Source organism: Pristis pectinata, chromosome 10 (genome assembly GCF_009764475.1).
Source record: "Pristis pectinata isolate sPriPec2 chromosome 10, sPriPec2.1.pri, whole genome shotgun sequence".
Lineage (NCBI taxonomy): Eukaryota > Metazoa > Chordata > Chondrichthyes > Rhinopristiformes > Pristidae > Pristis > Pristis pectinata.
Window position 1 is genome coordinate 23,944,976 of NC_067414.1, and position 576,716 is coordinate 24,521,691.

The 576,716-nt window shown below is 39.6% G+C and overlaps 2 protein-coding genes across 2 annotated transcripts; both read left to right on the forward strand.

Annotated features, from left to right (window-relative positions):
- The first annotated feature begins 2,809 nt into the window (after positions 1-2,809).
- ascc3 (activating signal cointegrator 1 complex subunit 3) lies at positions 2,810-345,838 on the forward strand. The gene is given in 44 exon segments (XM_052024551.1): positions 2,810-2,871; positions 12,201-12,351; positions 18,295-18,442; positions 22,075-22,658; positions 24,908-25,028; positions 28,662-28,863; positions 29,442-29,577; positions 30,394-30,519; positions 40,694-40,709; positions 40,712-40,747; positions 40,750-40,892; positions 41,744-41,884; positions 67,698-67,862; positions 92,903-93,079; positions 102,357-102,428; positions 129,332-129,466; positions 173,886-174,077; positions 176,055-176,279; positions 194,729-194,848; positions 195,336-195,500; positions 196,791-196,877; positions 206,870-207,046; positions 211,628-211,853; positions 217,599-217,753; positions 226,766-226,864; positions 227,858-228,026; positions 230,429-230,649; positions 231,031-231,116; positions 234,152-234,318; positions 236,257-236,402; positions 238,220-238,340; positions 240,140-240,282; positions 254,440-254,577; positions 254,672-254,792; positions 266,746-266,878; positions 270,736-270,861; positions 280,446-280,557; positions 282,925-283,059; positions 299,743-299,967; positions 326,392-326,543; positions 332,513-332,663; positions 336,703-336,912; positions 341,622-341,797; positions 344,662-345,838. Coding segments are annotated over 43 exon segments (6,597 nt in total). The 5' UTR covers positions 2,810-2,871; positions 12,201-12,261; the 3' UTR covers positions 344,789-345,838.
- A 31,230-nt stretch (positions 345,839-377,068) lies between these two features.
- On the forward strand, positions 377,069-423,411 carry sim1a (SIM bHLH transcription factor 1a). Its single transcript, XM_052024921.1, has 11 exons — positions 377,069-377,269; positions 387,214-387,296; positions 388,585-388,674; positions 390,750-390,858; positions 390,961-391,046; positions 392,476-392,675; positions 395,143-395,249; positions 395,748-395,895; positions 405,930-406,095; positions 410,068-410,488; positions 422,678-423,411. The coding sequence occupies exons 1-11, from the start codon at positions 377,095-377,097 to the stop codon at positions 423,409-423,411; spliced, it is 2,319 nt and encodes a 772-aa protein (XP_051880881.1). The 5' UTR covers positions 377,069-377,094.
- Positions 423,412-576,716: the final 153,305 nt, after the last annotated feature.

Genomic DNA, 576,716 nt, shown 5'->3' on the forward strand with positions numbered 1-576,716 from the left:
TTTCTTTTACATTGGATTGGGCGTTCACAATGTGGCCTAATCTACAATGCAGAAAGCAAACACAGGTCCATGTATTTAAGATAAGTCGGAGAAGCTTGGCTAAAGGCATAGCTAGTTCTGTAGAACAAATCTTGAGCAATGAAGGAGTAGGGATGTTGCCAGCACTGACAGTCTTGCTGAAGCAGTTTCTTCATGTCATCTGGAGTAATTAAAAGGAGCAGAAATCTCCTGTAAGTGATGGTGGGTACCTCAGGAGGTTGTCAAAAAGGAACATCTGTTTGTCACATTCAACTGAAAATGGGTTGCTGAGAATCCAGTCCTGTCTTTTGCACTCTGTGATAAGGTGTAGAAAAAAGACTTGCTGGCTACAATCCACCAACAGCACTAGACTCCAGAAGCTGTGGGAATCAAGGATTGCCCCATTTAAGGTAAGGTGATTACCGATGGCACAGTAATGCTACTGAAACCACCGGGCACTGGTTATCCAAAAATCAACAACTGCACAATATCCAAATGAAGTGTCTCGACCAGAAACGTCAACTATCCATTTCTCTCTACAGATGCTGTCTGACCCACTGTTCCTCTGCAGCTTTTTCTGTCTAACTACACAATATGGCTTTCATAAACCATTGAAGAATTTAACCTTAACAGAGTGGCATCGACTTCATGGATCAGATTCTGCTGGTCAGAATGACGGCACCTAGAAATACAGAGCAACAAACAATCTGCTGGAGAAACTCATCGAGTCGAGCAGCATCTGGGGTTGGGGGGGATGTAGGGAGAGGGAAGGAAGGAATTGTCAGCACTTCAGGTCGAGACCCTGCACCAGGACGTGTTCACCTGAAACGTCGACAATTCCTTCCCCCACAGATGCTGCTCGACCCACTGAGTTGCTCCAGCAGATTTTTTATTGCTCCAGATTCCAGCATCTGCAGTCAGACACGGTAGTGTAGCGGTTAGCGTAACACTATTACAGCACCAGCGACACGGGTTCAATTCCGGCCACTGTCTGTAAGGAGTTTGTACATTCTCCCCATGTCTGTGTGGGTTTCCTCTGGGTCCTCCGGTCTCCTCCCACATTCCAAATATGTACGGGTTAGGAAGTTGTGGGCAACATCAGATGTATTGACTCTGCAAAATAGAAACCTTAAGTTTACCACTCCCTCTCCACCCCCCCGCTATTGGTATTAGTTTATTATTGGTATTGGTTTATTATTGTCACTTGCACCGAGGTACGGTGAAAAGCTTGTCTTACAAACCAATCGTACAGGTCAATTCATTACACAATGCAGTTACATTGAGCTAGTACAAAGTGCATTGATGTACTACAGGTAAAAATAGTAACAGTACAAAGTGTCACAGCTACAGAGAAAGTGCAGTGCAATAAGGTGCACGGTCACAACAAGGTAGGTCGTGAGGTCACAGCCCATCTCACTGTATAAGGGAACCGTTCAATAGTCTTATCACAGTGGGGTAGAAGCTGTCCTTAAGTCTGGTGGTACATGCCCTCAGGCACCTGTATCTTCTACCCGATGGAACAGGAGAGAGAACATCCCAGATGGGTGGGGTCTTTGATTATGCTGGCTGCTACACCAAGACAATGAGAGGTAAAGACAGAGTCCAAGGAGGGGAGGCTGGTGTCGGTGATGCGCTGGGCTGTGTCCACAACTCTCTGCAGCTTCTTGCGGTCCTGGGCAGAGGAGTTGCCATACCAAGCCGTGACACATCCAGATAGGGTGCTTTCTATGGTGCATCGGTAAAAGTTGATGAGAATCAAAGGGGACAAACCAAATTTCTTTAGCCTCCGGAGGAAGTAGAGGCGCTGGTGAGCTTTCTTGGCCAAGGCATCTACGTGATTTGACCAGGACAGGCTGTTGGTGATGTTCACACCCAGGAACTTGAAACTCTCAACCCTCTCGACCTCAGCACCATCGATGTAGACAGGTGCATGTACACCGCCCCCTTTCCTGAAGTCAATGACCAGCTCTTTTGTTGACATTGAGGGAAGGGTTGTTGTCATGACACCATTCCACTAAGTTCTCTATCTCCTTCCTGTACTCCGACTCATCACTGTTTGAGATACGGCTTACAACGGTGGTATCGACTGCAAACTTGTAGATGGAGTTAGAGCAGAATCTGGCCACACAGTCATGAGTGTAGAGGGAGTTAGAGGGCTGAGGATGCAGCCTGGTGGGGCACCAGTGTTGAGAATAATCGTGCCAGAGGTATTGCTGCCTATCCTCACTTTACCCTGCTTTATTAAACTGTGTACTTGATAGCCCATTAAACTGACCGCAGTAATGATTAGCACAATTAAGTGCCCCATTATGGGGAGACTGTTAACTACCAATCAATCTCCTCCACTCAAAAAGAGCGAATGCTTGCAAAGCGTGCACGGTCCAGGTTGTGTGGGGTTAAAACTTACCACGGCCTTATTTTGACATCTAACTCTGCTACTCACACTTGTCCAATTTCCTTTCCTAATGATACCGCGCAGCACGAGTGCTTTCGGTTTCGATGACGCGACGTGACGAGCGCCCGCCGGGCTCGCGCGCTCCCCGCCAGCCTGCCGGGCTCGTGCCCGCCCTGGCTCGCGCGCCTTCAAACGGTCAGTGGAAAGAATGTTCACGCCGTCACAGAACAACCCCCTCCCCCGGAGCTCCTCGTTATCCTCCGAACCGTACACTTTACAGCAGTTGGGGGGGGGGGGGGCACACAGTCTCGCGAGATCATGCCTCCCCTCTCCCATCCCATCCCCGTCCGCGTGCGTGCGTGCGTACACGCCGACCCAGCCCCGCCCCCTCCCCCCGGTGACGCAGCTTACGGCAGTGACCAGTCGGCGGCCGGTGGGGTTGCGGGAGTTACATAGCGGTAGGTGTGCGCTGCATGGGAAACGCGATGGAGATTTCAGATTAAAACGACTCGCGGGTTTGGCTGGTTGCAGTCGTGGGGGAGACTAAGTAGAAGAAGAGCCTTGTCAAGGATTGGAGGAGTCAGAGGACAGTGTTTGGTGTGTGTGGCCTAAATAGAAACTGAGTTTGATGTGCCGGGTGTGAAACTACAAGTCCCGGCAGGTGTTGCGTTGTGGCGGGAGCACCAACTGTGCATGCTCCGGGCGACAGTTCCTGGATGACTGTGGTTGAGAGATGGGCGTGTCCATGTGATGTGATGCGATGCACCAACGTGGCCCTTAGACCCAGTGGACATCCTGATAGACCACAGTGTGAATCCCCAACACTGATTGAATCCCCAACACTGATTAAATCCCCGTCTTTAGTGTGAACAAGACACGTTGGAGCCTTTCGCCTCGTTTAAAGTCATCGTCCCCTTCGCAGGAAATCTTGTGTTCGTATTTGACAGTAATCACTAGTGTGACCATGTGCCCAAGATATGTGTAAACTGTTTTGAATGTGCTTTCTTCAAACAATAAAACTTTTGGCGTTTACAAGGATTCTCAAGTGACACTGGAAATTTCAATTCTGATTTCGAGCTCTTAAGTTTGTTTCGAGTGGAATTTCAGATCCTTGTGTTCTGTTTTAAAGAAACGTAACACTTCTGGTACACGAGAGAATTGGCCATTTGAGAGCTTTCCACCTGATTATTGTTATTTCGGTTTTGGCCTAAACCTCATAGGTTAGAGCACTTTGAGTATAAATTCATCACTGTAATGAAGATTTTGTCCTCAGTCACCTTTTCAGGTGGTGAATTCCAGCTACGCACAAGCTAGGATTCGAAGATTCATAGAATTACAGCACAAAAACGGGTCCTTTGGCCCAACCCGTCTGTGATGACTAAGATGCCAATCCCATTTGACTGCATTTGGCTCATATCCCTCTAAACCATTCTTATCTATGTACCTGTCCAAATGTCTTTTAAATATTGTAATTGTTCCTGTCTCTACCACTGTCTCAGGCAGCTTATTCCATATACTTGCCACCTTCTGTATGGCAAAACTTACCCCCACCCCCTTTAAACCTTTCCCCCTCACCCCCTTTAAACCTTTCCCCCTTATCTTAAATCTATGCCCTCTCATGAAAAATATTTTTCCATTTCGCTCTAATTCAAATACTAGTTAGCTTAAATCTGTGTTTCATGGTTCTGAAATGTATCTTGGAAACATTTGACCTGAATGAAGTTGAATGTGAGCTGTTCTGAAAACTGACAGTTGTCTAATGTGAAAATAAAAATAATTACTGCAGAGTTGGAAGTCTGAAACAAAAATAGAAAATGCTAGAAACATTTAGCAGACCAGGCAGCATAGGTGGAAAGGGAAACAGCCAATATTTCAGGTAGACAGAGGAGACTGCAGATGTCAGAGGGCTAAGAAACGTTTGGAGGAAGACAGTGGGTCATTGCCACATCTGTGGAGGGAAGTAAGTTTTTCGCTGCTCCCTGTGCATATATGTACTTGTGCATATGACAATAAATTCAACTTTTGAAAGGAAAGATTGACATTTTGCCTGAGCCCTGCAACCTTTCCCTCCACAGATGTTGCTTGACCCACTGAGTTCCTCCAGCAGTTTGTTTTTTGAGCCAATACTTAATGCTGATCTTTCATCAGGCTGTCTAAAATTCCTATCTGATTTCAATGAGATTACTGTTAATGCCATTCAAACTGTAATGCACAAAGCCATTTTTGAAGAGGTTAGTCATGGTCATTATACAGCATTGAAAAGGGCCTTTTGGTTACCTTGTCCCTGCTTACCATAGGTGGTGGTAGAGGCAGATAGCATAGGACCATTTAAGAGACTCTTAGATAGACACAAGAATATGCAGAGAAGGGAGGGATATGGTCAATGTGTGGGGAAGAGGGATTAGATTAATTAGGGGTCATTGGTTTAATTAGTTTGGTACAACATTGTGGGCCAAAGGGCTTGTACTGTACAATTTTGGTGTCACTTACTAATCATGCCACTTGCATTCTCACCCAAGTTGTTAATATAAATGGTGAACAACAGGGGACCCAGCACCAATCCCTGCAGCACACTACAGGCCTCCAATCTGAGAAACAACCCTCCACTGCCACTCTCTGACTCCTTCCACCAAGCCTACTTTGTTTCCAATTCAGATACAAGAGACTGCAGGTATTCTAATCTGGAGAAAAGAAACAAAGTGCTGGAGGAATTCAGTGGGTTGAACAGCATCTGTGGGAAGGATGAATTGTTGACATTTTGGGAGGGGTGAGACAGGATAGGGGCTGGTAAGTGATGGGTGGACAGAGGAAGGGTGAGGGATAATGGGCAGAAGGAGTCAGGTGGGGGATGGGGAGGGGTGGAGTTTGGAGACAGGCAGGTGGGTGATAAGTGGAAACAGAGAAAGAAAATAGAAGAAAGGCAGATGGAGCTGGGGAGTGTGACGGTGAAGGTGGAAACAATTCTAGATCTACTGTATCCAATTGGCTAGCTCACCCTAGATCCCATGTGATCTCACTTTTGGACTGGCCTACCATGTGGGTCCTTGTTAAATGCCTTGCTAAAATCTATGTAGACGTCTACTGCCCTGCCTTCATCAATCCTCTTGGTCACCTCTTCAAAAAAAAACTCAATCATATTTGTGAGACATGATTTTCCACACACAAATCTGCGCTGACTATTCCTAATCACTCCTTACTTTTCCAAATACAGATAGATCCTGTCTCTCAGAATCCCCTCTAGTAACTTTCCAATGACTGATGTTAGGCTCTCTGGCCTGTAGTTCCCTTGCTTGGCCTTGTAGCCTTTCTTAAATGAAGGCACAACATCAGCCATACTCCAGTCTTCTGGTACCTCACCTGTGGCTAAGAAAGATACAAAAATCTCTGCTAGGGCCCTAGCAATTTCTTCACTCGCTTCCCAAATGTCTGAGGATACACTTGGTCATGTCCCGGGGATTCATCCACCTTGATATGTCTGAAGATGGGCAATACCTCCTCTTTCAGGGATATTGATGTGCTTCAGGTTATCACTATTCTCTTACCTGAATTCCTTAACTTCTATGACCTTCTCCATGGTAAAAGTATTTATGTAAGGCCTCCTGTGGCTCCACACACTAATTCTTAAGAGGACTTGTTCTCTCCCTAATTGCCCTTTTGATCTTGATATGGAATCTCTTACGATGTTCCTTTACCTTATCTGCCAAGGATGTCTTGTGTTCCCTTTTTGCCTCCCTGATTTCCTTCTACATCTCTTAAGTGCCTGTTTGTTAAGTATCTTTCTGTTGGTAGGTGCAACACACACTCGTATTCATATAGTGCCTTTAATACACTAAAAGATCTCGCTGTGTTTCAGCAAGTAATTATTTTAAGCAGTTTGCTACTGAACCATATGAGATGTGAGGGCACATGATCAAATACCTGGTCAAGGATAATTTTGGTGACTTGATGGAAAGGATTTCTAAGGCTTGAGGTCCAGGCAGCTGAAAAGAGAATGAGAAAGGAAATGTAGCTCATTCAGGGCAGCTCCAAAGTACAGAGGTCCTGGAATTTGACCCCAAAACTGAACATTGAATATTTTTGATTCAGAACGGTTTATGACTTGGAGCATGCACAGAAGATGGTAGCAATTCCATGTGCATGGTCTCCTGATCCATCTTGATAGCAGCAGTCAAGGAGATGTTATTGAAGAAGCCTTGGCAAGTTTCTACAGTCTATTTTGTTGATGGTGTACACTACAACCTATTTGTGCCAGTAGTGGCGGGAGTGCACAGATGAAGGATGGAATGTTAATTGAATAGTTTGCTTTGTGCTGGATTGTATTGCACTTCATGAAAATTTCTGGAATTGTGGTTATCTAGTAGGTGAAGAATATTCTAGAACACTTCTTGCTTGTGCTTGGTGGAAAGGATTTGGAGAATCAGATGGTGGGTGCTCCCTCTGCTCCCTCACCACCCCACGCTAACTGTGTGGAGTTTGTATTCAACAGATAGCACCTAAGGGTCAGGACTGAAACTGGGTCTCTGGTGCTTTGAGGCAGCAGTTTTACTAGCTGCATCGTTTTGATTGTGATTCATGCGAATTTCAGGGATTAGGAATAAATTTAAAATGTCAGTGACGAGCGTGATAGCATTTTTAAAAGCTTGTATCTAAAAATGACCAATTTATTTTCAGCAGAATGTAAGACCATGCTCCTCCTTTCAATAAGATCGTGCAGATCCTGTATTCATTCCATTACCCTGCCTGATTCCCACATCCATTGATTCCATGTGTCCAGAAATCTAACGATCACATCTTTCTAATGTATCCAGTGACTGAGCATCAAAGCCCTTTGAGCTAGAGAATTCCAAAGATTTACAACCCAATGAAAGAAATTTATTTTCATCACAATTCTGAATAGCTAATCTGTAACAAGGACATCTGAACACTGGATTATTGAGGGCATTTAGGGAGGGAAAATGTGGTCCTTTGTTTATAATTCATAAAAGTTATGACATGAGGCAGAGAGTGAGTATACAGAAAAAGGAATATATATATTCTAAAATGTAGGGCTGCAGGGCATGCCCAGAAGGCGTGGCTTTATTGGAAAGATGAAATACTTCGCCAATATCAGAGGTACATGGCCCATTCTGCTATCCTTTATCTTCCTTCGTAATAGAGGATGCAAAAACAACCAATCTGATTGAAGCTGGAATCAAAAAGGATGATAAGCACTTGGAAACTAATAGGATCAAAAGCCAACACATCAAAACAAGTCAGAGCACATAGAATTGGTTATTGGATAGAAAATAAAGAGTGAGAATAAACAAATTCTTAGATTGGCAGGTTGTGACTTGTGGGATATTGAAGGAATTTGTGCTGGGGACTTGGCTGTTCAGGATTTATATTAATGGTTCAGCTGAGGGGGTGAGATGTCATATTTCCAAGTTTGCTGATAATACTAAGTTACGTGGGATTTGTGAGTAAAGTGGCGTATGTACTGAGGCAATAAGCCATAGAGGCATACTGCACAGAAGCACCTTTGACTCATCTTGTCCATGCTGACCATCAAATACCTCACCATACATACTCATTTACCATCACTTTTTAAATGTGAGAATGCCTGCCTCCATCACCCTCTTGGGCAGTGCGTTTTATATTCCAATCTCCATCTGGGTCTCAGATCCCCTCCAAACCTGTAATTCCTTACCTTAAACCCGTGCTCTCTAGTTTTAGATACCTAAGTATGCCCCTCATAATTTTGTATCAGATATACCTCTCTCACACTCCAGGGAGAACAAACTCAGTCTGTCTAGTCTCTCCTCATAACTGAAATGCTCCATCCCAGGCAATATCCTGGTGAATCTCCTCTACACCCTCTCCAGTACAATCATGTCCTTCCTATTGTGTGGTAACCAGAACTGTACACAGTACTCCAGCTGTGGCCAAACCAATGTTTTATATTGTTGTACCATAATCTCCCTGCTCTTATATTCTGTGTCCTGGTGATTGAAGGCATGTATCCCATATGTCTTCTTCTCAACTTATCTACCTGCATTGCCACCTTCAAGAATCCTTGAACTTGTATACCAAGATTGCCCTGTTCCTTAATACTCCCTGGGATCCTACCATGCATTCTGTATGGCCCACCCTTGTCAGTCCTCCCAAGGTGCATCACTGCACACTTATCAGGGTTAAATTCCGTTGACCATTGAAATCAATATAATCTTGTAGCCTGTGATTCTCCTGCTCACTATTACTAACACTCCTGATTTTCATGACATCTGAATAAGGACAAGATGAGTGAATAAACAAGAACGTGGCAGATAGAACATAATGTGCAACCAAAAAATAGTGAGATCAATCCCTTCAGGGCACAAAATAGAAAAAGCGAGTATTTGTTAAATGGTGAGTGATTGGGTAATGTTGATGTTCGAAGGGAGCTAGGTCTGCTTGCATACAAGTCACTGAAGGCTAACATGCAGATGCAGCAAGCAATCAGGAATGTAGATGGTATGCTGGCCTTTATTACAAGAGCGTTTGATTAAAGGAGTAACAAAGGATTATTAGAATTATATAAGGCCTTGGTGAGACTGCCTTTGGAGTACTGTGTGCAGTTTTCATCTCTTTACGTAGGAAAGGCCATTGAGGAACTGCAGCAAAGATCCACTGGTTCCAGGGATGGAGGGTTTGCTTTGTGACGAGATTTAGTAGACTGTATTCTTGGAGTTTAGAAGAATGAGAGGAAATATCATCAAAGCTTACAGAATTCTTAGATGCAGGGTGCATTTGTCCTCTTACTGAGGAGTCTAGGACTGGAGGCACTGTTTGAGAATAAGGGCTAGGCTATTGAGGACTGAGAGGACGGTGAGCCTTTGGAATTTTCTACCCTGATACCTGTGTATGCTCAGTCATTGTGTACATTTAACGGATAGATCATTAAATTTCAGGGCATTGAGGGATATCTGGGAATCGAGGGATATCTGGGAATCAAGGGGTAGATGGTGCAGAAAAATGACACTGAGATGGGAGATCAGTGATTTTGATGAATGGTGGAACAAGCTCAAAGGACAATATGATGTACTCCTGCTCCTATTTCTTATGTTCGCATCAGGCACTTAGCAAGGTTATACGAAAGGAAAATTTTGATTGCCAGATCCATAAAGAATATCCTGAGGATATCACCAGGAGGAAGGATAAAGGGGAACCAATGGATGTGGTATTTTGAGGTTTTCGAAAGACGTTTGTTACGGTTCCACATAAAAGGTTTTGACACACAGACTCTTAGAGCAGAGTGTGATAAATACGCAGGGACAAAGAATTAGTTAATGGGTGAAAAACAAGGAGTAAGAACAAATGGGTCATTTTTTAATGTTGGCAGGCTGTGATTGATGGGGGTTTCACATGTATCATTGCATAGGCAGATAATTACACCGTGTGAATGACTTGTATGAAAGGGCCAAAGTACTGTTTGGGAGTGCAAGTTTTTGGCACAACAAAAGGGATTTTATCAGTGTTTTCTTTTCCTCAATTTGATGTAAATTTCCCAGGTTCTCATTTCCTTTTGTATTATTTTAAGAAAGAGTTTAATCTTTTCTTCTGCAGTACATAGTTCAAATGCAGAGAATAATTGGTCAAGTGATAGCAAAGTTATTTTGGTCATTATATACACACACAAACAATAGTGGCATTCATACACAGTTTTAAAGGAAATGGAATTGCTCATTTTCCTAGTTATTATTTCCTTTGTTATGTTTTACTTAACATTTTGAATGCACTGAAATGGTTGGGCCTATTTGACCAAGTTGTATACTTGCTCGAAGGGGCTAAACTCCTGTTCCTAAACTAGTTCTGCCATTCAATGCGATCATGTCCATTCTGTGACCTAATTTCATATACCTGATACCTTTTTTAAAAAGTAGCAAAACTGAAAGTTAAAATTAACATTGATCCAGCATCTATTGCTTCTGTGGAAGTGTATTCCAAACTTTTATCACCCCCTGCAGGCAGGTGTAATTCATAACCTCTTTTCCCTTGTCTCTTTTTATTTGAAATGTGGCATGTCTTCCTAATTAATAAAATAAAACTGTTAACTTTGGTTTGATTAAAGCTTTCAGAGAGTACTATCCTAGTTTATGTATTTTTTCCTTGTAACTCAACCCTTGGAGTTCAATTATCACTTTGGTAAGTACACACTGTACTCAAAATCCTGCACGTTCTTTCTCGGGGGTAGTGGCCAGAATTAGTACAGGTATGGTGTTTTGCAAGATATCTTAACTGTTCTGGTTATTTTTCAGAGCAATTCTTGATATTTTAATGATTGATATACTTTGGAGTCCCTTTTCTTTTTGGATCTCCAAATTGCCTATAGCAGTTCATCATTTTGAATGTACAGAGGCCTCACATATTACAGTTGTTCAGGTAATGTAAACTCACGACAATGGAACTTGCAAATAACTACCCAAAAATCCGAGCTATGGATGAAAATTCATTCTTACGGAATTCACGTGGAGAAAGCAATTAAACACAAAATATGATAGAAACAACAAATTTTGTCCATTTTTATTTATTTCAACTTGCATTTCTTGATGCATGTGCAGATAATGTGGCTTTTTGTGATGTGGTAGGTTCATTTTGCTGGCTAGCAGTTTTATTTGCTCAAGAGTTTTCCATATTATTTACCCTCAAGATGTCTGAAACAGGGTCAACAAGTTTAAGTACAAGTTGCAAACCTAAATGACCACTGTTATTTGTTGTGAGTTATATCATTAATCTACCTTGCCTATATTTGATGTGCATTTAAAAATGTATGTCTCCATTCAAACTAAAAGCTGGAACATGATAGGCATCTGTATTCGCTTGTGTCTTTCAATGAAGCTACTGGTCACAAGAGATTTCCTTTGGAAAATGACAAACACAATCTTGTAAATTGTCCCCTGCCATGAACCAGCAGCTGCAGTACTCATCTTTACTGTAGAGAAAAGAATTACGTAGGAAAACATCTCCACTTATAACGTGGGATTCATAGGAACTAGAGTGCCATGTTATGGAAAATCGTGATACGGATGCTTTTCTAGGAATGCAACTGCTCCATAACGTGGGGGGGAGAGGGGTTTTCCTGTACAAAGTTTTATCCTAGATTCTATCTTGGTTCTGGTGAAGGCTCCCAGACCTGAAATGTTAACTGTTTCTCATTTGACAGATGCTCCCTGACCTGCTGACAGTTTCCAGCGTTTTCTGTTTTTATTTTAGATTTGATTTTCAGATTTACTGTCTGTAGTTCTTCTTCGGATTTTCAGGTTCTATCCTTTTTTGGTCCAAAGTGGATATTTCATATTGGCGGCAGGGTAGTGTAGTGGTTAGTGTAACGCTATTACAGTGATAGTGACCCAGGTTCAATTCCACCACTGTCTCTAAGGAGTTTGTATGTTCTCCCCATGTCTGTGTGGATTTCCTCCATGTGTTCTGGTTTAGTCCCACATTCCAAAGACGTACAGTTTAGGAGCTGTGGGCATGCTATTGTTAGCGCCAGTAGAGTGGTGACACTTGTGGGCTGCCCCCAGCATTCTCAATAACGCAAAAAAACACAAAAACACATTTCACTGTGTATTTCGATGTACGTGTGACTAATAAATATTTTATATTTCTGTAAACTGAAATACATTTGCCATTATTTTGCCTTTTCCTTATTTTCTTAAAATGTTTGTCATTTTATTTGTCTATCTACAGTGCCATAATTCTATATCTATTTTTCTTTTGAGAAACTTGTGCATCAGTTGAATAATTTCATGCTCTTCTGTTTTGTCCACAGATTTTGCAAATCCCAGTTGCAATTTGATTACTTTTCCTATGGATCAATAAGTCGGGAATAAATGGAACTACCTCGTCTAACTGGAGCTTTGCGCTCCTTTTCAAATGTCACCAGACAAGATGAATATATCGAGGATTCTTCAGAAATGAATGTAGGTATTTAGAATTGCATTTTCTATTTTAACCTGATCCATTTGTAAATCAGGTAAAAGTAAATGCATCAGAGACGGCACCAATGATGTAATCATGTCCAGATTGTAAAACAATTTTGTGCATATGTAGATATGTAGACTGCAGGCACATTTCCACAAAAAAAATCCACAGAAGTGTATTTTCATTTTATTGCAATGATTCTATGTGAGCTCACACAGAATTGTTTTAGAGGAAGCACTGTTTCTACTTACAGAGTGATTAATTTTAGACTACGTAAGCATTACATTAAGGAACTTGTTAGAATTTGTAGAAATTTTTAGTATTTAATTTTCTTATTATTTTATTTATATTACTTTCACTTGGTAAAATAGTATTTCAAATGGTTTGCTCTGTGACCAACTTGCAGAATGTAACTGCAACAATAACCTATGTAAGGGATTCAAACAATTATCACAGCAAGCTTGAATAGTTTGCAGGTGGTGTTTGTGGTAAGGTGAAATTACAGCATTTCAGTTTTTTGTTTTTTTTTACATAATGCCTAGACTTTAACGAATAATGTGGAAAAGAGAATTTGTCTTGTTTTCTTTGTTACGTGAAGGGTATGACCTACCCTGTCATTATGAATGCTCAGATGTAAGTAATTAGGTAGCTATTTACCAAGGTCCTTTCATCCGTGAGAATAGATGGTGGCAGCAACCTACTGAGGCTATTGTGCAGTGCAAAACTAGCCAAATCATGCACTTGTAATTTGATGTCTTTGCACTTCTTGGCATAATGACTGATTGGTAGTGCACTTACCCCATGAAACCTACAGTACAGGAGACATTTAGCCCATCATATCTGTTTTTCTTGGTTGAGCAATTCATATGTATTCCAATGGCCCACTTTTTCCACTTGTTTCTTCCTGCTAACCAAATATTTCAACAGTTTTCTTTAACGGATGAATTGGCCTCTGCTTTAACTACTCCCAAAGCATTCCAGTAATCTTCACGATAAAGAAATTTTCACTTTGCCATGCTTATATTCTTGATGTTTTAAATTGGTAACCCTTTGTCACTGATTCAGGAAAAAAAAGGTAATAATTTATAAAAAGAAACTCCATTGGACCTTTCCTTACCAAAAAGTCCTTAACATTATCCCACTATCTCAAGTTTTACTCTTTAACAATATTTTGTCTCCTCGGCATCATTCTAATAAACCTGCTCTACATGGGTATAGTGACCCTTTGGCAGGGGGTGGGAATCCGAATGATAGGTTAGAGATCGGTGCATTAAGGAAGGATAGGCAATTGAAAGGGCAAATTCACAGTCAGTTGGGTGGGCTTTAATGTGGGAAGTATCAGGAACACGGGTGATGAACTTAGAGCTTGGGTGAGTGCATGGAACTACAACGTTGTAGTCATTACAGAGACTTGGCTGTCGCAAAGACAGGAATGGCTGCTGGATATTCCGGGGTTTAGATGTTTTAAAAGGGACAGGGACGGAGGTAAAAAAGGTGGGGGGGGGGGTGGCTTTGCTGATCAGGGACAGTATCACAGCTGTAGAAAGGGAGGACGTCCTGGAGGGATCGTCTACTGAGTCAGTATGGGTGGAAGTCAGAAACAGAAAGGGAGTGATCACTCTATTGGGTTGTTGTCATGGGAGATTTCAACTTCCCTAATATTGATTGGCACCTCCTTAGCACAAAGGGGATAGATGGGGCAGAGTTTGTTTAGTATGTCCGGGAAGGATTCCGGCCCCGGTATGTTGACAGGCCGACTAGAGGACCTGGTGCTAGGTAATGAGCCTGATCAAGTTTTAGATCTCTCGGTAGGAGAGCATTTTGAACAGTGACTATAACTGCCTTGGAGGGGAATCGGAGCAGACAATATGGGAAAGTATTTTAATTGTGGGAGGGGGATTTATGATGCTATTAGGCAGGAATGGGAGCATAAAGTGGGAACAGATGTTCTTGGAGAAGTGCACAACGGAAATGAGGAGGTTGTTTAGGGAGTACTTGCATGGGGTTCTGGATTGGTTTGTCCCATTGAGGCAGGGTAAGGATGTCACAGTGAAAGAACCATGGTTGACAAGATATGTAGAATGTCTTGTCAGGAGGAAGAAAGAAGCTTACCTAGGGTTAGAAAGCATTGATCAGACAGAGCTCTGGGAAGTTACAAGGTAGCCAGGAGGGAGCTTAAGAATGGACTTAGGAGAGCTAGAAGGGGGCATGAGAAGGCCTTGGTGAGTAGGATTAGGAAAACGTATGTGAAGAACAGGAGGATGACCAGAGTGAGGGTAGGACTGATCAGGGATAAAAGAGGAAACATGTCTGGAGTCAGAAGAGGTAGGGGAAGTCCTTAATGAATACTTTGCTTCAGTATTCACCAGTGAGAGAGACCTTGACATTTGTGAAGATGGCGTACAACAGGCTGATATACTAGAGCATGTTGACGTGAAGAATATGGATGTGTTGGTACTTTTGAAAAATATTAGGATAGATACGTCATAGGGGCCAGATGGGATATATCAAAGGTTGTTAGGGGAAGCGAGGGAAGAGATTGCTGTGCCTTTGGCGGTGATCTTTACGTCCTCACTGGCCACAGGAGTAGTGCCAGATGATTGGAGGGTGGCAAATGTTCCTGTGTTTAAGAAAGGGATTAGGGATAACCCTGGGAATTAAAAACTAGTGAGTCTTACTTCAGTGGTGGGCAAATTACTGGAGAAGATTCTTAGAGACAGGATTTCTGAGCTTTTGGAGAAGTATAGGCTGATTAGGGACAGTCAGCATGGCTTTGTGAGGGGCAGGTCATGCCTCATGAGCCTGATTGAATTCTTTGAGGATGTGACAAGCACATTGATGAAGGTAGAGCAGTGGATGTGGTGTACATCCTAAGGCGTTTGTTAAGGTTCCTCATGGAAATCTCATTCAGAAAGTCAGGAGGCATGGGATCCAGGGAAACTTGGCTGTGTGGTTTCAGAATTGGCTTGCTCATAGAAGACAGAGCGTGGCGGCAGATGGAGAGTATTCTGCCTGGAGTTTGGTGACCAGTGGTGTTCCGCAGGGATCTGTTCTGGGACCCCTGCTCTTTATGATTTTTATAAATGACTTTGATGAAGATGTGGAAGGGTGGGTTAGTAAGTTTGCTGATGACATGAAGGTTAGTGGTGTTGTGGATAGTGTAGAAGGTTGCTGAAGGTTACAACAGGACATTGATAAGATGCAGACCTGGGCTGAGAAGTGGCAGATGGAGTTCAACCTGGAAAAGTGTGAAGTGATACACTTTGGAAGATTGAATTTGAAGGCAAACTACAAGATTAATGGTAGGACTCTCAGCAGTGTGGAGGAAAAGAGGGATTTTGTGGTCCAAGTCCATAGATCCCTCAAGGTTGCAGTGCAGGTCAATAGGGTTGTTAAGAAGGCGTATGGTGTGTTGGCCTTCATTAGTCATGGTATTGAGTTCAAGAGCCACGAGGTAATGTTGCAGCTCTATAAAACTCTGGTTAGACCACACTTGGAGTATTGTGTTCAGTTCTGGTCACCTCATTATAGGAAGGATGTGGAAGCTTTAGAGAGATTGCAGAGGAGACTTACCAGGATGCTGCCTGGATTGGAGAGCATGTCTTATGAGGATAGGTTGAGCGAGCTAGGGCTTTTCTCTTTGGAGTGATGGAGAATGAGAGATGACTTGATAGAGGTGTACAAGATGATAAGAGGCATAGATCGAGTAGACAGTCAGAGACTTATTGCCAGGTTGAAAATGGCTAACATGAGGGGGCATAATTTTAAGGTGATTGGAGGAAGGTATAGAGGGGATGTCAGAGGTATGTTTTTCTTATACACAGAGAGTGGTGGGTGCATGGAGTGCACTGCCGGCAGAAGTTGTGGGGGCAGATATATTAGGGATATTTAAGAGATTTTTAGATAGGCGCATGAATGATAGAGAAATGGAGGGCTATGTGGGATGGAAGGGTTAGATAGATCTTAGAACAGGATAAAATGTCGGCACAACATCATGGGCCAGAGGGCCTATACTGTGCTCTATTGTTCTATGTTCTATCTTGAGGTACTTAAATCTCTTATATATACAAAAAATTGACATTTTTTGTTCTATGTTTATCTTTTACTCGCATTTAGTTCCATGGTGTTTAATATCAGGCAATGCATTCCAAATTCTGACTGCTAATCATAAAACAATTCTTTTTTCCTTGTGTTGCTTGAATGTGAAGAACAGAAGTAGGCCCAACATTGATTTATGAAGAGTATCGCTTATAATTCTCATGTGAAAAATGTTCAGTATTGAAATCAATAGATACTTAGGCACTCTGGGATCAAGGGATACGATAAGTAGATCATTCAGTCATGATCTTATTGATTAGTGGAGCAGGCTTGAAGGGCCATATAACCACTCCTCTTTCAAATTTCTGATCTTAATTTATACTGATTAGGCATGTGGCAAACCAAAGCCATCATTTTCAGTCTCTGCCATACAATTAACCCTTGATTCTAATTTCATTTTCCTCCCAGCTCACTTATTTAAGATGAAATATTCCTTACAGAACTATGACATCCTATTTTGATCTAGAAACCTTATTCATCACAATGTCATATTCCAACAGATAAAGCACTAAAATTCAGCGAACTGAAAATAAAATATAATCTTTGTTTGGCACAAATTGAGTACATTGTCGACTTTTTCATTGGTGCATATGAGAGGATGGGGCTTGCACTCAATACATGCAGGACAAAGGTCTTTTACCAACCTGCTGCTGCTGTACAGCGCTGCCCTGTGACAATAAAGTTTAGTGGTGAGACAGTGATAAGAGTAGACTACTTCTCATATCTCAGGAGTCACCACTCATTGGATGAAATTCACCATTCCCTTCAATGTGCCAATACAGCCTTTAATTGATTGAAGAAAAGGCTGTTTGAAGATTAAGACCTCGGACTGACACAAAACTTGTGATCTATCAGGCAGCAGTGGTTCCTACCCTCCTCTCTGCTTCTGAGACCTGGACCTCCTGCAGCAGGCATCTCAAGGCACTTGAAATATGCCATTAACACTCTCTCCACAAAATTCTTAAAATTCATGAAAGAGCAAGCAAACCAGTTTGGCCACAGGTCAACATTGCCAGTAGAGAGGCCCTTGTTGCATTCATTTGGCTCTGTTGGATAGGCCACATCATTTGCATGCCACCTGCCAGACTCCCAAAGATGTCTTTGACTTGAAATATTAACTCTATTCATCTTTCCACAGATGCAGCCTGACCTGCTGAGTGTTTCCAACATTTTCTATTCTTAATTTTAACAGTTGCATTTTGCTTGCAAAGTGCTGCAAAGCACCATTGCAAGATACACGATCACAAGAAAATATCTTTATAAAAACATTGTACAAGTAGTAGTAACTTGCATCTTTGCTTTTGACAGTGAGAAGAAAACAATCATGTTTAAAGCTACATTAAGCCATAGGTGAAATGTGTAAAGGAGCACATCCTTATTCACCTCTTCCCTGCCCACCACCCTCCCCTGTCCCCCGCAGATTCTACCCCACATGTACACGGTAGGGGGTAATTAACAATGGCAGTTAGCCTACCGACCCACACATCTTTGGGATATGGGAGAGACCAGAGCATGTGGGGAAAACCCACGTGGTCAAAGGGGGAACATACAAACTCCACACAGACAGCACAGGAACTCAGGGTTGAAGCCAGGCTGCTGGAGCTGTGAGGTAGCAGCTCTACTAGCTGTACCACTGGGTTGAAGAGCACGTTTATTACATTGCTGTGTATTTTCATGAATTTGAAGCCCTAGCACTAGGTTTCAATGGCAGGTAATTATTGCCAAGTTAAATTATTTTTTTCTCAATGAGATTTTAACAGCATTTTTGAGTTTTTTTTGCTTGCATGCCAATGATTACTTATGTTATCTTAATTTTATCTTTTTCAATGTATTAACTGTCATAGACAAAAAGATTAAAGAGGAATGAACACTTTTGCAAGACAGGGTTGACTTGGAAGAATATAATTCACTTTGTTGAGAATGTACCAAAGCACGAACGTCAGATCATTAACGAAGATCTCAAAAAGGTTTTGAAGGCTGCTAGACAGTTTGGTAAGTTAACATAGAGATTAGTATGTTTTTTTATGGAAATTCACCTTAAAATAAATTAGACTATATTATATTACACTTTCTTTCAGAAAATTGTGATCTTTATGTTGTTTAAAAAAGGGAGATGCTTACAATTCTATATCCTAAAGCTTATCTCTTGTCTTGAAAAGATAGTATTGGAACATCTTTTTGAAATATGGTAGTTTTTTGGTAGTGGTGTTTGCACAGCAGTCTTAGGAATTCCTGGAATTTTTGTCCAGTTCTGGTGAGAAATTTCCAGGTTAGATTGTACGCAGCATGGTGGGTGGTGATTTTCATGTGATCTTGTTGGTCAAAAGGCTGAGAGGAGCTGTCAAATTAATGAATATAATAATCTGAAGATGGCTGAATAATGTGAACTGAAAATTTGAACATATAGAATAAATTAATACAATTAATAAATGATTCTTTTAAACTTCTGTGGGATATGGGGCATTGTTAACTAGATCTGCATTTATTGCCCCTCAAATGTCCTTGATAAGATGGTGATGTGATATTGAAAAGTCAATGCAATAATGGATATAAAACTGATTAGATCTTGAAAATATTTAAAAAAATTAATATAGATTATTCTTCTTTGAGATGAGATGTTAAAACATGAAATTAAAAAATGATAGTTGGTTGACAGTTGGAGTATTGTGTGCAGTTCTGGTCACCTAGCTACAGGAAGGATGTTATTAAGTTGGAAAGGTTGCAGAAAAGATTCACAAGGATTGGATAGGCTGGGGCTGTTTTTCTTTGGAGCGAATGAGGCTGAGGGGTGACCTTATTAGAGTTGTATAAAATCATGAGGGGCATAGATAAGGTGAATGGTTATAGTCTTTTTTCTAGGGTAGGGGAGTCTAAAACTTGAGGGCATAGATTTAAGATGAGAGGGGAAAAATTTAAAGGGGACCTGAGGGGCAAGTTTTTCACACAGAGGGTGATGGGTATGTGGAAGGAGCTGCCAGAGGAAGTGGTAGACATGGGTACAATTACAACATTTAAAGTACATGAATAGAAAGAGTTTGGGGGGGGATATGGGCTAAACGCAGGCAAATGGGATAAGCTCAGGTAGGCAACTTAGACACACGGACTAAGAAAAATATTTTGGATTCAATTTTAGCGTATTAGCATTTTGCTGTAATTGTATTGAATTATTTTGTAAGTGTAGTTCTTGTATCATGTAGCACCCTTGTGGCTGATTGGTAGTTTAGTGTATTTATTATCTTGGTCTGAAGGATGACATGATAAAAGTTTGAACAGGACAACTGATAATTGTGTTCTTTTTAATTGGTATCAACCATTACATATCTATTGAACTCCAGCACAACATTGATCTTTGTACTACATTATCAATGATAAAAATTACTTGTAGTACTTCAGAAGAGTTGGTAAAATTTAGTTGCATGAAATATATTTAACATGCCTTGTTTGCTGAACTGTGCATGATGGAAAATGCATTCTGCACTACAAATTAAATTGCAACACAGTTTGGGTCAATTTGAAAGGATTTTTGACTTTTTACAGTTGTTTTATTAGGCAAAAGCAGGTATGTTGAAGCTTTAGGTTTACAAAGTGGATTGGGACTAATGTGATCTCTTGCTTTGTGATGTTTGTAGAAATGAGTAATAGAATCATCAACTCAATGAATAGATCACTTAGAATTAGTACAGTTTTCTACAAAAGTTTGTCTTTATTTTTCTTTTTGCTTCCCTTTGTAGATCTCTCATATATTTTGGGACTCTTCATCTTAGAAAATTAAGCTAATTTTTCATTGCATTACTTAACTCCATCTTGTCATTTTATAGTAATTTTGAGAATGATGGAATTACTGCCCTTGGGTTTAGGAGGGTTAGTTAATTCCTTGTTGTATTTATATTTTGCTTGTAATGTATTCTGTTTTGTATTGGCAGATCCAAAGAGTAGAGATAGTTGATGAATGTGAAATGAAACACAAATCTGGATAGATAACTAATTTTCTGTTAATGTGGGTAAATACAAGAGATTGTTAGATAAGCATATGGAGGAATTTAAGTTAGAGGGATATGTGGGAGGAAGGGGTTAGATAGTCATAGGTGTGGTTTGAAGGGTGGCACAACATGGTGGGCTGAAGGGCCTGTATTGTGCCATATTGTTCTATGGTACATTTACAATAAATAAAGCTTTTATTGCTCAGAATTTGCTTCAGAAAATAATAGATTTTTTGCTCTGGTTTATAAATATCAAGGCTAGTTGCTGTGATAGAAGATACTGATTTCAGAAATGCCAAAATTATCTGGATTTACAGTTATCACTGATGTTATGGACTCAGTGAAAGTCCCTTTAAGATAGAGAGTGTGTGTGTATGTGTGTGTGGGGCGTGCTTACGTCAATAGAAGATAAAGGACGTAATGACGTTGTTGAAGAAGTCAGAAGGAGAAGGAGAGAGAGAGAGAAGGGAGAGAGACACCAGCCTGCTTGTTTTCTCTAAAGAGGGATGAGAAACAATAACTGTGTTTGCCACTGAAATCCATGTATGGAAGTTGGAAGTAATCCGGTGGAGTTCACTTTGTTGCTGACCTGTAGAAGGAAACAGGTATTTGTATGTGGACGACCACGGTTCGGATGCTTTTCGGGGTGAGGAAGTCACTACCGAGTAAACACTGAAGTGTCGTTTGGGTTCCATCGTGGAACATTTGGATTTCGTATGTACTCTCTCTATGTTTTTCTACATCTACATCTTATCTTCAGACAACGGTGGTTGTTGAAGAAGCCCTTGCTCATGTTTCACCTTATGGCTTGCGGAACTGAACTTTAAGAACCATTCAGGAACTGGGAGTTTTGGACTTTGTCACACACACACACGAAGAGTTTAGTTTTGGGGTTAACGTTCGAGGTTTAACATTTTTGAATTCTAACATAGTAACATTTTTACTTTTATTTTACGTATTATCATAAGTAGTGATTAATAAAATAGTTTTAATACTAAGTCATGCTCAGTGTGTTTCTTTTGTTGCTGGTTCGTGACACTGATTTTTAGTTTGTTCTGAGTAGTCTTGATTTGTTTTTGGATTAGAAATCTGATGTCAAACACTTGATTTGAGTGGTTACATTAAAAATGTTGAAAATGTTTCTTCAACAATACAGCTAGCTTGTTTGCATTGGTTTTTTGGAATATTATGCCTTTTGAATGACCTATTACAAATGTTTAATTTTATTTAATAAAATAATTGTATTTTGTTATTGGTTTATTATTGTTACTGTATTATTGTACATCTGATAATAATAAACCGATACCATAATTATTTGATTTCTCCGATAGTTGAAATGTCAGGGCTGAATTTTGCCTCAAATGTTTAGTTTTTTTTTGATTTGATACAAAATATATTTTGTTTTACCAATGTCTGTAAAAATACGATGACAGTGTGTAATGACCAATGATGGAATATTGAGCGAATTGGTCATAACATGTTTTGAACCCTGGCATTGGTCGTAGGAGTTTTTTTTCCGTAGTTGTGGAAACTTCAAGCTTTTTTTTTGTATATTTGACTTGCATGAGCTAACAATATACTACTTATTCCTGTGTCCCATCTAAAATGTCTTAACTAAAGAATTGATTTTTTTTTCCTCTACAGTTGGTAGTGAACAGGAACAGGAGACTGCAGAAAGTGCTGCTGTTTTCCTCTTCAAAACTTTTCATAACAAGGACCATGTTGGGCAAGAAGAAACAAAAGCACTGAAACAAATGTTTGGGCCATTCCCTTCTTCAGCTGCCACTGCTGCTTGTAATGCAGTGTATCAAATTGGCACATATTTTAGTGAAGAAGAACGGCACACATTAATTTCTGCAAATAAACCTGCAAGCCACAATCCTCAAGCACAGTTTGGTAAAAACATTAATTTTTCATTTGAATCATTTAGTTTGGAATATATAGAGGAAATACCCTTGAACTGCAAGGAAAACAACCACAAGGATTTCAGTCTAGACTATAATAAATACTTAAATAATCATCAGGAAGATTTAAAAAATGGATTGATTGATGGTTCAGATCTAAAATCTTCAAACAAAGTGGATGGTTCATTTTTAAGGCAAGAAGTTAATAGCTATATTGTTGGAACCTTGCAAGAGTCAGCAGATCGACCAACTGCAGATGACTTGTGTGGAACATTGTTTGAGATGCTGGCATCCACTAAAAGTGATGATGAGCTTCAAAATGAGGTATGTCAGATAGTAAGTTTATAATTGCAAACTGACCATAATTATTCTATAAATGTTAAGAATTAAACAACATTTTGAGCTTTGAGAAAAATAAAATGCTTATCGATTACAAAAAATGAAGATTGTGAAATGAATGTTTAATTCCTGAAATAAATGTACAAAGATATGAAACATTTCTATGTAGTAGTCTCAGAAAATTAATTCCTGTTTTTATTAAATCGATTTGTTGTGGAGTAGTGGAAAATAGTTTTCTCCCCCTTCCTTTTCTTTCGCTGCCATCCTACCCTTCCCCCTTTCTCTCACTGCATCTCTCCCCACCTCTCTTGCCAACTGCCTCCAGTCCTCCTTCCTTCCTCTCTCTTTCACCATCTCCCTCCAGCCTTCACTCCCTTTCTCTCTCACCATGTCCCCCTCCCTCGCTTTCACCATCTCTCACCCCTCCTGCCTCTCTCACTCTTTCTCTCTCACTCTCTATCTTGCTGTCACCTGCTCTCTCTCTCTCTCTCTCTCTCTGTCTCTGTCTCTCTCTCTCTCTCTGTCTCACTCCTCTCGCGCTTGCTCTCGCTCTCACTGTCTCCCCCTTGATCTCTCTGGCTCACTGCCTTCCTCGCGGCCTCCTGCTCGCTCTTGCTGTCTGGATCACTGGCTCCTGCTCGCTCTCGCTCTTGCTCTCAGCACCTCATTGCACACTTTCTTCACAAAAATTCTCATTTTTATTAGTATATCTTTTTCTATATTTTTGACCCCAGAGTTTATGTTGCAATATTTTTGTGCTGTTCAGTGGTGGTTTTTAAAAATGTTTTTAAGGTAGATATAGTAGTTTGGAAATCAAAATTAACCATGAAGTTTCAGATTGTATAAATCTCTTGCTGATTTGCTAGTATGTTTTGAGAAAAGTCTTGTGCACTTACTCAGTCTGGCCCATGTATTAATCCAGTTCTTCACTTGTGTAATTATATATGGACTGCCACCCTGTGACCTAAATATAACAACCTTTTGTAGTTCAACAAGAAATCCTATTACCATTCCCCCAGGTTAACTCAACAATGGATGGGTAATAAATTATTAGTCTTGTTAATGATATCTTACAATGAGTTTTTTAAAGATATATACTAATGTTCATGTGAAAACATATTTACTTATCTGCTTACAGCAGTAAGGTTTTTATTTTAAACACATTGACTTACAAATCATTTCAACAGACATTCATTTTCCCAGTCAAATGTGTTAGCAAGCCCAGGTACAGCAGTTACCCAAGAAGCACCCTAGGCAAATTGTAAGAGAGTGTATATAAGATGAGATAAGATATCTTTATTAGTCACATGTACATTGGAACACACAGTGAAATGCATCTTTGCATAGAGTGTTGTGGGGGCAGCCTGCAAGGGTCACCATGCTTCCGGGGCCAACATAGCGTGTCCACAACTTCCTAACCTGTGCGTCTTTGGAATGTGGAAGGAAACTGGAGCACCCGGAGGAAACCCACGCAGTCACAGGGAGAACGTACAAACTCCTTACAGACAGCAGCCGGAATTGAACTTGGGTTGCTGGCGCTGTAATAGTGTTACACTAACGGCTACACTACCATGCCTGCCCATAGTTATGCATAATATGCACATAATTTTGTTAGTATAAAGGTTGCCAAAAGTACATGTGATACGTTGCAAGACCAGATGTCTTGAATCCTGTTTTTCAGCTGTTCTGGCGCTAATCTCTTGTCTTATTACTGTTATTTAAAACACAGGTGCATTTGAATAACAACCATTGTTTTGTTTCTTAATGTTTTTTGATAGTTAATCATAGTGACTGATTACAATTTTCTTCAGTTTTTATTTTTTGTAAAGGCTGTTGATGGGCAGCTGACTTTGATGATTAAATCCTTTGTGATTGAAGATTATAAGTAGAGTAATGATAAAATATTCTTTTTAAGGTGTGATTATTTCTGGATTTGCCAGGTGTTAGCATATCTTCATTTTAATTTCTCTATCATCAGACTTTTTTTTCACGTGCTGGTCAATAAAATGGTCAATGAATATTCAATTAAAAGGTCCTGTACCAAAAGTGGCTAAATGATTTCTGTGATCACAAAACCCCAAGTTTAAAGTGTTGATTTTTACTGAAGAATTGAATTGATTTTGTAGCAGAGAATCAATAATCTCTCAGGAGAACAACAAGCTTTGCACTTGATCTCAGTATACTTATAATTCATTTGAAGTTCCAAATTTTTTTCCAACTTTATTTCATTTTAGTTGTTCGAACTTCTTGGACCTGAAGGATTGGAACTAATTGAGAGGCTTCTACAGCACAGATGTACAATCATTCAAAAAGCACTTGCCCACCCTACAGATTTCAAGCCCAGCTACCTTCAGGGTAAGAAGTTTCTGGACTGAATGAAATTTTAAACTAGAGTCATTGAGGATCTACTTGTGTTAACTCCATTGACCTGTATTTATAGACATTAAGTGAGATGGTACGCTTTGAACTGGGGGAGAAAAAGGAGGCCTTACTTCATGCAAAATGTGTGTTTGAATGGGGTGGTAGATTAAGTATTTTGGTGGGGAGGAACATGTACAGATCACTATGTGTCATGATACAGGCATGAAGTCATTTTTAATAAAGGAAACAAAACATTGGCATTAATTTCTACAGTGATAGAATTCCAAAGTGAACATGTTGTATCAAGCTTTGTACAATCATGGTTTGGTTAGACTTGTCTCCAAAATATACAAAAGGATTATAGAACAGTTGGAGAAGATACAAAAAAAAACTTCAATGGAACGATACTGGAATGGAACAACATATATATAGGTTGGATTAATTTCTTCTGGAAGAGAGTAAATGATTTGATAGAGATTCTCCAAATTTCGAAGTTGTTGACGGAAGGTTGTTCAATCTCTATTTTTGTGTGAAACCAGAACTATGGGACTTTTGTATTTATTTATATACTGTGTGTGTGTGTGTGTGTGTGTGTGTGTGTGTGTGTGTGTGTGTGTGTGTGTGTGTGTGTGTATAAGATTCGTAGAGTAGTACAGCATGGAAACAGGCCCTTCGGCCCAACTCGTCCATGTTGACCACAGTGCCCATCAAGCAAGTCCCATTTGCCTGCCTTTGGCCCATATCCCTCTAAACCTCTCCTATCCATGTACTTATCCAAGTGTCTTTTAAACGTTGCTATTGTACCTGCCTCAATGACTTTCTCTGGTAGTTCTTTTCATACATGCAACTCCCTCTGTATGAAGAAGTTGCCCTTTAGGTCCTTTTTAAATTTTTCACCTCTCTCCTTAAACCTATGTCCTCTAGTTTCTAGTTCCCCTTCTCTGGGGGAGAAAAAGACTATGTGCTCATCCTTTCTGTACCCCTCATGATTTAATACACCTCTTTAAGGTCACCTCTCAATCTCCTACATTCCAAAGAATAAAGTCCTAGCTTGCCCAACCTCTCCTTATAACTCAGGCCCTCGAGTCCTGGTAGCATCCTCATAGACCTTCTCTGCATTCTTTCTAATTTAATAATGTCATTCCTATAACAGGGCGACCAAAACTGTACACAATACTCCAAGTCTCACCAACGTCTTGGACAACTAAACAAAACGTCCCTGCTTCTATACTCAGTGCCCTGACTGATGAAGGCCAGTGTGCCAGATGTCTTCTTCACCACCCTGTCTACTTGTGATGCCGTTTTCAGTGAACTATGTATTTGTACTCTTAGGTCCCTCTGTTCCACAACACTCCTTGGGGTCCGACCATTCACTGTATAAGCCCTACCCTCATTTGGCTTTTCAAAATACAGCGCTTCACACTTATCTAAAATGAAAGTCATTTGCTAATCCTTGGCCCACTCACCTAGCTAATCAAGATCCCCCTGTAATTTTTTGATAACCTTCATTTCTACGATACCACCTATTTTAGTATCATCTGCAAACTTGCTAATCATGCCTTTTACCTATCCAAATTGTTTACATAAGTAATGAACAACAAAGGCTCCAGCACCGATCCTTGTGGCACACCACTAGTCACAGGCCTCCTGTTCGAGAAACAACTTTCGAATGTAACTTTCTGCTTTCTACCATCGAGCCAATTACGAATTCAGTTAGCTTTCACTGCCTGGATCCCATGCCATCTTACCTTCCAGACCAGGCTGCCATACGGGACCTTGTCAAAGGCCATGCTAAAATCTATATAGACAATGTCCACTGCTCAAGAACTCAAGAGATTTGTCAGACACAGTTTCCCACACACAAAGCTGTGCTGACTATCCAAATGTTGATCGATCCTGTCCCTCAGAAACCCCTCCAGTAACTTACCCACCACTGATGTTGGACTCGCCAGCCTGTTGTTCCCTGGCTTGTCTTAGCTGCTCTTCCTTAATAATAGTTGAACATTATCTACTGTCCAGTTTTCTGGATCTTCACCTGTGCCTAAAGATGAAGCAACTATCTCTGTAAGGGCCTCCGCAATTTCTTCTCGAGCTTCCCACAAGGTCCGAGGATGTACTTGGGCCCAAGGGATTTATCCACCTTTAATGCACTTTAAGTCTGCCAATACCTCCTCCCTGGTAATTCCTATGTGGTCCAATACATCATCATTCCTCATTTCTTTTGTGTCTGTCATTTTCTCCACAGTAAAAACTGTTGAGAAATATTCATTAAAAAATCTTGCCCATCTCCACATGGACAGCCATGCTAATCTTTAAGGGGCCCTATTCTCTCCCTAGCCACCCTTTTAGTATACTCATAGGCTTCTCCGTGGATTGTCACCTTGTTGTGGTGGAGAAGCTTGTATGGTCCTGAGATCCCGAGAGCGATGCTGTCTGGAGCTATGCTCCTGGTGGGGTCACCCATGGCGGTAAGGTCGATGGTGAGGTCCCTGACAAAGAACAATCCAACCAAGACCTCAGTGGTGGAACAGGCTGATGAAGTTACTTCGAACTCAACGGCTGTGAAGGCAGATGAAGGTTGCAACAAATCCATCAGCTCCAATCGTCGTGGTTTCCATGCCATTGGAATCAGTTGGTTGATTTGTGAAGTATCGTGAGCTTTTTGTAGTGCAACATCAAGTGCACGTTAAACAAACACGCACAGGCATCTTCGCTCTGTGGGCTAAGAGAGGCAGCAACAACCAAAGCCTGATCTGCCATCTGGAACTACCTGTCCTGAATGCGGAAGAACTTTCAGAGCCCAGATTGGACTCATAAGCCACTTGCGAGCCCATAAATAGATCAACGGAACAAAGACCATCATCCTTGACCTCGAGGGATAGCCACAATGACGACCTATAAATCTCTTGGAATTTTCCTTGCCCCTGCCTGCTAGATCCGTGTCATACTCTATTTTTGCCCTCCTGATTTCCCTCTCAAAAACTCATCTCATTGGCCCATTATGTTGCATAATCACTTTTACTTCATTTACCTATCTAATGTAATTTTCAATTTGTTATACTAAGTCTGAATGTGAATTCCACAGCAAAACTCTTCTATTTTAATCAGCAGCATTCCAATGAAATCAAAGACCTAATATTGCACATTTGTTTTTATATTTGTATATTTTTGTAGTAAATTGTACCTTTTCCACCATCTCAATTGCCTTGCTTTAGTCTGAAACATGCATCATTCCTTATTATCTGCCTGAATCTGTACTTGATGATGTAAATGATTATGCAAATAAGATCAAGTTGAAAAATAGGTAGGATAAACTAATACTTTAAGTGCTTTTCAAATTAGCTTCATGGTGCATGGTGTCTCTGTAGACTTGGTATATGGGGAACTAACAAATACAGAGAAGTTGCTGAGTCTGCAATTCCCAAGTTTCTCAGTGTTGCTACCTAAGATATGTTTTAAACCGTACCTTTACCTTCAGTCACCAAGTCTTTTCCACCTATCCTAATATCTCCTTGTGTTGCTTGGTATTTTTTTATGATTCTGTGACACAACTTGAGATATTTTACTAGATTAGAAGTGCTTAGTAAATGCAGGTAGTCATTAAATTAAGCTCATTTAATTTTACAGATCCTTTAAAGAAAGGTTTTGTTGGAAATTCACAACCCATATATGGCTGTCAAGTCACTGTCCATTCTGAACAAGAAAAGCAATTATTGAAACAATGTCGTAAAGAAGAAAAACGACAAGCTAAAAGAGAAAAAAAAGATGAAGGGGAATTTTCAGGTGATGGACCTCAATGCTTTGATCCAAAGGAATTGCGAATACAAAGGTAAAACAACAGATTTCAAAATTATTGGTTTCCAACACTTTAGTTGAGCTAATTTTTTTTTAAATGTTAAAAACAATTTTGCTTTCATTGACCGAAAACACCAGCCAATTAATCAATTTAGAAAAAAATTGCAATGACCTATGCCTAAGGGTTCAGCAGCAAATGAGAGATTGACAATAGAGTAGAAGGATGGACTGTGTCAATGGGTTTTGGATTGGTAATCAAAAAGCATTTATTAAAACTACACTTGCTTATTTAAATATAGAAACATCATAATAGATTCCCAAAAAATGAGATTGCAAGCCTAAACTTAAATTTTGCCATTTGTTTCGTAAACCGTTCTCTGTCATGAAGCAGAAATGTTTCATTTGTTATGCAAATCAGAATATAAGCCTGAATGCTCAGTTTTGCAAGAAGTAAAGTGCCCAATCAATAAATTACCTCCTATAAAATGAGCTGCAGATCACTTTTTGATTGAGTCTTCAAAATTGAGAATAAACAGAGAATATTCTTGTCGTTAAAGAAATACTTATGGGTGTGATTTTTAGCGTTATAATATTTTTGTGTGTCCTTTATAGGGAGAATGCTCTACAGAATGCACGATTGGCACCAATTCTTACAAGGCAATATAATCATGAACGAATTCATTATCCACATGTTTATGATTCATATGGTGAAGCAACACAGTCCTCAGCATTTATTGCTGGTGCCAAGGTATGATTTTGATGTTTTGGGTCATTAAACTACATTTACTTTGGTTCTTAGGATGTAAATACTTCCATAATCTGCATCGTTAATGTGCTTATATGTTTCATTCTGTGAATAGTTTACTAACTGTAATTACATTTCTTTATTTTGTCTTTCCAAATACCAAGAACAGAAGAAATAGGAGGGGGAGTAGGTCAAATAGCCTCTTCAGTCTGCTCTGCCATTCAATAAGATCATGAATGATCTGATCTCTCAGCCTCAACTCCTGTCTAATTTCCCAGTTGTCCAAGAATCTTTCCACCTTGGCCTTGAATACATTCATTGGTTCTAATCTACAACTTTCTGTGGTGAATAGTGCCTAAAATTCATCACCCTCTGAGAAAAGAAGTTGTTCCCCATGATATCTTAAATGGGCTGCCCCTTTTTCTGAAATGTTAGAAGGCCAAGTTCCAAGCCATTGTTGACTCATTCACTGAAATGTACATGACAATGAATCTTGCATTTCTGCAAAACAAAGGTTCTCTACTAAACCTATCTCCTGCTGCACAATACTGCCCCTGACAATTAAAGGTACATGATAATACCCTGGAAAACATGGATTAATTCTCATATCTTGGGAACCACCTCTCAATGAAGGAAAATATTGATGAAAAAATACACCATTGCCTTTAATGTGCCAGTGCAGCCTTTGTCCAGCTGAGGAAAAAGGTGTGTTTTAAGGTTGAGAACTCAAACTCAGCACACATCTCTGGGGAACTGCATTTATGAATACATTTTAAGTTATGCATATGATAATATGCTATGTGCTTTAATATTTTACAGATGTTTCTTCCAGAAGGTATTGAGCGTGAGAATAACAAAGTCTATGAACAAGTGGTTATTCCTGCAACTCAGCCCATGCCAATTGGTATTGAGGAGAAGCCAGTTGAAATCAAGAATTTGGATGAGGTGATAATTACATTATATATTTCACACAATGTACTTGATATTTACAAAATCAACGTTACTTTGAACTTGTTGAAACCACAGTAGCATATTGCTTCAAGTGGACATTTTGCTCTGCGTTCTATGGAGTATCTAGACTGGCACTAGTTCTTTCCTTAACCATTAACTTTGTTGGAGGAGAATAAATAACTTTAGCTCCTTCAATGGAATTAATCACTTTTATTCCAGCCATTAGGCTGATTAAGAAATAAGAATGTTCTGGAAATATTGAGCAGGTCTGGTGGCATCTGTGAGGAGAGGAAATGAATGGTTCAGGTCAGTGACCTTTCGTTAGAAGTGGGATAAGTTAGAAATGAACAAAGTTGCAGGAAAAAGTTGAGCAGAGTGGAGAGAACAAAATGGGGAAGTCTAGGTTGAGACCACAAGAGATTGAATGATACAAGGTGTGGTGGTGCCAGGTGAAAGCAAGTGTTAAAATTGTGTCTGGAGGAAGTGTAGATAGGAGGAGACAAATAAAATACTATATATCAGAAACTAGAGGAAAAAATAACACTGAATGCTGAAAATGTGAAAATATATTTTTCATTCCTTCATTATGGCGGGGTCAAACCTTTGGAACCCTTTGTTTAACAACACTTCAGAAATCCCTCCTTCACTGGACTGTTGGGCTCCATTAATATGGATCACTACTTTCTCAAGGGATGAGCAATACACTTATGTCTTGCCAGCAACACCCACATTTTGTGAATGAATTAAAAAAAAACTTTTTTGTTGCTCAGCCAATTTCTCAATTGAATTAATTTGTGTTCCTCGAACATCTGGAACTCACTGGCATTCTCTCCCCATTAGATAATAAACCATTTTGATTGTTCTTACCAAAGTACTTAACCTCACACTTAACCACATTAAACTCTATTTGCCAGGTTTTCACAGTTACTCAATCTGTCTATATCCTATTGAAGAATCACAATGTCCTCATCACAACACAACACAAAATGTTGGAGGAACTCAGCAGTCAGGCAGCATCTATGGAGGGAAATAAACAGTTAACATTTTGGGTTGAGGCCCAGCATTTTGTGCATGTTGCTCCAGATTCCAGCATCTGCAGAATCTCTCGTGTTCTCATCACAACATGCCCTTCCACCTATTTTCGTATTAAATATGATGGCCTTGTCCTCTGTCTAAGCCTTAAAATTTTACCCTGCACCCGCAAATCATAAATGCACATGGAAAAAGTAGTGGTCTTTGTCCTGTTCCCCAGAGAACAGTATTTATCAATTATGTATAAATTATCAGCTTGGTTGCTAATCATCTCTGTTTCTTTTCTCACTGCCCCTTATTATTCACATCCCCATAGATGACATTTATTTTTCCCTTTATATTAATTGCCACCCAATTTTCATATTCTCCCTTTGCCGCTCTTACCTCCCTTCAGATTATTATATTGAACTTACCTTTTACCAGAGCTATTCATTCAGCTTTTGTCATGTACCTTTTTTTTGTTTTCATCATATTCTGCCTCTCCTTTTTTTGTCTTGGGATCTCTGGCTTTGCTTCCCCGGCCTTCTTCCTTGTGAAATGTACCTAGCCTGTACTTGAAACATCCCTTTTACAATAGTCTCCCATGGTTCCACCACAGTTTCACCTGTCAATTATTCATTATACTATATTTAGGCAAGATCCACTCTTATATCATTGAACTTAATCCTTCCCCAATTAATAAATTCTACTTTTTTCTCCATTAACAATTGAAACCTTATTATATGACAATCATTGTTAGCCAATATCTGGCAACGAAATGTACTTCACTTGCCCCACTTCATTCTGCAGAACCAGATCCAGCAATACAGCCTTCTTCAACAGGCCAAAAACAATGGAATCTTTCCAAACACATTTTGGAAATTCCTCTCCATTTAAAGTATCCTAATAAATACTTGCACACTTAAATTTCCCTCAGTATTTCGGCATCACCATAATTTCCTCGCAAATTTGTTCTTCTGTCTGGTTCTCAATATTTCCTGGCCTGTAGAATGCTCCCAGTAGCATGATAATGTCCTTCTTTCTTCCAGTCCACAAGGATATCCTCTTTCTCTAGCACTGTGATAACTTCCCTAATCAGTACTGCCACCTTGCACTTATTTTTCACCCCAATCATTTTTGAGCACCCTTAATCTAGGAATATAATGCCCTGACCTAAGCTTTTATTGAACTCTTTCAGTAACTACCACTACAAACTATTTTCATGTGGCGACCTATGCCTGCACTCACCTATTTTGTGAGTTTAGACAAGTGTATTCTAAATCTGTCAATGTCTTTAATCACAGTCTCTCTTGGTCTGTCCTCACCCAAAACTGTACTATTTCCTGAGTGTTATCCATCCAACCAAAGGCTCTTATGAAGGTATAAGGCATGTGTTGCTGTGACAGATCGAGAAGTTACATTAAGGAGTGTGACTGTGGTCATCTATGGCTAGCATTTAAAGGAATGATGCATGATTTGCAACAAATATACATAACTTTCAGACACAAAAATGCAACAGAAAAAGTGGTCTAATTATAGATTACAGGAGAAATCAAAGATGGTATTAGATCTGAAGAAAAGGTTAGAAAAATGTTCAGAAATAAACACTAAGACATGAGATTAGGAGCTTTTTAGAATTCGGCAAACAATGACCAAGGAATTGATTTGAAAAAAACAATAAAAGAGAATATGTGAGTAAACTTGTGAGACAAGGAAAATAGACTAAGTGGTTTTATAGGTAAGTCAAAGGAACAGGTTAACAAGGTTTACAAATATGCATCCATTATAGACAGGAGAATTTATAAAGGGAAGTAAGCAAATAGCAGAGAAACTAAACAATTCAGGGTTGAAAACACATTAAAAAAAAAATTCTCAAAATAATGGAGAATCAAGTGTCCAGTACAGATGAGGAGAGAAAAGAAGTAATTACCAGCAAAGAAATATGACTAGAATAAACCTGATAATAGAGTAGGAATAAACAGGTGATCCTCCCATTGGCAGTCTGTGAGTACTGGGGAAGCATAGGGATTGGTGCTTGGGTCCAACTATTCACAGTCAATGGTGATGATTTGGTGAAGGGAATCAAATATAATATTTCCACGTTACTGCTGATGTGAAACAAAGTGGCAATATGAATAGTGACATAGATTCAGAAAGGCTTCAGGATAGTATAGACAAGCTAAATGAGTGGGCAACAATATGTCAGATGAAATACAATGTGCATAGGTATGAGGTTATCCACTTCAACAGAAAAAAAATGTTGAATATTTTTTAAATGGCGAGTGGGTTGAAAACATGGATGAACAAAGGGATCTGGGTGTCCTTTTACACAAGTCACTGAAAACTAACATGCAGGTGGAGCAGACAAAAAGTTGGGCTTTATTGCAAGAGGATTAGAGTACAAGAGTAAAGATGTCTTGCTACAATTATGTCGGGCCTTGGTGAAACCACATCTGGAATACTGTGTATAATTTCGGTCTCCTTGCCTGAAAGAGGATAATATTGTTGTAGAAGGAGGGCAGTTAAGATTGATCAGACTGGTTCCTTGGATGGTGAGTATGTCATATGCGGAGAACTTGAGTGGACTAGACCTGAATAATTTAGAGTTTAGAGAAATGGGAGATGACAAAATTAAAACACACCCAATTCTTAGGCTCGACAGGGTAGATACAAAGAGGGTGTTTTCCTGGCTCAAGATAAAGGACAGGCCTTTTGACTGAGGAGAAATTACTTTGGTAGTAAATCCTTGAAATTCCTTACATGAAGTATTGTGGATATTTGGGATTATGTTTAAAATGGAGATTGATAGATCTCTGGATCTTGAAGGAATCAAAGGATAGGTGTGTAGGGCAAGAAAATGGTGTTTCAGGTAGTGGATCAGTCATGATACAGTTAAATAGTGGGTCCTGCTTGAGGGACCGAATGGCTCACACCTGCACCTCATGTTCATTTAGGCCGTGTTAAAAATTATATTTAACTGTTGAGGAGTATTTGAGATTCTTATGTTTGCTATACCTCGTGAGACATCGAAAGCTGAATTCTGGGGTTATTTATGACAATTTTTGGCAATATTTTCTTTTCAGTTTACTGCCATGATTGTATGACTCCATGGGATTGGAGTATTCATATTCCAAGTAAAACAAAAGTACAGAATTCAAAAGGATTTCATTTTAATCTCAGAAAATGCCTTCAAGTATCGGTGAAACTTAAATATTGCTTTGCGATTTTGCTTACTGATTTACTCTTCTAAACCACTTGAAACAGTTCCTAATGTAATTATACATTGCATGTTGTGGGTAGTAGAGTGACATTTTTAAAAAAATATCTGTTAGTGTGGCAGCCCGCACACGCGGGACTCGAACCACCATTGGGAGCCGCGGGCAGACACGCGGTAATGTGTTTGGAACTACCCACTTGGTGCGGACCCTCCGGGGACAGTCAGACATCACGTCCGCCCTGCAGGTTGCAGGGGCCCATGGGATGGGAGATTTAAGCGCGCGATTTTGTATGAGTAAAGGGTTTTTTGAGTTCAGCACTCTCTGCCTGCGTGTGTTCCTTCAGTAGCGTGTTGTGTGTGGCTACATTGGTCACCCCGATGTTCCAGATGGCATCTGGAGCCGGCGACTCAGGGACCAGCCGTGAGTTCGAGCAACCCGCAAAGCGCGGTCTCTCTGAAGCTCCTGACTTTCTGGGCCACTCAGCCCCATGTTTGGTTTGAGCAGGCTGAGGCCCAGTTCAATATCAGAGACTTTTACAGTGGACCGCCTCAAACCGGTGCACTTAGACGTTGAGCAACCAGTGAGGGTACCCGCACCGTGCCGGCAAGGCCGGCCACCCAGGCAAGCCACACAGACTGGGGGCTCCACTCCCCCAATGGATGTTTCTGGGGGGGTGGTGTGGCGGCCCGCACATGCGGGACTCGAACTGCCATCGGGAGCCACGGGCAGACACGCAGTAGCACGTTTGGAACTACCCACTCGGGGCGGACCCTCCGGGGACAGTCGGACATCACGTCTGCCCTGCAGGTCGCAGGGGCCCATGGGATGGGAGACTTAAGCGCGCGATTTTGAATGAGTAAAGGGCTTTTTGAGTTCAGCAATGCCTCTGTGTGTTCCTTTAGTAGCGCATTGCATGCGGCTACACGAGAAACAACCACAGTGACCTGTTAATGAGGAAGAAAATTTCACGTTGGATAGACAATACTTTGGTTCTGAAAGTTAGAAAGGACTGCTGTGCCCCCTCTTAGTAGATTGTTCTACCCTTATTTAATAGCACATTTTTGTGACTTATACTGCATTTTGAGGTAATCTTGATTGTAAAGAGAGAGAATTATTCAGACAGAAATGTATGTGTCAGTCTTTTAACAGCCAAGAAAGGTTTCTCCTCTTCTTCATTCATTGTTGGATCAGAAGTTTCAGCTAGTAATTTTGTTTAATCAGGCAGGCCATTTGAAACTAAGAAGTGAGCTGGAGGTCAGAGGCACGGGGTATAAAAATGGAAATGATGTTAGAGGAAAGAATTCTAATAAAACACAAAATGTTTTAGATGGTAGAAAATCAATACAATGCAGTGTTGATGTGAATACATCTTTAAACAGTGGTGGATCGCCACAGCTACTTTGTAGTTTTTCCTTTGGAGAATTGAATTCTTCTGAAGAAGTGAAGCTATCAGCATCATCACATTTGCAAGCTAGACTGATCTCTGTGAGTTCGTACAATATTATGTGCACCATGTAATGTTAAACTTCTGTCACTTTGCACTACGGAGAGACAAAGGTTGATGAGATTCAAAGGCAGCAAAATTTACTTTTGGCTCAAACTTTTCCATTTCTACTTTACAAATGTTTTTAACAGAATGTTTGAGAAATCATGTCGTTCAGACTGAACTATTAGCTTAATTAGTGCTTTAAAGGAGCCGCTTAGTGCAATGCTTTCTCAGTTTATTGCCTTATTCATAGCTACTGTGGCTATTAACTAAATTTTTAAAGATTAATTTAGAATAAGTTATGAACTTCATATTTGATTAAAAATATATATATTATGTTCTATTCATATTTTCATTTGCTATTTTAGTACCACTTTTAACTTGTTTTTATTCCTTTGTTTTTAGAAATATAAATTTAATTGGATTTTGGGCAAATTACCAATATTTAGTTTTCACAGCATCGTAGAAATGTACAGCATAGAAAAGGGCCTGTTTGACCCTATGCCGATTGTGATGCCTATCTACAGTAATCCATTTGCCTGCATTTGGCCTGTACCTTCCTTTCCCATCCAAGTACCTGTCTGAATGCCTTTTAAATGTTGTAATAGTAACTGCTTCCACTACTCCTCTGGCAGTTCATTAAAATAATCACCATCCTCTTTGTGAAAAAAGCATAACCCTCAGATCTCCTTTAAATTCTCCCCTCTCACCTTAAACCTGCACCCTCTAGTTTTAGACTCTTCTTTCCTGGGAAAAAGATTCTGACTATCCTATCTTTGCCCCTCATAATTTTGTAAATCTCTATAAGGTCACCCCTCAGCTTCTCTGTTGTGTTTCTCTGTACACTTATCTTTTTCTCCATGTGGTTCCACACTGAAAATCTGTTGCCTTTGCCATTTCTCCTTCCTATTTCTGAACACCTCCTTAAAACCTATTCTTGTTGGTGGTTTCAGCTGGCTATGCTAACTCAGTTCATAGCCAAACTGTTCTGCTTTTTGATAATCGTTTTAATATTTCTTAACATTCAAGAGAGAATTTGTTTAGTCTACAAGTCTTGTTAATGGAAATTAATAATCAATTGCATAGTTTGTTGAGTTCCTTTTAGAATAGAAGATATTTTGGTCACCCCCAAATTTATGTTCTGATGTCCCATTTGTAATCATGCTAGTTAGTTTACTAAGTGCCATTAAGGCTAATAGGTAGAGTTGTAGATGCAACTTGATTTATCTCAATATAGCTCCCTCAAAATGGCAATGCAGATGGATAGGGTGGTAAAGAAGGCATATGGTATACTTGACTTCATTGGTTGGGGTATTGATTATAAAAGTTGGGAAGTCATGTTGCAGCTGTATAAAACTTTAGTTAGGTCACATTTGGAGTATTGTGTGCACTTCTGGTTGCCACATTATATCAAGGATGTGGAGGCTTTGGTGAGGGTACAGAAGAGGTTCACCAGGATGTTGCTGGGATTGGAGTGTATTAGCTATAAGGAGAGGTTGAACAAACTTGGATTGTTTTCTCTGGAGCATTGAAGGCTGAGGGGCAACCTGATAGAAGTATATAAAATTATAAGAGGCATAGGTAGGGTAGATAGAGTCTTTTTCCCCGGGGTAGAAATGTCAAATACTAGAGGGCATAGGTTTAAGGTCAGAGGGGGAAAGTTCAAAGGAGATTTGAGGCAAGTTTTTTTTAAACAGAGAGTGGTAGGTGCCTGGAATGTGCTGCCAGAGGAGGTGGTAGAAGCAGATATAACAACTTTTTAGAAGTATTTGGACCTGAACTGACAGGGAATAGAGGGATATGGACCATGTGCAGGTAAATGGGATTAGTTTAGATTGGCATTGTGGTCGGTGCAGAACATAGAACAGTACAGCACAGATCAGACCCTTCGGCCCACAATGTTGTGCTGACATAACTAATCCCTCCTACCCACAGAATGCCCATATCCCTCCATTTTCCTCTCATTCATGTGCCCATCCAACCTCCTCTTAAAAGCCCCCAATGAATTTGCCTCCACCACCCTATCAGGCAATGCATTCCAGGCATCCACCACTCTCTGAGTAAAAAATGTACCCCTCATGTCTGTTCTGAACATATCTCCTCTCACCTTAAGTGCATGCCCTCTGGTATTGGACCGCTCAATAATGGGAAAAAGATATTGCTCGTCCACCCTATCTATGCCCCTGATGATTTTATACACTTCCAACAGATCACCCCTCAGCTTCCACTGCTGAAGTTTAACTACTTTTGATCCTTGTGTTTCTCTTTCTATGTTTATACAGACACTGTTTCCCTAATTTACAAAAAATACTTTGCAGTTATTTATCCCAAACTAGAATATAGTTGAATTTTAACCTCTTTTTAAAGAGTTTATCTTAAAGCAACTGTAAATTTGCGTAATGTCAAGTCGAGTAAGGGCATAATTTTGATACTTCGGATCTATTATAGATCCCATTTAGTCTTCCTTTCTGTGGGAGTTGAGAGAAAATAAAATTGTGTGTGGTTTGTAATGGATGGTCAATTAATCATGGAATACCAAGCCATTGCCTGTGATTTCCACTGTTTCTAACTGGCCAGTGAGTTAGAGCCCCTAACGCTAATCCTCTTTCTGGTCAGTGAATTAACCCTTTGTGGCAACAATGTAAAGTTGGAGTTTGTCCAATCTTGTTCTTTTTCTCTGATGTTCTCTTGTCACCTTCTGCTTGAATGGCCTTTTTACTTTGTCTATTTTTTTGTTGTAAGGTCTCTGTGAGAAGGTAGTCCCTCATACTCATCAGAACCTTGACAAATATTATTTGCTGCCTCTCAATGTCATGTAAAGTTGTTTGGACCCTTCTGCTCATTTGATGGCATCATTTCTTTCTTAGTCTTCTCTTGTCACTTCCACTGTTTTCCTTCGGCATGTCATTTAAGTTGTTGCTAGTTTTTTTTCCAATGTAGGTCTAATGCTGCTAGAAAGGTTTTGGTAGATGTTTGCTGGTAAAAGCTTTTGGGTTCTGATAGGTATTAACTGATTTGGCTCGTTGTTTGGTTTACTTTGGTGAAACTGTCACTGTAGCTTAATGACTTATTTCAATGCACTTCAAACTGGCCTCTTATTTTCGTCTTATTTTCGTCTTATTTTGAGGCTATTTAAAATTCAGTCCTGTGTACTAAAGTCTATCAAGTACCGTTAATTCTCTTGATTGAGTATCACCTCAATGTTTTAAATTCTTATCGTAGTTTGCAAATTCTTCCATCCTTTCATCCTATCTCTATAATCTTCTCCAGTGGTGCAATCTTCTGACATCCCTGTCCTCCTGCAATTCTAAGTTTCCGTTCATCCCCATTAAGATTCCACTGTGGGTGGCCATCCCTCCAAAACCCAGGTCCTGAATTCTGGAATTCTCCCTCTTAAACTTCTTTTCCACTTAATCTCTTGTAAGATACTTCTTTAAAACTACTTTGATCAATCTTTTGGTCGTTCACTATTATCTCCTCGTGTACTTTAGTTTCAAATTTTGTCTGATTATGCTATTTGAAAACACCTTCAGAAATCTCTCTGCATTAAAGGCACCATTTGAATCAAGAACTGCTGGAGTTACTTGGCAGGAATTAAGCTTGGCATTTTCTGGGAAGAGTGCTCCCGTCTCTAAAAGGCACTATCTGCATGTGTTTGTGTAAAATAGATAAGCCAGCAGTATGCTTAGAATCTCTGTTTCAGGCACCAAAAAACATCAGGTTATATCACCATGCATTGGTGGAAGTCCTTAATGCTTTTATGTGTTTTCTGCTGATTTTTCAAAGGGTTAGGGAAGATGCTTACCTCAGATTATTTTTATTATCTATCTAATTTCCCTGGATGTACAGCAAACAAATAAAACACATTTGCACAAAGCATTTTTCTATTTGTGTTTTAAACATATTATGCATAATGGTGGGCCACATTTAGCATTGTTTAATTTGAATTGTCAACTCAACTTTTTCAACAAAAAATCTTGCACTGTTTTAGTTAAACTGTTTCATTTTGTCACTGAGTAATTAACATTTATTTGTATGAATGTAGTTGTGTATCTATCTTATGGCAGTTATATGTCACTGCCACTTATTTTTCAATGGGAACTCCAAAAATAATTTCTATTTTATGTAAACAGATGTATTTCACAATGATCTTCAATTCAATGTATAAATTCCCAACCAACAACCAGGGAATGATGAGCAGAAGCTTCTACTTTTCAACTTTCTAAGCTATGCAGTTAAGAATAATTCTCACTGCCCTGTACAGTTGCAACGAGACTTCTTCATTATTATACTCCATCTCTTTTGCAATAAAGCCACACATTCCATTGGGCTCCTAATTACATGCTTTACTTTTTGTCTCGCATTCAAAGGTATGAATATCCCTCTTAAACAGTGTTCTGTGGTCTGTTAAGCTGCATTTGGTTTATAATAATTTTCATACTTTAACTTTCAGATTGGTCAGATGGCTTTCAAGGGATGAAGCGACTGAACCGTATCCAGTCAATGGTATTGAGACGGCTTACAACACCAATGAGAATATGCTGATCTGTGCCCCCACTGGGGCTGGGAAAACTAACATTGCCATGCTTACTGTTCTGCATGAAATCCGCCAGCATATTCAACAAGGAGTTATCAGGAAGGATGAGTTCAAGGTACAAATTTAATGAAATTTCATCTGGGAAAAAACATTAAAAATATCATTATCCATTGCCAGAATTTCCTTGGAGTTGCAGCCACCACTGCTCCTTCTCCCTCACTGGCAAGGGGAAAGAAAATCTCTCTGGACCTCTCTGGAAGTTCATTGTTTGTGGGCAGTCCAGAATTTCCTGACAGTTGAATTAGGAGATTCAGCAATTACTGGCATTTCATAGGAAAATCAGGGATACTATTTCAAAATTTAATTAGCTATATTAAGATGCTGGTATTTGAGTTTATAAACACAGGCTGCCCACAGGTGATGAATGGGTTCTGTTCTTACAGAAGTCCATAAGTTGATTTTTTTTTCCCATATTGAGAAAATACACAAAAATTACGATACGGTAATCATGCCTGCACAGTATTGTAATGAATAGCATCAAAAGCACAGAAGACTGATCGGAAAGAACACTTTCTAAAAGTGGAGAGAGAGAGAGAGGAAACTAGTTCTGCCGTTTGTAGGAACGAATGCATGTATGTGTGTTGGACTTCTGCATTTAATAATATGGGAGCTTGTCCATATGTAGGGGTGTCCATAAATTGAGCATTCTTAACTCAGTGATGACCTGAAAAGTTATTACATAATATAAACAGGATTCTAAATGGCAATGATTCTGAATTTAAGCTAATTTCCAAAATGATAGTTAAATAAATATATGACTATTTATATAGCTGCATTATGGACCACTTTTCATACATGATTGTTAATGTTTTTCAGCTTGACTGAAAAATAAAGTGCAGTTAGTGTAGGTTTTTTGGAGCCAGGTAACATTGAGTTTTTTTAACATTTTATCAACCTTTACCCTAGATTGTATATGTAGCTCCAATGAAGGCCTTAGCTGCTGAGATGACAAATTACTTCAGCAAGCGACTCGAGCCACTAGGTATCTTGGTGAAGGAGCTTACTGGGGACATGCAGTTGACCAAAGGAGAAATTTTACGGACACAGGTATGACCAGGAGTCCATTGCATTCAAGGTTAAATTGTGTAGAGTTTTGCTATGTTCCTTTTACTGAGCAGGTTATGATTTGAATTTGGATAAAATTGCTTTTAATTCTGGAGTAAATATTTGCTTGGATTTTGTGATTTTTAGCTTAATATAAGACTTTAAGAGATGTGGGAAAGGAAAAATTGCTATTCTGTCACCTCTAAATAAAAACATTAACATAAAAGCTTCACTTATCTTACAATGGAAAGTAAGAATTTGGTATATGTACTAATATTCTACTATTTGTGCAATGTCTAGTCAGCTACTTGTTACTTGGGACCATTGTGTATGATTATAGTTTAATTAAAATGTTGTTGTGTGTGGTATAGCTTAGTCCACACATCTTAGAACACTTCTTCATAGGGCTGAGGAAGCAGTTGTTGAATATTTTTAAGGTAGAGCTAAAGAGATTCTCGATAAGCAAAGGGATGGAAGGTTATTGCAATTAAATGAGAATACAGAATTGATGTTACAATTTGATCAGCCACGATCTTATTAAGTGGCAGATGAAGCTTGGGCTGAGTGGCTCTTTTCGTTCCTTATATGCTTTCATGTTATTATTGTTAATGAAGTTTTATGTTGAACTGTCTGAAACGATCATTTTAACTTTTATGGCATTTGCCTCGCACGTTAATTCAAATGTATTGTTTTTTGATAAATTTTAAATCAATAAGGGTTTTAAAAGAGTGATTTTAGCTGCCACTGGTTATTTATATTATTCTGTGGTGTGTGCAGGGCCTCTTTGCTAATGTTTCTACACAGTATAAATAATGTGGTTCATTTAATATTTTGTTTTGGCTATTTCGGTAAGCTTTGGATCATTGTTCTGAACTTTAACATATTCTTTTAACTTTCTTACTTCAGGTGCTAACTTACTGTGAAGTGTTTAATAGAAATTGTCTAATTGAATTAGTATTGGATTTATTCAGGGTTGGTTTTGGTTTAAAATACATGTACAAGGTACAATAAAAGTAAGCTTAATCAGGATGACCTTTTTGAGATCACTATTGCAAGATGGTGCTTTGTATTCAGCAGACAGCAATTTGGAAAATTATGCACACTACTCACTGTTTTCTGCATATTGATTGTGATGAATGGAGTACTGCTAACAGAGTAGCTGCAATTTTCCAGTGAAAGCTGCCTATTACATTGAAACAAATAAAGAAAATGTGGGAAACACTCAGCAAGTCAGGTGGCATCTATGGAAAGAAATAGGGCACAAGTTTTAGATGTGAGACCCTTCAGAACTTCATCTTTGACCTGAAATATTAACCTGTTTCTCTTTTCACTAATGCTGCATGACTGGCTGAGTGTTTACACATTTTATGTTTTTATTTTAGATTTCAAGTATCTGCAGGTGTTTGAAATTTTCTTTTGCCTACTACATTGCTAGTGCCTAGAAATTTTAGAAAATTAATTACTTACTTGGAAGTACAAATGCTAATTTTATACATATAACCGCTGCTTTTTACTGTAATATTTCGCATTTTAATAGTCTTTGCAATTTAGTGTTGCATTGATTCTTTCACGTTAACTGTTAAGTTGCAACTCTGTTTCCACTTGCAATTTTTAACAAAGTGTTCAGCATATTAGTACCCTGTGTTATCAGATACAGTATTCCAGGATCACTATTTTTCCTGTAACTAAATTTTTAATTATCAATTTTCTTTTAGTTTTGTCTCTGATAGAAATGGAATCCTCCTTCCTTTCAGTTAATATCTTATTGTCTTCAACTGAGTTATCAGGTGATTGCCATAGTTCAAAAATCACCTAAATATCCTTAGCCTATTGTACACCTGTGTTATCACAGTTTGGTTTACAGAAATTTATCTTGGCAGAATCATAAATCACTCTCAAAGAATTTGAGATATGAAATTAAAAAAATGCTCTTGCAGAATTTGTGGAGGGAAAAATAAACACAAAATGTATATGGAAAACTAAACTAGTTTATCAAGGACAGTGATCACAGGCTGCTGGTTCAAAGTAGGAGATCACTTAAGAGATTTACTTTGGAAACTGACAAGGCAATCTCTTCTATTGATAATTGTACAATGATACTTTATCTGCAGTGTAACATCCATTTCTAGTTAATTGAAACAACAACCCTTTCTCTTCTGCCTAAAATATAAGCAGATTCAATAGACCTTGCACCTGCAAGGGCATTACAGTTGAGAGAAAAACTTCCCATTGGAATGCATGTCTGTTTATAACATGAGATTCAATGGGAGAAAAGGGGTTCACATTACGGAAAATTGCAAAATGGACAGTTTTCTTGGAATGCCAATGCTCCGTAATGTGGGAGGTACACTGCAATTTTGTAGCATCCAGGATGAATTGAGATTGATGGGTGCATGTCTGTTGCACGATATTGCTAGCAAATACTCCTGTAATAATGTTCTACTTTGGACCCATTGTGGAAGTTGGGATGGATAATTAAAGTGACAGGTAACTCTAAGCTTGGGGTCACCTTTGCTGACTTAAGGTTTTCTGCAAAGCCATCACCCAGTCTGCATTTGTTTTTTGCGATGTAAAGAAGACTACGTTCAGCACCAGAAGGCAGTACACAAAACTGGAAGAAGTGCAAGTGAAATGTTGCTTCAACTGGAAAGGCTTTGTGGGTCCCTAAATGGTGGGAAGTGATAAAATAACCAGTGGTGCTTCTCTGGTTGCTGAAGATCGAAGGGTGAACCTGGAAGTTGTGGAGAACAGTCCCTTAAGAATGCTGAAAAGGGAGGTGAGTGGAATGTGTGTCTTGTGGTGGAATCTCATGAAAATGGCTGAAAATACAGAATATGATCTCTTGAACGTGCAGGCTGGTGTGTTGGAAGGTGATGACAAGAGGAACCCTATCCTTGTTTTGGCAGGAAGAGCAGTCATGTAGTAAAGAAAGGAGTTGTGTTTGAGACTCCTGTCAACAGTGGTATAAGGGAAGTCTACATTAAGCAATAAAGGAGGTGTCTCAGAGGTGCTAATTAGAATAGTCTTATCATCAGAATATATACAGTACCCATATTTGGTCTGTGGCTTTCTATGCCTTGGTGACGTAAGTGTTCACTAGATTATAATATCTAATTATTTGATGGGATTTTAGTTCGATGACTACTCGCGTCTTTTGTTTACCTACTCACATTTTTCCTTTTGTATGTACCTTCTTGCTTCTGAACATCCACTGTTTAATTAGTGCAGTTGCTCCTTTATGATCTTGTGAAAATAAGAAATCAAGGTAAATCTTAATATTTTTTGTTGTTCTTTAAATAAACATTAGTGGGGTTTGAGTGGAGATTAACATTCAAAAGTGAAATCTGATATAAGCTCAAAACACTGCCAAACCAAAAATGATGTAACTTGCAAATAACATATGACCTTGACATCTGCTTCAAAGCAACTGAACATACAATTTTTATTGTATTGAATTTACTTATTTAATTTGTGGGTTTAGACCAAATTCATTTTGCTTTTTGATGAAATCTAACCAGGGTAACATCACAGCAGGCACGGTAGCATAGTGGTTAGCATAATGCTTTACAGCGCCAGCGACCCGGTTTCAAATCTGGCCACTGTCTGTAAGGAGTTTGTACGTTCTCCCCGTGTCTGTGTGGGTTTCCTCCGGGTGCTCCGGTTTCCTCCCACATTCCAAAGAAGTGTTAGGAAGTTATGGGCATGCTATGTTGGCGCCGGAAGTGTGGTGACACTTGCGGGCTGCCCCCCAAAATCACGACGCAAAAGATGTATTTCACTGTGTGTTTTGATGTACATGTGACTAATAAGATCTTATCAGAAAATGTCAGTATGAATATAATGGGATGTCAACTTCTAGAGTGAAAGGAAACAACCAATCTTCAATTAGAGGATGTGTAGTATTTTGGTTCTGACTTTGTTACTTTTTTCATTGCAACAACACTGATTGGAATGGTTGGATATATAATGATTAATTGTTGCAGCACCTACAGGATTCTGTCTTTGAGCTAAGATGATTTGATTTTTACAGTCATAATGTCTTGTGTTGCTTCCCAGTGCACCCAGTTTGTGGCACATTGGTTTTGTTGCGCTTCATGATTTTGGAAAAAGCAGTTGCTGTTACAGTGCTCTCTTCTGGTGAGATGATGGAACTTAGGACAAAATTGATCTTTTGCTAGAGCCATGTAATGTGTAAGGACAAAACTAATTTTTTTTCTGGATGAAAATTAATCAGACAATTCAGTGCCGTGAAGTATCTGGCAGTAACTATTTTTTCATAGTTGAGTTATTGAGCAGCTGCTTCTATAATTTTAAAATATTTTCTACCTTTTTAGAATTATAATTTTTTTTATGACTTTAAGAGCACTAATTCTTTGAAAGTAAACTTTTCAGGAAGCAGTGTTTTGAACAAATTTAACTTGCTGAATTGGTGAAGTTTGGTTTAAATTGAGCAAAATAAATGAATAATCTAAATATAATAAGGTTGAAGAATTTTTATTTAAAAGTGTCTTCCACAATGCTTTTATTATTAACTATCATTTGTTCTACAGTCCATGCTAACGTGACTATAAATTTAATAGTCACGTGCTTATATTTTAATTAACTTCTGTAAATATATAGAAACATAGAAAACCTGCAGCACAATTCAGGCCCTTCGGCCCACAAAGCTGTGCCGAATATGTCCCTACCTTAGAAATTACTAGGCTTACCTATAGCCCACTATTTTTCTCAGCTCCAAGTACTTATCCAAGTCTTTTAAAAGACCCTATCCTATCTGCCTCCACCACCGTTGCCAGTAGACCATTCCATGCACTCACCGCTCTGAGTAAAAAAAACTCACCCCTGACATCTCCTCTATACCTACTCCCCAGCATCTTAAACCTATGTCCTCTTGTGGCAACCATTTCAGCCCTGGGGAAAAGCCTCCATCTACCCAATCAGTGCCTCTCATCATCTGAAATACCTCTATTAGGTCCCCCCCTCGTCCTCCGTCGCTCCGAGGAGAAAAGGCCAAGTTCCCTCAACCTTGTAAATCAAGGCAGCATCCTTGTAAATCTCCTCTGCACCCTTTCTATGGCTTCCACATCCTTGCTGTAGTGAGGCGACCAGAACTGAGCACAGTACTCCAAGTGGGGTCTGACCAGGGTCCTATATAGCTGCAACATTACCTCTCGGCTCCTAAATTCAATTCCTCGATTGATGAAGGACAATACACCATATGCCTTCTTAACCACAGAGTCAACCTGTGCAGCCGCTTTGAGTATCCTATGGACTCAGACCCAAGATCCTTCTGATCCTCCACACAGCCAAGAATCCTACCATTAATACTGTACTCTGCCGTCATATTTGACCTACCAAAATGAACCACTTCACAGTTATCTGGGTTGAACTGCATCTGCCACTTCTCAGCCTAACTTTGCATCCTATCTATGTCTCACTGTAACCTCTGACAGCCCTCTATACTATCCACACACCTCCAACCTTTGTGTCATATGCAAAGTTACTAACCCATCCCTCCACTTCCTCATCCAGGTCGTTTATAAAAATCACAAAGAGTAAGGGTCCCAGAACAGATCCCTGAGGTACACCACTGGTCACCGACCTCCATGCAGAATACGACCCTTCAACAACCACTCTTTGCCTTCTGTGGGCCAGCCAGTTCTGGATCCGCATTGCAATGTGTTACGAACCAGCAACAAAAGAAACACACTGAGTCATGTATAAGTGTTAAAAGCTACTTTATTACTAACTACTTATGATAATAAGAAAAGTAAAGTAAAAATATTAGAATGTTAGAAGTAAAAATGTTAAATCTTAAACATTAACCCCAAAAACTAAACTCGTAGTGTGTGTATGGCAAATTCCCAAACTCCACGTCCAGGAATGGTTCTTAAAGTTCAGTTCAGCAAGCCGTAAGGTGAAAACGTGAGCAAAGGCTTCTTCAAAACCACCGTTGACTGAAGACAAAACGTAGATGTAGAGAGAAAATAGAGAGTAATAACGAAATCCAAATGTTCCACTCTCGAGCCCACTCGACACCTCAGTGTCTGCTCAAATCGTGGCCATCCACACAAATACCTGTTTCCTTCTACAGGTTACGACAAAGTGGACTCCACCGATTACTCCAAAATCCATATGTGGATTGTAGTGACAGACACAGTTACTGTTTTTCATCCATTGATGGAGACTAGCAAGCTGCTGTCTCTCTCTCTTCTTCAAGACTGACTCCAACTGACTGCTTCAAAAACGTCATACATCCTTTATCTTCTGTTGACGTAAGCACGCCACACACACACACACACACACACACACACACACCACACACACACACACACACACACACACACACACACACACACACTACTATGCTCTATCTTAAAGGGACATTCACCAATAGTAACCTAGTCCATAACAAATGTCCCCTTGGATCCCATGTCTCCTTACTTTCTCAATAAGCCTTGCATGGGGGGTACCTTATCAAATGCCTTGCTGAAATCCACATACATTACATCTACTACTCTCCCTTCATCGATGTGTTTAGTCACATCCTCAAAAAATTCAATCAGGCTTGTAAGGCAGGACCTGCCCTTGACAAAGCCATGCTGGCTATTCCTAATCATACTATACCTCTCCAAATGTTCATATACCCAAAGCGTTTGCATTATTTATGTCTGGTAATAGCAACAATCTGTAAATTCTGCCAACTTCTGAATTTCTATTTTAACAAATCTTGGTCTTCATGTGCATTTATTTGTTGATGAATGTTAAATTGCTTTTGGAAATGACACTTAAGATTCATCTATCTTAAAAAGAATGATTACCATTTTATAAGGTAAGACTTAATTTCTCCTCCAGCCCTTTGGTAATTGAAAGCCTTCATCCCTAACCTAACTATAATTTGCTGAATCATGCATTAAATTGCCAAATCATGAACAATAAAAGCTCATTTGTGGCTTGAGTATTAGGCTTATTAAAATCCAGGTGATGTGCAGTGAGATGTTTGAATTTAAATGTGGGATAAATTAATATGACACAGGGGAACTTGCAAGCCAACAAGTTGCTTGCACTGCCCCAGGGACAGTGAATGATTGTTGGTTGTCAGGACTGATTAACATTACCACGGGTAATGATTGAAACTGACAATGCTGCATCAACGTAAGAGATTGGGATCCAGTTGTGTGATCCGCATCAGTAGATTCTTTTTCACACTGAAAAATCTACAAGAATAGAGACCACACAGGGTCTTTTAAGGAAACAGCAGAAATGTACATTTGCACTATTTTGAGACAATACTTGTGTATGTTAAGTGGTAGAAATATGTTTCTAAACTCTCATCAATATAGCAATGTTTATTCACTGATGAGGTAAACTTTGGGGGAAACCATTTGGAAATCATTCCAGGAAATGATAACATGGGAATTAATAAGTGTAGTAAAACAGATAAAATGATAATAGTGTTTCTTGATACATAGTAGTATAAATCAGATAAAGTAATCTAAGTTATGAGAGGTTATAATTTAGTATACCCACAGGTGTCACTTGAGACAGTAACCATTAATCAGTTGATATGTACCTGTTAATGAAGATTTTTAAAATTTTTATATTCGTAATTGCAGTTTTGGGAATGTATGATTAAGGCACCCAGAAATAGAATATCTGTCCACCTGACTGTGGGAAAATCCTGCAGATTTCTAGCATCTGCAGTTTTATGCTTCAAATATCCTGTTGGACCTTTGATTAAATAAATTCTTGCAATGTATTCAAGAGATTTATGTCATTGCACAATTGGAAACTGCATTTCCAGTTCTTCCACATTTGGGGCAAACTAAAAGTATTCTTGTAAGATTTTTTAAGATGGTGCTAAGTGGTATATATTTATGTATCTTATGCCTGTCAAGTCTTTTATTTTGTATGTTTGGTACATGTACCATGGAACCTTATACATGGAGGTATAAATCCACCTTGGATTGATTGTGTTTAATGGGAACTATTTTATCAGCTGTCCTTGTGGTGTTCCATTCTGTTGAAGTCAATTGACTTAGCATTGGGTGGAGAGTATACTCGGCAGCCAATAACTGAACACTAATTTATCTGTAGAGGCTACTCTATTTTCAAACCATGATATTTTAAGTAGATGCACTCATTACTTTGTACACATGCAAGCAGATTCCAGTTTTATAATTTACTTTCACTCATGAGGAAGTCCAATTGCAATTACCATTCAAAATAACAACAATTTATGCACCTAACTGTCAATATAAAATTAGTTTCCATCTTTAAAGCCTTTAGGGGTAATACAGCAAATTGATAAAATGGTTAATAAGGCATATGTCGCACGTCATTTGGTTAGAAATGGAGGAATGGAACAACAATGAAGTGATTTTGCTAGAATGTTAAAAGTTGACATTTGAGTATTGCAGAAAAATCTGAGCAGCAAGATCAGGAAGGGTTCTGGCTGAGAAACTATTGCTTAATCTAAAAGTGTAGATGCAAGCTTGTTGCCGAATTCATCAATGACATTTTTGTTTAGTAATGGAACTGCTAAACCATTCAGCAGTAGTTTTACTGAATTGTTGTTACATGCTTTTGATATCTAGGATTGAGGTACGGCTAGAGAAGCCTGATTGGAGCATGCTAGGTGGGGGGTGGATTTGGTGACTGGTACTTTGTTTGTGGAGAGTATGGTGAGGGCTTGGATATTGGAGTGTCATGCCATTTGGAGAGCCGTGTTAGTGGTGACATCAGAGATTGGAGAATGGGCTCAGTGAGAGGTGTATTTGGTACTGTTGATAGGGTGGCATTTGTCCAGATATTGTGATGTAATTTTGAGGAGATCGTGACTGAATTGTGACCTGGCACCATGTTGTCCTCTATCTTCCAATGCTGTTGAAGCCCAGGTATCATTCACATAAATCTATACTGCTTCCTTCCAAGTTGATGCACCTTTCTATAGATGTATCTAGAAATGCCCACAGTGAACTAACCAGGACTTCTTGATTACTTTTTGTACATGGTAATGATTGAGACCCTTAATTCTATTTGGATCACTACTGATTTTCACATTATACCATTTAGAAAGTACTCTCTTCTATCTTATTTATATCCAAAGTGGAAAAACCTTGCATTTGCATATTGTTAAAATCTTTTTCGCCATAGTTTTGCACATTTAGTTAATCCCTTAATATCTCATTACAATTTATTGCTGCCATCTTGTAATGACATCACCATCAACCTGCTTACAGTGCCACCCATCGTTCTGCTGTGAGCAGACTTGAGTATATAGGTTTCTGTTCCATCATTTTAGGCATATACAAAAATGAGAAATTGCCGAGGCGCTAACACGATCCCTTGGGACACTGGCATCCTGCTGGTTTGTGTTTCTTCCCCTTGTACTTATTGTACATTGCCACTCAGCCACATTTCGATTCAGATTAATAATTTACCTTAATTCCATGATCTTTAACTTTTAAGTCCTTTGAGGGATATTATCGAATGTCTCTGAATTTTCAAAAAAGTAACATCTGTTGCCATTCTCCTAACCACTACTATAACTCATCAGCTCTTCAAAAAAAGTCATGTTTAATCAGCAGTCAGCTTCAAATACTTAGCAGTTGAAAACTTTCAAGATGTTCAGCCACTCATCCTTGGGTTACAAACTCCAGTAACTTACTGACAATGATTATTCAGCTTACAGGTCTACGATTCTCTGCTTTCATTTTCTCTTTCTCACCTTCCTTAAGCAGTAGAGTGACATATGCAATTTTATATGCTAAACTTCAAAACGCTGATTTCCAAATGGAGAAAACTTTAGACCATTTATAATTAAGACAACTGTAATTTTCTCACCTATTTCTTTTAAAATCCTGGGCTCTTATCAATCTTTAGTACAATTTATTTTCTTCATTGCTATTATTTTACTTATAGTAATTCTGGAAAGTCCCCATTTCTGATCTAATATTATATTAGGCAAAAAAAAACTGCTAGAAATATTCAGCAGACCAAACATCAGTGGAGGGAGAAATTCCAGGCCATAACCTTTAAGCCTTTAGCAGAGGACTGGTCTTGTTTGTTTTTCTTTCCTCTTTTTCTTTAAGCTCATTTTCAATTTTAATCTTGTTGGCTTTATGTCAGCATGTTGGGTAACTTTGCTCCTGCAAGCTGGAGTTGTCTTATTTAATGCCACTGATATTTTCTAATCCACACACAAGTGCTAAGTCTGGAACACTGCTTATAATAATTCAAGTGTCATAGCCAAAGTATGCCATTTACATGATTTTAGAAAATTTAAGCTGACAGTTAATATATTGACAGTTAACCCATTTCTACTCAGCCATGCCCTAATAATATGTGCAGATTGAAATATCTTCCACGAGTTCCAATTCATTAAACAAGTATGACACTTTATTTTCAAACTAATGCATTGTTGTGGGAAATAAAGTGGTGAAGTTATGAAGTAAATGAAATTGCTTCTTCCAGCTTTGATGCCTCAACTTTCATTTGTGAACTGGAAATGAAGTTGCTTGCGTTACAGGATTTGTTTAATTAGCAAAAGTAAATTTCAACTTAACAGTTAAATTAATGAATAATGATTACTTTAATAATGAGCAACTGAGATGCCAGTTCAGAAATTAACATTAATTATGAGTTATACTAGGGAGCTTTATCATTTAATTGACAATATAATAACGGATAGGGGAAATAGTAGTTACTAATGATTAACTTTTTTTCTTTTTGTGTGTCTAGTTGTTATAATGTGTATTGCCTTTGCAAATCTTAAATTAAAAGAAACTATAATTCTGCTACTTAATTTTTGTATTCATCAAGGTGATGGATGTTAGGGGGTAAAACTGCATATCAATCTCAAGTTCTCCCTGGCCAGATAATGGACAAAATGGTAAAGCTCTCTTTGCATCAGCTCCAACCTTGCCAAAGTACTTATACTGCGCGAATATGTTTTATCCCCATCCTGGCCAGCCTATCTCCTCTTGACTGCTAGACTGATGACTTCAACTCGGAACATCACAATCAGCATACTTTTAGCAAAAGAAATTAGCAGCCAACCACAGCCAGGATTAAACTTGAGTTCTAATCCCAGAGGTAATAAATCAGTATCTAAGGGAACGGCCCATCTTGTTCCATCCCCTATAGCCTTAGATGTGTTAAATCAAAGAGAAGTTTTCACTTTGTTTTACTGAAACCAAAGAAGTTAATTACATTGATGTGTATTATTTTTGAAGAAATTAGTTAAAGTTCTAAGCTTCTATCTTGAAAAATGCCTAGAATCATAATTGGAATATTCACATAAATAACATGACATTGCATTGAGTGGCTATTTTACTTGCCTGCAAAACACTAGTAAGGACTATGATGAGAAACACTACATTTACCTGGTTATGTTTAGCCACTATGCTCTGGAACTCAACTCATTCAGGATAAACAAATCCACTGACTAGTTGCTTATTTATCAGCTTTAATATCCATTCCTTTCACATGCTACTTGCAGTGTATTATTACAGCAACTTAAGATGCGATAAGGTATCTTTATTAGTCACATGTACATTGAAACACACAGTGAAATGTATCTTTTGCGTAGAGTGTTCTGGGGGCAGCCCGCAAGTGTTGCCACGCTTCAGGCGCCAACAAAGCATGCCCACAACTTCCTAACCCGTACGTCTTTGGAATGTGGGAGGAAACTGGAGCACCCGGAGGAAACCCTCGCAGACACGGGGAAGGCTTCTTAGTATGCTTCTACAGGTTAAAGTTCTATAGGAAAACTATCACCTTAATGTTTTCCTTCAATATGCCTTGGACATTTATCACCATTCCTTCATCTATTTTGGGCTCAGATAATGGTCAGTGTTATAGAAGGACATTCACCACATTGATTTCATTGATTCAAGATGATTGTCCACCTTTGACTTCTCAATGACAAGATATTGACAGCAAATGCTGGTTTTGCCATCTCTGCCCTTCTCCTGAGAATCATTTTTAAAAAATTGATAGCTTTCTAAATGTGTGAGTCTGTGAGTCTATTTGCATAAATAATAACATAGATGTGTCTTTATTGTACCCTAGTATGCATGCACATATGCTATACACAAGTGGAAAAGAGCGAACTTCTCTGTATGTACTTTTAGTAGCATTGAAACACAGTAGAAACACAAAAGTCTGCAGTGCAGATAGAAGATGCCTTTTTCTTTGTTCTTATTTTTGGTTCAGTTTGGAATTTTTGGGGGGGTTTGTGTGTTTAAAAAATCAGATTTTTTATTTTCAGATATTTTGAACTTTTTGAAAAAAGTTGCAACAAATTTAGTCCTCTATATTTCTCCTCACAGCTAAATTGAAATTAATAACAATACATGTACATTCAATGTCTTGTTAACATGTCAAAATTTAATATAGTTTAACAAGTCACCACTTTTATATACTAGACAAGTATATTAAACAAACAAATGGTAATGCCTATTAGTCTATATCTACATTTTGAAAGCCACTCGCAAAATCCTTAAAGAAAAATGAATAAAATGTATGCACAGTTGAATACTTTATTAGCAGCATGGAGGTTAATCACTTTTTAAAGGTTTTTCTCAGCAAGGTTTCAGGGTTTTTTTTATTGATTAAACCAAATACAGATGAAGACTGTGTTTGATTCATTAAGTTTGCACTAGCCCCTTCATAAAGCAATATAAAACTAATTGCTCCCTCCCTGCCATTTGTAAATAAATGTCCAATTTTCCCATAAAAACCACGTTATCTGTCCTAACCACTTGTTGCAAAGCAACACTTCACAAAGCATTGTAGTGTAACCACCGATCTTGGCAATTAGAACCATAGAACAATACAGCACAATACAGGCCCTTCGGCCCACCATGTTGTGTCGACCTTCAAACCACTCCTAAGACTATCTACCCCTTCGTCCCACATACCCCTCTATCTTAAATTCCTCCATATGCTTATCTAACAATCTCTTGAACTCGACCAACGTATCAGCCTCCACCACCACCCCAGGCAGCGCATTCCATGCACTAACCACACCCTGGGTGAAAAACCTCCCTCTGACGTCGCCCTTGAACTTCCCACCCATTACCTTAAAGCCATGCCCTCTTGTATTGAGCATTGGTGCCCTGGGAAAGAGGCGCTAGCTGTCCACTCTATCTATTCCTCTTAATATTTTGTATACCTCAATCATGTCTTCTTAAATTATTTTAAGAAGATTATTTTCACAGCCTTGTGCATTTTTCATCCATCTAGATGTATGCAGAAGAAATTTCTGATAAATATTAAAATACTTCAGTAATTGTAGACACCTTCACACTGTAGGCATTCCAACTATAACTTCATTATTTGCATCTTTGAACCAGACTTGCCTGAAAATTTCAGAAATGCCTCATTGACTATTTGCTTCAATTAAACAAAAACAATGGTAGGGATTTCAAATTAAAGGTTTCATCTGTTGGCTGTGGGGATGTTGAATAAGGTTTTATGTATCGTTGCCAGCATATTTTTTTAGCAAACTGACAAAGTATGCTGAAAGTAACTATAAGACCAACTACTGCAGTGATGCCTGCAATGTATTTTGAAATTGTTGCACAAAACCAATTTCTTTAAAATTCTACAGGTGTCACGAACCAGCAACAAAGAAACACACTGAGCATGATTTAGTGTTAAAAAACTATTTTATTAATCACTACTTATGATAATACGTAAAATAAAAGTAAAAATGCTAGTATGTTAGAATTCAAAATGTTAAACCTTGAACGTTAACCCCAAAACTAAACTCGTCGTGTGTGTGTGTGACAAAGTCCAAACTCCCAGTTCCGGAATGGTTCTTAAAGTCAGTTCCGCAAGCCATAAGGTGAAACATGAGCAAGGGCTTCTTCAACAACCACCGTTGTCTTAAGATAAGACGTAGACGTAGAGAAACATAGAGAGAGTAAATACGAAATCAAATGTTCCACGATGGAACCCAAACGACACTTCAGTGTTTACTCGGTAGTGACTTCCTCACCCGAAAAGCATCTGAATCGTGGTCGTCCACACCAAATACCTGTTTCCTTCTACAGGTCAGCAACAAAGTGAACTCCACCGGATTACTTCCAACTTCCATACATGGATTTCAGTGGCAACACAGTTACTTGTTTCTCATCCATCGATAGAGAAAAACAAGCAGGCTGGTGTCTCTCTCCCTTCTCTCTCTCTCTCTTCTTCTCTTCTGACTTCTTCAACAACGTCATTACGTCCTTTATCTTCTATGACGTAAGCACGCCCACCACACACATACACACACACTATCTTGAAGGGACTTTCACTGAGTCCGTAACACAGGTAATTTTGTTAGCCCACATTTTATTGTCGTTAATGGTTATAATGTGTAGGGAAATAATTATGGTTCATCTCACCACCAACTAATTTGCATAATTCATTATGGAATTCATTAATATTAATATTCCATGTTTTGAAGTTCAGATCTATATGATTATATGAATTGAGACAATACATACAGCTCTGAATTAATAGAATATCATGAGATTTGGCACAACTGTTGGCTGGAGGATTCAATTATGAAAAGCCCATGGTGATAAATGTGTCTGTAACATAGGTATCAAAAAGGGACCATGAACATTATTCACAAGTGAGTGATGCACTGTTAGAGTTAATGATTGTAGTTAATTAACTTCAAAGTGTTTCTAAGTTTTTGCATTAATGGATATTATACACAGGATGTAAACAATATTTAGAAACTGATTAACTTAGAAATTGCAAACAATAGTGGAACATCAATATGGGACAGTGGTGATACAGTGATTACTGGGCTACTAACCGTTATTTTGGCAGATGTGGAATTTATATTCCATCAATGATCTGTAATTTCTTTTAAAAATCTAGTCTTATTAATGACCATGAAACTATTGTAAAATATCTGCTTCCCCTCTGTCTCACAGGGGAAAACAAACATTAGAACAATTCATCTATTTACATCTAGACTGCATGGACACACTGAAAATCAGTTGGACAGAATTGTACCTTTAAGGGAAAATAATCAACACACTTACCTACTTAATACATTTGCTCACCACAGGAAACTTGAAATACAGTCTGATTTGATTTTAATTGAAATCTAATTAAATGATGTCATCTTGGCAGTTAAATAAGGAAGTTTTTTTTGTTCATTACTTACTGCATCTTAGATGCAAATTTGTGATTTTTTTTTTGTAGGAGGGCAAGAACAAAAGGCCTGAGATAGCAAGCTTTGGAGGTAGCAAGCCATGATGATAGAAGTATGAAAGTATATGGGAACCATCTGTTTGCAAATTGATGTGTTCAAATAAAATAAGGAAATTGTGCTCAACTGAACAAATCCCTGGTTAGGCTTCAGTTGGAGTACAGTAAAACAACATTAATCTGGCACACTTGGGACTTTGATGTCAGACTGGCAGCTTCTCTGGACTCTTGGATATTAGTACTTCAACATACTTTTAGTTCACATTTTTTAGATATTTTACGGTAGTATAATACATTTTCCAATGAACCCTGTAAGTTTTAAGGGAGTGTGGGAAATGGAACCAGGTGAGCTTCAAGGAAGTGCGGGAAATAGTATGCAGTGAGTTTAATGAGAGTGCAGGAAACAGAGCCCCAGAGAGTTTAAAGAGAACACAGGAGCCAGGGCTTTGATGAGTCAAAGGGATGATGGTAATCAGGGCCCTGGTATGTTAAAGTGAGTGCAGGAATCAGCACCCAGTGAATCAGATGCTGAAACATAGGCATTTCTGAATAATCATATAAAGGATTATTGGAGTTCTATTCTGTTTTCATCAATTCAGGGTATTGTATTACAGGAAGGATGTCAAGACATTGGAAAGGATGTTGTGGAAAATTAGTTGTTTGATTTTTAAGGCTGAAGAACTTCATTTGTGCAAAGAAGCTGGGATTGTTCTCCTTAGACCATAGAACTTTAAGGGAAGAACCATTAGAGATTGAGGGGCTTTGATAAGGAGGAATATTTCCCAAAGGCATCCACTATTAACCAGAGGTCGTACATTTAAAATTAATAGAGAAGAAGGGAAGAAAGCAAAAATCCTTTCATATAGATCTGGAATATAATAGATGAAAGTGATGGAACTCTCAAAGGAACTTTGAAAAGGCAATTGGTTATGAACTTTGAGGACTAGTTTGCAATAGAAAGTAGGGGCCAAGATATATATTGATCTAATACAGTATTTAAGTGCACAGTTTGGGTAAATTTTGATATTTTTATACATTATTCACAGAAATGTAACTTTTCTGTATGAGCCACATAGTTTGAGAAATTGCACCAAACGCATGGGAGATGTTTAGTGAATAAGACATGGAAGGGACCGATGTTATTCGTAGTGCATTGCTTGTTTGGTGTGTTTGTGGCAGAAGCTAGGTCATAATTTTCTGCTTTGGATTGTCATGAGATGCTCACTAGAATCATTTTATCATAATTTCCCACTCAATGTGGCTGAACTAGTTCAGGACTTCTGAGCCATTTTTCATTTACCTCTGCAGTTTAATGCAATTTGGAGGCTGCTGTGGCCAAATTGGGAACCTAAACCTGAGTCTGCCATATTGTGCAAGGTGCACTGTCGTTTTCAAGTGATTGTCTCTTTACCGTGGGTGTTTTGCTGGGTGTGCTGCAGGAGCTGGATAGAACTGCAGACTGGGCACCAGAAAAAGGGCTACCATGCTTGAGGATCTTGTGGGAGGGGAATGAGGGATGTAGTTTCCTCTGTGTAAGGCCTTCAAGTATAGCAGACAAAAGGATTGAGGATTTCCGGATAGATCAGGGAGTAATATATTACACTCTGGAGTCATAGTGTGATACTGTGGGGGGAGAAATAATACTTGGTTTATAACTGTTACATGCTTGATTACTTTAATATTGCATGGCTTTGGCATTCTGTGTTGAAGGTAACATGGCACATGGAATATCCACTTCCAAGTACATAGACCTCACTCTTAGAAGTTGCCTCAAGCCATGCTTAAAGTCAATGGTAGATTCTGTGAGCACCTCGTAGCAAACTGACCAAGAGAACCAAATATTGTTTACTGAAGGATTAAAAGTTCCTCAGTTATTGATTGAATAATGAAAATGAGATTTTGAAGATAACACTTTCTGACTTTAACAAACATTCTCAGCACTAAGTAGCCAATCATTACAGATGGCTGTGAATTGATGATAAGGAATAGGAGGCAGAATTATCAGCAACATTTGGCCTCATGAAGACTTCACTTAATACCTAGGAGATTTATTAAGTGCAGCTCTCTAGATTCATTAAGGATGAATATCTGACATCTACCATTAACATACAGGTGACCACTGTGTTATGGGGGTGGGGGGTTGCTTTCTTAGAAAACGGGCTGCATCGCAATATTCAATAACTCGAAACTGCATCATTTGCACATTTGTCAAGAAATGTGAGTTGAAAGAAATAAATTTTAAGTTATTTATTTACTTTTATTTCCATACAAATTCCATGGGAGTGAATTTTATTCTATATTTCAAATTTTTGTGTATTGATTTGTGAATTCTGTAAGGAGCAATTTCCATAAATTGAATAACCGTAATGCAGGGGTTGCCTGCATTTGGATCTCACAATGTTGATTACAGAATGAATGATGGACACCCTCAAATATATTGTCAAGCACTGCAATTGTAGAACAGATCTGGCCATCAAAACCATGTCAGTTGTAAGCAGCAGCAGAAGCAGAATTGTATTTTAGTGCAATCTATCATCATGGCATATTCATCACTATACCATTATTATCAAGCCAGGGATCAACTCTTGGCATTTGATTAGATTATTTTATTGTCATATTTGTCACTTTTTGTCATATTTGTCGCTTTGAAAGGGAGAATGACATTACACCTGTGTGAATCCCCACAGCATCTGGCGAACCTGTGATATCTGTCTCGGAGGCTGACGTCAGAACATTCTTAAAGAGGGTGAACCTCTCAAGGCGTCAGGCCCCGACGGTGTACCTGCTAGGGTACTGAAGCTCTGTGCCGATCAACTGGCTGGAGTGTTCAAGGACATCTCCAACCTCTCACTGCTGCTATCGGAGGTTCCCAACTGCTTCAAAAGGACATCAATCATAACAGTGCCCAAGAAGAGCAGGTTGAGCTGCCTCAATGATTATCGCCCGGTAGCACTCTCATCTACTGTGATGAAGTGCTTTGAGAGGTTGGTTATGGCTAGAATTAACTCCTGCCTGAACAAGGACCTGCCTACTGCCACAACGGGTCTACAGCAGACGCAATCTTACTGGCTCTTCACTTGGCTCTGGAGCACCTAAACAACAGCAAAATGTACGTCAGGCTGCTGTTTATCGATTACAGCTCGATGTTCAACACCACCATCTCCTCAGTACTAATCAACAGGCTTCAAAACCTGGGCCTCTGTACCTCCCTCTGCAACTGGATCCTTGACTTCCTTATCGGGAGACCACAGTCAGTGCAGATCGGTAGTAACATCTCCTCACTAGCAATCACACAGGTGCACCTCAAGGATGCGTGCTTAGCCCACTGCTCTACTGTCTCTACACTCATGACTGTGTGGCAGGTCATACACCATCTATAAATTTGCTGATGATACCACTGTTATTAGCAGAATTTCAGATGGTGACGAGGAGGCATACAGGAGTGAGATAGATCGGCTGGTTGAGTGGTGTCTCAACAACAACCTCGCACTCAACGTCAGCAAGACCAAGGAATTGATTGTGGACTTGAGGAAGGGGAAGTCAGGAGAACACACACCCGCCTTCCTTGAAGGGTCAGCAGTGGAAAGGGTAAGTAGCTTCAAGTTCCTGGGTGTCAACATTTCAGAGGACCTATCTTGGGCCCAACACATTGAAGCAGTTACGAAGAAGGCACACCAGCAGCTCTACTTCATTTGGAGTTTGAGGAGATTTTGTATGCCACCAAAGACTCTTGCAAATTTTTACAGCTGTACGGTGGAGAGCATTCTGTCTGGTTGCATCACCGCCTGGTATGGAGGCTCCAATATGCAGAATCGAAAGAGGCTGCAGAGTGTTGTAGACTCAGCCAGCTCTATCACGGGCACAACCCTCCCTGCCATCAAGGACATCTTCAAGAGGCAGTGCCTCAAGAAGGCAGCATCCATCATTAAGGATCCTCACCACCCTGGACATGCCCTCTTCACATTACTACTATTGAGGAGGTCATACAGGAGCCTGAAGGCCCACACTCAATGTTTCAGGAACAGCTTCTTCCCCTCCACCATCAGATTTCTGAACAGTCCATGAACCCATGAACACTACCTCATTATTCCTCTTTTTCACTATTTATATATTTTATAACTTGCAGTAATTTTTATGTTTTTATGTCTTGCACTGTACTGCTGCAGGAAAACAAATTTCATGACATGGGTCAGTGATAATAAACTTGATTCTGATATACACCAGGGTGAATTGAAATTCCTTGCTCGCAGAGTAAACAGTATACATGGTGATAATAAGTATAATGATGAGCGCAAAACCGCAGAATGGTGCAAAGATTGTAGTGCAATCTGAAATAGTGCAAAAAGAAATGCTAAGTTGACATCAATGGAATAACCAAGAGAGGTAGAATAAAGCATACAAGAACATGGTAACGCCACCTGGAAGGGGGTGTGGAAGAGGTGATCAGTGCAGAAGTCTGATAGCAGTGGGGAAGAAGCTGTTCTTAAGTCTGGATGTCCAGGCTTTCATTCTCCTGTATCTCCCAGAAGGTGGAAGAGGGTAGAGGGAATGTCCAGGGTGCAGCCATCCTTGACAATATTACTAGCCTTCCTGAAATGTGTAAAAGGGCATATTAGGGTAGCACTAAGTACATATAAAAATAAGATGCCAGGAACAAATGTTTGTGCTGAACAGCAAAATCAACATGCAGTTGACTCAAGTTATGCATTTTGCACTCTGCAGTCCATCCATATCTGTGCATTGTAGTAGACAATTAAACAGTAATAGGAAGGGGTGACTCCTGGAGATTCTCTATTCTCAACAAAGGTGGAGGTCAATTTCTGCATGCTGAAAACAAGTTTGAAGCATTTCCAACCATTTTTAGTTAGAAATACCAGGTGAATGAACCATCTTTTATTCCTTCTGAGATCTCCACCATCACAAAACATTTGTTCCTTCAGTTTGATTCATTTGACATGCCCTTCTATAAAGCCCTGATAATGTTACAGGCTGCTTTTTATTTAAGTAGCTGGGGTGGCCTGAGCAATACCCAGGGACTGTTAACAGCCCTATGACTGGGGCAGCTAGCATGCGAAGTACATTATTATTTTATTTTTTATGATCTTTACAACTAAGTTAACTTAATGTTATTAAATCCTCACTGACCCCCTGTAAATTCTTGTTGCCCACCACCCCCATCACCCTGCTGAAGATGTTAAGCACCTCAGATGGGAGCCACTGTTCTATTTGGTCTTCTGATTATTTTTTAGCAAGCATAAAGAACAAAATTTCAAGCCAAAATAAAACAACTGGTTAAGAAAATGCATATACTGTATGTGCTATAAAATTATGTATATAAGCTAAATACAAAACTAATTAGAGTTGCTCAAATGAAGTTCTCGACTTGAAACATGAACTCTTTGTTTCTCTCTCCACAGACTATTTCTAGCAATTTCTGTTTTTCTAACAGTACAATAATTTTTTTTATTATGTAGTTTAACTTACATTGACAACTGCATGCTTGTTAGTAAAGGGGACTCATAATTTCTAAATTTGTTGATGTAGTAAGGAAGTCCCCAAAATATTTTTGGAAAGGGAAACAATTAGCATTTTTGGCTGATGATTTTCATTAGAACTGGTTGGGTTCATTGGGTTATCAATCTGAAATATTAACTCCTTGACTCTCTCTGCAGGTGTTGCCTGACTACTCAGTATTTCTTCATTTTCTGTCTCTCAGATTTGCAGCACTTGCTGTAGTTTGGACCCTGAATTTTTTGTATCAGCTGATTAGGTCCAAAATACCACAGTCTCTTCTTGGTGACCCACTTATGATTCCACTCAGTTATTGCATATGTGAAACATATTCCCATGATGTAGTTAGCCAACCAAGCATGTTCAATGATTAATGAGATTAGTCTGAGTGTGATGTTGGATCCATATTTAAGTTTCCCTGGGAGAGCAGTGGGAACAAATCTTTTTTTGTTATCTGAGTTCAGTACCTAGGCTTATTAAGTTGTACCGAAAGATGAATTTAAGTATCTGATAATGCAACATCTTGAAAACTGGGTATTCACTTGTGCATATCTATATGTGTATCAGTTTCAAAGTATGTCTTTGGTTGACATAAAATGAACTTGTAGTGCTGTAATGTACCAGTAACAATAGAAACACACCGAGTCATGTATAAGTGTTAGAAACTATTTTATTAATAACTACTTGTGGTAATAAGAAAAGCAAAAACGTTAGATGGTAAACATTAACCCCAAAACTAATAAACTCAAAGTGTGTGTGTGGCAAATTCTCAAACCCCAAGTCTAGGAATAGTTCTCAAAGTTCAGTTCAGCATGTCATCAGGTGAAACATGAGCAAAGGCTTTTGCGAAACCACCAACTGAAGAGAAATGTAGAGAGAATTTACGAAATCCACATGTTCCACGGTGGAACCCTTACGACACCTCAATCTCCGATGATCTCCACTGCTTTGTTCCGAAGTATCTGCCACCCTGAAGGCATTCGATACGTGGCCGGCCACAGAAATACCTGTTTTCCAGTACAGGTTAATGACAAAGTGGACTCCACTTGATTGCTCCAAAAATCCATACTTGGATTGTAGTGTCAGACATAGCTATTGTTCTTCATCCATTGATATGGAGACCAGCAGTCAGTCTCTTTGTCTCCCTCTCTCTTTGACTCAGCAAAACAGCCAGCACGTTGTTATAGTCTTGCTGTCTTGATAACACCACACACACAACTACTCTACTGTCCAGGTGCCTTAAAGGGACATTCACTAAATAGCAACCTGGCTCGTAACAGTGCCTAGGTTTGTTGAAGTGAGAAACTGAAGAGTTTCATAGGTACAGAGCTCAGCACAGCATGACTATTCATTTTAAGAGCCTCTCCACACAGATGCTGCAACCCAGAGAGCAGTCATTGGCATTTTTGTACTTAAAATGAGGTAGTGGCCTAAAAGCCATGATCACCCTTTTAGTCTATTCTAAATACACTGTACTGCTCCATCTTTTAAAACTGAAGGACAGAATAACATTAGCTATATAGATAGAATACAGTTACAGATTTAACTGTTATATATCTTTTCACATACCATACTTAAGCTGTGACCGATCCAATTTTTAACATATCAAACAATTTTGAATTGTATCCCCTTGAAGAGATCTACAAGAGCTAAGAGATGAGAGCTTCCCTGACTGATGTTGTGGTGGCTGTAACTGATCCTCTGTAATATTTGGGAATGTTCAATGTTGTGTAAAGTATCCTTACCACACTCAGTTCACACTTTATATTCCTTTTGAACTATTTTGTTGTATTAACTAGTTTTATCTGATCTCATTAAATTACTCTGGTCAAGGTCCTGCAAGTAATTTTTTTTGATAAACAGAATCTCTTCATTGGGAAGAGAAAACAGGATAGGTTGTTTGACTTGCACACAAATATAGTTAAATTGTACTTTGAGTACTATGAAAATTTCTGGTCACCATTTTACAAGAAGAATTTATAGACCTTGGAGAAGATGCGAGAACAATTTACAAGGGTGAAACCAGAATTGAGAATAACTATCAGGACAGATTAAAAAATCCTCGAGCTTTCTTTTTAAAGCCAAACATAATGAAGGGAATTGATAGCGTAGATCAGAAAAAGTAGTTCTGGGTTTTGGGCGGGTGCAGAACTGAGAGCGATAAATATGAGATGGGAAGAATGTAATTACAATTGAGAGGCGCAAAGTAGATTCGGCAGAATATTGACTGAGATAGAGTATTTCAGTTACGAGGTAAGACTGGATAGCTTAAGTTTGTTTTTCATTGGAACAAAGGAGGCTAAAGGGGGTAACAGACTGAGGTATAAAATTGAGGTGCATAGGTAGGGTTAGAGCAAGAAAGTTTTGCCCATAGCAGAGGTGTCTAAAGCCAGAGAGCACAAGTTTATAGCTTTAGGTGAGATCTGAGGAATTAATTTATACAGAAGGTGGTTGGAATTTGGCATTGCTTGAAGGAGGTGTTGGAGGCAAGATTTAAGTATCCAGATAAGCATTTGAATTACCAAGGCATAGAAGTCTACGGGTCAGTGCTGGAAAATGGGATTAGTCTACTCAGTGGTTGACATGGACATGGTGGACTGAAGGGCCTATTTCTGTGTTGTATTACCATGTCTCTTTGAGAAAATGAAATCCATAACATTTCTCCTTTTGATATATTTTAGGTTTCCTTCTACAGGAAATAATTGTCCTCTTTCTCCAGTGTGAAAACACGTACAAATTATTCATTAATTTTGCATGGTCTTGAGAAACTCCATGGTCTTAGACCTCTCCGTCACTGCAAACTACTCTAGCTTCCAGCTCTATCATTTTCTGAGATATCTCTGTTCCTCCATTTCAGGCTGTTTGAAAATCTCTGAAATGAATTTCTGCACTGTTGGTGGCTCAAGGATTCCCTGTCTACACCTCTCCGCTTCTCTATCTCTTGTGCCATGTCTAATATGGCCCTTAAAGCCTGACTCTTTCACCAAGCTTTTAGTTGTCTAATGTCTCTTTATGTAGATCGGCAACAGTTATTTTTATTTGATAATGCTTCTTTGAAGTGCCTCAGGCTATTCTTGCTATGTTACATTTGCTATACAATTGGAAGTTTTCGTTATCATTGTCATGGTGATTTAATTAGCATTCTTTTAATGCTTACCATAATCATATTTTTTGCATTGATTTTTCGTTCCCAAAATCACACTAATGTGCAACACAAAACCAAAGTACTGCAGGTGCTGGAAATCTGAAATGGCAAACGCAAAAATAGAAATGCTTTGAATACTCGAGTCAGACATCATTTCTGAAGAGAGAAAATGAGTTAATGGTTCAGGTTGATGGTTTTTAATCAGTTCTATTATGGTCACTGTATGCAACATGTACCCTTCCTTTGAACTTGTCTAATTCAGAACTATTACTTGTCATTTAATCTATCAAGACCTGATCCTAGTTGGTTCTAAAACATTGTTTCTAGATATCTTTAGCAGTTTCAAGACGATGAATGGCTTCAATTGTTTCAACAAGTGCTGAAGTATCAAGTCTGCTTGTGGTCTCATCCAATTCTGGAAAACTCCCAATTTATAAAATGTGTTGTAATAGATAAAGCAGTTAGCTGATATTTTTCTTTAAAGGTCAAGATTTTTGAAGTATTGTAGGAGGTATGTTATGGACCTACTTTAATGTTGTAAAATAACTGTTAGGGCATTGCATGTTTGAGTAGCAATAGAATGTGGAGTGAGATGGATTTAGCACCTGGGATCATTTGGATAAATGTTCTTGAATTGAAGAAGATGGGAAGGTAATAATTTTTTTTGAAATGAGGTTGATTGAAGAAAAAAGAGACATGAGCTTTTATGAATTTTCTGGAACATCAGTTCCCAGAAATTCTGTAATGTGAATTTCCTGTTAGAGAAGCAGCAGATGTAAGTGAAGTCGAGTGGAGGAGGTACCACTGGCAAAAGCCTCAAACTTAAAACTGCGCTTATTTTATGAAGTTTCGTAATTAATCAAAGGCAAGTGTAATAAATAAGGAAGTTGAAGTATTATGAAAGAAGTCAGATAGTTGAGGTAGTGTTACAAAAATAGATTTATAGTAAGCATTCAAGAAGCTGTTAAATTGTGTTTTTTCTTTTGGATAATTGTTGCAATCTATTGACATATTAAAATAAATTCTTGTAAATACCAATCTTGTTAAGGAAAAGTAATGGCAATGTATTTTCAGTCTACTGCTTGGTGATGTAGAGGAAATTACATTATTAATTCCTTTCAGTGGAGCTAACATATCTTCAATATAATCTCACAGATAAAAGTGGGATAGTAATTATGGCCCTTTATTAAATCTGTAATAGTAGGTTTTCTGATGAGCTAGTTTCTGTTACCATGGAAGTAAATCATGGTTTTACGCTTTTGCTGTGCATGGGTATAACAATGGAGTTCAAGGCAGCTCAAGTTGTGTTTAACATTCACTGTGCTGCTTTTTAAGGAAGTGACTGGAGAAAAAATGATTCTTTGTCTCCAGGATGGTTCTGTTTGGATAGTTAGAAGTCCTGTGATAGAGATAGGCACTGTCATTGTGATCTATACTTTTTATTATTGACATAACAGGTTAGAACAGGGCACATGGTAGCAGGAGCAGATTTTTCTCATTTGACCAGAACATAAAGTTATTTGAGCTTGTTTTTTCTTAAATATGATCCAGAAAACTGTTGAGTGAATGTAAGTTTCACATCTTTTGCGAATGTTGATACCAAATATTTTGTCTATTTTCAGATGAACCTGTAACATTGCATGATGCTAGATGGCTAAATTATGACCTTAGGCAACTCTTACCTTAGCATTCTGAATAATTTGGATACTGCACATTACATCATCAAGGAATTATGCCAATTATTAATGTATTTATTACATACAGTTCTGATGAAAGGCCACAAAGCCAGAAATATAAACCCTACTTTTGTCTCTCTATAGATGCTTTCTGACCTTTGGAGTAGCTATATCATTTTCAGTTTTTATGTTGAAACATTGCACATGATATTTTTTCAGTATGTTTCCATAAAGTGTTGAAAATAATTTTTTCTCTTGTCAGATGCTTGTAACGACACCTGAAAAGTGGGATGTGGTAACGCGAAAAAGTGTTGGAGATGTTGCATTGTCTCAGATTGTCAGACTGTTGATTTTGGATGAGGTTCACTTATTACATGAAGATAGAGGACCAGTTCTGGAAAGCTTGGTGGCACGGACACTTCGACAGGTAAAATATTTGATTTGGTAGTTTTTCTGCACACACCTGTACAATAGTTACTGTATGTGTAAACACAATACCACAATAAATGATACACTGTACCTCTCAGAATAACAAAGATGCAGGACCTGTATATGCAGACATAACTGATTTTTTTGTGGCGTAATCATTTTTATATTCAAATTTGTCTCTTGTGCTGTTTGGCGAAAGGTTTGGATGTAACTACCTAATATTAGTATGAAATATTAACAAGACATGAGAGACAGTGGATGCTGGAATCTAGAGCCAAAAGAAACTGCTAGGGAGAGTCAATGTTTTGGGTCAAGATCTTGTATCAGGACTGAGAGTGTAGGGGGTGATAGTCAGCATAAAGAGGTCGGAGGAAGGGATGAAGTGTGGGGTGGTAGGCAATAGGTGGAACCGGGTGAGAAGGGAGATGACAGAAATGGAGGAAATGTGAGTGAGAGTGCCATCTGATCTGTTTGAGTAGGTGGTGGAAGCAGAGTCCCTGATGACATTTAAGAAGTGTCTAGATGAATTGATTGGACATAGAAGGCTATGGTCCAATTGCTAGAAGATGGGATTAATGCAGATGGCTGCCCCCTGGTCAGCATGGACCTGGTGAGCCAAATGCTTCTTTCCATGCTCATGACTCTGACTCATTTGCAAAACCTCAACAAATGAAACACCTTACCTCCCAGTCCAAGTGAGTCCACTCCAGGTCTTCCAAGTCTGTTCACTGGCAGTCACTTACCTTCCAGTCCAGGTAAATCCGCTCCAGGTCTTCAAAGTCTAGCAAAGAGAAGTTACTTACCATGCAGTCCAGGGAATCCACTCTAGGTCTTACAGGTCTGATCTTAAACAATCACTTACCTGGTGGCTCCACTTCAGGACCGAAGAGTCGCTGCCACATATCTCGGAAGCGTGGCAAAGAGGGCTGGGCTGCAGGCGAGGCTGAAACAATGTGGATACAAGACCCCTCTCCCCAGCATACTACTGGCTAATGTCCAGTCCATTGAGAACAAAGTTGATGAACTAAGGCAAGACTGACTTACCAAAGAGAACTGAGGACTGTTGTGTGCTATGTCTCACCGAAACGTGGGGTTACACCTGCTTCACCTGACTGTGCTATTCAACCTGAGGGCTTCTCAATTCATCGAATGGACCGTACAGCATCTCTGGCAAAGTTAAAGGCGGAGGGGTCTGCTTCTTAATAACTTGTGGTGCTCTGACGTGATGGTCCTAGCGAGCTCCTGCTCACCCAGCCTGGAATGTCTAACAGTGAAGTGTCGACCATTCTATCTGAAGTTCACTTCAGCTATCCTGATGGCAGTCTACATCCCACCACGGACGGATATGGAGCCTGCACTCAATGAGCTATACTCCATGGTCAACAACCTTGAGACAGGATACCCTGAGGCCCTCTTCATTATCGCAGGCAACTTCAACCAGGCCAACAGCAAGAGTGTGTTATCAAAATACTACCAGCACACCTCCTGCTCCACCAGGGGCGCTAACACCCTTGACCACTGCTATACAACCATCAAAGATGCCTTCTGAGCCACCCTCGCCTTCACTTTGGGAAATCAGACCACCAGTCTGTGCTCCTTCTCCCTGCACACAAACAGAACCTGAAACGGGAGGATCCGGTACAGAGAGTCGTGCAGTGCTGGTCTGAGGAAACAGATGGGCTCCTACGTGACTGCTTTGAGACAGTGGACTGGTGCATGTTCAAAGACTCAGCTGCCAGCCTAGATGAATATGCCACCACCATCACAGACTTTATCAGCAAGTGTGTTGAGGACTGTGTACCAAAGAGGACAATACGGGTGTTCCCAAACAGGAAGTCATGGATGAACTAGGAGATCACTCCCTACTGAAGTCGAGGACTGCTGCACACAAATCTGGTGATCCTGATCTGTACAATAAATCGAGATATGACCTTCGGAAAGATATCAGGAATGCTAAGAGGCAATACCGACTCAAAATAGAGTCTGAAACCAGCCGTCAGTTATGGCAGGGCTTACATTGCCATAACAGGCTACAAGACGAAGTCGGGCTGCATAGCTAACAACAGCGCATCCCTTCCTGATGAGCTTAACACATTCTAGGCGTGTTTTGAACAGAAGGGAAGAGGATTGTCACCACCCACCCTGATAGCCTCCAATGCAACTGAACCCATGGTTACCATTGAGGACGTAAGATCAGTCTTCCAGAGATGTGAACACGAGGAAAGCATCTGGCCCAGATGGTGTCCCTGGCTGTGTGCTCAGATCTTGTGCTGATCAGCTGGTGGAAGTATTTGCAGACATATTTAACCTCCTCCGGTTTCAATCTCAGGTTCCCACCTGTTTTAAGAAGACCACTATCATCCTGGTGCCGAAGAAAAGCAAGGTAACATGCCTCAATGACTACCGACCAGTGGCTCTGACATCCACCATCATGAAGTGCTTTGAGAGGCTGGTCATGGCACGCATCAACTCCAGCTTCCCAGACAATCTCGATTTACTGCAATCCGCCTATCGCCAAAGCCGGTCTACAGCGGACGCCATCTCCCTGGCTCTACACTCAGCTCTGGAGCATCAGGGACAGTAAGGCACCTACGTTAGACTATTGTTATTGACTACAGCTCTGCCTTCAATACTATAATCCCAAGCAAACTTGTCACCAAACTCTGAGACCTAGGATTCAACACCTCCCCCTGTAACTGGATCCTTGACTTTCTAACCAACAGACCACAATCAGTGAGGATAGGCAGCAATACCTCCGGCACTATTATTCTCAACACTGGTGCTCCACAAGGCTGCGTCCTCAGCCCTCTACTCCCAATACACTCACGACTGTGTGGACAGATTCTGCTCTAACTCAACCTACAAGTTTGCAGATGACACCACCATTGTTGGCCGTATTTCAAACAAGGATGAGTTGGAGTACAGGAAGGAGATAGAGAGCTTAGTGGCATGGTGTCATGACAACAACCTTTCCCTCAATGTCAACAAAACAAAAGAGCTGGTTATTGACTTCAGGAAAGGAGGTGGTGTACATGCACTTGTCTACATCAATGGTGCTGAAGTCGAGAGGGTCAAGAGTTTCAAGTTCCTAGGAGTGAACATCACCAATAGCCTGTCTTGGTCAAATGACATACAGTAGATGCCATGGTCAAGAAAGCTCACCAGCGCCTCTACTTCCTCAGGAGGCTAAAGAAATTTGGTTTGTCCCCTTTGACACTCAGCAACTTTTATCGATGCATCATAGAAAGCATCCTATCTGGTTGCATCACGCTTGGTATGGAAACTGCTCTGCGCAGGACTGCAAGAAACGGCAGAGAGTTGTGGACACAGCCTAGCGTGTCACAGAAACCATCCTCCCCTCCTTGGACTCTGTCTTTACCTCTTGCTGCCTTGGCGAGGCAGCCAGCATAATCAAAGACCCCACCCACCCGGGTCATTCTCTCTTCTCTCCTCTTCCATCAGGTAGAAGATACAGGAGCCTGAGGGCACGTACCACCAGACTTAAGGACAGCTTCTACCTCACTGTGATAAGGCTGTTGAATGGTTCCCTTATACGATGAGATGGACTCTGACCTCATGATCTACCTTGTTGTGACCTTGCACCTTATTGCACTGCACTTTCTCTATAGCTGTGACACTTTACTCTGTACTGTTATTGTTTTTACCCATACTACATCAATGCACTCTGTACTAACTCAATGTAACTGTACTGTGTAATGAATTGACCCGTACGATCGGTATGCAAGACAAGTTTTTCACTGTAACTCGGTACAAGTGACAATAATAAACCAATACCAAACACTTTCAAGACCAAGGCAATATTCAGGCATGGGCTCATGTGGCAAGCAACATATAAAGGTGCCATTTCCAGAAAGAGAAAATCCAACCACCTACTCTTGACATTGTACAGCATTACAATTAGGCTCCCCACCATCAGTATTCCTGGGCTTCACCACTGACCAGCAACTCAGCTGGCTCAGCCACATAATAGTGTGGCCACAAGAGCAAAAACTGAGGCCTTGTATCCTGTGGCAGGTGACTCATCTGACATTTCAAGGCTGTTCCACCAACGACTAGTCGTGAATGAGGACTGTTTGATGGAATACCCTCTTGCCTGGATGACACCATCCAGGACACAACAGCCAATTTGATTGACACCCCATCAATCATCATAACTTCCACAACTGGCACATAGTGGCAGCAATATGTACCAGCTATATATCTAAAAGAAAACACTGCAGTTATACATCCAGGCTTCTTTGACAGCATATCCCAAATCCTGAGATGCCACCACCAAGAAGGGCAAGGGCAGCAGGTGCACAGCATCACCATTATCTGCAGGTTTCCCTCCAAGTTGTGCACTATCTTAACTTTGAAATACAGCATTTTGGGTGTACCTTGACCAGAAGACTCCCTCACCTTACTGTGTGACTCCATCACCACCACCTTCTCAAGTGCAGTTGGGGATGGGCAATAAATGATGGCCTTTCTGGTGACCCCCAGATTCCATAAATAAATAAATAAGTCATCAGTGGCAGTAGTTGTGACGCAATCACTATTTCTGACGGATTTTAACCTGCACATGATCTCTTTATCATGATATAGCTATTTTTACTGTTTAATAATTATTAACTTATTTTAAAGGAATGTAAAAAGAACAATTCTTGAATGCAATTTAAAATTCCCAGTTATGCACATCATATTTGACACAACAGCTATATACACAGGAGTTTTTACTTTCCAGCCCTTTGAACATCAATAAAAATAAAATGTTCAAATGGATGAACTGGAAGGTGAGAGTTATGTGCCTTGCTAAATTCAGTGAATTGTAAAATATTGAGAACTTAATAATCCTGAAAAGAGAGTGAATTCTGCAATTGTTACCAGCTTGGCTATTCTATAAAAGAAAGGCAAACAGAACCATTGCCACCAACAACTCAAAAAAATCTTTGTCATGAATGTTACATTCAACCTCTTCTTGCCTTTTACTCTTTAGATGTCTGCCTTTCTCTGTGCTGTTTAGTTGTTGACTACCTTGCAGTTGTCCTCTCTGTCTCTCCCTTTTTATTTCTCTCTTTGCATGCCTCTCTGTATGTCTACCCCTCTTCTTCAAACATCTATCTTTCTTTGTTCTTTGCATTCTCTCTCTGTTCTTATTTCCCTCTTTTTCTGTCCTTTCTCTCTGTCCCTTCCACTTCCTTCACTCTGCCACCAGCTCCTGCCTACTCTTCCAGTTACTCTCTCTTGGTCACTTTGTATGTGTCTTTCTCTCCCCTCGCAAGCATGAATGCACACAGATACATGCAGACAGGTGCACAAAAACTTTGTCACCCCCACCTCTCATTAAATCACACTTTCTTTCTCTCTTTAAATAGGTTTCATTGTTAAATTAACATAACTAATTAAACTAATCTCTAGTTCATTAATTTATAAATACCCATTGTTCAGAGGTATTAAGTCACATTACTTTTACACTGCTAAATCCTCATTATGCTATAAACAACTTGGAGATCCTGTCTCTCATTCCTTCTTCTTTGACATTTTAATTAGATTAATACACTTTGAACATATGGAGTAGGAATATGCCAGTTTGCCCTTTGAGCCTATTCTTCCATTCGTTCAAATCATGGCTGATTTACTTCGATGCTATTTTCCTGCACTATCTCCATTTCCCTCAATTCCTGTAGTATCCAGGAATCTATTTATCTTTGTTTTGAGTGAATTCAATGACTGAGCCTCCAAGGTCCTAATTTCCAAAGATTTACTTCACAACAATAATTTGAAAAGTTTAAATTTGAGGCAAGGACAGGCAAGACTGTTGCTGAAGTTTGTAAAGTATTGCCTTGCAGTACAGAAGGGATCTGAGAGGCTCTAAAATGCAGGCCCCAAGTGATGGGATAGAGGAAAGTGCAGAAAAAAGGCTAAACTCTTGCAGATCTGGGAGAATATAATGCAAGCTCAACAGCCACTGAAGACTGTCACAATGCAGGAGGACTTGAAGTGCTTGTAACCTAGTAGCTTGATCAGAAGTTGATTTCCAGCAGTGAGAAGATATTTTAGGAGAACAATAAAATGCAACAAGCTTCAGCTAGAGAAATGATGTATTGAAATAGTGGTGAAAGGAACAGTAATCTCTTTTACTGTAGGCCTTGAACAAGAAAAAAGCAAAAGGATTTGCTTGTCCTTTCTTAAAACCTGTAAATAATTGTCTTAGGCACTCAGAACCAAAGCAACTAATTGAAAACTCATATTTGAGCCAACACTGTACTAATTAGCAAATTGATTCGTGCATCTTGAGAGACAGTACAAATTAAATGTACAGTGTAAATTGAGAATAATTTGAGCAATAAACAAATCCCCTCTAAACTTCCCTTTCATATAAGATCTACTTATTTAAGGAAATGTGAAATTCTTTAAACTTATTTGAACTTTTGAAACGAATATTAACACTTCCCTGACATTTCTCTGGACCTAATCTTTTTAAAGCTGCCTTTTGTACTCTTATTTAAAGTGGTCTGGTCCATCCACCCCACCCCTTCCCTCCCAGTTTATGTTTTGTTCTGCTCATTGAAATTAATTCATTTTTGGTAAAGGTTACATCTTCTGGTTTTTCTTGTGATTGACAGTAATTAGCAAGTTTTCTAATCAGCCTTGGTGAAGGTCAGTTGTAATGTGAGCAATGCTCTCTCCTGTGGCAGGTGACATTTCCACTGTACGTGTTTAATCTCAGCTGATCAAAGCCTTAGTTGTTGAATCCGTGTAGGTACTATTGTGAATTTGCAGACACAAACCCATAAGCTAAGCTTTCTTGAAATTTATTTAACCTATGATCCTTAACAGATGTCAAGTCCTGCTCATTGTCTCTCAACTTGATTTTATGCTGAGCATATTCACATGTTTAATGATGGTAAAACAACACAATCCATTGGTTTTTTTTGGAGAAGCTGCACAATGTTCATTCATCTTGACCCACTGCATTATTGTAGATATTATATTGATTAACCAGATAGGCATTTAAAATAGTGGCAAAATGAATGCAAGTGTATTACTATGAATCTGGGAGGAGAGGTGGTGCTGGGAAACAGCACCCTACCTTCTGAATTTATGTAAGGATTTTAAATTAAACTTGCTGCATGCAGTTAGGTCTGATAAAACAACTTAAGTACTCCTTCAATGAGATATATGGTCCTGCAATGCCACTCAGTCTTTCTGGTCCAGGAAGGTAGAAATTGAAGCAATTGCTACAGGTAATATATTATTGTTAGAGATTACTTAAAATACAGTTTTTTTCCTAACTTTTTAATATTAGACCCAAGGTTCACAATGATCTCAGACGTCCTGTTGACTTTGCATACTTTTAGCAGCTTGCACTTCCAACAACTTACACTCCCATTTTAGGGCTACATGGGGAGTGAGAAAATAATTAATAGATACCATATTCTCAATGCAAAAAGCTGTGGTTTATTTGCTGTAGTTTATTTTTGCAGTATGCTGCTTTAAAAGATTCATTCTTCCGCTAATTGTTGCTTTTTTTTTTCTGGTGTATTCTACTGTGGTTACTCAGAGACACAAGTAATTGCTTCTGTTCCTTTGAAGACCTGCTTTCTCTTAGACAAGCTGAGCTCCATCATTAATATAATGATAAATGATATTTCATTGCACGTTATGTCTCATATAGTAGTGTGCTATGTTTTAAGTGTATCTTGCAACTGTGCAGAATCAAATAGTTAGCTCCTCGTACCATAAATCATCATGGATAATATGCAGTCAGCATTACCATAACTGCCAATTGCTGATAAATACAAATGGTTCATACTGAATAATAAGAATTAGACTCACAACACAGTTAAAAGCTGATTCCTTGAATGTGTGCCCCAGGTAGACAAGACTGCACCACTGGTGATAAGGATTCAATAAAAATTGCCCTCACAGAGAAATGCTGAGGGTAGCATAGAATAGAGAAAGAAGTTGATGTAGAAGCTGACAACTTCTATGTTAACAGGATATTAGGGAGAAAAATAGAGAGGAAAACCATTTATTTCTTTTGTCTTGTAGTCTGACTATCCCAAATAAATTTCCAAAGACTGGATTTGTAATTTTTTTTTAAGTAAAATCATTTATATAGGCAAGTGAGATGCCAAGTTTCACAAAGATAAAAATATAACATTTGAATTATTTTAGTACTGTTGGTTAAGAGAGATGTGTTGACCAGAGCACCAAGAAACTTCCCTGCGTTTCCTCAAAGAATGCCATGGGATTGCTTATGTCTACATGAACAAGCATGTGGAGCCTTAATTTGGCATCTAATCCAAAAGAGCATTTCTGATAAATTGCAGTCTCTGAACAGCAGCTTAAGTCTACAGTAGTGTTTGGATCATGAGCTACTGTCACAAAGTGAGAATTATGCCAACTGAATCAAGTTGATGTATCCATATTAAACTGAGCTACATTTCAGATTTTGGCATCATCCACGTGTATGTAAATCAATTGTAACAGTGATGGAATTATGTGGACAATGTAAAATCATTTAATCATAGGCATGGTCTTTTCTCTCCCAAGTGGCCTGAGCTTTAATCTACACCAGGTTAATATCCTTTGTTATCTGATGATCTCCAGATGTAACTTTGTGCGTAATTAAATTTGTTGACAAAACTTTGTGTACAAGACCTTCAGTAATGATCAAACTCTACACCAAATCACGTACTTTTTCATCTTTGCATGTATTTGCTGCTGCTTCTTCCGGAATGAATTATCTTCGATTTACCTACATAAGTCACCCATCATTAATTTGCCCATTTTCTTAATTGGCTTTGACCTTTTTGCATGCTAGGTATGCTTATCATCTGTAGAGGGAACTTGTCCAAGGTGGCCAGTAATCATGGCTGTGACCAATCGTAACTGAATTTCAAAAATTAACTAAGCATTTCTAAGAGAAGTTTTTTGTTGTTGAAATGTATAAATTAAGTCTTCTGTCTCTCATGTTTTTCATCTAACTTTACATCTTGGTATCAACAATAACATGTAGAACAATGAAGCAGAACTCTTGTACCAAATTTACAATCCAAACCATTTGTGAGGGTCAGAAAGGGGAAACACATTTTATTTTAATCATACATTATTATGTACTGATATTTAGTCACATTTTAAGACTCAGATGCTGGAAATCTTACAACTCCACAAATGCTGCAGATCTCACAGCTGCTTGTGGTATCCTCACTGATCAACTACTGCTTCCTCAATGCCCCACACCCTACTCCTCTATTACTTGTGCAAAAGCTAAGTTTTTTCCCAATCCTTTTGTCCCTAAGTTTCAGTTTGTGAAGAGGGCTTTGAATTTTAAAGTTTTATTAGGCTGTGTTATATTTTCTGCAAATACTATTACTGCTCTGATCACTTTTACAAATCACTTGAATTACTTTAAAATCATAAGTCATTTCTGCTTTGAAATCACTTAAGCTGCTATCAACTCACAGATCCCCAATTTAGCTATTAGTTGCTTTTTATTAATGTTCTTCAGATATTCTGGGCTTAACATACTTTCACCGGTCAAATGTCTAAATCAATGACAAAAAGAATGAAAAAAGGGGAGCTGATGGGTGTGTCTGAGAGAGAATGAGATGCAAGGTTATAGATGCAGCCCTGATTGTTGATACCTCTCAGTCTTTGTCCTTGTTATCCATAGCTGTAGATGCGCTAACTCACTGACCATTGAGGACTGTACTTCTGGTATATTTTGATTACAAGGCACATTATCCATTCCATGTTTTCAATGTTATATCCTCATGTAGGACTGTGTTGTTATTTCAGTGAAAAGTTCTGTCTTTAATTGATGCATGAGGCATACCTTCTTCATACTTAAAGTTAGGAATTGCTTTTTACCAAAACATAGGTTTGCATAATTTAAGTTCTTGTTTCTTAAGTGTCTGCAACTGTACTTTTCTCTGAAAAAATGTATTTCATCATTTATGCATTTATATCCAGTAGGTTAATCCTATCTCCTTTTCCACCTTTGTCAGTGACTTCAACGGCTGCCATGACCTTTATTTAAAAAAACATGTGAACTGCCCTCTGATTGGTGAGGAGAAAATGTTTTTATTTGATCAGGTCAGTCAAATGAAAACCCATTCTTTGAACAATCAAAATTGGAACACTGGAATCATTAGGACCTTATCAATCAGAGGCCAGCAGCAAACTTTATAGGACAAATGCAAACTTTACAAGATAGTGTGGTTGTTTGCTTATTGTCACGAACCAGCAACAAAAGAAACACACTGAGCATGATTCAGTGTTAAAAACTATTTTATTAATCACTACTTATGATAATATGTAAAATAGAAGTAAAAATGTTAGTATGTTAGAATTCAAAAATGTTAAACCTTGAACGTTAACCCCAAAAACTAAACTCTTCGCGCGTGTGTGTGTGTGTGTGTGTGTGTGTGTGTGTGTGTGTGGCAAAGTCCAAAACTCCCAGTTCAGGAATGGTTCTTAAAGTTCAGTTCCGCAAGCCATAAGGTGAAACATGAGCAAGGGCTTCTTCAACAACCACCGTTGTCAGAAGATAAGACGTAGATGTAGAAAAACAGAGAGAGAGTAAATACGAAATCCAAATGTTCCACGATGGAACCCAAACGACACTCCAGTGTTTACTCGGTAGTGACTTCCTCACCCCGAAAAGCATCCGAACCGTGGTCGTCCACACACAAATACCTGTTTCCTTCTACAGGTCAGCAACAAAGTGAACTCCACCAGATTACTTCCAACTTCCATACATGGATTTCAGTGGCAGACACAGTTATTGTTTCTCATCCATCGATAGAGAAAACTAGCAGGCTGGTGTCTCTCTCCCTTCTCTCTCTCTTCTCTTCTTCTGACTTCTTCAACAACGTCATTACGTCCTTTATCTTCTATTGACGTAAGCACGCCCCATACACACATACACACACTCTCTATCTTAAAGGGACATTCACTGAGTCTGTAACAATATTGAGCACAGGCAGACAGCACAAAAGGACAGAAGTGGATTTTGTACAAGCTTATCTTGTATGAGGCTATTCTAAACTACTGTACTAGGTGATTCTACCCATCTATTCATGCTACTCCCAGCTGAGCCACCCTGTTAGTCTCATTCTTGTTAGTTTCATTCTCCCTCTCAATTCCCTGTGTATTTAATCTCTCTCGCACATGCCCATCAAATCCCCATTTTGATTCATGTTGAAATTAACCTACATTAAGTAGTCATTTTTAGATGCCAATTAACCTTCCAGCATGTCTTTGGGATGTAGAAGGAAATTGGAGCACTGGTAAAACCCATGCGGTCACAGCAAGAGCGTGCAAACTCCACACCAAACTTGGGTCATTAGAGCTGTGTGGCAGCAGCACTAACTGCTGCATTACCTCACAGAGCCAAAGGGGAAGCAGTTGCAGGCAGACTGGATGGGACACTTCCTGCGGGATTTTCATGTCCCACTGATCTAGAATGTTAAATTGATATGAACAGCAGAGGTCCCAGAAAAGGATTGCAGAACAGATCCTTGACTATATTCTCAGTGCAGTTAATTTACTTGCTGTTAATTCTACAAGTTTAAGCTTCTTCAAAAACCTCTTGAAATATTTTCAATGCTTTTTAAAAATATTTAGGCTCATGAGATGGCCTTTATCCATTAGTTTGCTAAGCTCTAAAGAACTTCATGTTAGTGATGATTAGCAGATGTGACCTATTTCTAGATGTGCTGATTGCACTTTGCACTTTACAGTCTTTTGCTCTGTGGCTGAACACTGAATTATTTGATCCACAAGTATTTTCCCATCATTGATATTTAGATAACATATTTTACTCTCTTCCAAATTGTGATGACATTTCTGCATTCTGATTGCAAAATGCATTTTTATGAATTCTTTGAAAGCAAAATACTTCTGGTTAATATTTTAACATTGTGATTCAAATCTTATCTAACTGAACATCACAGATAATTTCTTTCTTTATATATCTTATCTTGCATTAAAGTTCTGAGTCAGCTGAAATTTGACCACAGTTATCTAAAAATATTTATTTGACAATAGCTTCCAGCATTTTCATCTTCGTTCTGTTGTGTACCAACAGTTATGGGTGTAAGTGGTTGATTATAATCAAATGTGTTAATTATTTCAAACATCTCTCTGAGGTTGAAGAGGGCTGCCTCCTTAAACTCCAGTTATGCTCAGGTTTCCATACAAATTCAGCAGATAAGCCCAAGTATTGATCAAGATCAAGTAATTCATAGCATAAGTAGCAACAATGAAAAAAAATTATTAAAATTTCTCTTAAGGTGAGTAGTTAGCAACAAAAAGTCTCATTCGTTCAGGTGATGAATTGCTGGAATTTTTTTAAAAAGCTCCTGTTCAATGGATGAGTATTTGAATTGTTGCTGGTCTTTTACTCTTCAGTATCACGAGACCTTTGCAGTTTCAGAATGGAAATAAGTTGATTCTGTGTTTTTTTTAAAACTGGTGTGAGGCTAATAGTAGGTGCGGTTGGGAAGGAGCTGGTGAAATTTGACACCTCTTTCAGTTTTTAGATAAAATGTTACTCTGTTCTTCCCAGACTTCAAGTTAATCTGGCCTATATCATTAGGATTTTTTAGATGGTAGGAACAGAGATTAAGTTGTGTACTGTACTCCTGTAGGCAGGTACTAGAATTTTATTTATTCTTTTAAATGTTAATGACTCGATTCATGGTGCTTGTGCTTTAAATTTATGGATGAAAAATCTTAAAACAATTAAAATTAAATTGAATATTACTTTCTGAAATGTAACCATTTTATAGTTATTTTGTTTACTGTTGTGCATTTTGGGAGAAATTAAATATGAACTTGCAGTATTTTACTTAATTTTTGACGTGTGAAAGGAAATGTCGCATTAAATCCCTAGTACTTTCCCGGGTACTGTGGATGAATGTTCTGTATGTAAAATATTTGACCTGCAATTTTTTTTTGATATCTTTTCACCTGTCAGGGATTGTTAGGATAGAATTAAATAAACTTCGATGCAAGGACTTTTGTACCAATGTAGAAGGACTAATGTAGAATTGGAGTAGTTTCAAAAAAAATGTTTCACTTTAGCTGTTTTTGAACGTAGATATTTAATAGCTTATACTCATTAACTTTGAAACAAAGAATGGAACTGTGCTACCCAAAACAAAGGTATTTGAGAAAAACTAATGCATGTGGAAGTAATTACATTTCTGGGAAAATGTTAAAAATTGTACATCTGTCCAGTTCAAGATATTGAAAGAAATTGTGACTTAGCAAATGAAAGACATCTAAAGTTCTTTTCTTTTTCAATCTTTTTATTAGTTTTCAAATTAATACAGATTAATATATAACATCAACATCAAAGAAAAAAATTCAAAAAAAAACAAACAGAAAAATAAATGGGACTAAAATTTCTCAGTAGAAACAGCAATATTATGTCGTCAACTCCATTCCTCTAAGTTGAAAGGTTATTACAAGGGGATGTATATCATGCGAAAATATTGAATAAATGGACTTCAAACTTCCTCAAATTTAAGCGAAGGATCAACAGTATCACTCCTAATTTTTTCCAAGTTTAAACATGATATAGTTTGAGAGAACCATTGAAAAGTAGTAGGGGGTATTGGATCCTTCCATTTAAGCAAAATGGATCGTTTGGCCGTTAATGTAACAAAGGCAATCATACGGTTAGCGGAGGCAGATAGATGGCCAGACTCTATCCTTCATAATCCAAAAATTGCAGTGATAGGATGAGGTTGTAAATCAATCTTCAATACATTTGAAATAATGTTAAAAATGTCTTTCCAATATTTTTCCAAAAGAGGACAGGACCAAAACATATGTATCTAAGAAGCCACATTCGATTTACATCTGTCACATATAGGATTTATATGTTGATAAAAACGAGCTAGCTTATCTTTTGACATATGGGTCCTATGAACTATCTTAAACTGTATCAAAGAGTGTCTGGCACACATTGAAGATGTACTAACTAAATGAAGAATTTTCTTCCAAGTCTCTGTAGGTAAAGGTGTCTGGAGTTTGCTTTCCCATTCATTCTTAATTTTGTCCAGTGGTTCTGGATGAATTTTCATAATTAGATCATAGATTATTGCTATCAAGGCCTTCTGACAAGGATTAAAACCGAAATTTTTTTCCGTAATTTCAGTTTTGTAAGGCGTCGGAAAAGAGGGTATGGTAGCTTTTAAAAAATTTCTAATCTGCAAGTGTCGAAAAAAGTGTGATCTAGGCAAATTGTATTTGTTAGACAATAGTTCAAAGGATGAAAAACAGTTATCAATGAATGAATCATGAAAACATACTATTACCTTCCTTTTCCATATGGAAAAAGCTGAGTCAACTCTGGATGGATGAAAGAAAAAATTAGATTGAATGGGACTTGATAGATTAAATTTATTCAATCCAAAAAATTTACGAAATTGAAACCATATTCGTATTGTATGTTTAACAATTGGGTTAATCATATGTTTACTTAATTTGGTAAGTGCAAAAGGGAGTGGAGCTCCTAAAATAGAAACTAATGAAAATTCAAGTACTGATTGGGACTCAAGGTGTACCCATTTGGGGCGTTGAATTACATCTGAATCTTGTATCCAAAAAATTAAATATCTAATATTGATTGCCCAATAATATAATCTAAAGTTAGGCAAGGCCATACCACCATCCTTTTTTAGTTTTTGTAAATATTTCTTACTTAACCTTGGGTTTTTATTCTGCCAAATATATGAAAGAATTTTAGAATCAATAGTGTCAAAAAAAGATTTCAGAACAAAAGTTGGAATCACTTGAAATAAATATAAAAATTTTGGTAAAATATTCATCTTAACCGCATTAATTCGGCCTACCAATGATAGAGACAGTGGGGACCATTTGGTAAATAGTTGTTTAACATGGTCAATTAAAGGTAGTAGATTAGCTTTAAATAAGTCCTTATGTCTCTTGGTAATTTTAACACCTAAATACATAAAATAGTCAGTTCCCAATCTAAAAGGTAATTGGCTATAAATTGGGGTTTGCATATTTAATGGAAAAAGTTCTCTGTTATTAAGATTTAATCCATAGCCAGAAAAAACACTAAGCTGATCTAATAGTGATAGTACTGCGGGGATAGATTCCTCCGGATTAGAAATATAAAGTAACAGGTCATCTGTGTAAAGAGATATCTTATGAATCTTCTGTCCACGAGTAATGCCACATATATTTGAAGAATCCCGAAGTGCAATAGCCAAGGGTTCCAAAGCAGTATCAAATAATAAAGGGCTTAATGGGTAGCCTTGTCTAGTACCTCGAAAAAGCCTAAACAAAGGAGATCTTTGATTATTAGTAAGTATTGAAGCCATAGGTGCATAATAAACCATTTTAATCACAGATATAAATTTAGGGTTAAAATTAAATTTTTGAAGTGTACTGAATAGATATTCCCATTCGACTCTGCCAAACGCCTTTTCAGCATCTAGTGAAACAACACATTCTGGAATTTGGGATGAAGGGGTATATATAATATTCATTAATCTCCTAATATTACAATGTAGATAGCGATTCTGAATAAATCCTGTCTGGTTTTCAGAGATAATTTGTGGAAGAACCTTTTCCAATCTAAATGCCAATATTTTGGAATCTACATTTAATAAAGAAATAGGTCTATAAGATGCACAATCAGTGGAATCTTTATCTTTTTTAAGAATTAAAAAAATAGTTGCTTCATAGAAAGATTGTGGCAGTTTGCCCACTGATAGGGCATCTTTAAAAATTTTGGCTAACCAGGGAACAAGAATATCAGAAAAGAATTTTAAAAATTCAGCTGTATATCTGTCATGGCTGGGTGCTTTACCCAAATTCATTGAAAATATTACTTTCTTTATTTCTTCCTCCGAAATGGGAGCATCTAATGTAGAGCATTCATTTAAAGATAATTGGGGAGTCTTCAAATCTCTTAAAAACTCATGTATTAATGTAGGATCCTCAGGGGATTCTGATTGGTATAAAGAAGAATAAAATTCTCGAAAGGATTTGTTAATTTGAACTTGATCTATCATGTAGGTACCATCTGGTTTACGAATTTTATTAATCTGACGTTTAGATATAGTAGCTTTCAACTGGTTGGCCAATAATTTACCAATTTGTCACCATGTATATAAAATTGACTTTTGTTTTTAAGTAGTAGATTTTCAATTGAAGATGTTAATAATAAACTATGTTGTAGTTGGAGTTCTGTTCTCTTTTTAAAAAGCTCCAGATTAGGAGTAACAGAATATGTTTTATCGATTTCTTTAATCTTGTCAGCTAATACACGTATTTCGTTATTAGTTCGTTTTTCTCAATCCAGCAGAATATGAAATAATTTGACCACGGATGTATGCTTAAAACGTATCCCATATTATCCCACTGGAGATTTCTTCAGCAAAATTAGTTAAAAAGAAAAATGAAATCTGTTCTTTAATAAATTGGATGAAATCTAAGTCTTGTAATAGCGAAGGGTTAAATCGCCATTGTCTGACATCAAAGGATACATCTGGTAATTTAATTGATAATCTCAATGGTGCATGATCAGAAATGGCAATTGCATCGTATTTGCAGTCCATAGTAAGTGGAGCTAGTCTAGCATCAATAAAAAAATAATCAGTCCTCGAGTAATTATGGTAGACATGAGAAAAGAATGAAAATTCTTTATCAAATGGGTGTAGAAATCTCCAAACATCTAAAATTCCGGATTCAACTAAAAAGGAATTAATAAAGACAGCGGATTTGTTTGGAAGTGTAGGATTTGACACAGATCTATCCATCGAAGGGTTTAAACAGCAGTTAAAATCTCCATCCATAATCACAGTGTATTCATTTAAATTAGGAAATAATGCAAACAAATGTTTAATAAATTCAGAATTATCTACATTGGATGCATAAACATTAAACATAACAACTTTTTTATTATGAAGTAGACCAGTAATTAATAAAAATCTACCATTTGGGTCTGATATTGTCTCATGATGGACAAACGAAATTGAGGAGTCTATAAGAATAGAAACTCCTTTCGCCTTTGCTTGTGAATTTGAATGGAACTGTTGACCCCTCCAAAATCTAAGACATTGATTATCTTTCTTCCTGATGTGAGTCTCCTGAACAAAAATGATCTGAGCATTTAATCTATGAAAAACTTTAAAGATCTTCTTGTGCTTAAGCAAATTGTTTAAGCCGTTAACATTCCATGAAATAAAATTAATAGTCTTATCCATTTTAACAGATTAAAAAACATATGGTATGTAAAGGGTTAATCTTGGTATATACGGAACTTACCGACAGGAAGAAGTAAAACAGTTCAAAGAGGAAGCGGATATGATCACAATTTAGAAAAATCTGTAGTTTAGCCCAGAAAAAAAAACCTAAAAACAGCCCCACCCCCCTCCCCCAACAGCCCAAAAACTGGCCAATAGACAGCCAGAAAGCTACCCTCTAATTGAATTAACCCCAGTTCTATTGGTGGCGGTAGTCCAAATTAACAAATATATAAACCACTCATGTTTAGACTAAGAATGAACAAGATAACCCAAACAGAGATATCAAAGTAACAACAAAGTTGTGGAATTAAGCAGAGCCAAAGGGCGTTAACAGTCAACATTTAAAGAATACAGTTTAATAATTACTTCAAAAAGAAAGCAAATGATCAGTCATTTTGTTAAATTCATAATTATTATAAAAACAAAACATTAAAAATATTAAAAGAAGAAAAAAGAAAAGTTTAAATCTAAAAATTAATTAGATAATAAAGCGAGTAAGTAGTAAATCAAAAGAAAAACACTATCTCTTCCGCATTTCTTAGCTTTTAAAATTAAAAGCTAGTTCAAAAGAAATTGCTCGGCTTCTTGGACAGATTTAAACCATTTACGAGATTTATCAGGCAGTGTAGTTCTCAGCCTTGCTGGGAATAATAATGCAGGATGATAATTGCTTTGATAGAGACGAGTCATAATAGGTTTGTAGGTCAGCCTTTCTTTCATAACTTCTCGGGTGTAATCTTCAACTATTCAAAACTTCCATTGTTTAAAATGAATTATTCCACGTTGACGAGCGGTACGAATCAAGAGTTCCTTGACGCTGACAAAATGAAATCTCAAAATTACTGGCCGAGGTTTTTGATCCGGAGCAGGTTTGAATCTTAAAGCTCTGTGAACTCTGTCCAGAATGGGGTCAGCAGGGAACATATTGGAACTGAACACATCGACCAAAAGTTTAGAAAAGAATTCTGTAGGGTTACCAGTCTAGGTGTTTTCTGGAAAAATTGATGATTCTTAAATATTTCCTCCTGCTGCGTCCTTCCAGGTTAATGATCCTCTGTTGTTGCTTTTCCAGGTTTTGCTTGGTGGTAATTAAAGCTTTTTCAAGTGAATGAAGTTTGGCATCTCTCTCTTTACCAGCTTGGTCGAGTTCAGCAATTAGTTGCATTTGTTTGGCATTCTCCTGGATAAGAGTATTTTGTTTCTGTGTGGCAAAGCTCCAGTCAAACTTTCTATTCAGATTAGAAATAGTTCGGCAAAGCTCCAGTCAAACTTTCTATTCAGATTAGAAATAGCTTCCAAAGTAGGTTGGTCTCCATTACCTTTACCATTAGCTGACGCTTTAGATCTGGTATTCATTTTAGCAGTTAAATGTCAAAATTAAACTTGTGCCAGTATTGTAAAAGACTTATTAAAGAGTGGTAAATAATAGATTGAAAAGTGCTTGGACCAAAGGCAAGTTATGACTTAGTCCATCGAGCGCCACCAACAGACTCTTGACATCTAAAGTTCTATGCATATGTAGAAAATAAAAAAGTTCTGTTTTGGGGCAGAACTTCTAAAGTAAAGCTCATAGAAATTAAATTTTCCATAGATGGTCTCCATGATATAAGCATTGGGAAAGCAAATAGACATTACTTTTAAAAGACTTACAGTTTGTTAACTCATATTTTTGGAAGTAGGCAACGGTTTTTATTTGTATGGGTCTCTGCGAAAATTTATCTGTTTGTATTTGCGCTTGTATTTTTTCCCGCAATATGTCTGCCATGTGTAATTCAACTTGTTGAGGCACAGCAACATGGAAACAATCTGTTCATATGCTGCTATCTTCCCGCGTGATATATCCAAATGAGATGTTTACTACTGAGTTAACTACTGACAATGAAAAATGAAACACAGCTGATTTTAAAATGTTATTTTATTCAGTCAGAATCAGTAGTTGAGTGCTTTTAAGAAAGTAGACAGTTACAGGGATGAAATTGCTAATAATGGAGAGGGAATGCTCAGCAAACCTGCATGTTTCTTTATTTGTGTATAGAGTAGGTTCATTCTGTTCTTTGGCTGTGATGACTTGCTTTCTGCTTGATAGCGCTGCAACTGACTCAGACTTTGAAGTGTTGAAATTGCATGCGTCCACCGTAATGATGAAGGAGGCATATTAGATTAATTTCACAATTTTGGTGCTGAAAAATTTGTGAATGGCCTGAAGCCTAACAAGCAGCATAATTAAATGATTTATTATCATTAGATAACGAAGTGAAGGTCGTGGCATTTATTATCATGGGAAGATTAGCTTCAGTAACATGAATAATTTAGTAGAAACGTTCTGAGTGCCTGTGTGTGTGAGGTCACAGGACAGCAGGTTGGTGATTGGTGGGTATTTTTCTTTCATCTTCTCCCTGTCTATTATCGGTCAAGTGTTTCAAATCAGTGCATATCAGTGTGAGGAAATTCTGCACTTTTAAAATAGTGAAATTTAATACAAACAAATTAAACCAATAAGTACACTAAGTAATTAGAACAGCTGGCTGGGCCACCGATATTTTATGGTTGCAACATGTGGGAACTGGTGGACCCATTGTGGTAAATAGCAACTATATCTGCAAAAAGTGTTGGCTGCAAGAGGAACTTTGACTCAAGGTTGATGAGCTGAAGTCCAAGATCCAAACATTATGATGCATCATGGAGAAGGAGAATTATCTGCACACAGTATTCCAGGAGGCAGTCACACCCCTTAGGTTAACTATCTCTAAATTGGTAAATGGTCAGGGACAGAATGGTGTGGCTGCAGAAGAGGTGGGTACAGTGATCCAGAGGATCATTCCAAAGGCGTCTCAGCTCTTACACTTGTCCAACAGATACAAGGTTGTTGCTCCCTGTGTGGACAATGGTGGGGGCTGCAGGGAGGGTGTGCAAACTGTTTGTGGCATTATGGCACAGAGCCGTTGAAGTGGAGCAAGAAAAGAGAAAGGTAGTCGTCACAGGGGAATAGCATAGTTAGAGGTACAGACACTGTTCTTTACTAAAGAGTCATGAAGGCTGTGTTGCCTGCCTCATGCTAGGATTAAGAACATCTTTTCTGGGCTGGAGAAGAACGTCGGCCCACAGTGTTTATGCTGACCATCATGCCTATCTTTATTATTCCCATATCCCTCTAGGCCCTGGTCATTCAAGTTCCTATCAAGATGCCTCTTAAATGTTGTTACTGATACCAACTACTCTTTGTGTGAAAAATTTACCCCTCAGATTCCCTTTAAACCTCCTCCCTCTCACCTTGATTTATGGTGTTATTGAGGCCACACCTGGAATACTGTGCACAGTGTTAGTTCCCTTAGAGGCAGTCTAAAGAAAATTCACCAGGCTAATTCCTGGGATGAGGGGGTCGTCTTATCACAAGAGTTTCAATGGCTTGAGTCTGTATTCCTTGGAGTTGAGAAGAGTGACTGCTGACCTTATTCAAACATGTAAGATCCTAAGGGGCCTTGATAGGGTATATGTTAAGACTTGGCTGTCACAAGGGTAGGAGTGGCTGCTTGAAGTTCCGGGGTTTAGATGTTTCAAAAGGGATAGGGAAGGGGGTAGAAAGGATGGGATTGCTAATCAGAGATAACATCACAGCTGTAGGAAGGGAACACATCACTGAGGGATCGTTTATTGAGTCAGGGAGGGTGGAAGTCCGAAACAGGAAGGGAGTGATCATTCTATTGGGAGTATTCTGTAGGACCCAAATAGCCATCCGGATGCTGAGGAGCAGATAAGTAGGCAGATTTTTGAAAGGTCCAAAAATAACAGAGTTGTTGTCTGGGTGACTTCATCTTCCCTAATATTGATTGGCACCTCCTTAGTGCAAAAGGTTTACATGGGGCAGAATTTGTTAGGTGTGTCCAGGAAGGGTTCCTGACACAGTATGTAGACAGGCCGACTCGAGGAGAAGCCATGCTGGATCTGGTATTAGGCAATGAACCTGGTCCGATGAAAGACCTCTCGGTAGGCGAGCAATTTGGGGATAGTGACCACAACTCCCTGACCTTTAGCATAGCCATGGACAAAGATAGGAGTAGACGTTATGGGAAAGTACTTAATTGGGGGAGGCCAAATTACAATGGTATTAGGCAGGAACTAGGGAGTGTAAACTGGGAACAGATGTTTTCTGGTAAATGCACTGCAGAAATGTGGAGGTTTAGGGATCACTTGCATGGGTTCTAGATAGGTTTGTCTCGTTGAGACAAGGAAAGGATGGTAGGGTGAAGGAACCATGGTTAACAAGAGAGGTGAAAGGTTTAGTTAAGAGGAAGAAGGAAGCATATTTAAGGTTTAGGAAGCAAAAATCAGATAGGGCTCTTGAGAGTTATAAGATAACCAGGAAGGAGCTTAAGAAGGGATTTAGGAGAGCTAGAAGGGGACATGAGAAGACCTTGGCAAGTAGGGTTAACCCTAAGGCGTTCTACATGTATGTGAGGAACAAGAGGATGGCTAGGGTGAAGGTAGGACCGCTCAGGGATAAGGGGGGAAAACTGTGTCTGGAGGCAAAGGAGTCAGGGAGGTGCTAAATGAATATTTTGCTTCAATGTTCACAGTGGAGAGGGACTTAGACGAATGTGAGGTTAGCGTAGAACAGGCAAAAGTGTTGGAGCATGTCGAGTTTAAGAAAGAAGCAGTGTTGGAGCTACCAAAAAGCATTAGGATAGATAAGTCCCTGGGGTCAGATGGAAGTGAAGGAAGAGATTGCTGGAGCATTAATGATTATCTTTGAGTCCTCCCTGGCCACAGGAGTGGTATTGGAGGATGGCAAACGTTGTTCCATTGTTCAAGAAAGGTGAAAGGGGTAATCCTGGGAATTATAGACTAGTGAGTCTTATGTCAGTGGTGGGTAAACTATTAGAGAGTATTCTTAGGGGAAAGGATTTATGAGCAATTGGAGAAGCATAGTCTTATTAGGGATCATCAACATGGCTTTGTGAAGGGCAGGTCATGCCTCAGGAGCTTAATGGAGTTTTTTGAGGAAGTGACAAGACAAATTGAAGGTAGCACGGCGGATGTGGCATATATGGATTTTAGCAAGGCATTTGACAAGGTTCCCCATGGTAGGCTCATTCAGAAAGTCATGAGGTATGGGATCCATGGAATATTGGCTGTGTGGATTCGAAATTGCTTTGCCAACAGAAGGCAGAGGGTGGTTGTAGAAGGGGAGAATTTGACCTGGAGGTCGGTGACAAGTGTTGTTCCGCAGGGATCTATCTGGGACCCCTGCTCTTTGTGATTTTTATAAATGATTTGTATGAGGAAGTGGAAGGATGGGTTGGTAGGTTTGCAGAGGAGATTTACAAGGATGCTACCTGAGTTGGAGAGCATGTCTTATGAGGAGAGGTTGAGCAAGTTAGGGCTTTTCTCTTTGGAGTGATGGAGGATGAGAGAAGACTTGATGGAGGTATATAAGATTATGAGAGGCATAGACAGAGTGGACAGCTAGCATCTTTTCCCCAGGGTGGCAATGGCCAATACTAGAGGTCACCTGTTTGAGGTGCATGGAGGAAAGTTCAGGGGAGATGTCATAGGTAGGTTTTTTACACAGAGATTGGTGGGTGCCTGGAATGCACTGCCGGGGGGTTGGTAGGGGCTGATACAATACGGTCATTTAAGAGACTATTAGGTAGGCACATGGATGAAAGAAAAATAGAGAGTTATAGGAGGTGAAGTAGTGAGGGGGGTTGATTGAATATGGATAAGGTTTATATTGGTCGGCCCAACTTCGTGGCCCAAAGGGCCTGTACTGTGCTGTACTGTTGTATGTTCTCACCAGAGGGAGAGTCAGCAACAAGGGGACGTAGCTACAAAATACAGAGCTGATCAATTAAAACTAGAGGTGCAAAGAAATTCCTTCCTTAGGGGGTAGTGAATCTCTGGAACTCTGCATCTGAGGGTCATTGAGGTCAAAGTATTAGATATATTTAAGGTGGAGATGGATAAATATTTGAAAGTTCGAGTAATTGAGGACAAGTACTCAGGGAACTGACACAGAAGAGGAGTTGAGGCCAGTATAGATCAGTCATGGTCTTATTGAACGGTGGGGCAGGCTTAAGGGTTACTTCTGCTCCTAATTTCTTTTTTTGTGAAACAAAAAAGCATGCATTTCAATATTTGTGAATTCAAAAGAATTCTTCAAAACAGTTTTTGAAATCACAGCTTCACACATTGTTGCTGCTCAATGAATCAGTAGCATATATGGAAAATAATTATTGTGAGTAATGTAGCATCATATGATTTTCGGCCTTGCCTTGTAATATGTTCTGCATACAGAAACTAAATAGGACAATTAATTTGTATGTACCATTTATTTTGCACTAAGAGTTTTTTGAAAACCTTTTGTACCTTGCAAAATATCAAGAACTGATTTAAGTGCTTACATAATAAAATGTAAATGTTTCCAAAATCAACCATGTCAATAATTATTTTAATTTATACTCTACATGCAGCACCTTTAGCATAGACAATTACTTCAAGGGACTGGTGAGTGGGTGGTAACTTGAAAACTTAATAAATGGTAAGTTTTGAGGAGGGACTTAAAGGAAAGCATTAGTGGAGGAACAGAGTTGATTTGGTGAGGTTAGGGCTCAGACAGCAAAAAACACTGCCTCCACTGGTGGTAGCTGTGAGTACATATGATACCAGATTTGGAGGAACAAAGGATTCTCAACAGGTTGTAAGACTGGGGATGTTTACAGAAGTAGTGGAGAGGTGAGGCCACTGTAGACTTGTCGATGAATATTTTAAGAGACTTTGAGGGACTCTGGGTGTGTCAAACTTGACATAATTTAGGATATGAACAACAAAGTACTGGAAGGGGGAAGATGGAAGGTCAGTCAAGATATCTTGGAATAGCAAGTCTTGTGATAACAGAAGCATTGATTTCAACAGCAGATAGGCAAAGCTGGGGTGAAGACATGCACTGATACTGAGATCTTTCTGGAATTAAGGAATATTCTGCACGGTGGTCAAGTACATCTAATAACATACAGTCTCTATTAATTAACAGAAGTTTAATTTATTTATTGTTAGCCTGGTTGCAAATTTTGTGCATGTAAACTTTTGAGTTTTTTTTGCACTTATAATTAAATGTTAAGAAACTGGATCGTCTGTGTGTCGTTCTTTCAAAAGGTATCTGAGGTGAAATAGATTTCCTTATTTTTAAACCTGATTTATAAATTGTACTTGATGGTGTAATGCATTAGAGGTTTTCTGGATGAAGCTTCTCTGAAAATGAAATCAACATTATTAAATAACTGGCTAACAAAATAATAGGGATTCTATAACCTGAACAATGTTGGGATTGAACGAATTCGTTGTTCTGGTTACTCGGGACAAGATACTAGATACTTCAATGCAATATACATCTGCATTTGCCAACTGATTTCTTTAAAGTTGAGTTTTATTATATTTAAAGAGAGTTCCCATTAAATTGTTGATTTTTTTTATTGCAGATCCATAATCTAGTGATAAAAGTTGTAATAATATTTAAACCATTTACACCATGCATCATTTTACGTAATTGTGACCTATATTAATTTGCAGGAGAGCACATAGCTATTATGTGTAGACTATAATTTAATGCATTTGTTGCTAACTTTGTAGGTAAATTTAAAGTGCCCCAAAGGATATTCTGAACATAGTTATTATCTTGGAAATAGTCATCAGCTAGAATTGTTTGAAAAATATCATTGTTTTTCTGTTTTTTTCCAAGGTTGAATCCACACAAAGTATGATCAGAATTCTTGGTTTATCAGCTACACTTCCCAATTATCTTGATGTAGCAAATTTTCTCCATGTGAATCCATTTATTGGGCTTTTTTTCTTTGACGGACGATTTCGACCAGTGCCTCTAAGCCAGACTTTTATTGGCGTGAAAGCATCAAATAAGGTAAAGGGAATTTAAAATGTCCTGTAAAAATAAAATAAAATGTTCAAAATTTGTTTCTGACTGTTCACGTTTATGAATTTGGAAGTTATTTTATGGTTTCAAACAAGAAAATATTAAAAATGAGAGGAGTTGGGGAGATCAGATCTAAGATTGACATTTTTGAACCTTTCATGTGAAAAGAAAACTAAGGTATTGTAAAGCTGATAATGCAAATCTGAAAAAGGAGAGATTAGTTTGAAGTGAACAGCATGATCAAAAATGAGTTTTATGGTAGTTGTTAATGAAGGAATTTTTATCCAGATATTAGGAGAATTTGTAAATTATTACATTTGTTGATCTATGCAGAATTATTCCATGAATTGTTTATTATATTTTTGTAGAATTTTTAAGACGGATTAGCGCCTGACAGATTTCTAACTGTGGAAGGTTATTATTCTTTTCATTCCCAGAATGTGTTGCCATGTTTTCATGTCAATTCCTTTTAGCAAGAGCCAATTCAGTAATTGTTCAATTTAACTTAAAAAGATGTTGCGCCAGGTTTCAAGATCAGAACCTCTTGTCAGTGATCCTTTATGAGAGTTTGTGTTCAAGAAACATGTTGGTCACTAAATTGGTTAATTTCCGTCACTGTGGATAGAACAGTACAGCACAGCCAAAGGCACTTTGGCTTCGCACATCTCTTTTAAACGTATGCCCTCTTGCATTTAACATTTCCACCCTGGGAATAAGGCTCTGTCTACTTACCCTATCCATGCCTCTCATAATTTTAAATACTTCCATAAGATCCCCCCTCAGCCTCTGACACTCCAGCAAAAAAAAATCCAAGTTTGTCCTACCTCTCCTTATAGCTATTACACTTCAACCCAGACATCCTGAAAATATTCTTCTGCACCCTCTCCAAAACCTCCACATCCTTTCTATAGTGAAGTTGAGCAAGAAAGTCTGTTCATCACTAAGTTTATTTGGAGGATATATTCTCAATTCTCACTGAGGTTTGTCATGACATTCTTGATGAACAAAGACTGTTCTGGCACATAGTTTTTGAATTAATTAGAAAATGGTGTAACTAGAAGGAATCCACAACTACAATAGCATCTGGTGACTGAAGTGCAGCCAGTGCACAGAAAAGGGGTGAGAAACCAGGAGAGAAGCAGTAGGCAAGGACTCTTGTGACTGACCCCGCACTTATGCTTGTGCAGTCGAGCGTGCCTATCCTGGACAATGCTTATATCTGTACCCACTAAAGTTTGGGCATTAATACCCATGCAAAAAAGCCTCATCTTCAATCATCTTGGGCTCCCTTGCCACTGCTTCAGAATCTTTCCCTGTGAAGACCCTATAACAACTGATGTTTGAGAGATATTTCACACTAAAAGAAAACATGCACAGGCATTTTCCATTGCACAAAATGAAGTTTGGGATGTGGAATGTCAGAACAATCCCAATTCTTAATCCCAGTTCACAGCATTTGTTCCCTAGCCTTCCATAACTTGGCAATTCAAATGTTCATCTAGATACTTCTTAAATGTAATGAGAGTGCCCACTTCCACTACCACCTCATACAATGCATTCCAGATTCCAACCACTCTCTGTGTGAAAAAAAATTTTCATCTGATCCCCTTTAAACTTCCCCTTTACCCTATCCCCTGGTTTTCGACATATCCATTATGGGGGAAAGGTTTTGTCCCGTCTAAGTACCACAAAATTTTGTATACCTCAGCAAGGGGTATACAAAATTATGTGGTATTTAGACAGGACAAAACTTTTTGTCCCCTCGGCATCCTCTGCCCCAAGGAAAACAAACCTTACTTTCCTCTTAAAATTCAAATCTGGTTCCACCACCTTACAGTTTGTAGCTTGTTGCTTAATTTTGAGCAGCACCTTCTATCTTCCTTATTATGACATAGATAGAGGCATTTCCTGACTCCCAGCAGAGCAAACCCATGAGCTCCCATTCCCCCCATCCTTCTTCCCCTGTTTCCCTGCAGTTTATTCTCTCACACATGCTGATTCTTTCTCGCAAGCTGATCAACTCCTCTTTGATTATTTTGTCATGTTCAGTAATCAATTAACCTCCCTCTCTTTGAAATGTAGAACTCCAACTTGAAACTCATGCGATCACATGAGGATTGTTGCAAACTCCACACCTGGCACCTGATGTCAGGATTGAATCTGCAACCTCAAAATTATGCAGCCTTACATTTTTTGGAAACTGCATTTAATCCATGCCCTCTAGTCCAAACCATTCTGCCAATGGAAACAGCTCTCCCTTATTTATTTTATCAAAATTTGTGCATTATTTTGAGAAGCACTGTCAAATTGACCCTTAACCTCTTTTTATTCATGTTCATAGAATCATAGAACAGTACAGCACAATACAGGCCCTTCGGCCCACAATGTTGTGCCAACCCTTAAACCTCGTCTAAGACTATCTAACCCCCTTCCTCCCACATATCCCTCTATTTTAAATTTCTCCATGTGCTTACATATCTAGCAATCTCTTGGACTTGACCAACATACCTGCCTCCACCACCACCCCAGGCAGCGCATTCCATGCCCCAACCACTCTCTGGGTAAAAAACCTCCCTTTGATATCTCCCTTGAACTCACCACCCATTACTTTAAAGCCGTGCCCCCTTGTATTGAACATTGGTGCCCTGGGAAAGAGGTGCTGGCTGCCTACTCTATCTATTCCTCTTAATATTTTGTATCCCTCTATCATGTCTCCTCTCATCATCCTCCTCTCCAAAGAGTGAAGCCCTTGCTCCCTTAGTCTCTCCTCATAATGCATACTCTTTAAACCAGGCAGCATCCTGGTAAATCTCCTCTGCACCCTTTCCAATGCCTATAATGAGGCGACCAGAACTGGACTCACTACTCTAAGTGTTAAGCTTAATCACAAGATCACAAGATAAGGGAGCAGAAGCAGGCCATTCGGCCCATCGAGTCTGCTCCAAGGAAAAGGGAAAAAGAAATGGGGTGGGAAAAAAAGAAGGAAAAAAAAACTATTCTAATCCCATTTGCCAGCCTTATCCCCATATCCCTTGATACCCTGACTATTTAGATATCTGTCTATCTCCTCCTTGAATACCCCCACTGATCTGGCCTCCACTGCTGTGTGTGGCAAGGAGTTCCACAATTTCACCACCCTCTGGGTAAAGAAACTTCTCCTCATCTCTGTCTTGAAACTGTACCCTCTAATTCTAAGATTGTGCCCTCTGGTCCTGGACACGCCCACCAAGGGAAACAGCCTAGCCACATCTACTCTATCCTTACCTGTCAACATTTTAAATGTCGCTACGAGGTCCCCTCTCATCCTTCTGTACTCCAGTGAGTACAGTCCAAGAGCCGACAAACGCTCATCATACTTAAGCCCTTTCATTCCTGGAATCATTCTCGTAAATCTCCTCTGAACCCTCTCCAACGTCAGCACATCCTTCCTAAGATGTGGGGCCCAAAACTGCGCACAGTATTCCAAATGAGGCCTCACTAGCGCCCCGTAGAGCCTCATCAACACTTCCTTACTTTTATACACTATACCTCTCGAGATGAATGCCAACATAGCATTCGCTTTCTTAACCACCGATCCAACCTGGTGGTTAACTTTTAAGGTATCTTGTATGAGTACCCCCAAGTCCCTTTGTACTACCGCACTATCAATCTTCTCTCCTTCTAGATAATAATCTTGTTGGTACTCTAATTTATGCTGTATAGAATCATTTGACTCAGAAGAATACTTCTTTGGCTGATTTCTCAACTTATTTTGCAAGTCCAGGTCTCTCTCTCTCCCCAAATACTCTTCATAATTATTAATGAATTAATATTACATCTTATTCTTCCTGTTAAACTATATCCATTGCAATTTTGTCACGGAATCTATAACAATGAAAATATCTGTTATCGAGTTAAAAGATGGACAAATAGGTTATATCAAAAATTACATAATTCAGACAGCTTCAGTATGACTGTTGCCTCTGGATAGAGGGTAATTTGGCAAAATTGGTCCATTAATATTAACACAGGTGTCTCACTTGACAAGTAAAATTAAATTTCTATTCTAGTTGCAGTTGATCAACCCTCAATTAAATGCAGAGACAAAAAAATTCAGTTCCTTTGCAGTATATTCAGATGTAAAATGAATGACCTAAGGTGCCTGAAGCTTATGTTATGTTAAAGCTATGTTATTCCAAAGGACTAAACTATAACCTGATTAGATATTGCAGTCACTTAACTATCGTCCATTTATGTCATAGAAAGCTCTTGGGCTTAATTTCCCCTGCTTCATCTAAGCACAAATACATCCTGTTTAAATTTTATTTATAGAGCACAGTTACAGGCCCTTACGGCCCAGTGGGTCTGTGCTGCCCATTTAAACCCATGTTAACCTACCAGTATGTCTTTGGAATGTGGGAGGAAACCAGAGCACCCGGAGGAAACCCACACAGACACAGGGAGAATGTATGAACTCCTTACAGACAGCGACGGGAATTGAACCCCGATCGCTGGCGCTCTAAAAGCGTCATATAGACGAACATATGTTAGGGCTAAACACAAAAATTGTATTGTGCCCATTACATTGTTTCTGTCTGTTTCCCTGTCATCCCACCATAAAGGGAGATACAATAGAAAGTAGACTGTTATGATTTTCACAGTGTTTATATACGTGTGTGTGTGTCCCTTGAGTTAATGCTGCTGCTGTTTATGGAAGTTTCTCTCAACTGTAAAGTCCAGCAACTGGAAAAATCTGTGTGCTTGGCAGATATAATATGGTTTCCAAATATTTGAAAAATAAAGTATTGATATAGATTTAATTCTCAGATGAGTAACTTTTCACTGTATAGCCTTTTGCAATAGCGCCATAAGTAAACAAATCATTGGTACATTTTCAAGCCATTATTTCAATTTGTGCATGAGCTGTGGAGAATACTGGCAAATCTTCCTTTATTTCCATCTGTATCGCTATATGAAACTTTTATAGTTACAATCCATGGTTTGATTGTGTTTCAGAATATATTAGGTCAGGAAATCCAGTTTTTGACCATCCAACACAGCTTATTTTGCTACTGTTTGAAAGTGGGATAATTGGTCATTAATATGTTGAAGTGGATTTGTTTTGGTTTTAACAAATAGGACATATCAGTGAAATTTTCCATGTTGCTAGTGATATACCAGTGTTGTAGCTGCATTGAAATATCTTGGCTAGAGGTGCAGCTTGTTCTGGAACTCGATTCTTCAGTAATAGAGTTAGCATATGTACTGCTCTGGTGGTCTTTACTGTATCCAGTTCTACTGCTGTTTCTTGATATCATGTGGACTAAATCAAGTTAGCAAAAGTTATGTAACTTCAGAAGGAAGACTTGGCAGATCATCCACTTGGTGCTTCTGAATCAAAATGGTTTACAGAGCTCTGGTGTATTTGAGAATAGGGATGTTCATGTCGTCCTCTCCAGCAAAGAGTTGATGGGCATGTGAGACGGAATAGGTTACGAGGAAATAAAATTTGAATTGGACTAATGGGATTGCTTTAAGTAATGGTATAGATTTGATGGGCCTAATGGCCTTTTACCCTTTTTACAGCTTTTACCCTTCTATCCTTCTTCAGCTTTTCGATGTTGGTTATTTACAGTTCCCTTTCCCATTCAGGCTAAACAGACAAGCTATTTTAAACAGGGGAAAAAAATACTCTGCATTCTTCCATCTGGCAATTATGACAATTTGACAATTGACTTGTATGTTTCAGCTTGTTAAAACGAACATCATTTGCTTTTGGTTTACTGCGTCCTAACAGGGAGATGATTGACTTGTTTCTGATGTCTCTCACCATCCATGGCAGCTGGTGACTATTGGCTACCGCTGAAACAACAAAGAGCAGAGTTATCAGCACAATACCTGATCATGTTAATATTATCAACTCTCCTGAATGGACTGAATGGCCTATTATTGCTGCTCTTTTGCTTCTGTGCTGCACAATTGCTTTGTCAGGAACCAACAAGACTAGACAGATTTCCAGGTTCTGCACCTGTTACTAGACTTTAACCCTGCTCCTACTCCATGTAATTAACTCGCATCCTAATTTATGAGAAGCTGCATACATTATCCTTCAGGAGTATCAAGGATTGCCGAAAGTTTATCGGCTTCTGGTGACGTACGGCCAACTTTACTAGTACAGGCACTCCCCAGGTTATGACAGGGTTTTGTGGCTGAGAACGGTTCATAACATGAGCTGTTTCTAAGTCAGAAATGAACAACATTGTATTGGACAGGATCACAGAAACGGCTGTGATGGGAGAGCAAAAAGGTGTGGGAAGAACAGCCGCCATCCAGCCTCACTGATTCGGTGAGTGAGCCTGCTCCCAGCTCTGCTTGGCTCGACCCAGACCCCGATTGTTTTGGCTCGAGTGGGAGGGTGGGGATTGGGTGGTCGTGGGGAGAGAAGGCACGTGGAAATGCCTTATTCCGTTTACATCTGACAGAAGATGCCTGCAGCCCCGCAACTGCTGGCAAATCCATTCTGCCGGTCTCCCAAACAGTCGTTCGTGTGTACGTAAGTCAGGCGTTTTTTTTTACCTGGAGTGGACCTGTACATGGATCCACAGAAAACAAAGACTGAGTGTATGAGATGTACTTCTTACAGTGGAAAATAATTCTGCTCTGAGATCTCATCACTATTTAACATCAGTTAAGATCATCATTGGCATACTTGTACATGTCTGTGGAGCACAAAAATATAAAACAGCAGTTGCTGGAGATCTGTAAGTTAAAAAAAATATCCTGGAAATACTCAGCAAATTGGGCAGAACATATGAAGAGAGGAAGCTGAGTTCACATTTCAGGCCTTTCATAGGAGATATGGAAAAAATAGTCTCTGGAAGGAAGAAGGAGTAGTGAGAACAAATGAGAAACAAAGGACTGCAGATGCTGGAATATCTAGATGAAAAACATTATGATGCTGGAGGAACTCAGCAGGCCAGGCAGCAGCCAACAAAAGAAATGGTCAGTGATAGGGCAAGAGAGATTGAATGATGACAGAAGTGGAGTGGGAGCCATCTGAATGAGGGTGATAAAGGCTAATGAATAACAAAAAATATGCCTTATCTATGTAAATAGAAATTATCAGGAGAGACGAAAAAAATCAGAAGGCTGGAAATGTGAGATGCAAGGCTGGAAAAGCTATTTATCCAAATGTTTTGAATTCATTGAGTCCAGAAAGCTGTAACATGACTATACAGCGCAGTGAACAGTTCTGTGTTGCTTGCCATGCTGGACACAGAGAAGGAGTGTTCAGATGATACAGCAGACCCTCTTTGTAGCACAGATGTTAGCCTAGATCATTGCCCAAAGTTCTGGAAACAATCAACGTGTCTGACTGAGGTGAGAATGTAACAATATTGAACTTCATGAGACAATCTTTATCTGATTTATTGGGCGAGATACCCAAGGACTTGACGGGAAAGCTAGGTACACACCATATTGAATATTATCCTCTTTTGACTATTGGAGAGTAAAATCATGCAGGATGTAAAACCTTAACCTATTGTAAGTGTGACAGGTTTAAGTTAAGTTAAAATTCATTCATTAGTGTTTGCAGAAGTTGTTTAATGTTCAATGTAATACTGCGATCTTTACATCTATATGTCAACAATGGAGACTGGAGGGAAGGAGGGAGATACAGTATTAGGAGAAATGTTCTTGGTTGAAGCAGTAGTTTTTAAGGAAGGTCTTAGAGTGAAATACAGATTGAAAGATAGCAAAGAAATTCTTGAAAATGTGGCACAGACAGATGAAGACATGGGTGTCAATAATGGGTTGAAAGGAAGATTAAACTTGGGGAAGTTGTTTTTATTTAAGGCTGATATCCAGCAACTCACCTGGCAACATGAAGAGAGTGAATGGTTTGAGAGAAGTGACAGCAAAATAGAACTGGCTGCCACCAACACACATGAGAAACATCCTGTGCTCTTGCCAACTTATTGTAGATGGGGAAAAAGAGGAAATGGAGCCAAGGCAGATTTGAAAGTAATGTGGCCACATGAGAAGGGAAGCCATTACCAACCTTACTGTGACTACAATAGGATAGATGATGGTAGAACCAAGTGAAGGCATTCTAACTAGGAAGAAAGACATTGGAAAAGAACATTGTCAAAGGTTGTAGATGAGCAGAAAATGGTGGCATTGATTTAAGGATGTTTCAGTACCACGGTAAAGCTATTAATCTGAGTTGGGAGATCGAAACATAGAGTTACTGAAAGGATGGGTACATATAAGGGAGAATCAGTTCATTCCAGAACTCTGAAGTTTATAGAAAGGTTGGAGATAGGGAAGAACTTTGCAAGGATAGAGGCACTGAGGAAGGTAAATGCAATGACTGGGTCTTTTAAAAGAGAGGGAGACAGAATTGCAGGCAAAGGATCCATTGATAATGTCAGCAAACATGATAGTCAGGAAGGAAAGTTGGTCGGCAATTTTGTACAAAATAGGGCCAGAGCAGGAGGTGGATTTCATGGACATGATCAGCTTGGGGAGAGTGTGAGAAAACAGGGGGGATGCCAGAGAAATGCATGGGGCTAATGCTCAGGGAGAAGGTATCTGGAGGGAAGTTTAGCTTGGTCAGTAAGGCAGAAGCAGATGAAAGGATAATTTCAATCTTCATGGTAAAGAAATTTATGGGCTTCTCATATATTGGAGGTGAGAGTAGATAGGGATAGGGATTATGATATTTTGTAGTGTATAGTCCTGCAAATGTATACTCCTTTCTACTCTAGCACAGAGCTAATCTTATTTCTTCTTTCAACCCAAAAACAAAAAAAATTACGGTATCCATTTACTGGATCTGAGAAAGAGACTAAAGAAAGATTTGCATTTTAAAGTCCCTTTCATAACATCCCAAAGCACTTTAGACCAATAAAGTATTTTTTGATTGGCGTCACTCATTTCATGTAGGAAGTGGAATTTCTAATTGCCTGGAAGCCAGCAGCCTTGTTTCATAGCATATAGTGTGTGAATGGAAAATTTGTTTTGTACAGAACAGTATACTTTTAATATTTTACAAAGGGATACAAATCCATACCTAATTTGCTCTTGGTCTGTAAAACTGCTTGCCTGTTATACTCTTCTTCAGATCAAATCCATGATATGCCAGCCCCCTGGCTGATGGATGCCATTCTGGTGACTGTGAGAATTATTATTCGTTTGCCAGTGTTGTCTCTCACATTGGAAACACACAGGAAACATATAACACTTTTTTTTTGAAACCACAATTTATTTTCTTGATTTATAGATGCAACAGCTGCATGATATGGAAGAAGTATGTTATGAGAAGGTTCTGGCAAAACTGAAGGAAGGGCACCAGGTAAACATTTTTTCTTGTAATTTTTCTTTGTGTTCGTGTGTTTAAGATGACAAAAGTCCTCTTAGAGTATAAAATCAATACCATTCATCATTTTATAAGTATTGGATCATTTCTGAATCTCTTTCAGAATTTGTTAGAAAATGTAACAATATTTACATGTCTATAAAATGATATATTGATATTACAACAAAATTTATGCATTGCTAAAGCAGAGAGCAAAACAAATCTTCATTAATGTAAAAAAGGACCACTGCATTCTCTTTCGACCAATATTTTTGTGCACACATTTACAATGTGGTAAATATAATTAAAGGTGCGGAAAGTTAAAAGATCAATGAAAGTTAAAAGATCAATGATATTAAACCTAAATTTGTTCTAATTGACCTGTAATGAATTAACCTTTGTATGTAATATGGAGATGAAAATAAGTGCTTAAGGTAGTTTGGAGGTTCCATCTGCTTCAAGTGTTTCATTTTTTTCTGAGAAGGTAGATCATTCCCATTTATGCTATAGATATCTGCTTTATGCTCAGAGGCTCATTTCTGGTGAGAACTCTGATTACAGACCAGAAATTGTGTAAAGAATAATGTAGAAACAAAAATCATCATTGATTCTTCTGTGAACGGTGACAAAAGTTTACTTTTTTAAGCACTTCAATTACACTACAGTATTAAAAACATATGTCAGGAAACAATTTGCTGATACACAATTCACCATGTTAAAAATGAATGATAAATTATCAGTAGGGATGATTCTTCCTCTAGCACTCACTGGTTGTTAACAACTGATTCCATTTTTGAAGTTTTTATGTACTTCAGAACTGTTGTCTCTAACTTCATTTTCATAGCAGTAAAAAATACAATGCTAGTTAAAAGTGAGTTTAGTCTGGTGTAGAGCACAATTGTAACTTTCTTATTGACACATGAGAAATTTGACCCCTGACTTTTAATCAGGATTTTAATTAATGCCAGATTTGTGCTTCTGGTGCGACACTCATCCCAACTGTGCAAAGCTAGTTTTTAGCCTTGCAGTGTGATTTGCAACCTTTCTCATCTAAAATGGTCACCAACTTTTACTAATACTGTTATGGACTCAGTGAAAGTCCCTTTAAGATAGAGAGTGTGTGTGTATGTGTGTGTGGGGCGTGCTTACGTCAATAGAAGATAAAGGACGTAATGACGTTGTTGAAGAAGTCAGAAGAAGAAGAAAGAGAGAGAGAGAAGGGAGAGAGACACCAGCCTGCTTCTTTTCTCTATCGATGGATGAGAAACAATAACTGTGTTTGCCACTGAAATCCATGTATGGAAGTTGGAAGTAATCCGGTGGAGTTCACTTTGTTGCTAACCTGTAGAAGGAAACAGGTATTTGTGTGTGGACGACCACGGTTCGGATGCTTTTCGGGGTGAGGAAGTCACTACCGAGTAAACACTGAAGTGTCGTTTGGGTTCCATCGTGGAACATTTGGATTTCGTATGTACTCTCTCTATGTTTTTCTACATCTACATCTTATCTTCAGACAACGGTGGTTGTTGAAGAAGCCCTTGCTCATGTTTCACCTTATGGCTTGTGGAACTGAACTTTAAGAACCATTCAGGAACTGGGAGTTTTGGACTTTGTCACACCCACACACGAAGAGTTTAGTTTTGGGGTTAACGTTCGAGGTTTAACATTCTTGAATTCTAACATACTAACATTTTTTTTAACTTTTATTTTACGTATTATCATAAGTAGTGATTAATAAAATAGTTTTTAACACTGAATCATGCTCAGTGTGTTTCTTTTGTTCTCGTTCGGCCTCTAATCTCTTTTGCTCTCGTTCAGCCTCTATCTTTAACTGGGTTTGTTCTCGTTCAGCTTCTATCTTTGCCAGCTGCACCTGTGCCTCAGAAATTGCTATTTCACTGCCAGGAAACTGTTTTAACACTTCCTTCTCAAACACCTTCTTTTCCACATAATGGCCAGCTATCAATCTCTGAATATCTGCCTTTCTCATAGACTGCTTTACTTCTGTAACGTTTAGCCTGGTAGCAATCTTTATCAGATCATCCTTTTTCACCACCTCCAATCCCTTTTGGGTTGGTGACTCCAAAAATGCCTTAATATCCATTGCTGCTGGTTTCCACACACACAAGCCAATTAAAAAGAATTTATCAGACCTCCCTCAAAAATCTTTGGATTGAATCTCGAACAAATCTCGTCAATCTGGGGTACAATCCCAGACGACACTCGTTAACCTTGGGTTCAATCCCAAGGTTTTTGAGGGAGGTCTGATAAATTCTTTTTAATTGGCTTGTGTGTGTGACTTCATTTAAATGAAGTGGCACTGGATTTTGTGTCCATGGTTAACAGAAATATTGAGAAAAGTAGAAGAGGTCACTGGGCAGCTGATATCTCAAACGATCTCTTCAAATTTGCACTCGAATCGGTCCATTACATACTACACGGAGAACGTCTTGACTTACTGCAGGGCTACTGTAACCCTGCATCGCAAATGTTTATCGATTCGGTTCTCAAGATGTTCAAATCCACAGTACCAATCCTCAATATTCCAGTGGGTCTGCTGAAGTCAATCAATGCGAGAGGTCCCGGGTTCAAATCCCGGACGAGCCCCCAATTTTGTCACAAACCAGCAACAAAAGAAACACACTGAGCATGATTCAGTGTTAAAAACTATTTTATTAATCACTACTTATGATAATACGTAAAATAAAAGTTTAAAAAAATGTTAGTATGTTAGAATTCAAGAATGTTAAACCTCGAACGTTAACCCCAAAACTAAACTCTTCGTGTGTGGGTGTGACAAAGTCCAAAACTCCCAGTTCCTGAATGGTTCTTAAAGTTCAGTTCCACAAGCCATAAGGTGAAACATGAGCAAGGGCTTCTTCAACAACCACCGTTGTCTGAAGATAAGATGTAGATGTAGAAAAACATAGAGAGAGTACATACGAAATCCAAATGTTCCACGATGGAACCCAAACGACACTTCAGTGTTTACTCGGTAGTGACTTCCTCACCCCGAAAAGCATCCGAACCGTGGTCGTCCACACACAAATACCTGTTTCCTTCTACAGGTTAGCAACAAAGTGAACTCCACCGGATTACTTCCAACTTCCATACATGGATTTCAGTGGCAAACACAGTTATTGTTTCTCATCCATCGATAGAGAAAAGAAGCAGGCTGGTGTCTCTCTCCCTTCTCTCTCTCTCTTTCTTCTTCTTCTGACTTCTTCAACAACGTCATTACGTCCTTTATCTTCTATTGACGTAAGCACGCCCCACACACACATACACACACACTCTCTATCTTAAAGGGACTTTCACTGAGTCCATAACAATACCGTTAGTAAATAATAATATATTAATTAAATGTATACAGTACTCTTTTTAAAAATGTGCTAATATAAGAACTTTGCACTGTCCATTGACAACACTTATGCCAAAGGATACACAATCAGCTCATTTGGGGCCTACAGATGGCAATGATGCTTGAGCTCCTGTATAAGGATATGTATGCCCAGAAGGTATTCAACAAATGCTTTAATGAATTGCACAGGGGTATATATTCAAAATATTGATCTTCTGGTAATCTGGTATGGGTGATTTATGTAATACTGGTAACTAATAATTAATGCAATATATAGTAATAAGTTGGGCTGTTAAATAACTTAAACTCAGCATTCTAAATTGCTCTAAAGCATGTTGAACACCTTAGTAATGCAAGTACTGCTCTTATATAGTTAAGCTATATACATTGGCTTCTATCTTAGGATCACAGAAGTTATAATGAAGCAGGTAACCTCATTAGTTAGTTGATTGATAGGTATTATCCTGGACATCAGAACTCTCCTACTCTTCTTCAAACTCTTTGTGATATTTTGATATTTTCCTTGAGAAGGAGTATCATACATTTCATTTGGTTTGGAGGGGGGAAATGCTATCAATCAACTAATTGATGAGGTTACCTGCTTCACATGACCATGGTGAAGAATTCTAAGACATTTGTGAAAGACAGCATCTCTGAAATGTTGATATGTTACGATAGACTATGTGCTCAAGTCTTTGGAGTGAGGTTTCAATCTGTGATCATCTCATTTGGAGAGATCAGTGAGCAAAGTCTGCATTGATATTTCTGAATCACAACCTCAGATCGGTCCTCTAAGTGGGGAAGGAGTGTGTAAACAAGAGAATGAATAATTGAGCCCAAACTTGTTTGCTTTATTTTGTCGAATTAATGGACAATGTTAATAGTGAGAACCTGAGCATTATGACTCCTGCTCTCTGATCCACAAATGGAATCTTTTGAAAGGACAAAATGTGCACAAAAAAATCCACTTAGAAAATTGAGTAAAATTATAGTTTTGCTGCAGATAATTATTTTGTGCCTGGAACATGATTTTGGCAAGAGGATAAAGTTAATTTCCTCCTCTCTAGTATCTTGCAACTTTTTTTTATTCCTGACTTTTGGAAAAGGCTGCACATTGTTTCCATATATTTAAAGATGATAATTCTAAGTGAAGCACAATTGTTAATAATTCTGTATGCATGGAATCACTGCAATGTTTTGAGTTGAAAGTCTCCTTAAACCTACCCAATTCTGTCTGTCTTTGTTCCTTTGAAAAGTTCCCTAAAATCTATCTCTTCAATTAATATTGTGAAGACTAGTAATTGACCAGAAGATCGGGAAAATTTTAGAAACCAGCAAGGGATGAGAATAAGCAAGCAAGAAATGTAAAACCACTCAGCAGGCACGTCTATATGTACATAATTACAGAGAGAATAGCTCGGGTAAATGTTGGACCCTTGGAGGATGAGACTGGGGATTTAATAATGGGAAATAAGGAAATGGCAAAGTATTTTGTATCCGTATAAGACCCTTGGAATGTCCTAATAATAGTAAAAGATCTGGAGCAAGTGGGAGGGAAGAACTTAAAATAATCTCAGCCTTTAGAGAAAATGCGTTGAGGATGTGAATACAGGAGGTGCAATTAGTAAGTTTGTGGATGGCACAAAAGGTGGTGTTGGTGAAGTGAGGAAAGTTATCTAAGCCTACAGCAGGATGTAGATAAGAACATTTTATGGCATGTGAAGTGATGTGTTTTGTGAAGTCAAATAGGGACAGGAGATGCATAGTTAATGGTAGGGTGCTAAGAAATGTTGATGAACAGAGGAACCTTGTGGTTGAAATTCATGGTTCTCTGAAAGTAGCAGGTAGATAGGTTGCTGAAGAAGGCCTGTGGCATTGTTGCCTTCATAGGTCGGGGCGAGGCATAGAATATATAAGTTGGGATGTTACATTGCAACTTCACTAAACACTAGTTGGGCCACATTTGGAGTATTGTGTGCAGTTCTTGTCACCACACTATTGGAAGGATGTTGTTATTGCTAGAGATAGTACAAAGGAGATTCACCAGAATGTTGCCTGGATTGGAGTGAAGGAGGCTGAGGAGTGACCTGATAGAGGTATATAAAATTGCAAGGGGCATAGATAAGATAGATAGTCAGAATCATTTTCCCATGATAAGGGTATGAAAACAAACTATTTGGATAGGCTTAAGGTGAGGGAAATGAGTTTTAAAGGGGATTTGAAGGTAAAGTTTTTTTCCCCCACACAGACCGTGGTTAATATCTGAAACTCGCTGCCAAAGGAGAAGGTGGGGCCTGATACGATCACTGCATTTGAGAGATATATAGACGGACACTTAAATAGGCAAGGGATAGAAGGATATGTCTTCGGGGCAAATGATGGATTAGTGTAGATGGACGCAAAGGTCAGCTTGGATATGATGAACTGAAGGGCTCATTTCAGTTTTGTACATCTCTGACTCTATGAAAATAATGGAACCAAAGACAGGTATCCTGGACTTGATGGCCTGCATCCTAGGGTCTTACAAGAAGTAGTTGTAGATAGTATATGCATTGATCATTGTTTTCCAAAATTCCTTAGATCCTGGAAAATTCCCAACTGATTTGAAAATTGCAAATGTTCAAATGAAAACTCAAGAAATGGGGGAGGTAGGGTCAGAACTTTAAAATCAAGCTGATATTTTACCAGGATTTACAGACCAGTTAGCTCATTATATGTCATTGGAAAAATACTAAAATCTATTATTTAGGAAGTAGTGGCAGAACATTGAGAAAATCATAATGCAATCAACATGGTTTTATTAACGGGAAATGTTGTTTGACCTTATTGAGTTCTTCTGAGGATGTAATGAGCTGAGTGAATAAAAGGAACCAGTAAATGAAGTTTACTTAGATTTCCAGAAGACATTTTATTAGGTGTCACAAGGTAAAAATTCATGGCTTTGGGGGTACTATTAGCAAAGATATGCATTTGGCTAGCTAACGAAAATCAGTGAATCAGGATTAACAGGTCGTTTTCAGATTGGCAAGCTGAAATGGTGTATCACAGGGATCAACGTTGGGGTCTCAACTATTTGTAATTTACATTAATGAATTAGATGTTGGTTGGGCCCATTCTTAGTATTGTTTAGAATAATGACATGATCTTACTGAAGCATACAAGATTCTCTCTTTACAATATTTTTATTGAATCCATGAAAAAAATACGGAGTACATGCATCAAGAAAGAGAATAAAAATACTACAAATATGTTGTATTAAATCGTACTTAGATTACAATACTCTAAATTAATAATCACATATAGTAGTTAGTTAATAAAGGAAGAAAAAATTGAAATATTTTATTATAAAAAAAATCTACTCCCACTACCAAAACCCGAAGCTGTTAGATGGAAAAAACAACAAGCAAGAACTTTTAAAAATGTAACCGTGTCAGCCAATATCTGCATTTTAGTCCCCAAATCAGAGATTTTGAAAATAATTCAGAAAAGGTCCCCACAGGGTTTGAAAGTCTAGGTTAGGTTCAAAAATTGAACAGCGAGTCTTCTCTAGATTCAAGTATGACATAACATCCCGTAACCATTGAGCATGAGTAGGCAGAGTAACTTCCTTCCATTTAAGCAATACAGCTCTCCTGGCTAAAAGAGAAATAAAAGCCAGAATATGTAAATCAGAAGTCTTCAAAGTTATATCTTTTTCTCCAACAATCCCAAATAGTGCAGTCAAAGGATTAAGTTTAAAATTTATTTTGAAAAGTACAGAAAAAGTATGAAAGACCTCTGTACAAGATTCTGAGGAGGCTTGACAAGGCAGTTGCTGAGATGATGTTTCCACATAAAGGAAAATCTAGAACCTGGGGCATAATTTCAGAATAAGTTGCCCATTTATAAGGCTGAATTTCTTTTCTCATGGGGTTCTGAATCTTTGGCATTCTCTTTCCCCAAGGAGCTGAGGAGATCGAATCAATGAATATATACAAAACTGAAACAGAGAGATTTTTGGTATGTAGAGGAGTTGAGGGTTATGGGGAACAGGCAGAAAAGTAGAAAAAAAGCCAAGATAAGATAAACTATGATATTAGTGAATGGCTGGACAGGCTTGAGGAGCTTTAAGGATCTTTCCAACTCCTGTTTTTGTTTTGTTCTTAAGTTTTTGTTCCTTGCCCCAATAAGGCATGTGCCTGAACATCATAGTTTGTTTAATGACTTTCTTGTGGAGTGCCTTGGGATTGTTTTGCTCCATCAGCAGTGCAGTATAAATTGGTTGTTGTTATTTTTGAAATTAGAAGTATGTATATTTTTCACATTTGGTCAGCAGCAAACTGAGGAATATTTTTATGTACTAAAATATTTGTTCGTTTTGTAGCCAAACCAATTTGAGCTCAGAAATCATAACCTGTTTATAAATCTTTGGTTTATTTGGACATAATAGTTGTACTTGATTTTTGTCTTAACACATCTCTCTTTAATTGCTTGATGTATTCTCTGTACACTGCAACATGTTATCGAAGTACAATGATACCTAACTGAAGTATCTTTGTTTTATTGTCCTTGTTTCATGTTTTATCTTTTAGTATACATTTAGTAGCATTTTGAGTGATTTCAACCATTTTATAATTTATTTTGCATTTTTTGAACTGTATTGCAGTAAGTTGATAAATGTAATTTTAGTAAATGAGTTATAATATGGAGCCTGGTGTTTTCTGGAGGATCAGTGTTGCGACAGATCAGGTTTCTATTTTCCTTTGCGCTAAAATAATACTAAGAGGGAGCATTGAGCTGTGAGTAGTTGGAAGGGTTGTAGACATTTGGGATGACAGATGGAGATTGTCTCTTTTGCTGTTGATTTTTCAAGTCATACTGTGAAAAATTTTCAGCTCTGTTTGGCTTTTGGGAAATTAAAACTTGGCTATTCAGTCATTAATTCTGATCCATCTGCTCTAACTAATGAGACAGCTTGTTTCAGCCTTCAGTTTGAATTAACAGTTGCATGTGCAATTTTATCATCTCTGTGTTGCCCTCATCCTCCTGAGCTCCTTGCTGAGTGTGGATGCAAGTACTCAGGACAATAATATACGGCTATGAGCTACAACGTCTTTATTTTCAAGTTCTCTTGTGGCGCTCAGGTTTAAACAATTGGTGAAATTGTAAAGTAGAAGTGCTGAGAATAGCTCCATTATACAGTACAAATAATGCTGACTGGTTTTAATTTTAGAGGTTTTGTTTCTCCTGTTACATTAGGCAGCAAATCTAATATGAATATTATTTTGGAAGGGGGATTTAAAACCTTTAACCGTACAAAGTGTGCACTTCCAGTAATTAACATCTGACTTGAAGTCCTGCTGGTCTTTTCCTGGATTCTCGTTTCAGTGACACTTTTTACAGCAAAATATTCCAAAATAATAATGAATGACAATTACGTACAGCTAGTTTAAAAGTAACGTAATTGCTAAATGTGCCATTTATAAACGTACATAAAATTCCAACTGCTTACTACTTTAATAAAATGCTTTTTTTTTGGCCATTCAATAAATCTCAACACTGCTTTCCTACTCTCTTTTCATGCCCCTTGATTCCTTTCTGTTTTAAATGCACGCCATTCTCAGCATCATGATTCTTCTAAAATCAAAAGAGTAAGCATAGGTCCAATCCACCCAGTCTTTCTTCATGTGTCATTTCTTTGACGCAAGGAATCTAGTAATCCTTTCTCTGCACTGCCTCCACTGCAAGTATACCATTCCTTAAATATGAAGTTTAAATTTGTGTATTGTACTCCAGGTTTGGTCTTGACACCACCCTGTAAATTAGGAAGGCCATTAGTCTTCCTAATTGCATGCTATGTCAACCCTTTGTATTTGATACATAAGACCTCCAGATTCTATTGTGCCCCAACATTTTGTATGCTCACTGCATTTAACTAGTGATTTGCTTTATCATTCTGCCTTACAAATTGGACACCCTCACATTTTCCTGCATCATATTTCTTTCTGCCAACTTTTCAACCTCTCACTCAATCTATCTATATTCCTTTGAAGGCTCTTTGTAAGCTACTTGCAACTTACTAACTCACCTACCTTTGTACCATCAGCAAATATGGCTGCAGCACACTTTGTCTCTTCACCCAAGTGATTGGTGTAGATTGTAAATAGTTGAAGCCTCAGGACTGATCCTTGGGTATCTCACTAGTTACTGATAACCTATTTATCCTGAACCCCTTTTATATTAGTTAGCCAATCTCTTGTCTCTGCCATTACTCCAACCCTGTGTGTTCCTCAGCAATAAACTTTTATGCAGCACTTTACTGAATGCTTTAGAAATCCAAAATCACCACCCTGTTTTTTAAATCTTCAAACAACTCCAGCACATGTATCTTTTGTATTCTTTTGTAAAACTGTGCAGGCTCTGCTTGATTTTGTTATAATTTTCTAAATATCCTGCTATTACTTAATAATGGATTCCAATGATAGATACTAGTTTAACTGGCCTGTAGTTTCCTGCTTTCCATCTCACTTCCTGAATAGTAGTGTACATTAGTCAGTCCCTTCGAATCTCTGCAGAGGATTTTGGTAGATTACAACTGATGCATCCACTATCTCTATAGCCACTTCCTTTTAAGAATGTAGTCATCAGATCCAGGGGACTTGTCACCTTGAGCTCTATTAGCTTGCTTAGTTTTTCTCTAGTGCTAGAGATTGTTTTAAGTTCCTCCCTTCCTCTAGCCCCATGGTCATCTATTATTGTTGGGATGTTTTAGTGCTTCCCACCATGAAGACCAATGGAAAATGATTAGAAATGCTGCCATTTATTTATTTCCCATTATTAATTCCCAGGTTTTACTCTAAAATACTAATGTTTACTTTAGTTATTTGCTTTATATATAGTTGTGGAAGCTCTCCAAGTACGAGAGTAAACTAGTAAATAATACAAGAACCTCTCCCTCTTTATGTATATTTCTATCATCCTTTGCTGGTTTCAGTAAACATCCAATATCTGGCCTACTATTAATCTTAACCACATTATATGCCTTTCTATTTCACACCATCCATGGCCAACTAAGAAAGGATGGTGTGAAATAGAAAGGCATATAATGTGGTTAAGATTAATAGTAACTTTCTTAGTGTGACATTTTTTAGTCACTGAGATGTATGAAATGTCTTCTTTAATGTCTGCCACTGCTAATCTACAGCCTTCCCTTTTAATATGCCTTCCTAGTTCACAGCAACCAACTCTGTTTCCAAGCCATCTCCATCGTTACAACTTGACCTGCTGGGTACATCACAGGTCCTAATAGTTAGCAATACATGATATAGATAAGTGTAATTACCCTCCATTAACCTATTTTACCTGACCATATCACAGATGCTCCCTTTGTTCTATGTATCCCTTCCACTCTCTCCTATGCAACTTTTTAAAATCTCTCTTAGTTCTGACCTGAAACATTAACTCTGTTTCTCTTTCCACAGATGCTGCCTGACCTGCTGAGTGTTTTCAGCTTTTCTTTATTATTTGAAATTTCCAGCAATTCATGATCAATTTATGACTTTATAAACAAAAGCTTTAAACTTAAACCCAAGTGTGCATATGGAGCATTCTCCTGCAAAATTTGCCCATTGAATATCAGTATCAGTTTTGTTCCAATGATTATATATTTTACCTTTTCTATAGATGATACCAGATCACTTCTTGCTACAGATTGCATCACTGTTGTGCTACTTAATGAGAACTTGTGTGCTTAATTAAAATCCAGTGACTTTCCTTCAGGTGGCTCATTGGGGAGCATTGACTTCACATTCCCAGTGACTGACAGGAATGGTGCAAATTAGTTCTTATCAATTAATTTATTAAAGGAGGTGATCTAATTACATTCACAGACAGGATTTACCCATTTCACTAACCTTTACAATATTGCAGTTTTGAGCTTTAGACTTGCAGCACTTCATTGTTTAGTCATTCATTATAATAAATCAGATGTCTAACCATATGTGGTTAGTTAAAAGGCATTTTGTATGTTATTAATTGGAGATTCTGATGTATTGATATGTTTAGTACATCTAAATGTTAATGTTTTAATTGATAGGCAATAAATTAAAAAAGCTATTTTAAGATGTTATTGTAAATATATAATGGTTTGGGTTATCAGTCTCAAATGGTTGCAATATAAGTTCATCAAACTCTGACACATTCATTTTGCCTTAATACACTTAAGGATTTTCATGATGACAGATGACATGGAGGCTGCATGTTGACATCAGATGTTTGATTGGTGGATTGAGAATTCGTTATCAGATAGAAAGCAATACTGTGAATAAACATCTCATTCTTAGCTTGGCAGGCTGTGATTAGTAGTACAGGCCGTACCCGGTAACAAGTGGGTTCCATTTTGACAGACGTCCCTAAGTTGATTTTGTCCATAAGCCTGAAAATACGAAAGTAAACAAAAGTCACTTAATATGGTAACTGTAACACCACGGTATTATAATCAATGGCATCAAAAGCACATAAAACTGATAAGAAAGAACAATGACTAAAAGTGAAGTGAGAGGGGAAACTAATTTGACTGTTCATAGGAACGAAGTTATGTATGCACATTGGACTTTTGAATTTAATAATATTATGGAGCTCGCTCGTATGTACGGGTGTCCATAGTTCGGGCGTTTGTAACCCAGGGATGACCTGTACACCAGAAGGGTTGGTACTGATAGGAGACTAGATAGTTAGGGGGACAGATAGGCGATTCTGTGGCCATAAACGAGACTTTGGGATGGGTATTGCCCCCCAGGTGCCAGGGTCAAGGATGTCTCCAAATGGATGCAGAACATTCTTAAGGGGAAGGGTGAGCATCCAAAGTATCAACAACATAGGTAGAAAAAAGGATGAAGTCCTGCAGGGAGAAGATAGGGAGCTAGGCAGAAGGTTAAGAAACAGGACATCAAGAGTTGTAATCTCTGGAGTACTCCCAGTGTCACATGCTAGTGAAGGAAGGAATAGCAGGATAGGGCAAATGAATGTCCAGCCGAGGAGCTGGTGCACAAAGGAGGGATTCAGGTTCTTGGACCAGTAGGATCTCTTTTGGGACAGAGGTGACCTGTATAAGAGGGATGGGTTGCACCTGAACTGGAGGGGGATCAATATCCTGGTGGGGAGCTAATTGGAAGGGTTTAAACTGGTCTGGCAGGGGTGTGGGACCCAAAGTAGTTGTGTGGCAGATGAGAAAGCTGAGGTGAATATAGCAGTTAAAGTGACCAGACAGGAAGTGAGGAAGGTCTGATAGGCTAAACTGCATTTATTTTTAATACAGGATGCCTTACAGGTAAGGCAGATGAGCTCAGGGCATCCCAGTATGTGGGATTGTGATATTATAGTTATTACAGAAACATGGTTGAGGGATGGGCAGGACTGGCAGCTCCATGTTCCAGGGTACAGATTCAACAGGCATGATAGAGATGGAGGTAAGAGACATCTGGAAAGTGGGAGGCTTTTAAAAGAGAGAGAGAGAGAGAGAGTTCAGCAACATGTTCTTGTTGATTAAAGGGCAGAAAAGTTACTGGAGGGGATTCTGAGTGACAGGATCTATTTTCATTTAGAAAGGCAAGGACTGATAAAGGATAGTAAGCATGGCACTGTGGTTGGGAAATCGTGTCTCATGAATTTAATCGAATTTTTTTGAACAGGTGACCAAGAAGATTGAGGAGGGCAGGGTGGTAGACATTGTCTACATGGACTTAAGTAGGGCCTTTGACAAAATCCTATATGGTAGGTTGCTCCAGAAGGTTAGATCACATGAGATCCAGGGTGAGCTAGCCAATTGGAGACAAAATTGGCTTGGTGGAAGGAGTCAGTGGGTGGTGGTGGAGAGTTGTTTATCAGATTGGAGGCCTGTGATCAGTGGTGTGCTGCAGGGATCAGTGCTGGGTCCCCTGTTTGTCATATATATTAACCTTGTTGATGTTATCCAATTACATTGATTTTTGCTATATCGTCTTGAATAATAGCTTGTGGCATTTTCCCAATGACTGACTGTTTTTAAGATTGATGTTTACTGTTTCTTTTCTCTCCCTTTTTTTTGGCAAATAGCAAATATAACTCTTTTCTTCAATCTAGTAGAATGTTCTCTGAACCTAGAGAATTTTAGAAAATTAAAACCAATGGATCAGCCATCTCACAAGCCATTTCTTTTAAAACCCGAGGATGAATTCCATCAGGATCTAGAAACTTGTTAGTCCAGAGCTGCAACAATTTGCTTCCTTGGGAATTGTAATTTTACTGACATCCTCCATTCCTTCCAATTCCTGATTTATAGTTATTTCTGGGATGCTATTTGTATCCTCTTAAGGTGAAAAATCATTCAAAATACCTCTTCATTTCATCTGTCACCTCCCTGTTTTCTGTAAATTTCTCCAACTCACCTTCTGCTGGACAAATGCACACTTTTGTTAAGTCATTTTGAATACCTGTAGATACCTAACAGTCTGTTTTTAGATTTCTGGCTAGCTTAAACTTGTACTCCATTTTTCCCTTGTTAATTTTTTAGTCACACTCTGATTTTTTTAATAGTCTGTCCAATCTTCTCTTCTGCCACCATTAATGTGCTATTATTTAAGTTTGATGCTAAGTTTTAAGTTATACATTGATACATTGTTAACTTGTTTAGTTAACCATGGATGGTGGGTTTTCCTGATGGAATTTTCCCTTCTCATTGAAATGCATCTGTTATGCGCATCAGGATTTCCACATGGCTACATGGGCAGTTCCTGACTAAGTTTTCGGTACTGCACGGAGATCTAGCCCATTCAGTTGTGTCAAATCTGCACAACAGAAGCAGGACATTTGCCTTATAAATGTTGAGTTTTATGATCTACCTCGCTCTCCTTCCAAATTTCATCTAAACCCAATCAACAAAGTCTTCATTCCTTTCTTCCTTATGTGCTTATCTTGTTTCCACATTGGGTATCTATGCTATTTACCTCTTTTAATTCAAATTGACAGTTTGGTTTACCTTTTAGTGCTAAACTTTTAAACATTGGATAATTTAATATATCTCTAAAAAATGAGCCATAATGAATAGATCAAGCTGAGTTCTGGAACATTTTGTCCAGTTTTGATTCCACTGCTTCAAAAGTAATGTGTAATGGATCTGTGGGGTGGAAGGTGATCAGAGAAGAGTGACTAAGATGATAGCATGCCTTCCCGAGATGAGTTATAAAGATAAGAACAGCACAATTTAGTTTTGTCATAGAAATGATAATAGTGAAACTTGTGAATATGTTTGACGGAAGCATGTTTGGAAAATTCAACAAAATGGCAATATTATAGTTCACCTCCAATGAAATTCCTGTGGGAGTAAAGCAGATTTTCAGAACCATTGGGGTATATTCCAGTGCAAAAATGATGCTTGTGTTTGCACATGCCCATTCCCCAAAGCATACGAGAGGATGGGCTTGTGCTCATCATCTGCAAGACCAAAGTTGTCTTCCAACACGCCTCCACCATACTGCATTGCCCTCCAATAATAAAGGTTTACAGGAAGATGCTGTAAAATGTGGACCACTTCTGAGATCTCAAGGGTCACCTCTTGGTGAAGGCAAGCATCAACAATGAAATTCACCACATTCAATGCATCAGCATAGCCTCTGGTTAACTGAGGAAAAGTATTTGAAGATGAAGACGTCAGACGTGGTATAAAACTCATGGTGTATTGGGCAGCAATGACCTGGACTATGCACAGCAGGCATCTCAAGGTACTGGAAACAGACCACCAATGCTGTCTCTGCAAAATCCTCTGAAGATTTATTTGAAGGCTTAATGAATCAGCATTGGGGTCCCCTTCCAGACCAATATCCCCAGCATTGAGGCCCAGGTTACTCGCAGTTGGTTACATTGAGCTGGCCACCTCATTTGCCTGCCCACCACTTGATACCTGAAACAGACACTCTAATCGGAGCTCCATTGTGGTACATCTGTTGGCCTGATGAGATTAAAAATCTGTGGAACAGCTAGCTGGAAGAAGTCGAGGACAGTGGATGAATAGACAAAACAAATATCTTAGTTCTCGCCAGGTGTTGGAAGAAGTGGAGGCTGTCATTTTCTGAATTAACTCTTTCTGGATTGAAATACTTGAAGTGGACATAACAAAGGCCCTACTAATAATGTGTTAATCAGAGATCATTCCCAAATAAGAAGTTATTTGGGGGATTCTCTTTGATAAGGTAGAAAAATCAACACAGACTTATAAGAGGAGTAGTCTGCGTTCGTGAACCGGAGTGGCCTGAGCCCAGTGTCTGACTCAAACTAGCTGTAATTAGTGTGAAATGGCCTGATTCAGCTTAAAAAAAAGGAATGACATCTGAAGCATGCAGTGAGGTGGTGCCACCTGTAGCCATGGGCCACTGCTAGTGAGGGGTGACACAGGTGAATCAGATGAATCAGAGCCAACAGAATCAAAGTATAATGATGCAGAACTGATAATGGAAAAGAATAATAATGAAGGTTTTTGAAGGTAGAGCAGCAAGAACTCAGGAGACTCATGAGCATGAATTCTGGCGAGACCAACTATTGCAAGGAAGATCCCCATGCCTGGGGCAGGGAAAAGAAGGATCAGTCGTTTGGTCAACGGGAGATCCCCTATTTCGGTGTAAGTGAGAAATTTGGTTTGGGTGAATATTGGTCCAAAAGGAACAATGGAATTCAGGAATTACGTGGGTATCTGCATTTGATGTAATAAGTTGATACAATGAAGTTGTGAGTAGTTTGAATTAATTAGGATTTGTGTGGTCATTCAGCTAACCCAAGTTAGTTGACCAAGGTAAGCGTCAACACATCACAAGGGGGACCGAGGAAGGAACATTCAAATTATATGGAGAACCTTGAGGCCATGGATCAGGAGCACACAGAGGCCCTGCAGAAGAAGTGGACTGCCTCATAAATTACCCAACCACTTTTGCCCCATATGCGTAAGAGTTTGTGATTCCTACATTGGCCTCATTTGGCACCTCAAAACCTGCAAAACCAAACTTGAAGCAAGGTATCCTCAATCCCAATGGACAGCCTAAGAAAACGTGTATAAATACTTCTGTGCCTCAGGCAAGACCACTGGATTAGATATTCTGCTTTCTAATTATAGTATTATGGACATTTGAAATGTTGATGAGCAGTTCTGAACTCAGGGCTAGGTTAATATCATTTGAGAATGGGATTTGGAGACCAAAATGATATTGCAACCTTTATTCTATTATTAGTGGGGGATGAAATTAAATGTCTTCAAATTAAATGGTGTTGAAATATCTACAGTCTGCATGGGGTAAACAGAGGGCTTGATGAGATTTTAATGTTTTTGTTTAATGTCTCCTTTACTGCTGGCTTGGAAATCCTCTATTATTTTGTGCAAGTTCAATAAATTGTCATTGATTAGAGACCCTTTGTAGTAGTCATTTAGGTTACTAATTAGTATATTTTGCAAGTTGTTTAAATTTCATTAATAGCACACAATGTTGAAGAGAAACCTCCTTTCCAAAGATTTTTTTTCTACTTTCCTCCATTTTTGCTTGGGATAGAAGGAGAAAGTAAAACAGTGCAGAGGCATCACAGGTAATGATTCTGTGATTAGAGAGAAACAGCAGAGAAACAGGCCCTTCAGCCCAACTCATCAATTATTGGGTCCCTCTTCATCTGGGGCCCAGTTTTGAAATATTACCAGTTTCAAAAAGAGGGTAACTCAGGTTGATTTCACTTAAAAGTCGTAATGCATGCAATATTCAAAACATCAATGTCTCTGGCTATGGAAAGCATGATTGGCTAATATTACATCTCAGCAGACAAGAAGGATAGGTTAATTTTTTAATATTCTGTAAAGAGGCCTTCCAAAACATTTTGTTTACATTGGCCAGCAAATAATGTGCATAGGTTCAAATTATGATATTCTATGCTGCATTTTAGTAAATAGTACTTTGACCTGGATTTCTCCTTCAGTGATTTGGAGTTTGAAACCTTGTGGTTTAATATGGGATTCAAAGGTGTATATTTTAACTTCTGTAAAAGATGACTAGCCATACAGTAGGCTTTGATGGGCATTCATTGAGAAAATGCACAGGTATTGATTTCATATTCAGTAACTACCAAAATTCATCTGATTTTCCACTTGGGAGATGTATTCTTGATATTGTCCATGAAGTGTTTTTGAAGCATGAATGGTGATCAGTAAACATTTCAAGCTGTGCTTTGTTTGGCAGACGAAACCTGATACTAATCAATCAAAAAAGTATGATGGAACTATAATGTATTAACTGCAGTTTTGCTTAAGTATTTACATCAAGGTAGACTATGAGTTATACGTTTAATACTATGGCATTATTGTAGCTGTAAAATTATTAATGGAAGATGTAGAAGTGGCTTTGATTTTTGGTATTCTAATTTACAAGTGCCTAGAAAGGCACTTTATATTTTTATACTTATTAGTTGTTAATAAAGAGATTAATGGAGTTGCAGTTTTTGTTAACGTGCATAATCTTTAATCATACATGATGGCTTTTGTATAACATTTTTTCTAAATGTAAATAAAATACAGAATGATGTTCATATTTATATTTCTTATAACATAGGAGGCCTCCTCGGCCCATTGAATCTATGCCAGCTCACAGAGCAATTCCATTGCTCTACTAATTCTTCCCCTATTTCCATCAATTTTCCTGGGATTCTACCACTCACCCGCAGACTAGGGGCAATTTACAGAGGCCAGTTAACCTACCAACCTGCAGGTCTTTGGGATATGGGAAGAAACTCATGTGATCATAGGGAGGAGGTGCAAGCTCCACATAGACAGCACTGGAGGTCAGGATTGAACCCAAGTCACTTGATCTGTGAAGCAGCAGCTCTAATAGCTGTGCTATCTAGTGAGTTCTAAGTTTGCAAACTGAACTGTTATTGCGAAATAGTTAGTAAATCAGTATCTTTTCTGGGATATGATTAGGAAAAAGCAAATAATAGGTGTATTAAAATAGCATTTAATTTAAAAGAAATGGTGTTCATTGCTTTAGGAGGCAATTTTGGAAAATCTTGAATTTTTTTGAAATTGAAGGAAGATATTTACATCAATAACGATGTTTTAAGTAAAAAGTGATGGCATTAGAATGCTAATTATGCACTGCATTGAAGGTTGCAGAAGTTATGATGGGATTCAAAGTTTTTTGAAATACTGTAATATGACCATGAAACCTGCTTAAGTATATCAATATTTGGACAAATAATTTACAATTTGGCAAGTGATACACATATGCACCTTGGTTGAACAAACTGCACTGTCTGCCATATTGGTAATGATGTAGCAGGTGCAAATCTTCTGTGCACTAGAAGTATGCAGACTGGGCAGATTGAATACTGATTTAACACCAGCGCTGCTAACTTGATCCAGAGTGAATCAAATTGAAGGAATCTCCAACTCCCCATCATCACCTGTGCAATGCAATCAATTACTTTTGGGCTAGATACTGATTGGTAAATGCTGTTGGTTAAAATAAACTATTGTTTGTTTTTTCCAAACCACAATTTAGTTTGTGAAGTCTAGAGATATCTGTGTGGTTGAAAATAAAGATTGTATGTTTAAAAACTTGTAAACATGAGAAACGTCTGTGCTAACAGTGCCGTGCAAAAAGCTTCCATTATATGTGGAAAGATATCAAATTGAGTATTTTACAATGCTGTTTGTAGACTGAAGCAATTTATGTGTCACTGTGCGAGAGGCAGGATTGAACTTAAAAATGAGGAGAAGAAATTTAATAACTCAGCTTGTAAGTTTGAATCCACTTCTACTTTCTAAATTACTTTTTCTTTTTGCATAATGTTACTTGAAAAATTTGGTTGGTGAGAAATGACAATGCTGACAGATTGCTTGACTAGACCATTTATCCCACCAAAACTGGAGTTTTGCATTAAGATAAGATATCTTTATTAGTCACGTGTACATCGAAACACACAGTGAAATACATCTTTTGCGTAGAGTGTTCTGGAGGCAGCCCGCAAGTGTCGCCACACTTCCGTCGCCAACATAGCATGCCTACAACTTCCTAACCTGTATGTCTTTGGAATGTGGGAGGAAACCGGAGCACCCGGAGGAAACCCACACAGACATGGGGAGAACGTATAAACTCCTTACAGACAGTGGCGGAATTGAACCCAGGTTGCTGGCACTGTAGTAGCGTTACGCTAACCTCTACACTACAGTGCCTGCAATACATCATTCTAGCTATTTTCCTGTTAATTAATTGTGCAGCAATATGTGCTGAACCAAAGTACAATACCATATGTTCTTTGACCTAAATTAGTTCTCTGCTTTGCTGCTTGTTGTGACTTCAAATCATGGATAATCATTTTGCAAAAGATGAAAATAAAAATGAGCTTGTTATTTTTACTTCACTAAAAAATTGGATGCGTAAAAATATTAACAAGATTTAAAAACTTATACTAAAATAAAGCTGGAGGGATTCTGTGATCCCTAGTCAACTAATGGTGATCGAAAAATTTAGTAGGTACAAGCAAATGGCTTACAACTCCAGTCTAAATTAAATGGATTTGTTGAATTCAAAACTGAAATAAGCAGGAAATAGCAAAGATAAAAATGCATCTTGATTATTCAGCAAATCAATATTGTCTTTGTAATGCCATGGTGTGGAATTATAGCTTTGTGTAACTGGAAGCATAGCGGTACAGCTGGTAGAGCTATTGGCTCACAGCTCTAGTGACTCAGGTTCAATCCTGACCTCTGGTGCAATGTGGAGTTTGTATGTTCTCCCTCTGATTGCATAGGTTTGCTCCAGATGCACTGGTTTTCTCTCATATCACAAAGACATGTGGATTGGAAGGTTAATTAGCCTCTGTTGATTGTCCCTAGTTTATAGGTGAATGGTGGAATCTGAGGGTAGTTAATAGGAATGTGGGGAGAATAAAATGGGATTAGTGTTGGATTAGTTTAAGTGGGTGGTTAATGGTTGACGACGACTCAGTGTGCTGAGTAGCCTGTTTCTGTGTTGTATGACTCTAAATAATAATGTGTTGACTTTGCTTATAGAGTTGTGAAGAACAAATGTTGGATAATTAAGTATTCACATACACAACATAAACTGACAATATGGATTTGGAGTAAGATTTCATCTAATTCTATTATGTTAGAATTTTAATTTAGAGAAAATTCATTTTACTTTGGCCCAAGGTGTAGTTTTTAGTGTGCTAGAATCAAGATCACCCAAACCCCAATACTCTAGCTATAGTATATAGCTATACCTATTGTATGCAGGTAAGAGGCCGAACATCAAGCCACCGTTGTTCTTTCACTGAAGTATATGAGAGTATGGGCTTACATCCAACATATGCAAGACTATTCTGCCCCTGTTGCCCTTATTTTTTTTATTCGGGAATATATAGCCCAGTGTGTTTTTCAAACGCAAAGAATAGTTACAGAAATCGTTATGGCCAGATCATGTGGACCTGGTTCCATTCTCAAAATCTAGCAGTGGGGTCGGGATGATTGTAGGACCTTGAGTGCACCATGAGGTGGCCCTGCTTCAAAATGCCTTATTTTTGTTTAAAGAAGGAAAAAAATAATGTTAATTAAAAAGACACATATAACAGCCCATATAAATAATAAAAATTGTTACAGGAAAACCATGTTTAAAGAAGGTTGAGACACAAGAGACTGCAGATGCTGAAATCTGGAGCAACACAAATCCAGATGAAGGGTCTCGACCCAAAATGTCGACTATTCATTTCCCTCCATAGATGCTGCCTGATCTGCTGAGTTCCTCCCGCACCTTTTGTGTTGGATTAAAGAAGGTTTTTCACCTTCTTGTTTGCATCACAATCTCATTCACCGATGAAATCAGTAGTGTTTCAGATCGTGCTTCAGGCCTGTGTTTGCAGATCTTTCATTAAATCTGGGGTTTGATGTGTTTCATTGCACATAATGTGAAATTTAGTACTTCAGTTTCAAAAGCTGAATACTGCCAGTTCCAATTGGAACTGTCTGGACAAATCAGCAAGATCTAGCCTATTTTTGGAGGATTTAAAATTTTCTTAACTATGTACAATAATACCATGGTATCTACAAAGTTAAAGTCAGTCCCAAATGTAGAAGCTTCTGTAGTGGAGGAGAAGTGTTTATGATTTCAGTCTTTTAATTCCTATCATCCGTGCTTGTCAAATTGACCTAAATGGGTTTAGAACTGTTTAAAGCACTAATAAATGCTTTCTTAGCTTAAAACTGATACTAATTTTGGGATGGCCACAACATTGTTAAGTGATGTGACAATTATTCATAAAAACTCTTCAGCTTTAATTTAGAATAGTCAGATGAATATTCTGGCATTGCTCTGCAAACAGATAGAAAAAAACTGAGACGGAAAAGATTCTGCAGGTGCTGGAATCTGGAGCAACACACGCAGGTCAGGCAGCAACTATGGAGGGAAATAAACAGTCGACGTATCGGGTTGAGACCCTTCATTGGGACTGGAATAAAACTGGTAAACTTAGCTTATTATCAAAGCCACTAATCAAAGAACTGCCTTGAGCTACAAGTAATCCATTTGAAAATGGAAAAGTTTTGAGGAATCAATGAGTCACAGGGAAGCTGGATGTTGCAGAAAAGTAAGATAATTATCTGAGGATGCGCACAGGAGGGACTCGGTAATGCATGCTGCTGAGATTAAAGGTTGTGCCAAAATAGTACTAACTTGTAGTTTTGTATCATGTTATGGTTTAGGGTGTTGGTTTATGGTTTATCTATAAGTCCTTCAAAGCTACTCAAGCAACCAGTTAAAATTGCATCTATTAAAGATTAGCAGAACTTGTTAAAATTTGTAGATTTCATTTTACCTTCATGACAAAACCCTACTGATGTATTCTTGTAGGTATCCTTTGTGATGGATGTACTTTAAGTCATGAACTTACTTGCAAGCAACTTCGGAAGAGCCTCTTTTGCTTCAAGCCATTCAACACAGGAATTAAATATCTTATTAAACTGGTTCAATCAAGGTTTTAATAACCAGTCCATGAAGTTTATTAGTCTTTGAAGTATTTTATAATTACAATCTATTTTGATAGTTCATGGAACTGTCTTGTTTTCACCAATGCAATCATCAGTATGTGTGCATTGGAATTCCATTATAATCTTACAGTGTTTGTTCAAAGATCTCTGATTAATAAAAACAAACTCCAAAATATTTCAAACTTAGTGAATGCAATGGTATATTTCTGGCAAGATATCTGCAGCAGGTTGCAATGGGTAGTGCCTAGCGATGAGGCAATCTGTCCAATTCATCATGGCTATATCTCAAAAGACTCATATGGATATCAGTGAATGTTTCGGGTTACTAAAACATGATAAACATACGTTGTCAACTACACATAATGTATTGCAATATCTGCTTTGGCATATTCTTAATGAAAATGCAGTGAAATCTGGAATAGGGTATCAGTGGGAGATGGATATGATCATGGCATTTTAATGATCTGCATGTTAAATTCCAAGTCTCTGGACCTTCAATGCTTCCAACTTTTTGCCATTTACAAAGCACTCCTTTCTATCCTTTTCAACGGTCCAAAGTGGATGACTTTGCCTTTGCCACTGTTGAAATTTATTTGCCACAGTTTTGCCCATTCGATTTGTTATCTCTTTCCAATTGAATGCGTCTGCTGTACTGCTTACCATGACAACTATCTTTGTGTCTTCAACAAACTTGGATATATAGTTTTCTGTACCATTATCTCAATCATTTACGGGAATATTGAGTAGCTCTGTCCCCAGTGTGAATTCTTGCAGGACCTTATTGGTCCTTAACCGAGCAATTGAGTACTACAAATTATCCCTTCTGTTCTCCCAATTGCATAATCAAATCAGTAAATACCCTTCAATTCAACATGCTTCAACTTTAGCTTATGGTATCTTATGAGTAATTTTATGTTTTGTTCCTTTAAATACTAACTTTCCTCAGAAAAGGTGATAACTTGAATATAATGTTTTTAATCAACTTAGTTTTTTTTATGAATTAAAGCAATATGGGTAGAGTTTAGGAATAAGAAAGGTGCGGTCACTCTGATGGGATTATACTCTAGACCTCCCAAAAACCAGTGGGATATATAGGACCAGATATGTAAGTAGATTATGGAAAGATGTAAAAGCAATGTGGGTGATTGTTGTGGGTGACTTTAATTTGCCCAAAATTAACTGGGCTTCCCAGACTGCCAGAGGCTTAGATGGGGGAGAATTTGTTAGTGGCATCCAGATGCATTTCTTGACACACTGTGTAGGCAGATCAAACAGGGATGGGGCCATACTAGTCTTTGTATTGGGAAATGAGCCAGCCAGGTGATTGGTATTTCAGTGGGAGAGCATTTTGGGAACAGTGTTCATAACTCCTTAAGTTTTCAGATGGTTATGGTTAAGGATGAGACTGGACCTCAGGGGAAAGGCTAATTACAACAGTACCAGAGAAGAGCTGGGGAGTGTAGATTGGGAGCAACTACTATTGGGTAAGTCTACATCGATCACGTGGTAGTCATTTAAAGATCAGCTGGTCAGAATTCAGGACTAACATGTTCCTGTGAGGAATAAAGATGAGGATGGCAAGGTTTGAGGACCTTTGGTGATGAGAGATGTTGCAAATTTAGTTAAAAAGAAAAAGGAAGCACATATAAGGTTTAGAAAGCTGAAATCAGATAGGGCCTTTGAGGAATATAAAGGAAGCAGGAGAGAACTTACGCAGGGAATCAGGAGGGCTAGAAGGGTACATGAAATGTCTTTGGTGAGTAGGATTAAAGAAGTATTTTATACATGCATTAAAAAGAAGAGGATAACTCAGGAGAGGGTAGGACCACTCTCGGTCAAAGGAGGGATTTTACTCCTGGAGCTAGAGGAAGTGGAAAGGTACTAAACAAATACTTCACAAGGGTATTCACCAAGGAGAAGGACATGGAGGATAGTGATATCAGGGAGGGGTATGCTGATATTATAGAGTATCTTGATGTCAAGAAGGAGGAGGTGTGGGGGCTCTTTAAGAAAATAGTTAAGGTGAATATCCCGGGTTAATGAAAGAGGCAAGGGAGAAGATTGCTGGGGGCTTGACAGAGATCTTTGTATCCTTTTTAGTCACAGGTAAGGTCCTGGAGGACTGGACAATAGCCAATTGTTCCTTTGTTTAAGAAGGGCAGTAGAGACAAACCGGGAAATTATAGGCCAGTGAGCCTTCCATCAGTGGTAGCGAAATATTGGAGAAGATTCTTAGTGATACAATCTACTCGCATCTGGAAAAGCATAGACTTATTAGGGATAATTGGCATGGCTTTGCGGGGAAGGTCATGTCTCACAAACTTGACTGAATTTTTTGAGGAGGTGACGAAGATGATTAATAAGAGCAGTGCAATGCAGGTTGTTTGGATGGACTTCAGTAAAGCACTTGACAAGGTTCCTCATGGTAAGCTGATCCAGAAGATTAAGGCACATGGGATTTATGGAGACTTGGTAGATTGGATTCAAAGTTGCCTTGGTGATAGAAGACAGGGCAATGGTGGAGGGGTGTTATTCACACTGGAGGTCTGTGACCAGTAGTATTCCTCAAGGATCAGTGCTGGGACCTCTGTTGTTTGTGATATATATAAATGATTTGGATGAAAATGTAGGTGGGCCGATTAGTAAGTTTGCAGATGACACAAAAGCTGGCAGAGTTGTGGATAGCGATGAGGGTTGTCAAAAGATTCAGCAGGATATAGACCAGTTGGAAATGTGGGTAGAGAAGTGGCAGATGGAATTTAATCTGGACAAGTATAAGGTATAGCACTTTGGGAGGTCAAATGCAAGAGGAAAGTTTACAGAAGATGGCAGGACCTTTAGGAGCATCGATGTACAGAGGGATCTTGGGGTGCAAGACCATAGCTCCCTGAAAATGGAAACACAAGTAGATAGGGTGGTAAAGAATACTTGCCTTCATCAGTCGGGGTGTTGAGTATAAAAGTCGGGAAGTCACGTTTCAGTTGTATAAAACTTTGGAGTACTGTTTGCAGTCCTGGACCCTGCATTGCAGGAAGGATGTGAAGGCATTAGAGAGGGTGCAGAAGAGGTTCACCAGGACGTTGTCTGAATTAAGGAGAGGTTGCACAAACTTGAATTGTTTTCCTTGGAGCACTGAAGGCTGAGGGGTGACTTAGAAACATAGGAAAAAACATAGAAAAAAACTACAGCACAATTCAGGCCCTTCGGCCCACAAAGCTGTGCCGAACATATGTTGCTACCCTAGAAATTACTAGGCTTACCCATAGCCCTCTATTTTATGGAAACATTGACAGAGGTATATAAAATTATGAGAGGCAAAGATAGGGTTGATAGTCAGACTCTTTTTCCTAGAGTGAAAATGCCAAATACTAGAGGACAATGGCTTAAATTGAGAGGAGAAAAGTTTAATGGAGATTTGTGAGACATGTTTTTTTTCACACAAAGAGTGGTAGGTGCCTGGTAGCTCTCTGGGGAAGTGGTGGAAGCAGATACAATAACAATGTTTAAGAGACGTTTAGACAGGCGCATGGACGGGCAGGAACTGGAGGGATAGACCATGTGCAGGCAGATTGGATTAGTTTGGATTGGCATCATAGGTCAGCACAGACATTTTGGGCCAATGGAACTGTTTCTGTTTTGTACTGTATTGTTCTATGTTCTCTGTCTGCACACAGAAGCATAAGTGTGGAAGATGTTGAAGGTCAGAGGTGGGTGCATGTGGCCCCTCATCTCTGAATCCAGGAGCATTTTATAACTTGCTGAATTAGTGGGCTAGAAACACTTCATATTTCTTCTCAGCTTTACCCTACCCAGGGCTAGCAAATCAAGTGTAGCTCCATTCATTTGAAAAGGGTTACAGACTTTGATTATAAAGATAAATCTAGCAAAGTTTCTTTTCCTGTATTTTACTGTTTATTTGTGTTTTAATTAATGGTTGTCTGTTGCTTTAAAGTATTTATTTTAATTTAATTGCATTAATTTTTGTAATTAATTTCAACTTTTTAAGTGACAATAATTATTCATTAGTCTTAGATTCCATCATTAGTAGATTCAGCATGTGATTTACAATAGGCATCCAGAGTGGTTTGATCTTGGGTCACTTGCATTGAAGTTGGATGAATGATGCCTCCATGCTGCAGATAATGGAAGTCTAAATTAAAAAGGGAAAATGCAGATACACTACATAGATTAGGCAACATCTGAGGAGAGGCAAACAAAGTAAATGTTTCAGGCCAATGGCCTTTCATCAGAGCTGAATATTACAGAGTGATGACTGTGGTGACTTCACCTATTAATAAAAGTTTCCTCCTGTATATCACTAAAAGAACCACATATGTTGAAAATAATAAAGAGAAAAAAAAGCATTCATAAATATCTGCTTATTTATTTAAATACACTGACCTGCAGTGTATTTCCAACATTTTCTGTTTTTGTTTGAAATAAAATACAAACATATTTCTTTATTATGCTTTGTGCGTAGTTTTGTATAACTATTCGGATGTTGTTTGTTCCCAGGTTATGGTATTTGTGCATGCAAGAAATTCAACTGTACGTACAGCCATGGCCCTTCAAGAGATGGCAAAAAACAGGGGTGAGATCATGTATTTCGTACCAAACCAAAGTGCAGACTACGGTTCTGCTGAGAAGCAGGTATGTTTGCGAGAGAACTTTCACCAATAAAGTGCATATGTGCGCTCCCCTGGAGTTTCTCACAGAACTGCAGCAGAACACCCTAATACCAATCTGCAACAGTTTATGCAAAAGCAAGGAATAATGGCATATGAATTTTTTTCAGGCCAGATGAAGCATAAATAACTGTACCCCAGTGGGTGATACTAGGAACACTATTTTTAATGCATATTAACATCATAGACTTGGACTTTGATATAAAAAGGTAATTTTAAAGCTTGGAAAAGTAGTCTGCAATGATCGGTATAGCAGCAAGTTTCAGGAGATGTAGACAGACTGGTAAAATGGAAGGGGACTCGGTATATACAATTTAACACTGCAAATTATGAAATGATATGTTATAGAAGGAAAAATGATGCAATGTGAAATGAGTTTCTGTACATCCTCTGGCTGTTCCCTCCAAGATATGGAAGCCACTTGACAAAACTGGTCTTTACTGTGTCTCTGGCAGTCCTGCTAGTTTCCAGCTGGAGATTCAAGATATTCTGCAGAATTTTGTAGCTTGTGTTCATAACCCACATTATATCACTTAGATTAAGTATCCAAAGAAATGGATACATAATGCCAAAATAACTGCATTGAAAACCATTGTGAATATTGCGCACAGTTATTACTCAACAAAGACATCATAGAAAACTATTCAGACAATATTACTTTTCTCCTTAATTACATTGATTCAACAGTTCTTCAGTCACGTCCAGAAATAAGTGACCATACCTTACAGCTGCTATGACCCAGGTTCAATCCAGCACTGTCTATGTGGAGTTTGCACTTTCTCCATGTGGCTGTGTGTGGGTTTTCTCTGGGTGCTCTGGTTTCCTCCCACATGTCAAAGATGTGTGTGTTGGCAGGTTAATGGGCCAGTGTACAAAATAATGATGGCAATGTGGGGCAAATAGGTTACAGGGAAAATTACTGGGAGAAAGTGATTACTCTATGAGCCAACACACACACACACACACACACACACACACACACACACACACACACACACACAATGGCCGCCTCCTATGTTGTAAGGAGATATGGAAATAATTGTTAGTTGTAAGCATGTGTCCAACAACTAAATGGGTAAGTACAGAACAATAGGATTATAGTTTATAAATACAAAATATAATTTATAAAATAAAATATAAATACAAAAATCTCTCTACCAAGAAAGCCAAAGGTTCTTTCTACCAAGAGTGAGAGCAATCCACACTGAGAAAAAGGTGGCCACTTAGAAAGAACTGATGTGAAATATGAGATCTGACTAAGAAACTTGATGAATGGAAAAGAGCCATCATAGACGTCATAGTTGGCAGAATTGTGGACAGATTGTTGTGGATGTTAGTGAGCTGGCAGTGGATATCAGTTCAAACAGTTAAGAGAGTGTAAACAACAGAAGCAGCAGGATGGTTCATGGATGGATGGTGGAGGAAAGAGCACAGGTTTAAAGATTTGGGCAAAAATTATGAGGACAATTTCTTTACTCGGAGATTAGCCAGGACCTGGAGTTCACTGTCTGTAGTGAAGGTGGAAAAAGAATCAATCACTGCCTCCCAAAGAGAACTGGATTGTGCTTGAGGTTTAAATGGCAGGACTCTCGAAACATTGATGTACAGAGGGATCTTGCGGTGTAAGTCCATAGCTCCCTGAAAGAGCAAAACAGGTAGATAGGATGGTAAAGAAGGTATATGGCACATTTGCTTTCATCAGTCGGGGCATTGACTATAAAAGTTTAGAAGTCATTTTGCAGTTGTGTAAAACTTTGGTTAGGCCATATTTGGAATATTCTATGGAGTTTTGGTTCCCACATTACAGGAAGGATGTGGAAGCTTTAGAAAGGGTGCAGAGGAGCTTTACCAGGATGTTGCCTGGCTTGGAAAGCATGACTTATGAGGATAGGTTGAGTGAGCAAGGGCTTTTCTCTTTGGAGAGGAGGAGGATGAGTGGTGACTTGATAGAGGTGTACAAGATGATAAGAGGCATAGATCGAGCGGACAGGCAGAGACTTTTTCCCAGGGCGACAATGGTTAACATGAGGGGACATAATTTTAAGGTGATTGGAGGAAGATATAAGGGGGATGTCAGGGGTAAGTTTTTTTACACAGAGAGTGGTGGGTGCGTGGAATGCACTGCCAGCAGAGGTTGTGGGGGCAGATACATTAGGGACATTTAAGAGACTCTTAGATAGACACATGAATGACAGAAAAATTAAGGGCTGTGTGGGAGGGAAGGGTTAGATAGATTTTAGAGCAGGATAAAATGTCGGCACAACATTGTGGGCTGAAGGGCCTGTACTGTGCTGTAATGTTCTATGTTCTCTGAAAGAGTATTAGCTATAAGGAGAGTTTGGACAAACTTGGATTGTTTTCTCTGGAACATCAGAGGCTGCGGGCAACCTGATAGAATTACATAAAATTATGAGAGACATAGATAGGGTAGATAGTCAGAGTCTTTTCTACAGGACAGAAATATCAAATACTAGAGGGCACATCTTTAAGGTGAGAGAGGAAATGTTTAAAGGAGATGTGCAAGGAAAGTTTTTTTTTCCACAGAGATGGGTGTCTAGAATGCACTGCCAGGGGAGGTGGTAGAAGCAGATATCATAGGAACATTTAAAGGCAATTGGACAAGCACGTGAACAGGCAGGGAATGGAGGGATATAGACCATGTGGAGGCAGAAGGGATTAGTTTAAATTGGCATCGTGGTTGGCACAGACATCATGGGCCAAAGGGCCAGTTCCTGTGTGGTACTGTTCTATATTCTACTATCTATCCACCAATCTTCCAGCACCTCACCTGTGACTAACAATGATGCAAAAATTTCTGTTCAGGGCTTTGGCTGTCTCCTTCCTTGCTTCCCATAGCAAGCTGAGACAGATCTCATCTTGTCCTGGGGATTCATCAACACTTGAGCATCCCATGACATCTAACATCTCCTCCTTAGTAGTGACCTGCTCCAGACTATCCACATACCCCTCCCTGAACTCACCATCTTCCATGTCCTTCTTGGTGAATACAGATAAGAAGTATTTACTTTGTACTCCACCCACATCACCAGTCCCCACACAAAGATTGGCCCTTTGGTCCCTTAGGAAACCCACTCTTTCCCTGGCTACCCACTTGCTCCTGATATACTTATAGAATATCTCGGTATTCTCCTTTATCTTACTTGCCAAGGATAGTCCATGACCACTTTTTGCCCTCCTGATTTCTTTCTTTAAGTTCTGTCCTGCACACTCTATATTCCTCAACAGAACACCTCGATCCCAGTTGCCTCTACCTGCCATATATTTCTGTTTTTCTCCTGATCAAACCTTCAATACCTTTTCTCATCAAAGGTTCCTTAATCTTGCTGTCTTTGTTTCACCCTTGCTGGAACATGTTGGTCCTGAACTCTTATTAACTCTCTTCTAAGTGACTTCCACTTGTCAGCTGTCATTTTACCCACAAGCATCTGCTCCCAATCTATTTTTCCAGGTCCTCTCCTAAGCTAATGAAATCAGTCTTCCTCCAGTTCAAGACCTTAACGTGAGGACCAACCTTATCCCTTACTGTGAAACTTTGAGAATTGTGGTAACTGTTGCATTGTTCTCCTTCCACCACCAACTGACCAGTGTCATTTCCTAAGATAGGTCAAGTACTGCCCCATCTCTATTAGAACTCTCTACATATTGAATCAAAGAGCTTTTTTGGACACATTTAACTATTTCATGCACAAGTTGAAATCCTCCACTACTATAAGCCTTTTGCTTTTGTACCTTTCTGCAACTTGGTTACATACTGTATCTGTTTCTTTAATTCCCACTACCTATTTGGGAAGCTGAAGTGTCTAAAACGAGGAATCACAATCTCAAAATAAGGAGTCAGTCATTCAGGAGTGATCAGAGGAAATTTCTTCAGCCAGACAGTAGTGAATCTCTATCCTTGAAGTCTGTGGAGAGTCAGATACGAAGTATATACAAGGAAGAGATTGCTAGAATGTTAGATATTACAAAAATAAAAAGGTATGGAGTTAATGCAGCAAAGTGGCATTGAGATAAAAGATTAGCCATGATCTTATTGAATGGCAGAGCAGATGTGAGAAGTCACGTGGCCAAGACTCCTTAAGCTGCTAGGGCAGTGGGAATTAGAGATTGGTTGGGTCCAGTACCCAAGGAAACATCCTGAGCTGCGTGATTTGACAAAGATAATACAAGACAATTTTTGAAGACTCCAGTGCAACTATTTTTTTCTCGTGTGTGTAGGTATGTATGCAATTAACAATACTTTTTTAAAAAAAGTATGATCTGTGATGTGCTAATACCTATTAGCTAATAGCTCAGCTCATAATTACTTCAATACTGCTGTAACATGGTGAGATGATAGTGAGGATAACAAAGAGTTTTTACTTTATAAAATAACTCATTGACTGCTAGATAGAACTAAGATTTCAAGATGAGTCATCCTCTGAGGAAAAATTGAGTTACACTGGTCCATACTTGCAAGGCCATCAGAAGTGATCTCACTGAGACATACAATGTTCTTCCTGAGGCTGAAGAATCTGGAACTGGGGGCATAACCTCAGATCATTTAGGACCAAGATGAGAAGGAGTTTCTTTCCTCAAAGGGCTGTAAATCAAGTGACCTGGAGATTGGACTGAAAAATGGACAAAATAGAGGATTTATCTTACTGCATAGTGGAGCATACTTGAGTTTCTGTATGGAATATGCGTACTTTTTATGTTATCATGTTCCTTCAGCACAGCACCTTTCATCAATTTCATCAAAATTTTTGATAAAAAGTTAATTGGAGAAGAGAAATTATTTAAAAAAAACACTGCAATTTAACATGCTACATGTCAAGAACAAAAATTTCAACAACTTCATGGACAATACAAAATCGATTATAACAAAGCAATCCCTGTTGTACAGAGAGCCTTTAAAACTATCTTACATCTTTTCTGCCACAAGCTTTCCAGTCACAAGTGATATACTTTACAATAAGAATTGTGAGAAGTTCTTAGTTCAAAGCAGCTTAGCTACGTTCTGGTCAAAGAGGTAGCCAGGGTTTAGGAAATTGTTCATAAATAAAAGGTATTTTTAACTTTTAATACTCAGCTGGGTAGGTCAGTGTTAAGGCAGCTATCCATTGCCCATCCCTAACATGAAAGGGTATTTAAGGGTCAAGTATTTCAAAATGGAACTATTGTCATTATTGGATAGGATAAGAATTGCAAGTTTTCTTACTGATGAACATCAGCAATCTTATTGGCTCTTTACAGTGAGCCATAAACTTATGGTTGATTTTTACAACATCAGCATATTTTTAAAACAATAATCAAATTCTTCAATTGTCATGATCGGATTTTAGCTCACAATGTCTTTGAAATAATGTACAGGATCTTTTGTATTCACTTTGGAGAGCAGACAAGGCCTTATATTAATATTTCATCTGATAGTGCCATATCCAATGGTTCCACACAGTGTGTAGATTTTTGTCCTCCAGTGTCTGAAGTGGATCTTGAAAGCTTAGCCTTATAAGTTGATGGCAAGATCCCGACTCATTGAGCAGTGGCTGACTAACAATGCACGGGAGGAACTTTCATGATAATGAACAACTTCAACTGACTGACGAATAATTTTTAAAATATTGCAAGTGACCTATACATATAGATCAGCATATGAAATAGCAAGCATTTTTTCTAAGCATGTTGTTTTTAAATTTAGAAACATGGAAATATGTTAAAAGTACGAATCATGCCAAAGCAGCTCCCTTTACATGATTTGGTAAAACTTAATTGTGCATAAGTATGCCCAAGGAAGCCTCAAGTATGGAAGATGCAGCATTGAAAAGATAATTAGGAAGCTAAAAACAGGGAAGATCAAGGAAAGCCCAAGCAATTTTTAATAAGTGCACTAAAGGAAAGGGGATAATAAAGGAAGGAGTTCCTAAAAGAATGCTTTTTTGTTTACCTTGATGGAAGACAGATATTATAGACATTCAGTTATGAAGTAAGAATATGGAGTATTGGAAATAATAAATATAGAGAAAGAGAGGGTATGTTAAAGATGCAATAAAATAAAACAAAATAATTTGCCAGGGCTGGATGAAATGTTTCCCAGGATATAGAAGAACCAATGGGGGAGAAAGCATGATCAACTTAATCCTGTTTAATTGTAGGTGTGGTGCTGGAGGACTGGAACGTCGCTAGAATGGAAAGAAAGATGACCTGAGTAATTACAGGCAAGTTGGCCTAATATCAGTAGTGGACAGACTGTTGGAAAAAATTCTGAGGGGTTGTATAACTTAGCATACAGGGAAGCAATGGTTAATCAAGGGCAGTCAGCATAACTTTATTAAGGGAAGATAGTAGATCAGAAACTAAAATGCATAGATTTAAAATGAGAGGGTAAAAATTTAAAGGGGACTTGGGGGGCAGGTTCTGCCAGAGGAAGCTGTAGAGGCAGGTATAATTACAATGTTTAAAAGGCATTTGGACAGGTACAAGGATAGAAAAGGTTTAGATGGATATGGGCCAAACACAGGCAAATGGGACTAGCTCAGACAGGCATCTTGGTAGCATGGACGAGTTGGGCCTTGCTGCAAGAATCTATGACTCTGTCGTGTCTGGCTAATTTGATGGAATGTTTTAGGGAGTTAGTAAGTAAGATTTAATGACGGTAGTGAATTTGATGTACAACGATTTAACAAGTGTTTTTCACAATGTCCCACATGGCCGATTCATCCCATGCTATGACATCTGAGGTCTACTTGCCTCTTTGACCCACTCTGCTTCACAGGATGTCCCTCAGATGCAGACAGTCAGCTTGTTTGGCTCTCAGCATCCAGAAAAGATAAGCTCAGGCAGCAGGCCAGTTCCAATATGATCTGGCTCTATAAATGCTAAAATCAAATATCTTGTAATACATGTCTACATACCCTTGAAGGTAGTAGAAGCAGATAAACTGGTTACAGAGGAAGAGTAGATACTTGTTCTATGTCAGCTGAGGCATAGAATATCAGACTAGGAAGGTCAACCTGAACTCTGTATGATTCTATTTATTTCACAGTTCTGGTCACCAAACCAGAGGAAGTATTTGCTAACACTTCAGAAGATGCAAAGGATATTTATGAGGATATTGCCATTTGATAGAAAATGATAGTTATGAGGAGGGACTGATTATGGTCAGATTGTTTTCTTTGAGGGGAAATTTAATTCAGTTGTATAATATCATGAGATGCAAGGAGGAGGTGATCAGAAAGTTTGGGAAAAAGACATATCCAGAGAGCTTAGATACAAGTTAGAGACACGAGACTACAGATACTGGAATCTGGAGCAACAAACAATCTGTTGGAGGAACTCAGCAGGTTGAGCAGCATCTGTGAGGGGAAAAGAATTGTCGACGATTTAGGTTGAAACCTTGCATCAGTGCTCCCTCTAACTTAAATACAAGTTGGTTAGTAAAAAGATTGGAGGGTAGTTGAGATAAGATTTCTTCACCAGAGTGGAGGTAGTTGAGATAATATTTCTTCACCAGAGTGCAAGAAGTCTTGAACTCTCTGAAAGGCTAGTGGAGCAAGCAACCTTTGTTATTCAGCCTTCAACCTTCAAAGATTCCTTGAAAAGTAGTAATATACAAGGTTGATAACTGAGAGCTGAGAAGTGGGAATGTCCAAAATAGCTCTGTTTTTGTTTGGAATTGACATGGTATGCTGTGCAAAACACACAAAATTCTGGAGGAACTCAGCAGGTCAGGCAGCATCTATGAAGTAAATAGTTGGTGTTTCGGGTCGAGACCCTTCATCAGAACTGGAAAGGAAGAGGGCAAAAGCTGGAATAAGAAGGTCGGGGGAGGGGGAGGAGTACATGCAGGCAGGTGATAACTGAATTCAGGTGATAGGCGAGTCCAGGTGAGAGGGGGAAGGTAGGAGGGTGGGGGAGGGAGGAGAAGTAAGAAGCTGAGAGGTGATGGGTAGAAGAGGCATAGGACTGAAGAAGAAGGAATCCGGTAGGAGAGGGCAGTAGACCATGGAATAAAGGGAAGGGGGTGGAGAATAGATGGGTAGGGATGGGCAGGTCATGAGGGTGGGGAAAGGGGAAAGAGAAGGGGGAAGGGGCCACAGGAATGAAGGAAGACATGAAGGAAAAAAGGGGGTGGGGAGAAGAGGGGAGGGGTTACCAGAAGTTAGAGAAATTAATGTTGAGGCTGTCAGTTGGAGACTACCAAGGCGAGATATGAGGTGTTGTTCCTCCAACCTACATCTGGCCTCAACGTGGCAGTGACCTCCTTCTGTGCTGTAATGTTGTATGATTCACTGCTGTTGAGTACCTTTTAAATAACACAAATGTAAGATTTCAGTGATGCTTTACAGTACAGAGTCCTCCAACAGGATAAATAGGCTTTTTAATTGTTGCAGTACAGATTTGGAAGGATGATAACACTAGTGGTTAAATTATGAGAACAGGTTGCTTATGTCTGAGTGCAGAACATAAAGGGATGAACTAACAAAAGTGTTAAGGTGATCAAATGATTTGATTGGGGGTAGAAAGAAACTATTTCCAGGTTTGTAGAAGTATAACACATCTGAGCATTACCTTAAAATTGGAATTAGATTATTCAGTGGTGATGGCAGAAAGCACTTGTTCATACAACAGGGAATAGAAATCTGGAACCACTTCCATGAAAAGGCTGTTGAACCTAGCTTAATTTAGAGCATTGAGACAATCTATAAGTAGATATCTGTTAGGCTAGGTTATAAAGGAGTATGAAAACAAGGCAGGTAATTGTAACTAAATCACAGATTAGTTTTGCTCAATTGACTGATATGATTGGTTTGGGACATGAAGGGGTTACTCTTCTTGGTTTAATGGTCAAAATGGGAAAGAAAATATCCAGTGGTAAAGGTGAACAGGGGACAGAAAAATCGAAGAAAGCAGAATACCACCTCAAAGTATAAATTAGAATGCCTTCAATGAAGACATTCCTGCAAGTAGCCATGCATTAAACTACATAACAAGAAAGCTAGAGCATATACTAGAAACCTGAAAAGAAAGTTAGAAAAAGATTTTTTTCCGCTCATATCAGGTTACATTTTTGTCAGTGCATTGATGGCCTCGGTATTTTCAGGGCAAACTATTGGCACCGTGAAGAGTTATAGATAGGACACCTGATGTAATGGTTCTCCCAACGTCCCTGCAGTTTTAACATTTTATGGCAGCAGAAAAGATGAAAGCTGCCAATGGGAAGGAGAAAGCAGGGACCAGGACAATAGAGGATGGGGTAGGGGAAGAGGGTCAATTATTTTCATGTGTAATTGCGTGGGTTTTACTGAGTTGGCTTATTGGACTTTGAAGAAACATTCATGCTGATTGTGGCTCATTATGGGACTGGATCTTCTCATCCTGTTCTGGAACTAGAGTTTTCAGAATCATAGAAATTTGCCCACCTATTTTTATGGGTTAAAATTTCTCGATGTTTTAGATTTGAGATCATTCCTGGAGGAAGGATCATAGACCCAACACATTTGCATATTGACTTTTGTTCTCCATTTTAATTTATGCATTGATATGCAGCAGACCTTGCTGGGAGAACTGGTGTACAAATGTTACTAAATCTGACAGCATTATGGAAATAAATTAACATCAATGGATACAATCATTAAGTAGTTTTGTCATCTTGACTCAGAAGGTTAATACAGTTCCATTGTGATATGGAGCTCAGTTGCTGCTGCTAGTTTGTTTGTATAATAAAACCAAAACCTGCAATGAAACACAATATATTTGTTTATTTTTTTAAATTGTCTCTGTTGTAAAACTATCCATGCCGGCCAGATATCGACTTTCGGTTAATTCCTCTTCCTAGCTCTTGGTTGATAGCCTTTCAAGTTATAGCTCATCGAAGTATTATTCTAACTTGAGAGTTTCTCTTCTTGTCTCTCTTTCAGGTAATAAGCTCACCACTCTTCTCACTTCTCACAACACTCTCACTCAATGAAATCGTTATTTTTCCTCAATTTCCCTTCATTCTTTTTACTAATTGCTTAGATCTGTGCTTATTAGTTACTGATCTTTCTGCTAAGGCAAATGGGTCCTCTCTGTTTGCCCTGACTGCTGCTCTCATAATTTTACACATCTGAATTATATTTCCTCTCAGTACACTTTATCCAAAGGAAAAAGACAATCTCTCTTTGTAGCCATAATTCTCCAGCATGGTTAACATCCTTGTAAGTTTCTTTTGCACCCTTTCTGTGCTATCACATCTTTTCTGTTGTATAATGACTAGAACTGTATATATTACTCTATCTGTGGACTAACTATTGTTTTCTCCAGTGCTTGCATGACCAGTCTTCTTGTATTCTATACTCGGCCAATAATAGCCAATATCATTTCCATTCTGCAAATTCTGTATTTTCCAGTGTCTTGACAACTAGCATACTTGATTGCTTGTTGTGAAGAAAAAAGCATTTTTCAGTAATCATCTCTTCTGTTCCAGGGTGAAGAAAGCATTTCACCACATTGACTTAGTATCTTGCTAGATTGTTTTGAAAGTTTAATTTTATGTAAGTGGTAGACTATCCAACGTTTTATTTTTTCTATATGCTCTGCAGTATTTATATTGCTTGATTTTTTTTAGCCAAAATCATGCAGAGTTGCTCATGTGCATATGTGATGGAAGCAACTGTACAACATTACACAGCACAATAAAATTAAAGAGAACACTGAACTAAGTATAGGAACCTTGCAGCCAAAGCAATGATTTTGGATTTATTTACAACTGTATCATGTGGAGTGCTATTAATTATTGACAGTACTGAAAATTTCACAATGAGGATGCTAAAATTTAAATACGGGTCCTATCCTTATTAAATAGTTCATTTCTTCATACTGGGATAGGCAGTTTTGTAAGGTGAACAGCTTGCACCACCCAATGGATAAATAAAGTACTGCTCTATAATTCAGAAGTGCCTGGATAAATATGTTAAATGTTGATTTTATATGCACAAGAAGAAAAATACATTTTACAAAAATGTGCCTGTTTTACTTACTTAAAAGAAGTACTTCTGCCTAAGCTCAAATCTGGGTTTAAAAAATACAAATAATTGAATAACTAATTGTTGCAAGATATATGGATGTGCTTTGCTGCTGCAGTGATGTGATTGATTTTTCCCTGATGGATTGCACATAGAGCACCATAAATAGCTCCTTACAATTGTAAAGTAATGCAGCTGAACAATGTCTTCTCTCCTGTATTTTGATATATTCAATATCTATAAATCCTGAATGTTTTCAACCTTGGAACTGGTCTCAGTTGTGTCTAGGAAAATATAAAATTGGAATCTGTGAAAAACCTCAGTAGATTAGGCAGCATCTGTGGAAAGAGAAATAGAGTTAGCATTTCAGATAAAAGGCCCTTTGTAGAATGGGAATGGGGAGAAAACAAGTTTGTATCAAGCTGTAGGGAGTTTCTCCATTATTTTTACAATTTGTGGCGACTCACCGTCTAGTTGGGCGAACCGGCTCGGCAGTCGGGTCGCGCGGCGTCGGAGCGACGAGGCCCAAGATGGCGGCGGGCCTCGTCTTTCCGAGCGACGGGGAGAACCCGCGCGTGGGAAAGTCCTGATGACGTAGGACTTACGTCATTGCCGGTTGTTTTGGGCGGGAACATTCTCCCTTAAAGGGCCCGCGGAAGGCGGGAAAATAAACCAGTTCTGTTTGGCAATCCTCTGAGTAGAGTCTTGTTTTATTCCGCGGTAGCAACCGCAACAAATTTGTAATTTGCAAGACTTGCTGAGTGATAGGAGTAAATCGACGAGGTCCTATGCTCTGCAGTATATATTTCCACATTGTCCTGTATTAAATGTCCTAGGGATTGCAAAATGAAAAACAACTTTGAATATTTATGTTTATACATGTTTGCTCATGAATAAAAATGTTTTTTTTTGAAAACTGAAATTTGGGGGGGGAATGATAATTTATGATTCGTGTTAATTAAGAGTGGCGAGATTAGAATATTTTTTCAATCAATTCAAAATGGGACAGACTTTACAGACTTGGATATGTTTATGCAAAATATTATCAAGTGGAAATGGGGATAATCTCTTCCATGGGGAGTTATTGATTAGAGTGCAAGTCACTTTGTACTTCTGTTCGTTTAGTATAGATGACTACGAAAGAGAGTTCTGAAGGCAGATGATGGTAATGCATTTCTCAGGAATGGCATTTCGAGTATATGGAGGTGGGGAAATGAATGGCTAAGTTTCCCATCAGATCCACTCACCACATGTCATGTGTATTTGTCACTATTGTGAGCACTCTGTCTTTTCAAAAAGGTGGTTGACCACTGTTAAAATCTTAAAGATAAAGTTTGGGAAAATCCTTCCTACTCCCTGACAATAGGTGACCTAGGCTAAAGTATAGCTATTAAACCTTGAGAACCATGATTCAAGTTTGATCACTTATGCTGAACTGGCTCTGCAGTCCAGCAAACCAATCAACCTGAAGTTGTGCTGATCATCATCAACATCAGTTTTATTCTTAATTATTTATTGATTTCCTATTTTGACATGCATTAACTGGTTTCCCTGATGAATCTATTATAATGAGAATCTTTTGCTTTGTCCCTGACTTTCTACAAATTTACTTTAATAGATGGAAGTGCTGGTAAATGCAAATTGAAAAAACAACTCTGCAGACATGAGTAAGTTCAAAACTTCCACGTTGACCACTGGTACATGGAAGTCTTGGGCTTGCTGGCATTTATCAGCAAAATCTGCACCATCAGGATGATTGCTAGTTTTTTTTACTGTAGTATTGCCTGCAACTGCTCCTACTGCAGGTCATCTGCTGCCAAAAACTCTTATTCATTTTGTGATATCCATATTCATATACATGAGTGCTCAGCTGGCAATTATCCGATTTTCCAACCTTCAGCTCATTGAAAACTTCTAAATTCCAGACAGACAAAATTTTGATATATAGGGAAGTCGAGGGTTATGAGGAACATGCAGGAAAGTGGGGCTGAGGTTAAGATCTGATCAACCAGTGCAAAGTAGCTTGAGGAGTCATGTTACGTATGCTCACTCTTGTTTCTTATGTTATCTTTCATACTTGATTTTTAACTATGCCAGCTGCCAAGTTGCCAGCATCCAGGACACTTGGCTGAGACAGCAATTTGGTGCGCTGAATACACATATAGAGCTAATAACACCAGTGCAAAATTGTAAGCAGATAGAACAAGTGTTTTGCATGCTTGACTAGATGTATTGGGACTTCAGGACTCCTTAAACAATCTTTTTTTTATATATATAGTTTCATTTCCATTAAGCCAGGAGAAATGAGAGATGGGTGAGGAATACCTGTCCTGGGTGAATTGGCATTAGATGCTTACCAGCATCAGCCTAAGGCACAATTTTAAACAAGCTGTTGGCTGCCATTTCTGGACAGGTATTCATGACACCACACATCTCTAATTTCTCACTGGAAATTGGCACATCAATCCCTGCTTAATTATTTTATTCCTTGCATTTGCCCAAGCATTAATTCTAAATTACAATTAAATAATTGTGTATAATTGGATGCAAACAAAAATGCTAAGGAAGGCACTTAAAAGAATTACATTAAATTAACATTCAATTTGTTATAATACTGAAATTCAGGTGAATGAATATCCATTTGTTTAAACACAGCAGCTGGAATACAGAAGTTGTATGTCAAAGGAGTGTTTGAGGGGACAATTGAAAATATTATCTCTGAATTTTCACTGGTATTAACAGCAGCAGTGTTCCAAATTTAATTTCAACTTAACCAATGATAAGTAGTATAATTATTAACATGTGCAAAGCTGTATCAATATCAAAATCTTAATTATTTTGATGATTGTGCTGACTTATGCCAAATACAACTTTTTCTGACCATTGCAGGGTTCAATGCTAGTCTTCAGGTTTCATTACAAAAGTATTCTTGTCTCTCAGTATAGTCCATCCTGGTTATTTATCTTGTAAAATTAATTTTCAAGACTCAGCATCTTGCTGAAAATCCTCAAAACCTCTTTTCTATGGGAAATGCCATCAGAACATGATGCTGGATAGGTTACCATGGGGGCAGTGGCATCATGGCTTAATTACTGGTCTAGAGAGGCCTGGACTGTTGAAAAATGAGTTCAAACTCTGCCAGGCAACCGGGGAATTTAAATACAAGTAAATAAACAAAACCCTGAATTTTAAATCCACCATCTCATTGATGGTTAAAAAAAACCTGTCTCTTCAAGGAAAGATATCTGCTGGTCTTGCCTGATCTGACTTATGTGTGACTCTAAACATAAATGTGACAATGGGCTTCCAATTTAAGACCAATTAAAGGAAAAGCTTAATTGGTACAGAACAAATAACGTGTAAAAATTAACACATAGCTCAAAGATTACTGTGGTAAAAGTATGTTTTAGTTCATGGGGTAGTGGCACCAGTACTGGGGAAAGTGAGTTGTACAGTTGCAACAGTTTACACCTGCACCATACTGGGGTCAGTGTTCTTGCAAATCCCAAAACAAGGGAAGTGACATCCCAGAAATAGCTGCAAACTGAGAATTGGAATGGAAAGGGGAACCTCTTGAAAATTACTATCACCAGATCAGTGGTAAAGAGCACTGGTCAGAGCTGAAGCTTAACAAGTCTCTGGGTCCTGATAGACCTCATATTAAGTCCTCAAAAGAAGTGGCTAGTGAGATGGTTGATGTGTTGGCTTTAATTTTCTGAAATTTCCTAGATTTAGGGAAGTTTCCATTGAAAAGGAAAATAACAAGTGTAACTTCTTTATTCAAAAAGAGAAAGCGACAGGAGACAAGAAACCATAGCCAGTTAACATTTTCCCAATAACAGATGTTAGAAGTTATTACTAAAGGCATAAGCAGGCAGAATCAATGTGGTATTGCAAAAGAGAAATTATGTTTGAATAACTTTTTGATGTTCTTTGGAAAAAAAATTGTGTGTGCTCTGTATGAAGGGGTAAACTGTGGTTATACTGCACTTTAATTTGAGGAAGGCATTTGATAAGGTGCTGCATCAAACACTATTGCAAAAAATAAATCCTTGGCGTATGGAAAGTAACATATTGGCATTGACAGAAAAGAGAGAATGGGCATAAACATCTTTTCTGGTTAACAAGATGTAATGAGTGGTGTACTAGAGGTATTCATGCTGTGTCCTCAACTTTCTACAATTTGTATAAATAACCTGGATTAAGATGAGAGAAGATTTGATTGCTAAATTTGCTGATGAGACAAAGATGCGGATGAATCTGTGTGTCATATTTTATGATTCACAAAAGGCTCAAAGGCAGAGCCAGCAAATAATTAGAAAAGCTTACAGGATGTTACTGTTTATTGTGAAAGGAACTGAATACAAAAGTGGGGACGTTATGCTTCATTTGTAGAGGGCACTGTTGAGACCACATCTGGATTGCTATGAATAATTTTGATCTCCTTAGTTAAGGAAGTGTTTAAACATATTGGAAACATTTTGGAGAATGCTTACTGGACTTGTATCTGAAATGAGCTGGTTGTCCTATTTGGATTGGTTGGGTAGTCTAGGCTTGTCTGTTGGAGCAACAAACAATCTGATGCAGACAGCATCAGAAGAGGGAGTTCTCTGCAGTTGGAAAATTCAATATTGAGTCTGGAAGGCTACAAAATGCCCAGATGGAAGATGAGGTTTTGTTCCTCAAACTTGTGTTGGGCCACGTTGTCACAGCACAGGATGCAGGACGAGAGTGAGATGGAGAATTAAAGTGGCAGGCAACCAGAAGCTCAGGGTGCTCCTGTGGAGTGCAAAGAGATGCTTTGCAATGCTATCAATCAAACTGTGTTTGGTTTCTCCAGTGTAGAAGAAACCACATTGCGAACATCAAATGCAGTACACTAAATTGAGAGAAACCCAAGTGTTTTCTGGTTGTTTTCCAGCAAAGAGATGCTTGGTAAGTGGGAGGCTTTCAAAAGTGAAATACTGAGAGTACAGAATCTATATGTTCTTGTTAGAATAAAAGGCAAGGCGAACAGGTTTAGGGAACCTTGATTATCGAGGGATATTGAGGCCCTGGTAAAGAAAAAGGAGGCGCATATCAGGTATAGGCAGTTAGGATCAAATGAGGCGCTTGAGGAGTATAAGAAATGCAAGAGAACACTTAAGAGAGATATCAGGAGGGCAAAAAAAGAGGACATAAGGTTGCTCTGGCAGACAGGGTAAAAGAGGATCACAAGGGCTATATTAAGAGCAAAAGGGTAGTAAGGGACAAAATTGGTTCTCTTGAAGATCGGCATGGTCATCAATGCATGGAGGCAAAAGAATGGGCAATCTTAAATGAATTTTTAGTATCTGTATTTACTCTGGAGACAGACACAGAAACTATAGGACTGAGGCACAAGAGTAGTGAGGTCATGGACTGTATCTGGATTACAGAAGAGGAGGTGCTGGCTGTCTTGAGGCGAATGAAGGCGGATAAATCCCCAGGGCTGGACAAGGTGTCCTCCTCGGACCTTGCAGGAGGCTAGTGCATAAATTGCTGGGGCCCTGGCAGGATATTTAAAACATCCTTAGCCACGGGTGAGGTGCTAGAGGACTGGAGAATAGCTAATGTTCTGTTGTTCAAGAAAGGCTCTAAGAATAAGCCAGGGAATTATAGGCCGGTGAGCCTGACGTCAGTTGTGGGTAAATTATTGGAAGGTATTCTAAGGGACAGGATATATAAGTATTTGGATAGATGGGGCCTAATTAGGGATAGTCAACATGTCTTTGTGCATGGTAGGTCACGTCCAACCAATTTTGTAAAGTCCTTCAAAAAGGTTACCAAGAAAATCGATGAGGAAAAGGCAGAAGACGTTGTCGACATGGACTTTAGCAAGGCCTTTGACAAAATACGGCATGGGAGGCTGCTCCAGAAGGTTAAGTCACTTGGCATTCAGGATGAGGTAGCCAACTGGATTCAACATTGGCTTAGTGGGAGAAGCCAGAGTGTGGTAGTAGATGGTCATCTCTGACTGGAGGCCTGTGACTAGTCTTGTGCCGCAGGGATCAGTGCTAGGTCCGTTGTTGTTTATCATCTATATTAATGATTTTGATGATAATGTGGTAAACAGGATCTGCAAATTTGTGGATGACACCAAAATTGGGGGCGTAGTGGACAGCAAGGAAGGCTATCTCGACCAGCTGGGAAAATGGGCTGAAAAATGGCAGGTGCAATTTAATGCAGGCAAGTGTGAGATGATGCACTTTGGGAGGACAAACCAGGGTAAGACTTATACAGTGAATGGTAGGGCTCTGGTGTGAGGTAGAACAAAAGGACCTGGGAATACAGATTCATAGTTCCTTGAAAGTGGTGTCATAGGTAGATAGGGTCGTAAAGAGAGTTTTTGGCACTTTGGCCTTAATAAATCAGGGCATTGAGTACAGGAGTTGGGATGTTATGTTGAAGTTGTACAAGACGTTGGTGAGGCAAAACTTAGAGTATAGTGTGCAGTTCTGGTCACCTACCTACAGGAAAGCTATCAATAAGCTTGAAAGGGTGCAGAGAAAATTTACAAGGACGTTGCCAGGATTTGAGGACCTGAGTTATAGAGAAAGGTTGAATAGGTTAGGACTTTATTCCCTGGAGCACAGGAGAATGAGGGGAGATCTAATAGAGGTATACACAGTTATGAGGGGTATAGATAGGGTGAATGCATGCAGGCATTTTCCCCCAAGGTTGGGTGAGACTAGAATTAGAGGACATAGGTTTAGGGTGAAAGGTGAAATACTTAAGAGGAATATGAGGGGGAACTTCTTCACTCAGAGGGTGATGCGAGTGTTGAACAAGCTGCAAGTGGAATTGGTAGAGGCGGGTTCAATTGTAACATTTAAGAGAGGTTTGGATAGGTACATGGATGGGAGGGGTTTGGAGGAATATGATCCCAGTGCAGGTAGATGGACTAGGCAGAAGATCATGTCGGCATGGACTAGATGGTCCAAAGGGCCTGTTTCTGTGCTGTTGTACTCTATAAATTAATGTTTTACTTAAGAAGACTGTTTGGGTCTTTGGATGCTGGGAAGGGAAGAGGTGAAAGGACAGGTGTTATACCTCCAGCATTTGCATGGGAGAGTACAATAACATGGGGAATGGTTGGGGGGCCAGAAGAATAGACCAGAGTGTTCCAAAGGGATTGATCCCTTCGAAGTATTGAAAGGGAAAAGGGGGCGGGGGGGTGGGGAAGGGAGAATGTGTGTTTGTTGGTGGAATCTTGGTGGAATCTTGTTGGAGCAGGTGGAATCCTTGTCAATTTCCACCAACTCGAACAAAATTCCATTGTATTTAAATTTGATTTCTCAAATGATTAATGTTCGATTGGAGAGATCATGAAAAAGAGTGGTTTGCACCAAAGAAAACAAAGAAAAAAGTGAATTGTCAATTCATTTCAAGACCTTTGCTCCACATCACGAAGGGGTTGTGTTCCCTTTGAGTCAGGAGCCAGTTGTGTTCCGTCAAAAACCATACTTAGAAAATCAGTGCCCTTTGTGTGTTTCAGAAACATTGAGCCTTTCTTAGTCAAAATTAGTTGAACTTGGCAGAAAGCTGAAAGCAGCAAGTTATCTTTAGAAACAAAAGCTTCATCTGATTTCATTACTAAACCAAGACTACACTGAGTAATAATTTTTCAGCCATTCTGTCTGATACGATCCTATGTGTGATGCTAGTATGATGAATTTTGAAGTATTTTCCTGCATATATTTAAATGAGATGATAAAATAACAGATTGTATTAATGCAGTCTGCATAAATAGAGAAATTTGTTTCTCTAGTGTATTTCAAATAAGTATTATTGCTCAGAAATTAATCCAAGTAGCAACTTCCTGGAATTATGAGATTGAAAATCAATTTAGCCGTGATAAAATTGTTTGCAACCATTTCTGGCTCAAATCCTGCCAATCGTGACATTTGACCATACCCACAGTCGTCCTTGGCAACTTATTTCTCAAATCCCTTCTCTTCTTACCACCAGAAGTGTCTTTGATCCTTAATTACCTTGTGAGATGTTATACTTTTCTTAGACATCATTGCAAATGCAGTTTTTGGCCCGTAAAGTCAAACTTCTCTCAGAATGCTAGACCAAAAAAATATATTGTGTTGCTGTCATTCAGGAAGAGAAATGATGTCACTTCTGGTATTTGCATGAATAAGGGAATTCCGTGGAAGTCTGAAGAGTCACCAGTGCTATTAAAGGAGGAGGGAGAAACTTGCATTCATATACTAATAAGGAGTGTTTTGGACTTCACCAAATACAGATGCACAGATCTGATGAAAATGTAGCCTTGTTGCCTTACCTGCTATGTATTTCAGCATTTTCAGTTTTATCTTAGATTTCAGCATCTGCAATATTTTGATTTTGGATAACCCCTAAGGATGTGGGCTTGGTGCTGAACATGTATCAGACGTCTGTGGAAACTTCCCTGCTTTTCAGAAAATATCATGGGATCCTTTACACCCACCTCTGAGAGGTAGCAGGGTCTTGGTATAATGATTTATCTGAAATCTGGTGTAGGCAATGGTGCAGCACTCTTCTAGAGTGCTGACTATATGCTCAACCTTCTGAATTGAATCCACAATCTTCGACCACAATCTCACAACTCCAAGTTTAGTTTGAAATTCATTATCGTCTCTGTTGCATAAACAATCTAATATAAAATTGCTGAAACAATCAGCAGGTCAGGCAGACAGACAGACAAGAGTTAATGTTTCAGGTTGAAGACCCTTCATAAGAACTGAGAATGTGAGAAAACAAATTGGTTTTAAATTGCAGACAGGTCGGGGTGGATGGATGGATAGGACAAAGGGGTATCAGCAGCCTGAGTTGCCCATGTGATCCTGATGATTACAGCACCATCTGATTAACACATTAATGAGGGCAGTTAGAGAAAACAAAGGGACATGTAAAGCTGTGGAATGCAGGTCAAAGCTATGCTGAACTTGAAAGTAAAAGGAAAATATTGGAAATGCCGTGCAGATCAGGCAGTGTCTATGGAGAGCAAGAAACTGAGCTAATATTACAGCAGTAGTGTTCTGTTCTAAAATGACCAAAGTTCTATTCTGGGGAGACCAAGTTACCTGAAATTGTTGAATTTGATATCGAGTCACAAAGACTAAAAAATGCGCAGATAGAAGATGAGGTGCTATTCCTCAAGCTTATTTTGGATTATCGACCACTACTGCCTATTATAAACTTGTACTTTTAGTTCCGTTTCTATTATTTATTGGTGGCAAGCAAGGCCAGTATTTATTGTGAAAAACACGATGATGCTGGAGGAATTCAGCAGGCCAGGCAGCATCCGTGGAGAAAAGCAGGCAGTCAACGTTTCGGGTCAGGACCTTTCTTCAGGACTGAAGATAGGAAAAGGGGAAGCCCAATATATAGGAGGGAAAAGCAGAGCAGTGATAGGTGAACATAAGAGGTGAAGTGGGGTGGGCACAGGGTTGATGATAGGTAGATGCAGGTAAAAGATAGTGATGGGCAGGTGTGGTGGAGGAGGGGGAGAGCCGATCCACTGAGGGATGGGTAAAAGATCAGAAGAGAGAGGGGGAAAAAAAAGAGGCTAGGAAAGGGAAGAAGAGAAGAAGCATGGTGGTGTGGTTTGTGGGGAAGGGGGTGGGGATTACCTAAAATGGGAGAATTCAATGTTCATGCCATTAGGCCATGGAGAAAAGCAGGTGGTCAACTCAGTGGAGAAAAGCAGGTGGTTAACTCCATGGAGAAAAGCAGGTGGTCAATTCTGTGGAGAAAAGCAGGTGGTTAATCATGTTTTTCATCTAGATTCCAGCATCTGCAATCCTTTGTTTCTCCAGTATTTATTGTGTGTCCCTCATTGCTTTTAAGAAGGCAGTGATGAGCCATTGCCATGAACTTCTGCACTCCTGCTGACAATACTCCCACAGTGTTGTTAAGTAGGGAGTTACAAAACTTAGATCCAATAACAATGAAAAAGCAGCAATATAATTGGAACGTGGTGCATGAGGAAGTAGTGGAGGCATTTACTCTCATGACATTTAAGAAGTATGAGCTCTTGAAAATCCAAAACATAGAAGGCAACAAACTGAGTGCTGGAAAATAAAATTAGTATAGATGACCAGCAAAGACATAGTGGATCAAAGATTGTGCATGACTCTTTGACTCTAGGATATACAAGTTAGGATTTTGAGTGACTGGGGGAGTACCTTCAGGTGGTGGTGTGTCTTTGTATTCTGCTTCTTTTGTTCTTCTCTGTAGTAGAGATCTCTAGTTTCAGGGTGTTGTTGGAGTACGCTTGTGTAATTGCGGCTCAATTTTTTTGAATTGTACAAATTACACTCACAGTGGGCATGTAGTGGATGGAGTGTATGTCTCGGGAGCTTGTCAACTGGCAGCTTTGTCCTGGATATTGTTGAGCTTCTAGCCTAGCATTAGACCCCTGAGGAAATCTCTATGTTTGATATTTTATGTTGCATTTACTTTGCCTTGGAGCTAGCTAAACACTGAGCAAATGTGAATTATTTTGCCTTTCTTGTTAAGGGTCTGCACTTGACACAAAAGAATAGAGAAATCATGATTCAAACAGTTAATTTTCCTTAAAAAATTGAGAGTGACTTTCCCTTAAAAAATTGAGAGTGACTTTCCCAGTGGCTGTAACCATGTTGCATATACTGCAAACTGAAGTGCAGCTTTTTGTTTTGCTTTGTTGTGGATAGAATTTGACAACTGGATTTTCCTTTTTAATAGAAATTTTGTATCCAGTTGTAGCTTGCAGCAAAAAGATTGGTTTTCTAGCAATGGTTATATTGAATCTGATAAACAGTTTGGTACAAGAGTTGAGATAGTCTTGCCTATAATGCAACCTGATGAAGAAAAAGAAAACAAGTTGCTAGGCATCACTGATTCCAGCAGCAGGGGTCATAGTTCCAGGAGGAAAATTCCTAAAGGTTTCCTTCTCTTCACTTAGAAAGGAGTCTAGAGTTTGCTCTGGATTTTAACTACATGCCTGTAAACTTATATCGTGGAGAAATTGCATGTGGAAAATTGAAAATTATACACAATCTTAGGATGTTCCTTCTCTTGAAGAAGCTAGAATCAAAGCTTGGTTCTTATACATATGAGGCTGATTTGAACATGGCTAGATAGATGTTAATTTATTGATCTCTCTGCCTCACAGGAAGATTTTGTTGACACATGATGAGCACATGTGCAGTGCGACAATTAGTATAGTAATAAGATTTTAGAGTCTGTTACTCACTCTCAAATCACAACTAAGAATTTGGTTACTCGATATTCAAATTGTATCTGCATATCCATGTTGAAATATTACAAAGGTGCATCAAACAGTCAGTTTCTTGGATAATTAAGTAATGAAGTTTTGAAAATAAAATATAGAAATTTCTGCCTTTGCTTCTTGAGTTGGACAATCCTACTGATGTCTTATCCATCTTCCTTTCATTATCGGACCATTTCTATTTAAGTTCCAAAATAACAGTTGAGCAAAAGTTAATTAAATATCGTGGAGAATATTGAAAACCTTTTTCTGTGTCTCTGATATTGTCTGTCTGAGGTGAATGGTGTGTTGCAAAGTATGTTCAAGTTATGGAAAGAACGTCCAAAAAAGGTTCTTAGTCTTTTATTCCATTGTGGATTTGTGTGCACCAGTAAAACCAGTTCTTCTAAAATTTATTAATTCTCTGAAAATGAGGCTGCAGTGTCTTCAACCTGCAATACTATCCTTGTTTCTGCTTCCACAGATGCTGCTTGACCTGCTGAGTTTTTTCAGAATTCTCTGTTTTATTAATTACCTCTTTCCAGTGTGTATTCCATTGGTCATAGAGAGGGAAATGTTTCTCACTCTCTACCTTATCTATGCCTTTCTATCAGCTCCCCCGCAGCCCCTTCTTCTCCATGGAAAACAAACACAGGCTATTCTATCTATCCCCATTATTGAAATGTTTTATCCCAGGCAACATTCTGGCAAACCTCCACTGCACCCTCTTCAGCACTATCCTATCCTTTTTTTTAGTGTGATGACTAGAACTGCACATAGTTCTCTAACTGTGACCTAATCAAAGTGTTATAAAGTTGTACCATGACCTCCATGATCTTGGATCTTAGATCAGATTAGTTTATGTTTTATATACACCAAAGTGCAATGAAATTCCTTGCAAGCATGAAACTCAGAGTAAACAGAATAAATGGTGATAATGAATGCAAGAATAAATACAATGATGAGTGCAAAAACAGCAGAATAGTGTAAAAATTGTAGTGTAAAAAGAAATGCTAAAGTGACAATAGCGGAATAACCAAGAGAGGGGATAGAATTAAGAGTACAGGAACATGGCTGGACTGCCGGGAAGGGTTGTGAGAGAAGTGATTGGTTCAGAAGTCTGACAGCAGTGGGGAAGAAGTTGTTCTTAGGCCTGGACTTCTGGGCTTTCAAACTCCTGTATCTTCTCCTAGAAGGTAGAAGACAGAAAAGGGAATGGCCAGGGTGACGGGCATCCTTGACAATACTGTCAGCCTACCAGAAGCAATGCATCATGACGAATGACTGGATGGAAGGAAGTGATGGCTCTGCAGGTTCCATTGGTCCCAAGTGGTATTCCATGCTCTTGTATTCTCTGCCCCAATTGATGAAGGCCAGCATCCTATTTGCCGCCTTCACCTCCTTTTCTACCCTTGCTGCCACATTTAGGGATCTAAGGCCCTTCTGTTCCTCAAATCTGCCTGGGGCCCTACCATGTGTGACATATCTGAATAATTTAAAATGTTGCTTCCTTTTGTTACCTTAGTTTTCCAGTTTTTAGAGTCATAGAGTAATACAGCATGGAAACAAGCCCTTTGGCTCAACTCGTCCATGCCGACCATGGTTCCCCCCAAGCTAGTCCCATTTGTCTTCATTTGGGCCTCCTATCCATGTACTTGTCCAAATGTCTTTTGAGCGATCACACAGCTTGCTGCACAGGGTTTACAGGTTAAAGGCAATATATTGTGATAAAGGTGTTTGCTTCCCTGTCTTTAAAAAGAAATTAATGTGAGGAATGTGAAGATCTTTATCAAAATGCTTCTAACTAGAGTGTTTTCTGAGCATAATCTTTAACAAAATATAGACTAGGAGAAATATATAATAATTGGTAAGAGCAGGAGTGGCAAGAATATAAGGTAATTTGAGGGTTTATAGAATGGAGTAGCAGCAGTTTTATGTTTACATAATGCTTTTAATGTGATAATCCAGCTTTTGCATTCCAGAATATGTGCCTCAATTATCAGTTTAAAAAATACAGCAGTAAAGCTCAAAATGCTAAATCAGAAACTTCAGAATATTGGTTGATCCTGTTCTAACTAAATATTGGGCAGCAAAGGTATTAATGAAGGAAGAATTAATAAAGGAAGAATTAATGAAACTGAAGTCCATTGGTATTGTATTGGAAATGTGACAAAAAGTTATTTCAAAACTTCATGATAAATTAGCACTACAGTTTTGCAATAAATAAGATCAATTGTGTCCATTGCTTTTTTTTAACTTAAAATGAGAAGGTTCTATTATAAATAATTGTAAGAGTTCCTCAAGACAGTGATTTGCCAAATTAGCAAATCTGTAAGGTGTTCCTATGTAGATGTGGCTCATCAGTGATGTGCAGTCTGATATCTTATTCATTCTCCCAGTGCTATGAATATTATTTGGGTGAGGTCTCATTTGGTTCCACTTTATTCTTTGTTGATGCATGAGGGTTCTTGTCCTGTTGAATGAGTTCCAAAAAGATTGAAAGTGATTGCTGTTCCTTAGACACTTCAGTAATTCATTTAACATAAAAAAGCATAAATAAGGTTAGAGAAATCAAGTTTGCCATCACAGCACAGTGGTCTTGCCTTTGAAATTAATGTGAAAAGTCTGTTACCAAATCAAAAATTAAAGTTGTAATATTGCAACTTGGTTATTTTTTTTATCAGTTTTTCCAGAGGTTGAGTTCAGTTTTGACCCCATGCTATTTTCTCTCTCAATTAAGAATAAATTGGCTAACAAGCTCATTAGCAAATGTCCAAATTCCTCAGGCATTTGGATGGCATTTGGAATTCATGAAACCTTTACACAGTTTTACATAAAGAGCCACTATAATTCCCTTGTCTTGGCCTTAGAAAAGTTATCCATGTTTTGGCCTGATTTGCCATGAAACCAATCTGTTATTTCAGTTGACAATGGGCCAATTTCCAAACTTGCACGATAGAATTTATGGCTTAATTCTTCAGAATATGCATTGAAAATGTGAATATATTTGCTGGGAGCAGCCTAGTAGTACAGTGATTTCATAAAAGGCAAAATAAAGGCACATGGAGTCAGAATTTGAAAGCAGAAGCACAGGGAAGGAGTGAATGAAAATCATGAAATAGCATCATTATCTATTTTCTGCTAAGTTCTAGACATTAAATGCTACATAACACACAAAAAGACTCTAGATAAATCTCAAGCAGAAAGTGGCTTTTAAATGTGCATGTTGACCATTATAAGGAGACTCTTGTCTTGCCTCCTAGCACTTTGTACCTCACTATTTAATATTAAAACAAACCTATTGTCATAAAGATTATTGGAGATTGGATAGACATAGCTTACTGTAGCATTATTAATGTACAACTAAAATAGATGATTAAAATTTAATGAACAAATAATATTTCTGGTCAAGCCTTTTACCTCCTACCATGCAGTGCTCCCACTATGTTGCAGACATGCTGTGCTGGCCTGCTGCCTTTCACTTGGAGGATTTGCATGCACCTCAGCAGGAGAACAACAAAAAACTTTTCCCCTTGATGGGCCAGTTTCAGTCTGCAGCTTTCTGCTATGTGAAGCTGTGGTCCAGGAAAGCTAGCCGTCAGGCAAACGTGAATGTTTGGCTGACAGTCTTTGATGGGAGCAGAAATGCTACCCTTCAGAGAGGAAATAATAGGGGACAGTTCATGCTCCACAATGCCTTGGACCTCTTGGAGTGCTATGCAGACAGTACTGTACTAACCTACCGTGATCCAGAACATGGTTCTATCATTTCAACCTTCAGACCAATACTGGATGCAGCTGAAAATACTGCATCCTACCCTTTGTATTCTGTTTGCTCTCCGGTCCATCTGAGTAAGTCTTTCTTTTTCAATCTTTTTATTAATTTTCAAATTAGTGCAAATTAATATATTTAACGTTAATAATTATACATATGGTGCAAAGAGATCAGAATAACAATCTTAACAGTTAATATATATAATGACAAGGTGTAAAAAAAAGTAATCTAGACCTCCTGCTCTTTTATTAAGTGAACATAATACAAAAGGAAAATTGAAAAGCGATTTAATTATATGAGAAAAGAACCCCCAAATCCAAAAAAATATTAATAATAAACCAAAAGAAACCAAAAACTTCAAAAACAAAACTGGACTGACATTTCTACAATTAAAAAAAAATTATTTTGTCGTTAACTCCGCTCCTCTGTATTCAAGGGTTATTGAAAGGGTTCTGAAAAAGGTCAGCTTATATCATATGGAAATATTGAATAAATGGACTCCAAACTTCCTTAAATTTAGGCGAAGGATCAACAGTACCACTCCTAATTTTTTCTAAGTTTAAACATGCTGTAGTTTGAGAGAACCACTGAAAAGTGGTGGGAGGTATTGGATCCTTCCATTTGAACAAAATGGATCGCTTGGCCACTAATGTGACAAAGGCAATCATACAACAAGCAGAAGCAGATAAATGGCGAGATTCCATCATTGGTAACCCAAAAATTGCAGTAATAGGATGAGGTTTTAAATCAATATTTAATACAGATGAAATAATGTTAAAAATGTCTTTCCAATATTTTTCCAAAAGGGGACAGGACCAAAACATATGTGTCAGGGAAGCCACCTTCGAATTACATCTGTCACATATAGGATTTATATGATGATAAAAATGGGCTAATGTAGCAGTGGGCTACGCACTGAGCTAGAAATAATGACACGCAGTCGGTAGGTTGCACTCGAGACTGGTTTATTGCGAACCTCGCTGCGCTGGCTTTTAAGCAGTTAAGTTCCCGCCCTCTTTGGGCGGCGATGACGTCAGAGGTGCGCCAGCAGAACCTCTTCCTGTGCGCGGGCTTTCTCCCCTCGCTGGTGGAGAAGGCGGCCCAGTGCCATTTTGTGGCTGGCCTCTCTGCTGACGCGCGTGCTGTTTTCGGAGCCAGTTTGCCTGCGTGGAAGGTGGGTCGCCACATAATCCCGCCCCCCCCCCCCCCCCCCCCCCAGCCTCCAGAACCGGCGATACACCCCCGAAGTCCACAGACCGGATCAGTTGCTGTTTGGGTGGTCTGCCTCTGCGCCGCGGGGCCTGAACCTCAGCCGGCTGCGCCAAGTCCACATGGGCCGATTTGAGCCGGTCCACCGTGAAAACCTCCTCTGTCTCCCCAACGTCTAGAACGAACGTGGACCCGTTGTTTCTGAGCACCTTGAATGGCCCCTCGTACGGCCGCTGTAGCGGTGTCTGGTGTGTGCCCCTCCGTACAAATACAAACTTACAGCTCTGCAGGTCTTCGGGTACGCAGGTTGGGATCTGTCTGTGCTGTGAAGTCGGTATGGGGGCCAGGTTGCTGAGCTTCTTGCGTACTCTTGCCCCCTTGGGGCTGGTATGAACTCCCCTGGGACGACCAGGGGTGCGCCGTACACCAGCTCGGCCAACGAGGTGTGCAGATCCTCTTTGGATGCTGTGCGGATTCCAAGCAGGACCCAGGGGAGCTCGTCCACCCAGTCAGGCCCTTTCAGGTGGGCCATGAGAGCCGACTTCAAGTGACGGTGGAAACGTTCCACTAGTCCATTCGACTGTGGATGGTAGGCAGTTATGTGGTGTAACCGTGCTCCCAACAGGCTGGCCACAGCTGACCACAGGCTGGAGGTGAACTGGGCACCTCCGTCGGAGGTAATGTGGGCCGGTACCCCGAAACACTACCCAGGTTGCAATCAGCGCTCGGGTGCAGGAATCGGCAGTGGTGTCAGTGAGCAGGGCTGCCTCCGGCCATCTCGTGAGCTGGTCTACCATAGTTAGGAGGTACTGCGCTCCCCTCGGCACTGGCAGGGGCCCCACGATATCCACATGAATGTGGTCGAACCTCCGGCAGGTAGGATCGAACTGCTGCGGTGGGGCTTTGGTGTGCCGCTGCACCTTGGCTGCTTGACACTGCGCACACGTTTTGGCCCATTCACTGACCTGTTTGCGAAAGCCGTGCCACATGAACCTGCTGGAGACCATCCGGACAGTTGTCCTGATAGATGGGTGCGCCAAGCTGTGTATGGAGTCGAACACTCACCGCCGCCAGGCTGCCGGGACGATGGGGCAAGGTTGGCCCGTAGCCACGTTGCACAGGAGGGTCCTCCCACCTGGGTCTACCAGGAAGTCTTGCAGCTGCAAACCCGAGACTGCGGTCCTGTAGCTGGGCAACTCGTCGTCTGCCTGCTGCGCCTCCGCCAGTGCTACATAGTCCACCCCCTGGGACAGGGCCTGGATAGCTGGCCTGGAGAGTGCATCCACCACGACGTTGTCCTTTCCCGAGACATGCTGGATGTCCGTCGTATACTCGGAGATGTAGGACAGATGTTGCTGCTGGCGGGCCTACCAGGGATCGGACACTTTTGTGAACGTGAAGGTCAACAGTTTGTGGTCCGTGAACGCAGTGAAAGGCCTGCCCCCTAAGAAGTACCTGAAATGTCGGATTGCCAGAGAAAGTGCCAACAGCTTCCGGTCGAAGATGCTGTACTTGAGTTCGGGTTGCCGCAGGTGCCTGCTGATGAACACCAGGGATTGCCAGCGCCCCTCGATGAGTTGCTCCAGCACCCCACCGACTGCCGTGTTCGATACGTCCACTGTAAGGGCGGTTGGAACATCTGTTCTGGGGTGCACCAGCATCGCGGTGTCTGCCAAGGCTTCCTTGGCTTGAATGAAAGCGGCCGCGGCCTCTTTGTCCCAAGTAATGTCCTTGCCTTTACCCATCAGGGTGAACAAAGGGCGTATGACGTGGGCTGCTCAGGGGAGGAAACGGCGGTAGGAATTGACCATACCCACGAACTCCTGCAAGCCCTTGACTGTGTTGGGCCGGGCGAAGTAGCGGATCGTGTCTACCTTGGTGGACGGGGTGTTGCCCCGTCTTTGGTAATCCTGTTGCCCCGGAAGTCGATGGTGTCGAGTCCAAACTGGCATTTGGCTGGGTTGATCGTGAGGCCAAAATCACTCAGGCGGGAGCAGAGCTGGCGGAGGTGGGACAGATACTCCTGACGATTTCTGCTGGCTATGAGGATGTTGTCCAAATAGATGAACGCGAAGTCCAGGTCGCGTCCCACTTCATCCATTAGCCACTGGAACGTCTGTGTGGCATTCTTCAGGCCGAACGGCATTCAGAGGAGCTCGAACAGGCCGAACAGGGTAATGAGTGCTGTCTTGGGGATGTCTTCAGGATGTACCGGGATTTGATGGTATCCCCGGACGAGGTTCACTTTGGAAAAGACGCTTGCCCCGTGCAGGTTTGCTGCAAAGTCGTGTATGTGCGGCACGGGGTAGCGGTCTGGGGTTGTAGCCTCGTTCAGTCGACGGTAGTCGCCGCATGGTCTCCAGCTTCCGGCTGCTTTGGGCACCATGTGCAGGGGGAAGGCCCATGGGCTGTCTGACCTCCGTACGATCCCCAATTCCTCCATCCTCTTGAACTCCTCCTTCACCAGGCGGAGCTTGTCCGGGGGAAGCTGTCGTGCACGGGTGTGGAGCGGTGGTCCCTTGGTCAGAATGTGGTGCTGTACTCCGTGTCTGGGGATAGCTGGTGTGAACTGCGGTGCCAGAACCGATGGGAAGTCCACCAGGATTCTAGTGAATTCGTTGTCTGACAGCGTGATGGAGTCCAGGTGTGGGGCCGGCAACTTGGCCTCGCCCAAGGAGAACGTCTGGAAAGTCTTGGCATGGACCAGCCTTCTCCCGTGCAAGTCAACCAGTAGGCTGTGAGCTCGCGAGAAGTCCGCCCCCAGAAGTGGTTGGGCCACGGCGGCCAATGTGAAGTCCCACGTGAACCGGCTGGCACCGAACTGCAACTGCACTGTGCAGATGCTGTAGGTTCGTATCGTGCTACCGTTTGTGGCCTTCAGGGTGGGTCCCGGCTCTCTGTGTGGGTGTCGTACCCCGTCCGGGGTAAGATGCTGATTTCCGCTCCGGTGTCGACCAAGAAGCGGTGTCCCGACTGTTTGTCCCAGACATACAAGAGGCTGTCCTGGTGGCCAGCCGCTGTAGTCATTAGTGGCGGCTGGCCTTGGCGTTTCCTGGGAACTCGCAGGGCAGGTGACACCGGCGGGCTTCTGTGCCCCACCGCTGGTGGTAGAAACACCACTGTGCATTGGCCTCCTCACTCCTGCCTCTGGGTTGCATGCGCTCCATTGCCGGGCCTGGTCTGTCCTGCCGTTGGGCATGTGGCTTGGTAATCTGTCCGACGGACATCCCGCTTTCCTCCTTGGTTTTCCACAGCACGTCTGCCTGGGCCGCCACCCTCCGGGGGTCACTGAAATCTGCCTCGGCCAGTAGCAGATGTATGTCCTCGGGCAGTTGCTCTAGGAACGCCTGCTCGAACGTGAGGCAAGGCTTGTGTCCGTCAGCCAGGGCCAGCATCTCGTTCATGAATGCTGATGATGGCCTGTCTCCCAAACCGTCGAGGTGCAGCAAGCGGGCACCTTGCTCCCGCCATGAGAGGCCGAAGGTCCTTATGAGCAGTGCTTTGAATACTGCATATTTGCCTTCCTCTGGGGGCGCCTGTATGAAATCCTCAACCTGGGCGGCTGTCTCCTGGTCAAGGGAGCTCACCACATAATAGTAACATGTGGAATCAGAAGATATCTGCCAAATGTGGAACTGGGCCTCTGCTTGATCAAACCACAAGCATGGTCGCAGCATCCAGAAGGGTGGCAGTTTTAGCAAAACTGTGTGAACGGATGAAGAGTCGATCATCTTTGATCCAAATCCTGTTTGGACCATCGGGGTCACCAATGTAGCGATAGGCTACGCACTGAGCTAGAGATAATGACACACAGTCGGTAGGTTGCACTTGAGACTGGTTTATTGCGAACCTCACCGCGCTGGCTTTTAAGCAGTTAAGTTCCCGCCCTCTCTGGGCGGCGATGACGTCAAAGGTGCGCCAGCAGAACATCTTCCTGTGCGCGGGCTTTCTCCCCTCGCTGGTGGAGAAGGCGGCCCAGCGCCATTTTGTGGCTGGCCCCTCTGCCGACGCGCGCGCCGTTTTCGGAGCTGGTTCGCCTGCGTGGAAGGTGGGTCGCCACGCTAACTTATACTTGGACATATGGGTCCTATGAACCACCTTAAACTGTATCAAAGAGTGTCTAGCACACATTGACGATGTATTAACTAATTGAAGAATTTTCTTCCATGTCTCTATAGGTAAAAGTATCTGGAGTTCTCTTTCCCATTCATTCTTAATTTTATCAAGTTCCTCTGGACGTATTTTCATAATCCGATCATAAATTATTGCTATCAGGCCCTTCTGATAAGGATTAAAACCTAAATTTTTTTCCGTAATTTCAATTTTATATAGTGTCGGAAAAGAAGGTAAAGTAACGTCTAAAAAATTTCTAGTTTGTAAATATAGAAAAAAATGTGATCTGGGCAGATTATATTTATTAGACAGCTGTTCAAAAGATAAAAAAACAGTTATCAATGAATAAATCACGAAAGCATGTTCTACCCTTCATTTTCCATAAGGAAAAAGCTGAGTCAATCCTGGATGGTTGAAAGAAAAAATTAGATTGAATAGGACTTGATAAATTTATTCAATCCAAAAAATTTACAAAATTGAAACCATATCCGTATTGTATATTTAACTATTGGATTAGTGATTTGTTTACTCAGTTTAGTAAGTGCAAAAGGGAATGAAGCTCCTAAACTGGAAACTAATGAAAATCCTTGCACTGATTCACACTCAAGGTATACCCAATGGGGACAATGAATTGCAACTAAATCTTGTGCCCAGAAAATTAAGTATCTAATATTAATTGCCCAGTAGTAAAGTCTAAAATTAGGCAAAGCCATACCACCATCCTTTATTAATTTTTGTAAATATTTCTTACTTAATCTTAGGTTTTTATTCTGCCATATATATGAAAGAATTTTGGAATCAATAGTGTCGAAAAAGGATTTCGAGATAAAAATTGGAATTGCCTGAAATAGATACAAAAATTTTGGTAAAATATTCATCTTAACTGCATTAATTCGGCCAATCAATGATAGAGAGAATGGGGACCATTTAGTAAATAATTGTTTAACGTAATCAATTGAAGGTAAAAAGTTAGCTTTAAATAAGACCTTGTGTTTCTTGGTAATTTTAACACCCAGGTACATAAAGTAATCAGTCACTAATCTAAATAGTAATTGCTTATAAATTGGGACTTGCTTGTTTAATGGGAAAAGTTCACTCTTATTAAGATTTAATCTATAACCAGAGAAAACACTGAACTGAGCAAGTAGTGATAATACTGCAGGGATAGATTTCTCCAGCTTAGAGATATAAAGTAACAGGTCATCTGCGTAAAGAGATAGCTTGTGAGTCCCCTTTCCACGAGTGATACCAAATATGTTAGAAGAATCCCAAATGGCAATTGCCAAAGGTTCCAAAGCAATATCAAATAAAAGGACTTAAGGGGCAACCCTGTTTAGTGCCTCGAAAAAGTCTGAACAAGGGGGATCTCTGATTATTAGTAAGTATTGAAGCCATAGGTGTGTGATAAATCAATTTGATTGCGGATATGAAATTTGAGCTAAAGTTAAATTTCTCAAGCGTGTGAAATAAATATTCCCATTCGACTCCATCAAACGCCGCCTCAGCATCTAGCGAAATAACACATTCTGGAATTACAGATGAAGGGGTATATATAATATTAATTAACCTCCTAATATTAAAATGCAAATAACAATTCTTAATGAATCCTGTCTGGTCATCAGAAATAATTTGTGGAAGTACCTTTTCCAGTCTAGAAGCCAATATTTTGGAAAAAACTTTAGAATCCACATTCAATAAAGAAATAGGTCTATAAGATGCACACTCAGTGGGATCTTTATCCTTTTTAAGAATTAAAGAAATAGTTGCTTCATAAAAGAATTGTGGTAATTTACGCACTGATAGGGCGTCTTTAAAAATTTTACCTAACCAGGGAGAGAGAAAGTTAGAAAAGGATTTAGAAAATTCAACTGTATACCCATCGGGACCAGGTGTTTTACCCGAGTTCATTGAAGAAGTTACTTTCTTTATTTCTTCCTCCAAAATGGGTGCATCTAATATTAAATGTTCATTAAGTGATAATTTTGGAGTCTTCAAATTCCTTAAAAATTCATGCATTGATGTAAAATCCTCAGGAGATTCTGATTGATATAAAGAAGTATAAAATTCTTGAAAAGATTTGTTAATTTGATCATGGTCTACCATGTAATTACCATATAGTTTACGAACTTTAATAATCTGACGTTTAGTTGAAACAGCTTTCAATTGGTTGGCCAACAATTTACCAGATTTATCACAATGTATATAAAACTGACTTCTGGTTTTGAGTAATTGATTTTCAATTGGAGATGTTAATAATAAACTGTGTTGTAATTGAAGTTCTGTTCTCTTTTTATAGAGCTCCAAATTAGGAGCATCAGAGTATCTTTTATCCATTCCTTTAATCTTATCAGCCAATATACGTAATTCATTATTAGTTCATTTTTTCAATCCAGCAGAGTATGAAATAATTTGACTGCAGATATAAGCTTTAAAGGTATCCCATAATATCCCACTGGAAATTTCTTCAGTAAAATTAGTTGAGAAGAAAAAGGAAATCTGTTCTTTAATAAAAATGGACAAAGTCTAAGTCTTGCAATAAAGAAAGACTGATTCGCCATTGTCTAGCACCAGAGGGTACGTCCAATAACTTAATTGATAGTTTCAATGTAGCATGATCAGAAGTGGCAATTGCATCATACTTACAGTCAATAACAAGTAGAACTAACCGTGCGTCAATAAAAAAGTAATCAATCCTAGAGTAATTGTGATAGACATGAGAAAAGAATGAAAACTCTTTATCATATGGGTGTAGAAATCTCCAAACTTCTAAAATTCTGGAATCAACTAAAAAGGAGTTAATAAAAACAGCAGATTTGTTAGGAAGTGCAAGATTCGACACAGATCTATCCATCGAGGGGTTTAAACAACAATTGAAATCTCCATCCATAATCAACGTATATTCATTTAAATTAGGAAAAGATGCAAATAAATGTTTAAAAAACTCAGGATGATCCACATTAGATGCATAAGCATTAACCATAACAACTTTTTTGTTATGAAGTAAGCCAGTAATTAATAAAAATCTGCCGTTTGGGTCTGAAATTGTCTCATGATGAACAAATGAAATTGAGGAGTCTATAAAAATAGAGACTCCTTTCACCTTTGCTTGTGAGTTAGAATGAAACTGTTGACCCCTCCAAAATCTAAAAAAGCACTGATTATCCTCTCTCCTAATATGAGTCTCCTGTGCAAAAATAATCTGAACATTCAGTCTATGAAAAACTTTAAAGATCTTCTTATGCTTAATTGGATTATTCAAACCGTTTGTATTCCATGTAACAAAATTAATCATCTTATCCATTTTAATAGACTAAAAAAAATATGGTATGTAAAGGGTTAACCTTGTTGCATAAGAGATTCATTAACAGGAAGAGGGAAAAAAAAGTTCAAAGAGGAGCTGGAAATGATGACAATTCAGACATATTAGTACTTTATCAGTCCAGAAGAAGAAAAAAACAACTAACCTAAAAACAGCCCCACCCCCCACCCACCAAAGCCTGAAAACTGGCCAATAGGTAGCCAGAATGCTACCCACTGTTATTTAACCCCAACCTTTTGGTGGCAAATCTCCAAGCTGAAAAGAATGCAAGACACCATCAATAGTCTCAACATGAAGGAAAAAATAACCAAAGCAATTTTTCAAAATGTAAACAGACTTGCTAAGAAAATTCAACAAAGCCACAAATATAAACAGTCGACATTTAAGAAATACAGTCTTATTTTAATTTCAAAGAGAAAAAAGCAATCAGTCGCTCAGTTAAATTCTTAATTATTACCCAAACATAACATTAAAAAAATTAAAGTAAAATAATAAAGAGAACAAAATATTATATTGAAACTTGCTAAGTATCCATGTTCCAGAACCAAGCATGAAAATATTAACAAAGGGCAGGAAAATATCTCCGGGCATAAAAAGCATTTAAACCTGTAAGTTAATCATTGCTTAGTAGACCAATTAAGTATAAATTCAAAGAAAAGCACATTTCTTGACCATCTGGAGTCAAAAAGTTAACCTTGGAGGAAATTTTCGGCTTCTTTAACGGAATTAAACCATCGGCGTGATTTGTCAGGAAGTAAAATTCTCAGGCGGGCTGGAAACAGTAATGCAGGTTGATAATTCCCTTGATAAAGCTGCGACATAATTGATTTGTAAAGCAGTCTCTCTTTCATAACTTCTGGGGTGTAATCTTCAACCAGACGAAACTTCCAATCTTTATATTGGATCATTCCTTGACGACGAGCAATTCGAATCAAATGTTCTTTAGTACTTATATAATGAAATCTCAATATTACTGGCCGTGGTTTTTGATCTGCTGGAAGTGTTGGTTTTAACGCTCGATGGGCACGATCCAGTATAGGGCTTATAGAAAACACTTCAGTGCCAAACACATCGATCAGAAGTTTAGAAAAGAATTCAATGGGATTACCAGATTCAGCATTCTCAGAGAGGCTGATGATCCTCACATTATTTCTCCGATTGTGGCTTTCTAAATCAATATTCCTCTGTCTTTGTTGTTCCAGTCTTTGTTTGGTCACAGTTAAATCTTTTTCCAGTAAGTCCAGCCTACGATCTCTCTCTCTTTGCCAGCTTGGTCCAGTTCAGCAATTAATTGCTGTTGTTTAGCACTCTCCTGTATGAGATTGGTCTGTCTGTCTTCAATATCTTTTAACAGCATTTCCAAAGTGGCAAATCTCTAGTCAAGCTTTTTATCCAGTTTAGAGATAGCTTCCAAAGTGAGTTGAAGGTCTCCGTTGCCCTTGCTATCAGCTCCAGCCTTAGCTCTAGTATTCATTCCGACAATTAAAAGTCAAAATCAATCTTGTAAAAGTATTATAAAAGTCTTATTAAAGGGTGGTGCATGAGGAATTAAAAGGTGAGTGGAGCAGAGCAAAGATACGACCTACTCCATAGAGCGCCACCAAAAGCTCTGAGTAAGTCTGACCCCTGAGCACATCCTTCTATTCCTGAATAAAGGAGAGAAGCTTCAAGAGGCATGGAGTCACAGAGCATGGAAATGGGCACTTCGGCCCTACTGGTCCATGTTGATCAAGATGCTTTAACTTTTGCAGAACAACAAGTTCTGGAGAGCAACAATCTACTCATTAGTAGCACCTTCACATTTTTGCAACCTGGTCCTGGATAACAGGACCACAGCCTAAATCCACATAGACACACAAAGACTTTTGATGATTGGTGCCTCCTTGGATTTAGGCTGACCACTTGACCCAATAGCTGCTGTAGAATGAGATCATTCACCAGGCCCTTGCACAGGAATGTGTTTTACTTCCTATTGAAAGTGACGCTGTCCTGGCTCCGCAGTATCTTCTGCAGTAGGTAGAGACTGACTTTTCTGTGCACTTTGCCATCTCATATCTTGGTCGCCATAGCATGCATCTGCACCATCCTTCTCATAAATGCCTCACTACTGTAATCCTCATCTGAATGCACACCAGCTGGCATGTGCCTGCTGCCTGGTTGCAGCCCATTAGTGCCAAGTGTAACTTCTGTTTCCACTCATCCTCTATGCACATTCTTCTTCCCCTGGAGTGTTAGCATTTCAGGTAGTACCTAATAATGTCAGGCACATTGACGCAGTGTGCTATTCATCATCAGCTTCCAAGTCATAGAACATTACAGCACAGTACAGGCCCTTCGTCCCACGATGTTGTGCCAACATTTTGTCCTGCTCTAATATCTAACTCTTTCCTCCCACATTTCTCTATCATTCATGTGGCTATCTAAGAGTCTCTTAAATGTCCCTGATGTATCTACCCCCACAATCTCTGCCGGCAGTGCGTTCCACCCCTTATACCTTCCTCCATTCACCTTAAAATTATGCCCCCTCGTGTTACCCATTTTCGACCTGGGAAAAAGTCTCTGACTGTCCACTCGATCTATGTCTCTTATCATCTTGTACACCTCTACCAAGTCATCTCTCATCCTCCTCCTCTCCAAAGAGAAAAGCCCTAACTCACTCAACCTATCCTCATAAGATATGTTCTGCAATCCAGGCAGCATCCTGGTAAATCTCCTTTGTACCCCCTCTAAAGCTTCCACATCCTTCCTATAATGAGACGACCAGAACTAAACACAATACTCCAAGTGTGGTCTAACGGAGTTCTATAGAGCTGCAACATTACCTCACGGCTTTTGAACTCAATACCATGACTAATAAAGGCCAACACACCATATGCCTTCTTAACAACCCTATCGACCTGCGTGGCAACCTTGAGAGATCTCGTGTTCCTCCTCCTGTGCTGTTAGTTGAGTTGGGTGCAAGGAAAAAGCAGGAGAGGAACTGGTGGACTCTCCAAATACTCTGCAATGATAAATCACTGCAGAGGTGCACAAAACATGTATTTTAGAGAGAGAGAGGGAGAGAGAGAGAGAGACATACAGCATGGGAACACCAAGTCTCTGCTAATCATCAAGCACCTAATTATACTAATTCTATATTAATCCCCCATATTCATTGACCAAAATTTCAATATCTCACTGAGAGTAATGACCTCACTCCCTCACCTCTGTTTCCTCACTATCTGTCATCACTATCTGTGAGGCATTATGGTCATTCTTGCTATTGGACTGCCATGGAGTATGTTCCTTTAAGGGCTGAAGTCCTGCTGTCATTGGTATGTGGTAAACTGCTGGCAGCTGCTTAAATTCAGACAGAAGACAACATGGCCTATGCTATTTCTTGTGGATGGAAGCATTTCATGACAAAAGCATGTTTGCATGTGAGTGATCACACCATGATCAAAGATTGACCTTTTGCTGGAATCGAGTTTAAATAGCATGAGAACAGTATGCAATCTGATTAACACTCTAAAAATGAAGTTAAATAATTTCTGGGCAACTATTTTCATCTGTTTGTAAATTCACAGAAGGAGGATCTCTTAAGGATAGAGGAAGGCTTGTTGGAGACCATAAATGTAACCTTGTAAGAGGCAGAAGGCATAATGAACACTTGTTTCTGTTTGCACAAAAGATGGGCACTTTGTACTTAAAGAGGAAGAGTGCAAAATATTGTAAAGCATAGAGAGGAAACATTAAAGTATTTCATATTTCTGAAAATGTATAGATCGCATGACCTAAATAAAACATATCTCAGGCTCTTAAGTGACACAAGGCAAGAAATAGTAGACATTGACATCTAATTTTTCAAACTTCTCTATTTAGAATTGTGGCTCTGGAGCACTAGAAGGCCACCAACATGGCACCATTGTTTAAAAACAAGGAGAGGGACAATTAAAAGCCAGTTCACACATCATCAGTGAATGCATGAATATAAGAAAGAGAAACAGGATTAGGCCTCAAGTCCATCACATAGATTTCAATAAAACACAGAAAGTGGACATTTGGCCACACCAGCCTGTGCTGGCATTTCTGCCCCACTTCATCTTCTCTCATCTTTCCTCAACTAAATCTGTCAGTATAACTTCCTATTCCTTACCATCATATGATTGTCCAGCCTCTCCTTAAATACATTATTTGTTCCCAACATTTCCTGTGGTACACAGTTTGTGTTCCTTGATGATTTAATTTCACAGTTCCTCTTTGCCTTCCTCATAGTTTTTGTAACTTCCTTCTTAACCCCTCATATTCTCTCATAGCATGTATTCCTCTACTGCCTGCATACTCAATGTAAGCCTCTTTCAAAACCCTAAATTGTTGCCATCTTCTCACCCTTCCTTCAGGAAAGAAGTTTTTATTGAATTTGCCATTGAATTTCTTGATGACCATCTTGTATTAATATCTTGCTATGCTCTTACCCACAAGTAGAAACATATTATCTCAATCAAAGCATGTCAAAATGTTAAAGATCTCTACTAAAACTTATCTTGCCTTTTTAAGAGAAAGCATTTCCAATCTGTTCATCCTTTCCTGATATGTGTACCATCACATTTCTGGTATCATTCTTTTAAATCACTGTACTTTTTCCAGTGCCTTTATATTGTTGTGATAGTATGATTTCTGGACTCTGTGCAGTGCTGTAAGTGTAATCTAACCGAGGTTTGACAGAAGTTTAGCATAACATCCCAAATATTTACTTGTGTCCCTCTTGAAATAAGCCTGAACATTTTGTTTTATTTCTTTATGATCATGTAAAATGTTACTGCAAAGATTAGTGGTGGACTAAAGGATTGTGACATTTTAAAAACCAGACAAGTGTGACCACAAAGTTAAAAAGAGTTAGAAGATAGAGTAGAAGAGCAAACTACCAAATAATATAAAACCAAGAGTAAGAGCAATCCCTGTGAATATAAAAATGAAGAGAACAGCTAAAGTAAACAGGAAGAGATTGGGGAATTAAGAATGGGAGATAGAGAAATGGTGGAACTACTAAATAATTTTGGATCTGTAAATACACTCCAATTGTAATAGAGAAGCAACTGGCTAAAGGAAGGGAGGAACTTAAAACAATCTCTACCATTAGAGAAGAAGTACTAGGCAGACTAATGGGGCTAAAAGCTGACAGTCTCCTGGAACTGATGACCTACAGCCTACATCAGTGGCTGTCATGGATCTGTTGGTTTTAATCTACCAAAATTTCTTAGATTTTTGAGAGGTCCTTCAGGATCAGAAAACCACAATGTAACACCACTATTCTGGAAAGAAGGGACAAGGAAAGCAGAAAACTGTAGGCTGGTTAGCCTGTTGTTGCGAAAATAGAATCATACAGCACAGAAACAAGCCTTTTGGCCTAACTGGTCCATACTGACCAAGATGCCCATCTAAGCTAGTCTCATTTGCCCGTGTTTGGCCCATATCCCTCTAAACCTTTCCTATCCATGTACCTGTCCGAGTGTCTTAAACGTTGTTATTGTACCTGCCTCAACCACTTCTTCTGGCAACTCATTCCATATACACACTGCCCTCAGTGTGAAGGTGTTGCCCCTCAGATCCCTTTTAAATCTTTCCCCTCTCACTTTAAACCTCTGCCCTCTAGTTTTTGATACCCTTTCCCTGGGGAAAAGCTGGAACCCACTGTTAGGGAGTCAATAACAAGACATATAGAAAATTATAATGAAATCAATTAGATTCCTTGTTTTATGAAAGGGAAAACCTGTTTAACAAATTTCTTAGACCTCTCTGAGGATGTAACAAACAGGATGATTAAAGTCGAACCAATTGATGCAATGTATTTAGATTTCCAGAAGGCATTTTATAAGGTGCCACGTAATAGATTACTGAACAAAAGAACACTGCATGGGGTATAAGGGTATTACAGCTGTCCCTGACTTAAGAATGTGCAACTTATGGATACCCCAACATGAGCTCCCATAATATTATTAAATTCAAAAGTCCGAGATGCGTACATATATTTGTTCCTACGATTGGCAGAACTAGTTCCCTCTCCCTCCCCCTCGACTTATGGATGTCTGTAAGAACAGAACCTTTTTTTCCCAGAGATGGCCTGTGCATGGATAGGGCATTGACTAACAAAAAACAGACAAAATAAATGGATCAGCACTGGGGCCTCAACTGTCTACGATGTATGTTATTTACTTTGGGTATACTATGGCCATTAAGTATACAATATATTATTGATGATACAAAAGTGGCTAGATTAGCAAGTTAGGAGGAGGATATAAAGAACCTGCAAAGATTAGGTGAGTAGACAAGAAGTTGGCAAATGGAATATAATGTGGGGAAAATACAAGGTTATCCAGTTTCAAAGGAAGAATGATAATGCAAATTATTATTTAAACAGGGTGATATCACAAAATGTTGCGATAAAGGGGATCTAGGGATCTGATTGCATGAAATGCAAAGGTTTAAATGTGTAGGTACAGCAAGTCATCAAAAGCCAATAGAATGTTGGCCTTTATTGCCAAGAGTATGCAGTATAAAAGTAAGAAAGTTTTGATGTAACTTTACAGGGTATGGTGTGACCACACCTGGAATATTGTCTATAGTTTTGGTCTCCATATTTAAGGAAGGATGTGCTTGCATTGGAAGCAGTGCAGACAAGGTTCACTGGATTGTTTTTTGAGATGAAGGAGTTGATAGGAAGAGAGGTTGAGCAGGTTTGACCCATTCATATGCATTCTGTTCATAGATGTTCTTCTCTTCTTGAGTTAAGATCCATTATTTATCTGGCATTGACATTAAACTCACCGGTCTATAATTCCCTGGACATGGTCTTGTTCCCTTCTTAAATAACAATCCACCAATCCTCTAGCATTAGACCTTTTTCTAGCGAATTATAACAAATGCAGTTATTGCACAACTATCTTTGTACCCTTGTATCTTTGCTCATTATGGAGACTTGTAAAATATTTGAACCACTTACCTGCATTTAGCTTTTTCCACAGGGGTTGTTGCTTGTGTGTCAGCCATCCCTGGTTTAGTGTTGAGGGCTGTATGCAATGAGCCACTGTTCCTTCGCATTTGATGGTGAACCCAGTGGCACAGTGGTCTGTCCGCTGTGCCAGTAACTGACCATCAGCATATTGCTTTTGTATAATTTTGAATGCCTCTCTTAAATCCACCTCTCATTTTGACTGCCCTGATATTTCCTGTTTTATTTTCATACAGTACTCTGACCTCCCCAAACTCCTCTCTCACATTCTTTCTAAGCTCCAGAAATACTACTCCACATATTTTTCCTCGTAAAATATGGTGCTTCCTAATTTCATGAACTAAACTACAGCTCCTTAATACTTTCAATCTTTCTTCTTTCATATTTTTGCTTTTAAAAGTCAAGCGTGGCAAGCATTTATAATCTTTCCAGTACAATGGAACAGTTTCGAAACAAATTGCTTGTTGCATGATTTCTGAGAGAAGCAATTTTGGAATTGAACTTAATTAGTTATCATTTGATTTTGGATTTGCACTCTGGACTGGAGCTTTCTTAAGAAATTAACTTCTTTAGGTCACATTTTGCTGGGAACTGCTGGTAGAACTGCAGACATTTCTCAGCACACATGCTTCCAAGTTTGGAATTTCTGTGCAAATATGGAAGTCGCAAACTTGCTGAGATTCACCAGTGGCTTCCTTGCTTGTATTCTGTCAACAATGAAGGGTGCACTTGCTTCCATTTCTTAGCAGTTGTTCTGGGGAATCTGTTCACTTGAACAGAGAGCCCTTTTCACTTAAATGGAGAAGAATGGTTGTGAGACCTCGGTGAGGACATTTTGAATTTTTTAAAATATATTATAATTACATGATCAGATATTTGTTAACACCATGCCTTTAGCTCATGCTTTGGCTACTGTTGACCCTATTATCTCTGAGGCTATCAATTGACATGTCGAACAAAGAGACTCTACAGCATGGTTTAATATAACTTAATCTTTATTAGCACTCTAGTTACTTAAGTATGTACGTATACCACTGATTTTTAACAACTTCACATTTGATTTACTGTTCCAACTTATAACTTATTCTAAATCACAAGACTCCCGGCTCGCACATAAATATCACCGTGTGAGGTAAATTGCCCAGGCTCACTCCAACAGATTTGTAGTCTTTGAGTTCCGACCTCAAAGTTCTCCTTCTTGCGATGATTGTTCCTAGGGTTGTAGCTACCTATGTCCTTGATGGCTCCTCTTTTATTCAGTTTCTTGTGATCTTTTGGAAGGTTTGTTGATGTACCCCTGCCCAGGATCTTTATGGCTCTGAGTTATTCATTCATTCATTCAAAGCAAACAGGACACATCTATCCATTGTTCCCTTTTCCATCCTTAAGTTAGACCTGGGCCCAAAAGTGTTGATCATCCGTGACAGTTGAGATCCAGGATGGAGTCAAGGAGAGCATTTGTTTTCTTATCAGACCAGCAAGTTTTTTATTTGTAAGGCTGCCTGTGCTTTGCAATTCCTTGTTCCTTCCACAGAATGACAATTCCCAAACATCTTTAGTTGCTTATCCCGTTCTCCAGACGGTTCATAATGGAATAATTTACAGTTGCATAGTTCATAGAGCTGTGTCAGCATAACTCTACTTCCTCACATTGAAACTGGCCTTTCTTCACTGTGTTCATGGTTCCCCGCATCTTTTTTTTCCAAGTCAGAGCGTCCTCCCAAAATCTGAAGGGATAATTGACATTTTGTCTTTGGCTACACTATCACAGTTATTGCATGCTACGGAAGCATGGTCTTGCTTCTGTTAATTAAAGTTTCAAAAGATTAATGTGTGTACAGCCAGATTTTAAGTGTTGTTGTATATAAGTGTAATGTAAAAATTGCTATATGATGTAATCAGTTAAGTTTCTTTAAAAATATATATTTGATATATTGAAATGAAATATACATGCAACAACTAATAAATCTAACATTCTTGAAGCACACAACAGGTTACTCAATGTAGTTTCATTTCAGATTATTACAGATTTATTTTGGTATATACTCTCACAAATATCAATTGAGCCATAACCTAGACAAGGACAAAATATTACATTTGATAATACAGGTTGGGATAGTGAATGTGGAGTGTTTTGTGAATGCCTAATTAATTCTCAGAAGGCGTTACAACTTTTAGTTCAATCTGACTCAGATGTTGCTCCAGCAAATATTAAGTACAGTTGTGAAACAATTGCTGTAAGGTTAATGCTGAAATGTCAACCAGATTTTGAATGTGAGATTTCCCACAAATATCTGCAGTCCAGGGCAGTTATTAGGTTAACAAGTGCATCATAATAATATCAGAAATATATTGGCAATTTTCATTGTGGTGGGAATGCTGGGATTTTTTTTTGCTCAAGCTATCTTTATCATATTTCTGTATTTCTAAACTGTTTAACTGCCATGTAGTATAATAAAATGGTGTTATATGACAACAGCCATTTTGCCCTCCACCTATATGCAGCTTTGCTGCCTGCAGCTTACAACATAGAATATTAGTATGCAGTATAGTTGTTGTTTACAGTAAATATGTTACTGTAAGAATATTACATGAAAATTGCTAATTTATTACAACAAAATAATCTAATTTGTCCATTAAGGAATATTACAATGGCAATAAGTCATTTAAAGCTGGCAGTGTATTGTACTACCTGTTTTTTGGTATCTCTGCAGATTCAGAAATCCCGAAACAAGCAGTTACGTGAGCTGTTTCCAGATGGACTTGGCATTCATCATGCAGGAATGTTGCGCCAGGACAGGAATTTGGTTGAAAATTACTTTTCTCGTGGGCACATAAAAGTGTTGGTTTGCACAGCTACATTGGCCTGGGGTGTCAATCTTCCAGCACATGCTGTCATCATCAAGGTAAATTTAGAAAATCTGCCAATTTCTCTCTGGTTATATTAAAACAATACCATTTTCTATTTTTAGTCTTTTAAATGTTAGGGTGATTGTCAAATAGGGGTCAGAACAATAGGCAATCACACAGAGTTTTTGGTGAGATTCTGCTTGAGTTCTGGTGTACCTACAACCTGATGAAGGAAAGTCATATACAGACAACATGGCAACAACAGTAGAATACAGGATGGTGTTAGAAAGATATATGGCATATCATGTACATAGATGTCATCAAATCATTACCACTGGCCTAAATATGAATTATTCCACAGAACAAATTATTCCACAGAACAGTCTAGTCAAGTAGCATAATCAATTTGTTACTGGAGCAGGGCCAAGAGTGCATATGTGAGGTGATTCAAAACTTGGGGGCAAAACCAGTTTCCTTTAGAATGAGTGGAGACCAGAAAGTAAGCACTACTTAGTCTGTCTATCCTTCAAACTTTTAACAACCTTATGTGGTAAAATAATTGTGTAAGCAATTATTAAAGCTTAAAATTCCACGTTTTTGTGGCTATAGGTTCCACCGAAAATAAGTTGATATATGGATATAAATTATATCGAAGCACTAATTTGAAGTAACTTATGTTTTATATGCTGGATCCTTGAAGAAAACTTGCATTTCATGCAGTGGAATTATTTGCAATGATTGAAAATTCAAAGGCCTTCCTGAAAACTTGAAATGAATGGTATTTGGCATGTCTGGAAATTAAGAGTTGGATGAAAAATAAAAATCTGGAGCTGCTGGAAATCTGAAATTAAAATAGAAAGTGCTGGAAACACTCAGCACTTGTTTTATGATTGGATGGTTAGAAAAGCTATGTCAGCTGAGTGAATAGAAGGCGTTCTAATAAGCCTCTCTGGTTGTGATTTGAGGGTAAGATTGCATGGTATAATGACCAGATGGCCACCTAAGCATTGGTTATCATGGTTCTGAAATTTCTAGGTTGTCCAAGAATGTTTAGTTGATGGTGGCCTGGGAATATTTAAGTGTGGCTGACTGCTGAGACTTTTTGTTTTCCAAGTGTTGTTTAAGTCAGAAGTTGGAACAGAGACTGGAGGTAACAGTAGTTATTGGTAAGACTTGGCAATATTAATAGCCAAAAATTCTATTGTCCAGTGGAATATTTTGTTATGATACAAAGATTTTTTTAATAAAACATCAATCGTTAAATGCACTTAAGCACGTGTACACAGACCAAGCTTTTGTAAATCTCAGTGTTGTTTTCTCCATGTATGTGTGATCAATTTTCCTTCATTCATAGAAGTTGAAAGAAACATTTAATAAAATCCTAGGTAAAGAATTAATATACATCACAAAAGTGAATTTATTATTTTATCATGCTCTGGAGGCAAGCATATCATACAATATTGTTTGAAAACCAATTTACAACTATTAATCTTATTACATGATTTTAATTTTATTAAATTTAATTACATGATTCTGTAATTGTATTACGTTTTAAAGAAAGTCATTAAATATCTATTATGAAGCCAATGCCAGAATTCATTAATTTTAAATTATTTTTCTATTTCATTGTCCTCTAGTCTTTTTGGGATGGGAAATGGGAAAAATTGGCGGTGAGCACTGAAGGTATAAATGGGGACACTCACTAAAATAATTATTTTTAGTTATCTGGAGTAAATGACTGCACAAATTAAAATAATATAATGTGTACTGATTTTTAATTCATCTGTCTCCATTGGCAATATTGATACCTCATCCATTGGATATTTCCACTATAATAAAAAAAAAATCAAGGATTCAGAAACTAGCAGTAAACATTAATGAAAGACTCTTCCAACTAATAATACAATCTTTTGAAATGGGGTTTTCCCAAGATTTACTGATGGGGGAAAGTCACTTTTTATGGAAACAAGGAAATGATAAATTGGTTCACTTAGCTTGCCATTTTGTAATGCTTTTCTATGGTTTCTCGACAGGGCACTCAAATATATGATGCAAAAAGGGGCTCTTTTGTTGACCTAGGAATTTTAGATGTGATGCAGATTTTCGGCAGAGCTGGACGGCCACAGTTTGACAAATTTGGCGAGGGCACAATCATCACCACACATGATAAACTGAGTCATTACTTAACGCTACTGACTCAACAGAACCCAATTGAAAGCCAGTTTCTGGGTCGCTTAGCAGACAATCTAAATGCAGAGGTAAGTGCTCTGATGTTTTGTGAGTTCTTTGATAGGGCGGAATTTTTTTTTTCTCAAACTCTCTTTCAGAACTATATTCTTAATTCCACTATTCTATGTTTCTTTATCTTTCCAAGGGGATATAGGGCTACAGATCCACAATGTACTCCAACTTGCAGCTACCATTTTCTTAAAAATATATCACAAATTGGACCAGATGGTGCTTGATCTGACACTTTACACATGCCTCTCCTATTCTGCTATTCAACATTGGCTTCGCGGGAGAAGCCAGAGAGTTGGTAGTAGATGGTTGTCTCTCTGATTGGAGGCCTGTGACTAGTGGTGTGCCACAGGGATCAGTTCTGGGTCCGTTTTGTTTATCATCTGTATTAGTGATTTAGATCAGAGGTTTTCAACCTGTGGTCCGCGGACCCCTGGGGGTCTGCGGCGGGTTGCCAGGGGTTCCGCGAGCAAGCCAAGAAAAAGATGGAAAAGCAACCTGTTACGAAGACGTAGCTTACTTGCTTGCTCCAGTTTTCCACTATTCAGAAAATCGGCCATATCTATTCTATCTGTTATAGGCGACAATCTTAGAGACTTAGACAGTGTCCCCTTCTGGTAAGCTGCTGCTTAATATTCGATTTGTGTAGTTAGTAGTGTTCACTACTCACTACTATTCTGTTGTGCACTGTAGTGTTAGCGAGACTGAGTGACGTTGTTGGTGTGCCTTAATAATATTGCTTACTTACCGTGCATTTACACCACAGTGACATCACTGTTAAACGAAAAGTGCGCAAGCATGTAAATTTTAGATTAGTTTTGATAATTTTGTTTATCAGTAATAGTAATTAAACTGTCCAGTGTGTATTGCTGAGTATGGAGAAATTTCTGAAGAGAAAAGCTGACCAGAAACCGGAAGATTCTGATGACGAAGGGGATAAGGGTGACCAAAAGAGAAAACCACACAAGTACGATCCAGAATACATTTCGTATGGCTTCGTCGCAGTAGGGACAGATGCGGACCAACCTCTCTGTGTTGCGTGTTTGCAAACACAGTCCAACGATGCAATGAAACCAGGGAAATTGAAGTGCCATTTAACAACAGTGCATCCAGATATTGTCAGTAAGCCGAAGGAATATTTTGAGCGGCAAAAGGAGCTGTACCTCAAGCAGAAAGGCAAAATGACAGCTTATACTGCCTGTAGCAGTAGATATGTGCAAAGTTGTACTGGGAAAAGAATCCGGTCAAAAACTGAAAGCCATTCCACTGTCTGATAACACAGTAAGCAGAAGAATTGGCGATATGGCGGAAGATATACAGAGCCAGCTGATAGCACATCTTCAGCAAGTCAGATTTGCGATTCAGCGCAATGAAAGTACTGATGTTGCCAGTGCTGCGCAGTTGTTGGTTTATGTTCGATATTGCTGGGAAGGAGAGGCATTGGAAGACCTTTTGTTTTGCAAGGCGCTCCCAGGGCGTACAACCGGTGAAGAACTTTACCGTGTGCTTGACACTTTTTTTGTACAATCGGCATTGGCGTGAACACAGTGTATTGGAGTATGCACGGATGCTGCTGCCGCAATGACGGGACAGAATTCGGGTCTAGTCGCACGAGTGAAAGAAGTAGCTCCACATGTAGTAGCAACCCACTGCATGATTCACCGTGAGGCTTTGGCTGCAAGGATATGGATGTAAATCTTGCGGATGTGTTTTCCACGTGCATTAAAATTGTTAACTTTATCGAAACCAGGCCGCTCAATCATCGTTTGTTTGAAAACATATGCCGTGAAATGGAAGCCGAGCATTAGCATTTGTTGCTACATACAGAAGTCAGATGGCTGTCATGAGGCCGCGTTGTGCAGCGTGTATATGAATTGCAAGGTGAACTGCTCATTTTTCTAAATGAGCATAACGGATCATTGGCACAGTTCTTGACAGATGAGACATGGGTTGCCAGATTAGCTTATCTTGCAGATATTTTCAACATTTTGAACAGTTTAAATCTATCATTGCAAGGACCTGGCTCAAATGTTCTGAAAACGCATGACAAAATCAATGCCTCCCAGAAAAAACTCTGTATCTGGAAGGGAAGATGCAAGCAAGGTGTCTATGATATGTTTCCGTTGCTGACTGACTTTCTGACAGTGAATGAGACGAAGACAGAGGCCATTGCGAGCACCGTTTTGAACCATATTCAACAGATGTCACATTATTTCCATGAGTATTTCGGCGACGATGACGTGAGCATGTTTGATTGGATTCGAAATCTGTTTGAATGCATGTTTACTGATTTAACTGGACGTGAACAAGAAGAATTGGCTGAACTATCATCTAACAGGACTTCACGCTTGCAGTTCAACCGAATATCACTGTTGTCATTCTGGATAGCATGTTCCCAGGAGTATCCACTGCTGTCCGGCAAAGCCGTCAATGTTCTGTTACCATTTGCAACCACTTACTTGTGCAAAATAGCATTTTCTGCAGTCACTGCCATGAAAACCAAATACAGATCAAGACTGAATATTGAGGATGACATACGTGTATATTTGTCGCACATACCACCGCGTTTGGACAAACTCTGCAGTGCAAAACAGGCACAGCCTTCACATTGAACTGAACACTGAAAGGCACCGCTGGTAATTATTGGTGATTGAAATAGTCAGTATTTCAATAGGGCCTATGTGTAGTAATTTAAGTGTTGTATGCATGAATTATCGATTGTTTGATTTTGTGGGCTTTGGGGGTCCGCCATCTAACAAGGACATGTTCTGGGGGGCCGCAGCATGAAAAAGGTTGAAAACCACTGATTTAGATGATAATGTGGTAAACGGGATCAGCAAATTTGCAGATGACATGTAGTGGACAGCGGGAAGGCTATCAAAGCTTGCAGCGTGATCTTGACCAGCTAGGAAAATGGGCTGAAAAATGGCAGATGAAATTTAATGCAGGCAAGTGTGAGGTGATGCACTTTGGGAGGACAAACCAGGGTAAGACTTGCACGGTGAGTGGTAGAGCACTGAGGTGTGCAATAGTACAATACAGATCCATAATTCCTTGAAAGTGGCATCACAAGTAGATAGGGATGTAAAGAGAGCTTTTGGAAAATTGGCCTTCATAAATCAGGGCATTGAGTGCAGGAGTTGGGATGTTATGTTGAAGACGTTGGTGTGGCAAGTATTGTGTGCAGTTCTGGTCACCTACCTACAGGAAAGATATCAATAAGTTTGAAAGAGTGCAGAGAAAATTTACACGGATGTTGCTGGGACATGAGGACCTGAGTTACAGGGATAGGTTGAATAAGTTAGGACTTTATTCCCTGAAGCGCAGGAGTATGAGGGGAGATCTTATAGAAGTATACAAAATTATGAGGGGTATAGATAGCGTGAATGCATGCAGGCTTTTTCCCCTCAGGTTGGGTGAGACTGGAACTAGAGGTCATAGGTTTAGGGTGAAAGTTGAAATATCTAAGGGGAATCTGAGGGGGAACTACTTCACTCAGAGGGTGGTGCGAGTGTGGAATGAGCTGCCAGTGAAAGCGGTGGATGCAGGTTCAATTGTAACATTTAAGAGAAGTTTGAATGGGTACATGAATGAGAGAGATATGGAGGGATATGGTCCAGGTGCAGGTAGGTGGGACTAGGCAGAAAAGCAGAGCACTTTGGGATCAGTGACCATAATTCTATTATTTTCAATATGGTCATGGAAAAAGATAGGACTGGTCCCCAAGTTAAAGTCCTAAATTGGGGTGGGGGGGGGGGGGGGAGGGCGGGGAAGGCCAGTTTTGATGGCATCGGACAGGAAATCTCCAAAGTTGTTAGGGAGAAGCTCTTTGCAGGTTAAGGGGAGTTTGGCAAGTGGGAGGCTTTTAAAAAGTGAGATGGTAAGTGTTCAGGGCCAGCATGTTCCTATTCAAGTGAAGGGCAGGGCTGGCAGGTTTAGGGAACCTTGATTGACAAGGGACATTGTGAGTCTGGTCAAAAAAAGAAAGTGGTATATGTCAGCAACAGACAGCTGGAAACATGTGAGTCCCTTAAGGGATGTAGAAAAACACTTAAGAAAGAAATTAGGAGAGAAGATGAGATAAAAGAGAATCCTAAGAAAATATATATTAAGATAAAAGGGTAACTAGGGAGAAAATCGGTCCCCTCAAGGACATCTCTGGGCGGAACCACAGGAAGTGGGTGAGGTCTTAAATGAATACTTATCATCTATATTTACTGTGGAATGGAAGCTGGTGAGTTCGGGAAGAATAAGTGATATCCTGGAGCATATCAACATTATGAAGCAGGAGGTATTGGAGGTCTTAAAACCCATGAAGGTTGATAAATCCCCAGGGCCTGACCAGGTATATCCTAGGATGTTATGAGAAACAAAGGAAATTATGGAAGGGGCCCTGTCTGAGATTTTTGTAACTTTGTTAGCCACAGCTGAGGTATTGGAAGATCAGTGGATATCTAATGTTGTGCCTTTATTTAAGAAAGGCAGCAGATAAGCCAAGGAACTACAGGCCAGTGAGCCTTACATCAGTGATGGGAAAATTATTGGTAGATATTATGAGAGAGAGGATTTATTTGCATTTGGCAAGGACGATTATGGATAGTCATCATGTCTCTGTGCATGGGAAATCATGCCTTGCAAGTTTGATTGAGTTTTTTGAAGAGGTGACTGAGAGGATTGATGAGGGCAGGGCAGTAGACGTTGTCTACATGGACATTAGGAAGGTCTTTGACAAGGTCCCACTCACCCTGGATCCCACATGTTCTGGAAGGTTAGAACATGTGGGATCCAGGGTGAGTGAGCCAATTGAATACAAAAGTGGCTTGGTGGTCAGAGGCAGAAAGTGGGAGTGGAGGGTTCTCAGATTGCATGTCTGTGACCAGCAGTGTGCCACAGCGATCAGTGCTGGGTCCTCTGTTGTTTGTCATATATATTAATGATTTTGATGAGAATATATATAGCATGATTAGTTAGCTTTAGATGGGACAAAAATTGGTGATATATATAAACAGTGAAGAAGGTTGTCTAAGGCAGCAACAGGATAGAAATCAACTGACAAGTTGGGCAAGAGCTTGGCAGATGAAGTTTAACTAAGACAAGTTCAAAGTGATGCATTTTGGGATGTTAAACCAGGCAAGGTCATAATGAATTGCAGGGACTTGGGGTGTGTCATTGAACAGAAAGACCTACAATCCAAGTTTGTAGTTCCCTGAAAGTGGCAACACAGGTTGACAGGGTGGTGAAGAAGGCCTATGGCATGCTTGCCTTTATTGGCTAAGCCATTGTGTACAAGAGTTAGGGCGTCATGTTACTGTTGTACAAAATTTGGTTCAGTCACACTTGGAATGTTGTGTGTCATTCTGGTTGCTACACAACAGGAAAGATGTGATTAGAGAGGGTGCAGAAAAGATTCACAAGGATGATGCCTGGATTGGAGAGCTTGAGTTATTAGGAGAGTTTGGATAACCTGGGTCTCTTTCTCCTAGAGCAAAGAAGGCTGAGAGGTGACATGATACAAGTATATAAAATTATGAGAGGCATAGATAGGGTAGATAGCCAGTGTCTGTTTTTTCATGCTTGGGGTGTCTAAATGTAGAAGGCATAGGGATTAAGATGAGAGGGAGGAGGTTTAAAGAAAATCTGAGGGGTAAATTTTTCACACAAAAGTAGTTGGTATCTGGAATGAGCTGAAGGCAGGAACATTGACAATGTTTAAGAGGCAGCTTGACAGGTACCAGAAAGAGCAAGGCATAGAAGGATATGGAGTTAATGTAGGCAAGTGGGATTAGTGTAGAAAGGCAAAATGATCAGCATAGATGCGGTGGGCTGAAGGGCTAGTTTTATGCTGTACAACTCTATGACTGAGTTACTTTAGTGACATCATCTGAAGAGATCATATTTCTGAGAATGTAAATACTGAGAAAAAAGTAGTGCCAATGCATGTTAATTCCTATTTTTTAAAATCATAAAGCAAATGTGAATTAATGTCATGCCTTTCAAGTCCTCTTGACATCTCAAAATGCTTCATAGCTAACAAAGTACTTCTGAAGCGCTTACCACTGTTGTGACAATTTACTACATTAAAGTTGATCTATAAATGCAAATGTTGTTACAGAGGAGCTACAGCAGCCAGTTTGTTCACAGTGAGGTCTCACACATGGAAAGTGAAATGAATGATTGACGAAGCTTTTGTGGATTTAATTATGCGATAACCGTTCAATACATTGGGAAAACATCCTGCTCTTTAGATGGTGCTGTGGAATCTTAATGCCTATGCTGATAAGCAGATAGAGCCTTAGCTTAGTACCGTATTTCAAAGAAGCCAATTCATCTTTTTTCTTTAACTTCTGAAGCAGCAAGCTTATTAAATAATTGTCCTATATATTTATACGTTGTACTTGGTATTTATGTACTAGGCAATAAAATTTTGACTGAAATGTAGAGGTAGCAGCTGATAATACAAATGACATAATTTGAAATTTGAATTTATTTTGCTGCTTTAATTTGGTTGTTGCATTCATGCTGTGTTATTTACACTACTTCTCAGAAAAACTTGTCTCTTCCCAAGACCCCAATTGCTTTCTACTGAGGAGAAACAGCAATTTTTGTTTGAATTTAGATTTTGTTATTGCCTGCCAATGTAGCCTTGTCAAGAAACTGAGTATGATGGAAAGTAATTAGTTTAACACAATATTCTAATGAATACAAATGGCCTTCCTTAGATGGTGATTCATCTTAAAGGTTTATTTATTATAGTTCATTTATTGTCTAGTTCTAACTTTACAATTCTTAGCAAGGGAGACAACCTCAGCAACTCTGCTGAAGGCAGAGAATTCAGTGCAAATTTCCTGTTCCTGATAATCCCTTCTTAATTCCTGCTGGAAATATGTTTGAATTTTGGTCTTTGAGAGGCATTCACTGAATGGACTGGCAAATGAAATGGGCAAGTTGGCAGCCAAGGAATCATACTTCAGCAAGGACTGGTATCTTCAGGAGAGAAAATGAGATGTCAAAGGATTTTATGGAATGTTAAAAACAACTTTTTGTTTTTATAGTATTGTGCAGCAGCTTTAACTTATTTCTTTGTTTGCCAGTACTATGAAAGATGTTATTTCATTTTGTGTCCTAAGATACAGACTAAAGAAATTTCAAAATCAACCCAAAACTACTGAAAACCACTAGGTGTCACTGAAGGATCATTGAAATAAGAGAGGTGTTGTAAACATTGTTTTGCAAGAACATATTTGATGATCAACGCCATGGGATCTTATAGAAATCAGAACAGAACAAGAAATCCATGAAATGCCAAACAAAATATTGATAAATTAACATACATCATGGTCATTTTAGTTGTTGACTTGTGAGTACAAACATTATGGTTTAATTGTAAGGTAAAGCAGTAAACTTGATATAATTCGGCCCTCTCCCCTCATCTAATGTTATTGTGCAGATCATAAGGGAAGTGAATATGTGCTATAAGATGAGGGTGTTATCTATCCAAACTATGTAGAATTGCAATAGTTGAATCAGAGTTCACATAACCCTTTACCAAGTCAAAAGCTATACCATCTGTGGACATTAATGCCTAAAAATGCATTTATATCCAGCAATATACAAGGATTATGAAACTCAGCTTTATATTTTCTGTACTAGTGGGATGATTGAAATATTGTATATGTTAGCAAAAATATGTATAGATGTTTGACTGAAAGAGACCACTGTAAAAATCGTTATGTACCAGTTAATGGTGTAGAGAAAGGAGAAGATAAGATTTGTTTCCCCTTATTCTTGTTTGTTGGCATTGTCGATGCAGCTGAATTTATTACCATCCTTGGTTGTCCTGAGAAGCTGGGAAATCTTTTCAACTACCGCACTCTTTGTTGGGGTGATTCTTCAACAACAATTTCAGTAGTTTGTGGAATCAAAAAGATGACCATTACTTCCACAAGTTGTGTGAGACTTGGAAGACAATTTGAAAAGTGTCATCATTACAGCACTGGTGCTCTTGTCTTTCTCAGAGACAGAGATTATAAGGGAAGAAGATGCTGTCAGAGTAATCTTGCTTTATTGCTGTCGTACAAGCTGGAGATTGAGCACTAACTGTCACCAGCAGTGTTTCGTGAGTCTGTGCCAGGAATGTGAATGAAATGAATTGTTCAGCCTTGTATGTTTTTGCAATGTTTTAATTACTATCTAAGAAAGGGATAAATATTTTACCATATTCTTGATTTATGCATTCAGGTTCAGAAACTTTGAACAGTGAGAAACCAACTGGCATGGTAAACCCACCTACTCAATTACTGGTTAGTTATTCAATACATCATCCTTTACAGTTACCACCAGCTCAAACAAGACACACATTCCCTTCCACTTTCAGCATATCGAAGGAGTTGCACCCTTTACAACTTGCTGGTGTGCTCTTCCATCTTCACCAACAATTTCCCATTTTATGGCACTTTCTCATGCAGGAGATGCAACGTTGTCCTATAACCTCTTCCCTTCCCATCATCCAGGGACTCGAACAATCTTTGCAGGTGAAATAGAGATCCACGTGCACTTCTTCCAGTCTAGTATTCTGCATTTGATGTTCACAATGTGGTCTTCACTCATTGGAGAAACCAAACGCAGGTTAGCGGATGGTTTTGCGGAGCACTTGCGTTCAGTCCACAAGAGAGACTCTGAACTTTTGGTTGCGTTACCACTTAAACTACACCATCTCAGTCCCACCCTGACTTGGTTGTCTGTGGCCTCCTGCACTGTTACACTGAGGCCCAACACAAGAATTACAGGATCATACATCACAGAAGAGGGCCCTTTTTTGCTCACCTTATCCATGCTAATGTGATGCCCACCTACATTAATTCCATTTACCCACATTAGACCTATATCCCTTCACACCTTTCACATCTGTCTGCCTCCACCATCTTCCAGCAGCTCCTTCCAGATGTTCACCACCTTCTGTGTGAAAAACTTACCCCTTAGATCTCCTTTAAATGTCTCCCCCCTCGCCCTAAACCTGTGCCCTCTAGTTCAAGACTCCCAAGCCCCAGGAAAAGGTTCTTCTATCTATCCTATCTATGCCCCTCATAATTCTGTAAACTTCTATAAGGTCACCCTTCGGTCTGCTAGGTTCCAGTGAGAAAAAAGCCCAACCTATCCAATCTCTCCTTATAACTACAGCCCTCCATTCCAGGCAACATCCTGGAGAATCTTTTCTGCCCTCTCTCTATTGCTGACCACATCCTTCCTGTTGTGTGGCGATCAGAACTGTACTCTTTCGTGCAGTCTGACCAATGTTTTGTATGTCTGCAACTGACATCCCAACACTTACACACAGTGCCTCAGACAAGCATACCAAATGCCTTTCTCACTACCCTATCCACTTGTGTCACCACTTTCAAAGGTCAATGGACTTTCTCACCAAGGTCTCTCTGTACATCAGTGCTCCTTTGGTCCCTGCCATTTACTCCATTTGTCATACCAGACTTTGATTCCCAGATTTGAGGAACAAATCCTCATCTTCCATCTTGGCACATTACAGCCTTACGGGCTCAATGCTGAATACTTCAGCTTCAGGTTACCCACACTTTCTGGGGCTATAAGAACTCACCATTTTTGCCAGTCATCATTTTGGATTTTTTTATCCATTAGTATAGTCTGACCTGCTGGGCAAATCCTATAGCCTTGCTAGTAACAACAGATTATGGAGATAAAGTGTAATCTTATTCCAACAGTTACTCTAATTTATCAGAGAGATTCCCTTTGTTCTACCCATAAACCTCCACCTTTTCTGCCACTAAACACTTCTTTCTCTCTTTCCCAGTTCTAACAAAGAGTCTAAGACTTGAAATGTTAGCTTTCCCTTTCCACAGATGCTGCCTGACTACTGAGTGTTTCTAGTGTTTTTATTATGTATAATAATAAGTCTAGATGTGAAAAAATGCATAATTTTAATATGAGTAAATTGAGCAGCAAATTTCTGTAACTGAGAATCAAAGGTCTAGAAATTCTGTTATGTACTGCAATGTTTATGTGTACTACATAGTAGAATTTATTTGGAAGTCGATTACTTACTGTGTCTTTCATGTGGGTTGGCAGATTATTTACAGATCTTCTGTGTCTGTGTTGTGCTGATATGTGTCGTGTCCAGTGGGGTGGAACATGCATTTAGATGCTGCTTCAATAAAATTCAGGCCTGTTCACAATGAATGTAAGGCCTGATTCAGGGAAGCCTGAGCAGATCTGAGGCTATGAAGTCTGAAGCACTTGCATGTACATCTCTTTTAAGTTATGTACTTGCTCTTCTATGATGAGCAAGTGGAGGAAAGGGCTTTTGTGTACTATGGCTTTATATGCAATAACCGTTTACAGTGTTTAGGGTCCATAAATATCAATTGTGATCAGTGATATAACATGCTTATCTAGCTTGAAAGAGTTTCTAGTCTAAAGCAACAATTTTACAATTCTTTGTCAAAAAATTAGTCAGACTTACTTTTATTACCATTATAAAATTCATGTTGCTTCAATAAAGTTGTTATAGATTCACTGGGGCAATTTTTGTGCATGCTGGGAACTAAGCAAAGTAACTGAATCTCAATTTGGCTAATTCTATCACTGTTCTCATTCATTAACAAAGTGATGGAAATAACATGTAACATTGTTATCAAGCAGCAACTTACTCATTAAGGCACACTTTCAGCTCTACCAGAACCACTCAAGACCTGACCTCATTACAGTGGAGGTCAGGATATAGGCAAGAGCTGAATTCCAGGGGTGAATTGATCATCAAGGCTAATCATGTAAGGATAGTACATTGCTGTAAAAGTTCTTATGAGTAGTGACTTACAAGGTATAGAAAGATTGGACCTAATGTGGGTAAATGGGAATAGCGTAGATAGGAACAACGAGTGACAAGGATGTGGTGGGCCGAAGGGCTTATTTCTATGCTGAACAATTCTGACTGAAGACATGCCATCTTTTGCTGCTTCCTTGGTCACCTTCCTCCTCAATGTGGTCAGAAGTGGGGTCTTTGCTGAAAATTATACCATGTTCAGTTCTATTGACAACTCTTGTAGATGTTACCGTTGACCAAAATTTTTAAATGAATCTGCCACACAGATACTGTGGCAATAAGAGCAAGTCAGAAACTGGGTGTACCACAGCAAATCCTGACTTCCTGAAGCCATTTCAGTAATTTCAAGGCACAAGCTGTGATGGAATACTCTCCACTGGTCGAAATGAGAGCAGCTCTAATACTCAAGAAACAATACCCATGACAAAGTTGCCAATTTATTTGGCACCTTATCCATCACTGGCACCCCTCAACAGTTTTTACCATCTACAAATTTCCTATTTCCTAAGAGTACTTTGACTCCAGCACCGAACCCCTTGGCCTCAATTACCTAGAAGGACAAGGGCACCGGGAAGATGGAATCAACATTGCCCAGCAAGTTGCATCCAATCCTGACTTGGAAATATATCTACTTTATTTCTTTGTCATTAAGTCAAAAATCCTGGAATTTGCTACTTAAGTCACTATTTAACTGCACTCTGGGAATACGCTTTTTCACATAGACTCTAGTAGTTCAAGATGAAGGCTCTCTGCTATCTTGTCAAGAGCTATTAGGGATGGACAATAAATGTTAGCTCTGCTAGCAAAACCCACATCCCTCGCATGAAATAAAAATAACATTTTACGAGGTGGAAAATGGGGTGTAAATTTGGTTTAAAATTACTGTGCAGAGCTTTTATTACATGGAATTGAAGCTCTGTGCCAAAATAACCTTTAAGCACCAGAGATATAAAAAAAATTGCACACATTGTAAATGTAAACAAATGTAAAGTGAGAATAGATTAACATTTTAGCTTTATACCTGAAACCGGTTCCTCTCAACAATGCATATTGTATGTTGCATTAAAAAATATAAACTCACTAATATTCTGTGGAACAACATACCATTTTTGGCAATTTATCAGAATATTTATTTTTCCATTGTTAGTTTATTTTTATGTTTTATATAACAATACTAATTTCTCCTTTTTTTCAATGTTTTGTAAACAGTAATAGAAAGATTTTATACAGTTAACTGGGATGTCTTAGAAAAAATGGGAGTAGAAATTACAAACTGCATCTATTTTATCAGGCGACTGCTTTTTCCAGGTTTTAAGTTGCTTATGTTTTGTAAATGATGAAGCTAGCACGTTTTTTTTTAGCAACCTCACAGAATCAGACAGTAATAGGTAAGAGAAGTTACTTTAAGGCAATCTAAGCGGCAATCTAAGCAGCAATCACCAACTGTAATGCTTGTTTTAAATAATAAAGAAAGTTTCTGTGGAGTCAGGAAGTCTCTATGAAGGTCATTATCATCTTTTTCTCTTCTGCCACTCCATCTTCCTTGTCTTCTGATAACTTCATTTTTTGTCATTGAGTCAAAATCCTGGAATTCACTACTCACTGGAACTTTGGGAATACGTTTTTCACTGTGTAAATTCAAGATAAAGGCTCATTTCTATTTTTAAAGAGCTATTTTAGCTTGTCTTTGGAATTCATAGGATTGCATGGAATATACACAGAAATAGGACATTCAGCCAACCAGTTCATGCCAGTATTTATGCTTCACTCTATCAGCATAATCATCTATTTCCCTCGTGTGTTTGTTTGGCCTCCATACTAACAGCTACAACCAATCTCTGTGGAAGGGAGTTGCACACTCTTTACCAAAGAGTGATGAGAAGTTTCTTCTGAATTCCCAGTGGATTTTTTCATAAATATCTTGTATTCATGCCCTCTAATTATGCTCTTCTCCACAAGTGAAAACATTCTCTCTGTATCCACTCTTGTCAAAACCTTTCATCATTTTAAAGATGTCTATAATCTCACCTTGCAGTCATCTTTGCTCAATGGGCACCTTTTTCAATTTTGTGTACTGCATTCAGATCTTACAATATGGTCTTCTCTACAATAGGGTAACTGTGAGTGACCGTTTTGTAGAACAGCTCTTTTCAGTCTGGAAGCTTGATCATGGAAAATGGGAGCAGAAATAGGCCATTCAGCCCTTAAGGCTGCCTTCTGTGGTAGAGAATTTCACAGATTCACCACCCTGTGGGAGAAGAAATTTCACTTGATCTCAATTCAAAATGGCATATTCTGTATCCTGAGACTATGATCCCTGGTTCTGGACTCCTCCCACCCATCAGGAGTATCCTCACTGTAGCTTGTCTTGTCCTGTTGGTGTTATAGGTTTCAATGAGATCCCCTCTCATACTTCTGGGTTCCAGTGAGTATTGGCCTGGCCAACCCACTCTATTTTCATAGGTTATACCTCCAGGAATCCTTTTAGTAAACCTTCATTGCACTCTCTCCATTGGCAAAATCATCAAATACAAAGACTGAAACTACACACAACTCTTGATAGGTTTCATCCAGGCCCCTCTCAGCTGCAGCAAGATATTGTTGCTGCTATTATCAAATCCTCTTGCAATGAAGGCCAACATACCATTTCTCTTCCTAACTGCTTGCTGATACTGATTTTCAGTTATCTGTCACTTTAATTCTCCATCCTACACTCGCTCTGACCTCTGCTTTTTGGTTCTTGTACCTTTACCATGAAGTGCAATGTAAACCCAAGAAACAGCATCTCATCTTCCAGCATAGTATATTAAGCCCTCAGGACTTTACATTGAATTCAACAAATTTAAATAACCAGCCTTTTCGGAACTAGTTTGATCTGCTGAAAGATCATCAACTAAAATGTGAGCTTTGTTTTTCTCTCCACACAGATGCTGCCTGACTTGCTGAGTATTTACACAATTTTGTTTATCTCAGATTTCCTGTCTATTGCTGTGTTTCATTTCTCCAATGTCTCATAGTTCCAGGATTGTTTTACATTTTTTTACTTGTTTGTTTCCTTTGCTTTCTTTCCTTCGCTTTCTTTGCTTTCTTTGCATTTTCTGCTTTCTTTCTTTGCTTGTTTTTATTCATCACTATCTATTTACATCAAATCATCTGCAACTTACATGCCTCTCAACCTCTCTTAGCCAGCAGCACCACCAGTATTTCAGTCTTTTTTGGTCTTTGCTCTATCCCAGGCATTCCCTTTGTTCTGTCCATCCACCCTCCTTTTCTGCAGCTTACTCTTGTTTTTAACTTCTGGTTCTAATGCACTCTGAAATGTTAACTCTGTTTCTCCCATTGCAGATGCTGTCTAACTGCTGACCATTTCTAGTATTCTGTTTTTATCCCAATCTGTTTATCCCTTCCTGAAATGTATACCCGTGCATCATTCTTCTAAATCTTCTCTGCACCCTCTCCATTACCTCCATTTCCTGCCCACGATAAGGGGACTGAATATGTACTTGCTTTTCCCAATTGATTTAACCGAGGTTTGATACAGGGGAAGGAGGGCAAACAAGCATCAATCTACATTGGGAGATAAGCAATGGAGAGAGTCAACAGCTTTAAATTCCTGGGCATTAACATATTGGATGACCTGTCCTAGGCGCAGCACATAGATGCAATCATAAGGAAAGCGTGCTAGTTTTTTTATTTTCTTAGGAGGTTAGGGAGGTTCAGCTTGTCACTGAACACTCTAATAAACTTCTCCACATGTAAAAGTATCCTGACTGGTTGCATCATTATCTGGTACAACAATTCAAATGCCGAACGCAAGAAGCTGCAGAGAGTAATGGACTCTGCCCAATACATCACGGGCATATCCTTCCCCACCATTGGTAGTATCCTGCCCTCAGGAAGGCAACATTTATCGTCAAAAATCCCCACCATCTGGGCCACGCCAGCTTTTCACAGTTACCATCGAGCAGGAGGTACAGAAGCCTGAAGTCCCACACCACCAGGTTCAACAACAGCCACTTCCCTTCAACCATTCGGTTCTTGAACCAAAAGGCAAAGCTCTAATCGCTACAGTTTAGCAATGCTATGACCACTTTGATCACTTTGCACTAAAATGGACTTTTTTTTATTCTAATTGTGTTCTTTCTCAGAAAAATTGTGTATAATTTATGCTTTTCTTGTGAATACTGCTTATCTGATGCTATGTGCTTGTGATGCTGCTGCAGGTAAGTTTTTCATTGCACCTGTGCATACATGTACTTGTGCGTATGACAATAAACACGACTTTGACTTAGCATCACTTCCTTTTTAATACTATTCAATCTGTATCATGAGAGCTTGAAGAGATTGGTTTTATACATTGGAGTTTAGGAGAATGAGAGGTGATTTAATTGAAACGCATAAGGTTTTAAAGGGGACTGAATGGATCCTAGGAGAATATTTCACCTTGTTGGGGTATCTGGATTTAGAGGCCATAGTTTTGGGATAAAGAGTTGCCCATTTACGATGAAGATGAGGACTTTTTTTTTAGTGGGTCATGGAGCTGTGGAGGTAAGCCATTGAACACATTCCAAGGCAAAGATTGATAGACATTTGAACTAAAAAGGAGTCAAGAGGTATGGCAAGAGAGTGGAAAAGTGATGTTCAGGACAAGACTGGATCAGCCATAATCTATTGAATGGCAGAGCAGGCTCAAAGGGCCATTTGGCCTACTACACCTGTTTCTCATGTTCTGTTGTTCTTATGTTCTCTCAAAATAAACCCTAATGTTTACTTTGCTTTCTTTAAAGCCTTGCTAACCCATGGCGCAAAATCTTAGCAATGGTGTATTTGTACTTTGAGATACATTTGTTCACATGCCCACATTTGCTCTCACCTTTGAAGTGATAAGTGACCTCCCTATTTTTTTCCTACTAAAATGGACAATTTTGCACTTGTATTGAAATTTAGCACCAGTTATTTACAGCCCCCCACACTCCCCCAACTCGCCTGCCTCAATTTAGTATCTTCTGAAAAATTTCAAAATTCAGTTTTTAATTCCAGTGTCTAAATTGTTACTTGAAATTGTGAACAGCAATGGTCCCACCACTTGCCATAATTTTTATTGGGAAGGCATCATTCCATCCGCCTTAAGGGATGTCAGCAGCTTAAGCATGAAATGTTGAAGAAGCCCGATTTAGCCTCAAGTGGAGGCTGCATTTTACCAAGTTGACACCTGAATATGGATTCCAGCTCAGCTGTTCATTAAACATATTCCATGCCTTTAGGTAGAATATTCTGCATTGCATATTCAAAAGTAACCCTATTATTCTCCTGTGCTTGAATTTAGTTCCCTTGAATTTTGTAAAGACAGCATATTTCAATCCTGATCTCTGGTGCTGTTTGTGTGGAATTTGTACATTCTCCCAGTGACCATGTGGGTTTTCACTGGGTGCTCCAGTTTCTTCACATATCACAGCAGCATTCAGGTTGGTGGGTTCACTGTCCATGATCTGGATTGAGGGAGTGGAATGTGAGGAGTTCAAATTCAAGTTTATTGTCATGGGAATACATACCCAGGATATAAATGCCATGAAAATTAGCATTTTGCAGCAGCAGCACGGTACAGTACAAACATGACAAACATAAATTACATAAACTTAAATTAACATAAGTTATACATAACTTACACGACAAAATAAACACATATAAACATAATGACATTAGTGCAAATTGAGGGAAATATAATCCGAGGTAGAATTAGGGTTTTTCAGGTCGCTCAAGAACCTGATGGGGAAGAAGCTTTTGAACCTTGAGACATGGGTCTTTAGGCTCCTGTACCTGCTGCCTGATGGCTGCAATGAGAAGAGGGTATGGTCTGGATGGTGGGAGTCCTTAATGACAGATGTCACCTTCGTGAAGCATCACCTCTTGTAAATGTCCTCGATGGTGGGGAGAGCTGTATGCGTGATGAAACTGGCTGAGTCCACCAATCTCTGTAGCCTCTTGTAAGATATGATAAAATCTTTATTAGTCACATGTACGTTGAAACACACAGTTCCTGTTCATTGGAGTTCCCATTACCAGGCCATGATGCAACCTGTCAGAATGCTTTCCACTGTACATCTGCAGAAGTTTTTCAGTCTTTGATGACATGCCTAATCTCCTTAAACTTTGGAGAAAGTAGATTCACTGGTGTGCCTTTTTCATGGCTGCGTCTATGTGCTAGGCCCAGGATAGATCCTACAAGATGTTGACAATCAGGACCTTTTCACCGGCAGACCCTTCAATGAGGACTGGTGCTAGTTCGCCTGACTTCCCTTACTAAAGTCCACAATCATTTCCTTGATTTTGCTGACGTTAAGTGCAAGATTTTTGTTTCAACACCACTCAACCAGCTGACCTACCTCACTCCTGTACAGCTTCTTGTCACCATCTGTGATTCCACCAACAACAGTGATGTAGATTGGTAGATTAGGAGAATAGGTTACAAGGAATATCAGTAGGAGGATGGGATTACTCTGTGAGCTGACATGGACTCCATTGGCCAAAATGGCATCCTATGGCATATGGAAAAAGTATTTGGATTTAAATTAGCAATGCATGAAAATACTGGATTCCATTATGAATCTAGTATATATAATTGAATATTCTATTCTAAATCATATATATTAAAATCTGTCATGTTACTCATTACATCTGATTAAAATGCTACATTTAGCCAAGAGTAAGTCTGTTCAGATGGTAAAGACCGAACAGTGTAATTAACCAAGGTTAAAAGAATCACAGGCATTGTATTGGTTTATTATTGTCACTTGTACAGAGGTACAGTGAAAAACTTGTCTTGCACACCGATCGTACAGGTCAATTCATTACACAGTGCAGTTACATTGAGTTAGTACAGAGTGCATTGAGGTAGTACAGGTAAAAACCATAACAGTACAGAGTAAAGTGTCACAGCAACACAGAAAGTTCAGTGCAATAAGGTGCAAGGTCACAACAAATTCAGGGCTCTGATGAGCTGTTTATTACAAGAAGATAACTAAATTTTTATGGTTTGCAAAACTTGGGGTCTCAGACCAAAAAAGATATAAATCAGAAGTCCAAGTATCAAGCCCTCCAAAGATAAAGAATGAGATCTCTGGGCAGTGATCTCTAGGAGAGTGTTCTGGATCTGTCTGATTCAGGTATTTCTTTGGAGTGATGCTCCTTTCTGCAGATTGTTTGCAGGAAAGAATTGTATAAACTCTGTTCTTAAACTATTTATCTTGTGTCTCTAAAGATTTACTTGTTTATTGCCTCCATATGGAAACTAGCCATGATATCTGATTAATAATGAGCTGCCTGATTCAATAACTTCAAAAGAGAGATCATTAAAGGTTATTAGCATGTTCAAATCTAGTGGAACTATGTGTATGATGAAATGCAGTAAGAAAAGTAAGATTGTAATGGAAACTTCCATACTACAGTGTCAAGCTTCCTGGACCTGCAGCATTTCATTGACCAAAGCATGAATGATAAAGTACCATGTTTGTTACATAAATGGTGCTATCAAATTGACATCTTGAAAATAATCAATTTTAACCTGTTTTTATGAAGGCTTATCTAAAATTGAAATTAATGTCTTTTTTTTTGTCTTTCTAGATAGCTTTAGGAACAGTGACTAATGTGGAAGAAGCAGTAAAATGGCTGAGCTATACTTATTTATATGTGCGGGTTAGAGCAAACCCAATAGCCTATGGGATCAATTACAAAGCTTACCAGGTAAAAAGAAGATAAAATTAGAGCCTCCTTGTGTGTTCTACTCCTTTGTCTAGTACAATCTAATATTTGTTTTAAGTATTTTACTGATCACACCATTCTGTTAAGTTTATTAAGTGAACTTCAGTATTATCGACCCACAAAATCAAGTCCATACAACGTAGTATCATCATATCATAGCTGGATCTGGTGCATTTACACTGTTTGTTTGGCAGAAGTGTTGGGAGTGCTGTGAATTTTCATTTGGCTGTTCAATGCTCAGTGTGTTATTGGAATACCTGTGATGTTTCAGTTGACATGAACCCTCATTTAATTTCATTGTAATGGAAGAAGTGATTCATTCTCAATGTGGTTTTAGGAAAGAAGCAGATAAAAACTAATTTGCTGACTTAAATTTTAGGATGGAGATATAATAGTAAAGTTTGTTTAATATTTGCTTAGAAACATTATTTTTTTGTTCTAATATTTTTCATTAATATGCCTTATTCAGATTGACCCTGGACTGGAAAAATACAGGCGAGAGCTTGTCATTGAGGCTGGCCAAAAATTGGACAGAGCCAGGATGGTCCGCTTTGAAGAGAGAACTGGCTATTTTTCAATAACAGATCTTGGTAGAACTGCCAGTCATTACTACATTCAGTATAATACTATTGAGGTATGGATTTGAAATGTTTACGACACCATCTTAACAATTTTGAAAAATGTTTATTATTATGGGATTCAACCTTATCTGTATCAGACAATACATTTAGCAGTAGAGATTTTTATTAGTTGTTGGTGAACCTGAGAATGAAATATGATTACTCCCACATAACAAAAATTATTTCTGGATGCCTTGTCATTTCTCAGACTGTAAAAGAAATTATCCAGAAACAAGATCATATTTTTGTTTTTTTATAAATATTAGTTTCTAATTCTTTTACAGCTTTCTTTTGCTGCTATGCATTTTTAATTACTATTTCCATACTGAAATCATTTTGGTTTTCAGCACAATCCAAAACAAGACTGAAGAAATCTTTGAGCGCAGGCCTATCAATCAAATCAAATTTTTGCCAATAGACATGTCTTTTGAAAATTCTCTCGTCCTTTTGTAACTTTTTTTTACATCCTTTCTCTCACTAGTAAGGACAGGATTATAAATGGCAAGCCTGCCTTCAGAAGATGTTCACTGTGTCTGGGACATAACAAAAATTTTTAGGAATTTTTATCTGGCACAACAAACCTCTTAAATGATTATCACAATCACATAGTACACTTCTGTTTCACAACACACTGGCACACTTGTATATATAACGTGTCTCTTACAAACAAGAACATGACGAGCTTTTTAATAATGACGTGAAACCAGGTGAAATTTAATGACTAATTGCAACCAATACTATGGGGTGTTTCGAACACACTTCCTGAGGCAAATTATTTCTTTAAGCAGTATGACTAAAGCATTCCATCTTAAATTTACAGTGGTAGCTCTAGCTAACCCAGAGATTTGACAGGTCAACTCTTAACACAGGCTTATGAATTCGCAATGGTGTTGGTGAGATTGTGCCATGTTTCTCCGACATGAGCAAGGATAAATACAGTGGTCATTAAAAACAGAATATACTATATGCCTAGGGGCAAGCCAGGTAAAGCTTTAGTATATGGGAAAATAATTTTGATGCCATCTATATTTTTTAAGTGATATAATCCATAGGAATAAAGTTGGAATACTACTGAAATGTGATGTTATGCAAGGAAAAATAGCATCCTTCACACAATCTCTGCAAATATCCAGTATTCAAAAATGATTTGTCACTGGGCTGTGAATCAAGTATCTTACCAATGTTATTATTTGCTTGTTCTATGATGACCCAGTCTTTAAGTATCATCCTAAAATGTATATACATCATAATGTAAATGAGACAAGTCTCTATTCTACTTACAACTGTTTGTCTTTCACTTTCAGACTTTCAATGAAATGCTCGATGCTCACAAGACTGAGGCAGACATATTTGCTTTAATATCTAAAGCTGAAGAATTTGAACAGATCAAGGTAAATTGACTTGAAAATTGAAGTACTTGATGCTTCACAGTGAAGACTTTATTCAAGCATGGAATAGTTGATGAAGGAAGGATGATAGAACCCAGTTGAAATTGCTCTTTAAATGAATTATATGGAAAAACTTTGTAGTTCAACATTTGCGTCTGAGGGTGAAAGAGTTAATTAATTGAGTACTTAAGGAAGTGACGCTTTAAAATTTGCATTTTTAAAACACTAAGCTATCCAGTACTGCAGAGGGAATGTCCATTTATTATGGGTTACAACTGCTTTGGTGTTTTGATTGTAGGCCCTCTGCAGCACTTCAAGGAAAAGGTGTCCTGGATGAACACTTGGGAATTGGGTTTTGGGGTAGAGAGGGTTCGTGGTCAGAGATTTGATTCAGTATTAGGGTCTGGGGTGGTGTATGGGACTGAGATCAGTAGCTTGCAAATGGAGGAAGGTATGACTTCACAGAATGGAGCCGTGAAAGAAAAAAATGGGACTTTTCCAAGTACATTTCCAGCAACAGTTTTTCCAAGAGTGGCCAACAAACTAGATTAATTTCTGCAGCAACAGAGCCAGGTGCCAGAAAAATTGCATCAAATGTGTATGCTTATGTCATGAAAGGAATTTTTTGGTTAAATTTCCAGAATGAACTGGAAATGGTTGTTATGTTTTACTCTGAGAAAACTCTATATTCAGTAACATTGTGCTGAAGTAAACAGCACTACATGATCAAAATTCTGTGCATCTGTATTTTAATTGTTTTAAAATATTTTTAACTTTTTTGAAGTTTTAACATGAGTAGTACTTTCATTGTTGATCCATTCTCACAACAAAGCAGGTACCACAATGCAGGTGCTGATTCTATCCAAAAATGGATCCTTTATCGAACAATGACCAAAAAATTATATATCACATAATACTACGTTTGTGTGTGTTGTGCATTACAATTTCCACATTAGGGTGGCATGGTAGCATAGTGGTTAGCGAGACGCTATTACAATGCTAGCGATCGGGGTTCAATTCCCATTGCTGTCTGTAAGGAGATTGTATGTTCTCCCCGTGTCTGCGTGGGTTTCCTCAGAGTGCTCTAGTTTCCTCCCACATTCCAAAGACGTACGGGTAGGTTAACATGGGTTTAAGTGGGCGGCACAGACTCATTGGGCCAGAAGGGCCTGTTACCGTCCTGTAGATAAAGTTTTAAAATAAAATTGCTAAAAAAAAATGTCAACTGTGATGTCTGAGATGTTACTTTGGGGTGCCCCATGTGGACATCATGGCCTGCCCATTCAGAAACAAACCTACACAACATCTGTGTGTGGTCTGCTTTGTCATTAAAGTGAACTTGCATTTGACATTCATGGTGATTTTGCCTCAGGCACCCCCAATGTTAATGAATGCTCCCTTTCCCAACCCAACTGTGAACAGGCTGATTAGAGGAGAGGCCGTACCTGACCTGGTACTAGGCAATGAGCCTGATCAGGTTTCAGATCTCTCGGTGGGAGAGAATTTTGGAGATAGTGACCTTTACCATAGCCTTGGAGAGGGATAGGAGCAGATGATATGGGAAAGTATTTAACTGGGGGAGGGGAAATTATGATACTATTAGGCAGGAACTTGGGAGCGTAAATTGGGAACAGATGTTCTTGGGGAAGTGCACAGTGGAAATGTGGAGGTTGTTTAAGGAGTACTTGCATGGAGCTCTGGATAGGTTTGTCCCATTGAGGCAGGGTAAGGATGGTAGAGTGAAGGAACTGTGGTTGACAAGAGATGTCAAGAGGAAGAAAGAAGCTTACCTGAGGTTTAGAAAGCATTGATCAGACAGGGCTCTGGAGAGTTACAAGGTAGCCAGGAGGGAGCTTAAGAATGGACTTAGAAGAGCTAGAAGGGGGCATGAGAAGTCCTTGGTGAGTAGGATCACGGAAAACCCCAAGGCGTTCTACATGTATGTAAAGAATAGGAGCATGACTAGAGTGAGGGTAGGACTGATCAGGGATAAAAGAGGAAACGTGCCTGGAGTCGGAAGAGGTGGGGGAGGTCCTTAATGAATACTTTGCCTCAGTATTCACCAGAGAGAGAGACCTTGACATTTGTGTGGATGGCGTAGGACAGGCTGATATGCACATTCCTCATGCCAATGTGAGGAAAGAGGATGTGCTGGAACTTTTGAAAAACGTTAGGATAGATAAGTCACTGGGGCTGGACGAGATATATCCAAGGTTATTAAGGGAAGCGAGGGAAGAGATTGCTTCGCCTTTGGTGATGATCTTTGCGTCCTCACTGGCCACAGGAGTAGGAAGGTGGCCAGATGATTGGAGGGTGGCAAATGTTGTTCCTTTGTTTAAGAAAGGGAGTAGGGTCCCTGGGAATTATAGACCACGGAGTCTTACTTCAGTGGTGGACAAATTACTGGAGAAGATTCTTAGAGACAAGATAAATGGGCACTTGGAGAAGCATAGATTGATTAGGGACAGTCAGCATGGCTTTGTGAGGGGAAGGTCGTGCCTCACGAGCCTGATTGAATTACTTGAGGATGTGACAAAGCACATTGAAGGTAGAGCAGTAGATGTGGTGTACATGGATTTTAGTAAGGGGTTTGATAAGGTTCCCTATAGAAGGCTTATTCAGAAAGTCAGGAGGCATGGGATCCAGGGAAACTTGGCTGTGTGGATTCAGACTTGGCTCGCCCATAGAAGACAGAGGGTGGTGATAGATGGAGCGTATTCTGCCTGGAGGTCGGTGACCTAGTGTTGTTCCGCTGGGCTCTGTTCTGGGACCCGTGCTTCTTGTGATTTTTATAAATGACTTAGATGTGGGGGTGGGTTACTAAGTTTGCTGATGATACAAAGGTTGGTGGTGTTTTGGATAGTGTAAAAGGTTGCTGTAGATTACAGCAGGATATTGATAGAACACAGACCTGGGCTGAGAAGTGGCAGATGGAGTTCAACCCAGATAAGTGTGAAGTGATACACTTCGGGAGATTGAATTTGAAGGCAGAATACAAGGTTAATGGCAGGACTCTTAGCAGTGTGGAGGAACAGAAGGATCTTGGGGTCCACGTCCATAGATCCCTCAAGGTTGCCGTGCAGGTCGATGGGGTTGTTAAGAAGGCATATGGGCTTTTCTCTTTGGAGAGGAGGAGGATGTGAGTGACTTGATAGAGGTGCACAAGATGATAAAAGGCATAGATCGAGTGGACAATCAGAGACTTTTTCCCAGGGTAACAATGGCTAACATGAGGCGACGTAATTTTAAGGTGATTGGAGGAAGATATAAGGGGGATGTCAGGGGTAAGTTTTTTACACAGAGGGTGGTGGGTGCGTGGAACGCACTGCCAGCAGAGATTGTGGGGGCAGGTACATTAGGGACATTTAAGAGACTCTTAGATAGGCACATGAATGACAGAGAAATGGAGGGCTATGTGGAAGGGAAGGGTTAGATAGATATAGAGCAGGATAAAATGTCAGCACAACATTATGGGCTGAAGGGCCTGTACTGTGCTGTAATGTTTGATGTTCTATGTTCTTAAATGAACCAATCACCTCTTTTACATCCCCTTCCCAGTGATGCTGCCATGTTTTCGGACTCTTAATTGTACCTTTCTCGCTTATTCCATTATTGTCACTTCAGCATTTCTTTTTGCACTACTTCAGACTGCACCACAATCTTCACACCATTCTGTTGTTCTCCGCTTGTTCCTGTATTTATTGTTGCATGTATACTGTTTACTCTGTGAACTTCATGGGAGCAAGGAATTTCATTGCATCCGCGGTAGAAATGACAATAAACCAAACTGACTAAATAACAATCATGAGCCTGACTCTCATTGTCCAAAAAACGATTGTGACCCAACTCCACCCTCAATCCTACTGGGCCACAAGCAGCTGATTGCAGCTTTCCTTTGTCTTGATACCCCAACATAACCCTGAAGAACATAATCCATTTTCTCCCCTCTCAGCCCCAATTAATGGACATCCTTCAATAATAATTCCCTCCTTGCCAGCACTCTTCCCCTCACAGATCACATTCCCATGAACCAGACCTGAAGCCTGATGTGAACCAGACCTGAAGCCCAGTGTGAACTAGACCTACACATAGAAGAAAGTCTTCCACCACATTAATTGAATAAGCCCCGTTCTACAATATACAATGCCGTGGCCTCGTCCCACCATTGAATTTTGCAGTGGCAAACCCTGGAGAAAACATTTATTGGCTGATTGCATTTTATCAATTTAATATGCCTTTCCAAGTGTCGAAGAATTTCTAAGGCAATGTGTTATAACATGTTGCCTAAAACAATGCCCTCAGCTGCACCAATTTTGATATCACAACAACCTTATAACTTTGCATTAGACTAACTAGTAGTAATTGGAAAACAAATTGTAGATTTTCTGTAGCAATCAGAATGGGGTTAAGTGCCCAGATTTCTTTCACTTGCAAATGCCAGCAGAGAAAGGAGTATTTTGTTTTAATCTATATTTTAACTTAGTGATGTCTCACTTGTATTTATGCGCATACAACACTGAAGCATGGATGCTCTAGAGCATAGATGAACTGCAGGTATGTTGCAAATTTTATAATGATTTCTGGCTGGAAGGTTATGTATTTTGTGATTATTATAGTATCACCAGCTGGATCTTTTCAAAATTATTCAATGAAGCAAATACAGACATTTGCATATGAATTGTACACTGTAATCCTTTAGATATGGAACTTCTGTAGTTTCCTAATATGATACCATATATATTTTGAACACTGAGTATAATTCTTATGCAGAACATTTACAGCTATAATACACCATTCTCGTTGAAAAAAATCTTGAGGGTAAAACAGCCCAAACACTAGCTTTAATGTTTGAGAACTACTGGAAGTCCATGTTCCTTTAAAAAAGACACACCTGAGCAAGATGGTAAATTAACTATCCTCGAATAACTACCGGTTTTATGGTTAAGATTTTTTTGTGAAATCAGAAGGTGCAGGATCAAAACGAATCATTTGATAATGTAAAGAAAGTATCTTTACAAGGTATGTAAATTCTTCACAAGGAAGTGTTTTGCTTTGTCAGTTGCTATGCTGCCTTCACCAGAAGTGACTTAATTAATTATCATTGAAATGTAGAGGTTGAAAGTTTAGCTCACATCAATAACAGTGTGGTTGGTACTTCCTTGTGGTTTAAGTGAAATGTGGTTAGTTGGTTCTGAAATTTCCTGGAATTCTAGAGTTAATGCCAAGATTATCTGAGAAAATAGATGTGTTGCTGATGAAGTAGCTGCTTTATAGCAGAGTAGTACTTGGAAATTCTTAAATTATACATGGATTAGCCAAGAAAAAGAATTCCAGTAGTCACTGTTCCATTTCTTGAAGCTGTCAGTTTCAGACCTCTGTAGTCCGGTGAAACTGAAAATATGCAAAATATAGTGAAAATCTCAATTCAAAACATAAAATCAAACACACAGCAGGTCTTTCAGCATCTCCAATTTTATTGTGCTTATTTTTTTCTAAAACTAACCAAAATTCATTCTTTTTGAACATAAAACCAGTTCTTCCTTTTGTCTATTTTCGATATTGCTGGTCGTGGACTTTAGTGCATTTAGTTATTTAGTTTATTCACATCGCTTGAAAGTGTAGTTTTCTATTTGCATAGTACTGGAACTGTCGATAATTATTTACTTAATTCTCTTCCTCACTCTCTCTGGTTGGCAATTAGCCCTTCAAAGTGATGTTTTTTTTCATGATACAAGAGTTTTTTTAACCAAATCAATAGCTGGGTCATGGAGAGAAAACACATTGGGACTCCTTGTGCTGGCTCCACCATTGTGTAAGATGATAACTAATTTTTTTAATCTGAATACTACTTTACTGAACGAACTCCATTGATGACCTTACTACGCAAACTTTGGTCTACTGATCTTTGGTCAATGTACTAGGAATGCAGATTTCTTGGAAAATTTCAGAAGGTTTCAGAGATGAAGCGGGTGATGTTGTAAAGAAACCTTACAGGCACAGTAGTGTAGCGATTAGCGTAACGCTATTACAGCGCCAGCTACACGGGTTCAATTCTGGATGCTGTCTGTAAGGAATTTGTACGTTCTCCCCGTGTCTGCGTGGGTTTCCTCCGGGTGCTCCGGTTTCCTCCCACATTCCAAAGACTAGGAAGTTGTGGGCATGCTATGTCGGCTTTGGAAGCGTGGCGACAGTTGTGGGCTGTCCCCAGAACATTCTACGCAAAAGGTGCATTTCACTGTGTTCCAATATACATGTGACTAATAACGATATAAGGATGACCGTACAAAAATTGAACTATTAAGGTGATCAGGAGTAAATATGAGTCACTATGATAACAGTGGTAGATGTGCAGAACTTAGGTTAGAATAGGCTATGCACAACAGTGTTTTGGGTGAGCTGTACCAATTCACCCAATCATCCTCCTCCTCTCCAAATAGAAAAGCCCTATCTCCCTCAACCTATCCTCATAAGACATGCTCTTCAATCCAGGCAGCATCCTGGTAAATCTCCTTTGCACCCTCTCTAAAGCTTCCACATCCTTCCTATAATGAAGTGACCAGAACTGAACACAATACTCCAAGTGTGGTCTAACCAGAGTTCTATAGAACTGCAACATTACCTCGCGGCTCTTGAACTCAATACCCCGGCTAATGAAAGCCAACGCACCATATGCCTTCTTAACAACCCTATCGATCTGCGCGGCAACCTTGAAGGATCTATGGGCGTGGACCCCAAGATCCCTCTGTTCCTCCACACTGCTGAGAGTCCTACCATTAATCTTGTATTCTGCCTTCAAATTCAATCTTCCAAAGTGTATCACTTCACACTTTTCTGGGTTGAACTCCATCTGTCACTTCTCAGCCTAGGTCTGCATTCTATCAATGTCCTGTTGTAATCTACAGCAACCTTCTACACCATCCACATCACCACCAACCTTCATGTTATCAGCAAGTTTACTAATCCACCCTGTTATTTTTGCACCTCTTCAATATATGCCTCCCGATCTGGTCCTCAGTGTCTCTGCTGCTATTGGGGGATCTGTAGAATACCCCTAATAGATAATTTTTTGGGACCAAGTTATCTCTAGGGAGTATGTTCATTGTTTCAGTTAACATATTTATTTGTCTAATACCATTGTTATGCAAATAAATACATTACGTCAAAATTTCACTTCTAGCTATTTAAGTCTAAGTTTTAAATCACTAAGTTCTGCATCAAAATCTATACATTTCTGATCAATTGAACATCAGTATGGTCAGCTTTATATTCCGTTGTTTAAGAACTTTGAAACATAATGTTTCAGTAGCTGCAGATGCAAAAGGTTTTGTTTTAATGCAGTTTGTTACATAGCTAAATAGTAATAGCCGAAAGTGAAAAGAGGAATTTGTATGTAGTGACATTACAAGCATTTTATGATTCTAATTCCTTTTATATGTGCAATCTTCTTGCCACAATAGGATTGTTTTCTCTTTAATAACAATAAATCCTTGTACTGCCTTTTCATATGAGGATTTATAATGTGAAAATGTTCTGAGGCTGCATTGAAACTGTCTTTAAAGCATGCTAAACAAAACATTTGTTTTCATTGGTGATTAAAGTGCCTGCATGCATCAAACGGCAGCTTAATCAATATATGTAAATCGGATCTATGTGCTGTGATGTGCATCGAACACTGAAGTAGGCAAATCTACTCATGAAGGAAGGGGACATGGCTGAGAAACCAGATTACTTCACAAGAATCTGGAATGCATTGCCTCAGGAGATGGTGGAGGTGAAGCTTTCACAATATTTAAGAAATAGCTGGACAAACACTTAAATAGCTATGACATAGAAGGCTATGGGACAAATGCAGGAAAAAGGGATTGATATAAATGGGCATAGTGGGCCAAAGGGCCTGTTTCTCTGCTATATGACTCCAAGTAACAAGATCCTGCAAAATCTCAGCAAAGTAATATGTACTTGAGATTTTGGACAGGATAAAAAGTGATAAAGAGAAGGTAGCAGAAAGGCTAGCTATACACAGAAGATAAATCATCCGGTGCAGTTGGGGTGCTGAGCTTGCTGTGGGAAGTAAGGGAAGAAATTGCAGATGCCATAAACTTCCAAACATCGAAAACATTTTGAGGATGGTGCCTGTGGACAGGAAAATTGCAAATATTACACCATCATATATAAGGCACACATCAGAAGCATGATGGAATGCTCTCTGTTTGCCTAGATGAGTGCATTTCTAACAACTGAAGATTAGTACCATCTGGGCCAAAGCAGCTCACTTAGTTGCCACCCCCTCAATCATCCTAAACGTTTATTCAGAATCAAAATCAGATTTATTATCACTGACTTGCATTACGTGAAATTTGTTGTTTTGCGGCAGCCAGACAGTGCAGACATAAGATTACTATAAATTACAAAATAAGTAAATCTTGGCAAAAAAAGGGAATAATGGGGTAGTATTCATGGACCGTTCAGAAATCTGATGGCAGAGGGGAAGAAGCTGTTCCTGAATCATTGAGTGTGGGTCTTCAGGTACCTCCTCCCCAATGGTAGTAATGAGAAGAGGAGATATCCCTGATGGTGAACGCTCTTAGAGATGGATGCCCCCTTCTTGAGGCACCGCCTCTTGAAAATGTCCTTGATGGTGGAGAGGGTTATGCATGTGATGGAACTGGCTGAATCTACAACCCTCTGCAGCCACTTGTGCATTGGACCCTCCATACCAGGCTGTAATGCAACCAGTCAGAATGCTCTCCACAGTACAACTATAGACATTTGAAAGAATCTTTGGTGACATACCAAATCTCCTTAAACTCCTAACAAAGCAGAGCTGCTGGTGTGCCTTCTTTGTAGTTGCATCAATATGTGGGGCCCAGGATAGATCCTCCAAGATGTTGACACCCAGGAACTTGAAGCTGCTCACCCTTTCCACCAATGACCCTTCAATGAGGAGTGGTGTGTGTTCTCCTGACTTCCCCTTCCTGAAGTCCACAATCAATTCCTTGATCTTGCTGACATTGAGTGCAAGGTTGTTGTTGTGACACCACTCAACCAGCCGATGTATCTCACTCCTGTACGCCTCCTCGTCGCCATCTGAGATTCCCTCCACCAAAGCTGCAGAGTGCCCTCCATGTATACAATCCACAAAATTGAGTTATTCTGTTGGATTATTCCAACAGCACCTCTCAGTCCGGTGGCCTCCACTGCCATGAAGAACGGCAGCAGGGTGCATAGGAATGCTGCTTACCTCCAGGTAACCTCCAAGTCACACACCAACCTGATTTACTTGTCCTTCATTGTTTCTGGGTTGAAATGCTGGAACTTCCACCACAATGGCATTGTGGGAATACCTTGACCAGACGGTTCAAGAAGACAGCTCGCAATCACACCTCAGTAGGAGGTAGGCAATAAATATTGGCCTTTCCGGTGACACCCACATCCTGAAAAATAAATGAATATAAATTAAAACATCATTTGGCACTTCAATGTCATTTAGCACTTATTAAATAAAAGGTCCTTATTCATTGTCACTTTTAGGCATATAACGTAAAATAATTTGTTGCTCTGGCAAATCTTGGATTGTGAGATCATACTGCTAAATTAGCACTGTGTTGTCAGCTCCAAGCATTTGAAGTAAATATACTGGGGAGCAGTATTTTTTGTTTTCTTGCTAGTTCTAAGAGGGAGCCATTCTATTTGCTGACCATTGTATTCCCTCCTGGTATTCAGCAATATAAGTCTTAAGATAGTGCTTTACCCTAGATCTGGACTTGGTCACATGGGTTAGGTGCCACTATATTACTGAATATATTACGTCAACTATATCTTTTTGATATTAAGACAAGAACATCTTTACAAAAGTTCTGCAGAGAGGTTTGATTTGAGAATGTAATGGAGATAGCATGTCCCTTTCAATTTTAAGATTGAATCTCTGTTTTTAATGCTACTTGCTAAATCACATCCTGGCATTAAATGTACTGAATTTCTTTGTATTTTTGCAGGTAAGAGATGAAGAGATGGAGGAGCTCGATCAGCTGCTGTGTAATTACTGTGAGCTGTCTGTCGCAGGTGGAGTGGAGAATGCCTATGGAAAAGTGAACATTCTTCTTCAAACCTATATTAGCCATGGCGAGCTGGATAGCTTTTCACTCATTTCTGACTCTGCATATGTTGCTCAGGTAAGATCCAGGATACAGATTCATTTCTCTCTGTAAATATTGTAATATTGCGCAATTCCATCCTTGATGAAGATTCAAACCTTTGTGCCTTGTATTACAACTTTCAACTCAATAAGAAAGGAAGATGCTTTGATTTCCCACAAATAGAGAATTTGAGGTGATAATAATTTCTTAAAATATACCTTCAGTTGCAGCAAAATTTTGTACATTGTTGGAAATCATAACAACCTTCATCAATGCTCTGTTCAGAGTTCTCTGAAGCTTGTGAAAGAAAGATGAAAAGAAAATGTGCAAAGCTTTCTAACCTTCCCAAATTCTTTTTGAAAATATCATTATTTGTTTTTCATTTGATATTTATTTTCAACACTTTTTCATGTACCAATGATTGACCGTCATCTAATGTTCATTTGCACTTATCTACAGGTATTGATTTATGAGCTATTAACTTATAAAATCACCCCATACATGTCAACTTTTGATAAATTGGGAAGGAATGAAGAAGTCTGCTTGACTGATTTTGTAGACCTGTTGTAAATAAGTTACATACTACCAGAGATTAATCAATTCTCTAAGACCTTTTTTCAACAAAATGCATGCTGTTGAAGACCTTTTTTCAACAAAATGCATGCTGTTGAAGAATTCTGCTAACTTGAGATCATCTGTCTCAAGCCAGATCCCTTGCAGGTCCATATATATTTGGGGGAATAAATGTGGTAAAAGAGCAACCCACATTTATTGTATACTGCCTGCATTTTAATAAAATATTTCAAATCCACAGGGAGAAAGCAAGTGAAGTTAAACCTACTTAAATTAACAATTGGACTAAAATTATAGTAGTGTCCAGTTTTTCTAGCATCTGCAGAATTTCTTGTGGCTCCAGTTTGGGGGTTTCTTTTCTTTGAAAGGTTGCTAAAATCCAGAGCTTTATACAGAAGAAATTCACTCGTTGTGCTAGGATTGAGGAGAGGCCAGAGGCATTTGTGCAAATTCAGCAAATTGGGAAATATGTTTAGTGTAACAGTAAGAAAGAGGGTAAAATTTATGATAAATGTACAAGAAATTCGTATGATTATTTAAATGTCATGATATGAAATATTCGATGAAAAGCTGAAATACTTGCAAAGATCAAGGAAATAGGACAAAACGATATTTGTTTTTAAAAAAACAGCATTACAGCAATGGATCATAAGTGCTGTAAAATTCTATGAGTCTATAAAAGCTGATGATGCAAGAAATATTTTCAAAAATATTTTAACATTGTAGGTTAAAATGAATTTTACTTAAGCTGAAATAATGTGAAAAATTAAGATTTTTTTTCTGCAGTGTAGCAACTCAAATATGCCTGAACTAATTAGTGTAAGTTGTAATTGGACCCAGCCCTGAACATCTGGATAGCTACCCAGTAAAGAATAAATTTTGTATGGTCCATGCAGACCGTTTACACTAATATATCAAGTACAGATCTGCAAACATAGTATACCTGTGTTCTGCGCAAATTGCTACCATGGTAGTTAGTAGACCACAAATGCTAACAATTGGCACAGTCTAACTACATTGGATACTTAACATTGTTTTCATTCTAATTAAATATGGTGTAATTCTGTTTTCTTTTCAGTGCTGACATCCCATCAAAACATGGCTACTTTATTACTTCCTCTAGGTTTATGCTATCATTTAGTTTCTTTTTTGAGAACTCTACACTTTATTCACGTACAGAAAGGAAGTTGAGCTGTTATATAATTTATCTTAGAAGGGTCAGTAATAAGAGTACAACCTGATCTGTACAGTGTAAGATCTCTGTCTTGAATATCCAAAGAAAGTCAAGTATATTAAACTTTGAGTGGCAGCTTTGATTTTTCTTCTTCCGCTCATTAGTCAGTTCAACAAATTCTATCAATAATTTAACAAAACATACCTTGTGTGATGCAAGGTGCTTTCATGAGAAGTTTTTTCCCCATTTTTATGCTGAGTCCCCAGACTGAAGTTGAACAGACCATGATGATATAGCATTGAAGTAACAAGATTACTGCTCCTTTCTCAGCCAATCACTGTATCCGTGTTCCCAATTTTTAGAGCAAATGATTTGAATCAATAGGAAAATAAAATAAGGTGAACAGAGCAGGCCATCCCCAGGTAACAGAAGAGTTTGTTTTAACAGATGTCTATAAGTTTGTCCGTAAGTCATAAAGTACACTAACATCACTCGATATGGTAACCACACCTCCTCAGTATTGTCATGAATGGAATCAAAAGCACACGAGTCTGATAAGAATGAACAATTACTAAAAGTGGAGAGAGAGAGAGGAAATAAGTTCTGCTGTTTGTAGGAATGAACGTACATACATACATTGGACTTTTGAATTTAATAATATGGGAGTTCATTTCATATGAAGGGGTGTCCATAAATCAGGCATTCATAACCTGGGACAGCCTGTAATAGATTCCTTGCCCAAAAGAATAATTTACTTTTGCAAAAAAAAATTGTACAAGATTGCAATATAGAAGCATAAATATGAGCCATTCTCCAAATTCAGAATCAGTATTTTTTTCTTTTAAAAAAAGTTTTTTTTTTAACTTTTTATTTTTGTTTAAACAATACTAATATCTGGAAACTAACTGACTGAGTTGTTATCTCTCCTAAAGACAGTAGATTTAACATTATAATTTGTTCATTAACCCAAAAAATGCAGTAGTAACTGTTTCATCTTAATTTAGATCGCATTTATAGTTTAACAACAGTAATTATTAGCCGCCTTATGACCGACCAAGTTATCGTAAAGCAAAGAAACTCCAGATGCTGAAAATTTGAAATAAAAGCAGAAAATACTGTAAATGCTCAGGAGGTCTGGGGAAAGGTCATTGTCCTAAACTGTTCACAGATGCTGTCTCACCTGCTGAGTATTTACAGCATTTTCTGTTTTTATATCAGACCTGCACATTATATTGCTCATTGCAACTTACACTGAGGTCAGTGGCAGACTGATGGAATGCTGCAGTCTCAGATGCTCCATGTTTGGTTGACCTGTTAAGCCAAATTTTTGTCTACCTTTGAAACGTCCCAGGTTTCTTCTTTAGACCGCTTCCTAAAACTATGGCTTTGAACGTGCTGTAGATCAATTGCCTTGTAGTTTGGTGTCAAATTTGTAAATCTACAAGGTACTCTTGGATGTTCTATTACATAATGATGTACATATACTAGTAGTTATTATTCAGTGAAGACTAAGGAATCCTCCTAATCTTGCTCAACAGGTAAACCTCAATTGATGTTTTATATTTGTGTTTTATGTTTTGTAGTTCACATAATAATACTTAATTTGTTTTGAGGTTCTTTGAAGCTTATTGAGATCCAGCAAGATGATATACAGATCTAAGAATTATAGAACATGATGTCATAGAAGATGGCCTTTTGGCCTTAATATCCATGCCAATCAAAAGTAGAGCTATTTAGGATTAGTCCTACTTACCAAATCTTAATTTGTAGCTTTGATGAGTTGTGACATTGCAAGGCCTCATCCAGATATATTTTAAATATGATAGGAGTTTCTCTCTGCATCATTATTTTCAAACTTTGCATTCTTGATTCCCCACTACTTGGGGTCAAAACATTTTTCTTCAACTCCCCTCTAACGTTTCCAGCAAGTAACTTGAATAGGTGACCCTAGTTATCAGTCTGGTTGGCAAGGGAAATAGGTTGTTCTTGTTCAGCCATGATCTAATTAAATGGTAGTGGAGGCTTGAGGGGCCAAGTGATCTACTACTGCTTCTTATATCCTGCTTAGGCCTCTTATAATTTTATACACCTCATCTAAAGCCTAGTTAGTTGATTCTGCTCATAACTATAATTCTTCAGTCATGGTAACATCCTTGTTAATCTTCTCTCCACAATCTCTAATGCTGTCACATCCTTCATACAGTATTACCAGAATTCTGATGCATGTTGGTAACCTTCAGACATCCTGATACAGATCACCTGACATTCCATATTGATATGTGTCTTTTTTCTCTATTTCGCTTTGTTTAAAATTTCCAACTTTTATTCTTGCCATTTCTAGGGAAGTAGAGTGGATAAGTAAATATTTGACCCAAAACAATAGTTGTATATTTTGAAACTTGTAGTAATTTAACATCCCCCTAGAGGATATTCAAGAATGTACAAGAGTGGTGCATGAAATTTAAACTTAGGTTCTTAAATACAATTGAAATATTCCACCAGTCGAGTAATTAAATTGATCATTTTCAGGAATTGGAAAAGTGTAATAATAAGATTTGTGGATTTCTTGGTTTCTGAAAGCATACTGTGAGATTTAATTGAATGTTGTTGATATAGTTAGGAGGGAGTTAGCATCATTATAATTTTTTATCTGCAGTGAAACAAGTTGACACATTTTAACAGCATTGCAATGCATTTTACAAGTAATAAAATGAATTTGTTTCAGTTTATAGTAAGAGTTTTGATAAATGTACATGATATGTCATTGAGTACTAATATCAATGTAGGTAATTAATTTTTACATGTAAATGTATATTTTGTTGTATTCATTTCCAGCCATTTACTTGGACTGTTTTCTCTTGTGTTTATAGAATGCAGCTCGAATTGTCCGGGCGCTATTTGAAGTTTCTCTGAGAAGGAGATGGCCTGCAATGACATACAAGCTGTTAAATTTGTGCAAGATAATTGACAGGAGATTATGGGGATGGTGCAATCCGCTACGCCAGTTCTCAGTTTTGCCAGGTCATGTACTCACAAAGCTGGAGGAAAAGAAACTCACAATAGATAAGATGAAGGACATGCGCAAGGATGAAATAGGTAATCTTAAATGAACTTTTCATATTGGAAATGGCAGTATTGAAACCCATGGACTCAAGGGGTTGACGTGGGAAAAGTCAAGAAAAACAAGTAGAGAGTCATGGTAAATGGTTGGTTTTCAGACTGGAGGATGATAGGCAGTGATGTTCCCTCGCAGTCAGTGCTAGGGTCGCTGCTCCATTTGATTTTTTTGATGAACTGGATATGGGTGTGCAGAGTAAAATTTCAATATTGATAGATGACACCAAGCTCAGGTATATGGAAAATAGTGGTAAAGTCAGTAATAGACTGCAAAAGGATATAGGTAGAATGGCAGACTGGGCAGAAAGTTTGCCACTGAGAATTAAAACCAGGATTTATAATGTTTTGTGAGAGAGAACGATTAAGACAGTATAGGCTGATGCCATGGCCCTAAAGAGCATACTGCAGCCAAGAAGAAACCTGGGTTTATGCATGTATAATCTGTGAAAGTAAAGAAAGCAATTATTAAAGCATACAGGATCTTGGGCTTCACAAGTAGAGGCATTAGAATACAAAAGGTCAGAGTTTATTTTGAATCTTGATGATACTGAAGCTAAATCTGAAGTATTACAGCCAATTATGGTCAACAGACTCTAGGAAGGATGTGAAGGTTCTAGAGATGATGCAGAAGAGTGAGAGCTTTCAGCTACAGGGTGAGACTGGAGAAGCTGAGCTTGTCCTCCTTGGACCAAAGAAGGCTGAAAGGGGATTACATAAGATAAACAGAAGTTATTCCCGATAGCAGGCAGTTCAAGTGCCAGGGGATACAGCATTAACTTGAAGGGCAAAAGATGCACAATCTTTTTTACACAGTGACTGATTATGATTTAGAACAATGCCTTGAAGTGAGATAGAAACACAGCCAGTCATGGCTTTAAAAAGAGAATGGAATAGATATGAGGGAAAATATATGTAGGACTACACAGTAAGAATAGGGAAATAAGGCTAATTAGACTGCCCTACAGGGAGCGAACATGGATTCACTACACCAAAGTGTCTCCTTCCGTGTTCTGATTTTCCCTTCCTGAAGTCCACAATCAATTCCTTGGTCTTGCTGACATTGAGTGCGAGGTTGTTATTGCGACACCACTCAACCAGCCGATCTATCTCATTCCTGTACACCTCCTTATCACCCATCTGAGATTCTGCCAACAACAATGATGTCATTGGCGAATTCATAGATGGCATTTGAGATGTGCTTAGTGTCACGAACCAGCAACAAAAGAAACACACTGAGCATGATTCAGTGTTAAAAACTATTTTATTAATCACTACTTATGATAATACATAAAATAAAAGTAAAAATGTTAGTATGTTAGAATTCAAAAATGTTAAACCTTGAACGTTAACCCCAAAACTAAACTCTTTGTGTGTGTGTGTGACAAAGTCCAAAACTCCCAGTTCCGGAATGGTTCTTAAAGTTCAGTTCCGCAAGCCATAAGGTGAAACATGAGCAAGGGCTTCTTCAACAACCACCGTTGTCTGAAGATAAGATGTAGATGTAGAAAAACATAGAGAGAGTACATACGAAATCCAAATGTTCCACGATGGAACCCAAACGACACTCCAGTGTTTACTCGGTAGTGACTTCCTCACCCCGAAAAGCATCCGAACCGTGGTCGTCCACACACAAATACCTGTTTCCTTCTACAGGTCAGCAACAAAGTGAACTCCACCGGATTACTTCCAACTTCCATACATGGATTTCAGTGGCAAACACAGTTATTGTTTCTCATCCATCGATAGAGAAAACAAGCAGGCTGGTGTCTCTCTCCCTTCTCTCTCTCTCTCCTTCTTCTTCTTCTTACTTCTACAACGTCATTACGTCCTTTATCTTCTATTGACGTAAGCACGCCCCACACACACATACACACACACTCTCTATCTTAAAGGGACTTTCACTGAGTCCATAACATTAGCCACACAGTCATGAGTGTAGAGAGCATAGAGCAGTGGGCTAAACACACATCCTTGAGGTGCGCCTATGCTGATTGTCAGCGAGGAGGAGATGTTACTACCAATCTGCACTGACTGTGGTCTCCCGATAAGGAAGTCGAGGATCCAGTTGCAGAAGGAGGTACAGAGGCCCAGGTTTTGAAGCTTGTTGATTAGTACTGAGAGGATGATGGTGTTGAATGCTGAGCTGTAATCGATAAACAGCAGCCTGACATATGTTTTGCTGTTGTCTGGGGGCTCCAAAGCCAAGTGGAGACCTAAGCAAATTGCAGCGGATCCATGTCCTTGCTCAGGCAGGAGTTAATTGCAGCCATGACCAACCTCTCAAAGCCCTTCATCACAGTAGATGTGAGTGCTACTGGGTGATAGTCGTTGAGGCAACTCACCCTGCTCTTCTTGGGCACCAGTGTGATTGATGCCCTTTTGAAGCAGGTGAGAACCTCTGAATGCAGCAGTGAGAGGTTGAAGATGTCCTTGAATACTCCAGCCAGTTGGTCGGCACGGATTTTAAGTACCTGGGCAGGTACACCATCAGGGCCTAACACCTTGCGAGTGTTCACCCTCCTGAAGGATGTTCTGACGTCGGCCTCTGAGACAGAGATCACAGGGTTGCCAGATGCTGTGGGGATTCGCACAGGTGTAGTGTTATTCTCCCTTTCAAGGTGTGCATAAAAGGCGTTGAGCTCATCAGGGAGTGACGCATCACTGCCATTTATGCTGTTAGGTTTCGCCTTATAGGAAGTAATGGTATGCAAACCCTGCCACAGCTGTCATGCGTCCAATTGTGTCTCTAACTTCACACAGAATTGCCTTTTCGCTTTCAGGATGGTCTTCTGTAGGTCATACCTGGACTTCTTTTAGGGTTCTGGATCACCGGTCTTGAATGCCCAGATCTAGCCCTCAGCAGACTGCGAATCTCCTGGTTCATCCAGGGCTTCTGATTTGGGAAAACTCAGTATGTTCTCAATGGCACACACTCATCCACGTAGGTCTTGATGAAGTCAGTGATGACTGTGGCATATTTACTCAGATCCAAAGGTGAATCCCTGAATCTGGTCACTCCACTGATTCAAGGCAGTCCTGTAAATGCTCCTCTACCTCCCTCGACCATACCTTCGCAATGCTCACAAATGGTGCTGCGGTCCTCAGTCTCTGCCTGTATGTTGGGAGTAGAAGTACTTGCCAAAGTGTGGGTGTGGGATGGCGCAGTAAGTGTTCTTGATGGTGGTGTGACAGTGATCGAGTGTGTTGGCTCCTCTGGTTCCACAGGTAACGTGTTGGTGGTAGTTTGTCAGAGACTTCTTCAAGCTGGCCTGGTTGAAATCCCCCTTGATGATGGGGAAGGCATCAGGGTGCACCGTCTCATGACTGTTGATCACGGTGCTCAGCTCCTCCAGTGCCAGCTTGGCATTTGCCGGGGTAGAATGTACACCGCTACCAAAATGACAGTGGAGAACTCCCTTGGCAGATAAAATGGATGACACTTGACTGGCAGATGTTCCAGGTCAGGGGAGCAGGACTGAGACAGAACCATCATGTCTGTGCACCATCATGAGTTAATCATGAAGCAAACGCCTCTGCCTTTACCTGATGCTGCTGTCTGGTCCATGAAGTGGATGGTGAAGCCCTTGGGCTGAAGCACTGTGTCCGGAGTGCTGAGGGTGAACCATGAAGCAGAGTACACAACAGTCCCTGATGTCCCTCTGGTACTGCAGTCTTGCTCTGAGGTCTCCACTTTTATATTCAGAAATAAACTCGTTAGCTTCATGGACATTATAAGGCTAAATTATCTTAAGAAATTCAATAGAGTACTCTAAAGTAATGGAGAAAGACTTTGTATATGAGCACATTGCAGTGGTTGATGGCAAGTAAGCTGGGAATTCTAAATTAGTGAATTAGTTTGTAGGGTTGGACTGGAATTGGCTATTTTGAAGGTCTATTTTTTCATAACAACCCCAAATCAAGGACAAAATTAAACATATTGCACTGAGGTAACAAAATTTACTTTTTGGTTTTGAAGATAAATAGTGCCTGCAAAATATTGAACTTTGATGAATGCATTTTTATGTAAAAGATGACAGTTTTGAAAGATTTAATATTTCGAACTTTGTCTAGTTATGTTGAGGACCAGATTAATACTAATCGGACCTGAATTTGCAGTCGATGTTGAGCTGCCTGCTCATTGCTATTAACCCAGGGCAAAAGATTGCACTTGCATCATATGGTTCTCACAAGATAAACTTGCTGAAAAGTGCCAGTTCTGGTTTCAGTGACTAAACTGAAGGCCTTTCACTCAAATTCTGTCATTTGAGTTCAGGGAAGGGAGAGGAGCCAGAACAAGCTCTGCCCTTAAATGTCAAAGCAAAATCTTCAATAGCCAGCTAAGTTATACCTTCTTTTAACTAGCTCTCAAAACAATACAAAGGTTTCTGAAATTCAGGTTCTCAAAGTCTTTGAGATTTACTTTGAAGTAAATTTATATAGCATCTTCATTGTTAAAATTCTGCTTGGTTCTTCAAATTTTAGGCTCTTTATAAATGGGCTCAGATTTAACAATGTTATATGGTAAAATTGAAAGTGGCAGACTTCACAGGGTGAGCTTATTTGCACTGGAAAATTGAACAATTACCATTTTAAACTTTTATATTTCTAACATTTTATTTTTAAGTCTAATGATACTTCTGACTCAGTTGACTCTAAATGTACATCAACTTATTCAAAAACATGATAAAATTTACATTGTCATAAGCTTAGGCTCCTTGATTATGTCACACTGCAAGGAGTAGATTTCCACTTAACTGCCCAGGGAATTGGGGGGCTGTTGGATTTTCATTTTCTTGGTCCCACTGCTTGGACAAGTGTACCCTTTGTTGAAGGTACTCATTCAACCCAACCCTTCGTGTTTTGCCATTTGTGAATTGTAAATTGACCCATTGTAAGTATGACATGTTCATACCAATCTTAACATGTAAAGATCTTTTACAGCCAGCTAAAAAAAGTTTTTTGACAGGTGCTCCTAATCCAAACCATGTGATGAGAGCCTTAGAAAGAAAAAGCCAAGTAATTTTGAATAGATTTAGAGGAAATTTGGAATAGATTTGGAAAAACTACAAGTAAGAGTAAGACTAAGGAAATGAGAGCAATATTTGTATTGGTATTAAAGTATTAAATATACCAAAATGGTATTTGTTTTGGTACAGAAAACTCATGTAGACCTCAAACTGATATGGACCTGAACCTGCTAGCCTCCTGGAGGTCACATGAGCATATTGCTAGTAACTTTTGAGAAATGCAAAAGCCTCAAAGCAGTGAGGTTTTAGTAGGTACCAGATGCTTTTAACCTAATGCCCTTGTTTATTTTTGTAGTGTCATGAGTCTATTTGCCTGAGATTTTACAAGCAGTAGTTTGTTTATTTTTTAATGGAAGTACTGTTGAGGCCAGATTTATTTGTCTCTAACCCTCCAGCTAAACAAATATTTTATGGTACGAAAACTCATTTGAAAATTTCAGAATGAAAGCTTCTTGGAACAGAACAAAATCATTTGCTGTAAAAAGAGGTACTTCAGTTTGTGTTTTTAAATATTGTCAGAAATGAGGTTGCATTTAAAGAGTAGTTTCCTCGGTAATGCAAGAAGCTGGGTCATAGGAAAACTTAAATTAGATTGGAACACCTCAAGGAAAGCCATTCCATTAGGTTATTTGCTAGTAAAAACCTGTCCACTGTTTCTTAAGGTACTTGTTTAATCAAATTTTGTTTTCTTGTGTAGGCCACATGCTGCATCATGTTAACATTGGATTAAAAGTGAAGCAATGTGTTCATGAAATTCCTTCCATATCTATGGAAGCAAGCATTCAGCCCATCACCCGAACTGTCCTTCGAGTTCGCCTGACTATTAATCCAGACTTCAAATGGCATGACCAGGTAAAAAAAAACAGGGTCCAAGGGGATGGGGCAGCATGCAAAGATTGGTTGCAGAAGTAGGACCTGCTTTTTTTTTCAGGTTTTCTGACACATTTTGTTTTTTTCACAGCTGCAAGTGACTAATTAACTCCAAAATAAAGCTTAAGATAAAAAAGGGTTGCAAAAGATTTGAAACAATGTAAATTTTCTTAAGTTTGCCTCTCAACAAAATTTGCCCTTAGGACAGTTGCATAAAATAGAAGCCTCTGTTTTGAAGTATTTTTATTCATATATCTTAAATGTTGTGAAACTGAGTAGATATCAGCTTCTTTGGGGCAGGCAAGGTGAGCTTTACAAGGCTGTTAAATCTGGTAATGGTGAAAATAGGGAGGAGGAAGTGGCAACAGAGGACGGCAATATTTGAGGTGAAAATTGAGGTGAAATCAGCCATGATTAAATGGCAGAGCAGACTAGATGGGCCGAATGGCGTAATTCTGGTCTAAAACTGGTGACTTTCAATTAGAGTTGTTTTAAGCTCAGATCAAGGTCAATCTATTCATCGAAATTGCAAACTGAATTTGTGAAAGCAATTATGAAAAAGAATACTGTTGAAAGCAAGGATGGGGAAATATGCAAACTGGATATTGAATAACAGAAATAAAATCAGCTTATCACAATTGAAGTAGGACAAACTTCCAGCTCTGTTATCACAAATGAGTTGGCCCCTTTGTGATGGCTATGGACTAAAGTTAACAGTGGACAAGAGCATAAAAACTACCACAGTCTTGTTCATCTCTATATTTGATTTCAGACGATACAATGGTGATTTTGTCATTGTGAGAAATCTACTGAAGTAGGCTGCCTCTTGTTAAATGGGTGATATAATGAAAAGTGAAATGAAAAGCAAGAATTATGTAATTACAACAAATCACAAAATGGATAAAATGGCTGACCGCTTTAGTAACAATGTAGCTACAAAAATTCTTTACCTGTCAATCATGAGTTATTAAACAAATTGAGTAGACATTGTGTTTCCGGCTGCATGATGTCCCTTGCTTTCAGTACATAGATGGGAAAATTCCCCGTTACCTTTCAATCAATGGCTCCATGAGATGTGTTCCATTACCTCGCCACCCACCCAAGTTACTCCAGCTGCTTCTCCCATTCACCCAGCTTCCTGCTCAATGTGTCTTCTAAATTCTGAGCAGTAATTTTCTTCAGCTATAATGAGTATAGAAAGGCATGTTAGTGTGTGGTAGGGCAGGTTTTGAAAATAGGAAAAGAAACACAGCAGGTTCAGGAGATATAGTAGAACTCTGTTAAAGGTAATGCAAGCTTTCAACTGCATTCGTTTGAGATGGAATTAAGCTGTATATAACACACAAGCTTCATTTTGTCACTAGAAAGGTTTGTATATTTCAAATTCGCCTTCTGTGATATGGTTTGGGAATTGAAGAAAATTCCAGTCAATTCTATTACCCATTTGGGAAAATTCAAAGTGCATTTGTCATCTCTGGTAGGCGTAGAAAACATGTGGATAGGTAAGGAATAGCAAGTAATTTGGATTCATGCCTTTCTCTTTAAAAAGTAAGAATACCAATATTTTAAAATAAATATGTTCATTCTTTTGATAGTTTGTGCACTAAACCAAGATTTTTTTTTAAGTTTGAGAACTTCATTAAAATATGTGCTTATATTTTTTGTAAATCGATATCTAAATTTAAGTGTATTGAATTCAGGCAAGTATAACTGAAGCAGAACCTAATTATTAACTTTAATGTACCTTGTGACTTGTAGATTAACTACTGTGGTGATATTAACATTTTTGCAAAAACTGATAGCAATGATCCAAAGTGGTTACTTTTCCTTAGCTCTTAATTACTAAGCTGTTCAAAACTCCCTGTTGCCTGTGTTCCCTATATGAATTATAATGTTGTTAAAAATAAGATCATTGTGGACAAAAATACACTGGAAGTTCCTTCAAAGCATTGCCTTGTGAAAATACTATAACAGTATTATGGATTGTTCCTTGTGTACTCTAAGTGATTGCTGCCTTTTTTCTGATACATGGTACGATATGAATAAGCCCAAGCCAATGTTGTCAGTAAATGCAGTGTGATCCATACCGTTTGTTTAATGGGGAAAACTGATTGTATAGTGCCTTGAAATACTTGTTTAAAAGAGGTATGTACAATCAAAATCTTGAAAAAGCACTTCAGGTAATACATTCTGTTTTAGAGAGCAGTGACATTTTTTCAGAGCGAAACTGTTCTCCGGTGGATATGCATACACAAAAAATGAGCTGCAAAGTATCAAGTGTATGCTTCCTTTGGCATTTTATGACTTCACGGTTTTGATTGTAAATTGAGAATTGTGTTAGATGGATAATTTTCCAAAATGAGATTTAAGTCAGAGGTATGATTGCTATTTGTGAGGTTCCATATCAGTAGTGGGTACTTGCATAATTCACAAGTTCAGTTGGTCTCACGAAGCAGTATTGCAGTAAATACTTACAAATATCTACTTTTAATAATCCTTATTATTACATAATCTTATAGCTATTGCCATGTATTATCTAATCCTCATTCTCAGGTTCTCTGTACCTCACAGTTATAATAACAATTTTGCATTTTAACCGTTTTACCTAAGAACAGACAAAATTGGAGCTGGAGGAATCCATACCGCCCCTCAGATTAGTTCTATCTTTTAATGAATTCACATCCAAACTTTTTTTTATCAACTCCACTTTCTTGTCCATCGCTGCATTCCTTATATGAAAATCAAAAACCGCAGCCACTGGAAATAAGAAATAAAATAGAACATGCTAGAAACACAGGCTGCATCCATTAAAATGGCAATGAAGTTAACATTTCAGATCAAAGACACTTCGTCAGAACTGTTATTCCTTGGTTCTTTCAGTGTTCCAAAATGTACTGTTCCCAGTCTTAAATAAACTCACTGACTGAGTATCCACAGCCTTCCATAGAAGGAATTTCCAGAGACACAATTTTGAATCATAAGTTTATACTGTGCAAAAAGCAACAGTGCAACGGAACAACTAGGTCTTTTAATCAAACTGTTAATTGTATTGCAGACGCTGAATGATGTTGACAAAGTTCATTTGATCTCATAGAAACTTAATAGGTGTTTTAAAGACTTAAGAAACAGAACTGTTACTAGTGTTAATGTTTAACTACTGAAAAGAAGAACACATGCAGAGATTTCACATCAATAATCACAAAGCAAATTCCAAGAAGTCTTAATATAACTCCAGAATTGGGCTGAAAGCTGGAGTCCTTTCAGGTAGATACTGTTCTTGAGCTGTTTCTGATTCAATGTGGAAAAATGTTGTTTTAGAACCATAGAACACTGCAGCACAGAAAACAGGCCATTCGGCCATTCTAGTCTGTGCTGAAACTTTATTCCGCTAGTCCCATTGGTCCATAACCCTCCAGATCTCTCCCACCCATTTATCTATCCAATTTATTCATAGAACTTAAGAGTGAGCCTGCATTTGCCATGTCAGATGGCAGCTCGTTCCACACTCCCACCACTCTCTGAGTGAAGAAGTTCCCCCCAATGTTCCCCCCTAAACCTTTTCCCTTTCACCCTAAAGCCATGTCCCCTCGTACTTATCTCTCCTAATCTAGGTGGAAAGAGCCTACTCGCATTTACTCTGCCTATACCCCTCATAATTTTGTAAACCTCTATCAAATCTCCCCTCATTCTTCTACGCTCCAAGGAATAAAGTCCTAACCTGTTCAATCTTTCCCTGTAACTCAACTCCTGAAGACCCGGCAACATTCTAGTATATCTTCTCTGCACTCTCTCAATCTTACTGATATCCTTCCTATAGTTAGGTGACCAGAAATGCACACACTACTCCAAATTTGGCCTCACCAATATCTTATAAAACCTCACCATAACACCCCAACTCCTATACTAAATACTTTGATTTATGAATGCCAGAATGACAAAAGCCTTCTTTACAACCCTGTCTACCTGTGACGCAACTTTCAGGAAATTATGTATCTGAACTCCCAGATCCCTTTGTTCCTCTGCACTCCTCAGTGCCCTACCATTTACTATGTCCTACCTTGATTTCTCCTTCCAAAATGCAACACTTCAAACTTGTCTGCATTAAATTCCATCTGCCATTTTCTGGCCCATTTTTCCAATTGGTCCTGATCCCTCTGCAAGCTTTGAAAGCCTTCCTCGCTGCCCACAACGCCTCTAATCTTAGTCTCATCAGCAAACTTGCTGATCCAATTTACCACATTATCATCTAGATCATTGATATAGACAAACAACAGTGGTCCCAGCACAGATCCCTGAGGCACACCACTAGTCACAGGCCTCCAGTCTGAGAAACAATCATCCACTACCACTCTGTCTTCTCCCACACAGCCAATTTCTAATCTAGTTTACAACCTCTCCATGGATACCTAGTGCCTGAGCCTTCTGAACTAACTTCCCATGTGAGACATTGTCAAAGGCCTTACTAAAGTCCATCTAGACAACATCCACAGCCTTTCCTTCATCTACTTTCTTGGTAACCTCCTCGAAAAACTTTACAAGATTTGTTAAACATGATCTACCGCGCGCAAAGCCATGCCGGCTATCCTTAATCAGCCCTTGGCTGTCTAAATACTTGTATATCCGATCTCTCAGAACACCTTCCAATAATTTACCTACTACTGATGTCAGGCTCACTGGCCTGTAATTACCTGGTTTACTTTTAGAGCCTTTTTTAAACAACGGAACAACATGAGCTACCCTTCAGTCCTCCAGCACCGCACCCGTGGCTAAGGACATTTTAAGTATATCTGCCAGGGCCCCTGCAATTTCTACACTAGTCTCTCTCAAGGTCCGAGGAAATATCACGTCAGGCCCGGGGGATTTATCTACCTTTATTCACTGTAAGGCAGCAAGCACCTCCTCCTCTTAAATCTCTATATGTTCCATGACACTACTGCTTGTTTCCCTTCCTTCCATATACACTATGCCAGTTTCCTGAGTAAATACTGATGCAAAAAAACTGTTTAAGATCTCCCCCATCTCCTGAGGCTCCACACATAGACAACCACTCTAATCTTCTAGGGGACCAATTTTGTTCCTTACTATCCTTTTACTCTTAATATACTTGTAGAAAACCCTTTGGGTTTACCTTCACATTATCTGCCAAAGCAACCTCATGTCTTCTTTTTGCCTTCCTGATTTCCTTCCTTAGTATTTTCTTACATTTTCTATACTCTTCAAGTACCTCATCTGTTTCTAGTTGCCTATACCTTCTATACACCTCTCTCTTTTTCTTAACCAGATCGTCAATATCCCTTGAAAACCAAGGTTCCCTATGCCTGTTAACTTTGCCTTTAATTCTGGCAGGAACATGCAAACTCTGCACTCTCAAAATTTTGCCTTTGAAGGCCTTCCACTTACTGAATACATCCTTGCCAGGAAACAACTTATCCCAATCCACTCTTCCTTGATCCTTTCTCATATCCACACAATTGGCCTTTCTCCAATTTAGAACCTCAACTCGAGGACCAGACCTATCCTTATCCATAATTAACTTGAAACTAATGACATCATGGTCACTGGACTCAAAACGTTCACCTACACATACTTCTGTCACCTGACCTGTCTGGTTCCCTAATAGGAGATCAAGTATTGCATTCTTTCTCGTTGGTACCTCCATATATTGATTTAGAAAACTTTCCGGAACACATTTGACAAACTCCAAGCCATCCAGCCCTTTCACAGTGTGGGAGTCCCAGTCAAAATGTGGAAAGTTAAAATCCCCTACTATTACAACTTACTGTTTCTTACATCGGTCTGCTATCTCTCTACAGATTTGCTCCTCCAATTCTCTCTGACTATTAGGCGGTCTATAATACAACCCTATTAGTGTGGTCACACCTTTCCTGTTCCTCAGCTCCACCAATATGGCCTCTGTAGATGAGCTTTTTGCGCTGTCCTGTCTACACACAGCTGTAATATTTTCCCTGACTAGTAATGCCACTCTTCCCCCTTTCATCCCTCCTCCTCTATCATGTCTGAAACAATAGAACCCCAGAACACTAAGCTGCCAGTCCTGCCCCTCCTGCAACCAACTCTCACTAATAGCTATAATGTCGTAATCCCATGTGCCAATCCACACCCTAAACTCATCTGCCTTACCTACAATACTCCGTGCATTGAAATAGATACACCTGAGGACATTTCTATCATGTACAAACCTTTGATTTCTGTCTATACATGCAGTCTTCGCATAATCTTTATCCTCCTCCACTTCACTATCTGCTCTAACACTATGGTTCCCCTCCCCCTGCAAAGAAGCACTGCTTTTGCAAAGAAGCACCTCATTTATATTTGTTGGCATGTCCTGGATAGCCTGAAATCATAGAGAATTGTCATAGAAAGATAACTTGGTGATGGTACTTCATAATAGACCAAGTAAACATTGGCCATGAAAATGGAGGATAGATGTGAATAAGATGGAAAAGATAGATAGAAATTTTAGGGTTTATTGCCTTAGCGTCCTCCAATGTAAATGATTGTTGGATGGATAATGATTGCTGTATTGTCATCTTTGATTTATTTAATTAAGGCTATATATTATTAACATTTTGAACTTGACCGTGAAGTGAATATTTACATACTGCATGCATGTTGAAGGAAGCAGTTGCAACCATGATGATGAGTTTAGGTTTTCAATTACTGTAGGTAATTTATTTAAAGGGATATGGTTGGTCAAGACTTCCAATTTGCACATCAATAATTCCTGCATGTAAACAAGAGTCAGAAAATTAGGATAGATATTTAACATTGCAATGGTGATTAATATTAATAATTTCTTAAACAGTTTCAAAGCTTACTGTTAGCATATTTTGGATGTTCTTTGTTTGGCCAACATCGTCTGTTGCATTGGTCCATTTAATTAGTCAGCTTCTGCCACATTAATCAGTGCTATTCCGCTGATTGTTTTTGGGTTACAATGTAATTGATTGAATAAAAGGTCATTGGATTTCTTTTTAAAGTACTAGAAAGTATTTGTTTCTTCCTATTCCTACTTCTACCTTGAACTAGTATAGCAACAATGCAATGTAAATAAAGAATCAGCAGGGGGAGTGCTGAGTTAATGAAAAGATATATGAAAATATCCACTGTCATCTACTTTATTGTACATAGTTGTGGAGTTTTATATTCTAGCTAAAAAAATGTGGAAGGGTTTAATTAAAATTGCATTCCAGAAATCATGATTATTTGCTTTTATTATGGAAGCACTGATGTGCATCATGGAAAGGCTGGTCTTTCTTCATTCAAATAAATATCTACAGACCATGCAAAAATAGAATATGTGGAATAGGAGCAAAAATGTTTTAAAAAGACTACATTTTAAATAACTGTAAGCATAAAATAGTGTTTTTTTCTGCATAGGCTTAACCACTGAGCAATTTCAATCAACTGATAGAAAGGCCAAGATCAATGAAAAGTTTAAAATTGATGCAGATTTAGATGACATCAGCAAACAACATTTCGGGTTGAGACCCTGCATCAGGATTGAGAGTGAAGAGGAAAGGGGGAGGAATGAGATGGGGCAGTAGGAGATTAGTGGACAGGAGGTGAGGGTTACCTGAAATTGGAAAATTTGGTGTTCATACCATTGGGTTGCAGATTATAGAGATGGAATATGAGGTGTTGTTCTATTGGGCCTCACCCAAATTATGCATTGTACAAGCAATTCAGAATCTACTGAAATGGCACTGAGCAGAGTCACCTGGTTACTGTCTCTCAGATCATAACTCCCAGTTACCTTCTCTTTGATGCTAGTAAAGGATTTTTCCAGATTCTAGTTGCCTCCTCTGTTCCCAGATCTTTGAGAGCAGTTGACATTTTTAATAATGGCTTTCCAAAGAGAATTGGATAAAAACATGATCATAATTTTTGAAGGTTATCAAAAGTTACAGGCAGGTCTTGATCAGCTGAGTAAGTGGGCCGAGGAATGGCAAATAGAGTTTAATTCAGATCAGTGCCAGGTGTTGCATTTTTGTAAAGTCAGATCCAGGTAGGACTTTCACAGTGAATGGCAGGGCCCTGGGGAGAGTTGTAGAACAGAGGGACCCTGGAGTACAGGTACGTGGTTCCCTAAAAGTGGAGTCACAGGTATACACAGTGGTGAAGAAGGCTTTTGGCATGCTGGCCTTCATAAGTCAGAGCACTGAGTATAAAAATTGAGAGGCCATGGTGCAGTTGTACAGGATGCTCGTGAGGCCGCACTTGGAGTACTGTGTTCAGTTTTGGTCACCTTGCTGTAGGAAACGTGTTATTTAACCGGAAAGAGTGCAGAAAAGATTGACAAGGATGCTGCCAGGACTTGAGGGACTGAATTATAGGGAGAGGTTGGACAGGCTAAACTTTATTCCTGAGAGCATAGGACACTCAGAGATGATCTTACAGAGGTGTATAAAATTATGAGGGGCATAGATAGGGTCAATAAACTCAGTTTTCTTTCCCCAGAGTTGGGGTGTCAAGAACTAGAGAGCATAGGTTAAAGGTGAGAGGGGAAAGATTTAAGAGGAACTTGAGGGGCAACTTTTATACACAAAGGGTGGTATCCATGTGGAATTAGCTGCCAGAGGAAGTAGTTGAGGCAAGTACAATAACAACTTTTAAAAGACAGTTGGACAGGTACATGGAATGGAAAGGTCTACAAGGTTATGGGACAAATGCTGGCAAATGGGACTAGCTTGAATGGGACATCTTGCTCGGCATGGACCCATTGGGCCGAAGGGCCTGTTTCCATGCTGTATTACTCTTTGAAAGGGGGGAAAAAAACACAGAATTGGAAAAGAGCCAGGGAATGGGAATAATTGAATTACTCTTTGATGAGGTGATGAAGACTCTGTGCCTAAATAACTTCATCATTTGCTGTGTTATTGTTGTGATAATATTACTCCAGTGTCATTTTCTTAAAGTTAGTTTCAGTAGTTTTGGAAGACAGAAATTAATTAATAGCATTGGTCTTCACAGACTCATGGATCTGTAGGTGAGCCTTGGTGGATTTGGGTGGAAGATCCTGTGAATGACCACATATACCATTCAGAGTACTTCCTTCTCCAAAAGAAACAGGTGAGGTGCAACCACATTGGTAATACAATCGTGACATTTTCCCCATTGCTGCTGATTTTGTGGATTGTGGTTGCTGGCTCAGTAAACTGGAGTTGACGGTATTGTTTCAGCCACTGGAATACATTTCCTGAAAAATGTTCATGCAACCAAGATTTGTTTACAGTTTTACAGTGACCATAGAGGGTTGTTTAATTTTCATTATACAATGTATGCAAATATATCTTAAAGCTATTGACCATGATGAAAATGAAAATGTTTGGCAATTGCATATCTGATTCATGTTTGTCACAATGTACAATTTGTCATTGTTCTCCAAAGCAATATAAATTGAATGTTGATTCACCCTTTTGAACTTTCTTCAAACCAAGCTGTGTTGAATTTGAATTCAGTTTTCCAGTCAGAGTCAATCCTATCTATCAATTTAAATAATTAAAAGTTTTCTTAAGAATGCTTCCAATACGGCACGGTAGCGTAGCGGTTAGTGCGATGCTATTACAGCGCCAGCGATAGGGGTTCAATTCCTGTCGCTGTCTGTAAGAAGTTTATACGTTCTCCCATGTCTGCGTGGGTTTCCTCTTGGTGCTCCGCTTTCCTCCCACATTCTAAAGATAGGTTAATTTGGGGTTTAAAATGGGCGGCGCAGACACGTTGGGCCGAAAGGGCCTGTTACCACGTTGTAAATAAAAATAAATAAATAAATAATGCTACAGAACAATCTGAGGGCAAAACTTGTAATAATAATGAAAGTAGCAATTAGACGCACAGTATCTCTTGTGAGATTACTCTGTAAGAAGCAAATGTTACCTTAAAAGAAAAAAATATTTTTGGACCAATCAGGCAAACTATTCGGATGAGAAATTTTGAATTGCATTTGTATTAATTTGTACAAAAATGTTGTCAAATATCTGGTTGCAAATGTTTAAAAAGTTTCTTTTGAGAGGAGGAAAATTAAAAACTCCTTTAATGATTTGTTTTCTTTTATGTTGATTGTAGGTTTTGTCTAAAGAACCGCAGCTGTTGGTATTTACCATTCCTATTTTTGAGCCATTGCCCTCTCAGTACTACATCCGGGCTGTGTCTGATCGGTGGCTGGGAGCAGAGGCCGTGTGCATAATTAATTTTCAATATCTGATTCTGCCAGAGAGACATCCCCCTCACACTGGTAATGTAACTATAAAGCATTTATTTATATATTACTGAGACATAGCAGTCACCACTCTAGGTGGCTCAGTAGTTTATTCAATGCACAGCTGAGCAGTGCAAATAAGGTCCTGAATTTGTTTCATAGCTGTAGTTAGATGATCTTTGTTAGGGTAATTAATTATAGAAGTCCTACAGCTGACCTCAGCAACTCTGCATTAGGTATGGGGGGGAGGGATAAAAAGCCAAATTTTAAGATCCTGGTGATTCCTACTGGGAGTGCAAGCATATGAACATTGGATTGTTTGTAATGCAACTAGGGTTTTACTAAGCAGCCAGCATTCTTCAATCATGATCCCACACAAATGACAATTATTACCATTATCAAGGCTCAGTGATAGCAATTTTGTCTCTGAGCAGAAGGTTATGGTTCAAAGCCCATTCCATGACTTAAGCACCTTAGTTGGACTGACATTTCAATGCGGTTTTAAGGGAAGGTACATTATTGGAAATGCCTTTTTAAAACTGAGGCCCCATCGTCCTCAAAGGTATATTCCATGAAGCTGTTTGCAGAGAAACATAGGGACAATTTGTCATGATGTTGAGGCTGGCATTAGCTCATAAGATAAGTGGAAATCAGTTTTTAAGGGCCTGTAGTGAGGTGTATCTGGCTATTATTATTCCAAAGCCCAGGACATCACTACAGGAGTTCCTCAAGGCAGTATTCTTGGGCCCAACTATCTTCAGCTGCTTCATCAGTGAGCTTTCTTGCATCATAAGGTTAAAAGTGTGGATATTCACTGATGATTGTGCAACTTTCACTTCCATCTGCAACTACTCAGCAAAAGAAGCAGTCCATGCCTGCACGCAGTGATACCTGGACAATGTTCAGGTGTGGGCTCATAAATGACAAGCTGCGTTCATGCAACAAAAATGCCAGGCCATGACCATCTCCAACAAGAGAAAATCCAACCGGCTACCCTTGATATTCAAAGGAATTATCATCCCTCCAGCATCAATATCCACCATCAATATCCTGGCTGTCTCCTTTGACCAGAGATTCAACTGGACCAGCCACATAAATACTTACACCGAAAGCCTTTCCACCAGCCACAGATCAGGGACGTGACAAAATACTCCGCACATGACCTGCTCTCCACAGCTCCAAGACTTACAACACCATTCAGGACATAACAGGTTGCTTGACTTGTACCTCAACCACCACTGATATTCATTCCCTGTCTTGGAGCCTGGTACTCCCTCCCCAATCACTTTTTGGAAGATCATTCACCAGAAGGATTTACAACAATTGAAGATGGTGGCTCACCACAGCCTTCTCAAAGGCAATTGGCAATAAATGTTAGCCTTTGTAGTGACACCTAGATCCTGAAAATTGAATAAGTAAAACAATTTGCTGTTTCTATCACCCTGTGGTACACAAGTCGACTGCTGCATTTGCCCTTGAAACAGCAGTGACTTTCCTTCAGATGAAGCTAATTGGCTGCGAAGGAGCTTTGTGACGAGCTGAAAACATGAGTTATTTTAAGCAGAGCTTTTCAGTCTTGTTACAGATAATTTCATTAAAAATGTTACATTTGATGAAAAATGCTATTGTACTTGTTGCTCATCCTCTCTTTCCCAAGGATGATAAGTTAATGAGCTGGAAGTTGAACAAACGCACAGTTTTGTGCATGACCCTCCAGCAACAAAATCTTTTCGTCTAGTGGGGTCCAGGGTGCTTTGCACATTTGGGGTACATGAGGGCCTTACCTCCACTTGTTCCTGTCATTGCAGAGCTAGTGGAGGGAAAGAAAGTCGGATCCTGCTGATGGGCTGGGGGTTAGATGTGGTGATGTAGAAACAATAGGGCAAAAGTCAGGTTCAATAAGTGAAAGGGTTAGGCTAAGCTGGACTGAGATAAGAGGTCAGAGTTGGTCGGGTAGTTAGAGGCCTGGTGTATGTATTAGTGAATGGGCAACCGGAGGTCAAAGAGATTGGTGATCTTGGATGTCAGGCAGACAGGCAATTTAATCAGGTCCGAGTGGGAATCAGTTGGATAGGTAATTGAGCACCCTGGTGGATAACAGCAATGAAGGTGTTGGGGATGGGATGGGAATGAATTCTAAAGAAAAAGAGGACATGTCCAGAGGAAGATGGGTGGCTAGGACTACACAACAGTGGGACAAGTAAGGTTGAATTTCCTTTAACTAATGCTGGAGTTGGGCTTGTTGCTTTACCTTGTTGCCTTGTTTGTGTTTCTGATTGGATATTATATTTTTTAGTGTCTCTCTTTATTAACTATTGTAGTTAAAATCTTTTGCACTCTTATTCAGTGGCTTTCCACTATGTGTTATGTGCGCTCATTTGTATCTCTTGACACATTTCTTACATGTATTGCATATTTAACTTACCTGTACTTTGCAGAATTGCTTGATCTGCAGCCTTTGCCCATCAATGCTCTGGGAAATCGGGAGTATGAAGCTCTGTACAAGTTTACCCACTTCAACCCAATTCAGACTCAAATTTTTCACACTGTTTATCACACTGACTGTAATGTACTACTTGGAGCTCCAACGGGTTCAGGAAAGACGGTTGCTGCTGAGCTGGCAATATTTCGGGTTTTCAACAAATACCCAACATCAAAGGTTATTTTGGTTTAATTTTTTCTATCATATTTGTAAGCGTTTCAGTTGAAATATTTAAATTTGTATGTTCTTTAATCTTCATAAAAGTATCTTGCACTACTGGGATAAAAACATTGTCTTTGTTTGCCAACACAAAGCAGACATTAATAGTTTTGAATGCCATTACATGTCCTTCCCAATATTCAATTGTTAATGATAGTCGAACTGAACATCAGGAGAGATGTACAACAGGTGCATCAATAACCGACAGTTAATTTCGTAGCATAGATTGATACATATGCCACTATTTAATATGTATTTTTTGTCAATAATATGGCACTTTAGGGAATTTGACTCCTGAAGCTTGATTTTTATGACTTTTGAACTTTGTACAATTTCTAGGCTGTTTATATTGCTCCTCTCAAAGCACTTGTACGTGAACGAATTGAGGATTGGAAAATCAGAATTATGGAAAAGCTGGGTAAAAAGTAAGCATCACATGTACTGTAATCTAATCAAACAGTCATGAACCCTTCATCAATGTCTCTGATTATCATCCTATTCATGGCACTTAATTCTTTTGAATCTGACAGATCTTGTCATAGGCTTGCCTTACAGTTCTCACACTTACAATAATTTTATGTTTTTTTAAATACTCAACCATCTATAGAAATATGTGGTGTAGATAAAACTGATATAGCAATCATCAAAATAGTTCTGTAAATGTTTGCCCCTTTGAGTTGTGGTGGTTTCAGCTCATGCATTGTCAGATGCTTATTCCACCTGAAACTCCGCAAGTAATTTGAACGACCCTTTTTCAGAGCAACTTACTACTTATTTTGAGTAATACGCAAAAAGTGCTGAAGGAACTTAACAGGTCAGGCAGCATCCATGGAGGGAAATAAACAGTCGATATTTCAGGCTGAGGCCCTTCACCAGGACTGGAAAGGAAGAGGGCAGAAGCCAGAATAAGAAGGTGGGGGGGACGGGAGGAGCACAGGCTGGCAGGGGATAGGTGAGTTCAGGAGATAGGTGAGTTCAGGAGATAGGTGAGTTCAGGAGATAGGCGAGTCCAGGTGAGAGGGGGAAGGTAGGGGGGAGGGGGAGAAGATGTAATAAGCTGAGAGGGACTCGCCTAACCCCCGCCTGCATGTGCTCCTTCCCTTCCCCCCACCTTCTTATTCTGGCTTCTGCCCTCTTCCTTTCCAGTCCTGATAAAGGGTCTCGGCCCATAACGTCGACTGTTCATTTCCCTCCATGGACGCTGCCTGACCTGCTGAGTTCCTCCAGCACTTTTTGTGTATTGCTCCAGATTCCAGCATTTGCAGATTCTTTGTGTCTTTTTTTTGTTGAGTGTTATTATTATTTTTCAGTTTCTTTTAATGTAAGATCCTGCTCTATAACTTAAATAATGTCACTTTAGAAAAAGGAGGGAGAGAGAAAAAACAGGAAAGGTTATTTTTAGTTTAACTTTCCTTATCATTTTTGTAAATATTTTATTCAAAGTGTTTATGATGAAAGATCATTGACCTAAAACAACAGTCGTGTACCTCGCTTCACAGATGCTGCCTGACCTGTATGTTTCCAGTATTTCCAGTTTTAATTTCATATTTTCAACAAATGCAACAGTTTGCTTTTGAAAATGTGAGCCTTGGAGTGACTCTCTTTTCAAACCTACACTTGATCTTTTAATTACAGAGAATCATTGCCACGGGTTCCAAATTATCTCCCTTTTCTCAAAAAAAAACTTCATGTACCAATGGTACAATGAAACTGCAATTGCATTGCTACTTTTAGTTTTATTTCTAATTCAAAAGCTAATTGTAATGCTCCTTTTATATTGACGTAAAAGTGAATACATAAATCCAAGTGGATGTATTGGTTATGTTCCAAAATTCCATAAATTCTTGAACATACCCCACAGATTGGAGGGTAACAAATATAACCCCAGTATTTAGAAATGAGGGGAGAGAAAACCAGAAAGCCTGACATAATAGTAAGGAAAATTCTGGAATCCATATTCAAGGAGGTGGTAACAGTGCACTTAGAATGTAATAATAGGCTAGTGTAGAGTGAATGCATAATTGTGAAAGGGAAATAATGTTTGACACATCTGTTTGTTTTTTTGAGTTTATAACTAGTAGAATAAATAAACAACGAATCAATCAATATGGTGTATTTGAACTTTTAGGTGTTCAATAAGTCACCACACAAGAGATTATTAAACAAAAGTAAAGTATATAGGATTGGAAGTAATACCCTGTCATGAACAGGATAATGGGTAGAATAAGCAAATTGTTTTGTTTTTGTGTTTGAAGGTTATGACAGGTGGGGTGCCACAGGGCTTGGTACTGCGCTCACAGCCATTCACAGTCTATATCAATAATTTGGATGAGGGCACCAAGCCATGTTTTCTGCTAATACTACACATAGTGGCAGTATCGCTTGTGAGGAGGAGGTAGGGAAGCTTCAGCGGTATTTAGACACCTTATGTGAATGGTCAAGTACATGACGGATGGAAACATAATATGGAAATTTGTGAGATCATCACTTTGGTTGAAAAACAGAAAGGTGGAATTTTTTTTTAATGGTGAAAGATTGAAAGGTTTTGCTGTTCAGAAGGACCTGGGTGACATTGTACATAAATTACTGAAAGTTAGCATGCTGACAGACAGTTAGGAAGCAAATAGCATGTTCAAGTTTTTCTGCAAAATGATAACTTATTGTAAGGCTCTGTTGAAAATTATGGTATTTTGTTAAATATTCATTGGCTGTAACAAAGCAGGAACTTGAATAGAAGCCTAAGAATATTGTGTATGGGTCTAGTCTCTAAGAAAGAATATACTTGAGACAGAGAGAAATCAGGACTGATTCCTTAGATGTGGAGGTTGTTGTCCATTGAGGAGTTAGTAAACAGATTGGTTCTATAATCTCATAGAAACATGCAAAATTCTTATGGAATTTGACAGGATAGATACAGGGATGATGTTTCCCTTGACTGGAATGTCTAGAACCAGGGTTCACCATCATAAAATAAGAGGTTGGACCTTCATGACTGAGATGAAAAAAATTTCTTCACCCAGGTAGCAGTGACTCTTTGGAATTCTCTACTCTAGAAAGCTGTGGAGGCTCCGTTGCTGAACATTTTCAAAATTGATAGGTTTGGATATTAGGGGTGTCGAAGAATATGGGAAGTTGAAGGATACGGGAAAGTGGCATTGAGGTAGATGATCAGCCATAATCATACTGAATGGCAGAGCAGCCATAATCATACTGAATGGCAGAGCAGCCATAAGGGGCCAAATGACCTACCCTTGCTTTTTTTTGTTCAGCTGAGTCAAGTGCAACTTTCTTGCATCTCCAACCTAATACCAAGCTGTACACATCTCCACTTAAAATCTATACATTTTTGTTTATACATGTTTTTGAAAAATGTCAAATTATTTGGTGATCCGTGGTTATTCAAAAATAAAATTAATTCTGTATTACCCACATCTTATCTATGATATATATCTTTCTTCAGTGTAGTGGAATTGACTGGGGACGTGACTCCAGATATGAAGGCGATCAAAGAGGCAGACCTCATTGTCACAACCCCTGAGAAATGGGATGGCATCAGCAGAAGTTGGCAGAATAGGAGTTATGTCCAAAAAGTGGCGATCCTCATCATAGATGAGATCCATTTACTAGGTAATTATTGAATATTGGATGGAATTAGATACTCATAAGTTTGTATATTATTTTTTTTTGTCCTCCAATTTTCATCGTGTCATTTTTGTTTCCTAAACATAATGTTTTTGCCATAGGGTTCTTCCATGACCACCCTGCAATACCTCACTCATACCTTTTCTTCATGTGATCCTTTTACAAAAAAAAACTGTATAATTTTTAATATATTGAGGAAACAGCCAAGTGGTCTCCTGCCAGGCCTCTGGCAATGCTGTTGTGAGCACGACATAGGTATAGAAGCAATCCTCGAAAACTTATCCATATCAGCGAGATAACTTGAAATTTGCAGGAGTTGTTTACAAGAACAAAGAACTTGACCAGTGTATTATGCTGCCCATGTTAGTGTTTCTAACTTCAGCTGCAGTAATTTGTAAAATTTAAAATAAAGGTTTATTCTTCTCAGAGCAACATCATAAGGCTTCTACAAAAGTTGAAATTTTTGCTTCTGAAATCACTAGTCCATGATTAAAATTAAAAGCAATGGACAATAAAATTAGCAGATTGATCATGAAATTAGAAAACTGGTCATAGTGTGAAAACTTCTTGGATGATAAAGGGTAGAACTATCTGGAATTAAACAGCATTGTGCAACATCAGAAGTTCACAGACTCAGAAGTTCACAAGATGCATGCAGCACACCCAATGGAGGATGTGAGACATCTCCAGAAAAAGGGATAGGATATCATGAGCAACATGGTTTCTAAATTCAAGTTGATGGGCAAGATGATGGGATTGGGGGTCAGTGGGGTGGTATGGAGGTGATGAAATGATGTATTAATATTAATGGGTAGTTACCAGCCATCTGGGGCATTGGAATTTGATGACTGCTGAGATGGCAAATCAGAGGGTTAGTACCTTAGACTTTGAGGCTCGCATGGTCAAGATGTGGCTTGGAGATCAAGTGTGGGTGCAGGGTTCTTTGCAGGGGAGACTGTTGATAGGCTCTGATGCAGGGGTAGTAATGGTGACCATGAGGTGAAAAGGAAGTAATTCATTCAAAGGTCAAACATTTCCAGACCAGTGATCACATTGTTCTGGGGTTGCCCAACGATATTCGCTCTGCAACAGCATGGTCCAAGTTCCCCCATACATTTTAAAAGGGGCAGTGTATCTGGAATGACGTTATCCTGTGCTCTTGTGGAAATGGTGTCAGGAGCCCAGATATGGCCAGAGGAATTCACTTAGTGATATTAAATGACCCAGGAATGGTCGTTACTACATTTCACATCAGAGAAAAAAGGATTTTCAGTTACATAATCCCAGAAAAAAGTTGTTATACAATTAATTTGCTTGGCATTAATGTACTCATTACCAGCACCTGTTGCACCTTCACCGGCAGCACATGCTTGAAAATGATGAATGTCAAGGTATTTTCCTCACTAAAGTGGCCCAGAATTAAGTCCCAAGTGATGGGTTGAAATATACATTTGAGAGCACAAGTGTAGCGTTACAACTTAGGAAACAAAGGAGGAAACCTGTTCCTTCTGGGTTCTGAAGAACTTTCTTTTAGGTGCAGCAGAATCATGAAGGGGGACAATCCAGCACCTCCACCGTTCATCAGAAACATGTTTCCCAGGAGTTCCTTAGGTAACCAGCTTACATATGTAAGAAGCCTGAAGTCTCCAATTAGGTGGCTGCAAGTGACCATAAAAATGAGCCAAATAAATGTTGCAGTTGTCTCTCTACTAAGTTTACCAGTAGTGTGTCTGCTCTACAGCCAAAACACAAGTGCTACGTATAAGAATTTCTACTCTGTTCTTTTATTTCATAAATAATATGCATCATGCACATTGCAAAAATTGTCAATGCCTCTCCCTGTCTCAGATCTAAAAAGATCTGTGTATTTCTTGTAAAGCAAGATTAATATTTAAAAACAATTAAACGTGTGTTTATTTGCAGGTGATGAAAGAGGTCCTGTGCTAGAAGTAATTGTGTCCAGAACTAATTTCATCTCATCTCACACTGAAAGCCCTGTCAGGATAGTGGGACTATCCACTGCACTGGCAAATGCCAAGGATTTGGCTGACTGGTTGGGTATCCAACAGGTAAGGAAAAGAATTAGACCATGAGGAGTAATTGCAGATGATGGGCTGATACCAAATGGATTATTTGTGTCTGTACTTTGGAAGCACATATCATTTAATGATACATTTGCAGAATCCAATCAGCAGTTTGTAAGCTGCAGCTGACAGTGATGAAAGGAGGTGCCTTTTGTCTACACGACTGATGGTGAATTTTAATGAGCAATAACAATGAACATTTTGAATAACCACTTGTATCATTAAATAGAGCTCTATAACTCACTCCACATTTAATACTACATTGCCTTCTCTCATTTTGAAGCTCCTGCAGCATTAGTTTTATTATCTTAGTAAGAAAACATAATAACAAATACTAAGGACATGTAGCCCTTCCTGCTTATAAAGACTATTGATTGCAAACTGGCACAGTTTATAATGTTTATTTTTTACATGATAAACCCATTACTATGCCTCGATTAATGCATTAGTAGAATCTGAAAATAGCAAATACATAAAACTCTGGCTGTTCTCTTACCTCAGCTTTCTTTCTATCAAAACTTTTACACGGTTTTTAAATACCTCTAAATTTGGTTTCAATGAATCTCTGCGTTTCACCTTGTCTAAAACTCCTATTGTCCACATGCTGTCCTGCTTGCCCATCATGGCTGTCATCACTACCTGCATTGGCTCCCAATTCCCACAGTGAATCAAGCACTGAATGATCAGTCTATGATTTTGTTCCTGTACACCTTTCTAACCTCCTGCAGCATTCTCATCCCAGATGATCCTGCAGCTTGAGCTTCCTATCCATATTTTTCCCCCCTATTCAATCATACTTTCTGCATTTCCTTCTCTAAAGCCCTTAAATTCTGTCTGGAGAAACTTATTTAAAAACTCAACGCTTTGAGGAAAAAATGTTGTTACTTATTTTATGTGCACAAGGCATTGTTACTTTGTAATATTCTGGAGCATTTGATCTTTATTAATGAAACTGGTATTCATTTGCATATATAAGAGCAGATTCATTTTGTTACTGATTCATTTATACTTACTAAACATATCATGTGTATCCTCATTGTTTCTTTTTGAATGATATGCAATAGTTGCACAATGAACTTTTAGTTTTGTTTTACATTAAAAGAAAATGTGTAATTACTTTGGAGTTTGTAGATTGTTCCAGTTTCTTCATCTCTTTTGCTCTCCACCTCTGGCAGTACTGCATTGTTCCATGCAAGTAACCAATATTTGTGCATGACCCTAGAAGAGCATTGACACCTCATTTGTCTGTAAAGATTAACCACAACAAACTCACGTTTGTCACCTGATATATGTTTGCACACAAATGCAAGTATACTGTACATATAAGTGTACAAGTTTTAGCCCCTAGATAGAAATTAGCAGCAGCAACCTTGGGTGATTTTTATTTTTGTTCTCCATGGTCCTTCACGAATATATGGATATGGATGGCAATTGTAATACTGCATGTGTTGTCCCAGGTATTGAGTGACTCAACATTGAAGGGGGTCCTTCTGAAATTAAAAAAATTGCTGGAAATACTCAGCAGGTCTGGTAGCTTCTCTAGAGAGAGTGAAACAAAGTCAATGTCTCAGGTCTTTGACCTTCCATCAGAACTGACCTTCCAGCTTAGAAGATACAATGCATTATCCTGTATTTTTGTGAACCAGCTTTGAAGGAAAAGCAAACTGGTGTTATGGTATATAATTCTTTTTATTTTATATTAAATAGCAAGGTGTCATTCACTCTAAAGTAGGCAGAATGATGAACCAAAATAATAGTGCTTTGAGGTTTGTTTAATATGTTTTTTTTCATATTTAATTTAGAACGGACTGTTTAACTTCAGACCTTCTGTGCGTCCAGTTCCTCTTGAAGTGCATATTCATGGCTTCCCAGGCCAGCATTACTGCCCTCGCATGGCTACTATGAACAAACCAACATTCCAAGGTGAAATTTGAAGCTTAAAAAGCAAGAAAAATCTTTTAAAATGTCTAATCTTTCCTTAACTCTGTTTCTGTTCAGCCAAACTACATGGCATTGTGAACCACTGAGTGTTATATTGTACAGTGCTACAAATTTAACTGACCATTAGCTTCTGATGAGATTAGAAATTAAAAGCAGCACTTCATAAGTCAATGTAGTTCTATGATAATCTCTACTTTTAACAGTAGATGACATTTACAAGTGTTATATACTTGAATAGGTGTTGATTGCAAAAAATGAAAAGAACTTGGTGCACACACGCAGTTGTATTAGAAGTTTCAAATTGCTTCAATTATCAGAATATAAATTAACTGTAACAACAATAATCCATAGCTGGTAATACTTAATTATAATTATTTTATTGTGACGCTAAGATGGCTCATAAAGGTCCAGAAGTCAGAAGTTTCCTTTTAGATGTACACACTAATTAACAAAGAAAATAGTACAATTGTTTGACAGAAAAATTATCCCTTCATAGAACATAACATTACAGCACAGTACAGGCCCTTCAGCCCACAATGTCATGCCGACATTTTATCCTGCTCTAAGATCTATCTAACCCTCCCCTCCCACATAGCCCTCCATTTTTCTGTCATTCATGTGGCTATCTAAGAGTCTCTTAAATGTCCCTAATGTATCTGCCGCCACCACCTTTGCCGGCAGTGCGTTCCACGCATCCACCATTGTCTGTGTAAAAAAAAAATTCGATTCCTACATCCCCCCCCCACCCATACCTTCCTCCAAACACCTTAAAATTATGCCCCCTCGAGTGAGACATTTTTGCCCTGGGAAAAAATCTGGGAAACATTCACTCAATGGTGAATGAAATATGCAATCTGTTTGCTTTTTAATTTGGAATCTGAAATGCATCACCTGCCAGTGTGCTGGAGATAAGTTATAATGTGGCCTTTAAGGGGGAATTAAACAAGTATATGGTGAGGTATATTTGCAAGGCTATGGAGGAGGAGCTGAGTGTGGAACTACTCAATTGCTGTAGTAAGGAGCTGGCACAGATGCAATGGGCTGAATGGCCTCCTTTGCTGTTACCATTCTTTGATTGTATGATATCGGAAATCTGTTGTGCTTGTATGCTACAGCTGCTTTTTACAAATTAAAGATTTAAGCTCAACATATGATAACAAATATGCCTTAAATCAAATTTTTGAATAAAGAGCCATGATTACCTCTGACCTTTGTTATTGGAATTCACCAATTGCAGTGCCAAGAATGAGCAACGGAGTTTCCCAATAATAAACAAGCATTTGCAATTTTCAATTGCTGCTGCATTTGAAATAAGCTAATCCTGTCTGGGCTGTATGCTATCAGCTTAGTAAAGAAGCATAATATTGAAATGTAGAAGAAGTGAAGTCTTAAAACTGAAATATGACATGCTTATCTTATTTCACTAACAAGTGTTTATTAATTCCTTTGAGAGTACACTTCCTATTGATGGAGTAATAGCTGGAAAAATAAATTCTCAAATGTTTAACTGTTATGTTATCATGCTAACACTTGCACATTATTTTAGGTCAGACTAGTTATAGTTATATGGCTAAGCTTATTAGCTGTATGACATAAATGTGTGTATTGATTTGAGGAAGAGGGCAGTCTTGTCACCTCTGAGTAATTACAGCCTGACAATAGCAAAGTACTAAATGCTAATGAACAATAAATCTATTTTGGACTGTTCAACACAGCTGTTCCTAAGGCACCAGCAAGTCATTAGATGTCGAGCTTTTACAAATAGTTATTTTTCTTAACAGCTATTCGGAGCCATTCTCCATCCAAACCTGTGTTGATCTTTGTATCATCCAGACGTCAGACTCGCCTCACTGCTTTGGATTTGATAGCCTTTCTGGCAGCAGAGGAAGACCCCAAGCAGTGGCTACACATGGATGAGAGAGAGGTACAATGCTCAGCCTGAAATCTTAGTTTGGTTTGCTTGTTATTTTGCTTTCCAAAAGAATTATATTTATTAATATTGATGTTCTCAAGGTCAACGAAGTGAAAACACAGTCCTGATCGTCCCTATAAATGTGACTCCTGGCAAGTCAGCAACTTGTTAAACCAGAAATGCCCAAATTGAATGTTAAATGTGTTAATAGAAGAATAACAGCCTTATTCATTTGTTCTCCCTTTGGCTGTAGACATTGGTACATGCATTGACAGAACTATAAAAGCCTATTCCCAGACACACAGATATAATTAAAAAGGTTGAAGGTGTAAGATCACCATTTCTTTCATGGTCAATATGAAATCAAAGGGTCAGTGATGATATAGTAGAAGGGAACCTGAGAATTGAAGCCTAGAGGAAAGGTCAGAAGTTGGAACCTAGCACAAAGGTCAGAAATTGGGACCTAATACAAAGGATAAACAGTAAAATAAGAAAGCCTTGGTGGGGTTACAAACAAGTGCTTTACTGTGTAAGATTAGGGAGTGTGCAACATTGGTCACTCCTAGATCTACTTCAGTTTATTCTGCAGTTCTCCAAAATGAGCATTGCTTGTGGAAAGAAGCAAATCTGACACAAAAATTGGGCAAAGGTTACATAAAGACATGGCTTAGACATGGTTATTATTTCATTTCAAGGTAAGTACTTTTTTAATGGTGTGGCACTGAAATAGCACCAAGTGATCTAATTTCTGGACCATGACGTTTGATATATAGGGTCAGATAAAACTTCCGCAAACAAATTAAACTGAACACTAAACTCAACAGCTGGAGAAAGGATACACGTGAGCACTAGGGCATTTTCAGTCACTGAGACTGAAGGAATGCTCTGCATAGGGATCACATTGATGGCTCTTCTAGTGCCAGAGGACTGAGACATGAGAGTGACTCCCAGGTCCCAAGAAATGAAAAAAATATAAAGGAAAAGGGAGAAGAAGCACAGACTTAAGAAATTTGATTGCAAGAGCTTGAAGGACACCTTAGGGAAGTATCTGATAGTAAACAGGATTGAAAAAGCAAATCCAGAGATCTGCTTCAAATTAATCTGAAACAAAGATAAAAGGCAAATTTAGAACCAATGCAGGAAAATGTTTCACATAGAGTAATCAAAATTCCAGATAGTCTTATGGCATTAGTGTAGAATCAAAACTTCTTGGAATTATTAAAGAAATAATTCAATCTCATTGTGAGACAATTTAACCTTTCTGTACAGTTAAACCAAAAAAAAATCAGTCTGTTTTGATCAAGTGAATTGTAGCATGGTTGTTATGTTACCTAATGTGTACATCCTTAAATGACTTTATAACAGCAACATTCTCCCTACCTGGCAGACCAGGCAGTCAAAGTACCACAAAAATACTCATCACCAGCCCCTTATTCTGAATCTATGGCCCTTGGATCTAGTTTCTTTCACCACTTACCCTGTCAAGACCCTCTGAATTCTTTCCTTCAATAAGTCATAGAGTTGTGCAACATAGAAATGGGCTTCTCGGCCCACCATATCCATGCCAACCTTTTTGCCCAACTACACTAATCACACTTACCCATATTAAGCCTGTGTCCAATCAGGTGCCTGTCTAAATGTCTCTTAAATGTAGTTTTTGCATCCAATTCCGCCAGCTCCTCTCGGAGTTTCAGATATCAACCACTATGTAATAAAAAAAAGCCTTACCCCTCAAATCCCCTTTAAAACTCTTTCCTCTCACATTAATCCTATGTCCTCTTGTTTTTAATATGCCTACCATGAGAAAAAGATTCTGACTATCTACCCCTCTCATAATCTTATATAGCTCTATCAGGTCACCCCTCAGCCGCCTTCACGCCAGAATAAACAAACCTAGCCTTTACTAATTCCTCCAGTCCAGGCAACATCCTGGCAAATTTCCTCTGTACTCTCTTCAGCAACTATATCCTTCCTATAGTGTAATGACCTGAACTGCACACAGTACTCCAAGTGCAGTCTGACCAGTGTTTTATAAAGTTGCAACATAACATCCCAACTTTTATATTCTATCCACCGACCTATGAAGGCAATCATGCTTCACTACTCTATCTACCAGTGCCACTTCTAGGGAACTATGGACTTGTACCCCATCAACATTCCTTAGTGCCCTATCATTTACTGTAAATGTCCTCCTCCTGTTTGACTTCCCAAAACGCATCACTTCACACTTGTCGGGATAAAATTCCATTTGCCACTGTTTTGCCCTGCTTTCCATCTAATTTGTATCCTGCTATAGCCTTAGACAACATCCTCACTATTCACAATGCCACCTATTTTCATGGTATCCTCAAACTTGCTGATCATTCCTCCAAGTCATTGATATATATCATAAGAAAAAGAGTCCCAGCACTGATCCCTGAGGTATACCACTGGTCACAGACTTTCAATCAGAAGAGCATCCTTCGACTACCATTACCACAAGGTCACAATTCATGGCCTAGCTACCTCCGTCAAAGATGTAGGATTCTAAAATCGTCCAGACCACTCGTCCATCTCCATAATGATAGCAAGCTGACCATCGCAAATGTCTGCAACCCGCCAAGTGACCTAATGCCTAATAATGAATTATAGCCTTTCGCACACCTAACTACCTACCCTGGGTACTTCAATAATCAATGTAATTTGTGGGGTAACTCCAATAACAGCACTGCCAGAAAACAACTGCCGGATTGGCCCTGTTAGGCACAACTTATATCTTGAAGCAAACCAACCTGGTACTTTCCATTCCACCAATGGAGGAAAGAATTCTTACCTGATCCTTTTTTCACAAAGAACAAGCATGACCACTCGTGCTCTTGACAAGCATTGCAGTTCATACTTCATTTTCATGTAACGCACACATTGGTCTTGAACCACCATTCATAAACTTAAAGCCAAAACTGCAGAAGATACTTAGAGTAGATACATAGCAACCACCATTAAAACTGTTTTACTGTCCTCCCCAAAAACTGCAACTACTTCATGGGATTTCTTAAACTGTCAACCACCAACTTTGTTTCCTGGAATTTTTATCACTTGCTGGATATGAGAAAGTGATCAGCACCTGGAAGTAAACAGGGAAAATGAAGACCCAACATGGCAACAGCATCCCTTCACTAACTAATGAAAGAGGTCTCATAAGATCACGGGAAATGGTGGAGAACATTGACACATGCCCCAGCTCAAAGCTGTGAAAACTCCTGCACTGCCAGAGAGCAGTTGCCTGACAACTACACCAGCAGGCAAGGGTCAGCCCGGATGCTTTTACTTTACTGCTTCTAATAAATTCAGTCACTGGCCTGCAAGAAGGACAAACAGATGGTAAAAACAGCCAGCTCTGACAGAGTCTTTGACCCAAAACACTACTGAAGCAATACATGTAGGTTCTGCTCCCCCAGTTAGTACCAGAGATTCATTATTTTCTTGATCTTAGCTCCAATGTTCTGGAGATGTTGCTAGCAAATTAGCAAACCAAGCTGTTTTGGGATATGGGTGAGTCGCTGGCAGCAGAACTGGACTTGAAAATTATCCTTTCTTTTAAGTTGTTTTGATAGAAGGCCAAAACAAAAGACTTTGCAGAATTTCATTAAAGTTTCTATTTTCTGAATTAAGTTTCCAGAGAACATAGATTCTTTATGAGTATTTTCTCAATATCCAGAAGTTCTTTAGTTTAGCAATCAGCCTTAGCCTAGCAGTGACTTTATGAGAGAGAAGTCCTGGTGTGTATGTTAGAGGACCAGTACCAGGACTAATTCCTGTAGGAGCCTATTATTAACCATGTGTGGGTGGCTGATTCGATCTCCAAGATGCACATAGGTCTTTCAGTTACTGATTGTAGAATTAATGTGTTGCATGGCTTTCATGATTTTGAAGTTTCAGAAGAATGCCTGTGCACTTAGGCTAGTGCCAAGGACTTGCTCAGAAAACCTTTCACTTGAACAACTTAAAAGAGGGGAAGACCTTTACATCCAATTCTGCAACTGGCCATTTATGCCCTGTGTGATACATTCAATCAGCCTATTGAGGGGATATTGCTGTTTTTAGTGTTGGTATCTGTCTGTTTAACAGGATGTCTTCCAGGACCTTGCATGTTATTGAGAGCAGGGTCAATGGGACGTTAGCTACATAGATCATCAAGTGGCTTGGCAATGGCCATTAAGATATGATATATCTTTATTAGTCGCATGTACATTGAAACACACAGTGAAATGCATCTTTTGTGTAGAAATGTTCTGGGGGCAGCCCCCAAGTGTCGCCACACTTCCGGTGCCAACATAACCTGCCTGTAGCTCCTAACCCATACGTCTTTGGAATGTAGGAGAAAACCGGAGCACCCGGAGGAAACCCACGCAGACACGGGGAGAACATACAAACTCCTTACTGACAGCAGCTGGAATTGAACCCGGGTCTCGGGCACTGTAATAGCATCATGCTAACCGCTACACTACTGTGCTGCCAATTATCTTGGATTGATGCCTGATGCTTGTAATGATGTGGACGTTGGTGAATAGTTTAGCTGGAAAGCCGTCCCTGTGCTCCGATGTTCTTCAGGACTTTTAGGTAGATTCCATTGGGTCCTCCTGGTTTCCCTGACTTAATTTGCCTTCAGATACTGTCTGTGCGAGGGTTTGAAAAGTCTCTCTGCTCTGGGATATTTTTGAGATGAAAGTCCCAAAGAAAACCTGCATGATCCTTCATCACACACAGGTAGGCCAGAGATGATGTGGCTACCTGGTCCACAAATGGAACAGCCAAAGTATGTGAACATAGCCACCCAAGTTAAGCCATCACCCACAAACTGTACTCCTGTCTGAGAAATCCATTTTCTGGTGACGTGACAAATCTTCATTCAACCTCACTGGAGCCATTGTAGGGATTGTTAACCTGACATCAAACTGTAGCTTTTTCTCAGCTGCATGGATAATTATATTTTATATATACAGTGGAATGCAAAAGTTTGGGGACCGCTGGTCAAAATTTCTGTTACTGTGAATAGCTAAGCGAGTAAAGGATGACCTGATTTCCAAAGGCATAAAATTAAAGATGACATATTTCTTTAATATTTTAGACAAGATTACTTCTTTATTTCCATCTTTTACAGTTTCAAAATAACAAAAAAGGAAAAGGGCCCGAAGCAAAAGTTTGGGCACCCTGCATGGTCAGTACTTAGTAACACCCCCTTTGGCAAATATCACAGCTTGTAAACACTTTCTGTAGCCAGCTAAGGGTCTTTCAATTCTTGTTTGGGGATTTTTGCCCATTCTTCTTTGCAAAAGGCTTCTAGTTCTGTGAGATTCTTGGGCCATCTTGCATGCACTACTCTTTTGAGGTCTATCCACAGATTTTCAATGATGTTTAGGTCGGGGGACTGTGAGGGACATGGCAAAACCTTCAGCTTGTGCCTCTTGAGGTAGTCCATTGTGGATTCTGAGGTGTGTTTAGGATTGTTATCCTGTTGTAGAAGCCATCCTCTTTTCACCTTCAGCTTTTTTTTTACAGACAGTGTGATGTTTGCTTCCAGAATTTGCTGGTATTTAATTGAATTCATTCTTCCCTCTACCAGTGAAATGTTCTCCGTGCCACTGGCTGCAACACAAGCCCAAAGCATGATCGATCTACCCCTGTTGGAGAGGTGTTCTTTTCATGAAATTCTGCACCCTTTTTTCTCCAAACATACCTTTGCTCATTGTGGCCAAAAAGGTCTATTTTAACTTCATCAGTCCACAGGACTTGTTTCCAAAATGCATCAGGCTTGTTTAGATGTTCCTTTGCAAACTCCTGATGCTAAATTTTGTGGTGAGGATGCAGGAAAGGTTTTCTTCTGATGACTCTTCCATGAAGCTCATATTTGTGCAGGTGTTGCTGCACAGTAGAACAGTGCAGCACCACTCCAGAGTCTGCTAAATCTTCCTGAAGGTCTTTTGCAGTCAAACGGGGGTTTTGATTTGCCTTTCTACCAATCCTACGAGCAGTTCTCTCGGAAAGTTTTCTTGGTCTTCCAGACCTCAAGTTGACCTCCACTGTTCTTGTTAACTGCCATTTCTTAATTACATTACGAACTGAGGAAACGGCTACCTGAAAATGCTTTGCTATCTTCGTATAGCCTTCTCCTGCTTTGTGGGCATCATTTATTTTAATTTTCAGAGTGCTAGGCAGCTGCTTAGAGGAGCCCATGGCTGCTGATTGTTGGGACAAGGTTTGAGGAGTCAGGGTATTTATAAAGCTTTGAAATTGCATCACCTGGCCTTTCCTTATGATGACTGTGATGAAGCCATAGCCCTAACAAGCTAATGAAGGACTGAGACCTTGGTAAAAGTTATCTGAGAGCTCAAATCTCTTGGGGTGACCAAACTTTTGCATTGTGCTCCTTTTTTCCACTCTAAAATTGTACAAACCAAAAATAATACACTAATCTTGCTTAAAATGTTGAAAAGAATGTTTCATCTTTATGACTTTTGGAGATCAGTTCATCTTCTACTCACTTAACTATTCACAGTAACAGAAATTTTGACCAGGGGTGCCCAAACTTTTGAATGCCACTGTGTGTGTGTGTGTGTGTGTGTGTGTGTGTGTGTGTGTGTGTGTGTATATATGTATTGTCACGAACCAGCAACAAAAGAAACACACTGAGCATGACTCAGTGTTAAAAACTATTTTATTAATCACTACTTATGACCATACGTAAAATAAAAGTAAAAATGTTAGTATGTTAGAATTCAAAAATGTTAAACCTTGAACGTTAACCCCAAAACTAAACTCTTCGTGTGTGTGTGTGGCAAAGTCCCAAACTCCAAGTTCAGGAATGGTTCTTAAAGTTCATTTCCGCAAGCCATAAGGTGAAACATGAGCAAGGGCTTCTTCAACAACCACCGTTGTCTGAAGATAAGACGTAGATGTAGAGAAACATAGATAGAGTAAATACGAAATCCAAATGTTCTACGATGGAACCCAAACGACACTTAAGTGTTTACTCGGTAGTGACTTCCTCACCCCGAAAAGCATCCGGATCGTGGTCGTCCACACACAAATACCTGTTTCCTTCTACAGGTCAGCAACAAAGTGAACTCCACCGGATTACTTCCAACTTCCATACATGGATTTCAGTGGCAGACACAGTTATAGTTTCTCATCCATCGATAGAGAAAACTAGCAGGCTGGTGTCTCTCTCCCTTCTCTCTCTTCTTCTGACTTCTTCAACAACGTCATTACGTCCTTTATCTTCTATTGACGTAAGCACGCCACACACACAAACACACACACACACTCTCTATCTTAAAGGGACATTCACTGAGTCCGTAACAGTATGTATAGGATTATCTCATTCATCTAAAATCCAGTTAGTACAGGCACCCAGGCTTTCCTCATGAGACAACCCTTTCATCCCAGAAATCAAGCTTATGAATTTTCTCTAAACTGTCCCCAGTGTAAGAATATTTCTCCTTAAATAACAACATCTAGGCTGTACCAGTAATTAAGTGCAGTCTCTGTACAATTGTAGTAAGATTTCTCTATGTTTGTACTCCACTCTCCTTGCAATAAAGCCAATATTCCATGTGTCTGTTTTCTGCATTTCATGTGCAAGTTTAGCCTAACTCCTCTGTACAGCTGCATTCTGTAGTCACTCTCCTTTAAATAATATTCTGCTTTTCAATTCTTCCTACCTAAATGGATAACCTGTTTCCACTCATTATATTCCCATCTCACCCTACCTAGCTAAGTCTCTCCCTGCAGACTCTGTGTCATCCTCACAACTTCTGACCTATCTTTGCAGTGTAAGCAAATTGTAAAATGCCTGCTTCCTTTGAGAATTCCACCTTAATGCCTGCTTCCCTGTTTTCTCTAGGCACTCCAGTGAAAAATGCCTGCTTTGGGCATTCGATGTGTATGCTATTTGCAACCCAGTTATGCCTGTCCATGCGCTTTGCACATTGTTAGGCATTAGCCAGAGCATAATGGATGGGAGAACAAGGAGTATTATGCAGCCATGCAATAAAATGGAATAGTGGCATTGGGCTTTTGCCAGCATAAGCAGAAGCCATGCTTGTCATTGAGTACGGGCAATTCCTGGCAATATTAAAAATTCAACTAAGGTGTATTTAGCTATGCTGGTAGTTAGGTCAGACCATTTGTGGAATGGAACATTAGCACAAATAATAATTGAATGGCTAGAAAGACATAATGTGTAAAATTCTTCTTTTAAATAAAAACAGAAAATGTTTGAAACACTCAGCAAATCGGGCAACATCTGTGGAAAGACCTTTCATTCAGGTTTCCAGCATCTGCAGTTTTTTGATTTTCTTCTTTTAAAGTTGGCTTGAACAATTTAAGAATAAGTAGCAATGCAAATAATCAAATATTACATGCAACATCCTTCTGTATCTATAATTGTTTGATAAGATGAAAATTAAATTGTTTGTATTGTCAGCTTGAACAGTATTCTGACATGATACAATCGCCTTGAGAGCTGAACATCTGCTTAATCAACTTGAAAATTTTGCTGCACTTGTCCCATAGAATCAGGTTGGGCAATTCAGCAATATGGCAGTGTCTTTTTTTTATATATTATTGGTAGATGAGATGTGTGTGATGCTGATGACATAAAAATGTTCACCATTTTCATATTGCCCTGAGGGCATTAAGAGTCTATCATGTGATGTAGCACTGGCATGATATGTGTGTAGAGTTATTCCTTTCACAAAAGGATATTAACAATGTTTTTTAGAACAATTCAGTAACTTCTGTGATTATTCTTTTAATATCATCCCATTTCTCAATTTATTTTACCCAAGTCAATGACTTGATGAAAGTTTGAAGAGCTTCATAACCACAAGGCTACTGATCCATAGGATTAAATTGTACTTGATTGCAAAAGAAAATGTTAGGAGTCTGTTCCTCAGTCTGTAGCTTCATTTCCTTGACAAGGGTTCGGAAAACAATTAGCAAAAGACTGATTTTAACTACAACTTAATTATCTTAATTCCGATAGTTACAATTTAAGTAGACATTCTTAGAGGAAACCAAAATGGTTTCTAGAACAAGCAAAAGTGCATTAAGTTGGATTTGTTGGAAATTAGTCCCAGCAATATTCTTGAAACTATGCAGCAGATGCATTTGTTGCCTGAATTAATAACCAATCATGCACATCTCATACTTATGTAGCATAGGCTCAAAGTTCATACCTCGGTCTCTATAATAAACAGTTAATAAAAGTTAAGGTTTAAGCATCATCCTACTGCCGTAAATATTACAAATGCTTCAGTAATTTCAGTATTCCTCATACAGTAGATTATTTCTTTTCACAGTTTCATATTTCAAGAAACCATGTATGTAAATTAGAGGCACCCCAGGGCATTTAATGGTTTGTGGATAATGGATGGCAGGCATTCTTTTTTATTCTGAACAGATAATATTGTACTGCATGTAAGCTGTCATGTTTCTTGAAGGTACACAACTTTTAGTTTTTGTGCGACAATAAACCATTTTCAGTATCCATTTTGTTTCATATTGGTAAGGAGCCAAATTAGCATTATTTCCAGACATCTGCTTCTTCATCTCAAATGCTTTGAAATCAGAATCCAATTAATTAATGTGATGCAAGCATCAGCACACCAATCATACACTGGACAAAACAATATAGGAGTAAAATATTAAGCATTAGCCTCTAAAAATAAATAATCCTGGACAAGATGACTAAACAAAGCTGGAGACTTTTGTATATCCAGTCCGATCATGTCATCCTGTCCCTTTTGGAGCTACTCTTTGCATTGGATATAAATTATACACAAAAATTGGAATGGTGTCAAGCCATCAACAGGATGCACCCATATGCTACCCATAGAACAGCAGCCACATATCTAATTAACTAAGCATATCCTTGAAAATAGAGTATTCATGTGTGAGTTGTAATATTCCAAGATATTAAAATGAACTTTGCTGTCCAACAAGGGTTGATATATTTGAACAGAAATTGATTGTAATAATGACTCTGGGGAAAAATAGTTAAGTTTTCTGAATTGCCTTCAGAAAGTGACATCTCAGTGTCTGTTAATTGTTGAAGATGGTGCTAATAAAGCTTGCTTGGGAGAAACTGCTCTTGAATGGCTATAACACAGACTCTGAAATTAGTAATGTGATGGCTTAAAACATCAAAGATTGATCGGGTTCATGCACTTTTGGGAACTACTGGAATAGTTTAGAACCAGACTAAAAATTCTTACCATTTTATTATTCATTTTGCACCAATTAAGAGACAATGGTGCATTTTTATATAATTTTTTTGTATGGTGATTCTGGACAGGCCAGCTTTTACTGCAATTCTAGATTCATTTAACCATGTTATCTGCAACATTTCTTGAAGTACTCTTGCCATATTGTTGGGAAGTTTGTTCTAAAATTTTGACACAATGACAATGGCTGATGGCACCATGTGTGCAAATCACAATGCGTCACAAGCATAAAGAATGGTGCTCCCTGCTCCTCTTACCCTTGATGCTAGATGCCACAGATTTAGGAGTGTTGTCAAATAAACCTGGGTGGTTGCCACAGTGTATCTTGTAAGTAGTATACACTACAGTCAAGGTGATTAAGGGAATAGATGTCTTTGGTGGTTGGGCTTCTGATGCTAATAGGAGTGTTGTTGCAGCTGTACTAATTAAAGTGAGAAGGGAATCCTTTATTACTCTTGTATGCTTTGGCAGTGGTGAATAAACTTTGGGGAATCAGGAAATTACTAATTTTTGTCTGAGTTCCTAACCTCTGACCTACTCTGAAGTAAAAGGTTCCACCATTCACTATTCTCTCTTGAAAACCTGGTGCATTATGAATATTTTGGTAAGAGTTTTTAAGTCTAGCACTAAACTACTCCTGGAGTTCCCAAAGGTACATGAACCTGATCAATTTTCAATGTTTTAAAGCGCCGTATTATCAATGAACCCTGTGAATTTAATAGTGGTGATTCAATAATATGTCATTGGAGTTGGTTAGATTCTCTTTTGTTGAAGGTGATTAATTCCCTGGCAATTCTATAATACAGATGTTACCTGCCACTGAGCAGCCCAAGCCTAGGGTTTGTGTGGGTTTTTCTGCATTCCATCCAACTGTCTGACTCAGACTAATCAGTGACAAAATAATGGAAAGAGCCATCAAAAGTTTATTATTTGCTCTGTACTCCCAATAATCTACTCACCTGTAGGTTACACCAGTTCTATTTAGTTTTGGACCTCATGGACAAGATTATTGATGCAAGAGCAAAAAATTGAGAGGTGAAGGGTGACTGCCCTTGACATTAAGGCAGCATTTGATTGCATATAATATGAGAGACCTAGTAAAACTGGTCAGTTGAGAAAAACATGCAACTGGAATCATGCATAGCTCAAAAGGTGCTAGTGGTCAGTGGGGGTCAGTCAGCAAATTCAGTGTGGCACTGCAAGGGTTCCTTAGGCAATATCCTTGACCCAACTTCTCATGATAATTTTTTGATCATAAGATCAAAAGTGGGACCAATCAATAGTGATTGTAGAATGATCAGTCTCATTCAATTTTCTCATTTTTTCACAATTCCACTGATAATGAAGCAGTTCAAGTTGGCATGCAGTAAATCCTGGAGAACATCCAGGCTTGGACTGTTCATTGGCAATAATATTCTGCACTACAAATGTACCTAGTAGTTGACATCTTTAACAAAGGGAGCTTTATCATGTTACTATATAAAAATGGAAAAAACTCAACTCTAATTTGTATCTGATACTAAGGTTGAATCAGTGGCCAAGATAATGTCTATGATTAAGATATGGATTTTGTGACAGAAACCGAGGACAGTGGTTTAAATATTACCAATAATTAATTGAAGGAAATTGTTGCTCTCCCAGTTCTGTCAAATAGACTAACAATGAAAAGGGGTCAACAAAGCTGTTTCTGAGCTAAAGCTGGATATTATCAGCTTCCTTGTGATAGTTAAAATCCAGTTCTCAGATAATATTGCCAAAGAGAGCATGTAGATGGTAAAGGATAAGCTATTGGACAGCAGCAATGAGAACTGCGTGAGCATGGAAATAGTGATTCTCTGGTGTGATGTGTGTTTCACAGTTTATCTCCAATCATCATCTTGATGCTCATAATAATATCCTAATGATTAATTAGTTAATAGCACTGAACTTAAGTTGTGCAGTAATTAATGATTAATAAACATTACAGTATCTTATTCCCAGTATAACCTTGCCAATATCGTAAATATTCCATACACCTCCAATATTTAACTGCATAATTAAATTTCTCCAATAATGTTTTTTTTAAATCAAAATCACATTGCTATATTTATAAAAGTACTTTGGCAACACATCATTTACTTATTGTTATAGTTATGCATAGGTTAGTAAAGTTTAGATAGGTCTGAAACCACATGTAGTGCTGATTTATGCAAACACATGACTGTCTCCTAGCAGCAGCCTGAGTTTCCTGCTGTTAACAATCCAGCAGCTTCGTTGAGCAAGTAGCAGCCTCCCTACTAGGAACTTCTCCAATTTGCATGACAGATCCTTGGGTATTACATGCAGGAAACAATGGCCACAATCGATCTCTGCAAATGAAAATAGAATCATCTGTGCTGAAAGAATTCGTATTTGTTTATGATTTTATTCCTCACCCAATGTTATTATTTTAAATGCTATAAAGTTAAGAGGGATCAGTATTTATGGATGTTGTTTGTGATGATGTATTAGAAAGAAGATGACCACCTTTTCAAAATGATGATTAGACATTGCTTTCCAACTCAAAAGTGACCCATTCATTCCTGTTCTGGTTTTCTCTCCATTAAGGAATTCTCATTCCACACCAGTATTTCATCTACGACACTGTATGATTAAATTTTATTTAATAATCTGTTTTGTAGCTCCTTATTAAAAGTCTTGTGACGGTCCAAGTTTTGTCAAATATGATTTTCCTTTGACACTGCTAATCCAATTATTATTTTCTAAATACCTTCTTGCCACTTTCATAACTATGCAGTCCAGTGTTTCTCTTGTGGTTATGCTTGCTATCTTCTAATCAGTGGGAATCATTCCAGAATTTCTAGAATTTTGAAAGATTATAATTAGTGCATCCACTATTTCCATAGCTGCCTCCTTCAAAATATTAGGATACAGGAAGAAGAAAGTTTGGACCAATTTTTTTTCCATTGACCCAATGATTGATTCTACCCATGATAGATACGGGCAGAGTCATCTGTCTCCAAAACCCAGAGGACATTGGCCAAGCACATCAACAAGTCTAAGCAGAAATCTGAGATCCTGTTTTTAACTCTGCCAAAACCACATGGCTTACACCACTCTAGGAAGAGGAAGAGTAAAAATTTGTAGGTGCAGAAACAGAATGCATGTCAAAGTACTTAGCTCCTTGCTGAATGTTTCTCCATGTTGAGCCATCTTGGCCAGGAACTTCCATGTGTTAATGTTCTGTGAAATCATAAATAAACTTATATTAATGTATGAACGGTGACAGATAGGATTGCTGTCACAGTTGGCTGCCTTACAGCTCCAGGGACCCAGGCTCAATACTGATCTTGGGTGCTGTCTATGGCCTTGACCACATGGGTTTCCACTCAGTGCTTTAGTTTCCTCCCACCTCCCAAGAATATGCATGAAAGTTAACTAACTGCTGTAAGTTAACCCCTTGGTGTAGAGAAGTGGCACAAGAACCAAAGGGGAATTGATGGATATGTTTGAGCGAATAAATTCCAGGGCCATTGAAGAAAAGGAAAGGGAATGGGACTGATGGGATTGGTCTGCTGGGTGCTCCCATTGACCCATTAGGAAGAATGCCTTCTTTATATGTTATAATAAGTCAGTAAGATTACCTTTGGACCAGTAAAAGAAAATGCAGGTTAGGATATATGTGGAGAAGAAACAGCTAAAGTTTCAGTTCGGTGTGAGTTTCCTTCAGAACAAGAGTTTTTATATCGCAGTTAATGTACATGAATGGTTATGAAAAGGATTATAACTTCAAAGGATGTATACTTGCCCAACACTAAAAAGAACAGCAAATAGTGAACAGTCAGAATTGTGATTCCTTAAGGACCCGGTTACAGAGAAAGTATTTTTGAACTAAGAAATTTTCTGCTGCTGTTTACCTTTATAGATGAGTGATATAATTGAGATGGTGAGAGATTCCAATCTAAAACTGACTTTAGCCTTTGGTATTGGACTACATCATGCTGGACTGCATGAACGTGACCGGAAACATGTGGAAGAACTCTTCGTTAATTGCAAGATCCAAGTGAGCAACTACATCTTCTCATGATATCCTGTTTATTTCATTTTAAAAAAAAGTTGGAATGAATTTGATTCTGTTTGTGCTATTGCTATTATAGGTTCTTATTGCCACAAGTACTTTGGCTTGGGGAGTTAACTTCCCTGCTCATCTCGTCATTGTAAAAGGCACAGAGTATTATGATGGAAAAACAAGACGTTACGTGGACTTTGCAATTACAGGTGGGCAACTCAGATATGATGGTTATCTCTTTCTCTCTTCTGATATTTGTTACACGTTTTTCTTAGAGTTTTCCAATTGTTTTATTTGAAGAGATTAAATAATTGAAAAACAAAGTAGTGAGCCTACCAAAACTTTCCCTTTCTTGTACACCATTGACGTACAACATTTGGACATTAGACCTTATCAGAGCTTCCTACCCAGCCCACCCTGATGCAGGTAAACAAGGAGGATCTTCTTTCAAGGAGGGCTTGACTTTTTTCAAGACTTCTAGCATTGCAATCTCGCTATCTAAAATCCAACTGTTGATTTATGAAATTTGGCAACTTTCTACAAAATAGATGCATTACACATCCTGTAATTAACTAAATTTTCCAACAGCCAGTTTGCTATTGCCACATTGTCAATGCTGGCTAGAAGCAACAAAGCCATTCAGCTTTGCTTCTTTCATTGATGTCTGTAGCTTTTTGCTCATCTCCAAATAATTACCTGAAGTCATTTGCAATAGCCGTAGAGTCAGACAGCACAGAAACAGGCCCTCAGCCCACACGCCCATGCCTGCCTTTAAGAAAAGACCTATCCAGAGTAATCCTATTTACAAGCACTTGGTCCATAGCCTTCTTTGTGTTGATGATTCCATTGCCCGCCTCAATACTATTTAAATATTGTGAGAGTGTCTGCCTCCACCACCCATTCAGGCAGTCTGTTCCAAATTCCAACAACCCTCTGGGTCAAAAGCTTCTTCCTCAGATCCCCTCTAAACCTCTTACCCCTTACCTTTTAGGATGTCCTTCAGTTTTACATACTTCTGCTATGAGGAAAAGTTTCTAACAATCTACCCTATCTATGCCACTCATAATTTTGTATAGTTCATTCAGATCCCTCCTCAATCTCATCAGCTCCAAAGGAAACAAACCCAGCCTATCCAGTCTTCAAAATAGCCAAAATACTCCATTCCTGGCAACATCCTGGTGAATCTCTGCACCCACTACGGCGTGCTGATGTCTTTTCTATAATGTTGTGACCAGAAATGTACATTATTCCAGCTATGACCTAACCAATGTTTTAGAAAGTTGTATCATAACCTGCCTTCTCTTGTATTCTATGCCCTAGCTAATGAAGACAAGTATCCTGTACACCATCAGAATCAGGTTTATTACCAATGACGTATGTTGTAAAATTTGTTGATTTGCAGCAGCAGTACAGTGCAAAGACATAAAATTATTATAAATTATAAAATTTATAGAAATTTACAAGTCTTTAGTGACATACCAAATCTCCTCTAACTCCTACCAAAATAGAGCCACTGGAGTATCTTCTTCATGATTGCATCAATGTGTTGGATCCAGGATAGATCCTTCGAGATGTTGAAGGATCTATCCTGGATCCAAGACATTGATGCAATTGAGGAACTTGAAGCTGTTTACCCTTTCCACTGCTGACCCCTCAATAAGGAATGGTGTTTGTTCTCCCGAATTCCCCTTGCTGTAATCCACAATCAGTTCCTTGGTCTTGCTGATGTTGAGTGCGAGGTTGTTGCGACATCACTCAACCAGCCAATCTATCACACTCCTGTACGCCTCCTCATTGCTATCTGAGATTCTACCAACAACAGTGGTGTCATCGCGAATTTATAGATGGCGTTTGAGCTGTGCTTGGCCACATAGTCATGAGTGTAGAGAGGGTAGAGCAGTGGGCTAAGCACGCATCCTTGAGGTGCACCTGCGTTGATCGTCAGTGAGGAAGAGATGTTACTGGCAATCCACACTGACTGTGCTCTCCCGATAAGGAAGTGAAGGATCCAGTTGCAAAGGGAGGTACGGAGGCCCAGGTTTTCAAGCTTGTTGATTAATACTGAGGGGATGTTGGTGTTGAATCCTGAGCTGTAATCGATAAACACCATCCCATCTACCTGTGCTGCCAGCTTCAGGGATCTTTGGACTTGTATACCTAGTGATCATACAGGATCTCCCCTAACAAAATCATGCTGGCTCTTTGATTAATCCCTGCCTTCCTTAGTGCAATTTATTTCTCTCAGAATTTTTTCCAATAATTTCCCTACCACTGACGTTAGACTCACAAGCCTGCAATTACCTATCTTATCCCTGCTGCCTTTCTTGAATAAGGGTTCCACATTTCCTGTCATCTAGCACACCAATTGTGACAAGCAAAGGTTTGAAAATCCCTGTCAGGACCTCAATAATTTCCTCCCTTGCCTCCCATAGCAGGCTGGGATATTTCTCAACAAGCTCTAGGGATTTATCCATATTTAAGTCCACCAAGAAATCTGAAACCACCTCTTTATTAATAATAAAACGCTTTATAATTTCACCACCCTCACCCTGAATTCTCCAACTACAGTATCCTTCTCCTTCGTGAAAACAGGTGGGAAGTATTTATTTAAGACCCCACCTATATCCTCTGACTCCCTTCTGATCCTTAATGGGCCCTGTTCTTTCCCTGATTATCATTTTGCACTGAACATACTAACAAATGCTTTGGGATTTTCCTTAATCTTCTTCAGTGGTAGTATTTTGTGCTCCCTAATTTTAAGTACCCTCCTGTACTTTCCATTCTCCTGAAGGGCATCCCCTATTTTTATTTCAATTACTTGCAGTACAAGTAAGACAGAGGGTGGTGGTTGAAGGGACTTATTCGGGCTGGAAGCCTGTGAGTAGTGGTGTTCTGCAGGGATCTGTACTGGGACCTCTGCTGTTTGTGATGTACATAAATGACCTGGATGAGTATGTTGATGGGTGGGTTAGTAAGTTTGCAGACAATACCAAGATTGGTGGAGTTGTGAGTAGTGTAGAAGACTGGCGATGGATACAGCGTGATATAGATCAGTTGCAGATGTGGGCAGAGAAATGGCAGATGGAGTTTAACCCGGATAAATGTGAGGTGTTGCACCTTGGCAGGACTAATGTCAAGAGGCAGTACATTCTAAAGGGCAAGACCCTTAACAGTGTTGAAAAGCAGAGAGACCTTGGGGTGCAAGTCCATGACTCATTGAAAGTGGCTACACAGGTAGATAGGGTGGTTAAGAAGGCTTATGGAATGCTTGCATTTATTAATCGAGGTATTGAGTATAGGAGTCAAAAAGTTCTGATGCATCTCTGTAGAACTCTGGTTAGGCCACATTTAGAATATTGCATGCAGTTCTGGTCACCTCCCTATAGAAAGGATGTTGAGGCTTTAGAGAGGGTGCAGAGGAGTTTTCCTGGGATGCTGCCTGGATTAGAGGGCATGTGCTATCAGGATAGGCCGGACAAACTTGGGCTTTTTCCTCTGGAGCAGTGGAGGCTGAGGGGAAATCTGTTGGAAGTGTATACAATTATGAGGGGCATAGATAGGGTGGACAAGCAATATCTTTTTCCCATTATTGAGTGATCCAGTACCAGAGGGCATGCACTTAAGATGAGAGGGGGTAGGTTCAGAACAGACGTGAGGGGTACATTTTTTACTGAGAGAGTGGTGGATGCCTGGAATGCGATGCCTGGAATGCATTGCCTGATGGGGTGGTGGAGGCAAATTCATTGGGGGCTTTTAAGAGGTGCTTGGATGGGCACATGAATGAGAGGAAAATAGAGGGATATAGGCATTAGCTATGAAGGGATTAGCCATGTTGACACAACATTGTGGGCCGAAGGGCCTGTTCTGTGCTGTACTGTTCTACGTTCCATGTTCCATGTAGTACATTTCCACTTAATCTAGCCCTTGATATCCCTTGACATCCAGGGTTCCTTGGATTTGCTATCTGTCCTTTTCACCTTTATGGGAATATGTTGGCCCCGAACTCTCATTTTTTCACTTTTGAATGACTCCCATTTGTCAGATGTAAACCCACCTACAAGTGGCTACTCCCTGTCTAATTTTGCCAGGTCTTCCCCCATTTCTGGACCTTAAATTCCAGATCATCCTTATCCCTTTCCATAACTACCATGAAAGTTAGATTATGGACACTGTGTCTAAAACGCTGTCCCTTTGACACTTAGAGTCATACAGCATGGAAACAGGCCCTTTGGCCCAACTTGTCCATGCTGACTGTGTTGCCCAACGAGCTAGTCCCATCTGCCTGCGTTTGGCCCAAAGCCCTCAAAACCTCTCCTATCCATCTACTTATCTAGATGTCTTTTAAATGTTGCTAATGTACCTGTCTCAATCACTATATCTGGCAGCTCATTCCAAATACGCACCACCTTTTGCATGAAGTTGCCCCTGATGTCCCTTTTAAATCTCTTGCCTCTGACCTTAAACCTATGTCTTTTTGTTTTTAGCACCCACTCCCTGGGAAAAAGACTATGTGCTTTCACCCTGTCTATGCCCCTCACGATCTTATATACCTCTATCAGTGTTGCACCCTCTCTACTAGGTCCCTCTATATTTTGATAAAGGAAGCTTTCTTGGACACATTTCACAAATTCCACTCTGTCCAAGCCTTTTACACTATAGTTGGCCCAGTCAGTGGAGTAAAGGAAATTACAGTGGCATGAGAGCGGAACTGGCCAAAGTTGACTGGAAAGGAACACTAGCGGGAAGGACAGCAGAGCAGAAATGGCTGGAGTTTCTGCAAGAAGTGAGGAAAGTGCAAGACAGATATATTCCAAAAAAGAAGAAATTTTCAAATGGCAAAAGGACACAACTGTGGCTGACAAGAGAAGTCAAAGCCAAAGTAAAAACAAAGGAGAGGGCATACAAGGAAGCAAAAATTAGAGGGAAGATAGAGGATTGGGAAGCTTTTAAAAACTTACAAAAGGCAACTAAGAAGGTCATTAGGAAGGAAAAGATGAACTATGAAAGGAAGCTAGCAAATAATATCAAAGAGGATACTAAAAACTTTTTCAAGTATATAAAGAGTAAAAGATAGGTGAAAGTAGATATAGGACCGATAGAAAACGACGCTGGAGAAATTGTAATGGGAGACAAGGAGATGGCAGAGGAACTGAATGAGTATTTTGCATCAGTCTTCACTGAGGAAGTCATCAGCAGTATACCGGACACTCAAGGGTGTCAGGGAAGAGAAGTGTGTGCAGTCAAAATTACAACAGAGAAGGTACTCAGGAAGCTAAATGGCCTAAGGGTAGATAAATATCCCGGGCCAGATGGAATGCACCCTCGTGTTCTGAAGGAAGTAGCTGTAGAGATTGCGGAGGCTTTAGTAATGACCTTTCAAGAATCAGTAGATTCTGGCATGGTTCCGGAGGACTGAAAAATTGCAAATGTCACTCCGCTATTTAAGAAGGGTGCGAGGCAGCAAAAAGGAAATTATAGACCTGTTAGCCTGACATCAGTGGTTGGGAAGTTGTTGGAGTCGATTGTCAAGGATGAGATTACGGAGTATCTGGAGGCACATGACAAGAGAGGCCGAACTCAGCATGGTTTCCTTAAAGGAAAATCCTGCCTGACAAACCTGTTGCAATTTTTTGGGGAAATTACAAGCAGGCTAGACAAAGAAGATGCAGTGGACGTTGTATATTTAGATTTTCAGAAGGCCTTTGACAAGGTGCCGCACATGAGGCTGCTAAACAAGATAAGAGCCTATGGAACTACAGGAAAGTTACGAGCATGGATAGAGCATTGGCTGATTGGCAGGAAACAGAGAGTGGGAATAAAGGGATCCCATTCTGGTTGGCTGCCGGTTACCAGTGGTGTTCCGCAGGGGTCCGTGTTGGGGCCGCTTCTTTTTACATTGTATATCAATGATTTTGATTATGGAATAAATGGCTTTGTGGCTAAGTTTGCCAATGATACAAAGACAGGTGGAGGGGCGGGTAGTGTTGAGGAAACAGAGAGACTTGGATAGACTAGGAGAATGGGCAAAGAAGTGACAAATGAAATACAGTGTTGGAAAGTGTATGGTCATGCACTTTGGTAGAAGAAATAAGTGGGCAGACTATTATTTAAATGGGGAGAAAATTCAAAATTCAGAGATGCAAAGGGACTTGGGAGTCCTCGTGCAGGATAGTTAACCTCCACGTTGAGTCGGTGGTGAAGAAGGCAAATGCAATGTTGGCATTCATTTCTAGAGGAATAGAATATAAGAGTAGGCATGTGATGATGAGGCTCTATAAGGCATTGGTAAGACCTCACTTGGAGTACTTTGTGCAGTTTTGGGCTCCTTATTTAAGAAACGATGTGCTGACGTTGGAGAGGGTTCAGAGAAGATTCACTAGAATGATTCCAGGAATGAGAGGGTTAACATATGAGGAACGTTTGACGGCTCTTGGGCTGTACTCCTTGGAGTTCAGAAGAATGAGGGGGGACCTCATTGAAACATTTTGAATGTTAAAAGGTCTGGACAGAATAGATGTGGCAAAGTTGTTTCCCATGGTAGGGGAATCTAGTACAGGAGGATGTGACTACAGGATTGAAGGGCGCCCATTCAGAACAGAGATGCGGAGAAATTTCTTTAGCCAGAGAGTGGTAAATCTGTGGAATTTGTTGCCACGGGTGGCTGTGGAGGCAAAGTCATTGGGTGTATTTAAGGCAGAGATTGATGGGTATCTGAGTAGCCAGGGCACCAAAAGTTATGGGGAGAAGGCAGGGGAGTGGGGCTAAATGGGAGAATGGATGGCGGAGCAGACTCGATGGGCCAAATGGCCGACTTCTGCTCCTTTGTCTTATGGTCTTATTAGGGAAGTTAAAATCTCCCCCTAATACTACCCTGTTATGTTTATAACAAGCTGCAATCTCTCTACATATCTGCTCCTCCAATTCCCGCTGACTATTGGGGGCCTACAATACAATCCTATCAAAGTGACCCTCACCCTCTTGTTTCTACGTTCTATCCATATGGCCTCTGGATGATCACTCAAGGATATCTTCTCTAATTACCATTGTTTCATCACGAAGGCAACCCCACCTACTCTCTTACCTGCACCTCTGTCATGCCCGTCGCATCTGTATCCTAGAACATTGAGCTCCCAGTCCTGCCCTTCCCTCAGCCATGCTTCTGTTATGGCTATGATATCCCAGTTCCCAGAGCCAATCCACACCCTGAGTTCATCCACCTTACCTGTCAATCCTCTAGCATTGAAATAAATGCAGTTTAAACCAATGGTCTTTCCTCTCCTTTTACTGTGAGCCTGTCTATCCTGACGACAAAATGTGCTCTCATTGGCTACAGTATTATCCTCCAATTTCCCATCAGCCACTCTGGTTTAAACCCTCACGAGTAGTACTAGCAAATCTCCCAGCTAGGATATTGGTCCCCCTCCAGTTCAGGTGCAACCTGTCTCTCTTGTACAGGTCATCCTTACCCCAGAAGAGATCCCAATGAACCAAGAACTTTAATCCCTGCCCCCTGTACCAGATCCTCAACCACGCAATCATCTGAGCTATCTTTCTGTTTATACCCTCACTAGTACTTGGCACTGGGAGTAATCCAGACATTACTACCCTTGAGGTCCTGCTTCTTAGGTTCTCTCCCAACTCTCTATATTCACTGTGCAGGACCTCATCCCTCTTCGTGTTTATGTTGTTGGTACCAAGATGCACCATGACCTCTGGTTGCTTGCCCTCCCCTTTGAGAATATTCTGCAGCTGCTCCAAAACGTCCCTGATCCTGGCACTCAGGAGGCAACACAGCATCCTGGTGTTGCTTTTGCAATCACAGAATCTCCTGTCTGTCCCCCTAACTTCAACCAATTGCCCAGCTGCATTCCCTAAGGTTAGGTTCAGGACTGCCCTTTCTCTAATAGGATTGGCTCAAAAACCTCTCCTGGATGCACCATGTCTGTGCCTTTCACACTAAAGTATCCCAGTTAATATTGGGGAAGATGAACTCCCCTACTGCTACAACTATTATTCTTGAATCTCACTGTGATTTTTCTACGTATCTGTTCCTCTAGATTAGTGAATAACAATAAAATGAATTTGTTGTCGTGCACATGTCTAGCATGTTGTTCCAACAGGGGCTAAAATCTGGTCAGGTTGGTCAGCACACCTTGTCTGATTGGTGTATTGAGTGGCACAAATGGAGGTTAGGATGAGACCTCTGGTCCGTTTGACAAGGCAAGAGTATATGGATTGTAATTTCAGATCACTTGCCATTGATTGCAGCCACAGTAAATGGACAGGCTGTGGTGAAAATGTGAAAAGAAAGGCAAATTGAGATGAAACGATATCCCTCTACCCTCTCTCTTATGACTAAACCTAGAAAATTACACTAGGATTTCTGAGTAGCTTGATTGGACTCTTTCAGTTGTGATGTTCTGGGGCACTGTGGTGACTGTGTTGCTGGGAATTTTCATGTGGTAGTAAGGAGTAGTCTCAAAGGCAATTTTCTTCAATTTGGCGTCTGAAGTGTCAAGTTTAATTAGTTTGTTTTGTGTGATAAGCAACTCTCTGAGCACGAGTTTCCAAACCAAACCACTGACACCTGAATTTCCAAAATTCCTATTGTTATTTTATAACTCCACATGCACCTGCAGCTGCCTAACCTTGATCAATATATTGTGTGCATTTGCATACATGCATGTGTAGCAATGGGCTACGCAGTGAGCTAGAAATAATGACACACAGTCGGTAGGTTGCACTTGAGGCCGGTTTATTGCGAACCTCGCCGCACTGGCTTTTAAACAGTTAAGTTCCCACCCTCTCCGGGTGGCGATGACGTCAGAGGTGTGCCACCAGAACTGCTTCCCGCGCACAGGCTTTCTTCCCTCACTGGTGGAGAAGGCGGCCCAGCGCCATTTTGTGGCTGGCCTCTCTGCCGACGTGCACGTCGTTTTCGGAGCCGGTTCGCCTGCATGGCCAGTGTGAAGTCCCACGTGAACCGGCTGGCGCCGAACTGCAACTGCACTGTGCGGATGCCTTATGTTCGTATCATGCTACCGTTTGCGGCCTTCAGGGTGGGTCCTGGCTCCCTGTTGCAGGTGTCGTACCCCATCGGGGGTAAGACACTGATTTCCACACCGGTGTCGACCAAGAAGCGGCGTCCCGACTGTTTGTCCCAGACGTACAAGAGGCTGTCCTGGTGGCCAGCCTCCGTAGTCATTAGCAATGGCTGGCCTTGGCATTTCCCAGGAACTCGCAGGGCGGGTGACACCAGCGGGCTTCTGTGCCCCACAGCTGGTGGTAGAAACACTACTGTGTATTGGCCTCCTCACTCCTGCCTCTGGGTTGTGTGCGGTCCGTTGCCGGGCCTGGTCTGTCCTGCTGTTGGGCACATGGCTTGGTAATCTGTCCAACGGATGCCCCGCTTTCCTTCTTGGCTTTCCACAGCACATCTGCCCGGGCCGCCACCTTCTGGGGGTCACTGAAATCTGCGTCGGCCAGTAACAGATGTATGTCCTCGGGCAGTTGCTCTAGGAACGCCTGCTCAAACATGAGGCAAGGCTTGTGTCCGTCAGCCAGGGCCAGCATCTCGTTCATCAATGCTGACGGCGGCCTGTCTCCAAACCATCGAGGTTCAGCAAGCGGGCACCTCGCTCCCGCCATGAGAGGTCGAAGGTCCTTATGACCAGCGCTTTGAATGCTGCATATTTGCCTTCCTCCGGGGGCGACTGTATGAAATCCTCAACCTGGGCGGCTGTCTCCTGGTCAAGGGAGCTCACCACGTAATAGTAACGCGTGGAATCAGAAGATATCTGCTGAATCTGGAACTGGGCCTCTGCTTGATCAAACCACAAGCATGGCCGCAGCGTCCAGAAGGGTGGCAGTTTTAGCGAAACTGCGTGAACGGGTGAAGAGTCGATCATCTTTGGTCCAAATCCCATTTGGACCGTTGGGGTCACCAATGTGGCGATAGGCTACGCACTGAGCTAGAAATAACGACACGCATTCGGCAGGTTGTACTCCTCGCCGCGCTGGCTTTTAAACAGTTAAGCTCCCGCTCTCTCTGGGCGGTGATGACGTCAGAGGTGCGCCACCAGAACCTCTTCCTGTGCGCGGGCTTTCTCCCCTTGCTGATGGAGAAGAGGGCCCAGCGCCATTTTGTGGCTGGCCTCTCTGCCAACGCATGCGTCATTTTCAGAGCCGGTTCGCCTGCATGGAAGGTGGGTCTCCACACATGTGCGGTAAACTTTTAATGAAATTATAATGAACTTTCTTGTACTCTCAGTCTGGTATAATCTGAACCCCTACTATTTCTTGTGCTCATGCTATTTATTTCTTCCAGTCCTGTTTGTATTATTTCTATCCTTTTCCTTGCTGTATCCTGGTGCTCATTCCCTGTCAAATTTGTTAAACCATCCCCCCACCCCGTTAGCAAACATCACAGAAAAACATCAGTCACAGCTCTATTGAGGTGCAATTCATCTGGACTGTATGGGTCCCAACTCGCCGAAAACTGGTCTTAATACCCCAGGAATCCAAAGCTCTCCAGCCGTACACTAACACATGGAACCAAGAATAATCCAAAAATTAGCACACTTGAGGTCCTGTTTTCCAAACTCCTTAATATCTGCCTGCAGGACCTCACTCACTTTTCTACCAGGTTATTGCTGCTGCCATATATCACAGTTTCTTGCTTACTACTCCTGGTGCAGAGTACATGACACCCTCTTTATGATTTCCTTTACACAGAAAGGCAACACATCATGTGGAACTTACAGCATTGTCTGTTGCAAAATACCTGTCTTCACCCTTCGGCTCAACCCTGGAACCCCCTAACACTGCAGTATTTTTATGTTCTGCAGTTCCCTCCATACAGTCCTTTGCCCCCGGTATCATGTTCTGGACTGCACTCCTTCAATGTATTGTCATCTTCACCAACCTGTCACACTGTGGGTACCTCTTTGAAAGTGATGTCTTTCTTGAAGATTCCTGCTCTTTCCACCTTTTGAGTGGCCACCAATTTCCATCCTAACCGCAGAGTGTCTTAAGGAAGAAAATTAAAGAAAGAGGCAGACACATTTTGGGAGGAAGTTCCAGCTTAAAGTCTTGATGACTGAAGACAAGGCACCCAGTGGCGGAGTGATTAAAATCGGGATGCTCAAATGCAAAGATTGTAGGGCAGGAGAAAGCTAGAAAAGTAGGGAGGAATGAGATCGGGTGGGGTTTGAAAACAAAGATGTGAATATTAAAATTGAAGTGTTGCTTAACTCGGAGCCACTGTAGGGCAGTAAGTTTATGAATGGACGAATTGGACTTAGATGAACCTAAAAGATAGCGAGCAACATTTCAGGTGAGCATTGAGGGAAGTCAGACAAGTTGGCTTTGGAATGAACAAGTCTGTCCATTAAAAAATAATGCTGCATATCAGAACCAAAATGACTGAGATAAGCAAACTTCAGTCTAACAAGAATGTATCAGAGAAAGCCTCTATGGATTAATAAGATAAAATAAAACAGAGACTTGGGCTCAAACTAGTAAAAGATAATTTTAGGATTAATTAGAACACAAACAAGTGGTAGAAACTTCCAAGTAGAATGAATAAAGTGCTGCATTTATTTTGTTGTTTTTACTTTAAAAGACAGTTGATGAGAATGAATTACTTTTGAAGTAGTCACTGTTACATGGGCAAGCATATTAGTATGTGCTCAACAAAGCCACAAAATCATTATTGCAGTAGGTCCACTTAAAGTGTTTCAAATGATGCAAATTGAGGGATAAGTGTTGGCAGGGAACAGAACATTCCTGCCTTTTATAAAATGATATTGGGTATCATGTCCTGATCAGGTAGAAAGTGCATTGGTTTAATATCTCCTAAGAGATTGAACCTCCAATAAAGCAGTTGCCTCTGAATACACTGATTTTGTCAGCCTGCTCAAATCATGGTGAGGAGCTTGAACCCTTCATCTTCTGTCTTAATTACTACTATTAAGCCAAGGAAGAAGGTGCTTCAATCATTTGAAGAACTCTTAAATGCTGCATTAGGCAGAGGTTAGGATTTTACTGAATGTGAGGACTGAGGTGGGCTGAATGTCTTTTCTCATTTATAATTATCTTACAACATGGTTACTAGAATTATAAATGAGTAAAACATAAAATTTCTCGTTTGTTTGACTTCAGATGTTCTGCAGATGATGGGCCGTGCAGGTAGGCCACAGTTTGATGACCAGGGAAAGGCTGTGATATTGGTCCATGACATTAAAAAAGATTTCTACAAGAAGTTTCTGTATGAACCCTTCCCTGTTGAATCAAGGTGAGTTTTATGAAGACAATAACAGCAAATCATAGAACTTCATGACATTTGTTGTTTTACCTATAAGCTGTACATTAAGTTCAACATTTCTTAAACTTATTTGTTTCTATGAGGGATATAATTCATTCCCATTTTCTGTTCCAGTCTTTGAAACATTTCAGTAAAAGTCAAATTAAAACTCTTGCTTTATCCAAACAATATACTTAAATCCAACTGAAAAGAGTACAGTTACATCTTTATTGCCTGCACGAAACAGTTGCAATGGCCTTTCTGAGGGAGACTGTCATCTCATGAATACTTCAGGCCACAAATAATCAGGTTGATATTGGCAAAAAACAGTTCACACAGATGAGTTACATCCAATAGAGAGAAGCTTTCTGTCATGTCATTTATTTTTGATTTAAAGCCCATTTCCCAAACGTAAAGGGACAACGTGTCATAAGTACCTTTTTCCTCGCACACTAATCAAATTAACTCAGTCTGATACCAGGCTATGTAATCACACACCAAATGAATTAAAATAGTGGGCCAGAAAAGGGCTAAAGGATCACTGATGCATGCTTTGTCATTGACTTTACAAAGGACTAAATTTGTTTTAAGATAAAATTTGGTCATTATTGGAATTTAACCAGATTAATTGTCAGCTTCTGAATATTTTTATACTAGGATATTATCTGGAAATGTATGTAATCAATTATTACATTTAGATTTGAAAATAACCCTGAAGGAGAATGAAAACCAAAATAACCAGTCAAATTGAAAATCCACAGTTATGGACATATTTAGAAAGTAGATTTTGCAAAATATCTTATGCATTAAAGAATTTCTTGCATAATTGACGATCCAGATCTTTGTGTGTTGTCATTGATAACTGAATTGTTTCATTTGCTCCTTTTAAAAAAAAATCCAAACCCACTTCCTTCAGTTTTAATGTTAACACAAAATTGAGGAATGTAATCTACTAAATATTGATTAAAGTGATAAGAAATAATCAAATATTTTAGCCATTCAATTTCGTAAACTACAGATGGTAATCATAGAACATAGAACACAACAGCACAGTACAGACCCTTTGGCCCACAATGTTGTGCCGACATTTTATCCGGCTCTAAGATCTATCTAACCCTTCCCTCCCACATGGCCCCCTATTTTTCTATCATTCGTGTGCCTATCTAAGAGTCTCTTAAATGTCCCTAATGTATCTGCCCCCACAACCTCTGCAGGCACTGCGTTCCATGCACCCACCACTCTCTGTGTAAAAAAAAACTTACCCCTGACATCCCTTTATACCTTCTTCCAATCACCTTAAAATTATGTCCCCTCGTGTTAGCCATTGTCGCACTGGGAAAAAGTCTCTGACTGACCACTCAATCTATGCCTCTTATCATCTTGTACACCTCTATCAAGTCACCTCTCATCCTCCTCCTCTCCAAAGAGAAAAGCCCTAGCTCACTCAACCTATCCTCATAAGATGTGCTCTCCAATCCAGGCAATATCCTGGTAAATCTTCTCTGCACCCTCTCTAAAGCTTCCACATCCTTTCTACAATGAGGCGACCAGAACTGAACACAATACTCCAAGTGTGGTCTGACTAGAGTTATATAGATCTGCAACATCACCTCGCAGCTCTTGAACTCAATACCCCGACTAGTGAATGCCAACACTCAATATGCCTTCTTAACAACCCTATCAACCTGTCTGGCAACCTTGAGGGATCTATGGACGTGGACCCCAAGATCCCTCTGTTCCTCCACACTTCTAAGAGTCCTGCCATTAACATTGTATTCTGCCTTCCAATTCGATCTCCCGAAGTGTATCACTTCACATTTATCCAGGTTGAACTCCATCTGCCACTTCTCAGCCCAGCTCTGCATTCTAACAACATCCTGTTGTAACCTACAGCAACCTTCTACACTGTCCACAACACCACCAACCTTTGTATCATCAGTAAACTTACTAACCCACCCTTCCACATCCTCATCAAAGTCATTCATAAAAATCACAAAGAGCAGGGGTACCAGAACAGATCTCTGCGGAGCACCACTGGTCACTGACCTCCAGGCAGAATACGCTTCATCTACCACCACCCTCTGTTTTCTATGGGTGAGTCAACTCTGAATCCACACAGCCAAGTTTCCCTGGATCCCATGCCTCCTGATATTCTGAATAAGCCTTCCATGAGGAACCTTATCAAACGCTTTACTAAAATCCATGTACACCACATTCACTGCTCTACCTTCATCAATGTGCTTGTCACATCCTCAAAGAATTCAGTCAGCATCGTGAGGCACGACCTGCCCCTCACAAAGCCGTGCTGACTGTCCCTAATCAGCCTCTGCTTCTCTAGATGCCCATAAATCCTGTCTCTAAGAATGTTCTCCAGTACACGGTTGTCCGGCATGGTAGCGTAGCGGTTAGCACGACGCTATTACAGCGCCAGCGATCGGGGTTTGATTCCTGTCACTGTCTGTAAGGAGTTTGTACGTTCTCCCGTGTCTGTATGGGTTTCCTCCGGGTGCTCTGGTTTCCTCCCACATTCCAAAGACGTACGGGTAGGTTAATATGGGTTTAAAATGGGTGGCGCAGATTCGTTGGGCCAGAAGGGCCTGTTACCACGCTGTAAATAAAATAAATTTAAAAAAATTTTTTTCTTAAATTAATTTGCCCACCACTGAAGTAAGACTCACTGGTCTGTAATTCCCAGGGTTATCCCTACTTCCTTTCTTAAAGAAAGGAACAACATTTGCCACCCTCCAATCATCTGGCACTACTCCTGTGGCCAGTGAGGACGCAAAGATCGTCGCTAAAGGCGCAGCAATCTCCTCCCTAGCTTCCCGTAAAACCTTGGACATATCCCATCTGGCCCCAGTGACTTATCTATCCTAATGTTTTTCAATAGTTCCAGCCCATCCTCTTTCCTCACATCGACATGCCCTAGCATACCGGTCTGTCGTACGCCATCCTCACAAATGTCAAAGTATCTCTCTCTGGTGAATACTGAAGCAAAGTATTCATTAAGGACCTCCCCTACCTCCAGGCGCATGTTTCCTCTTTTATCCCTGGTCAGTCCTACCCTCACTCTAGTCATCCTCTTATTCTTCACATATGTGTAGAACGCCTTGGGGTTTTCCTTGATCCTACTTGCCAAGGACTTCTCATGCCCCCTTCTAGCTCTTCTAAGTCCATTCTTAAGCTCCCTCCTGGCTACCTTGTAACTCTCCAGAGCCCTGTCTGATCCATGCTATCTAAACCTTAGGTAAGCTTCTTTCTTCCTCTTGACCTGATATTCTACATCTCGTGTCAACTACAGTTATTTCACTGTACCATCCTTACCCCGCCTCAATGGGACAAACCTATCCAGAACCCCATGCAAGTATTCCTTAAGCAACCTCCACATTTCCACTGTGCACTTCCCCAAGAACATCTGTTCCCAATTTACGCTCCCAAGTTCCTGCCTAATAGCATCATAATTCCCCCTCCCCAGTTAAATACTTTCCCATATCATCTGCTCCTATTCCTCTGCAAGGCTATAGTAAAGGTCAAGGAGCTATGGTCACTATCTCCAAAATGCTTTCCCACCGAGAGGTCTGAAACCTGATCAGGCTCATTGCCTAGTAATCATGGCGATAGTAATGCAATACTGGCCAACAAGTAACATTTGTATGAGTGTCACACTAAATTGGTTGAAGGAACAGGAAATGTTCCCTGGCAAAAGCATTTCACCAGAGAGAAGACTACCTGTGTTTTCAAATTTGAGCATCTGACAAAATCTTCACTTTAAATCATTTGATCCCAAGTAAAAGCATTGATGCTCCTCCTGCTTGTTACATAACTATAACATGTTTCCCACATTGCAGTTTATTGGAGGTCCTCTCTGATCACATGAATGCTGAAATTTCTGCTGGAACAATCACATCCAAACAAGATGCCATGGATTACATTACTTGGACTTATTTTTTCCGACGCCTTATCATGAATCCCAGGTTAGTAAAGGTATCTTTATTTTGCAGAAGTAGATGAAAGATCAATTTATTTGGCTCAATTAATCGATTACTGTTTTTACCAGCCATATCACATAAAGAGCTGTTGAGTTACTAACCTCATCATATCTTGAAACGTTTTAGTCAGTTTTATTTAAAATACGAGGCTGTTTGAACTCCTTTTAGAAATCATTTCCTTTGTCTTTGAGTCTAGGTAAAGCATTACACGGTACAGCCTGGAGGTTAGTTGTAACTAAGGGGTGAGGAAGAACTTAAATTATAGAAATATAGAAACATTACAGCTCAGGAGGAGGCCATTTGTCCTCCCGTAGAGAAATCCAATCAGTCACATTACCATTATCTTTCCAGATAGACCTTCTCAATAGCCTTAATTATTTATTCAATTTCATTTCAAAAGCCACTTTGAAGTAATATCCACTACATTTTCAGGCAATGCCATTCCAGTCTGTATTTATACACTGCACAAAGTGTTTTTTTCCTCATATACATGGCTCCGACAGGAGCTATTATTCAAGTAAGGAACCTTGATTGAAATGCCAAGGAGTGGTAGATCAGAAACAGGAATGGCCACCACACTTCTCTGACTTACCATCGAGCATAGTGGTTTTGGAGGTGGACATCCAGGGAAGCAGTGGGATCGTCAGGGATCCCCTTCCCAAAGAAGAGCATAAGTCATTCCATGTAATAAGACATATCTTGCCTCAACTTTGACTCCAGGCCCCATAAAATGTCCTGGTATGAGGTCAGACATGGGCAAGGTAACCTGCTCCTGATTGCCACCTTTTTTTTCCTCTCAGTTGATTATCTCAGTTGAATAACATTTGGAAGGAGTACATGAGAGCAACAAGACCACAGTGTGTAATTTGGGAGGGGAACTTCAGTGCCATCACCAAGAATGGCTCAGTCGCCCCACCACTGACCATCTTCTGAGGGCCATGACTATCATATTGGATATGTGGTAGGCAGAGAGTAACCAACACAAGGGGTAAATCGACTTGAGCTTGTCCTTACCAATCTATCAAGGCAGCTTGATATCACTCTATCAAGTGACATCATTGGTATTTCATATATTATATTTTCATATATTCTTATAACATAAAAGGAGGCCATTCAGCCTAATGAGTCTGTGATGGTTCCCAGATCATTATCGTTGTGTTCATAATCATTGTGTCAGGAATCTCTTCCTCCCATTGGCTGTTTAATTGTCCATTGCCATTCATGATTATACGTGGCAGGACTGCAGAGCATTGTATGTTCTCCCTCTGAGAGTTGCCGTGTTTTACCTATGACAACATTTGCTGGAATCTGCACTGCACCACCACCACCCCCCCCCCTCCCCTATCTGCTTCTGGTTCCATCTGCTATTCACCTCTCCCCTAACAGTTCCCGTTATCACCTCCTTTACTTACCAGATTCCAGCACTTGCAGCCCTTTGTGTTCCTGCTTATCTCCATCCAGCAGCTGTCTCCAACCTTCCACTCACCGATGTCACTCCATTTGCCTCTCCCTTTTTCTTCTCTTTGCCTTCATCCATCATTCACCTGCCACTGTCTCCCAACTCCACCCCCCCCTTCCCCTCACCTATCTGGCACAATATGCCTGTCATCTCACACCCCTCCTCAGTCCACCAATCACCTCGGGCTCCTGTCTCACCACCACTCTTTATGCTGGCCACCTCGCCTCTCCATTCTCAGCCCTGATGCGGGGTTTTGACCCAATACGTCAACAATTCCTTTCCTCCCACAGATGCTACTCAACCCACTGAGTTCCTCCAGCAGATTATTTGTTGCTCCAATTATTCATATTTTGCCCACTTTCACACAGTTCCATTCAGAATGGTACAAACCAATATATAGAACAAATCTGCCTGAACAATCCATCAGCAGATATGACTAAACTCCATTGACTTTGCTCTCTGAATATGGTAAAGAGTGAAGATAAGCCTGGTATTTTTTTCTACAATACAAACTCTCTCATTTGTTTTCAGTGTGCCGTCAATTTAGACTAATCATAATGTGTTGGAGCTGATCTGCACCTCCAGCCATCCCCCATTCTAGCCCCATGCCTCACTAACCTGGTGCCTTTCTGACAGGATTTTCATTGTTTCCAAAAATGTCTCTGACCAGGGGCATTTGGAAACTTGGGGGGGTGGGGGGGAGTGGAATGGGAATGGAAATAATTAAAAGAAACAAATTTAATTGAAAAACACATTAAGCTTTGAAACCTAAATGTAGATAGAACCTAGAGCAAGTCATTGACCAGAGTGCCAGTCTAAACCAATCCTAGCTGCCTGCACATGGTCCATATCCCTTTATTCCCTGCTTGTTCATGTGTCTGTCTAAATGCTTCTTAAATGTTACTATTGTATCTGCTTCTACCACCTCCTTTGGTAGTACATTCCAGGCACCTACTATTCTCTGTGTAAAAGAAAAGAACTTGCCTTGCAAATCTCCGTTAAACTTTCCCCCTCTCACCTTAAACCTTTGCCCTCCACTATGTGACATTTCCACTAAGGGAAAAAGACTCTTGACTATCTACCCTATCTATGCCTTTCATAATTTTATATACTTCGATCAAGTCGTCCCCTCAGCCTCCAATATTCCAGAGAAAATGATCCAAGTTTATCCAACTCCTTGTAGCAAATAAAACACTACAGTCGAGGCAACATCCTAATGCAAACGCAGACTAGGTGAGCGTTTCGCAGAACACCTGCACTCTCTCCGTAACCGCGATCTGCATCTCCCCATTGCCAGTCACTTCAACTCCCCTCTCCCACACTATCACTGATATGTCAGTCCTCTACCTCCTCTACTGCCAGGAGAATTCCAAGCGCAAACTGGAGGAACAGCACCTCATTTTCCGTCTTGGAACCTTGCAGCCTAACAGCATAAACATTGAATTCTCCCACTTTAGGTAATCCCCACCCCGCTTCCCAACAAACACCCCCCTCCCCACCCACCTTGCTTCATCTCTTCTTTTTTTCCCTCTTTTTTTCTACTTTATTTTACGTATTTTCCTCTCTCTCCTTACCTTTGACCCTGGATCTGCTTTCCCCTCCTCCCCCGCATCTGCCTATTATTATCTCTTACTTACGTCTACGTACCACCACTTTGTGCCCACCATACCTCCCTCCCCTCTTTTGTCCACCTATCACTGCTCTGCTTTTCCCTCCTATATACTGGGCTTCCCTTTTCCTATCTTCAGTCCTGAAGAAGGGTCTTGACCCGAAACGTCGACCCGAGGCTTTTCTCCACAGATGCTGCCTGGCCTGCTGAGTTCCTGTAGCATCATCATGTTTTTCATCTAGGTTCCAGCATCTGCAGTTCTTTGTTTCTCTGTGTCCTGAGGAACCTCTTATGCACCCTCTTCAAAGCCTCCACATCTTTCCTATAGCGCAGCAATTCTGATCACTGCACTATGGGGAGGATAACCAGAATTGCTGCACTATTCCAAATGTGGCTTAACCAAAGTTTTATACAGCTGCAATGTGATTTCCCAACTTTTATTCTCAGTGTTCTGACCAATGAAAATAAGATACCTCTCCCTAATCTCACCATCATTCCTGTACTCTTCCTTGGTAAATACTGATGCAAAGTACTTATTAAGGACCTCACCCATTTCTTCTTGCTCTGTGAATAAATCCCCTCCTTTGTCCTTGCATGGAACTAACCTTCCTTAGCTACCCTTGTGCTCCTAATGCCTTAGGATTCTCCTTAATTCTACTTGCCAAGGCATTTCATGGCCCCTTTTAACCTTCCTAATTTCTTGTTTAAGTTCTTTTCTGCCTCCTTTGTATTCCTCTAGGGCCTCGTCTAATTTCAGCTTCCTACACCTTACATATGGTTCCTTTTTCCTTTTGAATAAACTTAAAATATCTCTTAAATACAGTGAAATTAAACTGAAAACATAATTTAAATGACCCCATTCAAACAAATGCGTCACACAAGATGCATTAAGCTGAGGGCCCAGATATGAAGTGTGTCTGATCCCTCAGCTCAGCAACTTGGGGAATACACCTGCATTTGATGATGACTCCAAAGGTGGAACAGAGTGTTAGGCACATGCACATCTAATCTTTTACAAAATTCTTACATGATGGAATGATGTTTCCTCTTGCTCATGTGTCTTGATCAGGGTAAAGATATCAAAATTGAAGGTCATTCATTCAGGACTGAGATGAGAAGAAACATGTTCACTCAGAGGGTTGTGAGTCTTTGGAATTCTCTATTCAAGAGCACTGAGGAGGCTCAATCTCTGAGTACATTCAAAACAGAGATTAATAGATTTTTAGGTATTAAGGAAATTGAAGGATATGAGGATAGTGCAGGAAAGTAGTACAGAGGTAAAAGATCAGTCAAGATCTATAGAAAGGTATGCCTGCTGTGTGCAGGTCCAGAAGTATGCAACGTACTACAGTGCACACTGCAACTAACCAGTGATTCTCTTTGGAACCACTGGCTAGCCAGCAGTATGTTCTGGCAGATTATCATTGCCATCATCTCCTTTCATCATGAGAGGCACAAACAGTCATATTTCATGTATTATACACACACTTGTTTTTGGTCCACTGCCAACAAAATATGTACAATATCTTGTCAGTCCTTTCTGCAAACGTTGACTTCTGACCATTTGCAATGTTTTCTATTTCTCTTTCAAATTTCTAGTCTGCAGTTTTGCTTTCTGTTGTCAAAGCAGTCATGCTAGGCTTTGCTAAGGCCTGCATAATGGTAGATACATTTACCACAATTTGTTGCACCCATAATTGAGACATAGCCATTTCTGAGGAAAGTCACTCATAAGTAGGATTCATTTATTATGTCACAATGTGTAAGCCACTGGCAAGTTTCTCAGTATTGTGCAGAACCAAGACTACTTTCTCATCGTTAATTATAATAACACATATTTATAATATGTTTGTTAGTGCTTCACACAATGAACTAACGGTTGAAAAAATGCTGGTGTACAGAACATGTGGGCCATTTATTAATGTTTTATTATAAATCCATGCTTACAATTATGCACCTGGTGCAGATGTGTTAGGCCTGTCTGTTCGATTGTGTTGCAGTTTTATGACCAATTATGTATTCATTCTAATGAGATTGCCTAATTATTCATTTCACCACTGCTTTGTACATATAACAGAGGCACAGTAATGAAAACAATATGTCTGTATTGTATTTTGAAATACTCAACAGACTTGCTGAATACAAAAAGTATAAAATGCTAATAATGGTGTTATTGGCGAATTTAATAGTTGTTTCTTGAACTCCTATGTCCCCTGTATTCAATTCTCATTTCCTTGCGGTTCATTTTCAAAAAGGAATCTTCCATTTGAACTTCAACTTCTTCTCCCCTGCCTTTAAGTATATGAGAACATTGTTTTTTCCAGACAGTTCTTCCTTTCTCGGCTAACAAGAGTGTACTCCCTATACTCCCAACACTAATTTCTGCATGTCATAAACTGTTTCATGTAAAGTGTTACTTTGTATATTCCCACAAACCTTCTGAAGGTTGGTGATTATCAATGATACTAGTTTTTGCTATAATTATCTTTCTGCCTTTGACTATTTCATTTGTGATGGACTGGTGCTGTTGAGCAATAAAAACTTGATAAACAGAAGTGCAACATTTTCCAACTTCTTTTAGGTCTTTCAAAGAGGAACCTCACATTTCAGGTCAGGTATACTCAGCAGGTAAGGCAGCATCTGTGGAGAAAGAACAGTTCGTCTTCAATGGTTATGACCTGAAATGGTATCTCTGTTTATTTCTCCATAAATACTGCCTAACTTGCTGAGTATCCTTGCACTTTCCATGTTTATATTTGCAACATCTGCAGTTTTTTTGTTTTTCATCTCACTTTTCACTCCTGTTCCATCTTTGTTGTTGTCATTTTCCCATGTCATAGCTCTGATTGGATTTGGTTTGAGACTTGTATCATTGCAGTAATATAACAGCCTACCTCAAGCTACACGATTTTCTGTGAGGGTGTCTCTGGCTTCCACACTCTGCTGCCCACAATGCTTGACTGATATCTATAGTTCTCTGTGAGAAATCGTAACTTCAAGCAAACCCATATTTTACTCTGTGTTAAAGCTTTCACATGTAACATCCATTTCTTCCTTTCTCTCCCAGACTTCACTGTTTATTTTATTCCACTGCATCTGTGCAAGATACTTTGCATATTTGTACTTTGTATCAATGAAAGCTAGCCAGATTTAAGTTTCTTTTGTGAGCATGATTTGCCTGTTTTTGCTGAGGTCATGCCTCCTGTTGCAATTATTCTTCAAATAATGTGAATTGCAATCCTACAATTTGTTACCTCTATCTGATGTCTGAAAGAATAATGACATCTCTACACCGCAGATAATACTGCTGATGGTTTTATAGGTATGTTTGAAATTTTGATTATACATGTTCATGATACCGTAGGGAGTTATTCTTGTGTTTCCCAGAAGGCTACTAATGGAAGTTAGCCAGTCTATCCCATGTGCTAGCAGCTATTAGTATGAAACTGCCTCTGATTTTGACTCCTCTCATGGGACAAGTAATTATTGTGTTCAAACAGGCTATAATTCCGATCCTGCTGGCTCTCTGAGTACGCCCCCAGCTATTAGAATCATTTAACATCTCAGCACCTGTTAACAGCAGTGTAAATATTCAACCCTGCTTGTATGCAGGTTATGAGCCTTATGCTAGGGAACCCTGTGAGGCTAGTCTTTTAAATTGAAGCCTTTGACAACTCAATTACTCTGTTACTAGGGTGTATAATAAAATGTCTATTTAAAAGGAGTGATAAGACAAGTCAATTAGACTGTTGCTCGGGTGTTCAATGAAACAGCTGTCCAAAGGGATGGGATAGATTACTGCTAAACTGGAGAACAACAGGTAAATACTCTTTGCAGGCTGAGACTGCTGATGAATCCCCATACAATTGTTCCTAGTGTTCAATTTTTCTAAAACGTGCAAATTTCAACCAGTCAAAGTGAAGCCTTTAACTAAAAATGTTTCTTTGTTGTTCACGAAATGATATTTTACCTATCTTATGGAATATTTTAATTGCATTTCCCTGCTAATTTTCATTCCTTGCTTAAATAGTTCTCTTTATCATGAACCATCTTTCAATTTCTCAGTCAAGTGGCAAATATTCATGTTTATATTTTTTTACAATAGCCATCTTCATATCTCCAAGTCAACAATCTAGAATTTTTACATTCAATTTGCATAATTATATTTAAATAATTTTGCAAGACGGGGAGGTTCAATTTACTTCATTCCATCACAGGCTCCTCCAACGAATTTTAGGTTCTGGAATTCAGTGGTATCACCATATACCAAGTACAAAAATTTCATGAATGACTGCCCCAGTAATTGACCTACCTAACTCTATTTAGCTGTCTCCTTTTCCTTCGGACTCTCCACCTAATCCTTGAATCCCTTTTCTTAAACATTGAACACCCTTTCTCTAAAGACCCACCATTCACTGAACCATGTGTTCAGAATTCCTATCATCTCTCCATTTATACAAACACTAGCTTCTGCTTCAGCTCCACTTTTGATACTCAAGGTCTGAAACTCTCTCATTACAACCCTCCTGATTAAAGTAACAGTGACAAGCTATGTGACTGTGATTTATGGATCTATTCCTCAACATGCTGTTCAACTTCTGTGGCCTTTGAAATGCTCATCTCTCCTGTGGTCAACCTTGGTTTCATTGCAGTGGGCTGATTCTATCCTTATCTTTTTCAACATTGTTAATATAGCATTGGATCATCATTCCATGCTGCACATAGCTTCTATATGTCCCAAACTTTTATCCTCTTGGATTCATTGTTTATATACCACTTTTGAGCACAGTTAGCCTTACAGTTTAGAAAGGCTCTACACATATGGTTATGATACTTCACATTTCCACAACCAATTTTGATTCCATAATTGATTGCCATCCTGTTTATATTAAGTAACTAGATAAATCTAAATTTTTGAGAAACATACTTCGGGTTTCCACAAGAAAATGCATATCGTAACTTCTCATTCTTGCCATCTTCCCATATTTTGTCTTCAACTCAACTGAAAAATGCCAAATTCAATATTGGCAGCTGTAGTAAAGAGCAATGGGAAAAGTAAGCAAGTGGGAAGTGAGTATACAAAAAGTCAATTTTTACTTGGGACAAATTAACTTGCAGTAGCTTCCAAAAGGAAAGAAACTTTGCTTTCTATCTGTGAATTTGCAGCATATTATTTGCTGAAGAATCTATTCCTGTCCAGTCTGGGGAGAGAGGCTTGGAAATTCCTTGTATAATTCTGAAAAGAAGCGGGCTATATTATTTGTAAATAAGCTTAATCTGGAGTAGAGCAAGTATTGTTTCATTTCTTAACTCTGACTTTCCAGAGGAATTTTCATTAGCACTAGGACATGTTTTTCCATTGTAAAGCTCAGCTAAATGATGTCAACAGTAGTGTGATGCCCAAAATTTGTCTCCAGTGTGATTTTCAACCATACCAGTCTAAAAAAAGGGACAGTTCCTTGCTGCTCACAAAACTAGCCATGTTTCCCCATTTAAAGGGCCACCAGTCAAAATGCATGCTTTGGCCTAGCTGAAAGCTTAAATGCAGAATTACACATGTGCCTGGATTACTTTGCCCATGGACGTCAAGGTCACAAACACTATGAGCTTCAGACATTTGGGATCATCCCAGGCTTCTACAGTTGATCTAAACACATTTCACCCTTTGCACCAGCAGAGTAGGCTACCTACATCCAGACCAGTTAAGTGTAGGCATGGAAAGACCAAGGTGCAATTCTGGATGGCAGGCCCAGATCAGAAAGGCTCAGTCTTGACTCACTGTACACTAGTTCTCACTAGTCTTCATCAACAGACTATGTGCAGGAAGATAAAATTAGTTTGGATTGGCATCATTGGTTGGCACAGACATCGTGGGTGGAAGGGCCTGTTCTTGTGCTGTTCTTTGTTCAATGTTCTTATGTACGAATCTCCAGTCTTATATCAAAGTATCTTACATATACCTATTGTATTTCTTTAATCTTGTTTCTCCCCAAAGAATTTTAAATGCCATTGTAAATACAAATTATTACAATACTAGACCCAATAAATTAACGTGAACAATTTCTTTGGGATTCAAAGAATCACCTTAATACACCCCTCAAGATGTCAAGAAAGAAAACAAAATAGGGGATGCAGTGCACTGTATATATCAATAGTACTGACCAAAATAATTGAAAATTCTAACTTAGCTCAAATGCAAAATCAGAACAGATTGTTAACTCAAGAAAAATGATAATCATTTTGCCAGTTGCATATGCACCTGGACTGTTGCCAGAGATTCTTTCAAGATAACGATAATGGTACTTCTGAAACAATATCTTGTTTGTTTTTTTGTTAACATATGTGATAATTAACATTAGCATCATAAGTACTTTGGGATGTCATGAGAAGATGCTGAATTAAATTTTTCCAAGAAAATGTATATAGCATATATTTGAACATAGTGGAGCTTAACTGCTCATTTTGATTTCTAATGTTTTTTTTACTACTTTTGTTTTATAGTTATTATAATTTGGATGATATTAACCATGATAACATGAACAAATATCTATCCAACCTCGTGGAGAAGTCTCTTGCAGATCTGGAATGTTCCTATTGTATTTCAGTGGGGGAGGTAAGGTTCATTTTGCACAATTTCTTGTCCAATAATATGTTTTTTTTTAAGATCTTAATTTCATAGTTTAAAGACTGAGATTTGGTTGGAAATGTGCACGTCCCTCCTGTCTGCCATTTTGGGCAGCAGTAAACGAGAGGCAGTCTTCACTCCTACCCTTGAAGAAGACATCAAGCATTTTCTCTGTGTAAATCTAGGATCCCCTTGAGGTTCCTCTCTCCTCGAAATTGGTCTGCCCTGAAACAGCTGGCATCATGGATAGGCAGTACAATCATTGATTGTGCATAGGGAAACCAGTTCTTAGGAACACCTGCAAGAACAATTGAATTTGGAACTGGGAAGAGCAGGAATACTCCAGCACCTATTCCAAACTCATATCTCTTCTCTTGTTTCTTCAATTGTTTATGCAAAGGACATATCCACTGACACCTGTCCCTACATATCTCCCTTTTTCAGCAAGACCATTCCTAGCCTAGTGAGCTATTTACCTCTCCCATTCCCCACAACCCCCCACTGCCCCCCAGCAATTCCTCCACCTCCTTCACCCAGCTCCCACATTCATTGAAGTGATTTCTATTCAGTGTATCCAGCTTGCAGTCATTCCTTTCAGCCCAATGTCCATCACCCTCAGCAAGGGCATCTGTCCCTGGACATGCTCCTGGCCTGGAAATTTGTGTGGGTTGGGGGAAGCAAGGTACCATATCTGGTCTCATTAGTGAGGTCTGGGGTATATCCTAATAATGGACTGCCCCCTTACTAAGTTGGTTAGTCAAAGTCTGCCCGTGAGAAGTGACCAGTTCACAGCTACTGAGGTAAACAAGACCTGGGTCAGCAGTGGAAGAAGGAGGCAGAGGTTGTGAATTCCCCTTGAGGTGAAACATCTTTTCAGTATGTACCTTATCAAGTCCCCTCAGATTCTTTTGTTTGAATAAGATCCCATGGCCAATCTACTAAATCATTCCTCATAATGCAGCCCTTTCAAATCAGGAATCAACAGCAAATCTGCTCTGACCGGCTTCAAATGCAAATATATCTCTTAAATAAAAGACTGAAACTGCATATGGTCTCACCATTGCCCTGTACAGTTGTGACAAGACTTCCCTACTTTTGTACTCCACCTTCCTTTCAGTAAAGGCCAGCATTCTGTTTGCCTTCCTAATATTGCTGTACCTGCGTGCTAACCTTCTCTGTTTACACAGAGAGTGTGATATCTGGAACATGATGCCAGAGGAGGTGGTGAAATCAGGTAACCCTACATTTAAGAGGCATTTAGACAGACTCTTAAATAGATAAGGTATAAAAGGATAGGGGTCCTAATACAGGCAAAAGGGATTAGTGTAGATGGGCAAAAAGGTTGGCATGGATGTGGTGGGCAAAAAGGTTAGCATGGATGTGGTAGGCCAAAGGGCCTATTTCTTGCTGTATGACTCTGACACTATTTCATGTATGACGACATCCAGATCCCTCTGTACTACAAAATGCTGCATTCTCGCTCCATTTAAACAATATTCAACATTTGTGTTCTTTTTATCTGTGTGGAAAGCCTTGCACTTCCCCACTCATTTAACCAATCAATTTCTTCTTTGAATCCTTTCCACAACATTGGCTACCACATTCTTATTCCTTTCCTTTAAATCCTCAATCTAGATTGCGAACATTTGAGCATCTAGCACTGATCCTTGCAGCACCTCACCAGTTACAGCCTGCCAGCCTGATAGTAACCTATTCTTTTTCCCAACTCTGTTTTCCATAGGTTAATTTTCTATCCATACCAAAACATTATCCCCAATGCCATAAGTTCTTGTATAGTACCTTTTTTATATAACACATTATCAAACACCTTTTGGAAATCCAAGCAAAGTGCCTTTATTGGTTCCATTTTTATCTACCCTGCTTGTTATATCTTGAGAGAATTTTAACAAATTTGTCAATCATTAGTTCCTGTTTTGTAAAACTATATTATCTCAGCTTAATTACAATATGACTTCCTGAATGCTCTGCTACTACTTCCTTATTAATGGATTCTAGTATTTTCCAATCATGGATGTTAAATTAGCTGGTCTACAGTTTCCTGCTTTTTGCTACCCTCACTTTCTTCAATCCATTGCAGTTTACTATAGTTAATTAAGTCATATCTTGTATGTTTTCAGCTGTTGGTTGATGCTAGGTATAAATTTACTGCTGGGTGGTAATTTGGCAGAATAAAAACTTGCATGAAATGAAAATCATGCAGATATTATAATGAGCAAGCTACCTGCCTTTGCAGAGAAGATGAATGTTTACTACAAAATTCAGAAATATAGGACTTTTATATTTGAGTACATTTATTTGTAATTTGTTTATTATTGATTCACAATTACCTTACAGGACAATCGTAGCCTCCAGTCACTGGATTTAGGACGTATAGCCTCTTATTATTATCTGAAACACCAAACAGTGAGAATGTTCAAGAATCAAATGAATGCAGATTGCCGTATGGAGGACTTGCTCTCAGTTCTGACGGTGAGTTCTAATATACTTCATTTGTTGGAATTTGAAAACTACTGTAGCAGGCTCTTCCTCAAGTAGAGGAACTGTCACAATTGATGTTTGTGTGACTGAAGATGGCAAAGTTGTGTAGTTTCAGCAGACCAAACTGCCGACGTGTTGTTTCAACATATCAATGATGTGCTCTTTCTCAGTTTGTGTAACAGCATGGTTCTCATTGTGTACATGAGTTGCACATTTAGTCATGAGGCATTTAGTCAGTAGCCAGCCCCTATCACCATGCAACCTCCTTTTGATTTGCTATGGTGGGCTCAAATGCAAATATATATGGATTCATGCAGAATGAAGCAATTATGACCTCTACCAAAATATTGATAGTGTTCCACAGGATAAGCATCTGGTAGACATCAATTAGGATGTGCTTCCCTTTTGAGTCTTAGCATAGCACAGCTTATATGAAATATCTAAAAAGCAACACATGCAACAATAGCACCTGGTGCAATGACGAAGCCTGGAGTTCCAACAAAGTTCTGTGGTCTCTGTACCTACTGGTCTCTGGCAAAAAAAATGACGTCCTCTTTTTGATCTCCCATAAATAGCAAACTGGAAGATGTTGCCAATCGGTTGAGCTGCAGACCATGAGGAACCAGATAAATAAAATTACACCGTTCTAGTCACCTTTATCTCAAATAGAAAAGCAGTTTGTTTTTTCTCAGGCTGCATTTGTGGTTATAGCAGTTGGCATACTTCAATGACTGTTTCGTTGTTGAAACCCAAGTGTCTCACAATTGTTCCATACTAAGAGTCAGGTAGGAATATTGCTTCCTGAGTACCCCTAGGTGGGTATTGCCTCCTATGGAAAGGTCTTCCTCCCTCTTCTAGCAACTTGTCTCATCCAGCAAGGCCTGTGCTCATGCTCCTGATCATTCTGTATTCCAAATAAATGCCTGTTTCTGCACCAGTGACTGGTTCAAAATCCATATGTCAGAAATGTGTAGCAGTGCAATATCTGCCCCATTTCAGAAAGATTTTGCAACTTGAAAGCATTGTGGTGAGCACCAAACATTTGTACAGTTTTGATTACAACCAATAGAACTCCACCAATACCTAAATAACTGAGCTGGCATGGTATTCTCCTAACAGTTTAGCATGTGTTCAGCTGTGTAAGGTTCACTGACTGCATCAAATCAGCATTGTCCACTGATTAACATCATGTTCTGCCCATTCTGAATATTTGTGGTCAGTGTTAGCTGCATGCATACACTAATGTCTTTGCTAATATGACATCTGTCACTGCTTCCAGAAGAAATACGTGCCTGGAATATTTTGGTCCTAAAGCAGCACCTGCATGGATTTGTATTAGGTGGGTTGCATCTGGCAAATCGGATTTCAATGTTTTGAAGAGGTATCTGAAGTATTTTAGAGGGGAACATCTATGGATATTATTTATATGGATTTTAAGAAGTCAGTTGATAATGTCCCTCACAACTTTCAGTTCATGTATTTGAAACCAAAGTATTGACCTGGCCAGCAAGTTGACAGAACACCAAGAGATTCATTAGCAGGGTGTGACAAGGTGCCCTATGAGTTGAGGGACGTAACTATTAACAATATTTGAAAGTGATATCGATGAGGACGAAGAAAATTTTATTCATTCACAGAGTATGGATATCACTTAAATTCTTCCACAGTTAATTTAATCAGTGTGTCATAACCAGCTGCTAAAGCATTTTTGTTTGGATTATTTACTAGAAGTCCCTGTATTGTGCAGGCCATTTCTAATTGTGTCAGAACCAGCATCTGGATGTCAGCTCAAGGTAAAAAATGAGTTTAAAGGTGAGGTGAACATTGAGCACGGGTATCCAGCCAAAATCTTTCATCTGTGCCCAAGTTTGTTCATTAGCAAACTAAATGTTGCCATTTTTCATCTTACTGAAAGACTGCTGCAGAAGCTCAGCAAAAAAGAAGCTGGAACAACTGAAGGCAGACCACTAAAGAAAACTGCATAGTTTCTGTAACAATGGTAGTCAATGCAGTGACATGGGTGAATTTCCCTAGCCTCACTGCCACAGCTCCACAGAATATCTTTGCTTCTCTCTTTTGCTCCCTCTTCCTCTCATCTTTTCTTCTAATCCTCTATCTTCTCCTGTAATAACTGAAACATTTTCTTCATTAAACTACTGGTTGATGTTAAGTTATTGGTTTGTAATCACTCCAAAATATTTTTCTGTGAGTTGATTTGATCATGTTTATAACTTTCACTGATAATGCAAGTAAGTAGTTAATATACCCAGTTATCAATGAGAAGAAATTAGCTCAGATACTCGTGCTTTAGTAATTGGGCAATCATGCTTCGGAGAGAATGAGCAGATGGATCCCTGACTCCCTGTTAATCCTCTACCAGAATTTTATCTTTTATCTTATCCGCTATGTTGGAGAAGAGAGGTTTCTCCAGTAGACAGGGAGGGCAGTCAAAAAGGGAAATCATTATTCTTAAGTATCCCAGTGGGAAAACTGTCAGGAGAGATTCATTTTAGTTATGCTTATAAAACGAGCTCAGGTGGAACGACTAATACTTGAAGCATGGGTGACAGATCAAGAAAGATGCAATGCCATTAGTTAATTTTCAGGTGCTAAGTAAAACAAGTGACTATGTTAGAAGTTTCAGTAGATAACTGCAGATTTAAGGAGCTCATTTCCCCAAAGGAGATTTTCATTCTCTGCATCTGATTGCCCAGATTTCCTGATAAATGAAGAGGTTGTATTGAAGTTTGATTCATAATACAATGAAGACCACATCTGTTAAATTTGTAATGTAAAGTTCAAAACACCATATATATTTTGCTTAATAGTTTGATGATTATCTGATATCATTTTTAATGGAACAGATTTTTGTTTAAATTTGACATTTGAAGAGTGCAAGATGGAGGACATGCAGTTTGAACATTTGTAAGCCCTTCAGCCAAGAAACTGAATCATGTTTCAGTGCTACGTGATCTATTTTGATTTTATTCGGATTAGTGGAGCTGGAGATCATTTCTGGTGAAATAACCGCCAGTTGTGATATTGGTTTTATGAGGAGCAATCCACTTTAGCAATACAATTTGCTGCTCGTTGCTGTATCAGAAAGGTCACCAGGCATTGTACTTGTCGAGAAATTATTTAATCTATTTTGACTTTAGTGAGGAACAGGTGTCATTGCTAGCTTTCCACATGCAGGCAACCATTAATTGCACTCATGAGCCCTTTCAGACTGCCCTTAATAACCCAGACTTGTTTATTAGCAGGAAAGGTTTATGTTTCCTCAATGTGCAGATGTTTGTGAATCATGGCAAGAATTTCCTCATGGTGAAAGCTATGTTTATAGGAAATGCACATGATGACGTCATTCTGAGGGACATTTTCAGCTCTGGCACTGCCTGGAGGAGTTGTCCTTAGGCAGTCCCTGTCGATCGAGAATGATTTGTTTGCACTCTGATTTTGTGGGTTCTGAAGAGGCCAATGTGACAACTACAGACTCATCCACAGATGGAGCAAGAGGGCCTGATAAGGTGGGTAATTTGTGGGGTGATGTGCTCCTTCTGCTGTTTGCACTGGGCTTCTGTCAGCTCCCAGTGCATGGGCTCAAGATTCTCAGTGCCATCCCGGATGCTTCTCTTCCAGTTGAACCAGTCATGGATCAGGCATTTCCAGGAATCAGCAGAGAGGTTTCTTGTGCGAGGCTTCACAGTGCACACCAAACAGATGTGGAGCCTTCATTGTTGTCTGCTGAAATTTGCACAAACTTACCAATCTTCTTTACAAGTGATATCTCGCAGTTCAGTGAGTACAATCTGTACTCACACAAAGGATCTCTTTGCTCTGTGAGGTTATCAAGCTGTTCCTGTGTGATAGAGAGCAGACTTCTAGCCAATTGGAGCAAAACTGCATGGAGACCACAAGATTTTGTGTAGCCTCTGTAAGTACCTCCCTAGTACCAGTCCTCAATGAAGGATCTGCGGTGGAAACGGTGAGCAGCTTCAAGTTGCTGGGTGTCAATAACTCAACGGACCTATTCTGGACTCAGCGCATAGATGTAAACACGAAGAAGGCACACCAGCATCTCTACTTTCTTAGATGTTTAAGGAGATTCACTATGTCATCGAAGACTCTAACAAACTTCTACAGATGTACAACAAAGAGCATTGTGACAGGTTGCATCACAACCTAGTATGGAAACTCCGATACACAATAACGCAAGAGGCAACAAAGAATGGTGGACTCAGCTGGTTCCATCACAGGTACAGCTCTTCCCTCCTGTCAAAGACATCTACAAGAGATGATGTCTCAGGAAGGCGACGTACGTCATCAGGAACCCCCAGCATCCAGACCATGCCCTCTACTCGATGCTGCCATCAGGCAGGAGGTACAGGATCCTGAAGACCCACACTTCAAGGTCCAACAATAGCTCCTTCTCCACTGCCACTAGGTTCTTGAACCAAACTGGAAAATTTTGACACTACCTCAGACCTTTTTTTCTCAATCTTGCACTAATGTCATTCTGTTTATTTTGCTGTTTATTTTGCACATGTGTGAGTTATGTATAATTTATGTTAATTTAAGTTTATGTCAACTTAAATTTGTCCTCATCTTGTACTGTACTGCTGCTGCATAAAGCTAATTTTCATGGCCTTTATACCCTGTGTATGTATGCCTATGACAACAACAAACTTAGAACATAGAACATTACAGTACAGTACAGGCCTCCCTCCCACATAGCCCTCCATTTCACAATCATTCATGTGGCTAAGAGTATCTTAAATGTCTCTAAAGTATCTGCTCCCACAACCTCTGCCGGCAATGCATTCCATGCATCCACCATTCTCTGTGTAAAAAAAAACTTAAGTCTGACATCCCCCTCATATCTTCCTCCAATCACCTTAAAATTATGTCCCATCATGTTAGTCATTTTCACCCTGGGAAAAAGTCTCTGATTGTCCACTCGATCTATGCCTCTTATCATCTTGTACACCTCTATCAAGTCATCCATGCTGACCAAGGTGCCTACCTGAGCTCGTCCCACTTATCTGCGTTTGGCCCATATCTAAATCTTTCCTATCGTTGTACCTGTCCAGTAACCAGTATTGTATTGCAAGGTTGTCACCAAGCCCTTGCAAATAAAGATATATGACCTCCATCTTAATGAGTTGCTGTAGGTCAAACCTTTACAACACCAAAGAAGTGGCTCCCATCCTTAAACAAATAGTTGCCATTTATTAAGCCTCTAAAACATGTTACTTTGTCTGCAAGAATCTATGTGAGAGGTTTGCCCATCAACATTTCCACTGCAACTCTCAATGAGAAGTTTTTCAGTTATTATTTGGCACTTCCTCTGTTTGACCTGACTCAGATAAATAAACCAGCTGTGGTGGAATTAACTGAAGAATTTTGGGTTACCAGCTTGTGGGGCACCTGCTGTTCACCTTCTCGGTAATATTACAGCTATCTGTTTTGTGTTTATTTTCAGAAAGTGTTTCAAAAATGCATCTGTTTCATGTGTCTAAAGAATTCTTTGTAATTACTAAATATGAGAATTAGACATATTAAAACATGTGGCTTTGTATAAGTTTGTTGTATCCTTGATCGAATTCTAATTAAACAAACTTAGCAATGCTTAAATTTTTGAACAAAGTAGAAATGTAGAAATAAAATAAATAATTTACTTTTTTTTGCTGATTATGCTAAATTTCTTAGAATTATATTGTGTATATATTTTCTATTAAATTTAAAACCAACCTAATCTATAATATTTTAACTGCTTTTGTTGAGCTATACTATATTCTTTTCAACTGTAACCTTATGCTTAAAGAAATGGTCTGCATCCATATTGCCTCTTTAGCTAACAGTTTGTTCATATGACCTGTTCCCACCCTCACCATCCACTGAACTCTTGCTGCTCTTTGCACAGTAGCATAGCTCATTCAAACTTCTGACCCCAGTTATCAGTAAAACCATCAGCAAAAGGTATTTTCTACCTCAAAGTGGGTAGTGAATGTGCAATTTGAAACCCCCTCAGGATTTAATGAGGATATTGAGATGTCTGACTCTGACCCTCAGGGATCCACATTTCTCATTAGCTTACCATAGCGATAGAGGTGTAAGAATTACTGTTACATCTACTGTAGAGAATGATAGTTAATATTTTTGATGGTTCTAATATCTTAAGGTTCTTGGCTACTGTAAATAGCACCAGGATTTCTAAGCTGATGTGTGAAAATCTACCAACACAAGATTTTTTTCTGTTATATAAAGAGTTTTGCTATTCTTAAGTAGAGTTCTGCTGAAAACATCAAAAATCTTGGCTTTAAACTTTTCAAAGTAACAAAAACTTGAATAAGATGTGAGCTACTACTTACAATAGTTCTTAGAGAGATTTTAGCAGTGAATAGGATGTTTTCATTTCAAGCATCTTTTGACCATAACTAACCTAAACTGACAAATTGATAAATTAAGTTAGTTCATGATATGAATGTTAATGTTTTAAATATGTTTACCTTTTGGTCTCCAACAACTCTTTGAGTAACATAATTTTAAAATATATAGAAATCTCATGCAAACTAGTGTAATAAGTGTAAAACAGTTAAAGGATCTTTTAATGTTTACTAACAAATCTCTCCTGACATAGTGTGTTCGGAAATATTTTAACAGTGGACGAGAAATAGTGAAGATACCTAATGATTAGATGAAAAACACTATGATGCTAGAGGAACTCAGCAGGCCAGGCAGCATCCGTGAAGAAAAGCAGGCAGTCAATGTTTTGGGTCAGGACCCTTCAGGACTGAAGATAGGAAAAGGAGAAGCCCAATGTATAGGAGGGAAAAGCAGAGCAATGACAGGTGGACAAAAGAGGGGAGGCGGGGTGGGCACAAAGTGGTGACAGGTAGATGCAGGTAAGAGATAGTGATAGGCAGGTGCGAAGGAGGAGGGAAGAGCAGATTGACTGGGGGATGGGTCAAAGGTAAGGAGGAAAAAAAAGAGGGTAGTAAAAAGAGTTATAGGCTAGGAAAGGGAAGAAAAGCAAAGGCATGGATGGGTGTCTGTGGGGGGTGTGGGGGGGAATGTGGGGATTACTTAAAGTGGAAGAATTCAATGTTCATGCTGTTAGGCTGCAAGTTTCCAAGATGGAAAATGAGGTGCTGGTCCTCTAGTTTGTGCTTGGACTTCTCCCGGCAGTGGAGGAGGCCAAGCACTGACATATCAGTGATAGTGTGGGAGGGGCAGTTAAAGTGCAACAGGGAGATGCAGATCATAATGGTTAGAATGTTATTAAAGATTCTCAGGAAAATAAACTGTTTCTGATTAGTCTCAGGAAAATTACAGCCAATCAACATTATTTCATGTGGCTCATTCTTTAGATATGCGTTGTATGCTTCTCAAATACATTTGCAATACAACTGCTCATATTCTTTTAAATTCCTAATCAGTACCCAGGAATTTGGAGATGAGTTGTAACCTATCACCTTAAGATCACTACTCATATTTTCTTTGAGTTATAGATTATATTATTGGAAATTTCCCCAGCTGTGTATCCTAGTTATCTGAGCCAGAGTACTTTGTCATAAAGCCATCAAATAGTGTTTTTTCTCTGCTTTTTTGATTGAATCAACATTATTTAAAGCATAACAATGAATTTGGCTAACACCTTTTCAAATATTTACATCCAAAAACCTTGTATGCATGTAGGCTTAACAATAAGTAACGCCCCATAAATGTTTACTTGCATCTGGGATTTCCAAATAGCAAGTAATTGTTCACTACAGTAGTGTCCATCTTCCATTTCGAGGTATTTGACCATTTATTTTCCTTCATTACCAAAAAGGATTTGGTAATGCTATGGGGCAGGCACAGTAGTTTAGCAGTTAGCTGCACTAATTTTTGCTATTACAGTGTCAGAACCCAGGTTCAATTCCAGCCACTGTCAGTAAGGAGTTTGTATGTTCTCCCTGTGACTACATGGGTTTCCTCCAGGTGTTCCAGTCTCCTCCCACATTCCAAAGACATATTGGTTAGCAAGTTGTGGGCATGCTATGTTGGTGCTGGAAGCGTGGCGACACTTGCAGGCTACCCCCAGGACATTCTACGCAAAGATGCATTTCCCTGTGTGTTTTGATGTACATGTGACTAATAAAGAAATCTTAATCTTACCTTATTTGTAATGGGTTTTAAAACAAAGAGAATTCAAAGATATAAAAATAAAATTTCAACCCAATTTGTGCAGTGAAAATGTATGCTACAGCCAGATAGCCCACTGCCACACCTGACACAATGCGGATAAATTGCATCATCCAAGATGCATCAGTCGGAATAACTTCATTTTGAGTGTTGGATCTCTTTAAACCCACACACTGAGGAAGAAATGTTAGCCTTGTTTTAACTGAATCATTAAAAAGGAGGAAGTAGATTTTATAACTACTCCAACTAGAACAATAGTAAAAGGGGATCATGAACAGGAGATGATATGGTGCAAGTATAGTGCCTAGGACAAAAAGGTTAAATGCAGGTTTTTGTAAGAAAAATACAATTATACAAGAAGCAAATCTCACCACTAACTGAACAAGAATGTCCTTTTTTTACTCCTTTACAGGGAGATTAGTGAGACTAAGTTCAATTATGTTAATTTTGGCAGCATCTCCATATTTACCTTCATTAGTGATTTTCCATCTGCTGCAGTCTCCTCCTGCCTTCCTTAAATATTCGGGTCGTGATGTTTTTACATGTTTGGTTGTGTTGTCATGTTATGAATTAATAGGGTTGACTGAACACACTGCTGAATGTAAGGTGCCTAGATTCCTTGCAGAAATTATCTGCACCATTGGTATCACTATCGTTCTTCCCGTGCATCAGAGGGCATCAATCCACTTTAATTTTATCTTGAGTTTTCTCCTTCAGTTCATGAGGATGAAAATACCCTTCAAGTTATTCTGTGGCTAGACATCCCCTAGCTTGATCTCTAACTCTATTCTCTCATGTCTCTCATTAAGGTATTAGTTCACATAGCTTGTATCAGGAATTCTGAGAACGTGGCAATAGCCAAAAACAAAATTCTTAGCCAAGCAAAGGTGAAAGCAACATTAGGATAGGATTTTGCAGTGAGTGGCAAAGTGATGATGCTCATCACTGAGATCAAACAACTCTGCCCAGCAGGATCTTGTGATTTCTAATATGGATATCCCCTTTACTGATAGGTAGCAGTTCAAGCTCATCCTGGCATTTGGCAATGATGATGTTATCAAGATGGCTAAACAGTTGTATTGAAAACTTCCCACAGTAAGAAAAATAGGAAGGAAAGAGCATAATTATTAACCTAATATTTTAAACATTTTATAGATGTTTATTTCTCAACTTGGTCCTTTCAATCCCACTGAAAGAGTAACTTCACAAATCAGAGGATGCTGCCTTCTAAAATGGCTTGCCAAGAGCTGTTCTTTTTATTTGGTCAAAGTAGGCCTGGAGCCTCTGCTTTTGCTGTCCTAACTTTCAACTACATCATCCAAGGGATTTCACAATAGGCTTAAAAATACAGTCATATTCCAGAAGTTACCAGATAAATTATTCATTGTATAATATTAATCAAAAATTAGAAGTATTTGTTAATGGGTAAAATAATCCAAAACGTAGAATTGCCAGATTACTAATGAATGCATTTTAAGTAAAATGTTTCACAATTGCTGGAAAATCGATTGTTAATAGTTGAATAAATTAAATCTACAGAAAATTGTGTGGGGTTACAGTTCATTTTCCCAATATCCATTCTGGAACTCTTTTTTTTAACCTTGCCTCCCTTCCTTACATTACTTGGTACCCTCCTCTTTTACCATTTCAGTGGTACAGTGACTGAGTTACTTAAACGTGCAGACCATTGACCCAGAGACACAAGTTTGAATCCCACCATGGCAAAGAGATATTCAAGTTCAAGTAATTAAATAAATTTCACACTTTAAAAAAGCTGGTCTCCATTATGGGATTTTTTTTAAAAGAACATTTGATTCACTGGTGTCCTTCGGGAAGGAAACAATGGCACTGTTACCCAGTGTAGTTCCATACCAGCTATTGTGATCAACTCTTAATTCATTCAGGGGCAGTTAGGAATGGAGAGTAAATGCTGGTGCTATCAGCGGATTATACATCCTGTAAATAGACAAATAAAAAATAAAATTTACTTCGAAAGATCAACTCTTAACTATTCTTAGATTAATCATATGGGTTTTGCAATCCTGTACAATTCTATTATGGGTATTGTGAGCTGCCCTTAAAGGATTAAAAAAAGATAAAAGTCAGGAGATTAGAATGGCTATTTGTTCCACCAAGGTTGCCTTGCCAGTTTTACAATGCTTCCTGTCTTGTAATCAGCTGTGTTTTGAATCCCTTTGAATACTACATTTTTATCCACCTTGAATGAGGTTCTCCTGGTATCTGACTGAAATTTCTTTATCACTAGCTTATGCTTATGACCTGTAGAATTAATTTCTTTGTATTTCTGTTGAATTAATATTGAGGATTTACCTTATCTAAGCTACTTGATGTTTTAAACCTACGTAATATCCTTCTTTAACTCTTTTCTATCTGTAGTAGAGATTTGACTTTAAAAAAATTGTAGTGCGTGACTTGGTGTAGATGATTCATAAATTAATAACTTGAAGGTAACATTTATAATACAACTACAAAATGAGCTGTGCTCCAGTGTACACACTGGAATGTGTAGAAATAATGCAGTCTTGTTTTGTCACCTTCATGTGTTACAGATTAATCAGTATTGCCCTAAAGTCTGGTGTCCATTAACTACAACCTCATTGCTCATCTCTCATCAGGCAAACAGTTTGAAGATTAGGTCTTATTCACTTTCAATAGCCGGATGATGAAGTAGTAAGGCAACTTCACCTTACACCCCGTGGCATTTAGGTAGCTCCTCCGGTATCTGAAATGGTTAACTTTAAACATCAGAAAGTTGCTGCAGGCAAACTGAGTGCATGGTCACATTTGCATTCACTCACACTGACAAAGTAAAATAGTGGAGTGGAAATACTTCCATAGTGTAAGAAGCTGCCCAGGGAGCATGTGGCACTTTTTTGCAAAGCCACAAGCAGCAAAACTCTTTTGTGTGCAAAACCTGTTGCAATTAAGCAATCAAACATACATGCCTTGAATGAACTGCTAAATTTCCTTTCTAGTTCTGCTGTTGTAGAGTTAGTGATGGAAATTGGGTAGATTAGGATTGTAGCAGAGTAGGGTGGAGGCTAGTGGGGAGAAGAAGCTGAAGGGTGGAGAATAGAAACTGAAGTATCGCATGTTAGGTTGTGTAACTTTAGGAAATTCAGAGGATGGAGCCATCAGGGATGAGGATTCCAGATATTCAGTCAAATGGTGGTGAAGATATGGGGTTTGTGCATCCAATTAGTCCAAAGCAGGGAAGAGTGTCAGAGATTGAACTCATCATGTGATGTGAGTTTTGGGTGAAGTGCTGGAACACATAATCTGACTGGACTGCAGGTGTGGAGAGTAAAGGATTGTTCACTGCAGACATGTGTAGAGAGTCTAAGGACGTGGAAGACAGGGAAAATGTTTAAAGAACCATCTACCTGCAGGAAAATTGATGTCCCAGATTCCACAGAAGTGATCGTTCTAAGAATGTCTCTTTTAACAGCACTTTTTTGCTGTGAGTGGCCTATGCCTTTCATGGGCCTCAATTGTCCAAATTAATTCATGCTACTGATGTCAAACCATACATTGCATGTTACGTGTTATCAATGGCACCTCTATGCATATGGAAGTATGCCTCTGTGCAGGAAGAATCATGGTTGAATTTGCTGAAGCATGTAAGGTGCACACAAAGATTCTGATCCCAATTGGAGTTTGAATTGAGTTTCCCCACGTAACACAGAAAGACAGTTGCTATGCAAGAGGATTCTTTACCCACCATTTGGCATTCTCACACTGTCCCTACAGAATGGCAGTGGGCATGGTGGTGTGGAGGAAATGGGGCAAGGAAGACTAATGGTTGGCTTACCTTGGCTTGTTCTTTTGTACCATTATTAATTTTGAAGCAGTGGAGTCAGTTTCTATCAGTGCTCATATTGATGACACACATAGAAATATGCATGTTTCTTATTCATAAGAGTTAGTGATGGTCCTACATATTCTCTCAAAGGAAATATGGCAGCAGATATTTTCATCCTTTGCTTTAAGTAATTGCCTCGGCAGTCATGCATTGAATAAATTTGGAGAGAAAGGGTCACTTCCCATAACACTGACTGACTAGCTGCATAATTCCCTGTCCTTTTAAATTAGCGGGCATTAGTTCAGACAGGTTGCTTTATAGGTGATGTGTTCTACCCAGCCAGGAGATTGTGTAATTATTAAGTGAAAGTCTGTTTCATTATTAGAATAAAGGAATATGTTCTTTTAACTTTCTTGAGCTCATATCAAAGTTGTGACAACTTGAAGTGACAATTTTTTACATTGTTCTCAAAATATTCATATTCATTTTAAATATAAATGGGAATAAGTTATAATATTTTCTTTTAGATATGCCCATTTTTTAAACAAGCCTGTTTGTTCCTTGCAGCCAACCACAGTAAAAATAAATTTTTACTATCCTTGCATTCTTCATGGATGCAAAATCTGATAAAAATCAATATGATATCAAGATATTTTGAAATGTGACTTAAATTTTGGTCAAGGAGATTGTTTTAGCAAGGAAGAGAGGGAATGGAGATGCAAAAAGGTGTAGGAAAGATTTTTTGTTGTTTAGGACCTGAAAGGCCAGTTTACATTTTGAATATCCTGATTAAGTTCATTTTTTTAAGAATAGATCAAAATTAGCCCAGATTCAAAATAACTACAGGTGATAATTTTTTTTTAATGTACACTCATCTTCTCTCCATTTAAGGGGACATTTGAAAATGTTGTACTTGAAACAGTCAGCAAATTATTCCATATTCTATATCGATTACCTCATAGTACAGTGTGGAATGGCACAAGTTCTGTTAACAGTTAACCCTATTGCATAGTCAGAGCATGTATGCACTCATGAAATGTGCAAAATTTTTAGCTGAGACTAAAATTGGTCCTAAATACTGACACTCTTTTGCTAATTCAAAACCTGACTAGAATCCTTGTGTTGTAATAACCGTCCAAACAAAATATAAAATTAACTATCTCCACAATTCAGGTTTACATTATGTTTCCTTATGTAGTTAATACATCTAAATGGAGTTTTGATTGTTTATATAACATTGGCAAAAATGGGAGAAAATATTACATGTTTAATTTAAAATGCACATGAACAGAAAATTAATTACTTTAAGGTCACATGCTAAATTCATTTTGATATACCTGGTGTATTCCATTGTTTTGTTTATATTAATAATTAATACCAGAAAATCATTCAGATGAGTAATCATTAGATTTCAAAGACATAAAATGTATTAGTAGTCTTGTTCTGCATCCAGCTAATCTAAAAATGGCCTGCTGAGTAGCTCCAAGGTTGCCTTTTTGTAAGTCATTTGCTGCACAGATTGAGATTTTCATTCAAGGGATGCAGAACAACATGGAAGGAGGTGCAGGAGCAGGAGGCTTGCTCATGTCAGCGTGAAGCATAGTTACCTTATTCATTCCATTCTGCTGCAGACTTGAAGAACAGTAGCTGAGTTGGAACCAGTGTTCATCATAGGATTGTCAATCACTGTCCGTTAACATTTGTGAGAGTAGATGTCTTTATTCAAAGACAGCTGGGCAAACCAGAGATGCAGACTAGTAGTAAGCAATTTGCTTGGACTGCACAAAACAAACAAGGGCAGAACATAGAAGCCAGCCCTTCACATAGGAATATAATGGGATATGGTGACCTTTTGGCACTCCATTCAATTCCATTCTCTGTTACACAAAAAGCTTCAGTCCCTGTTGTCAATTTACTTTAATTAGTGGCATGATGCAGATAAGAAAATGAACCTCACTTATGTTCCAGCTACAATGTGGACTAGAACTCAAGTGGAGCAGTATTAGTTCTTAAATGACTAAGAAGTAAATGAAGTCTACCATTTGCAAAAGGCAAAAAGGATATTCCTTAACAACAGCATAACCAAGGTATGACATTCCCTGAAGACTGATGAGATTTGAAAATGAGTCAAAAGCACCTTAGTAAATAGAAGGCAGAGCAGTCTGAAGAGTCTTAAAAAGGAAAACGTCCCAAAGAAAGGGAACAATGCATATAAACCTCCAAAGGGTTCAGAGTAAATATGACATTGCATTCCTAGATTGGAATGCCTAGACATTTCAAAAGCTGCAGAAGACTACACAGATCAACATCTTTGTTTGCAGTGGTATTCTTAACCAAAATGAGTTATATTCTGTTTCCTGTTATTTTAGTCCGAATTTTCTGTAAGTAATCTTACAATTTAAATGTCCCTTCGTTCTATCCAAGTTTTCTCTCCTTTTTCAGCTCTCTTTTCTGAAAGTACTAGGACCTTCTTAAGTACTTAAGGAATTCAACTAACTGCACATTCTATATGTGAGAAAAGACATGATAACATAGCCCAATCTGTCATGATGTAACATCTCCCATCTGGGCCGACCACCATAACATTCATTATTCACACTTTATTTTGCCTTGGACTCTGTTAATCCAGCATGATCTTTGCCAGTCTCCATCCTCCATGCCCCATAAATTCCATCTTTCCTCAATTTGCCCTCCTAATCCATCATCCAATCAACTTGTGATCTTTGAATGCCCTCACTAATGAATTTAAAATCCTCACCTTCAAGTTATTTTGTGGCCTTGTATTTTGTATCCTTTTTCTCACTCCCATCCCAACCTCATCACCTGTCCAGATTTAAACCCTCTTTGGTCTTCCAACTCCAGGCATTTTGTATTTCTGTCTTCCTCCACTTCACCCTTGTTCATCCCATCAATAGTAGCTGAAGTATTGCAATTTCAGCCCTATTTTCACAAAGCCTATCTTTTAAAACAAGCTTTTAGTTACCTTTCTTAACTAATTTATTGTCATTTTTTTTGCTGATTCTTTTTGTTAGTCCATCTATAAAGCTTAGAGTGTTTCTATATCCTAAACATGAAAATTATACTAAACATACACATGTACATCCACAGAAATTCCAGGAAGTGTTACCTATCAGAAATTAGTGGTAAGACACTAAAGCCAGTTGAGATATGTTTAGCAGTTGGGATACTGAGATTAAATATCTCAGCAAAACCACTCATCCAACCTGGAGCCTTCTGTCCATTGCTTCATTCCACAATTACACTATTCACTTGATCATAGAGGTGCTCTGCCTTATAATCTCATCATTAGCGTGCATAAATTTTTCTGCTCCTTATTTTTGCTTGATGTATTCAAATTTGGTAATGAACTAATGTGAAATTCCTGGATCAGAACTAGGCTATTCTTATGGAAGGAGGAAAGGTGATCTTGATTCCTGATTTGGAATGGAAAATCAAGGTATTTGTAGAAATTGAAATCTTCATTATTCCTTTGCTCTCATAAATATGTCAGCTTTTTAACTGTCAAGTATTTAATTGTACGCTCTGGTTACTAAATGAATCTCATATGCCCTGATGAGATCTAAGTGTCATGGTGAACATCCTCACTTTCTGTCAAGTACTATCAAGGGGACTTCCAGAAATCTGTAAATTTGTTCTTCCTTTACTCATTTGTTTTTCTTTCCATGCTGTATGCCAATTGCTGTCAGAGAAATTGACACACAGCTTCTGATTGATTTGCATCGAGCCCAGAGCTAAGGTTGCCCTGATAGTTATCTAATGGATTTTTGTTAGCATTTTTGGATTTTGTTCTCCCTCTCCAAGATCAATTTAAGAAATTTTCATTGAATTTTAGAAAACTGACATTAAAGGGGAAAAAAAGACTTCCATTTATATTTGACCTTTAATTTCCCCGTCAGAATCACTCGGAGTACTTTAAAGCCAGTACTTTTGACATATAGTTGCTCTTGTTATGTAGGGAATTTACTAGAATAAACTTCCACAAACTGCATTGACTAGATACTCTGTTTTTTCTTTTCTCCCAGACATGTTGATTGAGGGATAATTATTGGCCTGGGAACTAGGGATAACAAACTTACTCTTACCTTCACTGAAGGGATGGGTCATTAGTTTAGAATCTCATCTGATAATTACTACAGCTACATGTAACATAATGAAAAAACAAAACTGATGTTATCAGTGTAATTAAAAAAATTGGCACAAGGAAAAGAAATCTTAATACTGATCAGCTTTCAATTAGTGAAATTATACACTCATTATCAGTGTCCATAAGGTTATTAAGTGTTATTGTTTAAGCATATGAAATGAACATTTAAATGCATCTAAAAATAGTGGAAACAAAGTATATGAATAAATAGAAATACTTGTCTTGTGTTCGGTCTGTATTATTGTGGAACTGTGTTCCTTGTTGAGATATACTGTATCCATCTAGCACATGTTCTTTTAACAGAAGATTGGTTAAATTTAAGGGTGGAATAAATCAAAATTAAAGCCGCAACCAAAACATTTTCTTCAAATGTCCTGGCTCCCTGCATTATCTGATCCATTATGCTTTATTGTCAATTTGAGTTGTTTGTTGTTACTATTTGTATAATTTAAGTCTTCCAAATTTAACCTCAAGGTCATCATTATTTACTCTCTTCTAGGATGCTACAGAATATGCAGATCTTCCAGTCCGACATAATGAAGACCAACTGAACAGTGATCTGGCAAAGCGACTGCCTCTTGAAGTGAACCCACATTCTTTTGACAGTGCACACACCAAAGCCCACCTGTTGCTGCAAGCACACTTTTGCCGAGCTGCCTTGCCATGTCCTGATTATGCCACAGATACAAAATCCGTACTAGACCAGGCCATTCGAATCTGTCAGGTATGGAAAGTTGAGCAGTACCCGGTGTTTCTGAAGGGGAAAGAAATATCCAAACTAAAACTAGTTCATATCTCTTTAACAATTTTAAGGTACTGTTTTAAATTTGTCAGGATTATTTTTTGTTGCTGTGACATATTAAGTTTGAAGATAGTTGATATACTTGCATGTTTATTTTGCTATGAAGTGCCTGCATGTTTGATGGATTCATCTTAACTGCAAAACATGTATCTCTGTGACCCATGCAGGTTTATTTTGTTAGATAATAAATTAGCCAAAATGTCAAAATTGTCAAGGGTGTCAACTTTGCTTCAGATCAGAAGTGTGCAATTAATGGAGGCAAAATTAATTCGACTCTGCAAACATATACACAGATTGTTTTGTTAATCTGAACCTATTTCTTCTGATTTTGGTTGCACATAACTTTGTGCTGTTTGCTAATTATCATGGTTGAAGTCTCACAAGTATTCACATGCGTCAGAAACATTATAAAACTGAAAAGCACCTGTACTACATAGGGGATTTGAAAGTTGCATCCATTCTTTTCAGTAGTTAACAACTCAGTCTTGGTTGAAATTAACTGGAAATAAACTTTGCTGATATAGCTTTTTTACATTCCTGAAATTATGTCATGTTTCTGCATGTTAAACTTAAGACTCTACAGCATACTGTTTAACTGATGTAATAGTATAATACAGAATTAGCATGTAAAACAATCATATATGTGCAAGTCAAATGGAATAATCCATTTCTTTTTTGTGCACATTTTTACCACAGAAAAGGTTATGGACGCTATTGATTTCAGGGGAGGGGAACCGTGATACTCTGGAGCATATAAACATTACAAAGGAGGATGTATTAGAGGTTCAAAAACACACAAAAATGGATAACTCCCCAGGGCCCGACCAGGTGTAGCCTTGGATATTATGGGAAGCAAGGGAGGAGATTGCTGGGGCCTTGGCAGAGACATTTATAACTTAATTAGCCGTAGGTGAGGTACTGGAAGACTGGAGGACAGGCTGTGCCTTTATTTAAAGAGATAAGCCAGGGAACTACTGTGGATGACCCTTGCACCAGTGGTGGAAAAAACCATTGAAAGAGATTCTGAGAGAAAGGAGTTATTTGCATTTGGAAAGTCAAGGACTGATTAGGTATAGTCATCTTGGCTTTATGCGTGGACGATCACATCTCACATATTTGATTGAGTTTTTTTTTGAAGAGGTGACCAGGAGGATTGACAAGGGCAGGACAGTAGACATTTTCTACATGGACTTTAGCAAGGCCTTTGACAAGTTCCCACATTGTAGGCTGGTCCAGATGGTTAGATCACATGGAATCCAGGTGGTAGCAGGCAGTGTAGTAGAGAGTTGTTTTTCACATTGGAAGCCTGTGGCCAGTGGTGTACTGCAGGGATTGATTTAGTTTCCTCACTTGTTTGTCATCTATATTAATGATTTGGATGGGAATGGCATGACCGGTAAGTTTGCAAGTGCCATCACACAATCTATGGTATAGTGGACAGTGAAGAAGGTTGATATTGATCAACTGGGAAAGTGGGCAAAGGAATGGCAGATGGAATTTAACTCAGCCAAGTGTGATATGATGCATATTGGGAAGTTAAACCAGGCCAGGACATATAGTGAATGGCAGGGCCCTGGGGTGTGTTGTTGAACAGGGAGACCTAGGGGTACGAGTACATCATTCCCTGAAATTAGCAATATAGGTAGACAGAGTTGGTGAAGGAGGCATACGGCATTGTTTGACTTCATCATCCGAGACATTGAGTACAAGAGTTGGGACATGATGTTACAGTTGTACAAAACTTTGGTAGGCTGCACTTGGGGTATTGTGTGCAGGTCTGGTCATCACACTATAGGAAAGATATGATTAAGCTACTGAAAATCTTCACAAGGATGTTGGAACATAGAACAGTACAGCATAGTACAGGCACTTGGGCCCACGATGTTGTGCCGAACTATATGAACACCTCCTCCATAATCAATCTAACCCTTCCCTGCTGCACAGCCCATACCCCTCCATTTTTCTTACTTCCATGTGCCTATCTAAGAGCCTTTTAAATGTCCCTATTGTATTAACCTCTACCACCACCCCTGGCAGTGCATTCCAGGCACCCACCACTCTCTGTGTAAAGAACCTACCTCTGACATCTCCCCAGAACATTCTTCCTCTGACCTTAAACGGATGCCCTCTGGTATTGCCTATTGCTGCCCTAGGGAAAAGGTGCTGGCTTTCCACTCTATCTTTGCCCCTCATAATCTTATACACCTCTATCAAGTCGCCGCTCACCTGCATCGCTCCAAAGAGAAAAGCCCCAGCTCGCTCAACCTATCCTTATGAGAGATGTTCTCTAATCCAGGCACCATCCTAGTAAATCTCCTCTGCACCCTCTTTAAAGCTTCTACATCCTTCCTATAATGTTGCTGGGATTGGAGGGCTAGACTTATGAGGAAAGATTAGATAGGCTGGGAATGTTTCCCTCCAGCAAAGGAGGCTGAGAGGTGACATGATGGAGGTATATAAAATTATGAGAGGCATTGATAGGGTAAATAGCCTGAGTCTGTTTCCCATTTTAGGGCTGTCTAAAACTTGAGGACATAGGTTCAAGATGAGAGGGAGGAGGTTTAAAGGGGAGCTGCCAGAGAAGGTGGTGGAGGGAGGAACAGTAACAACATTTAAGAGGCAACTGGACAGATACTTGAATGGGCAAGGCATAGGGAGATATTCAATATTAGTATGGATGGGCATGATAGTCGGCATAGACACGGTAGGCCAACGGGCCTGTCTCTTATACTGTACAACTCAATGACTTGATGAATTTATAATGATGTGTTTAACATTCATGATTTTAGTGGTGCGAGTGCAAAAGAGTTCCAGCAGCATGTTGGGCCTTTGGTGAAAATTTGTCCAACCCAAAAAGGAAAAGGGGATCAAAAGATTGATTGAAAACAGGAGTTTGTAAAGCTATAATAAGTTGTATTTATGTTTTAACATTGAACAAAATCTCAAGGTCCTTTCTCAAATCCAAAAGGAAAATAAAGCAAGAGGACAGAGTACATTTCAAAACTTAGTCAGAAGATAGCTTTAGGGATCATCTAAAAGAATAGTAGAGAGGAATGGTTAAAGAGAGTATTCCAAAGTGTGGGATCTGCAATTGATACATTGTTTCTCATGGTGACATTAGGCAAGATGAAACATACAGAACAGGAAGGTTTTATTGCCAGAGAGGTTGCAAAACCAGAAAGAATTGGATTTCAGAGAGATTTTAACACATGTTGGGGTATTAGTCTGCAGAGCACAGGGGGTGATCAATGCAACAGGAGCTTTGGATGACCAAAGGATAAGGAACATGAGTTGACAACAAAGTAGTAGCAGTGGGCTTCCATAGTTGGCATATGGTAGAAACAGGCAATGTTACAGATGTTAAATGACTTTGATACGTATGCTACACACAATTTTAAAATATAATGGGGAAAGCAATTCACCTTTGGTCATTGGAGCCAAACAGGTGCATCAGATAACAGTTTTACTCATCCTAACTTTTATTAATGTCAAAGTCAATGGAGCCTGGAGGTTAGAACAATTGATAGCTGATTCTTTACCATTTATTTAGCACCAATGACCAAGGATGTATTTCTCTTCAATTTCTTTTTAAATGTATTTGATCAACTATCATGTTTCAATGGAGAGATGAGACCAACCTTAGTTTCCATGGGAAGTGGGGTCAGGGGAAGCAATTAGACTGGAATGTGCAGAGGTAATTTAGTTATCATTTAATATCATATATTCTGATACCTGATCTTGTTTTTATAATTGCATTTAAAATACCCTGCCTGTGCAACTGGCACTTTGAAAATGCAGTTACATTATTTTGTCAATGGTGGCAATACAACACTTCCATCGACAAAAAAAACATATTTATTCCATGACAAATTTATTTTAATCTAAATGTGAACTGTTAGAATTTATAACAGAAATTGAGAAAAATGCATGTAGATCTCAGAATTGTATATCTTTCTCTTTTCCCCACCTCTCCCACCCTTTCTCCTTCTTCCCCTGTACCTCTCCCTCATTATGTTGCACACAGATCAAGCAAGGTTTGAGAGTGGAATAATAGAGCCAATGCAATAGGGGAAATGAATGAGGGGAGACAAGATGAAAGATTGAGACAAAATGAGACAAGCAAATATGAGGGCATATGGGAAGGAGAGCAAGGAAAAGATCAAACAGAGCGGAGAAAAACAGGAGGGAGGACAGTAATATGTGAAGTAGAGGAAGGAAAGAGAAAATGGAGTCAGACAAAGAATTACCTTCTCTTCAATGGATAAAGGGGCGTTCTGATGACCAGGAAGTTCAGTCTAGAGAGCCATATGCTGAGAAAGGTTTAGTAGGGTAATTATGGCATCTGAGGAGAAAAAATACAAATAAAAAATGATAAGGGAAAATGCTGAAAAGGTGACTTACAATTAAAGGGAAAGCTAATCATAGCATTGATAACCAAACACAAGTTGGAACAAGAAATGAAACCCTCAGGTGATGTAATAGAAACGTTACACACATTAACACTTGCATGCATGCACATGGCATTAATGGTTTATTAATGGCCAGTTCAAATTTAGCTTTGTTTAGTAACAGTTAGGTTTTATTTTGTTGAACATACAAATAGCATGAATTTAAAAGAACGATGGTCAGAAAAGCATAAAGATATAAATCGTGCCCCAGAGATTTTACTGCATGGCACATCATGAAGTATTGGCATATGTTATACAATAAAAGAAACTAAATGAAAAGTCCCATTTAATAAAACACTATATCAAAACTATTTTCAAAAGATATCACATGTCACTATACAATCCCCTTAAAAATGATCTATCCAAAATTTACCTTGTTGGAAATTGTGAGTGTATATCCATTTTCTACAGCATGTTGCAGAAACATGTCATGTAATCTGTGCTACTTTTGAACTTTTCAATATCAAAAAATAGATTTGTTATCCATCTTTCCAAAATAAAGCATAGTTCAGAAATAACATTATACAAAACAATGAAACTGCAAGAATGCAGGTAATCCTGGGGAATGGTGAAAGAATACTGTAAAACTTTGATAATCCACTATGTGATGATTCGAAAAATGCCAGTGGTTCAGCATCTGGCTCAATGGGCCCCATTTCCCACGCTTCATTTAAATTCACCAGGGCCCCATTTCTTGCTTGCTTAAATTTACTTGGACCCCATTTCCCATGGCCTATTGAAGCTCAATGGAGCCCCATTTCCAGCTCTCCCTTTAACCTCCCTGGGGCCCTGTTTCCTACTTCCTTTAAGCTTAACAGGGCCCTGTTCCCCACTCCAACGCTCAACAGGGCCCTTGTTTCCAGATTTCCCTTTAAATTCCCTGGGGCCCCATTTCCACTCTCCCACTGAGCTCACGGAGACCTGTTTCCCATGCTTCCTTTAAGCTGATCAAGAACACGTTTCCCACACTTCCTTTAAGCTCAGTAGAGCCTTGTTTCCCACGCTCCTTCAAACTCGCCAGGTTCACTGGAAAATTTATTGCACTACTGTGTAACAACTTAAAAAAAAGTTGAATTAGGAGTGTTTTAGGGTGTTAATAAGAGTCCTGAAAATTGCCGATCCTGAGGATGCTGGATTACGGTTTTGTACACCTGGACTCTTGACACAAATAACACTAAGATCTGTATAGTTCTCTTCCTCCGAGCACTACCATTTTATGGTAGAGTTTTATTCACACTGAGCTGTCCACTCAGAAAAGCTTTAGACTTGAGTATGCTGTTAGAACTGTGGGTAGACTTAATTTAGTCTACCGTAATTTAATTTAGTCAGAGTAGCTATTCATTAATGTTAAATGGCAGTGTTCACTATTACTGGACTAAGATACTTGTCAGCAAATGTGACCATTCCAGTTAACTGACCCCTGAAGGTTAGTTTATAGCTCTAGCACCTTGCATAATAAACAATACCAGTGCCAAAATGTCTGCAGAGGTGAACTTTTGTGTCCCTCTGTTTTTGACCAACCATAGGGAGCATAGCATTGAAGTAAGTACATTAAGTTGGAAAAAATAGAGCGCAGGCAAAAATCTATTTTGCTAGTTTATGTTGAGTAGGATTTTAATTGAGTCCTTATTACTAAAGTTTGCTGCTGCTGAAAATTCACTGCAAACTCCAGTAAATTTAGTAACCCAGATCCCTACATCAAATGGCATAAATTCATTGAGAAATGGGAATCAGTTTAATTTTTAGCCTCCTTTGTTTTCCTCAAAAAAGTATACTGGTAGTGGGTATAGTTAAGATGCATGTTATATGCAGAAATGGAATTAATTTAGGGTGGGATTATTAAGCTAAATAAATCATTTCAGCATGTATGGATATAAACAAAATCAATGCATATAAAACATCTTTGTCATTTTATACCACCAATTTTATTTAATTTATTAATAAATGATGGAACTGAAATCCAAATACAAAATGTACCTTTTTAAATCTGTTACATTGTATGTAGCATTAAATATTGGACTGTTATTGTTGAACCTGACATCTTTGAAGCTAAGGCAGATCCTTCTTTTGGAAACAGAGAAAAGGGTAAAGGTGTAGAATAGTTAGCATAATTTACAGCCGGCTACAGTGACACGGTAACCAACTACCTCATAAAAGATGTGTGTGCAGGGCTCTCTTAACTGCTATCCAGGGAATCGCCTTGTTTATCACACCACAGAAAAACTGAAGTGTAAGCTTACGTATCTGCTACTAATTGTCCATGCATGTCCTATGCGTATAAATGTCTCTTTTCTGTCAGACTGTGGAAATTGTTCTGTCTTAAAATCAGGCTGCTGTTGATTCATGTGTCTTTAAACTTGCATCCCAGCATCCTCTATATGTACAAAACCTGCTACCCTTTGACACTTCTGATTGTTTGCCTTCATTTATCCAGTGGTTATACTTCCAACATTTAGCGGGCATAATACCTATTTCATTGTATTTCTGATTTCTAGAGTGAGAGCAGATTGCTATTGTTAGAATGAATGAACGAACAAGTCTCACAAACTATGCATTTTGACCAAATTAGTTTTAAAGATGTCTGAAATTAATTGAGCATTTATCAGAAGAACTTAATGCAGCCAAACACAGGGAATTTGAGTTAGAGAAAAAAGCATTATTGAATGCTGATTCCCCCATTAGCGTCCAGATGCAGGGTCTCGACCTGAAACATCGACAGTTCCTTTTGCCTACAGATGCTGCTCAACCCACTGAGTTCCTTCAGCAGATTGTTTGTTGCCCCCATTAGTGGAACAGAGGATGCATTTTATAGCCTGATGTTACGTTATATTGTTAAGTACAAAAAATTCTAACTTGAAAGTTTTTAATTACAGTAACTGATTAACAGGCAGTGCATTATGATTCTCTTTTATTCTAAGAAATGTTTTTTGAAAATAATAATTATTATTGATGTCTAAGTTAAATTGCTTAAATAAAAACAGAAAATGCCAGAAATACTCAGTGGGTTAAGCAGTATCTGGGTAGAAATAAACATAGTTAAAGTTTCAGATTGATGACTTGAGTTACATTACTTATTAAGTATTGAATAAGTATCAAATTACTTATCTCTCTTTAGCTGCCTTCACCTTATCTGCTGAAAATATTCTTTAGCTTTAAAAACTGAAATAAGGGCTCCAACATAAGCATACAACTTATCAGAATCATATTATGCATCCTGATTTGCAATTCCCACAGTTAATGGGGAATTTGTCTAGTGTTAGGAATTCCCCAAACATAATATCCTGGCAAGTTTGTATTTAAGATTAAGTATTCCAGCAGTTTTATTTCGAGGATGTATTCCATGAATTGCTGTGCATAATATCACAATGAGGAGTGATAATGCATTTTAAAGTTGACTTATTTTGTTCTCTTTATAAGTTGGAAAGTTGAAGAGATGGCAGTTACTTTCTCAGGACGTCTTCAGGAAATCATAGTGGAGGAATCACCAGGTCAATTCACATCATTATATGACCCAATGGCCTTTTAAAGGAGTGATATTAACTTAACTGGGGAGTCAGCAGAAGCATTCCTGCACCAGTGTCTGTTATCTTCCTAGCTTCCCCTGCTTGTCTTGATGTCCAGATCAATCATTCTTATTTCGCCTTGAGTTCAATTCTTTTGTTCATGTTTGGACTAAGACTTTGATGAGGTCTGAAAGCAAGTGTCCTGGTAAAATAAAAAACAGAAAATGCTGGGAATATTCAGCATGTAAGGCCATGTCTATGAGAAGAGAAACAGAGATAACATTTCAGGTCATCATGATGAAAGGTCTTCAACCTCAAACATTGATTCTGTTTCTCTTCCCATAGATGTGGCCTGATTTGCTGATTATTTCTAGCATTTCTGCTTTTATTTCAGATTTCCAGCACCTGAAGTTTTTTTGATTTTCACTGATCCTGGTAAAACCCAAACTGAACATTAGTGAGCAGATTATTAATTTGTGTCACTTCATAGCACAGTCTTCCATCACTTTATGTTTGATTGAGGTTTGCCTGTGTTTGTAATTATCCAGATGGGATTTGTTCTGCTTTTTGTGGACAGGACATACCTGGGCATTATTGAACTTCATCAAGTAAGTGCCATTGTTGTGGCTGTATTGGAATAGACTGACTCTATTGTTCTCAGCTATTTATTGATTTGCAACCAGTCCCCCTCCCCATTCCCTGACCACTGCAACCCACACTTTGCACCACTAACTGGCACGGAATCTGTCCCCCACATATGTCAACAGTGGTCTGTCTACTAAGTTAATGGAGATATAAAGAATAAATTCAACACTCAGTAGGGATCCTAACTTGAAAAGATAAGGCTGCAATACAGTTCTGCTAATTTTGAAATCTGCTTTTAAGCATTATGTATGAAAACTACAAATATGGCTTTTTTCAAGTGTTGTTGCCTCCTGCTTGAATCTTCCAACACCATTCCCAAAGACAGGTGATTCATTCCCAGGGTGCTGATGCTATCTTTTATCACTTACTCTTTAGTGATGTCAGCCTTCAAATTTCTACAGGGGGTTTGGCTGGGAAACTATTTTGCAGTACTTTGTATTCCAGTGCCAACCAGCAGTGCTATTTGCTTTCCTTCCCACTTTCCAACAATTCAACTTGTTAATAGTCAGCTTGCCAATACTCAGCTAATAATCCCACTTTTTAGCTTAGTCTTTGGGTTTAAGCGGGAAGTTTTGGTCAGGTCTTCACCTAACTGCTCAATAAAGATATCACCATTTTGTTGAACATAATTGTAAAATGCAGCGCTGTAAATCCAGAATTAGGATGCATGTTTAAGCGCATAATGATTTTTAATATTATTAAGAGCTCAATTAAGCACTGAATATCTGTATATTGTGAGAATCAAAACTGACAGCTGCACTAAAACTAGTGAATTTCTATAGATTGAATTTCTGTAAGTATTTAAAAATGCTCTGTGAGCTTTATCAATTTAATGACAATACGATGCTTGTGAGCAATCCATCTTCAACACATAACAAACCTTTTCCCATTCCAGTCTGGGAGGAAATGAGTAATGTGTAACCCATTTGTGTGATCAATTTGCTCAAGCAGCTACTGTGAAATGTTAATCACAACTTTAATTTGTACAGCATTAGCATTTTGATTAACTTGTAGGTTTGCTGGCATACTTGAAGTGGTTTTTAGTCATAGTTACAGCAAGGAAATGACTTTTTGATTAATTAAGTTTGTTAGACAGCAGCTGAGCTTCCTGATTGGTAACCTTTCTAGATGAAGGTTCATAAAGTAACAACAGACAATAGCAGAACTTAAAACAACCAAGAATATACTGCCAGCTGCATTTATTGTAAAAGAGCAAATGTCATCATCCTTTTTGAAAATCATGTAATTACAAAGAAGCGTCATTAACTTGAGGAAATATGTGTTAGAAAAAAACGTTCAGGCATTGATCACCTTTCCATAGGATATGCTCAGTTGCAAGCCATTCACTCACATATTGACTAGTAGTAATAAGCTACTGTGTAAGCAACAGGTGAGGGGGACTTTTTGTCTTTATGGAACATTTGAAGCATGGATCCAGTTCTAAAATTTAAATGACTATTTTGATCAACTTACCTAAATTTCACACGATGGTATTAATAAATTGAAGTGATGATGGTGTAAGTGCTATAAACTAGCAATTTCAACATTTTGATATAGAAAGCATAAAAAGTATAGCAAGCAGAAGCACCAGTAGGCCATTTGGCCCTTCAGGCCTGCTCTGCTTTTCAATGTGATCATGGCTGATCATCCACATAAGCAGTATATCTCCTCTTTCTCCCCAGGTCCCTTGATACAATTAGCATTAAGAAATATATCTTTTTCTTGAGTATATTTAATGATTTGGCTTTCCCTGCCACCTACAGTAGAAAATTCCACAGGTTCACCTGTTCTGGGTGAAAAAATTCTCATTGGTTTCAATCTCAGTTTTAAATGATGTGCCTTATCCTGAGGCTGAGAACCATGATTGTGGACTTTCCAGCCATTGGTAACATTCTCCCTGCATCTAGACTATCCAGATCAGTTCATGTTTTGGAGGTTCTATGACATTTGTCTCATTTTTGTAAACGCCAGTGTAAGCCTAATCGACCCTATTTCTCCTCGTATATCAGTCCTACCATCCCAGGAATCAGTCTGGTAAAATTTTGATTTATTCCCTGTATTGCAAGAATAGCAGTCCTCGGACACGGAGACCAAAACTGCACAAACAATAGGTGGGGCTGAAATAAAAACAGAAAACGATGAATTACTCAGCGGGTCAGGCAGCATCTGTGGAAAAATAACAGAGAACATTTCAGGTCTGGGACCTTTGTCAGAACTTTCAATTTCCAACATCTAAAGTTCTTTTTTGATTTTCATATTGATGGGTCCTCACCCAGGCCTTGGACAGCTACAACAAAAATAGCCTTGCTCCTATATCTATCCTGTTGCAGTGAAGAACAATTTACTATTTGCCTTCCCAACTGCTTGCTGCACCTAAATGCTTGCATTGAGCAAGTGGTGTCCAAGAATATCAGGTCTTGTTGCAAGCCTCTTTCCCCCTCCCTTTCCTAATCTATCACCATTCAAATAATGATCTGTCTTTCTCTTTAGAACCAAGGTAAATTAGTTTATTACTGTCACATGTACTGAGGTACATAGAAAAACTTTGTTTTGCATGCCATCCATACAGATCATTTCATTACAACAGTGCATTGAGGTAGTACGAGGGAAAACAATAACAGAATACAGAATAAAGTTTTACAGTTACAGAGAAAGTGCAGTGCAAGTAGACAATAAGGTACAAGGTCATAACAAGGTAGATTGTGAGGTCAAGAGTCCATCGTACTAGGGGACCATTCAATTGTGGATGACATCACATTTATCCATGTTAAACTGTGTCTGCCGTGTGTTTTCCCATTTGCCCAACTTGTTTATCCTCCTCACAGCTCACATTCCCTTACAGCCACCCTGTTTTACAACCCTCCTGCATCTTGGAAGCTTGAAAATATTACATTTAGTTCCCTCATCCAAATCATTGATAGATATTGTGAATATTGCACTGTGATCCCAGTGGCACCCCACTCACCACTGCCTGCCACCTGGAAGGAGACTGATTCATTTCTACTTCTTGTTTTCTATTTGTCAACTATGGCAATTCTTCTCAATCTTTGACAATGTATTACTCCTAATTCCTTCTGCTTTAATTTTGCGCACTAAGCTCTTATGTGGGATTTTATTGAAAGCCTTTTGAAAGTCCAAGGTACATCACATCTACTGGTTCTCACTTATCTGTTCTACTAGTTATATTCTCAAAGAAAACTAAGTTTGTTAAAGCATGATTTCCCTTTCATAAACTGATGCTGAACTTTTCTAATAGGCACTAGAATTTTCCCCACTCCTGATGTCAAGCTAACCATTTTGTAAATCCCAGTTTTTTTTTCTATCTCTCACCCTTTTCTAAATAGTAGAATCATATCTTCCACCCTCCAATCTGTGGGCGTTCCTCCAGAGTTTGAAGGATTTTAGAAGATGACCACCAATGCATCTACTATTTCCAGGGCTGTTTCTTTTAGTACTCTGGGATGTAGATGAACAATTTGTTTCATTTTTTCCCTTGATCTCACCCCCAATGCCACAAATAATAATTGTTTAGGACAATTAAACATCTCTGTTAAGAATCTGTGCACCATGAGAACATCAGCTGACATTATCAGAGACAGTTTAAAACAAATTGCTGCAGTTTCCTGGGCTAAGTGAGCAGAGTTTTCAGCCTGGCAGGCCATAAGTTGGATGTAGCAACATGAGAAGAGTTGATCTGGACAAATTACTAAATCTTGCAGCAGAATAGGTAATAATATTCATTGTGAATCACCTTGAGCTTAGACGTGTTCTCAAAATTAGTTTCCTCCAACACCTTATGGCATTCACAAGTTCAATTACAGGTATTTCTTTATAGGGCTGGATTGTCCTGCATCCAACTTACTGCTCACCCACACTAACCTGATCCAGATACAGATGAGCCTCCTTCCTGAACCACTGTAATCCTTTTGGTGAAGGTGCTCCCACAGTGTTACTGGGGAAGGAGTTTCAAGATTTAGACCCAGTGATGACAAAAAATTGGTGATACATGTCCAAATCAAGATAGTGTGCAGGGAAGGAAACCAGTAGGTGATATTGCTCCTATACTCTTGTCTTTCAATGTTGTAGAGGTCATGAGTTTGGGAGGTGCCATCAAAGTAGTCTATGTGTAACTGCAGTGCACTTTGTAGATAGTACATACTGCAGCCACTGTGTGCCAGAGGTGGAAGAAATGAACGTTTAGAACACAACAAAATAGGAACAGGCCATCTGGTCCCTCAAGCCTGCCTACCATTCAAAGCCTCAATTCCTCTTTTGTGCTAGTTTGCTATGGCCCTCAATTACGTGATTTTTCAAAAATTTATCTCTGTCCTCTTTAAAAACTTCCAGTGATCTAACCTCTACAACCCTCCAGGATAGCGAATTCCAGAGATTCACCAGCTTCAGTGAGAAGAAATTCTCACCATACCTCAGTTTGAAATGACTCCTCCCTTATCTTATAACTACACTCTCTTGTTGGAGGTTTCCCACAACTAGAAACATCCCAACACCTACTCTGTCATGACCCATCACGATTATATTTGTGGTTTTCCAATCCTTTGGTACCCTTCTGGGAAGCAGTCAGTTTTTTAAAGAAATAAACCAATGGCTCTGCTATCTCTGCTGCGACTTCTCTTAAAACCCTTGGTTCAGGCCATTGGGTCCTACAACTTGTCTGCCTTTAATCGCATTAGTCTTTTCAATGCCTTTTTCATTGTGATAGGGGCTGTTACAAATTTTTGCATGCCGTTTGAATCTAGCCCATCTATTATCTTTGGGATATTTGTAGTGTCCTCTTAGATTAAATTATTTTCCATTCCTTTGTTTCCTATTATTCATTCCACAGTCTCACCCTCTCAGGGTCCCAAACTTGCCTTAGCCCCCCTCCTCTTCCTTTTTATGTATTTATAGAACCTATTGATCTTTCTTTTGATAATATTTGCCAGTTTTCTCTTGTAATCAATTTTTCCCTTATTCCCCAGAGGATCCTTTACCCCAAGACCTTTTATTAATTCTACCTCATTGCCACATGACCAACTCTGAAATAGTTGTATAAAATATTGCTCTAAGAAACGATCCTTGACACACTGCGTAAATTCCTCTTCCCTGGTTTCCTTGCCAGTTTGATTAGTCCAATCAGTATGTAGGTTAAAATCATCTATGACGATTGTACTTGCAGTCCTTTGATGTTTCCCCACTTATGCTTTGTCCTTTTTAGAGCCAACATTACTCCCACCGTGTTTTCTTTCCCCTGCATTTCCTAATTTCTACCCAAACTGATTCCACATTACGATCCACTACATCCATTTTGTTACTCACCACAGCACTGATATCTTAATTTTCTGAACACGGAGAAGGAGTTTCACATCAAAAACTGAAACCCAACCTTTGATCTTGGTGTCATGGAATAGCACGATGTGATAGGAAGCCATTCTAATCTGAGTGTTTTCTAGCAATTTCATTTTTTATTTAAGATCTCCAGCTTCTGCACATTTTTGATTTTCATTTGATTACCATTCAAGTCTATACCTGCATTTCTGAAGAGCAGTTCCAGTTGGTCACATGTCCCTGCATATTTTTCCCCTTTATGTATACATCTTTTAGAGAGTATTATTTTCCATTTATTCATCAGCCTACTGGCCCATGTGATGGATAGGTTTTGGAATAAGTGTTATTTTAGAAGAGGGATTTTTGTCATGTTGCTTCTGATTCTTTTACAAATTCCTTAAATTTATGTCCTCTGCTCCTATCCTTCTACCACTACAAACAGAGCTCCAGTAAGCTAGGTTCAATTCTGATCTGCAGTGTAGCTTGCATGGAGTTTGCACGCTCTCCCTCTGATTGCTTGGGTTTCCCTCGGATGTTCTGGTTTCCTCGTCAATGCCAAAAATGAGCTGGTAGGTTAATTGCTACAGTAAACTGTCCCATTGTAGGTGGGTGGCAGGGGAACTGGTAGGAGGGTGGTTTTGATGGGCATGTGAGAGAGTGCAGGAAATAAGTTGGGGGGTGGAATTGCTCTGCTGGGATAGGCTTGATGGGCCAAATAGTCTCCTCTGTCTATAAGTAAATTGAGACCTAAACTGTTTCACCTTGTCTGCTTGACCAAAACCCTTTATGATTTTGAAAATCTCGATAAAAATCCGCTCAGATCCTTCTCTGCTGTTATGTGAACAACCCCTTTTTAACAGTGTATCTGCATGGGTGTAATTCATCATCCATGGAACCGTGCAGTATCAATTCAGCACCCTCTCAAAGTCAAAGTCAAGTTTATTGTAATATGCATAAGCACATGAATGGACAAGTACAATGAAAAACTTAGTTGCAGTAGCATCACAGGCACATGGTATATAAGCAGCATTCACAAGAAAAACATAAACATAAATTATACATAATTTTTATGAGAAAGAACAAATTTAGAACAAAATAAGGTCCATTTTCATGCAAAGTGATCAAAGTGGTTATAGTGTTGCTAAACTGTAGTGATTACGGTTTTGCTGGTTGGTTGAAGAACCGAATGGTTGAAGGGAAGTAGCTGTTCTTGAACCTGGTGGTGTGGGACGTCAGGCTTCTGTACCTCCTGCCTGATGGTAGCTGTGGAAAGATAACATGGCCTGGATGTTGCCTTCTTGAGGCAGAGCCTATTGTAGATACTACCAATGGTGGGGAGGGATGTGCTTGTAATGTTTTGGGCAGAGTCCACTACTCTCTGCAGCTTCTTACGTTTCTGTGCATTTCAAATTGCTGTGCCAGACCATAATGCAACCAGTCAGGATACTTTCAACCATACATCTATAGAAGTTTGTTAGAGTGTTGGTGACAAGCTGAACCTCCTTAACCTCCAAAGTTGTCATGTGTTTCTTAAAATACTTTAGCTGGAGTCACATTTAGTTTTTGTGTAGATAACGTCTTGGCTTTTGTATCTTTTTGTTTCTGTAAAGCCCAGATTCCCATTATTGCCCTACTTGCCTTCAAAGATCTGTGCATAAAAACACGCACGTCTGTTTGTTTCTTCATGAATCACATTATTTTGTGAAAGTGACTATGATGCTCATTGGGCTTTAACTGAACAGCCAGGAAGATCTGAAAAATTTATCATTAAGCTATATTGTGTCTCCTACCTTGAACTCTTCAGCAATGAATTTCATCTGTCATATGTTCTGCTCATTCCTTTAGCCCAGGTCCCCATGAAGTCTAACACTCTTCCTCATTGTTTATTGCACTTATAAGTTTCATGACATGTACAGACTTCAAAGTTGTGCATTCTATCGCTGTACTTCCATTTTAAAAATCAGGAAATGCTCTAAGACAGAAGCAAAGAGGCTATTGGAAAATGTGCTCAGGCCAAGGTGGGATGAGGGGGGAACTGGGTGGGAAGGCAAAGGCACACAAGAATAAAAGGGGGCTATGAATGGAAACATTGGTATGTTCCCATGAATCACATTATGTTGCCCATTGGCCTTTACCTGAACAACCAGGAAGATCTGACAGGAGAACAAGGTCATGCAAAACATAATTTGAATAACTGTGTAAAGGTATTTTCCAAGGTATGGCAAATAAATTTGCCTGCAGAATATGGTGAATAAACACAGAGCAGAGGCAGGCACATCAAAGTGTCGAACTGCTTCCATCTGAAACAGTTCTGAATTTTATATTAATGCATATATATATTGTTTAAAAGTTTACAGTAACATAATATACAAGAAATAGCATATATACGCTAGGAGTAATACCAGAAGAAAGCATCAAAATTTAATTGAATTGCTGCCTGCATGTGTAAACAATACCACTGTTTAGAAAGGATTTTAGTGGCTTGTTTGCCTTAAGTAAATGCAGCCCTTATGCGTCTCCTTTAAGTTGTGATTACATAAACAGTCTAATATAAACTTCTGTACATTGAACCAGCACTTGCATGACTTTTGAATGAGCTGCTGTGTATAAAGGTAATCAATTTTTTCTGGATGCAGTAAGCAGAGAAAAAAATTGCTTCTTTCATCTAATCACTGACCCTTTATACCTAAAGCCAGGACTTGCAAATAAACAGGATGGTGAAGAATAAAAGGCTTTTGGGGACAGCTGAGTATTTCATTAAAATTTAAAATAGGCACTCTTCTTGCAGACAGGTCCTTCACAAAAGCTGCAAGATCTGATTAAATAGCTTGGGCTACTGAATTGTTAATACAAACAGCAGTGAGTAGAGGTTGCACTGTCTCAAATGTGCTCTTTACATGTTGCAGATCCATACATGCCACTGGCCAGCTGCCATTTTGAAGTTGTGTTAATTCCTCTACTGCATAGTTTGTGAAAATGTAAGAGTACAGCTCAAAATTGTGTTAAAGTGACTTCTAAATAATGTTCTGATTGGGAATATGCAGTACGCTGCAGTATATTCCAGTGGTTAGAAGGAGGAGTGTTGTGGGAGTTTAGATGCACTAAAAGTCATGCCACAACTTCTACTTTTAACCCAAGTGTATCTCATTGTGTGGAGAAACACTCTTGGAGTAGGTGGGTTAGTAATTTCAACATGTTCATCACAGAGGATGATATTGGCTGTAATACCACTTTAAGCAGGCATCCCAAGTTTTCTAGCATATTCCAATGAAGCATAGGCAAGGCCACAGTGGTGTTCAATATAGGTTTGAGACGTTGACAAGGAGACTTGCAATTAAAACAGCAGCCTCACAGCTGCTTTCTTGAGTTACTCTAAAATCTTTCATCACAGAAGTTGCATTGGGTGTCTGATAGAGCAAGTATTTGCATTTGTGGCTCTGGTTGTCAACTGCATATATTTTGTGATCAAGACACCTGCAGAAATCAACCAAGGGTGTTTATCAAGTAGAAGGGCTTCTCCTCAGTTAGTGATATTTCTGCAGCTACCATGATGCATTTGTCCCAGGATGGTCCATCCTTGCTGATTACTTCCCACTTCTAAGTAGACAAACTGGCAATCAGGCCCAGGAGCAGTACAACTAAAGCATGTGTCAATAAGGAATCTCATCTAGCAAGCCATCAGTAAGTTGAATATGCTTTTCAAATGCTTTATAGATATGAAGGTACACTTCAGCCAGAATTTCTGTAATATATTGCATAAACTATATGTTTGAAAATACAAATTAAATTTGAAACAAACATTTATCACCTGGGCTCTTGTATGTGATGCCTTTCTGCAACTATTATCAGGAAGTTTGAGGAGATTGGAAAAGCTAGAAGATAGTGACATTGGAAAAGTTGTGAGATAAGAAAATCTGGATGGAGATCAGAGACCTGGTCAAGATTGTGGAGCAGTAGAGGAGGTAAAGGAAGCAGATTTGCTTGAGGGTCATTTTGTAAGCTGTTCTCCTTGCTCGCAAGTTAATCTGATCACTCCAACTATCCTTACCACCCATCGGCAAGGAACTCAGCTGAGATGTGAGGACTTGGCCTCATTAAAATATTTAAATATTACACCTGCTTCTGGAGACTGGATTCATTGTATGCTGATTTCTGATTTTTAACATTTGAACCGATGACTTCCAGTTCTAATGGGGATTCCATTCAAATCAATTTTATATCGAACTTGAGAAGCTGAATACAATGCACAGCCATTATATTGTGTATTGAAACATACAAGACAGGTTGAATTTCTATCCCCTCAAATATGTCTCAAGTCAGTGTTTCTTGTCATAAGCTGTATAACTCTGACAAGAATCACAACAATCCAAGAAGCATTTGGGCAGAGCCATTCTTTTTTATTTATACAGCACGGTAACAGGCCCTTCCAGCCCAACGAGCCCTCGCCGCCCAATTACACCCATGTTAACCTACTAACCCGTACATCTTTGGAATGTGGGAGGAAACCGGAGCACCTGGAGGAAACCCATGCAGTCACGGAAAGAATGTATAAACTCCTTACAGACAGCGGTGGGAATTGAACCCCGATTGCTGGTGCTGTAATAGTGTTACACTAACTGCTACGCTACCGTGCCACCCTGATCTCTCTCCTTAAGCATGTCTTAAATACTGAAAATTTTTTGACAAGAAAATTCTTCTATCGATTTAAAATCCCAGGTAACTTGTTTAGAACTATGAATCCTTTCTCATCCAGTGTTTATACCAGGATGCTTCTATCGTGTCTATTTCAAATAGTCTAAGGCCTGTGAAGCTTACTGCTTTGTTTTTTTTCTGTAAATCTAAACACCAATTAAACTCTGAATTATCTAACCTATCATAGTTCTGCAGCAAATAACTAATTAAGCTTTGACTCAAAACTCCAGTTATGTAATAACAATTAGACTTTATGACAGCAGAATAACGGGCTGGAAAGATGCTGGGAAATGTTGACAGTTCCATACTGAACTGATGGCATTTCTTGTGCGTTAGTACCACTGCGGTTGCAATCCTGGCATGAACCTGGAAGCCGTGAATTTTCTGCCCAAGAATTAACAATTTCCCCAACTGCACTCTGACAATGCACTCCACATGGTGTACAGCATCAGGGCACAAACTTACTGCAATTCAATGTCAGTTACACTGGCAAATCTACCCACTGAACCTATAGGTTACATCTGGCAAGCAAAGGTCGAGGTCTTCATTTGAAAGCACGGGAATGGCTTATATTCTTTTGAATTAATTAAGTTCCCTTTAATTGTTTTAAAGTAGCTTCATGGGTTTTGTTTTAATTTTTTAATCAGTGTAAAAATGTTTTAATTACTAATTCAGTTTTTATAGTATTTCAATATTCTTGAACGATGCTGAATGCCCAGGACATTTGGAAGCATTCAAAGGTTTTTATAAGCTTAGAAAACCATTCAAGTTTTTCAGAAGTTTCATGATTGAGATTTGCACTGGCCTTCTAGTGCGACAGTGTTACATCATAATCACATTATTCTGAATCAAGACACCTTCAGACTGTAAGTCACCACTGAGGGATCCCGAAAAGTCTATACTTGGTACATTTATCAGCAGTGTTTCCAGGCAGCCCACCACTATTGATAACTTCTGGCCCAGCATATTCTGCATTACCTGATAAACAGTTCATTACTTATAGGTGTATATCCAAGGCAGTCTTCTAGTTGCTAGAGCCAGAGAGGTTTACAGCACATTATATTGCCATTTCTTTTCTAGAATATGCAAAACTAAATACACTCTGTTCCTTTCTCCCCATACCTGGCATTTTCCACTTCGAATATTTATCCTGTTTCCTTTAGAAAATCTAATAGTCTTTGTTTCATTCTGTTCACATCATAAAGCATTTCATACTTCCCACAGCTCTCCACATAGACCTTTTATACAAAGTTTTCTTTATGTCAACTTGACATTTATGATCGAACATCTTTCAATAACTTCTCAGTGAAAGGAAATTTTCTTTCCTATTCACCCTATAAAAATCCTTTGTGTTACTAAGAAATTGCTTTCAAATAACTTTCTCTTGACCAGTATAAATGGCCTCAGTAATTGATGTTCTATAATCTCCCAAACTGGCATCTTTGTAGAAAACCTCTGCCACATGCTCTCCATCATGTTCTGTTTTCTGTAATGAGAAGTTTCAAAACATACAAAATTATGTACATATTGTAATTATGTGTACAGATTTATCACTCATATTTTACCCTTGCATTCCCTATCTCAAAAATATTATTACTTTCTTATGCTTCTACCTAACTGCCCTTGCAATATGAGTAACTAAATCGAGTTCCGAGATACCCCTATCCATCAGCGCTCTTCAGTAAGTTCTATTTATGTGCATGCTTACAGTCCCATCATATTCTTAGAAAGTATGTTGGTTAGGAGTTAACTTTAAATTGCATTTGTCACCATTTGTTTGCGAGGCCTGTCTACCCACATCCATTTGAAATTTTTCCACAATCCTACTAAATTCCACATCTTTAACCTTGGAAAAGTTTACTGGGCAAGTCTTTTCTGCCACATCTGATTGGTTGATCTTCTCACCTGAATATACTTGAAAGCTGTACTAAACAACAGACAAGTTGAAACAAGCAAAAAAATATCTGAGCCATCCATAAGGAAAAGGGGGAAAGTGGAACAGTTCATCTTTCTGGCAATGAGGCAGCAGCTGTACTAGCTGCGCCACTGCACCTCCCACAACTTGTTGTTATTTTATACTATGGAATGGAAATAAAGGTTAAAAAGGGAAGGGAAGGGAAAGGAAGAGTCAGAGTTGAACTGTGTGAAAGCAAGAATGTGATGGAAGTTAGTGATAGTGTCTAGGAGGATAGAAACCACCACCAATACAGTTATCAATGTACCGAAAGAGAAGGAGTCTTGAGTAATCCTGAAACATAGAAAAACCTACAGCACAATTCAGTCCCTTCAGCCCACAAAGCTGTGCCGAACATGTCCCAACCCTAGAAATTACTAGGCTTATCCATAGCCCTCTATTTTATTCAGCTCCATGTACCTACCTAACAGTCTCTTAAAGGACCCTACCGTATCTGCCTCCGCCACCATTGCCGGCAGCCCATTCCACGCACTCACTACTCTCTTGAGTATAAAACTTACCCCTGACATCTCCTCTATACCTACTCCCCAGCACCTTAAACCTATGTCTTCTTGTGGCCACCATTTCAGCCCTGGGGAGAAGCCTCTGACTATCCACCCGATCACTGCCTCTCATCATCTTATATACCTCTATCAGGTCCCCCCTCATCCTCCGTCACTCCAAGGAGAAAAGGCCGAGTTCCCTCAACCTGCTTTCATAAGGCATGCTCCACATTCCAGGCAGCATCCTTGTAAATCTCCTCTGCACCCTCTCTATGGCTTCCACATCCTCCCTGTAGTGAGGTGACCAGAACTGAGCACAGTACTCTAGGTGGGGTCTGACCAGGGACCTATATAGCTGCAACAATACCTCTCGGCTCCTAAATTCAATTCCACGATTGATGAAGGACAATAACCACAGAGTCAACCTGTGCAGCTGCTTTGAGCGTCCTATGGACTCGGACCCCAAGATCCCTCTGATCCTCCAAACTGCCAAGAGTCTTAACATTAATACTATATTCTGCCATCCTATTTGACCTACCAAAACGAACCACTTCACACTTATCTGGGTTGAACTGCATCTGCCACTTCTCAGCCCAACTTTGCATCCTATCTATGTCCCGCTGTAACCTCTGACAGCCCTCTATACTATCCACAACATATCCAACCTTTGTGTCGTCCGCAAACTTACTAACCCATCCCTCCGCTTTCTCATCCAGGCCGTTTATAAAAATCACAAAGAGTAAGGGTCCCAGAACAGATCCCTGAGGTAGACCACTGGTCACCGACCTCCATGCAGAATAGGACCCTTCAACAACCACAGTTCTGGATCCACATTGCAATGTCCCCTTGGATCCCATGCCTCCTTACTTTCTCAATAAGCCTTGCATGGGATACGTTATCAAATGCCTTGCTGAAATCCATATACACTACATCTACTGCTCTCCCTTCATCGATGTGTTTAGTCACATACTCAAAAAATTCAATCAGGCTCGTAAGGCAGGACCTGCCCTTGACAAAGCCATGCTGACTATTCCTAATCATATTATACCTCTCCAAATGTTCATAAATCCTGCCCCTCAGGATCTTCTCCATCAGCTTACCAACCACGGAGGTAAGACTCACTGGTCTATAATTTCTTGGGTTATCTCTACTCCCTTTCTTGAATAAGGGAACAACATCCGCAACCCTCCAATCTTCTGGAACTTCTCCCGTCGCCATCGATGATGCAAAGATCATCATCAGAGGCTCCGCAATCTCTTCCCTCACCTCCCACAGCAGCCTGGGGTACATCTCATCCAGTCCTGGCAACTTATCCAACTTGATACTTTCCAAAAGTTTCAGCACCTTCTCTTTCCTAATATCTACATGCTCAAGCTTTTCAGCCAGCTGCAAGTCCTCACTACAATCCCCCAGGTCTTTTTCCATAGTGAATACTGATGTAAAGTATTCATTAAGTACCTCCGCTATTTCTTCCGGATCCATACGCACTTTCCCACTGCTGCACTTGATAGGCCCTATTCTTTCGCATCTTATCCTCTTGCTCTTCACATACTTGTAGAAGACCTTGGGGTTTTCCTTAATCCTGCCCGCCAAGGCCTTCTCGTGTCCCCTTCTGGCTCTCCTAATTTCCTTCTCAAGCTCCTTCCTGTTAGATATAGATTTAAATTTTTTTAGATTTAAATTTTATTTACAGCGTGGTAACAGGCCCTTCCGGCCCAGTGAGTCCGCGCCGCCCATTTTTTAAACCCAATTAACCTACCTGTATGTCTTTGCAATGTGGGAGGAAACCGGAGGAAACTCACACAGACATGGGAGAACGTACAAACTCCTTACAGACAGTGACGGGAATCGAACCCGGGTCGCTGGCGCTGTAACAGCGTCGCGCTAACCGCTACGCTACCGTGCCGCCTTATACTTTTCCAGATCGCTAACGTTACCTAGCTCTCTGTACCTCTTGTAAGCTTTTCTTTTCCTTTTGACTAGATTTATTACTGCCTTTGTACACCATGATTCCTGTATCCTCTCGTGACTCCCCTGTCTCACTGGAACATGCCTATGCAGAACTCCGCACAAATATCCCCTGAATGTTTGCCACATTTCTTCCGTACTTTTCCCTGAGAGCATCTGTTCCCAATTTAATCTTCCAATTTCCTGCCTGAGAGCCTCATAATTCCCTTTACTCCAAGGAAACGCCTTTCTAGTTTGTTCCTATCTCTCTCCAGTGCTATCGTAAAGGAGATAGAATTATGATCACTATCTCCAAAATGCTCACCCACTGAGAGATCTGACACCTGACCAGGTTCATTTCCCAATACCAAATCAAGCACAGCCTCTCCTCTTGTGGGCCTATCTACATATTGTGTCAAGAATCCTTCCTGAACACACTTAACAAACTCCACCCCATCTAAACCCCTCACTGTCTGGAGGTGCCAGTCGATGTTCGGGAAATTAAAATCTCCCATCACAACAACTCTGTTATTATCACACCTTTCTAGGATCTGCTTCCCTATCTGCTATGGTTCCTACATGAAACCATATACCCCACAAAGAGACAGACACAACTTGAAACTAAATGACTATTGCAGCTTCATATCTGGTTTGGAATAAGTGAGTGGAGTTAAAGGAGCAGTTGTTCAGTTTGCACTCAAGTTCAGCCAGGAGGAGGGTGGTGATGGAGGGGGCAGATTGAGCATTTATTCATTGAAGAAGCAAAGTGTAGTTAGGCATTGGACATGAGATTGAAGATTCATGGGAGTGGGCATCCGTTGTGAAAGTAAGCCAATTTGGATCAGATAATTGGAAACTATTAAAGTTGCAAGTATCAGATGTGTCATGGTTGTTAGTGGGAAGAGAGAGGATCGGGGAAAATGAATAGAGTTAAGGTAGGAAGAAATAAGTTCTGTGGAAGAACAGGCTGTATTGATGACTCTACCATGTAGTGCTGCTTGTGGATCCCAGTAAGGAGGAAAAGGGGTCTGTGCATGATTTGGAGGATCATGAGGTTGGAAAGCTGTGGAGGAAAGATGCTAAAACAAAATGGATCAGTTACTATTTGGGGAAAACTGTCTAATGTCCAATGATGGGGTCATAGTCCAGAGGGAGACATGAGAATGAGTAATTGGTTTATTATTGCCACGTGTAACGAGATACAATGAAAAACATTTTGCATCCCATCCATACAGATCATTTTAAAACATAAGTACATCAAGGTAGTACAAGGGGAAAAGCAATAACAGAATGCAGGAAGTAGTGTTACAGTTACAGAGAAAGTGCCCTGCAGGTAGACAAGTAAGGTGTAAGGGTCACAACGATGTAGACTGAGAGATCAAGAGTTCATCTTTATCGTACAAGAGGTCCGTTCAAGAGACTTATCCAAGTGGAACAGAAGCTGTCCTTGAGCCTGATGGTGCATGTTTTCAAGCTTTTGTATCTTCTGCCCGATGGAAGGGGGGAGAAGAGGGAATAACTGGGGTGGGGGAGGGGAGATCTTTGATTGTTAGCTGCTTTCCTGAGGTAGTGGGAAGTGTAGAGAGAGTCAATGGAGGGGAGGCTGGTTTCCATGATGGACTTAGCTGTGTCCACAACTATGTGCAATTTCTTGTGGTCTCGGGCAGAGCAGTTGCCACACCAAGCGTCACGACTTGGTATGACTACTGGATAGGATGCTTTCTGTGGTGCATCAATAAAAATTGGTGAGGTTTGACAAGGACAGCCTCTGCAAGATGAAATCAGTTCATCAAGCACCTAGCCAGCAGGTTTAAGGATAATATTGGGGTTGGAAAAGTTTTTCATTTTGAGCTTTTTCCAGTTCATATGAAAGTTATTGACCTGAAACATTAACTCTGCTATCTACCACCCCCTATCATCATCAATCTGACGGCCACATTCCTGCAAATGTGCCATCACAACTGTCTATTTGCCCGATGATCCAGTCACAAGTAGCAGAGGAGCAACTCTTGTCTCCAAATGGAGCATGTTACATAAAGGGTGATGTGTGACGTATTGTAGTGAACCAACATTAATGTCTAGTCACCCAAAGCCCTGGCAACTTTCAGAACTTATTCCTGGAAAAATCATTAAAGATCCTCATCAACTTGATCAGTAAATTACTGATCTGCACCTCATAATATCATGTGCAAAATAAAACATGTTGCCAGTGTGCTTAGCAAAAAGTCTGCCCACCAAACCAAATTAGGAAGATACCAAAAAAGTAAAAATAAATATTTTTAAAATAATGTCAGGATGCAGCTATATCTTTGGATGGAGGGTATCTCAAACTTAAAATCATGGACAGCACACCTTCGCAATCCTGGAAACCTGTTGTTATAATGTTGTTATAATCTCTTGAGTTTTCTTAATAAATTTTAAATTTTTTTTTTAATTTTATTTACAGCATGGTAACAGGCCCTTCCGGCCCAACGAGTCCGCGCCGCCCATTTTAAACCCCAAAATTATCCTACCCATACGTCTTTAGAATGTGGGAGGAAACCGGAGCACCTGGAGGAAACCCATGCAGACATGGGAGAACGCACAAACTCCTTACAGACAGCGACGGGAATCGAACCCCGATCACTGGCGCTGGCTTCTGGCCTGGCTTCTGAGAAATATTTCATTAAAAATGTGCAAAAAATTTCCACATACAAAACTTGAGCATTAATAGAGAATCACATCACAGTGACTTCCACAAGTGGCGATAATATGGTTATCTCTGATCTCCAATTTTAGACGCTCAAAGATGGATGTAGAGGGTTGGTGCTTCGGCATAGGGTTTAGGATGGTGCTTAAAAAGATTAGACTGTTACAGTCATAATGTTTCCTGTTAAGTTAACAGACATGTAGAAAAATAGATATAATTGGAATAATTCAAGCAAGAACCATGGAACAAGTATATCAGAACACGAAGGTTTGTGGTAAAAAAACAAACTGCTGGACGATCTCAGCAGTTCAGGCATCATCTGTAGAAAGAGAACCGGTTAAAGTTTCAAGTCAGAGACCCTTTGTTAGATGGATTAAACATTAACTGATCCTTTATCGACAGATGCTACCTGAACTGTTGAGTGTTTCCAGCATTTTCTATTTTCATTTCAAATTTCAAGTTTACAAGAAAATTTGTAGACTCAGCTCAAAGGCTAATACTTACTAAGTGCATCAATGTGATATCCCAGTTTTAATAGAAATTGTGGAATTAAAATATCATCCATTGGCTTGTCATCAGTCTCTTGTTATTCTCAAATTCAACGTAGTTTCTTTTTGCCTTCTCTCTTGCCTTTATTTAGGCTATGCTGGATGTGGCAGCAAATAATGGCTGGCTCGTTACAGCACTGAACATAATCAACCTGATTCAAATGGTGATTCAAGGCAGATGGGTACATGACTCCTCTCTGCTCACCCTGCCAAATATTGAGCAACAACACCTCTACCTCTTCAGGTATTTATTACTGCTACTTATTGTGAGCTGTTAAAATTAATGTAGGTATCTGTCATTTTTCATAAAGAGCACCATTAATCTTTGTGATGAATTACATTAAGAATGTGATATGGTTACTGGATACGTTTGCTTATACATTTTATGCATATATATATTTATACATAGTTTAGGTACATGCATAATATACTGAGGAGTCTGCTTGGTTTAATTTTTTTTGTATCTAAAGGTTCTAACTATTCATGGAGGAGTAGGATATACAAAAGCAGCTCACAGCAAAGAAATTTAACAGCACATTAATCTTGTCTTTTCACTCATTTGGGTTTAGATTAAAAAGGTTTAAATAACAGCCAAAATACACACATGAAAATGTTAACAATCTAAAAAACATTCAAGAAATAAATGGGCTGTATTTTACTGGGAAATGTCAGAAACTTCACGTGGAACTCCTGGCATTTCTCAAATAAATGCCAAACACAGAAATTCTAAATATACTAATTGAACTTCACTGGCCATTTCTCACCTTTGTTGAAGACACTGTAGCAGGATATTTAGAAAATTGTCATACAGTCAATATGATTTTCTAAATGGAAAAAAACAATTGATTACTTTGAGGATGTAATGAGCAGGGTGAATAAAAGGAAATGGGTAGCTGCAGTATCGTTAAGATTTTAAGAAAGTATTTGACAAGGTATGTCACAAACAGATTACTGCATGAGGTTAGATCTCAAGGTATTGAGAGTACTATTTTAGCATGGATAGAGGATTGGCTGACAAAAAATTGTAAGGATAAAGGAGTCAATTTCAGGTTGGCTCTCTGAAACCAGTGGAGTGCCATAGTGGGGCCTCAATTATTACGTATTTATTAATGACATATAAAGGCACTAACCTTATTGTAGCAAAATTTGCTGGTGAGACTATGACAGGTGGAAAAACAATATAAAGATTTATGAGATTATTCACTTTGGCAAGAAGAAGAGAAAACCAGAATATGTTTTAAATGGAGGGAAACCACAGAAGGCGGCTGTACAGGTGAATCTGGATGAACTCGTACATAAATGTCAAAATTAGCATTTGGTAAGTAATTAGGAAGGAGAATTAAACATTGACCTTCTTTGACAAGAGGATCCGAGTATAAAAGCAGGGAAGTCTTGCTACATCTGTACAGGGCACTGGAGAAACTACACCCACAATGCTGCTGGCGGTTTTGGGATTTATGTGCATTAGAAGTAGTTTGGAAAAATGTTAAAAGCTTGATTCCTAGGATGAAGAGGTTGTCTCATGAGGAATGGTTAAGCACATTGGGCCTACTCCTGTTGAAGATTAGAAGCATGAGAGGTGGTGTTATTGAAATATAAGATCCTGGAGGGGTTTTTACTGAATCAATGCTGACAGGATGTTCCCCCTTATAGGGAAACTTAGAACTAAGGAGCCTTGGTTTCAGAATCCTTTAGTTTAAATGGAGATGAAGACTTTTTTTCTGGATGCCAATCTTTGAAATGTTCAACCTGAAATCTGTGGAGCTAGAATGGCTAAATAAATTCAAGGCCAAGATAGGCATATTTTTAATCTTTAGAGGAGTCGAGGGTTATGGAGGTCAAGCAGGAAAGTGTTGAGGCCATAATCTTGTTGAGCAGCAGAGAAGGATTGAGGAGCCACACAGCTTACACCTGGAGCAACTCTTATGATGGACAAAGATGCACTGGAGATAGAAAATGAAAATTAAAAGCTGCAAATGCTAGAAATCTGAAATGATTCTTAAAAAATCGGTGAGTCTCACGTCAGCGGTATGGAAGCTATTGGAAAGAATTCTTAGGGATAGGATTTATGAGCATTTGGGAAAGCATGGCCTAATTAGGGACAGTCAGCATGGCTTTGTGTGGGGTAAGTCATGTCTTACTAACTTGATTAAGTCTTTCAAGGAGGTGACAAAGGTGAAGGATGAAAGTAGAGCAGTGGATGTTGTCTACATGGATTTTAGTAAAACATTTGACAAGATCCCTCATGATGGACTCATCCAAAAGATTAAGATGCATGGGATCCACAGTGACTTGGCCGTTTGGATTTAGAATTGGCTTGCCCATAGAAGACAGAGGGTAGTAGTGGTCAATGGGACTTATTCTGGCTGGAGATCCATGACTAGTGGTGTTCTGCAGGAATCCGTACTGGGACCACTACTATATGACTTGGATGAAAATGTGGATGGATGAGTTAGTAAGTTTGTAGATGACACAAAGATTGGTGGTGGTTTGGATAGTGTAGAAGGTTGCTAAATGAAATAGCAGGATACAGATCAGTTGCAGATATAGGCAGAGAAATAGCAGATAGAGTTTAATCTGGAAAAGTGTGAGGTGTTGCACTTGGGGAGATCAAATATAAAGGGAAAGTGCACAGTTAATGACAGGACCCTTAACAGTGTTGACGTACAGAGGGATCTTGGAGTTCAAGTCCATAGCTCCCTGAAAGTGGCTGCACAAGTTGATAGGGTGGTAAAGGAGGCATATGGCATGCTTGCCTTTATTAGTCAAGGCATTGAGTTCAAGAGTCAGGAGGTTATGTTGCAGCTTTATTAAACCCTTGTTAGGCTGCATCTGGAGTACTGCATTCAATTCTGATCACTCCATAATAGGAACGATTTTGAAGCTTGCGAGAGGGTGTAGAAGAGGTTTACCAGGATGCTGCCTGAATTGGAGGGCATGTGCTATGAGGATAGGTTGGACAAACTTGGATTGTTTTGTCTGGAGCGGCGGAGGCTAAGGGGAGATCTGATAGAGGTTTATAAGATTATGAGAAGCATAGATAGAGTAGACATCCGGTATCTTTCTCCCAGGATCGAAATATCTAATACTAGAGGGTATGCTTTTAAGGTGAGAAGGGGAAAGTTCAGAAGGAGATGTGTGGGGCAAGTTTTTGTACACAGAGAGTGGTGGGTGTCTGGAATGTGCTGCTTGGGGTGGTGGTGGAGGCAGATATGATCGAGGTGTTTAAGGGGCTTTTAGATAGACACATGAATATGCAGAGAATGGAGGAATATGGACTATGTGCAGGCAGGCAGGATTAGTTTAATTAGGTGTCATTAGCTTAATTAGTTTGGCACAACATTGTGGGATGAAGGGTCTGTTCCTTTGCTATACTGTTCTGTGGTCTAATCAGAAAATGTTTAAAAAGCTGTTCCCAAAGCTGGTCAGGCAGCATTTGTAGAAAGGAAAATGATTAATGACTCCACAAAGTTCAATGTGGAGAATTGTAAGGTCATCCACTCTGAATCCAAGAAAGTCAAATCAGAATGTCCCCATCCTGCCTCTACAATTATCTTGAACAGATCACTTGCAAGAACCTAGTGAGCAAAGGCAGCTCTGATTTGACTGGCAAGGTCCTGCAATTGTAAACACAACAGAAGTGCTTTGACCATTGTTTAAGCCTTGACCCCAGACTGATCAAGCTGTCAAAGTTGTCAAACAAACTGGTTAAAATGATTAAATATATTTAAATTAATTAAACTGAAAGAAATTTAAACTGCTTGAATCCTGCCCCCTGCCTTGCAATCATTCCTCTCCATTGAAATGAGTGGAGTTGATGAATCTGCACCGATCTAAACGCCAGACAGATTTACAAGCATAAATGCTGGAAACTGCAAAAAGTTGGAGCTCCACCAATGAACTTTTAGTAATCCAATGTTTGAATGACAGTGGCAAGCACTGTCAAGATTCCATGTTCACTTGCATTTTCTGATGTAGGAAGTGCCAGCAGCTACACATGGAATAGCCAGTACCTCTCGAAAAAATCCAGACCAATATTTTCCTAAATAAGAGACAAGAATCTGTAGAAGAAGAAGAAATAAACTTAGTTATACACATAAGTCTTTAAAAATGGTGAATGGATAGAAAAAGTAATTAGAAAAAGGTTAAGGAAATATTTCCCTTTAGCAAAGGTAGGTTGAACTCAAAAATGTGGAAGTGATTTTTCAGTTGTACCTTATGCTGGCCAACCCTATCAGGGAAATTGCATTCAATTTTGGCTACTGACCTTCAGCAAAGAGGTATCAGTACAGTACAAATTCATCAGAATTACGTACAAAACTATATTAAATTATTTAGAGGTGGGAAGGTTGAGGAATGATTTAATTTAAAATGATGAGATTTTGATAGAACACATACAAGAAAAAAAGCATTTCCTCGGGTGGAGGAATCCAGAACATGCAGTTATAATCTTAAAATTAAGAACATTCATTTAGGAATTAAATCAGGAGGCTCTTTTTCGCACACGAACAGTGGTACAAATATAGAACTCTGCCAACAAAAGTAGTGAATGCTGAATTAATTAATATTTTCAGCATTGTGATCAGTAGTATATTTTTATTAGTTAATGCCATTAAGAGTTTAGGATCAAAGAGCATAAAGAGGAAGAGGCACAGATCAATCATAATTTGATCGAATGTCTAAATAAGCTTAAGAGCCTGAATGGACTATTCCTTTTCCTGTGTTAGAATATAAAGCTGAATTTCCTTTAAAGAACAGCAACATTCTAATAGAAACCCTGAAGTACTTTACCTCACTGATGGCATTATTGATGCTCAAAGACTTATACAGCACAGAAACAGGCTCTTGCCTTACCATGTCCATACTGGCCATCAAATACCCATTTACTGTAATCCTATACCAATTCTATTTCATTCCCCCGAAATTCCCATCAACTCCTCCCAGGTACTAGCACTCACTTACATACCAGGCACAATTTACAATGGCCATTTAACCTACCAATATGCATATCATTGGAATGTGGGAAGAAATTGGGAGTACCCAAGAAGAATTTATACGGTCTCAGGGAGAATCTGGAAACAGCATCTGAGGTCAGGATTGAACCCAGATTGTTGAAGCTATGAAGACCTTTTAAGTCTGGGCCACATGGGTACTTTTTCAGATATTCAGTTGTGAATGATCTATTGGAAATTTAATTTCTTGTTCTTTTTCCACTCTACTTTCTTCCATTTTATTATTTCCTCTCCTTTTCACCTCTGGCCTACCAGTGTTTATCAAGACCAGCAGATGATCTGCAAACCGTTTCTGCTCTGGAACTCAATGTTAGGAGCTTTTCAGTATAATGCCAGAGTGAATCATTTAATGATTCCCTTCCCTTCTCACTTCCATACCACCTTCTCATTGCCAGACTGAGATTAGCAACAGATCTATTAAGAGCAGATGCAAACCACCTCTTTTCCTATGAATACATTGGATGATGTATTTGAAAATTTGGTCGCTAAGGGTGTACTCTTGTTTGCCTCCTCAAGATTCAGAACTAAGTTTCCTTATGTATCCTAGTCTTTCGTGAATAATCTCATCTGCCAGGCAATATTAAAATTTGTGGCATCTGTAACTGACTTTTCCCATTTCCATAGTTTATTGGTTGAATATTACTGACAATAAATATCAGTGCAGTGCATCAATTTACAGAGGCAAAAAAAATCTTCATATCTGTGAAACAAGTAACAGTATGAAGGGGAATTGAAAGGGCAGGTAGAGAGGAGCTACTACTGCCAGTTTGAGAAATCCAGGAAAAGGAGCATTGCCTAAAAATGAAGTCCATGACTTGCAAGAGTGAAATTAAGCAGTACTTCTGCATGGAAAAGGTAATAAAAGTTTTGAATTCTCTTCCACAAATGGCATTAAGTATTGGGTAAATTGATTATGTTAATTATGCAATTGATATGTTTTTGTTCATCAAAGATATTTAGGGAAATGAGGCAAAGGCAAGCTTATGATGTTCATTTATAGATCAGTCATCCTCTCCTTGCATGGCAGAACAGGCTCAAGGAGCTGAATGGCTTACTCGTTTTCCTATATTCCAAACAATCATTCTTATTATTTATTTTTAACATTTTCAGCCAGCTTTGTAGAAGTGCATCATAAACCAGAAGACCTAAATTGTGTGTGCTTTTTTTTCTCTAAAATATGTGTGCCAATTTATTTTGTTAGGAAATGGAATGCGGGTAGAAAGAAAAGCAGCTCAAAAGGTTATAAGGGTCCTGTTGAATGTCTTCCTGAATTGATAGCTGCATGTGAATGGAGGGAGGATATATTTCATTCCATTGTCGCTGAAGAACTAAAGCCTGCACAGATTTCCCAGGTAACCTGCACTTTCAATCTCATCTTTTATTTCTTTTTGTTGTTCAAATTCATTTGTATTTTTATTTAAACTTTGAGCAAACTTCCAGCAAGCTGGTATTTAAATGTCCTTTGACAATTGCTCATCTCTGAGTTATTCTGACCTCTCGAAATACATTTGACATTGGAATGGCCTTATTGACTGCATGACTCATCCTTCTTCTTGGAATTAACTTAAGAAAAACAGTTCTATTCCTGTGTTTTGCTAATCAAATCTATATTTTTTAAAGCAGTTTTCAATCCTAGAGGGACCGTTAATGCAAAAAAAGGCAGCAGGAGATGATTAATGCCTTTTAATGGTGCTTTGTTTTTTTACAAACAACAAATAGAAATTCCAAGAAAATAGTGTTTTTTCTCTCTGTTCTGTTCCCTGATTATACTTTAACAGCTATATCCAATTTCAATTCCCATACCAGCTATCATTGGTATACTCTTAGGTGAGGTTGCTCAGTGTAGGTAGCCTCACCTCTGGAAGTTGACTTTACACCAGTGAAATTCAATGCACTTAAAAAGGTAACTGAGAGAAGACTTGCAGTTTATCTGGCTGGACCAGTTTCAGGCTTATCATTCAAAGCTGAAAAGGCAGTGTGCCAGTCTATTACATCATCATTTCACCAAGTGCAGCATTTTTGAAATTAGCTTTGGTAAGGACCTTCATAATGAAGAAGAGCATTCCAGCCATTAAAATATTACCTGTTTCTTTACTGTAAAATACCTAAATTTACAAATAACAGAATTTTAGAAATTTACAATGCAGAAGGAGCCCACATTGTCTCCACATTCATCAAAAAAGACCTATTTAGGCTAATCGTGTTTTCCACCTCTCCATCTGTAGCCTGTATGTAGAAATGTAAGAAATATTATGCAAGCCGAGTCCTTCCAACTCTTAAGTCCCTTATAGGAATTTGACTTTGCAGTTTACAATTTGCAACAAGACAAATGGCTGGTATTTATTAAGCAAATCTGCTCAGAAGCTAGTTTACCACTTGGTGCCTGCAATGCTCCTCTGGTCAGGCAGCATCTGTGGAGAGAGAAACAGTTAACTATTTTAGAAACTATAATCTACAAGTTACATCAGGAGAGCGATGGAATATTCTTCAAAGGTTTGAGGAGTGCAGTTCTCTACAAAACAGAGCTTAAACATATACTCCCTCCACCACTGACAACGTAGTTATGGTGTGTACTATCTACAAAATGCATTGCAATAACTCACCGAGACTCCTTCAATGTTGCCTCCAACCTCTACCACCTAGGACAAGGGTAATAGACACATGAGCATGTCAGCACCTGGAAATTCTCCACCAAGTCGCACATTACTCTGACTTGGAAAGATGTTGCAATCCCTCTATCATCACTGGTTCTAAATACTGAAATGCTGTACCCAATAGTAGTGCGGGTGTGTCTTCACCACGTGTATGGCAGTGGTTCAGAAGGTTGCTTGTCACTTTTTTCTTATGGACAGTTATTTTTACCTTTACTAACAAAGCCCTATTTATTCCTCAAACTCATGTCTCAGTATCATTGGTTCAGACTCTGGTTACTTTAAGCATTGTGCTACTGTGCCCACAGAAGAATAAAAAAAATCTTTCGAAACTTAAGTGTATGCTTCAGTTCTGAAATATACAATGCTTAAACATTTTGTAGAATAAGCATTTGTTTATTAATTGCTAGTTGGTAATATATTTACAAGTATAGCTTTCATTATCTGAATAAACCAGAGCTCAAAGATAAAATTGTACCCAAGTAAGCAAACTTCATAACTCTTTTTCTTTGGTCCCTCTACCACATGCCAGGCAAGGTGAAGACAGTCTGTTGTGGGCAGAAATGCTCCAACAATATCTCAAATAAAGTGAATATAAATATCTAATAATGATCATTGCACAAACAAAGTGCACAAGCACAATGATGTTTTGTGTTTTAGCAGAATCTGAGAAATATAAATTTTGTTTGGAAATAAGATTACACTCATTTTGAAAAAATAATTAATGTTTTTTAATAAAAAATAGTTACTGTAGCCTGTTCATTGGGAAAATTATTTGGATCTGTAATTTATTCTACAATCTGCCTCTGCCAGGTTGGCACGACAATCACAACTAAAATATATGAAAAAAAATTATTCTGGAAATTATTGGGTTTAAAGCACCAATTTAAGTGCTAATTGCAGTCGTAATGAGAAAAGGCAGTCATCACTGTGAGATTTGCATCTGTTCTGCCATCAGTATGCTCTGAACGGCTGGTGACCGGCAGAAGCTTTGCCAGCTAATTAAATAATTGCATGCGGGGAGGTGTTCTCATCTGATTCAAATGATGAAGATTAATCCTTAGATAAATATGTTTTGCTCGTATTGAAATGTTTTAGCAGCCTCGGCTGCAATAGCCTAGTTTTTATTTTTAATCAAAAAGCAGCTACCATCTAAGAGCTTTGTGATATATTTAAGCAATAAATTATTTTCTGTAGCTGCATTAGCACAATAACACTTGAACACACTGATAAACAATGTGTTGTTATCTTGACTGTTCTCCATATAAATAACACTAGTTGTGCTTCAATATATTTTTCTAGATAGACAAATGTTTTTGAAGTGGTTTTGAGGGTTTCTTTTACCTATAAACTCCTTCATTCTGTTCACCTCAGTTGCCTTTAGCAGTGATGACATATCCTGGAATTACGATGTTCTAAATGTTAAACTACTTACTTTATTGAGAGTTTTTTGGGTACTAAATACTTGCATCAGGGCTTGTTTTTTGTAAAATTTGTTAACAAGCTTTGTCATCTTCTGCTCTGAAAAGGTTAGGGAGGGTTGCCACCTCTTCTCTGAGGAGAAAAGCCATGAACAGTGAATATCTCCCTCACCAGAAGGTAGGGCAAAGGGAAAGTACTCTGAGGAAAGAGAAAGGCAGTCGGCACATTCTGCCCTGAGAAAGCACTGACAGTTTCTCTCTTTAAGAAAACAATAGGAGTCATATTTGCAGTGATCATTATACCAACGTCTAATTATTCAGAATAGTGAGAGGAAAGAAATGTATCTCAAGCTTGTGGTGATTAGTTATAAGCCTTGTATTGTCATTGTTGCACCCAAATAAAAGAAACTGATAATTGTCTGTTGGACTTGCTGCAATTTTGATTTAGGATAAATGATGCTAAGTTAACAATAACTTGCATTTATCTTGTCCTTTTAATATAGTTAACTACCCAAGTGCTTTGTATGCATGTTAGCTAACACTGAGCAGAAGAAACAGGAACAGCCCCTGGTACACCATTCAGTAATATTGTGGCTGAGCTGATCTTGGCTTCAGCACCACTGGCCACATATGGAGACATTGACACGGAACCAAAAGGTTTTAAGAAGTGTCTAAAATTATGTCACTCCAGAGCAAAACATAGTTGAGTGAGGCTGGAGAAAGGCCAAGAATGGATTATTGTGGGATTCATGAGTTTTGGAAGAAAAGCCTTTAGCAAGAGATATCCTAGCTATAACCAGCCAGGTAACAATGAAATTAAGCAAAGAGAATTGCCCTATACAAGACAAAGGGAGAAAGGAATAAGAGTATCATGATGTAGTTGAATGCATTGATGACTCAAAAAAGATAAGAAGAATGTCAGGGGTGTCCATTTGGTGGGGAAGATGTGTTGTAGTAATGCACCCTAATCACAGAGGATATTGCTCATTACCTTGGTATGGGTCATTTCATTGCTATGGAAAGCATTGTCGCTTGACAGACGCAAAGATGAATTTAAAGGGAGCAAGAACCAAGGATGAATTTGGCACAGTGGGAAGTGCAGAGAAACTTGACCATTAGCTAATTTTATTAATATATTCTGTTCACTGATATCCAAATTTATATAATGTTAACAAATCTTTGTCTTTTACTGTAGATATTTTAAATCTGAATAGCTGTAAATCATTCATAAAAGTGCACAGAAAGCTGCTTTGTAAACTGAATGTACTGTAGCGAGCAAAGAATTGTACAATTATTCAAGTTTCTTTCATCCTTTTTAGGCTTGGAATTTCCTGTCCCATCTTCCAGTCATCGAAGTTAGTCTAAGTATAAAGGGCTGGTGGGAAAATGCCCCAGAGGGGAAAGATGAAAAATTGCTGCCGAATGTAGCCACTGGCTTGCGAGATGAGAAAAATTGGACACAGTTGCATGCGGATCAGGAATACGTACTACAAATCCGTCTGCGCAGGATAGGGCTGGTGTGCAACAAGGTACAAGTCTTCAATGGGAGAATTGCAAACCTGGTAACCTTTCCCATATGTTAAAGTTTCCCCCACTGTTAGGATGGTTATATTAAAATTAACCTTTTTGGTTCTTAGATTAGGTAAAAGGCCAACAATTCACCTACTGAATTTGGGAGATCAGCACACCTTGCTGGAAAATAACACCAATTGATCATGTGCTGAGACTCTGCCATTTAGGAGGAAAGGAACAGACGTAAACCATTCTGATATTTAGTGGGATCATGGTCTGATATCTATCCTAAATCTATTTGCCACTTTGCTTGCTGGAATTTGAATGTTTGCTTTTTGCCCTATAAGAGATGGAACCTTTGCCGAACAGAGGTAGGAAGTATCAACACCAAGAATTCCTGCTGATTAGGGTCAATTATAACCTGATGTGTCAACGAAGTCCCAATTTCAGCCAAGATAATGTGGTGGAGTCCAAGCAAAACTGGACATCTTATTGATGTAAAACAGCATAAGACTTCTGAACGCAGGATGCTAACTAACGTTGTCAGGGATCTGAACATGTTAACTGCGGTGGAGCATCATACAGGGAGACAATACATAATCTTGAAAAGAACACCTTTGCCTCTTGTGAGATCTGAGATGCAGAATGCAATAAAGGCTCTTGCCCTGAATAGGCAAACAGAGTTTTTCTCAAATAAGCTTCAGTAGACAATGCTATGAGCTGTTGTATCTAGATCCCAGTCTAATTCTGATCCTTCCACACAGCTCCCATCAAATTTGACAAATGTACCTCAGGAGTTCTGTATTTGACATAGTATATAGTACAGTATGCTGAATGTATATGTGAACTGCTTTGTTTGAGATTGCACAGTGGAGGTTGTAAACCAGCAAGAGCAAAGAAGATATTGCAGTCAGCCTTTGCCGTTAATTAGGATATAAACCATGACGTATGTAATTGTGGTCATTATTTGCAATTTTATCCTAGGTGTTGCAGTTAGGCTCAATACTTGGAATTCAGTGTTACATGGGTCAAATTAAAAAGAGCTTTGAAAGCAGGACAGCTGCATCCCATGTTTTTCAAATCTCTCTGGATGTGGGAATTCCAGAATAGTTGTATATCCAGGGCAAACACACTTACAGGAAGTGTTTCCAGCTGCATTCACTGAAGCATAAAGTTGCTTAACTTGAAAATCAGTGCAAGAGAGCCCCTCAGCTGTAAAAAAAAAGTAATTTTTGGATCCTGCATTTTAACAGGTGATGTCCCACAAGCAGAGAGGGAGACATGATGAAGACTGGAAGTGAACAACCATTCACTGAGATAAGAAGGAAGAAATTGGGTCACTGAGAACAGTGCTTTAGTACTGAATTCTTGTTGTAGGTATAATTATTTGGAGGAGGGCATAAGGAATTCCACGTTACTCACATATAGGGGAGAAAGAAGAGGCTGAGTGAAGTAATGGTTGATTCATTTATTAGAGAAGTGGAGTGTTGCTTTTTGTAAATATGAACATGAGTTCTAAATTATGTGTCATTTCCTTGGTGTAGGACAAAAGTGGTCAAAAGTTTTTGGAGTTTGAAGGAAATCAAATGGAAGTTGCAATCTAAGTCAAAACCAAAAGATTCATATCTTGCTTAAACAGTTCCAGAAGCAAAGGAGTAGGTCAGAAAGAGGATCTTAAAAGATGATAATCACAGAATTAGTATCAGTGCCTCATATCGAAGTAGTAGAGAATTGTTGCGAGAAGGATAGAAGTGCCTTGGGTAGTGTGACCACTTCTGGACAGCAGTGACTGAGATGTATCACTTAGGTTGCAGGCTGGTATCCAGTTAACTAGATCTGCAGGACTGAGTTTAAACAAATATGAGAAGATGGTAAGAATAGACTTTTTGGAAAGGGAATTAAGCTGTGGATGTAAACATAATTTAAAGAGGTGGAAAGAAGTTTGAGGGCAAAATGATATCAAATTATGAAACTTGCACTGTATTTTTGAATCTCTTGTTAGTTCTTCAGAAAGCTTGAGAGGTTGGCAAAAATTATTTCAAAAGTTGTGCTATTTGATTAGCTTGATTCTCCAAATTCTGGATAATTTCATCCTATGCTGTAGACCCAATAAGTCATTATCTGTTGAAGCTATTGGCCAATAATATCCTGTCCAAAAAAGGTTAATTCATAATGATTTTTCTGGACATCTTTCAACCTCTTTAAAATAATCTGGATGGCTGATGCTGCAGTCTATCCCCTCTCAGCCTGATGGTAATCCTCCACCTCTGCCCAATACCCACCTCTGCTGCTGACAGGAAGTTAAAACTGGCATGATTGGATATCTGCCTGTTTGTGTTCTTTCTTTATACAGTTTTATCTTGTACCTGTAAGTGAGAATGCTGTTGAGTAAGTTGACAATTTTAACCCATCTTCTGGGATGAAAATTAATAAAAGCTAAAATAGAACAGATTACCATTTTATTCCCAAGTATACAGTTGTGCTTTTATCATTCTAACTTAGATGTAGCAAATACAAACCATACAGTAGGAGAAGATTATCACCTAAATTATATATGTGCATGTGTCATTAATAAGTACTTCTAACATTAATCTTGTGGATGAAAGAAATTTGCAAATAGTATATAAACAAACAGAACAGGCAAGCCCCCCATTATAGCTGTTCGGATTACAGAAATTTGCCCTTACAGAATTCACAAATCACTTCCCAAAAATTTGAGATATGGAATAAAATTCACTCATGGAACTTATGTGGAAGAAAAAGTAAATAAATTCAAAACTTATTTATTTTTAGTCTCATTTCTTGACACATGCTTAGATGAGGTGGCTTTGTGTTGTGGAAAATCATGATATAGTCTGTTTTTCTAGGAACACATCTCCACCGTAACATGGAAGTCACCTGTATAGAAACTTAAAGGAAAATTAGGAGTTTTAGGTGTACTCCTTTTACAAAGCCATTCGAACAGATTATTGTTGAAATTTTGTGTAATATAATCAGTAAGACATTTTAAGTGTGGTATCTCCCCTTTGGCCAGATATGCCACTTTTCATGATGATAGTGCTGCTGCTGCTTCATTAAACAGTGTGGAAACTGGTTTTACATTTACCTCATTTATGTTTAAATAGGCCTCATAGAATCACAGAATGATTACAGCACAGGAGGCCACTTGGCCCATCAAGATTGTACTGGCTCCAGATAAGAGCAATCAAGTTAGTCCCACTCTTTGGCCGTTTCTGCATGGTCCTGCAAACTCATTCCTTTCAGTTTTTTATATAGCTCCCTTTTGAATACCACAATTGAATCTATCTCTGTTACTACCCCTGGCAGTGCATCCTAAACACCAACTACTTATAGCATAAGAAAGTTTTTCCCTCACCTAACTCGTGGTGCTTTTGCCAGTCATCATCATTCCATGTTCCCTAGTTCTTGACCCACCAATAGGAACAGTTTCAATCTACTCTGGTTTTTATGGTTTTGGATACCTCAAAAAGCTTCCCCTTGCAATATACACCCTTCCAAAGAGAATAGCCCCAGCTTCTCCAGTCTATCCACATAACTAAAGTCCACACCCCATCCCTGAAATCATTTTAGTAAATCTCTTCTGCGTGCTCTTAAAAGCCTTTTTGACTTTAATGTCTTAAGGATTGCCATGGAACTTCATTTTGCTGGAGAGAGATACATTAGAGAAGCGTGGCATAGCTTTTTAAAATGATCTTGCTTGAGTTTATTTTTTGCTGACACCTGTGAAAGGAAGAATGTTGCATCAGACATCTGCAAAATATTACTTTTCTGTTAGTTATTTGAAGAAAAAGCGGAAGGTTTAAATTACTGACCTCATTTTGTGCTAAAAACAGTCACTTATATTTGGTTGGGTTATGTTCAATCTTGATTTCTCTGTTTTCCAAGATTGATTTCACTTTTTAGTCTCTGAGATGAAGAGGCAGTTTTATCAAAGTGCACTGCATTCAATCCAACTGGGAGAGGTGAAAGCATATTGTTATTGCTAATCCATTGAATTACATCTTTGGAAACTTGTTGAAGGATAAAGTCAGCACTACAGCAATTGTGGGTTTTTGACAATATGTTAACTTTGGTTCTTCTCCCAGTAATAGCTAACAGACCTTTTAACCAACAATGATCAGCTCGTGTCAGCTTGGTAGTGCCCTCGTTTTGAGGTCAGGAGGCTGTGGGTTCATGCTAATAATTTAGACGTACACGTCAGTGCATTGCTGATTTTGCTTCATTGTCAAAGGGGATCCTCCATCTCCCTCTGTCAACACTACAAGAACAGATTAAATTGCTGCTTTTGGTTAGTGGACTGTGCGTGTGGAACATTGTTGATGCAGAATGACTGCAGTCTCTTTCTGTGCAAGTAAGATCATTGTAGTAAAAACATCTTTAGTTTTGTGAAGTGTTTCAGGATATTTCAATGTGATTTTTAAAAATACTACAAACTGCACGGACTGGGAACCTCAGATAAAAAGCAGAAAATTATGGAAATGCAAAGGTCAGAGGCATTTTACCAGTACTGGTAAAAGTTAGAGCTAAATGAGAATTAGAATATAAATAAAGGAGGAGTGGAATAAGAAAAGGGATGACTATAATCAGGTAGGTCTTAGCCATCTCTGCTTAAAAAAGAAACTATACTGCTTACATAGGCAATTTTTGTAATTGTTCTTAATAAACACAAAATATTATCTGACTTTTGTCTTATATTGGTTGTCAGGGAAAATATAACAGCAAAGCTGTTACACCACGTTTCACAAAGGCCAAAGACGAGGGCTGGATTGTCATTCTTGGGGAAATAGACAAAAAGGAATTGGTGGCTTTGAAACGAGTGGGATATGTTCGAAATCAAAGCACCATTTCTCTAGCCTTCTATACACCCGAAGTCACTGGAAGGTAAGATCCTATCACTCACTACTACTTCTGATAACTCGCATTTATGTAGTACCTTTAACATGGTAAAAATATTTCAAACTACGTCACAAAGCATGAAATAAAATGATATTGAAAACAGGAGGCGGCATTAGAGTATGTGTCAAAAAGCTGGTAGAAGAGGTGAAATTTTAAGGAAGGTTTTGAAAGAGAAGAGGGAAGCAGGAAGGTGAAAGATACGAGAACCACATTCTAGATCATTGACAGCTGAAGGACTGCCACCAGTGCGAGCATATATGTTGGGGAGGAGGATGTGATGGCAGCTACATTAGACGCTGGTGTCAGAAGAGCAGACAATCCAGAGAGGAACGTTGAGTTAGAGGAGTTTACAGAAACAAGGAGGGCCAAGGCCGTGGAGGGATTTAAATTCATTGATAGGACTTCTAAATTTGTGTAACTTGGAGCTAATGTAAGCCAGAAAAGTCAGGAGTGAGGGGCAAAAAGGACTTGATAGCGGACAGAGAGAGGATTGGGTATTTTGTATGATGTTACTATCATTTATAACATTCCCAGGAATCTACCAAGATGTGTTTTAAATACATTTTTAACAATTAGATAATACAATCAACGTTATTCTGATTGAACGTAATACCAAAATATAAAATTGTGATGTGTCAGAGTGAACTGTAGTAACATTTACTCCTGTAGAGACAATTAATGTGAATTAGTTTGATCGTGGCTAAACTTGGCAGAGATAACACCACAGTGCTCATTGCTTAATGCCCATTTTCAAGGTTGGTCCCACTGTTAATTTAACCATTCCTTTGACATTTACAGAAAGCAGTTCTCAAATAAAATAAAGTACTAGGTTTAAAAAAACAATTATGAATGCAATTTCTGTAATCTGGTTCTACCATAAACACAAAAGCTCATTTTCTGTTCCAGTATGAGAGTCATGGCAGACTTCATTTATTTAAACTTCAATTGTTCATTTAACTTCTGCTTACTAAAAATTGCCAAAGGACCCTCCAAATTACTTGAGAAATAAGATATTTGGATATGTTCTGGGTTATGCACAAGACCCTAAAGCAACTGAAGTCATTGTATGCTTCTGTTATTCAAATGTCAATATTAAAGCTAAATTATAAAACACAGCAGCAACTCATAATTTTTGCCCAGGCATTATAAATTTATAGCAAATTAATGGCCATTCAGCCCATAATCTCTGTACAAGCCCCATGCTTGAGCAGTAAAAAAAATATTCCTGGAACCTTATTTTAGTCACAAAAGCAGTACTGTAGTCATGCTGATTCAATAAGTCAGGATCTTGTAATTTCACATCCCAGCATGAAAATGCGATGATTTGAATTAAGTTTAAAACAAAAATCTTGAACTAATAATCAACGTCATTAGTAATGTCTTTAGAGAAGGAAACTTGCCATCCATTTATGGCTCTTGCCTGTGATGCTGGTTCCATATCATCGTGGCTTACTCAGAACTGATTTCTGAACCAGCCTAGCAATCTCTATGCTTGAATTAAGCTGCTTGGAATAATAGGGGATGGGCAATGGAGTCTGGCCTTCTCATTAACAACCATTTTCCAAAATAGGGATTATCCCTGAAATAGTATGTGATTTCTGCCTGATGATCTGCATATGGCATTTTTTTTATGATTCAGAAATTCAGTCGTGGTTTCTCTGAATTCCTCCACTTGCTGTCTCAACAACTACTTAAACAGATATCTCTTAATTTCTCCCTAACCAAAGGAGTTGGTATTTTCCTATTTAACCCTTCAAAACCCTGTCATAATTTTGAAAGCTTTCATAAAATTCTCTGCTGCAGTGTTAATGGTCTCTGTATCTCAAATATCTCTTCATAACCACATGGGATTACAAAGCAACACAAAAACAGACTACTTGGCCTTACTGGTCCACAATAGTGTTTGTGCTACACACAAAGTATCTGCTGGAGTTGAAGTGTGATTTAACTAAGGTCAAAAAAGGTTTAGCATGACTTCCTACTTTTCAATTCTTTCACTCTAGAAATAAAGTCCAGTTCTTAGTTGCATTCTTTATGACTTTGTTAAACCATTGTTCAGCTTTTAGTCATTTGAGTGTTCAGACTCATACTTTCCAAATAATAAGTGATCTATTCCTCCAACCAAAACTTTACTGCTTTATGTTTATTAGTGGTGAATTTCATTTGCCAATTATTTTCCCATTCTGCATCATTAATGTTCTGTTCACTATAGACTGTTATCCCCAATGTTACCCCTGGTGGTCAAACATCTATCCATTCCATGGGTTTAATGTAAGAGGGCTGCCCCAGTAATCTTCTGAGTGAACAGATACCTTGTAGCAATTTTTCATTATTTCTTCAGTCTTGTACTCTTTGGGGAAACCCCAATTTCTGCAACTTTTTTTCAACTGATGACATCTGCTTAACTGAAATTAATTTATTACATAACCTTAAACACTGGTGGTGGCAGCATAAACACAAGGTACTCCATATTTTCACTCTAAACCCAAGAAAAAGTTCAATAGAGCTATTGTTTGATAATAAGACCATTCCTTGGTTAAATTGGTATTGAATTAAGATAAACTATATATAATCAGGCAGAAGTATTTTGATAACTTTACGGAAAGGGCGTAGAAGTGAAAAAGAGTTTTTTTTCATATGTATTTTAACGTATAACGTTGTAAAGTGCTGGAAATGGCATTTCATGCAATTGTACAAGGTCAGCAATTAATCGTAATCTTTTTAAATTATTTATTTTCAGAATTACTGGTTCTGATGAGAATATTTTTACACCAACATATTCAGTATTTGCTTTTTTCAAAGTGAAGAAAGCATTTAAAGAAATGCACCATTTTTTCTTTTGTTTTCAGGTACATCTACACATTCTATCTGATGAATGATAGCTACCTGGGGATGGACCAGCAGTATGACATTTATTTGGACGTGATACCAGCAAGCATTGCTGCTCAGGTCAACTCGGAAGCTCTGATGCCATGAGTGACCTGGCTGTGGCCTGACATGACAGGTTTAGTGCTGAAAAACCCAGGAGCAGTGATCTTGCAGTACAGATTGTGCTGGTGTGCTGGAGCAGCACTGAAATTACTTGATATTTGCCTTAGTAGATGCAACTTCTAACCTCAGATTCAAAGGAAATTACAAATGGCTGCTGAAGTGACTTCCAGCATGAATCTTCTGCACAGCTTGGTGGCCTTATGTAAGTTTGCATTTTAGATTACTGCTAAACCCAGATAATTTGAGTCTCTTTATATAGTTCACCTATGCACCAGGCGAATAGCTGAAAGCTATCCATTAAGAGTCACAACTTCCTTCAATATTACTTTATAATGGTTATGTATGTTTTGTAGAAGTCATTGGCACTTTTTTATGAGAATCTTATTTTTAATTAAAATAGCATTCATTCAATGAATACAAATTTGCCTCAATAGCTGGTATTGGTCAACGTGATTACCTAAATGAAAAAGAAACCAACCTACTTCCTTCTTCATAACTAATAAAGCATGGACTTGATATAGTTCCTGTAACTGATACTGGAGTATTTAAAATATTATTCTGTATAGTGTAAATTATTTTGAATGAAGCCATCAAATTCACCAGGAATATCAGCAAGGCAAAATGGAAGCCTGTACAATCAGCATAATTTTTTTTATGAATTAAAAGTATATTTACAAAAAACTATCTGTATGTTGAGAAAGAATATAAGGTAATTTAAAGGCAAGTTGTGATTGAAAATTCATTCCCATATCGACTGAGTGCAGAGGGTATTCATTTCCATGGTAACATGAAGACTAAACTTGACACATTCATAACCATGAGGTCAGGTTAAACCTAGTAACCTTTCTTTGCAGTGAGAGCTGCAACACTTCATTTGTCAATATTAATTTAGTTGTATCTGTAAAAATTAAGTTGTGGCAAAAATACTTACTAGCACAAGAAAAATTTGATAGTTACTACCAAAAGGAAAACTGGCATTCAATATGAATTTACAATGCTGCTTGCAAATGTACAAAACCATTAAACTTTATTGCAATAAACATGTCTGTTTTGTCCTTTTTGTCATATTAAAACACAGCTGTTGAGGAATGTATTATAGAATACAACAAAAGATGCTAAAAGAGCCTCCTTGTTTTTTGTACTTTTTCTGATGAGAGATGTTTTGCGTTTCATTTGTCCTTTTTAAATCATCACTTAGTACCCAAGAACAACTTTGATTTTCTGATCATTTACCAATAATCTAATGGTTGGATAATGTAACTGATTCAAGCAAATGATTTTACGCTGTGTTTATTCTATTATTTCTATACTCTGATACTTCTTTAATGCAGCAGTTTGTCCAGTATCTCTCTGTTATTTGCTTGTAAACATACTTGTTATAAAGCAGGAAACATGAAATCCTTTTGTCTGACATCTGCAATATGAGGAAGGAATAGGCAAAGGAGTGAAATGCTTTACTTTGAAATAGTTGCTCATAAAATTGCTAATATTGCCGTTATAAGATTAAAATCGTGGAACATTTTTTGAGGTATGAAATGTCCAAAGAGTGAGTAGTGACCACTGTTAACTGCCAGTAAGGCTGAACATGGAAAGGTAGGTGAAATGTAGCCGTATGTTCCTCCTTGATTGTATTTTCAAAGTAGCACAAGATACATTGTCAGAAGCAGCAGTTCACAGTCTTATCCATTATTTTGGCTAAACTGTTAAATGGGATTGCTTGAGTTAAGGTGGTGCTGAGTCAACAAACTATAAACTTTAACTTTTCATTTAAAATCTATTGTTCTTGGGAGTGAAAAGGTTATTTTAAGTGGCATAGTTGCCAAGTCAGAAAATTCTGCTCCTGTTACTTACCTGCACTGTAACATTATTATCATACACACAAGCATACCTGACCTGCATGATTCTTCCCCTGCTGTGGACTTTGGAAAGAAAAGATTAATGAGGTAATTACTGGTGAAAGTACATAATTTTAAAGTATTCTTTGCAAGAAAATGCATTCATTATGATCTTATATTTTAATATTCTAATTAATGGTTTAGTCGACTGCTTATAATTGCTATTGATAAATCCTCTTATGCAGCATGTGGCTTTTTACCTCCTCCGAGTATTGCATAAAAGGGAATCTTACCAAGTCTGTACAGCTTGCTCTGTGGGAATTATTTGACTGATTTTCAGTGGTGTAATGAAGTGTTGGCCCTGAAAGATTTCATTAAAATATAAGTAATGGTATTGCTGTAACATAACTTCCTCAGTACTTCTGGTATAAGCCAAATCAGGGAACATGTTGGAAGTATTGCCTTGTCTATAATGCAAATATGATTATATGTGAATTGAATGTTTACATAATCTGCCAACCAACAAATTCCTCTGCAGCACCATGAACAGTATTGGTCTCCTTATTTAGGGAATAGTCATAGTGAGATACAGCACAGAAACAGGCCATTCAACCCTTCAGGCACCCATTTACAGTAATCCCATTTTATTCTCCCCTCATTCCCATCAACACCAATTTATTAGGGACAATTTGCAGTGGCTAATTTAACCTACCAACACGCACATCTCTGGGATGTGGGAGGAAACCAAAACATCTGGAGGAAACCCACATGGTCACAGGGAGAATGTGCAAACTCCACACATTCAGCACCCAAGATCAGGATCAAACCTGCGTTACCGGAGCTGTGAGGCAGCAGCTCTACTGGCCATGTCACTGTGCCACTCAATTCAAGATAAGTGGCGACATCGCATTGAGAGCAGTCAGAGACAGTTAACTAGACTAATACCTGGAATTGCAGCTTGTTTTATGAGGAAGGGGTCGGTTGTCTTATTGACAGCTCAGGCTTAGATCCACTGGAGTAAAGAGTGCGATGGAACTTGAATGAAACGTGTAAAGTCTTGAGGTGCCTTGACAGTTGGATATAGAGAAGATATTTTTCTTATGAGATCGTCTAGAACTAAAGGTCACCTTTTAAAATAAGGGATTGCCCACTTAAAACAGAAGAGTCAGAAGTTCTTCTGAGGTTTGTGTGTCTTTGAAACTCCCTTCCTCAAAGGGCAGTGAGCAGACTTTGAATATTTTGAAGCAGGTACTTGATAAGCAAGGAGGTGAAAGGTTACCAAAGGTAGTTGGGAATGCACAGTTGACATTGCAGTGATCTTATTAAATGGCAGAAGAGGCTTGAATGGCCATGTGGCCTACTCCTGCTCGTAATTCATACAGAATCACCCTTTACAATTCATTGACACTGGAAGCAATTAAGACATTACAACTACTTTTGCATTTTTGAAACAGGTTGAGGTATTTTTCAAAAAGTATAGAAGCTCATTGTTAATTCTTCAATCAGCATGGATATCTTGGGCTAAGCAGTCTTTTTATGTGCTGTAAATTTGTCAATACACAAATTGCTTTTTGGGGATAAAATGCTTTTTTTTACTGAAATTTCTTAATTATTAAACAATCTTTAAGACTAAATCAAGAACTTTTAAAAATTGCATACTTCACAATAATGATTACATTTGAATACAACTTTTGCCCTTTACTATCTTTATATTTATTTAAAAGCCTTGATCTGTCCCAAATAACTAAATGTTATCTGGATATATTTAACTTCATAACTAATCCATAGATTTGGCACGAAAAGGATGTCCCAGCACTTAATCTGTGCTTTAAAATGAATAAAGCCCTCTTAATCGTTCAATGATTTAAGTGTTTTTGTTGTTCAAATAACCATTTAATAAAATGGAAGAATGAATTCTTAAAGTGCAATTTGGACAAATGATTAATTTTGTTCATTGGCTTGATTATATCTCATCTACTCAGAGAACTGTCACAATCATGGAAAAAAATTGCTCACCTGTTCATTGGTTCTCTAAGGTTACAACAAAATATTGATCAACTGAGAAAGTGGGCAAAGGAATGACAGATGGAATTTAACTCGGGCAAGTGTAAAGTGATATATTTTGGGAAGTTAAAGCAGACCAGGACAAGCACAGTGAATGGCAGGTCCCTGGGGAGTGTTGTTGAACAAAGACACCTAGGGGTACAGGTACATAGTTTCCTGAAGGTGGCAACACAGGTAGACAGGGAGGTGAAGAAGACATATGGCATGCTTGCCTTCATTGGATATGGCATTGAGTACGATAGTGGGGACAGCATGTTACACATGTACAAAACATTGGTTAGACTGCACTTGTAATATTATGTGCAATTCTGATCGCCACACCACAGGAAGGGTGTGATTAAACTGGAGAGGGTGCAAAGAAGATTCACAAGAATGTTCCTTGGACTGGAGGCCTAAGTGGTTTATAAAATTATGAGATGCATGGACAGGGTAGATATTCACAGACTTTTTCCCAGCATAGGGGAGCTTAAAACTAGAGGGCATAGGTTTAAGGTGAGAGGGGAAAGATTTAAAGGGGATCTGAGGGACAAGTTTCTCACACAGAGGATGGTGGGTATATAGAATGAGCTGCCAGAGAAGATGGTAGTGGTAAATACAATTACAATGTTCATAATCATTTGGACAGATACATGGAGAGGAAACATTTAGGGGATAAGGGCCAAACACAGGCAAATGGGATTAGTTTAAATAGGCATCTTGGTCAGCATGGACGAGTTGGGTCCATGCTGTATATCTCTATGAATCTAAATATGTCTCTCATCTGCCATCAGGTCTAAGGAATTTGTTTGAACATAAATCTTGAAAATTAAGCAGTGAAGTTTGAAGGTAGTTTTTTCTTGTTTATGGAAATCCCTTTTTGTGACAAACAATTTCAAAACAAAACTTGAGTGTGAACAACTGCAGAATAAGTATCAGATTTCTACAAGGACTGATTGAATCAAGAGTGAAAGGGAGACACCTGATAGTCTAAAAGTGACAAAAGTATGTTTTGCTTCAATTTCCAAAACACTGTGGAAATTTGAAGGCTTTCCCCACCATCCTCCACACCCTCCAAGTCTAATGAAACCTAATACTGGTAACTGCTTCCCTCCAGATTCATTTTACTATTCTTAATGCATAAGGGGCCTGTTCCTGAGAACTCAGCTCTCTTCCTAATATCTTGAATTTTCCCCACCACCCAAATCTTCTCATCCATGCTCAAACATCCCCAAACTATATATCTGTTACAGATTACAGGTGTACAGTGAAAAGCATTCTGACTGGTTGCATCGGCACCTGGTATGGAGGCTCCAATGCGCAAGATTGAAAGAGGCTGCAGAAAGTTGTAGACTCAACCAGCTCCATCACGGACACAACCCTCCCCGCCATCCAGGACATCTTCAAGAGGCGGTGCCTTAAGAAGGTGGCATCCATCATTAAGGACTCTCACCATCTGGGACATGCCCTCTTCACATTACTACCATCAGGGAGGTTCTACAGCAGCCTGAAGACCCACACTCAACGTTTCAGGAATAGCTTCCTCCCCTCTGCCATCAGATTTCAGAAAAGTCATGAACACTACCTCATTATTCCTCTTTTGCACTATTTGTTTATTTTGTAACTTATAGTAATTTTTATGTCTTTATGTCACAAAACAAATTTCACAATATATGTCAGTGATAATAAACCTGATTCTGATTCTGTTGGTCCTTGATCTCAGAACCATTATATGTGCTGGCAAGCCAGGATACCTCTCTCCATTTCTTTTAATTTCTAGAAACTACTTCCAAGACAACCCAGAGCCCATAAATGATCCCTGGATTCCCAGAACTAAAGGCAAACCTTGAGAGCTGCATCCCAGTCCTGCCAGATTTCCAAAAGTTTCTTTATCCCCACCTAAAACCAGTGTTGCCTAGCACCCATTTTAACTAACCTCTGATTTACCACAATCAGGGCCAAGGAAAATCACAGTAAAAATCCAATTCTAAGCCCTTCAGCACATGCCAAAGTACAAATGAAATACTAGCTTATTTTTAGGTTTCGTGCTTTCATACGCAAAAATGTATCCTTAGCATCCTAATTACACTTCATTGAGAGTTATGAAGGTTCATGGGATTATTCCTGTTCCATTTCCTTTTGTACTGTGCAGCTGACTGAAAGTTGTGGACATGAAAGTGAAAACTATTTTAAAGTGCAAGGATTTTTATGTCCAAATTCAGTTTAATAATAATGACTAAATATATTGCAGCAGCAGCTCCACGCAGCAAGAATGCAATTTGTCAAAGTTAATATCTTAGCTGGGTTTTTAAAGCACACTGTGAGGAATTGTAATCTCCCACCTGCTGGTGGACCTCTGGCTGCTGCTCCACCCCACCCCACTCACATCCAGGTTAAAATACAGCCCACACTATATAGTTTCCACACAAAAATTCTCGATAAATTCATACGTATGCAAGACTGAAGACTAATTCAGAATGTTTCAGTTGAATTTATGGGAAGTTGCACATTGTGTTCCTCTTTGCTCTCTTGGCTCATTAGATGGTACAATTTATTAGCTTTATCTGGTCACAGATTTCATATCCATATCACCTGCTCCTCTTTAATGGTTTTATCTAAAATACAAAGTACACCTTTTTACCCTTACACCATTCTCTGTTTCTCAGATAGGCTATTCTGCATATTCATAATTTCCTGCCTATAGAAATCATGTCTTAAATGTATGTTCATTTTTTAACTTTCAGTTTATCTAATTGTGTGAAGGTTTTAAATATCTAAGTAAATTACGTAGGCTGCTTTTTTTTCACCCTGTGAATTTTTCTGGTGTGCTGAATTTTTCTTCATAGCCCAGTTGTCTAATTCCATTTATGAAATGAATTCTCTTCTTTATTTTACCTTCAGCGCCAGTTGGATACGGTGTCTCCATGTAGAAAACTTATCAGATAATTGCTTATTTAAGGAAGCTGCCAAATTAATAGCTCCTATTTATCTGAGCTAATTTCTTGCTAAGTCAAAAGAGTCGACCTATTTGAATGGTAGCATTTTCACCTCTTAGTCAAATTGTCATGGATTCAGGTCCTATTATGGAATTTAAATCTTGTTCAACTGCTCATTGTGGTACTGAGGGAATCTGCATGGTCAGGAATGTCATCTTGTGATGTTAAATGAAGTCCCTACCTGTTTTTTCAAGTTTACATGAAAACTGCAAAGGTATTAGTCAAAGAGAAGGGAGCTCTTCTGATGTCCTGGCATGCCTTCCTTGTTGAATCTTGCTGTATGGAAATTGGCTGTTGTTTGCTTTAATAACAATGATGACTAAAGTTCAAAAGTAATTAATAGTTTGAAAAATCTGTTGCTGTGATTCTAACGAACTTTGTATACTTTGTAAGTCTTCCTGAAAACATCAATAGCTAAAGAATTTCAGCAGCTTGAACAATAACCTTCCCTGCATCATCCCTTTCTTGTGACTGGTACAACTGAGAAGGATGAGTGGCAACATCATCTCAGAGTGTTGTGTCATTCTAACATGGGCATGCATCATCATTTGTCATTTCTAAGTTAATGTTCTGGAATTTCCTATCATAATCATAGAGTCATACAGCACAGAAACAGGCCCTTTGGCCCACTGTGTCAATGCTGACCATCAAGCACCCACCAATACTAATCCCATTTGCCTGCACTTGGTCCATAGCCTTTACGATACAAGTGCGCAACCAGACACTTAAATACTGTGAGAGTACCTGCCTTCAGCACCTTCTCAGGCAGTGTGTTCCAAATTCAACCACGCTCTGGATACAAAAAAAATTCCCCAGATCCCTCGGAAATTAAACACCATGGCCACATGTATAACAACAATTCTAAAGAAGGCTGATCACAATTTCCAAGGCCATCAGCGGATGGGCAGTAATGCTGAGGATAAAAGTTGTCATTGAAATGTATTCACTATCCCACATGTTAGCCTTCAGGTTTACAGTGGAAGACAATTAATTCAAAAGCTCCATAACAACTAGTTTAACCTTGAACAATGTAGAAATAATTATATCTTTTACCAAATTTTGATCACTAAATATAGACTATAGGTTCCTTCAGATTGCAATTATGTTTGCAAGATTGTTCTACCCAATTGTAGATTTAGAAATTGAGATACACAGTTGCAAATTCTTGATTAGGTGGATTGCTGTTCTGTCAAGTGAAACATCAGTAACTCAGGTTAATCATATATATCATGCATGTGTGGATTATACGATCCTTGATCCAGCTCCACCATTCAAGGTCATGGCTGATTCTGTGCCTCAGTTGCATTTTTGCACCCAGCCTCCACATCCTCTGCTTCAGCTGGAAATGTTCATTATCTGAAATTATTCTGAATTATGCCTAAAAAGTTATAATGCGTCACTCAGAAGGTGAAGTGCTGTTCCTTGTGAATACAACTAAAAGTTTGAACTGGGGAGAGTGAAGTCAAGGAGAACAACCGTGTGAAGTTGATTTTGGTGGGAAAATTAACCTAAGTGTTGTGATATTTTTGTCCTTTTTCTTAAGTAGAGATGTTACATCTGCTACCCTCCACTTTGTAGGCATTGACCAGAATGTAGGGAATTTTGGAAGAGCATTGCTAATGTCTTCCCAAATTCTGCAGCCACCACCTTTTATAACCCTGAGTTGCTGGCCATCAAGTTAAGGGAATTCAAAAGAGTCATAGGAATTTACAGTGCAGGAGGTCATTCAAATTATTGTGACTATTCCAGAGTTATTTGTGTGTATCCTACTTCCCAGCTGTCCATGCATACATGGCTCTTCAAGTGCTTATCATGGTACCCTGTAAACATGGCTAGGGATTCTGCTTCTTTCAGCCAGAGTTTCAGTCTCTGCTGTTGTTTGGGTGAAAACTTTCCTCAACTCCCCATTAATTCTTCTAGCAAATAACGTAAATTGATGCCTTAGTTGCTTACTTTCCCAAGGGAAATAGCTGCTTCCTGTTCATCTTGTCTTGTAATTTTATACACTTAAATCTCCTTTCAGTATTTTTTTTGTTCCAAACAAAACCACCCCAGCCCAGACAGTCTGTAATTTTGGTTCTCCTGCTCTAAGAGCATCATTAGAAGTCTGCTCTGCTTCCCCTTCTACTGCTACCACATTCTTTCTGTAACCAGAACTGTACACTGTTCTCCAGCTGTGCTTTATACAGTATGGAGCATTATCTCTCATGTTCCATGCCTCAACACAAAGCCAAATATACTGTGTCTCAACTATCTTAACAACCTGTCTCACTATCTTCTTGGATTGCACTGCAAGATTCCTCTGTTCCACTACACTTCCTGGTATCCTACTACTTATTATGTCTTTATTAGCCTTGTTTGCTTTTACAAAATATATTACCTCACACTTATCTGAAATAAATTCCATGTGCTACCTTTGTGTTTGCCTGACCAGTCCATTGATATCTTCCTGCAGCCAAGAACTTTCTTCGTCCTTTTCAACCATATTCGCAATTTTGTTAACATTGAGAAACTCCTGAATCATAGTCCTACATTTAAGTCCAAGTTATTAATATATATCATGTGATGGATAAGACCTTGATAGATCAAAACATACAGAATAAAATTACTTAATAAATGTCAAAATCAGCCAGTGAAAAATATTGATATTGGTAAATATTGAATCTTGTCATATGAAAGATCAATAAAATAATAATTCCTCAAGGAATTAAGATATCCCTATTACAACATATTTTGGAACATATTTTTCAGATTTTCTGACAAATTAAGACTTTCAAATAAAACATTTGGGTTTCTTTCTTCATGGATCTTTCTGATGATTCCGATCACCTTCCCCCTCCAAAGTCAAGTCTGTAACTGATGTCATGAACTGAATTTCATGTTTGCCATCATGATCTGGTTGTAAGTAGATTGGGGCTAACAGATCCTTATAGTAAGGTGGGTCATCGTGTCTTATTGTTTGCTCCAAGCATTTCCCTAAGTGTATCAACAGTATTATGGGTCAACATTTAAAATATAGTCTTTCAGCAAGTATCTTTGTCCCTTAATTGGTTTTGGAATGAAGATAGTGAAAAAGGCAAAGAACAACAGGCAAGGAAGATGCCCAAACTCATTTCAAAGGTTTCCTGGGCAGAGAATTCCTCCAACAGAAGTTAGGTGCTGAGGCAGCTGGATTCTGGGAAGTAGTGGGTATAAGAGAAACATTTCTGAATTAATATTTGAAATAAAGACTCTACTTGTGGTGAGCATTTTTGTCATTAAAAAATCAACCAAGTTGCATTAAGCCTATAAAACCAAGATTCAAGCAACTAGTGCACAGTCAGGCAATTCATCAATATCTGTATGTACCCATGATATAATAAGACTTTAGAATTAATTGAGGTTCCTTCCAATTCCTTGACTCATTTCAGTTTTTTGCTCTAATTAATTACTGGATGATCGTTACATGTCTATTGGTGTGTATTATTTTGAAGATGCCTTCTATAAACCAGGAGACTACTAAATTACCCACTTGAAAATAAGTAATCTGACTTCTATTGATGTAAATTAATTAACAAAGAGACAAAAAGTTAACAAATGAAACATAAAATGTACACTTTACAACATTATTAATGAAGAAAAATGTCCCAGGTTGCTTAGTGGAAATATAATTCAATAGTGATGTGTAACAAGCTAAATGGGAGCTGTTAGGGAGACTGACCAGGGAGTCACAGATTACAGGGATAGACAGGGGCAGAGCCATGATATGATTTAAAAATGAGAATTTCAAAGTTGAGAAATGGGAGGATTGGAATCAGTGTGGAGCAGAACAGGAGATGAACAAATAAGTTTTGAACAAATAGAAGTTTTTGAAGGATGAAAAATGGGAGGCTTGCCAAAAACATCAGTTAATTCTAGAGGTAGCAAAGTAACAGATTAGCTGAGTTAAGTGACATGTTTTAACAAATGGGTTTTAAGCCAGATTAATTTCACAATGGGATTTGAATTTAACCTCTGCATTGTCAATCACCTTGAATGTGTCCTCTGATAACCACACCTTCTGTTAGTTTCCATTTCTTCAATTTATCATAACTTAAGGATTTTGAAAACCCTTGTTGGAAATAACAACCTTTAGCCTCTCCACATCACTAAAGTTCCTCAATCTTGGTGTCTTTCTGGCAAATATCTTTGCATCTGATTGGATGTTACTACTATATGCAGCACATGCTTAATGCACCAAAGGAGTCTGGGGTACAATTTCTGGGCATTAGTCTGAACAGGAGTCTTTTTTTTATTCGTTGACAGGATTTTGGTAAAGCCAATGTTTACTATCCATGTCTAATTGCCCCTTTGAATATCTTGTTAGGCCATTTCAAAGGACAATTAAGAATCAACCAAATTGGTGAGTTTGGAGTCATGTATAGGCCAGACCCAGTCAGAAAGGGTTCGCAGTTTCCATTACTAATATTAGCTTTTAATTCTAGATATATTTCATTACTTGAATTTGAAATCCCTAGCTCTCACACTGGGATTTGATCCCACATCCCCAACTCAAATCTCTAGAAACTAATAACAAGATACCAGTAATTTAACTACTCTCCTCTACCATGATAATTTTGAACATTTATTTTGCTATTGCTTGATATACAGGATGACTTTTGGCTATACAACAGGAATTCTGAGTGACTGTAGTAAATGGTGCATTTCATCAACCAATTAAAGAAAAATTGTGCCCATGAGATTTTAAATAAAGAAAGAAACCAAAGCAGAGTTTAATCATTCATTGACACAAAGTGGAATAAATTATCCTTAAGCACCAGGATGTGTTTTCACATTGGGGAGGAAAATGCATTTTTCAGCACCTGACGGTTGCAGGAGTGACCATTCTGCTTTCCCTTTAAAGATACACAGAACCTGCTCTTTCCATTAATTTCTCCCTGTGCTGTCAGCAGCAGCAGCAGCACCCAAAAAGCAATTAAGTTTCCAAACGTTTCTGGTAGAAGCCAAGCAAAATGCATGTGTTACCCAGGTTAAATTGCCTGTTGGGATACTGGGCAATACAATTAGGTTTGACTTTAGGATGAAGCAGGAATTATCTGGAAATTCAGATTGATTTATGATTTTTGCTTGTTGCATTTATTAATTTATCTGTGTCCAACTTTCTATATTTTATCTTTACTATACAGGAAGATCTGGGTCAAAGAAAACAATTATTATTAACTAATCACATGCAGTGTTGCAAATGAAATCAAAAACATGTCTAGTGTAGTACTGTTGTAAGCGAAGCCCAGTTACGGGCTACTTACTGGGTTTTGCAATTAAACCACTGGTCGTCAAGAGGGGTAAACAGATTATCTTCTTAGTAATGCCAGGGGACAAACAAATATAATAAAAAATAGTTCTGGTTATAAAATTATAAATGGGAGAAACATTGGCTTACTAGTTAGGAAACTGGCAAAGCTTTGAAGTAAAAGGCCTTTTTTAATGATTGACAGCATTATTAGCTATTCAAAGTGAATACCACAATGACCTATGTGAAAGTTTACCCTATCTGTCCAATGTAGTAGACTGGGGGAAAAGAAGTCTTATCTGTACTGTGAGAATTGTAAACTATCAGAGTGACATTGCATTCTGTGAGTGGCTGTCCACCTGTGTCACATCCACAAAGTGTCATCGATTAAAAAGGGGAATCTGTTAACTTTGTCAGGCTTTTCAATCAATGACACCAATGAAATATGGCAACATTTTAGTTAAAAGCACCAAGCCTCAGACTGCAGCACACCTGAGCTGGAGAATTGTATTACAGACATTTCTAATAAGCATTGGCTGATTTGTGGGTAGGTCAATGCATTTTTAAGAGTCATTTAATGGGTCTGTAATAACTTATATGTATGTATTTTCAGTTAGATCCAAAATAAATTTGGTACTTGAACCTATATCCTAATGACTAAATGTCATGATGTTCTACGTTAAAAGTCAAACTTTCTAATGTGAGGGTTGCTAGGAGAGCTATAATGATCTATACTTTAGGCTTTAGTGTAAATATTAATTTCACTAATGTAAATGTTAAATAGGGAATTTCTTCACCTACATCTCTGAGAAACAAAATACTGGTATTCATTAATATCTGTTTAAAAGTTGGTGAAAAATAGTGATTCCTAACAAAAAAGTGGCAATCAGTTCTTCACATTTTCAATTCATTAAAGATGCAGCCCTGCAAGAAATAAATTTAAATACAGAATCAGAGACTACCTGCAGTGCATGCATGAGTGAATGAAAGTGTGGATTTTCGAAGCTTAAAAAAATATAGTGTGCAAGTTTAAAAATGTTTTTAAAAGTTATTTATTTTCTTGAAAACAAAGTATTGCAAATGCTGGAAATCTGATATAACACAGAAAATGCTGGAAATACTCAGCAGATTAGGCGGGATGAGTGAAAGTTCATCCACCTGAAACTAAATCTGTTTTAAAAGTACTATTGAAAAATGGGATACATTGAGAAAATTTCCCCAGTTAATGTACATATGAATAGTGATGACAATGGTCATGTCCAAAAGTTAGATGTTATTTCTTGCCTGTGACCTTCAGGTATCTGCTGTTTCTTATGTTCAATATCTCTAATTAATGACCACAAGCTAATTAAGAGAGAAATTGGACATCAAGCAACCATTAAACTTTCTGTCAACAACCATCTATATTTTGGGAAATCCAACGATGTTCTGCTGTGTGAGCAAGTTGAAAACATTTATTTCAATAGCTCAGGATAAACTTCGGTGTCTTAACTGCCGGTGGCAGTGTCGTCCTCATATGAATGGCTCCATGTTCCTTTGAAGCCAACAGCACAACTCAGTACCAGCGTTCCTGCAAAATACAAGCCTTCAAAAGTAGACATAAGACCATAAGGTATAGAAACAGAATTACGTCACTTGGCCTGTCAAGTCTGCTCCACCATTCAATCATGGCTGATTTTTGTTCAACCCCATTCTTCTGCATTCTCCCAGTAACCCTTAACCCCCTTACCTTTCAATCTCTGCTTTAAATACGCCCAATGATTGCCTCTGTGGCAATGAATTCCACAGATTCACCACCGTCTAGCCGAAGAAATTCCTCCTCATCTCAGTTTTAAAGCAGCGTCCCTTTATTCTGAGGCAGTACCCTTGGAACCTAGACTCTCCTACTAATGGAAAAATCCTCTCCACATCCACTCTATCCAGGCCTTTCAGCATCAGGTTGGTTTCAATGAGATCCCCCTCATCCTTCTGAACTTCATCAAGTACAGGCCCAGAGCCATCAAATGAGAAATTTAATTTCACCAATTCTTTTCCATTCAGTATGTGGTTAGCCAGCATTTAGCACTTGTGAAATGTCAAGTAGGTATGAAAATAGGTAGAAGGACATGCTGTGATATGGACATTGTGATTCTGCAAAGGGCTATAGGTAGATTGAATGGGCAAAAACCTGGCAAATGGAGTTTAATGTGGGGGAGTGTAAGGTCATGCAGTTTGGTAAGGGGAATCAAAAGAGATTATTATTTAAATGGAAAGCAATTGTGAGTGGTTCAGAGGGATTTAGATGTTCTAGTGCATGAATCACAAAAAGGTAACAGGCAGATCCAACAACTAGTTAAAAGAAAGCAAACATCACATTAGCCTTTATTGCAAAGAGGTTGGCGTTCAAGAATAGGGAGGCTTTGTTTCAGTTGTATGGGGCGTTGATGAGGCCTCACCTGGAATACTGTGCAAAACTTTGGTCCCCTGAGAATGATAAAATAGAGTTGGAGGCAGTCAAAATGAGATTCGCCAGGCTAATTCTTGGGATGATAGGTTTCTCCTATCAAGGGAGGCTAGACATTGGGTCTGTATTCCTTGGAGTTTAGAAGAATGAGAGGTAACCTTATTTAAGCTTATAAGATCATAAGGGAGCTTGACAGGGTAGATGTTAACCTGTTTTCACTAGTGGGAGAGTCACAAAGGGGACATAGCTGCAAAATAAGGCAAGTCAATTAAACCTCAGATGTGTAGAAATTTCTTCTCTGAGTGTAGTGAATCTCTGAAATTCTCTGTGTCCATGGGTGGCGGAGCCAGAACATTAGATATACTTGAGGTGAAGATGGATAAATATTTGAAAGACCAAGGAATTGAGGGTTATGGGGAACTGGCACAGAAGAGTAATTGAAGCCAGCATAGGTCAGCCATGATCATATTGAATCATGGAACAGGCTTGGGAGAGTTTGTGTGAGGTGGGGTGGGTGGTGTGGTGGGCATTGTGCAGCTGGAGTTACATGTGAATTCATTATGGAGCAACCACAATACTGAAGACACCATGGATAGCACATTTAGTGAGCTGGTCACTCCAAAATTATTTGTGGCACAGGCAGACAAGTGATGGAGACAGAGCAATAGGCGCAGGCAGGTAGTACAATAACTGTCCCCTCCCAAATGGAAATACCATGTTGGATACTCCTGGAGAAAGCAGCAGCAGCCAAGTTTGTGGTACCAGGGCTGGCTCTGCTGCTCAGAGGTAGGGTGAGGTGGGGGTAAATTCTACAAGAGCTATGGTGATGAGGATTTGATTGGTAGGGGAACAGATGGGTGTTTTGTAGCTAGATACAAGATTCGTGAATGGGATGTTGTCTCCCTGTTTCCAGGGTCAGTGATGTCTCAGATCAGTTGTAGAACATTTTAAAAGGGGAGGTTAAATAGCCAGATGTCATGGTCCACCTTGTTGCTAACAACCTGGGTGGAAAGAGGGATGAGGTCCTGCAACACGAATTTAGAAAACTAGACCATAGATTTAAGAGCAAGGCCTCCAAGGTTGTAATCTCTGGATTACTTCTGTTGCTGATTGATAGTGATTATAGGAATAGGATAGCTCAGATGAATCTATGGCGAAAGGAACGGTGTAGGAGGGAGGGATTTAGATTTTTTTTGGATCATTGGGGTCATTCTGGGAAAGATAGGAACTGTACGAGTTCTAAATGTTGTATCTGAACCAGAATGGGACTAACATCCTTGCAGAAGGGTATCAAGAACTAGAGGGCATAGGTTTAAAGTGAGAGGGGAAAAATTTACCTGATGAGATATATTCCAATCTGCTATGGCAGGCATGAGAGGAAGTTGTTGGGGCCCAGAAGTACTTTAAATCTTCACTGCTCAGATAACTGGAGGAGAGCTAATGTGGTATCTTTATTCAAGATGGGCAGCAGAGATCAGCTAGATAACAGACAGTGAGTCTCACAGCAGTGGTAGATTTATTGGAAAAAAATTCTGAGGTGTAAGATTAATCATCAGCTGGAAAAGCATTAGAGATAGCATGACTTTGTTGTTGGGAGATTCTGTCTGACAAGTTTATTTTGAAAAAAAGTAACAAAATATATTGATGTAGTCCATAGAGACTTCAGTAAGACCTTTAACAAGGTCCCATATGGAAGGCTAGTCCAAAGATCAGACCATAAGACAAATTAGCTAATTGGATCCAAGGTTGTCCCAGTAAGAGGAGACAGAGGGTGATGGTGGAGGATTACTTTTGTGATTGTAAGCCTGTGACCATGAACAACAAGGATTGGTGCTGAAACCCTTGCTGTTTGTCATGTACATTAATGATTTGGATATGAATGTAGGAGGTATGATCAGTAAATTTGCAGATGAAATGAAAATCGGTGACATTGTTGATAGTCAGGAGGATAGTCTGAGATAACAGAATGATGCTGATCAGCTGGTAAATTGGGCAGACCAATGGCAAGTGGAATTTAATCCTGATGTGATGCATTTTGGGAGGATAATCCCTTTGAATTATTAAAGAACAGAGGGTCCTTGAAAGTGTTGAGGAACAGAGGTCTTGGCATACAAGTCTGTAGATCCCAAAAGATGACAGCACAGGTAGATAAGGTGGTGAAGAAGGCATATGGAATGCTGGCTATACTCAAAACTTTGATTGGTCAGAGCTGGAGTATTGTGTGCAGTTCTGGTTGCCACACTATAGGTAGGACATGAATGTACTGGAGAGGGTGCAGAGGAGATCTGCCAGGACGTTGCCTGGGGTGGAACATTTCAGTAATGAGGGGAGACTGGATAGGCTGGGTTTGTTTACCTTGGAGCGGAGGAGGGTGAAAGGGTGGGGGTGGGTAGCAGGGGGTGGGACCCGAATGTAGTATACAAAATTATGAGGGGCATAGATAGGGTGGATAGTAAGAAATGTTTCCACCTTATGAAAATGCCTAAAACCAGAGGGCATAGGTTTAGGGTGAGAAGAGGGTTAGAGGGGATCTGTGGATTTTTTTTTCACACAGAGTGGTTGCAATCTGGAATACACTGCCTGAGAAGGTGGTGGAGGCAGATACCCTTACAACGCTTAAAGCATTCATGGGTGAGCACTTGAAATGCCAAGGCATTGATAACTATGGACTAAGTGTTGGTAAATGGTATTAGTACAGATGGGAGAGCGTGAACACAATGGGCCGAAGGTACCTGTTTCTGTGCTGGTTGATCCTATGAATCTATGTCCATGATTGAGGCACAAGTGTGAGTGCCATGATTAAGAAGTTTTCAGATGTGGTTAAAATTAATTGTGTGCTTGATAGAGAACTGTAGACTGCAGGAAGGTAATTGAGGTACTGCTCATATGGGCAAAAACATGGCAAATAGAAGTAAATCCAGAGAAATGAGAGAGAATGTATTTGTGGAGGGCAAACGAGGCATGAGAGTGCACATTAAAGGAGTGTGAAGCAAGAGAGAGTGCTGGACCTCAGATCTTGCTGCTGGTAGGACAGGCAAATCAGGAGTTAAAGAAGACATGCAGGATACTTTATTGGCTGAGGCATTGTATGTATGAGCAGTGAAGTTGTGGTCAATCTGTATCAACACCAGCTGAGCTGGAATGCACTTCAGATCACACATTGCAGCAAGAATGTGGTAGCACTGGAGAGGGTTCAGAAGAGATTTTCATGAATGTTGCCAGGGTTGGAGAATTTTACTTTTGAGCAAAGATTGATTAGGCTGCTGTTGTTTCCTTCAGAATAGAGGCTGAGGGGAGTGTCAATTGAGTTGTGGATTGAGTAAATGGAAAGAGTCCAGTAACTAGAGGCTGTTTATTTAAGGTAAGCTTCCCTTGAATGCATGGAATTATATAACGATTATAGCACATGAAGGAGGCCATTCAGCCTGTTGAGTCCATATTGGCTCTAGGAAAGACCAATCCAGCCAGTACTACTCGCTCACCATCTCACCACAGCCCGGGAAATACTTTGAGATGGTTGGATATGCAGGAGATTGCAGATAATGAAATCTAGAGCAAAAAAAAAATTGCTGGAGGAACTCAGCAGGTCAGGCAGTATCTGTGGAGGAAAATGGACAGTCGATGTTTCGGGTTGAGATGGATGAGGGGTCTGGACCCAAAACACCAACTGTTGAACAAAACCATCCAAGATTATCCATTTCCCTCTACATATGCCGCCTGACCCACTGAGTTCCTCCAGCAGCTAATTTCTTTTTTTTACTCTTTGAGGTGTTTCTCTTGCTCCCCTTTCAACACTATAATTGAATCTGGCTTTAGGGTTGAAGACCTTTAGTGAAATAATTGGAGAGAAGTTGAGGGGGAAGTAATCACGTGAAGGGTTTTGAGAGTCTGATCCCACTGCCTGAAAGGACAGTAGAGGCAGAAGCCCTCACTGCATTAAAGCAGGCACGAGGATGACACCAGATGTACTGAACATACAGTTCTTGGTTTACAGCCCTATAACATTTGGCTACTGTCTGGTCTGAATAACCACTTTCTGTGCTGCAGATTTTCATGATTCCGTGGACGATTTGTGAATAACAGTCAAATGTTATTCGCCTGCCTAAAACAGTGATGATTACCGGAGTAAGAGAGACAAACTGCTGGAGGAACTCAGCAGGCTGAGCAGCCTCTGTGGGGGGAGGAATTGTTGATGTTTCCACTCGAAACTCTGCAGCAGGACCTACATCTCAGATCTCAGTCCTAATCAGGGTCTCAACCCAAAACCTCGACATTTCCTTCCGCCCCCCCTCCGCCCCCCCCCCCCCCCCCCCCCCCCCCCCACTCCCGCCTCCACAGACCCGCTGAGTTCCTCCAGCAGTTTGTTTTTGGTTCAGATTCCAGCATCCGCAGTCTCTTGTGTCTCCTGAAGATCTTTACTTCCTAACTAGACCACAAGATGGGGTACTCCTGGACAAATAACTTGCCCATGGCAACCTGGCATCGTGCTCTGTTCCAGAGAGGAGCCTGTCATCCATGTTCTCTGGAAATGATGGATCAGAGTCGCCAAAGGAAAAGCAATTACGGAACTTTTTATAAAGCTGCAAAGGGTACTTTTTTTTAAACCATTTGCCTCTTGGCACGTTTTCTGCTGTATATCAGTGTCCTGATGATCATATAGAGGCTTCAAAACAATCAGTATAGTAATAACACAACATAGGAAGCTAACAAAGGCATAGGTAGACAAGGTACCGAAATGTTTATCAAGAAGAGTCTACAGGGGACAACATTTCAGTGGACTGGGTTTTGTGCTATCTGTGTACATGTGTTAAAAAAATTAAAACAAAATTGTTCTGAAGAATGTGTCGCTCTGCTGACTGGACCACTGGGCTAATACATTGGGTCCATGAGATACAGGGTGCCATATGGAGCGCTGTTGTCAAGCTTTGTTTTCATTCACAGGCCGTGGGCTTCACTGGCAATGCAGTCATTTATTATTCGACCCTATTTATCACTGAGCTGAGGCTCAGTTCACTGTAAACCACACTGGTAGGTATTGGAGTTGCATGTAGGCCAGACTGGATAAAGGTGGACGATTTTCTTCATGAACAGACATGAATATACCAAACAGGTTTTCACGTCAATCCAATGGCTTTGTGAGAGCTGTTTCCACAAATAGTTTTTTTTTAATTTCGGCTTCAGTTGTCTTAAAGTCCAACTATTGCGTACAACTTGCGCTTTAAGGGTTTTCCAGCTTCCATATTTTGTTGTTGTTATACAGATAGGGGTAACATAATTAATCGTGATTCGGGGTCACACTATCAAAACCAGCAGCGTTGGACTGAATAGATGTTCTCGAAGAAGAGGGTGAAAATGTGGTAAGTCTCATAACCGTAACAGTGAGCCTCTAGCAGACCACAGTCATCAACGCAGCCCAGTAATGCGCTCAGAAAGTTAATTTTAGCCGGAGATTATTACAATACCCAATTACAAGAAACTTCCGCGTTGAAACGTTCAAACGTGCCCTAAAACTGAACGGACAATTGGGTGGCATTTTCCGAGTTGGTCTTTAATATCCCAAACGACACAACCGCTATTGGCTGAAATGTTCTCCCTGTTGGTTTTCACCTGTGCGTTGGGCAGATACATTTTCGTTCAAATGAAGATGTCAGACTCTGGGCCACTTAGATCATCTTTCCTGTTAAGGCCCATTTCAGGTACGACCACTTCAGCATTATGCAACCAACAGAAAGATGAAGAATGCACAGGTCATCAACAATAATTGATTACGTTTGTTCAGAGAAAAATTGCCCACATCAAAGTTTTACCATGGAATTGTAGATGGCTAATTGAAAGATTGAAACGATCCAGTGCTTACGTCTGTCACCCCTTCACTCGACTACCGAGGTGTAGCACTTAGTTCCACTGTCAATATCCTCACAAATCCTGCTCCCCATTTCCACTCTGTGCTTGTCCACAGCAGCGATCCGAATGCAGCAACCACAGAACGTCAGGATGATGAAATATCGTTGGAAGCAACCGCAGGTTGTACGGTTTTACGCTTCTGTCTCTGTAAGTACTGCAGAAGTCATGCATGGAAAGTTTTGCATAATTCGCTTGTGAACAGCCTTGAATAAAGCTCATCCCGCAGAGGTAGATGCTCATTACGTTTGGCCCTGACAAAGCATGTTTAATGTGTGTGTTAAGGGAAAATTCCTTTTGAAAAGAATGCAACCGCAAATACTTGAAGGGAGATGAATAACAGGTCTGTGGGGGAAGAGCGGGAGAGCCGAAATAATTGGTCAACTCTGCCAGAGTCAAGGCAACTTGGATGGGCCGTATCGTGCGCAAACTCAGCAGCAGATGGGACATCACCGGTCCATACACTGATGTCGCAGACATGACCATTGACGCATGAAAATGGACGGTGTTTACTACTTCACAGTACTTGCAATAGCTAAATTAGAGTCATAGAGTAATGCAGCACGGAAACAGGCCATTCAGCCCAACTTGTCCATGCCGACCAAGGTGCCCATCTAAGCTAGTCCCATTTGCCCGCGTTTGGCCCATATCCCTCTAAACCTTTCCTATCCATTGCCTGAAATCTATATCTTCTGGTTATTGCCCTCTCTACCAAGAGGAAGTGGCCCTTCCTGTTCATCATGCCTAACCGTCCTATGATTTTATACACCAAGTATAAAATTGTAGTAAGGTTAGAAATATAGAAATCTATATAAAGAAGTCTACACCTATACAGAAGTCTATATAGAAGTCTACATCTACATTAGCATAGACCAATATAGAAGCTTGGGCCACTTGGAGCATCTCACTCCTAAGAACCTGTGTGAAGTTATCTGTGCTCTCATTGAATGCGTGTTTTTTTTCCAGAAGGTGAAGACTGCATATTAAAAAGGTATTGAAATTGGGAAATGCCATCCAATTTTAGCATTAGGAAGAAAAATGCATGGTACAATGTTCATGATCCCTGTTATTATTAGTCTGTCCTTGCCCAAGCCCTGGCTGAGAATAGGTAACCGAGCAAGACCAGAAATCCAACTTGTAAAGTTCCCACCCATGAGATTCAGAAACAGGAAGGGGTATTCTGAAGTATAACTTTTTAAACACATGAGGGTGAACTTAAAGGGGCTGAGAGGAGATTTGACAAAGTTAAAGTGAAACCAAAGATTAGTTGGTGTAGTGTAACAGAACAGGCTGGGTACATTCCCACCAGTGGAAAAGAACACACAAACACATTAGGAGCAGGAGTAGGCCAAGCAGCCTATCAAGCCTGCCCCACCATTCAATACGATCATGACTAATTTACCCCAGGCCTCAACTTCTGTCCTGTCCCGGTTCAACCTAGCCTTCAATTACCTGATCTTTCACAAACTTAGCTACCTCCTCTTTGAATACCTCCAATAATCTTGCCTTCACAACCCTCCTGTGAAAAGAATGCAAAGATTCGTCACCCTCTCTTCCTATGCACCTCAGTTCCTATGCACCTCCATTTCAAATGAGCATTGTCTTATCTCTAACTATGTCCCTGTGTTTGAGCCTCTCCCACAAGTGGAAACATTTCAACAGCTACCCTGTTATGCTCAATTACAACCTTATAAATCTCAGTAAGATCGGCTGTCTTTCTTCGAAACTTCAAAGAATACTGATCTAACATTTCTTAGTTGCTTGTGATAGGACAACCCCCTCATTCCAGGAATTAGCCCAGTGAATCTCTTCTGCACTGCCTGCAATGCTGTTAAATGAAAAAACAACAAGACACTGGAGGAACTCAGCAGGCCAGGCAGCATCCGTGGAGAAAAGCAGACGGTCAACATTTCGGGTAAGGACCCTTCTTCAGCACTGAAGATAGGAAAAGGGGAAGCCCAATATATAGGAGGGAAAAGCAGAGCAGTGATAGGTGGACAAAAACAGAGATAGATTAGGAAAGGGAAGAAACAAAGAGGAAAGGTGGTGGGTTGGTTCATTTACTTAAAGTGGGTGAATTCAATATTCATGCCTTTAGGCTGTGAGGTTCCAAGACAGAAAATGAGGTGCTGTTCCTCCAGTTTGCGTTTGGACTTCCCCCGGCAGTGGAGGAGGCCGAGGACTGACATATCAGTGACGGAGTGGGAGGGGGAGTTGAAGTGACTGGCAACGGGTAGATGCAGATCGTGGTTACAGACTGGATATAGGTGTTCTACAAAATGGTTACCTAGTCTGCATTTGGTCTCACCAATGTAGAGGAGGCCACACTTGGAGCACCAAATGCAGTAGATAATATTAGGGGAGGTGCAGGTAAATCTCTGTCTCACCTGAAAGGACTGTTTGTGTCCCTGGATGGAGGTGATGGAGGTGGTGTAGGGGCAGGTGTTGCACTTATAGTGGGGGCAGTGGAAGGTCCCCAGGGTGGGAGTGGGATGGGTGGGGAGGTAGGAGTGAATTAGGCAGACATGGAGAAAGCGGTCCCAATGAAAGGCTGAAAGGGGTGGGAAGGGGAAGATATCCTTGGAGGTGGGGTCCCGTTGGAGATGATGGAAGTGGCGGAGAATGATGTGTTGGATACGTAGGCTGGTGGGATGAAATGTGAGGACAAGGGGGACCCTATCCCTGTTGGGTCTGGGAGAGGTGGGGGTGAGAGCAAAGGTGCAGGAAATGGCAGAGATGTGGGTGTGAGCTCTCTCGACCACAGTCAGGGGTAAGCCCCAGTTAGTAAAGAAGCTGGACATCTCAGATGTCCTGGAGTGGAAAGCCTCATCATGGGAGCAGATGTGGCGGAGGAGGAGAAATTGAGAGAAAGGGATAGCGTCCTTGCAAGAGGCAGGGCAAGAGGAGCTGTAATTGAGGTAACTGTGGGTGTCAGTGGGTGTGCAGAAGATGTTGTGCGCTGGTGGGATGAAATTTGAGGACAAGGCGGACACTGTCCCTGTTGGGTCTGGGAGCGGCAGGGCTGAGAGCAGAGGTGCGATTGTCCATCTTCTTTACTATCTGCTCCCATGATGAGGCACGATGAGCCTTTCCTTGCCTATCGCTCTTTTTTCTCACCATTTTTTTCTCTCTCTCCTTTTCCTCTCCTCCCCTCCCCCCATGCCCCCTGCCTCCATACTTTTGACCCATCCCCCAGTGGATCTGCTCTCCCCTCCTCCCCCACATCAATTTTACCTGCATCTATCTATCACCACCTTGTGCCCACCCCACCTCCCTCTTTTGTCCACCTATCACTGTTCTGCTTTTCCCTCCTATACATTGGGCTTCCCCTTTTCCTACCTCCAGTCCTGAAGAAGGGTCCTGACCCGAAATGTTGACCATCTGCTCTTCTCCACGGAAGATGCCTGGCCTGCTGAGTTCCTCCAGCATCTTGTTATTTTTTTTCATTTAGATTCCAGCATCTGCAGTCCTTTGTTTCTCTGCAATACTGTTATATCCTTTCTTAATTATGGGAACCAAAGCTGTGCACTGTACTCCAAGTACACCAATACCTTGTACAGTTGTAACAATACTTCTCTATTTCTAAACTCCAACCCATTTGCAATTATTCATTTACTTTAAGCATAGACTTCTGTGAACCTCCCTCTTATCAATTTTCACCCCATCTATTAACTCTACTGCTTCCAGCTGTCCTGAGATTGGACGCCATCCTCTTCTTTTATAAAGACCAATAACAAAGCACTCTGTGGGCTGGACTGTACTGGGTCTGGCCCACTGTCCAATTCTCTGCCTATGTCGCTGGCCATGACACTAACCTGAACTAGGTACAAAGGACTAACCAAACTGATAAGGAGGAGGTTTATAAGAGGACAGCTATGCTTAAAGTAAATGAATAATTGGGTGTGTGTTGTGGGGCGTGGGGGGGGGGGGGGTGCGGGAGGATGCACCCCAGATTGCTGAGAGAACTGGCAGTGGAGATTATATAAGTGTCTGCCATGATCATCCAATCTGTCCTTCATATGAGGAAAGATCACTGAAGATTGGAAAATGGCAAACATGATGCCCCCGTACAAAATGGTGTGGAATGACATTCTTGGCAATTACAGTTTAGCTTCATTGTTGGAGAAGACTTTAAAACCAATAGTCAGTGAAAATCTAATCGGCATTAGGAGAAGGTTGAGTTAATAAAGTAGCGATAATGCAAATCTACTGGAGGCAAATTTATGTTTATCTAGCCTCACTAAATCTTTTAATGACATAACAGAGAAGGGAATGCAGTTGTTGACTGTATAGGTTTTCAGAGGCAGTTAACAAAGTCCCAACTTCTGGCTGGAAAGGTTGTGTCTCCTGGAATAAAAGGATTGAGCTATAAAACAAAGGAGAAAGAACAGAAAACCAAAAGCGTTGGTAAACAGTTGGTTTCAGACTGAAGGATGATAGACAGTGGTGTTCCATGGAGGGTCAGTGCTAGAATCACTTTTCTGATATAGAGTAAACTTTCAAAAGGTGGCACCAAATTTTGGAGGCTTGGTACATCCTGAGGGACAGAGCCTATTTATGAATTCTTATGGTATATTACTAACAGAAAGTAAAGAATAGAAGCAATGGAGTGCCTTGTTTCCACAGAAAGGGTGGAGACTGAATGGCACAGTTCTGAAGAGAATGCAAAAACAGGAGGACTGGGTGCACAAGAACATTTATCTTTGAAGGTGGCAGGATAAAATAAAAAGGCAGTTGATAAAGGATATGTGATCTAGACTTCATTAATAGAGTCAGAGAATACACAAGCAGCAAGGTAATGTTCATTCTGTGTAAAACACTGGTCAGGCCACAATGAAAGAATTGCATAAAATTGTATTCCCCAATGTTTTAGGGGATACAAATGAAAGTCTTAGAGAGGATGTAGAGAAGATTTATTGGAATGGTTCCAGGGAAGAGGGATTTCAGCTACAAGGTTACACTGGGAAGTTAGGGCTGTTCTCCTTTGAGCTAAGAGGTGGAAAGGAGTCCAGATTAGGACAGCTTCATATAGGTAAATGGAGAGACACTGTCCCCATTCCTAGATGATTCAAAGACTAGGGACACAGATTCAAAGCGATGGGCAAAAGATACAGTCCGGCCATGCAGAAAACATATTAATGCAGGGTGATCATTACCTGGAGTCCACTGCTTGCAAGGAGCATGGAACTGGAACCAATATGGACACAAGAGGGAACTGGAGGCACTTGAGAGAAAATGATTTGTGAGTTGAGGGTTGCAGGGACAGAACAGGAATGGATCTGATTAGATTGTCTATGGCGAGTCGGCATGGGCTAGGTGGGCTGAATGGTCTCCAGCTGTGCCATATTAGTTCTGTGATTCCCTGCTCCATCAGCCCTAGCGCTGCCTTGGGTGGTGTCTGCTCCTTCAGTTAAAAAAAAAACAGAGAATAGTGGAAACACTCAGCAGATCAGGCAGCATCTGTGGAAGAAGAAACAGAGTTAACGTTTCAGGTCGGTGACCTATCATCAGGACCGCATTTCCCTCTTCACATCCGCTGCCCGACCTGCTGAATATTTCCAGTATTTCCTGCTTTTAGTGTTGTTCAGCTAACACAGTGCAGAGGGGCCTTAACTGACGTGTGTCACTCAATATCACATCGCACAGCTACTCAATGAATCGCCATGTATCTCAATGCGGATTTTAAAACAATGTGTGCATTTATTAACTGGAAGCAGCGTAAAATAGCACGCAAAAATAAAACACCATGAGGCATTGACGTGACTGCCTTTAACATACACAATTTTCGTGTTTAACTATTTTAGCAGAATGTGACAGAGAATTAATAAAAAAGAAACCAGTCCAGAGCAATTGTATTTAATTAACACACCCGCGGCAGTGTTTGTATTGTGGTTAATCTGTTAATCAAAATAACGAAACAGATAATAATTTTCTCAGTTCGTGGAATAGTTCTATAGGCTGGAGATTAATTATCGTTTAAGGTTATGTTGTGGTGTAAGAAACTCTGCTAACTAAACCTCTTGGGTTAGTCAACGCTGTGAAAATATGCGGGAGAACGAGCAACAAACAATACATCAAAAAAAGTATTCACTTTCTCCCCTCAGATCTGTGTTCGGTGCGAAGACGGGGTTATATTTCATCTGGAAAGTCTTCAGCCATCTCTCCAACCGGCTTAAAATGCAACGTGACAAAGGATACTTCCAAAACTGGGTTGCGGCGGGGATGCAAGTAACTTAAATTTCTTACCGGCGTGGTCGTGTGAATAACATTGGCGATTTAACCCACTTGTGCGGAACTGCGCGGGCCACTTCCCCATCGGTACGCCGCAGCGACCCGCACTGTTTCACTTTCACCTGTAGGTTGCGGCCGGGTTGGATTTTATTTTAACTAACGTCTGTTTAAAGTGCAATAATTCAGTTTTTGTTTTGCACTCCATTCTAAGTTCAGGGTGTCAAAGTTATGCAGTGTGGTAAATCATTCATTGGAAAGTTCGTGATTTGGCCTTGCTACTTTAAAATGTAACATTAAATGGTTCCACAATTTGCAAGTGTCAGACTAAACCAAGACGACGCTTCTGCGCGACCGAGAGTCTCAATTTACAATGAATGACTGGCGTATTGGCCGGGCTTCAAAAGTACGGCGAAGAGGGATTAGGTCGGTGATCAGCATCTACCGACCTGTGGAGCATGGCTGCAGATTTAAGGTCGGTGCCCCGTACCTCTTTACCCCTCCTCTGAGCCAATGTGTTAGTATTTAGCGTAAACTGGCGAAATCATAATTGGCGACAGGAAATAATGTGGGAATGAAAAAAATATATATAAAAAACTGCAGATGCTGGATATCTGAAATAAAGCACACAACGCCGAAAAAGCTCGGTGGGTCAGGCAGCATCAGAGTGTGGAGTTCATATTCATAACACAGTGGTTATTGACGCCTTGTCGGAGAAAGATCGGACAAGGGGGCATTGTTAGATCTGTCCTAACATGTTAGATATAAAAAGATAACTGCCTGCAAACTTTTTTTTAAAAGAATACGGCGATTGCACTTAAACCTCTTAACCACTTTATATCGCAGACTGGTTTGGAGGTCGGTTTCACACGCAGCCCGAGAATTCAAAGCAACAAGATCCTGCGAGGTTGCACAATGGCCGTGAGGCTTGTGTAACTGCGAGCAACCCGGGCCCCTGGGAGGGAGGTGACCGGCAGTGATTTGTGATGTGCTGCGGTCAGGCTCGACGGTCCCTCCTCGTAAAATCAAAGCTCAGTGCAAGGTCCACGCCCTTCCCATTACATGTCAGCAAGTTACTGCTCAGTTCAATGGAAGACGATGGCTAATTTTAATGAGAAACCCGTGGTTTCGGGGATACTTTCCTGTTCAAGACATTAGCTGACACAGACAGCACCTCCGCCCACTTCTCCGTTTCCCCGCCCCACAATTTAGCACTTCATTTTACGTTCCCTGATAACACTGGCTGGTGTGAATGTCTCCTCCTGAATGTCCGGGCTGGACAACCGAATGGCTCGGGTGGCTGCAGAACGAATTCGATTCACAGGAGTGGTTCACATTTATAGCCAAAGAAATATCTGAACTTCCTTACCACCTAAAACATGTTTACAGCATCGGACACACCAGTAAGGAGGCGGTGCGTTGCCAGAACGTGACAAGTGGCGATGTTTTCAGCCCCCCGGCGCCTTAAAAGAAATATGTGAAAGGGCAGCCAGGAAACTTCGGCTCGACTGTTGGGAGAGAACGCATGAGAAATCCATTTCATACCCATTAGCTCGCCAAATTATATCCATCCATTGATTCTTGCTTTATCAAGAACATAAAGGAAAAAAAAGTTACAGTATTTGGGAATTTTTTTTTAAAAATGACTAAAATCATGTGTGCAGTCACATTATTAATACGTTTTCTGACCCCACTTTTTACTGAACCAGTCCATTCAACAACCTTTAAGAAAATAGTAGCGCTCTTTACATAATTTTGAGGAATTACTCCGTATTTTCAATAACTGCAATCGAAAATATAAGAAGATAGAAGAAGGAGCTGGCCATTCGGCCCCTCGGGTTTGCTCTGCTTTTGAATAAGAACGTCGCTGAGTAAGAGATCAGCGCCACTTTCCTGCAGTAATTCCAATGTCTCTCGATTACCTTAATGTTTCAAAATCCATCCATCATATTATTTGCTTTGTGTGTGTGTGGGGGGGGGGGGTAAAGACATTTTTAAATGCACTTTGGAAATGGACAAGAAGACCCGCTCCCCAAAGTTTCCTGCCACTGCCTCTCGGGAAAAGAAGTGATGTACATTCGAAATAGTACTGTTAACGATTCGTAAAATGTAAGGCTTCACTTCCCTGAGGAAGTATACGCCCGTGGGCGGGCGGATTTAAATATCACATTCACAGTGTAAACGACTTGTTAGTTGTCCTCCTACATGTTTACTTGTTCTTTTTGAACTAACTATCTTCATTGTTAGGAATAATCAGTGTCATAATCATCGTCAGCTCTTCGATTCCTGGATGTGTCAGGGATCACAGAACTACAGTGGGTGTGTACAAGGCTATTTATTTACATGGAACTAAAGTTTATTTCTATCACCTCCAGTCAAGAACACTAGCAAGAAAAAGAAAGGTATTAATGTGTATTAAAAAAACTGCGAAGGTGTTTTTTTATTCTCGAATGAGTCGAAGAAAGCACAGAATTCGGAGAAGTTCTGGCAATCTAGCTATTTGTTTGCTAACAGCGTCATATTAGCTTCAATTGACACCAGGCTCCAGTAATTTTTTTTTGTGTTGTTGATAAAATCATTAATTGTTCTTGATAACATTTTTGCAGCATCTATCTCTTGGCTCATTCTAACACTAATATTAAGGTTCATAGTGGTAAGGGCGTATTTTCATAAGGCCATGAAGTTAGACACTTATCACTCGCATTTTAAGAAACTTTTGCAAAGCATTGCGTTTAGTACAGCACAGGAATAAACACTGTAATTAAAACTGCAAGATCTCTCACTCTAATACAATAATTAATAATTAATTACACGCATGCGGGCTATCCGTTCAAAAATATTGGGGGAATAGAATTATAAAGGCTTAAAAGTAAATCCAATTGTCCAGTTGTTACGAATCGTTAACAGTACTATTGGAATGAAGAGTTCGTGAAAAGAAAACATGGATTATCTGTTCACTGTACCGGGTATCAATTGAAAGTACTACCGGTGCTTTAATGTGTTTTATTTTGACGCTAGGAAAGACTTATACATTCATTTTAAAAATAATTTCACACGCTTCATTGGCGAACTGAACATGCCTGGACTTCCGTCTCATCGTGAAACATTGAAGACGGCGGTGGTGTGATTAATATTCATTAGATGAAGTCTCATTAAAGACATATTTAGTATCACCTTCAAGCCACAGTGTGCCAATAACGTGTGTCTCTTATTAGCAATATAAATAAAAGTGTTTGTGCGGGAAATTAAGGCGCAGACAGTTGTGAAATATGGAAGAAAAATTAACAGCCCCACTCGTGCAAACACTCGGGCAGAAATCACTGTATTCGCACTGGTCTGTGGAATTTATTTTCACCCAAATGCAATGTTTAAAATGTTGATCAAAAAAAACCTGAAACGGTATTTCTCCGTAATCTTCAATGAATGAACCGTGAATATTGGACCTCATTATTTTTTCCTCTGGTTTGGATCATTTAAGGCGAGGGAATCATGTGTGTACGGCACCGCGCACACTGTAGTTTCTGATACCTTGGTATTTAGATTGGTTATATAATGAGTAAATTTTACGAACTCTGATCGCGTAATTAATATTTTGCCCCGGTTATTTTTAATGTAATAATCAGTATTTCATTCATAAAAATGCAATATGAGAACTTGTAATCGTGATCTTATGTATATCGTCGTGTAATTATCCTATTTAGGAAACTTAAATTTATACTTGCATTTAGCTGTACTTCTTACAAACTTCATAGCAGGGCGATGTGAAGACGGATTCAGTAAGTTTAATTTAACTTTGCTGCCTGACTGTATCTTTATCAGTGATGTGGTGTCTGTCATTTATCATGTTGCAAAATCACACAACTCAGTGCAATGGTGTTCAGCTACTAAGTATTTATATTTAACTTCAATATTCAATTATTGTTTAGTGAAAAGAGGAGCTATTCATAACAATTTGTTTACAATTATGCATTTTAAATTCGAACAACTTTTACACTATGATCCTCGTGAAAGACAATTTTCCACCGATGTATGGTTATGGCACTCCATTCAGTAAATATACGTAATATTTACCTCGCTGCTCAGGAGGTCTACAGATATTGTCTGAACTCTAGATATGTGCTTATTAATCATTCTTTTTACAATGATAAATTATTAGGAATTGAATCACATTTATAATACATAAAGGATGAACTACAGTTCTATATCTAATCCTCTCCAATACACACAAAAAAACAGTTTGAGCATCTTTTAAGGTTCTAATTTAGTATGAATTCTGGCTCCAGGCAGCAGCAATGCTTTTGCTTTTGGGCGAGGTCGGAGGTCAAAATCGACGCCTCCCTCTACGCCTGGCGTAGACCGCCGTAGCGGGCGTGTGACCTGCCCGGGGAGAGTGGCCAATGGGAGTCACACCGGAGGCGAGTGATTGACAGCTGGGCGGGAGCCCCACGTCAGGGCGACTGGCTGCAGACTGGGAAAAGGCTGGCGGCGAAAAGTTGCGCTGCACACTGCTCGACAGGCAGCCAAAGTTCAGCGCAGCGAGCAGCCCGCACAGCAGCGGCGGCCCGCCACCTCATAACAACCGAAAGGGAGGGGGAAAAATAAAGCACAACAACCTGAGGACGGTATTGCCCTTGGCCACTTTCCGACCGTTTGCTGAAGATTGCCCAAGTACCCCAGAAAATGCAACTTGACTTTTAGTGAGTAATCCAAGGTGAGCAGCAAGACACATGTGGGCAAAAATAACGTAGCCATCAGTAAGTGCCGTGGTGAAAGTGAAGTAAATAATCTGGGAATTGAAACCAACGAACACATGTAGAATTGCAAAGTTGGAGGCTTCAATAAAGATAGGCAGTGTCTGCAACAGTAATACATGTTTTGTTTCCGTTAACATTTCGTTCACATGGTTATGAATTAAGTTGCAGTTATGATTAGAATGAAGTCATGAGCTACCTGGTCATCGGGCACAGCCACGCTTTCCTATTGCTTCTGCTTCCGAACTGAAACGTGTTGCCTTTTCGTCTTGTAACGCCTGTGCCTTTCTCTCTTCCTCCAGACCCTTGCCACTTGCGGGTATGAAAGTGAAACACCTTGACAGTTGCAGCTGAAATAAGAAAGGGAACTTTTGGGACTGAGGCTGTGTGGATTATGGCTCATTCGCTGCGAAAGCAGTCCCCCTCCAGGTACAAAAACACAGCAGAGAGCCCTTGGCACGCCGCACCACCGGCACAGTAATGACAAACCTTCTGCAAGAGTCCTGATCTGCATTGGATGGCTTTCAAAATCTCAGAGTCTTCACATATAAAATACACTGACTGCTCCACGACTTTCACATGTCACTGATTTGAATACAGGTTTGGATGTTCTTGAATGTATCGGCGTTAATGCTTTCCCGTGTAATGTTGGCACATTTAGTTTAATTGAAAAGGGGGAGGGTAGTTATTCACCACCCCCTTAAAAAAAGCAATTAATTTCGACATATATGCTGGTTTCACACGTGGTGTTAAAACCACAACCATTTCTTTTCTTGGGGGAATGAACCTATGGCGGCCGCGCTGTAAGAAAAGGGAAAAGAAATCGAAATGAAGGAAAAATCCAAAAATGCTGCCCGAACGAGACGGGAAAAGGAAAACAGTGAATTTTATGAACTGGCCAAATTACTGCCACTGCCGTCTGCAATAACCTCACAACTCGACAAAGCTTCAATCATAAGACTGACAACCAGCTACTTGAAGATGAGGGTGGTTTTCCCTGAAGGTAAGTAACTATTGCAATTGGTATCCGCCGGAACAAAATCGCGGTTGTTTAGAGAACTGAAGTTTACGATTAGACCTTGTATGCGATCAAAGAATGTATTTATGTATTTAAAAAATGAAACGCGCATATTGGGACATTTGTTGATATACCAGGTGAGCAGTATATACTGTAGGCAAGTACCGTGTGGTTTATCGCATGCTTTCAAAGTCCTGAAATAGGAAGGATAGCTATGGTGGGAGTCTTGAAAGCCATTTCATCAATAATGTGAGTGTTTATATTTTTATATAATCAGATTCAAATAAGAAAAAAATGACATTAACATAATATAATAAATTTGCAGCCATTCCAGCAGCAAGAGTATTTTTTAAATATTATCTTGTAAACTCCGGGCTATTCACAGACACAGTCATGCAGCAATCAATGGATTTTAAGGGAATTGTTCATTTATATTAAATTCTCTTATTTATTCATACGCTTTTAAGGATATAGAGTGTTATAGCGAATTCTGGAAACCGACATGCTAATTCTTATTTTCAGTGATTCGTTTGTTTTATGTAAATTGTAGCAGGCAAACTTTAAGTGAAGTATTATAGAACGCGAACACGCTAGTTGCTCCGAAGAAAACAAAAATAGTAATCTCATGTACTCTGCTTTACAAAACGTTGCAAATTCGTTGCAAATTATGCGAAATTGGACTGACAGGGTAGAATCATCTGCATGCAGTCACAGGTTGATTCTAAACAGTTATAAGGGAAAAAGTAAGCATGGAATGTTAAAACACATCCAGTCTGACAGAACGTTGCCTCTAGATAGGTTTGCAATTGCTGCGAAACAAGAGCCCTTATGGCGATGTCCCATTAAAAGATATGCATTTTATTTGTAGATTTATCACCGCGACGTGAGGTTACAGCCACGCGCACATTCATTTATTTTAAAGTGACATTTCGACCGCAGGATGTCTCAGGGATTGAACCCCACAGTCGCCCTTTCAGCCGTGGGCCCACGGTGGTGTCTCCACGTCATTACTATATTTTGTTGTGAAATCGGTTCATTGCAGCTCATAATTAGGATCATCTGCAAATTGTGAGTTGACAAAGTGCTGGCAGTGAACTATCACTCAGTTTGACATCGAGGATGCTGCTCTTGTGTGGCTCTGTCCTAAAAGGAAAATACACAATTGGGCCGTGCCGCGCTTAGAGCAATATGAATCTGAGCTTGTAGTTTTTACACCTTGTTCCGGAGGTTGCAAGCTCCGCTAATCATTCAACTGATTCACGTTCTGACTTTCTCCGTTTCAATACCAAAATGTTTATGATTCCACCCCTCCCCCTTCCCTTCCTCCCCAACGCACTTCTCTGAGGTGATTTATCAGCCCCAATGGGCTACTTTTCTGCGTGCTTTTAAGAGAGATTTGTCAATTATGTTTTTGCATATCTGACGAGTTGTTTGATCAGATGAAGCATATGGTGCTTCTTGTAGGACGACCAGTAATCTATAGGATCTCGGAGAGAAAGAGAGAGAGAGAGAGCGAGAGCGGATCTACCCGCCAGCAACTCCTCGGAAGGAACATGTTCAGACCCCGGGGAAACACCAGAGCAAAGCGCACTGTAGAAACAACTTATAACCAAGCGGTGCCCTGTTAGGAAATACCGTGACTTTGGGTGTTTGTGTGTACGACTCTCGGCTTATGCACTACACATTCACAATCCATCCCAAGTATCCTTTTGTTTTTAGTGCATGCCGCACATATTTTCGTGTCAAATAGGAATTGTCGGTCGACACCTCCAATTCTCCTCGGCTCAGGGTGAGAAGGGCTGAGCAGTACTTGTACACTTTCCGATATCTCTTTAAAGTTAAATCGCGCCCGCTGTAATAATTGTGCTCTTGCGAGACTCTAACGTCAGGTTTAGGAAAAGAATTGCCAATCGCCAAACAATGTTAAATATAAGAGAGGGGACATTTATTGCATTTCCGCCAATGCTACGAAAATATCATACTGATAGCTGAGACCTTCCATAGCTGAAAGCCTGGTGCTGGTATCATTTATTATCAGTGCCGCTGATGAGGACAGTAATTAATTATAACATTTTGTGCGTATAATAGCCCCGACTGTGTTCTGAGCGAGGTTATTTCCTTGTGTGATTTAGAGATATATAATTGCAGATGCCGTGGATGTTCTGCAGTAATTCCTCCTTCAACAGAGTTCAATAGCCCTCCAAAGTTCCAAAACAAACCAGTAAGTTTTGCAAGTACATCGGAGCCCAGACGCCATAACTGTGAGACTGAAATGCGCTCACACTGTTTTGAAAAACTCTGGCATGACTGGCACAGTTTTGGAAAATGTTTAGATTTTCCATGCATTGCTGTATGGTTATTAAGGCAGGGGGAACCAGCACTATATATGATTTCATTGTGTCGCATAGTAGAAGTATTCAGTGACCAGCCATTAAGGAACCTTCTGAGGTTTCGGAAGCCGTTGCTTGAAGTGTGGAGTGTGATTGGTTTACTCTCAATAGCTCGGTTCCTCTGTAAACAGTTTCATTCTAAATGCATGCACTCCAATGGGGAGAATTCGTTTAACATAGAGAGAGTGAGAGGGAAATATGTGTTTTCAAGCTTCAAATTACTTCAAATGCATTCCTACTGCTCAGAAATATTGAATACGTTTGCGCATAAAACCGATTCTGTAAAGGACAAAAATATATGATAAATATATGATCTAAAAAACTTACTGCTCCAAAGGACATTGGGACGCAACTGATGAACATACTTCATGTGAAACAAATGCAATATACAAAACTTTGTTCGCTTGCTTAAAGCGTGGTTGTACAAACTCTCTTTAAGGTAAATTTAAGTGACAGCGGTGATTCCCAACAGCCCACCCCCTCCACCCCTTTCGCCGACTCAGCACCCGCAAGCGCGCTGAAGGAAGCAAAAATCACTTTGAGCAGTACCAGGTGGGACGATTCACGTTAAAACGGCGATTCCCAGGGGAACGGGAGATTATATTTAGGAATAATTTTCGATTTACATCTGATTTACTCAGTACAAACGTGATTCGGGGAATGTAGCTTAAAAATGATGCTCAGTAGTTGCTCTCACTGAGATTCGAAAGGCCAACTCAATCCTAACAACCCGGGAAAGAGTATCTCCAAATATAAAGCAAACCCACACAATTAAACAGTGTAGGATGTTAGGCATTTTGCAATGAATACAAACAATCTAGTATTGCTAGCGTCATTCTCTCTTCGTAACGCGATGGATTGGAGGTTCTTGCCGCGTTATGTGCAGACACCTCTTGGTGTGGGAAATCTGCAAGTAATGTCACCACAACGGCGATCAAACGCCTACCTCTTCCCGAACCGCAACCAAGGAATTTAAATTCTGGACGTTTCACTCGCTGCTCCACTTACAAGCTACAGTACTGCAGCCTGTTCAGTAAACAAACACAATGTATTTGATTACAACGTCCCCCTGATTGTAGCTATCGAGTTTGGAGAACTAAGTTCCAAACCAGTCAAAGTTGATAATCCTGACATTGGCAAATCCGCCCTCACCCAAAATAAAAGGAGTGATATTGATTTACAAAGGAGTAATGGGGTGGGGAGGTGAGACTTTGGCCGGGGAAACAATCTCAAACGGTCCCGCGAAGTCAAAAGTTGTTGTTTTCATTTATCGCTAATCAGGAAACCTCCCCGTTAAAGATCTCTGTTTTCCTTAAGTTAACGCATCGTTTTAAAGGGTCACCGACCGCTTTAAGACTTCAGAGAGCTTTTGTTTATCAATTCACAATTTAGTTGACGTTTACTACTGATTGTGGGGCCCACAGATGCCATCATGATTTATCAAGACTGTTAATATAGACGACGGAGGCGAAACGCGCGGTACCACCTTTCCTTAGAACTTTATTACAGTCGAGTTAGAATGAAACACAATATGAGGCTTGGGGCTTAGAAGTCTCTTGCACAGCGACTGACAATCATTACCTGTCTCACAGCTCTCTATCCCGCAACTTTCTGCACGTGCAAAACAGAGACGTGGGCATTTCAAGTTCATATTGGCAGGACTTTTAATATATTAACATAAATCGGCGTTGGTTACTCTCCCATGTGATGCCCAGGTGGAAACTGTTTCTTTAGAATTGCAATGCATGGTAACTATGGAGAATCCACGGAGAAGGGTTCTGCAGACGGCCACATCTTACTTTTGTTTATAGAACAGTAAAGCACAATACAGGCCCTTCGGCCCACAATGTTGTGCCGACCTTTAAACCTCACCTAAGACTATCTATTTAGCTCAAAGGAGAGCAAAGCAAACAAGAACAAAAACAACAGGTCCTTTTACCAAGCTTTAATCAGATTCCATTGCAGGCTTAAAAACCCTCAGATGCTCCTGCATCTGGGCGGACAGCCTCCAACTGCATGCACACACAGCAGGGCGCAGCCAGACAGTCAAATCTCGCATCCATCGGCTCAGACACCGCGTCGGCTCCCATCTACACACACACACACACACACACACACACACACACACACACACACACACACACAGAGTTCACATATTATATATATAATATGTAGGCCCCGTAGAGTCATACGGACTCAAGATTAAGATCCGATACATTCACAAGAGCTCAGCACGGTCAGAAGAACAGGCGTCCATACATTTATATCGTCATGCAAATTCAGACTGAGATCATCACCTCACGCACATGTACACATCTAAACACACACAAATACAGAATGAAGGGATAACCTCAACAAGAAGCATACAAGAGGGAAGCAATTCAAATACTGCAGTTCCAATGCACTGTCCAATACGCTCCAAATATTCCAGACATTTTGCTTTGTTTTTTTACATCCAATGGCAATAGCATCTTAATGCTAACTGTAATTTCTCATTTGATCAAATCTATTTGTGTGCATGTGGAGATGGAGCCGGGTTGGTAAGAGACTCACTCCAACCAAGGTTTTATTCAGCCTCTTTATAAAGGAAATTTGGATGCTCAATATTTGAGCAGTTTTGTGATTTAAGAACTGTGATATGTTCTTATCTTCGTGTAAACACAGCGAATTGTGTTTAGATTGGTTTGGATTTACCTGCACAAAGTGTGTAGCAAGGATCCAAAGGGTGTGAGATGGAAGGAAGGACTCACCTGCCGCAAGTCGGATCAGTGCACCACTGGCGCATCCACCATTTCTCGCTATGTTCATGCCACCGACCATGCCGGGGAACTAGGTGCTCTTTTATTCCGCCCTCCTGCCCCCCCCCCCCCCACCCCACAACTAAGGTATACGAACTAAACAGGCCAGGTTTCCCCGAAGTTCTTAACGCAACGAAAGACGAAACGCTTCTCAGCAAACAGGTTTAGATTTCTTTTTACACATTGGTTAAATTGCTGGTATTTAAGTGCGTGAGGGGTATTTTTATATTTATCGTTCACTGAAACTATGCGGATGCGAATTGTTTCAATCCTGTTGTATAGGCCAGGTTGCAGACAATCCATCTTCACTATCCTCACTGTGGATCTCAGTCGCGTTGTTAAACGCGGCTGGATGCACTGTTCTTCATTCTTTGATTCATTTAATGCAAGAGTTCTGTGCATTCAACTCCGTGTACAAAATTCGTTCCGTTTTTTATGTTGATCGAGTATTACAGTGCCGAGACCACATTTCTGCCCGTTCATGTGTCCCAGAGATATATAACATTAAAATTAGTGCTCTCCAGAAACAAAATAGGCCTGAATGAATGGCGTGATCAGGATCTTGTAAACCAGGTTATATTCTTAACGGCGAGGTTTCATCTATTCATATCAAGGAACAAACACAAGCTATAATCGATTGAATTTCTTGTTTAAATTATATCCCAACCGTTTAAGGATTCGACTTTAAAGAAAAGCGGTGAGATAATGAAATTTCTTTCGGAAACGTGATCTTAACAGGGCCTCTTATGTCTATGGTTAATTAGTACCAGACTAAACTGGAATAGAACACAATGAATGCACACTTTTAAAATCAGTTACACTCACTATATATTGATAGTGCCAGCCAAACTACAGAAAGTAATTAACTGGCTTGCAATTTCCATTATAAACACAGACATTGGTTCTGTTGTGCACACCTTATTAAGGGCTATGGACAGTATTTGCTCGATTCGTCCGCCCCCCCTTCTTTTTCAGTGTATACATACATACACATGTATATTTAATAATGTGAAGTTTGGAATTAATTCTGGGAAACTTGGATCGATTGTTTTATTTTGGACAGCGGAAAGCCCAGCTGGAGAACGAGCCGAGCTGAGCACTGATTAGAAACATCGTTTTCTTCGCCAAGAACTGCCTTAAACGGCACCTCTGGGATTTGGTCAATTTTACTGGATCTACTTCGCCTCATTTGGTTACTAATTGGTTTCTTGTTTTATAAATCGAAATCTCATTTTCAGGAAATTACAAAACACAAGCGTCCAGTCCATTGAGGTAATCCGGGTCAGTGGATATTTAAATGGAAATGGGCCTTTCAATGCATTAATTTCGCCGTGGAACTGTTGCGTAGAAACTTTTTTTTGTCCCCTGTGTGCGCGCTGATACTTTACTTAAAATCCGAACCATTTAAACCACCAGCTCCCGATTGCTTAATGTCACTTTCACCTCCATGACAATAAAACAAAAGGTAATAAATCAAGTCTTTGAACACCGAAAGGCTGATTTGAAGGAGTTGGTGGAATCCTTCCAGTGTAGATTATGCATCTCTGCAAGTCTTTTCTAGCTGGGAAAAACGCTTCATCGACGAAGGTTTCAGCTGTAGATTTCGGCACACAAAAGCTGTTTGTTACATCTCAGGCCTCTTCACCTCACAAGAGTATCTTTATCCCAGCCTTGTTTCCATTCTAACACCACACACGCACGCACACACACACAAAGCACGATTTCTGTTCTGTTGGTCGTACGGGTTCTCGGCGGTAGGTCAAGTGCAAAAATCACAACGTTAGTCCCCAGATTTGAGTCCCCAGTCTCAAAACTAATTCCGCCAGTGATTTCAATGGAGTTGGTTCTGTTTAGGAAATGGTTTACGTTAGGTGACTTGCTCAGATCAACTCTTTCGAGCAGCCTCAATGCTGTTGAAAAAGGGGACTTTTACTACAACAGATTAGTGTTTTTTATGGTAGGTGTTGAAATAGAAAATAATGCGAGTTTTATGGATTAGAGGCGGGCTTTTCATTCAGTGGGCACCACTGCCAACCATCATAATGAAAATCGTGAGGTCCACTTTCTAAAATTCATTTGCACAAGAACAAGGGGATTGTTTCGCTCCTTTCCAAATAGCCAAACACACAGAAGAGAAAATAGGCGGAGCGTGTTTTCGCCTTTTATTTATATCCTCTAATACCAGGTGCATTTAAGGGCCACGGTAAACCACCAGATTTCATATTCAGCGTTGATTAAACATAATTATTTTTAAAGGAAATAATACCTGTTGAGTGAATACGTTATGTTATTGGACACATCATATTATATTAGACACAATATTATATTGGACACTTATATTACAAATTGCACGGGTTGCAAATCTTCAAAACGTGTGCGATTGCTTAAGAATTTAGGGGTGACTGTGTGGGCGGAACTTGCTAAACGCAATGGATTTATTTATTTAAATCTGTGTGTTTCTTGTGGGGCGCACATGCCTTTAAATGAAGCTGTTATTGACGAAATCCCTCCTTCACCCTCAAAAGCACTCGCCATGTAAGGAGGCCACTAGGTTCCCCACACTCGAAGGGAACGATCATTTCTTGGCTTTCTCACACTTAAGTGTAAGTTATTTACGGATCCGCGTCTGTAAACTCCCCCACTCATAGCGTTATAATCCCAAATAACCACACCAGGATCTGCTGAAGTCAGAATAGACTTTGCTTAACCCTCTGAGCACAGGGAGCAGGCACAATGATGATAATGGTCGCATTGTGGCTTCAGCGATTCTTCACAAAAGAGTGTGTTGGTGCGCTTTTGTAGACACGGGTCTATAATTCGCTCTCCGTGTGAGGTTGACAGCACAAGTGCTTGCTGGAATCTCGTTTATTTTGTTGTCCAATTTGCATCACATCAGTCAAACCATCCAGTTGAATCGTGCCCTGCAGCCATCGGCAGTTAACTTTATACTCTTAGCAAGAAAAGACTCAGATCTGTATTTTGTTTGCCGACCGTCGAATCTTCACACTGCCAACTAACAGTCAGTTGACCGATATATATATACCATGCAGCCTAGGTTCTCTATAATACTGCAGAAGATCCGAAGAATAAACGGGGAGCAGGAATATCCTCAGAAAATCGAGTTCGATGCAACCTCATGAAATTGTGGGTTGAGGGAATTGGTGGATTGCTTTTTGTTTCACGCACAAGTGTAATAAATTTAGCTGATAGGAAGGGAAATACATTTGCTCCAAGAAGCTAACCCGCGCATCAATTTCTCCACGCTTTGTTACGGGTATAGTGATAAGCAGTATCAGTCAGATTTAAGATTTCAGTGGTGGAGAGCGGACCAGCACAAATCATGTGAAATAACCTCGCTGACAGTCTTGTCAAAAACCGAAAAAAAGTGACCTCGAAACAGAACTTGGAGAGTAACAGTGAGGATCGTTTAAGGCCGATGTTACACTAAATGGGACATGATCCAACTCGAGCCCAAAGGTGAAACGCCCAAACTAATTCTTGATAACGAAATTTCAATTTGGGAAATGGAGATCATTTATCATAATGTAGTATAGTCATCAGCACAGGCTGAGAAAATAAATGTTTTAGTGTCTAATTCCAAACTATGTTTTGTAAGAATCAGTCCGCTCGAAAGTTTAGCGGAGCCTTTCGGTTTTATGTTCCATAGTTAGAAATTTATTGACCGTTCAAAATCAATAAAAGTTTGGGTTGAAAGGAATACAGACAGCTAAAGAAATATCTCCACTTTGTCCACACATTTGCAGCCTCGCTTGTCAAAATAGCAGTTTCGCTGACAAACCGGACTATAATATAATGCACACCAATCCATTCACTCAAATGCTACTGATGGTTGTACGACAATAACTCGTTCCAGCGTCGGCCTTGGACCCGCTCCCATTTTGTTTTGGACCAGGGGTTCCCAATCTTTGCTCACGAGGGGCCTTCTTCAATTTATAAACTGTTCTTTTGCAATGGATGAAAGAATCTGGAAGACCCGTCTGCAGAAAAGCCACAGACTGACACATTCAGTACGCATCTAAACACTTTTCTTACTTTAGCTAATTCTCAGTGAGTTGTGCGGTCGCCTGATTTTAGTTGGAGGATTATAAACGGCGTAAAGTCTGTGAAAGGGATTCCCCACCCTTCTCCCGCCCTTTCCAGTGGTTGCTTGTGGCTTGGTGTTGAACCACCAGGATAAATCACAGGAAGGATGAATTAACTTCAATAACAAGGATCGTTGTCAATATAAATGAAGCAAATATTTATTCTAATAGTTCTCTGTGCTGCTGACGTGCATTAAGGAGTCCATGATCCCTATTTCACACAGTTTTGTTAAATATTAAATACGATTATGGTTTGACTATCATTTATTCTTTCGAAAACAAACACCACGTTGCACTGAACTACCGAAAACAAATAATAGCTTTAGGCTCGATCTGTTTTTGTATAAATACTTTATCACGCAACTGCGTTCAGTCAGTGTACTCAGACAAACGAACGAGCTATTGCCAAAATGTGCACGAAAACATTGTTTACCGCACAAAATACCGTCTAAAATAAAAATAGAATCAATTATGTGGAAATAAATGCAGCTCCAAAACTGCCCACGCGTTAACGCAAACCTTTTCAGCGGTTAAGGAATGAGTGATTCTCACCGCTTCCTGGGCCGCCGTTATAAGCGCGGAGCTTGAAACTTGGCTTCTATTCCTGTTCCGTTTCTCACAGTTTTCATACATTTTAGGACTAGGAGAAGCCTGGGGCCAGACCAGTCGTGCTGGTCACTTGGATAATGTCGGCCGGGAACTGGGATCTCATCTGTTGCAGGTAAATTATCAGGAAATTCAATTGTTCATTTGCGTTTTGGACATCGCCTGAGCATGCATTTCTGCGGACAACCGGAATGCACACCGTATCACTCACTCACACACGCACATACATAATAGCCTCGCATCTAAAACAAACATCAATGAGAGCGTGGAGTGTGGGACTCCAATTCATAGTACCTATACTGATAGCTGTAAAGTCAACACACCAAAGCCCCGTGCTGGCGAAATTGCAGCCCGTGCTCTCTGATGACCCATGGCACCTTTTTTTCTCCTGATAGAAAACGCGGCCTCTTCCTCTGCACCTGACGCTGCTTCCAGCCAGTCTGCGAGGGTAAATCTTGCTAAGCCGCTGATTGTTGACAAATGACAAAAAGGCTTATTGATATTGCCAGGTTAAAATAAATCTCATGGAACAAAAACTACCCAGAACGTTATTAATTACTGTCGAAATGTTTATGTAAATTTGATTTCAAGGCAACATTATTAATTAAAGTATGGTAGATTATGTTTCTTCAAGGCAAACTAAATAACTGCCTTAAAGTAATCATAATTTATCTTTCAGGCATAGTTACCGTCACCCTGCAATGATTTTATAATTTAAAATAATCCAGTTCAATTACTTGTCAAATTATCTTCTAATCACATTCCCGCTTCTAATATTGTGACAGAATTACTGCCACCAATACAGGTGTTCGAATGACTGGTGAGGGGCCTTCTGTGTGAGAACTGGAAGAGCACATTATCTACTGAGTAACAGTTGCTTGCACAAGGAGTGTAATGGTGTGTGGGATCAAACGATCTGAGGATGTAGGATCATACAACCTGATGCAACATCTTTTATTTTTTAAAAATCATCGCCAGATAAACGAATCCTTATTTTCTCCTCCCATTTGCGTGTATTTTTTCTCTCTCTGCACAATATCTGCGTGAGTGAGGTAGGGTGGCCCATTTGTAAGCGAATGACGTATCTTTCTGCCCGGTGCTTTTCAAAAAAGATTAAAGTCCGGTGAAGAGTTCAACTAATCTACGTGCAAGTTAGACAGAGCTCAGCTTCACCACTTGGTAAAACGCTACTTCTATAACAAATTACAAAGCGGGATACGGCGCGTTTTCCCGGAAACTCTTCTACCATGAACTCGGCAAATAACAGGCAAAGAATAAAGAAAGGAACAGATATTTATTGTAGTAATCAGACCAAACACAGTATTGTCAGAACTCTCGATTGAAGCCGTTGCTTGCAGCCAAACAATGATGCATTTTTCCTTGTTCTTTTTCTGTCCATCCAGACGCTAGATGGTTTCATCTTCGTGGTTGCTCCGGATGGGAAGATAATGTACATCTCCGAAACGGCGTCAGTTCATCTGGGACTGTCACAGGTAAGACATAGGTTTTCTCCCGCCCTTGCTGTCCTTTCCCTGTGAATGTGGTTGCCTTACGCATTAGTAAAATATGTAGCCACTTATCATTGCATTTGTTATTTAAAAGGGTATATAAACTCGTGCAGATTAACCAAACTGCTTCTGAAACATTTGCATGTTGGTATTTATCATGTATGTTCGAACTTAATGAAGACCCGAATTGACTGATATATTCGATCGGTGCCTCCTGTCTTTTGTGGAGTCATGATTGATTTTTCAGACAAAATATATTCATTATGTTTCTGTTGTGTGCTCACATCATTCAAAATCATTTCCACAGACTGAACGATGATAGAATTCAGGACTAAGCCAGGACGGTTGTTCGGAGTTGTGGGCACAGATGTATGCACACTGAACACTTCAACTCATGATCAGAATGGAAGATTTATAAAGATAATATAGCAAGGAAGATTGACACAAACCTTATAAAAATAAACCCAGGATCAAAGAGCCGCTATGCATTTAATGTTGTTGCATGCTCTTTGCCAAAATAATATTTTGATTGGCTTCATCCTTATTTTAAGAGTTAAATCCAAGCTGAATGGACTTAACCCTCCCACTCTGGATATTGTCTGTGCTTGTGTACATCCCCCTACAACTGATCGTGGCCGTTCTGTGATTCTGTGATCTATCCATATTTATTAAAATTATTATATGTTTAAAATGTACAGAAAAGCTGAGATTTACATTACAAATACAGTACCTCATATTTTGCCAATAGGTAAACAATGAGTCATATAACAATATATAAAAGTGTTACCGATTTATATTCGGTGCTGTTCAATTTGTTTGAAAGGTAAAGGCCTCCTCTATGTCAAAATGTACAGAGGGTGCGAATAAAATTAGCCTTAGATTTTACTTGAATTGATGTACATTAGTCTGCAACTATAGATTATCCAGCGATTCAGGATCTAACCTTTTTTTTCTAAAATTGTTGTATGTTTAAAATCTGCCACAGAAAATGCTCAAAGTTAAAATATAGTGCATTAGATTTTCCCAGCTAGCAAAACACAAGATATTAATTTAATTATGTTACAATTAAAACATCCCGATTAAAAGGTTTTTAAAGAATCACTTCTTGGAGTTTTTGTGAAGAAATGCATACATTGCAAAATGGGGAAAATCTTACTCTATGACAGAATATACAGTAGCTGCTAACAAAACATTCATGGATCATCAGATAAATGATAACCATTTTGAAATTTAATGTTCACTTAAAATAATTGTATTGCAATTGGAAGTGTAATAAAATGGCACAACTTTTATAATCTTTAGCTACCATGAAGCCTGAGTGGATGGACAACTGCAATTCAGAACACCATACCCATACAATAGGAAATATAAGTGCATATTTTTCTGGAGAAATGCAATCCTTTTGAATTATAAGAATCTTTTTAAAAGACTTCCATAAAGTTAAAGGAACCTGGAGCATTTGTGACTTCATCAATTGTTCCCATATCATTGTTCAGATAATGTTCCTGAAAATTATTAGCAAAGCAGTAATGCTGCACTAATGTGACAAGTAGATAATTGTGAGTACTTTGGACTTATATAATGGAAATTTTATCATGTTTTATAATGGAAATGTCCACAAGCCTGGATGGCTACTTTTCAAAATTTATCGCTAATACTGAATATTAGCTTGAAAAAAAACAATAGCAATTTTTTCACAGAGTAACAAATATGATGCATGTAAATTTATTAGAGATCAGAAAGAGAATATGAGAATATATAGAAATGAACTCTTTTTTCATTAAAAACTTGTTAAATATGTGGATCCATATCTTTCAAAGCTAGTAGGATAGTGTATGTTCCAAAGGAAATTAATAGTTATAGTTATACATCATAAAATGACAAAATTAGGTACATAAAGTGACTCCTTTTAATTTATTCAAAATTATCATATTCAGTATTCTAGTAAATGGTTTTCATTTCCCCTGGGGTGGCTTCCTAGGACACTGCACATGTGATACATCTATTTCAATTCAGAACTGTTTCCAAGTAACATTTAAAAGTGCTCATGATGTTAACAGGTAGAGCTGACTGGAAACAGTATTTATGAGTATATCCACCCAGCTGATCACGACGAGATGACTGCAGTTTTGACAGCTCATCAGCCCTACCACTCTCACTTTGTTCAAGGTACATCAAATCTATTCTCGCACGTTCTCAATGTGTTAATCTCTCTCATTGTCACAATGTCTCTGCTAAAGCAATTAAACTCTTTTGGTCACATTTTGACAGAATATGAGATTGAACGGTCGTTTTTCCTGAGGATGAAGTGTGTCTTGGCAAAGAGGAATGCAGGCTTAACCTGTGGTGGTTACAAGGTGAGTTGTAATTATCCTGTTGTGTGATCACGTAAGGGCTTTTTCTCTTTTACCTTTCTTCTCCTGAAATTTAAAGCAATCAAGCAAGTAGATATATGTATATTTTTGAAAATAATGACTGGTTTTGCACACTTCGAAATGCTATTCTTATTCATGAATATATGAGGCAATATCATCTATACTTCACTTCTCCCACCTTAGAGGTATGTTGTTTTCCTGCACATATGCAGTACTTTCATGCAGAGATTTTTTAAAATAATAATTACTTGACAGCAAAAAGCCAACAAAATAGAAAGTGAAATTGACAGATCCTAAGAAAGAATTAACATATAATGTCTTGCAATTTGCCCAGTTGTGTAATTCATTTCTCAGTTAAGGCTGGGATATGTGCATCATTTATCACCCATCACAGAACATTTGGATGACCAGGTAGTGTAGGACTGGAGTAAAATGCAGGGCAGACTGAGCAGGGTGCCTTTCATGAAGGACATTTGTGAATCAGTTTTGATGAAAAAGCAGCAGGTTTTCACGGTCAATGTTTCTGCCAAGGGCGCATTTATTGAACAACTTATCATGGAGGGATTTGAATTCACAATTTCAGTCTATAACTGCTATACTACCATTTCTTATGCACTTAGTCATTTCAAGTTACATGTTGGAGGATTTCACATAAATTGATATTTTCCACACTGTCAAATCCAAAAAAAAAGAAATGTATATCAAAGTAATCTCATATATAGTGTATCTAAAAGAGCCACACAAAGCTGATTGTGGATTATTCAGTTGGCTTGCTAATAAAGTGTAGCTCCATTACAGTAAAAGTATATGCTTTATGCCTTCTTGTACACATATGAAACACAGTGGAGTCTAGCGCTCTAATGCGCTAAGTATTATTTCTGGTGGATTGTCAATTCCTAGTCAAACTGACAGGTAATGGTGTCTCACTGGGAAAAATATTACACAACTTACTTTCCTGATGAAAATATGTCTTGTGACCCCAAGCTGCATACAGACATATGGAGAAATTTACTAAGCAGCTCTTCTGACTAGAAAAAGATGGTCACAGGTTGATCAGATGTAAAAGAACTGGAGGGAGAGTTAATAAAAGAAACAGCAACACATCACAAAATTCCATTCTGTTGTCCTGCCTTGGGATGCTGGCATTCTTCAGGCATCCTGAAGCCAAAGTTAAATTTGGAATGGCAATCAACAGTAAGAGTAGTTCCCTCGGGGAAACAGTTCACAGCCTTAGTTGGCCATTGTGAGATACTTACAATCAACAAGGCAGGCACATTACATAGGATTCCCTAAAATGCGACTCACAGACTGATGCTATTCATTTAATGCACAGACAGTCCGGACGTCAAAGATATGGTGATTTGCGTTAGTGAGTTACACTGTTTGAATGCAGTGCATCTGTCTCTTGCAGGTTATCCATTGTAGTGGCTACCTAAAGATACGCCAATACAGCCTGGACATGTCGCCTTTCGATGGTTGTTATCAGAATGTTGGATTGGTCGCAGTAGGCCATTCACTGCCCCCCAGTGCTGTGACAGAAATTAAACTGCACAGTAATATGTTCATGTTCCGAGCCAGCCTTGATATGAAACTTATATTCCTTGATTCCAGGTAAGCCCATTCTAGTGCCAAGTAAATGTTTGGCTTAGATGGAGGTCAGTGATGGTTGTTCATGCACTTTTTATCCATTACAAATATAAAATTGTCTGAATTAGCACTGTAGTTGGTTTGAAAAGACTGGAGTCCACTTCCAGTTTTAGAAATATCCAGAACAAGTCAGAAATCAGCATCTGTGAATGGAGTTGTATTCATCCCTGATTTACATTAGCATTTGTATAGATAATCAGAGTATTGTCTGAAATATTCAGTAGCTTTCAATGAATAAATGAAAGGAGTGGAATTCTAGATAATCTGGGGTAGAACTAAGATCAGCACAGTGAAGGGACAATGCAGTTTAAAAAAAACTCACAGATGGGAGAGTTTAAAGGAATGTTGCAGAATATACATGGGATTAAGGAGAAATGTGGTGAGAGAAAAGAAGTATTAATAAAGGTTTTGAGGGATTTGACTGGGTAGGGTCAGAGTGTTTACAGCTAAACATACAATAAGATAAGATAAGATTTCTTTATTAGTCACACGTACATTGAAACACACAGTGAAATGCATCTTTTGCGTAGAGTGTTCTGGGGGCAGCCCGCAAGTGTCGCCACGCTTCTGGCGCCAACATAGCATGCCCACAACTTCCTAACCCGTATGTCTTTGGAATGTGGGAGGAAACCGGAGCACCCAGAGGAAACCCACGCAGACACGAGGAGAATGTAAAAACTCCTTACAGATGGCAGCTGGAATTGAACCCGGGTTGCTGGCAACGTAATAGCATTACGCTAACCACTACACTACCAGGACGATGAGACTGAAGGCATTCATTAAAATGCTGTGCCTGGTGCTGGGACCTTGATTTTGCTGTGGTTGAATTCAATTCAATGTTTAGACTTTGGCTGAGAATTGGCAAGTATCATTTGTGCCAAACAAGTGTCAGTCAATGATTATCTTCAAAAGATGAAAGTCTAACTGCCTCCATTTGACTCTGAAATGTAATCAACCGCCATTAACATCCTGGGGGGTAACCATTGATCAGAAACCAAACTGCATCTGCCATGGTGGTAAGTGGAGATCAGAGGAATGGTATTCTGTGACAAATGACTCCCCAAAATCTGTCTACCATTTACAACGCACTTCAGGCATTGTGATGGGATACTTTCCTCTTGCCTGAAAGAGTGCAATTCCAAAAAAACTCACCAACATCCAGGACAAAGGTGCTCACTCCATTGACACCTCATCCACCATCCTAACTATCTATTACTGGAGCATCATAACCGAAGCACATTCTGTCTCTGAGTTGAGCTGCAACAAGTTGCCAATGTGTAATTGACAGTATCCTCTAAATCCACAACACTTGTTGCCTAGATTCACAAGGATAACAGCACCATCCACAAGTTGTTCACTGTTCGCTGCCCCACGGTAGTAGTGGTGCTGCCTCACAGCTCTTGTGACCTGGGTTCGATCCTGACCCCCGGTGCTCTCTGTGCAGATTTAGCATAATTTACATGTGACCATGTGGGTTTCCTCCGGGTGCTCCTACTCCTTCCATATCCCAAAGACGTGCTGGTTGGTAGGTTAATTGGTTATTGTAAATTGCCCCTAGTGTAGGTGGTTAGTAGGAGAGTCAAAGGGCATGTGAGAAAGAAAAGTTTCCAGGGAAGTAAGTGGGGGAGTGGGATTGATGGGACTGCTCTGAGAGTTGGGGTGGCTTGATGAGCTGAATAGCCTCCTTCTATATTGTAAGGAAATATAAAGGAAGGCCATAAACCTACTTGACTGAAATATATTGCCTTTCATTTAATATTACTGGGTCAGAATCCAAGAACATCCTGTGTAACAGCATTGTGCAATTGCCTTTACTGCATGGACTAACATAATTCAAGGAGGAAGCTCATGATCTTCATAAGAGCACTTAGGGAATGGAAATTAATGCTGGCCTTACCAGAGGCACACATAGCCTAACAGTGTAAATGGATGGTTGATAGTGATTGTGGACTCAGTGGGCTGGAGGGCCTGTTTCCATATCTCGCTATGACTCTAAATTGTATTCCTGGCACTCTATTTATACTGGGTGGATCCACATCTTAAATTCTTTAGAATTAGAAGTAAGCTTCTGCAATTTATCAATGTGTAGTGTTGTGCAGACTAATGGCGAATCAAAATAAGATTAAGTAAGACCACGTCTGATCTGGTCATTGGTCTCAACTCTGCTTTCCCAAATGAGGACAAAACCCTTGACTAATGGTATGGTCCAAAAATCCATCTCAGTCTTAAATATACTTATCGACGCAAAGGTCTTATATGAAAGAGTTCAAAATGAAGGAGTCTTTATCCTCATTTATCTTCCTTTATCTTCCATTGATGAAGGTAATTTTGTAATAGTGAAATATGGTACATAAGAGGGGAAATCAGTTAACAATGATTTAGCATGTTCTTTCATGTCTACTTACACAAGTTTTCTGTCTTTCTGATGTAGGGTAGCTGAACTGACAGGTTATGAACCTCAGGATTTAATAGAAAAAACTCTCTACCATCATGTTCATGGGTGTGATACATTTCATTTGCGCTGTGCCCATCACTTGTGTAAGTATTGTTCCTTGTGGATGAGTTTTTATTCCTGATTACTTTGTGAAGAAAGAGGTTGCCCTCTTTGGTCATAGGTGTGAAACTTTCTTTTTAGTATTACCCTCATTTGAGGATCTGAGGTTATAGCAATTTTACAAATTATGCAAGGAAAAAAAGAAAATCTGCTGCTAATGTGCTTCCAGTGCTGATTGCCAAAAATGGTCAGTCCTCTGGATGCTAATACAAAACAGCCTCAGGGCAGAATAAAACGAATTGGGCCCAAGTTGTCTGGCCAAGATGCCAAATTACTTTCCTTCTGGAATCAAAACATGATCTTGATTGTTTGAAGAGTATAACTTGGGGGAATTATAAATACATTCAAAGTCACTCTTGCAATCTTAGGAACAATATTTTAGCATTAAAACAGGAGATGCATTGTGTTCCAACATTGTGAACTTAATTTTTTATACATATAGTTAATGGAAATTGCTAATTAGCTTTCCTTTCTGTTAACAGTGCTTGTCAAAGGACAGGTAACAACAAAGTATTATCGTTTCCTTGCAAAGCATGGAGGCTGGGTCTGGGTTCAGAGCTATGCAACAATAGTCCACAATAGCAGATCCTCCAGGCCCCACTGCATTGTCAGTGTCAACTATGTCCTCACGTGAGTATCCAATTACCTTCTCATTACTTCTTTAAATGCAGGTGCCCTGGCAATATTGTAAACACTACCATAAAAATAACCCACAGCACCAGAACAAAATGTACTTTTAAAAAAATGACCACAGAGTTGCACCATGATTATTTTTGGAGCTTGTGCTGAATGAAGCTTTATTTCCTATAAACAAAGTTAATTCTGGTAGAATGAATGAGTTGCTGACATGCGATATTAATGTTCATATGGGAAGATGGAAGATGGTCATTATTTGGTCTATTTATAACCTTCATTTGAATTCCAAACAATGCCTTGAAATCACTGCAGGTTAGCCTATTATTTTGCAATAGTTGCATATGTCCCAGAGCATTGCTGTGTTTTGTAAGACAAGAGCATTATACCACAATGAGGAGCTGGATTGTGGTTGACCTGATTCACACCGGGCATTGGTCCTCCCATTCAATTATGATCCCAGTAGCTACACCAACCTATCACTCTCCCATTTGATCCATTTGATCTTAAGACCTAACTTCTGGGCCATCCTGTGAAATAGGGTGGTCTATGGGTGGTGACTTGGCCTCAGGTGGTGCCTCTTGAGGCCCTATCCCTGGAGCATGTCGATGGCCTGTGACAACTTGTGTCGGCAAAAGGCCTTATAAAGTTCTTTCTAAGTGTCCCTGATAACCAGAAATACTTAAATTCAATTGAAATCATTCTAAATAATTCAAGACATTAAAAATTATTCTTTAAAATACATTTATTGAAAAACATGTTTAACTAGTAAAAATAATATTATCAATTAAAAAAGCTACTTATTTTCTCTTGCCTTCCCATCCAGGTCTACGACTCCATTCATTTGAATGGGGGTCACACTAGATGCGCAGACCATGGCCTCCATAAAACTGAAGGCCAGATATGGTGTATCAGCCCCTCAGCTCATTGCGACCTAGAAACGCCCTACCACAGTGCTGAATGTGGTGGTAGAGGAAAGGGTCAGATGCACTAGCACCTGACCTTCAGTGCTCTCTGTACCTCCATGCTGCAATGCATGGGTGTGGGAGTCAAAAAACTTCTGACATGTGCAGTACTGCTAGCCAGTAGTTCTCTTCAGGAATGCTGGCTGAAGAGAAACACAATCTGGGTCCTGAACTTCAACATACAAAGTGTATTTTTGTGTAAATTATTCTGTGGTTTTAAGGCAACAATGTCTAATTGAAATGAATTTCTCTAAGACACAACGCTGTGGTAAATTAGGCCACGGTCATTTCCATTTAGTCGGGGGCCCACAGGAAGTGAGTGGCTTCCTTTGAATTTTTTTTGAGTAAGATTACTTTATTTCTGAAAAAGACACTTTGAAGAGTGATGAATTCAAATCTTTAATACTTATGCTATTGCATATTCTCTGAGAAGGTACTAAGAGTAGTCTTTCTTTTTAAGATTTATCTGCCTACATCAGCTGTCACTAGCAGTTCTGATAGGCAGTTACAAAGTTATCCAACACTGTAGTTGTGAAGAACAATATGAAAAATGTTTGGCCAAGTACCCTCATTTTACCAATGACTTCGAAAAAAATTGTTTTGAAATTACACAGTGTCAGTACAAGTGACTGCTGACCATTAGCCATTGACTTTTCAGCAGCCTTTGATATGGTTGGTTCTTAATCATCTCCAGCAGATCTCCTCTGTTAATTGGGAGGGATTATACTTGTCTGGACCCATTCTTATCTATCTGGTCAGAGAATCTCCCACAATGCCTCCACTGCTCTCAAGGATCTGTCATTAGGCTCGTCTTATTATTATTCAACATTTTATCTTTCAACAACATTATCTATAAAGAAGCATGGGGTTACACAATTTCAGTTCATTTTTTTTATTCAGTCATGGGTTGTGGACATCATTGGCAAAGCTGGAACTTATTGTCCGTCCCACATTGCCCCTGAACTGAGGAGGAAGTTAAAAGCTGATCACAATTCTGTGTCTGGGGTCACACATATCAGTGGCTATATTTAAAAGACATTTAGACAGGCACTTGAGTATGCAAGGCATGAGATACTGTCCTAATGGAGGCAAATGGGATTAGTGTCGATGGCAAAAAGGTTGGCACGGACATGGTGGGCTGAAGGGCTCATTGCTGTGATGTTTGACTCTACAATTCTATGACATGGGCCAGACTGGGTAAGAATGTCAGATTTCCCACCCTGAAAGACATTTGTGAAACAGATGGAATTTTACAATAACCTGGTAGGCTTGTGCCCACTGTTGCTGGAACCAAGTTTTAATCCATTTTCCAGCTGCTGGATCTCTAACGAATCTATCCTGTTCGGTAAAATGTTAGTTCCAATAACATGGCAGTGATGTCCTCAGCATGAAGGAAGCACTTTGTCTCCCTAAGGGCTGTATGGTGATCACTTCATGGACAGAAAAAGGAGATTGTTGAGGAAGGGGTGGAGTGGATTCATCCATCACATTGGTTCTCTACCATCTGCCAGAGGCTTGGTCAGCGGTTATGTCCTTCAGTGCAGTTTTTAGTTTGAATTGGAATGAATTGGTTTATTATTGTCACATGTACCACAATGCAGTGAAAAACCTCTGTTTGTGTGCCATCTTGACAGATCATTCCATACATAAGTACATCAAGCTAGTACCAAAGGAAAAGCAATAACAGAATGCAGAATATAATGTTACAGTTACAGGTACAGAGTAAGTGCTGTGCAGTTAGACAATAAGGTGCAAGGGCCATGACGAGGTAGATTGGGAGATCAAGAGTTCATCTTTATTGCACGAAGTCCATTCAGGCATCTTATAACAGTGGGATAGAAGCTGTCCTTGAGCCTGGTGATATGTGTTTTCAAGCTTTTGTATCTTCTGTCCGATGGAAGGGGGGGGGGATGAGAGAATAACCGGGGTGAGAGGGGTCTTTGATTATGTTGGCTGCTTTCCTGAGGCAGCAGGAAGTGTACATTTGAGCCATTCCGTGTGATGGGCACTGAAGTTCCCCAGCAACACATAAGATGCTGGAGGAACTCAGCGGGTCAGGCAGCATCTATGGAAGGAAATGGACAGTCAATGTTTTGGGTTAAGGCCCTTCATTTGGACTCTCTGGTCCCAGTTGAAGGGTGGCGACTGGAAACGTCAACTGTCCTTCTTCCTTAGGTGCTGCATGACCCGCTGAGTTCCTCCAGCATCTTGTGTGTTGGTCCAGATTCCAGCATTTGCAGTCCCTTGTGTGTCCATTGAAGTTCCCCATTCTGATGACATTCTGCATGATTGCTACTTTCTGTGTTTGAGAGATGACAGCAGATGGTAATCTGCAGGACATTTTCTTTTACCCATGCTGAACCTGATGCCATGTGCGGAGTCTCCAAGCCATTGTCTCTCACCTGCCCACCACTCTGCCTCCACTCCTAGTAGATCTGTCCTGCCAGTGAGCCAGAACATATTCATGGATTGTGATGGAGGATTCTGAAATGCTGCCTGAACTCTATGGTCATCTTGATAAAGCAGAGGAATCTTGTATCACTCCAACACAGTCCCCATCATAATACATGCACTACTTGGCTTCCAAGTGACATGTAATATTGAAATGAAGACAGTTCTGAGCTTTGTTTTCACTTAATTACAAACAGCTGATCATTCTCCTGATGCTTTAGAAATCATATGTAATCCTGAACTATTGTTGTGCACGTAAGAGCAAGAATGATTTGTTAAGTCTCATCGTACACACGCTGCATTGTAAATTTTGTAATTTCCTTTGGCACTTGCACTCACCTAACTGAGCTATGCTATGCAATATGCAAAAGTACTGTTAGTATGAGAAATCTGAATGAATAACTGAAAATGGCAAATTGCTCAGCAAATCAAGCAGCATCAATAGAGAGAGAAATAATGTTCAGGTTGATGACTTTGTCTGTCCTGGAAGAAATTTAATAATTGATAAGCAACTACAGAGCTAATGAAAGATGGCGGAGCACAGAAGAAGCCATTCAGCCCATCATACCTGTTCCAGCTCTTTGAAAGATTTATTAAATTAGTTCCATTCCTGTGCTCTTTCGCATAGCCCTGAGATATTTCCCCCTTCAACTGTAATTTAATTTTTATTCCTTTGTCTAGATTTTTGTATTTCCTTTCCTTCCATTCTTGCTCATCATTATTAACAGATCTGCTGGACCTTCCTCACTCAGTTCTCTATATGTGCTTCTAATGCATGAGGTTCTGCACCAGAAATACAAATGAATGAAATTGACCTCTAAACTCTGTTGGTTTTGTCTGGTTTTACAACAGCAGGATTGATATAAATGATTGTCAGCTTTTCATTTCTGTCATTGTCCCCAAGGCAGCTTTTGAAAACAGTGCTTGTGGAAGTACTGTACATTCTGCTCAAAACTAATTTGATTTTTTTTAAGAAACAGGTGGTGCACCTATAAGTGTGACTCCACCAGCATTTATGGAATGGAATCCTTTAACCCATACAATTACAGGCAAAATATTCATAAAGTATTTTGCACTAGGGAAAAAACATACTCAAATTTGATATTTAGGTGGCACTGTCTTCATAAAAAACGATTGTGAATCTTAAGTCCAAAGTATATTTAGTTCAAGTAAGTGTGGGTGGTTCTTTGCATAAGTTTAGAAAATATTGTGCCAGTAGCTGGCACTGCTCACGACCATAAGAATTTGTGCCAATTATGGGTTCCTTGAAGGTCTTCACGGGACAAGGAATCTAATAAGCACATTTTACATTATTTTTAACATTTACTAATGATCCCAATGTTACCAGTAAATAGTTTCATAACATTTTAAAATTCCAATCAATTGAAATGAGTCGTGACAGATTCTGCATTTGCTGAGATGCACATAAATCTGAGTGGGAACAAGGATAAAAAAGCACTTTTCAAAATGGGCATAGCTTTGGACTGTAAAACTCTTGGACAGTTTATTATAAATTTTGGACAGGAAAAGAGGCTTTCCATACTTTTATTAAATGACATAAGGCAATGATCTAACTTCCCTTATCACATTGTAAATAAATGAAATAAGTGTTTGTTTGGAAGATAATCATCTGATCCCATTGACTGCGGTCTTCACTTGCCTGCAATTGCGTGGGTCAGATGTGGAGGGTCGTTTGAGCTGAATCCCTGCACCCAGGAGGTATCTGGCAAGGTGAGTGGGCTGTGGAGTCCAGTGATGGAACAGAGTGGCTGATGTATTGGCATCTGTCAGTCAACATGTCCTGGATTTACAGCGGGTCAGTGTAAGTCTGGGATCTGGGATCTCTTTGTGTGGTTGAATGCAGGATGTGCTCTCCAGAGCCACTGGCCACAGTTAGCATGGTTCAATTTACAGCACATTGAAAAAGAACCATAGATTAGTTTAATGTTTGAATTGGTCAGATTTGTGCACACAATTGCTCGGGAAAGATGTTTCAGCTTTAACCTTACTCCAGCAGTGAAGCGCTACATTACTGAGAGTTACATTCACCTGAATGTCTTGTATGAGTCAGAATAATGGGATTAAATAAGCAATCAGTTGAGAACTGACAATCACAGGGCTGAAAATACATGTTTAGTCAAGCACTGGTGTAATAGTAGCTTAAAGAGATTAGGACAAAATAAATGTAAATAACGTGCATGCCACAGAAATGCGATATCCAAGGAAAACAAATGAACTACACAGGAGCCGTAAGGGAACTGTTAATTATTAAACACTCTCTTTCTCACTCTCATTCAATCTCTCTCTCTCTCTCTCACACACACACACACACACACACACACACACACACACACACACACACACACACACACAGAGTAAAAGTGGAACTCAGGTCCTTGCTTTAAGATTCTTTTTTGTTTATTGACTGTTTCAGTTTAACATATCCATTGATTCGCCTGCTTTTGTGACTTAATCATGGCTCTGTAAAATGCTTTTTTATTCTCCATTAGCATACTGGTATTAGTGATGACTTAGGAGCGATTACAGGCAAGCAAAGTTCCTCACTCAGCTTGCTGGTACTTGGTGCAGGGAACAGATAAGCATGTCGATTGTGAATGAGTCACATTCCTCACGCCTCTGAGAGCACAACATTTGCTTTTCCATACATCAGTTCTCTTTTCACATCTTCATTGCTTAAAGGACACTTCCTCCAATTGATAACCAAAACAAAATGTAGTTACTTATATAGTACCTTTCATTTCCCTTTCAACCAATGAAATGTATTTGAAGTGAAGTTTCTGTTGTAATGTAGGGTTACACTGAGACAGAGGTGGTTAAGCAAGTGTTGCAGATTTTATGAAGTGGCATGCTTTTTCTTTGGTAATCAAAATCAGTGTTATTAAGTTTGGTGATGTATCCCTGTCCTATTCATGACTATTTAATCTTTTATTTTATACTTTATTGAATTAATAGTGATATAAATTATTTCTTAAAGTGTTATCAGAGAAGAAACACATCTTTGGTCACTATTGGTAAATGGCTTTGTGAGTATCAGCCTTTGCACTTCCCTCTTGACGTTTGGTTATGTTGAATTCAGTGGAGTCAATATCAAGAGATGAATATAATTGGCAGCCAATTTTCTCTCAAGTTAGCACATGGCAAGTTTCTCACACAATGTTTTTTTTTGTTTCTGATCTTTTTAATTAATTTTAAATAAATTGCATTCGACCACATGAAAAAGAGCTGACTACTGAAATCAGCAGGAGTAAATTAAATGTCTTACTTATAACTTTTCACATTTTACGTTTGATGTGGGAACCTTTCACATCTTGAGAGTCCACAAAACTTAATTGCATAAATGCGTCTTTTCTCCCCTGTTTCCCATTTACAAACAGAAGGGGAAATTTTAACTATTTTCACCTACTGGGAATTGAGCATGCTGGAAGTTAATACTGACTTCTGCTCCATTCTCCTCCTGGAGCATGTTTTTCAGGATGGTAAGCCTGCCAACCATTGCATTTATTTTTGACGATGATGGAGCCTACATCTGGAGACATTTTAACAATGCACTTGGCACCATATCCATGAGTGGCATCTTAAACAGGAGACCCAGTTGAGGTGGGAGCAGAAATTTCAAAACGCCTTTGGTTTTATAAGACCTGCTTGGTAGCACCCCACACACATCATGGGCTTCAAGTGCTACTGAATGCTGCAAAGGCAGGTCTTCATGTAAAATGCCCTTTGGCCCACTGCATATATATATTAAAAACAGCTTGTATGTCTATAGTGTGCATGTGTGTGTGTGCACATATGTACATATATGCATTTTGTCTGTGTGTATGCTTGCAGGTGTATAAATATAAAATGTATATACTTATGTGGGAAGCTGAATGAGTCCAGTCATCAGGTAGAGCAAGGTTAGAGGACAGTCATGTAACACAGTTGTCATTTTACTGCCTTACTTTGTGTCTGGTGATTTAAAATCAAATAAGGAAATATGTTTACTCTGGGAACATCTAGCCATCTGGTTTTCTGAACAAGTCTATTGCTGAGAAGCATCTGTAGAGCAATCCTGCTTTACTTCACTGCAAGGATAGCAGAAGCCTCATTTTAAGAGCATGTTAGATTTCTCCCATACTGGTAGGCAAGGTAAGACCTGTGAAGCACGTGTAAATCTAATTTCCCAGCAGAATTCTATGTTTACCAGAATGAATGTGTTTAGTTATGTGATCTTAAATAGTAATATTAAATAAAATTATTATAATTATTATAAAAAGTATGGCAGTAACATTATAACTGTGTAATTTGTGTACACTCAAGCCCAGTTGTCCACAGTCCTATAATCCTGCTTTCCTTGATATCAAAACTCACTCATCTCTCCACATAAATGCATACATTTTCTATTTATGTATATTATATAGTTATACACCCACATTATATAAGATGATGTTGTTGATGGTTAATCCATCTGAGAAATGTGATTAAGGTAATGCAAAATGATATATGCATTAAAGAGATCATAATATTTATATTGGCATCTCCAAAATTAAGGGTTGTGCTGAACAAGCTTGTTGGATCATTGATCCTTTGTTAGTCTAACCTACACTGATCTGCTTTGAGAGGTTGTAACTGTGACAGATGCATGAGTCTAGTATTAAAAGCTGTTTAAGAAGTCTCTGTTAATTATTACTCAACTCAGTCTGTTTGAATGAAAACAAACACTCAAAAGTTTACCAAAAAATGTTACCAAGATATATTACACAAGTACAGATTTCTCCAAGTAGTAAACCTTTATACCACAGTTCATTTAACCAATCAAAAAACTGTACCTGAAAAGGAATACATAAACTTATTCAATGCTTTAGGCAACAATGTCAATGATATTTTAGAAACGATCAATATTGACCTGGAGCTGTTGGACTGATAGAACTGTTCTGTGCTGAACATTTAATGTTATTTTACATGAGGTGCATATAGACAAGTTGATATTTTATACTTGAAGTAGATATTGGACTTTAGTATCATATATGCTTCATGTATTCTGCATAATGGGAATGCTGAATGGAGATAATCTGTTTATGATGCTTTAGGTATTTCTGTATTATGACAATTAAGTCTGCCTCAGTGAATCCATTTGGAAAGGAAGAATCTAAATGTCTAGCTGAGTATGATTTGACAATTTGCCAATTAGACAGTGGAGCAGATGTGTGGAATATTTGGAGGGTGAGGAAGGGAAGGAAGTGCAAGGAGAGAGAGAGAAAGAGAAAGAGAGGGGATGTTAGTTGGGAAGAGTGGTCAGAAGGGATTTGAGCAGAGGGTGCACGGAGGAGAAGGAAGGTGAAGTGAGAAGGATAGAAAGAGAAATGGGAAGATAAGTAAGGAAAGAAGCAGAACGGCTGGAGAAGAGATAAAGAATTTGGAAGAGGGGTGGCAGAAGCAGTGGGAGATCAGACAAGGAAGAGGAGAAGGGACAGGTGGACAGAAGAGGGTGTTAGCATAGAAAAGTAAGCATCATGCAATTCTGTTCCCTTTGATGTCCCAAACAATTTTATAGCCAGTGGAGTTTTTTTTTGGAGTGTAGTCATAGTAGGAAGCATGGCAAACATTTTGGCACAGTAAGCTCCCATATACAGTACTGTGATAATGACTACATCGTCTGATTTTACTCTGAGACTAGCTAGGGCCTCAGTTTAATTCCTCATCTAATAAATAGCACCTCCTGTGCTGTAGTCTGGTACAGCAATGGCAGCCAAGGTTCTTGCAAACCTCTAGGTTTTTTGAATCAAAAGGAAGGGTCTTACCAACTGAGACATGACTGAATAGCTCAGAACAACATTGTGCTGGAAAGATGCTTCTCAGAGTTCATTGTCTTATGTACACATGTGGTAGTGGAGGAAAGGCAATGGTGGAACTGAATGTTGGGGAATGCATTTGGTGCAATGGTTCCATATACAAAATAGAGAGTGGATCAATATTTATCCAGAGAGTTGTTGGGATGGGATCTCCACTATACAAGGAATACTGCAGGCAAACAGCAGAAATACATTTAATAGAAAGCTAGGAAAGTCCATGACATGGACTCAGTGGGCTGGAGGGCCTTTTACTGTGCTCCGTGACTCTATGACATTCCGTGGTGGAGAAACAAAAGTAAGAAATACAAATGTGATTAAATGAAGTCGGTTAAGAAGATTCACCTGGAGTATAAGAGCAGATATAGACCAATTGGGCGATTTTGTGAATCTTTGGTTTGTTCAGTCCCCTTGGAGTTGCAGGGAATACTTGCAAAGATTATGGATGGGTTGGATTTTATGATTGGGCAGATTATTCATGTGGGTTGATGAGTGGGGATAGTCTTGCTCTGCACTCCTTTACTCTTTTAACTGTACATTTTAAGTCTAAACTCAGAGACTGATGGCAAGGAAGTGGCCAGCAACAGTCAACTGATTGAGATATTTAGAGGGATAATATAAATGGTCATAAGACTGATATAACGTTATTGGAAGTATTCATGTGAGAGTTTGTATGTTTATGTGTGTGTGTTTGTGTGCACACATGCATATGCCTGTGACATCTATGCATTGAACTTAAAAAGATTTGTGGTTTGACTGCTTTTAGGGATGCAGAGTACAAGGGGTTACAACTATCGCTGGATCAAGTAACAGCAACAAAACCATCTTTCCCATACTCAAACTCAACCCCAACCATCACTGACTCCAGGAAGGCATCCAAATCCCGTCTTAGCCGAACAAAATCCAAACCAAGAGCATCACCCTATCCTCAGGTAAACTACCCCTCCTATTATCTACAAACTTGTTGATAATGGAGATTAAACTGAGCATCGTGGTTGGTGGGACTCAGATTTGAGCCGGGGCTTGTATGGAAAATACCCAAAATCGATTACAACAGCAGCAGAGATGGGACTGCCCAGCTTTAACTCTGCATGATCTTGTTCACCACCAAAGCAGTTCCTTTAGTAATGTAATAAACTTTTCATGACAATGGAGAAATATATTTGTCCTTGGTTGCTTGTGGTAATTGCACAGACACAAGAATTGGGCACTGGTTATACTCATCTTCACACATTTGATTCCACCTGTATAGATGATTACAGCTGGTGATGAAGCTCATGTTTTGTCTTAGTGACCAAATGCAAACCTGTGGAGGAACTCAGCAGGTCAGGCATCATCTATGGAGTGAAATGGACAGTCGACATTTTAGGTCAAGATGAAGGGTCTCAACCCGAAATGTCGACTGCCCATTTCGCTCCATAGATGGTCCCTGACCTGCTGAGTTCCTCCAGCATTTTGTGTGTTGTTCCAGATTCCAGCATCTGCACTTTCTTGTATCTCCAAAGGCAAATCTCTCCCCAGTATGTTGAAAGACGTGGAGCTGACAATACACAAAGATGGAGGCACATTTCCCCAGTGATTGTCCGGATACATAGGCCCAGAAAATCTTGGTCAGAAGCTGTCCTTACTTTCCTGGAAGTATTGTGAATGCTTCCATTACTTGGAGGTGGCAAATTGCAGCATAAATTACTAGGCTGAGGCATAGTGTACCATCTCTTTCTCCCAACCAGCTTTTTTCAAAAGGCTTTTAGCTTTAAAACCTTCATTTTTCTATAAATTATGGATCATCCAGCCAGTGTAGTATCAAGCATTCACAACCACTATATTTTACTTTGAAACAGCTCATGTCACAGATTATGGGTTAAAATTGTGAAAGAATTATTTTGTCATGCAAGAACTGATAATATGGTCTGCAGTTCCTCAAGCACTGCAGTGTGTTGTATGCAGGCATCATCTGTAATTGGCTGAAAAAGTGTACCCAAGGCACATTGCATGCAGTGTCCCATAGTGTAGATCCTGTGTGCTGCTGGCACTTAGAGTCTGTGCTTGGACTGTGCATAAAGATTGTTAAATCTCCCAATTTGTATGTAAATTAGGAACAAGTCACATAATACACCAATGGTAGCTGAACAACACTCCAGATGGTAGGTGGTTGTTTGCAAAGGGCACTTCAGTGGAGGCCTTTATAGAAATGAATCTTCTTCCTTGATGGTAGTCCTTGGCTCCACAAAGGATCACCAATCTCCTCTCCCATGGGCTCCAATAATTGATCAGTGCATTGGGCAGGAAACTGTACAGTTCTTAACACTAGCACATCCTTATAGCAACTGGCAACCCATTAACAGTTTGTGGTGCCTGAAAACCTTCACATTGTCTCAGAAAGTGTGCAGCTAAACACTGAGGCTGTCCACAAATGGATTAAATTAGTTGATTTTATAATATGGAGTGCTACTGACACAGCAAGTTACCAGCATAGCAATCCCAGCCATACTTTATAAGCACCATCATATAACATAAACACGTGATACAAGGTAAAGTCCCCTTATGTTTTGTTATGTTGGACAGAAATAATGACACTGGTAAATGCCTTGAGTTAAATAAGAGTTATGCATTAGACAGCAGAGTGCTCAAATCAATTTTAATCAAGATCGGCAAATATTTGAGGAGCTCTTGAGCTTTTGAGCTGAACAGTTTTCATCTGTGATCAGCAGTATAAGATTTGTTTTAACTTGAGGTAGGAGAGCCATAGTAGGTTTCTAATGTGATGATATGGAGCAAAGGCAGTTCCATTTGTGCGCTATTGCAGAAAATATAAGTGTGAAGCTCATTTTAAACAAAATGGAAAACTGAAGCTTAAAGTGAAACAGGCCATCTTAAAGTTTTTTCTATCAGTGGGATAGCACATCAATAGCTTCTAATATCTGTGCATTTGAGGAGTGAACAGTCATTAGCGGTCCTTGTGTACATTAATATTAGTGTACATTGCTTTGTTTTACCTAACTGGAATAGGGTGGATGAACAATAAAATTTCTACATCCTTTTAAAAAGAGTACCAACATTAAATCATTGGTTGCTGTAAGAAAATACAGCACTGAAATTATTTCTTACAGTTCTAGCTGTGTTTTCTAAGAGTGAGACATTAGCCTAAATATTTTTGCATCAGTCGCATAAATGGCTCCGAGGATGCTGTAAGTTGTTATTTCAGTTTCTTGGTTCCAATCTGTTCCACACCAATGATATATTTTGTTGTGCTAATCTGCCTGTTTTGAGGTATTTAAGTTTGGCTCTGCTACCTTGATGATAATTCCCAAGAAGGACAGTAATCAGTTCCTATAAATTATAGCTTAACAGTTGACAGCTGCTTCCAAAATGTAATTTAAGATTCCCGCCAGAATTCAACTTGAACTTTGTGGCCATTGAGCAGAATACCTTGACCCATTCTGGACTAAATATAAGTGAATTGCTAAGACCATTCTTAGAAACCTAGAAACAGAAACATAGAGACACGGACAACACGTTTGAACAAAGCTATCCAGGCTAATTCAAGTAATGCTGAATATGGTGAGTGTATCTGGCTTCGCCACTCATTCAGGAAGTAAGTTCTAGTACCCCCATTATTCTTGGGGTATAAAAACTTCTCAATTCCCTTGTAATTCCAGCAACTTGATTGAACCTGTAAGTCTTGGTTATTGAATTCTCTGCTTAGGGAAAAAAGTACTTCCCACAGAATTTTATACAAAAACCTCCTCTGCTCCAGCCCAACTAATCATTTTGCGTGACTAAAACTCTCCAGTCCTGACAATATCCTCACAAATCACCACTACATCATCACTAATGCAATCTTTTCAGGGCTATAATAAGTCTTGATCATAGATTCTTCTCCATAACCAAGAATTAGAGATTCAACAAAATTGCTGGGATTATAAGGGAATTGAGGAGAAGTTTTTATACCCCTAAGATGATGGGGGTGCTGGAACCTACTTTCTGAATAAGTGGTAGAGCCAGAAACTCTCACCACATTTAGCAATATTTAGATTAGCCCGGATAGCCTTTTCCAAACCTATATCGACATGTTGTTCTCCTGTGTCTTTAAGTTTCTGTTTCTAGGTTTCTAATGGTGGTCTTTATAATTCACTTATCTTTTCTCCAGATTGGGTCAAGGTGTTCTGTTCAATGGTCACAAAATTCATATGGCATTCTGGTAGGAATGTTAAATTACATTGTGGTGAATAGATCCTCACCAGTGCAAAACATTTTCTTAAAGGATAGATATTTTCAACTAATGAGGATGAATATTTTACAATATCACATATTTGTCTTACATTTATGATACATGGTCATTATTTCAATTGCTTAGTCAACCTTTCACGTATTTTTATTGATCCTTATTGTTCAGAATTATTGTCCTCAGATTCCACCTTCCGCTATATGAAATTCAGAGGCTGGTATCTTACAAGAAAATGGTAGTGGCTATAATTATAATCTGATTGAAATTTTGTGCACATGCTTTTCCACTGAGAAACCTTTATCAGGTTCCATAGAGCAGAATGCCAGCAAAATTGCAGACAAATCATAGTGGTTTAGAAGCCGATAGTTTGAACAAGATGTAAGGAGCTCGACAGTGGGAAAGAGTGGAAAACAAAGTGAAGAAGGCTGACTTTGAAATAATAGCTGCTCTGATAAGAAAATGCAGAGAAGGAGTTTGTTTAGTCTAATGCTTCCATGTGGGATTTAAAAAGGCTGCTTAGCCTAATCCTATATTCTGAACTATGGTATATTTGAAGATAAACAGAAATGAGGATGAATGAAACTTATTTTTGCTATTATTTAAGATTAACTGGAAATAATATATAGATTTCTGATCCTTTCCATGACTTCTTTTTCTTTCCTCCCCTCTCTTGCAGTACTCTGGATTCCACACTGAAAGATCCGAATCAGACCATGAGAGTCAGTGGGGAGGAAGTCCACTAACAGACAATGCTTCCCCGCAACTGCTGGATCACACAGAAGGGCCGCAGCCCCATTCCCAGCATGATATTATATCCTGTGCCTACGGACAGTTCTCTGACAGAAACTCTCTGTGCTATGGCTTTGCCCTCGAGCACTCCAGATCAGTGGAGGAAAGGCAGTCGCATTTCCACATGTCGCCGTGTGAGGGAGGAAGGTGTGAGGCAGGCAGATACTTCCTTGGAGGTTCGCAGTCTGCAAGAGAAAATTGGTGGAGCTCTTCCCGTATGACATTGGCTCTGGCAAAATCATCTCCGGAGAGCAGAGAGGGATATGAAAACAGCATGCCACATATAGCCTCTATTCCCAGTATTCATGGTAAGACTGTCATAAAGAAGTAACTATCAACTAGAAAATTCACATTGCAGGAAGTGGTCATTTCTAAGGTGATTGCACTCAGTTTGAGTAGGAAAGGAAAGTTTATTTGAGGAATAGTTCAATCTTAATACATCCTTTCATTGTAACTAAAGAAAGTGAGGCATGATGTGTGGGGCTAAATTGCTTTCATATGGCAAGTTGTTGAATCCAGAAGCCTCCACAAGGCAACTCCTTTCTGCAAACTTATCACACCTGAGTGCCAAACAAACTAATTTGAGTTTCCTCAGAATTGACGAAATAGTTCCCTGCACTGGAAAGGAAGAAACGTACTTAGAAGCTTGGAGACACAGGAGACTGCAAATGCTGGAATCTAGAGCAACATACAAGAATCCGGGGGAACTCAACTGGTCAAGCAGCATCTATGGAGAGAAATGGACAGTCAGCATTTCAGGTCAAGATCCTTCAGTCCAGATGATTGTCCATTTCCCTCCATAGATGCTGCCTGACCCCCTGAGTTCCTCCAGCTTTTTGTATAGTACTCAACAGCTTGCTGAGTTTCTTTTGTTTGAAATGTATGGGTAAATTTTGGCTTTCATCAACTGGGCAGTAACTTTATTAAACTTTATTTAGTTTATAGCTGGAATACTGTGTACAGTTTTGGTTGCTATACCACAGGAATGACATGATTGCACTGGAGAGGGTATAGAAAGGATTTGCCTAGGCTGAAGCATTTCAACCAATAGGAGAAACTGGGTAGGCTGGAAAATGAAAATAAAACATTATAGATGCTGGAAATCTGAAATAAAAGCAGAGAATGCTGGTAAAACTCAGTAGGTCCGGTAACATCTGTGGAATGAGAAACAGTTAACAGTTCAGGTCAGCGATCCTTCGTCAGATGAAGGGATAATGGGATAAGCTTTGTTTTCTTTGGAGTGAAGAAGGTTGTGAGCTGTCCTGATGGAGATATACAAAATTATGAGGAGCATAGATTGGGCAAGTAGTAAGAAATGTTTCTCCACAGCAGAAGTGTATAAAACCAGAGGGCATAGGTTTAAAGCCTGAGGTATAGGAGATTTAGAGAGGATCAGAGGAAGAATTAGAATCTGAAATGGACTGCCTGAGTGTGTGGTGGAGGTAGAGACTCTCACAATACTTAAGATATATTTAGATCAGTACATTAATCACCAAGGCATAGATGCCAAGGGGCCAATTGTTGGAAAATGGGATTAGTATAGATGAGTACTCGATGGTCTGCATGGATCTGGTGGGCGGAAGGGCCTGGTTTTGTGCTCTATGACTATAAATAATCTGGTGGAGTCTGTTGTCTACCAGTTGTAAATCCTGTGCACTTTTCATTACATTAAAATAGCCAGCATTCATATAATCAATCAATATTGTGATTTACTGGACATTTATCTGATTGTTATCTGTGAAACCATACATTATTCAAACAAACTGGTGTATTTGCCTACATAGCAAACTGATAAAATTTCAGAAGTAATTTAACGGCTGCAATGTGCCTTGTGATGCATTGAGAAGTTATAAATGCAAGATATTGACTCATATACTTGAAATTATCCATCTGGACAACTTTCTAATTTTCTTAAAATCAATGGTAATAGCTCTCAAATGTGTGATGCTGATATTGCTACAACCAATTGGTGTAAAGTTTGCAAAACACCTGGAGCAGATCCTTGTTTACAGTATGAACTGAAGAAAATCGAGAATCTGGTCTTATGTTGTCTTTGGACTCTGCACAAGAAAGCTGGTCCAGTTCTCCCAGAATCAGATTTGCTTTAGTTCCTTAAAGCTGGCACAGTATTTGGCTGACTTTCAGACCAGCTGGCAATGGCATATTCTCATACTGATTCAGTTTTGCGTTATCTAACATAATGAACACTTTCTGGTTCATTTCTACTTAATTAATAATAAGGCTGGATCACTTCCAGATCTGTATTGCTGTGGCTGGAGGCTATTTCCAAGATGTTGGAAATGAGATGTTTATAGCAAACATCAATCTGATTGTGACAATTCATGATTCACATCTTTTCCTGTCATTTACTTGATTCAGTAATTCTCATCAAAATGATGACTAGTTTTGATATTAGAGTAAGAATTCCTCTAGTCATTATGTCTAGCGATAAAAACAAAGATACAATTTATACACACATTTATGATTTTGTTGCATGCACTGAAAAGTGGAAGCTTATATAAACACATTTTGCAGGATCACCACTGAAAGTGACTTACGGAAAACTTAACCTATTATTTGATTATATGCCAAGTACTCAGTTCTCCACTCTGTCTTCAACTCCTGTGTTATTCACCACTTAGATCAAGTATCTCCATTGGTGCTTCCAATTTAACATTTGTTAGATGCTGAAAGATTTCTCCTTGTTCGTGTGAATTGCCTGCCAGTATGTGGAAGCTTGCTGTGATTTTTTTTAAAAATGAGAGGACTCAGGGTATAAATAGGTTGAGAAGAAAAATTGCATTAGCATTCTGCCCAAGACAACACAACCACAGTGTTCATCAATTTTAAAATCATTGCCTTCATTTGCAGATAGCTTCAGGTTCTCACATTTGCTTTTTCTACAGTTTCCACCTTTTGCAATTTCCTGCATTATTTCTTCACGCATTAGTTCATTAGATATTCCCTCTTCTTTTGCCTTACTATCAAAGGCAGAGCCTTCACCAACTCTTAAGTCATTGAGCTTGAGTCTGAGCTGGATAAACAGAGGAAAGCACAGGAGCATGAAGGGAGATGTGTGACAATTGATTGTCATTAGGAGGAGAGTATAGGAAAGAAAGCATCAGAGGATCAGGAGTCATTCCTCCTGTCCAACAAACATGAAGTACTTTGTGGGGATAGAAGGTAAGGTTGGGTATAACTGTCAGAATGCTGAGCAGACCACCATAGACAGGAGGCAGTCCAGTGGGATAAGATGCTGGGTAGAAAGATTGTAGTTATAAAGGATTATCTGATCAAAGATTGGACAGGATTGCAGTCAGATCAAAAATCCCAAAGGTGCTTTGGAACCAGCTGGCAGTTTCATAATGACTAGAAACGAATCTGGAGGTGATGATTAAAGAAGATCCTTCTTTAAAGAAGGCCTTGGTGAGTAGGGTTATGGAAAATCCCAAGGCCTTTTTCACATGTGAAGAGCAGAAAGATGACGAGAGTAAAGGAAGGACCGATTGGAGACGAAGGTGGGAAGATGTGCCTGGAAGCTGTGGAAGTGGGTGAGGTTCTCAATGAATACTTCTCTTCGGTATTCACCAAGGAGAGGGGCCTAGATGACACTGAGGGCAGTGTTGGTAAGGTTAATGTTCTGGACCATGTAGATATCAAGAGAGAGGATGTGTTGGAGCTGTTAGAAAATATTAGGACAGATAAGTCCCCGGGGCCTGACAGAATATTCCCAAGGCTGCTCCACGAGGTGAGGGAGGAGATTGCTGAACCGTTGGCTCGGACCTTTCAGTCCTCGTTGTCCACGGGAACAGTGCTGGAGGATTGGAGGGTGGCAAATGTTGTCCCCTTATTCAAAAAAGGTAGTAGGGATAGTCCAGGGAATTACAGACCAGTGAGCCTTACGTCTGTGGTGGGCAGGCTGTTGGAAATGATTCTTAGAGATAGGAGCTATGAGCATTTAGAGAATCATGGACTGATTAGGGACAGCCAGCATGGCTTTGTGAAGGGAAGATCATGTCTCACAAGCCTGATAGGATTCTTTGAGGAGGTGACCAGGCAGATTGACGAGGGTAGTGCAGTAGATGTGGTCTACATGGATTTTAGTAAGGCATTTGACAAGGTTCCATATGGTAGGCTTCTTCAGAAGGTCAGAGGGCATGGGATCCAGGGAGGCTTGGCCGTGTGGATTCAGAATTGGCTTGCCTGTAGAAAGCAGAGGGTTGTGGTGGAGGGAGTGCATTCAGATTGGAGGGCTGTGACAAGAGGTGTCCCACAGGGATCGGTTCTGGGACCTCTACTTTTCGTAATATTTATTAATGACTTGGATGAGGGGGTAGAAGGATGGGTGAGCAAGTTTGCAGATGACACAAAGGTCAAGGGTGTTGTGGATAGTGTGGGGGACTGTCGAAGATTGCAGAGGGATATTGATAGGATGCAGAGCTGGGCTGAGAAGTGGCAGATGGAGTTCAATCTGGAGAAGTGTGAGGTGATACACTGTGGAAGGACAAACTCCAAGGTGGAGTACAAGGTTAATGGCAGGATTCTGGGTGGTGTGGAGGAGCAGAGGGATCTGGGGGTTCATATCCACAGATCACTGAAAGTTACCTCACAGGTAGATAAGGTAATTAAGAAAGCTTATGGGATGTTAGCATTCATAAGTCGTGGGATCGAGTTTAAGAGCCACGAGGTATTGACGCAGCTTTACAAAACCCTGGTTAGACCACACTTGGAGTACTGTGTCCAGTTCTGGTCGCCTCATTATAGGAAGGATGTGGAGGCGTTGGAAAGGGTGCAGAGGAGATTTACCAGGATGCTGCCTGGTTTGGAGAGTATGGATTATGAGGAGAGACTAAGGGAGTTAGGGTTTTACTCTTTAGAGAAAAGGAGGATGAGGGGAGACATGATAGAGGTATACAAAATATTAAGAGGAATAGATAGAGTAGACAGCCAGTGTCTCTTTCCCAGGGCACCAATGCTCAATACAAGGGGGCATGGCTTTAAAGTAATGGGTGGCAAGTTCAAGGGAGATATCAGAGGGAGGTTTTTTACCCAGAGAGTGGTTGGGACATGGAATGTGCTGCCTGGGGTAGTGGTGGAGGCAGGTACGTTGGTCAAGTTCAAGAAATTGTTAGATAAGCATATGGAGGAATTTAAAATAGGGGAATATGTGGGAGGAAGGGGTTAGATAGTCTTAGGCATGGTTTAAAGGTCGGCACAACATGGTGGGCTGAAGGGCTCGTATTGTGCTGTATTATTCTATGGATTTATGGTTCTATCAAGAGAGCAAAGTTAGATAACAAAATCAAATCACAAAATACGAAAAGGAATAATAGTAAGAACACAAGAGATTGCAGATGCTTGAATCTGGAGCAAAAACAAACTGCTGGAGGAACTCAGCAGGTCAGACAGAATCTGTGAAGGGAAATGGATAGTTCATGTTTTGGGTCAAGACCCTACATTTGGACTGAAAGTTAGAGGGGAGATAGCCAGAAATTATGATGTTCTAAATGGCATAAATAACTAAAGGAAAATGTAAGTAGGCAAGGAGTCAATAAAAGATGAAGAAAGTGAACTGACAGAGATAAATGCAGACACATTGACAAAAACTACTTTGCACCAATTTTTATTAAAGAAGCTACTGAAATAAATACTTCACTAGAGGATGTTTTAAAAGAATATTAATTTATTTGGGATAGAAAGGGGGAAAATAACAGACAAATTGACAAAACTGAAAAAAGTTCCATCCCTACGTCAGGATGGTACGGACCCATGTACTTGTGGAAACCAGGGAGAAGATAACTGAGCCACTTGTTCGTGCACAGTTTATAAAAGTTAAATCAAAACTGGGATTGTTGCAAAGGACTAGTGGACAGCTAATGTGATCCCTGTATACAAAAGGGGAGGAAGAACACACCTAGAACTCCAGATGTGCAAGTCTGATAGATCAAGTCACATGTAACCTGATAGAATGCTTTGAACAGGTAAAGTAGTAGATATCCTGTGGTTGGATCTTTAAAAAGGTTTTCAGTAAGAAGTCACATGACAGCTCATTACAAAGATTAAAGCGAGTGGAGTCAGGAATGTTAGCAAACTGGCTAACAAAATAGCTGAGAATAAGGGTAATCGGATTGGTGGAAAGTAGCAAGTAGTATTCTGCAGAGATTAGTGCTGGGACCATTGCTTTTTATAAGTTAACATAGAACATAACGGCAGAGTACAGGCCCTTCAGCTCACGACGTTGTGCCAACATTTTATCCTGCTCTAAGATCTATCTAACCCTTCCTTCCCACATAGCCCTCCATTATTTAATCATTCATGTGCCTATCTAAGAGTCTCTTAAATGTCCCTAATGTATCTGCCTCCATCACCTCTGCCTGCAGTGCATTCCATGCACCCACCACTCTCTCTGTAAAAAACTTACCTCTGACATCCCCCCTATACTTTCCTCCAATCACCTTAAAATTATGCCCCCTCATGTCAGCCATTTTCACCCTGGGAAAAAGTCTCTGACTGTCCACTCGATCTATGCTTCTTATCATCTTGTAGACCTCTATTAAGTCACCTCTCATCCTCCTTCACTCCAAAGAGAAAAGCCCCAGCTCGCTCAACCTATCCTTATAAGACATGCTCTCCAATCCAGGCAGCATCCTGGTAAATCTCCTCTAGACCCACTCTAAAGTTTCCACATCCTTCCTATAATGAGGCGACCAGAACTGAATACAATACTCCAAGTGTGGCCTAACCAGTGTTTTATAGAGCTGCAACATTACGTCGCGGCTCTTGAACTCAATACCCCGACTAATGAATTACATGAATGATTTGGATTTAGGAACATGCAGCTCAGCAGCTCAGCTTACAAATGACAACAAATTTGGGGCTGTAGTTAACACGAGGGAACAATCAACATGAAACAAGGAGATATTAGTAAACTTTCAGATCAGGCAGTTAGGTGGCAAATTAGCTAACTACGCACTTTAATAGGTGAAACAGAAATGACATCCAAACATTTGCAAATAAAAACCTGGTTGGGGCAGAAGAGCAGAAGGACCTAGAGTAAATAAATCTGTTTATATTATATTGTGTGTTTAGCTCTACCAGGGTGAGTTTCGAGGAGACGCCTTTGATAGTTCCCAAATTCTTTTCTCGCTCTCATTTCCGGCCCTGTGAACACTGAAAGATGTTTCACTGTATGGATGGTGCTTCAAAAATGCAAGTTGTTGCCTCTAATAAGTGACCCCCTCAGCCCCACACATTGGCAAGTGTTCTGCTTTGAAACTGTCTGGTTGTTGACATTTTCCATAATTGTACTTTAAAAGATGAAACTGTAAATAATTGACTTCTGAGAGTATGGTCAAAGATCAGCTTTATTGGCAAGTCTCTCCAAGGCAATAAATGTAAAGAGGTCTTAAAAAATTGTTCTTTAAGTTATGGCTTGAAATTAGGCTTTGAATATTAACAGGAATACTTAATGCCCCTAAAATCAAATTATTTTATCCTACTTTACAGAGATAGTGGCCCATTTGAAATAATTGGGAGGATAGGTTTCAGTATACAGGATCATAGCTTGAAATCAAGGCATATGCAATCTTGAAAACATAAAAGAATTAAACAGCACATTATATTTCTTCTTGAAATAAATTCTTGAAAGAGGAATGATGTTGTGCTAGGCGTGCAAGCTCAGACCAGTTGCTAGGAATCACCACTTACAATCCCTACATACCCATATTTGACAAGGCTGGATCCCACTTACCCTAACCTCACCCAAAACATCCTTGACCATGTTTCTCAGTCAGCACAATTGGAAATGTGAATTTGCCAGCAGCTAAATAAGTAAAACGTTTTATGTTTCTAAAATAACTGAAAAATAAATGATTATTTCTTAAAATAAAAATTGTTAAATTAAAAAGTAACACCTATAAATAATTAAAACATTAATTGAAAGCAAAATCATTTGAAGATAGTAATCAAACTTAATCTCATCTAAAGACCTACAATCCCCATTGAAATTGCAGAATCACAGAAGGGTTACAGCAGAAAAGAAGGCCATTCGGCCTGTCAAGTTCATACTGGTTCTATGAAAGACTAATTCAAACAATCTCACTTCCTTCCCCTCTCCCCATATTCCTGCAAGTGCTTTTCTTTCATATACTTAACAACCTTCCTTTTGGACACCATAATTGAATCTGTCTCCACTACAACTCTGTCAAGGCACTCCAGACTCCCATCACTCACCGTAATTCATTGAGTCACTATGGGTTCTTCTCTCAGTCACTTTGAATCTATGGTTCTTGATTTCCCCATCTACTTCATACATACCTTTGATGATCTTGAATAACTCTATTCTACCCCCATGCCCTCCTCTGTTCTGAAGAAAACAACCCCAGCTTCTCCAGTTTATCCACATAACTAAATCACACATCCCTGAAATTATTTTAGTAAATTTTTTCTGGTCTCTCTCTAAAGCCTTCACACTCCTCCTAAAGTGTGGACAGAACTCTAGTTGCGGCCAAACAAGTGTTTTGTGTGGGTTCGTCATGACTTCCTCCTTCTTGTACTTTTTGCCTCTATTTATGAAGCCTAAGATCCCATTTGTTTTTTAACCACTTTCCCAACCAGCTATGCGCATTTATCCCAAGATCTTTCTGCTCTTGTACCTCTTTTATAATTCTGCCTTACAGTTTAAATCGCCTTTTCTTGTCCCACCTATCCAAATGTAACTACTTGCTTTTCCCAGTGTTAAATTTTATTTGCCACCTATCTGCCTGCATGTCTCGATCACTTTGAAATCTATTACTGTCCTCCTCACAATTTGCTAGGTCATTGTGTATCATTTGTATTGTATTATTTGTATTGTATTCATTCTGTATCATTTGCAAATCTGGAAATTTGGAACCCAATTCCAACTCATCAATTTATATTAAGAAAAGCTGTGGTCTTAGTACTGACTCCTGGGGTATTCCACTGTACACTTCCCTTCTTCCAAAAAGCACCCATTCAATACTACTCTCTGTTTCCAGTTACTTAGCCAGCTTTCTATCCACGATGTTACAGCCCCATTCTTCAGTGATTTAGTCTTGATGACAAGTCTGTAATGTGGCAGCTTTGGATCTCATTAATACTGCACTAACTGCTGTTCCTTTTTTGTCCCTCTCTATTACTTCATCAAGAAACTCTATCAAATTAGTTAGACTGGATTTGCAAAGAAAATAAAAGAAACTGCAGGCACGGGAAGTCAGAAGTAAAAACAGAAAATGCTACAAATGTTCAGCAGGTCAGGCAGCATCTGAGGCATGATAAACAGAGTTAATATTTCAGGTTAAAGATGATGTTCTAATGAATGGTCTTCAACCTGAAATGTTAACTCTGTACCTTTTTCCACAGTTGCTGCCTGACTGACTGGATGTTTCCAAGATATGTGAAGAAACCAGAAGGGTTTCAGATCTTATGCCAGGTCTGATGGTGCAGGATCTGGGAGGCAAGGAATACCAGCATAATGCTGATAAATCGCAGCAAGACTGGGTTCTGCCGGTAGACTTACATGTGGACTTCAGTGTTGATGGATTCAACCTTATGAATCTGTCACTGGTGGAGCAGGCAGAGCTGCTGCCTCTCAGCTCCAGCAAGCTGGGTTCAGTCCTGACCACCCCACTGTGAGGAGTTTGAGGAGTAGCCAATTAAACTACCAACCAGCACGTCTTTGAGATGTGGGAAGAAACCAGAATCTCAAAGACGTGCTGGTTGGTAGGCTAATTGGCTGCTGTAAGTTATCCTGAGTAGAGGTGGGCGGTAGGAGAAGTGGGGAGAGCTGATGGGCATGTGAGAGAGAATAGGTAACTGGAAACTAAGTGGGGAATGAGACTGATGGAATGCTCTGGGAGCTGGCAGGGACTCAGTGGGCCAAATGGCCTCCTTTATGTTGTAAGGAGATGTGAAGAGACTTATACATTCCATTGTGCAAGTACAGAAGTCCAAGACTTCCAGCCACTCCAATGATAGATGTTCCATTTGGAACATCCAGCAAATCTCAGCATGATCCGAACCAATGCATCTTTCCCACAAAACTATTGTTGGATCAATTGTAGATACTTTCAATACAATTTGACCAGCTCACATTTTCAATGTTGATAATTATGTAAAATTGCTAGCACTGTTGGGAGCCTAATGAGTTTTATGAACAACCAATTTTGCTGTGCACCCAATTACATGAAAGGTTGGGCAGAGGAGTGTCTGCCATCATATTACTGGATTTCTGGTTTTCAGACACCCTCCATTTGAAACCTTGAGCTGTATGCTAGAAATCTGTCAGTACCAGGGGATTGTTGAAGCAAATTTACCTCATCAGCCTCTGAACCATTTCTTAGGAGAATATTATAGGAGGCAGTTCGTAGGCTGATGACTTAATGTGTCGCTAGACAATTAAGGTGCATTTCATCATGAGATATGGCTGTCATGAAAACGCAAGTAATCAGCATAATTTACATGATGTGAGATGAATCATTTTTATGTACCAGTACAGACCAGTTTATCAGAGCTGCTTGGTAGTTGGAAGACAGGAGCAGAACATTACCGAGTGAAACCAGAATAAGGTGGAAAAAAAAGTCATCTGGAATAAGCATGTCATAATTAATACTCCAAATTGGCTAAGGTTATAGGAATACCCTGCAACTCACATTTCTCTGACCTGCTGATCAGTATGCACTGCCGGGCCATTGGTCCTGTGCAGTTTTCTCTCAATAACACTGTGATCTTCATGATTCTGAAATCCACCATTGGCTGGTGGTTTGGGTCAGCAGGTGCCCAACTCTATGCCTATGTATTGCAGTGCAGACGTACAGAGCATATTGGGTGTCAGAAACCAATGGGTCTGACATCTTACTCTACTGCTGGGTTCACAACTGAGTCGAGGGGTGGCTGCAATCATCCTTAGCTGAGGGGCTGCATATACCCTGTATCTATCTTCTTGGCCTTATGCCAGCCCAAAAGTAAATGAACGTAAATGGGCTCTTCTTTTTTTATTTTAATTAATATTTCTGTTTTTAATTAATTTACATCAGTGCATTTTGATTACATTTATTATTTTAATTTTAATGTTTTAAATTATTTGCAATGCAACCTCAACATAACAAAGGTGTGGGGGACAACTTTAGCACTTGCATTGCAAGGTATCCATGTTGTAGGTGAAACTAACATTTATCTAATTTTCATCTTGTAACACAATAATACTCACTGTATATCTGAAACCATGATATAATGAAGCTCGTTGTATCAAGGTCTCACTATATTTCAACTATGTTTAAATAACTTTGATTATCAATGGCATTTTTAAACAGATGAAAGAGCACACGCTGTGAAAAGGCCACCACCACTGTTTGGGGTAGGGCTTCAGGATTCACCACCTGAAGCCCTGTTGCCCATCATGGGTTCCCTGCTTTGTAGGGTGGCTAGGGAAGCAAGGCTTCAAGATTAATAGGAACTGTGCAACCCAAATGGATGTTGCGGTGATGGGAACAACACATTAATTTCCCATTAAACTCTTCTTAGCAAACTTAGTTTAGTAACTATCAGTGCTGAGTGAAATATTAATTGTCAACCTTCACCAATCAACCCCTCTAGTCTAGAAAGTGAGCAACTTAACTGTCAGATCCGGTTAGTGAATTGCTTTCAGTGATTTAGAAGGAGCCAAATTTTAAATTTAAACTTTTTTCTTACTGTTCCTTCTACTCTTCCCCCCACCTCAAACCTTCTCTTTCTTACCTGACTAAATTCCTTCTCAATACATGTTCTGGGTCACTCTCAGTCTTATCTGCGGCACAGTGGTGCAGTTAGTAGAGCCACTGCCTCACAGCTAGAGCAGCCTGGGTTCAATCCTGACCCCTGCTGCTGTCTGGGTGTTTGCCTGTTCTCCCTATAGCCACGTGGGTTTCCTCCAGGTGCTCCAGTTTCCTCCCATGTCCCAAAGAGGTGTGGGTTGGTAGGTTATTTGGCCATTGTATATTGCACCTGGTGGAGGTTGGTTGCATACCAAAGTTCCACACATTCTGTGACTCTGCACTTACAGCAACTTTGAGGTAGCAGGAACCATTCCGATGATGGCAGTGCATCTTGAGATGGCCTATTCCAGACAACTCTGAGCCTGGATGTCTCCTCTTCAGTGATGTTACAGCAATCTTCTGCTTCCTTGACAGTATCAAATTGCAGAGAAAAATTGGGCCCTTATTAAATTCTACCTTTCAGGTGACATAGCACTAATTATTAGACCCTCACAGGGATAAATGCATTCAGGAAAACCATATTTGAACATCTGTCGGTGAGTTTACAGGAGAAATATTTAATATCCACTACTTTAAAATAAATAATTTAGCATCTTTGTTAAAATAGTAGAAAGAAACACATACATTCATTTGGTGTTAAATGTTCATCAGCTGATATTCCTTCATTGCTTTCTGAGCTTGTTCTGGAGATATAATTTATTTTGCTATTTTTGCCTTTCAATGCAGGAAGAGGACACTGGGATGAAGAGAGTGTAGTCAGTTCACCAGACCCCTGCTCCGCCAGTGAATCGGGGGACAGATACCACAATGAGAGGTACCAGAGCAGTCCGCATGAGCCAAGTAAGATTGAGACTCTAATTAGAGCAACACAGCAAATGATCAAAGAAGAGGAGAGCAGGCTGCAAATGAGAAAAACTGCCTCAGAGCAACTGCAATCTATGAATGGTATGGGCAAGGTCCATGCCACATGCTTTAACGTGAGCTACCAGCAGCAACAGATGACCAGTGTTGTATGCCGTGCTCCTCTGATGACTAACACCTCTCCTTGTGATCACCTCCAACAAAGAGAAGGAAAGATCATGAGTTCTCATGAGAATGAGTACAATAGCAGTCCAGTTTCACTGTCTAGAATAAGCAGCCCAAGTTCTGACCGAATTTCAAAGACAAATGTAGCCTTAGGTAAGGACTACCTACCTTCTGACCTGTCCCCTCATCAAACAGGGGGAAACTGCGCATCTTCCCCAAACTATTACTCCACCCATCACCGGCAGTACTTCGATAAACATGCTTACGCACTGACTGGCTATGCCTTTGAGCATCTGTATGATACTGAAGCCATTAAAAACTACTCATTGGGCTGCAATGGCAGTCACTTTGATGTGACTTCTCACTTCCGAATGCAACAGGACCCAACCCATGCACACAAGGGCACTTCAGTTATAATCACCAATGGAAGCTGATGTTTCATTGTAATAGAGTTTATGGTGAAATGTAGTAAGCAGAAAGAATGCAGCAATTTGGACTTACAGAAAATGTTGAAGCTGCACTTGTATTCCCAGTGCCACCATGCATATATAAGCACTAAACTGGGTTTACTGATCCACTGTGTTTGGGAACTGGTTCAGTGTTGGTACTAATCACTTAAGGGGTGAGGGAGATGGGTATAATTGGGAAGCTTTCCTCTCGCTTGTCATAGCAAAATCCTAACTGTGTTCTTTGTCAAGCAGTTTACAATTTTGCTTCACACAGAGTGCAAAAAAAGTTTATCCCTGCTTCTGCCCTGGCCCAGAATATAATCCATGTTAAGTGACTAGTCAGCTACAACAAAGTTAAATATAAACCAGGGCATTGTTTTGTTTTGTTGTTTGTATTTCAGGACATTTAATGAACAGTTTGTCTAAAATGTAAAAAAAACCTGAGAAATTTGGCAGTAAAATTAAGAACAAGGTGAACAATTTAGACTTCTAAGCTGCATGAGTAACTCCTTAACAAAATAAAGTGTTGGTTGTAATAAACTGGTAGAGTGGGCATTGCATTTAGCAGAATAACCCACAGGCACAATGATAATGAATAGTGGGCTGGCGCTGTGATAGAAATTTGTTCTCAGTCACTTAAGATAAACAAGAACTATAGTATTGTTTACCCACTGCACTCCACTTCTGAACTTCAGTTCCATTGAGTTAAATGGAATTCTATTGAGGAACCAGAGCACAATGCACAGTTGTCACTCTGTATGCACATTAGTACTAGTGACAAAAGATAAATTTCCCTGGTATCAATATGTAAATTGATGTCACTTATGACTGAAATATCAAATTTAAATGGCTGAATTATATTGTACTAGCAACATAATTCTTAAACAAACAAGAGTTCACACGGATTTATGAAAACTTTCATGCATAAAAATGGCAGCTGAAACCCTAAAATTAAAGCTCATGCTGGCAGTGCAGTATGTTTGCTGTTTGGGCTTGAAATTAATACACAGCCTCGAATCACATTTCAGCTGCTTCAAAATGTTTATTTATGAGGCAACAAACTTCCCGTTTGCAATTAGAGAAACAAATGCAGTGAACTAACTAAGCAAATCAAAACTGAGTCAAAGACATGAAGACATGTGGCGCACAGCAGGTTTTTATGAGGCATTTAACATCTTTTACAAGACAGTTGCTTTCTTTTGCTGGACTCCCCTCATGGAAAGTGTGATGGTTCTATCAGTTAGCAGAGGAAACTTCAGAACAACATGTAAAAACAGATTACATATATGCTTTTAAAGGGTATTTTTGTTGATGTTGGATGTTCTTGAGATATTGAAACACCTGCACCAACAAGTCTATTTCTTTTTGTTCCTATTACAAGTGCCTGTCCACATGTTTCTACTTCCCACAGGTACACAACCCTAAATATGCACTTACAAAATTCAGTTTCAAAAGGAATTTCATCTCTATTGAAGTAAAGGATTACTCATAAACTTAATCTTCTGCCAAGTTTATTGATGCACACTTTGCTGTGTATAAGAAATCCAGTTTGTAGCATTTGATAAATTATTATTTGCCTTCCATTAAGCAACCTTATGATGACTTTGCAAAACCCTTTCTTTGAAGGCAGGTGGCTTGATTGACGAGGCTGCTGGTTGGCTGGGAACAGAGCTTATTAGCTGTGCTTGGGAATCATATGCTCTATCTTTAGGAGTTTCCACTCAGTTTGACATAACAGGAAGCAAAAATGTGTTGAAAATGACGTAAGGACTAACTGGCTGAAAGAAATGTCTTTTGTTGGCCAGATCTGAATTTTGATTCTTAAGGAAAATCTATGAAGCCATTTATATTCAAAGATCAGAGGAATCTTTTGGAGGATTTTGGTTTTAACAGCAGCTTTTTCTCTGTGCCTAACAGAAGCTATGTTGAGTTCCTGTTATGAAGCAAATGAGTTGGAACATGCTACCAATATTCCTTTAAGCAATCAAGAATATGCTTGAGAATATGATGCCTTCAATTAAAAAAAGATCCTATTGAATATCTTTATTTGGTTTTTTTATTTTGCCAGGTTCCACAGATCAGCTACCTCCATGTCTTGGCAGGTGTTCTGCCTTTAAACTGTACAGTTGCTGGTTTGTTCCATCATTGTTTTAATAGATGGGACTGTAAATAACTGAGTGCATGAATTATGAGATCACAGCTACGTTCAAAGCCCAGAAAGCTTGACTTATTGACTTGCCAATGATAACAAAAAAACTGGAACTCTGAACTGAAACTGGAACGAGATGTATGCGATTAAATTATTGTTCAACCGAGAGTTCAATTTCTCACACAATTAATTTCTTTCTAGCTTCAGTAACTAAACAAAGACTTGCTTTATCAGCCCTACACCACAGCAGGTCACAAAATACTGCACAAAGGATGACAAGAAATCACATGTCAGGAAACCTGGACCATGTAACAGCCCTTAAAGCACTAGTCATGACATTTGGTGTTCTGAACAGTATTGAATTTCTATTTATCCAGGAGCCTGGGTTGATTGAATCCAGATAGATGGAGATCTGCCTTGCTTTCTCTGTCTTGATGTCCTGATTTAGAAAAGCTGGTGATATTCTGTTGGAGATGTTGCTGTTCTGATTAAATTCTGCCTGAACCCCCCACTTTACAATGTACAGTTGTTGGTAGCATTATAGTACATGTTGATGTGAATACAATTTGTAAAATGGTGCCAAGTTTCTTTTGTGTATTCATATAGAAGACTATGATTTGTATAGTTAATCCCCATGATCCTGTAAAGTGTTTCCTGTTAGATTTATTTATATTGTACATAATTCTGGCATTTGAAGTACATGTGCATAAAATGTATTTATTATGTGAAGAAAGAATGTTTTTGGTTTCAAAATATAGTTACAATTAAACAGGTTTTTGTTTCTACAAGCCTATTCTGGGCACTGTTGGCATTGCAGCTGATGTATTAATGGTGGAAAATGTTGGAAAAGGGATCAACAATGCAAATCTACATTTTCTGGGAGGACTAAAACAATCTTTAATTCTTTTGGGAGGGTAAATTTTATGTTCACCTTTATGAAGTATGCCATTTCTGGAGAATGAGACACCATCAACAGCTTTATAAATATTCACAAAATCAGGCACTACAAGGATTAGTATGGTCTATTGATCAGGGAGAATGGCATAGCAGCACTTAGATGGGACATCCTGGAAGGCTCATCCACTCAGGTAATATAGGTAGAGCTCGTGAATAAGAAAGGTGCATTCACTATGATTGGAAAAATGCTTGAAGCTATCATAAAGGAAGAAACAGCGATACATCTGGATAGAAGTGGTTCCATCAGGCAGACACAGCACGGATTCAGGAAGGGAAGCTCCTGTTTGACAAACCTGTTGGAGTTCTTTGAGGATATAATGAGTGCAGTGGATAGAGGGGAACAGGTGGATGTTGTATACTTGGATTTCCAGAAGGCATTCGATAAGGTGCCGCATAAAAGACTTATCCATAAGGTAAGGATACATAGAGTTGCAGGTAATGTATTAGCATGGATAGAGGATTGGTTAACCAATAGAAAGCAGGGAGTTGGGATAAATGGGTGTTTCTCTGGTTGGCAATCAGTGGAGAGCGGGGTGCTGCAGGGGTCAGTGCTGGGCCTGCAACTGTTCATGATATACATTAACGATTTGGAAAAGGGGACTGAGTGTAGCGTATCTAAGTTTGCTGATGACATGAAATTGAGTGGAAAAGCAAATTGTGCAGAGGATGCAGAAAGTCTGCTGAGAGATATACAGTATATAGGTTAAGTGTGTGGGCAAGGGTCTGGCAGATGGAGTACAATGTTGGTAAATGCGAGGTCATCCACTTTGGAAGGAAAAATAGAAGATCAGATTGTTATTTAAATGGTGAAAGATTGCAGCATGCTGTTGTGCAGAGGGACTTGGGAGTGCTTGTGCATGAATTGCAAAAGGTTGGTTTGCAGGTGCAACAGGTTATCAAGAAGGCAAATGGAATGTTGGCCGTCATTGCTAGAGGGATTGAATTTAAGAGCAGGGAGGTTATGCTGCAACTGTACAGGGTACTGGTGAGGCCGCACCTGGAGATCTGCGTGCAGTTCTGGTCTCCTTACTTGAGGAAAGATATACTGGCTTTGGAGGCGCTGCAGAGGAGCTTCACCAGGTTGATTCTGGAGATGAGGGGGTTAGCCTATGAGGAGAGATTGAGTCGCCTGGGACTATATTCGCTGGAATTTGGAAGAATGAGAGGGAAGTTTATAGAAATGTATAAAATTATGAAAGGGATAGATAAGATAGAGGCAGGAAGGTTGTTTTCACTGGTAGGTGAGACTAGATCTAGGGGACATAACCTCAAGATTCGGGAGAGTAGATTTAGGGCAGAGATGAGGAGAAATCGCTTTTCCCAGAGAGTAGTGAATCTGTGTAATTCTCTGCACAGGAAAGCAGTAGAGGCTACCTCATAAAATATACTTAAGACACAGTAAGATAGATTTTTGTATAGTAGGGAAATTAAGAGTTATGGGGAAAAGGCAAGTAGGTGGATCTGAGTCCACAGCCAGATCAGCCATGATCTTATTCAATGGCAGAGCAGGCTCAACGAGTGAGGTGGCCTACTCCTGCTCCTATTTCTTATGTTCTTACGATGGGGTTATAATATAGGTCTCCCAATAGCCAGCGAGAGACAGAGGAACAGATATATAGGCAGATTATAGAAAACTATGAAAGCAACAGGGTTGTCATAGTGGGTGACAATATTGACCTGGACTTCCTAAGTACAAGAGACTTGGATAGGACAGAATTTGTTAGATACATCCCGGAGAGTTCCTTAATACAGTATGTAGATAATCCAACCAATGAAGTGGCCATACTAGACCTTGTATTGGGAAATGAGTCTGGCCAGGTGTTCCAGGTTTCACTCGAAGAGCATATTGGGAACAGTGATCATACGCTGTAAGTTTTCAAATAGTTATGGATAAGGATAAGACTGGACCTCAGCGGAAATGTCTAAATTGTGGAGAGGCTAATTACAACAGTATCAGGCAGGAGCTGAGTAGAGTAGATTGGATATATCCACATCCGACATGTGGGAGTTGTTTAAAGGCCAGCTGGTCATAATTCAGGACCAACATATTCCTGTGAGGAAGAAAGACAAGGATGGCAAAGTTTGGAAACCTTGGATGATGAGAGATGTTACAAATTTAGTCAAAAAGGAAAAGAAGTGTATGCAAGGTTTAGGAAGTTGAAATCAGACAGGGGCTATGAAAAATATAAAGGAAGCAGGAAAGAACTTAAACAGGGAATCGGGGCTAAAAAGTCCTTAGTGAGTAGGATTAAAGAGAATCCCGAGGCATTTTACACATACATTAAAAACAAGAGGGTAGCTAAGGAGAGGGTAGGGCCACTCAAGGACAAAGGAGAGAAATTATGCCTGAAGCCAGAGGAAGTGGGCAAGGGTACTAAACAAGTGCTTTGTATTAGTATTCACCCAGGAGAAGGATGTGGAGGAGAGCGAGATCAGGGAGGGGTATATTAATAATCTAGGGCATATCAAGATGGAGGAGGTGTTGGGTCTCTTGAAGAACATTAAAGTGGATTAGTCCCCAATGCCTGATGGGATCTATCCCAGGTTTTTGAGAGAGGTAAGAGAGGAGATTGCTGGGGTTTTGACAGAGATCCTTCTATCCTCTTTAGCCACAGGTGAGGTCCTGTAGGACTGGAGAATAGCCAATGGTGTTCCTCTATTTAAGCAGAGCAATAGGGACAAACCAGGAAATTATAGGCTGGTGAGCCTTACATCAGTAATAGGGAAATTATTGGAGAAGATTTTTAGGGATAGCATGACTTTGTGTGGGGGGAGGTCATGTCTTACAAACTTGATTGAGCTTTTTGTGGAGGTGACGCAGATGATTGGGTAGGCCAGTGGATGTTGTATCCCTGAACAAGGTCCCTCATGGTAGGCTACTCCAGAAGATTAAGTCACATAGGATCCATGGTACCTTGGAAGATTAGATTCAACATGGGCTCGGCCATAAAAGACAGAGGGTCATTGTGGAGAGGAGTTATTCTGACAGGAGGTCTGTAACCATTGGTGTTTCGCAAGGATCAGTGCTGGTACCTCTGTTGTTCGTGATATAAATAAATGATTTGGATGAAAATGTAGGTAGGCTGATTAGTAAGTTTACAGATGACACAAAAATTGGTGGAGTTGTGGATTGTGAAGAAGGTTGTTCAAGGATTGAGCAGGATATAGACTAGTTGGAAATGTGGGCAGAGAAATTGCAGATGGAATTTAACCCAGACAACTGTGAGGTGGTGCACTTAGGGAGGCCAAATGTAAGAGGAAAGCACACAATTAGGAACATTGATGTACAGAGGGACCTTGGGGTGCAAATCCATAACTGCCTGAAAGTGGCACACGGCATACTTGCCTTCATCGGTTGGAGTGATGAGTATAAAAGTCGAGAAGTCATGATGCAGCTGTATAAAATTTTGGTTGCACCATATTTGGAGTATTGCGTACAATTCTACTTGCTGCATTACTGGAATGAAGTGGAGGCTTTGGAGAGGGTGCAGAAGAGTTTCACCATTAACTGTAAGGAGAGGCTAGACAAAGTGGAGTTGTTTTCCCTGGAGCATCAGAGGCTGAGGGGTGACCTGGTAGAAGTATATAAGATTATGAGAAATATAGGCAGAGTAGATAGTTAGGCTCTTTTTCCCAGGGTGTAAGTGGTATTGGTATTGGTTTATTATTGTCACTTGTACCGAGTGAAAAACTTGTCTTGCATACCGATCGTACAGGTCAATTCATTACACAGTGCTGTTGCATTGGGTTGGTACAGAGTGCATTGATATAGTACAGGTAAAAACAATAACAGTATGGAGTAAAGTGTCACAGCTACAGAGAAAGTGCAGTGCAGATAACATTATTAGTAATAGTAAGTGACATAGAATTTAAGTTTAAAAGTGTAGAACGATTATAGTAAGGGCAATGAGTAGATCTGTAGAGAGCAGCTTGCAGCAAGTTGCCATGCTCCAGCATCATCAAGTATTAGAGGGCATAGCTTAAGATGTGAGGGGGAAAATTTAAAGAAGATTTACGAAGCAGGTATTAGTTTTGCACAGGCAGTGGTAGGTGCTTGGAACATGCTGCCAGGGGAAGTGATGGAAGCAGATACAATAGCAATGTTTAAGAGACATTTTAAGGGACATATGAACAAGCAGGGAAAGGAGTGGAATACACTATGTGCAGTCAAGTGCGCAGTTTAAATTGGTATCATGGTTAGCACAGATATCATGGGCTGAAGGACTTGTTCTTGCGCTATACTGTTCTATGTTCTAACTGAAGATCTCTTTAGTGTGGTACACTAAAATGCTCTGACCCCAACCCCAGGAAAACATACTTCCACTTCACAAGGCAACTGTCCACATGGAACATGTTATATCACCATATTGGTATTGGGCTATGAAAATGTTAGTATCGTTTATTCTGTTTGGGAATATTCTCAGATGACAGACATCTATATTCTCTGTATGGATCTCCATGTGAAATAGTCTATGCCATCTCAGTCCAGATTCTAGAGCATATGATCCTGAAGGAGTCTCTAGTTTGGTAGTAAAGAGACCAGAGAATGCCTTGTGTGAGGAATCAAAGGGTTCTTTGGTAGAGTAGGGTGTGCCCTTCTGATGTCTGGATATGGAAGAAAAAACTGTTCATCTGCCTGATCTGGATGAATTGAATGAACAAAACAGGGTGCGGTCTTCCCAGCACCATGACCCTTCACATTGATGAACACCAAGGATGGCAATGATGAACTATGGTAGCACTAGAGTGTTATAGAAACTAATTGGAGTTCCATGACATCCTTTAAAGATATAAATTGTCCATTTTACCTCGTCTAGCCTTGAGGTAACTCTGAATCCCTAGCATCGTGGATGTTTTTTAATTTCCTCCATTTCAAGAGTAATAAGGAATGTTTGGGCATGAATGCTTGCCTTGTCAGGATTTGGAGAGAGCACAAAATGAGCAACAGAAGTAAACTGGCAGTATACTTTACACTCTATTAAAGAAATTAGTTTAATGTTGAGCAAAATGCTAATTCATATTTTCCTGTTTTGTGCCAACACTGAACACTAACTCATCCTCAAAAATCTAATAATATCCATGATGAGTTTAATTTCATGCCACATTAAAGTAGCCAATTACAAAGGTATAGTGTAAAATATACTAAATTCTCATGACTTTTTCCTGCGCATTGACAATATTGCTGAATAATAGAACAGAAAACTATAAACAGCTGAGGGGACAGTCAGATCACATCGATACCCCTTCACTTGAGTCATTCCTACTTACCTTATGAATGGTCTCTCATTAGTTCCTCTCATACAATACAGTGAAAGCCACCATTTCTCTTCGTTTAGCAATGCACATGTTACGGATCTAATAACTTTCCCTTTCTAATACTAAGATCACCCTGGTTCAACCCTGCTCTGTGTCCCCTCTGTCTTATAACCTATTCTGATTTTTCTACAAGATGGTTCCCCTGTTGCCATAGCTGGAGAAGAGGTTTGTTGTTCAGGTCACCTGAGATATCCATGGTGGGTGACTTCAAAGTTATGTTGACCATTAACCTGGTTGAAAACTGGTACCAGTTATTGGAGCATAGTAACAGGGGTAGGCATTCATTCAGCCCTGATGATGAATTAATTTAACCATAGAAGACAAAGAGTGATAAATGAAAAAGACTTGATAAAAGAATAACAAAGATGGATCCTTGTGTTCATGTCACACAATATTTGGCATTTGGCAATATATGAACAACATATCATGGAAACATAGAAAGTAGGAGGAGGAGTGGACCATTCAGCCCTTCAAGCCTGGTCCATAATTCAAAATAATCATGGCTGTTAAACCCAAATATAGCACCTGTTCCTGTACCCCCATATTCCTTGATTTCTTTTCCTAATAGTATCATGTCTGGCCCTTTTTTGAATTCAGTGATTTGGCTTCAACTTGCCTCAGTGGTAGAGAAATCCACAGGTTTGGATGAAGACATTTCTCCTCAGCTTAGACCTAAATGCTATATTCCATGTCCTTAGATTGTGATCTCTGGTTCTGGATATCCACACTACTGGGAACACCTTTCTTGCATTTAATCTGTCCAAACCCATCAGGATTTTATAAATTTCAATAATATTCCCTCTGATTCTTCTATTTTCTAGTGAATATAAACCCAATCTTCGCAATCTTTCTTTATGTCAGTCCTGCAATCCTGGAAATCAGTCTGGTGAATCAAATCTCTGAACTCCTTCCATTACAAGAACAACCTTTAACAAGATAATGAGATCAATACTGCATACAATACTCAGGGTGTGGTCTAACCAAAGCCCTGTACTGCAAAAGAATCCCATTCTGTACTCAATTCTTCTCTCTCTGAATGCCAGCGTACCATTTACTATATTAACTGCCTGCTGTACCTGCATGCTTACCTGCATCAACTGGTGCACATGGACACCCAGGACTCATTGCATCACCCCTTTCCTAATCTCTCACCATTGAGAAAATAATCTACCTTTCTGATTTTCCACCCAAATTATATAACCTCACATTTATCTAAACTGCACTATAGCCCACTTGCTCAACTTGTCAAACACACTTAGGAGTATCCTCCTCACAGCTCACATGCCCACCCCATTTTGTGTCATTAGAAAACCTGGAGATAATATATTGAATTCCCTGATCTATAATACATATTATAAATAGCTGGAATTAGCTATCTATTAGCTGGAAATAGCTGCAAGAATTAAACCCTATGTTACCCCATATCATTATCTGACACTCAGAAGGGGGCTCGTTTATTCCTAATTTTTGTTATCTGTCAGCCAACCAGCTCTTTATCCATAACAGGATATTATCCCCAAGCTTACGTGCTTTAATTTTGCACACTGACCTTGTTGAAAGCCTTCTGAGACTCTAAATACATCACGTCCATTGGTTCTCCCCCTGCAAGTTACATCATCAAAAAATTCCAGTAAATTTGTCAAGCATGATTGCTCTTTCATATACTCAGGCTTACTTGAACCAATCCTGTTAATATTTTATAAGCACTCTGCCGTTACCTCTTTTACAATGGATGCCCTATACCAATGTCAGGTTAATTGGTCTATCATGTCCTGTTTTTTCTCTCCCCCATTTTTTTAAATCATGGGTTACATTAGCGACCAGCCAATTCATGGGGACTTATCCAGAGTGTAAAGAATTTTGGAAAATGACCACCAAGATAAGATATCTTTATTCGTCACATGTACATCGAAACACACAGTGAAATGCATCTTTTGCGTAGAATGTTCTGGGGCCAGCCCACAAGTGTTGCCACGCTTCTGACAGCAACATAGCATGCCCACAAGTTCCTAACCCATACATCTTTGGAATGTGGGAGGAAACCGGAGCACCCAGAGGAAACCCATGCAGACACGGGGAGAACGTACAAACTCCTTACAGACACTGTCTGGAATTGAACCCGGGTCGCTAGCGCAGCATCTAGGGTCACTTTCTAGAGTACTCTGGGTTGCAGAACATTGGGACCACAGGAATTATTAACCTTCAGTTCTGTCAATTTCCCTGACACCACTTCCCTACCAATACTGAATTTCCTCTAATTGGACCCTAGGTTCCCTCACATTTCTGGAAAATTATCTTTTGGGAAGGCAGATCTGATCCACTGCTGAAGCCATTGCTGATCCACTGTCAACAGCATAAGTAATATTTACCAATTTATTTTAGCTAAGTCTCACCATCGTAGTTTCCTTTGTGAAGGCAGTATTTGTTCAATTGGTCTGCCATTTCTCATTCCCATTATAAATTCCCCTCTTTCTGACTGTCAAGGGCCAACATATCTATAGAAATTTTCACTGTCAGTTTATGTTCCCTTCTGGCTGACACCCAAGCTCCATTTTTCCCCTCTTAAATAATCCTCTTGTCTTCATTTGTTGCATTCTAAACTGATCTCAGCTGTTGGGTTCACTGTGTTTTCAGGAAAATTAATATGTCTTCCCCTTGGATCTAAAACTATCCCGAATTTACCCTGTTAGTCACAATTGAGACACCCTTCCTGTTTCATTTTTGTCCCAGACAGGAATGAACAATTATACATCCATGTGCTCCCTGGTTGTTTGCCATTGCTGATCCACTGTCAACAGCATAAGTAATGTTCACCAATTTATTTTAGCTAAGTCTCACCATCATAGTTTCCTTTATTCAGATTCAGGACTCTCTTCTCAGAATGCACTACATTTACTCTCCATCTTAATGAAAAATTCTATCATATTACAGTCACTCCTCCCTAAGAGCCTCGCACAAGATTTCTAATTATTCCGGATGAAGGGTCTCGGCCTGTAACGTCAATTGTCCATTTCCCTCTACAGATTCTGCCTAACCTGCTGAGTTCTTCCAGCAGCTCTCTTTTTGCTGCTAATTAATCCTTCCTCATTACACAATACCGTACCAAGATAGCCTGCTCTCCAGTTGGTTCCTAAAACATATAGGTCAACCTATGTGTAGATTATAGCCATCCATGATTAGAGTTGTATCCTTATTACACAAGTCTCTAATTTCCTGTGTAATGCCATCCCCAACATCATCACTATTGTATCTGCAGAAGTATTATTGAATTAATTTATAACACACGAGGAGGCAATGATTAAAGAAGGGACTTAAAGTGATTATATGGATAAATTGGATAATGCAGATGGATTTTAACATGGATAAACTACAGTAAGGCATATAGTTGTATAGCAAATAAAAGGATTTGAGAATATTCATCATCATTTCTTGGAAGTACCCATTCAATGTGAAGCAGTTATTAATCAAAAAAATCAGGCCCCCAAAGTACATCTAAGTTTGAACAAATTGACATTGTGCAAATCAAGGGTTACCCTAACTTAAAAAAAATAGAGATACATTATAGGCCAGGATAATATCATTGGAATTGGAATTGGAATTGGTTTATTATTGTCACATGTACTGAGGTACAGTGAAAATCTTGTCTTGCATACTGTTCATACAGATCAATTCACTACACAGTGCATTGAGGTAGTACAAGGTAAAACAATAGCAGAATGCAGAATAAAGTGTAACAGCGACAGAGAAAGTGCAGTGCACGTAGATAATAAGGTACAAGGTCGTAACAAGGTAGATAGTGAGGTCAAAAGTCCATCTTATCGTACTAGGGAATCATTCAACAGTCTTATAACAGCGGGACAGAAGCAGTCCTTGAGCCTGGTGGTACGTGCTTTCAGGCTTTTGTATCTTTTGCTCAATGGGAGAGGGGAGAAGAGAGAATGTCTGGGGTGGGTGGGGTCTTTGATTATGCTGGCTGCTTTACCGAGGCAGTGAGGAGTATAGACAGAGTCCATGGAGGGGAGGCTGGTTTCCATGATGTGTTGAGCTGTGTCCACAACTCTGCTGTTTCTTGTGGTCCCGGGCAGAGCAGTTGCCATCCAAACCATGATGCATCCAGATAGGATGCATCGACAAAAATTGGTGAGGGTCAACGTGGACATACCAAATTTCTTTAGCCTCCTGAGGAAATAGAGGCACTGGTGATTAGAGGTTAATTGCCTTAGACATGCCCCAGAGATTAAGCTTTGAAGAAGACTCAAGCAACTAAATTTATTCTTACAGAAGAATATTAAGATGCTTAATTTCTGCAGGATTCCCCCAATCTTTTGCCCAGTTGTTCGCAGCAGATCAGTCAAACTCAAAGGAAATTGATTGAAGTAGTCATTTTTAGCCATTGACACCATTTCAAAAGAGGTCCCTCCCAAAATAAACCTATATGAGACTTGCAGGCTAAAATTCAGAGGAGGTTATTCCAATACAATGGATTAGGTCGAGGTAGTTAACAATGTTCTGAATATCATTAAGCACATCAACAAAAAGCTCATCAGAACAAGAAGTTTCAATTTTGTTTAATCTTTTTCAAATTCTGTTGGGAACACTGGATGTGAAAAGATATAAAATAATAACCTGGCTATCACAATGTAAGATTTCTCTTAAGGATTCATCGAGTTTCTAGTTCCTGGGAATTACAAGGTTAAAGAGGATTTAGCCATTGTATGTTAGTTATTGAGTCTTGGTATGTAAAGATTGTGGTAAAACTATGCAAAATAATAAAAGGGAAAAGAACGTCAGTAATTGTGAAATGTCACGAACCAGCAACAAAAGAAACACACTGAGCATGATTCAGTGTTAAAAACTATTTTATTAATCACTACTTATGACCATACGTAAAATAAAAGTAAAAATGTTAGTATGTTGTCACAAACCAGCAACAAAAGAAACACACTGAGCATGATTCAGTGTTAAAAACTATTTTATTAATCACTACTTATGATAATACGTAAAATAAAAGTAAAAATGTTAGTATGTTAGAATTCAAAAATGTTAAACCTCGAACGTTAACCCCAAAACTAAACTCTTTGTGTGTGTGTGTGACAAAGTCCAAAACTCCCAGTTCCTGAATGGTTCTTAAAGTTCAGTTCCGCAAGCCATAAGGTGAAACATGAGCAAGGGCTTCTTCAACAACCACCGTTGTCTGAAGATAAGACGTAGATGTAGAAAAACATAGAGAGAGTACATATGAAATCCAAATGTTCCAGGATGGAACCCAAACGACACTCCAGTGTTTACTCGGTAGTGACTTCCTCACCCCGAAAAGCATCCGAACCGTGGTCGTCCACACACAAATACCTGTTTCCTTCTACAGGTCAGCAACAAAGTGAACTCCACCAGATTACTTCCAACTTCCATACATGGATTGCAGTGGCAAACACAGTTATTGTTTCTCATCCATCGATAGAGAAAACAAGCAGGCTGGTGTCTCTCTCCCTTCTCTCTCTCTCTTTCTTCTTCTTCTTCTTCTTCAACAACGTCCTTACGTCCTTTATCTTCTATTGACGTAAGCACGCCCCACACACACACACATACACACACTCTCTATCTTAAAAGGGACTTTCACTGAGTCCGTAACACCTCCCACCTAAAAAAAAATTTTTCCCAAGAAAAATTTAACCGCGCATACAGTTAGTAATGTTAATAATTATCATGCTACACAACTACAAACTATCAGATTAGTACAGATACATGTTTCCCATTTAACATCGGGAAAGACAATCAGCAATCACATTATCTTTGCCTTTAATGTGAGTTATCATGAGATCAAACTCTTGCAAAATTAAACTCCAGTTTAACAGCCTTCTGTTCTTGTTTTTGACTCGGCTCAGAAACACCAATGGGTTATGATCTGTATACACAATCAATGGTTTCTGAGCGGTGCAAACATATACACTGAAATGTTGCAAGGCTAAAACAAGCGACAGTAATTCTTTCTCTATGGTGGAATAATTCTTTTGATGCTCATTAAATTTCTTTGAAAAGTAAGCTACAGGATGGTCAATATCATCAAGGTCACCCTTCTGGAACAACACAGCTCCTGCAGCTTCATCACTGGCATCTACTGCTAATGAAAATGGCTTTTCAAAGTCAGGTGTTTTGAGCACAGGATGGTAGCATAAAATGGCTTTCAACTTCTCAAATGCTTCTTGACAAGAATCTGTCCAAACAAACTTTACTCCCTTCTTCAGAAGATTAGTTAGGGGAAGAGCAATATCAGCAAAGTTTTTACAAAATTTTTGATAATATCCAACCATTCCCAAAAATCTTCTAACAGTCCTCGTACCTGTGGGAATAGGGAACTCAGATATTGCTTGAACTTTTGCCTGAACAGGAGCTTGCTTGCCTTGACCTACAACATAACCAAGATACATCACAGTGGCATGGCCAAATTCACTTTTAGCCAAGTTAACTGTAAGGTTAGCCTTGTAAAGTCTTTCAAACAACCTTTCTAACGCAGAGATGTGATCCTCCCATGTATCATACCCAGTCACTAAGTCGTCAATGTAGGCATCTGTATGTTTTAACCCATGAATCACTGAATTAATCATTCTTTGAAATGTTGCCGGAGCATTTTTCATTCCAAATGGCAAAACATTGTATTCATACAATCCAGAAGGAGTTACAAAGGCTGAAATCTCCCTTCCTCTATCTGTTAATGGAACACACCAGTACCCTTTTAATAGGTCAATCTTTGTAAGAAATTTTGCCTTTCCCACTCTGTCTATGCAATCATCCACCCTAGGAATAGGGTAAGCATCTGACTTTGTTACAGCATTCACTTTCCTGTAATCTGTGCAAAATCTAACAGTTCCATCAGGTTTAGGTACAATAACACAGGGCGAACTCCAATTTGAAGTTGAATGTCTAATAATATCATTTTCCAACATGTGTTTGATTTCCTGATCAACAAGTTTATTTTTTTCTACATTCATTCGATATGGGTGTTGTTTGATTGGTTTTGCATCCCCAACATCAACATCATGGGTAATTATCGATGTTCTGTTTGGAACATCTGGGAACAGATTTTTAAATTTTAAAATTAATTCTCTCATCTGTTGTTTTTGTGAAACTTGCAAATGGTCCAACTTCGTTTTAAGGTTCTCCATGATATTTTGGTTTTTTAGTTTTGATGGAACAATATTTGGTCTAAATTGGCCTTCCTCAACATCAACATCAGGCATTCTAGAAACAACCTTTACACCATCCACCAAGGCCACAACTGAATCCCTTTCATAATAAGGTTTCAGCATGTTTACATGACAGAGTTGTGTTTTCTTGCGTCTATCTGGTGTTTTGATTATATATGTTAGATCAGTCACTCGAGATTCAATAACATAGGGTCCAGAAAAACGAGATTGCAAGGGATTATTTTGGCTAGGGAAAAATACCAACACCTTTTGCCCCACTGCGAATGTCCTAGGCCGAGCACGTCTATCAAAATATGTCTTCATTCTTATCTGGTTAGTTTTCAAATTCTCTCTCGCTAGCTGGCAGACTCTCTCCAACCGAGTTTTAAATTTTTGGACATAGTCCAACAGACTCAAGTGAACTTCCTCATTAACCCATTGCTCTCTTAACAACTCCAAAGGTCCTCTCACCCTATGTCCAAACACAAGCTCAAACAGACTAAATCCTATTGACTCCTGGATCGATTCTCTAACGGCAAACAAAAGTAAATGGATACCTTCGTCCCAATCCTTGGTGTTTTCAAAGCAATAAGTCTTCAGCATATTTTTGAGAGTAGAATGAAATCTCTCCAGATCTCCTTGAGATTCTGGGTGATATGCAGATGATACAATCTGCTTTGCTCCCAGCTCATAGACTATTTGTTGAAAAATTTTTGACATAAAATTACTACCTTGATCAGATTGGATTTCTTTTGGCAAACCAAACAAGGTAAAAAATTTTACAAGAGCCTTTGACACCGTCTTGGCCTTAAAATTTCTAAGGGGTATTGCCTCTGGAAATCTAGAAGTAGCACACATGATGGTTAACAAATACTGATTTCCAGTCTTAGACTTTGGTAAGGGGCCAACACAGTCCACAATCACCTTCGAAAAGGGCTCCCCAAAAGCAGGAATTGGCTTCAATGGAGCCACAGGGGGTTTTTGATTTGGTTTACCTACCATCTGACATGTGTGGCAGGTTCGACAAAACATCACCACATATTTTCTCAAACCAGGCCAATAGAATTGTTTCAAGATCTTCCCTACAGTTTTATTCACACCAAAATGACCACCCAAAGGCATACTATGGGCCAGGTTTAAAATCTCATCCCTATAAACTTTTGGAACAACAACCTGATGAATAACTTCCCATTCCTCAGTAACAGGAACATGAGGAGGTCTCCATTTCCTCATTAACACTCCATTTTTGACATAGTATCCAATTGGCACTTTTTCAATCTCCTCACATGAGAGTGCTTTTTCTTTCAATTCTGTCAACTCAGGGTCCTTTGTCTGTTCCACCATAAAATCCTTCCTTGACAAAGACAAATCTTTAAATTCAGGCTCACTATAAGGATGTTGATCTTCCAATGAAGACAGAAAAGTCTCAGATAAGGCATCATAATTTTCTTCCTGTTTAGGACTGTCACAAGGAACTACATCAGACTGCACCGGACTGTCTGTCTTGGCTAATTCTCTAGCTCTAGCTCGAGTCACTGCACATGATGGGTAAACATCTGGATCATTCTCAGACTCATCAATCCTTGGTTTGGTTGTTAACCGTACCACAGGATCACTTTCTCCATCTGCAAGGTCATTTCCCAATAACAAAGAAACTCCTTCCACTGGCAAACTAGGTCTTATCCCTTCTCGACTGGTCCTTCTACGAACTTTGACTTTAAAATCACCCTGTGAAAAGGGACAGACATGGTCTCACCTGTAACGCCTCGTACTAGATTTACTTCACCAGTGTCACTTTCTTCACCAAAAATTAAAACACTGTCCAGCAAGAGAGATTGACTAGCCCCAGTATCTCTAAGAATTTTCACTGGCACCTGGGGTGACTCATCATTCAGTGAAACAAAACCCTCTGATATATACGAACGGAATTCTTTTCTCACCTCCTCCAACTTTTCCACTTTTCCCTCTTGCAAGGACTGATCTTTAACAGCATCTCTTAAACCTTTTCGATTTTTAATTGCCTGAAAGCAAGCATTGGGCCCAGCTTCCTTCTTTTTCTTCAAAAGGGCACAATTAGATATCACGTGGCCAGGTTTCCTACAGTAATAACAAGTATGCTCAACAGGTTTCTCCAGCCCTGGCTTCTTTTCATCTTTTCCTTTTTGATTACCTCCCAATTTAATCTCCGGTTTACCTGGATTGTCTTTGTAACTCTTTTGAAAGGTTTTAGGTTGTCCCCATTTGGATTTATGGGTTAAAGCATAATCATCTGCCAACCTAGCAGTTTCTTGTAAAGTTTCCACTGCCTTTTCATTTAAATATGTTGTTAATTCAGCTGGAACACATCTTTTAAAGTCCTCCACCAGTATCAATTCTGTCAATTTATCATAATCCCCATCTACATTTTTAGCCAGGCACCATCATTCAAAACATATTCTCTTTCCATTGGCAAATTCCATATAAGTCTGATCTGCAGATTTCCTCAAGTCTCTGAATTTTTGTCTATAAGCCTCAGGGACCAATTCATAGGCCTTCAATATAGCTTGTCTTACCTTGGTATAATCAGCTGCATCCTCAGCAGACAAAGCAGAATAAGCTTTTTGAGCTTTACCTTTAATCACACTCTGTACCATAAGAGCCCATCCTTTCCTTGGCCAGTTTGAACTCACAGCAACCTTTTCAAAATGTTGGAAATACTGATCAACCTGATCTTCTTCAAACGGAGGGACTAATCGAACCTCCCTACTGGCTGAAAAACCATCATCATAATCAGATTCCAAACTCCTACGCTTCATTTGTAACTCATGCTGCCTCTGTTTCTCCTTCTCCTCACTATCCAGCTCCATCCTCTTCAATTCCATCTGCTTCATTGCTAGATCAGCCTCTATCTTCATCTGAGTTAGCTTTTGTTCAGTCTCTAATTTCTTTTGTTCGGCCTCTATCTTTAACTGGGTTTGTTCTCGTTCAGCCTCTATCTTTAACTGAGTTTGCTCTCATTCAGCCTCTAATCTCTTTTGTTCTCGTTCAGCTTCTAATTTATTTTGCTCTCGTTCAGCCTCTATCTTTGCCAGCTGCACCTGTGCCTCAGAAATTGCTATTTCACTGCCAGGAAACTGTTTTAACACTTCCTTCTCAAACACCTTCTTTTCCACATAATGGCCAGCTATCAGTCTCTGAATATCTGCCTTTCTCATAGACTGCTTTACTTCTGTAAGGTTTAGCCTTGTAGCAATCTTTATCAAATCATCCTTTTTCGCCACCTCCAATCCCTTTTGGGTTGGTGACTCCAAAAATGCCTTAATATCCATTGCTGCTGGTTTCCACACACACAAGCCAATTAAAAAGAATTTATCAGACCTCCCTCAAAAATCTTTGGATTGAATCCCGAACAAATCTCGTCAATCTGGGGAATGATCCCAGACGACACTTGTTAACCTTGGGAACTATCCCGGACGAGCCCCCAAATTTTGTCACAAACCAGCAACAAAAGAAACACACTGAGCATGATTCAGTGTTAAAAACTATTTTATTAATCACTACTTATGATAATACGTAAAATAAAAGTAAAAATGTTAGTATGTTAGAATTCAAAAATGTTAAACCTCGAACGTTAACCCCAAAACTAAACTCTTCGTGTGTGTGTGTGACAAAGTCCAAAACTCCCAGTTCCTGAATGGTTCTTAAAGTACAGTTCCGCAAGCCATAAGGTGAAACATGAGCAAGGGCTTCTTCAACAACCACCATTGTCTGAAGATAAGATGTAGATGTAGAAAAACATAGAGAGAGTACATACGAAATCCAAATGTTCCAGGATGGAACCCAAACGACACTCCAGTGTTTACTCGGTAGTGACTTCCTCACCTTGAAAAGCATCCGAACCGTGGTCGTCCACACACAAATACCTGTTTCCTTCTACAGGTCAGCAACAAAGTGAACTCCACCAGATTACTTCCAACTTCCATACATGGATTTCAGTGGCAAATACAGTTATTGTTTCTCATCCATCGATAGAGAAAACAAGCAGGCTGGTGTCTCTCTCCCTTCTCTCTCTCTCCTTCTTCTTCTTCTTCTTCTTCAACAACGTCCTTACGTCCTTTATCTTCTATTGACGTAAGCACGCCCCACACACACACACATACACACACTCTCTATCTTAAAAGGGACTTTCACTGAGTCGATAACAATGTTAGAATTCAAAAATGTTAAACCTTGAACGTTAACCCCAAAACTAAACTCTTCGTGTGTGTGTGTGGCAAAGTCCAAAACTCCCAGTTCAGGAATGGTTCTTAAAGTTCAGTTCCGCAAGCCATAAGGTGAAACATGAGCAATGGCTTCTTCAACAACCACCGTTGTCTTAAGATAAGACGTAGACGTAGAGAAACATAGAGAGAGTAAATACGAAATCCAAATGTTCCACGATGGAACCCAAACAACACTTCAGTGTTTACTCGGTAGTGACTCCCTCACCCCGAAAAGCATCCGAATCGTGGTCGTCCACACACGAATACCTGTTTCCTTCTACAGGTCAGCAACAAAGTGAACTCCACCAGATTACTTCCAACTTCCATACATGGATTTCAGTGGCAGACACAGTTATTGTTTCTCATCCATCGATAGAGAACACTAGCAGGCTGGTGTCTCTCTCCCTTCTCTCTCTCTTCTTCTTCTTCAACAACGTCATTACGTCCTTTATCTTCTATTGATGTAAGCACGCCACACACACAAATACACACACACTCTCTATCTTAAAGGGACATTCACTGAGTCCGTAACAGAAAGTACTTTCCAAACAAGCTGTTGTATCAACATCCTTGTCAGGATACAAGTGTAAGGTTACTGTCTGATAAGTGCCAGCTTTTTTTAACCTGTAGCTTCCAACTCTGTGCTGCAATGTTTCTTGTTCATGACACGAGCACGAGCTCTGGTAAACCTTTCTCTTTTATTTAAAGATCCAAATATCATGTTGTACATTGTCAACTTCTCCTTGATATCCCACCACATTAAAGTCAATATTGTTTGGCCTGCTCAGACATGTTCTTTAACAGAATGTGGAATAGTTTATGTCCCTAGTTTGCTTGTTTTACAAACCTATCTCAACATTACCTACTCTTGACTTTCTGATTTACCTCATCTTTATTCCACTTAATTTAATCTCAGCAGCCCCGTTGATTCTATATAACTGGTTCTCCCTCTTTTCCTTTCAACAAAACGTAAACTGTGGAAGCTGGAGAAAATTAACCCAAGATGGTTCCTGATGCAAAACAAGCAGCATGGTGTCAGAGCATGCCTGAAGACAGTGGCTGGATCAAGTCTGAGCTGTGGGCTTCAGACACTTCAAACCGGTGAGCTGTGGATACCATTCGGAGATCAAGTTGGTCAGGTTAGTCCTTGACTGATTTTCAACCAATCTGCAAGTATATCTTGCAATTGGTAGGTGAGGGAGGAGGCTGAGGGTAGGAAGTTGCTGGGGAGCCCAAGGAGGCAGACATTGGCCAATACTCTTACTGTTTCCCTTGTACTGAAAGTTGTAGCAGCTCCTGATGGAAATTGATAACAATCCTTTTCAGGAATAGTATCCATTTGTCTGCACTTGACCCATACCATCAGTTTCACACATACGAGCTGGAAGTCACTGGATTCCAGTTTTGTAATCGCAACACTCTTAGGGAAGATCTGACGCTGCGAGTTGTGCACTGTACTTCTTCCCCAAAATATGTCTCAATATGTACATGTGCATCAGACTCAGTCTTGAAACTGATTCTGCCCCTTTAGCAGACAGAAAATATGCACCCAAAGACAATCTGGCAACTTGCCAAATAAAAGGAGATATAACAAAATCCATCAGTCAATGGTGCTTGGCAGCGTCGTAGGATCATAGATTAAGATAAGATAAGATAAGATAAGGTATGATATCTTTATTAGTTACATGTACGTCAAAACACACAGTGAAATACATCTTTCTGCATAGTGTTCTGGGAGTAGCCCGCAAGTGTCGCCACGCTTCTGGCACCAACATAGCATGCCCACAACTTCCTAACCTGTACATCTTTGGAATGTGGGAAGAAACTGGAGCACCTGGAGGAAACCCATGCAGACACAGGGAGAACATACAAACTCCTTACAGACAGCGGCCGGATTTGAACCCGCGTCGCTGGTGCTGTAAAGCATTACATGAACCGCTACAGTACCATGCCTGAACAGTACGGAAACAGGCTTTCAGCCCTACTCATCTATGCCGACCAAGATATTTATCTAAGTTAGTCCCAATTGCCTGCATTTGGCCCATATCCCACTAACCTTTTCCTATCCATGTGCTGAATATGAAGAGACTGATGGGCAAGTGGCAAATCTTTTCACACAATGGCTACTAGTCCACACGTTTCCACTGGTTTGGAGCTTGGAATAGAGGTAGACAATGTTGGAAACACTCAGCAGGTCAGGCAATATCTGTAGAAAGGGATAGTGTACTGTTCTGACAATATATTTCAGAAGAGGGGCAACTTTTTCACGTAGAGAGTGGTACGTATGCGGAATGAGCTGCCAGCAGAAGTGGTTGAGGCAGATTCAACAACAAATTTTAGAAGACAGTTGGCTAGGTACATAGATAGGAATGGTTCAAAGGTTATGGGCCAAGCGCGGGCAAATAGGAGTAGCTTGGATGGGCATCTTGGTCAGCATGGGTCAGTTGGGCCAAAGGGCCTGTTACTATGCTGTATGACTCTATGAATCTATATGAAACACTACTGTTTCTCTTTCCAGAGATGCTGCCTGACCTGCTGAGTGTTTCCAGCATTTTCTATTTTTATTTCAGATTTCGAGGGATAAGCAGTTTTTCTTTATTTTCATTTACTGTTTGGAGCATGTTATGATTCCTGGCTTGCTTGGAATTCACACTGAGCAGGGGTCTCCCAGCTATCAGTGGGATTGCTGCCTTTCTTTGACATTGTTGCTCTAGTGGAGCATTGGGCTTTGTCATGTGGGTTGCTTTCGAGCCAGACACAGAAAAACCATCAGTCGGGGGCTTGAGACATGCAGTTCTGATGCCACATGATAGGAAGGATTTGGTTACACTGGAGAGTGCAGAAGAGATTCACCGGGATGTCACCTGGATTAGAGGACTTTAGCTATAGGGAGAGACTGGAAAGGCTGGGTTTGTTTTCCCTGGAGTAAAGGAGGCTGACAGCATGACCTGATAAAAGTATATAAGATTAAAAGAGGCATAGATGGGACAGATAGTCAGATTTTTTTTCCCATGGTAGGTGTATCAAAAATGACAGGGCACAGGTTTAATGTGAGAGGATGGAGCTGTAATGAGGATCTGAGAAGAAAGCTGTTTTACACAGAGAATGGTTCATATCTGCAATGTGCTGAAGAGGAGGTGGTGGAATCACTATGTTTAAGAGACACTTAGATAGACACTTAAGTAGGTAAGGCATAGAAGCACAAGGACCTAATGTGAAAAATGAGATTAGTGGAGATGGCAAAAAGGTTGGCATGGACTTGGTGGGCTGAAGGGCCCACTTCAGTGCTATATAACTCGATGACTCTTTGACAATGACTTGGCCCCTTATACCTTCCCCACTGATCTGGCCCAGGCCTCAACTAATCTTCTGTGCCAGTTCAACATAATTCTGATCCTTTGAAAATTGATCTACCTCCTCTTTAAATAACGTATCTTTATTAATCACATGTACATCGAAACACACAGTGAAATGCATCTTTTGCATAGAGTGTTCTGAGGGCAGCCCGCAAGTGTCGCCACGCTTCCGGCGCCAACATAGCATGCCCACAACTTCCTAACCCGTACGTCTTTGGAGTATGGGAGGAAACCAGAGCACCCAGAGGAAACCCACGCAGACACAGGGAGAATGTACAAACTCCTAACAGACAGTGGTTGGAATTGAACCAGGGCCGCTGGCGCTGTATACCTCCAATGATCTAACCTCCAGAAGTCTGTGGGACAGAGAATTTCAGTTTCACCACCCTCTGGCAAGAAGAAATTCCTGCACACTTGAGTTTTAACAGACCACCCCATTATCCTGTAACTACGTCCCTTCCTGCAAAACTCTCTCACTAGTGGAAACATCTCAACATCTACCATGTCTTGCCAATAAAACTAGGCATTATCATTCTACTATAGCTTGTGGTACACCGGACAAGCTCACAACAACCTGCCACATTAGTCTTCAGGACTGCTTGACACGAGCTGAGTATTGTGCTAAGACATAGCTGAAAAAAATTGGGAAGATTGATCACAGGAAGAGGCGTTTGTCAGTTTAAAGACTGTTTTATTGGTATCAGCTGGGTTCCAAGGCACTATCTCAGGCTGATAATCACTTCAATCAACATGCATCTTTAACACATACAATCATTTCTTCTTGTTGATGGCAGATGCAATAAATGCTCAAGAATATTCTGAGGAAAGAAATTTTTAAGAAGCATTGTGCTATGATTTATTTTGGGTGTACAGAATGGTTTTCTTGTGAAAGAACTAGCATTTGTGATAATTCTGTTGGAATATAGAGCTTTGATTTATCAGGCCTAATGGGACTGGGAGGTGAGCCGCTCACACAGCTCAGCTGCAGACCCCCATGTTGTATTCATTACTCATAACACCCTACTACTTCCACTCTCTCTCCCCTCCCCCGCCCCTCCCAATCCCAGCCCACAACCAAGCTAGTCTTCCTGCATTGCATTTTATCACATCATTTATCCCACACAAATACCTGTAAATAATTATATTCCAAACAGGAGTAACATGTGTTAGCCAGAATGTTGATTATGCCATGACACTGCATTGTTCTCCCTTGAAAATACACTCTGTGTTCAGCTGTTAACCCCTGAAGGTCAGCTGCAGCTAGCTATGGGCCCATTTCTTCTTTTGATTTTTTTCTCTGTGTGTGAGAGGAGTTAGAATGTTAGCCTTTGGTGAAGCAGATGTAGAAAGGTTAGCTAAAGTGAAATACAAAGATTAAAAAAATCTCAAAATATATGGAAGTATTAACAGGGACTAGACTGAAGAAATATTTGCATGGAAGAAATTATTTTCAATGTATGTCAATATGTGCAAAGCATGCTTTACAAGTTCTAAATTTATTAGCTTATTTTTGATTTGATTAGCTGGGTCAATTTTGAATGAAAGCTTATGAAATTCATTAAAAGAAGGATTCAGAAAGGACTTTCATTCATTGGTGTCTTTCACAACCTCAGGATATCCAGAGGACTTTAGTAGTAATGTAATACCTTTGGAAGATAATGATGTAGGTACATAACAACCTATTTGTGGATAGAAAGATCCCACAAGTAGAAATGTGATAATGATCAGATAATCTATTTTTGTTATGTTGACCAAGGATCATTATTGTTCAGTATCCTGGGTATAATTTTCATGGTGTTCTTTGAAACAATCCATTACAACCTTTTACATTCATTTGAGGAAGCAGGTAGGCTTTCATCTGGAATCATTGCCATTTTACTTATTTTTGCTGGAAGATTTGTTCAAGAATTGGGGCAATGTAAAAAAATAATTAGTAGCAGGAGTAGGCTGTACATCTTCTGGATGCTACGCCAACATTAAATATGATCTTGGATGACCTGAATTAGCTCCACTTCCTTGTCTGTTCATATACTTGATTTCCTTGGACTACAATCCATTGAACTCTGTTTTGAATGAAAACAGCAACTGAGAACCCACCCTGGTGAAGTATATTCCAAAGATTCAGTTCTCTCTGATTAAAAAAAAATCTCCTTTCCTCAGTATTAAATGGCTAATCTCTTAACCTAAACTGAGGGTTCTTAATTCTAGACACCTCAGCAAGGGAAATAATTCTTTCAGCTTCTACACAGTTAAGACCTCTCATTTCTCATTCTTAAAAACTTCAATTCAACTTCACAAGGGCAACTCACTTTATAGCAATTATTCCAGTGATCCAACCTTGGACCTGGCAACCAAAAAGGTTCTAAATGTGGTCTCACTAATGCTCTATTCAATTCCACAAAGACTTCCTCATCCTTGAACTGCAACCCACTTGCAATAAAAGCCAAGAAGGTATTAACCATTTTAACTGCACCTTCTTGTTAACTGTTTGTATTTGCACACACATATTCCTCTAATTGTGACTCACCAAATCCCTGTTCAATTCTAGGAAGTTTCTCGTCTTTTAAACGTATTCAGATATCTTAATCTTCCTACCAAAGAAAATAACCTCATATTTTTCCATTTTCTCGAAAAAAAGTATTATCATTTTTCCTAGTTGGTCTCCAAAGGGATCAGAATTACAGATAATATTCTTCCTCTTGGAGATGTATGGAAGTTCTTACTACTTATTTTATATTTCTTGCTGGTTTGGTCTCCTTATTTAGTTGATCCCTTGTTATCAAAAGTTTTCGTCATTCTTTCTAGTTTCTAAAACTTTCCCAACTCTCTGGCTTATTATTTGCCTTGGCAATATAATAAATTTCTGATTTTTTAATCTAGTTTTATGATTATCCTCTTTATTTATCTGGATGGATCAATTTTCATCTGGAGTTTTTTTTATTTCTCAATGGAGAATTTCTGGATAAATATAAACTGTATATGTAAATAAATATTATTTCTTACTGACCATCACAATGTAACATTAATCTAACTTCACAATAGAATTTAGTCAACTCAGCCAAACAAGACAAGATCCCTAGTTTGTTCCTTGTGCTTTTCCTGAAAACTCTCTTGATGGTATTCTATTAATTTGGCCTTCAGGTCATTTTTGCTAAATTGCTATGTCCAGTACGTATGACGGTTAAACTTTCCTTGATTATTGCACTAACTTTGTTAAAAGCTCTTCTTATTCCTTGACTAACACCATGTTCTTCAGAGTAACACATAAACAGTACCACAAATGTATTCCATTACTTCCCATCACTTCCCTCCACCCAAACTTGATCTACTTTCTGACTTTCTGAACAAAGAATCCTCTTCAGTTTTGTCCCTGCATAATACATTATCATGAGTTAAATGTAGCCCAGGAAAAAATGAGTTCCAGAAAGTTTGCCAGCATCTGCCACAGTGCCATATCCTTCCTATTTAAGAAATGCAAGCCGCCATTAGGAACAGCAGGGCAGGATTAAATAGGTGATTGTTACCAAGGACAGTGGACCCCCACTTGACACTGCTGTTGGTACTGGCTACATGGAGCAAACGTATAAATTAGCAGAGACACAATACACACACTCATCCCATGCACTCCCTATTCCCTCCAACCCCCCCCCGCTCCCATCTGCCTACCTTCCCTCTGTTATTTGGTTTCACTCTTCACCTTCCCTTTTTATCAGATTCCATAATCTGCAGCCTTTTGTTGTGTCTAATTATCATCTCGCAGCCACTGTTGCTATCTACATTGTTCCTTCCCCCACATAACTCCATCAACCCCTCCACTGAGATCCACCTATCACTTGCCACGTCTTGCCTCACCCTTCCCCCTCACCTCTTTATACTGGCTATCTCCCCTCCACTCTTTCAGTCCAGATGAAGGACCTCGATCCAAAACATCGACTGTCTATTTCCTTCCACGAATGCTGTCTGACCCATTGAGTTACTCCAGCAGCTCGCTTTTGCACATAAATTAGTGGGCAGTACAAATTTTGAAACCTGTCTGCATCAAAACAATAGGCAAGGAATATTTTCTGTTTTTGGGGGGTATTCCACTTAGTTCCCTAAATGTTCAATAACAAAGTGCAGTTGTGATAATTAATGATTCTGAGTGGGGGTTTTGGTGCTGTTATCAGCCAGAGGTTCCCTATGGTGTAATGAACTGTGTGTGAGGATGCATTTACTGGAGATGTGGGAATTGTTAATAGATGTTTATTTAAAGACAGTTCAGTTATTTACATCAGAGACACGGGCTATAATTCCTGTAAGACTGAAAATAGTATTTCCCCCTTATCATTAAAGTACATAAATACCAAAATATGACTGGAAGAAAGCATTCTGTTACTCCTTTACCCAGTTATGGAAGAATACCATAAGGAACAGAAAGTGATAATTTTATTTTTCTAATGTACCTTAAAGAAATTTTGAAATTTTTTTACTCTATGTGGTAGAATCTGGGTCCTTAGTGAAACGTTTTTAGTACAAAGGGAACTTAGTTTGTTTTCTGATGAAAAACACCATGATGCAGGAGGAACTCAGCAGGCCAGGCAGCATCCGTGGAGAAAAGCAGGCGGTCAATGTTTCGGGTCCTGACCCTTCTTCAGGGCTGAAGATAGGAAAAGGGGAAGCCCAATATATAGGAGGGAAAAGCAGAAAAGCAGAAATATTTATTTTCTTTTCCAGATGTTTACACAAGAAAGAAAATGACTTATGTTTATGTTTATATACTACACATTATGACCTCCCATGTCTCCAATCAATTCACAACCTATGGACTAAAACTGTAGTCACTATTGCGTTTAAGGTGATTTGGGACAGGATGAGGTCATCACATGTTACATAAACATGAGCCTTTCTTTGATAAGGATTGATTATGAAATATTTTGAAGAAAAGCATATGTGTTATCTCCAGTGCCCCAGCCACCATTTACCTCTCACCTTACACTATAGCGTGAGCAACCCGGGTTCAATTCTGGCCACTGTCTCTAAGGAGTTTGTACATTCTCCCCATGACTGCATGGGTTTCCTCCAGGTGCTCTGGTTTCCTCCTACATTCCAAAGATGTATGAGTTAGGAAGTTGTGGGCATGTATGTTGGCGCAGAAAACGTGGCGACACTTACGGGCTGCCTTCAGAATACTCCACACAAAAGATGCATTTCACTGTGTGTTTCGATGTACATGTGACTAATAAAGATATCTTCTCTTATCTTATTATTTACAGATTATCCAATTATTTTCGTTTGTTCCTGTTTGTTGCTCCAATTGGTTACTCTCATTCTTCAAAATATCAGCATGGTATCCTTCAGATATTTCTGAGAGCGAGAATTCCTCTGACACTGCAGCACCCCTCAGTGTTGCTTTGGAATGGCTGGCAGGATCTTGCTGACATGAGACATGATTCCACATGAAACTACTGCATAGAACCAGAACACAGAAAGGAAGCAAAGCAATGGATCGATTTATAAAATGAGCATAAAACAAGCCGCTGGAGGAACTCAATGGGTCAGGAAGCATCTGGAGGGGGAAATGGACAGTCGACATTTCGGGTCATCTGGACTTATTTCCCTCCTCCAATGTTGCCTGGCACAGTGAGTTCATCCAGCAGCTCATTTCTTTTGCTCCAGATTCCAGCATCTGCAGTCACTTGTGTCTCCAGATTACTAAAATGACCCAATTACTTTCCTCAAACCTCCATATCATGTGAGAACTGAGAAGAAAAAAATAAATAGATGATACCTTATAGCTAACTGAAGTATTGGTTCTGTTAGTTAATAGTTTCGTAACATCTGATAGTTGTGATAACACATTTGTCTGAAATCTGTTGAACAAGTCTTACTGTGCAAACTTGCAGGTAAGATGCACAAATGTCCTGTGCTTACCTTATTTTTATCTGTAAGGATGAACATGCTGATTGAGTGCATGCATGTATATGGTTTAGTGAGGATTTCTATAGCAACAAAACATTGTGCAATGTGATCCAGAGCTATGGGTGGACCTGAGCAAGCATTGCGCACAAATCAACTGAGAAACCCAATGATAGTGGCAATGTCACACCTTCACCATTAGAACATAAGAAACAGGAGCAGGAGTAGCTTACATTCCTTAGTGAGGTCAAGGCAATAAAATATATCATTAAGCAAATTATAGGAATGAATAAAATCTCTACCTTACCACCTGACAATGCTGTTGCAATGTTTTTGTAATACATTACGACTCAGTATATATGTCCAAAGAGGTAGTTGTTTATTTGCAAGACACTTAAAGTATCTCCATGTTGAATTCTCACTGCAGACTCTTCAAATTCTTCTTCAGAGGGGATCTTTAGTGGTTGGAATCTGGAACGAGTGGGGTTGGAAGCAGAGATTCACAATGTTTAAAAACAATCTAGATGAACATTTGAATCACCAAGGCAGAGAAGGTAATGCACTATGTGCTGAAAAATGGGATTAGCATAGAGGGGTACTTGATGGTTGGCATGGACATGGTGGGTCAAAGAGTCTGTTTCTGTGCCTATGTTTTCAGACTCTTCAGGCTGAATGTTCTACACTGTGCCATTGTGACATTGTTACAAAGCAAATACAACATTAGGCTCTCTTTTCCAATGAAAATCACAGTTTGTGATTTTCATTGGAAAAGTTTCATTACATAGAAAACCACATAGAAACAGAGATAACAAAATATGCATATCAAAAATACACTCTAGCTGCCCAGAAATGCTTCTGAATGTCCCGAATCCGCTGGGACAATCCGCATAATTTTGGCGCAAGCAAATTACACTCAACCATTTGCAAAATGATGGAAGTTCTGTGGCTGTGCTATCAACCTCACTTACACACTAACATACAAAAATAAAATGCTGCAGATGCTGGAATTCTGAAATGAAAACAGAAAATGCTCGAGATACTCAGACAGAAACGTAGGATTACATAGGATATACACCACAGAAGCAGGTCATTGTGTCCATGTTAGCATTTATGCTCACATGATTCTCTTCCCATCTTTCTTCATTTAGATCTGTCAGAGTAACATGAAAACAGAGTTCACCTTTCATGTCGATAAATTTACTCAACAACAACCTCCTCAGAATTGATTGGTTTGGATTATGTCAGGAGCGTGGCTACTGATCTACTTGCAGAGTATTGATAAGAAAGGGGTGAAAGAATCTTGGGGAAAAGCTAGAATGCGGACTTGAGCTTACAATCAGACAAGCCACAACCCTACTGGCAGAACAGACGAGGGGCTAAGTGCTCTATTTCTCCCCCTAATTCATATGTTTGCATGCAATAAAATGCTTGCCCATGCTAATGTCCAGAAAAATAAAGAAACATACTATCTTCTCAATGGGAATTATAAAATAATACTAAATGCTTTCCTGCTGATAATATCCGTATCTTATGAGAGAAAAGAAAATGGGTTCATGATATGAAAAGACCTGAGTAACTTTGGCTCAATTTAAATGCACCTACTGCTTAATTTGCATAGCCTTCCTTTTGTGTATTCCCAGATAAGGTAGAGATTTCATTCATTCCTTCTTGGGTAATTTACTCAATGATAGATTTTATTGCCGTGACCTCACAGAGGAATGTAAGCTACTTCTTGAAAGCAGGCTGGGCTGGAATTCAAGGAAAATGTGATATTCACCCCTACAATGCAAATCAACTTGCTGATATCTCATATCAGAGAATTGAGATTATGGAACAACTAAAATGACAGAGTGAAATGGGAAATAAAGATATGTTTTGTTATACGTCAGGGCTGAAATGAGAATCCAAAAGTAAGCACTGCACATCATGAAGTCATTCCAGATTCCCTAAATGTTGCTGGCAGAAAATGTATCACTCTTGAACTATCCAAAACTCAAGTTCAAGAAGATAAAGTTTAGCTGGACTAAAACCAAACAACATTCAATAAAGAAGAAAAATATCAGATTTTGTCCAAATTCTCACTGTAATGTTATTCCTAGAAAATGAGATAATAGGGAAGATTTTCTTTTGCCTGGAAACTGCTGGCTGTCTGCCCCGGGACATGCTGTTGCCGCAACATAGTCCCAGATTATGTTCTTCTGCTGGGAGACCCTCTCTCCCCCCTCCCTGGCAGGTCCAGAGCAAGAAGGTGGTGGAGTGCACCCAAAGGGTTGTCTCTGTGCAAGCATTTGGTGCACTTACAGGATGGTTTTGGCCCTTGTCTCACTTCTGGCTCATCACCTGTTAAAGCTGTCACTGTCATTGAATTTTTGCAAATAACTTTAAAGTTAAAACTCCAAAAAATACACTTAAAAATATTAAAACATATAAACTAATATAATTAAATTTAAAAAATCTCTGCTTACCTGTTTCCCGGCAAACAATTTCTCCCATTCACTTGAATGGTGTCACTCATGACCTTGAAACAGGGAAGGCTACAGATGTTTACACTGATCTGTTGAGCTGCACAAAGAGCCTGGTGAAACAGTGACGGCTAGCTGGCAGCCCAAATGGCAGGACAGAAAGTTCCACTGCTAGCTTCGGCCCATCTCAGTGGAAACATTCTAAAATGGGTCTGTCGCAGAGTAACACTTGTATGTCCCATTCGTGCTGGTGTCAGGTTTGAAGCTGAATAATTCATAGTTAAGTGCTTGGTCTAAGAATTCTCTGCATGAAGGATTATCGAGAAAAAATCAGGAACGATTTTCCCTTCTCAAATGCAAGAAAGATAACATACATCAAGAAAACAATGTGTGGATAACAAACAGGGAAATAATTAATTGAAATCTAAGGTCTTCCTTAAGAGTGGACACAGTGATAGCATTCTTATCTCTCAGTCTGAAAGTCATTAGTTCAATCACTACTTAGAGACATAGAGCATGGAAACAGCCCTTGGGCCAGTGAGCTGGTACCAACCATAGAGCAGCCGTTTACATGAATCCCATTTTGTTGTCTCCACATTTTTTATCAGCTCCCCACACATCCTACTACTCCTGTACAAGCTACGTACAGTGTGCAATTAACTTACCGACCTCGTGAAAATAAAAAAAAACTGCAGATGCGGGAAATCTACATCAAAAACACAAAATGCTGGAAATACTGGTCAAGCCGCATCTGTGGGAAGAGAAACAGAGTTTCAGGTCAGGGACCCTTTGTCAGAACTTCTCTGATATGAAATGTTAACTCTGTTTCCCTCCCCACAGATGTGGCCTAACCTGGTAAATTGGTTTATTATTGTCACATGTACCGAGGTAAAGTGAAAAATTTTGTTTCACATGCTATCCATACAGATCATTTCATTACAAAAGTGCGTTGAGGTAGTTCCAGCATTTTCTGTTTTTGGTTTAGCCAACCAGCCTTCACCACTTTGAGATGTGGAGGAATCCAGAGCATCTAGAGCAAACACACAAAGTCACAGGGAAAATGTGCAAACTCTTCAGGTATTTGAAAATCAAAGAACTGTAGATGCAGGGAATGTGAAATAAAAACAGAAAATGATGAAAACCATCAGTAGGTCAGGCAGCATCTGTGGAAGGAGAAAAGGAGTTAATGTTTTCATTTGAAGATCCTTCATCAGATCTAAGGACGTACTGCAGTGCTGGAGGTGTTCTGCTGTGGAGAGTAAACCAAGATGGTGCCTGGTATTTTGAGTACATGTAAGTGATCCCTTCACAAGACTGAAGAATGTCATTCACCAATGCCCTTTTATCCCAATTTATTCTTCAACAACACCATGTATCACAGAATGGTTACAGCATAGAAGGAAGTCATTTGGCTTGTCCAGTCTGTACTAACTCTATACATGAGTAATCTAGTTGGGCTCTAAATGGGGGCCTGCTTCCTATATCCTCTCTGTGTCATGGCTTGGAGTTTGGAAACAACATTGGCTTAGTGGAAGGAGTCAGAGGGTGACAGTAGAAGGTTCTTATTCAGATTGGTGACCAGTGACCAGTGATGTGCTGCAGAGATTGGTGTGAGGTCTACTGTTGTTTGTCATTTATATTAACGATTTGAATGACAATGTTGTGAGATGAAGGGTCTCAACCCGAAACGTCGACTGTCCATTTCCCTCCATGGATGCTGCCTGACCCGCTGAATTCCTCCAGTGCCTTTTGTGTTGCTCCAGATTCCAGCATCTGCTGTCACTTTTGTCTCCTGTTAGCATGGTTAGTGCATTTGCGGATGACACCAAAATTGCTGGCGTAGTGGACAGTGAAGAAGGCTATCTAAGATTAAACAGGATCTAGATGAATTGGGGAAGTGGGCAAGGAATGGCAGATTTAACTCAGACAAGTGCAAGGTGTTGCACTTTGGTCAGTTAAACCAGGACAGCACTCACATAGTAAATGGTTGAGCCCTGGAGAGTGCTGTAGAACAGAGGGAACTGGGGGTACAGGTACAGAGTTCCCTGAAAATGGTAACAGAGGTAGACAGGGAGGTGAAGAAGGCACCTGGCATGTTTGCCTTCATTGGTCAGGGCACTGAGTAAAGGAGTTGGGACATCAAATTGCAACTGTACAAGTCGTTGGAGTATTGCGTGCAGTTTTATTCACCCATCTATAGGAAGGATGCCATTAAGATGGAAAGGGTGGAGAAAAGATTCAATGAGGATGTTATCATGACTGGAGGGCTTTGGTTATAATGAAAGGCTGGATAGGCTAGGACTTTTTATCCTGGAGCGTGGGAGGTTGAGGGGTAACCTTATAGAAGTATATAAAATCACGAGGGGAACTGATAACTTGGATGTTCTCAGTCTTTTTACCCAGGGTGTAGATATAAGGTGAGAGGGTAAATATTTAAAAGGGACCTGAGGGGCAACATTTTCACACTGAAGGTTGTGGGATATGGAACGAGCTGACAGAGGAAGCTGTAGGGGTGGGTACAATTACAATGTTTAAAAGACAGTAGAAATGGCCAAGAGGGATATGGGCAAATGGTACTAGCTCAGATAGACATCTTGGTTGGCATGTAAAGGCTTGTTACATCTTTGGCTCTGAATGCTGAATAGCTCTTCAACCAAAACAGAGATGACCTGGTTTAGATTGAGGGTTTGTGTGCATATATAGTGATAAATAAGATATCATTATTCCACCGGTTGAGTTGAATCAACTGGAGGATCTTCATCTGTCCTTCATGTATTATATGCTCATGTGACCAGGAGTAAAATAGTGCATAAATTGGACCCAACTTCTTAATGATTTATTTTCCAGTAGCAGAAGTATCTCTAATTAAGATAGGCATGTGCCCCTTTAGAGGTAGTGAATGGAATTCTGCCGCAAGTGTTAAAGGTCTACAGCAGCTTCAAGTGTCAGGCACCATCAATGACATGTCCAAATGGGGAAAGATCACTTCTAAAATTATAGAATGATTGTCAGGCCTGCAAAAGAGCAGTGGACCCCACATTTTGATAGGCCACTGGAGAAGAGTCACAGGGTCAGTGCGTGGGGTCTGTGGGGGCAGGTTTTTACATAAGGTGCTATAGCTTTTAAAGTGATCTGCTCAGGGATAACTCAAGAGCAAAGTACTGCAGAACCTGCGCTGTGATTAATTATTCAAAAAACTGCTATGTTAATGTTATGACAATATATATGTGTAAATTAGAATCAAAAGAATACCTTGTTAGGAGTGCATTCAATGCGTATATCATCATGATAACTTTAGGTACCACTTATACATATTTGCATATATTAATAAAGGACATGTCTGTACATTTTCTTTTTACCATCTGGTATGAGGTTCTCTGTTATTTGTCTCTAAGGATTATAGAATTTTGCTTAGAGGTATAGAGGTTGTTGTTAATAAAAAATAATATGTAACACAGGCATGCACAGCAATTTAAATTTGACCTTTTTTTACAGGGCCATGTTAAACACACATGTTATACACATATGTGGATATAAGTGCGTCATTAATGTGCTTAATGATTATTAGGGGGCCTGTCCTTCTGCTCGGCACCACCTGTACATGCACCTGGTACTGACTGGCAATATTGCAATTGAAATTTAACATTAAGGGATATGAAAATAATCAACAAACTCTGAGGTGGAATGGAATCAGGAAAATTAAAATAAAAAAAAGGTGTTCTCTGCATTTAATAATGCAGTGAAATGATGTAGATGACTATCAGTTTGTAAATGCTCAATATTATAATATTAAAATTATTGAAGTAAATGTGTCGTGAGTTTAAACATTCTGAAATAAATTTGGTTGAACAATATGTTAAACAAATCTTATACTTCAGTATAGTTCTAAAAGCTTTGATAAGAGATATCTTGGAAAAGGTATGTAATTTGACAGCAGTCTGATCAATTAATGTTCTGAATATTTAATGAAAAGCAAAATAAATTATTTTACATAATTAATTTGCAAAATTCTATAATGCTATTTATTTTTGCATTTGGCTTATAATTATTTTTTAATGAGAGTCCCATGGTGGATATTTGCAGGGTTTCTTTCATCCTGAAGAGATGGCATATGCCTCACTTACGCAATTTTTCCAGATTTCCTACAAGATTCAGCAGATGGTCAGGAGAATCCTCGTGAATGAAATGTCAGTTGTGTCTGTCTGAGTATATGATAAAGTTTTGGAAGTTTCTTGCAATAGAACTTCTGTCCATGAGTCCAATGGGTTTACATCCATAAGACATTTGCAGGGATATCAGCCGGCATTTCATATTAAAGTTACAATTTAAAATATATGGAGCAACCTTTCTGTTCTGCCAGGTTTGGTTTGACTTTCTTTCATGCACCAACTTGTTCTGTAAGATCAATGAGTGAATAAAGATAAGTCTTGGAGATGAGGAGTGTGTGCCAAATGGGAGGGCACAGACTAGGAAAGAGATGTGGCAATTCAAGACTCTAAAACTGAGGAAGGTATTTTATGGTTATGTATGTAATTAATTGCTATGATTGCGGATTTGTTAAAAATGCTGAGTCCGAGCTTCTGTATTCAAAGAAGACACTTTTACAAAGGAGGAGATGTATGCAAGTACCAAATCTGAACAACTAAGGGATGGAAAAATGTACAGTTTATTGCCTTGAGCTCCCCCCCACCCACCTTTCTACCCTTTGATATCCTCAGTACGTTTGAGTAAGTGATGTTTTCCTCATCTAGCTTGGTACCACACCTTGATGCCTTTTGAACATAAATGAAACTTAATTGGCTTAATTCTATAGCAGTAGAATGAAATATTAGAAGGATTAAAATTACTTCCAGAGTAAAGTGGAAGATTCATGTGGTGTCTTTCTCTTTCTTGTTTATTCCCCAGTCTGTCCCTGAAGGGTGCAGGCGGGACTACTTTCCTGTGGGGCTAAAGCAGCCCTCCATTTACTTCTGTTGCCTACACCAGTTTTCACTTGATAAACCTCCTTAAGATAATGCACAGCATTTTCTGTCATGCAGCCACATTTAATGCTGCACTTCATATGAGATTGTTGTCTCTGAAGATGGCTGTCACTTGCTAAATGTGGACATACACCTCCTTAAGCTGTTTCACAGCATGTTGTTTTGATGGAAGTGTTACATCAGTGTCTTCTTGTTTTTCTTGTGACTTCTGTTCCTCAAGCTCTAACAGAACTTGTAAGTTCTTTGGATGAGATGCCAATAGTATTGCTACATCACCCAGAATACAAAATGTATTTGAAATGGAATTTGGCTCACTTTTCATTATATCAAAGAACTTTCATGTATTGAGAAGTACATTGGCAGTATAGTGAAGATTTGTAAACCAAGGAGTGCCAGTACATAGATTAGGTGTAAAACTTTAAGACTTGATGACAAACTATTCTTATTCTTTCCTATTATTGTGTTTACGTGTATATGTTAACACTACAGAAGACTTGACAGTAATGGAAATGAAATTGCACAAAAAAATACAATGCAAAGGGAACCAGGTGGTGTAGTGGACTAGACATCCACCAAAACAGCTTAGTGTGAAACAACTTTAGGAAGCATAAATCCACATTTAACGAATGATAGACATTTGCAAGGATAACTACCTAATATGAAGTGCAGCATTAAATGTGGCTGCCTTTAAATCTAATCTTGGTTGATAAACATCATGCCAATCTGCTGAAAATATGATAAATTCTCTGATCAAGAACAGTGTCAAGCAGCCTTCTATAGAGTCATCTGACTGGCATTCAGGACTGATTGCATAGACCTGATTTGGTGAACATTCAATGTTCTGCAGATATTTGACAGAGCAGTCACTTTTTGTAGCCACTTTCTCAGTCATAAATTGGTTCCCATGAAGCATCCTCCACAAATTAGTCATCTGCTGATAGCCATTTGCACTCAGCCTTTTTCTACTGTAATCTACAATATTTTACCTGCATATTATGGCTGGGATCCAAAGAACTAATTGTAGTTTGGTTCTAAAGCCAAAGAGGCATAAAGGGAATTATTCAAATTCCCACTTACAGGTTACTTTGCCATAATTATGAATATGCCAGGTGGTTTGTTAGTAACAATATGAAGAGAAGTACAATGAAATCAGTTGACTTTTTATATCAGTTTTCCCCATAAGATGTTTTTCATGTTAAAAGAAATAGAAATTCAAATTCAGTGAATGGGAAATCCTGCAGTGAGAGTTACGATGTACCAAAGGTATTCTTGCTAAAACATTTGTTGGTGGGTCCAAATTATATTTATTTTTAATGTAGAATACATGAGAATGTATGACTTAGAATGGTCCAGGCAGCTGTGTACACACTCTTAGTAATGCTCGTTCAAATCATCCTTATCAAAGTCTATCAAAGTGCCCTGTTACCTTTTTTATGTTCATGGACCTATCTATCTTCCTGTTAAATGTGTCAATGCTAGTTGCCTCAACTATTCCATATGGTAGTGAGTTGCAAATTCTGATCAATTTTTGAGTAAAGAAGATTCTCCTGATTTCCCATTTGTTCGCGACTATCTTATACCTATGCTCCCTATCATCTCCAATAAGTGGAAATACGTTAACTGCATTAAAATATTTTCATAAACTTAAAGGTCCATTACAATTAATAGGTATTATATTATGTTATCAAGTACAAATCATTCTTGCATTAAAATTCCACCTACAGACCTATCCAAGTAGGGCCCAGCCCAGGAAGAGCTTGGGCAACAAATCTGACTGCCAGTTTAGAACAATACAGCACAAGAACAGGCCCTTCAGCCCATGATGTCTGTGCTGACCATGATGCCAAGCTAAGCTAATTTCATGTGCCAGCACATGGTCTGCATCACTCCATTCTTTACCTAAATGCCTTGAATCTGCTTCCATCACCTCCCCTGGCAGTGTGTTCCAGGCACCTACCACCTATGTATAAAAAAATTGCCTTGTAAATCCTTAAGACCATCAGACAATTAGAGATTGGAACAGAATTAGGCCATTCGGTCCATCAAGTCTGCTCCACCATTCAATCATAGCTGATTTATCTTTCTCTCTCAATCCCAAGTCCCCTTTAAATTTCCTCCCTCTCACCTTAAACTCATGCCCTCCAGTTTTAGACAGCACCACCATGGGAAACAGACACTGGCTTTCAACCCCATATATGCCTCTCATAATTATATATACTTCTATCAGGTCGCCCCTCAGTCTCAGATACTCCAAAGAAAACCATCTAAGCTTGTTCATCCATTTCTTCTAGCTAATGCTGGTAGTTTTCTGGTGAACCTTGTCTGCACCTCCTCCAGAGCCTCTATATCCTATAATGCACCAAACAGAAATGGATACAATACGCCAAATGTGGCTTAACCAACGTTTATACAAGTGCAACATGACTTAACAACTTTTATGCTCAACACCCCAACTGATGAAGGCAAGCTTCTTTACCACCCTATCCACTTGTATTGCTGTTTTCAGGGAGCTATGGTCTTGCAGCTCAAGATCCCTCTGTACATCAATGCCCTGAAGGTTTCTGCCATTTACTGTGTTCTTTGCTCTTAATTTTGACATCCCAAAGTGCAACATCTCACACTTATCCAGATTAAACTCCATCTGCTATTTCTCTGCCCACATTTCCAGTTGATCTGTATCCTGCTGTATCCTTGGATAACCATTCTCACTCTCCACATTTTTATGTCATCTGCAAACTTACAATTAGCACACCTATATTTTGATCCAAATCATCTGTGTATATATATATCACAAATACAGAGATACCAGCATTGATCCTTGCAGAACACCACTGGTCACAGAGAAATAAAAGACTGCAGATGCTGGAATCTAGATGAAAAAAACAACAAGATGCTGGAGGAACTCAACAGGGCAGGCAGCATCCATGGAGGAAAGCAGACAGTCAATGTTTCGGGTCAGGACCCTCCTTCAGGTCCTGACCCGAAACGTTGACTGTCTGAGTCCTGAGGAAGGTCCTGACCTGAAACATTGACTGTCTGCTTTTCTCCATGGATGCTGCCTGACCAGCTGAGTTCCTCCAGCGTCTTGTTGTTTTTTCACCACAGGTCACAGACCTCCAGTCAAAATTATGCCTCTTCACAACTACCATCTGTCTTCTATGGCCGGGCCCATGTTGAATCCAATCTCCCAAGTCACTGTGGATTTTATGTGCCTTAATCTTCTGGATTAGGCTATCATGAGGGACCTTGTCAAAACCTTTACTAAAGTCCATGTGTACAACATCCACTGCCTTACCCTCATCAATCGTTTTTGTCACTTCGTAAAAAACTCAATCAACTCAATGACGACCCCCACACAAAGGTTGGATCCAGGAAGATCTGGTCCAGTAAATTTCTCTGCTAATAAATGTTGACAAATCATTGAAATGTCACATGCTTGATAAATTTTACCAATGAATTGAGTAGATTATGTAGTTGATTGCAGAGAGCTTCCTTCTGTATGATTATGGTCAATATCGTGTCCAAGTGGAATTGACATTTACCCTTGTTCTTCAGATAGTTCTGGATGGCTGCATGGTACTAAATAATCAGATGTGAAGTTGTTAATATTTTAAAGGCTAGCCTAGAAATTTGATTTGGCCAACTTTTGCCTGTTCATTGTGTGAAAGGAATAAATTCTGCAGCCAAAGACAATGATTATGAGAAATAAAATGTGTAAATGTCACACCTTCAGAATCAGGATAGTAGCATTCACAGTGTGGCCAATGGATGGTTCAGATGGGTGCCTGAATGTTGGTCCGACATCCACTGGGCACAGTGCAATTGATCCTTTCAGCTTGTTTTGCACCTGGAAGTGAGACAACAATAAGGCCCAATTTCTGATGGTGTGGGGAGTGGAGAGGAGATGTGCTAGGTTGGTGGTGGGGAGGCATATAGTGGAAGGCCTCTCTCTGATGTACCAGAACCAGTTGTGATTTAATATCAAATGGGGTCATTATCATTGTAATGCGGGAGACAGCACTGTCAAAATGGTCTGTGTTAGCTCTATTCCATCAGGAGAATGGGTATCAAATATTTTTTCATTATTTCAATATCTAGACTCCGTTTGCTGTTTTGAGATTCCAATTCCTTCTTTTATTTTGTGTTCTATGTTGTCCTTTCCTTTGCACATCTTACAGGAGCTATCTGTACTGGGTGCATTTATGCAAAAGTCAACTTCACTTGTATCAGGTAATTCATTCATTTAATACAGCACAACAATCTCTATTTGCTATCTTTTTTTAAATTCAGTCTCTTTTAATCTACTTGATATCATCATCGTTTATAATTTTTAAATGCGACGCATGTCTTTTAACTCCAAATTCCTAGCCAAGGCTTTATGATCTTGATGAATCTTTATGGTCCTATAAATTAGAGCAAATTCACATGTAGCTGCAAGATTTATATGAAGCATTAGTCTAATAGCAAGGGAGGCATTAAATCCTACTTCAAATGTGAGTTATAGTGAACCTATTTAGCACATAGAAAGAAGGAAAATGACAGCTCGGCTTATTTTAATCAGGTCCTTTCGTTAATTGGTGTTTAATCATTATATGCAGGAAGAGCTGTATTTAATTCAATTTGCAAAATTATAAATACATGCTCATTACATCAGAAGGAGAACGATAATAATCAAAACAACTACCCTGCTATAAATGATAACTGGCCAGAAACACTGCTTCAGGCAGGAGGATTCTGGATTCCATCATGTAACCATTTTATATATGCTTTTTCTGACAAATGTTAACTCTTTATTACCGTGCATTTAATAAATAAATGTTAAAATTTGTGCTGCCTCGTAATACTCCATCTCTGTACTCTCAGTTCTCTTCCAAACTAAACTTAACCATGCACTCGATCAAGCATGTAATTTGTCACAGGGCAAAACTTGTGTCCTTCATCAACATTCTATCCTGATTTTGTTTTTAAAATCAACAATTACTGGTACTTAAATACCTTCAGTGCAGCAAAAAGTGTTACTGCATTATTTATTTTGCAAATATATATCCAGAAAACCACGGCTTGTCTCCGCTGATTTGCATTTGATAACAAATAATGCCACAAATTTCTAGGTACCGCCAAACAAATTTGTTAACAAGCCACAAAAAAGGTATTAAGACAGGTGGCCAATCTTTTTCAAAGAGATTACTTTAAGAAATATTTTGGCAGAGAAAAATTTAATGAGCTGGATTTTGCTGTTAAGTCCAGAACATCTGCACTTCTGTTGTCAAATGCAGAAATTCCAGACTTATCAACACATTTGGAAGTTTGAATCTATTGGATTGTTTCTTTGCTGGGGTCCAGTGGAGGAGTGCACATGGATTCCAGCAGTGGTAACCACATGGAGTCTCATTGTGGGGTTTATACAGAATGCAATAGTGCAGTCCACATGGCCCATTGATGAAGTCCACAAAAGACGAGTGGTAGAGTCCATACAGAGAAGATTGGTGGAGTCCAGCAGTGATGATCATGTGGAGTCCAGTTGTGCAGTTCACACAGAATCCAGCAGTGGAGTCTACACTGAATACAGTGGTGGAGTCCACATGGTGTTCAACAGTGAGATCCAAACAAACAACCGTAGAGTCCAGGCAGAGAAGATTGGTGGAATCCATCAGCAGTGACGACATGGAGTCTAGTACTGGAGATATAGAATCAGCAGTGGAGTCCACTTTTACTGACACTCCCAAATCTGGGAATTGCCTCTTGGATCCTGTTTCAATTGAGTTACAATGGGGATTGTAGGGCAATGGATGAGGTGCCAAAGGGGATAGTAAGTTACTATTTAAAATGATTCCACTTTATTTTATTAATTTTTTGATATTTCAAGGTAATTTTAGTTAATTCTGTTTAAAAAGCAAAGTTTTTAAAAACTTTTTACTTTAATTTTAATTGCTTTCATGTACTGTATCTCTGAATGTCAAAGCATTAAAAAGGATTAAAAATCTCCCTTAGCTTTTAGAGCTGCCATTAGCATTTTGCTGCTATTATTGAATAATTTATGCTTAATTTATGTTTTTCTCGTGAATATTGTGCATCTGATGCTATGTGCCTGTGTTGCTGCTACAAGTAAGTTTTTCAGTGCACCTATGCATACATGTACTTGTGCATATGACAATAAACTTGACTTTGACATTTGACATTTGACCTTGTGGGCAGTTTCAAAGCTTCCTCACTGCACTATTGGAGGTGTCAGTCTCCAGATCACACTATTGGAGTTAAGCCTGCTTCAAGTAGCAAAGTCTACTGTCTGCAAACAGATCAGGTAAGTATGGGCATAGGGAATGCAGGTAGTGATTTCAGGCAAGAAAAGAGTCAGCGAGATCTGGCTCAGAGAGGCATGGAGATTTAGCCAGAGAATCCCAGAGCTTTAAAGGGTTGGAAAAATAAGAAATGGGCATGCTGAAATGTAGAGATTGTTGCAGAAGGTCTGGGTAGAGAGCGTACCAAGACTAGTGAGAGGTTTGAAAACTGGGATGACTGTTTTACTATTGAAGTATTATTGGGCCAAGACTGAAGTAAATACAGATGATGCATGGACAGGACTTGGGAAAGTTAGGATAGATGAACTTTAGATGAGTTTTGTTTTACTGAAGCTGTAAGGTTGTATTTCTTTGGAAGTAACCCAAGCTTGGACAAGGGTATCAGCATTGGCTGAGTTGGGTCAATGAGACATGGGTATAAATAGGTGACCATAGTGACGGAGAGAAGATTACAGAGATTGAATCCAAGGATGTTGCCGGCCTCAAAGATCTTATTCACTTCAGATCACTGACCCTGAAGCCTCCATACAGAAAAGTTTTAACATAAGTTTCAGTGAATTTCTAGTGTAGCATCTTCCAGTGCACGTATTCCATTGCACTCTGCTGTGCTTAGAAGAAGACCTGGGAAGTGGGGTAATGTTGAGGGAGGAGCGTCTGTAGTGTATGAGCTCTTGAGTTTTTAGGTACACCAATCGTTCCCCAAAATGTTCAGTTGTTCTACTGGTTGAACAAACTGAATGCTTATTTGGCAGCATTTCCCAATTTATTTTAAAAATGTGAAGTTGGAGAAGAGCTAACAGTGCATCTTTACCTTTCTGCATGGAATTCTAATTCAGATTTGAAAGGAAATGACATACATAGGAATAGAAATTCTTACATTAATGATTACCTTGTGAAAGAAAAGGCACAACAGAAGAAACGCAACCTCTCACACAACAATCGTTCACAATTTTGACTCCTTCTCCCAGATATAGGTTATTTGATATTTTAGTTTCACCTTCAACTATTGTCATATTTAGCTCTAACTGTCATACTGAAGGAATTGGCCTTTAATTGATTGCTTGACATGTGGAGTCGGTGACAGATTCAATGCTGCATATAACTTGGCTGATCAATGAATCACTTATATTTGCTTCTGTGCTTCTACAATATGTTTTACTCATAACAAAAAAAACTCAGAACAAATACTAGAAAAGCTCAGAACAACATAGCTGAAAGATTCAACATTTGTATCTTGCTTTTGAAAAGGTTTCATAATTAATGCCTCTGTTTACTACTTTAACAAGGGGAATTTAAATAAGTTGTTTGGCTTTAAATAGTAGAGCAAGAAAGTGGATTTATGCATTCCTTCACTTGTAATGTTTCATGCTTTCAAAACGTATATTCTCTGCAAAAGTATGTTGTTTAAAGTTAATTCTACAGCTTGGAAGGGTGGTCAGAGTAGATTAAATATTAACTTTCAAAAGAGAATTGGATCTCCTTAAAAAAGAAAAAAAAATGAACTACTAACAAGCAAAGCAGGGGAGTGAGTCTAATTGGTAGCTCTTTGAAAGAGTTGGCCCAACCAAGGTGGGCCAAATAGTTTCCTTCTGTGCAGTACGATTCTATGTGAATATGAGATAGTAAAGAAGACAAAATTCTATAACATTGAAGTTAACAGATCACTGGTGCTGTGGTGTACTTTATTGATTGAATCTGTTAAAAGGGATTCAAAGTTGTCTGATTGCAGGGGATGAATTCCACTGGGAGAACACTAAATGATATACTCAACCTTTTAAAGTATATCTAAACATGGAGTCTTGACATAAAATTATTTAAATTGTATTTTCAGTGAATCTGTAACTAAAACTTGGACGCCTGGAGTCAGAAATCAAAAGCAATAGGATGTAATTTTCTAGAATGACAAAACTTTGTGTCCCTCTTACTTTTAGGAACATATTTGCTTTCTGGCTTCCCGATCTGTAAATCATTCAGTGCCGCAGATTAGTGGCTTGTCCACATTTGGTAGTAATTTCCTCAGACCAAGCTCTGAGCAGCTCTGTACCATAATCATTTTAGTGGTCTATTAATAGTTGAAGTTCCCATGTCAGGCTGGTCTTCAGTTACAGAACTGTAATTTTCCTTCCTTTTTGTTAGTGAAGCATGAACAGACCCTACTAGTACAGCCTGTGTTTGTAATTGAGCCTGAGAACAGCTGTAGTATCTCATTTACATGAATGAAAACAGAAAGAAGTATTGGACAATTTGTACAAAAGCCCTAGGGTTGTAATTTTTCCAGCCTGATATCAGAAGTTTCATGCATCCTTTCAAAAGGTTTTTGAAATCTCTGCCATTTTATGATTGATGTTGAAAGTTCAGGGCACTGGACCCTGTATTTGAAAGCAGCCCAAATGAAAGAGTTGAGGGTCAATGTGATCTCATTTTAGTTGTTGGTTGGCATGAGTGCAGCACAAAACACCTGTAGCCCCACAGTAAACTGGTAGCCTCATTCAAACCAGAAGGGTGCCTGATGTGAGTAAATTGAAGTGTCAAGCATGGGGCACTCTACCCATTTGGAAGTGAAGACGTATTGCTTGAGCAGTAGGGCTGGTCAACTTTAGTCTGCAGCTGCAACCCCCTCCTCACTAAATATTTGGAAATTATACACCTCAGAAAGTAAACCATAACAGCTTGTAAAAATCACAATCTTTATTAATAGTATTCAGCTGAATACATGGGTATAAGCTACACAGTTACTGAACTTGTTCCAAAACACTAATTGCAAAAAAATGTGAGAGTCTCCATCTCTGTACAACACATAAAATATTTGGAGGAATTATAGAACAGATGGATAAGAGGAGTCAGGGATCCACAGGATGGCAGGGATTTCACTCTTACTTCAATCCTTGCTCAGCAACTAACTCACTGAATGGCCATGCTAAGTGGGCCAGTCTTGATGGCCCAAGACTGCAGACCGTCATTTAACAGCTGCAGTTTTGATGTTGGTTGTGGTTCAGTTAGCAACATTCCTGCCTCTAAATCAGAAGGATGCAGATTGAATTCCAGCTCCAAACACTTAACTAGCCTGATGTTTCAGGATGATTCTGCACTTTAGAGACATGAGATGACAAACTAAGCCAATGCATCCCCTCAGGTGGATATGAAAAGTCCCATGGTACTATTTCAAAGACAAAAGTGTCTTACCCAACACATAAGTATCAATCAAAGCCATGAAACTCATTGTTCAGGCATGTTATCTGTGGGAACTCCTGTGTGAAAGTTAGATACTGCTTTTCCTGCATTGCAGCACCCAAAAGAACTTCATTGGCTACAAAGTGCTTTAGGATGACCTAAGGTAATGAAAACTGTTATATAAATGCAGGACTTTCTTTTTTTAATAGTCTAGCAAACCCCTTGATATGTAATTACCATAAGTTTGGTAGATCAATGTGGATTGAAGGAGTAGCTAGCTAGGAGGAGCAGTAGACCTGGAATAAGTGTCAATCTATTCAAGCTACTGCACCAGATAACACAAATTTGAAAGAACCAGAGCAACAGCCATAGATAGCATCATGCAGTCCCAGGCCAATGGATCAAGGAAAAGCTCCCACTTTCAGTCAAAAGTGGTGGTCCAGACAACTAACAAGAGGAGAAAGCTTAATAAATATCCTCCTCCTTAATCATATTGGAGACCAGCATACCATTGCCACGCTAAAGATGGAGTATTAATAAGCATTTTCAGTCAAAATTTGCCTACTTGTTCTCCTCCAGTTGTCCTTAACATCAGAGACAGTTATGTCTCGATAACTCAATTTATAGTTAGTAGCTGCTGAGTCCATTGGGTACAGTAAAGATTCTGGGCTCTGATGTCAGTGCTGAAGAATTGTCCAACAGATCTGGTCACTACCCCAGCCAAACTGAAGGTGGGCTGAAGGGCCTGTTTCTGCGCTGGATGACTCTGTGACTCTATGACCCAGACAGCTCCATGTGATGTAGATTGTGACTGTTGTAAAAGTTGAGAGAGGAAAATCAGGCAAAAATCCAGAAGAATAAATATTTTGGGGCAGAAATCAGTCCACAGTTATTCAGGTTAAACATGCAAAGCTGTTTACACTGTTTCAGGAATTTAGTTGAATGAAAGGGCACTAGGACCATGGGGAGTAGATTGTTGACAACAAGCATGCTCTCAGTAATGTCATCACAGATGTCCCTGATTAAGTATGACAAACTAAGATGGGGGAGGGTGGCTTATTAAACCCAGTGTGCTCAAGGTGATGAGTTAGATGTCTGTGAAGTGCAGGTGTGCTGAACTGCCTTTGGCTGACTGGTTTGAGTTGGTACGCAGAACAAGAGAGACTGAAACAAGTTCAGCCCCTTTTGACCCAAGGGGTACTTGATCACAAGAGGTTTATTATTATTGAATCAGGAGTATTTCACTTTCCAAAATATATGCTGTGGAATTATGCTGTAGTTGAGGCAAATTGGTTTAAAGACTGAATGCTTCAATAACAGGAGAATGTATCTGATCAAAGGGTCCTGGACAGTAGCCACAGAAGGCATGTTCTTTGTGCATTGGAGCCCTTCCAAGATTACAGATAGGGGATCCTAGAAGGTAAGAAAGTTGCCAGGAACAATTGAATGAATGTGAATGCAGTCTGTGAATGTCTACACTCTGGGAAAGCCTGCAATGCAGTCAAATCCTGCAATGCAGTCAGATCCCTCTTCCCACTCTACCTGCTCCTTTCAGCTGAAGAAAAGCAGTTAAAGGTTTTTTTATCCTTCAGTATAGAGTTTGGGTGACCTCTGTAATGCAGCACTGAGCAGCAAACTGATGTGGCGGAGATCAGGTGCATCCTGAACTAATCCTGAGGCTAGGAAGCTGATCGTGACTGTGACCTTGACCTCCCACAGGAACAGCATTCCCAGCACAAACACCGAGCTGTGTATGAGGCTGCAGGAGATCACAGATCTCATTGTAAGACAATGAATGCAATTTTTGTTTAAATAGCACTGTTTCAGGGAAATGGAGTTGGTAAAAGTTGTCAATTTTCAGACTGATAAGGTTGAAAATTACATTAGAAAGGAAGCAATGTTGATATACTTTGAGGGATTTGTATGTTGGAAAAAATATGCATGGACAATATCTTGCTGCGAAGTTAGGGGTTGAATTTCCTGCTGGGTTCAGAAAGGCTTGGAAATGGGCACAATATTGCTATTCTGTGTGGAGCTGATTTTTCAGTCATGTGGGACATTTTGTTTTTGGAGTTATGTGACAGAATTTCTAGGGTATGATCTAATTTCTTCTCCTTGGCAATAACCACCATCAGACATTTTATTCACTTTGTGAACAGTCTTTCTCAAGGATGAGTTGCTGTTCTCCAAGCCTGACAGCATTCAGTTGTCTGTGTTTTTAAGCTCTTTCTCTTTGATTCCTCTTTCTAACACTGATTGCTGCTACTCCTGTGATTTCTCAGCTAAGAGATGACTTGCCTCTAGAAAACTTGCAGTCCCTTTTGTCAGTTCCCCTTTAGTAAACAATGACTACTTTGTGTCAAATCTTGATGTCTGAGTTCACCACTGAGGCCACGTGTTTGTTGGCTGGTAGCCCTCTTGCCACTGTGTTGGGATATTGTAGATTTTCTTTCATGAGAAATGTGTTGTTGAGGAGACCTTCATTTATAGTTCATCTATAACTGACCATGGACTAAGTTAGGTCATCTCAGATGGCAGTGAAGAATTAACCACATTACTATGGGCCTGGTGTTCCATATTGGTCACACTGAATACTGGTGACAGATTCACTTCCCTGAAAGAGATTAGTGAACCATGTGAAGACAAAATAGACTGCAGGTGCTAGAATCTGGAACACAAAACGGAACTCAACGGGTAAACCTGCATCTGTGGAGGCAAAAGGTATATGATAATGTTTCGTATTGAGACCCTGCACTGGGACTGAGAGGGAAGAGGAAAAGTTGTTACTATTTAGCAATACAAGAGAAGTGGGGGGTGGGGATAGAGATTGGTAAGTGTTAGGTGGAAGCAAATAGGGAGGGGACAATGTGCACATGGAACCATGTGGGGAGAAGAAGAAAACTAGGGGGGTGGATGCATGTGTGTGGAAGGAGAACACTGTGGGGTGTGGGTTACCTGAAACTGGAAAATTCAGTGTTCATACAATTGGGTTGTAAGCTACCCAAGTGGAATATGAGATGTTGATAGTGAACCATATGGATTTTTATGACAAACAGTTGTTCCATGCCACCTGTGAATGCCCATTGTTGGGTCATTAGCCCCAGTTCTCTGGAGTATCATTCCAGAAATGTAAGCAGTATGGTGCTTCAGCTATTCCAGAGTTTTGAGCCGAAAAATGCAGCCTGAGTGTCTGTTGCAGTACTTAGGGAGTGATTCACCATCACTAATGCTTCAGATGAAACAATAGGCTGAGGCAAAGCATAGGGTCTCATGTCCATAATAATAAAAAAAAATCCCACAATACTCCTTTGGAAAAGAGCAGGGAATTTATTCCCTACGTCCTGCCAATATTTATCTCTCGTCAACATCATTAAAACAAATTATCTGCCCACTATGTATTGCCTTTGCGGGATGGTGCTTGGAGAAAATTGACTTCTGTGTTTCTTGCATTACCATAGTGACAATGCTTTGAAAGTGAATTCATTGGCTGCAAAATACTTTGGGATGGTCGGAGAATGTGAACAATACTATGTAAGTGCAAGTCTTCCTGATACTGTTGAAATATTGTTGAACTACCTTGCGGTGATCTATAAGTATCACTTTCTGTTCTGGCAAAAGATGTTTTAAATACAGATGGTTCAAGTTTGAAGCTCTGATTTCACTAATCTAGTGCTTGCTCACTGGAGACTGGTTTTGTGGAAATGTATTGCAATTTCCTACAAGAATGCTGCTTGTGATTTCTGTAGATTTCTAAAGAAAGGCATTTAAAACAATAACAGATGTGCTGTCAGTACTGAAAAACACTGCCTTTTTCTGATTCACTAGATGTTGATGTAAATAGTGCACTGATTAATTCAGGATAATTCGTCATTTTCCCGGTTTTGCCATGAATTATTTAATACATTTTGTTTATCACCCTCCAGGTCAAAAATGTGTCACGTAAATATAAGAATACTGTGGCGACTCACTGTCTAGTCAGGCGAACTGGCTCGGCAGTCGGGTCGCGCGGCATCGGAGCGACGAGGCCCAAGATGGCGGCGGGCCTCGTCTTTCCGAGCGACGGGGAGAACCCGCGCGCGGGAAAGTCCTGATGACGTAGGACTTACGTCATTGCCGGTTGTTTTGGGCAGGAACATTCTCCCTTAAAGGGCCCGCGCAAGACGGGAAAATAAACCAGTTCTGTTTGGCAATCCTCCGAGTAGAGTCTTGTTTTATTCCGCCGTAGCAACTGCTACAATACAAACGTTTGTGTGAAATTTCTTGGTCTGGTGTATTAACAGAGCGTTGACATATGTATTAAAGACAAATTGAAGCCTACAATGAAAAAAGGATTATTTCGATGAATGAGTTTGTTTGTATACCGGTATTTAAGCATTATTGTCTTATTGCTGACTTTACCAGCTTCTCACTTGTAAATTTTTAATGAGGGATTTTGCGTGCTGCTTGTTCTGCAGTGTGCCAATCACGTTTTGAAGTATGTTGTTGCAGTGTAGCGGTTAACGTAACGCTATTACAGCGCCAGCGATTTAATAGGAAGCTGAGAGACAACTTTTTCATCCAGGTATTGATTTATTATTGTCACTTGTACCGAGGTACAGTGAAAAACTTGTCTTGCAAATCATTCGTACAGATCAATTCATTACACAGTGCATTGAGGCAGTACAGGGTAAAGACAATAACAGAATATAAAGTGTCACAGCTACAGGGAAGTGCATTGCAGGTAGACAATAAGGTACAAGGTCTTTACAAGGTAGATTGTGAAGTCAAGAGTCCACCTCATCGCATAAGGGAACCATTCAATAGTCTTATTACAATGGAATGGAAGCTGTCCTTGAGCCTGGTGGTATGTGCTTTCAGGCTCCTGTATCTTCTGCCTGATGGGAAAGGGGATAAGAGAGAATGACCTGGGTGGGTGGGGTCTTTGATTATGCTGGCTGCCGCACCAAGGCAGCGAGAAGTATAAACAGAGTCCATGGAGGGGAGGCTGGTTTCCGTGATGTGCTGGGCTGTGTCCACAACTCTCTGCAGTTTCTTGTGGTCCTGGGCAGAGCAGTTGCCATACCAAGCCGTGATGCATCCAGATAGGATGCTTTCTATGGTGCGTCGATAAAAGTTGGTGATTGTCAAAGGGGACATGCCAAATTTCTTTAGCCTCCTGAGGAAGTAGAAGCGCTGGTGATCTTTCTTGGCCGTGGGGTCTACGTGGTTGGACCAGGACAGACTATTGGTGATGTTCACTCCTAGGAACTTGAAGCTCTCAACCTTCTCACCCTCAGCACCACTGATGTAGACAGGTGCATGTACACCGCCCCCTTTCCTGAAGTCAATGACCAGCTCTTTTGTTTTGCTGACATTGAGGGAAAGGTTGTTGTCATGACACCATGTCACTAAGCAGGTCGTGGTCAGTGTATGGAATGAGCTGCCAGAGGAAGTCATTGAGGCAGGTACATTAACAACATTTAAAAGGTACATTGGACAGATACATGGATAGGAAAGGTTTAGAGGGATAATGGAGGGCTGAACATGGGCAAATGGGACTAGCTTAGATGGGAATCTAGGTCGGCATGGACCAATTGGGCCAAAGGGTCTGTTTCCGTGCTGTATGACTGTATAACTCTATAATGAGAGCAAAATCTCTGGCAGCGAACTGCCTGCAGTAATACGGGCTGTTCACATCAGAACAGAAAGGACTATTCTGCACGTATTTTACAGGTAGAGAATTCCAAAGATTCCCAACCCTCTGGGGAAAGATGTTTCTCATCTTAGACCCTCAAAATTTGTCCCCTTACCCAGAAACTATGCTGTTGTGTCCTGGAATCTCCAGCCAGGGGAGATGTCCTTTCTTACGGCTTGTGTGCTCCAAGTGTGTGAATTTCTCTCTGTTCTTTTGGAAAACTACTACTCATATATTTAAATGATATTGCAATGTCAATACGCTGTGATAGAAGTTGAATTCTACATCTTTGGGTTGCTAATTCAATGTTACAATGTGCCAGGCAATGCAATACCAGCTGCTAAGGTTGGTTACAGATTTCTGTAGAGATTGTACACCATACAGATTTCTCTGTAGAGAAATCAGACTCCATGTGCACCATTACCCAAAAGAAATGAGGGTGCCTATTCATTATACCTGGAGATCAGTTTTCTGTGAATTCTTGCCAAACTGCTACTACCTAGTCAATGCAACTGTAGCTCCATGTTCTCTATTTTCCTGTTATCACTTCTCTTTAAGTCAGGATGAAATTGCTGGATGGACACTTATTTTGCTTGTACCATGTTCAGATTTTTGGAATACTGGAACGTTAATTACCTTAAAGTTTGAGAAACAGGACAAAAACCATAATGGCCCTCTCAAACCATTGCAACATTTTGAATGAATGGGGAAGGGGTCCTTAATAACAGGTTCTCTTTTTATACCACCCATGATTTGTTAGCATGCTGATGAACATTAGAAATGGGAGTTGAATTAGACTATCCAGTCACTTCAGACTACTCTGTCATTCAATAAGATCATGGTGGACTTAATCATTGATTACTTTCCTGCCTGATTCCTCATCACCCTTGATCATTCTATGGTGCAAAGAATCATTCATCCCAACCTTGAATATACTTAATAATGGAGAATGACAAAGATGTACAGCTCACAAAAGTCAACATCAAAGTTGAGTTTATTGTCATATGCACAAGTACATGTATGCACAGGTGCAATGAAAAACTTACTTGCTGCAGCATCACAAGCACATAGCATCACATAAGCAGCATTCACAAGAAATATTAAACATAAATTGTACACAATTTTTACAAGAAAGAACACAATTAGAACAAAAACCAAAGTCTATTTTAGTGCAAAGTGATCAAAGTGGTCATAGTATTGCTAAACTGTAGTGATTAGGGTAAAAAAATAGGTGATTCTCTTTTTTCTGAGCTAATGCCTCTTAGTTCTAGATTCCTCCACCAGGTGAAAGGGCATCAATTTTCTCAAGCTTCGTCAGAATCTTGTTTCATTAATGTCACCTCTCATTCTTGACTCCATGTATGATCTCAGCAAAGCCCTTTATGGTTGTAGCCACTCTTGTAATCCATTCTTTTTATGATAAGTGCCAACATTATCTTTGTTTTAATATGCTGTATGTGGACGCTAACATCTTTCCCTACTGTGCTGGTGAGACCATAACTGGTCTGTGCATTCAAGGAGAGTTAGAGTCATTGGCTCTGTTCAAAGAAGAGATTAGTAGATATTTAAGCTACAGGGAAGTCATGAGTAGGATGTAGAATGGGCAAATTGGCATTGGGACTAAGATTAGATCAGCTGTGATCTTGGTGACTGGTGGAGCAATCTTGAGTGGCTGACTGCTGCTCCTGTATCTCATGTGTCTGTGTTCCTTGTGCAAGTGGGGGACATGGCGACACAGTTAGTATAGCTACAGCCTCACAGAGCCAGAGAGCTAGGTTCAATCCTGATCTCCGTTGCTGTCTGTGTTGTGGAGAATGTGGAGTTTGCACATTCTCCCTGTGTTTGCTTGGGTTTCTCCCAGGAGCTCTGGTTTCCTCCCATATCCCAAAGATGTGCAGGTTGGTAGGTTAATTTGCCACTGTAAATTACCCCTAGTGTGTAGCTGAGTGGTAGAATCTGGGGGTATTGAAGAGAATGTGGGGTTTATAAAAAATATGATGAAGGTTGAATTCGTGTAAAATGGGTGGCAAATGGTAAGAGCAGATTCTGGACTGAGCAATGGACTGAAGGGTTTGTATCCGTGCTGTATCTCTCTATGACTCTACCTCTCAATGACTTTAAGAACACCCAGAACACTCTAAGCATCAAGACTAAGCTGACCACCAAGCCCATTTTAATCCCCACTGCATTTCCATCAACTCCCTCCCCCCCCCCCCCCCCCCCCCCCCCAACTGGGGCAATTCACAGTGCCAATTGACTTGCCAGTTCACCCAAAAACCAAAGGACCTGTGGGAGACCCATGTGGTAACAGGGAGAATGTACAAACTCCATACAGACAATGCCGGAGGTCAGGATCAGAACCCGGTCCCTGGAACTATGACGCAGCAATACCACTAGCTGCACCACTCTGCTGCTTAAATATTTTTGTTTTCATCTTGCAAACCCTTGCGCAACCATTTTTATTTGTAGACCCACCCCCTTCCACCTGCAATTGAATTTTCTACTGTAATAGATGCTCAAGTAATGCAGAAAGCCTTTGTTGTGAAAGCTATTGATTGTGGACGTGTTCCTAAATCCTGAAGTATTGGATTTAAGGATTAGTATAATTGTCCTCCATATCCTTGAAACTGTTGCAACAGTGAGAACCTCTGATTGAATTTTGTGATATGTCCTTGAACAGATCAGTTTTGTTTTTCATTATTGCGCAGAATTATCACAACATAATTATCTCTTAGCTTGTTTGATGTTCGGCAATAATATATCAGGTTTTGTTTTGTGTGTGGAGTGGCTTCCAGACAGCTATAGGAAAGGTTAGTTTTGTATGCCAATGAGCTGTTGTATACTTTATTGTGAACAATTAGCTTTGTGATCATTTTGATCATCTTAATTTACATTTTTTTTATAAAATCAAAACTTTTATACAGGCAATATAATTTTGGTGTATCCTTAAATGCTTCGTTAAATTAGAACAGTGGACACTGAGCTGAGTGCTATGCTTAGATGATTTTTTTTAAATTACAGATAAGAATGAAGCATCAAAGTTGAGTGCAGTGGTGTATATGGACTTCACTAAGGCGTTTGATAAGATTCCCCATGATAGGCTCATTCAGAAGGTTGGGAGGCATGGGATCCAGGGAAACCTGGCTGTGTGGATTTGGAATTGGTTTGCCCATAGAAGGTAGAAGGTGGTTGTAGATGGAACATATTCTGCCTGGAGGTCAGTGACCAGTGGTGTTCTGCAGGGATCTGTCTGGGACCCCTGCTCTTTGTGATTTTTAGCAATGACTTGGATGAGGATGTGGAATGATGTGTTCATAAGTTTGCTGATGACACGAAGGTCGGTGGTGTTGTGGATAGTGTAGAAGGTTGTCGAAGGTTACAACGGGACACTGATAGGATGCAAAGCTGGGCTGAGAAGTGGCAGATGGAGTTCAACCCAGAAAAGTGTGAAGTGATTCACTTCGGAAGGTCGAATTTGAAGGCAGAATACAGGGTTAATGGCAGGATTCTTAGCAGTGTGGAGGAACAGAGGGATCATGGAGTCCAAGTCCATAGATCCCTCAAAGTTGCCGCGAAAGTTGATAGGGTTGTTAAGAAGGCATATGGCGTGTTGGCCTGCATTAGTCAGGGTATTGAGTTCAAGAGCCGTGAGGAAATGTTACAGCTCTATAAAACCCTGGTTAGACTACACTTGGAATATCATGTTCATTTTTGGTCGCTTCACTATAGGAAGGATGTGGAAGCTTTAGAAAGGGTGCCGAGGAGATTTACCAGGATGTTGCCTGGATTTAAGAGCTTGTCTTATGAAGATAGGTTGAGCGAGCTAGGGCTTTCCTCTTTGGAGTGAAGGAAGATGAGAGGTGACCTGACAGGTGTACAAGATGATAAGGGTCATAGATCGAGTGGACAGCTAGGGTCGACGTGGCTAACATGAGGGGGCATAATTTTAAAGTGGGGATATCAGAGGTAGGTTTTTTTACATAGAGAGTGGTGGGTGTATGGAACATGCTGCCAGGGATGCTGGTAGAGGCAGATACATTAGGAACATTTAAAAGACTCTTAGATAGGCACATGGATGACAGAAAAATAGAGGGGTATTTGGGAGGGAATGGTTAGATTAATCTTAAAGTAGGTTAAAAGGATGGCACAACATTGTGGGCCAAAGGACCTGTACTGTGCTGTAATGTTCTATGTTCTAGATGCAGACTGATCACTAGTATGGATTTGAACCCAATTTGGCCAGAGATATGTGTAATGAATGTTTGCAGGGATCTTTATATGATAGTTGCTTAGTGTTAATGAGGAAATAGCACCTGTACTTCCTCAGGAGGCTAAAGAAATTTGGCATGTCCCCTTGACACTCACCAACTTTTATCGATGCACCATAGAAAGCATCCTATCGGGATGCATCACGGCTTGCTATGGCAACTGCTCTGCCTGGGACCACAAGAAACTGCAGAGAGTTGTGGACACAGCCCAGCACATCATGGAAACCAGCCTCCCCTCCATGGACTCTGTTTATACCTCTCACTGCCTTGGTGAAGCAGCCAGCATAATCAAAGACCCCACCCACCCGGGCCATTCTCTCTTCTCTTCTCTCCCATCAGGCAGAAGATACAGGAGCCTGAGGACACATAGAACCAGGCTCAAGGGCAGCTTCTATCCCATGGTGATGACTATTGAATGGTTCCCTTATACGTTGAGATGAACTCTTGACCTCACAATCTACCTTGTAATGACCTTGTACCTTATTGTCTACCTGCAATGCACTTCCCTGTAGCTGTGACACTTTACTCTGTATTCTGTTATTGTTTTTTTTACCTGTACTACCTCAATGCACTCTGTACTAACTCAATGTATCTGCACTGTGTAACGAATTGATCTGTACGAACGGTATACAAGACAAGTTTTTCACTGTGCCTCGGTACAAGTGACAATAATAAACCAAAACCAATACATAGTGTGAGATGTTGCCAGGGGTGAGGGTTAGGTAGGAAAATAGAGTTGAATTTATGATCAAATTGGCCCTGATGATGGAGCAGGTTCTCGGAGCTGAATGCCATACTCCTGCTCCTAATTTATATCCTTGTATGTATGTGTTTGAGATCTACTGAAATGGCGTATTATCTGAAATGGTAGAAACAGAGTTGTGTACCCATTTGTTAGCCATCCAATCACATATTGACTTGTAGTCATCCAAAGTAACATAGGAGGTGATGCCTTTTTCTTAAATTTCCCCTCTTAATATCATGAAAGTTTAAATATTGAGATGCCAACAATGTTATTCTACTTGCAAGGGTCTCATGTTCATGTGAGCAGGATGCTTTGTGTGAAGAACATTATTTCTATATGGGTGTCCAGGGTTTCTCAAGCCTGGTAGGTTGCATGCAAGTTTACTTAAAGGGTTCATTATAAGTGACATTAGACCTGTTCCAGATTGCATTTTTTCTGTAAACACCATACTGCAACTGACTTGGTTCCCAATGGGAAGACTGAGACATTTTGCAAGGTGAAGAAGGATACCAGACAGTCCATTTCACAGAGCTGTTCTAAAATTGCCTGTTGGTACTGGGTTCTCACATATCCAGACAAAGAGGCTGTTTAGCAGAGAATTAATACATGCTGAGACTGCTACTCCCAAAAGAAATGGCTCATTAGATTTCATCAATGAGACGTGTGAATTGTAATATAAAGATATATTCTATATGAATACCTAACTTCTTGTTATTGGATGTTCCCCCAGAATAATTTCACAGCAGTGAAATTAGACAGATATTCGTTGTCTGTCTTCACAGAAGAAGACACAGAAAACCTCCCGGAAATAATGGAGAACCACATGACCAGAGGGAATGAGCAGCTCGAAGAAATTAGCATTTTCAAAAAAGTAATATTAGAGAATTTAATGGGACTGAAGAGTAATAAATTCTGGAGACCCAATGACCTATATCACAGGGTTTGAAAGGGGTGGCAATGAGATAACGGATGCACTAGTTGCCATCTTCCAAATTTACTTAATAGTTACCACCGGTTGGAAGGTAGTAAATATAACCAAACTGGTTAAGAAATAAGGGAGAAGGAAACCAGGGCGATAGACCAGTTTGCCTGATATCTGTTATAGAGAAGATGCTCCAATCTATTTTTATAAATAATAACATTGGTCAGGGTCAATGTGGATTTATGAAGGAGAAATCATGCTTGAAGTAAGTGTTAGAAATTTTATGAGGTTGTAGCTCCATAATAGATGAAAGAGAACCAGAATGGTAAGGTGCAATAAATGTGACTATTAAGTAAAATTAGAGCACAAAGTAGTCGGGGTGAACGTATTGGAGCAAATTCTAGACAGAAGGCACGGAAAAGAGTAGGAATAAAGAGAATACTTTTGGTTTTGTAAGCTGTGATCTAGGATGTCTCAGGGATTGGTATCAGGGCCCCATTTGTTTACAATCTATAATCAATAATTTAGATGAGGGGATCAGTGTAATATATTTATGTTTACTGATGATACAAAGATGGGTGGCAGTGTGGGCAGTGAAACAGATGCAGAAGTGCTTTAGAGGGATCTAGATAAACTAAGTGAGTTGGTGAGAACATGGCAGTTGGAATATTTGTAATCCTCTACTTTTGTAGAAAAAAGCTAAAAATGCAGAGCATTTTTAAAGTGGTGAGAAATTAAGAAACATCCAGAAGGCCCGTCAGCATCTGTGGGAAGAGAAAGAGTTAAGGTTCCAGGCTGAAGACCCTTTGTCATAACTCTTAATAGGCTGACAGGGTAGATGGACTGATGTTTCCCTTGGCTTGGGTATCTAAAACCAGTGGCCACAGTCTCAAAATAAGGATCTCTGGTCATTCTTTACCCAGAGGGCAGAGAATCTTTGGAATTCTCTACCCAACTGGAGGCTCAGTTTCTGGGTATATTCAAGACGTATCAATAGATTTTTAGGTAATAAGGGAAGTGAAGGATTTGAGGGGTTTAGTGCAGGAAAGTGACACCTGGGGTAAAAGACCAACCATGATCTTATTTAATGGCAGAGCAGACATGAAAGGCCAAAGATCAACTCCTGCTTCTATTTCTTATCAGCTGTGGCCTCAAGCTTTTTCTGCCTCCTGTCATGCATTTTGCAATGCTAACCTATCGAAGTGATAATGAAAAGTGACAATGAATGGTGTGCTGCTGACCACCAGCCCAGCTACAGTAACAACATATATGTGGCTGCTTCGTTATCTCTCTGTTCATTTCCAGATTTCATTTCACGCCTCTGCGTTGGTTTTTTTTTGTGCATTGAAACTTCTAATGCATTCTTTCAGTGGCTGACATTCACTGCCGAGAGCCTGTCGTCAGAAAATGATCGGCAAGATGTCTTCTTCCACACTGAGTTAAACAAGTGATGCCAATACACGTATCAGTGGCTCTCTTTTTGACATTTATCTAAGGATAAAGTGGAGGGAGTTTTCCCTCTGCAGTTTGCTGTAATGCAGTTGACCCAGGAGTACTTGATGTTGACACCAACTGCAAATAAATGGAAGTATCTTCTGCCTGGCAGCTGTGAGTGTCTTAAATTAAATGATTGAGTGAATCTGAACTGCGAATGAGTCCACACAAAAATAAAATCCATAATTTTTCACCAAATTGACAATCTAACTTAAGAAACCAGAAAAAAAAGCAATGGGACAAGTTGAAAAATCCACACGGTTGTTTTCTGCTATCACAGCAAGGTGGAAGCATGTTCGCTTTATATTTGCCACATTCTATGCCTGCCTTCCGTAAGAGTTGACAGTAATAGTCAAATGATTAATGGGTTTGATTCCTTTCTCAGAATTGGGATTGATGGAAGGTCAGCCTTTTGTCCAAAAGACCATCTCTGAAATGGACTCAACGTGTTCCGAGCTTGGATTGTTTTTTATGATTGTACTATTTCACCTCTCATTAACAGTGCTATCCCACCATTTTTACCTTCTCAACCATCCTTCCCAAAAGTCAAATATCCCTGGATATTAAATTTCCTGGTCCACTCCCCTGAAACGTGTCTCCATAATGCCTGTCAAATCACACCCAAGTACCACTCAGTTTATCTACATTGTTATGAATACTTCATAAATTAAGATATGAACCCTTTAAATGTTAAAAAAAAGACAAACCTCATCATCTTACCTCGTTTACTAGTTGTACTTGTCCCTCACCCTTGATGTCTTGCCTTCTGTATCTGCATTCTATTGTTTCTTTCACTTCCGTCCTCGTTTCTCTCTCCACAGTCACCATACCTGGGTTCCCATTTCTGCCTTGACTTTGTAGCCCAGTTGCAGTTTCCTCGTCTAACTATATTAGGCAAGAGAGCTAGAAAGGCACCCTGAAGTGTTGGGGATTTGTAGACATAGGGCATCTTTCAGGAATTATGTGGCTAGCAGGAGGTAATGCATATGAGAACCAGTTTAAAAAAAACTATTCAAATGTAAACTACAAGTCATAATCAGTTTTGAAATTAAACAGAGTACTGTCTGCAGAGGCTACTGAACTACAGCAAGAGGCTGCTCAAGAGATGGTTTGTAAACTGACATGAACATAAGACACACACTAAATGATGGAGGAACTCAGCAGGTCAGGCAGCATCTATGGAGGGAAATAAACAGTCGACATTTCGGATCGAGACCCTTCATTATGACCATAAGAAATTCTCTATGCATCAGCCAAATGTAAAACAATGGGGTTATGTTAATTGGTCTACAATTGCAATCAGGTAACTCCAGCTAAGTTACTTGTCACCATTGCGACAGAAGTCAAAGAAGTTTCCAGATCAGATTTATTTTGTCACTTAGAACATCAAACATGGTCAAAGACATATTTGTTTGTCTATCAATAATTGGGATATTTATGTACCCAGAGAGTCAGCCCTCACAACATTAATTTTGAGTGTCTTTTGATTTCTGTCCTTGATACTAGCTTTTAGACCTTGGCTCAGCAAAGGTGTTTGAACTTTTAGAGGTGTTTTGTCAGTTTACAGTTTGGTCCCATTGTAAATATGTGATTCAATGGGACCATTTGTCAGATTCAAATATTGATGTAAATGATGTCATTGTAGCTATTGAAATTGCATTGAATCACATGCTGTTATCTTTGTTCTTAAGGGTATTAAAACTCGATGTACTTGAAGTTTGGAGACGTTCTACTGATTGTATCTCCAAGAGAATTCCTGCTTGTTGTGATGAATAAAGACCATTTGTATCTACCAGCTTCAATCTCCAGTGACTTATTAACAGACACAATATGAGGAACAATGAATCAGTCGACCCGCTTAGGCCTACAGTGGGAGCTCATTGGAAGCCATTAAGGCAGAGGTGAATGTTTTCAACACATGATCCCAGTTCCCTGATCTTAAACCTACATGGCAGAAACCAGAAAGGAACTGTAACATAGAATGGGATCTAGCCCAGTCCTTCACTGCTTACTAGTGAGCAGGGAAAGGGGCAGTCAAGTGCCAGGTCTGGTTTCAGTCAGGGACCTTAGTTTCTCTATTTGAATTCTTCCCTTTACTGGAAGAATGAGCAATGGAAGAATTTGGAATAATGAGCAATGGAAAATAGATCCCATTGGTTTTCAGTTTGCCCCATCCTGAAACACATGTTACATTTGTTAGGGAAAAGAAAATATTTTTATTTGAATGACTTTATTTTCCCAAATAACAAGGGCTTGAAAGTCATCCTTTTATGACAGTTTAAAAATTTCAAGGATGATTTCCAGAAATTAGTTTGAATTTAAAACACTTCCTGACTCTGCAATGTAGGTAGAAGATCTGGGAACTGGGATCAAGTGTTGAAAGCATTTGCCTCTGTCTTAATTGTGTATTTTTGAATATGTAACCCATAAAAAAAGCATTAATATTTACAACTTTGACCACATTTCCTTTTCTCTGGAGCTTCAGAGGCTGAGAGGTGACCTAATAGAAATATATAAAATTATGAGAGGCATAGATGGGGTAGATTGACAGAATATTTTTCCCAGAGTAAAATGTCAAATATCAGAGGGCATAGGCTTAAGGTGAGATGGGGAAAGTTTAAAGGAGATGTGTGAAGCAAGTTTTGTTTTACACAAAGAGTGGTGCTTGGAAGGAGTTGCCAGGGGAAGTGATAGAAGCAGAAATAATAGGAACATTAAAGAGGCATTTAGACAGACACACAAACAGGCAGGAAATGGAGGGATATTGACCATGTGCAGGCAGATGGGATTAGTTTGCCTAATCCCATCTGCCTGCACAGATGCTGGAGGAACTCAGCCGGTCAGGCAGCATCTATGGAGGGAAATAAACAGTTGATGTTTTGGATCGAAACCCTTCATTATGACCATAAGACATTCTCCTGTGTATCAGCATAGTCAGTGCAGACTTGGTGGGTCAAAGGGCCTGTTCCTGTACTGTACTGTTCTATGTTCTATAATTGCAGAAATCTAAAATTTTGAGTATAATCAAATGGCATGTGATTTCTCTTTATAAATGTTTATTGGTGATGTCGGTTTGCTCATACTTAACAGTCCTTAGCACTTAGCAGTTGTTGTAAGGGTAGGAATAGAGGGGGTTAATAACTAGTAAAATAGAATGTAGCTTGTGCTGATCTGGTAATAGGGAACCACTGACAAGGTTCAACAATAGGGAGATGGGACACAGCTGTAACCGTACCAAGGTACAGAGGCTTGATGATTATGTTATAGTACACAACTATTGTTGTGGCTAAAACTTAGGTTCGCTGTTAACTAAGTTAGATTTATGGATAATTAAGTGTTTTATTCTGTAACAAAAACCAAGTTTTACTGTTAATTAAGTCTGTGTAATGATGCCATTGGAGAAATGTAACAATCAAAACTTAATTAAGTTTTCTGTGTAATCACATATGCAGAGAAGTGTATAAGGTTGTTCTGAAATTGTGTTCCTGTAGATCAGCTTTGTCTGGTCTCCTGGTGTGCACCAGTTTCAATAAATTGCTCATTGTTCGGACACCAACTCCATGTTGCCTTTCTCATTCGCTCCTACAGCAGTCCTCTGCTAAAATGTTGGAGGCATTAAAGCATTTTAAAACAATGTTAATATCTTGAGTGGAAATCTACCAAGGCAATTTATTAAATATTTGTCCAGAAGCATAAATTTCTAAATGTTATTGGTGTGAGAATGGGATGAATTTTGGCATTTTATGTTGGAGCTGAAACTGAGTTTTCAATGGTTGGAGATATTATAATGACAGAAAACTATTAGAAAACAAAATAGGGACTGGAATAGGTCGCTTAGACCCTTTGAACTATTTTACATTTGATTGCGCTTATTACTGATCAATGACAACTCTACTTGATTTTACCCCATTCCCTTCAATACATTTTGTCAGCAAAAAATAAGCCCCATAGACCTGAGTTCGATTCTGAACCTTTAGTATTGTCTGTGTAGAGTTTGCACACTCTCTCTGTTTCCTCCCATCTCCCAAAAATATGCTACTAGATGAAGGATCTCAGCCCAAAATGTCCATTTCCCTCCACACATGCTGCCTGACCTGCTGAGTTCCTCCAGCAGCTTGTTTTTTGCTACTAGTTTAATTGGCTGCTGCGAATTATCACTTAATGTAGGTAAATAGCAAAAAAATAATCGAGAGGGAGTTGATGGGCATGTATGAGGGAACATAAGTTGCTGGAATACAGGGAAACAAGGAGACAGGGCATGGAACTGATGTGATTGCTTTCCTGGAAGTTGACATGGACACAATGGGCCAAATGACTTCCTTCTGTGTTATTATAATAACAAAATAAACATTTAGCACCTCTTGCTAATAGAGATTTGCGTTAATTTTACTACTGAGAAATTGAACTCTGATCTTTAGATCACGGGAGAGAAATTTGTCTGGTCACTATTTATAAACGTGGGTGAGAGTATTGGCTCTTGGTTACACTTATCTCCATTCACTCACTTCCATTGACTAAAATGTTGGAGATGAGTAACACAGGCATTACAAAACAATGGTTAGGCCACACTTGGAGTATTGTGTGCAGTTCTGGTTGCCTTACTACAGGAAGGATGTAATCGCAATGGACCGAATGCAGAGGAGATTCACCAGGGTGTTGTCTGGATTTGGAGGACTTTAGTTATGAGGAGAGATTGGAAAGGCTGGGCTTGTTTTCCCAGAAGGCTGAGGGGTGACCTGATAGAAGTATATAAGAATAAGAGGCATAGATATAGTCAATATCTTTTTTCTCATGGTAGGGGTATCAAAAACAAGAGGGCATAGATTTAAGTTGAAAAGTAGGAGATTTAAAAGGGATTCTACAGGTGCATTTTTTTTACACAGAAAGTGTGGTATCTGTAATGTGGAATCAGATACAATTACTATGTTTAAGAGACATTAAATAGATAAGGCATAGAAGGATTTGGTCCTAATGTGGGCAAATGCGATTAGTATAGATAGGTAAAAAGTTTTGGCATGGACATGATAGACCAAAGGGGCTGTTTCTGTGGTGTATGACTCTATTGATTGAGTGTGCATTTACCTCTCACAACCAAATAAGAATTTCTTGCTTCTACATCAGCCTAAAAACTAAACCATACAAAGTATTTTCTGTACTCAATTTGATAAAAGTACTGGATTCAAAAATGTTTCATTTTTTAGATATCCAACATTGCTAAATAGGAAGGTTGGGATTTATGAAAAACACTATGATGCTGGAGGAACTCAGCAGGTCAGGAAGCATCCATGGAGAAAAGTAGGTGGTCAACGTTTTGGGTCAGGACTCTTCTTCAGGACTGAAGATAGGAAAAGGGGAAGCCCAATATATACAGTAGGAGGGAAAAGTTTCCCCTTTTCCTATCTTCAGTCCTGAAGAAGGGTCCTGACCCGAAACATTGACCGCCTGCTTTTCTCTATGGATGCTGCCTGACCTGCTGAGTTCCTCCAGCAACATAATGTTTTTTATTTAGATTCCAGCATCTGCAATCCTTTGTTTCACTAGATTTGGATTTATGGCCCTATTTGACATATGGGATGACGGCATATTTCGAAAATGAATCCTGTTTACATTTTTTGGAGTGGAATCACAAATTAGCTGTGCAATAGTGAAGACATGTCTGTCTAGAAATTCAACCCTGGTCCATACTACTAAACCCCCTATTTACTAATAGCTGTAATTAAAGAGCAAAAAACTGCAAATGCTGGAAATGCAAATTAAACTAGAAAATACTGAAAGTATTCAGCAGGTCAGGCAGTATCTGTGCAGAGAGAAACTGAGTTCATGACCTTTGTTATTATTGTGCATTGTAGTCTGCCCCTGAAATTCATTCCAATTGAAGTCACTGCCACTTTTTTATAGTGTAAGCTCGACCAGGCTGATTCCTGGGATGGGTGGAGGGAGGAGAGGAACAATCCTAAGAGGACAGTCTAAACGTGTTGGGCAGATACTCCAGAGGATTGAGATGTGATCTCACTGAGACAAAATTCCTGAAGGCTTGACAGGCTAGATGCAGAGGTAATGTTTCACCCTGTCAAGCCTTTAGGAATTTTATGTCTATACTATACCCAGAACCAGGGGTCACACTCTCAAAATAAGGGATCAGCCATTCAGGACGGTGATGAGAAGAAATTTCTTCAGCCAGAGGGTATATGAATTGTTGAAATTCACTATCTTATATTCACTATCCTCCACACTGTGGAGACTTGTTCATTGAGTTCACTGAAGACTAAGATCGATAAGTTTTTATATATTAAAAGGGATGAAGGATATACAGTTCGTGCAGGAAGGTGGCACTGAGATTAAAAAATATCAGCAATGGTCTTATTAAATGACTAAGCAGGCATGAGGAGTTGAATGGCCTATTTCTACTTTTATTTCTAGAATTCTTACTAACTGGCAATAAATTTCTTGGTGGTGATCTCCCTGCCTGCATCCACCTGTAGTATATGTGCAAGGTGCACTATTAAGCACTGATACCTCCCCTATTGACGTTTATTGACTTCACATGGGGGATATATGAAGTGTGGCTGAATTGTTATCAACTGTAATCCAAAATCAAAATTGCCTACAATTTGAATTGACTCTTTTAGTCTGAAGATCCATGCTTTAAAGGAATTACTAAACAGAGCAATGAGAGAGAGAGAGAATTTCCTTTTGTTTGGCATTTGATTGAAGCTGGCATTCCAATTGTTCAGTTCATGAAAGCCACAATTATTCATTAAAGGTATCAGAATTTATGGGGCTGGAAAGTATCTGTTGTACATTAGATTGTTTTCACTATTCAAAAATGCCATAAACCATTTAACATATTATATCCTTAAAATTTTCTCCTTGCTTTCTCTAGATTTGCTTCCTTCAGGAATTTTTGACCCAGACTCTCTGTTGCATCAGGTTGAATATGCCCATTATTTTGGAGGTATAAATGGTGGCTTGGTTTCAATATGACTGATGTGTACATGCAAATTTATAGGTGCAAATCATGCAACCGGACATATTGGTGAGGGCTTTGACATGTGAACACTAACGTTTACTAGAGTATGCAGAGTGGGCAGGTCACGATGATAATTGATGTGTAGTGTTGCCAGACTGGAGCTCAACACTCTAGCTAATGTCAAGGGTAAACCTCTTGCAACTGAGCACAAGTTCTGCAGCTGAAATGGGTCCCTCCCCCACCAGTGCTATTTAAAGGGATAATTAACTCCTTGCAGTTTAGTTGATTTCTGCTAGCTGTTGCCTCAATTGTCTGATGATTTGGTGCTTTATTATATGTTTTGAGATGTACAAGGAATGCTGGGACAACTTTTTCTGACTCCAAGGCTTCTGTAATAGTGTGTTGTTCCCAGATATGGGTGAATTGGTAAGCATTCTTATGGCACTCAACAGGTGGAGTGCGAGTAGAAGCCATACAAGCCAGGGTCAGTGCTGAAAGGTAAGAGGGTGAGAAAGAGGCAGACTTCTTACCAGGTAGCCAAACCCATCCAGGATCTTTCAGGAACAATTTTCTAATATGAGCATGCATGAGGAGGCTGTGTTTCATTTTGGATGTCCTACAATGATATGCCTTCTCTTCTATTCATAACATCAAATTTTGACTATTGCAAGGACCTCTTTTCTAGTGGGTGTCAAGGTATGAGTAGTGTGGGAGGAACAAAAGCAGGTTTCAGTGGCAATGGGGGACATGAAGAGATGGCTGTTTGCACCATGTGCAGATTGTAAAAGGACTGATTGTGGCATGTGCTGAAAGAGGATTAAAGTGAAGCTACCTTCACCTTCGATGGTTTCTGGTGTGCCAGACCCCACCCACCCGGGTCATTCTCTCTTCTCTCCTCTTCTGTCAGGTAGAAGATACAGGAGCCTGACAGCACATACCACCAGACTTAAGGACAGCTTCTACCCCACTGATATGACTATTGAACGGTTCCCTTATACAATCAGATGGACTCTGACCTCACGATCTACCATGTGGTGACCTTGCACCTTATTGCACTGCATTTTCTCTGTAGCTGTGACACTTTACTCTGTACGTTATTGTTTTTACCTGCATTACATCAATGCATTCTGTACTAACCTAATATAACTACACTGTGTAATGAATTGATCTGTATGATCGGTATGCAAGACAAGTTTTTCACTGTACCTCGGTACAAGTGACAATAATAAACCAATACCAATGGTCATGAATCTCCAGAGATTGTTCCAATGATTGCGGGTACCATTTCCTCCAGGGCATAGGATGGTGACAGCTGCAATCGATCCCTCCTATTTGCTACTGTCTTTAGCTGTGAGCTAATTTCTCGTACAAGTCAGAGGGAAGTTTGTTAGCTGGTGTTGTGCAATGTGTTTGGATGTTGTGCAATGTGTTTGCTACGGTTGGCAGCATGGGCAGGATGAGAGATGTGGATGCGGGAGCTTCAACAGTGCTGTGAGTGTAAGAGTGAACTAGAGTGATGAAGCTTGGGAATGAGGCTGGTGCCATTGGGTGATTAACGGGCTGGTGGTGGTGGTGGTGGCGGCATTGGCAATGTCTGGTTGTGGTACAGTTGACAGCAACAGTTAATGATGACCTGATCATGACCACTTGTGCAATCATTAAACATCTTGTGACTTTGCATCAGGTCTTCAAGACTTCACACTAAACTCAGTAGCTTTATTCCATTGCCTTCTGTGTCTGGTGTCAATCCTGGCCAGCTGTGGCAACAGCACAGATCTCTTTCCAACTCGAGCACCAAGACCATCAGTGGCACATCAAACCAGTTTCTGCCATATTGTGCCATGAGTCTTTTCATAAGCAGCAGCCATTTCCCCATTGATCTTCACCACCTGCAGAAGCTGGCATAAGTCTCCACATTAAGTAGTGTGGCTTGACTACAACTGGTGATAGACACTGGGGAAACTGGTGCCCTGCTGTGGTGATTCATGCTGGCTGGACATGGAAATTATTGTAATGAGCAGGACATGGCAATTTAACATGATAGTTATGTACAAGAACCTGAGATATTTTGATAGGGTAAGTAGAAAGCAGCTGTAACTAATACTAAAGTGTTCTGAGGTCAGGAAGCACTGAGGTCCACCATGGCACAGCAAGAAGCTACTGTCTCACAGCACCAGCAACCTGGGTTCAATCCTGACCTTTGGTGCTTTTTGTGCTGAGTTTGCACATTCTCCCTGTGACCATGTGGGTTTCCTCTGGATGCTCAGATTTCTTCCCAGATCTGAAAAATATGCTGGTCAGTTAATTGACAAATGTAATTTACCCCAACAGTAGGTGGGGGTCGGGGGAGTTGATGGGTGTCTGAGAGACAAAAGGTTACCCGGAAATAATAGTGGGACTTATAGGATTGTTCTGCAAGTTAGCATGGATTTGGGCTGAATTGCCACCTCTAATATTGCAAGGAAATATGGATTCAAAGTGATATACTGGGGGTGGGGGGGGGGGGGAGGGGGGTTGGAATTTTATCCAGAAACTGAAAACAATCCGGAGCTCCCTGCCTGTAAGCATGGTGGTAACAGTCATTCAGGGCTTGCAATAGGTAGGCATTGAGGAAAAGAACAGGAGAAAATTCTTAGGGATAGGATATACGAGCAACTGGAATCCAATGGCTTGATTAGGGAAAGCCAGCATGGCTTTGTGCCGGGCAAATTGTGTCTTACTAACCTGGTTGAGTTTTCTGACAGGGTGACAAGAGAGTTTGATGAAAGTAGAGCTGTGGATGCCATCTATATGGACTTCAGTAAGGCATTTGACAAGGTCCCACATCATCAGTTAATCAAGAAAGTTTGGATGCATGGGGTCAGTGGAGAATTGGCTCTATGGATCCAGAACTGGCTTGCCTGCAGAAGACAAAGGGTGGTGGTTGAAGTGACTTATTCGGGCTGGAGGCCTGTGAGTAGTGGTGTTTCGTAGGGATCTGTGCTGGGACCTCTGCTGTTTGTGATGTACATAAATGACCTGGATGAATATGTTGATGGGTGGGTTAGTAAGTTTGCAGATGATACCAAGATTGGTGGAGTTGTGAATAGTGTAGAAGACTGGCGACGGATATAGCGTGATATAGATCAGCTGCAGATGTGGGCAGAGAAATGGCAGATGGAGTTTAACCCGGATAAATGTGAGGTGTTACACCTTGGAAGGACTAATGTCAAGAGGCAGTAGACTCTTAAAGGCAAGAACCTTATCAGTGTTGAAGAGCAGAGAGACTTTGGGGTACAAGTCCATGGCTCATTGAAAGTGGCTACACAGGTAGATAGGGTGGTTAAGAAGGTTTATGGAATGCTTGCATTTATTAATTGGGGTATTGAGTATAGGAGTTAAGAAGTTATGGTGCATCTCTATAGAAATCTGGTTAGGCTGCATTTAGAGTATTGCGTGCAATTCTGGTCACTTCACTATAGGAAGGATGTTGAGGCTTTAGAGAGGGTGCAGAGGAGTTTACTAGGGTGCTGCCTGGATTAGAGGGCATGTACTATCAGGAGAGACTGGACAAACTTGGGCTCTTTTCTCTGGAGCGGCGGAGGCTGAAGGTGATAGAATCTGGGAGGAATTGGTAGAAATGTGGGGAGAATGAAAGATAAGATATTTATTCATTAGTCACATGTACAGTACATCGAAACACTCAGTGAAATACATCTTTTTGCATTGCTAAGAATGTGCTGGGAGCAGCCCGCAAGTGTCGCCACTCTTCCGGCGCCAACATAGCATGCCCACAGCTCCTAACCTATACGTCTTTGGAATGTGAGAGGAAACCAGAGCACCCAGAGGAAATCCATGTAGACATGAGGAGAACGTACAAATTTCTTACAGGCAGCAGTGGGAATTGAAACCTGGTCACTGGTTCTGTAATAGCATTACGCTAACCGCTATGCTACTGTGCATGGGATTAGTGTAAGATTGGTGCAAATGGGATACTTTTATCAAGATGGCGATGGAATGTGGCGACTCATTGCAAGCTGCTCTCTGCAGATTCACTCATTACTTCTATTATAATCATTCTACTCTTTCAAATCTAAATTCTATGTCTCTAAGAATTGCTCTCTGTAGCTGTGACACTTTATTCTGCATTCTGTTATTGTTTTACCTTGTACTACCTCGATGAACTGTGTAATGAATTGATCTGTATGAATCTGTATGCAAGAATCTGTACCTCAGTGCATGTGACAATAATAAATCAATTTACCAATTCCAATATTTGATGGCCAGCACAGACTTGGATGGTTAGAGGGACTATTTCTGCACTGAATGACCCTAACACTTCGGTTACTTTTAGAGGGCCTGTCAAACTTCCATCCACAGCACAGTGTAAACCAAAAGGCTGAAACAGATTCATGGTCTTATGGTTTTATGCTTCCCCCAATCCTCCTTTCCCACGGCAGTTACCCCACCCCACATATTACTTTCTTCTGTTTATCAACAATATGCTGCTGGTTCCACCTGTTGTAGAATCAGGCCAGTATAATTCATTCTGAGTACCAATGCATAGCAAATAGGGTGAGATCATTTCCTGCCATGATCATCTTAGATAGAAGCATCAGGAAGTTCTGCACCCTTGTAAGGAAGGGGTACTTGACTCATTTCCTCAGATTTTAATTAGCATTTAATTAAAAGCTTTTTTACTGGAATGACAGTTCTTAAGTGCAGGATCTCAGGAGGATGATAACAATAGTTTCATGTTCAGCTTTCACAGGTGCAGAATTCATTACTCCAGTAGGTTAACTATTGGGTCAGTTTTCTCTGTGAATGTTGTATAAATATCCACCAACCTATGTTACACTCATAACAAGGTTCAGTTGGCAGGATCAAGTTTTGATAAAAGCTTTTTCTCATGCCAGTCTAGAACTTCAAAGTCCTTCCGGCAAACTGATTTTATCACCATGAACCAGTTCCTGACTGCTTCTATGGAGGCATCATTTCCTGGAAACCTGTCTCCAGTCAGTAATCTAAACGCACCGCATGGTAGCATTCGTGCGTTTTATTTCACCTCTGAAATTCATTCCATTGATTTCTACGTTGTGTTAGCACAACCAGCTGGGGATGAATTTCTAGGTACATATGTCATTTCACTCACAAATCTCCTGAGTTAACCTTGCTGACCACATGAGCAGTGGCCATGTAATGAAAATCACCTTGCAGTCCTTGAATACTCACATGTAGAATGAATCAAGCTGCTACTCAGCATTAATGAGCTGTGGTGATCTTTCAAGAATCATTGATGAACTTGTGTTTGAGGGCTTTTTACCCCCCTAATCATTATCTGCATTGGAGGAGTAGAAATTGGAGGGCAAAGTGACTGCGTCTTCACACTATTACCAGTCTAAGCAGCAGGTGCTTTAACTGGTACAAGGCAAGTTTCTCATTCTTTTTTTTCAGTTTGCTATTCAGAGCCTTTGGAAAATAAGAATAAGAACCAGCCATTCAGCTAGTCAAGGCTATTCCACTATGCAATTAAATAATTGCTGATCTGCATCATCAATGTGCTTTGGTATCATAACCTTAGTATGACAGTCCAACAATTGTATTGAGTTTGCCATTACAAGGCATTTTTTTCAATAATCCTCATTTCTGCTACAATGTGGAGTACACATCCAGGTGAGATTTTAATTTAATGTAGATTTTGTTGTGTGCATCAGAGACTGTGTTCTGGCACTTTATTTGTTTTGTTGTTGTTTAAGAGTCAGCTGAGAGCTTTCGGCAAACTATATCATTTTATTGGAAGCATATAAATGAACAGTCGGCCCTCTGTGCACATTACTACCAAACATGAGAGAATAACAGAGATCCTTTAATGTCCCTCATTGCCATGGGCTACTCTCTCCTGAAGAAAAGAAAAAGATCTTAGATTCTGGCATCTGTCACTGACAACTTGACAGACTATTTCTGTCAATCATTATAGTCATGTTGAATTAAGAAATGTAGACGTTGACTGCAAGTACTGTCTTGCAGAAACTGAGGCAGACATTTATCTATTCATCTGACCAACCACAGCCTATCATACTTGACCATAATGTCAGCAAATCGGAATTTTGTAATGGTAATGAAAAATTAATATATCTATACCTCAGTAGGATTTGTATGTTTTGCCATTCTCTCTTAATATAACACATTTTGGATCCCACTGATTAAAATTTATCAGAATGTGTTTTGGTAAGAGCTTTCTATAAATGTATGCCTTTTTGATTAGACAGTGACAAATCTTTGTCCCTCTATTAGTGGAGCAACAAACCATACCTTGTTTCAGCCCGTCTTTAAGTTAATGCAGTCATGGTACATGCACATGCATCTGATGCTCCAGCATCACATCAGGAATGCCAGTCCGGCTGTTTTATTCACTTACGTGTAATTGATATTTGTCTTCTAATTTCTGTCCTGCTGTTGTATGTAGGTTTCAGGTTGTGGCCAAAGTAGATACGTATTCTTCCCATAGCTTAACAGATCAGAGGTGCAGTTAATCATACCCCATTGTGACCTTAACACCAAGGTGTGCTGGCAGACAGTATGTAGGGCAGTGTCTGAATCAGTCGCTACCAGGAGCCTTTGGTACTTTGCATACATGGCCAGGGCAGAGGCCTTGTTCTGGCATATCTGGGGCCTGTGGCCATCATCAACCTGCTGCAGAACTAGAATGGATCCAGTGCAGTCTTTAGTTGGCTTCAAATGTTATGCCTTTGGCATGTAAATGTGGCAGCATGTGCAGGATTATGTGCCCTGGAAGCATTCTTCAAGAACACAAGAAAATAGGAGCAGAAGTAGGCCACCTGGCCTTAAGCCTCCCCCACCATCCAACATGATATTGGCTGATCGAAGCCAGGTCTCAGTTCCTATCTATGGCGGATAACCACAGTCCTCAATTCCTCAATCTTTCAAAAATTTGTCTAGCATCACTTTATATACTTCTAATGAGCTTGTCTCCACAACTAGCTGGGGCAGAGAATTCCAGAGATTCACCAACCTCTGTTAGGAAAAATTTCTATGTACCTCAATTTTAAAATGACCAGCCTTTACCTTGAAACTATGTCACTTTGTTTAAGGTTCTCCAATCAGTGAAAATATCTTGACATCTACCTTGTCATGGTCCCCAAGGATCTTGTATGTTTCAATAAGATCACCTCTCATTCTTCCAAATACAAAGAATACAGACCCAACCTGTTTAGTCTCTCTTGATAGGACAATCCTCTCATCCCTAGAGTTAGTCTGATCTGTTTTTGGACTGCCCCCAGCGTTACTATATCTCTTTGTAGGTAGGGAGACAAAAATTGTGAGCAGTGCTCCAAGTATGGCCTCACCAACATCTTCTACAATAGTAACAAAACCTCCCTATTTCTAAACTCCACCCCCTTTGCAGTAACGTCTAATATACCATTTGCTGTCTTAACTATTTGCTGCAGTTGCCTTCTAACTTTTTGTGATTTATGCACAAAAACACTGAGCTCCCTCTGTACGTCACTTATTTACAGTCTTTTTCCGTTTCGATAATAAGGACCACGACATCATGGTTTGGTAAGTGACCAATGATGATGAATAGTTTAAGTTTTCTGAAGTCTTTCCAGAGAAGAGGGAAGTGAAGTTTGTGAGAATGACCATTTTCAACATTATCTACAGCCAGAGATTAACAGTAAAGAAGTGCTTAGTGATGTTCACTTTACAGAATTTGGTTGTGATCTTTTTTTGGCAACTTGCATCAGGCAGGCTTTGGGAAAAATAAAATCGACAACTACTGACACTTAATATAAAGTGTTGAGCTTTCCGATAATCTTATCTTTCTTTAGAGATTAAATCTTGACACACACGGATGATTTTGCCCAACTAATCTTCCACACAGACTAGCTGAATAACAGAGACATTTTATTGTGCCTCTGCTCGTTTCATGCTACTTACTCTGTACTCATAATTGATAACATCTTTCCTTGTTATAATGCTTAAGCAATAATGCTTTTTACAAGTGTTGTCTTCAAATCTTTTAGTTGGCAGATTCCAGGGTTTGTTGCCATCTCAAGTAATCCTAGTTCTTATCAAGTAATTTAAATCATGTTGCTCAGTACCAAGCTGTTATAAAGACCCATGTTTAATTTATTATACTATATGTTAAATCTATTGTAGTTGGCAACTATTTTAAATTCTGGTTCTATTTTCATTCCTGTTGACTTCAATTAGCTTTCCACCAAAGTCTAATGATATCTATGGTAGGACTTCCTCCTTTTTGGAGCTTGTGGCTGGCAGGCGTCAGTTCAAATAGATTCCTGGAGCCCAGCAGCTACAAAAACATTAGGCTGGCCAAATGAGAATTCTCAAAGACAAGTATGTCAGGAAACAAAAAAATTAATTAACTTTTTAAACAATATGCAGCCCTTAAATGTCACAAATAAATGGAAACTTTGTGTGAGTATATGTATTCAAAAATATTAAAGTTTAATAAAATAACAACCTATAGCATTAATATATGAGGAGTGGATAGTATTCTAAGTAGCAATTATTGCTTAAAAACACATTTAGGCCTGTGTATCTAAGCATAAGACTTTTAGGATATTTCACAGTGGTGCTAATTTTCAGGTGAATAAAATCATACTTAAGTGGTTCTGAATCCCTTTTAAAGCTTCCATTCTATGATGCGCAAGTTTATTGGTGATGTGGCCACAGTGGCTGGAGGTCTAACGCCAGTCTAACATTATCTTATTGCCAGGTGTGAGCTGCCCTTGTCTATCATGCTTGCATGATCAGCTCTGCCATTTAAAGCAATTAATAGATGCATTTAAGGTGTACTGGATAAACACATGAAACAAGGAATGGAAGGGTATGCTGATAGAGTTAGATGAAATAGGGTGGGATGGGTCACAGGAAACATAAAGCAGCAGGAGCCCAATTATACACTTGATTGTGAAATGCTATGACATCTCAGCTCTACAGACTTAACAGTTATACCAGTAAGTTAGGGGATGAGGTGGTGGGATATCTGTTCTTCCAGACTGCATAACAATTATTTTTTTTTAATGTGGAAAACAAATACCTGTTGGTGGTGGTCATTCAGTATTCCTTTAGGTAGTGTAGCGGTTAGCATAACGCTATTACAGCGCCAGCCAGGTTCAATTCCAGCTGCTGTGTGTAAGGAGTTTGTACGTTCTCCCTGTGACTGCATGGGTTTCCTCCCACGCTCCAAAGATGTTGTGGGCTTGCTATGTTGGTGCCAGAAGCATGGCGACACTTGCGGGCTGCCTCCAGAACATTCTATGTATAGATGCATTTCACTGTGTGTTTCAATGTACATGTGACTAATAAAGATATCTCATCCCTCTCATCTCAAGATGCCTGTCCCCTGCTCTGTTTGACTATATCAAATTTAGTGTAGGGGAGCCTGTAACAGGCATTAAGATCCTTGCATGTTTGAATAAGTAGTCTAATGCTATTTGAGGCTGTTGCCAGGAATATCGGAATAATTGGTAATTGGTTACTGAGATACAGCGACAAACTTTTGTTTGCCTGCTATCCAGATAGATCAATCCATACATAGGGTGGGAGTGATCTTCAACCCAGGCAGGGGTCATTTGCACATTGAGGTAGTACAAAAGGAAAAGAAAAACAGAATGCAGAATATGGTGTTACAGTTGCAGAGAAAGTGCAGTGCAGGGAGACAAATTAAGTGCAAGGACCATGACGAGGTAGATTGAGAGATCATGTGTTCGTTTTTATCATATAAGAGGTCCACTCAAGAGTCTTATAACAACAGGACAGAAGCTGTCCTTGAGCCTAGTGGTATGTGTTCTCAAGCTTTTGTATCATCTGCCCAGTCTGAAGTTGACCTGGCTGTTCTTTTGGGGATCCTTTAAACATTAGCCATGTTGCACAGCTTTACACAGTTCATATGGATTCACCAATGTTCAATTCTTCCCCATAAAACTTTCGCGTGGTACATTTCAGAGCAGTGTAAAGAAAGTGTGGCTGTGTTACAAATGTTATTGTTTGGAAGCAGTATTAAATTGAGGCATAAACATGGCCCATCCATTGGTTGAACTGGATGTGGAAGGCCCTATAGTACAATCTGAAGACGAGCTGGGAACTGTTCTGGAAAATATTCATCACTCTGTCAACACAGCTGGAAAGAAAATTGCCCTGGAATTCATTTCATAACTGTGTGCAAATTGGCTGGCCTGTTTGATTGAACTACACTCATTTTCCTCCCAAAGCATTCCAATAGTTATTCTAAGCAATTTTGTAAGCTTTGACCATGTGATACATAGACATAGAACATTACAGCATAGTACAGGCCCTTCAGTCCACAATGTTGTGCCGACATTTTATCCTGCTCTAAGATCTAACCCTTCCCTCCCACATAGCCCCCATTTCTCTATCATTCATGTGTCTATCTAAGAGTCTCCCAAATGTCCCTAATGTATCTGCCCCCACAACCTCTGCTGGCTGTGCATTCCATGCACCCACCACTCTCTGTGTAAAAAAGCGTACCCCTGACATCCCATTTGTATCTTCCTCGCGGCTCTTGGACTCAATACCCTGACTAATGAAGGCCAACACACCATACGCCTTCTTAACAACCCTATCGACCTGCACGGCAACCCTTGAGGGATCTATACTTTAAACTTTGTTCACTGTGACACTAAGTTCCAATGCAATATCCAGTGATGGACTCTTAGACCTTAACATTAGCCTTCTGGTCAAGTGTTCACATGAAAACACCACAGTCAAAGGTACTTATTTTGCCTGTACAATATTTTAATGCAGATAAGAGCAAATTAACACGAGCTTTACAGCGCTCTCCATTTTTATTTCCACTGATTGAATAGTATTCTTGGAAATCCAAACTCAGGGAACACATGCTATAGACCTGTCTTTGCATCACCGATATCCAATTGGGAAGAAAGCCTGCTACCCTTACCTGGTCTGGGCCGACGTGACTCCAGACCCTGCCAGTGTGGATGTTCCTTCACTCTCCTCTGAATGGCTCAGCAAACCACTCAGTTCAAGGGCAATAAATGCTTGCCTTGGCTGCAACCTTTATATCCCATGAGCCAACAATATCTATTAAGTTCCCTACTTGCATCTGTAAATGGGCATATGCAAATAGGGAATTTAAGCTTCAGGCACAAACCTTGGATTTCTATATTTTAGTCTTTACCCATTCGCCTTCACTCATTTTTGTTATTGGGAGCTTTTTCCCTGCAGATAAAAGGATGCTACTCCAACAAATTTTTTGGCTTGTCCTTTTCCTGTACGTCGAATTATTTCAGTGTTGGAACTCTGATTGCTTTTGTCAATGTGAGCTCAACATTTGATAAATTGCTCTGGACTCATGGATCACTGCGACCACTGTGCAAATGTATTTTCTTAAGAATCCCACTAAATGAGCTTCTGCTCTTGTGATGGGCATGGAGGTGGTCTATTGTGTAATTCGGATCAATGTCTGTGATAACCACTCCACAAAACTGAACTTGCTTTCTGGCATTCTTTTCGTTCTACTCATTGAGTTCCCTTTCTTCTTGTTTTTTTTATTTCATTCATGGAGAGAAAGCCCTTGTTTTGCTTGGTTGCCATTCATTACCTGATGACAGATAACCAGGTATGCAATTACAAGATGTGGCTCCAGACAAAATGGCTTCTATCAAACCTAGTTTGCACTGAGTACCACAGGATGCTGCTATATAAGTTAATAGTTGTTCACATTATTTCACTTGATCTCTTCATCATTTACAACAGGTTGCTCATACATTAGGAGCCAATTCAAAGGCAATGCACTGTTATTGCATGGCATTGTCGTTTGAAGTGGTGTTCAGGTAGTGTCTCTCATTCTTAGCTTGTTAATATAGTCATGGAATTGCCAAAGAAGCAATATAAGATGCACAAACTTTTCTGTTGTTGGGCAGTCAATGAACGGAATAATTTTCCCAAGTAATACTGCCACGTTACAGATATTCAAAGGGAGAACAGTATGGGCATTGTGAGCTTCCATAATAATAAAAAAATAACTTAAGCGTTTGGGAAGTAGTGCTAATTAAGTACTTCAATCCTAAGATTTCCTGTCTCTCTCTTCTATTCCACTTACTCTTCCATTGTGCAAAAGTGGTTAAAAACAAATAATTTCTCTTGGGATTTGCTTTAATTATTTATCAGAAATATCAGATGTTTAAGCTATCGTTATTTAGAACATGCTGAAAAGAAAAGAATAGCTAATTAACTGACTGGAATAATACTAATGTAGATTTTAAATGAAGCACAACACAAGTATTGCCCGAAATTAAGTTTCAATATAACTGAGGAAATAAAATCCATTAAATTAGAATTTCAAACTTTTCAAGAGCAATTGATAGACAAAAGTTACTGAGATCTTAAAGAATTGTTTCAACTTTGGAATGAAGTGTTTCATTATGATTGGAAAGGTGAGAGGAGGCATACAGCGCCAGCGACCTGGGTTCAATTCTGGCCGCTGTCTGTAAGGAGTTTGTACGTTCTCCCCGTGTCTGCGTGGGTTTCCTCTGGGTGCTCCGGTTTTCTCCCACATTCCAAAGATGTACAGATTAGAAATTGTGGGCATGCTATATTGATGCCGGAAGCATGGTGACACTTGTGGGCTGTCCCCAGAACATTCTACGCAAAAATTGCATTTCACTGTGTGTTTTGATGTATATGTAACTAATAAAGGTATCTTATTTAAACAAAAAGGTAGCATAATTTTTAAAAGAATACAGGAACAGAGAAAAAAGCAGAGTATCTTTGATGGTTTCAAGAAAGGCTGACAGGCTTCTTAATTTAAAAACAACGTGATCCTCAGCTTTATTAACAGAAATGTGGTAATTGGTCCTTTTAATCCACTCGACTCCCTTGTCATGGGGTCAGGTGAGGCAATGTTGGAAGGTAAGGAGGTTGAATAATTAATAATGGGAACCTCAACTCCAACTTGCTGTCCATGTTTTTCCTTCTGGTTTGATAAGGTGGATTGGAAGGAGGCAAAATAACTTAACGAAGTTAGAACTTTATGAGCAAAGCTTTATAACTGGGTAGACTTGCCAGCTCATCAATGCTACCTCCTTCACCCTCCTTTCACTTCTTCCTGTCACTGAACTTCATACCCAAACCTCTAATTCTGTATATTCTCCTGCAAGGACCTGTCACCATTGGTCCCCTTCTGCTGCCTTGTTCCAGCGGTTTTATCACTGAGTAGTTATCAATTTACCATGGTGACTCTGCTGTTAAATTTGCATTCTCAAATTTCAGTTTATGGATGCATCCGCTCCCTCCCCTGTCCTAGTAAATTTTGAGTACAGAAGCTAAGGCATTGTGCTAAAATTAAATGATAAAAAAGTTCAGTGGTCAGGCAGCATCTGTGAAGTGAGAAACAGTTAATGGGCTGGATTATGATCAACCTGGCCCACACTTTGTGCGTTAATCTTTTGTGTACTGGTAGGTCCAGTTAAGCTGGATGCCTCACTTCCATGGCTGTCCCATGAAGTCAGGCAGTCTCTGAGTGACAATTAGGCCTCAGGTGGTGGATCTTGAGACACTGCCTCCAGATCACTTTGATGGCTTTCTGACACCTTGTACTGCCAAAGGTAATTTTAACTGTTTTAAAATGTCTCTGATGATTGCAGACACGTTTAACTAGTTAATATTTAATAAAATTTCACAACAGATCACAATAAGTGAAGATAGACAGCAATACCTCCGGCACGATTATTCTCAACACTGGTACCCCACAAGGCTGTGTCCTCAGCCCTCTACTCTACTCCTTATACACTCATGACTGTGTGGCCAGATTCTGCTCTAACTCCATCTACAAGTTTGCAGATGATACCACCGTTGTAGGCTGTATCTCAAACGGCGATGAGTCGGAGTACAGGAAGGAGATGGAGAGATTAGTGGAATGGTGTCATGACAACAACCTTTCCCTCAATGTCAACAAAATGAAAGAGCTGGTCATTGACTTCAGGAAAGGGGGTGGTGTACATGCATCTGTCTACATCAACGGTGCTGAGGTCGAGAGGGTTGAGAGCTTCAAGTTCCTAGGAGTGAACATCACCAACAGCGGTCAAATCACGTGGAAGCCACGGCCAAGAAAGCTCACCAGCACCTCTACTTCCTCAGGAGGCTAAAGAAATTTGGTTTGTCCCCTTCGGCTCTCACCAACTTTTATCCATGCACAATAGAAAGCATCCTATCTGGATGTATCACTGCTTGGTATGGCAACTGCTCTGCCCAGGACTGCAAGAAACTGCAGAGAGTTGTGGACACAGCCAAGTGCATCATGGACACCAGCCTCCCCTCCTTGGACTCTGTCTTTACCTCTCGTTGTCTTGGTGAAGCAGCCAGCATAATCAAAGACCCCACCCACCCTGGGCATCCCCTCTTCTCTCCTCTTCCATCGGGTAGAAGATACAAGAGCCTGAGGGCACATACCACCAGACCTAAGGACAGCTTCTACCCCACTGTGATAAGACTATTAAACAGTTCCCTGATACGATAAGATGGACTCTGACCTCACGATCTACCTTGTTGTTGACCTTGCACCTTATTGCACTGCACTTTCTCTGTAGCTGTGACACTTTACTCTGTAATGTTATTGTTTTTACCTGTACTACCTTAATGCACTCGGTACTACCTCAATGTACTCTGTACTAACCCAATGTGACTGCACCATGTAACGAATTGATCTATATGATCGGTATGCAAGACAAGTTTTTCACTGTACCTCGGTACAAGTGACAATAATAAACCAATACCAATACCCAAATGTTCTTTAATTTCAAAGATTTTACAAAATGTGACTGAGCTCCACTCCTGGACTGAGTGGTGTATCCACTGGCATGTGTACTGGTATCCGTTTATCATTGCCTGCAAATGTTGCCTGACCTGCTAATTCCAATATTTCTTCTTTCTACATATTTTCCATATTTTTTTGCAGTTATGCTAAACTTTCTAAAACATTAGGAGGGTCTGAGATGGAATATTTTGGCCACCTTACTCATGGAAAAATATGCACAAAATGCTGGAGGAAATCAGCAGGTCAGGCAGCATTCATGGAGGGACATAAACAGTCGACATTTCAGATAGAGGCCCTTCATCAGGACCTGCTGAGTTCCTCCAGCATTTTGTGTGTGTTGCTCCAGATTCCAGCATCTGCAGAACCTTTTGTGTCTTGGAAAATTATACATGCCTTTTAGGGGTTGCAGAGCAGATTTACTAGAATGATAAAATATTTGACAAGACTTTGGTAATAGAGATTTTCAAAAATAAAATATAACTGGAGTTATTTTCCCTCTGCCAGAGGAGGTTAAGGGAGGTGGTGAATTCATCATGGTGCTCAAAGTCAGCAATGGCATTGAGAGAATTTAGAGGAGAGTTCCTATGGCAGATACTTTGGTAACTATAGGAGAGTTTTGGAAATAATTGCCAAAATCCTTTAACCAGAAGCAACTGGATTTCTTGCAAAATGTGATGAATTCTTATGATGTGGAATGCAATTTCTGGAAGGATGATGGAAGTGGATTTAATGGCTGCTATCCAAAAACAATGAATAACAACTTGAAGGAAAACATTTACAGAAGTGATGGAAAAGAACAAAGGAGTTGGAATAATTGGGTAGCTCTATCAAAGAGATGTGCCTAATGTCGTCTTTCCCTGTCTTACCATTCTGTGATTCTATAGACAATGTAACATCTTATTACAACTCTCAAACACTTCTTTCAAAAAACATCAGACTTGTGTATTTTGTATGAAAAAGCTCAAAGTTCTTGGCTTTGTTCCCATCATCAGATATAACTTTAAATGGCCAGCACCACAGATTGTGTAACAACACTGACACAACAGGAAAAGACCCTTGCCTTAATCAGCATGGACCCATCTGAACCATTTAAGCAAAGAGCTGTTGATTATTCCCCAATGTTCTGATCAAATTTCTTGGCTAGATATAACATACATGTTAAAAAAGAATTGCTTCAAAATTCCATGAATAACCACAGTTAAATTTAGTGCTTCTTGAGAACAATGCTTTTTGCTTTTTATTTATTTTACTGTTAGCATCTTTGCAATAAAAAGAAAATAACTAGTCTTGCATTTACTGAGTGCCATGCATGACCTTGGGATGTTCCACAGCTTTACAGCGAATTAAGTATTTTTGAAGTGCAGACATCATCTTGAGATAAAACCTTGTAGCCTTGCAGTTTTTATGTACTAAGAGAAAAAAAAAACCTGCATGGCACAGGAAAGAGCAGGGAGTTAACTTGTTGTTCAGCTCTTTCAGAAAGCTGCCAGAAGTGTAATGAGCCAAAATGGCCTCCTTGTCAACCCTGTCAACCTGTGATCCTAAAATACTTGGCGGGGAAGATAGTTTAAGTCTGATAAACCTATTTGAAAAATCTACTTTTACATTCTAACCTAACTATTCAAGTCTGCTAATAATGTGTGCAGTACAGATGTAAATGTAAAAGCATTAAGAATTTGGTTTTAACCAGATGTCTCACACATTTACTGTGTGATGTTCGTGAACAGAACAAGGAGGTGCAGTATTGACATGCACATGGATTTCAGTTAGTTCTACTAAGTAAACAACACCAGTGACACTCCATGGCAGGAAGATGGTGCACTGCGTGTTCAAAATCTCCAAATTACTTTTCTAAAGTGAATGAACCAGCTCCTTTTGTGTATTAAGATTTGTGTTCAGTGCTTACACCAGCAATTGGCCTATATCCAAAATATTCAGCATTATCATACAAATCAATTCAAAATTCAGGTGACCTTTGAAGTAAAGGCACAGAATCAAAAGAATGTCTAGTTAAGATCAAATTCAAGATCAAATCTCCAAGTACAAAATATTGACATTGCTCAGAACTGCTTTTGCTAGCTTCTCCACAATTGAAGATAAGATACCACATTGCTTCCAGAAAACAAAATTCAACAAATCCTTTCTTCAGGGATTCATTTATTTGTTTCAAAACTTAGAGAATAATATGTAGCTGAACCACTTGGTTTAGCTGAATATGGTGCTAAAGAGCTGTTTTAAACTACTGTTAGGCTCCAGAATGATTGAGATCTAGGCTTCCATTTGCATTGCGAATATTGATTGTGACGCCAGTTTGAGCAGCAGCTTTTTGTATCATTATTAAATGAAGATGTTGTGGCAACCATGGAACAAAAGCTAGGCATGTGCCTGGAGTACCATTACAGCAATGGGATTTGAATTTTATATCTGGGCAGCAGCCTACAAAAACATTCAGGTATGGGTACTAGGGGATTTGTCATTGTTTTCCCCAATGTGGTGGGTGGATCAGCTCCAATATGTTATATATTCTTCTAGCCTCTGTATTAGAGTCTTATGTATCCTTGCCTGAACAACAGAGATGATGCTATCTAATTTCAAGGCACTTTGTTCTTCAACTTCTACTCTAAAACTTCAATGTTATCATTTGGAACCACCTGCTGATATTGTCCTCCAAAAGCTATCCATTGAAGCAGCCCTTAAAGTAATTGCAAAATACACTTTACAGATCCTGAGTATTTCAAAATATGTGCCATGATGTAGTGAAGAAATTTCCTCCAGCACTTGAAATCAGTTTAATAATGTAAGTCAATGGGTTAGAAGCAAATGTCTCATTCACCTAGTATTCATTTATTCACATGCTAGCATTGCAGCAACGTTTAACATAAGCAACTTCCTTCATAGATATTTATTCACTTAGCACTACGAGTCTTACAAGGTCCACACCTTGCTACCAGCTGTGTGTATGCAGGACTGAAGATGGTTCAACCTCAAGTGTTTACAAGGAATAGCTTTGTCTGACTTCTCGTTCTGCACCATTGGAGATAACGTATGACCTGTGAGCTACAGGCAGTGTTTTGTTGACATAGTTTTCCTGAGCTGGAATTCTTTCAGCTTTCAGCCATCGGGTGTATTGTTTAAGACCTAAGTTCCTCAATGGATAATAAAGAGTAATCAAACCACAACACATATTTTGGCTATACAATGCCTTATTATTAGATAAAATTGCACCTTACAAATTATTTGCTGCTCATTAGGCTTAATGAAGTGCTGCCACATCGAAGTCATTCCATTATAGATTCCATAACCTAGGAGTTTTAATCTCACCACTGTCTCCAAAGGACATGAAAATGCCATTATATTCTGCCTGTGCTGGTTGATAATAAATTGTTGAAGTATTCATTATAAATGTCAAGTTAACTCTAGTTCCTTAGCTTCCATTTCCCCAAGGATCTCTTTATCTGCCAATGTGCGTCTTCGTCTGAGGTTGGTTAAGTCTGACGTCTTGGAAAGAAATGCTCAGCAGCTCTAGCCTGATTTTTTAGAAATGGTCTGGTTCCAATTTTAGTGAAGCTTAATAACTCGTTGTGGATTATTTGGTCCTGATCAGTGACAATCTTTTTTACACAATGCTTCACATGCAATGTTATCAGTATGAATCTGCTGCAATAAGTACAGTTTCTTTTGACAAGTATAGAACAGAAGAGGAATAGGGATAAGTGCTATTTGATGCACCTTCATTTACCTTAATAGTGGATAATTCATATTTGTCTTTAACAGAAACAAAACATGTAAATAAAACCAATGAAACAAAAAGAGCATCTTTCCAATGTTCTGTCCATCCATATCCTGACTTCATGTGTTTTCTGTCAATTGCAAGCTCCCTAGCTGAAAGCACAATAGCAAAGAGTATTATGATGCTTGCATGCCTTTAGATTTTGGCCACAGCATTTGATTTGAGTGATGACAGAGTATCCTAATAATCAGGTAAGGTATCCTTTTAAGGGAAAATTGAATGGATATTTGAAGCACATGGAGATTCAGGACAATAGGAAAGTGCAGGGCAGTAGATTGGATTTGGATTACTTCAACATCCATTGCAGTTGTCACAAATGGCTGAATGACCTCATTCCTTCTAATTGAGCTTATCTTTGTGGTGCCTCTGCTACAATCATTCCACAGGGCCTGCTCATAGTATCCTGCTTAGGCCATTGGTTCTAGTGTTGGTGTTGGCAAGTCTTGTGAATTGCATTGTGGTGCTGCAGAGCATCCCAGTAGATGACCCACAGCTTCCTGTCCCAGTGTACATAACAGTCACTTGAGTAAAATTTCCATGATTTCATGAGAAATTTGCACTTTCTGACTCCCACACAATCTGTTCAGTCTCTGCTTCATTTATCAATTTTAATTGGAGCAAGACGCTAACACTTTATTGGGGAAATTCCTCACTGGTTCCGTTCAATGGCTTGGTACTTAGTTTCTCTACTTAATGTTTTACTTTGGAAATGCTTATTTTCCTGGAGATTGAGTGTAGAACAACAGAGTAAGACATAAATCATTAGCTTCTTGAATCTTTCAGATCACTCTTGGATTTCCGCGGTTTTCCTGTGATTCTAGGCCTGAAGCTTAATGTGATAGAGCATGGAAACAGGCACTTTAGCCCAACTTGTCCATGCCGACGAAGGTGTCTTCCTGAGCTCATCCCATTTGCCTACATTTGGCCCATCTTTCTCTAAACCTTTCCTATCCATGTACCTGTCTTTAAACATTGTGATTTTACCCACTTGAACAATTTCCTCTGGCAGCTTGTTTCATACATCCACCACCCTCTGTGTCAAAAACTTACACCTCAGGTCCCCTATGCCCTCTAGTTTTAGGCCTTCCTACCCTGGGGATAAAGACTGACAATCCACCTTATCTATGCTCCATATGATTTTATAAATCACTATAAGGTCACCTGTCGACCTCCTTTGCTTGAGGGGAAAAGATACCCAGCCTATCCAATCTATCCTTATCATCTCAAGCCCTCTAGTCCCAGCAAGACTCTTGTGAATATTTTCTGCACCCTCTCTAGCTTAATCGCATCCTTCCTATAAATTGGTACACGGTAGCGTAGCGGTTAGCGTAACGTTATTACAGTGCCAGCGACCTGGGTTCAATTCTGGCTGCTGTCTGTCAGGAGGTTGTATGTTCTCCCCGTGACTGCGTGGGTTTCCTCCAGGTGCTCCGGTTTCCTCCCACATTCCAAAGACGTACGGGTTAGGAAATTGTGGGCATGCTATGTTGGCGCCAGAAACATGGCGACACTTGTGGGCTGCCCCCAGAACACTCGACGCAAAAGGTGCATTTCACTGTGTGTTTCGATGTACATGTGACTAATAAAGATACCTTATCTCAAAATTCCAGATGCGGTCTCACCAATATCCCATACAGCTGTAACATGATGTCCCAACTCTTGTATTCAATGCCCTGTCTGACGAAGGCAAACGTGCCATCTGCCTTCTTCACCACCTTGATACCCATGTCACCACTTTCAGGGAACTGTGTACTTGTGCCGCTAGGTCTCTGATCTCAATTTAACTCATTTCAGATACAGCTACTGTAGTGAGGTGGGAGGGATGTTTTTAACCTGTGTTTGGATTCATTCATTTCTGGGGACAGGTGTTCCTGTTTCATTCTCAGGTGACTGAAGTTCCATCCAAGCCAACAACACCAGGCTATCATTATCAGTGGGAATCTGAATGATCTGCAATCCCACTCTCTCTAACTTCCCAATCGACCACAATTACTTCATCCTATTTGGAACTGCATCAGCAACCAAAATTTGATCTGAGAGGCTGGATTTTCCTTGGCCCACTTCGGGGTTTGACATCATCTCTAATTGTAAAATGACACCATTTAATGTGGTATCATGTAAATGCTTTTTTATGTTTGCAGCTTTAACTTTTACTTTGTGATTGTTTTTGAATCCTTAAATATGTCATAATTTTCTTCTTTCCCACCCCACAATGATAGATAGTGTAAGGATGAGGTCAGTCAAAGCAGAGATTGAGTGCATGCTCTGGGTCTGAAGCTGTGCCTATACTACATAACATCTTTATGGAACAGGATCTTATAAAGCTAGTTGTTACTGGAAAGAATAAAACTTTGACTCCTTTTCCTGCTACCTGTACCCACTCCTCCTCACAACTCCACCCCAGTTAGCAATTTCTATGGATTTCAAATTTTGTATTCATTTTGAAAATGTGCGAGAAATTCCAAATAGATTATTCAAGAAATTCAGCAATGATGAATAATTTTATAACAGTGCAGTGAGAAAATCCAGTTTTCAATGTAGTTAAATGCTCAAAGGTATAGTGGGTGGAGAGAGAAATATTGAAAGCAGTACTTCAGCTTCTGGATTGTTTGGGAAACTATGTTTCACTTTGGGGTTAACAGGGATATCTTATTGGAGCAATTTGTAACATTGCTAAAGAATAAATTCTGAAAGCCTTTCAAAGCACTAAGAAAATAGGTACCCTAAACCCTAGTCTATTAGATCATTCATTGAGCAAATAAACATCTTCACTAGTTTGATGTTGGTGTTTCACTGGGATTTCACTTTAAAATGAAACAAAAGTATTAATGTAATGTTTTTATTAATACTTAAATTGCATGCCTTAATATTTAGCTTGCATGTTTTATTAAAAAAAGATGCAGATTTAGAAGAAGTTTTTTACAACCCCAGGCCAAATCCATCCCATAATGTTTCCTGGGGCCCCTCAGCTACCAAGTTGTCTTGGACACTTTGGGCACCCTCCCCTGTTGACCTCCAGCAAGTCCCTGAGCCCCATTAACTGATGCCTGGTGACTTTTTCATTGGCCCATGATCTTGATCTTAATCTTGATGAATCATTGACAATGTATAGAATTACCATCTGTAAGCTTGTGGTCTGGCATACCCCTCACTCTACAATTATCATCAAACCAGGGGTTCAACCTTGGTTCAATGGGGACACCAGAAGAGCATGATGGGACTGGCACCATGCGTCATTTAACTGAATGTGGTATCATGGTGCTCAGGTAATACTGGCCACAGGCCATAAGGAGGAAAACACTCCAGTGGGTGGAATTGCACCTCACACAAAGAAGAAGGTTGTGTTTGTGAGGTGTGAGGAGGACATTGCTGCAGGAATTCCTCAAGTCAGCATCTTTGGCCCAATCATTTTCAGCTGCTTCATTGATGGCCTTTCTTCAATCATAAGGTCAGAGTGAGGATGCTTGCTGATCATTGCCAATGTCTAATTCCATTAGCAACTTATCAACAAATGAAGCAGCCCGTGCTTGCGTACAGCACGACCTGCACAACATTCACGTATGAGCTGATAAGTGGTAAGCAACTCTTGCACCACAAATGTATCGGCTATTAACTATCTCCAAAACGAGAGTCCAACTACTTACGCTTGACACCACCGAGTCCCCCACCACCAATATTTTGGGAGTCATCATTAATCAGTAATTCAAATGGACCAACCCCCTAAATACCATGGCTACATGATCAGGTCAGAGGCTGCTTATCCAGTGGTGAGTGACTCACCTCCTAATGTCTTTCCAGCACGTACCAGGAAAATAGCCAGAATTCTGATGGCATACAATCACAAGAGCACCAAAGTCTCTCAATAAGCTTAATACCATCCAAAGCATTCATTTCCTCCACCACCAGCACACAGTAGCTGCAATATGTACCATCTATTAAGTGCTTTGCCATCACTTGCTTGGACTACTCTGACAGCATTTCCCAAACCCAAGACCTCTACCACCAAGAAGGATGTGGGCACCAGATTGATGGGAGCACCACCACATGCAAGTTCCCTTTAAGCCGCATACTGACATGTAAGTATATTGCCAGTCTTTCATCACCACTGGGTCTAAATTCTCTGTCCTTCCCAACAGCACTGTGAAAGCAAAAACAAACTCCTGAAGGAACTCAGCAGGTCAGGCAGCACTGTGAAGGGAGAAGGATGGTCAACGCTTTGAGTTGAGACCCTTCTTCAGGACTGTGGGAGTATCTTCGCCAGAATGACTGCAGTGGTTCAAGAACGTGGCTCACCATCACCTTCTCAAGGTCAATTATTGATATGTAATAACTGTTGGTATTCTCAGCAAAGCCGAGTTTTCAAAAATGAATTTTAAAAAATCATTTATTATGGTAGAAATCTTCCACTGAGATAGGAGCAGAGATAAATCAACATTATACCTTGTCTGGTTCCACGTACAGGGCAGAAATCAATTTTAATTGTAAAGAGACCTTTGTCACACATTCTTGGTCACTGTTTGGATCTCTCCTTTAAGCTGTCCTACCCCTCTGCATACAACAATAATGTATAAAACTGTATTATGGTTATGGAGACACAAGGAAATGCAGATGCTGGAATCTGAACAAAAACAAGCTGCTGGAGGAACTCAGCAGGTCAGGCAGCATCTGTGGAGGGAAATTAGGAAATTTGTATTATGATTATGATGTGTTCTATTAATACCACATGAAACAAAATATATAACAGTTAACATGGAAAATAAGTTGCCTTGGAAAATGCCTTCAGCATTAAAGCAATAAAAAAGTGGAAGGCACACTCCAAACAGGACAATGAAAAGCTAGTTTCCCTCAGCCTGCACCGTGTGGTCCTGATTTCTGTCATGTCAGGTAAAAATTTGGCATTATTTTCTGTTTATTATTGTTTTGGCTTCATACTATGTGACAGATGTACCAGGACAAAAAGGAGTTAAATCAGGTAGAGGTTTTTATGTCATGCCATTCCATTGGTCAGAATGTTCCCTTTGGCAACCTAGTCAATGAACCTATGAGCAGTTACCTCTAATTCAGTTTGTTAGTGTTTGATGTGAATCGACACAGCTGGTACAGTTTTCTATAACAGTGATTGGAAATACGACACAAACCTTTTCATATCTATACTTTCAAATGGGAATTTCCTTTTCTGCCCATAACTGACCTACAGTTTGGTTGCAAATTCTTTTTAACCCACTTATGTTTCAAAGGAATCATTCTGAGAAAGCTGGGGAAATTTATGTTTCTTTCTCCTCCTTGTGCAGTCTCTTGGGATTGAGGATGACTTGCTTCCACTCCATTTTTGAGCAGACAAATGGGCTAATGTGGGACTCTCAGACTCAGTCGCAGGTGGGCCAGCAGGAGATGATGGCTCAGTAGTTTGGGAGGTGATGTGTTCCTCCCTCCATTGATGCTGAGCTTGATTGTGTTCTTGATGAATGCACTTGAGGTTGTCATTGCCATCGAGGAAGTTCCTCCCCCACTTTGAGCAGTCATGGGGTAGAGATTTCTAAGAGTCAGTGAGCATGTTACACTTTTGGAAGAGGCTTTGAGAACATCATTGAATACACTCGTACTATAATAAAGCTCAGAATAGTATATCTATTTTAGATATTTGGTATTGGATATGAAAATGCTATGTCTTGCCTATCAGAGCTGATTGAATATAATTAGGGCCTGGAACAGTATGCGGATGTTGACTCGCTTATCCTGTCAGTAGGTTTGGAGAATTTGGCAGAGGTAGAGTTGAAGGTCTCTGTCCTGCATTCTAGATGGTGCATATCTCAGAGACATACAGGAACACAGGCATCACTACTGCCCAATTGAGCTACTTAATCTAAAATTATCAAAACTGGCTACATATTAAAATGAAAAATCATCCCAATTCAATTTATCATGAGTCCATTCATAAGTATTTTTATATACTTATTGAGAGAAAGAGAGGGACTTGGAGACATGGATCCACTAAAGACAGATTTCAAAGAGATTGAAGAGGTATTAAATTAATAGTCTACATTCATCTGCACCAACTGCAAAGACAACAGATCAATGAGGCAAGGGAAATTTAAAAGTGAGCTGTGATATTATTTAGAAACATAGATGCATGGAAAATCGAAGCAGAAGTAGGCTATTTACCCTTTCAAGCTTGCTATGCTATTCAACATAATTATGGCTGATCATTTAAATTCATTGCTTATTCCTTCTTTCTTCCCATATCCCTTGATTTCCTGAGCTTTTAATTCTATAGTTAACTCATTGGATGTATTTAATGCTTGGACTCAAATGTTTTCTGTGGTGGATAATTCCACAGGTTTACCACTCTCAATCCTAAATGATCTACCCCATATCTTTAGGCTGTGACCTTTGGTTTTGGAATCTCCCCATCATCAAGAGTATTTGTCCTGCATCTAGTTTGTCTCGTCCCAATCAGAAATGTATAAGTTTCAGTGAGGTTGTCTCTCATTCTTATAAACTCTTATGAATATAAAACCTATTGCCTCAATTTCTCTTCACATGTCAGTTCTGCCATCCCAGGAATCAAGCTGGGGAACCTTTTCTGCACTCTCTCCATAGCAATAATGCCATTCCTCAGATAAGGAGACCAAAACTGTACACAATACCTGAGATGTGGTCTCACCAAGGCCCTGTACAATTTCAGGAAGATATCCTTGCTCGTGTATTCACATTGTCTCACTATAAAGGTCAGCATACCACATGCCTTCTTAGCTGCCTGCTCCACCTGCCTGCTTACTTTCATCAACCGGTGCATCAGAATGCCCGGTCTCATTGCACCTCTGCTTTTCTGAAAGCCTTTATGCCCAATAGCCACCCTTTGGTCTGCCGTGATGGGTTGGATGAAGCAGACTGAGGTAAAGTAAAACATTGTGTCCACTGGTAGGAAAATGGTTATTGTTTTGCCTTTGGTCAGACAAGCAGTGAGGTGTTGAGGGAGTGGAATCACTCTAGTTTAGTGCATGGTGGTACAGTGCCCGCAAAGTGACAGAGTGCAGTCAATGGCATCCTGCACCATAGGGAAGCCTACAATCTTGCATGGATATGTATTTTCTGCACCTGCAGTTTTCTGGCAAAAGGGAAGAAATATGCTGTTGATGCAACTTAGCAGCTACTGCAAACATGTTTCCAATCAGCTCCAGTCTGGAAGGAGTCAGGTACAAAAAGATCATTACTATCATACTCTTGACAGCCACTGACGGTGGCCCTTGCCCTGCTCTGGGATCAGACTTGTCACAGCTGTAGTTTTACTGAGAAGATACTTAGATATCTCACACATTATCCTTTACTGACGTTTAGTTAGGAGAACTGCTTGCTGAATTCCCAGGGCAGATTTCCAAGTGAGAGTCTTCCTCACCCCAACCTCTTCATCCTCACTGCCACCACCAATCCCCTCCTCCTCCCAGCTCTGCCAGCAAGTTGTCCTATTCTGCATGTCCTCTACTTGTTCCTCCAGTCATGCTGTGTCTGCTGTGAAAGTATACCAATATACCTGTGTCTGGAGCAAATGGTTTGTCCTGAACCCTTAAAGTCAATAAAAGACCTTCACCTTTCACACCGTTCCCTGCAGACTTTCGTATCTTGAAACAGTTATGTGAAGCAGCAAATGTTTTTACACTCATAGCAACAGTCAGTAGAAATCAATCAATGACTAACCTGTAAGTAATTGATCATTCTTATAAATAGAACTTGCAAAGGCAGGTCCTGCCTCCTGTTTCACATGTTCAGCTGTACAAGCTGCCTTGCACAGCTGAACATGGGAAACAGAGGGCAAGGGCTGGAGCATTGAACTCTGTAATGACAACACTGGTGAAAAGAATGCCAAGAATGCTAATTGACGTCCTGAACTTCCTGATCTCCATGTTTCTGAGGGATGTAAGGTGTAGGTTCACCAATACGTGTCCATTGCCATTTGCTTCTGATATGCTCATGTGGACAGGGGGTGAGATTTTTGGCCCAACAATAGGAATTACTGAGTCTACTATGTACTCTGTTTTTTCATGGATCCATCCATTTACTGAACACCAATTTTACGGAAACACAACCTGAGATTATAATCAACCAAGAGCTGAGGATAGAACTGAATTACAATGTTTGGTTCTGAGATGGGTGATTGTATAACAGAGGAGAAAATTTTAGTTAAGTCTGTGTTCCAAAAAGGCAATTTACAGGTCCTCCCCAGGCTACGACAGGGTTCTGTTCCTGAGAACTGTTTGTAACCCAAACAGTTTGCAAGTCAGAAATGCAGCCACAAGCCAAGTTTCCACATGGCAGAAGATGCCTGCAGCCCTGCAGCAGCCGGAAAGTCCATCCCACTGGGCTCCCAAATGCTGGACATAAGTTGGGTGCTGGTAAGCTGGGAAAGATCTGAATTTGATGAATTAGCAATTTGATTAAGTCCTTGCCCAGAGGCTTTAGTACTGAATTTACTTTGAGAATTCCAACTATTACCTTCTGCATGGTAGTGTAGCGGTTAGCGTAATGCTTTACAGCGCCAACGACCTAGGTTCAAATCTGGCCACTGTCTGTAAGGAGTTTGTATGTTCTCCCCGCGTCTGCGTGGGTTTCCTCTGGGTGCTCCGGTTTCGTCCCACATTCCAAAGACATACGCATTAGGAAGCTGAGGGCATGCTATGTTGGCGCCAGAAGAGTGGCGACACTTGCGGGCTGCCCCCAGAACACTCCACAAAAAGGTGTATTTCACTGTGTGTTTCGACGTACATGTGACTAATAAAGAGATCTTGTCTTTATGCTGTCCCATCCCAGACGAAAGGACATTCTTTCCATGCTGTCTCCGGAGTGAAGGGATCTTCAACTGCGAGCCAGATGCCCACTTCTCATCTGAAAGGTGCATGTCTCATAGAAAAAAAAGAACAATTCTGAATCAGTCATCTCTTTCACATCCCCTTCCCGGTGGTGTTGACATGCTCTTGAAACCTTAATTCTACTGCTTCTGTTAGTGTCACTTAGCATTTCTTTTTTGCACTGCTTCAGTTTGCACTACTATACTCTGCACCATTCCATTGTTTTGCACTCACCGCTGAATCTATTGTTGTATTTATTATTACCATGTATACTGTTTACTCTGTGAGCTTCACGCAAGCAAGGAATTTCATTGCACCCTGGTGAATATGACAATAAATTAATCTGAATCTAAATGAGATCCTTAGATACCTATTTGCCGCTTGATTATATTATCAGGGTGACCTTTCCTAAATGGCCTCCAGCCCTGCTGCCCACGGGAGACCACTGAATTATGCAAGCTCAGTTCTGAAGATGGCTGCATGTCTGATTGCAATCTTAATGTAAAATTTGGCAGAATGTGCCCATTATGGTGCACAAAGGGACCATTGAAGTATGCTGCATATTGTTCTCTTGCTTTCTTTTGCCAGCTCCCACCACAACACACATGAATCTGCTCAGCGTGTAGAGAAACCAACTAATATCGTGGGCCTTTGAAACAGGGTAAAATGCTTTGGAGATTGGAGTGCCAAAAGACCAATGCTGAGATTAGTAAAAAGCTTTCCATTGAAAATGGCTGGGGCATCTTGGGCCAGCATCCTGGGAAGACTGTCAACCAGGCATGTTTTGGACAGCATGTCAAATCCTGTATCCTCATAAAATCTGGGGAAACATTGAAGAGTTCATCTTAGTTACTGAGTGGAGATCTGGTGGACAATATGGGGTGATCATTGAAGCTCTCCAGTGGGAGGAAAGATCCATTTTGAGGCCATGAGCAAATGCCACTCTCAGAATGGGCAACTGCTGTGTTTCACCAGCTCTGTGCAGATGCAAAACATGACAGCTAACGAATTGAAAGACTGAATGGCGAACTGAACGAGGACAAGAGTTCAATATATTCCTTGGTTCATTGAGAGTTTGATTAACTCTTTGCCTGGAACTATTATATTGATTTTCTACTGAGCTGACTGAACAATTTCCAATTCTAAATATCACTTTATTCATGTTTAAGCATTTCAGAGGGAAAAATACCCTTTATCGATGCAAAGGACCTGATGTAGGGTCCTGACCTCAAATATCAAACATCCCTTTGCTACCATAGATGCTACTTGATCCACTGACTTCCTCCAGCAGTTTGTTTTTTTTGCTCCAGATTCCAGCATCTGCAGTTTCTTGTCTCCAAAGGTTTACAATGTCAGTGTGGAGAATGGAGTATAGCCCACAGCTCTCTGATCTATTCTCTATTACTTCCTTGTCTTTTTTTTCTGAAGGGCATGAAATATTGATCCAGAGACATGAGTTTGTATCTACCACAGCCAGAGATGAATTTAAATTCAAGTAATTAAATAAAAAGGCATTCTCAGCAATGGTATCTAAGAAACCACAGGATTATTGTTAAAACCCTACATTTCCTTACTATGTCTGGCCCACTTGTGTCTTCAGACCCATAGCAGAGTGTCTAACTCTTAACAGCCCTTTGAAATGACTAAGCAAGCCAAAGAGTTCGAGGGTAACTTAGGAGCAGACAATAAATGATGGCCTTGCTGGTAAGGGTCACATACCATGAATAAATTAAAAGAATTTATAAACTGCAGCAGGCTGAACACCAGGCTTTCTCCTCTTCCTGAAACACAAAACTGATCTTATGCCTTGTTCATTGCAGGTATTGATGTGCTGGAGTGGTGCCTCAGCAGAGAAGCAACAAGGAGAGAGTGAGAATGAGGGAACACACACATTTCACACTCTCAGTTATCAGCTCAGATACAGACACTGTATGTAATGTGGAGGGAAGGAGAGAGGAGATGAATGTATGTACTGAGTCACTGGGCACATGTGGCACACTGACAGGACAGAAGGAAGGATAACATGGGTACCAGCTAGTGAGAGGGTGGGTTGCACGTGAGATTTTTCGCAAAGGGTGTAGATGAGGACTTCAGTGAATCAGGTGGTGGAAGAAGACAGATTGGTGTACACATGGGAATTCTTTATGCACTGGGAGAAGGCCTGTGCTCAGTGTCAATGAGCATAGTGGAGCTCAGTACCAGCGTCACAGCAGATGAATGGTTTACCCACAGTGTTACTATACAGCATTAATTTCTAGTTCTGAATGATAACTGAATCCCTTCCCACAGTCCACACATTTTGACTGATTCTCCTGGTAACCATAAGGTGTCTTGACCATAAGGATGTTTGGCTGAAGCCTCATCCACACTCAGAACACATTTTTCTTGGTGTGAATGCAGCTTCTTAATTCCATGTTCAAAGGCTGATGATGTTCAGATCCTGCTGATTTGAGTAGCTCTGACAGGAGTATAACTAATGTCCTTAAGGAGGAGAAATCTGCCCTCATCTGATCTGGTCTAAATGTCACCCCAGACCTCTTGAAATGTGGTTGACTCTTAACTACCTCTGAAGTGGCCTACATTGATGTGATCACACACCATTTGCACATTAAGTGAATTAAGTCCATTTTTGTTCAAGTGTGGCCAAGAGTTGACACACAGCATTAAGTGTGCAGCCAATGGCATCCCTCCCTTCCTCACACCCTTCTTTCTTTCCATGCAGTTCACCACAAGCAAATCCCTCACCCATATACCCACCCTCCCAATTTTACCCCTGCTCCCCTCTCAACAAGTTTGCCAGGGGGAGAGAGGAATTGCTTCAAGGATGTTCTAAAAGGTTATTTGGAAAAAAATGCAATACATTCACTGACTCGTGAGAATCCCCGGTCTGTTGCAGATCAAAATGGAGGACTCCAGGATGGCTTTCTAAACACTTTTCCAAGAGCATGCAGAAACCCAGCAAAAACAATGGAAGGAGTGCACCACCACCCACCTACCCATTCCATAAAGCACTGCCTGCCCTGCTTGTGGCAGAGTCGACAGATCCATAGAATTCATACAATTGGCATGGAAGCAAGTCATCATCAATCCTAAGAGACTATGTTCTCACCACCCGCAGACTTCTGAAAGTGATGAATAAAATATAGTTCGACCTCATTGAATTGAGCTCTCGTGTTCTATTCCAAATTATTGCTTACTGGGAAAAAATGGATCCAATTTACATTTTAATGAATAAACACAATATTCTTCCACTTTTTCCTTGAGAAACCTGGTCCATAGATTTACCAGTGCTCACTGAAACGTTTCTGCAGATTTCAGTTCAAATGTAGGCTGTGTTCTGTTATTCTGATCAGCTTGACATTATCTACATTCAGGATCCTAAAAGGGACTAGACTAATATAGTCATAATAAATCTTCTCAATGTTCTCTTTCCCAGTGAAATATTGATCATTTTACATGAATGCTCATAATAATCCATTTATCCCAGTCCCCTCAGTCATTCTGATTTCTTTCTCCTGTATTCCTGCAAATAACAGCAATATCCTTCTTTGTTTAATGATAACCAGAACTGGACACAATGTTCTAAGTGTGGCCACACCAATGATTCACCCATTATTTTGGCTCAATAATGACCATTTTATAGATACTAATATCTGATTTACGTTACTCACTGGCACTGGACATTTATATTACTTATTCTCAGGAGGTCAACATTTATTGCTCATCCTTAATTTTACTTAAGCAATTGGTGATGAACTTTTTTAATTACTGCAGTCCATGTGGGGAACATATTCTTATTGGACTGTTGGGTAGGGAATCTCAGGATTTTGATCAAGCAATGCGGAAGGAATGGTGCTATTTATTCAACTTGCGATGATGCGTGCCTTTGGGAACTTAGAAGTGCTGATAGTCTCTTAGACCTGCTGTGCCTGTCATTCTATGTGCTGGAAGCTACACTTTTGGAGGTGATCCATAGATAGTGCTCCAAAGAGTAGTGCAAAAACTTCAATCTATTGTCAAACAGCAACCTCAAACCTAATTTGCCTTGCACAATATTATTAATTCCATTCAAATAATAGTCCTTTCTTACACTTTCAGTCCCTAGGTGCAGGACTTTGAATTTCTCTACATTGGCAATCAGATGCATGCCCCAAAACATTTAAATGTTCCTGTAATTTAATTTCCATGATTTTTACAGTCCAGCATTGTACAATGCATTAATTTAGCCAATGTGCTTGAGACATTGCTATTTGTGAAGATGCTAAACAAAGAAGACCCCAAAACAGATCTTTATGGATTGCATTGCAACAGCCTCCCTGTATCAACAATAATCATTGTAGCTCTGAGTTCTACAGTCAGATAGTTACAAATCCATTGTAAAATATTTTCCCTAAGTCAATATTTTGATTCAGATTCAGATTCAGATTCAGCTTAGTTTATTGTCCTATACACCAGGGTGCAATGAAATTCCTTGCTCGTATGAAGCCCACAGAGTAAACAGTATACATGGTAATAATAAATACAACAAGTACAGCGACGAGCACAAAACAGTAGAATGGTGCAAAGGTTATAGTGCAATAACTTTCAGTGTCAGTTTTCCCAGAGGCACTGCAGCAAACCTCACTAAAGTGTAACACAACATTCACTGACTTACCTCTATCACCCAGACACAGATAGGGTGATCATTTTGTGGAGTGGGGCGATCCTGAGCTTCCTGTTGCCCACCACTTTAATTTACCATCATACTCCCATTCTGATCTCTCTGCCTGTGGCCTCTGGCACTGTTATGATGAGACCCAGTGCAAGCTTGAGGATCAAAACCTCATCTTTCATCTGGCTGCATCGCACCCTTTCGGACTTAATATCAAATTCTCTAACTTTAGGTAGCATGCTCTTGTTTCCCATTTATATAAGAACCATTGCTGCTTGCCACATTTTATCTTTTCCTCTTTTGTATGGTCTGGCATCCTGAACATGTTTCAGTTTGCCAAAACTGCGACGGTAACAAATTACACAGCCATAGTAGCTAAACCTTATCACAATTTCCATGGTTTCACCCACATTTCACTGCTATGTGGACTAACTTATTTTTCTGCAGTAAAAAGCAAGATGCTGGAGGAACTCAGCAGATCAGGCAACATCTATTGAGGGAAATGATAAGATATTTACTTATTAGTCACACATACATTGAAACACACAATGAAATGTGTCTTTTTGCGTTACTGAGAATGTGCTGGGGGCAGCCCACAAGTGTTGCCACTCTTCCAATGTCAACATAGCATGCCCACAGCTCCTAACCCGTATGTCTTTGGAATGTGGGAGGAAACCAGAGCACCCAAAGGAAATCCATGCAGACACAGGAAGAACATACAAACTCCTTACAGACAGCGGTGGAATTGAACCCAGGTCGATGGTGCTGTAATAGCGTTACGCTAACTGCTACACTACTGTGCTCCCTAAAATTTTCGTACGTCCCTGGGTGGGTTCGAACTACCAACCTTTCCGACGTTTTGGGTTGAGACCCTTCATCTGGACTAAAAGATAGAGGGGAGATAGCCAGTGTAAAAGGTGAAGGGAAGGGGTGGAGCAAGAGCTGGCAAGTGAGAAACGGGTCCAGGTGAGGAGGGGTGATAAGCAAGAGATTCTGCAGATGCTGGAATCTAAAGCAACACACACAAAATGCTGGAGGAACTCAGCAGGTCAGGCAGCATCTATGGAAGGAAATAAACAGTCCATGTTTCAGGTTGGGAACCTTCATCAGGACTGGAAAAGAAGAGGGTCCTGATAAAGGGTCTCGACCCAAAACGTTGACCATTTATTTCCCTCCATAAATGCCACCTCACCTGCTGAGTTCCTCCTGCATTTTGTGTGTGTTAAGGAGGGGTGATAGGCAGATGGAGGAGGGGAGAGTGGAAATAGGGACAGAAGCTGAGAGGTGATAGGCGAGGCTAAGTGTATACTAAAGGAACAGCACCTCATATTCTGCCTGGGTAGTCTACAACCTGGTGGCATGAAAAATGAATTCTCCAACTTCAGGTAAACTGCTCCCGCTCTGTCCCTTTTCCCTCTCCTCCTGATCCACCCAATTCTCCCTACACTCACCCCGGCTCCCATCATCCTGTTCCTTTCCCCTCCTCCACCCGCTCCATTTGCCCATCACCTACCCACTCCCCCTCCCCACTGATTTCCTCCCCCCACAGTTCCCATCTTCCCCCCCCCCAAAACGATTCCACGCTCCACCTTCCTCTCCTATCGGATTCTATTGTCTTCAGCCCTTTGTCACTTCCACCGATCACCTCCCAGCTTCTGCTCTCCTCCATTTGCCTATCACCCCTCCTCACCTGGAGCCACCTATCACTTGCCAGCTCTTGCTCCACCCCTTCCCTTCATGTTTTTATACCAGCTATCTCCCCTCTATTTTTCAGTCCAGGTGAAGAGTCTCCACCTGAAACGTCAACTGTCCATTTCCCTCTACAGATGCTGCCTGATCTGCTGAGTTCCTCCAGCATCTTGTGTTTTGCTCCAGCATCTGCAGTCTCAGATGTCTCTAACTTATTTTTCTCTCTCTCAGGTCTAACAAAGCGTCCCTCATCTGTAACGTTAACTGTTTCTTTTGGAAACACAAGAAATTCTGCAGATGCTGGAATCTGGAGCAATACACAAAAGGTGCTGGAGGAGCTCAGCAGGCCCCTTTGCTCTTTGCCTCTTCTACCTATCACCTCTCAGCTTATTACATCTTCCCCCCTGCCCCCCCTCACCTGGACCCACCTATCATCTGCCTGCATGTGCTCTTCCCCCCACCTTCTTATTCTGGCTTCTGTCCTCTACCTTTCCAGTCCTGGTGAAGGGTCTCAGCAATGCCAGGGATGCATGCTAATCAGTTATATAATGAAATATGTCCAACATCCATTTTTATTATTGCTCTGCAGAGTGAATACTTGATGGTGCATTAAAATCTCTCCTGTTCTTTGTCCAAAGAATCATTATCCTTAATCTGCCCAGTTGCCATGTACACAAAAATAAATACAAGATAAGAAATTCCTAAATGTTTACATATAAAGTGGAAATAAATTTTGATTATCTTCAAACTGCCCATTCACCCACATTCACTCGCCTGACTGTTTATTTCCCTCCATAGATGCTGCCTGACCTGCTGAGTTCCTTCTGCATTTTGTGTGTGTTGCTCAAGAGGCATTTCCCCTTTTCTATTTTTATAACACATTGGCTCAGCTTTTCTTATCCTCCTTGTCTGTGTGGGAGGCCCCACCACCTTGCCATTAGCAATGCATTATGCAGACGAAGAAGCTTAATGTGCTGGTAATTGCTGCCATGAAGCAATTTTGACTCAGCCTATCACAGATATTCCCTTTGTTCCATACCTTCCTCCCCCCTCCTCCTCTCCTACTGAAAACTAACTTCCATCTTTCTCTTTCCAAGAAAGATCAGAAACATTGACTGTATCTTTTTCCACGATGCTGCTTGACCTGCTGAATTTTTTCGATATCCTTTGTTTTTTTTTTAATTTCTTTAACCCAGGTTCCCTATGTTTATGTTTTTATATTCATAAGTGTTTACATGGACAAAAGAACTTAACATTCCTCGGTTGCTTTTTAAACCTTTTCCAGAGTGAGTGTGAGATGCCTTTTTCCAGTCATTGGACACATTTCTACTATTCAGTAACTTATGAAAGATTTATGCCTGAGATACTAGAGTTTCCTACCTTGGTTTCGTTTACATGTTATCTATATTGTTATAATTTAACATTTACATTATTTTGTGTGTGGGTGAATGGGCAGTTTGAAGATAATCAAAATGTATTTCCACTTTATATATAAATATTTAGGAATTTCTTGTCTTGTATTTATTTTTGTGTATATGGCAACTGGGCAGATTAAGGATAATGATTCTTTGGACAAAGAAAAGGAGACATTTTAATGCACCATCAAGTATTCGCTCTGCAGAGCAATAATTAAAATGGATGTTGGACATATTTCATTATATAACTGATTGGCATGCATCCCTGGCATTGCTTTTCACCACTGTGTTCTTTTAAGATAAAGCATCTGTTCTTGGAGGCAGCACATTAAGTATCACATGATTCATATCTATCTATGTTGTAGCTAGACAGAGTCAATCAGATGACCTCCCGGCTCCACTGCAGCGTGACAGTGTGCCAGGATGAAATAATGTTCCTACAAGATGTTTACTTCTTCAAGACCACTAGAATGTATGTCACGTTCTTATTTATTGCTTTATTCTTGGGGGGGTGGGGGGGAGCAAGCCTTTCTCTGTGCACTTTGTATTGTACAGTGGAATGGTTAAAGGAGGCAAATGCAGTTTTACTACACAAGACACACAGAAAACACTTTCTCTTCAGAATCTCTCTGCAGCACAAAAATTTGTCTTTGATTGCCACGCTAAACACATGCAAGAGTATCCACTGCCAGTTTAGTTCAGCTGAGGTTGGTGGAACTGAGTGATAGCACAAGCAGTGGCTCACACTCCTGCATGCATTAGGCACTGACAATGAAAGACAAATTGGCTTCAAACAAATTCAGCAAGATTCAACAAATAACAGGTTGGTAATTCCAGCATGCATTTGTGACTGAGTGTGTGAATAACTGGTTGTGAATTCAAGTAAATATTAGGGAATGTCTGATTTAAAACGAGTCCGTATATATTCATATATAGCAGAAGATGAAGAGCATTGACATGCTGAACGAGGGTGGGGGTGCGCGGGGTGGGAGGTGGGTGGACAAGGTGTGTGGGTAGGGGGCAGCGGTGGGAGTCCAGGCTTCAGATATCAGATTTCAAATGGGTTAAACATTTGTGGAGCAATATTAACAATCTGTATAAAATGACTTCATCCATCATTTAATGAAAGTGGTAAATTATTTATTTGAATAATTTATTTTTTTAAATTTTTGTTAACTATTTGCAGAGTACAGTCTCTTGGCCACTAAAATTGGAATAGCAATTGAAGATAATATCTGAGGCATATATGTAATACCAGTGACCATTACACTTGAACTTCATGTTTAATTCAGAAATATGAAATTATGTATTAATTAATACTATCACTTTAAATACTATCATAAAGCAAATAAAACTCACACAAAGAATCCTGTTAAAAATTAGCTCTGGAAGTTGGTAATGAGGTAAGTGTACATAGAACATAGAACAGTACAGCACAGGAACAGACCCTTCAGCCCACAATGTCTGTGCCAGTCATGCCAATTATATCTAATTCTATCTGCCTGCACATGGTCTATATCCCTCCATTCCCTGTCTGTTCATGTGCCGACCTAAATGCCTCTTAAGCATTACTATCTTATCGGCTTCCACCACTTCCCTTGGCAGCATGTTACAGATACCTACCACTCTCTTGCCTCATAAAACTCCTTTAAATTTTCTCCCTCTCACATTAAAGCTATGCCCTCTAGTATTTGACATTTCCAACCTGGGAAAAAGACTCTATGACTACCTACCCTATCCATGTCTCTCATAATTGTATATACTTCTATCTAGTCGCTTCTCAGCCTCCAACGCTCCAGAGAAAACAGTTGATGTTTGTCCAACCTCTCCTTATAGCTAATACTCTATAATCCAAGCAACATCTTGGTGAACCTCTTCTGCACACTCCCCATGTTACAAGAATGTTAGTCAGACAGAAACAATGCCATTTCTTCTCCCAAAGTTTCTCAAATAGAATTTATCTTGCACTTAGTTGTGATTTTAAAGAGTACTGCCATGAGCTGGACATAGAGCAATACAGCACAGAAACAGGCTGACCAAGATGCCTGACTAAGCTAGTCCCATTTGCCCGCATTTGGCCCATATCCCTCTAAGCCTTTCCTATCCATACACCTGTGGGCTGCCCCCAGAACACTATACGCAAAAGATGCATTTCACTGTGTGTTTCGATGTACATGTGACTAATAAAGATATCTTATCTTATCTTATTTTATCTAAGTGTTATTATTGTTCCTGCTTCAACCACTTCCTCTGGCAGCTCGTTCCATATGTGCACCATTGTCTGCGTGAAGATGTTGCCCCTCTGGTCCCTTTTAAATCTTTTCCCTCTCACCTTAAAATCTGTAACCTCTAGTTCTTGATTTCCTTTCCCTGGGAAAAAGATTGTGCATTCACTGTATCTTTGCCCCTCATGACTTTATACGCCCCCATATGGTCACCCCCTCAGTCTCCTACACTGCAATGAATAAAGTCCTAGCCTGCTCAACCTCTCCCTATAAGTCAGGCCCTTGAGCCCTGACAACACTCGTAAATACTTTGGCAGGGAAACATTCAGGGAAAAGAATACAATGAGACGCAGAAGTAAAGGACAGCCACATTTAATTTTCAGTTACCTCAAATGGAATACCAAATGTAGTTTGATCTTATTAGAGCTGGGAGATTGATGAGAGTGATTAGATCTGATGCGTTTAATTGCACCCCTGCCACAAAACTTACCAGAGTTTAACATTTTCCTTCCTACTGGCTGGTAACCTTCGGTTCAAGGGAGGCCACACACCACACCATGTATTTTACCTCCAGATCTTGACATTAACTCCACATCCCCCTCCCCTTCCCACCAACCACCCCCCACCCCTCTCCACCCCCCACCTACAAAGCTTTTCACTGCTTCTAAATAGGTCTGATTTATGGGTGGGCAGTCAGCGGGAGATCTCACCTGTACAAACAGTGCACACTGAGCTGTTTATTATACTAACTGGGAGCACATAGAGCACTGGCATTGTATGTTTGTAAAGAAGCTGCTGTAAGGGTTTGTAGATCAGTTCTGACAAAATCTTAAAAGTAAAAGTTGAGCGAGAGATAGCTGTATTTTTATGAAAAATTAGGTCAAAATCTGTTTTAAAATCTTGTCAGATGTTTTTCATTTAACTTGAGACATTGTTGAGAAAGACCCCTAACTGTATTATGCCTTTTCTCAAAAATCTCTAACAGGTGAAAAAGGGGACAAGGTGATGGTGGGGTAATTAAACTACTGGCATTAAGTACGAAAACCCATAAGTGGGAGTGGATCCAGGTCCAGACAAGGCTCCCACTAACAGTAGGTATGGTGCTGTTTTATGTGCAAAGGTTTCTCTTTGATTATGCCATTGGTGCCACAATAAAGAAACATATGTCTGCCTATGATTGGCTTATTATTGTCACATGTACTGGGGTACAGTGAAAAACTTTGTTTTGCATGTATCCAAGCAGATAATTTCATCACATCAGTACATCAAGGTAGTACAAGGGAAAAGCAGTAACATAATGCAGAATGAAGTGTTACAGTTACAGAGAAAGTGCAGTGGAGGCAGACAATAAGGTACAAGAACATGATGAGGTAGATTATGAGGTCAAGAGTCCATCTTATCATATCAGGGGACTGTTCAATAGTCTTATAACAGCAGGATAGAAGCTGTCCTTGATCCTGGTGGTACGTGCTTTCAGGCTTTTGTATCTTCTGCCTGATGGGAGGGGGGAGAAGAGAGAATCTCCAGGGTGGGAGGGGTCTTTGATCATATTGGTAATTGGGTTATTATTATCACATGTACTGAGATACAGTGAAAAGCTTTTGTTTGCATGCCATCCAGACAAATCAGTCCAAACATAAGTACATTGGGGTAGTTAAAAAACAAAAAAAAACAGAATGCAGAATATAGTGTTATGGTTACAAAGTGCAGTGCAAGTAGACAAATAAAATGCAAGGGCCATGACGAGGTAGACTGAGAGATCAAGAATTCATCTTCAGCGTATAAGAGGTCCATTCAAGAGTCTGATAACAGCGGGATAGAAGCTGCCCTTGAGCCTGGTGGTACTTGTTCTCGGGGGTGGGGTGGGGGGGGGTTGTGGAAGAGGAAGAGAGAATGACTGAGATAGGAGGGGCCCTTGATTATGTTGGCTGCTTTTCCAAGGTAGCAGGAAGTGTGGACGGAGTCCATGGAGGGGAGGCTGGTTCACAACTCTCTGCAATTTCTGCAATTTATGCTGATGCTTGATGCAGTGCCATGCCCATAACAGCTAAGTGGAGAAAACCAACAAGATTTACGGTCCTTGCTCTATGACAGCTACCTAAAAGTGCAGAAAAATGAAAAGCATTTCGGCCTTATTTACAACTCTATCTCCAAAGATTCTAAACTAATTGGCAAGTAACAAGTAACTTATTTCAGGTTTCCAGGGCAAGTGTCAAATGAAGTAGAATAAATATATAAATAATAATATAAAATATAGTCGAATAAATAGTATAATTCTTTATAGCATTAAGGATTTTTAAAATTTGTATTGCTTATTATACTTCAATGTAGTTGTGCCACAGCAATGTTCAGATAATTAAAGTGATCGATAGGAAATAGACCTGAGTTGTCTGATGACTGGCCAGCTGCCTGAGTACACCGGTCACCTGCTTTCAGACCATGTTTTACCTTTCAGTGTGACCTCGAGGTGTCAGAAGAGGAGTGGAGTGGAGAACTAATGTAACAGGCACCTGGCAACTCAGAATGCCTCTCTGACCTCACCTTTTGCACTGTTCCAACAAAGCTCAATACAGGCTTGAGGAACAGCAACTCATCTTCCAACTTGACACCCTGAGAAGTTAACATTGAATATTTTTAACTCTCTTCTTTCTCCTTTTATGTTTTTGTTCATCATCCTCCAGACAGACAATTTGTAATTATCAATCCTCAAACACTGTCAGCTGGCACCACCTCATTCAGTCTCCCTGGGTTTCCCTCCCTATCACAGATCTTGTTAGTATTGATATAGATATAAATGGCAGTGACGCCTTACCCCCCCAATGAGCTCAATGCCTTTTATGCACGCTTTGAAAGGGAGAAAAACGCTACACCTGTGCGAGTCCCCACAACATCTGGCGACCCTGTGATCTCTATCTCAGAGGCTGACGTCAGAACATCCTTCAAGAGGGTGAACACTCATGAGGTGTCAGGCCCTGACATTGTACCTAGCAGAGTACAGAAAATCTGTGCCGACCAACTGGCTAGAGTGTTCAAGGACACCTTCAACCTCTCACTGCTGTGGTCTGAGGTTCCCACCTGCTTCAAAAGGGCATCAATCATACTGGTGCCCAAGAAGAGCAGGGGGAGCTGCCTCAATGACTATCACCCGGTAGCATGCACATCTACTGCGATGAAGTGCTTTGAGAGGTTGGTCATGGCTAGAATGAACTCCTGTCTGAGCAAGGACCTAGACTCGCTGCAATTTGCCTCCCGCCACAACAGGTCTACAGCAGATGCAATCTCACTGGCTCACCACTCAGCTTTGGAGCACCTAGACAACACAATACATACGTCAGGCTGCTGTTTATTGATGACAGCCTGGTGTTCAACACCATCATCCCCTCAGTACTAATCAACACGCTTCAAAACCTGGGCCTCTGTACCTCCCTGTGCCTCTGGATCCTCAATTTCCTCATCAGGAGACCACAGTCAGTGCGGATCGGTAGTAACATCTCCTCCTCGCTGACAATCAACACAGGCACACCTCAAAGATGCATGCTTAGCCCACTGCTCTACTCTCTCTACATTCATGACTGTGTGGCTAGGCACAGCTCAAACATCATTTATAATTTCGGTGCTGACACCACTGCTGTTGGTAGAATCTCAAATGGTGACAAGGAGGCATACAGGAGTGAGCAACAACGACCTCACACTTGACATCAGCAAGCTCAAGGAATTGACTGTGCACTTCAGACAGGGAAAGTCCAGAGAACGCACACCAGTCCTCATTGAGGGGTCGGCAGTGGAAAGGGTGAACAGCTTCAAGTTCCTCGGCGTCGACATCTCAGAGGATCTACCTTGGGCCCAATACGTTGATGCAATCAAGAAGAAAGCACGCCAGTGGCTCTACTCATTAAGAGTTTACGAGATTTGGTATGTCACCAAAGACTCTGCAAATTTCTACAGGTGTACGGTGGAGAGCATTCTGACTGGTTGCATCACCACCTGGTATGGAGGCTCCAATGCATAGGATCGCAAGAGGCTGCAGAGGGTTGCCGACTCAGCCAGTTCCATCATGGACAAAACCGTCCCCACCATCGAGGACATCTTCAAGAGGCGGTGACTCAAGAAAGCGGCATCCATCATTAAGGACTCTCACCATCCGGGACATGCCCTCTTCTGGTTACTACCATCGGGGAGGAGGTGCAGGAGCCTGAAGACCCACACTCAATGTTTCCGCAATGGTTTCTTCCCCTACGCCATCAGATTTCTGAACAGTCCTTGAACCCATGAACACTACCTCGTTATTCCTCTTTTTGCACTATTTATTTATATTTGTAACTTATAGTAATTTTTAAGTCTTGTACTGTTGCTGCAAAACAACAAATTTCATGACATGTCGGTAATAATAAACCTGATTCTGAGTATGATTCTGAGCTATTGGTTTATTATTGTCGCATGTACCGAGAGATAATGAAAAGCTATTGTTTGTCTGCCATCCAGACAGATATGCCATAAGTAGATCAAGGCAGTAAAAAGAAAAACAGAATGCAGAATATAGTGTTTCAATTTCAGAGAAAGTGCAGTGCAGGTAGACAAATAAAGTGCAAGGTCATGACGAGGTAGATTGGGAGACTAAGAGTTCATTTTAAGTGTATGAGAGGTCCGTTCAAGAGTCTGATAATAGCAGGATAGAATTTGTCCTTGAGTCTGGTGGTATATGCCTTCAAGTTTTCTCCACCCCTGCCCCATCTCAGCAAGTTAAACCATGTTTGATTTCTAACTTTCACCAGTTCTGATGAAAGGCCTTCACCCAGAATCTTAACTCTGTTTCTCTGTCTATTGAAGTGTTTCCAGCATTTCTTATTTTTATTTCAGATTTTCAGCAACTGCAATTGTTTTGCTTTTTGATACTTATTGAATCAAATCAAATATAAAGCTCCATAACCTTCTCCCTGTAGCTACTTTACCCATAGATTTCAATGGCATATATATATTTGTGCTATGTTGAACTGGCTCCAACTCAGTGGTGCAAAACTACCAGTTTAAGGAAGCCAGACCGAACCATTATCCTCCAGGAGGTGTCCATTGCACTACACAGATGCCCTGGACCTATGTTTAATTGAATCAGTTGGTGGACTTCAGGCTGTCCTTGGGTGCCCCAAGCTTTCACCCATTTGAGTATTTAAAAGTTGTGCAGATCTGAACAGACCTGCCAAATTTTAAGCAGAAGATTTGCTCTAATGTGATATAATGTCAATCTTCAGCTTAAGAAAACTTTCCAATAAGCCCAAGCAATGGAAGTTTATATCAATAACAAATATAAATGAAGGATAATCTCTGCTGATGGTTATTCTCATTCTATTTTCTCTATTCTTAAATTATCTCCTTCACTTAGTGACCTCTGTTGTTACCTGGACATGTCAAATTTTGTTTTACTATAGAAAGCTTTTTCTGTTAAATCACAGTCTGCTTCAGTCAACTCCTCTTTACTCTACCTCAGCCCTCCCTGTCACTGCCCAGGTTTTGGACAAGTATTCTAACTTCCTCCCATCTCCCAAAGATGTATTGATGTTAATCAACTACTGTAAATTATGCCTTAGTGTAGATAAGTGAAGAAAGACTCAAAGTGGATTTGAAGGGCATGTGAAAGAGAAGGACTACAGAGAAATAAGAAGAGTGGGAATGGACAGATGGATGGCTCTGTTGGGAGCCAGCATGGATCCAGTGGAACAAATGGCCACCTGTATTGCAATATGTAAATCAGACTTCCCACTATCAAGAAAAGATGAGATTTTAAGATTTCTTTATTAGTCACATGTACATCAAAACACACAGTGAAATGCGTCTTTTTGCGTGGAGAGTTCTGGGAGTAGCCCGCAAGTGTCACCATGCTTCTGGCGCCAACATAGCATACCCACAACTTTGGAATGTGGGAGGAAACCGGACCACCTGGAGGAAACCCACACAGACATGGGGAAAACATGCAATCTCCTTACAGACAGTGGCTGGAATTGAACACGGGTCGCTGGCGCTGTAGTAGTGTTACGCTAACTGCTACACTACCTGTCCGTATCAGCCCCATCAACTCACCTATCAGAACCATCTTGAGAACTTGTCAGGGCTACTGCAGGCATGTGCCAGATATACCTTTTATTGGCCAAGTTGGACTTGTGACTCCTGAGTTAAAACATACTGTGGGATTAAAATCAATTAGCATTTAATCCCAGCAAGATTGATTGCTGTTGTCACAAGCTGTTGAGAGGTTTTCCTACTTCTGCAGAACAGGCACTGCTAATGGTGTCATTGTAGACTAGTGCCTTTAGGCAGGTGATTTTGGACAGGGTAGAACCTGAACTTTGGATAAAAATCTGATCCTCTGTATCTTTGGCACCGTCAGATTCCTTGTACGTGTGATGTGGTACCTAAAATATTTTCACAGAAAATAATCTGATATTAGCATAATGAGGGTTTCCCTTCTTTACAAAATACTGTTATGAAATGTTGGCACATTCAAAGCTATTTGCTGTAGTCAAACCTCTTGTAGCAGTATTCTCAAATTATTCAGGAGAAATGAAATCAGGAGAAGATAGTGCAAGAACAAAAGCAAAAAAAGGTTGCGTGAACTGCAAGATACACACAAGAGAAGTAAAACACGAGATATTATGGAGATCTGAAATAAAAGCAGGCAATGCTGAAAATACTCAGCAGGTCAGGTAATATCTGTGGAGTGGGAAACACTAGACAGTTCCAATCCAAACTAGAAAGGCTTGTTATCTGAAATTGCTGAAGTCAATGTTAAGTCCAGAGGGCTGTAAGATGCCAAGTCATGTGCTGTTCTTTGAGGTTATGTTGGGCTTTGTTGGAACAGTGTAAGAAGCCAAAGAAAGAGAGGTCAGAGTGGGATTGGGTTGAAGAATTAAAGTGATGGACAACTGAACGCTCCAGGTTGTGCTTGAGGACAAAATGGAAGTGTTTTGTAAAGCGTTCATTGAATCAATTTGGTTTCCCCAGTGTAGAGGAGACCACATCATGAGCACCAAATGCAATTAACTACACTGGAAGAGATACAAAGGAATCACCAGTTTACCTGGAAGGAGTCCATGGAAAGGAGGGGTCAGAGATGAAAAGTAAGCCAGGGTGGAAACTGGCACCAAAGATTCTCTCTCTCTCTCTCTCCTTCCCTCTCCTTCTCTCCTTCTCTGTCTCCTTCTCTCCCACTCCTTTTCCTTCTCCCTCTCTCCTTCCTTCCCTCTCACTCTCCCCCTCTCCTGCTCTGTTTCCCTCTCCTTTCCCCCTCTCTTTCTTTTTCTCTTTCTTTCTCTCTCTTTCTCTCTGATTTTTCTTTTCCAGTCTGCATTTACTGCATGTTTTTTCTTTTTCCTCTCTCTCCCTCCATGTTCTCATTCATCACAAGCTTTCACCACATTCTCTCAGCCAGCACCACCACCACCATTTGTGTTATTCGGTCTATGTTCTCTCCACCACGTTCCCTTCTCTGCAGCTTAAAGGACATTTGATTTCGAAGCTTTCTGAATTCTGACATCATCTGAAGATGTTGGCATTAAAATGTTTGTTTCTTAAAGAGATGTGTGAAAAACTATTGTTTTAATCATAGTAAACCTATTTAATCAGAATCTCTTTGGCAGGAGTAAAAGCAGAAAATGCTTCTTATGTCCAGCAAATCAGGCATCACTGGGATTGAACAGTTAGTGTTTCAGATTAAAGAGCTTTTAGCATTTATATTTAGTCAGATAAATGGTCTTTATCCTGAAAAGTTAACTCTATTTCTCTTTTCACAGATTCTGCCTGGCGGATTAAGTGTTTCTAATGTTTTCTGTTTTAACTTCAGATTTCCAACATCTGCATTTTTTTTGATTTTGATCTGTAGGGCAGGATTTGTTAAGGGATGGTCATGACTGGCTAACTTAATTGAATTTTTAGACAATGTGACAAGGAGGCTCAATGGGGATTGTGCATTTGATGTAATCAGTCTGGATTTTAGCAAGGCCTTTGACAAAGTTTCACATGGTAATCCTACATATTAGATAGATCGGGCAAATAATAGCAATTGCCTCTGTTGGAGAATGCAAAGTGTAATGATCAAGGGGAATTTTGGTAGCTGGAAGGTGTGCAGAATGAGATTCCACAATTCTAGGTCCCTTGCTTTTTGTGATTATATCGATAACTTGAACTTAAGTGTAGGCATCTCAATTAAGAAGTTTGCCTGTGATATCAAAGCAAGTAGAAAAGAAGAAAGTTCTAAACCACAGCAGGATATCAGCAGCCTGGTTCAGTAGGCACAATGGTGACAAATGGTTTCAATTTGAAGAAGTGTGGGCTAATACATTTAGTGAGATAATCAAATAAGGGACATACTTGATGAACGATAGGAATCTATGAAATGTGGTGGAGCAGAGGATCTTGGAGTGAATGTCCACAGCTCTCTGAAGGTAGTGGGGCAGGTTGTTTAGATAATTGAGAATGCATATAGTATGCTTACTTTTATTGGCCATGGCAAAAGTAAGAGCAGGAAGGTCAAGCTACAGAACTGCAGAAGTAGGTAGGCCACAGTTGCAGCAGTGTCTATATTTCTTGTCACCTCTGTAGAGGAAAGATATTGCAGTCGTAGATTTGCAACCATATTAGAACATAGAACATTACAGCACAGTATAGGCCCTTCAGTCCACAGTGTTGTGCCGATACTTTATCCTGCTCTAAGATCTATCTAACCCTTCCCTCCCACATAGCCCCCCATTTCTCTATCATTCATGTGTCTATCTAAGAGTCTCTTAAAAGTCCCTAATGTATCTGCCCCCACAACCTCTGCAGGCACTTGTGTTCCATGAACCCACCACCCTCTGTGTAAAAGACTTACCCCTGACATCCCCCTTATATCTTCCTCCAATCACCTTAAACTTGTGTCCCCTCGTGTCAGCCATTGTCGCCCTGGCAAAAAGTCTCTGACTGTCCACTCGATCTATGCTTCTTATCATCTTGTACACCTCTATCAAGTCACCTCTCATCTTCCTTCTCTCTAAAGAGAAAAGCCCTAGCTCACTCAACTTATCCTCATAAGACATGCTCTCCAATCCAGCAACATCCTGGTAAATCTCCTCTGCATCCTCTCTAAAGCTTCCACATTCTTCCTATAATGAGGTGACCAGAACTGAACACAATACTCCAAGTGTGGTCTGACCAGAGTTCTATAGAGCTGCAACATCACCTTGTAGCTCTTGAACTCAATACCCAGACTAATGAAGGCAACACACCATACGCCTTCCTAACAACCCTATCGACCTGCGTGACAACCTTGAGGGATCTATGGACGTGGACCCCAAGATCTCTCTGTTCCTCCACACTGCTGACAGTTGCATATTGTTGGAGATTGGAGAATTATAGTTATGAGGAAAATCTGTCTAGGTTGGGGTTGTTTTCCATGGAACAAAGGTGAGTGAGAATTAATTAAGTTGTATGTTATTATGAGATACTTTGACAGAGTGAATAGAAATTACTTACCTCCCTTAGCAAGAAGACAATAACAAAGGGGCATAGGTTTAATTTAATTGGTAGAAGAATTAGATACTGGAGCTGAGGAAAAATATTTTCACAGCAAATATTGGGTGTTTTGGAGCTCACTGTCCGAAGGAGTGGTGGAGGCAGGAATCCTCATCATGGTTAAAAGGTACCTGGATAACCACTTGAAAAACCAGGATCATGGATCAAGAGCTGGGATGTGGAATTAATCTAAATCTGTTTTAGGGCAGAATGGTTATGATAGGCCAAATGGCCTCCTCCTATGGCTCTATGAGGCAGGTACCGCAGTGTTAATGGATTCCTTAAGTGTGGTTCATCTCATCTCTTTGCAGCACACCCACTAAAGTTTTACACTACTCAGGGGAGGGCTGGACACTGGCTTGGATTGAAACAAAACCCGTGGCGGAAATAATGTGAATAGAGATAGAAAATTCATTTATTATAGAATAAGTGAAGTCAGTTGCTACTTCGAGCAGTTTCTCAAAAGGTTGCAGTTATATTTAACCTGTATTTGTCTAGCAATGCACTTTGTACTCGAGATGAATATTTTTCTAATGTGTCTGCCTGGAAACTAAATGAATTTAATCATAAAAATTCACCAAATTCACCAAGGTTTTTAAAATTAAGAGAGGCATAGATAGGGCAGTCAGTCAGTATCTTTTCCAAGGGTAGAAATGTCAGACACCAGAGGACATGCTTTTAGGGTTAGAGGGGGGAAGTTTAAAGGTGACATGAGAGGCAAGTCTTTTATGCAGAGAGCGGTAGGTGCCTGGAATGGGTTACTGGGATAGTAGTGGAAGCAGGCAGTTTGGTGGAGTTTAAGAGGCTTTTAGATGGACACATGAATATGAAGGGAATGGAGAGATATGGATGATACACAGGAAGAGGGCATTTAGTATAACTAGGCATCCACACCATGGGCCGAATGGCCTGTCCAGTGCTGTCCTATTCTATGTTCTATGTAAATAAGCAGACTTTTCATTGCAGAGAACCTCCATGGGAAACAGACTGAGCTTTGTTGCCCGCAGGAGTGGAAGGTTAACATATATAATTTTTGTAGTCTGCTTCCTGATTCCTTCAGGCTGTTGGAATGATTGCCTCGTGCTCTCCAAAGTTGTTTCAAGTTTCAAAAATCTACAATGAGTGAGATGACCATTATTCTGAAGGTTATTTTGCTGAATTCAAGGCATAGAAAAACTGCTGGAGGTATTCAGCAAATCAGGACACTGTGATCACAATGGGCCAAATATCTTCCCTCAGTGCCATAAATCTCTATGAATCTTTGAGCCTCCGTGAAGATAAGTAATGTTTCAGGTAGATAACCCTTCAACTGATGTGCAGTGCCATTATCTGACATGGGTGTAGGCGTGGAATCAAATGACTGTGGTTTTATAACACTGTCTGCTTGCTGTTCCTGCCACACCAGGATATCTGAAAGGAAAAAGACACAAGGGAAGGTTGTGGTCAGAGAATAGAATAGTGGTAAGTCGTAGGTAAAAAAAAAAGCAGAAAATGCTGGAAATATTCAGCAGGTCAGGCCACATCTGTGGGAAGAGAAACAGAGTTAACATTTCAGGTCGAAGACCCTTTGTCAGAACTGGAAAGGAGACAAAAGAAGCTTGTTAAGCTGCAGGGACGGTGGGGAGGGTGGAATGTTTCTGACAGGGTAAAACCAGGCTGAGCATGGGGATAAGGTGTAAACAAGGTTATTTGGTCAGTGAGTGAATGAGAACATGACCTGGCATATAAGATAAGATATCTTTATTAGTCACATGTACATCGAAAAACACAGTGAAATGTATCATTTGCGTAGAGTGTTCTGGGGCCAGCCTGCAAGTGTTGCCATGCTTCCAGCGTCAACATAGCATGGCCACAACTTCCTAACCTGTACGTCTTTGGAATGTGGGAGGAAACTGGAGCACCCGAAGGAAACCCACACAGACACAGGGAGAACATATAAAATTCCTACAGACAGCAGCCGGAATTGAACCCGGGTTGCTGGCACTGTAAAAGCATTACGCTAATCACTACACTACCATGCCTGTCCTCCGCTTCTGGAGAAAAAAGAGAAAAAAAGGGGGAAAGAACAACAAACAAGCTGAGTCAGTATCATGGACGGACAACTGATACAGACAGAAAAATCAAGTTGCATGAAATTATAGAACTCAATATTGAGTCCAGAAGGCAACAACATGTCCACTGATGAGGTGCCATTCCTCAAGCTTCCATTGGACCCCATTGTATCAGTACAGGAGGCCACAGGGGTGAGATGGAGAATTAAAGAGGTAGGAAACGGGAAGCTCAGGGTTCGCTCCTGTGGACTGAATGCAAGTGCTCTGCAAAGCGATCACCCAATTCTGTGTCTGGTTTCTCCTGTGTAGAGGAGATCACATTGTGAACATTGAACGTTTTACATTAGATAATAAGAGATATCTACTTACCCTATCTGTGGCATGCATTTCAGAAGAAATATTGTAATAAGGAGGTAGTGGTATGTGAGAGAAAGGATTAAATATGAGATATAGTCATATCCTGTGGCAAATAACTCATTTTCTGACACCCGAGAGCCTTTCCATCATCTAAGAGTCAGAAATCTCCACTTGCCTGAATGAGTACAACTCCGACTTGAAACCATCCAGGACAAAGTGGTCTGCTTGACTGGTACCACATCCATCGCCCTAAACATTTACTCCACTGGTGCACTATGGCTGCAGTGTGTACCACTTACAAAATGCACTGCAGTTACTTGTAAAGACTTATCCTGAAAGCATCTCCCAAGCCAATGACCTTTATCACCAAGAAGTACGAGAGCTGCAAGAGCACAGGAATATCACCACCAGTAGGTTCTTGTCCAAGTCACGCACAACCACGACTAGGAAATATATTGCAGTCCTTCATCATCCCTGGATCCAAGTCTTGGAACTCCTTACCCAACACAACTGTGGAAGTAATTTCACCAGAAGGACTGCATCAGTTCAAGTAGACAGCTTACCGCTGAACTAAAAAGGTAAGGTTCAGTGGAGCAAATGCATTGGAACAAATGAAATGAGCTGGCATTTACCTTCATGGATGGTGGCTCCCACTACCATTTCTCAAGGCCTCCTGGACCTACTTCCATCTCCCCATCAAGGCCTTCAGGTGTAACCCTCAAGAATATGAAGCCCACTCTCTCCATGTTGTACTGTTCCTCGGTTTCTGCAAGGTTAAAGAGATGTGAAGGAAAAGCAGATCCAACAGGTCAACCATGATCTTAATGAGTAGCAGAACTGACTTGAGGTTAAATGGCCTACTCCTGCTCCTGTGTTTCCAGGTTGTTTTCAGTTTTTGAATACATGCTCTTGCCACAATGCAACTCTTTCCCAAGAGGTGCAAATTCAGCTGGAAATTACACTGGAAAATTACAACATTGTGTTCTTTGGTCCCATGTAACCATTGACTAGAGCAGCTAACTCTAGCTGCACACAACAGTTACTTTGATGAGCGCAGCAGGAAATTGGTGCACTGCCTACATTTCAAAGAATGGGTGAGGGTTAATCACATATCATGATTCCCATGCTTGTTTTTAGGGCTGTCCATCGTAGGCACCAGTGGCCCTGGGGTACAGGTTGTTCAATCCAATCTGGCTTCACATTGCTTTAATCCTCATGCATAAGGAAGGTTCCCTTTGTCTCTCTAAAACACCCTTTCCTAATATTTATTTGGTGAACAGAGGTGCAAGTGGTAATGGTTTTCTACAAATTAGCTCCACTGGAAACAGAATCATCGGTAACTGTCAGGCAGCTTAGCTTCAGGCAGGTCAGTGAATTAATATATCCTATTGTAATTTGCATTTGATTGAGTTAATTCATTACAGGCACAGTTATTGTTACAACAGAAGTTAACACTTTATTGGTAAATTTACAGTAGATGTGGATATCAAATAAAAAAAATTAATACTTGCCAATGAAGTAAACTAAGCAAAATGAAGGTTTTGTTTTCTCCCTAAAAATGCCGATTAGGGCTCAGAAGTGTACAGAGTCTAGGAAACAATCCCTGTTCCCAGACAAGTATACAGGGTCTAGGAAACAATCCCTGTGCCCAGACACGTGTACAGGATCTAGGAAACAATCCCTGTGTGTGATCGGGTATATGTCAGGCACACCTGATTTTGGGCCTCAGTGTGGTAAAGTGAGATCAGAGAGCTATTGACAGGAGCTAGGTGTCCCCAGTGAAGATGCATAGAGTTTCAAGCCAGTTGTGATGCCAGTACCTGCCTCAGCTCTGTACTGAAAGGGGCAGGGACAACAGTCAGGAGAAGGTAGGGTTGATGGGTGGAGCAAATTGGAGTGGGGTGGAATTAGATGAATGCTTTGGGTGGAGGTCAGAAGAGGAAGTAGTAAGAGCAGGAAGATTATGGTACAAGTATATAAATCACTGGTTAGGCTGCAGCTGGAGTACTGCGTGTATCTCTGGTCACCACACTACAGGAAACACATGATTGCACTGGAGAGGGTGCAGAGGAGATTCACCAGGATATTGCCTGAGATGGAGTTTTTCATTAATGGCGAGAGACTAGAAAGGCTGAGTTTACTTTCCTTGGACCAGAGAAGACTGAGGGAGAGCTTTGATTACTGAAGTAAACAAAATTATGAGGGACACAGATGGGTTAAACGGTAAGAAACATTTTCACACAGTAGAGGTGTCTAAAACCAGGTAGCATGGGTTCAAGGTAAGGGGTATAAACTTCAGAGGGGGATTTGCAGAAGACTGTTTTCACCCAGAAGGTGCTTGGAATCTGGAACACACTGCCTGAGGGGCTGGTGGAGGCAGATACTTTCATAACAGTTAAGAAATAATTAAGTAAGCACTTGAATCACCAAGGCATTGTCAGCTATGGACCAAGTGCTTGTAAATTGGATTAGTATACAGTATATGATACTTGGCAATGTAGAGCTGAGGATCAACAGTGCACAGTTTAATGTTAGAGCTGGGATGAGCTCCAAAAGATCTCAGCTGAGCATTCAGATATGTGTCTAATTATTACAAATTCACCTTTTTGGTAGTATTCCACGTAGGCAGTTTTAAGTCCTGTGGGCCAGGCTGAATTTGCTGTTCTACTGAATGCACATTGCTCACTGTGTCCAGAGCATTCCGATATTACAAAAACAGCCTCAAAAAGGCATCAGGAACCCTAAATTTCAGTTGCAAAATGCTAGATATCTGTATTGTCCAAAACAATATATGAGCACACACAGCTTACTTCCTCCATTCATGGTTTAGGTGCCAGAAAAATTGGGTGTAACATAACTGTATTTTAGACTGAAGCGTCGTCTTCATCACAGAGCAACCAAATGAGCACACACAGCTTACTTCCTCCATTCACGGTTTAGGTGCCAGAAAAATTGGGTGTAACATAACTGTATTTTAGACTGAAGCGTCGTCTTCATCACAGAGCAACCAAATAACATTATTCTATTAAAATACCTTGAGGTAGTCAGAGAAAATGTTAACATTCTAATTGTTTTAAGGTATATATGATGAATTTTTGTCAAATGTGCAGAGCTTTTTACTATATTTTCTATGCCTTACATCCACTGATTTAAGAATAAATCTGGATTGAAATGTGAGAAATAGTAACAGTTAAATGTTCATAATAAAATATTACAATGCATAAGAATGTCATTAATATTATGAGCCCCGGAATACAATTGTGGTGGTCATGGAAACAACAAAATGTGAAAACACTGGTTCCATACTCATAAGGAAAAGAATAATGCTCATCAATTACATTTATTCTGTGCGCAGTTGATAAATATATTTTTCCACAAGAAATATAAGCTTTCTATCAAAGCATGTTTCAGCTTTGATGGGAATCTTGCCTTGAGCGAGAAAAGGCAATATATTCCATGTAGCAATCATTGTGGGTAAAATGCAATGATAACTGTTATTTAAAAAGAAGTATTGACTCTCTTTTAAACATGCTACAATCTATTAGGAAAACATTGTGATAAGTTTGAATTGCATGCATTATATGTTCATAAGTTAACATTTGCTGAAGCATTTTGCTAGATGTGCCTGATTGTGTGTCATAGCCAATTTTTGATATCAAGATCCTTGTGCCTCAAGATATTGAAATCCCAAATTAACTTGGCATTGGCTCCTGTCGTTCATTAGCAACATAAGAAGAAATAGGAACTGGAGTTGGCCTTCTGGTCCTGCATCCTTCTTTGACATTCAATAGGGTCTGATCTGAACTAATCAGCTGGCCTCAACTTCACTTCCTTAACTGATTCCCATTCACCACTGATTCTCCTATAATCCGATAATCTTTCCACCTCAGCCTTGGATAAATTCAATGACTCAGCATCCACAGCTCGCTGGGTAGGGAATTCTAAAGATTTACAAGAGGAAATTCCTCCTCATCTCTGTCTTAAATTAGTGACCTTTCATCCTGAGACCAAAGCTACTACTAAGATGCCCTCCAGCAGAAGAAGTTCTTTTGATATCTATTCTGTCAAACCCCCTCAGAATTTTAGATATTTCAGGAAGATTCTCATTCTTCTAAACTGCAGTAAGTAAAGACCCAGTTTACCAAATCTTTCTTCACATAATAACCCCTTCATCCGGCAATGAGTTAGGACAACAAATACATGAAAATCCAAAGCTGCAAATACAGGAAACCTGCTCTAAAAACAGAAAAATGCTGCAGACGCTCAGCCGGCCAGGCAGCATCCGTGGTTGGAGAAACAGAGTTAACATTTCAGGTTGAAGATCCTTCAAAAGATAAATATATCCTTCCTTTAAATAAGGAGACCAAGCTGTGCATAGTAGTCCAAGTGTGGTCCTGTCAAAATCTTGCAGAGTTGTAATAAAATCCTTCTAACCTTCCAGTCCAAGTAACACCCATTCACTTCAATCAACAGCTTTTGTTACTTCAGAATTTATAGAATTTTAATTTTTAAAGAAGTTTGTAAGACAAATTGGAAAAGCCAATGTTTGGGCTTATTCATAATCAACAATGCAATATAACTATCACACATTGAGAACTATCTGAACAGCTCCATTAACTTATTATTTCCAGGCTGGCTATGATATTTTCCTTTCAGCACTGGCTTTTGGTTCTCTTTGCCTCTGTATGTCTTTAGTTGAGAAAGCAGGAGGATGTAAAGAGTGTTATAATGTATGACAAGCATCACTGCTACTTCATGAGAGGGGTCAACTTCTGCTGCTTTAAAGCCATCCACTTTGACAAATTCCAAGTCCTGGGGATATTTGCCTAAAGGTGGTAAGTAGGAATGCCTGACTTATAAATGAACTACATTTTGAGATCTATGAACTGGATGGTTTCATGGTCATCATAATTGATGTTAACTTTTTAATTTAGATTTAATTATTTGAATTTAAATCCTAATGTGAGTTAAAATGGGATTAGAACTCCAGTGATTTATCATAATGATGAATATGCTGATCATTTAGTGTAATATTTAAGTCAGAAATAGATGGATACTTAATAAACAAGTGGGTGAAAGATTACTGGGGAAGGCGGAGTTGAGGATACAAACAGTAAATGGCAGAACGGGCTTGAGGGGCCTGGTGGCCTCCACCAGCTTTCAGTTGTTAGGTTTGTATGTTCATATGTAATGCTCTATAACGAAAACTGTTGGTGAAATATTTTCTTTGTGTAAGCATATGGTATAGAATTCATTGGTAAATACTGGCACTTCTTTCTCTTTTTTTTCTTTTTCAATCTCTTTATTAGTTTTCAAATTAATACAGATTAGTATGTAACATCAATGTTTGTACATGTGATACAAAGAGATCAGGATAACAATCATGGCATAGATAATCATAAAGAACAATAAAATATTAAAAAAATCTGTAGATCCCACGATCTCTTAGTAAATGAATATAATATAAAAGAAAGGAAAGAAAAAGATTTATTATATATATAAAAGAAAGAAAAAAAATCCCCAAATCAATAAGAAAAGTTATAAACAATATATTAAACGAAGCTAAACAGAAAAATTTAAAAAAACAAATAAAAAGAAAAAAAAAGACTGGTCTGAAATTTCTCAGTAGAAACAGAGAAATATTATGTCATCAACTCCGTTCCTCTAAATTGGAAAGTTATTGAAAGGGGATCTATATCATGTGAAAATATTGAATAAATGGACTCCAAATATCTTCAAATTTAAGCGAAGGATCAACAGTACCACCTCTAATTTTTTCCAAGCTTAAACATGATATAGTTTGAAAGAACCATCAAAAAGTAGTAGGGGGTATTGGATCCTTCCATTTAAGCAAAATGGATCGTTTGGCCATTAATGTAACAAAAGCAATCATACGGTAAGCGGAAACAGATAAATGGCTAGACTCTGTCCTTGGTAATCCAAAAATTGCAGTGATAGGGTGAGGTTGTAAATCAATCTTCAATACAGTTGAGATAATGTTAAAAATGTCTTTACCACTTCTAAGCTGGTCACTATTTGTACTCCTCCATGAATGGGGCATCCTAAACTTACTGGCTCGGCTCTGCCAGTCACTTAGTGACTGAACCCCATTGCAACATGCCCCATAGCATGCAGAGGTGCAGCAGGAACGTGATGAGATTCCTCAGCATTTATGCAGAGTAATCTCCTCCCAGATCCTTTGTTAGTTTGAACCTGAAGCAGGATCCAGAAGCCCATTGATCTCGATGGAAATTGTAGGGCCGTGGGAAAGAAGAAACTCCCCTTCTTTAAAGAAAAGGAATATAGTTTGTTTAATACTTTTAATTATTGAAGCATTTTAAGAGTGATTAGTTGATTTATTGTCATTTTAAACTCTTTCTAATTACTTATTTTATTTTAAATAGTTTTTAAATGTTTCTGAATGTATCTGAAAAATTTAGAAATGTTCAAAAATGGCTTTGAGAGTTGACAAAGCTGTGAGTCATCTTGTTAACTCCATTCCAGAGGACGGCACAGTGGCACAGCCAGGAGAGCTGCTGCAGCACTTCACCAGAGATCCAGGTTCAATCCTGACCTCAACTCCTGTCTTTGTGGAGTTTACACTTTCTCCCTTTAATCGCCTGTGCTTCCTCTGGGTGCTCTAGTTTCCTCCCACATCCCTTGTGGATTGGCAGCATAACTGGTGACTGTAAGTTGTCTCTGTTGTGAGTGGTAGAATCTGGGGGAAGTTGATGGCAATGAGGAGAGAATAGGATTCGTGTAAATGTGTGGTCAATGGTCAGCGCAGATTCAGTGAGTGGAAGTGACTGCTTCTGTGCTGTACTTTATGTGCAATGATTCCATGACACCCATGATGATCAATGCCCTGCCAGGGCTTCCAGATCAAACACAGGTTAGTTCGGGTGAGTGCGAACTACAGGTGATGAATATAGGATGGCAGGCCTGTAGCAGTACAGCTTGGGCCCACATCCATGACTTGGGAACTTCATTGGACTGGATACTACACTGGGGAAAGGTAATGTGAGGAGTGTGGATTTCTTCTTGGAGGCATGTTACAAAATTCAGACAAGCCAGATTGAAGAGTAACTTGGGTGTAAATTGGAGAAGCATTGGAAATAATACACTTTAGGGATCACTGCTGGGTTGACCTTTGTTTTAAGTACTCACAAATAATTTTGGGTGTCAGAGGCATGTTATCAAAAGTTGCTGATGTCACTGATAAAGAGAAAGCAGAAAATACCAGATTGACTCTTCAGTATAGCACTTCAGCTCAGATTACATTGCCTTAGCCAACTTCTTCATTTTAAACCTTAGAGTTTGGTTGAACAAACCAGACCTGGAGGCCAATAACCAACAGTTGGGGGGTATTGTGAAAAGCTTGGAATGTTCTGTGTAAAGAGACACTAATCAAAACTGAGATACAAGCAAAAAAACTCCCGAGACACTTGTTGACAGAAAACATGGGCAGGGGAAGTAAGGAGGCAGACAGGGAAAATCATGCATTAAACTTTCAAGAAAGAACTATTCTCCATCAACACAATCAATGATCCAGCAGTCATTTCAATAGTAATAAAACTGGAGCAGTAAACAGCAGTGTGTTGCTCCTCCCCAGCATGTTTCTCTCCATCCTCAGCTGCAGCAACCAGACCATCAACCAATTAATCATGTACTTCACAGGGTAAACTCAGCAAACCCTCATTCCTGGTGAGGAGCTGCATTAAGGGGGAGTGGGATTTGAAGAAGTAGCACAACAAGGATGCGACCCTGGCCCTGACCCCTATTCCCCTTTAGCATGGCTCCCTATAAACAGTGCTAAATTTATCTTTACATTTCACTGTTAGCAATGAGAGCTCACCACAGGCAGACTCAAACTTTATAGTCCACTGGCAAATATTCCAATAGTGAGAAGGATGGAATTTTAGTTTCCCCACAGTTAGGGAGTGTTGCAATCGAGCAATTAATTTTTTCAGCAATTTATGGGAAAACATCCAACATAGAACGTCCAACATAGAACATTCAACAGTACAGAATGGGAACAGGCCCTTCAGCTCACGATGTCTGTGCTGAACAAATTAAGCTAATGCCAAATTAAACTAATTGCTTCTGCCTACACATGACCCATAGTTGATAGCAAAAGTAGAGGAAAAATTTGTTACTGTATCAGCATGGCATGGAAAGTCATTTACATACAATTTGCATGCATGATTCCACTGTTATAAGCAGGAATACAAAGAATGAGTTGCATTAATAAGTTTTGATGGTCCCTACTCTTCCCCAAAGTCTTTTTGTGTCCTATGTTCAAAAATACTTTTGAAGTGTAGTCACTGTTTAAATATAGCACACATGACTGTCAATTTGCATGCAGCCATGTGATAATAATGAGATGCTGTTTTTGTGATGTTGATTGAGGGATAAATCTTGACTAAAAAACTCGCATGCTCTTCTTTGAAATAAGACCACAGGATCTGAAAGGGCAAGCAGGGCTTCAGTTTACCATACACTCAGAAGGCAGTGCAGCACTCCCTCAGTACTGCACTAAAGAGTCAGCCTGACATTTCGTGCATGAGTGTCTCGTCTGGGACATGTACCCACAAACTTCTCACTCAGAAATGAGTGCATGGCCAACTGAGTTACTGGGGACATACATTAGCACTTCAATTTATGCATTTACAATGATAGCCATGCTTATTTTGCCTCCCATTGTTGCAAGTGTCATTATAATTTATGAAAGTCATATTTATATTCTTATTCTTTAGGAGAATGGAGCATCTCACCACAGTCTGAAATGTTGTTCCCAATGGGAAGAATACTCACAGGATGACCAGTGGACGGTGATGCAGGAATAAAAATATGAATATCATTGAGAAGATTGGACATGTACTGTGACAATAGCGTTTCTGGCTTCTGCTGTGCATCCACCTGTGGAGATTAAATTTTACAGTTTGCCCTTTGCCCTATTTCCTTGAAAATAATCAAATATTTTAGCAAAAACCACATGCATATATGCAGGGCATGCTTGTGAATATTTCCAACCTGCTTTTTCTCATTTTCATTTGGCCAATAATCTCATTTCAGTCTGTTCCTGTTTCCTAGCTGTTAAAGTATGATCTCCATGACTTGGTGCCGCAGCATACCTGAGGGCTGATTCAATGAATATGTGCTCTCCAGTGACTTCTTTTAATGAGTCTTCATTTTAAAGGCCAGAAAATAATGGAAAGCACACCTGTAATTCTTGATGTGCTCTCCTCTTGGGCTAGACTTCAGCGTTCATAAAATAAGAGCTCTGCTGGCTGGGCTTGTGCTTTTGTTCGGATGAGGTCCATCTTCAAAGTTTGATTTAAACTGGTTTAAATAGATTCTCCAGCCCACCCTGCAAACAAAGCAGAGATCTCCCACACCTGGCAGTGTTTACCAAGAAATTAGAGACCTCACCATTATTGTATTCTTGGGGAAGTCGTTATTCCGGGTTACATGTTCTCTGGCTTCCTTCTAGCTATTCAGCTCCTTGTTTTTTTTGCTGGGAATCCTCAGCTGAAATTTGAATTAAATCGAAAGGAACGTTGGGTAGAATGAAGAATGGATGCCAATTAGTAATCACCCATCCACCAATGAATTTTCTCAATTAAGAGAAAAATTTCCATTCCGATTATTGCTACCTTTATCATTAAGGTTACTAAATATTTTGAACACTTACCCCGATATACACTTTTACCTGTTATGATCAAATTATGGTCAGAACTTGTGTGGGTACTGTAGCCTGGTGCTTATGTTACTGGATTGGTAATCCAGCTGCCATGAGTTCAAATGGCAGTTGGAGAATTTAAATGTATTTAATTAAATAAATCTGGAATACAAAGCTATTAGCAATAATGGTGTGCATAACAGCACCAGATTGTTGTAAAAAAATCCATCTGGTTCACTAATGTGATTTAGGGAAGGGAAACTGCCATCTTTTGCTGGTCTATCCTATATGTAACTTTAAACCCACAGCTATGTGATTGACTCTTTCCCTGCAGTGCCCTGCAAGCCACCTGATCGTATTAGATCCAGTGCGTACCATAGTAGTCCCTGAACTACACAGACTGGAATGTTTTTAGAGGATAACATCACCATATTCTCAAGGACAATCAGGATGGATAACAGACACTGGCCTTGACGACATGGCCAACATCCCACAAAAGAATAAAATAGAAAGAAACTTGCTGAGCTCAGACATCATATTACTTATATAATATTCACGTGAAAGTTGTCATTTAAAGTGTTGTGCAATGTCAGTTTAATCTTCTCAAATTATCCTTGACTGCAACAAAGCAAGATTTCCTTACCAAGTTTGAGTTCTGAAGGATGACCCTGTCAGAGTTCTGCAGAAAACCTGCTTTTAGTACATTAATCACATGAATTCCAGTTGAGATGAACAACAGCTTTATCTTCTAAGGTTCAAGGTTCACAATTGCCGAAATAGTCCTCCATATGTATAATGGTCCTGCTGTCACTGATAAATTCATGCAGAATGAGGCTACCGCTTTCCTGTTTGAAATATTGATATGTTGTGCAAATTAAAACCATTGCCTGGTGGAAAAAAACAGAGAAAAGCTATGTAATATAAATAGGTTCATTAGAGATAACAAATCAGAAAACAAATACATTGCCTTAAGCTTAACAGAATAAACCCATCCAAGCATGTCTTGCAACTCTGGTGGCACAAGTATTTAACTAGTCAGACAAGTTGATGGGATATGTCCCTTTAATTATCTCAATTCCTGTTTATAGTACGGTGATAGAAAATGTTTACCACTAGGTTGCACACATGCAGAAAATATTGACATGATGGTGGCATTGAAATGAATGTTCGATCAGGGAATACTCTTACTGATTTATTGAATAAATTTTTAACATTCAGAAAACAAATCTTCTAAAAGCTAAAGCTTTCAATGCATTTCTTTAGTTCATGAGCATCTCATGACATAGTTTGAATGTTGTGAGAATTAGCATACATTCTGTTGATTTCATAAGCTTGCACTGCAATTTTAACTCTATTTCTGATATAAGTTCAGACCAGACAGATGGGACTGATACAAGCTCACTCTCTGCATATAAAAGTTCCAAGGAGTATAAATCCTTCTTTGGTCATTTGCTCTGAATATATGAACTGGTATTAAGTATATGTATGTTTTACTGGGCTTCTGACATTTGCTTCCATAGATTACAATGAAAATGAATTTTGGAACCAGAGTTTGACTTATAGCCTCTAAAATATCACAAGTTTAAATACTGGACCAAGGATGAAGTTCTACCTCCAGGTTTTTGAGATTCTTTTAGGCATGGGTACTGCACAGAACATAAATCCAACAGGGAGGTCTAAGGCTGACAAAAATTGGAGTCATAAATCTAATTCATCTTAATTGGGCATTCTGGCAATGCCTGTCAGCACTCACAGGCAGCTCACCTTTTGATAAATATGTGCGCACTTGGTTAGTGAGCAACAGCTTGAAAATATGTCCTGGAGGGTTTGAGTGGAGGATGAGATTAGGATACAGTGAATCAGGTGAACATTTTTCTATGCCTTGGTTCCCCTATGTCTTCCTTTAAAGTGAAAAGTTCATAATTTACACTTTGATGGCCGTGGCAAACAGCTGAAGAATTCAGAGCAGTGTTCAGTTTCCGTAAGGTAATGTTAATACATAAGAGGTGAAACATCCTTTTTTTGGCCAATCATTAGGGATTCCTAAGAAATGACTAGTCCCAATATCAGCTTGGACATTGTTTAGGCCTCATTATTAATAGGACATTGAAATCCATTCTTATGTAATACACTTAAAAGAGACATATTGGGGCGAATTAAAACTTCTAATTTCTTATGTTGCATGTTTCCAGAGATGCAACCTGAAGTCCTTATGAGATCTCAAAGCAATCTGCAATTGCAAGGATTTTATATTCTTATTACACAGAAAAGTAGCTCTAAATTTAAATCAGGGCTGAAATCCAGAGCTGTGGAAGTGTTCAGAGGGAACTTTACCTTGCAATCTAATTCCCATTTTGTGAAGATTTGATTGACATCAAATGAGCCTTTGTCACTTAATTGGTTTAATAGAAGGTTAAAAGATACAGCGGGGAGGAGGAAACGGAAGACGATGAGTGGTTTAATGTTTAATTGGGTGGTTATTGTATTTTCTTTCTCTCCTGAGGTTTGTTGCTGTGGCATGAACACAAAATATTCTCAATGCAATTGCTCAGCTATTTTTGCGTATGCTATGAAATATAGATATGTCCACAAAACCTGCTCCAAACACCTGCAAAATTTTTAGAACAGTTTAATTCATATTGATTTTAAAGGCTTTGCAAAAAATTGCTAAATTCATTATCATTTATATGTAAAATGATTATGTATACAGTAATTTTTCAGAGTTATCTGATCAAGTATGGGTATGAATGTGCATGTATGCTTGTCTGTATTGGCCTTTTAGAACCATAGAACCATAGAACCATAGAACCATAGAATCATACAGCACAAAACAGGCCCTTCGGCTCACCGTGTCGTGCCGTCCATCAGACCACCCTCACACTACCTAACCCCTTCCTCCCGCATATCCCTCTATCTCACGTTCCTCCATATGCCTATCCAACAAGCTCTTGAACCTGTTCAATGTATCTGCCTCCACCACCACCCCAGGCAGTGCATTCCATGCACCAACCACTCTTTGGGTGAAAAACCTCCCTCTGACATCTCCCCTGAACCTCCCACCCATAACCTTAAAGCCATGACCTCTCGTCTTGAGCATTGGTGCCCTGGGAAGGAGGCGCTGACTGTCTACTCTATCTATTCCTCTCAATATTTTATATACCTCTATCATGTCTCCTCTCATCCTCCTCCTTTCCAGTGAATAAAGCCCGAGCACCTTAAGCCTCTCCTCATATTCAATACTCTCCAATCCAGGCAGCATCCTGGTAAATCTCCTCTGCACCCTCTCCAATGCCTCCACATCCTTCCTATAATGAGGTGACCAGAACTGAACACAGTACTCTAAGTGTGGCCTAACTAGAGTTTTGTAAAGCTGCATCATAACCTCGCGGCTCTTAAACTCAATCCCGCGACTTATGCAAGCCAACATCCCATTGGCCTTCTTAACTGCTCTTTCCACCTGTGAGGCAACTTTCAATGAACTGTGAATATGAACCCCCAGATCCCTCTGCTCCTCCACACTGCCAAGTACCTTGCCGTTTACCCTGTACTCTGCCCTGGAGTTTGTCCTTCCAAAGTGTACCACCTCACACTTCTCCGGATTGAACTCCATCTGCCACTTGTCAGCCCAGCTCTGCATCCTATCAATATCCCTCTGTAAGCTCCGACAGCCCTCCACACTATCCACAACACCGCCTATCTTAGTGTCGTCCGCAAACTTACTAACCCAGCCCTCCACCCCCTCATCTAAGTCATCTATAAATATCACAAAAAGTAGAGGTCCCAGAACCGATCCCTGCGGGACACCACTAGTCACTGCCTTCCAATCCGAGGGCACTCCTTCCACCACAACCCTCTGCTTTCTACAGGCAAGCCAATTCCTAATCCACACAGCCACGCTTCCTTGGATCCCTTGGCCTCTGACCTTCTGAAGAAGCCTACCATGAGGAACCTTATCAAATGCCTTACTAAAATCCATGTAAACCACATCCACCACACTGCCCTCATCAATCTTCCTGGTCACCTCCTCAAAGAACTCTATCAGGCTTGTGAGGCAAGATCTTCCCTTCACAAAGCCATGCTGGCTGTCCCTAATCAGTCCATGATTCTCTAGGTGTTCATAAATCCTATCCCTTAGAATCCTTTCTAACAGCTTAACCACCACAGACGTGAGACTCACCGGTCTATAATTCCCTGGCCTATCCCTATTACCTTTTTTGAACAAGGGGACCACATTCGCAACCCTCCAATCCTCCGGCACCACCCCCGTAGACAACGAGGACTCAAAGATCCTTACCAGCGGTTCAGCAATCTCCTCCCTAGCCTCTCGAAGCAGCCTAGGGAAAATCCCGTCAGGCCCCGGAGATTTATCTGTCTTAATATTATTTAACAACTTCAACACATCCTCTCTCTTGATATCAACAACCTCGAGAACATTACCCCTACCAGCACTCCCTTCCGCATCATCAAGACCCCTCTCCCTGGTGAATACCGAAGAGAAGTACTCATTCAGAAGTCTGTCTGTGTCCATGTTGAAGACACAAACTCGTATTGACCACATCTATTTAAAAATGTTTATATGTGTGTCTGTAGTTGGAGCAGGTTATGGCCTTTATTTATAACAATGTAAAATTGTGGATATATTCAGGAGGCTTTTCTTTCTCCTCTGCACAGTCTCGATCAATAACAATGTGGCTATTGGACCAGAAAATCAAGAGCACTGTAAACTTGGTCACTTCTATTTACATGTCAACTTTCATGCACTTAGGGAGATACCAATATAAGATAAGATAAGGTTTCTTTATTAGTCACATGTGCATCAAAACACACAATGAAATGCATCTTTTGCATAGAATGTACTGGGGGCAACCTGCAAGTGTCGCCATGCTTCTGGTGCCAACATAGCACGCCCACAACTTCCTAACCTGTACGCCTTTGGAACGTGGGAGGAAACCAGAGCACCCGGAGGAAACCCACGCAGACACGGGGAGAATGCACAAACTCCTTACAGACAGCGGCCGGAAGTGAACCCGGGTCGCTGACGCTGTAATAGCATTACACTAACTGCAACACTACCGTGCCTGCCCAGGCTCCAGGGTACTTCTGAAATTATTTGCTGCATCAGTAAATTTCACAGGTTTCCCATTTATTATCTGCTTCTCTTCTTGCTATTCATCACAAAAAGAAAGTTAGAAGTTAGGCAACTAAGTACCACTTTGTCAATGGATTGCAAAACAGAAATAGGGAAAGGTTGAATAGGTTTGGACTTTATTCCCTGGAGCACAGGTGAATGAGGGGTGATCTTACAGAGGTACACAAAATTATGTGGGGTATAGATAGGGTGAATGCATGCAGGCTTTTTCCCCTCAGGTTGGGTCAGACTAGAACTAGAGGTCATAGGTTTAGGGTGAAATGTGAAATATTTAAGGGGAATCTGAGGGGAAACTTCTTCACTCCGAGGGTGGTGCGAGTGTGGAACGAGCTGCCAGTGGAAGTGGTCATAGCGATGTTGTCCATGACTCAATTGCAGCTCCACTGTTTAAAGTTTAACGTCAAACTGGAGACATGACTTTAATGGATCAGGGAGTTGGCAGCACAGCACAGCACAAGGAAATCAGGAATGGGTTGCTTGTCCCTAAATAATTAATGCTGATGCCTGTAAAGATCCAGAAGAACATTGTCTTTCATGGTGATGGGAGAAAAAAGCCTATTGGCAAAAATGGCAAAAGGGAGGTTGTCACTTGGAGTGTGCAGCAAAATTATAGTTCCCAACTCCAGGATTCTGTGCTGGAGATACTTTATTGATTTAATTGGATCAGAAAACAAGGTGTCACATAAAATCTGGCACTCAAGATAAGAGCTTGGGGAGGTGGGCAGCAGGGAGCATGTTAACATGGAGTGAAGCCTGGTTATTGCAGAGAAGACAAAAAGTCAGAATAAATGGGTCTTTTTCAGGCTGGAAAGATGTAACTAGTGGAGTGTTCCAAGGATCAGTTCAAGGCCCCCAGTTATTTACTCTCTATATTAATAACTTGGACTAGGTGGCAGAGTGTGACGGGTGGCAGGTGACACTTGGACTAGGTATGCAAGTTTGCTGATGACATGAAAATAGGTGGAAGTGCATGCAGTGGTGAGGATAGTTAGACTCTGGCAGGTGGATAAAGATAAGTTGACTGAAGGTTGAAACTTTGGTAACTGGAGTTTAATGTGGGAAAGTATGACATTACACACTTTGGTAAGAGGAATCCAAAGGCAGACAACTATCTAAAAGGAGAGAGACTGCAAACGAGTGAAGTACAGAGGGATCTAGGTGTTTTCTGCATGGATCACAAAAGGTTAACATGTAGATGCAGCAAGTATATTGGTCTTACTGCAAGGGTGCTGGAGTTTAGAAATGAATAAGTATTATTACTACTGTACAGGGTGTCGGTGAGGCCACTGGATGAAGTTTTGGTCCCCTTATTTAAGAAATGATATATTAGCATTGGAGATAGTCCAGAAGAGATTCACTCAGCTAATTCCTGGGATAAAGGGTTGTCCTATCATGAAAGGCTAAAAAAATTATATCTGTATTCTTTAGAGTTTAGAAGAATGAGGAATGATATTGTAGAAACATATGTGATTCTAAGGTGGCATGACAGGTAGATGTTGAGATGTCTCCATTAGTCTTGAATGAGGGGACATTTTTACAAGATAAGGGGGTGGTCATTTAAAATTGAGGTGCGTAGGAATTTCTTCTCATAGAGGTGGTGAATCTCTGGAATTCTCTACCCCAGAGGGATATGGACGGCGGATCACTGGAGGTAATTAAGAAGGAAATAGAGAAGTAAAAGTAAACAGGTGTGATCTCATTGCCATAACGGAAGCATGGCTGTAGGGTAACCAAAGCTGGCAACTAAACATTCCAGGCTATTCAAAGTTTAGGCAAGAGGTAAGGGAAGTAGTGTATTAAGTGGAGTCCCTGATTGATAAGGGAAGAGATTGGTGCAGAAGTTAGAAATGATCTTGGGATGACTGATCATCTTGTAGAAGTAGAAAAAATTTGAGTTTAGCTAAGAAATAACAAGTTTGCTGGAATAATAATAAGATAAGATAAGATAGCTTTATTAGTCACATGTACATCGAAACACACAGTAAAATGCATCTTTTGCGTAGAGTGTTCTGGGGGCAGCCCGCAAGTGTTGCCACACTTCCGCCGGGTTGCTGGTGTTGTAAAGTGTTATGCTAACCACTACACTACCGTGCCTGCAAACTGAATCCTTGAATTATATTCACAGCATTTTTCTACATCAATATGTTGGGCAACAAACTAAGGAAAATGTTTTTTTGCAGTGAGAAGGGGTTGAGCGATAACATTGTCAAGAGGCCTTTGGGGGAGAATGATCATAATAAGATAGAATTGTACACTGAGTTTGAAAGTGAAATGGTTCAATGCAAAACTAGCGTCTTAAGTCTGAATAAAAGAACTATGAAGGTATGAGAGCAGAGTTGGCTGTGGTTGATTTGGAGAAAACATTGAAAAGCATGACTGTAGACAGGCACTGGTTAGAGTTTTAAAATTATAATGTACAGGTTGCAAAAAAATCTATTCCTTTAAGGCACAAAAACCCAAATGGAAAAATCTGTGGCTGACCAGAGAAATAAAGGAAAGTATTAAATCAAAAGAAGAGAATTATAAAATTACCAGAAATAGAAGTATGGCTGAGGATTGGGAATACTTTAGAACTCAGCAGAGGAGGACATAGAAATTGATTAAAACAAAAGGCAAGGTAGAACAAAAGGACATGATGGAGGAATTGAACAATCACTTTGTGCCTGTCTTCATTGAAAAAGACACACAAAACCTGCGGGATGTGTTGGAGAATCAAAAGTCAAGTGAGAATGAGAAAATGAAGGAATGAAGTATTTGTTAAAAAGTAGTACTAGAGAATTTGGTGAGCTTGTTACTTCATACATCCCAAGGACCTAGTGACCTTCATCCCAGAGTTTTGAAAGAGGTGGTTTTAGAGATAGCAAATGCTCTGGTTATCAGCTTCCATGGTTCTCTAGATTCTGGAATTGCTCTTATGGATTGGTGGGTATCAAGTGTAACCCCCACTATTTAAGAAAGAAGGGAGAATGAAAATAGAAACTATTTACCTGTTAGGCTAATGTCAGTGGAAGGGAAAATGCTGGAATCTACAATGAAGGACATAATAACCTTGAAAAGAATAATGCGATTTAGCAGAGTTCACATGGATTTATAAAGGAAAATCATGTTGGAGTTCTTCAAGGATGTGATGAGTAGAATAAGGAGGAACCAGTGGAGGTGATATATTTGGATTTCCATAAGGCTTCTGATAAGATTCTGTACAGGGGTTTGGTTAAGAAGGTTTGAACATGTGGAATTGGAGTAATGCACTGATGTGGATTGAGAATTGGATTTTGGATGAAAAGCAAAGAATGGGATTAAACAAATCCTTCTCAGGCTGGCAGACTGTAACTAATATGATACCACAGGGATTGGTTCTTGGGCCCCAGCTATTCTATAGCAATAATTTAGCTGAGGGATTAAAATGTCATATTTGCTGGCTATCCTAAATTAGAAAGGACTGTGAGAAGTAAGGAGGGTGTAAAGAGGCTTTAAAAGGGTACAAGTAAGTGGAGTGAATGGGCAAGAGCAAAGCAGATGGAACATAATGTTGAAATATGTGAGATTATCCACCTGGTGGGCATAACAGACAAGCAGAGTATTTGCTAAATGTTGAGAGAATGTGTAGCTTTGACATTCAAAGAGATGAGTTGTGCTTGTATCCAACTCACTGAAGGCCAAAATCCAAGTGTTGCAAGTAATTAGGAAGTCAAATGGTATGTTATAGCCTTTGTTACAAGAGGGTTTGACTACAGGAGTAGGGAAATTTTATTGTAATTGTATACAGTCTCAGACAGACCGCACCAGGAGTATTGTACATAGTTTTGGTATCCTTACTTAAGAAACAATGTACTTGTTTTAGCGGTTGTGTTGCAGAAGCTTCCTAGACTGGTTCCAGGGATAGTGGGTTTACCATATGAGGAGAGATTGAGTAGTGTTCAGAAGACTGTGGAGATCTCCTCAAAATTTACAAAATTCTTAGATGCAGAGATGAGGTTTTCCCTAACTGAGATAGATCAAAGGGCCAGATAGCCTCTTCCTACTATTTTTATGCTCTTATGTTAGTGTTGGACTTCACCCTCATTGCAGCAATTTGTATTGCCTGAGTCTTCCTCCTCCGCTCTCCTCCTCCTCCTGCTTGTCCACCTTTTCCTCATCCAAAAATGTTCTCAACCTTATGTCTCCAAATCTTGCAGCTCTACAGATTACCATCCTTCCAGTGCATTTTGAAGAAATTCCACAGAACGGATCAATTCATTGCAATACATCCGGATGGCTTACTCAGTGTGACTTCTTCCTGAAAGGAGATTGTACTACTCATGAGCTTCATTGGTGGCTTCCTCGTGGATGTCTTCAGCCATGCTTTAAGGAGATACCTCCTGTTTTCAGATAGCTGGCTGATAGGTGTGTTTGGTGGTATGAAGAGATTAGGGAGGGTGAAGTGCCCGCAAGATGGGCAAAACACATCTGCTGTCCAAGAATCTGCACACAGCTGGAGAAAAATCATTTTATGGTTACAGAACAGCTGCACACTCATGAGGGGAAGCAGACTGATGGAGCGGATGATCTGTGGGTACCTCATTTGTTACTTGTGTGCAGTTGACAACTACACTCTATGCATGGACATCCAGCCAGTGGTGTAAACTTCAATGCCTTCATCTTCTGACTGGCCTCATTGCAAGAAGGTTAATATTATTAGTTCTCCTGGAAGACATGACATCAGTCACCTGTTTTTGAGTTCACCAATTGTGAGATGCTGCAAATGTCTGAACAGAATGATGGAAGGATACCAAGAAAGAGAAGTGAAGGATTTTGATGTCCACAGAGAGAATGTGACAACTGGGTCCACTTAGCAGCAGGTTTTGTTCCAATATAGTGCAAGGATCTGCCATTGTCTGGCACAATATCTTGAGTCTCCTCAGTCAAGGAAATTCAGTCCGTATACTCTATGTGGCAGATAAGGCCTCCTAAGAATTGTCCCACATGAGTGCAACAAGTAAAGACCTGGGTTGAATCCCAACCTTGGGTGCTTTCTGTGTGGAGTTTGCATGTTTTTTCTATTACTGCATGGATTTCCCCTAGTGCTCTGGTTTTGTCCCACATCCCAAAATTGTGGGGGATGGTAGATTAACTGTCACTGTAAATTGTCCCTCGTGCATTAGTGAGTGGTAGAATCTGTGGGGAGGGCGAGTGGGACCTGGTGAGAATGTGGGGAGAATAAAAAATGGGATTGATGTACTATTAGTGTAATGGTCAGCCTGGATTTGGTGAGCTGAAGGGCCTGTTCCATGCCAGATTTCTCTGTGATGCTATAACCATTAATGATATAGGTGCAGAAAGCTGAATAGGTAACAAGTTGATGCTTTCAAAGTTTGGAAAGTGACGTGCAAAGATCATGCATTTAGTTCAAACTCTAACAAAGGATTTTGCATAGTTTTCTGATCAAGCACACATGCACCTTCAGTGAAGGAAGTCTTTCACAGAATCACTCGAGAAGGAATCTGTGAGGCTACAGAGTTTAATGCCAGGTTTGTTTGTAAACTCTTCAGTAACCTTGTGCTCTTACCTTGGTCTCACTGGTAAATTTAGTTTCTAAATTCCTGTTACATTCAATCTTAATGAGTGATTTGTGTAGTGAAATTGTCAACCCATCTCTCCCAAAGACAATTTCCCGAATGGCAGCCTCACTTGCTCAAGTTAAATTATGAAGTCAGTGGATGGCATCGGATTTCTGACCCACTGTCATCTTAAGTGAAATCAGCCCCTCAACCTCTCCAACCCTGCTGGCTCACAGTTAAAATTCCTCCCAAAAGCTCTGCTAATCCACTTTCAGGAAATCATTTTTCACATAAAGGTTAGTGGAAATCTGGAAATCTGTAAAACACCCTTCCAAAAAGCTGAGGCTAGGTCTGCTTAAAATTTCAAAACACTTTTTTCAGGCAAAAGCATTAAGAGTTGCAAAAATAGAGATGCATTTCAGTCATGATCTATTGTTTTGATTACAGGGTGGATTGGTTGAATGAACTTTCCCTGTTACAAACTTCCTACACAACTGAACTACTTGTCATGATCAAACATTTTTTCGATCTGTATTTCTACAGAAAAATTTGCACAATTTTATATTGTAATTTTAGATTCATGGGGTACCTTACTGAAACTCAACAATCAGATCTCTGAACCTTTTCTTGATGGCATTTCTAATCATCTCCTAAGGCAGTCCTTCAGAATCAATGATGACTTGATTCCACTCCAGTTATATAGGTTCTGAGGATCCCACAGACTCTGGCACAGGAGGGACAGATGAAGTCTGATAGGGGTAGTGGGTGTGTTGTTTGGATTGATGTATGTTTTGGCCTGGTAAAGAATGCTGACATTGTCTCAACTCTCCTGCTAGTGGATTGTGTATAAACTAATGAGGGACATAGATAGAATGAATGCACAGTGTCTTTTTTACCAGGGTTGTGGAATCAAGAACTAGAGGGCATAGGTGAGAGGGGAGAGAGTTAATAGGAACCTGAGGGTCAATTTTTTCACCAAGAAAGTGATCAGTATATGGAATGAGCTGACAGGAAGTGGTTGAGGCAGGTAATTAACAACATTTAAAAGGTACTTGGACAAGTACATGGATGGGAAAAGTTTGGGGGGATATGGACCAAATGCAGTCAAATGGGACTAGCTTAGATGGGAATCTTGGTCAGCATGGACCAGTTCAATTGAAGGGCCTGTTTCCATGCCGTATGACTTCATGACTCTATGACACTATGGTGGACTTTTTGGAGGCAGTGTTGGTGGTACTTCTCCAGTGTTTTGTAGTGCCTGCTCTATGTCCATGACCCCAACACATGTGCAAAAGTAGTGATCCATACTCCTCGATGCAACATGAACTTAGTAGTTCAATTGCACTTGGACTTCAAAAACTCTTTACTTTTGGTGCCTGATGGCAGTGCCAGCACATTGGAAATGATGGTGAATTTCAGCACCTGTGTCTGTCTTTGCTCAGATGTAGCTCTTAGATATTGGAAATGATCTATATTGACCAGGGTCTTGTCATGGAACTTTATTATTGGGGCCAGTATTATGCAGTAGGTCAGATTGGCAAAGGACGTTGTTTTCCAATGTTGAATGTGAGGCCCATCCCTTTGTATGCTTCAGTCAAATCATTAATAATAACTCGGAGACTGGTGTCTCAGTGTGCAGGTTTGCAAGTATTTCCCACTCATCATGTAGATTAACTTCTTTCCAGCAGGGAGCTTGTTGGAGGTGAGGTGTAGTATTGTAGCTGGGAAGTTGAAGAAGATGGTTGGAGCTGTGGCATAGCCTTTTTTTGACCTGAAATTAATTGAGGTCAAGTTCATTGTGCCTCTTGGCGGATGGAATCTGCATGGTGACTCTGGGATGAACACTTCAGTTACCAGAAGGTGGTGGTTGGCGTGGACCCTGACCATGCCTTTCCATGTGGCGGACAGGAGGAACACCCCTCTTTAATTACTGCAATTGTAATATCTCCTTTCTAGTAAACAGTCATGATTATAGTGTCTCTGATATTGTATCAGAATGGTTTCTGTTCCCAGGTGAGGGAGGTGAGGTCATAAGTTCAATCCAGAAGTACGGCAGCAGCTTGTATTAATAATTTAGCATGGCTCTCTTCTTGGCTTTTAGCAGAAATGGCTGGGTAGCTGTGTTTCCAAATTTTCAAATTAACTGACTGGTAGCATGTCCCCTAAGTTACTGGCCTAACATTCAAGAGGGCTGGCAATCCCACCACTGGACAATTTAAATTCAGCTAATTAAATAAGTCTAGAATAATGTGGCAGTATAAGTATTATTAATCATAAAACCACTGGATTGCTGCAAATAATCCATGTGATTCACCAATCTCTTCTAAGGAAGGAAATCTGCTTCTGTTACCTGGTCTGGTAAATACCTGATCTTATAGCAATGTGATTTGACTCTTGACTGCCCTCTGCTATGGACAAGCAAGCCACTCACTTCAAGGCAATTTGAGATGGGAAGTAAACATCACCTTAGTCAATGACACCAACATCCCAAAACCAAATAAATGCAAAAAATATCTGGATAGATGCCCAATCCTCATTTTAGGATGGTTGGTCTGAAGCTAATGAAGAAGTTCATTTTTACAACAGATCTTAACAACTGGAAATAAGCATTGCAAGCGCTATGGTTTCCAAAATGTGCCACGTGGCACCCACTAGCACAATGAAGTGGTGAGCAGCTTTGTAAAACACATTGAAACTTCTTCCTAAAGATGATTTCACAATAGTGTTTGAGACCACCATTTTACATACAACAAAGAAATATATCTCAGTACTTTCAATCTTCCCCAGTACAGATGGATGCAAATTTCTCTACTTGGAACAATAGGGCTCCATAATTAATTGTTTCTTGATTCACTAGCAAGACTCATTAATTGTCTAAAGTGAGTAATTTATTGTAATGAATGTTGCTTAGTGGAAATAAACAAGATGGATAGAATGTGTAGGAGAGGCAGAGATTATCCAGTCCATCAGTAATCAGCAGAACAAATTTTTTCTTAAACCATGTAATTTCGATTTAAAATATAATGCATGGGTGATAGTTTTAATACTGGATCTTAACCTTTTGATTACTGAAGTAGCATTTCTACATCAAAATCAAAAACACAACTGGATTAGTATTTTGGTGACCTATTCCGATAAAGCATCAAGTTTAATATATAGCTAACATATATGTAAAGGCTTAAAGCAACCAACAGAGCCAAACTCAGTGTAGGCGCTCAGACAGAATTCTTTAGGAGAGAAAAGGGAATAAAATGCCATGCCAGGAGAATGCAGAAGTTTATTTTTTAAATCCACATGTGAAGGAAGACCAGGGAACACCCTTAGAAGGGTGCAGAGCATCCAGGCTGGTGAGGGGAGAATTAAAGATGATCAAATTTATATAACAAGCTAGAGGAAGAAAGAACTATTATATAGGCATGAAAAACACAAAAGAACTGCAGAACAGAAACAGAATGTTGGAAGATCTCAACAGGTCAAGCAGTATCTGTGGAGGCAGAAGGTTATGTCAATGTTTTGGTTTAAGACCCTGCATCAGGACTGAGAGAAAAAAAATTGCCAGTATACAGCAGCATGAGGGGAGGGGTTGGAGGGAGGCAAAGGGACGTGGGTAGGTGATAGGTGGAACCAGATGAGGAGCGAATCATGGGCAAATGGAGCCAAGTAGGGGACGGGGATGGGTGAGGTGAATAAAGGGAGAAGAAAACTAAGTGGACGGAGCAGTGTGGGTGGAGAACACCTGGAGTGTGGTGCAACTTGGTAGAGAAAAATATATAAAGGAATGTAGAAACTTTTGGAACAGTGGTGAAACTGTTTTTGTTGCTGTCTTATCATTGCATTTTACTTCTTATGTTTGAGGAACGTAATGGAGACTGACCTGGCTGGAGGGTTCATAAGAAATGGAGACAGGAAAATATTAAAACCCACTCCTTGCTTCTGTCTTGTTTTCCTTTAAAATAAGGAATAAAAGTTAAAAATGAATAAAATAGGAAACCAACCATGAGAGGGAGAGGGAGAGCGAGATTGCAGGTCTGTGTGTGAAAGGAGCTCCAGGAATTATTGTTACCATGTATTTGTATGATTTCAGAGTAACATATACTTATGTTCTCAATGATGATCTTTAAGTTTTATTGTTCAAGGTGATCTTTTGAGTTTTATTGTTCAAAATCACATTTTTCATTTTTCAGTTCAGGTGATATTTTAACTCAATTGTTACAGCAATCTTGCTGAATGAAATACAGCATTTACATTCATACCAAATTAATTTAATGGAGTAGCATGGTTGACCTTTTCTTTGTTGAAGAGTTCTTGCAATTTTTTTCTTCATATACACTGAGTCCTTGTCATCCACTGATTTGCTATTCACAGATCTGCGTACGCAAGTCAGCCATGTACTACTGTGAACGTTGGTAAATATATACCACGTTCTTCCAGAGCCCTCTTATGTGGTATCCAGTGAATTCTATTTTCCATGAAATGAATTGCATTTGATTTCTTGAGCTGGGAACTGGAGAAATTTCAATAATGAGTGTGTGGCCAGAAGCGGGTGAGGTTTGGGGTTGGGAACACCAGGGATAAGAGGTGTGGGTAGGTTTGCAGCTGAGGCCAGATCTGGAGTGTGGACTGGGTGTGCGACTGAAGTTGGGGTCTGGAGTGCTGAAACATACAAACTGAAACCTACAAGCTGAAATTTGCATAGAATTTGTTGGATCCAGTGTGTGACTGACTGCCATAAATCATTTCAACCTTAGTTTCATTGTCACAGCCTTAGTAGTATCCACAGGAAGCCAGTGCCCCTATTGCTCATGAATAACAAGGATTTAGTGTAACTTCATGTACTATTGGAAACACTTGATTTGGAATATTGGGAATACTGGAAACACTGAGCAGATCAGGCAAATTCTGTGGAAAGAGAAACAGAGTTAGCCTTTCCGGTCAATGACCCCTTGTCAGAACTATCAGTTCTGACGAAGGGTCATTGACCTGAAAGTTTAATTCTGTTTCACTTTCCACAGATGCTGCCTGACCTGCTGAGTGCTTCCAGCATTTTCTGGTTTCTTGTCTGGACAGGAAAAAGAATCAGCAGACACATTTTTTTGTCTTTGTCCATAGAAAAATCATGCAGCGATTTTGAGTTTCACAGTTCCGAAATCTAGGCATGGCTATCCCCAACAGGATTAATTGAAACCCACCTGTTACTGACACCTAATGGAATTACTTTTGTTAATTTCCTCGCCCTCAACATAGTGTAGTGGTTAGTGTAATGCCGGGTTCAATTCCGGCCACTGTCTGTAAGGAGTTTGTACGTTCTCCCCATGTCTGCGTGGGTTTCCTCCAGGTGCTCCGGTTTCCTCCCACATTCCAAAGACTTACATATTAGGAAGTTGTGGGCATGCTATGTTGGCGCCGGAAGTGTGGTTACACTTGCGGGTTGCCCCTATAACACTACGCAAAAAGATGCATTTCACTGTGTGCTTCGATGTACATGTGACTAATAAAAATATCTATCTTATCTTGGTATTCTGCAACTGGCTCACTCTCCAAAGCTTTTTGGATTAATGTTCTCCACTTTCCCAGCAGCTACAATCTAGGAACCTGTCAGGTTGATACTCAGCTCATTCACCCACATAACTATCCTCTTCCTCCACCACTGGTATACTGTGGTTACAATACATATTATCTGCAACACTACAACAACTCAACAAAGATCCTTCAGCAATGTCTCTCAAATTCACAGTCACAACTCATGGAAGGAAAAGAAGGATAGGTGCATGGGGAATACTATCATATTCTGCCCAAACTCATACAATATCCTGACGTGGACATTTGTTCCAGATCCCAACATGATAGCAACATGGGAGTCTTTTCATCATAGGAACTGCAGCAGTTCAAGAAGGTTGATTGAGTCTACTGAAAGGTAACTAACAATGTGAAAGCTGTGCTGTCCTTACCAATGCGGATCTAAATTGCATATGTGAAGGACAGAATAAAATAATGTTGGTAAATCTTACAGGGAAATAGGACATTCCAGAGAAAAAAAACAGGGCTTAGTCATAGAGGGTTTTATAGATTAGAATCTGAAATTGAAGAGGAAATGGAAAATAATTTTCTGTGCTTCAGTGAAAGCACAAGAGAATAAGATGGACTGCATGGCTCTACAAAGAGCCTGCACAGAATTGATGGGCCAATTGGCCTCCATCTGTTCTGTAACATCTTTATGATTCTAATTTAATGAGAATTCAGGTCACCAGAAGGGTTAAGGATGAAGGATGAGCGATGCAGGACAGGATTCTTGTAGCAAAGTTCAGAACTTAGGAGGTTAGGGGATGAGAAGATAGCAAGAAGATTGCTAGAGGCAATAGAGGCAATTTTAAATGCACTCACCTGCTTGAAACTGAAGAGCTTTAAAATCTCCTGTTGGGTTACCTGCCAGGATCCCACTCATTAATACAGATTCCAATTCTGTTCAAGAAGGTGAGAACCAGTGTCATAAATGACAGGGTGCACCCGGAAGCAAGCAGGTTGGGCTCCTGTAACATAATTGAGGATCTACTATTTAGATAAGAGGGCTGAGCAACAAAATTGATATATCAGGAAAACAAAGTGGGAAGAGGAGATGGGATTAGGGTCAAAAGAGGTGTTTCTTTACATGTTTATTTAATTTTTCTTGTGGAGCCTGAAGGGGCAGAGATGACCCTCTGGCCTCCAGGGGAGGTATTTAGTTTTCCCTGCTCCTGAACTCTCACCTTCCCTTTTCTTCAGTCATACACGATGGCTTTTTGCAGTCCACTGTTCTACTTTCCACCAACCCATCCCTCCAAACTATCCTACTGCCTATTTTGAATGGAAAACTGATGAAGCCTATGCAGTTAGGGTAGGTAGGTTAAATCTCTTGGAGTTCATTTTGCTGACAGCAGAATGGTTTACCTCACTCCATTGCCAACCTGCGTACCAACTGTCTAGACCAGGGGCAATACTTGACCCTTCCAGTTGCTTTCTTGCAACTGATCTCAAGGTCAGCAGAAGCAGGCAAGAGCGTGTCTTCTGGAGAGAAGTAGGCACCAAACTAGGAGAACAAGAAATGAGAAAATTCCATCCTCAGTGTAAAACTCTTAACTAGATACTAAGCTGAAACCATTGTCTCTGGTTTCCAGCACAAACTCTGTTTCCTAACTACCAATTCCATCCCCTCTCCCACTATTTGAGACTGAACCAAACTGTTCACAAGCGTTGGTGTTATTTTTGACCCTGAGATAAAATTCGGTCCATGTGTTCCTGCCATCATGAAAACAGCCTTTTTTCACCTCCATTACATTGCCAACTGTGGTCCTGCCTCAGCTCACCTTCAGCTGAACCATTCACCCATACCTTTGTTACCTGTTCCAATGCAGTCTTGGCCAGCCTCACTAATTGTACACTTCATATACTCGAAGTCACCCATCTCCAAACTCACACCATGTCCCATCCATTGCACTGCCTCCACTAACTCCAGTTAAGCAATTCCGTGGTTTAAATTTCCCATCCTTAGTTCCAAATTTCTTCATGCCCTTGTTCCTTTCATATCTCTCTAACTTCTAGTCCCATAACCCACTGAGATATTTCTCCCAGTTCTGGACCCTTAATCACCCTTAAATGTAATCCTTCCATCATTGATCACTACACTTTCAGCTTCCAAGTCCCAAGATCTGGAATTTCCTCTCTACATCCCTTTGACTGTCCACCTGTTTCCTTCTTAAGTTCATGTGAAGCACTTTGATGAATTATGTTACAGATATAATATGAATACTCACTGTGATTGTTATTAACATTTAGATTTCAGTAAGTTAGTGAATTCTGTAGTTCTCTGAATGAACATGTAAGTCATCTGAAATCCCAGTGGCACTGTACTAGCAGTAAATATATACCTACTCATTTCCATGTGTTCCTATGGAGCACTTTAAAATTGTCTACATCCATATGCATATACAATGGCACTTTAAAATAACTTTGCACAATAGCTGGTGCCAGTTAAATGTGTTAGTCACAGTTTACTTACTCTGCTGTTTTATGGTTAATTATTTACTTTTCTCATGGAGGGATGGGCTGGGAGGATGGGGGAGGTGGTGGTGGGGGTGGTGGTATGTGGGGGAGCAGGTCTGTGAAGTATTTGTTTCATTAGCCAAAAAGCAACATTGTGAAAGCCTGTTTGCTAATGGAATGATTAACTTGTTAAATATGCAAGCAAGAAAGAGAGAGAAAAACCCACTTGTACAGGAAGGTATCTGGTTATGAAAGAAACACTATCCGTTTGTTAGCTGAAGTGGGGTTATGTTAAGAAAGTATAGAACTTCAAACACAGGCAAAATTTTTGATTTCTATATCCCACCCTGTTGATACTGTTTGAAGCCTCCAAGGGGAACAACGTCATAAAAATGCAAATAAATTAAAGAAGAACATTATACTGGGCAAGGGACAGGTCAATTCTTTTCAAAAAGTGCAGAGCTTATGTTGTGCAAAGGGTTACAGTATTTTGAAATGCTTGTTACACTCAATTAATTTAACACTTCAAGTCCTGCCAAGGTCATTTGATGCAAGGGACGCCATTGAATTCTTCCCAATCCACCCACCTATTTCCTGCCCAACACCCCAACCTACATCACCACCATCACTGCTGCACCCCTCCATACATATCTGCTCATATCCAGTGTAAAACCAGCAGCTGGGCAGGCAGTTAAACCTTGGCTAAGAGAGATCTCCTAGTGTTTTCTCAAAATAATGCATCTCATCAAGTCTGCTTATTGAAAATAAATACTTGCACCTATAACACATTCAGTGTCCTTGGATTTTGGGACCATAAACTGCATTTGGGACCATGATGACTCTGTAAAATGCAATGTGGTGGCTTTACTGCTGATCCTCAGGGAAGAATTGCTCTTTCAACTTAAGCTTCCAAATGATATTTCTTCTCTAGTCCCTTTCTCTGAATGGAGTGTTTCACAAAATATATCACAGATTTGAAGGCATTGATACTTTGAAACATGTTGCTGTTGTGTACCTGTTCCACTTGTCAAACACCAACTGTCCACTTCCCTCCATAGATGCTCCCTGACCTGCCAAGTTCCTCCAGTGCTCTGTGTGTTGCTCCAGATTCCATTACCTGCAGTCTCTTGTGTCTCCGCCACTGTGCTTGTGTTTGCTCATCCCTTCCAAGGCTTCCTGCAAGGCCCATTCATGATGATCCCAATTTGGCCTAGCAATTCCATAATTTTAGAATGGCCGTCCTTATTTTCAAATTTGTCCATGGTCTCAGACCTTCCAGTTCTCCAACTTGTCTTTCCTCATGCAACCCAGTGTCTTGGACATTCCAGTTATTTTTTTAATCACTCCACCAATTGATGCATGTGCTTTCAAGTGCCTGAAAATCCCCATCTTAACCCTAAATCTTGCTGTTCTTCTAAATTTTTGGTTCCCTCTCTTAATAACTCCTTTTGTGACTCAGTATCCAGTTTTGTTTAATAATGCTCCCACCTTTATGATGCTACATCAATGCAAGGTGCTTGTCATGAAAGCCTGATCAATTGTGGTAGTCATTCATTCTGAGTTGAATGGGCTAAATGAGCAGCAAAGTTACAGCTGCAAGTTGTGTTCTACTTCTGAAGTTAGAGTCTATTGCAGTCACCAAAAATTTGGAGGCAGAGTGCTGTTTGGAGCTGCTGTTATGTCCCATTGTCAGTGTATGTGACGTAGGACTAAATTCTAGCCTATCAAGTTCATCAAAACATAGAAATAGGTACGTATGTCCATCTGTGTTTCTTTTAGGTGTAGGTACAAGAACCACGAGCTTCAAAACAAGGCTATATTATATTCTGGTGTAACAGCAAGGAACTCCAATACATAGTGCTTACATTTTATATACCCATGATGATGTCATGACACTCCAAACCCACATGACTTATTAACATAGTTTATATAAATACACTGCACTCTTCACTCTCTTTGGAAACAACTATGTAAACACTCTTCACATGTATACGCAATCATTGCAGATTCAGTCTTTGACTGGTTTCCACTGTCAGTATGATCTCCTCAGCAGCATATTTGTCTCTGAAGTTACACTTCCTTGAATGGGAGAACTTGTCATCTCGGCTAAATGCAGCTGCTACCTGAGTTTTCAACAGCCAGTGATTCTTTGTTGACAGTATCACACATCACTTCAGTGTCTTCAGGTATGAGGCATAATGTGATCATCTGATTAACATGGACATTTCTAACTATCCCTTCAATGTGTACTAAACACTATTACAGAGTACAGAGTTGGACTATTTCACTGGGTCTCATTGCTGAATCTTGTATGTGCTCACTGGTCTGATGACTCTGATTTCTTCACTCAGTCAGAACGTTTTTCCTTGCTTCAAGTCATTGCCTTTTGAATGAATTGCTTTCTCCTCTGACTTAGACTGTATCTAGCTCAGTCAGGTGTGAAGACAATTCATTATTAGCTCTGTAAAATTCACAACAGACTGTGTCATTGTGCAGTGTTTAAACAGAGGATTTAACTAATTGGTGATTCATTATGAAGATAAAGGAACCTTGAAGTACTTGCTTCTTTAAGACTTCTTTCAATATACGTACAGAGCTCTCTCCTACCCCTTTAGAAACTGATATAGAGGAATCAATGAATGTTTGACATTACAGTGCATAAAACTCTCAAGTAAATGTGAAGTGAACTGTGGTTCATTGTTGGACACTAATTCTGCTGGATTCACAGGCTGCTGTTCGGGGAATGGATCAGGCAAAGTCATGACTAGGAGCAAGGGCAAGGTTGGCGATGAGGTTGGGGTGCTAGTGGGAAGACTATGAAATTATGTGGCCATGCATGTAGATTGGGTGGTAAAGAAGACGTGGCATGCTTGTCTTCACTGGTTAGGGCATTGAGTTTAAGAGTAAGGATGTCACGTTACAGTTAAGTAAAACTATGGTTAGGCCACACTTGGAGTATTGTGTGAAGTTCTGGTCTCCCCATTACAGGAAGGATGTGGAGGCTTTGGAAAGGGTACAAAGGAGGTTTACCAGGATGCTGCCTGGATTAGAGGGGAGGAGCTATAAAGGGAGGTTGGACAAACTTAGGTTGTTTTCTCTGGAGCACTACAGATCGAGGGGAGATCTGATAGAAGTTTATAAAATTATGAGAGGCATTGATAAGCTAGACAATCAGAATCTTATTCCCTACCTACAGAGACTTGGAAGAAAATTCTTCATTTAGTTAATACATCTTCAATGTGTGCCAGACAGTTTAAAGTAGTTCACAGGACCCATATGTCCAAAGATAAGCTAGCTCGTTTTTATAACCATATAAATTCTATATGTGATAGATGTAAATCGAGTGTGGATTCTTTGACACATATGTTTGGGTCCTGTCCTCTTTTGGAAAAATATTGGAAAGACATTTCCAACTTTATTTCAAATGTATTGAAGATTGATTTACAACCTCACCCTGTCACTGCAATTTTTGGATTACCAAGGATAGAGTCTGGCCATTTATCTGCTTCCGCCAACCGTATGATTGCTTTTGTTACATTAATGGCCAAACGATCCATTTTGCTTAAATGGAAGGATCCAATACCCCCCAACTACTTTTCAATGGTTCTCTCAAACTATATCATGTTTAAACTTGGAAAAAATTAGGAGTGGTACTGTTGATCCTTCACTTAAATTTGAAGATATTTGGAGTCCATTTATTCAATATTTTCACATGATATAGATCCCCTTTCAAAAACTTTCCAACTTAGAGGAACGGAGTTGATGACATAATATTGTTCTGTTTCTACTGAGAAATTTTAGTCCAGTCTTTTTTTTCCTTTTTGTTTGTTTGTTTTTTTTTTGAAATTTTTCTGTTTAGTTTGGTTTGATATATTGTTTATAACTTTTCTTATTGATTTGGTTTTTTTTTCTCTTTCTTTTTTAATTTATATAATAAATCTTTTTCTTTCCTTTCTTTTATATTATATTCATTTACTAAGAGAGCGTTGGATCTACAGATTTTTTTATATTTTATTATCTATGTCATGATTGTTATCCCGATCTCTTTGTACTACATGTACAAACATTGATGCTATATATTAATCTGTATTAATTTGAAAACTAATAAAAAGATTGAAAAAGAAAAGAAAGAATCTTATTCCCAGGGAAGAAGTGTCTAATACTAAAGTACATGCATTTAAGGCGAGAGGCAGGATGTTTAAAGGAGATGTGCAGGTCAAGTTTTTTTACACAGAGAGTGGTAGGTGCCTGGAACATGCTGCCAGGAGTAGTGATGGAAGCAGATACAATAGTGGCGTTTAAGAGGCTTTTAGATAGACAAATGAATATGCAAGAACTAGAAGGATATGGATCATGTTCAGACAGAAGAGATTTAGATTAGTTCGGCATCGCATTTGGCGCAGATATCGTGGGCTGAAGGGCCTGTTCCTGTGCTGTACTGTTCTATGTTCGACGTAAGTCTAGTTAAATATGATGAGAGACACAACAGACTGCAGATGCTGGAATTGGGAACAAAAGATGAACTGCTGGAGGAACAAGTCAAGCAGCATCAATGGAAGCATAGGGATGGTTGACACTTTGAATCAAGACCACTGAGAATCAAGAGGGAAGATAACCTGATGGGAGAGGTTAGTGAGTCGAGGCAGTGAGGTGGGAGGGATGGAAAAAATGAACAAAGGGAAATAGACCGTGGGGAGGCAGAGATTCATGTGCACTTTCTCCAACCTGGACTGTTGCATTTGGTACTCATGATGTGGCCCCCTCTATATTGGTGACACCAAGGATGGACAAAGTAATCATTTTGCAGAACACCCGTGCTCTGTCTGCAACGGCCATCCTGAGCTTCCTGATGCATGTCATTTCCACTCCCCTTCCCAATCCCACACCGACCTGTCTGTCCTCGGCATTCTCCACTGCGACCGTGAGGCCAAATGCAAACCGGAAGAACAGCATCTCTTATTCCATTTGGGTGGCATGCAGCCCAATTGCATGAACATTGAATTTTCCAATTTCAGGTAACTCCTCCCCCTGTGTTCCTTTCCCACTCCAACCAGTCCACCCTGTGTCTCTCTCCCCTTGTTCACTTCTTCCATCCCTCTTTCTTCGTTACCTGGACTCATCACCCTCCCCCACCTGGTTCCATCTGCCCATCATCCTTCCCTTACCTGGTTCCACCTATCACCCATCAGCATCTGTCCCACCTCGCTTTCATTTCAAAATACTGGCCGTTTTTCCTCTGCACTCTTAGTCCTGAATATGATGAGGTTTTCCATCTCTAGCACTTTCCAGGCAGTGAATTCCAGACTCTTGCCATCCTCTGGCTAAAAAAAAAATCATCTTGTCTCTATTCTTCTACCAATTTCTTCAAACCTATGACTTCTGGTTTTTGACTGCTCTATTGAGGGAAACTAGTCCTTTACTATTTACTCTACCTCAGTCCCTCACAGTTTTTATACACCACAACTAAATCTCACTTTAGCTTCTTCCATTCCTAAAAAAACAGCCCTCTCCTCATAGCTACAATTTTCCAGTCCTGTAACCATCCCAATAAATCTCCTTTATACCCTCTCCAATGCAATCAGTTACTTTCTATGATGTTGTGACCAGAACTGTACCCTGCACTCAAGCTGTGGACCAACTAACACAGGATACAGTTCAAGCATAACCTCAGATAAAAACAGAAAATGATGGAAATATCAGCAGGTCAAAGCAGCATCCATGGAGAGAGAAACACAGTTAATGTTTCAGGTCAGTGATCCTTTATCTGAACTCTGCTCTGCTTTTAAGTAATTATGCAGCCTTTTCGGTCTCTGTCACCACTTTTGTAGCCAGAGAGGATTCCAAAATTAAAGTTGGACCCCTTCTTTACAATTTCCTCCTTCACTTTTTTTTAACAGTCTGAGTTATATTTCATCTGGACCAGGCAATCTATACACTTTCAAAGATGCCAAACCTCTCTTACTATATTAACCACATCCAGTATTTCACAGCCATTCACCTTAACTACAACACTGGCATTGTGGCCCTCTTTTGTGAAAGCAGCTATAAAGTATTCATTGGAAAACTCAGCCCCATCCTCCACGTCCACACATAGGTTACCTTTATGCCCTTTCATACTTCTACTCTTCCCTTAGTTATCCTCTTGCTCTTCATGTACATGAAATATAGCTAGATTTTCTTTGATTTTACTTGCCAGCAATTTTTTTTGCTCTCTTTGATTTCCTAATTTCCCTTATAATTACACCCCCATGCTCTTTATGTTCTTCTAGGCTTTCTGCAGTATTGAACTGTCAGTGCCTGGCATATGATTCTCCTTTTAGATTTTTTTTATTCGCTATGCAATTTGCCACCCAAGGGAGCTCAAGATTTGGCAATGCTAACCTTTCCCTCTGTATGAACATCTTTATAATCAACCACTTGGAACTTCCTGAAAGCCCCCTGTTGCACTGACAATCCTGGAAGTAGTGTCCAGGCATGGATTGCATGCAGACACAAGTGATTGCAGATGCTCGAATCTGGAGCAACAGACGAGATGCTGGAGGAACTCAGCAGGTCTGGCAGCATCTCTGGAGGGAAATGGACAGTCGACGTTTCCAGTCGAAAGGCACACAAATTACGTGAATGCACTTAACAAATGTCTAGGTGAAGGGTCTCGACCTGAAACCTCAATTATCTATTTATTTAAAGTCAAAGTCAAAGTCGAGTTTATTATTATATGCACAAGTACATGTATGCACAGGTGCAATGAAAAACTTACTTGCAGCTGCATCACAGGCACATAACATTATATAAGCAACATTCAGGTTTAAAAGGTCAGATCTCGAGTATGAAATTATGTTGCTGCTAGCTGCTAGCAAAGTGTTGCCTCTCTCCAGCACCATCTTAAGCAATTATACCATCTTTTCCCTCCACAGATGGACTGCATGCAGTTGGTTCCCACTATGTGAAATCCAGGCAGCTCTAATGGCTACTGCATCAAATGCGTAGGGGAACCGTGAAGAAAATCTCAGAGCATACGACTTGCAATAAGTCCTCAATTTGCCTTTACATTTGCTTTCTTGATGAAATTGTATCATGCTGTGCACAAAAACATGGTGCTAGGTTGGGGTAGCAGGTGTGATGGTAATCATGACAAGTCCCTACATGCTGCTCTTGGGGGATGTGTGGGGAAATACCATTGTATCTTGGCTCAACTTAGAGCTGCTTTCTGCAGCTAATTAATAGGATTCTGACTTAGACATGCATGTCTCAGTGTTCCAGATGTGCCACTGCATCTCCTATTGGCAAGAGGGATCCACTGTGATTAAAAAGTACCAAAGAATTCTGACAAGCACTGCAAGTTTTAAAATAATTCCTCAGGTTGGCATGGCGCATGCAACAGATGTTCTGAAGTCTCCTGAGAAATCAAGGAAGATCAGACTGAATGTTAAGCGTAAGGAATTTATAAGACCTGTTGTAGATTTGTGTCATATTGTAAACCTTATGGAAATCTTACTTCAGTTGTCTTCATTACATTGAGTAACACTTTACAATTTTTAAAGTTGATTCACATGGGTGAAACATCCCAGATCCTGGATCTGTATTAAGTGGAGGGGAAACAAGGAGCTGCCCAAAATGATAATCAAAGACCTGGAAAGTCTGGAAAATAGAATTTAGGTTGAAGGACTTCAAAGGACTTGCAGATAGAGTGCCAGAGTGAGACAATTGAAGACTCACTCAGTCACCTCACTCTCGCATGGAAGAATTTGTTAAATGCATTTACGTAATTTGGGTGCCTTTGGTAAGGCCAGCACTTATTGCAGAACCTTAATCGTCCTTGTGAAGGCATTGGTATAGCCACCTTCCTGACCTCCTGCTGCCCTTGCGGTGAAGTCGAGATGGGACTTAACAGTAAACCAGGAAGGGTAGGGTAAAAGATGTGAGGAGGCTAGTAGAAATTGAAGAGTAAGCTGAAGGCATGGTCTTATAGTGATTATCTTGCAGATGATGTTGAGGAAGATGGAGATCCAAGAAATGCTGATGACTATTTGGTTGATAACCAAGCAGGGATTTGTGTGGAATAACCTGTGAAAGGTTTGGATGAGGAGGATTCGTCAAAGGATAGAGCAAAGGTGATAGGTAAGACCTCATGACATGAATGAGGGTTTCAGCAGCAGTGGAGTGAGGTAGAGGCAGAGAAAAGAAAAAAATATCAGGAACTCAAATGACTTTGTGATGGGCAGGATATGTGACATAACATTTACTTTAAGATCTACAACAAGACCACTTCCACTTTTTTAGTTCCATCAAGGTGAAAAATAACTCAAGACAATTACAAAGTCAATAGATGTGGAAACAAATGCTATGTGTGGTAAAAGAGATTGCAAAGTGTAAAGTAAAACTTTGTTTAACAGATAGGATTTTTGGAGGTTTATAAAGATGGAAAAAAATACACAGCTGAGGAAATTTATGAAGTGAGTTGCAGAAAGTACCACTGAAGGAGCTGAAGATATCATCAAACTGAACAAGTTTACCGAAATAAGGAGTCAAAGATCATGACAAGGCTCTTAAATGTAAAGAACTGGGGGATAGGGAACCAATGTTGGTTAGAAAATACATCTGTGTTCAGTAAGGGGAAGTTAGGTTTCCAACTTACAACTGCTTATCTGACATCAGATAATTTCTCAGCAGAAATTTCCTCCAAGTAAGTATTGGAAAGATGCTAGTCAACATCATCAGTCCCTGTCACAAACTACATATCCTGGCTATCAATTTCATCCCTCTCTATGGACACTGACTGAAACTGAATTTGGCTGTTTGTGAATCACATTTGACCTCTACTTGAGTTTCAGACCCAGATCCCTATTTCTACCTTTTTAACAATAGCTGAATTTGCCCTGCCTCAGCTCATCTGCTGCTGAAACCCCCACATCCATATCTTTGTTACCTCTAAACTTGATTATTCCACTGCACTTACTGCCTGCTCCCCCATTCTAATATCTGTAAACTTGATTGGCCATAATCTAGAGTCACAGAGTCATTGAGATATACAGCACGGAAATAGGCCCTTCAGTCCAACTTGTCCATGCCGACCAAGATGTCTATCCAAGCTAGTCCCATTTGCCTGCATTTGGCCCACTTCCCACTAAACTTTTCTATCCATGTCTAAATGTCTTAAACATTGTAATTGTACCTGCCTCTACAGCTTTCTCTGGTAGCCCTTTCCATATTCTCACTACACTCTGTGTGAAAATGTTTCAACTCAGGTCCCTATTAAATCTTTCCACTCTCACCTTAAATTCATAATCTCTAGTTTTAGACTCCACTATCCTGGGACAAAGACTGTGACCATCTGCCTAATCAATGCCCCTCATGATTTTATATACCTCTGTAAGACCATCCTTCCACCTCCTATCGTCCAGGGAAAACAGTTCCAGCCTATCCAGCCTCTCCTTATAGCTCAAGC

Coding starts and splice junctions, on each gene's coding strand:
- sim1a (XM_052024921.1), top strand. CDS start 377,095: ATGAAGGAAAAATCCAAAAATGCTGCCCGAACGAGACGGGAAAAGGAA. Junction 388,675..390,749: donor TTCATCTGGGACTGTCACAG/GTAAGACATAGG, acceptor TGATGTTAACAG/GTAGAGCTGACTGGAAACAG. Junction 395,250..395,747: donor GCGCTGTGCCCATCACTTGT/GTAAGTATTGTT, acceptor TTCTGTTAACAG/TGCTTGTCAAAGGACAGGTA.